The following is a 576716-nucleotide window of genomic DNA, read 5'->3' as shown; positions in this document are numbered from 1 at the left end:
GCTGTGTCTCTGGTCTCCTTGTATTCCTGTGTCTTGCTCAGTGGTGGTCGGGTTCAGCCTCCTCACCGGCAGTGTCTCTGGTCTCCTTGTATTCCTGTGTCTTGCTCAGTGGTGGTTGGGTTCAGCCTCTTCACCGGCTGTGTCTCTGGTCTCCTTCTATTCCTGTGTCTTGCTCAGTGGTGGTCGGGTTCAGCCTCCTCACCGGCTGTGTCTCTGGTCTCCTTGTATTCCTGTGTCTTGCTCAGTGGTGGTTGGGTTCAGCCTCCTCACCGGCAGTGTCTCTGGTCTCCTTGTATTCCTGTGTCTTGCTCAGTGGTTGTTGGGTTCAGCCTCTTCACCGGCTGTGTCTCTGGTCTCCTTGTATTCCTGTGTCTTGCTCAGTGGTGGTCGGGTTCAGCCTCCTCACCGGCTGTGTCTCTGGTCTCCTTGTATTCTTGTGTCTTGCTCAGTGGTGGTTGGGTTCAGCCTCCTCACCGGCTGTGTCTCTGGTCTCCTTGTATTCCTGTGTCTTGCTCAGTGGTGGTCGGGTTCAGCCTCCTCACCGGCTGTGTCTCTGGTCTCCTTGTATTCTTGTGTCTTGCTCAGTGGTGGTCGGGTTCAGCCTCCTCACCGGCTGTGTCTCTGGTCTCCTTGTATTCTTGTGTCTTGCTCAGTGGTGGTCGGGTTCAGCCTCTTCACCAGCTGTGTCTCTGGTCTCCTTGTATTCCTGTGTCTTGCTCAGTGGTGGTCGGGTTCAGCCTCCTCACCGGCTGTGTCTCTGGTCTCCTTGTATTCTTGTGTCTTGCTCAGTGGTGGTCGGGTTCAGCCTCCTCACCGGCTGTGTCTCTGGTCTCCTTGTATTCTTGTGTCTTGCTCAGTGGTGGTCGGGTTCAGCCTCCTCACCGGCTGTGTCTCTGGTCTCCTTGTATTCTTGTGTCTTGCTCAGTGGTGGTCGGGTTCAGCCTCTTCACCGGCTGTGTCTCTGGTCTCCTTGTATTCCTGTGTCTTGCTCAGTGGTGGTCGGGTTCAGCCTCCTCACCGGCTGTGTCTCTGGTCTCCTTGTATTCTTGTGTCTTGCTCAGTGGTGGTCGGGTTCAGCCTCCTCACCGGCTGTGTCTCTGGTCTCCTTGTATTCCTGTGTCTTGCTCAGTGGTGGTTGGGTTCAGCCTCCTCACCGGCTGTGTCTCTGGTCTCCTTGTATTCCTGTGTCTTGCTCAGTGGTGGTCGGGTTCAGCCTCCTCACCGGCTGTGTCTCTGGTCTCTGTGTACTTCTGGCCTCCAGTGAGGCTGCAGCTCTGGAATATGACCACCCTGGAGGATAATGGCTTCCTGGTCGCCTCACGTCTTATTCTTTTCGACTGTTTGGCCATTAATGTCTTATATTTTCCGATATGTTTGTTGCTCAGTGGTGACTATTTGCTGGTTCTGTGATCGCCCCGATATCTGAGCAGTGTCAGGAGCAGCGTCCTCTGTAAGACGGGGAACAATTCTCGACTTTTCAGAGTCAGATAAATCTTTTTGCCTGAAGAAAACAATCTACGAAAACCTCAGCACCCTGAAAAGAGCGGCCCCTCCCTCATTACATACACATCACCTGATCTACTTCATCCAATCAGCAGTCACGTTATTACAATTCTCAGCTAGAAAATGTGCATAAAAATAATGAGCACTGTGATGTGGCTGGTACTGCTGTATGAGCACTGTGATATGGCTGGTACTGCTGTATGAGCACTGTGATATGGCTGGTACTGCTGTATGAGCACTGTGATGTGGCTGGTACTGCTGTATGAGCACTGATACATGGCTGGTGCTGCTGTATGAGCACTGTGATATGGCTGGTACTGCTGTATGAGCACTGTGATATGGCTGCTACTGCTGTATGAGCACTGTGATATGGCTGGTACTGCTGTATGAGCACTGTGATATGGCTGGTACTGCTGTATGAGCACTGTGATATGGCTGGTACTGCTGTATGAGCACTGTGATGTGGCTGGTACTGCTGTATGAGCACTGTGATATGGCTGCTACTGCTGTATGAGCACTGTGATATGGCTGGTACTGCTGTATGAGCACTGTGATCTGGCTGGTACTGCTGTATGCGCACTGTGATATGGCTAGTACAGCTGTATGAGCACTGTGATATGGCTGGTGCTGCTGTATGAGCACTGTGATGTGGCTGGTACTGCTGTATGAGCACTGTGATATGGCTGGTACTGCTGTATAAGCACTGTGATGTGGCTGGTACTGCTGTATGAGCACTGTGATATGGCTGGTACAGCTGTATGAGCACTGTGATGTGGCTGGTACTGCTGTATGAGCACTGTGATATGGCTGGTACTGCTGTATGAGCACTGTGATGTGGCTGGTACTGCTGTATGAGCACTGTGATGTGGCTGGTACTGCTGTATGAGCACTGTGATATGGCTGGTACTGCTGTATGAGCACTGTGATATGGCTGGTACTGCTGTATGAGCACTGTGATGTGGCTGGTACTGCTGTATGAGCACTGTGATGTGACTGGTACTGCTGTATGAGCACTGTGATATGGCTGGTACTGCTGTATGAGCACTGATACGTGGCTGGTACTGCTGTATGAGCACTGTGATATGGCTGGTACTGCTGTATGAGCACTGTGATGTGGCTGGTACTGCTGTATGAGCACTGTGATATGGCTGGTACTGCTGTATAAGCACTGTGATGTGGCTGGTACTGCTGTATGAGCACTGTGATATGGCTGGTACTGCTGTATGAGCACTGTGATGTGGCTGGTACTGCTGTATGAGCACTGTGATGTGGCTGGTGCTGCTGTATGAGCACTGTGATGTGGCTGGTACTGCTGTATGAGCACTGTGATATGGCTGGTACTGCTGTATGAGCACTGTGATATGGCTGGTACTGCTGTATGAGCACTGTGATATGGCTGGTACTGCTGTATGAGCACTGTGATGTGGCTGGTACTGCTGTATGAGCACTGATACATGGCTGGTGCTGCTGTATGAGCACTGTGATATGGCTGGTACTGCTGTATGAGCACTGTGATATGGCTGCTACTGCTGTATGAGCACTGTGATATGGCTGGTACTGCTGTATGAGCACTGTGATATGGCTGGTACTGCTGTATGAGCACTGTGATATGGCTGGTACTGCTGTATGAGCACTGTGATGTGGCTGGTACTGCTGTATGAGCACTGTGATATGGCTGCTACTGCTGTATGAGCACTGTGATATGGCTGGTACTGCTGTATGAGCACTGTGATATGGCTGGTACTGCTGTATGAGCACTGTGATATGGCTGGTACTGCTGTATGAGCACTGTGATATGGCTAGTACAGCTGTATGAGCACTGTGATATGGCTGGTACTGCTGTATGAGCACTGTGATATGGCTGGTACTGCTGTATGCGCACTGTGATATGGCTAGTACAGCTGTATGAGCACTGTGATATGGCTGGTGCTGCTGTATGAGCACTGTGATGTGGCTGGTACTGCTGTATGAGCACTGTGATATGGCTGGTACTGCTGTATAAGCACTGTGATGTGGCTGGTACTGCTGTATGAGCACTGTGATATGGCTGGTACAGCTGTATGAGCACTGTGATGTGGCTGGTACTGCTGTATGAGCACTGTGATATGGCTGGTACTGCTGTATGAGCACTGTGATGTGGCTGGTACTGCTGTATGAGCACTGTGATGTGGCTGGTACTGCTGTATGAGCACTGTGATATGGCTGGTACTGCTGTATGAGCACTGTGATATGGCTGGTACTGCTGTATGAGCACTGTGATGTGGCTGGTACTGCTGTATGAGCACTGTGATGTGACTGGTACTGCTGTATGAGCACTGTGATATGGCTGGTACTGCTGTATGAGCACTGATACGTGGCTGGTACTGCTGTATGAGCACTGTGATATGGCTGGTACTGCTGTATGAGCACTGTGATGTGGCTGGTACTGCTGTATGAGCACTGTGATATGGCTGGTACTGCTGTATAAGCACTGTGATGTGGCTGGTACTGCTGTATGAGCACTGTGATGTGGCTGGTACTGCTGTATGAGCACTGTGATATGGCTGGTACAGCTGTATGAGCACTGTGATGTGGCTGGTACTGCTGTATTAGCACTGTGATATGGCTGGTACTGCTGTATGAGCACTGTGATGTGGCTGGTACTGCTGTATGAGCACTGTGATGTGGCTGGCACTGCTGTATGAGCACTGTGATATGGCTGGTACTGCTGTATGAGCACTGTGATGTGGCTGGTACTGCTGTATGCGCACTGTGATATGGCTGGTACAGCTGTATGAGCACTGTGATATGGCTGGTACTGCTGTATGAGCACTGATACGTGGCTGGTACTGCTGTATGAGCACTGTGATATGGCTGGTATTGCTGTATGAGCACTGTGATATGGCTGGTACTGCTGTATGAGCACTGTGATATGGCTGGTGCTGCTGTATGGGCACTGATACATGGCTGGTACTGCTGTATGAGCACTGTGATATAGCTGGTACTGCTGTATGAGCACTGTGATATGGCTGGTACTGCTGTATGAGCACTGTGATATGGCTGGTGCTGCTGTATGAGCACTGATATGTGGCTGGTACTGCTGTATGAGCACTGTTATATGGCTGGCACTGCTGTATGAGCACTGATACGTGGCTGGTACTGCTGTATGAGCACTGTGATGTGACTGGTACTGCTGTATGAGCACTGTGATATGGCTGGTACTGCTGTATGAGCACTGTGATCTGGCTGGTACTGCTGTATGCGCACTGTGATGTGGCTGGTACTGCTGTATGAGCACTGTGATATGGCTGGTACTGCTGTATGAGCACTGTGATGTGGCTGGTACTGCTGTATGAGCACTGTGATATGGCTGGTACTGCTGTATGAGCACTGATACATGGCTGGTACTGCTGTATGAGCACTGTGATATAGCTGGTACTGCTGTATGAGCACTGTGATATGGCTGGTACTGCTGTATGAGCACTGTGATATGGCTGGTGCTGCTGTATGAGCACTGATACGTGGCTGGTACTGCTGTATAAGCACTGTGATATGGCTGGCACTGCTGTATGAGCACTGATACGTGGCTGGTAATGCTGTATGAGCACTGATACGTGGCTGGTACTGCTGTATGAGCACTGTGATATGGCTGGTACTGCTGTATGAGCACTGATACATGGCTGGTACAGCTGTATGAGCACCGATACGTGGCTGGTACTGCTGTATGAGCACTGATACGTGGCTGGTGCTGCTGTATGAGCACTGATACATGGCTGGTACTGCTGTGTGAGCACTGATACATGGCTGGTACTGCTGTATGAGCACTGTGATGTGGCTGGTGCTGCTGTATGAGCACTGTGGTATGGCTGGTACTGCTGTATGAGCACTGTGATATGGCTGGTACTGCTGTATGAGCACTGTGATGTGGCTGGTACTGCTGTATGAGCACTGTGATATGGCTGGTACTGCTGTATGAGCACTGTGATATGGCTGGTACTGCTGTATGAGCACTGTGATATGGCTGGTACTGCTGTATGAGCACTGTGATATGGCTGGTACTGCTGTATGAGCACTGTGATGTGGCTGGTACTGCTGTATGAGCACTGTGATGTGGCTGGTACTGCTGTATGAGCACTGTGATATGGCTGGTACAGCTGTATGAGCACTGTGATGTGGCTGGTACTGCTGTATTAGCACTGTGATATGGCTGGTACTGCTGTATGAGCACTGTGATGTGGCTGGTACTGCTGTATGAGCACTGTGATGTGGCTGGCACTGCTGTATGAGCACTGTGATATGGCTGGTACTGCTGTATGAGCACTGTGATGTGGCTGGTACTGCTGTATGCGCACTGTGATATGGCTGGTACTGCTGTATGAGCACTGATACGTGGCTGGTACTGCTGTATGAGCACTGTGATATGGCTGGTATTGCTGTATGAGCACTGTGATATGGCTGGTACTGCTGTATGAGCACTGTGATATGGCTGGTGCTGCTGTATGGGCACTGATACATGGCTGGTACTGCTGTATGAGCACTGTGATATAGCTGGTACTGCTGTATGAGCACTGTGATATGGCTGGTACTGCTGTATGAGCACTGTGATATGGCTGGTGCTGCTGTATGAGCACTGATACGTGGCTGGTACTGCTGTATGAGCACTGTTATATGGCTGGCACTGCTGTATGAGCACTGATACGTGGCTGGTACTGCTGTATGAGCACTGTGATGTGACTGGTACTGCTGTATGAGCACTGTGATATGGCTGGTACTGCTGTATGAGCACTGTGATCTGGCTGGTACTGCTGTATGCGCACTGTGATGTGGCTGGTACTGCTGTATGAGCACTGTGATATGGCTGGTACTGCTGTATGAGCACTGTGATGTGGCTGGTACTGCTGTATGAGCACTGTGATATGGCTGGTACTGCTGTATGAGCACTGATACATGGCTGGTACTGCTGTATGAGCACTGTGATATAGCTGGTACTGCTGTATGAGCACTGTGATATGGCTGGTACTGCTGTATGAGCACTGTGATATGGCTGGTGCTGCTGTATGAGCACTGATACGTGGCTGGTACTGCTGTATAAGCACTGTGATATGGCTGGCACTGCTGTATGAGCACTGATACGTGGCTGGTAATGCTGTATGAGCACTGATACGTGGCTGGTACTGCTGTATGAGCACTGTGATATGGCTGGTACTGCTGTATGAGCACTGATACATGGCTGGTACAGCTGTATGAGCACCGATACGTGGCTGGTACTGCTGTATGAGCACTGATACGTGGCTGGTGCTGCTGTATGAGCACTGATACATGGCTGGTACTGCTGTGTGAGCACTGATACATGGCTGGTACTGCTGTATGAGCACTGTGATGTGGCTGGTGCTGCTGTATGAGCACTGTGGTATGGCTGGTACTGCTGTATGAGCACTGTGATATGGCTGGTACTGCTGTATGAGCACTGTGATGTGGCTGGTACTGCTGTATGAGCACTGTGATATGGCTGGTACTGCTGTATGAGCACTGTGATATGGCTGGTACTGCTGTATGAGCACTGTGATATGGCTGGTACTGCTGTATGAGCACTGATACGTGGCTGGTACTGCTGTATAAGCACTGTGATATGGCTGGCACTGCTGTATGAGCACTGATACGTGGCTGGTAATGCTGTATGAGCACTGATACGTGGCTGGTACTGCTGTATGAGCACTGTGATATGGCTGGTACTGCTGTATGAGCACTGTGATATGGCTGGTACTGCTGTATGAGCACTGATACATGGCTGGTACAGCTGTATGAGCACCGATACGTGGCTGGTACTGCTGTATGAGCACTGATACGTGGCTGGTGCTGCTGTATGAGCACTGATACATGGCTGGTACTGCTGTGTGAGCACTGATACATGGCTGGTACTGCTGTATGAGCACTGTGATGTGGCTGGTGCTGCTGTATGAGCACTGTGGTATGGCTGGTACTGCTGTATGAGCACTGTGATATGGCTGGTACTGCTGTATGAGCACTGTGATGTGGCTGGTACTGCTGTATGAGCACTGTGATATGGCTGGTACTGCTGTATGAGCACTGTGATATGGCTGGTACTGCTGTATGAGCACTGTGATATGGCTGGTACTGCTGTATGAGCACTGTGATATGGCTGGTACTGCTGTATGAGCACTGTGATCTGGCTGGTACTGCTGTATGCGCACTGTGATATGGCTGGTACAGCTGTATGAGCACTGTGATATGGCTGGTACTGCTGTATGAGCACTGTGATGTGGCTGGTACTGCTGTATGAGCACTGTGATCTGGCTGGTACTGCTGTATAAGCACTGTGATATGGCTGGTACTGCTGTATGAGCACTGTGATATGGCTGGTACAGCTGTATGAGCACTGTGATGTGGCTGGTACTGCTGTTTGAGCACTGTGATATGGCTGGTACTGCTGTATGAGCACTGTGATGTGGCTGGTACTGCTGTATGAGCACTGTGATGTGGCTGGTACTGCTGTATGAGCACTGTGATATGGCTGGTACTGCTGTATGAGCACTGTGATATGGCTGGTACTGCTGTATGAGCACTGTGATGTGGCTGGTACTGCTGTATGAGCACTGTGATATGGCTGGTACTGCTGTATGAGCACTGTGATGTGGCTGGTACTGCTGTATGAGCACTGTGATATGGCTGGTACTGCTGTGTGAGCACTGATACATGGCTGGTACTGCTGTATGAGCACTGTGATGTGGCTGGTGCTGCTGTATGAGCACTGTGGTATGGCTGGTACTGCTGTATGAGCACTGTGATATGGCTGGTACTGCTGTATGAGCACTGTGATGTGGCTGGTACTGCTGTATGAGCACTGTGATATGGCTGGTACTGCTGTATGAGCACTGTGATATGGCTGGTACTGCTGTATGAGCACTGTGATATGGCTGGTACTGCTGTATGAGCACTGTGATATGGCTGGTACTGCTGTATGAGCACTGTGATGTGGCTGGTACTGCTGTATGAGCACTGTGATGTGGCTGGTACTGCTGTATGAGCACTGTGATATGGCTGGTACAGCTGTATGAGCACTGTGATGTGGCTGGTACTGCTGTATTAGCACTGTGATATGGCTGGTACTGCTGTATGAGCACTGTGATGTGGCTGGTACTGCTGTATGAGCACTGTGATGTGGCTGGCACTGCTGTATGAGCACTGTGATATGGCTGGTACTGCTGTATGAGCACTGTGATGTGGCTGGTACTGCTGTATGCGCACTGTGATATGGCTGGTACAGCTGTATGAGCACTGTGATATGGCTGGTACTGCTGTATGAGCACTGATACGTGGCTGGTACTGCTGTATGAGCACTGTGATATGGCTGGTATTGCTGTATGAGCACTGTGATATGGCTGGTACTGCTGTATGAGCACTGTGATATGGCTGGTGCTGCTGTATGGGCACTGATACATGGCTGGTACTGCTGTATGAGCACTGTGATATAGCTGGTACTGCTGTATGAGCACTGTGATATGGCTGGTACTGCTGTATGAGCACTGTGATATGGCTGGTGCTGCTGTATGAGCACTGATACGTGGCTGGTACTGCTGTATGAGCACTGTTATATGGCTGGCACTGCTGTATGAGCACTGATACGTGGCTGGTACTGCTGTATGAGCACTGTGATGTGACTGGTACTGCTGTATGAGCACTGTGATATGGCTGGTACTGCTGTATGAGCACTGTGATCTGGCTGGTACTGCTGTATGCGCACTGTGATGTGGCTGGTACTGCTGTATGAGCACTGTGATATGGCTGGTACTGCTGTATGAGCACTGTGATGTGGCTGGTACTGCTGTATGAGCACTGTGATATGGCTGGTACTGCTGTATGAGCACTGATACATGGCTGGTACTGCTGTATGAGCACTGTGATATAGCTGGTACTGCTGTATGAGCACTGTGATATGGCTGGTACTGCTGTATGAGCACTGTGATATGGCTGGTGCTGCTGTATGAGCACTGATACGTGGCTGGTACTGCTGTATAAGCACTGTGATATGGCTGGCACTGCTGTATGAGCACTGATACGTGGCTGGTAATGCTGTATGAGCACTGATACGTGGCTGGTACTGCTGTATGAGCACTGTGATATGGCTGGTACTGCTGTATGAGCACTGATACATGGCTGGTACAGCTGTATGAGCACCGATACGTGGCTGGTACTGCTGTATGAGCACTGATACGTGGCTGGTGCTGCTGTATGAGCACTGATACATGGCTGGTACTGCTGTGTGAGCACTGATACATGGCTGGTACTGCTGTATGAGCACTGTGATGTGGCTGGTGCTGCTGTATGAGCACTGTGGTATGGCTGGTACTGCTGTATGAGCACTGTGATATGGCTGGTACTGCTGTATGAGCACTGTGATGTGGCTGGTACTGCTGTATGAGCACTGTGATATGGCTGGTACTGCTGTATGAGCACTGTGATATGGCTGGTACTGCTGTATGAGCACTGTGATATGGCTGGTACTGCTGTATGAGCACTGATACGTGGCTGGTACTGCTGTATAAGCACTGTGATATGGCTGGCACTGCTGTATGAGCACTGATACGTGGCTGGTAATGCTGTATGAGCACTGATACGTGGCTGGTACTGCTGTATGAGCACTGTGATATGGCTGGTACTGCTGTATGAGCACTGTGATATGGCTGGTACTGCTGTATGAGCACTGATACATGGCTGGTACAGCTGTATGAGCACCGATACGTGGCTGGTACTGCTGTATGAGCACTGATACGTGGCTGGTGCTGCTGTATGAGCACTGATACATGGCTGGTACTGCTGTGTGAGCACTGATACATGGCTGGTACTGCTGTATGAGCACTGTGATGTGGCTGGTGCTGCTGTATGAGCACTGTGGTATGGCTGGTACTGCTGTATGAGCACTGTGATATGGCTGGTACTGCTGTATGAGCACTGTGATATAGCTGGTACTGCTGTATGAGCACTGTGATGTGGCTGGTACTGCTGTATGAGCACTGTGATATGGCTGGTACTGCTGTATGAGCACTGTGATATGGCTGGTACTGCTGTATGAGCACTGTGATATGGCTGGTACTGCTGTATGAGCACTGTGATATGGCTGGTACTGCTGTATGAGCACTGTGATCTGGCTGGTACTGCTGTATGCGCACTGTGATATGGCTGGTACAGCTGTATGAGCACTGTGATATGGCTGGTACTGCTGTATGAGCACTGTGATGTGGCTGGTACTGCTGTATGAGCACTGTGATCTGGCTGGTACTGCTGTATAAGCACTGTGATATGGCTGGTACTGCTGTATGAGCACTGTGATATGGCTGGTACAGCTGTATGAGCACTGTGATGTGGCTGGTACTGCTGTTTGAGCACTGTGATATGGCTGGTACTGCTGTATGAGCACTGTGATGTGGCTGGTACTGCTGTATGAGCACTGTGATGTGGCTGGTACTGCTGTATGAGCACTGTGATATGGCTGGTACTGCTGTATGAGCACTGTGATATGGCTGGTACTGCTGTATGAGCACTGTGATGTGGCTGGTACTGCTGTATGAGCACTGTGATATGGCTGGTACTGCTGTATGAGCACTGTGATGTGGCTGGTACTGCTGTATGAGCACTGTGATATGGCTGGTACTGCTGTATGAGCACTGTGATATGGCTGGTACTGCTGTATGAGCACTGTGATATGGCTGGTACTGCTGTATGAGCACTGATACGTGGCTGGAACTGCTGTATGAGCACTGTGATGTGGCTGGTACTGCTGTATGAGCACTGTGATGTGACTGGTACTGCTGTATGAGCACTGATACATGGCTGGTACTGCTGTATGAGCACTGTGATATGGCTGGTACTGCTGTATGAGCACTGTGATGTGGCTGGTACTGCTGTATGAGCACTGTGATATGGCTGGTACTGCTGTATGAGCACTGATACGTGGCTGGTACTGCTGTATGAGCACTGTGATATGGCTGGTACTGCTGTATGAGCACTGTGATATGGCTGGTACTGCTGTATGAGCACTGTGATATGGCTGGTGCTGCTGTATGGGCACTGATACATGGCTGGTACTGCTGTATGAGCACTGTGATATAGCTGGTACTGCTGTATGAGCATTGTGATATGGCTGGTACTGCTGTATGAGCACTGTGATATGGCTGGTGCTGTTGTATGAGCACTGATACGTGGCTGGTACTGCTGTATGAGCACTGTTATATGGCTGGCACTGCTGTATGAGCACTGATACGTGGCTGGTACTGCTGTATGAGCACTGATACGTGGCTGGTACTGCTGTATGAGCACTGTGATATGGCTGGTGCTGCTGTATGGGCACTGATACATGGCTGGTACTGCTGTATGAGCACTGTGATATGGCTGGTACTGCTGTATGAGCACTGTGATATGGCTGGTGCTGCTGTATGAGCACTGAGACGTGGCTGGTACTGCTGTATGAGCACTGTGATATGGCTGGCACTGCTGTATGAGCACTGATACGTGGCTGGTACTGCTGTATGAGCACTGATACGTGGCTGGTACTGCTGTATGAGCACTGTGATATGGCTGGTACTGCTGTATGAGCACTGATACGTGGCTGGTGCTGCTGTATGAGCACTGATACGTGGCTGGTACTGCTGTATGAGCACTGATACGTGGCTGGTACTGCTGTATGAGCACTGATACGTGGCTGGTGCTGCTGTATGAGCACTGATACATGGCTGGTACTGCTGTATGAGCACTGTGATGTGGCTGGTACTGCTGTATGAGCACTGATACGTGGCTGGTACTGCTGTATGAGCACTTATACATGGCTGGTTCTGCTGTATGAGCAGTGATATGTGGCTGGTACTGCTGTATGAGCAGTGATATGTGGCTGGTACTGCTGTATGAGCACTGATACGTGGCTGGTACTGCTGTATGAGCACTGATACGTGGCTGGTACTGCTGTATGAGCACTGATACGTGGCTGGTACTGCTGTATGAGCACTGATACGTGGCTGGTGCTGCTGTATGAGCACTGATACATGGCTGGTACTGCTGTATGAGCACTGTGATGTGGCTGGTACTGCTGTATGAGCACTGATACGTGGCTGGTACTGCTGTATGAGCACTTATACGTGGCTGGTTCTGCTGTATGAGCACCGATACGTGGCTGGTACTGCTGTATGAGCACTGATACATGGCTGGTACTGCTGTATGAGCACTGTAATGTGGCTGGCACTGCTGTATGAGCACTGTGATATGGCTGGTACTGCTGTATGAGCACTGTGATGTGGCTGGTACTGCTGTATGAGCACTGTGATATGGCTGGTACTGCTGTATGAGCACTGTGATATGGCTGGTACTGCTGTATGAGCACTGTGATATGGCTGGTACTGCTGTATAAGCACTGTGATATGGCTGGTACTGCTGTATGAGCACTGTGATATGGCTGGTACAGCTGTATGAGCACTGTGATATGGCTGGTACTGCTGTATGAGCACTGTGATATGGCTGGTACTGCTGTATGAGCACTGTGATATGGCTGGCACTGCTGTATGAGCACTGTGATATGGCTGGTACTGCTGTATGAGCACTGTGATGTGGCTGGTACTGCTGTATGAGCACTGTGATGTGGCTGGTACTGCTGTATGAGCACTGTGATGTGGCTGGTGCTGCTGTATGAGCACTGTGATGTGGCTGGTACTGCTGTATGAGCACTGTGATATGGCTGGTACTGCTGTATGAGCACTGTGATGTGGCTGGTACTGCTGTATGAGCACTGTGATGTGGCTGGTACTGCTGTATGAGCACTGTGATATGGCTGGTACTGCTGTATGAGCACTGTGATATGGCTGGTACTGCTGTATGAGAACTGATACATGGCTGGTACTGCTGTATGAGCACTGTGATATGGCTGGTACTGCTGTATGAGAACTGATACATGGCTGGTACTGCTGTATGCGCACTGTGATATGGCTGGCACTGCTGTATGAGCACTGATACATGGCTGGCACTGCTGTATGAGCACTGTGGTATGGCTGGTACTGCTGTATGAGCACTGTGATATGGCTGGTACTGCTGTATGCGCACTGTGATATGGCTGGTACTGCTGTATGAGCACTGTGATATGGCTGGTACTGCTGTATGAGCACTGATACATGGCTGGCACTGCTGTATGAGCACTGTGGTATGGCTGGTACTGCTGTATGAGCACTGATACATGGCTGGTGCTGCTGTGTGAGCACTGTGATATGGCTGGTACTGCTGTATGAGCACTGTGATGTGGCTGGTACTGCTGTATGAGCACTGTGATATGGCTGGTACTGCTGTATGCGCACTGTGATATGGCTGGCACTGCTGTATGAGCACTGATACATGGCTGGTACTGCTGTATGCGCACTGTGATATGGCTGGTACTGCTGTATGAGCACTGTGGTATGGCTGGTACTGCTGAATGAGCACTGTGATGTGGCTGGTACTGCTGTATGAGCACTGTGATATGGCTGGTACTGCTGTATGAGCACTGTGATATGGCTGGTACTGCTGTATGAGCACTGTGATGTGCCTGGTACTGCTGTATGAGCACTGTGATGTGGCTGGTACTGCTGTGTGAGCACTGATACATGGCTGGTACTGCTGTATGAGCACTGTGGTATGGCTGGTACTGCTGTATGAGCACTGTGGTATGGCTGGTACTGCTGTATGAGCACTGATACATGGCTGGTACTGCTGTATGAGCACTGTGTTATGGCTGGTACTGCTGTATGAGCACTATGATGTGGGTGGTACTGCTGTGTGAGCACTTATACATGGCTGGTACTGCTGTATGAGCACTGTGGTATGGCTGGTACTGCTGTATGAGCACTGTGGTATGGCTGGTACTGCTGTATGAGCACTGATACATGGCTGGTACTGCTGTGTGAGCACTGATACATGACTGGTACTGCTGTATGAGCACTGATACGTGGCTGGTACTGCTGTATGAGCACTGTGGTATGGCTGGTACTGCTGTATGAGCACTGTGGTATGGCTGGTACTGCTGTATGAGCACTGATACATGACTGGTACTGCTGTATGAGCACTGTGGTATGGCTGGTACTGCTGTGTGAGCACTGATACATGACTGGTACTGCTGTGTGAGCACTGTGGTATGGCTGGTACTGCTGTATGAGCACTGTGATGTGGCTGGCACTGCTGTATCAGCACTGATACATGGCTGGCACTGCTGTATGAGCACTGTAATGTGGCTGGTACTGCTGTATGAGCACTGTGGTATGGCTGGTACTGCTGTGTGAGCACTGATACATGGCTGGTACTGCTGTGTGAGCACTGATACATGACTGGTACTGCTGTCTGGCTGACGTTACTGTAATATGGCTGATACTCCTGCAATGTGCCACGGTGGTGTAAACTTCGCTGTCTGTCTGACACTGGCATTGCTCTGTAGACTTTGCTATTTGGCTGGCACTGCTGTAGAGACACTGCTGTCTGGATGGCACTGTTGTACCAATACTGCTGTCTGGCTAAACCTTTTACATGAGCTATTTCTGTCTGATTGGCACTAGTGTATAGGCAATTTCTGGCTGCCACTAATATATAGACACTGCTGGTTGGCTGGCACTACTATATGAACAGTGCTGTCTGTTTGGCACAGACATTTCTATCTTTTAGCACTTTTGTATAGATATTCTGGCTGACACTGCCATTTAGACATTAGCATCTGGCTGGCACTGTGTATAAACGTAGCGATCTGCCTGCCACTCTTCTATAGACATTGCAGTCTGGCTAGCTGGTATTGCTATATATACTGTACATTGCTGGCTGGCACTGTTATGTGGACATTGCTGTTTGGCTGGCTGGTACTGTTATGTGGACATTGATGCATGGATAGCATTGTTATATGGACTTTGCTGTCTGTCAGGTACTGTTATGTGGTCATTGATATCTGGCAGGTACTGTTTTTGGACATTGATGTCTGGATGGCACTGTTACGTGGACATTGATGTCTTACAGGTATTGTTTTTGGACATTGATATCTGGCAGGTACTGTTATATGGACATTGATGTCTGGCAGGTACTGTTATATGGACATTGATATCTGGCAGGTACTGTTATATGGACATTGATGTCTGGCAGGTACTGTTATATGGACATTGATGTCTGGCAGGTACTGTTATATGGACATTGATATCTGGCAGGCACTGTTATATGGACATTGATATCTGGCAGGTACTGTTATATGGACATTGATGTCTGGCAGGTACTGTTTTTGAACACTGATGTCTGGATGGCAATGTTATGTGGACAGAGATATATGGCATGTACTGTTTTTGGGCATTGATGTCTGGCAGGTACTGTTATGTGGACCTTGATGTCTGACAGGTACTGTTTTTGAACACTGATGTCTGGATGGCAATGTTATGTGGACAGTGATATATGGCATGTACTGTTTTTGGGCATTGATGTCTGGCAGGTACTGTTATGTGGACATTTCTATCACTGTGGCACTATTATGTGGACCTTGATGTCTGGCAGGTACTGTTATGTGGACCTTGATGTCTGGCTGGCACTGTTATGTGGACCTTGCTGTCTGGCAGGTACTGTTATGTGGACCTTGATATCTGGCTGGCACTGTTATGTGGACCTTGCTGTCTGGCAGGTACTGTTATGTGGACCTTGATATCTGGCAGGTACTGTTATGTGGACCTTGATGTCTGGCAGGTACTGTTATATGGACATTGATGTCTGGCAGGTACTGTTATGTGGACCTTGATGTCTGGCAGGTACTGTTATGTGGACATTGATGTCTGGCAGGTACTGTTATGTGGACATTGATGGATGTCTGGCAAGTACTGTTATGTGGACCTTGATGTCTGGCAGGTACTGTTATGTGGACATTGATGTCTGGCAGGTACTGTTATGTGGACATTGATGTCTGGCAGGTACTGTTATGTGGACCTTGATGTCTGGCAGGTACTGTTATATGGACATTGATGTCTGGCAGGTACTGTTATATGGACATTGATGTCTGGCAGGTACTGTTATGTGGACCTTGATGTCTGGCAGGTACTGTTATGTGGACCTTGATGTCTGGCAGGTACTGTTATATGGACCTTGATGTCTGGCAGGTACTGTTATGTGGACATTGATGTCTGGCAGGTACTGTTATATGGACATTGATGTCTGGCAGGTATTGTTATGTGGACATTGATGGATGTCTGGCAGGTACTGTTATGTGGACCTTGATGTCTGGCAGGTACTGTTATATGGACCTTGATGTCTGGCAGGTACTGTTATATGGACATTGATGTCTGGCAGGTACTGTTATGTGGACCTTGATGTCTGGCAGGTACTGTTATGTGGACCTTGATGTCTGGCAGGTACTGTTATATGGACATTGATGTCTGGCAGGTACTGTTATGTGGACCTTGATGTCTGGCTGGCACTGTTATGTGGACCTTGCTGTCTGGCAGGTACTGTTATGTGGACCTTGATGTCTGGCTGGCACTGTTATGTGGACCTTGCTGTCTGGCAGGTACTGTTATGTGGACCTTGATGTCTGGCAGGTACTGTTATGTGGACATTGATGTCTGGCAGGTACTGTTATGTGGACATTGATGTCTGGCTGGCACTGTTATGTGGACCTTGATGTCTGGCAGGTACTGTTATGTGGACCTTGCTGTCTGGCAGGTACTGTTATGTGGACCTTGATGTCTGGCAGGTACTGTTATATGGACATTGATGTCTGGCAGGTACTGTTATATGGACATTGATGTCTGGCAGGTACTGTTATATGGACATTGATGTCTGGCAGGTACTGTTATGTGGACCTTGCTGTCTGGCAGGTACTGTTATGTGGACCTTGATGTCTGGCAGGTACTGTTATATGGACATTGATGTCTGGCAGGTACTGTTATATGGACATTGATGTCTGGCAGGTACTGTTATATGGACATTTATGTCTGGCAGGTACTGTTATATGGACATTGATGTCTGGCAGGTACTGTTATGTGGACATTGATGTCTGGCAGGTACTGTTATGTGGACATTGATGTCTGGCAGGTACTGTTATGTGGACCTTGATGTCTGGCAGGTACTGTTATATGGACATTGATGTCTGGCAGGTACTGTTATATGGACATTGATGTCTGGCAGGTACTGTTATATGGACATTGATGTCTGGCAGGTACTGTTATATGGACATTGATGTCTGGCAGGTACTGTTATATGGACATTGATGTCTGGCAGGTACTGTTATATGGACCTTGATGTCTGGCAGGTACTGTTATATGGACATTGATGTCTGGCAGGTACTGTTATATGGACATTGATGTCTGGCAGGTACTGTTATATGGACATTGATGTCTGGCAGGTACTGTTATATGGACATTGATGTCTGGCAGGTACTGTTATGTGGACATTGATGTCTGGCAGGTACTGTTATGTGGACATTGATGTCTGGCAGGTACTGTTATGTGGACCTTGATGTCTGGCAGGTACTGTTATATGGACATTGATGTCTGGCAGGTACTGTTATATGGACATTGATGTCTGGCAGGTACTGTTATATGGACATTGATGTCTGGCAGGTACTGTTATGTGGACCTTGCTGTCTGGCAGGTACTGTTATATGGACATTGATGTCTGGCAGGTACTGTTATATGGACATTGATGTCTGGCAGGTACTGTTATATGGACATTGATGTCTGGCAGGTACTGTTATATGGACATTGATGTCTGGCAGGTACTGTTATATGGACATTGATGTCTGGCAGGTACTGTTATATGGACATTGATGTCTGGCAGGTACTGTTATGTGGACATTGATGTCTGGCAGGTACTGTTATGTGGACATTGATGTCTGGCAGGTACTGTTATGTGGACCTTGCTGTCTGGCAGGTATTATTTTGGTGCCAATATTCAAAAAGGGGACAAAAACTGAGCCGGGAAATTATAGGCCGGTAAGTTTAACCTCTACGGTTGGTAAAATCCTTGAGGGTTTCTTGAGAGATGCTATACTGGAGTATCTCAAGAAAAATAACCTTATGACAGAGATCAACATGGGTTTATGAGGGATCGATCCTGTCAAACTAATTTGATCAGCTTCTATGAAGAGGTAAGTTCAAGCCTGGACCAGGGAAATGCAGTGGATGTTGTGTATATGGACTTTTCAAAAGCTTTTGATACGGTGCCACACAAAAGGTTGGTACATAAAATGAGAATAATGGGGATAGGGGAAAACATGTGTAACTGGGTTAAAAACTGGCTCAGTGATAGGAAACAAAGGGTGGTTATTAATGGTACGTACTCGGACTGGGTCTCAGTTCATAGTGGGGTACCACAGGGGTCAGTATTGGGCCCACTTCTTTTCAACATATTTATAAATGACCTTGTTGGGGGCATGCGGAGTAGAATTTCAATATTTGCAGATGATACTAAACTCTGCAGGGTAATCAATACAGAGGAGGATAATTTTATATTACAGGGAGATTTATGTAAATTGGAGGATTGGGCTGAGAAGTGGCAATTGAAGTTTAATGTAGATAAATGTAAGGTCATGCACTTGGGTAGAGGAAATAACATTTATGATTATGTACTTAATTGTAGAACACTGGGTAAAACAGACACAGAAAAAGACTTGGGTGTATGGGGGGATGGTAAACTTCACTTTAGTGGACAGTGTCAGGCAGCTGCTGCCAGGGCTAATAAAATAATGGGATGTATTAAAAGAGGTATAAGTGTTCATGAAAAAAATATAGCTCTACCTCTGTACAAGTCACTAGTGCGACCGCACTTATATACTGTGTACAATTCTGGTCACCGATATATAAGAAGGACATAGCTGAACTGGAGAGGGTGCAGAGAAGAGCCACCAAGATTATTAGAGAAATGGGTGGGCTGCAATACCAAGACAGGAAAAACGAAGGCTTAGGGGGGATCTAATCACAATGTATAAATATATGAGGGGACAGTACAGAGACCTTTCCAAAGATCTTTTTACACCTAGGCCTGCGACTGGAACAGGGGGCATCCGCTAAGTCTTGAGGAAAGAAGGTTTAATCATAATCACAGACGAGGATTCTTTACTGTACGAGCAGTGAGACTATGGAACTCTCTGCCGCATGATGTTGTAATGAGTGATTCACTACTAACATTTAAGCAGAGCCTGGATGCCTTTCTTGAAAAATGTAATATTACCAGTTATGTATATTAGATTTTATGACAGGGTATTGATCCAGGGAACTAGTCTGATTGCCGGATGTGGACGAAGGAAGGACATTTTTTCCCCATTGGAACTTGTTTGCCACATTGGTTTTTTTTTTGCCTTCCTCTGAATCAACATGTTAGGCTACGGGTTGAACTAGATGGACTTAAGGCCCTGTCACACACGGAGATAAATCTGTGGCAGATCTGTGGTTGCAGTGAAATTGTGGACATTCAGTGCCAGGTTTGTGGCCGTGTACAAATGGAACAATATGTCCATGATTTCACTGCAACCACAGATCTGCCAAAGATTTATCTCTGTGTGTGACGGGGCCTTTAGAGTCTCCCCTCAACCTTAAAAACTATGATACTATGATACTATGATACTATTTTTGGACATTGATGTCTGGCAGGTACTGTTTTTAAACACTGATGTCTGGATGGCAATGTTATGTGGACAGTGATATATGGCAGGTACTGATTTTGGGCATTGATGTCTGGGTAGGTACTATTATGTGGATGTTGATGTCTGGCAGCTACTGTTATGTGGACATTTCTGTCAGTCTGTCACTATTATGTGGACCTTGATGTATGGCAGGTCCTGTTTTTGGATATTGCTGTCTGGCTGGCACTGTTATGTGGACAGTGATATCTGGCTGGCACTGTTATGTGGACATTGCTGTCTGGCTGGCACTGTTATGTGGACATTGCTGTCTGGCTGGCACTGTTATGTGGACATTGCTGTCTGGCTGGCACTGTTATGTGGACATTGCTGTCTGGCTGGCACTGTTATGTGGACATTGCTGTCTGGCTGGCACTGTTATGTGCACATTGCTGTCTGGCTGGCACTGTTATGTGGACATTGCTGTCTGGCTGGCACTGTTATGTGGACATTGCTGTCTGGCTGGCACTGTTATGTGGACATTGCTGTCTGGCTGGCACTGTTATGTGGACATTGCTGTCTGGCTGGCACTGTTATGTGGACATTGCTGTCTGGCTGGCACTGTTATGTGGACATTGCTGTCTGGCTGGCACTGTTATGTGGACATTGCTGTCTGGCTGGCACTGTTATGTGGACATTGCTGTCTGGCTGGCACTGTTATGTGGACATTGCTGTCTGGCTGGCACTGTTATGTGGACATTGCTTTCTGGCTGGCACTGTTATGTGGACATTGCTGTCTGGCTGGCACTGCTGTATCACTGAAGCGGTATTGCAGACTCCCTGCTCCTGCCCGGCTCTGCTCATCTGCTCACTGTCACAGGCTTTCAGTCATGTGGCACCTCGGCAGGGTGGTGGATTTAGCAGGTCATCCCAGTCCAGATCCAGACATTTTAGGTAATTGAATCAGGAGCTTCAGTTGGGTCAGGGATGTCACACGCAAAGCTAAACCTGCCGAGCGAGCAGCTCCTCGACATGTTCCGAGACATTCTGGAGACTTCTCATAGACTCAGCTCGTCTTCTGCAAGTGACACGTGTCCGGTTCTTACACCGACCAAAGCAGGTCTTGTTGCTTTTCCCTTTCCTAATATCTTAGTTTTCCCAATTATTGTCCAACATTCCTCAGCGAATACAGTAAGTACTGCTCCTCCTGCAGAAGACCACCGGACCACAAGGTTCATATGATGCGATGGTGGACCAGCTTAGGATTTACTATACCCGACAACCATCAAAGTAAAGCTCCTCCGATATGCAGGAGAGTCCACTTTTCGACCAAAGTAGAATGGACGTATTAGAACATGAACCATAAATGTTTTTGTCAAATTGAAGCTATCTCAGCTGGTCAAGTTGATTGGTCAATTCTCGAGTATGTGTAGCGCTTTCTTAGCACTTTTGATTGTTGATGGTCTCCTGTTCGGGTCAAATGTCCATTTTTGAAGGCCAACATTCCTCAGCGATTACACTAAGTACTGCTCCTCCTGCAGAAGGCCACCGAACCACAAGACTTCATATGATGCGATGGTGGACCAGCTTAGGATTTACTATATCAATTACGACAACCATCAAAGTAAAGCTCCTCTGGTATACAGGAGAGTCCACTTTTTGACCAAAGTAAAATGGACATCTTAGAACATGAACCATAAATGTTTTTGTCCAATTGGAGCTATCTCAGCTGGCCAAGTTGGATGGTCAATTCTCGAGTATGTGTAGCATTTCCTTAGTATTTATGATTGTTGATGTTCTCCTGTTCGGCTCAAATGTCCATTTTTGAAGGCCCACATTCCTCAGCGATTACACTAAGTACTGCTTCACCTGTGGAAGGCCACTGGACCTAAAGGCTTCATATGATGCAATGGTGGATCAACTTAGGATTTACTATATCAATTGCGACAACCATGAAAGTAAAGCTCCTCCAGTATGCAGGAGAGTCTACTTTTAGACCAAAGTAGGACGGACATAATATAACATGAACCATAAATGTTTGGGATCAATTGGAACCATCTCAGCTGGTCATGGTGATTTGTCAATTCTCGAGTCTATGTAGCTTTTCCATAGTATTTTTGAATGTTGATGGTCTCCTGTTCAGGTCAGATGTCCATTGTTGAAGGCCCACATTGATCAACATTCCTCAGCGATTACACAAACTACTGCCTCTCCTGCAGAAGGCCACCGGACCACAAGGTTTCATATGATGCGATGGTGGACCAGCTTAAGATTTACCAATTTATCAATTCCGACAACCATCAAAGTAAAGCTCCTCCAGTATGCAGGAGAGTCTACTTTTCAACTAAAGTAGGATGGACATATTAGAACATGAACCATAAATGTTTCTGATCAATTGGAACCATCTCAGCTGGTCATGTTGATTTGTCAATTCTCAAGTCTATGTAGCTTTTCATTAGCATTTTTGATTGTTGATGGTCTGATTTCTGGGTCAGATGTCCATTTTTGAAGGCCCATATTGGCCAACATTCCTCAGCGATTACACTAACTACTTCTCCTCCTACAGAAGGCCACTGGACCACAAGGCTTCATATGATGCAATGGTGGACCAGCTTAGGATTTACTATATCAATTCCGACAACCATCAAAGTAAAGCTCCTCCAGTTGGATGTATTAGAACACAGACCATAAATGTTTTTGTCCAATTGAAACTATTTCAGCTAGTCATGTTGATTTGTTAATACTCAAGTCTATGTTCGGGTCATACAGTTAGGTCCAGAAATCTTTGGCCAGTGACACAATTTTGGCGAGTTGGGCTCTGCATGCCACCACATTGGATTTGAAATGAAACCTCTACAACAGAATTCAAGTGCAGATTGTAACGTTTAATTTGAAGGTTTGAACAAAAATATCTGCTAGAAATTGTAGGAATTGTCACATTTCTTTACAAACACTCCACATTTTAGGAGGTCAAAAGTAATTGGACAAATAAACCAAACCCAAACAAAATATTTTTATTTTCAATATTTTGTTGCGAATCCTTTGGAGGCAATCACTGCCTTAAGTCTGGAACCCATGGACATCACCAAACGCTGGGTTTCCTCCTTCTTAATGCTTTGCCAGGCCTTTACAGCCGCAGCCTTCAGGTCTTGCTTGTTTGTGGGTCTTTCCGTCTTAAGTCTGGATTTGAGCAAGTGAAATGCATGCTCAATTGGGTTAAGATCTGGTGATTGACTTGGCCATTGCAGAATGTTCTACTTTTTTGCACTCATGAACTCCTGGGTAGCTTTGGCTGTATGCTTGGGGTCATTGTCCATCTGTACTATGAAGCGCCGTCCGATCAACTTTGCGGCATTTGGCTGAATCTGGGCTGAAAGTATATCCCGGTACACTTCAGAATTCATCCGGCTACTCTTGTCTGCTGTTATGTCATCAATAAACACAAGTGACCCAGTGCCATTGAAAGCCATGCATGCCCATGCCATCACGTTGCCTCCACCATGTTTTACAGAGGATGTGGTGTGCCTTGGATCATGTGCCGTTCCCTTTCTTCTCCACACTTTTTTCTTCCCATCATTCTGGTACAGGTTGATCTTTGTCTCATCTGTCCATAGAATACTTTTCCAGAACTGAGCTGGCTTCATGAGGTGTTTTTCAGCAAATGTAACTCTGGCCTGTCTATTTTTGGAATTGATGAATGGTTTGCATCTAGATGTGAACCCTTTGTATTTACTTTCATGGAGTCTTCTCTTTACTGTTGACTTAGAGACAGATACACCTACTTCACTGAGAGTGTTCTGGACTTCAGTTGATGTTGTGAACGGGTTCTTCTTCACCAAAGAAAGTATGCGGCGATCATCCACCACTGTTGTCATCCGTGGACGCCCAGGCCTTTTTGAGTTCCCAAGCTCACCAGTCAATTCCTTTTTTCTCAGAATGTACCCGACTGTTGATTTTGCTACTCCAAGCATGTCTGCTATCTCTCTGATGGATTTTTTCTTTTTTTTCAGCCTCAGGATGTTCTGCTTCACCTCAATTGAGAGTTCCTTAGACCGCATGTTGTCTGGTCACAGCAACAGCTTCCAAATGCAAAACCACACACCTGTAATCAACCCCAGACCTTTTAACTACTTCATTGATTACAGGTTAACGAGGGAGACGCCTTCAGAGTTAATTGCAGCCCTTAGAGTCCCTTGTCCAATTACTTTTGGTCCCTTGAAAAAGAAGAGGCTGTGCATTACAGAGCTATGATTCCTAAACCCTTTCTCCGATTTGGATGTGAAAACTCTCATATTGCAGCTGGGAGTGTGCACTTTCAGCCCATATTATATATATAATTGCATTTCTGAACATGTTTTTGTAAACAGCTAAAATAACAAAACTTGTGTCACTGTCCAAATATTTCTGGCCCTGACTGTATGTCCATATTTGAAGGCCCACGTTGACCAACATTCCTCAGCGAATACACTAACTACTGCTTCTCCTACAGAAGGCCACCAAGGCTTCATATGATGCGATGATGGACCAGCTTAGGATTTACTATATCAATTCTGACAACCATCGAAGTAAAGCTCCTCCGGTACGCTGGAAAGTCCACTTTTTGATCAAAGGAGGTTGGACGAATTAGAACATAAACCATAAATGTTTTTGTCCAATTGGAATCATCTCAGCTGGTCATGGTGACTGGTCAATTCTCGAGTCTATGTAGCTTTTTCTTAGCATCATTTGATTGTTGATGGTCTCCTGTTCGGGTCATGTGTTCTTTTTTGATGGCCCACATGGCTCTTACGAAAGAAGTGGCTGCTTGGGCTACAGTTGACATGACACAAGCTGCACTGGTTTGTAGAATCTAATGAATTTTCTCTTTCTTCACAGTAGAATTTCCCTAAGAAAGTAAGGACTTTCCAAAGTAGTAACCAATTGATGTTAGGTCTACTTGTCAGAACACCAGGAGCAGAAGCCTAGGCCAAGTCAAGGTTCAGAGTCAGGGTCTTCAGAGGAAGTGAGGATGTGACAAACAAGAAGATGAGACGAGCGTTGTCGGAAGGGTCAAAATTAGGTAGGTCTACAAAAAGTAGCAGGAGTGGAATCCAAAGGAAAGAGACGAGCATAAGAATCTAGAGGCAACATCAGGGTCACAATAAAAGTAATCTAAACTATTGGTTGTAGCTTTTCTCTAACCCTACCAGCCCCTGGACGAACTTGAGGAACCAAACTAGGTGTCAATGTAATGGGACCATGTCATGTATCAGTTAATTTCTTCACAGTAGAATTTCCCTAAGAAAGTAAGGCCTTTTCCAAGTAGTAACCAATTTGTGTCAGGTCTACTTGTTGGAACACCAGGAGCAGAAGCCTAGGCCAAGTCAAGGTTCAGAGACAGGGTCTTCAGAGGGAAACGCTACAAACAAACAAGAAGACTACTAGCTGTAGCTTTTATTTACCCCTACCAGCCCCTGGACGAACTTGAGGAACCAAACTAGGTGTCCATGTAACAAGACCATGCCAGGTATCAGATAAATTCCATCCTGACCTTCTTCGAGGCAGTAGATTGTGCCACAAGCAGTCCTATCTTGAATGACCTTGTTGCCCAGAGTATTGGAGTAGTGTAATGATGTAGGTAATGATGGTCTTCAAGCATCCCAACTCAACAGATTGTGACCTTCATCGTGTCTGAGGTCACCACAATTAAGGAATTAAAATGTGGTCATATTGAAAAAATTGCTGATGGTGGTGTCCTTCAGTATGGACCATTCACAATGTGCAAGGTCTTCAGATGTCTCACCACCGGATGGAGGGATATCCTGGGTGTACTTTGAGCTACATGTCTACAGTTGACTAAGTCCATGACTAGTGATTTCAGGGATGTCCTCCTGTGAACTTGATGGAGAAGGACCAAAGTCTTACCCCGGATCTCTTCCAGAAAAGTCACATTTCATGAAAGCGAGAGCGAGACTTGCTTAGAACCAGCCCTAATGTTTGGAGAGTCTAAACTGGAGAGTGGGAAAGAAGCCACCTGCTCGAGTGGTCCTAATAGTAGTCAAGGTCCAGCTGTCCCAACATGCCAGGTTGTCAGTGGTGCCTGCTGCACGTCGTGCCATAAAGCGAGCCTGGGCGCAGTAATGGCGGTGTCCCCCGGTAATGATGGGGTGTGAGGAGTATGGATGACTCCGCGCTGCATTGTAGAGCGATATCATGAATATGGATGTTATTATATCCGCCGATCCTCTAATCACTCTAATTACCCTCCAGCCTCACACACGTATTATATCCGCCGCGCACAATTCTCGCTAATTAGCGCGGATTAATGAGATGTTCTGCCGCACACAATCCCGCTATTAGCAAATAAGTATTAGCTCATTACACGGAGAACAATGGGTGCAGAGATCATTACCATGTCTGCGAGGAGGAGCGGCGATAGCACCACGCTCCGTATACTGCCCGCACGTATGGACTGCTCCGCTATATATATACTGACCAATGTATGGTGTCCACCCAGAGATAGCACAGCGCCACGCTCCGTATACTGCCCGCACGTATGGACTGCTCCGCTATATATATACTGACCAACGTATGCTGCCCACCCAACGATAGCGCAGCGCCACGCTCCGTATACTGCCCACACGTATGGACTGCTCCGCTATATATATACTGACCAATGTATGCTGCCCACCCAGCGATAGCACAGCGCCACGCTCCGTATACTGCCCACACGTACGGACCGCTCCGCTGTATATATACTGACCAATGTATGGTGTCCACCCAGCGATAGCACAGCGCCACGCTCCGTATACTGCCCACACGTACGGACCGCTCCGCTGTATATATACTGACCAATGTATGGTGTCCACCCAGCGATAGCACAGCGCCACGCTCCGTATACTGCCCACACGTACGGACCGCTCCGCTGTATATATACTGACCAATGTATGCTGCCCACCCAGCGATAGCACAGCGCCACGCTCCGTATACTGCCCGCACGTATGGACTGCTGCGCTGTATATATACTGACCAATGTATGGTGTCCACCCAGCGATAGCACCACGCTCCGTATACTGCCCGCACGTATGGACTGCTCTGCTGTATATACACTGACCAATGTATGCTGCCCACCCAGCGATAGCACAGCGCCACGCTCCGTATACTGCCCGCACGTATGGACTGCTCTGCTGTATATATACTGACCAATGTATGGTGTCCACCCAGCGATAGCACAGCGCCACACTCCGTATACTGCCCACAGGTATGGACTGCTCCGCTGTATATATACTGACCAATGTATGGTGTCCACCCAGCGATAGCACCACGCTCCGTATACTGCCCGCACGTATGGACTGCTCCCCTGTATATACTGACCAATGTATGGTGTCCACCCAGCGATAGCACAGTGCCACGCTCCGTATACTGACCGCACGTATGGACTGCTCCGCTGTATATATACTGACCAATGTATGCTGCCCACCCAGCGATAGCACAGCGCCACGCTCCGTATACTGACCGCACGTATGGACTGCTCCGCTGTATATATACTGACCAATGTATGGTGTCCACCCAGCGATAGCACAGCGCCACGCTCCGTATACTGCCCGCACGTATGGACCGCTCCGCTGTATATACACTGACCAATGAATGGTGTCCACCCAGCGATAGCACAGCGCCACGCTCCGTATACTGACCGCACGTATGGACTGCTCCGCTGTATATACACTGACCAATGAATGGTGTCCACCCAGCGATAGCACAGCGCCACGCTCCGTATACTGCCCGCACGTATGGACTGCTCCGCTGTATATATACTGACCAATGTATGGTGTCCACCCAGCGATAGCACAGCGCCACGCTCCGTATACTGCCCGCATGTATGGACTGCTCCGCTGTATATATACTGACCAATGTATGCTGCCCACCCAGCGATAGCACAGCGCCACGCTCCGTATACTGACCGCACGTATGGACTGCTCCGCTGTATATACACTGACCAATGTATGGTGTCCACCCAGCGATAGCACAGCGCCACGCTCCGTATACTGCCCGCCTGTATGGACCGCTCCGCTGTATATATACTGACCAATGTATGCTGCCCACCCAGCGATAGCACAGCGCTACGCTCCGTATACTGACCGCACGTATGGACTGCTCCGCTGTATATATACTGACCAATGTATGGTGTCCACCCAGCGATAGCACAGCGCCACGCTCCGTATACTGCCCGCACGTATGGACTGCTCCGCTGTATATATACTGACCAATGTATGGTGTCCACCCAGCGATAGCACAGCGCCACGCTCCGTATACTGACCGCACGTATGGACTGCTCCGCTGTATATATACTGACCAATGTATGGTGTCCACCCAGCGATAGCACAGCGCCACGCTCCGTATACTGACCGCACGTATGGACTGCTCCGCTGTATATATACTGACCAATGTATGGTGCCCACCCAGCGATAGCACAGCGCTACGCTCCGTATACTGCCCGCACGTATGGACTGCTCCGCTGTATATATACTGACCAATGTATGCTGCCCACCCAGCGATAGCACCACGCTCCGTATACTGCCCGCACGTATGGACTGCTCTGCTGTATATACACTGACCAATGTATGCTGCCCACCCAGCGATAGCACAGCGCCACGCTCCGTATACTGCCCGCACGTATGGACTGCTCCGCTGTATATATACTGACCAATGTATGGTGCCCACCCAGCGATAGCACCACGCTCCGTATACTGCCCGCACGTATGGACTGCTCCGCTGTATATACACTGACCAATGTATGCTGCCCACCCAGCGATAGCACAGCGCCATGCTCCGTATACTGACCGCACGTATGGACTGCTGCGCTGTATATACACTGACCAATGTATGGTGTCCACCCAGCGATAGCACAGCGACACGCTCCGTATACTGACCGCACGTATGGACTGCTCCGCTGTATATATACTGACCAATGTATGGTGTCCACCCAGCGATAGCAGAGCGCCTCGCTCCGTATACTGACCGCACGTATGGACTGCTCCGCTGTATATATACTGACCAATGTATGCTGCCCACCCAGCGATAGCACAGCGCCACGCTCCGTATACTGACCGCACGTATGGACTGCTGCGCTGTATATACACTGACCAATGTATGCTGCCCACCCAGCGATAGCACAGCGCCACGCTCCGTATACTGACCGCACGTATGGACTGCTCCGCTCTATATACACTGACCAATGTATGGTGTCCACCCAGCGATAGCACAGCGCCACGCTCCGTATACTGACCGCACGTATGGACTGCTCCGCTCTATATACACTGACCAATGTATGCTGCCCACCCAGCGATAGCACAGCGACACGCTCCGTATACTGACCGCACGTATGGACTGCTCCGCTGTATATATACTGACCAATGTATGCTGCCCACCCAGCGATAGCACAGCGCCACGCTCCGTATACTGACCGCACGTATGGACTGCTGCGCTGTATATACACTGACCAATGTATGCTGCCCACCCAGCGATAGCACAGCGACACGCTCCGTATACTGACCGCACGTATGGACTGCTCCGCTGTATATATACTGACCAATGTATGCTGCCCACCCAGCGATAGCGCAGCGACACGCTCCGTATACTGCCCGCACGTATGGACTGCTCCGCTGTATATATACTGACCAATGTATGCTGCCCACCCAGCGATAGCACAGCGCCACGCTCCGTATACTGACCGCACGTATGGACTGCTGCGCTGTATATACACTGACCAATGTATGCTGCCCACCCAGCGATAGCACAGCGACACGCTCCGTATACTGACCGCACGTATGGACTGCTCCGCTGTATATACACTGACCAATGTATGCTGTCCACCCAGCGATAGCACAGCGCCACGCTCCGTATACTGACCGCACGTATGGACTGCTGCGCTGTATATACACTGACCAATGTATGGTGTCCACCCAGCGATAGCACAGCGACACGCTCCGTATACTGACCGCACGTATGGACTGCTCCGCTGTATATACACTGACCAATGTATGCTGCCCACCCAGCAATAGCACAGCGCCACGCTCCGTATACTGACCGCACGTATGGACTGCTGCGCTGTATATACACTGACCAATGTATGCTGCCCACCCAGCGATAGCACAGCGACACGCTCCGTATACTGACCGCACGTATGGACTGCTCCGCTGTATATACACTGACCAATGTATGCTGCCCACCCAGCGATAGCACAGCGACACGCTCCGTATACTGACCGCACGTATGGACTGCTCCGCTGTATATACACTGACCAATGTATGCTGTCCACCCAGCGATAGCACAGCGCCACGCTCCGTATACTGACCGCACGTATGGACTGCTGCGCTGTATATACACTGACCAATGTATGGTGTCCACCCTGCGATAGCACAGCGACACGCTCCGTATACTGACCGCACGTATGGACTGCTCCGCTGTATATACACTGACCAATGTATGGTGTCCACCCAGCGATAGCAAAGCGCCACGCTCCGTATACTGCCCGCACGTATGGACTGCTCCGCTGTATATACACTGACCAATGTATGCTGCCCACCCAGCGATAGCACAGCGACACGCTCCATATACTGACCGCACGTATGGACTGCTCTGCTGTATATACACTGACCAATGTATGCTGCCCACCCAGCGATAGCACAGCGCCACGCTCCGTATACTGCCCGCACGTATGGACTGCTCCGCTGTATATATACTGACCAATGTATGCTGCCCACCCAGCGATAGCACAGCGCCACGCTCCGTATACTGACCGCACGTATGGACTGCTCCGCTCTATATACACTGACCAATGTATGGTGTCCACCCAGCGATAGCACAGCGACACTCTCCGTATACTGACCGCACGTATGGACTGCTCCGCTGTATATACACTGACCAATGTATGCTGCCCACCCAGCGATAGCACAGCGACACGCTCCGTATACTGACCGCACGTATGGACTGCTGCGCTGTATATACACTGACCAATGTATGGTGTCCACCCAGCGATAGCACAGCGCCACGCTCCGTATACTGCCCGCACGTATGGACTGCTCCGCTGTATATATACTGACCAATGTATGCTGCCCACCCAGCGATAGCACAGCGCCACGCTCCATATACTGACCGCACGTATGGACTGCTCCGCTGTATATATACTGACCAATGTATGGTGTCCACCCAGCGATAGCACAGCGCCACGCTCCGTATACTGCCCGCACGTATGGACTGCTTTGCTGTATATATACTGACCAATGTATGGTGTCCACCCAGCGATAGCAAAGCGCCACGCTCCGTATACTGCCCGCACGTATGGACTGCTCCGCTATATATACACTGACCAATGTATGGTGTCCGCCCAGCAATAAAACAGCGCCACGTTCCATATACTGACGGCACATATGGACTGCTCCCCTGTATATATAGTGACTGCTCCGCACTGTATGGACTAACTGCCTACCAAACCCTGAATATACTGACTGCTCCACACTGTATATAGTGACTGCTCCACGCTGTATATACTGACTGCTCCATGCTGTATATAGTGACTGCTCCACGCTGTATATACTGACTGCTCCATGCTGTATATAGTGACTGCTCCACGCTGTATATAGTGACTGCTCCACGCTGTATATACTGACTGCTCCATGCTGTATATAGTGACTGCTCCACACTGTATATAGTGACTGCTCCACGCTGTATATACTGACTGCTCCATGCTGTATATAGTGACTGCTCCACGCTGTATATACTGACTGCTCCATGCTGTATATAGTGACTGCTCCACGCTGTATATAGTGACTGCTCCACGCTGTATATACTGACTGCTCCACGCTGTATATACTGACTGCTCCACGCTGTATATAGTGACTGCTCCACGCTGTATATACTGACTGCTCCACGCTGTATATAGTGACTGCTCCACGCTGTATATAGTGACTGCTCCACGCTGTATATAGTGACTGCTCCACGCTGTACATAGTGACTGCTCCACGCTGTACATAGTGACTGCTCCACGCTGTATATAGTGACTGCTCCACGCTGTATATAGTGACTGCTCCACGCTGTATATAGTGACTGCTCCACGCTGTATATAGTGACTGCTCCACGCTTTATATAGTGACTGCTCCACGCTGTATAAGGTGACTGCTCCACGCTGTATATAGTGACTGCTCCATGCTGTATATAGTGAGTGCTCCACGCTGTATATAGTGACTGCTCCATGCTGTATATAGTGGCTGCTCCACGCTGTATATAGTGACTGCTCCATGCTGTATATAGTGACTGCTCCATGCTGTATATAGTGACTGCTCTATGCTGTATAAGGTGACTGCTCCACGCTGTATATAGTGACTGCTCCACGCTGTATATAGAGACTGCTCCACGCTGTATATAGTGACTGCTCCACGCTGTATATAGTGACTGCTCCATACTGTATATAGTGACTGCTCCACGCTGTATATAGTGACTGCTCCACGCTGTATATAGTGACTGCTCCACGCTGAATATAGTGACTGCTTCACGCTGTATATAGTGACTGCTTCACGCTGTATATACTGACTGCTCCACACTGTATATACTGACTGCTCCACGCTGTATATAGTGACTGCTCCACGCTGTATATACTGACTGCTCCACACTGTATATACTGACTGCTCCACGCTGTATATAGTGACTGCTCCACGCTGTATATAGTGACTGCTCCATGCTGTATATAGTGACTACTCCACACTGTATATAGTGACTGCTCCACGCTGTACATAGTGACTGCTCCATGCTGTATATAGTGACTACTCCACACTGTATATAGTGACTGCTCCATGCTGTATATAGTGACTGCTCCACACTGTATATAGTGACTGCTCCACGCTGTATATACTGACTGCTCCATGCTGTATATAGTGACTGCTCCACGCTGTATATACTGACTGCTCCATGCTGTATATAGTGACTGCTCCACGCTGTATATAGTGACTGCTCCACGCTGTATATACTGACTGCTCCACGCTGTATATACTGACTGCTCCACGCTGTATATAGTGACTGCTCCACGCTGTATATACTGACTGCTCCACGCTGTATATAGTGACTGCTCCACGCTGTATATAGTGACTGCTCCACGCTGTATATAGTGACTGCTCCACGCTGTACATAGTGACTGCTCCACGCTGTACATAGTGACTGCTCCACGCTGTATATAGTGACTGCTCCACGCTGTATATAGTGACTGCTCCACGCTGTATATAGTGACTGCTCCACGCTGTATATAGTGACTGCTCCACGCTTTATATAGTGACTGCTCCACGCTGTATAAGGTGACTGCTCCACGCTGTATATAGTGACTGCTCCATGCTGTATATAGTGACTGCTCCACGCTGTATATAGTGACTGCTCCATGCTGTATATAGTGGCTGCTCCACGCTGTATATAGTGACTGCTCCATGCTGTATATAGTGACTGCTCCATGCTGTATATAGTGACTGCTCTATGCTGTATAAGGTGACTGCTCCACGCTGTATAGAGTGACTGCTCCACGCTGTATATAGAGACTGCTCCACGCTGTATATAGTGACTGCTCCACGCTGTATATAGTGACTGCTCCATACTGTATATAGTGACTGCTCCACGCTGTATATAGTGACTGCTCCACGCTGTATATAGTGACTGCTCCACGCTGAATATAGTGACTGCTTCACGCTGTATATAGTGACTGCTTCACGCTGTAGTGACTGCTCCACGCTGTATATAGTGACTGCTCCATGCTGTATATAGTGACTACTCCACACTGTATATAGTGACTGCTCCATGCTGTATATAGACACTGCTCCACGCTGTATATACTGACTGCTCCACACTGTATATACTGACTGCTCCACGCTGTATATAGTGACTGCTCCACGCTGTATATAGTGACTGGTTCACGCTGTATATAGTGACAGCTCCACACTGTATATAGTGACTGCTCCACGCTGTATATAGTGACTGCTCCACGCTGTATATAGTGACTGCTTCACGCTGTATATAGTGACTGCTCCACGCTGTATATAGTGACTGCTCCACGCTGTATATAGTGACTGGTTCACGCTGTATATAGTGACAGCTCCACGCTGTATATAGTGACTGCTCCACGCTGTATATAGTGACTGCTCCACGCTGTATATAGTGACTGCTTCACGCTGTATATAGTGACTGCTCCACACTGTATATAGTGACTGCTCCACGCTGTATATAGTGACTGCTCCATGCTGTATATAGAGACTGCTCCACGCTGTATATACTGACTGCTCCACACTGTATATACTGACTGCTCCACGCTGTATATAGTGACTGCTCCACGCTGTATATAGTGACTGGTTCACGCTGTATATAGTGACAGCTCCACACTGTATATAGTGACTGCTCCACGCTGTATATAGTGACTGCTCCACGCTGTATATAGTGACTGCTTCACGCTGTATATAGTGACTGCTCCACGCTGTATATAGTGACTGCTCCACGCTGTATATAGTGACTGGTTCACGCTGTATATAGTGACAGCTCCACGCTGTATATAGTGACTGCTCCACGCTGTATATAGTGACTGCTCCACGCTGTATATAGTGACTGCTTCACGCTGTATATAGTGACTGCTCCACACTGTATATAGTGACTGCTCCACGCTGTATATAGTGACTGCTCCATGCTGTATATAGAGACTGCTCCACGCTGTATATACTGACTGCTCCACACTGTATATACTGACTGCTCCACGCTGTATATAGTGACTGCTCCACGCTGTATATAGTGACTGCTTCACGCTGTATATAGTGACTGCTCCACGCTGTATATAGTGACTGCTCCACGCTGTATATACTGACTGCTCCATGCTGTATATAGTGACTGCTCCGCACTGTATGGACTAACCGCCTACCAAACCCTGAATATACTGACTGCTCCATGCTGTATATAGTGACTGCTCCACGCTGTATATACTGACTGCTCCATGCTGTATATAGTGACTGCTCCACGCTGTATATACTGACTGCTCCATACTGTATATAGTGACTGCTCCACGCTGTATATACTGACTGCTCCACGCTGTATATAGTGACTGCTCCACGCTGTATATAGTGACTGCTCCATGCTGTATATAGTGACTGCTCCATACTGTATATAGTGACTGCTCCACGCTGTATATAGTGACTGCTCCACGCTGTATATAGTGACTGCTCCACGCTGTATATAGTGACTGCTCCATGCTGTATATAGTGACTGCTCCATGCTGTATATAGTGACTGCTCCACACTGCATATAGTGACTGCTCCACGCTGTATATAGTGACTGTTCCGCCATTATATGTCCAGTATCAGCGTGGTACAGACCAGTATAAGTATTTTTCATATTCTCGCGATCCTCGGCAGTTTTTCCTTTTTTCCGCTTGTTTCTTCTTGTAGTGATTGGTGTCGGCTCCAGGGAAACACGAAAGAGGAAAAGTGAGGATCAGTGATCACCGGCCACAGATTTTGCACTTTTGTTTTTTCCTCCTCTTCTTCCCGGAGTTGTAGTTTTCGGGGACTGTGCCATCATTATACAATGCTACAAAACCTGCCGTACAAGAAGAGCAGAGTGTAATCCGCTCACTGACCTCTTCTAAAAGAGGTTCTGCAGCAGCTTAGGTGTACGCTATACAGTGCCTTGTGAAAATATTTGGTCCCCTTGAATTTTTCAAATTTTTCCCACATTTCATGTTTTCTTCAAGAATGGTCCTGTATTTGGCTCCATCTTCCCATCAATTTTACCATCTTCCCTGTCCCTGCTGAAGAAAAGCAGGCCCAAGCCATGATGCTGCCACCACCATGTTTGACAGTGGGGATGGTGTGTTCAGGGTGATGAGCTGTGTTGCTTATCGTTTGCATTGTGCCCAGATAGTGTGATTTTGGTTTCCTCTGAGCAGAGCCCCTTCTTCCACATGTTTGGGGTCTCCAGGTGGCTTGTGGCAAGCGTTAAACAACACTTTTTATGGATATCTTTGAGAAATGGCTTCTTCTTGCCGCTCTTCCATAAAGGCCAGATTTGTGCAGTGTAGACTGCTATGGACAGACTCTCCCACCTCAGCTGTAGATCTCTGCAGATCATCCAGAGGGATCCTGGGCCTCTTGGCTGCATCTCTGATCAGTCTTCTTCTTGTCTGAGATGACAGTTTGGATGGAGGCCGGGTCTTGGTAGATTTGCAGTGGTATGATGCTCCTTCCATTTCTATATGATCGCTTGCACAGGGCTCCTTGGGAGGTTTAAAGTTGTGGAAATCTTTTTATAACCAAATCCAGCTTTAAACGTCTCCACAACAGTATCCTGGACCTGCCTGTTGTGTTCCTTGGTCTTCATGATGCTCTCTGCGCTTTACACAGACCCCTGAGACTATCACAGAGCAGGGGCATTTATACGGAGACTTGATCACACACAGGGGCTTATATTTATCATCATCAGTCATTTAGGACAACATTGCATCATTCAGAGACCCTCAATCAACTTCTGGAGGGAGTTTGCTGCACTGAAAGTAAAGGGGATGAATAATATTGCACGCCACAAAATTCAATTTTTTATTGTTTAAAAAGTATAAAATAAGCAATAAATTTCCTTCCTCTTCACAATTGTGTCACTTGTTGTTGATTCTTCACCAGAACATTAACATTTTATCTTTATGTTTGAAGCCTGAAATGTGGGAAAAGGTGGAAAATTTCAAAGGGGCTGAATACTTTCGCAAGGCACTGTATAAAGACGAATAGAGCAGAAACATTAGGCCGGACCAGTGAACTGATTGTGTGTATTGGGTGGGGGGTCCCAGGCCTATCGGGAGGTGTCAGCGGGGAGGGGGGCGACATGTCGGAATTATCATGGCCGATCCTCTGTTCTCACAGGAGATAATCTGCCACCAGAGGGGTCCGAAGAGAGGACAGAGGGGTGCGGAGAGAGGACAGAGGAGTCCGGAGAGAGGACAGAGGGGTCCAAGGAGAGGACAGAGGAGTCCGGGGAGAGGACAGAGGGGTGCGGAGAGAGGACAGAGGGGTGCGGAGAGAGGACAGAGGGGTGCGGGGAGAGGACAGAGGGGTGCGGAGAGAGGACAGAGGAGTCCGGCGAGAGGACAGAGGGGTCCGGAGAGAGGACAGAGGGCTGCGGAGAGAGGACAGAGGGGTCCGGAGAGAGGACAGAGGGCTGCGGAGAGAGGACAGAGGGCTGCGGAGAGAGGACAGAGGGCTGCGGAGAGAGGACAGAGGGCTGCGGAGAGAGGACAGAGGGGTGCGGAGAGAGGACAGAGGGCTGCGGAGAGAGGACAGAGGGGTGCGGAGAGAGGACAGAGGGGTCCGGAGAGAGGACAGAGGGCTGCGGAGAGAGGACAGAGGGGTCCGGAGAGAGGACAGAGGGCTGCGGAGAGAGGACAGAGGGGTCCGGAGAGAGGACAGAGGGCTGCGGAGAGAGGACAGAGGGCTGCGGAGAGAGGACAGAGGGCTGCGGAGAGAGGACAGAGCGGTCCAGAGAGAGGACAGAGGGGTCCGGAGAGAGGACAGAGGGGTCCGGAGAGAGGACAGAGGGATGCGGAGAGAGGACAGAGGGGTCCAGAGAGAGGACAGAGGGGTCCAGAGAGAGGACAGAGGGGTCCGGAGAGAGGACAGAGGGCTGCGGAGAGAGGACAGAGGGGTCCAAAGAGAGGACAGAGGGGTCCGGAGAGAGGACAGAGGGGTCCAGGGAGAGGACAGAGGGGTCCGGAGAGAGGACAGAGGGGTCCGGGTAGAGGACAGAGGGGTCCGGGGAGAGGACAGAGGGGTCCAGAGAGAGGACAGAGGGGTCCGGAGAGAGGACAGTGAGATCTGGGGAGAGGACAGAAGGGTCCGAAGAGAGGACAGAGGGGACCGGGGAGAGGACAGAGGGATCCGGAAAGAAAACAGAGGGGTCCGGGGGGAGGACAGAGGGGTCCGGAGAGAGAACAGAGGGGTCCGGAAAGAAAACAGAGGGGTCCAGAGAGAGGACAGAGGGGTCCGGAGAGGACATAGGGGTCCGGAGAGGACAGAGGGGTCCGGAAAGAAAACAGAGGGGTCCAGAGAGGACAGAGGGGTCCAGAGAGGACAGAGGGGTCCGGAGAGGACAGAGGGGTCCGGAGACAGCACAGAGGGGTCCGGAGAGACAGTATCACACAGGATAGGATTAGATACACAGCTCAGCAGACACTATCACACAGGAGAGGATTAGATACACAGCTCAGCAGACATATCACACAGGATAGGATTAGATACACGGCTCAGCAGACAGTATCACACAGGAGAGGATTAGATACACGGCTCAGCAGACAGTATCACACAGGAGAGGATTAGATACACAGCTCAGCAGACAGTATCACACAGGATAGGATTAGATACACAGCTCAGCAGACAGTATCACACAGGATAGGATTAGATACACGGCTCAGCAGACAGTATCACACAGGAAAGGATTAGATACACGGCTCAGCAGACAGTATCACACAGGAGAGGATTAGATACACGGCTCAGCAGACAGTATCACACAGGATAGGATTAGATACACTGCTCAGCACACAGTATCACACAGGAGAGGATTAGATACACGGCTCAGCAGACAGTATCACACAGGATAGGATTAGATACACAGCTCAGCGGACAGTATCACACAGGATAGGATTAGATACACAGCTCAGCAGACAGTATCACACAGGAGAGGATTAGATACACGGCTCAGCAGACAGTATCACACAGGAGAGGATTAGATACACGGCTCTGCAGACAGTATCACACAGGAGAGGATTAGATACACGGCTCAGCAGACAGTATCACACAGGAGAGGATTAGATACACGGCTCAGCAGACAGTATCACACAGGAGAGAATTAGATACACGGCTCAGCAGACAGTATCACACAGGAGAGGATTAGATACACAGCTCAGCAGACAGTATTACACAGGAGAGGATTAGATACACAGCTCAGCAGACAGTATCACACAGGAGGGGATTAGATACACGGCTCAGCAGACAGTATCACACAGGAGAGGATTAGATACACAGCTCAGCAGACAGTATTACACAGGAGAGGATTAGATACACAGCTCAGCAGACAGTATTACACAGGAGAGGATTAGATACACAGATCTGCAGACAGTATCACACAGGATAGGATTAGATACACAGCTCAGCAGACAGTATCACACAGGAGAGGATTAGATACACAGCTCAGCAGACAGTATTACACAGGAGAGGATTAGATACACAGATCTGCAGACAGTATCACACAGGATAGGATTAGATACACAGCTCAGCAGACAGTATCACACAGGATAGGATTAGATACACAGCTCAGCAGACAGTATTACACAGGAGAGGATTAGATACACAGCTCAGCAGACAGTATCACACAGGAGGGGATTAGATACACAGCTCAGCAGACAGTATCACACAGGAGAGGATTAGATACACGGCTCAGCAGACAGTATCACACAGGATAGGATTAGATACACAGCTCAGCAGCAGTATCACACAGGAAAGGATTAGATACACAGCTCAGCAGACAGTATCACACAGGATAGGATTAGATACACAGCTCAGCAGACAGTATCACACAGGAGAGGATTAGATACACGGCTCAGCAGACAGTATCACACAGGAAAGGATTAGATACACGGCTCAGCAGACAGTATCACACAGGAGAGGATTAGATACACGGCTCAGCAGACAGTATCACACAGGATAGGATTAGATACACTGCTCAGCACACAGTATCACACAGGAGAGGATTAGATACACGGCTCAGCAGACAGTATCACACAGGATAGGATTAGATACACGGCTCAGCAGACAGTATCACACAGGAGAGGATTAGATACACGGCTCAGCAGACAGTATCACACAGGAGAGGATTAGATACACGGCTCAGCAGACAGTATCACACAGGAGAGAATTAGATACACGGCTCAGCAGACAGTATCACACAGGAGGATTAGATACACAGCTCAGCAGACAGTATAACACAGGATAGGATTAGATACACAGCTCAGCAGATAGTATCACACAGGAGGGGATTAGATACACAGCTCAGCAGACAGTATCACACAGGAGAGGATTAGATACACGGCTCAGCAGACAGTATCACACAGGAGAGGATTAGATACACAGCTCAGCAGACAGTATCACACAGGAGAGGATTAGATACACAGCTCAGCAGACAGTATTACACAGGAGAGGATTAGATACACAGCTCAGCGGACAGTATCACACAGGATAGGATTAGATACACAGCTCAGCAGACAGTATCACACAGGAGAGGATTAGATACACGGCTCAGCAGACAGTATCACACAGGAGAGGATTAGATACACGGCTCAGCAGACAGTATCACACAGGAGAGGATTAGATACACGGCTCTGCAGACAGTATCACACAGGAGAGGATTAGATACACGGCTCAGCAGACAGTATCACACAGGAGAGGATTAGATACACGGCTCAGCAGACAGTATCACACAGGAGAGAATTAGATACACGGCTCAGCAGACAGTATCACACAGGAGAGGATTAGATACACAGCTCAGCAGACAGTATTACACAGGAGAGGATTAGATACACAGCTCAGCAGACAGTATCACACAGGAGGGGATTAGATACACGGCTCAGCAGACAGTATCACACAGGAGAGGATTAGATACACAGCTCAGCAGACAGTATTACACAGGAGAGGATTAGATACACAGCTCAGCAGACAGTATTACACAGGAGAGGATTAGATACACAGATCTGCAGACAGTATCACACAGGATAGGATTAGATACACAGCTCAGCAGACAGTATCACACAGGAGAGGATTAGATACACAGCTCAGCAGACAGTATTACACAGGAGAGGATTAGATACACAGATCTGCAGACAGTATCACACAGGATAGGATTAGATACACAGCTCAGCAGACAGTATCACACAGGATAGGATTAGATACACAGCTCAGCAGACAGTATCACACAGGATAGGATTATATACACAGCTCAGCAGACAGTATTACACAGGAGAGGATTAGATACACAGCTCAGCAGACAGTATTACACAGGAGAGGATTAGATACACAGATCTGCAGACAGTATCACACAGGATAGGATTAGATACACAGCTCAGCAGACAGTATCACACAGGAGAGGATTAGATACACAGCTCAGCAGACAGTATTACACAGGAGAGGATTAGATACACAGCTCAGCAGACAGTATTACACAGGAGAGGATTAGATACACAGATCTGCAGACAGTATCACACAGGATAGGATTAGATACACAGCTCAGCAGACAGTATCACACAGGAGAGGATTAGATACACAGCTCAGCAGACAGTATTACACAGGAGAGGATTAGATACACAGATCTGCAGACAGTATCACACAGGATAGGATTAGATACACAGCTCAGCAGACAGTATCACACAGGATAGGATTAGATACACAGCTCAGCAGACAGTATTACACAGGAGAGGATTAGATACACAGCTCAGCAGACAGTATCACGCATGATAGGATTAGATACACGGCTCAGCAGACATATCACACAGGATAGGATTAGATACACAGCTCAGCAGACAGTATTACACAGGAGAGGATTAGATACACGGCTCAGCAGACAGTATCACGCATGATAGGATTAGATACACAGCTCAGCAGCAGTATCACACAGGAGAGGATTAGATACACAGCTCAGCAGACAGTATCACGCATGATAGGATTAGATACACGGCTCAGCAGACAGTATCACACAGGATAGGATTAGATACACAGCTCAGCAGACAGTATCACACAGGAGAGGATTAGATACACAGCTCAGCAGACAGTATTACACAGGAGAGGATTAGATACACAGCTCAGCAGACAGTATCACACAGGATAGGATTAGATACACAGCTCAGCAGACAGTATCACACAGGAGAGGATTAGATACACAGCTCAGCAGACAGTATTACACAGGAGAGGATTAGATACACAGCTCAGCAGACAGTATCACACAGGATAGGATTAGATACACAGCTCAGCACTGCTGTGCTCTCTGGTCCAGGCTCTCCGGGCACTGGTATCAGCCATCTCTCTGGTCGCTATTATACATATTTTTACATACTAACGTATCAGCAGAATCCTCCTCACAGCGGCGTCCCCGGGAACAGATGTCACCACAGCCTCCCCCACGCTTTGTCTTGTCATATTCCTTTCTCCTATCTCTTGACAGGACTAGTCCACTTTACTTCACAATAGCGGGGGTGCTCGGTCCGGGCTGTGAGGATTCTGCGCATTCACTTTGAAACTTTCTCATTTCTGTTTCCCTTCAATTCCTGAGAATTTATAAGATAAAATCTGCGAGGAGCAAAGTCACAGCAAAACCCCTATATCGCTGTTATTATGGGGGCAATGTGGATATCGCTGTTATTATGGGGGCACTGTGGATATCGCTGTTATTATGGGGGCACTGTGGATATCACTGTTATTATGGGGGCACTGTGGATATCGCTGTTATTATGGGGGCACTGTGGATATCGCTGTTATTATTATGGAGGCACTGTGGATATCACTGTTATTATGGGGGCACTGTGGATATCGCTGTTATTATGGGGGCACTGTGGATATCGCTGTTATTATGGGGGCACTGTGGATATCGCTGTTATTATTATGGGGGCACTGAGGATATCGCTGTTATTATGGGGGCACTGTGGATATCACTGTTATTATGGAGGCACTGTGGATATCGCTGTTATTATGGAGGCACTGTGGATATCGCTGTTATTATGGGGGCACTGTGGATATCGCTGTTATTATGGAGGCACTGTGGATATCGCTGTTATTATGGGGGCACTGTGGATATTGCTGTTATTATGGGGGCACTGTGGATATTGCTGTTATTATGGGGGCACTGTGGATATTGCTGTTATTATGGGGGCACTGTGGATATCGCTGTTATTATGGGGGCACTGTGGATATCGCTGTTATTATGGGGGCACTGTGGATATCGCTGTTATTATTATGGGGGCACTGAGGATATCGCTGTTATTATGGGGGCACTGTGGATATTGCTGTTATTATGGGGGCACTGTGGATATCGCTGTTATTATGGGGGCACTGTGGATATCGCTGTTATTATGGGGGCACTGTGGATATCGCTGTTATTATGGGGGCACTGTGGATATCGCTGTTATTATGGGGGCACTGTGGATATCGCTGTTATTATGGGGGCACTGTGGATATCGCTGTTATTATTATGGGGGCACTGAGGATATCGCTGTTATTATGGGGGCACTGTGGATATCGCTGTTATTATGGGGGCACTGTGGATATTGCTGTTATTATGGGGGCACTGTGGATATTGCTGTTATTATGGGGGCACTGTGGATATTGCTGTTATTATGGGGGCACTGTGGATATCGCTGTTATTATGGGGGCACTGTGGATATCGCTGTTATTATGGGGGCACTGTGGATATCGCTGTTATTATTATGGGGGCACTGAGGATATCGCTGTTATTATGGGGGCACTGTGGATATTGCTGTTATTATGGGGGCACTGTGGATATCGCTGTTATTATGGGGGCACTGTGGATATCGCTGTTATTATGGGGGCACTGTGGATATCGCTGTTATTATGGGGGCACTGTGGATATCGCTGTTATTATTATGGGGGCACTGAGGATATCGCTGTTATTATGGGGGCACTGTGGATATTGCTGTTATTATGGGGGCACTGTGGATATCGCTGTTATTATGGGGGCACTGTGGATATCGCTGTTATTATGGGGGCACTGTGGATATCGCTGTTATTATTATGGGGGCACTGAGGATATCGCTGTTATTATGGGGGCACTGTGGATATTGCTGTTATTATGGGGGCACTGTGGATATCGCTGTTATTATGGGGGCACTGTGGATATCGCTGTTATTATGGGGGCACTGTGGATATCGCTGTTATTATGGGGGCACTGTGGATATCGCTGTTATTATTATGGGGGCACTGAGGATATCGCTGTTATTATGGGGGCACTGTGGATATTGCTGTTATTATGGGGGCACTGTGGATATCGCTGTTATTATGGGGGCACTGTGGATATCGCTGTTATTATGGGGGCACTGTGGATATCGCTGTTATTATTATGGGGGCACTGAGGATATCGCTGTTATTATGGGGGCACTGTGGATATTGCTGTTATTATGGGGGCACTGTGGATATCGCTGTTATTATGGGGGCACTGTGGATATCGCTGTTATTATGGGGGCACTGTGGATATCGCTGTTATTATGGGGGCACTGTGGATATCGCTGTTATTATTATGGGGGCACTGAGGATATCGCTGTTATTATGGGGGCACTGTGGATATTGCTGTTATTATGGGGGCACTGTGGATATCGCTGTTATTATGGGGGCACTGTGGATATCGCTGTTATTATGGGGGCACTGTGGATATCGCTGTTATTATGGGGGCACTGTGGATATCGCTGTTATTATTATGGGGGCACTGAGGATATCGCTGTTATTATGGGGGCACTGTGGATATTGCTGTTATTATGGGGGCACTGTGGATATCGCTGTTATTATGGGGGCACTGTGGATATCGCTGTTATTATGGGGGCACTGTGGATATCGCTGTTATTATTATGGGGGCACTGAGGATATCGCTGTTATTATGGGGGCACTGTGGATATTGCTGTTATTATGGGGGCACTGTGGATATCGCTGTTATTATGGGGGCACTGTGGATATCGCTGTTATTATGGGGGCACTGTGGATATCGCTGTTATTATTATGGGGGCACTGAGGATATCGCTGTTATTATGGGGGCACTGTGGATATTGCTGTTATTATGGGGGCACTGTGGATATCGCTGTTATTATGGGGGCACTGTGGATATCGCTGTTATTATGGGGGCACTGTGGATATCGCTGTTATTATGGGGGCACTGTGGATATCGCTGTTATTATTATGGGGGCACTGAGGATATCGCTGTTATTATGGGGGCACTGTGGATATTGCTGTTATTATGGGGGCACTGTGGATATCGCTGTTATTATGGGGGCACTGTGGATATCGCTGTTATTATGGGGGCACTGTGGATATCGCTGTTATTATTATGGGGGCACTGAGGATATCGCTGTTATTATGGGGGCACTGTGGATATTGCTGTTATTATGGGGGCACTGTGGATATCGCTGTTATTATGGGGGCACTGTGGATATCGCTGTTATTATGGGGGCACTGTGGATATCGCTGTTATTATGGGGGCACTGTGGATATCGCTGTTATTATTATGGGGGCACTGAGGATATCGCTGTTATTATGGGGGCACTGTGGATATTGCTGTTATTATGGGGGCACTGTGGATATCGCTGTTATTATGGGGGCACTGTGGATATCGCTGTTATTATGGGGGCACTGTGGATATCGCTGTTATTATTATGGGGGCACTGAGGATATCGCTGTTATTATGGGGGCACTGTGGATATTGCTGTTATTATGGGGGCACTGTGGATATCGCTGTTATTATGGGGGCACTGTGGATATCGCTGTTATTATGGGGGCACTGTGGATATCGCTGTTATTATGGGGGCACTGTGGATATCGCTGTTATTATTATGGGGGCACTGAGGATATCGCTGTTATTATGGGGGCACTGTGGATATTGCTGTTATTATGGGGGCACTGTGGATATCGCTGTTATTATGGGGGCACTGTGGATATCGCTGTTATTATGGGGGCACTGTGGATATCGCTGTTATTATGGGGGCACTGTGGATATCGCTGTTATTATTATGGGGGCACTGAGGATATCGCTGTTATTATGGGGGCACTGTGGATATTGCTGTTATTATGGGGGCACTGTGGATATCGCTGTTATTATGGGGGCACTGTGGATATCGCTGTTATTATGGGGGCACTGTGGATATCGCTGTTATTATTATGGGGGCACTGAGGATATCGCTGTTATTATGGGGGCACTGTGGATATTGCTGTTATTATGGGGGCACTGTGGATATCGCTGTTATTATGGGGGCACTGTGGATATCGCTGTTATTATGGGGGCACAGTGGATATCGCTGTTATTATTATGGGGGCACTGAGGATATCGCTGTTATTATGGGGGCACTGTGGATATCGCTGTTATTATGGGGGCACTGTGGATATCGCTGTTATTATGGGGGCACTGTGGATATCGCTGTTATTATGGGGGCACTGTGGATATTGTTGTTATTATGGGGGCACTGTGGATATTGCTGTTATTATGGGGCACTGTGGATATCGCTGTTATTATGGGGGCACTGTGGATATCGCTGTTATTATGGGGGCACTGTGGATATCGCTGTTATTATGGGGGCACTGTGGATATCGCTGTTATTATTATGGGGGCACTGAGGATATCGCTGTTATTATGGGGGCACTGTGGATATTGCTGTTATTATGGGGGCACTGTGGATATCGCTGTTATTATGGGGGCACTGTGGATATCGCTGTTATTATGGGGGCACTGTGGATATCACTGTTATTATTATGGAGGCACTGAGGATATCGCTGTTATTATGGGGGCACTGTGGATATTGCTGTTATTATGGGGGAACTGTGGATATCGCTGTTATTATGGGGACACTGTGGATATCACTGTTATTATGGGGGCACTGTGGATATCGCTGTTATTATGGGGGCACTGTGGATATCGCTGTTATTATGGAGGCACTGTGGATATTGCTGTTATTATTGAGGCACTGTGGATATCACTGTTATTATGGGGGCACTGTGGATATCGCTGTTATTATGGAGGCACTGTGGATATTGCTGTTATTATGGGGCACTGTGGATATCACTGTTATTATGGGGGCACTGTGGATATCGCTGTTATTATGGGGCACTGTGGATATCGCTGTTATTATGGGGGCACTGTGGATATCGCTGTTATTATGGGGGCACTGTGGATATCGCTGTTATTATGGGTTCACTGTGGATATTGCTGTTATTATGGGTTCACTGTGGATATCGCTGTTATTATGGGGGCACTGTGGATATCTCTGTTATTATGGGGGCACTGTGGATATCTCTGTTATTATGGAGGCACTGTGGATATCGCTGTTATTATGGGGGCACTGTGGATATCACTGTTATTATGGGGGCACTGTGGATATCGCTGTTATTATGGGGGCACTGTGGATATTGCTGTTATTATGGAGGCACTGTGGATATTGCTGTTATTATTGAGGCACTGTGGATATCACTGTTATTATTGAGGCACTGTGGATATCACTGTTATTATGGGGGCACTGTGGATATCTCTGTTATTATGGGGGCACTGTGGATATCACTGTTATTATGGGGGCACTGTGGATATCGCTGTTATTATGGGGGCACTGTGGATATCGCTGTTATTATGGAGGCACTGTGGATATTGCTGTTATTATTGAGGCACTGTGGATATCACTGTTATTATGGGGGCACTGTGGATATCGCTGTTATTATGGGGGCACTGTGGATATCACTGTTATTATGGGGGCACTGTGGATATCGCTGTTATTATGGGGGCACTGTGGATATCGCTGTTATTATGGAGGCACTGTGGATATCGATGTTATTATGGGGGCACTGTGGATATTGCTGTTATTATGGGGGCACTGTGGATATTGCTGTTATTATTGAGGCACTGTGGATATCACTGTTATTATGGGGGCACTGTGGATATCACTGTTATTATGGGGGCACTGTGGATATCGCTGTTATTATGGGGGCACTGTGGATATCGCTGTTATTATGGGGGCACTGTGGATATCGCTGTTATTATGGGGGCACTGTGGATATCGCTGTTATTATGGGGGCACTGTGGATATCGCTGTTATTATGGGGGCACTGTGGATATTGCTGTTATTATGGGGGCACTGTGGATATCGCTGTTATTATGGGGGCACTGTGGATATCACTGTTATTATGGGGGCACTGTGGATATCACTGTTATTATGGGGGCACTGTGGATATCACTGTTATTATGGGGGCACTGTGGATATCACTGTTATTATGGGGGCACTGTGGATATCACTGTTATTATGGGGGCACTGTGGATATTGCTGTTATTATGGGGGCACTGTGAATATCGCTGTTATTATGGGGGCACTGTGGATATCGCTGTTAGTATGGGAGCACTGTGGATATCGCTGTTATTATGGGGGCACTGTGGATATTGCTGTTATTATGGGGGCACTGTGGATATCGCTGTTATTATGGGGGCACTGTGGATATCACTGTTATTATGGGGGCACTGTGGATATCGCTGTTATTATGGAGGCACTGTGGATATCGCTGTTATTATGGGGGCACTGTGGATATTGCTGTTATTATGGGGGCACTGTGGATATTGCTGTTATTATGGAGGCACTGTGGATATCGCTGTTATTATGGGGGCACTGTGGATATCACTGTTATTATGGGGGCACTGTGGATATCGCTGTTATTATGGGGGCACTGTGGATATCGCTGTTATTATGGAGGCACTGTGGATATTGTTGTTATTATGGAGGCACTGTGGATATCACTGTTATTATGGGGGCACTGTGGATATCGCTGTTATTATGGGGCACTGTGGATATCGCTGTTATTATGGGGGCACTGTGGATATCGCTGTTATTATGGGGGCACTGTGGATATCGCTGTTATTATGGGGGCACTGTGGATATCGCTGTTATTATGGGGGCACTGTGGATATTGCTGTTATTATGGGGGCACTGTGGATATCGCTGTTATTATGGGGGTACTGTGGATATCGCTGTTAGTATGGGAGCACTGTGGATATCGCTGTTATTATGGGGGCACTGTGGATATTGCTGTTATTATGGGGGAACTGTGGATGTCGCTGTTATTATGGGGGCACTGTGGATATCACTGTTATGGGGGCACTGTGGATATCGCTGTTATTATGGAGGCACTGTGGATATCGCTGTTATTATGGGGGTACTGTGGATATCGCTGTTAGTATGGGAGCACTGTGGATATCGCTGTTATTATGGGGGCACTGTGGATGTCGCTGTTTTTATGGGGGCACTGTGGATATTACTGTTATTATGGGGGCACTGTGGATATCGCTGTTATTATGGAGGCACTGTGGATATCGCTGTTATTATGGGGGCACTGTGGATATTGCTGTTATTATGGGGGCACTGTGGATATTGCTGTTATTATGGGGGCACTGTGGATATCGCTGTTATTATGGGGGCACTGTGGATATCACTGTTATTATGGGGGCACTGTGGATATTGCTGTTATTATGGGGGCACTGTGGATATCGCTGTTATTATGGGGGCACTGTGGATATCGCTGTTATTATGGGGGCACTGTGGATATCGTTGTTATTATGGAGGCACTGTGGATATTGCTGTTATTATGGAGGCACTGTGGATATCACTGTTATTATGGGGGCACTGTGGATATCGCTGTTATTATGGGGCACTGTGGATATCGCTGTTATTATGGGGGCACTGTGGATATCGCTGTTATTATGGGGGCACTGTGGATATCGCTGTTATTATGGGGGCACTGTGGATATTGCTGTTATTATGGGGGCACTGTGGATATCGCTGTTATTATGGGGTACTGTGGATATTGCTGTTATTATGGAGGCACTGTGGATATTGCTGTTATTATGGGGCACTGTGGATATCGCTGTTATTATGGGGCACTGTGGATATCGCTGTTATTATGGTGGCACTGTGGATATCACTGTTATTATGGGGGCACTGTGGATATTGCTGTTATTATGGGGGCACTGTGGATATCGCTGTTATTATGGGGCACTGTGGATATCGCTGTTATTATGGGGGCACTGTGGATATCGCAGTTATTATGGGGGCACTGTGGATATCGCTGTTATTATGGGGGCACTGTGGATATCGCTGTTATTATGGAGGCACTGTGGATATTGCTGTTATTATGGGGTCACTGTGGATATCACTGTTATTATGGAGGCACTGTGGATATCCTTGTTATTATGGAGGCACTGTGGAAAATGCTGTTATTATGGAGGCACTGTGGATATCGCTGTTATTATGGGGCACTGTGGATATCGCTGTTATTATGGAGGCACTGTGGATATCGCTATTATTATGGGGGCACTGTGGATATAGCTGTTATTATGGAGGCACTGTGGATATTGCTGTTATTATGGGGGCACTGTGGATATTGCTGTTATTATGGGGGCACTGTGGATATCGCTGTTATTATGGGGGCACTGTGGATATCACTGTTATTATGGGGGCACTGTGGATATTGCTGTTATTATGGGGCACTGTGGATATTGCTGTTATTATGGAGGCACTGTGGATATCGTTGTTATTATGGAGGAACTGTGGATATTGCTGTTATTATGGGGGCACTGTGGATATCGTTGTTATTATGGAGGCACTGTGGATATTGTGTTATTATGGAGGCACTGTGGATATCACTGTTATTATGGAGGCACTGTGGATATTGCTGTTATTATGGGGGCACTGTGGATATCGCTGTTATTATGGGGCACTGTGGATATTGCTGTTATTATGGGGGCACTGTGGATATCGCTGTTATTATGGAGGCACTGTGGATATCGCTGTAATTATGGGAGCACTGTGGATATTGCTGTTATTATGGGGCACTGTGGATATTGCTGTTATTATGGAGGCACTGTGGATATCACTGTTATTATGGAGGCACTGTGGATATCGCTGTTATTATGCGGCACTGTGGATATCGCTGTTATTATGGAGGCACTGTGGATATCGCTGTAATTATGGGAGCACTGTGGATATTGCTGTTATTATGGGGCACTGTGGATATTGCTGTTATTATGGAGGCACTGTGGATATCACTGTTATTATGGAGGCACTGTGGATATCGCTGTTATTATGGGGCACTGTGGATATCGTTGTTATTATGGAGGCACTGTGGATATTGTTGTTATTATGGAGGCACTGTGGATATTGCTGTTATTATGGGGCACTGTGGATATTGCTGTTATTATGCAGGCACTGTGGATATCACTGTTATTATGGAGGCACTGTGGATATCGCTGTTATTATGCGGCACTGTGGATATCGCTGTTATTATGGAGGCACTGTGGATATCGCTGTAATTATGGGAGCACTGTGGATATTGCTGTTATTATGGGGCACTGTGGATATTGCTGTTATTATGGAGGCACTGTGGATATCACTGTTATTATGGAGGCACTGTGGATATCACTGTTATTATGGAGGCACTGTGGATATCGCTGTAATTATGGGAGCACTGTGGATATTGCTGTTATTATGGGGCACTGTGGATATCACTGTTATTATGGAGGCACTGTGGATATCGCTGTTATTATGGGGCACTGTGGATATCGTTGTTATTATGGAGGCACTGTGGATATTGTTGTTATTATGGAGGCACTGTGGATATTGCTGTTATTATGGGGCACTGTGGATATTGCTGTTATTATGGAGGCACTGTGGATATCGCTGTTATTATGGGGCACTGTGGATATCGCTGTTATTATGGAGGCACTGTGGATATCACTGTTATTATGGAGGCACTGTGGATATCGCTGTTATTATTATGGGGGCACTGTGGATATCGTTGTTATTATGGAGGCACTGTGGATATCGCTGTTATTATGGAGGCACTGTGGATATTGTTGTTATTATGGAGGCACTGTGGATATCGCTGTTATTATTATGGGGGCACTGTGGATATTGCTGTTATTATGGGGGCACTGTGGATATCGCTGTTATTATGGGGGCACTGTAGATATTGCTGTTATTATGGGGCACTGTGGATATTGCTGTTATTATGGGGGCACTGTGGATATCGCTGTTATTATGGGGGCACTGTGGATATCGCTGTTATTATGGAGGCACTGTGGATATCACAGTTATTATGGAGGCACTGTGGATATCGCTGTTATTATGGGGGCACTGTGGATATCGCTGTTATTATGGAGGCACTGTGGATATCACTGTTATTATGGGGGCACTGTGGATATCACTGTTATTATGGGGGCACTGTGGATATCGCTGTTATTATGGGGGCACTGTGGATATCGCTGTTATTATGGGGACTCTGTGGATTTTGCTGTTATTATGGGGGCACTGTGGATATTACTGTTATTATGGGGGCACTGTGGATATCGCTGTTATTATGGGGACTCTGTGGATTTTGCTGTTATTATGGGAGCACTGTGGATATCGCTGTTATTATGGGGTCACTGTGGATATCGCTGTTATTATGGGGGCACTGTGGATATCACTGTTATTATGGAGGCACTGTGGATATCACTGTTATTATGGAGGCACTGTGGATATCACTGTTATTATGGGGACACTGTGGATATCTCTGTTATTATGGGGGCACTGTGGATATCGCTGTTATTATGGGGAAACTGTGGATATCGCTGTTATTATGGGGGAACTGTGGATATCGCTGTTATTATGGGGGCACTGTGGATATCGCTGTTATTATGGGGGCACTGTGGATGTCACTATTATTATGGGGGCACTGTGGATATTGCTGTTATTATGGGGGCACTGTGGATATCTCTGTTATTATGGGGGCACTGTGGATATTGCTGTTATTATGGGGGCACTGTGGATATTGCTGTTATTATGGAGGCACTGTGGATATCACTGTTATTATGGGGGCACTGTGGATATCGCTGTTATTATGGAGGCACTGTGGATATCGCTGTTATTATAGGGCACTGTGGATATCGCTGTTATTATGGGGGCACTGTGGATATCGCTGTTATTATGGGGGCACTGTGGATATCGCTGTTATTATGGAGGCACTGTGGAGATCGCTGTTATTATGGGGGCACTGTGGATCTCGCTGTTATTATGTGGGCACTGTGGATATCGCTGTTATTATGGAGGCACTGTGGATATCGCTGTTATTATGGGGCACTGTGGATATCGCTGTTATTATGGGGCACTGTGGATATCGCTGTTATTATGGGGGCACTGTGGATATCGCTGTTATTATGGAGGCACTGTGGATATCGCTGTTATTATGGAGGCACTGTGGATATTGCTGTTATTATGGGGGCACTGTGGATATTGCTGTTATTATGGGGGCACTGTGGATATCACTGTTATTATGGGGTACTGTGGATATGACTGTTATTATGGAGGCACTGTGGATATCGCTGTTATTATGGGGGCACTGTGGATATTGCTGTTATTATGGGAGCACTGTGGATATTGCTGTTATTATGGGGGCACTGTGGATATCACTGTTATTATGGGGGCACTGTGGATATGACTGTTATTATGGAGGCACTGTGGATATCGCTATTATTATGGGGGCACTGTGGATATCGCTGTTATTATGGGGGCACTGTGGATATCGCTGTTATTATGGAGGCACTGTGGATATCACTGTTATTATGGGTGCACTGTGGATATCACTGTTATTATGGAGGCACTGTGGATATTGCTGTTATTATGGAGGCACTGTGGATATTGCTGTTATTATGGGGGGCACTGTGGATATTGCTGTTATTATGGGGGCACTGTGGATATCGCTGTTATTATGGAGGCACTGTGGATATCACTGTTATTATGGGGGCACTGTGGATATCGCTGTTATTATGGAGGCACTGTGGATATCACTGTTATTATGGGGGCACTGTGGATATTGCTGTTATTATGGAGGCACTGTGGATATCACTGTTATTATGGGGGCACTGTGGATATGACTGTTATTATGGGGGCACTGTGGATATGACTGTTATTATGGAGGCACTGTGGATATCACTGTTATTATGGGGGCACTGTGGATATCGCTGTTATTATGGAGGCACTGTGGATATCACTGTTATTATGGGGGCACTGTGGATATCACTGTTATTATGGGGGCGCTGTGGATATTACTGTTATTATGGGGGCGCTGTGGATATCACTGTTATTATGGGGGCACTGTGGATATCACTGTTATTATGGGGGCACTGTGGATATTGCTGTTATTATGGAGGCACTGTGGATATTGCTGTTATTATGGAGGCACTGTGGATATCGCTGTTATTATGGGGGCACTGTGGATATCACTGTTATTATGGGGGCGCTGTGGATATTACTGTTATTATGGGGGCGCTGTGGATATCACTGTTATTATGGGGGCACTGTGGATATCACTGTTATTATGGGGGCACTGTGGATATTGCTGTTATTATGGAGGCACTGTGGATATTGCTGTTATTATGCAGGCACTGTGGATATCACTGTTATTATGGAGGCACTGTGGATATCGCTGTTATTATGCGGCACTGTGGATATCGCTGTTATTATGGAGGCACTGTGGATATCGCTGTAATTATGGGAGCACTGTGGATATTGCTGTTATTATGGGGCACTGTGGATATTGCTGTTATTATGGAGGCACTGTGGATATCACTGTTATTATGGAGGCACTGTGGATATCGCTGTTATTATGGAGGCACTGTGGATATCACTGTTATTATGGAGGCACTGTGGATATCGCTGTAATTATGGGAGCACTGTGGATATTGCTGTTATTATGGGGCACTGTGGATATCACTGTTATTATGGAGGCACTGTGGATATCGCTGTTATTATGGGGCACTGTGGATATCGTTGTTATTATGGAGGCACTGTGGATATTGTTGTTATTATGGAGGCACTGTGGATATTGCTGTTATTATGGGGCACTGTGGATATTGCTGTTATTATGGAGGCACTGTGGATATCGCTGTTATTATGGGGCACTGTGGATATCGCTGTTATTATGGAGGCACTGTGGATATCACTGTTATTATGGAGGCACTGTGGATATCGCTGTTATTATTATGGGGGCACTGTGGATATCGTTGTTATTATGGAGGCACTGTGGATATCGCTGTTATTATGGAGGCACTGTGGATATTGTTGTTATTATGGAGGCACTGTGGATATCGCTGTTATTATTATGGGGGCACTGTGGATATTGCTGTTATTATGGGGGCACTGTGGATATCGCTGTTATTATGGGGGCACTGTAGATATTGCTGTTATTATGGGGCACTGTGGATATTGCTGTTATTATGGGGGCACTGTGGATATCGCTGTTATTATGGGGGCACTGTGGATATCGCTGTTATTATGGAGGCACTGTGGATATCACAGTTATTATGGAGGCACTGTGGATATCGCTGTTATTATGGGGGCACTGTGGATATCGCTGTTATTATGGGGGCACTGTGGGTATCGCTGTTATTATGGGGACTCTGTGGATTTTGCTGTTATTATGGGGGCACTGTGGATATTACTGTTATTATGGGGGCACTGTGGATATCGCTGTTATTATGGGGACTCTGTGGATTTTGCTGTTATTATGGGAGCACTGTGGATATCGCTGTTATTATGGGGTCACTGTGGATATCGCTGTTATTATGGGGGCACTGTGGATATCACTGTTATTATGGAGGCACTGTGGATATCACTGTTATTATGGAGGCACTGTGGATATCACTGTTATTATGGGGACACTGTGGATATCTCTGTTATTATGGGGGCACTGTGGATATCGCTGTTATTATGGGGAAACTGTGGATATCGCTGTTATTATGGGGGAACTGTGGATATCGCTGTTATTATGGGGGCACTGTGGATATCGCTGTTATTATGGGGGCACTGTGGATGTCACTATTATTATGGGGGCACTGTGGATATTGCTGTTATTATGGGGGCACTGTGGATATCTCTGTTATTATGGGGGCACTGTGGATATTGCTGTTATTATGGGGGCACTGTGGATATTGCTGTTATTATGGAGGCACTGTGGATATCACTGTTATTATGGGGGCACTGTGGATATCGCTGTTATTATGGAGGCACTGTGGATATCGCTGTTATTATAGGGCACTGTGGATATCGCTGTTATTATGGGGGCACTGTGGATATCGCTGTTATTATGGGGGCACTGTGGATATCGCTGTTATTATGGAGGCACTGTGGAGATCGCTGTTATTATGGGGGCACTGTGGATCTCGCTGTTATTATGTGGGCACTGTGGATATCGCTGTTATTATGGAGGCACTGTGGATATCGCTGTTATTATGGGGCACTGTGGATATCGCTGTTATTATGGGGCACTGTGGATATCGCTGTTATTATGGGGGCACTGTGGATATCGCTGTTATTATGGAGGCACTGTGGATATCGCTGTTATTATGGAGGCACTGTGGATATTGCTGTTATTATGGGGGCACTGTGGATATTGCTGTTATTATGGGGGCACTGTGGATATCACTGTTATTATGGGGTACTGTGGATATGACTGTTATTATGGAGGCACTGTGGATATCGCTGTTATTATGGGGGCACTGTGGATATTGCTGTTATTATGGGAGCACTGTGGATATTGCTGTTATTATGGGGGCACTGTGGATATCACTGTTATTATGGGGGCACTGTGGATATGACTGTTATTATGGAGGCACTGTGGATATCGCTATTATTATGGGGGCACTGTGGATATCGCTGTTATTATGGGGGCACTGTGGATATCGCTGTTATTATGGAGGCACTGTGGATATCACTGTTATTATGGGTGCACTGTGGATATCACTGTTATTATGGAGGCACTGTGGATATTGCTGTTATTATGGAGGCACTGTGGATATTGCTGTTATTATGGGGGGCACTGTGGATATTGCTGTTATTATGGGGGCACTGTGGATATCGCTGTTATTATGGAGGCACTGTGGATATCACTGTTATTATGGGGGCACTGTGGATATCGCTGTTATTATGGAGGCACTGTGGATATCACTGTTATTATGGGGGCACTGTGGATATTGCTGTTATTATGGAGGCACTGTGGATATCACTGTTATTATGGGGGCACTGTGGATATGACTGTTATTATGGGGGCACTGTGGATATGACTGTTATTATGGAGGCACTGTGGATATCACTGTTATTATGGGGGCACTGTGGATATCGCTGTTATTATGGAGGCACTGTGGATATTGCTGTTATTATGGGGGGCACTGTGGATATTGCTGTTATAATGGGGGCACTGTGGATATCGCTGTTATTATGGAGGCACTGTGGATATCACTGTTATTATGGGGGCACTGTGGATATCGCTGTTATTATGGAGGCACTGTGGATATCACTGTTATTATGGGGGCACTGTGGATATTGCTGTTATTATGGAGGCACTGTGGATATCACTGTTATTATGGGGGCACTGTGGATATGACTGTTATTATGGGGGCACTGTGGATATGACTGTTATTATGGAGGCACTGTGGATATCACTGTTATTATGGGGGCACTGTGGATATCACTGTTATTATGGAGGCACTGTGGATATCGCTGTTATTATGGAGGCACTGTGGATATCACTGTTATTATGGGGGCACTGTGGATATCACTGTTATTATGGGGGCGCTGTGGATATTACTGTTATTATGGGGGCGCTGTGGATATCACTGTTATTATGGGGGCACTGTGGATATCACTGTTATTATGGGGGCACTGTGGATATTGCTGTTATTATGGAGGCACTGTGGATATTGCTGTTATTATGGAGGCACTGTGGATATCGCTGTTATTATGGGGGCACTGTGGATATCACTGTTATTATGGGGGCGCTGTGGATATTACTGTTATTATGGGGGCGCTGTGGATATCACTGTTATTATGGGGGCACTGTGGATATCACTGTTATTATGGGGGTACTGTGGATATTGCTGTTATTATGGGGGTACTGTGGATATCGCTGTTATTATGGAGGCACTGTGGATATCACTGTTATTATGGGGGCACTGTGCATATCGCTGTTATTATGGAGGCACTGTGGATATTGCTGTTATTATGGAGGCACTGTGGATATCGCTGTTATTATGGGGGCACTGTGGATATCACTGTTATTATGGGGGCGCTGTGGATATTACTGTTATTATGGGGGCGCTGTGGATATCACTGTTATTATGGGGGCACTGTGGATATCACTGTTATTATGGGGGCACTGTGGATATCACTGTTATTATGGGGGTACTGTGGATATTGCTGTTATTATGGGGGCACTGTGGATATCACTGTTATTATGGGGGCACTGTGGATATTGCTGTTATTATGGAGGCACTGTGGATATCGCTGTTATTATGGGGGCACTGTGGATATCACTGTTATTATGGGGGCGCTGTGGATATTACTGTTATTATGGGGGCGCTGTGGATATCACTGTTATTATGGAGGCACTGTGGATATCGCTGTTATTATGGGGGCACTGTGGATATCACTGTTATTATGGGGGCGCTGTGGATATTACTGTTATTATGGGGGCGCTGTGGATATCACTGTTATTATGGGGGCACTGTGGATATCGCTGTTATTATGGAGGCACTGTGGATGTCGCTGTTATTATGGGGGCACTGTGGATATCGCTGTTATTATGGAGGCACTGTGGATATCGCTGTTATTATGGGGGCACTGTGGATATCACTGTTATTATGGGGGCACTGTGGATATCACTGTTATTATGGGGGTACTGTGGATATTGCTGTTATTATGGGGGTACTGTGGATATGACTGTTATTATGGAGGCACTGTGGATATCACTGTTATTATGGAGGCACTGTGGATATCACTGTTATTATGGGGGCACTGTGGATATCACTGTTATTATGGGGGCACTGTGGATATCACTGTTATTATGGGGCACTGTGGATATCACTGTTATTATGGGGGCACTGTGGATATCGCTGTTATTATGGGGGCACTGTGGATATCGCTGTTATTATGGGGGCACTGTGGATATCACTGTTATTATGGGGCACTGTGGATATCACTGTTATTATGGGGGCACTGTGGATATCACTGTTATTATGGAGGCACTGTGGATATTGCTGTTATTATGGGGGCACTGTGGATGTCGCTGTTATTATGGGGGCACTGTGGATATCGCTGTTATTATGGTGGCACTGTGGATATCGCTGTTATTATGGGGGCACTGTGGATATCACTGTTATTATGGGGGCACTGTGGATATCGCTGTTATTATGGGGGCACTGTGGATATTGCTGTTATTATGGGGGCACTGTGGATATCGCTGTTATTATGGGGGCACTGTGGATATCGCTGTTATTATGGGGGCACTGTGGATATCACTGTTATTATGGGGGCACTGTGGATATTGCTGTTATTATGGAGGCACTGTGGATATTGCTGTTATTATGGGGGCTCTGTGGATATTGCTGTTATTATGGGGGCACTGTGGATATAACTGTTATTATGGAGGCACTGTGGATATCACTGTTATTATTGGGGGCACTGTGGATATTGCTGTTATTATGGGGGCACTGTGGATATCACTGTTAATATGGGGCACTGTGGATATGAGTGTTATTATGGGGGCACTGTGGATATCACTGTTATTATGGGGGCAGTGTGGATATTGCTGTTATTATGGAGGCACTGTGGATATCACTGTTATTATGGGGGCAATGTGGATATTGCTGTTATTATGGAGGCACTGTGGATATCACTGTTATTATGGAGGCACTGTGGATATCACTGTTATTATGGGGGCAATGTGGATATTGCTGTTATTATGGAGGCACTGTGGATATCACTGTTATTATGGGGGCACTGTGGATATTGCTGTTATTATGGGGGCACTGTGGATATCACTGTTATTATGGGGGCACTGTGGATATCGCTGTTATTATGGGGGCACTGTGAATATCGCTGTTATTATGGGGGCACTGTGGATATGACTGTTATTATGGGGGCACTGTGGATATCACTGTTATTATTGGGGGCACTGTGGATATTGCTGTTATTATGGGGGCACTGTGGATGTCACTGTTATTATGGGGGCACTGTGGATATCACTGTTAATATGGGGCACTGTGGATATTGCTGTTATTATGGGGGCACTGTGGATGTCACTGTTATTATGGGGGCACTGTGGATATCGCTGTTATTATGGAGGCACTGTGGATATCACTGTTATTATGGGGCACTGTGGATATTGCTGTTAATATGGGGCACTGTGGATATCACTGTTATTATGGAGGCACTGTGGATATTGCTGTTAATATGGGGCACTGTGGATATCACTGTTATTATGGAGGCACTGTGAATATCACTGTTATTATGGGGCACTGTGGATATTGCTGTTAATATGGGGCACTGTGGATATCACTGTTATTATGGGGGCACTGTGAATATCACTGTTATTATGGGGGCACTGTGGATGTCACTGTTATTATGGGGGCACTGTGGATATCACTGTTATTATGGGGCACTGTGGATATCACTGTTATTATGGGGGCACTGTGGATATGACTGTTATTATGGAGGCACTGTGGATATTGCTGTTATTATGGGGGCACTGTGGATATTGCTGTTATTATGGGGGCACTGTGGATATCGCTGTTATTATGGGGGCACTGTGGATATCGCTGTTATTATGGGGGCACTGTGGATATCGCTGTTATTATGGAGGCACTGTGGATATCACTGTTATTATGGGGGCACTGTGGATATGACTGTTATTATGGAGGCACTGTGGATATTGCTGTTATTATGGGGGCACTGTGGATATTGCTGTTATTATGGGGGCACTGTGGATATGACTGTTATTATGGAGGCACTGTGGATATGACTGTTATTATGGGGGCACTGTGGATATTGCTGTTATTATGGGGGCACTGTGGATATCACTGTTATTATGGGGGCACTGTGGATATTGCTGTTATTATGGAGGCACTGTGGATATTGCTGTTATTATGGAGGCACTGTGGATATTGCTGTTATTATGGGGGCACTGTGGATATGACTGTTATTATGGGGGCACTGTGGATGTCACTGTTATTATGGGGGCACTGTGGATATCACTGTTAATATGGGGCACTGTGGATATTGCTGTTATTATGGGGGCACTTTGGATGTCACTGTTATTATGGGGGCACTGTGGATATCGCTGTTATTATGGAGGCACTGTGAATATCGCTGTTATTATGGGGGCACTGTGGATATCACTGTTATTATGGAGGCACTGTGGATATCGCTGTTATTATGGGGGCACTGTGGATATCGCTGTTATTATGGAGGCACTGTGGATATCGCTGTTATTATGGGGGCACTGTGGATATCGCTGTTATTATGGAGGCACTGTGGATATCGCTGTTAATATGGGGCACTGTGGATATCACTGTTATTATGGGGGCACTGTGGATATGACTGTTATTATGGAGGCACTGTGGATATTGCTGTTATTATGGGGGCACTGTGGATATTGCTGTTATTATGGAGGCACTGTGGATATCACTGTTATTATGGGGGCACTGTGGATATCGCTGTTATTATGGAGGCACTGTGGATATTACTGTTATTATGGGGGCACTGTGGATATGACTATTATTATGGAGGCACTGTGGATATGACTGTTATTATGGGGGCACTGTGGATATTGCTGTTATTATGGGGGCACTGTGGATATCACTGTTATTATGGGGGCACTGTGGATATTGCTGTTATTATGGAGGCACTGTGGATATTGCTGTTATTATGGAGGCACTGTGGATATCGCTGTTATTATGGGGGCACTGTGGATATTGCTGTTATTATGGAGGCACTGTGGATATTGCTGTTATTATGGAGGCACTGTGGATATCGCTGTTATTATGGGGACACTGTGGATATCACTGTTATTATGGGGGCACTGTGGATATTGCTGTTATTATGGGGGCACTGTGGATATGACTGTTATTATGGAGGCACTGTGGATATGACTGTTATTATGGGGGCACTGTGGATATTGCTGTTATTATGGGGGCACTGTGGATATCACTGTTATTATGGGGGCACTGTGGATATTGCTGTTATTATGGAGGCACTGTGGATATCACTGTTATTATGGGGGCACTGTGGATATGACTGTTATTATGGGGGCACTGTGGATATCACTGTTATTATGGAGGCACTGTGGATATTGCTGTTATTATGGAGGCACTGTGGATATCGCTGTTATTATGGGGACACTGTGGATATCACTGTTATTATGGGGGCACTGTGGATATTGCTGTTATTATGGGGGCACTGTGGATATGACTGTTATTATGGAGGCACTGTGGATATGACTGTTATTATGGGGGCACTGTGGATATTGCTGTTATTATGGGGGCACTGTGGATATCACTGTTATTATGGGGGCACTGTGGATATTGCTGTTATTATGGGGGCACTGTGGATATGACTGTTAATATGGAGGCACTGTGGATATGACTGTTATTATGGGGGCACTGTGGATATTGCTGTTATTATGGAGGCACTGTGGATATCGCTGTTATTATGGAGGCACTGTGGATATTGCTGTTATTATGGAGGCACTGTGGATATCGCTGTTATTATGGGGACACTGTGGATATCACTGTTATTATGGGGGCACTGTGGATATTGCTGTTATTATGGGGGCACTGTGGATATGACTGTTATTATGGAGGCACTGTGGATATGACTGTTATTATGGGGGCACTGTGGATATTGCTGTTATTATGGGGGCACTGTGGATATCACTGTTATTATGGGGGCACTGTGGATATTGCTGTTATTATGGAGGCACTGTGGATATCACTGTTATTATGGGGGCACTGTGGATATGACTGTTATTATGGGGGCACTGTGGATATCACTGTTATTATTGGGGGCACTGTGGATATCGCTGTTATTATGGAGGCACTGTGGATATCGCTGTTATTATGGGGGCACTGTGTATATCACTGTTATTATGGGGGCACTGTGGATATCGCTGTTATTATGGGGTCACTGTGGATATCACTGTTATTATGGGGTCACTGTGGATATCACTGTTATTATGGGGGCACTGTGGATATGAATGTTATTATGGGGGCACTGTGGATATCACTGTTATTATTGGGGGCACTGTGGATATCGCTGTTATTATGGGGGCACTGTGGATATCGCTGTTATTATGGGGGCACTGTGGATATCACTGTTATTATGGGGGCACTGTGGATATTGCTGTTATTATGGGGGCACTGTGGATATCGCTGTTATTATGGGGGCACTGTGGATATCACTGTTAATATGGGGCACTGTGGATATTGCTGTTATTATGGGGGCACTGTGGATGTCACTGTTATTATGGGGGCACTGTGGATGTCACTGTTATTATGGGGCACTGTGGATATCGCTGTTATTATGGGGGCACTGTGGATGTCGCTGTTATTATGGGGGCACTGTGGATATCGCTGTTATTATGGAGGCACTGTGGATATCACTGTTATTATGGGGCACTGTGGATATCGCTGTTATTATGGAGGCACTGTGGATATTGCTGTTATTATGGGGGCACTGTGGATATCACTGTTATTATGGGGGCACTGTGGATATTGCTGTTATTATGGGGGCACTGTGGATATCACTGTTATTATGGGGCACTGTGGATATCACTGTTATTATGGGGGCACTGTGGATATCGCTGTTATTATGGAGGCACTGTGGATATCACTGTTATTATGGGGCACTGTGGATATCGCTGTTATTATGGAGGCACTGTGGATATCACTGTTATTATGGGGGCACTGTGGATATCACTTATTATGGAGGCACTGTGGATGTCGCTGTTATTATGGGGGCACTGTAGATATTGCTGTTATTATGGGGGCACTGTGGCTATCGCTGTTATTATGGGGGCACTGTGGATATCACTTATTATGGAGGCACTATGGATATCGCTGTTATTATGGGGCACTGTGAATATCACTGTTAATATGGGGGCACTGTGGATATCGCTGTTATTATGGAGGCACTGTGGATATCACTGTTATTATGGGGGCACTGTGGATATCACTGTTATTATGGAGGCACTGTGGATATCACTGTTATTATGGGGGCACTGTGGATATCACTGTTATTATGGGGGCACTGTGGATATCACTGTTATTATGGAGGCACTGTGGATATCACTGTTATTATGGGGGCACTGTGGATGTCACTGTTATTATGGGGGCACTGTGGATATTGCTGTTATTATGAGGTCACTGTGGATATCACTGTTATTATGGAGGCACTGTGGATATCACTGTTATTATGGGGGCACTGTGGATATCACTGTTATTATGGGGGCACTGTGGATATCACTGTTATTATGGGGGCACTGTGGATATCACTGTTATTATGGAGGCACTGTGGATATCGCTGTTATTATGGAGGCACTGTGGATATCACTGTTATTATGGAGGTACTGTGGATATTGTTGTTATTATGGGGGCACTGTGGATATCACTGTTATTATGGAGGCACTGTGGATATTGTTGTTATTATGGGGGCACTGTGGATATCGCTGTTATTATGGGGGCACTGTGGATATCACTGTTATTATGGAGGCACTGTGGATATCGCTGTTATTATGGAGGCACTGTGGATATCGCTGTTATTATGGAGGCACTGTGGATATTGTTGTTATTATGGGGGCACTGTGGATATCGCTGTTATTATGGGGGCACTGTGGATATCACTGTTATTATGGAGGCACTGTGGATATCGCTGTTATTATGGAGGCACTGTGGATATCACTGTTATTATGGAGGTACTGTGGATATTGTTGTTATTATGGGGGCACTGTGGATATCGCTGTTATTATGGGGGCACTGTGGATATCACTGTTATTATGGAGGTACTGTGGATATTGTTGTTATTATGGGGGCACTGTGGATATCACTGTTATTATGGAGGCACTGTGGATATCGCTGTTATTATGGAGGCACTGTGGATATCGCTATTATTATGGGGGCACTGTGGATATCACTGTTATTATGGGGGCACTGTGGATATTGCTGTTATTATGGAGGCACTGTGGATATCACTGTTATTATGGGGGCACTGTGGATATCACTGTTATTATGGGGGCACTGTGGATATTGCTGTTATTATGGAGGCACTGTGGATGTCACTGTTATTATGGGGGCACTGTGGATGTCACTGTTATTATGGGGGCACTGTGGATATTGCTGTTATTATGGAGGCACTGTGGATATCACTGTTATTATGGGGGCACTGTGGATATCACTGTTATTATGGGGGCACTGTGGATATCACTGTTATTATGGGGGCACTGTGGATATCACTGTTATTATGGGGGCACTGTGGATATCACTGTTATTATGAGGTCACTGTGGATATCACTGTTATTATGGAGGCACTGTGGATATCACTGTTATTATGGGGGCACTGTGGATATCACTGTTATTATGGGGGCACTGTGGATATCACTGTTATTATGGGGGCACTGTGGATATCACTGTTATTATGGAGGCACTGTGGATATCACTGTTATTATGGGGGCACTGTGGATATCACTGTTATTATGGAGGCACTGTGGATATCGCTGTTATTATGGGGGCACTGTGGATATCACTGTTATTATGGAAGCACTGTGGATATCACTGTTATTATGGGGGCACTGTGGATATCACTGTTATTATGGGGGCACTGTGGATATCACTGTTATTATGGAGGCACTGTGGATATCACTGTTATTATGGGGGCACTGTGGATATCACTGTTATTATGGGGGCACTGTGAATATCACTGTTATTATGGGGGCACTGTGGATATCACTGTTATTATGGGGGCACTATGGATATCACTGTTATTATGGAGGCACTGTGGATATCACTGTTATTATGGAGGCACTGTGGATATCACTGTTATTATGGGGGCACTGTGGATATCACTGTTATTATGGAGGCACTGTGGATATCACTGTTATTATGGGGGCACTGTGGATATCACTGTTATTATGGAGGCACTGTGGATATTGTTGTTATTATGGGGGCACTGTGGATATCACTGTTATTATGGAGGCACTGTGGATATCACTGTTATTATGGGGGCACTGTGGATATCACTGTTATTATGGGGGCACTGTGGATATCACTGTTATTATGGAGGCACTGTGGATATCACTGTTATTATGGGGGCACTGTGGATATCACTGTTATTATGGAGGTACTGTGGATATTGTTGTTATTATGGGGGCACTGTGGATATCACTGTTATTATGGAGGCACTGTGGATATCACTGTTATTATGGGGGCACTGTGGATATCGCTGTTATTATGGAGGCACTGTGGATATCACTGTTATTATGGGGGCACTGTGGATATCACTGTTATTATGGAGGTACTGTGGATATTGTTGTTATTATGGGGGCACTGTGGATATCACTGTTATTATGGGGGCACTGTGGATATCGCTGTTATTATGGGGGCACTGTGGATATCACTGTTATTATGGGGGCACTGTGGATATTGCTGTTATTATGGAGGCACTGTGGATATCGCTGTTATTATGGGGGCACTGTGGATATCGATGTTATGGGGGCACTGTGGATATCTCTGTTATTATGGAGGCACTGTGGATATCGCTGTTATTATGGGGGCACTGTGGATATCACTGTTATTATGGGGGCACTGTGGATATCACTGTTATTATGGGGGCACTGTGGATGTCACTGTTATTATGGGGGCACTGTGGATATTGCTGTTATTATGAGGTCACTGTGGATATCACTGTTATTATGGAGGCACTGTGGATATCACTGTTATTATGGGGGCACTGTGGATATCACTGTTATTATGGGGGCACTGTGGATATCACTGTTATTATGGGGGCACTGTGGATATCACTGTTATTATGGAGGCACTGTGGATATCGCTGTTATTATGGAGGCACTGTGGATATCACTGTTATTATGGGGGCACTGTGGATATCACTGTTATTATGGGGGCACTGTGGATATCACTGTTATTATGGAGGCACTGTGGATATTGCTGTTATTATGGAGGCACTGTGGATATCGCTGTTATTATGGGGGCACTGTGGATATTGCTGTTATTATGGAGGCACTGTGGATATCGCTGTTATTATGGGGGCACTGTGGATATTGCTGTTATTATGGGGCACTGTGGATATTGCTGTTATTATGGGAGCACTGTGGATATCACTGTTATTATGGGGACACTGTGGATATTGCTGTTATTATGGAGGCACTGTGGATATCGCTGTTATTATGGAGGCACTGTGGATATCACTGTTATTATGGGGCACTGTGGATATCACTGTTATTATGGGGGCACTGTGGATATCGCTGTTATTATGGGGCACTGTGGATATTGCTGTTATTATGGGGCACTGTGGATATTGCTGTTATTATGGGAGCACTGTGGATATCACTGTTATTATGGAGGCACTGTGGATATCACTGTTATTATGGGTGCACTGTGGATATCACTGTTATTATGGGGGCACTGTGGATATCGCTGTTATTATGGAGGCACTGTGGATATCACTGTTATTATGGGGGCACTGTGGATATCGCTGTTATGATGGGGGCACTGTGGATATCGCTGTTTTTTTGGAGGCACTGTGGATATCGCTGTTATTATGGAGGCACTGTGGATATCGCTGTTATTATGGAGGTACTGTGGATATCACTGTTATTATGGAGGCACTGTGGATATCGCTATTATTATGGAGGCACTGTGGATATCGCTGTTATTATGGAGGCACTGTGGATATCGCTGTTATTATGGAGGCACTGTGGATATCGCTGTTATTATGGGGTCACTGTGGATATCGCTGTTGTTATGGGGCACTGTGGATATCGCTGTTATTATGGAGGCACTGTGGATATTGCTGTTATTATGGGGTCACTGTGGATATCTCTGTTATTATGAGGTCACTGTGGATATCACTGTTATTATGGAGGTACTGTGGATATCACTGTTATTATGGAGGCACTGTGGATATCGCTGTTATTATGGAGGCACTGTGGATATCGCTGTTATTATGGGGCACTGTGGATATCGCTGTTATTATGTGGACACTGTGGATATCGCTGTTATTATGGAGGCACTGTGGATATCGCTGTTATTATGGAGGCACTGTGGATATCGCTGTTATTATGGGGGCACTATGGATATTGCTGTTATTATGGGGGCACTGTGGATATCACTGTTATTATGGGGGCACTGTGGATATCACTGTTATTACGGGGGCACTGTGGATATCACTGTTATTATGGGGGCACTGTGGATATTGCTGTTATTATGGGGGCACTGTGGATATCGCTGTTATTATGGGGGCACTGTGGATATGACTGTTATTATGGAGGCACTGTGGATATCGCTGTTATTATGGAGGCACTGTGGATATCGCTGTTATTATGGGGTCACTGTGGATATCGCTGTTATTATGGGGGCACTGTGGATATCGCTGTTATTATGGGGGCACTGTGGATATCGCTGTTATTATGGGGTCGCTGTGGATATCGCTGTTATTATGGGGGCACTGTGGATATTGCTGTTATTATGGGGGCACTGTGGATATCACTGTTATTATGGGGGCACTGTGGATATCACTGTTATTATGGAGGCACTGTGGATATCGCTGTTATTATGGAGGCACTGTGGATATCGCTGTTATTATGGGGGCACTGTGGATATTGCTGTTATTATGGGGGCACTGTGGATATCACTGTTATTATGGGGACACTGTGGATATCACTGTTATTACGGGGGCACTGTGGATATCACTGTTATTATGGGGGCACTGTGGATATTGCTGTTATTATGGGGGCACTGTGGATATCGCTGTTATTATGGGGGCACTGTGGATATGACTGTTATTATGGAGGCACTGTGGATATCGCTGTTATTATGGAGGCACTGTGGATATCGCTGTTATTATGGGGTCACTGTGGATATCGCTGTTATTATGGGGGCACTGTGGATATCGCTGTTATTATGGGGGCACTGTGGATATCGCTGTTATTATGGGGTCGCTGTGGATATCGCTGTTATTATGGGGGCACTGTGGATATCGCTGTTATTATGGAGGCACTGTGGATATTGCTGTTATTATGGGGGCACTGTGGATATTGCTGTTATTATGGGGGCACTATGGATATCACTGTTATTATGGAGGCACTGTGGATGTCGCTGTTATTATGGGGGCACTGTGGATATTGCTGTTATTATGAGGTCACTGTGGATATCACTGTTATTATGGAGGCACTGTGGATATCACTGTTATTATGGGGGCACTGTGGATATCACTGTTATTATGGGGGCACTGTGGATATCACTGTTATTATGGGGGCACTGTGGATATCACTGTTATTATGGAGGCACTGTGGATATCACTGTTATTATGGGGGCACTGTGGATATCACTGTTATTATGGGGGCACTGTGGATATCGCTGTTATTATGGGGGCACTGTGGATATTGCTGTTATTATGGAGGCACTGTGGATATCGCTGTTATTATGGGGGCACTGTGGATATTGCTGTTATTATGGGGCACTGTGGATATTGCTGTTATTATGGGAGCACTGTGGATGTCACTGTTATTATGGGGGCACTGTGGATATCGCTGTTATTATGGGGGCACTGTGGATATCGCTGTTATTATGGAGGCACTGTGGATATCACTGTTATTATGGGGGCACTGTGGATATCGCTGTTATTATGGGGGCACTGTGGATGTCACTGTTATTATGGGGGCACTGTGGATATCGCTGTTATTATGGGGGCACTGTGGATATCGCTGTTATTATGGAGGCACTGTGGATATCACTGTTATTATGGGGGCACTGTGGATATCGCTGTTATGATGGGGGCACTGTGGATATCGCTGTTTTTTTGGAGGCACTGTGGATATCGCTGTTATTATGGAGGCACTGTGGATATCGCTGTTATTATGGAGGTACTGTGGATATCACTGTTATTATGGAGGCACTGTGGATATCGCTGTTATTATGGAGGCACTGTGGATATCGCTGTTATTATGGAGGCACTGTGGATATCGCTGTTATTATGGAGGCACTGTGGATATCGCTGTTATTATGGAGGTACTGTGGATATCACTGTTATTATGGAGGCACTGTGGATATCACTGTTATTATGGGGGCACTGTGGATATTGCTGTTATTATGAGGTCACTGTGGATATCACTGTTATTATGGAGGCACTGTGGATATCACTGTTATTATGGGGGCACTGTGGATATCACTGTTATTATGGGGGCACTGTGGATATCACTGTTATTATGGGGGCACTGTGGATATCACTGTTATTATGGGGGCACTGTGGATATCACTGTTATTATGGGGGCACTGTGGATATCACTGTTATTATGGAGGCACTGTGGATATCACTGTTATTATGGGGGCACTGTGGATATCACTGTTATTATGGAGGCACTGTGGATATTGTTGTTATTATGGGGGCACTGTGGATATCACTGTTATTATGGGGGCACTGTGGATATCACTGTTATTATGGAGGCACTGTGGATATCACTGTTATTATGGGGGCACTGTGGATATCACTGTTATTATGGAGGCACTGTGGATATTGTTGTTATTATGGGGGCACTGTGGATATCACTGTTATTATGGAGGCACTGTGGATATCACTGTTATTATGGGGGCACTGTGGATATCACTGTTATTATGGGGGCACTGTGGATATCACTGTTATTATGGAGGCACTGTGGATATCACTGTTATTATGGGGGCACTGTGGATATCACTGTTATTATGGAGGTACTGTGGATATTGTTGTTATTATGGGGGCACTGTGGATATCACTGTTATTATGGAGGCACTGTGGATATCACTGTTATTATGGGGGCACTGTGGATATCGCTGTTATTATGGAGGCACTGTGGATATCACTGTTATTATGGGGGCACTGTGGATATCACTGTTATTATGGAGGTACTGTGGATATTGTTGTTATTATGGGGGCACTGTGGATATCACTGTTATTATGGGGGCACTGTGGATATCGCTGTTATTATGGGGGCACTGTGGATATCACTGTTATTATGGGGGCACTGTGGATATTGCTGTTATTATGGAGGCACTGTGGATATCGCTGTTATTATGGGGGCACTGTGGATATCACTGTTATTATGGGGGCACTGTGGATGTCACTGTTATTATGGGGGCACTGTGGATATTGCTGTTATTATGAGGTCACTGTGGATATCACTGTTATTATGGAGGCACTGTGGATATCACTGTTATTATGGGGGCACTGTGGATATCTCTGTTATTATGGGGGCACTGTGGATATCACTGTTATTATGGGGGCACTGTGGATATCGCTGTTATTATGGGGGCACTGTGGATATCACTGTTATTATGGGGGCACTGTGGATATCACTGTTATTATGGGGGCACTGTGGATATCACTGTTATTATGGGGGCACTGTGGATATCACTGTTATTATGGAGGCACTGTGGATATCGCTGTTATTATGGAGGCACTGTGGATATCACTGTTATTATGGGGGCACTGTGGATATCACTGTTATTATGGGGGCACTGTGGATATCACTGTTATTATGGAGGCACTGTGGATATTGCTGTTATTATGGAGGCACTGTGGATATCGCTGTTATTATGGGGGCACTGTGGATATTGCTGTTATTATGGAGGCACTGTGGATATCGCTGTTATTATGGGGGCACTGTGGATATTGCTGTTATTATGGGGCACTGTGGATATTGCTGTTATTATGGGAGCACTGTGGATATCACTGTTATTATGGAGGCACTGTGGATATCACTGTTATTATGGGGCACTGTGGATATCACTGTTATTATGGGGGCACTGTGGATATCACTGTTATTATGGGGGCACTGTGGATATCACTGTTATTATGGGGGCACTGTGGATATCGCTGTTATGATGGGGGCACTGTGGATATCGCTGTTTTTTTGGAGGCACTGTGGATATCGCTGTTATTATGGAGGCACTGTGGATATCGCTGTTATTATGGAGGTACTGTGGATATCACTGTTATTATGGAGGCACTGTGGATATCGCTGTTATTATGGAGGCACTGTGGATATCGCTGTTATTATGGAGGCACTGTGGATATCGCTGTTATTATGGAGGCACTGTGGATATCGCTGTTATTATGGGGTCACTGTGGATATCGCTGTTATTATGGGGCACTGTGGATATCGCTGTTATTATGGAGGCACTGTGGATATTGCTGTTATTATGGGGTCACTGTGGATATCTCTGTTATTATGAGGTCACTGTGGATATCACTGTTATTATGGAGGTACTGTGGATATCACTGTTATTATGGAGGCACTGTGGATATCGCTGTTATTATGGAGGCACTGTGGATATCGCTGTTATTATGGGGCACTGTGGATATCGCTGTTATTATGTGGACACTGTGGATATCGCTGTTATTATGGAGGCACTGTGGATATCGCTGTTATTATGGAGGCACTGTGGATATCGCTGTTATTATGGGGGCACTGTGGATATTGCTGTTATTATGGGGGCACTGTGGATATCACTGTTATTATGGGGGCACTGTGGATATCACTGTTATTACGGGGGCACTGTGGATATCACTGTTATTATGGGGGCACTGTGGATATTGCTGTTATTATGGGGGCACTGTGGATATCGCTGTTATTATGGGGGCACTGTGGATATGACTGTTATTATGGAGGCACTGTGGATATCGCTGTTATTATGGAGGCACTGTGGATATCGCTGTTATTATGGGGTCACTGTGGATATCGCTGTTATTATGGGGGCACTGTGGATATCGCTGTTATTATGGGGGCACTGTGGATATCGCTGTTATTATGGGGTCGCTGTGGATATCGCTGTTATTATGGGGGCACTGTGGATATTGCTGTTATTATGGGGGCACTGTGGATATCACTGTTATTATGGGGGCACTGTGGATATCACTGTTATTATGGAGGCACTGTGGATATCGCTGTTATTATGGAGGCACTGTGGATATCGCTGTTATTATGGGGGCACTGTGGATATTGCTGTTATTATGGGGGCACTGTGGATATCACTGTTATTATGGGGACACTGTGGATATCACTGTTATTACGGGGGCACTGTGGATATCACTGTTATTATGGGGGCACTGTGGATATTGCTGTTATTATGGGGGCACTGTGGATATCGCTGTTATTATGGGGGCACTGTGGATATGACTGTTATTATGGAGGCACTGTGGATATCGCTGTTATTATGGAGGCACTGTGGATATCGCTGTTATTATGGGGTCACTGTGGATATCGCTGTTATTATGGGGGCACTGTGGATATCGCTGTTATTATGGGGGCACTGTGGATATCGCTGTTATTATGGGGTCGCTGTGGATATCGCTGTTATTATGGGGGCACTGTGGATATCGCTGTTATTATGGAGGCACTGTGGATATTGCTGTTATTATGGGGGCACTGTGGATATTGCTGTTATTATGGGGGCACTATGGATATCACTGTTATTATGGAGGCACTGTGGATGTCGCTGTTATTATGGGGGCACTGTGGATATTGCTGTTATTATGAGGTCACTGTGGATATCACTGTTATTATGGAGGCACTGTGGATATCACTGTTATTATGGGGGCACTGTGGATATCACTGTTATTATGGGGGCACTGTGGATATCACTGTTATTATGGGGGCACTGTGGATATCACTGTTATTATGGAGGCACTGTGGATATCACTGTTATTATGGGGGCACTGTGGATATCACTGTTATTATGGGGGCACTGTGGATATCGCTGTTATTATGGGGGCACTGTGGATATTGCTGTTATTATGGAGGCACTGTGGATATCGCTGTTATTATGGGGGCACTGTGGATATTGCTGTTATTATGGGAGCACTGTGGATATCGCTGTTATTATGGGGGCACTGTGGATATTGCTGTTATTATGGAGGCACTGTGGATATCGCTGTTATTATGGGGGCACTGTGGATATCGCTGTTATTATGGGGGCACTGTGGATATTGCTGTTATTATGGGAGCACTGTGGATGTCACTGTTATTATGGGGGCACTGTGGATATCGCTGTTATTATGGGGGCACTGTGGATATCGCTGTTATTATGGAGGCACTGTGGATATCACTGTTATTATGGGGGCACTGTGGATATCGCTGTTATTATGGGGGCACTGTGGATGTCACTGTTATTATGGGGGCACTGTGGATATCGCTGTTATTATGGGGGCACTGTGGATATCGCTGTTATTATGGAGGCACTGTGGATATCACTGTTATTATGGGGGCACTGTGGATATCGCTGTTATGATGGGGGCACTGTGGATATCGCTGTTTTTTTGGAGGCACTGTGGATATCGCTGTTATTATGGAGGCACTGTGGATATCGCTGTTATTATGGAGGTACTGTGGATATCACTGTTATTATGGAGGCACTGTGGATATCGCTGTTATTATGGAGGCACTGTGGATATCGCTGTTATTATGGAGGCACTGTGGATATCGCTGTTATTATGGAGGCACTGTGGATATCGCTGTTATTATGGAGGTACTGTGGATATCACTGTTATTATGGAGGCACTGTGGATATCGCTGTTATTATGGGGTCACTGTGGATATCGCTGTTATTATGGGGCACTGTGGATATCGCTGTTATTATGGAGGCACTGTGGATATTGCTGTTATTATGGGGGCACTGTGGATATCGCTGTTATTATGGAGGTACTGTGGATATCACTGTTATTATGGAGGCACTGTTGATATCGCTGTTATTATGGAGGCACTGTGGATATCGCTGTTATTATGGGGCACTGTGGATATCGCTGTTATTATGTGGACACTGTGGATATCGCTGTTATTATGGAGGCACTGTGGATATCGCTGTTATTATGGAGGCACTGTGGATATCGCTGTTATTATGGGGGCACTGTGGATATTGCTGTTATTATGGGGGCACTGTGGATATCACTGTTATTACGGGGGCACTGTGGATATCACTGTTATTATGGGGGCACTGTGGATATTGCTGTTATTATGGGGGCACTGTGGATATCGCTGTTATTATGGGGGCACTGTGGATATGACTGTTATTATGGAGGCACTGTGGATATCGCTGTTATTATGGAGGCACTGTGGATATCGCTGTTATTATGGGGTCACTGTGGATATCGCTGTTATTATGGGGGCACTGTGGATATCGCTGTTATTATGGGGGCACTGTGGATATCGCTGTTGTTATTATGGGGTCGCTGTGGATATCGCTGTTATTATGGGGGCACTGTGGATATCGCTGTTATTATGGAGGCACTGTGGATATTGCTGTTATTATGGGGGCACTGTGGATATTGCTGTTATTATGGGGGCACTATGGATATCACTGTTATTATGGGGGCACTGTGGATATTGCTGTTATTATGGGGGCACTGTGGATATCGCTGTTATTATGGAGGCACTGTGGATGTCGCTGTTATTATGGGGGCACTGTGGATATCGCTGTTATTATGGAGGCACTGTGGATGTCGCTGTTATTATGGGGTCACTGTGGATATCGCTGTTATTATGGGGGCACTGTGGATATCGCTGTTATTATGAGGTCACTGTGGATATCGCTGTTATTATGGGGGCACTGTGGATATCGCTGTTATTATGGAGGCACTGTGGATGTCGCTGTTATTATGGGGGCACTGTGGATATCACTGTTATTATGGGGGTACTGTGGATGTCACTGGTATTATGGGGGCACTGTGGATATTGCTGTTATTATGGAGGCACTGTGGATATCGCTGTTATTATGGGGGCACTGTGGATATCACTGTTATTATGGGGGCACTGTGGATATCGCTGTTATTATGGGGCCACTGTGGATATCACTGTTATTATGGGGGTACTGTGGATATCACTGTTATTATGGGGCCACTGTGGATATCACTGTTATTATGGGGGTACTGTGGATGTCGCTGTTATTATGGGGGCACTGTGGATATCACTGTTATTATGGGGGTACTGTGGATGTCACTGGTATTATGGGGGCACTGTGGATATTGCTGTTATTATGGGGGCACTGTGGATATCGCTGTTATTATGGGGGCACTGTGGATATCACTGTTATTATGGGGGCACTGTGGATATCGCTGTTATTATGGGGCCACTGTGGATATCACTGTTATTATGGGGGCACTGTGGATATCACTGTTATTATGGGGGTACTGTGGATGTCACTGGTATTATGGGGGCACTGTGGATATTGCTGTTATTATGGGGGCACTGTGGATATTGCTGTTATTATGGGGGCACTGTGGATATCACTGTTATTATGGGGCCACTGTGGATATCACTGTTATTATGGGGGCACTGTGGATGTCACTGGTATTAAGGGGGCACTGTGGATATTGCTGTTATTATGGGGGCACTGTGGATATTGCTGTTATTATGGAGGCACTGTGGATATTGCTGTTATTATGGGGGCACTGTGGATATCGCTGTTATTATGGGGGCACTGTGGATATCGCTGTTATTATGGGGCACTGTGGATATCACTGTTATTATGGGGGCACTGTGGATATCGCTGTTATTATGGGGGCACTGTGGATATCACTGTTATTATGGGGGCACTGTGGATATCGCTGTTATTATGGAGGCACTGTGGAGATCGCTGTTATGATGGGGGCACTGTGGATATTGCTGTTATTATGGGGGCACTGTGGATATCACTGTTATTATGGGGGCACTGTGGATATTGTTGTTATTATGGAGGCACTGTGGATATCACTGTTATTATGGGGGCACTGTGGATATCACTGTTATTATGGGGGCACTGTGGATATTGTTGTTATTATGGAGGCACTGTGGATATTGCTGTTATTATGGGGGCACTGTGGATATCGCTGTTATTATGGGGGCACTGTGGATATTGTTGTTATTATGGAGGCACTGTGGATATCACTGTTATTATGGGGGCACTGTGGATATCACTGTTATTATGGGGGCACTGTGGATATTGTTGTTATTATGGAGGCACTGTGGATATTGCTGTTATTATGGAGGCACTGTGGATATTGCTGTTATTATGGAGGCACTGTGGAGATCGCTGTTATGATGGGGGCACTGTGGATATTGCTGTTATTATGGGGGCACTGTGGATATCACTGTTATTATGGGGGCACTGTGGATATTGTTGTTATTATGGAGGCACTGTGGATATCACTGTTATTATGGGGGCACTGTGGATATCACTGTTATTATGGGGGCACTGTGGATATTGTTGTTATTATGGAGGCACTGTGGATATTGCTGTTATTATGGAGGCACTGTGGATATTGCTGTTATTATGGAGGCACTGTGGAGATCGCTGTTATGATGGGGGCACTGTGGATATTGCTGTTATTATGGGGGCACTGTGGATATCACTGTTATTATGGGGGCACTGTGGATATTGTTGTTATTATGGAGGCACTGTGGATATCACTGTTATTATGGGGGCACTGTGGATATCACTGTTATTATGGGGGCACTGTGGATATTGTTGTTATTATGGAGGCACTGTGGATATTGCTGTTATTATGGGGGCACTGTGGATATCACTGTTATTATGGGGGCACTGTGGATATTGTTGTTATTATGGAGGCACTGTGGATATCACTGTTATTATGGGGGCACTGTGGATATCACTGTTATTATGGAGGCACTGTGGATATTGTTGTTATTATGGAGGCACTGTGGATATTGCTGTTATTATGGGGGCACTGTGGATATCGCTGTTATTATGGGGGCACTGTGGATATCGCTGTTATTATGGGGCACTGTGGATATCACTGTTATTATGGGGGCACTGTGGATATCGCTGTTATTATGGGGGCACTGTGGATATCACTGTTATTATGGGGGCACTGTGGATATTGCTGTTATTATGGAGGCACTGTGGATATCGCTGTTATTATGGGGCACTGTGGATATCACTGTTATTATGGGGGCACTGTGGATATCGCTGTTATTATGGGGGCACTGTGGATATCACTGTTATTATGGGGCACTGTGGATATCACTGTTATTATGGGGGCACTGTGGATATCGCTGTTTTTTTGGAGGCACTGTGGATATCGCTGTTATTATGGGGGCACTGTGGATATTGCTGTTATTATGGGGGCACTGTGGATATCGCTGTTTTTTTGGAGGCACTGTGGATATCGCTGTTATTATGGGGGCACTGTGGATATCGCTGTTATTATGGAGGCACTGTGGATATCACTGTTATTATGGGGGCACTGTGGATATCACTGTTATTATGGGGGCACTGTGGATATCGCTGTTATTATGGAGCCACTGTGGATATCACTGTTATTATGGGGGCACTGTGGATATCACTGTTATTATGGGGACACTGTGGATATCACTGTTATTATGGGGGCACTGTGGATATCACTGTTATTATGGGGGCACTGTGGATATCGCTGTTATTATGGAGCCACTGTGGATATCACTGTTATTATGGGGGCACTGTGGATGTCGCTGTTATTATGGGGGCACTGTGGATGTCGCTGTTATTATGGGGGCACTGTGGATGTCGCTGTTATTATGGGGGCACTGTGGATATCGCTGTTATTATGGGGTCACTGTGGATATCGCTGTTATTATGGGGGCACTGTGGATATCACTGTTATTATGGGGGCATTGTGGATATCGCTGTTATTATGGGGGCACTGTGGATATCGCTGTTATTATGGGGGCACTGTGGATATCTCTGTTATTATGGGGACACTGTGGATATCACTGTTATTATGGGGACACTGTGGATATCACTGTTATTATGGGGGCACTGTGGATATCGCTGTTATTATGGAGCCACTGTGGATATCACTGTTATTATGGGGGCACTGTGGATATTGCTGTTATTATGGGGCACTGTGGATATCGCTGTTATTATGGAGCCACTGTGGATATCACTGTTATTATGGGGGCACTGTGGATATTGCTGTTATTATGGGGGCACTGTGGATATTGCTGTTAGTATGGAGGCACTGTGGATATCGCTGTTATTATGGGGCACTGTTGATATTGCTGTTATTATGGGGGCACTGTTGATATCGTTGTTATTATGGGGGCACTGTGGATATCACTGTTATTATGGGGGCACTGTGGATATCGCTGTTATTATGGGGTCACTGTGGATATCACTGTTATTATCTGGGCACTGTGGATATCACTGTTATTATGGGGGCACTGTGGATATCACTGTTATTATGGGGGCACTGTGGATATCACTGTTATTATGGGGGCACTGTGGATATCGCTGTTATTATGGAGGCACTGTGGATATCACTGTTATTATGGGGGCACTGTGGAGATCGCTGTTATTATGGGGGCACTGTGGATATCACTGTTATTATGGGGGCACTGTGGATATCACTGTTATTATGGGGGCACTGTGGATATCACTGTTATTATGGGGGCACTGTGGATATTGCTGTTATTATGGAGGCACTGTGGATATCGCTATTATTATGGGGGCACTGTGGATATCACTGTTATTATGGGGGCACTGTGGATATCACTGTTATTATGGGGGCATTGTGGATATTGCTTTTATTATGGGGGCACTGTGGATATCACTGTTATTATGGGGGCACTGTGGATATCACTGTTATTATGGGGGCATTGTGGATATTGCTTTTATTATGGGGGCACTGTGGATATCACTGTTATTATGGGGGCACTGTGGATATCACTGTTATTATGGGGGCATTGTGGATATTGCTGTTATTATGGGGGCACTGTGGATATCACTGTTATTATGGGGGCACTGCGGATATCACTGTTAATATGGGGCACTGTGGATATTGCTGTTAATATGGGGCACTGTGAATATCACTGTTATTATGGGGGCACTGTGGATATCGCTGTTATTATGGGGGCACTGTGGATATCGCTGTTATTATGGGGGCACTGTGGATATCGCTGTTATTATGGGGGCACTGTGGATATCGCTGTTATTATGGAGGCAATGTGGATATCACAGTTATTATGGGGGCACTGTTGATATTGCTGTTATTATGGAGGTACTGTGGATATCACTGTTATTATGGGGGCACTGTGGATATCACTGTTATTATGGGGGCACTGTGGATATCACTGTTATTATGGGGGCACTGTGGATATCACTGTTATTATGGGGGCACTATGGATATCACTGTTATTATGGAGGCACTGTGGATATCACTGTTATTATGGGGGCACTGTTGATATCGCTGTTATTATGGAGGTACTGTGGATATCACTGTTATTATGGGGGCACTGTGGATATCACTGTTATTATGGGGGCACTGTGGATATCACTGTTATTATGGGGGCACTATGGATATCACTGTTATTATGGAGGCACTGTGGATATCACTGTTATTATGGGGGCACTGTGGATATCACTGTTATTATGGGGGCACTATGGATATCACTGTTATTATGGAGGCACTGTGGATATCACTGTTATTATGGGGGCACTGTTGATATCGCTGTTATTATGGAGGTACTGTGGATATCACTGTTATTATGGGGGCACTGTGGATATCACTGTTATTATGGGGGCACTGTGGATATCACTGTTATTATGGGGGCACTGTGGATATCACTGTTATTATGGGGGCACTGTGGATATCGCTGTTATTATGGGGGCACTGTGGATATCACTGTTACTATGGGGACACTGTGGATATCTCTGTTATTATGGGGGCACTGTGGATATCACTGTTATTATGGAGGCACTGTGGATATCTCTGTTATTATGGGGGCACTGTGGATATCACTGTTATTATGGGGGCACTATGGATATCACTGTTATTATGGAGGCACTGTGGATATCACTGTTATTATGGAGGCACTGTGGATATCACTGTTATTATGGGGGCACTGTGGATATCACTGTTATTATGGGGGCACTGTGGATATCACTGTTATTATGGGGGCACTATGGATGTCACTGTTATTATGGAGGCACTGTGGATATCACTGTTATTATGGGGGCACTGTTGATATCGCTGTTATTATGGAGGTACTGTGGATATCACTGTTATTATGGGATCACTGTGGATATCACTGTTATTATGGGGGCACTGTGGATATCACTGTTATTATGGGGGCACTGTGGATATCACTGTTATTATGGGGGCACTGTGGATATCGCTGTTATTATGGGGGCACTGTGGATATCACTGTTACTATGGGGACACTGTGGATATCTCTGTTATTATGGGGGCACTGTGGATATCACTGTTATTATGGAGGCACTGTGGATATCTCTGTTATTATGGGGGCACTGTGGATATCACTGTTATTATGGAGGCACTGTGGATATCGCTGTTATTATGGGGGCACTGTGGATATCACTGTTATTATGGGGGCACTGTGGATATCTCTGTTATTATGGGGGCACTGTGGATATCACTGTTATTATGGAGGCACTGTGGATATCGCTGTTATTATGGGGGCACTGTGGATATCACTGTTATTATGGGGCACTGTGGATATCGCTGTTATTATGGGGGCACTGTGGATATCGCTGTTATTATGGAGGTACTGTGGATATCACTGTTATTATGGGGGCACTGTGGATATCACTGTTATTATGGGGGCACTGTGGATATCGCTGTTATTATGGGGTCACTGTGGATATCACTGTTATTATGGGGGCATTGTGGATATTGCTGTTATTATGGGGGCACTGTGGATATCGCTGTTATTATGGGGGCACTGTGGATATCACTGTTATTATGGGGGCATTGTGGATATTGCTGGTTTTATGGGGGCACTGTGGATATCGCTGTTATTATGGGGGCACTGTGGATATCACTGTTATTATGGAGGCACTGTGGATATCGCTGTTATTATGGAGGCACTGTGGATATCACTGTTATTATGGGAGCACTGTGGATATCGCTGTTATTATGGGGGCACTGTGGATATTGCTGTTATTATGGAGGCACTGTGGATATCACTGTTATTATGGGGGCACTGTTGATATCGCTGTTATTATGGAGGTACTGTGGATATCACTGTTATTATGGGGGCACTGTGGATATCACTGTTATTATGGGGGCACTGTGGATATCACTGTTATTATGGGGGCACTGTGGATATCACTGTTATTATGGGGGCACTATGGATATCACTGTTATTATGGAGGCACTGTGGATATCACTGTTATTATGGGGGCACTGTTGATATCGCTGTTATTATGGAGGTACTGTGGATATCACTGTTATTATGGGGGCACTGTGGATATCACTGTTATTATGGGGGCACTGTGGATATCACTGTTATTATGGGGGCACTGTGGATATCACTGTTATTATGGGGGCACTGTGGATATCGCTGTTATTATGGGGGCACTGTGGATATCACTGTTATTATGGGGGCACTGTGGATATCGCTGTTATTATGGAGCCACTGTGGATATCACTGTTATTATGGGGGCACTGTGGATATCACTGTTATTATGGGGACACTGTGGATATCACTGTTATTATGGGGGCACTGTGGATATCACTGTTATTATGGGGGCACTGTGGATATCGCTGTTATTATGGAGCCACTGTGGATATCACTGTTATTATGGGGGCACTGTGGATGTCGCTGTTATTATGGGGGCACTGTGGATGTCGCTGTTATTATGGGGGCACTGTGGATGTCGCTGTTATTATGGGGGCACTGTGGATATCGCTGTTATTATGGGGTCACTGTGGATATCGCTGTTATTATGGGGGCACTGTGGATATCACTGTTATTATGGGGGCATTGTGGATATCGCTGTTATTATGGGGGCACTGTGGATATCGCTGTTATTATGGGGGCACTGTGGATATCTCTGTTATTATGGGGACACTGTGGATATCACTGTTATTATGGGGACACTGTGGATATCACTGTTATTATGGGGGCACTGTGGATATCGCTGTTATTATGGAGCCACTGTGGATATCACTGTTATTATGGGGGCACTGTGGATATTGCTGTTATTATGGGGCACTGTGGATATCGCTGTTATTATGGAGCCACTGTGGATATCACTGTTATTATGGGGGCACTGTGGATATTGCTGTTATTATGGGGGCACTGTGGATATTGCTGTTAGTATGGAGGCACTGTGGATATCGCTGTTATTATGGGGCACTGTTGATATTGCTGTTATTATGGGGGCACTGTTGATATCGTTGTTATTATGGGGGCACTGTGGATATCACTGTTATTATGGGGGCACTGTGGATATCGCTGTTATTATGGGGTCACTGTGGATATCACTGTTATTATCTGGGCACTGTGGATATCACTGTTATTATGGGGGCACTGTGGATATCACTGTTATTATGGGGGCACTGTGGATATCACTGTTATTATGGGGGCACTGTGGATATCGCTGTTATTATGGAGGCACTGTGGATATCACTGTTATTATGGGGGCACTGTGGAGATCGCTGTTATTATGGGGGCACTGTGGATATCACTGTTATTATGGGGGCACTGTGGATATCACTGTTATTATGGGGGCACTGTGGATATCACTGTTATTATGGGGGCACTGTGGATATTGCTGTTATTATGGAGGCACTGTGGATATCGCTATTATTATGGGGGCACTGTGGATATCACTGTTATTATGGGGGCACTGTGGATATCACTGTTATTATGGGAGCACTGTGGATATCACTGTTATTATGGGGGCATTGTGGATATTGCTGTTATTATGGGGGCACTGTGGATATCACTGTTATTATGGGGGCACTGCGGATATCACTGTTAATATGGGGCACTGTGGATATTGCTGTTAATATGGGGCACTGTGAATATCACTGTTATTATGGGGGCACTGTGGATATCGCTGTTATTATGGGGGCACTGTGGATATCGCTGTTATTATGGGGGCACTGTGGATATCGCTGTTATTATGGGGGCACTGTGGATATCGCTGTTATTATGGAGGCAATGTGGATATCACAGTTATTATGGGGGCACTGTTGATATTGCTGTTATTATGGAGGTACTGTGGATATCACTGTTATTATGGGGGCACTGTGGATATCACTGTTATTATGGGGGCACTGTGGATATCACTGTTATTATGGGGGCACTATGGATATCACTGTTATTATGGAGGCACTGTGGATATCACTGTTATTATGGGGGCACTGTTGATATCGCTGTTATTATGGAGGTACTGTGGATATCACTGTTATTATGGGGGCACTGTGGATATCACTGTTATTATGGGGGCACTGTGGATATCACTGTTATTATGGGGGCACTGTGGATATCACTGTTATTATGGGGGCACTGTGGATATCGCTGTTATTATGGGGGCACTGTGGATATCACTGTTACTATGGGGACACTGTGGATATCTCTGTTATTATGGGGGCACTGTGGATATCACTGTTATTATGGAGGCACTGTGGATATCTCTGTTATTATGGGGGCACTGTGGATATCACTGTTATTATGGAGGCACTGTGGATATCGCTGTTATTATGGGGGCACTGTGGATATCACTGTTATTATGGGGGCACTGTGGATATCTCTGTTATTATGGGGGCACTGTGGATATCACTGTTATTATGGAGGCACTGTGGATATCGCTGTTATTATGGGGGCACTGTGGATATCACTGTTATTATGGGGCACTGTGGATATCGCTGTTATTATGGGGGCACTGTGGATATCGCTGTTATTATGGAGGTACTGTGGATATCACTGTTATTATGGGGGCACTGTGGATATCACTGTTATTATGGGGGCACTGTGGATATCGCTGTTATTATGGGGTCACTGTGGATATCACTGTTATTATGGGGGCATTGTGGATATTGCTGTTATTATGGGGGCACTGTGGATATCGCTGTTATTATGGGGGCACTGTGGATATCACTGTTATTATGGGGGCATTGTGGATATTGCTGGTTTTATGGGGGCACTGTGGATATCGCTGTTATTATGGGGGCACTGTGGATATCACTGTTATTATGGAGGCACTGTGGATATCGCTGTTATTATGGAGGCACTGTGGATATCACTGTTATTATGGGAGCACTGTGGATATCGCTGTTATTATGGGGGCACTGTGGATATTGCTGTTATTATGGGGGCACTGTGGATATCACTGTTATTATGGGGGCACTGTGGATATCACTGTTATTATGGGGGCATTGTGGATATTGCTGTTATTATGGGGGCACTGTGGATATCGCTGTTATTATGGGGGCACTGTGGATATCACAGTTGTTATGGAGGCACTGTGGATATTGCTGTTATTATGGGGACACTGTGGATATTGCTGTTATTATGGGGGCACTGTGGATATCGCTGTTATTATGGGGGCACTGTGGATATTGCTGTTATTATGGGGGCACTGTGGATATCGCTGTTATTATCGGGGCACTGTGGAAATTGCTGTTATTATGGGGGCAATGTGGATATCACTGTTATTATGGAGGCACTGTGGATATTGCTGTTATTATGGGGTCACTGTGGATATTGCTGTTATTATGGGGGCACTGTGGATATTGCTGTTATTATGGGGGCACTGTGGATATCGCTGTTATTATGGGGGCACTGTGGATATCACTGTTATTATGGGGGCACTGTGGATATTGCTGATATTATGGGGGCACTGTGGATATTGTTGTTATTATGGAGGCACTGTGGATATCACAGTTATTATGGGGGCACTGTGGATATCACTGTTATTATGGGGGCACTGTGGATATCGCTGTTATTATGGGGGCACTGTGGATATTGCTGTTGTTATGGGAGCACTGTGGATATCACTGTTATTATGAGGTCACTGTGGATATTGCTGTTATTATGGGGGCACTGTGGATCTCGCTGTTATTATGGGGGCACTGTGGATATCGCTGTTATTATGGAGGCACTGTGGATATCACTGTTATTATGGGGGCACTGTGGATATCACTGTTATTATGGGGGCACTGTGGATATTGCTGTTATTATGGGGGCACTGTGGATATCACTGTTATTATGGGGGCACTGTGGATATCACTGTTATTATGAGGTCACTGTGGATATTGCTGTTATTATGGGGGCACTGTGGATATCGCTGTTATTATGGAGGCACTGTGGATATCGCTGTTATTATGGAGGCACTGTGGATATCGCTGTTATTATGAGGTCACTGTGGATATTGCTGTTATTATGGGAGCACTGTGGATATCGCTGTTATTATGGGGCACTGTGGATATTACTGTTATTATGGGGGCACTGTGGATATCGCTGTTATTATGGGGGCACTGTGGATAACACTGTTATTATGGGGGTACTGTGGATATCACTGTTTTTATGGGGGCACTGTGGATAGCACTGTTATTATGGGGGCACTGTGGATATCGCTGTTATTATGGGGCACTGTGGATATCGCTGTTATTATGGAGGCACTGTGGATATCACTGTTATTATGGAGGCACTGTGGATATCGCTGTTATTATGGGGGCACTGTGGATATGACTGTTATTATGGAGGCACTGTGGATATCACTGTTATTATGGGGGCACTGTGGATATCGCTGTTATTATGGGGCACTGTGGATATTGTTGTTATTATGGGGGCACTGTGGATATCACTGTTATTATGGGGGCACTGTGGATATCGCTGTTATTATGGGGGCACTGTGGATATCGCTGTTATTATGTGGACACTGGATATTGCTGTTATTATGGAGGCACTGTGGATATCGCTGTTATTATGGAGGCACTGTGGATATTGCTGTTATTATGGGGGCACTGTGGATATTGCTGTTATTATGGGGCACTGTGGATATCACTGTTATTATGGAGGCACTGTGGATATCGCTGTTATTATGGAGGCACTGTGGATATTGCTGTTATTATGGGGCACTGTGGATATCGCTGTTATTATGGGGCACTGTGGATATCGCTGTTATTATGGAGGTACTGTGGATATCACTGTTATTATGGAGGCACTGTGGATATCGCTGTTATTATGGAGGTACTGTGGATATCACTGTTATTATGGGGGCACTGTGGATATCACTGTTATTATGGAGGCACTGTGGATATCACTGTTATTATGGGGGCACTGTGGATATCGCTGTTATTATGGAGGTACTGTGGATATCACTGTTATTATGGAGGCACTGTGGATATTACTGTTATTATGGGGGCACTGTGGATATCGCTGTTATTATGGAGGCACTGTGGATATGACTGTTATTATGGGGGCACTGTGGATATCGCTGTTATTATGAGGGCAGTGTGGATATCGCTGTTATTATGGGGGCACTGTGGATATCGCTGTTATTATGGAGGCACTGTGGATATCGCTGTTATTATGGAGGCACTGTGGATATGACTGTTATTATGGGGCACTGTGGATATCGCTGTTATTATGGGGGCACTGTGGATATCGCTGTTATTATGGGGGCACTGTGGATATCGCTGTTATTATGAGGGCAGTGTGGATATCGCTGTTATTATGGAGGCACTGTGGATATGACTGTTATTATGGGGGCACTGTGGATATCGCTGTTATTATGAGGGCACTGTGGATATCGCTGTTATTATGAGGGCAGTGTGGATATCGCTGTTATTATGGAGGCACTGTGGATATGACTGTTATTATGGGGGCACTGTGGATATCGCTGTTATTATGGGGGCACTGTGGATATTGCTGTTATTATGGGGGCACTGTGGATATCGCTGTTATTATGGGGGCACTGTGGATATCGCTGTTATTATGGAGGCACTGTGGATATTGCTGTTATTATGGAGGCACTGTGGATATCACTGTTATTATGGGGGCACTGTGGATATCACTGTTATTATGGGGGCACTGTGGATATCACTGTTAATATGGGGCTCTGTGGATATCGCTGTTATTATGGAGGCACTGTGGATATTGCTGTTATCATGGGGGCACTGTGGATAAGACTGTTATTATGGAGGCACTGTGAATATCACTGTTATTATGGGGGCACTGTGGATGTCACTGTTATTATGGGGGCACTGTGGATATCACTGTTATTATGGGGGCACTGTGGATATTGCTGTTATTATGGGGGCACTGTGGATGGCGCTGTTATTATGGGGGCACTGTGGATATCGCTGTTATTATGGAGGCACTGTGGATGTCACTGTTATTATGGGGGCACTGTGGATATCGCTGTTATTATGGGGGCACTGTGGATGTCGCTGGTATTATGGGGGCACTGTGGATATTGCTGTTATTATGGGGGCACTGTGGATATCGCTGTTATTATGGGGCACTGTGGATATTGTTGTTATTATGGGGACACTGTGGATATCGCTGTTATTATGGGGGCACTGTGGATATCGCTGTTATGTGGACACTGTGGATATTGCTGTTATTATGGAGGCACTGTGGATATCGCTGTTATTATGGGGGCACTGTGGATATCACTGTTATTATGGAGGCACTGTGGATATTGCTGTTATTATGGAGGCACTGTGGATATCACTGTTATTATGGGGGCACTGTGGATATCACTGTTATTATGGGGGCACTGTGGATATCGCTGTTATTATGGGGGCACTGTGGATATCGCTGTTATTATGGAGGCACTGTGGATATTGCTGTTATTATGGAGGCACTGTGGATATCACTGTTATTATGGGGGCACTGTGGATATCACTGTTATTATGGGGGCACTGTGGATATCACTGTTAATATGGGGCTCTGTGGATATTGCTGTTATTATGGGTGCACTGTGGATATCGCTGTTATTATGGGGGCACTGTGGATATCGTTGTTATTATGGAGGTACTGTGGATATTGCTGTTATTATGGAGGCACTGTGGATATCACTGTTATTATGGGGGCACTGTGGATATTGCTGTTATTATGGGGCACTGTGGATATCACTGTTATTATGGGGGCACTGTGGATATCACTGTTATTATGGGGGCACTGTGGATATTGCTGTTATTATGGGGGCACTGTGGATATCACTGTTATTATGGAGGCACTGTGGATATCGCTGTTATTATGGGGCCTCTGTGGATTTTGCTGTTATTATGGGGTCACTGTGGATATCGCTGTTATTATGGGGGCACTGTGGATATCACTGTTATTATGGAGGCACTGTGGATATTGCTGTTATTATGGGGGCACTGTGGATATCACTGTTATTATGGAGGCACTGTGGATATCGCTGTTAGTATGGGAGCACTGTGGATATCGCTGTTATTATGGGGTCACCGTGAATATCGCTGTTATTATGGGGTCACTGTCGATATCACTGTTATTATGGGGGCACTGTGGATATCGCTGTTATTATGGGGGCACTGTGGATATCGCTGTTATTATGGAGGCACTGTGGATATCGCTGTTATTATGGGGGCACTGTGGATATCACTGTTATTATGGGGGCACTGTGGATATCGCTGTTATTATGGGGGCACTGTGGATATCGCTGTTATTATGGGGGCACTGTGGATATCGCTGTTATTCTGGGGTCACTGTGAATATCGCTGTTATTATGGGGTCACTGTGGATATTGCTGTTATTATGGGGGCACTGTGGATATCGCTGTTATTATGGGGTCACTGTGAATATCGCTATTATTATGGGGGCACTGTGGATATTGCTGTTATTATGGGGGCACTGTGGATATCGCTGTTATTATGGATGCACTGTGGATATCGCTGTTATTATGGGGGCACTGTGGATATCGCTGTTATTATGGGGGCACTGTGGATATCACTGTTATTATGGGGGCACTGTTGATATCAGTGTTATTATGGGGGCACTGTGGATATCACTGTTATTATGAGGGCACTGTGGATATCACTGTTATTATGGGGGCACTGTGGATATCGCTGTTATTATGGGGTCACTGTGGATATCGCTGTTATTATGGGGGCACTGTGGATATCGCTGTTATTATGGGGTCACTGTGAATATCGCTGTTATTATGGGGTCACTGTGGATATTGCTGTTATTATGGGGGCACTGTGGATATCGCTGTTATTATGGGGTCACTGTGAATATCGCTATTATTATGGGGTCACTGTGGATATTACTGTTATTATGGGGGCACTGTGGATATCGCTGTTATTATGGGGGCACTGTGGATATTGCTGTTATTATGGAGGCAATGTGGATATCGCTGTTATTATGGAGGCACTGTGGATATCACTGTTATTATGGGGGCACTGTGGATATCGCTGTTATTATGGAGGCAGTGTGGATATCGCTGTTATTATGGGGGCACTGTGGATATCGCTGTTATTATGGGGGCACTGTGGATATTGCTGTTATTATGGGGGCACTGTGGATATCACTGTTATTATGGGGGCACTGTGGATATCACTGTTATTATGGGGCACTGTGGATATCGCTGTTATTATGGGGGCACTGTGGATATCGCTGTTATTATGGGGTCACTGTGGATATCGCTGTTATTATGGGGGCACTGTGGATATCGCTGTTATTATGGAGGCACTGTGGATATCGCTGTTATTATGGGGTCACCGTGAATATCGCTGTTATTATGGAGGCACTGTGGATATCGCTGTTATTATGGGGGCACTGTTGATATCAGTGTTATTATGGGGGCACTGTGGATATCACTGTTATTATGGGGGCACTGTGGATATCACTGTTATTATGGAGGCACTGTGGATATCGCTGTTATTATGGGGTCACCGTGAATATCGCTGTTATTATGGAGGCACTGTGGATATCGCTGTTATTATGGGGGCACTGTTGATATCAGTGTTATTATGGGGGCACTGTGGATATCACTGTTATTATGGGGGCACTGTGGATATCACTGTTATTATGGGGGCACTGTGGATATCGCTGTTATTATGGGGTCACTGTGGATATCGCTGTTATTATGGGGGCACTGTGGATATCGCTGTTATTATGGGGTCACTGTGAATATCGCTGTTATTATGGGGTCACTGTGGATATTGCTGTTATTATGGGGGCACTGTGGATATCGCTGTTATTATGGGGTCACTGTGAATATCGCTGTTATTATGGGGTCACTGTGGATATTACTGTTATTATGGGGGCACTGTGGATATCGCTGTTATTATGGGGGCACTGTGGATATCACTGTTATTATGGAGGCACTGTGGATATTACTGTTATTATGGGGGCACTGTGGATATCGCTGTTATTATGGGGGCACTGTGGATATCACTGTTATTATGGGGGCACTGTGGATATCACTGTTATTATGGGGGCACTGTGGATATCGCTGTTGTTATGGGAGCACTGTGGATATCGCTGTTATTATGGGGGCACTGTGAATATCGCTGTTATTATGGGGTCACAGTGGATATTGCTGTTAATATGGAGGCAATGTGGATATTGCTGTTATTATGGGGCACTGTGGATATCGCTGTTATTATGGGGTCACAGTGGATATTGCTGTTATTATGGAGGCACTGTGGATATCGCTGTTATTATGGGGGCACTGTGGATATCGCTGTTATTATGGGGGCACGGTGGATATCGCTGTTATTATGGGGGCACTGTGGATATTGCTGTTATTATGGGGGCACTGTGGATATCGCTGTTATTATGGGGGCACTGTGGATATTGCTGTTATTATGGGGTCACTGTGGATATCACTGTTATTATGGGGGCACTGTGGATATCGCTGTTATTATGGGGGCACTGTGGATATTGCTGTTATTATGGGGTCACTGTGGATATCACTGTTATTATGGGGGCACTGTGGATATCGCTGTTATTATGGGGGCACTGTGGATATCGCTGTTATTATGGAGGCACTGTGGATATCGCTGTTATTATGGGGGCACTGTGGATATCAGTGTTATTATGGGGGGCACTGTGGATATCGCTGTTATTATGGAGGCACTGTGGATATCGCTGTTATTATGGGGGCACTGTTGATATCAGTGTTATTATGGGGGCACTGTGGATATCGCTGTTATTATAGGGCCACTGTGGATATCGCTGTTATTATGGGGGCACTGTGGATATTGCTGTTATTATGGGGGCACTCTGGATATCGCTGTTATTATGGAGGCACTGTGGATATTGCTGTTATTATGGGGCCACTGTGGATATCGCTGTTATTATGGGGGCACTGTGGATATTGCTGTTATTATGGGGCCACTGTGGATATCGCTGTTATTATGGGGGCACTGTGGATATCGCTGTTATTATGGGGACACTGTGGATATTGCTGTTATTATGGGGGCACTCTGGATATCGCTGTTATTATGGAGGCACTGTGGATATCACTGTTATTATGGGGCACTGTGGATATCACTGTTATTATGGGGGCACTGTGGATATCGCTGTTATTATGTGGTCACTGTGGATATCGCTGTTATTATGGGGGCACTGTGGATATCGCTGTTATTATGGGGTCACTGTGAATATCGCTGTTATTATGGGGTCACTGTGGATATTGCTTTTATTATGGGGGCACTGTGGATATCGCTGTTATTATGGGGTCACTGTGAATATCGCTGTTATTATGGGGTCACTGTGGATATTACTGTTATTATGGGGGCACTGTGGATATCGCTGTTATTATGGGGGCACTGTGGATATCACTGTTATTATGGAGGCACTGTGGATATTGCTGTTATTATGGGGGCACTGTGGATATTACTGTTATTATGCGGGCACTGTGGATATTGCTGTTATTATGGGGGCACTGTGGATATTGCTGTTATTATGGGGGCACTGTGGATATTACTGTTATTATGGAGGCACTGTGGATATTGCTGTTATTATGGGGGCACTGTGGATATTGCTGTTATTATGGGGTCACTGTGGATATTACTGTTATTATGGGGGCACTGTGGATATCGCTGTTATTATGGGGGCACTGTGGATATCACTGTTATTATGGAGGCACTGTGGATATCGCTGTTATTATGGAGGCACTGTGGATGTCACTGTTGTTATGGGAGCACTGTGGATATCACTGTTATTATGGGGGCGCTGTGGATATCGTTGTTATTATGGAGGCACTGTGGATATCGCTGTTATTATGGGGTCACAGTGGATATTGCTGTTATTATGGGGTCACAGTGGATATTGCTGTTATTATGGAGGCAATGTGGATATTGCTGTTATTATGGGGCACTGTGGATATCGCTGTTATTATGGGGTCACAGTGGATATTGCTGTTATTATGGAGGCAATGTGGATATTGCTGTTATTATGGGGCACTGTGGATATCGCTGTTATTATGGGGTCACAGTGGATATTGCTGTTATTATGGAGGCACTGTGGATATCGCTGTTATTATGGGGGCACTGTGGATATCGCTGTTATTATGGGGGCACTGTGGATATCACTGTTATTATGGGGGCACTGTGGATATCACTGTTATTATGGGGGCACTGTGGATATCGCTGTTATTATGGGGGCACTGTGGATATCACTGTTATTATGGGGGCACTGTGGATATTGCTGTTATTATGGGGGCACTGTGGATATTGCTGTTATTATGGAGGCACTATGGATTTTGCTGTTATTATGGGGGGCACTGTGGATATCGCTGTTATTATGTAGGCAATGTGGATATTGCTGTTATTATGGAGGCACTGTGGATATCGCTGTTATTATGGGGGCACTGTGGATATTGCTGTTTTTATGGGGGCACTGTGGATATCACTGTTATTATGGGGGCACTGTGGATATCGCTGTTATTATGGGGGCACTGTGGATATTGCTGTTATTATGGGGACACGGTTGATATCACTATTAGGGAGGTACTGTGGATATCGCTGTTATTATGGGGGCACTGTGGATATCACTGTTATTATGGAGGTACTGTGGATATCACTGTTATTATGGGGGCACTGTGGATATTGCTGTTATTATGGGGGCACTGTGGATATTACTGTTATTATGGGGGCACTGTGGATATCGCTGTTATAATGGGGGCAATGTGGATATTGCTGTTATTATGGGGCACTGTGAATATCGCTGTTATTATGGGGGCACTGTGGATATCGCTGTTATTATGGGTGCACTGTGGATATCGCTGTTATTATGGGGGCACTGTGGATATTGCTGATATTATGGGGCACTGTGAATATCGCTGTTATTATGGGGGCACTGTGGATATCGCTGTTATTATGGGGGCACTGTGGATATCACTGTTATTATGGGGGCACTGTGGATATCGCTGTTATTATGGGGGCACTGTGGATATTGCTGTTATTATGCGGGCACTGTGGATATCGCTGTTATTATGGGGCACTGCGGATATTGCTGATATTATGGGGCACTGTGGATATTGCTGATATTATGGGGCACTGTGAATATCGCTGTTATTATGGGGGCACTGTGGATTTTGCTGATATTATGGGGCACTGTGGATATCGCTGTTATTATGTGGGCACTGTGGATATCGCTGTTATTATGGGGTCACTGTGGATATTGCTGTTATTATGGGGTCACTGTGGATATTGCTGTTATGGGGTCACTGGATATCACTGTTATTATGGAGGCACTGTGGATATCGCTGTTATTATGGGGGCACTGTGGATATCGCTGTTATTATGGGGCACTGTGGATATCACTGTTATTATGGGGGCACTGTGGATATCGCTGTTATTATGGGGGCACTGTGGATATCGCTGTTATTATGGGGGCACTGTGGATATCACTGTTATTATGGGGCACTGTGGATATTGCTGTTATTATGGGGGCACTGTGTATATCGCTGTTATTATGGGGGCACTGTGTATATCGCTGTTATTATGGAGTACTGTGGATATTGCTGTTATTATGGGGGCACTGTGGATATCACTGTTATCATGGGGGTACTGTGGATATCACTGTTATTATGGGGGCACTGTTGATATCAGTGTTATTATGGGGGCACTGTGGATATCACTGTTATTATGGGGGCACTGTGGATATCACTTATTATGGGGCACTGTGGATATTGCTGTTATTATGGGGGCACTGTGGATATCACTGTTATTATGGGGGCACTGTGGATATCGCTGTTATTATGGGGGCACTGTGAATGTCACTGTTATTATGGGGGCACTGTGATTATCGCTGTTATTATGGGGGCACTGTGGATGTCACTGTTATTATGGAAGCACTGTGGATATTGCTGTTAATATGGGGGCACTGTGGATATCGCTGTTATTATGGAGGCACTGTGGATATCACTGTTATTATGGGGGCACTGTGGATATCGCTGTTATTATGGGGGCACTGTGGATGTCACTGTTATTATGGGGGCACTGTGGATATCGCTGTTATTATGGGGGCACTGTGTATATCACTGTTATTATGGAGGCACTGTGGATATCGCTGTTATTATGGAGGCACTGTGGATATCGCTGTTATTATGGAGGCACTGTGGATATTGCTGTTATTATGGGGGCACTGTGGATATTGCTGTTATTATGGAGGCACTGTGGATATCACTGTTATTATGGAGGCACTGTGGATATTGCTGTTATTATGGAGACACTGTGAATATCGCTGTTATTATGGGGGCACTGTGGATATCACTGTTATTATGGGGGTACTGTGGATATTGCTGTTATTATGGGGGCACTGTGGATATCACTGTTATTATGGGGGCACTGTGGATATCACTGTTATTATGGAGCACTGTGGATATCACTGTTATTATGGAGGCACTGTGGATATTGCTGTTATTATGGAGACACTGTGAATATCGCTGTTATTATGGGGGCACTGTTGATATCACTGTTATTATGGGGGTACTGTGGATATCACTGTTATTATGGGGGCACTGTGGATATCACTGTTATTATGGGGGCACTGTGGATATCACTGTTATTATGGGGTCACTGTGGATATTGCTGTTATGGGGTCACTGTGGATATCACTGTTATTATGGGGGTACTGTGGATATCACTGTTATTATGGGGGTACTGTGGATATCACTGTTATTATGGGGGCACTGTGGATATCACTGTTATTATGGGGGTACTGTGGATATCACTGTTATTATGGGGGCACTGTGGATATCACTGTTATTATGGGGGCACTGTGGATATCACTGTTATTATGGGGTCACTGTGGATATTGCTGTTATGGGGTCACTGTGGATATCACTGTTATTATGGGGGCACTGTGGATATCACTGTTATTATGGGGGCACTGTGGATATCGCTGTTATTATGGGGGCACTGTGGATGTCACTGTTATTATGGGGGCACTGTGGATATCGCTGTTATTATGGGGGCACTGTGGATGTCACTGTTATTATGTGAGCACTGTGGATATCACTGTTATTATGGGGGCACTGTGGATATCGCTGTTATTATGGGGGCACTGTGGATATCACTGTTATTATGGGGGCACTGTGGATATCGCTGTTATTATGGGGGCACTGTGGATGTCACTGTTATTATGGGGGCACTGTGGATATCGCTGTTATTATGGGGGCACTGAGGATATCGCTGTTATTATGGAGGCACTGTTGATATCGCTGTTATTATGGGGGCACTGTGGATATTGCTGTTATTATGGGGGCACTGTGGATATCACTGTTATTATGGGGGCACTGTGGATATCACTGTTATTATGGGGCACTGTGGATATTGCTGTTATTATGGAGGCACTGTGGATATCACTGTTATTATGGGGGCACTGTGGATATCACTGTTATTATGGAGGCATTGTGGATATCGCTGTTATTATGGAGGCACTGTGGATATCGCTGTTATTATGGAGGCACTGTGGATATCGCTGTTATTATGGAGGCACTGTGGATATCGCTGTTATTATGGGGGCACTGTGGATATCACTGTTATTATGGGGGCACTGTGGATATCGCTGTTATTATGGAGGCACTGTGGATATTGCTGTTATTATGGAGGCACTGTGGATATCACTGTTATTATGGGGGCACTGTGGATATCACTGTTATTATGGGGGCACTGTGGATATCGCTGTTATTATGGAGGCACTGTGGATATTGCTGTTATTATGGGGGCACTGTGGATATCGCTGTTATTATGGGGGCAGTGTGGATATCACTGTTATTATGGGGGCACTGTGGATATTGCTGTTATTATGGGGGCACTGTGGATATCGCTGTTATTATGAAGGCACTGTGGATATTGCTGTTATTATGGGGGCACTGTGGATATCGCTGTTATTATGGGGGCAGTGTGGATATCACTGTTATTATGGGGGTACTGTGGATATCACTGTTATTATGGAGGCACTGTGGATATCACTGTTATTATGGAGGCACTGTGGATATCACTGTTATTATGGGGGCAGTGTGGATATCACTGTTATTATGGGGTCACTGTGGATATTGCTGTTATTATGGAGGCACTGTGGATATCACTGTTATTATGGGGGCACTGTGGATATCGCTGTTATTATGGGGGCACTGTGGATATCACTGTTGTTATGGGGGCACTGTGGATATTGCTGTTATTATGGGGGCACTGTGGATATCACTGTTATTATGGAGGCACTGTGGATATTGCTGTTATTATGGAGACACTGTGAATATCGCTGTTATTATGGGGGCACTGTTGATATCACTGTTATTATGGGGGTACTGTGGATATCACTGTTATTATGGGGTCACTGTGGATATTGCTGTTATGGGGTCACTGTGGATATCACTGTTATTATGGGGGCACTGTGGATATCACTGTTATTATGGGGGCACTGTGGATGTCACTGTTATTATGGGAGCACTGTGGATATTGCTGTTAATATGGGGGCACTGTGGATATCGCTGTTATTATGGAGGCACTGTGGATATCACTGTTATTATGGGGGCACTGTGGATATCGCTGTTATTATGGGGGCACTGTGGATGTCACTGTTATTATGGGGGCACTGTGGATATCACTGTTATTATGGAGGCACTGTGGATATCGCTGTTATTATGAGGGCACTGTGGATATCGCTGTTATTATGGGGGCACTGTGGATATCGCTGTTATTATGGAGGCACTGTGGATATCGCTGTTATTATGAGGGCACTGTGGATATCGCTGTTATTATGGGGGCACTGTGGATATCGCTGTTATTATGAGGGCACTGTGGATATCGCTGTTATTATGGGGGCACTGTGGATATCACTGTTATTATGGAGGCACTGTGGATATCGCTGTTATTATGAGGGCACTGTGGATATCGCTGTTATTATGGGGGCACTGTGGATATCGCTGTTATTATGGAGGCACTGTGGATATCACTGTTATTATGGAGGCACTGTGGATATCGCTGTTATTATGGAGGCACTGTGGGCATTACTGTTATTATGGGGGCACTGTGGATATCGCTGTTATTATGGAGGCACTGTGGATATCGCTGTTATTATGGGGGCACTGTGGATATCGCTGTTATTATGGAGGCACTGTGGATATTGCTGTTATTATGGGGGCACTGTGGATATCGCTGTTATTATGGAGGCACTGTGGATATTGCTGTTATTATGGAGGCACTGTGGATATCACTGTTATTATGGAGGCACTGTGGATATTGCTGTTATTATGGAGGCACTGTGGATATCGCTGTTATTATGGAGGCACTGTGGATATTGCTGTTATTATGGAGACACTGTGAATATCGCTGTTATTATGAGGGCACTGTGGATATCACTGTTATTATGGGGGTACTGTGGATATCACTGTTATTATGGGGGTACTGTGGATATTGCTGTTATTATGGGGGCACTGTGGATGTCACTGTTATTATGGAGGCACTGTGGATATCACTGTTATTATGGGGGCACTGTGAATATCGCTGTTATTATGGGGGCACTGTGGATATTGCTGTTATTATGGAGACACTGTGAATATCGCTGTTATTATGGGGGCACTGTTGATATCACTGTTATTATGGGGGTACTGTGGATATCACTGTTATTATGGAGGCACTGTGGATATTGCTGTTATTATGGGGGCACTGTGTATATCGCTGTTATTATGGGGGCACTGTGGATGTCGCTGTTATTATGGGGCACTGTGGATATCGCTGTTATTATGGGGGCAGTGTGGATGTCGCTGTTATTATGGGGGCACTGTGGATATCGCTGTTATTATGGGGGCAGTGTGGATGTCGCTGTTATTATGGGGGCACTGTGGATATCACTGTTATTTTGGGGGCACTGTTGATATCAGTGTTATTATGGGGGCACTGTGGATATCACTTATTATGGGGCACTGTGGATATTGCTGTTATTATGGGGACACTGTGGATATTGCTGTTATTATGGGGGCACTGTGGATATCACTGTTATTATGGGGGCACTGTGGATATCGCTGTTATTATGGGGGCACTGTGGATGTCACTGTTATTATGGGGGCACTGTGGATATCGCTGTTATTATGGGGGCACTGTGGATATCACTGTTATTATGGGGCACTGTGGATATTGCTGTTATTATGGAGGCACTGTGGATATCACTGTTATTATGGGGGCACTGTGGATATCACTGTTATTATGGAGGCACTGTGGATATCGCTGTTATTATGGAGGCACTGTGGATATCGCTGTTATTATGGAGGCACTGTGGATATCGCTGTTATTATGGAGGCACTGTGGATATCGCTGTTATTATGGGGGCACTGTGGATATCACTGTTATTATGGGGGCACTGTGGATATCGCTGTTATTATGGAGGCACTGTGGATATTGCTGTTATTATGGAGGCACTGTGGATATCACTGTTATTATGGGGGCACTGTGGATATCACTGTTATTATGGAGGCACTGTGGATATTGCTGTTATTATGGGGGCACTGTGGATATCGCTGTTATTATGGAGGCACTGTGGATATTGCTGTTATTATGGGGGCACTGTGGATATCGCTGTTATTATGGGGGCAGTGTGGATATCACTGTTATTATGGGGGTACTGTGGATATCACTGTTATTATGGAGGCACTGTGGATATCACTGTTATTATGGAGGCACTGTGGATATCACTGTTATTATGGAGGCACTGTGGATATTGCTGTTATTATGGAGACACTGTGAATATCGCTGTTATTATGGGGGCACTGTTGATATCACTGTTATTATGGGGGTACTGTGGATATCACTGTTATTATGGGGTCACTGTGGATATTGCTGTTATGGGGTCACTGTGGATATCACTGTTATTATGGGGGCACTGTGGATATCACTGTTATTATGGGGGCACTGTGGATATCGCTGTTATTATGGGGGCACTGTGGATGTCACTGTTATTATGGGAGCACTGTGGATATTGCTGTTAATATGGGGGCACTGTGGATATCACTGTTATTATGGAGGCACTGTGGATATCACTGTTATTATGGGGGCACTGTGGATATCGCTGTTATTATGGGGGCACTGTGGATGTCACTGTTATTATGGGGGCACTGTGGATATCGCTGTTATTATGGGGGCACTGTGGATATCGCTGTTATTATGGAGGCACTGTGGATATCGCTGTTATTATGGAGGCACTGTGGGCATTACTGTTATTATGGGGGCACTGTGGATATCGCTGTTATTATGGAGGCACTGTGGATATCGCTGTTATTATGGGGGCACTGTGGATATCGCTGTTATTATGGAGGCACTGTGGATATTGCTGTTATTATGGGGGCACTGTGGATATCGCTGTTATTATGGAGGCACTGTGGATATTGCTGTTATTATGGAGGCACTGTGGATATCACTGTTATTATGGAGGCACTGTGGATATTGCTGTTATTATGGAGGCACTGTGGATATCGCTGTTATTATGGAGGCACTGTGGATATTGCTGTTATTATGGAGACACTGTGAATATCGCTGTTATTATGAGGGCACTGTGGATATCACTGTTATTATGGGGGTACTGTGGATATCACTGTTATTATGGGGGTACTGTGGATATTGCTGTTATTATGGGGGCACTGTGGATGTCACTGTTATTATGGAGGCACTGTGGATATCACTGTTATTATGGGGGCACTGTGAATATCGCTGTTATTATGGGGGCACTGTGGATATTGCTGTTATTATGGAGACACTGTGAATATCGCTGTTATTATGGGGGCACTGTTGATATCACTGTTATTATGGGGGTACTGTGGATATCACTGTTATTATGGAGGCACTGTGGATATTGCTGTTATTATGGGGGCACTGTGTATATCGCTGTTATTATGGGGGCACTGTGGATGTCGCTGTTATTATGGGGCACTGTGGATATCGCTGTTATTATGGGGGCAGTGTGGATGTCGCTGTTATTATGGGGGCACTGTGGATATCGCTGTTATTATGGGGGCAGTGTGGATGTCGCTGTTATTATGGGGGCACTGTGGATATCACTGTTATTTTGGGGGCACTGTTGATATCAGTGTTATTATGGGGGCACTGTGGATATCACTTATTATGGGGCACTGTGGATATTGCTGTTATTATGGGGACACTGTGGATATTGCTGTTATTATGGGGGCACTGTGGATATCACTGTTATTATGGGGGCACTGTGGATATCGCTGTTATTATGGAGGCACTTTGGATATCGCTGTTATTATGGAGGCACTGTGGATATTGCTGTTATTATGGGGGCACTGTGGATATCACTGTTATTATGGGGGCACTGTGGATATCACTGTTATTATGGGGGCACTGTGGATATCGCTGTTATTATGGGGGCACTGTGGATATCGCTGTTATTATGGGGGCACTGTGGATATCGCTGTTATTATGGAGGCACTGTGGATATTGCTGTTATTATGGGGGCACTGTGGATATCGCTGTTATTATGGAGGCACTGTGGATATTGCTGTTATTATGGAGGCACTGTGGATATCACTGTTATTATGGAGGCACTGTGGATATTGCTGTTATTATGGAGGCACTGTGGATATCGCTGTTATTATGGAGGCACTGTGGATATTGCTGTTATTATGGAGACACTGTGAATATCGCTGTTATTATGAGGGCACTGTGGATATCACTGTTATTATGGGGGTACTGTGGATATCACTGTTATTATGGGGGTACTGTGGATATTGCTGTTATTATGGGGGCACTGTGGATGTCACTGTTATTATGGAGGCACTGTGGATATCACTGTTATTATGGGGGCACTGTGAATATCGCTGTTATTATGGGGGCACTGTGGATATTGCTGTTATTATGGAGACACTGTGAATATCGCTGTTATTATGGGGTTCACTGTTGATATCACTGTTATTATGGGGGTACTGTGGATATCACTGTTATTATGGAGGCACTGTGGATATTGCTGTTATTATGGGGGCACTGTGTATATCGCTGTTATTATGGGGGCACTGTGGATGTCGCTGTTATTATGGGGCACTGTGGATATCGCTGTTATTATGGGGGCAGTGTGGATGTCGCTGTTATTATGGGGGCACTGTGGATATCGCTGTTATTATGGGGGCAGTGTGGATGTCGCTGTTATTATGGGGCACTGTGGATATCACTGTTATTTTGGGGGCACTGTTGATATCAGTGTTATTATGGGGGCACTGTGGATATCACTTATTATGGGGCACTGTGGATATTGCTGTTATTATGGGGACACTGTGGATATTGCTGTTATTATGGGGGCACTGTGGATATCACTGTTATTATGGGGGCACTGTGGATATCGCTGTTATTATGGAGGCACTTTGGATATCGCTGTTATTATGGAGGCACTGTGGATATTGCTGTTATTATGGGGGCACTGTGGATATCACTGTTATTATGGGGGCACTGTGGATATCACTGTTATTATGGGGGCACTGTGGATATCGCTGTTATTATGGGGGCACTGTGGATATTGCTGTTATTATGGGGGCACTGTGGATATTGCTGTTATTATGGGGGCACTGTGGATATTGCTGTTATTATGGAGGCACTGTGGATATCGCTGTTATTATGGAGGCACTGTGGATATCGCTGTTATTATGGAGGCACTGTGGATATCGCTGTTATTATGGGGACACTGTGGATATCGCTGTTATTATGGGGGCACTGTGGATATTGCTGTTATTATGGGGGCACTGTGGATATCACTGTTATTATGGGGGCACTGTGGATATCACTGTTATTATGGGGGCACTGTGGATATCACTGTTATTATGGGGGCACTGTGGATATCGCTGTTATTATGGAGGCACTGTGGATATCGCTGTTATTATGGGGGTACTGTGGATATTGCTGTTATTATGGGGGCACTGTGGATATTGCTGTTATTATGGAGGCACTGTGGATATTGCTGTTATTATGGGGGCACTGTGGATATCACTGTTATTATGGGAGCACTGTGGATATTGCTGTTATTATGGAGGCACTGTGGATATCACTGTTATTATGGAGGCACTGTGGATATCGCTGTTATTATGGAGGCACTGTTGATATTAATGTTATTATGGGGGCACTGGTTGGGTTCAGCTCTTTCCACAGGTTCTCGATTGGGTTCAGGTCTGGGCTGTGACTTGGCCATTCTAACACCTGGATACGGTTATTTGTGAACCATTCCATTGTAGATTTTGCTTTATGTTTGGGATCATTGTCTTGTTGGAAGACAAATCTCCGTCCCAGTCTCAGGTCTTTTGCAGACTCCAACAGGTTTTCTTCAAGAATGGTCCTGTATTTGGCTCCATCTTCCCATCAATTTTAACCATCTTCCCTGTCCCTGCTGAAGAAAAGCAGGCCCAAATCATGATGCTGCCTCCACCATGTTTGACAGTGGGGATGGTGTTTTCAGGATGAGCTGTGTTGCTTATCGTTTGGCATTGTGCCCACATAGTGTGATTTTGGTTTCATCTGAGCAGAGCCCCTTCTATGTTTGGTGTCTCCAGGGGCTTGTGGGAAACTTTAAACAACACTGTTTATGGATATCTTTGAGAAATGGCTTCTTCTTGCCACTCTTCCATAAAGGCCAGATTTCTGCAGTGTAGACTGATTGTTGTGCTATGGACAGACTCTCCCACCTCAGCTGTAGATCTCTGCAGATCATCCAGAGTGATCATGGGCCTCTTGGCTGCATCTCTGATCAGTCTTCTCCTTGTGTGAGGTGATAGTTGAATACTTTGGCGTCCTCCGGACAATTTTGTCTTTTCCATGAATCTCCTCCTTGTATTCATCAGACGAGTGTATAATGAATAGAGAATCTCGTGCAGACAGTGACGAGGTCAGAAATAAGGATTTTTACTGGAAATAATAATTTCCTCTTCGCACTTTGCTTTCGGCACAGATCGCTTCTTTGCACAATTCCAGCTTTGCAGACTCTTGGCATTCTAGCTGGTAATTTGCGGGGGTAATCTGGAGATATTTCACCCCATGCTTCCCCCCTCCACAAGTTGGATTGGCTTGATGGGCACTTTTTGGTACCATACGGTCAAGCTGCTCCCACCACAGCTCTATAGGGTTGAGATCTGGTGACCGGGCCCCTCTATTACAGATAGAATACCAGCTGCCGGCTTTTTCCCTAAATAGCTCATGCATAATTTGGAGGAGGCTTTGGTCATTGTCCTGTTGTATAATGAAATTGGCTCCAATCAAGCGCTGTCCACAGGGTATGGTGTTGCAAAATGGAGTGATAGCCTTCCTTATTCAATATCCCTTTTACATTGTACAAATCTCCCACTTTACCAGCACCAAAGCAACCCCAGACCATTACAATACCTCCACCATGCTTGACAGAAGGCGTCAGGCACTCTTCCAATATCTTTTCAGTAGTTCTGCGTCTCACAAATGTTCTTCTGTGTGATCCAAATGTCGCGGGCGGAGAGGGGTTTTCTTCGGGAACGCCGCTCGCCTGGGGAATCTCTGGTGCTTGGGTCCGGTGCTTCTGCTCCTCGGTGGCTCGAGCACGGGGTCGGACCCGGGGGCTCGAGCAGCGCCTCCTCGCCCACGAGTGAAAGGGAAGGTTTGGTGGTGGGATGTCGGTTGTGACGTCACCCACGGGGTTGTGGTGATAGTGGGCATCACCGCTGCTGGTGACGGGGGTTCCTGTGAGCGATGGCGGGGAGCAGCTGAGGTGTTGGCCCCACTGTGGGTAGGGGCTGTTGGTCCCGGGGGCCCGGTTGGGGGGATGGATGGATGTATGTTGGTGGGTAGGGGCTAGGTGCAGGTGCCGATGCAGGGAGGCAGCGCGGAAGCGGGGCAGCGATACGGTCACTCAGGTCACTGCGATCACTCAGGTAGTCAATAACAGAGTCTCTGGTAAAGTAAACGGCTGGATGGACGGGGCCCGCAGTCGGCTGCGGTGTCTTCAGTCTCCCCGGACGGGTTGATGGTGGCTGTCGTTCCCTGCACCTGTGTGTAAGTGTTTGACCCCTATGGATTCCAACGGGTGGTCCGCTCCCCAGCTTGTACGTGTCGGGAGAGCCGGTTTTGCCCGCAGGCGCTGGCCCTTGTATCTCTGGCCCTTGGCGGTGGCTCTTATCCGGACGGGTTGGGCTGTTGCCTTCTGACGGGACTTGGGTGGGAATGAACCCCTGAGGTCCAGACCGCAATCAGAGAATTTGACAGTTACGGCGGCTTCCGAGCCTAGTCGGGGTCTGAGTACCCTGCCTTGGCGCTTAGCTTCACTCTGCTCCCTGGTTTGGTACCGGCGGGCCACCGCCCGACCCCGGACCTACGGTTCCGCAGACGTCCACCAACTCCTGCAGACCGCCACCACCGTCTGCCAACCTTGCTGATGGTGCCTGGGCTCCGACCCAGAGACACACAGACTCCACTTTCACTGCTCTCCACTCCAACTCTAAACTACTACTCCACTCACTAACTTTTTCCCGCATCCAGGCCTGTGAACTCCTCGGTGGGCGGGGCCAACCGCCTGGCTCCGCCCCACCTGGTGTGGACATCAGACCCTGGAGGAGGCAACAAGGGTTTTGTTTGACGCATGGTCCCTACCAGGGAAGGGGGTGTGTGTATGTGGTGTTATTCTGTGACCCCTGGGGTCCAGGGCGCCACACAAACGCCTCAGACTTCGATTCTTATGTCCATAACACTTTTTTCCAATCTTCCTCTGTCCAATGTCTGTGTTCTTCTGCCCATATTAATCTTTTCCTGTTATTAGCCAGTCTCAGATGTGGCTTTTTCTTTGCCCCTCTGCCCTGAAGGCCGGCATCCCGGAGTCGCCTCTTCACTGTAGACAGTGACACTGGCGTTTTGCGGGTACTATGTAATGAAGCTGCAGTTGAGGACCTGTGAGGCGTGGATTTCTCACACTAGAGCCTCTAATGTCCTTGTCTTGTTGCTCAGTTGTGCAGCGCGGCCTCCCACTTCTCTTTCTACTCTGGTTACAGCCTGTTTGTGCTCTCCTCTGAAGGGAGTAGTGCACACCGTTGTAGGAAATCTTCAGTTTCTTGGCAATTTCTCGCATGGAATATCCTTCATTTCTAAGAACAAGAATAGACTGTCGAGTTTCACATGAAAGTTCTCTTTTTCTGGCCATTTTGAGAGTTTAATGGAACCAACAAATGTAATGCTCCAGATTCTCAATTAGCTCAAAGGAAGGTCAGTTTTATAGCTTCTCTAATCAGCAAAACTGTTTTCAGCTGTGCTAACATACTTGCACAAGGGATTTCTAAACATCCATTAGCCTTCTAACACAGCAAACACAATGTGCCATTAGAACACTGGAGTGGTGGTTGTTGGAAAAGGGCCTCTATACACCTATGTAGATATTGAATTATAAACCAGTCGTTTGTAGCCAGAATAGTCATTTACCACATAACAATGTATAGAGGGGATTTCTGTGTAATTTAATGTTGGTTTCATTGAAAACAAATGTGATTTTCTTTCAAAAATAAGGAAATATCTAAATGACCCTAAACTTTTGACCTGCAGTGTATATATTGCCCCCTCCTGTATATATTGCCCCCTCTCCTGTATATATTGCCCCTCTCCTGTATATATTTTCCCCCTCTCCTGTATATATTGCCCCCTCCTGTATATATTTCCCCCTCTCTTGTGTATATATATTACCCCCCCCTCCTGTATATATTGCCCCCTCCTGTATATATTTCCCCCTCTCTTGTGTATATATATTACCCCCCCTCCTGTATATATTGCCCCCCCTCCTGTAGATATTTTCCCCCTCTCCTGTATATATTGCCCCCCCACCTGTATATATTTTCCCCCTCTCCTGTATATATTGCCCCCCTCCTGTATATATTTTACCCCTCTCCTGTATATATTTTACCCCTCTCCTGTATATATTGCCCCCCCTCCTGTATATATTGCCCCCTCCTGTATATATTACCCCCCTCCTGTATATATTCCCCCTCTCCTGTATATATTTCCTCCCTCTCCTGTATATATATTCCTGCTCTCCTGTATATATTGCCCCCCTCCTGTATATATTTTTCCCCTCTCCTGTATATATATATTCCTGCTCTCCTGTATATATTGCCCCCCCTCCTGTATATATTGCCCCCCTCCTGTATATATTTTCCCCTCTCCTGTATATATTTTCCCCCTCTCCTGTATATATTTTCCCCCTCTCCTGTATATATTGCCCCCTCCTGTATATATTTTTCCCCTCTCCTGTATATATATTCCTGCTCTCCTGTATATATTGCCTCCCTCCTGTATATATTTTCCCCCTCTCCTGTATATATTGCTCCCCTCTCCTGTATATATTTCCCCCCTCTCCTGTATATATTGCCCCCATCCTGTATATATTATCCCCCTCCTGTATATATTGCCCCCCCTCCTGTATATATTTTTCCCCTCTCCTGTATATATATTCCTGCTCTTCTGTATATATTGCCCCCCTCCTGTATATATTTTTCCCCTCTCCTGTATATATATTCCTGCTCTCCTGTATATATTGTCCCCCTCCTGTATATATTGCTCCCCCTTGTGTATATATTTTTCCCCTCTCCTGTATATATATTCCTGCTCCCCTGTATATATTGCCCCCCTCCTGTATATATTTTCCCCCTCTCCTGTATATATTTTCCCCCTCTCCTGTATATATTTCCCCCCTCTCCTGTATATATTTTCCCCCTCTCCTGTATATATTGCCCCCCCTCCTGTATATATTGCCCCCCTCCTGTATATATTGCCCCCCTCCTGTATATATTGCCCCCCTCCTGTATATATTTTCCCCTCTCCTGTATTCCTGTATATATTTCCCCCTCCTGTATATATTTTCCCCTCTCCTGTATATATTGCCCCTCTCCTGTATATATTGCCCCCCTCCTGTACATATTGCCCCCCTCCTGTATATATTTTCCCCTCTCCTGTATATATTTTCCCCTCTCCTGTATATATTGCCCCTCTCCTATATATATTGCCCCCCTCCTGTACATATTGCCCCCCTCCTGTATATATTTTCCCCTCTCCTGTATATATTTTCCCTCTTCTGTATATATTGCCCCTCTCCTGTATATATTGCCCCCTCCTGTATATATTTCCCCCTCTCCTGTATATATTGCCCCCCTCCTGTATATATTTTCCCCCTCTCCTGTATATATTTCCCCCCTCTCCTGTATATATATTCCTGCTCTCCTGTATATATTGCCCCTTGCTGTATATATTTCCACCTCTCCTGTGTATATATATTTCCCCCCCTCCTGTATATATTGCCCCCCCTACTGTAGATATTTTCCCCCTTTCCTGTATATATTGCCCCCCCACCTGTATATATTTTCCCCTTCTCCTGTATATATTGCCCCCCTCCTGTATATATTTTCCCCCTCTCCTGTATATATTTTACCCCTCTCCTGTATATATTTTCCCCCTCTCCTGTATATATTTCCCCCCTCTCCTGTATATATATTCCTGCTCTCCTGTATGTATTGCCCCCTCCTGTATATATTTCCCCCTCTCCTGTGTATATATATTACCCCCCCTCCTGTATATATTGCCCCCCCTCCTGTAGATATTTTCCCCCTCTCCTGTATATATTGCCCCCCCACCTGTATATATTTTCCCCCTCTCCTGTATATATTGCCCCCCTCCTGTATATATTTTACCCCTCTCCTGTATATATTTTCCCCCTCTCCTGTATATATTTTCCCCCTCTCCTGTATATATTGCCCCCCTCTCCTGTATATATTGCCCCTCTCCTGTATATATTTTCCCCCTTACCTGTATATATATTCCTGCTCTCCTGTATATATTTCCCCCCTCCTGTATATATTACCCCCCTCCTGTATATATTCCCCCTCTCCTGTATATATTTCCCCCCTCTCCTGTATATATATTCCTGCTCTCCTGTATATATTGCCCCCCCTCCTGTATATATTACCCCCCTCCTGTATATATTCCCCCTCTCCTGTATATATTTCCCCCCTCTCCTGTATATATATTCCTGCTCTTCTGTATATATTGCCCCCCTCCTGTATATATTGCCCCCTCCTGTATATATTTTCCCCTCTCCTGGATATATTTTCCCCCTCTCCTGTATATATTGCCCCCTCCTGTATATATTTTCCCCCTCTCCTGTATATATTGCCCCCCTCCTGTATATATTTTTCCCCTCTCCTGTGTATATATATATTCCTGCTCTCCTGTATATATTGCCTCCCTCCTGTATATATTTTCCCCCTCTCCTGTATACATTGCTCCCCTCTCCTGTATATATTTCCCCCCTCTCCTGTATATATTGCCCCCATCCTGTATATATTATCCCCTTCCTGTATATATTGCCCCTCCCTCCTGTATATATTTTTCCCCTCTCCTGTATATATATTCCTGCTCTCCTGTATATATTGCCCCCCCCCTGTATATATTGCCCCCCTCCTGTATATATTGCCCCCCTCTTGTATATATTTTCCCCCTCTCCTGTATATATTTTCCCCCTCTCCTGTATATATTTTCCCCCTCTCCTGTATATATTGCCCCCCCCCTCCTGTATATATTGCCCCCTCTTGTAATTATTGCCCCCCTCCTGTATATATTGCCCCCCTCCTGTATATATTTTCCCCTCTCCTGTATATATTTCCCCCTCCTGTATATATTTTCCCCTCTCCTGTATATATTGCCCCTCTCCTGTATATATTGCCCCCCTCCTGTACATTTTGCCCCCCTCCTGTATATATTTTCCCCTCTCCTGTATATATTTTCCCCCTCCTGTATATATTGCCCCTCTCCTGTATATATTTCCCCCTCCTGTATATATTTTCCCCTCTCCTGTATATATTTTCCCTCTTCTGTATATATTGCCCCTCTCCTGTATATATTGCCCCCTCCTGTATATATTTCCCCCCTCCTGTATATATTTTCCCCTCTCCTGTATATATTTTCCCCCTCTCCTGTATATATTTTCCCCCTCTCCTGTATATATTGCCCCCTCCTGTATATATTTTTCCCCTCTCCTGTATATATATTCCTGCTCTCCTGTATATATTGCCTCCCTCCTGTCTATATTTTCCCCCTCTCCTGTATATATTGCTCCCCTCTCCTGTATATATTTCCCCCCTCTCCTGTATATATTGCCCCCATCCTGTATATATTATCCCCCTCCTGTATATATTGCCCCCCCTCCTGTATATATTTTTCCCCTCTCCTGTATATATATTCCTGCTCTTCTGTATATATTGCCCCCCTCCTGTATATATTTTTCCCCTCTCCTGTATATATATTCCTGCTCTCCTGTATATATTGTCCCCCTCCTGTATATATTGCTCCCCCTTGTGTATATATTTTTCCCCTCTCCTGTATATATATTCCTGCTCCCCTGTATATATTGCCCCCCTCCTGTATATATTTTCCCCCTCTCCTGTATATATTTTCCCCCTCTCCTGTATATATTTCCCCCCTCTCCTGTATATATTTTCCCCCTCTCCTGTATATATTGCCCCCCCTCCTGTATATATTGCCCCCCTCCTGTATATATTGCCCCCCTCCTGTATATATTGCCCCCCTCCTGTATATATTTTCCCCTCTCCTGTATTCCTGTATATATTTCCCCCTCCTGTATATATTTTCCCCTCTCCTGTATATATTGCCCCTCTCCTGTATATATTGCCCCCCTCCTGTACATATTGCCCCCCTCCTGTATATATTTTCCCCTCTCCTGTATATATTTTCCCCTCTCCTGTATATATTGCCCCTCTCCTGTATATATTGCCCCCCTCCTGTACATATTGCCCCCCTCCTGTATATATTTTCCCCTCTCCTGTATATATTTTCCCTCTTCTGTATATATTGCCCCTCTCCTGTATATATTGCCCCCTCCTGTATATATTTCCCCCTCTCCTGTATATATTGCCCCCTCCTGTATATATTTCCCCCTCTCCTGTATATATTGCCCCCCTCCTGTATATATTTTCCCCCTCTCCTGTATATATTTCCCCCCTCTCCTGTATATATATTCCTGCTCTCCTGTATATATTGCCCCTTGCTGTATATATTTCCACCTCTCCTGTGTATATATATTTCCCCCCCTCCTGTATATATTGCCCCCCCTACTGTAGATATTTTCCCCCTTTCCTGTATATATTGCCCCCCCACCTGTATATATTTTCCCCTTCTCCTGTATATATTGCCCCCCTCCTGTATATATTTTCCCCCTCTCCTGTATATATTTTACCCCTCTCCTGTATATATTTTCCCCCTCTCCTGTATATATTTCCCCCCTCTCCTGTATATATATTCCTGCTCTCCTGTATGTATTGCCCCCTCCTGTATATATTTCCCCCTCTCCTGTGTATATATATTACCCCCCCTCCTGTATATATTGCCCCCCCTCCTGTAGATATTTTCCCCCTCTCCTGTATATATTGCCCCCCCACCTGTATATATTTTCCCCCTCTCCTGTATATATTGCCCCCCTCCTGTATATATTTTACCCCTCTCCTGTATATATTTTCCCCTTCTCCTGTATATATTTTCCCCCTCTCCTGTATATATTGCCCCCCTCTCCTGTATATATTGCCCCTCTCCTGTATATATTTTCCCCCTTACCTGTATATATATTCCTGCTCTCCTGTATATATTTCCCCCCCTCCTGTATATATTACCCCCCTCCTGTATATATTCCCCCTCTCCTGTATATATTTCCCCCCTCTCCTGTATATATATTCCTGCTCTCCTGTATATATTGCCCCCCCTCCTGTATATATTACCCCCCTCCTGTATATATTCCCCCTCTCCTGTATATATTTCCCCCCTCTCCTGTATATATATTCCTGCTCTTCTGTATATATTGCCCCCCTCCTGTATATATTGCCCCCTCCTGTATATATTTTCCCCTCTCCTGGATATATTTTCCCCCTCTCCTGTATATATTGCCCCCTCCTGTATATATTTTCCCCCTCTCCTGTATATATTGCCCCCCTCCTGTATATATTTTTCCCCTCTCCTGTGTATATATATATTCCTGCTCTCCTGTATATATTGCCTCCCTCCTGTATATATTTTCCCCCTCTCCTGTATACATTGCTCCCCTCTCCTGTATATATTTCCCCCCTCTCCTGTATATATTGCCCCCATCCTGTATATATTATCCCCTTCCTGTATATATTGCCCCTCCCTCCTGTATATATTTTTCCCCTCTCCTGTATATATATTCCTGCTCTCCTGTATATATTGCCCCCCCCCCTGTATATATTGCCCCCCTCCTGTATATATTGCCCCCCTCTTGTATATATTTTCCCCCTCTCCTGTATATATTTTCCCCCTCTCCTGTATATATTTTCCCCCTCTCCTGTATATATTGCCCCCCCTCCTGTATATATTGCCCCCTCTTGTAATTATTGCCCCCCTCCTGTATATATTGCCCCCCTCCTGTATATATTTTCCCCTCTCCTGTATATATTTCCCCCTCCTGTATATATTTTCCCCTCTCCTGTATATATTGCCCCTCTCCTGTATATATTGCCCCCCTCCTGTACATTTTGCCCCCCTCCTGTATATATTTTCCCCTCTCCTGTATATATTTTCCCCCTCCTGTATATATTGCCCCTCTCCTGTATATATTTCCCCCTCCTGTATATATTTTCCCCTCTCCTGTATATATTTTCCCTCTTCTGTATATATTGCCCCTCTCCTGTATATATTGCCCCCTCCTGTATATATTTCCCCCCTCCTGTATATATTTTCCCCCTCTCCTGTATATATTTTCCCCCTCTCCTGTATATATTTCCCCCTCTCCTGTATATATTGCCCCCCTACTGTATATATTTTCCCCCTCTCCTGTATATATTGCCCCCCTCCTGTATATATTTTCCCCTCTCCTGTATATATTGCCCCCTCCTGTATATATTTTCCCCCTCTCCTGTATATATTGCCCCCCTCCTGTATATATTTCCCCCTCTCCTGTATATATTGCCCACCCTCCTGTATATATTTCCCCCTCCTGTATATATTGCCCCTCTCCTGTATATACTTCCCCCTCTCCTGTATATATTGCCCCCCTCCTGTATATATTGCCCCCTCCTGTATATATTTTCCCTCTCCTGTATATATTTTCCCCTCTCCTGTATATATTGCCGCCCTCCTGTATATATTGCCCCCCTCCTGTATATATTTCCTCCTCTCCTGTATATATTTTCCCCTCTCCTGTATATATTGCCCCCCTCCTGTATATATTGCCCCCTCCTGTATATATTGCCCCCCTCTCCTGTATATATGGCCCCCCTCCTGTATATATTGCCCCCCTCCTGTATATATTGCCCCCCTCCTGTATATATTTTCCCCTCTCCTGTATATATTGCCCCCCTCCTGTATATATTGCCCCCCTCCTGTATATATTTTCCCCTCTCCTGTATATATTGCCCCCCTCCTGTATATATTGCCCCCCTCCTGTATATATAGTATGTGACGTGTTACGTTCTGAGCTCGTAGTGATGATGATTTCTAACCTTCCTTCCCTTCTCCATTATCTCGCAGGTTTCAGGACGCTGAGGGCTACATCTTATACCCACAGATCGGGGACCGTTTGGACTTGTTGTGCCCCCGCTCTGAGCCTCGGGGTCCTTTTTCCTCATTCCCCTATGAATATTATAAGCTTTACTTGGTGGGATCAGAAGAAGAGGTGGTGACGTGTTCCGTCCTCCGGGCGCCCAACCTCCTCCTCACCTGCGATCGCCCCGGGCAGGACCTCCGCTTTACCATCAAATTCCAGGAGTACAGCCCAAACCTGTGGGGTCACGAGTTCAAATCCCACCGGGACTACTACATCATCGGTGAGCAGATCTGTGATGTCATGATGGATGACGACCGCCGCCACCAATCTGCTATAGGGAGATCTGTTATCCTGCTGCTGAATGCAAATACATAGATACATCGACGAGCAAAAGGGTAACAATGCAGTGACTGGCAAGAATCTACACAACTGATCATAAGATCATAAGATAAATAAATGGAAGTCAAATTTATGTATGAGATAGCCAAGATGATTGTCTATGAAGCTGTATTGGATGGTGAGATATGGTCAGGGCTGCCACCAGGAATTTCAGGGCCCCATACTTGCCGCCCGCACATACACACTGCCTCTCTATATAATATCCCCCCACACACTGCCCCTTTGTATAATATCTCTCCCACACACAGTGCCCCTCTGCATAATATCACCACACACACTGCCTCTCTGTAAAATATCTCCCCACACACTGCCTCTATGTATAATATCCCCCCACAAACACTGCCCCTCTGTAGAATATCCACACACACTGCTCCCGTGTATAATATCTCTCACACACACACTGCCACTTTGTATAGTATCCCCTCACACACTGCACCTCTGTATAATAGCCCCACCACACACTGCCCCTCCAAATATATCTCCCCACACACTGCCCCTCTGTATAATATCTCTCCATACATTGCCCCTCTATATAGTATCCCCCACACATTGCCCCTCTGTATAATATCCCCTACACAGTGCCCTTCTGTATAATATCCCCCCCACACACTGCGCCTCTGTATAATAGCCCCACCACACACTGCCCCTCATTATATATCTCCCCAAACACTGCTCCTCTGTATAATATCTCTCCATACACTGCCCCTCTGTATAATATCCCCCACACACTGCCTTTCTCTATAATATCCCCCCACACATACTGCCCCTCTGTATAATATCTCCACACACACTGCCCCTCTGTATAATATCTCCACACACACTGCCCCTCTGTATAATATCTCCACACACACTGCCCCTCTATATAATATCCCCACATGCACACTGCTCCTCTTTATAATATCCTCCCATACACTGACCCTCTGTATAATATGCCCCCACACACTACCCCTTTGTATAATATCCTCTCGCATACACTGCTCCTCAGTATGTCTCTCCCAAACACTGCCCCTATGTATATATCCCACACACACACACACTGCCCCGCTATATAATATCCCCTCCACACTCACTGCCCTTCTGTATGATATCCCCTTGCACACTGCCCTTCTGTATAATATCTCTCTCACACCCAGTGACCCTCTGTATTATATCCCTCCCCATACACTGCCCCTCTGTATAATATCTCCCATACACACTGCCCCTCTGTATAATATGTCTCCCATATTGCTTCTCTGTATAATACCCCCACACACTGGCCCTCTGTATAATATCTCTCCCACACCCATTGCCCCTCTGTATTATATCCCTCCCCATACACTGCCCCTCTGTATAATATCTCCCATACACACTGCCCCTCTGTACAATATGTCTCCCATATTGCTTCTCTGTATAATACCCCCACACACTGGCCCTCTGTATAATATCTCTCCCACACCCATTGCCCCTCTGTATTATATCCCTCCCCATACACTGACCCTCTGTATAATATCTCCCATACATACTGCCCCTATGTATAATATGTCTCCCATATTGCTTCTCTGTATAATACCCCCACACACTGCCCCTCTGTATAATATGGTTCCCACACACACTGCCCTTCTGTATAATATCTCTCCCACACACACTGCCCCTCTGTATAATAGCCCCACCACACACTACCCCTTGTTATCATATCTCTCCATACACTACCCCTCTGTATAATATTCCCCACACACACTACCCCTCTATATAGTATCCCCATACACTGCCCCTCTGAATAATATACCTCCACACACTGCCCCTCTGTATATTATCTCCCACACACTGTGTCTCTCTAATATTCCCCACACTGCCCTTCTGTTTAATATCCTCCTACACATACTGCCCCTCTGTATAATATCTTCACATACTGCCCCTCTGTATAATATCCCCACACAGACTTCCTCTTTGTATAATATCCCCTCACGCACACTGCTCCTCAGTATGTCTCTCCAAAACACTGGCCCTCTGTATAATATCCCACACACAGTGCCCCTCTGTATAATATCTTTCCCACACACAGTACCCCTCTGTATTATATTTCTCCTCATACACTGCCCCTCTGTATAATATCTCCACACACACTGCCCCTCTGTATAATATCTCCACACACTACCCCTCTGTATAATATCCCCAAATAGCATACTGCTCCTCTTTATAATAACCTCCCACACATTGCTCCTCTGTATAATATGCCCCCTACACGCTGCCCCTTTGTATAATATCCCCTCACGCACACTGCCCCTCAGTATGTCTCTCCCAAACACTGCCCCTCTGTATAATATCCCACACACAGTGCCCCTCTGTATAATATCTTTCCCACACACAGTACCCCTCTGTATTATATTTCTCCCATATTGCTTCTCTGTATAATACCCCCCACACACTGGTCCTCTGTATAATATCTCTCTCACACCCATTGCCCCTCTGTATTATATCCCTCCCCATACACTGCCCCTCTGTATAATATCTCCCATACACACTGCCCCTCTGTATAATATGTCTCCCATATTGCTTCTCTGTATAATACCCCCACACACTGGCCCTCTGTATAATATCTCTCCCACACCCATTGCCCCTCTGTATTATATCCCTCCCCATACACTGCCCCTCTGTATAATATCTCCCATACACACTGCCCCTCTGTATAATATGTCTCCCATATTGCTTCTCTGTATAATACCCCCACACACTGGCCCTCTGTATAATATCTCTCCCACACCCAGTGCCCCTCTGTATTATATCCCTCCCCATACACTGCCCCTCTGTATAATATCTCCACACACACTACCCCTCTGTATAATATCCCCATATGCACACTGCTCATCTTTATAAGAACCTCCCACACATTGCTCCTCTGTCTAATATGCCCCCTACACGCTGCCCCTTTGTATAATATCCCATCACGCACACTGCCCCTCAGTAGGTCTCTCCCAAACACTGCCCCTCTGTATAATATCCCACACACAGTGCCCCTCTGTATAATATCTTTCCCACACACAGTACCCCTCTCTATTATATTTCTCCTCATACACTGCTCCTCTGTATAATATCTCCACACACACTACCCCTCTGTATAATATCCCCATATGCACACTGCTCCTCTTTATAATAACCTCCCACACATTGCTCCTCTGTATAATATGCCCCACACACACTGCCCCTTTGTATAATATCACCTCAGGCACACTGCCCCTCAGTATGTCTCTCCCAAACACTGCCCCTCTGTATAATATCCCACACACAGTGTCCCTCTATATAATATCTTTCCCACACACAGTACCCCTATAAATTATATTTCTCCCCATACACTGCCCCTCTGTATAATATCCCCCTCACACACTGCCCCTCTGTATAATATCTTTCCTATATTGCTCCTCTGTATAATATCCCCGCACACTGTCCCTCTGTATAATATCACTCCCACACACACTGCCCTCTGTATAATATCTCTCCCACACACTGCTCCTTTGTAGAATAGCCCCACAACACACTGCCCCTCTTTATAATATCTCTCCATACAATGCCCCTCTGTATATTATCGTCCACACACACTACCCCTCTATATAGTATCCCCATACACTACCCCTATATGTAATATACCCCGACACACTGCCCTGTGTATAATATCCCTCACAAACTGCGTCACTGTATAATATTCCCACATGCTGCCCTTCTGTATAATATCCTCCCACATATACTGCCCCTCTGTATAATATCTCCACATACTGCCCATCTGTATAATATTCCCTACACACTTCCCATCTGTATAATATCCCCACACGCACACTGCTTCTCTTTATAATATCCTCCCACACACTGCCCCTCTGTATAATACGCCCCCCACACACTGCCCCTTTGTATAATATCCCCTCATGCACACTGCCCCTCAGTATGTCTCTCCCACACACTGCCCCTCTGTATAATATCCCACACACTGCCCCTCTGTATAATATCCCCACACACACACTGCCCCTCTGTATAATATTTTTTACCACTCACAGTGCCCTGTATATTCCTCTACACACTGCCCTTCTGTATAATATCCACCGATACACTGCCCCTCTGTATAATATCCCCCCACACACTGCCCCTCTGTATAATATCCCATACACAGTGCCCCTCTGTATAAAATCTCTCCCAGAGTGCCCATCTGTATTGTATTTCTCCCCATACACTGCATCTCTGTATGATATCCCCCACACACTGCACCTCTGTACAATATCTCTGCCACATTGCTCCTCTGTATAATATCCCCATACGCACACTGCTCCTTTTTATAATATCCTCCCACACACTGCCCCTCTGTATTATATCCCTCCCCATACACTGCCCCTCTGTATAATATCCCTCACACACTGCACCTCTGTATAATATCTCTCCCACATTGCTTCTCTGTATAATATCCCCACACACTGCCCTTCTGTATAATATCTCCCACACACACACTGCCCCTCTGTATACTATTCCCCCACACACTGCCCCTCTGTATAATATCCCTCACACACTGCACCTCTGTATAATATCTCTCCCACATTGCTCCTCTTTATAATATCCCCACACACTGCCCTTCTATATAATATCTCCCACACACACACTGCCCCTCTGTATACTATTCCCCCACACACTGCCCCTCTGTATAATATCCCTCCACACACACTGCTACTCGCAACACTTTAAGAAAGGTGTAATGGATACCACAGGGTAATAAATATAAATAAAAGGAGGAGTGCCTACAAAAGCTATGCAAAAAAAAATGTAACATGAGAGGGAAAAAGATGCTTAGGTAAAAAATGTGCACACCCAGCTATTTATATAGAAACATGGCTTTTATTGATACAAAACATGTAAGGTTGACAAAACCAAAAGTTAAAAAGAATTCAAAACATGATTGGCAAGAAAAAAAATTGATAAAATAAGGGGATTAATATTATAATCCTGTACTTATCCTCAATGGAGTATCAGGGCACTGATAATAGAATGCAGAATATGTATATAAACAACGCAGTGTCCGCAGAGAAATAATATAACCGCAAAACACACAATACCTGGCTGTAGAGGATATAAAAAATGAATAATAAGACAATAATACTCATAACAATACAACGCAGGCAAAGAGATTAAACAATGCAAAATATATAATACAATAAGAAATGCCTGACATTTTTTGTATACACTCTATTGACTTACTGCCACATTACCTTTAAGATGAGCCTCTACAGCCAGGTATTGTGTGTTTTAGGATTATATTATTTATCTGCTGACGCTGCTACTTATTGGGCATTCTGTTATCAGTGCCCTGATACTTCATTGGGGATAAGTACAGCATTATTTTGTCCATCCCCCTATTTCATCCATTCTTTTTCTTTGTCAGTCCTGTTTTAACCTTTGTTATTGTCAACCTAATATGTTTTATATCAATAACAGCCATGTTTATATATAAATATATGTTCTCCTCCTTGTATATATGTCCCCATCCTGGGCCCCTCCTGGCATATATGTCCCCATCCTGGGTTATTTGTCCCCCTCCTGGTATATATGTCCCCTTCCTGGGCCACTCCTGGTTAATATGTCCCTCTCCTGGGCCCCTACTGGTTTATATCTCCCCATCTTGGTATATATATTCCCCTCCTGGGCCCTTCCTGGTATATATGCCTCTTCCTGGTATATACATGTCCCCCTCCTAGTAGATATGCCCCCCTCCTCAACCCCTCCTAGTTTATTTGTCTCCATTCTGTTTTATTTGTCCCTATCCTGGTATATATGTCCCCATCCTGGACCCCTCCTAGTATATACAGTTGAAACCCTTAGTTTCCCTCCGCACTCTATACAGACACATCTGCAGGTTTTTCCTTCACTCTCTATAAAGACACATCTGCAGGTTTTTCCTTCACTCTCTATACAGACACATCTGCAGGTTTTTCCCTCCATTCTCTATGAAGACTCATCTGCAGGTTTTTCTCCCATTTTAGGTCAATTAGGAACCAAAATTATTTCTATTTGCCAAATGTCAGAATAATGAGAGAGAGAGAGAGAGAGAGAGAGAGAGAGAGAGAGAGAGAGAGAGAGAGAATGTTTTCAGGCATTTTTCTTCCTTTCCACAGTGCAGCTTCCTCCACGTCATTAGTATTTGGTGGCATTTCCCTTACACTGTGTTACTTGGGTGAAACGTTTTGGCTCCTTCCAGAAGCTTCTCACAATATTTGATAGCATTTTGGGCCCATTCCTCCTGACAGATCTGGTGTAGGTGAGCCATATTTGGAGGTCGCCGCTCGCACCGGCCTTGGCCCATACATTTTCCATAGAATTGGGGTCAGGGTTTTGTGATGGCCACTCCAAAACATTGACTTTGTTCTCCTTAAGCCACTTTGTATCTAGTTTGGCAGTAGCTTCGTGTCATTCTCCATTTTGAGGACCCATTTCTGCACAAGCTTTAGGTTCCTGGCTGATGTCTTGAGATGTTCTTCAGTATTGTCACATAATCTTCTTTCCTCATGATGCCATCTATTTTGTGAAGTCACCAGTCCCTCCTGCAGCAAAACACCCCCACACCATGATGCTGCCGCCCCCGTGTGTCACAGTTTGGATGATGTTCTTAGGCTTCAAAGCTTCTCCCTTTTTCCTCCGCACTTAACGATGGTCATTTTGGCCAAATAGTTCAATTTTAGTTTCTTCAGACCACAAGACAAGTCCCCAAAAATTAGGCTCTTTGTTCCTGTGCGCATTACATTAATCTGGCTTTTCTGTGTCTTTTGGAGTAATGGCTTCTTCCTGGCAGAGCAGCTTTCAGCCCATGTTGATACAGTACTCGGTGTCACTGTGGATAATGACACAATCTTACCAGCTTCCGCCAGCATCTTCACAAGGTCTTCTGCTTTTCTTCTTGGGTTGATCTGCACATGTCTGACCAAAGCACGTTCACCCCTGGTACACAGAACCCGTCTCCTTCCTGAGCAGTGTGATGGCTGGACATTCCCATCTTGTATGGACTTGTGTATAATTGTTTGTACAGATGAACGAGGCACCTTCAGGAATCTGGAAATTGCACCCAAGGATGAACCAGACTTGTACGAGTCCACAATCCTCTTCCTGAGATCTTGGCTGATTTCTTTTGACTTTCCTATGATGCTGCACAAAGAAGCCATGTGTTTCAGGTGTGCATTACAATAATCCACAGGTGTGTCTGTAATTCACTCACATGTTACCAATAAACCTATCAGAAGCTTCCAAAGACATGACATCATCATATGGGCTGTCCCATATTGTTTAAAGGCACAGTACTCTTAGGCGGGCTTTGCACACTACGACATCGCAGGCCGATGCTGCGATGTCGAGTGCGATAGTGCCCGCCCCCGTCGCAGCAGCGATATGTGGTGATAGCTGGCGTAGCGAAAGTTATCGCTACGCCAGCTTCACACACACACTCACCTGCCGTGCGACGTCCCTGTGGCCGGCGAGCCGCCTCCTTGTTAAGGGGGCGGGTCGTGCGGCGTCACTGCGACGTCACACGGCAGGCGGCCAATCAGAGCGGAGGGGCGGAGATGAGCAGGATGTAAACATCCCGCCCACCTCCTTCCTTCCGCATATCCTACGGAAGCCGCAGTGAGGCCGGTAGGAGACGTTCCTCGCTCCTGCGACTTCACACACAGCGATGTGTGCTGCCGCAGGAGCGAGGAACAACATCGGACCATGGCGTCAGCGTAATTATGGATTACGCCGACGCTGTACCGATGATACGATTACGACGCTTTTGCGCTCGTTAATCGTATCATCCAGTCTTTACACACTGCGACGTCGCATGCGATGCCGGAAGTGCGTCATTTTCAATTTGACCCCACCGACATCGCACCTGCGATGTCGCAGTGTGCAAAGTGCCCCTGAGTGTATGGAAACTTTTGACTTTCCAGAAAGTAATAAAAATGCCTGAACACATTCTCTCTCTCTTTCTCTCTCCAAATATAAATAATTTTGGTTCCTCATTGACCTAAAATGGGAAAAACCTGCAGATGTGTCTTTTTAGATAGTGGATGGACATCTGGTTTCAACTGTATATATGTCTCCCTGCTGGTATATATGTCCCTCTCCTGGGCCCCTCCTGGTATATGTCTCCCTTCTGGTGTATATGTCTCCCTCCTGGTACTGTATATACTGTATGTCCCCCTCCTGGTGTATATGTATGTCCCCCTCATGGTAACTATGTCTCCCTCTTGGGTTCTTCCTGGTATACAGTGGGGACAAAAGTATTTAGTCAGCCACCAATTGTGCAAGTTCTCCTGAGAGAGGCCTGTAATTGACATCATAGGTGACCACAACTATGAGAGACCAAATGAGAAAACAAATCCAGAAAATCACAGCGTCTCATTTGGGAACATTATTTTGGAAAATTATGGTGGAAAATAAGTATTTGGTCAATAACAAAAGTTCATCTCAATATTTTGTTCTATATCCTTTGTTGGCAATGACAGAGGTGAGACGTTTTCTGTCTTCACAAGGTTGGCACACACTGTTGGTGGTATGTTGGCCCATTCCTCCATGCAGATCTCCTCTAGAGCAGTGATGTTTTGGGCCTGTCGCTGGGCAACACGGACTTTCATCTTCCTCCAAAGGTTTTCTATGGGGTTGAGATCTGGAGACTGGCTAGGCCACTCCAGGACCTTCATATGCTTCTTACAAAGTCACTCCTTCGTTGCCCTGGCGGTGTGCTTGGGATCATTAGCATGCTGAAAGAACCAGCCACGTTTCATCTTCAATGCCCTTGCTGATGGAAGGAGGTTTGCACTCAAAATGTCACGATACATGGCCCCATTCATTCTTTCATGTACACGGATCAGTTTTCCTGGTCCCTTTGCAGAGAAACAGCCCTAAAGTATGATGTTGCCACCCCCATGCTTCACAGTAGGTATGGTGTTCTTTGGATGCAATTCAGCATTCTGTCTCCTCCAAACACGACAAGTTGTATTTCTACCAAACAATTCTATTTTGGTTTCATCAGACCATATGACATTCTCCCAATACTCTTCTGGATAATCCAAATGCTTTCTAGCAAACTTCAGACGGGCCTGGACATGTACTGGCTTAAGCAGAGGAACACGTCTGGCACCGCAGGATATGAGTCCCTGGTTTAGTGTGTTACTGATGGTAGGCTTTGTTACGGTGGTCCCAGCTCTGTGCAGGTCATTCACTAGGTCCCCCCATGTGATTCTGGGATTTTTGCTCACCGTTCTTGCGATCATTTTGACCCAACGGGGTGAGATCTTGCATTGAGCCCCAGATCGAAGGAGATTATCAGTGGTCTTGTATATCTTCCATTTTCTTACTATTGCTCCCACAGTTGATTTCATCACACCAAGCTGCTTGCCTATTGCAGATTCAGTCTTCCCAGCCTGGTGCAGGGCTACAGTTTTGTTTCTGGTGTGCTTTGACAGCTCTTTGGTCTTCACCATAGTGGGGTTTGGAGTGTGACTGTTTGAGGTTGTGGACAGATGTCTTTTATACTGATAACAAGCTCAAACAGGAGCCATTGCTACAGGTAATGAGTGGAGGACAGAGGAGCCTCTTATAGAAGAAGTCACAGGTCTGTGAGAGCCAGAAATCTTGCATGTTTTTAGGTGACTAAATTCTTATTTTCCACAATAGCGTTCAAAAAAAATCATCCGACCAAAACAGACGCGGCGATTTTCTGGATTTGTGTTCTCATTTTGTCTCTCATAGTTGTGGTCACCTATGATGGCCATTACAGGCCGACCTCATCTTTATAAGTGGGAGAACTTGCACAATTGGTGGCTAACTAAATACTTTTTTCCCCCACTGTATATATGTCCCCGTCCTGGTTAATATATCTCCATACTGTCTCGAATGCAAATATATATATAAAAAAAATGTACTCCCCCTCCCAGCTCCCACGTCGCGCGACATCCTCTCTGTGAGGCATTTTAACTGGATGTGCGCCCTCTACGAGCCTCTACAATGGTCCCTTCCCTGTCTGCAGCTCCTCCATGGAGCGCTTACCATTCCCAACCACCTGCTGCGTCCTTGTCACCTCCGCGGCTCTGCGTTGTAATGAGATCGTTGCATGCTGGGCTGCGGGATGACGGCCCCTGCTCTGCCTCACTGCCCCCGGTGCCACCACATGGCTAATTTGCATGCGGTGCACTTCAAGCGCATGTGGTAACGAGCACTCAGTTAAAGTGTCCCCCTCTGCTTCGGCCATACTACAGGCTGCGGCTGTGACTGGGGCCCGGACGGAGCAAAATAAAGAAAAGTAGTTACCACGTCTGGACTCAGGCTGCTCTCTTCACCAGGCCCCATACACCTGTAAGGGCGGTAGTGCCCTGATGGCGGCCTTAGATATCAAGCCTGAAAGTCAAAAGTTCAAAACATTTTTACTCTTTTGCTCATCAGTGTATTTCCCTGAAGCCGCCACTGGGGGAGCTCACGTCCAATACAATAATACTTCAGTATGCAGTTAGCTCCCTCTAGTGGTGGCTGAGGGCACTTTTTTTTTACTTAACTCCATATGTGTGCAGATTTTGAGCTGCACATCCGAAAAATGGACCTCTGGCCTCTGTGAAGAAACATTTAAAAAAGAATCAGCACAGAATTCTGGAAATTTTTAGATTAAATGAGACTTTCAATATGTTACATTATCCCCTTTGCTGCATATGGAGGCACTGGGGCCGCTCCATGCCAGGTAGGTGTCAACTGTGTTGCACTGCTGAGCTCCGATTGCTGCTGGTTAACCCCTTAATCGCTATTGTCAACTTCTAACAGCAGCATATAAGGCGCTCATTTCCAGGAAAAGTTGCTCCGATTTTAGCGCCAATCAGCAACGGGATGCCATGACAGTACTGAGTATGCTTCACAGAAGACCGTCAATTTCCTGATATACTGCAATACTGTGGTCCACTAGCAACTAAAAAAATAAAGTAAATAAAAAAATAAATAGTTTTAATTAGTTTTTTAAAAAAAAATTAAAAAAACTAATTAAAACTATTTTTTTTATTATTATAAATATAAATAATAAAAATAAGTATATATGAATAAAAGTCTTATCTAACAAAATATAAATTAGTTAACCTGTACGGTAAATGCCATAAATTAAAAAAAAATAGAAACGGTAAATTTTCAGGTGATTTTTTTTCCTCTTTTTTTTCTTTTCCAACAAAACTGAAGACACCAATCGCGTTGTGTGGTGTAATGTGAATAATGCCTTGCGTCCTTAATAAATAAATTGTGTCATGTGGATTGTGATATGTAGCGTTGGTTGTGTGATATGTAATGTATGACGTATAGTGTTTTATATGTGGTTGTCAGACTGTAGGGCAAGGAAGTAGTTAAGCGTTGAGACCAGCCCACAATAGGAGGAGTTTGCTGACAGGGACAGAGACGGTTCCTTCCAGAACGTTAGTGAAGGCCCAGAGATGGGCATATAGCTTGCAGGTTGTCGAAGCCGCATGCCGTGGGTGATCTGTGGAAGGAGAAGGAAGGAGACCAGAATGGAGATAGCGTGGCCTTTGAATGTTGTCTGAGACATTGAGCAGAAACAACAGTGAGGCTAGAGACTGACCCTCGAAAGGAGCAGCTTCAGACTGATGGAGCTGGAGGACAGGTCTTTAGGGGTCGTTCATCCCAACCAGCTTATGAAAGTAGTAGGTTTACTCTGGTGCACTCTCTTCCAAGAGTCTAACAGCCTAGTCTCTGCTCCGCCATAGAGGTACAAGCCCCGTACTCCTTTCTCTACCAGAAGAAGAAACGTGGAGCCATAGAAAGGGAAGTGACTGTCAGAAACCCTACTATTGTAGTGGACAAGACCAGTGGGAAAGGAGGCAACCCAAGGGGATCTGAAACGGAGTTGTTAAAGATGAACTTGTGGTCTCCTGAATCATCACCTGGTCCTGACCAGCCGAACAGCCCCCATGACACAAGTCCACACACCCAACCAGGACCGGGTATTTCATGTAGTGTGCCGAGGCGTCCAGGGTCAATCCCTCACCCACTACTAAAGCAACCGCAGCACCCTACATAACTATGAGCACGATCCTCCTAGACGAGGCTAATCTGAGTAGTCCAGGAGATGCTCTCCTTGCTTTCTTTGTCATGCGTTACCGCCTTAGGCCCAGGCCTAGACATAATCCATAAGTAACGACCCAATGAAACTGTCAGTTAATATAGGTGTAAACTTCCATATCTGGGTGAAGCTCAATTGAAAAGTTATTGTATCTACAAGATTTGATTTAGTGGGGGGGGGGGGGGTCACTGTTGCATTGATGTCTTATGGATATAACCTGCCATTATAATAAGTGGAAAGCGAGAAACTGCAATAAAATTTGACATGAAAGGATACCTTAGAAAGAGTAGACCCTCGTATTAATTAGGACTTAACTCTGCGACACAAGGTATTTTAGTGGAATCGAATTTAATAGGAATTGTTCTTAGTTCTTATTCCTTTAAGTAACTGGATGGGAAGAAACCAGATCAGAGTTGATACGCTAAATGGAGGAACGCCGAGGCTTTCAATGCCACACTTTACTGAGTGGGTATAGAGGTTTATAAAGTCACGGCTGATGTTCTCACCAACAATAAGAGTCGTAGGCTTGGACGACCCTCTCCAAGGGCACCGGAACTGCTGCAACGTCTATACCTATGATATATATATATATATATATATATTTATATATATAAATATTCAGTTGCCACACACAAATCCTTTGCAGCTGATGTAAGGCCCTCGGAGAGAGGGGCCCATATTCGTGACTTTCCCCCTTGGCTTCCATTCCCCTTTCCTTGGCCCTTTCTCTGTTCCTAGAATACGTTGGTGCCGTTGCTCCCCTCCCCGCACATCTCGCCTGCCAGCCTCTCCCTCCATACTCTGCTGCACTTCCCCTCGGGGTGCTCTTGTTTGCTGTGCCAGCAAGCGGAAATAACGAGATCTGACATTTAGGTCAGGAATAAAGTGGGGAGGGGGACATGGGCAAAGAGGCCGGGAGGAACCAGTCTACCTCTGACTCTCCTCGTCGCCACCAAACTCATTCACCTGCTGCTACTTACCACATGGCTCTCAGGATTGTGGGAGAACGTGGGGACAATGCTGGACCTTATTCATATCTATGTTACCCTGCAATTTTCCACACAGCCCTTCCTCAGTGAAAACCCCAGCAGGACGCCCAGATGGAATATTTCCAAAAGTTGTCTTTCTGGGTGTCCCCGAATATCATGGTCTTCTCACTCAGGAGATGACCCAACATGGGATCCTTGAGGAACATTAGCACCATTCCTTACATACGGCCCAAGTGGACCTGTACCATGTCATAACATCAACCCATTCCTTTAACTACACATATACACTGTCTCACTGACATCACTTCTTGTGTCATCTTTGTACCTGAGCCCCCTCCCCAGAAAGTCTAATCTACTGTATACAGATATTATCTCCCTATACTTCTCAACAATCATTGGATATGCATCATATCTAAAGCATATATCTGATACAGATTTCATATCTATCTCTAGCACCCTGTGTCCAACATAAAGTGCTCGAAGGTCTGAATCCATGCACTCAAGACTGTGGTATGGGTGGTGGAACCAGGAACTCGAAGGTTAGGAATCAGAAGCCCCCAATTCATAGTTAAAATGAATGTTCCAACTAGTTGTACAACCATTAGCTCTTGAATCATAGTTAAATCAGTGGTTCGAAGTCATGGTGGAACTAGGAGCTCCAGAGTTGTAGTGTATCAGAATCAATACCAGAAGTAGAAACAAGTGAAATTGTGGAACTTTCGTCCAGCGGTTTCAGCCGGACTTTAGATAAAGTTCAGTTTGGGACCCAAACTTCACCTGAATCCCAATGGAAGTGACTAAAGTTCAGGTCTCCTCCCTTTTTTTTTTCTGGTACACACTACATCGATAACTGTTGTTACCCCCAGTGTGAGCCGTTCAAACACTGCAAACGGCTCGCATTGGGCTCAGCACTCAGCGTACCTGAGCACAGCGATGCTTGCGCGAGTGGTTTGCATACATAAAATACCCAAACTGTTTTTTTTGGAAGTCTCTGTTCGGTCCAAACACCAAACCACGGTTTGCTCATCTCTACCTATGAGCTTTCAAGTCATGGTGGAACCTGAAGCTCCCAAGTGATGGTACAATCATGAGGTGCCAAATTATAGTCAAACCAGAAGCTCTCAAGTCATGGTGGAACATGGAGCTCACATGGCATGGTGGAACCAGGAGTTCCTATGTCATGGTGGAACTAGGAGATTCCAAGTCATGCTGGAACAAGGACCTCACTTGTGTCATGGTGGAATTTCCAAGTCATGATGGAGCCAGGATCTTCCAAGTCATGGTAGAACCATAACTTTGCAAGTCATAACCCATGAGCTCCAATGTCATGGTGGAACCAGGAGCTCCCAAGTCATGGTGGAACAAAGAGCTCCCAAGTCATGGTGGAACCAGGAGATTACATGTCATGCTGGAACTAGGAACTTTCAAATCATGGTAGAACCAAGAGCTCCCAAGTCATGGAGGAATCATGAGCTCCAATATCATGATAGAACCAGGAGCTCCTAATTCCTGGTAGAATCAGGAGCTCCCAAGTCATGGTGGAACAAGGAGCGCCCAAGCCTTGGTGGAAGTACGAGCTTCCAAATCAAGGTGGAACCAGAAGCCTACAAGTGATGTACCAGGAGTTCCAAAATCATGGTAAAACCAGTAGATCCCTGGTTATGTTAGGGCTAGTAGCTCGGTATTCATAGTTTATCTAAGAATTCCCAAGTCATAGTTACACTAGAAGCTCCTGAGCCATAGTTAGACTAGCAGTACTTAAATGATGGTTGCACTAGTGCCAACAAAGTCCCAATTGAATCAAGAATTTCCAAGTCACGGTCCAACCAGTAGCTCTTCGGTGTTAGTGTAACCAGGAGTTCCCAAGGTTTGCGGGAACAATAATGAAGTGGTTCTTTGGTACCAATGAGAAAATCATCAGTGAAGAGTCGACCAATGATCCGTCAAGCTTAATATTGCACACAATATTCTGGAATATTTCTGTGTTCCACCGAGATACAAGCCAGTATTCCTCAATATCAGGAGACAATCTCCCATATACGTCTACCCTCTTCTAAGTAGGTTTTTCCTACATGAATCCGTGAGAACCAAGACCTTGCCATATAGCGAGAACATCAAACCCATCTGTGCCATCTGCATTCCTCGTTCTCCTCTCTCTCATAATATCTATGTCCCCTTGCTTTCCCAGCCTCCGCCTTCCTTAACCCTGTCCCCCACAGGCATGTCATTCTACACCCTTCGTCTCGCCGCCCCCCCCATTCCGCAGGCCTCTGATTGGCTCTGGACTCTTCCTTCCGTGACAAGGGACAGTGGGGGACATGATTTAATAAAACAGGACCCAAGATGGCTGTCAGAGCTCGTTAACAAGTGAGCTCGTTTAGCCTACATTGCTTCTTAACAAAGGCTGCAACTCTGTTGAGTCATGTACAGAGACGTTCACTCATGACCTTAAATATATCATGTTCCGGGCTGAGTTTTATAGTATTAAAGAGTCTCTATATGCAATGATGTTGAATGATGATATCAAACACATGACCTATTTTCGTCCACTCTACCTCTTGTAACCACTGTGAACATCTCTTTTCAGCCACCTCGGATGGTACCCTCGAAGGGTTGGAGAATCTCAGCGGTGGTGTATGTCAGACCAAAGGCATGAAGGTCACTTTAAAAGTTGGACAGAGTAAGTATTCCACCACAAGAGAAAATGTGTCAAGCCATAAGGCCAATGAAGTACTGGAGGCAAAAAAAATAATTGTCCCAAGTGCCAGTAGTTCGACTAGGAGGACATTATCTGAAATAGTAGGAAAGATGGAAGGTAAAACCACATGGAACTGCTTCTAAAAACACGTAGGAATCAATGCTGTTTGAAAGAAAAGTCATGAAAGTATGGCTGAAATAAAGGGAGGTGAAGAACAAATGTCCAAGTCCATGATGGTGACTGAACAGTGACTGTGGATGATGGAGCTATTATAGAAATGGGAACAATGGCTGGAGTTTATAAATTGAGTGACTGGAGATGATGGTGGTATGATGAGGATGGGACCAGTGACGGTAGATGATGGAGGTATGATGAGGATGGGACCAGTGACTGGAGATGATTGAGGTATGATGAGGATGGGACCAGTGACTGGAGATGATGGTGGTATGATGAGGATGGGGCCACTGACTGGTGGTGAAGTTGATAAAACAAGGATAGGTACAATTACTGTCGATCATGACGTTATGATATGGATGGGGCCAGTGACTGGAGATGATGGAGGTATGATGATAATGGGACCAGTGACTGGGTGTGAAGTTGGTAAAACAAGTATGGGTCAAATTACTGTTGATGAAGGAGGTATGATGAGGTTTGGGCCAGTGACTGTCAATGATAAAGGTATGATGAGGGTGAGACCAGTGACTGGAGATAATGGAAGTATGATGAGGATGAGACCAGTAACTGGAGATGATGAAGGTATGATGAGGATGGGGCCAGTGACTGGGGATGATGGAGGTATGATGAGGATGGGGCCAGTGACTGGGGATGATGGAGGTATGATGAGGATGAGACCAGTGGCTGGAGATGATGAAGGTATGATGAGGATGTGACCAGTGACTGGAGATGATGAAGGTATGATGAGGATGGGACCAGAGACTGGAAATGATGGAGGTATGATGAGGATGGGGCCAGAACCTGGGGATGGTGAAGGTAAGATGAAGATGGTACCAGTGACTGGAAATGGTGAAGGTATGATGAGGATGAGACCAGTGACTGGAAATGATGGTGGTATGATGAGGATGGGGCCAGTGACTGGGGATGGTGGAGGTATGATGTGGATGGGGCCAGTGACTGGGGATGATGGAGGTATGATGAGGATGGGGCCAGTGACTGGGGATGATGGAGGTATGATGAGGATGAGACCAGTGACTGGAAATGATGGTGGTATGATGAGGATGGGGTCAGTAACTGAAGAGGATGAAGGTAAGATGAGGATGAGACCAGTGACTGGAAATAATGGTGGTATGATGAGGATGGGACCAGTAACTGGAGATGGTGAAGGTATGATGAGGATAAGACCAGTGACTGGAAATGATGGAGGTATGGTGAGGATGAGACCAGCGACTGGAGATGATGGAGGTATGATGAGGATGAGACCAGTGACTGGAGATGATGGAGGTATGGTGAGGATGAGACCAGTGACTGGGGATGATGGAGGTATGATGAGGATGGGGCCAGTGACTGGGGATGGGGGATGATGGAGGTATGATGAGGATGGGGCCAGTGACTGGGTATGATGGAGGTATGATGTGGATGGGGCCAGTGACTGGGGATGATGGAGGTATGATGAGGATGGGGCCAGTTACTGGGGATGATGGAGGTATGATGAGGATGGGGCCAGTGACTGGAGATGATGGAGGTATGGTGAGGATGAGATCAGTGACTGGGGATGATGGAGGTATGGTAAGGATGAGACCAGTGACTGGAGATGATGGAGGTATGGTGAGGATGAGACCAGTGACTGGGGATGATGGAGGTATGGTGAGGATGAGACCAGTGACTGGAAATGATGGAGGTATGATGAGGATGGGACCAGTGACTGGAGATGATGGAGGTATGATGAGGATGAGACCATTGACTGGAAATGATGGAAGTATGATGTGGATGGGACCAGTGACTGGAGATGATGGAGGTATGATGAGGATGGGGCCAGTGACTGGGGATGATGGAGGTATGATGAGATTGGAACCAGTGACTGGAGATGATGGAGGTATGATGAGGATGGGGCCAGTGACTGCAGATGATGGAGGTATGGTGAGGATGAGACTAGTGACTGGGTATGATGGAGGTACGATGAGGATGAGACCAGTGACTGGGGATGATGGAGGTATGATGAGGATGGGGCCAGTGACTGGGGATGATGGAGGTATGATGAGGATGGGGCCAGTGACTGGGGATGATGGAGGTATGATGAGGATGGGGCCAGTGACTGGGGATGATGGAGGTATGGTGAGGATGGGACCAGTGACTGGGGATGATGGAGGTATAATGAGGATGAGACCAGTGACTGGGGATGATAGAGGTATGATGAGGATTAGACCAGTGACTGGGGATGATGGAGGTATGGTGAGGATGGGACCAGTGACTGGGGATGATGGAGGTATGATGAAGATGGGACCAGTGACTGGAAATGATGGAGGTATGGTGAGGATGGGACCAGTGACTGGGGATGATGGAGGTATGATGAGGATGGGGCCAGTGACTGGGTATGATGGAGGTATGATGTGGATGGGGCCAGTGACTGGTGATGATGGAGGTATGGTGAGGATGGGACCAGTGACTGGGGATGATGGAGGTATTATGAGGATGGGGCCAGTGACTGGGGATGATGGAGGTATGATGAGGATGAGACCAGTGACTGGGGATGATGGAGGTATGATGAGGATGGGACCAGTGACTGGGGATGATGGAGGTATGATGAGGATGGGGCCAGTGACTGGTGATGATGGAGGTATGATGAGGATGGGACCAGTGACTGGGGATGATGGAGGTATGATGAGGATGGGGCCAGTGACTGGGGTTGATGGAGGTATGATGAGGATGGGACCAGTGACTGGAGATGATGGAGGTATGATGAGGATGGGGCCAGTGACTGGGGTTGATGGAGGTATGATGAGGATGAGACCAGTGAATGGAGATGATGGAGGTATGATGAGGATGGGGCCAGTGACTGGGGATTATGGAGGTATGATGAGGATGGAGCCAGTGACTGGAAATGATGGAGGTATGATGTGGATGGGTCCAGTGACTGGTGATGATGGAGGTATGATGAGGATGGGACCAGTGACTGGGGATGATGGAGGTATGATGAGGATGGGGCCAGTGACTGGGGATGATGGAGGTATGATGAGGATGGGGCCAGTGACTGGGGATGATGGAGGTATGATGAGGATGGGGCCAGTGACTGGAGATGATGGAGGTATGATGAGGATGGGGCCAGTGACTGGGGATGATGGAGGTATGATGAGGATGGGGCCAGTGACTGGGGATGATGGAGGTATGATAAGGATGGGGCCAGTGACTGGGGATGATGGAGGTATGATGAGGATGGGGCCAATGACTGGAGATGATGGAGGTATGGTGAGGATGGGGCCAGTAACTGGGGATGATGGAGGTATGATGAGGATGGGGCCAGTGACTGGGGATGATGGAGGTATGATGAGGATAGGACCAGTGACTGGGGATGATGGAGGTATGATGAGGATGGGACCAGTGACTGGAAATGATGGAGGTATGATGAGGATGGGGCCAGTGACTGCAGATGATGGAGGTATGATGAGGATGGGGCCAGTGACTGGGGATGATGGAGGTATGATGTGGATGGGGCCAGTGACTGGAGATAATGGAGGTATGATGAGGATGGGACCAGTGACTGGGGATGATGGAGGTATGATGAGGATGGGACCAGTGACTGGGGATGATGGAGGTATGATGAGGATGGGACCAGTGACTGGGTATGATGGAGGTATGATGAGGATGAGACCAGTGACTGGAGATGATGGAGGTATGATGAGGATGGGACCAGTGACTGGGGATGATGGAGGTATGATGAGGATGGGACAACTGACTGGTGATGATGGAGGTATGATGAGGATGGGGCCAGTGACTGGAGATGGTGAAGGTATGATGAGGATGGGACCAGTGACTGGAGATGATGGAGGTATGATGAGGATGGGGCCAGTAACTGGGGATGATGGAGGCATAATGAGGATGGGGCCAGTGACTGGGGATGATGGAGGTATGATGAGGATGGGACCAGTGACTGGAGATGATGGAGGTATGATGAGGATGAGACCAGTGACTGGAGATGGTGAAGGTATGATGAGGATGGGACCAGTGACTGGAGATGATGGAGGTATGATGAGGATGGGGCCAGTAACTGGGGATGATGGAGGCATAATGAGGATGGGGCCAGTGACTGGAGATGATGGAGGTATGATGAGGATGGGGCCAGTGACTGGAGATGATGGAGGTATGATGAGGATGAGACCAGTGACTGGAAATGATGGAGGTATGATGAGGATAGGACCAGTGACTGGAGATGATAGAGGTATGATGAGGATGGGACCAGTGACTGGGGATGATGGAGGTATGATGAGGATGGGACCAGTGACTGGAGATGATGGAGGTATGATGAGGATGAGACCAGTGACTGGAAATGATGGAGGTATGATGAGGATAGGACCAGTGACTGGAGATGATAGAGGTATGATGAGGATGGGACCAGTGACTGGGGATGATGGAGGTATGGTGAGGATGGGACCAGTGACTGGGGATGATGGAGGTACAATGAGGATGGGGCCAGTGACTGGGGATGATGGAGGTATGATGAGGATAGGACCAGTGACTGGAGATGATAGAGGTATGATGAGGATGGGGCCAGTGACTGGGGATGATGGAGGTATGATGTGGATGGGGCCAGTGACTGGGGATGATGGAGGTATGATGAGGATGGGGCCAGTGACTGGGGATGATAGAGGTATGATGAGGATGGGGCCAGTGACTGGGGATGATGGAGGTATGATGAGGATAGGTCCAGTGACTGGAGATGATGGAGGTATGATGAGGATGGGGCCAGTGACTGGGGATGATGGAGGTATGATGAGGATAGGACCAGTGACTGGAGATGATAGAGGTATGATGAGGATGGGGCCAGTGACTGGGGATGATGGAGGTATGATGAGGATGGGGCCAGTGACTGGGGATGATGGAGGTATGATGAGGATAGGACCAGTGACTGGAGATGATAGAGGTATGATGAGGATGAGGCCAGTGACTGGGGATGATGGAGGTATGATGTGGATGGGGCCATTGACTGGGGATGATGGAGGTATGATGAGGATGGGGCCAGTGACTGGGGATGATAGAGGTATGATGAGGATGGGGCCAGTGACTGGGGATGATGGAGGTATGATGAGGATAGGACCAGTGACTGGAGATGATGGAGGTATGATGAGGATGGGGCCAGTGACTGGGGATGATGGAGGTATGATGAGGATGGGGCCAGTGACTGGGGATGATGGAGGTATGATGAGGATAGGACCAGTGACTGGAGATGATGGAGGTATGATGAGGATGGGGCCAGTGACTGGGGATGATGGAGGTATGATGAGGATGGGGCCAGTGACTGGAAATGATGGAGGTATGATGAGGATGGGGCCAGTGACTGGGGATGATGGAGGTATGATGAGGATAGGACCAGTGACTGGGGATGATGGAGGTATGATGAGGATAGGACCAGTGACTGGAGATGATGGAGATATGATGAGGATGAGACCAGTGACTGGGGATGATGGAGGTATGATGAGGATGGGGCCAGTGGCTGGGGATGATGGAGGTATGATGAGGATAGGACCAGTGACTGGGGATGATGGAGGTATGATGAGGATGGGGCCAGTGACTGGGGATGATGGAGGTATGATGAGGATGAGACCAGTGACTGGGGATGATGGAGGTATGATGAGGATAGGACCAGTGACTGGGGATGATGGAGGTATGATGAGGATGGGGCCAGTGACTGGGGATGATGGAGGTATGATGAGGATGGGGCCAGTGACTGGAGATGATGGAGGTATGATGAGGATGGGGCCAGTGACTGGAGATGATGGAGGTATGATGAGTATGAGACCAGTGACTGGGGATGATGGAGGTATGATGAGGATGGGGCCAGTAACTGGGGATGATGGAGGTATGATGAGGATAGGACCAGTGACTGGGGATGATGGAGGTATGATGAGGATGGGGCCAGTGACTGGGGATGATGGAGGTATGATGAGGATGGGGCCAGTGACTGGGGATGATGGAGGTATGATGAGGATGGGGCCAGTGACTGGGGATGATGGAGGTATGATGAGGATGGGGTCAGTGACTGTAGATGATGGAGGTATGATGTGGATGGGGCCAGTGACTGGGGATGATGGAGGTATGATGAGGATGGGGCCAGTGACTGGGGATGATGGAGGTATGATGAGGATGGGGCCAGTGACTGGAGATGATGGAGGTATGATGAGGATGGGGCCAGTGACTGGTGATGATGGAGGTATGATGAGGATGGGACCAGTGACTGGAGATGATGGAGGTATGATGAGGATGGGACCAGTGACTGGAGATGATGGAGGTATGATGAGGATAGGACCAGTGACTGGGGATGATGGAGGTATGATGAGGATGGGACCAGTGACTGGAGATGATGGAGGTATGATGAGGATGGGGCCAGTGACTGGAGATGATGGAGGTATGATGAGGATAGGACCAGTGACTGGGGATGATGGAGGTATGATGAGGATGAGACCAGTGACTGGAGATGATGGAGGTATGATCAGGATGGGGCCAGTGACTGGGGATGATGGAGGTATGATGAGGATGGGGCCAGTGACTGGGGATGATGAAGGTATGATGAGGATGGGGCCAGTGACTGGGGATGATGGAGGTATGATGAGGATGGGGCCAGTGACTGCAGATGATGGAGGTATGATGAGGATGGGGCCAGTGACTGGAGATGATGTAGGTATGATGAGGATGGGGCCAGTGACTGGGGATGATGGAGGTATGATGAGGATGGGGCCAGTGACTGGGGATGATGAAGGTATGATGAGGATGGGGCCAGTGACTGGGGATGATGGAGGTATGATGAGGATGGGGCCAGTGACTGCAGATGATGGAGGTATGATGAGGATGGGGCCAGTGACTGGAGATGATGTAGGTATGATGAGGATGGGGCCAGTGACTGGGGATGATGGAGGTATGATGAGGATGGGGCCAGTGACTGGAGATGATGGAGGTATGATGAGGATGGGGCCAGTGACTGGAGATGATGTAGGTATGATGAGGATGGGGCCAGTCACTGGGGATGATGGAGGTATGATGAGGATAGGACCAGTGACTGGAGATGATGGAGGTATGATGAGGATGGGGCCAGTGACGGGATGATGGAGGTATGATGAGGATGAGACCAGTGACTGGGGATGATGGAGGTATGATGAGGATGGGGCCAGTGACTGGGGATGATGGAGGTACGATGAGGATGAGACCAGTGACTGGGGATGATGGAGGTATGATGAGGATGGGGCCAGTGACTGGGGATGATGGAGGTATGATGAGGATGGGGCCAGTGACTGGGGATGATGGAGGTATGATGAGGATGGGGCCAGTGACTGTGGATGATGGAGGTATGATGAGGATGGGGCCAGTGACTGGGGATGATGGAGGTATGATGAGGATGTGACCAGTGACTGGAGATGATGGAGGTATGATGAGGATAGGACCAGTGACTGGAGATGATGGAGGTATGATGAGGATGGGGCCAGTGACTGGGGATGATGGAGGTATGGTGAGGATGAGACCAGTGGCTGGGGATGATGGAGGTATGATGAGGATGGGGACAGTGACTGGAGATGATGGAGGTATGATGAGGATGGGGCCAGTGACTGGGGATGATGGAGGTATGATGAGGATGGGACCAGTGGCTGGAGATGATGGAGGTATGATGAGGATGGGGCCAGTGACTGGAGATGATGGAGGTATGATGAGGATGGGGCCAGTGACTGGGGATGATGGAGGTATGATGAGGATGGGACCAGTGGCTGGGGATGATGGAGGTATGATGAGGATGGGGACAGTGACTGGAGATGATGGAGGTATGATGAGGATGGGACCAGTGACTGGGGATGATGGAGGTATGATGAGGATGGGGCCAGTGACTGGAGATGATGGAGGTATGATGAGGATGGGGCCAGTGACTGGGGATGATGGAGGTATGATGAGGATGGGGCCAGTGACTGGAGATGATGGAGGTATGATGAGGATGGGGCCAGTGACTGGGGATGATGAAGGTATGATGAGGATGGGGCCAGTGACTGGGGATGATGGAGGTATGATGAGGATGGGGCCAGTCACTGGGGATGATGGAGGTATGATGAGGATGGGGCCAGTGACTGGGGATGATGGAGGTATGATGAGGATGGGGCCAGTGACTGCAGATGATGGAGGTATGATGAGGATGGGGCCAGTGACTGGAGATGATGTAGGTATGATGAGGATGGGGCCAGTGACTGGGGATGATGGAGGTATGATGAGGATGGGGCCAGTGACTGGAGATGATGGAGGTATGATGAGGATGGGGCCAGTGACTGGAGATGATGTAGGTATGATGAGGATGGGGCCAGTGACTGGGGATGATGGAGGTATGATGAGGATAGGACCAGTGACTGGAGATGATGGAGGTATGATGAGGATGGGGCCAGTGACGGGATGATGGAGGTATGATGAGGATGGGGCCAGTGACTGGGGATGATGGAGGTATGATGAGGATGGGGCCAGTGACTGGGGATGATGGAGGTATGATGAGGATGGGGCCAGTGACTGGGGATGATGGAGGTATGATGAGGATGTGACCAGTGACTGGAGATGATGGAGGTATGATGAGGATAGGACCAGTGACTGGAGATGATGGAGGTATGATGAGGATGGGGCCAGTGACTGGGGATGATGGAGGTATGGTGAGGATGAGACCAGTGGCTGGGGATGATGGAGGTATGATGAGGATGGGGACAGTGACTGGAGATGATGGAGGTATGATGAGGATGGGGCCAGTGACTGGGGATGATGGAGGTATGATGAGGATGGGACCAGTGGCTGGGGATGATGGAGGTATGATGAGGATGGGGACAGTGACTGGAGATGATGGAGGTATGATGAGGATGGGACCAGTGACTGGGGATGATGGAGGTATGATGAGGATGGGGCCAGTGACTGGAGATGATGGAGGTATGATGAGGATGGGGCCAGTGACTGGGGATGATGGAGGTATGATGAGGATGGGACCAGTGGCTGGGGATGATGGAGGTATGATGAGGATGGGACCAGTGGCTGGAGATGATGGAGGTATGATGAGGATGGGGACAGTGACTGGAGATGATGGAGGTATGATGAGGATGGGACCAGTGACTGGGGATGATGGAGGTATGATGAGGATGGGGCCAGTGACTGGAGATGATGGAGGTATGATGAGGATGGGGCCAGTGACTGGGGATGATGGAGGTATGATGAGGATGGGGCCAGTGACTGGGGATGATGAAGGTATGATGAGGATGGGGCCAGTGACTGGGGATGATGGAGGTATGATGAGGATGGGGCCAGTCACTGGGGATGATGGAGGTATGATGAGGATGGGGCCAGTGACTGGGGATGATGGAGGTATGATGAGGATGGGGCCAGTGACTGGAGATGATGTAGGTATGATGAGGATGGGGCCAGTGACTGGGGATGATGGAGGTATGATGAGGATAGGACCAGTGACTGGAGATGATGGAGGTATGATGAGGATGGGGCCAGTGACGGGATGATGGAGGTATGATGAGGATGGGGCCAGTGACTGGGGATGATGGAGGTATGATGAGGATGGGGCCAGTGACTGGGGATGATGGAGGTATGATGAGGATGGGGCCAGTGACTGGGGATGATGGAGGTATGATGAGGATGTGACCAGTGACTGGAGATGATGGAGGTATGATGAGGATAGGACCAGTGACTGGAGATGATGGAGGTATGATGAGGATGGGGCCAGTGACTGGGGATGATGGAGGTATGGTGAGGATGAGACCAGTGGCTGGGGATGATGGAGGTATGATGAGGATGGGGACAGTGACTGGAGATGATGGAGGTATGATGAGGATGGGGCCAGTGACTGGGGATGATGGAGGTATGATGAGGATGGGACCAGTGGCTGGGGATGATGGAGGTATGATGAGGATGGGGACAGTGACTGGAGATGATGGAGGTATGATGAGGATGGGACCAGTGACTGGGGATGATGGAGGTATGATGAGGATGGGGCCAGTGACTGGAGATGATGGAGGTATGATGAGGATGGGGCCAGTGACTGGGGATGATGGAGGTATGATGAGGATGGGACCAGTGGCTGGGGATGATGGAGGTATGATGAGGATGGGACCAGTGGCTGGAGATGATGGAGGTATGATGAGGATGGGGACAGTGACTGGAGATGATGGAGGTATGATGAGGATGGGACCAGTGACTGGGGATGATGGAGGTATGATGAGGATGGGGCCAGTGACTGGAGATGATGGAGGTATGATGAGGATGGGGCCAGTGACTGGGGATGATGGAGGTATGATGAGGATGGGGCCAGTGACTGGAGATGATGGAGGTATGATGAGGATGGGGCCAGTGACTGGGGATGATGGAGGTATGATGAGGATGAGACCAGTGACTGGAGATGATGGAGGTATGATGAGGATGGGACCAGTGACTGGGGATGATGGAGGTATGATGAGGATGGGGCCAGTGACTGGAGATGATGGAGGTATGATGAGGATGGGACCAGTGACTGGGGATGATGGAGGTATGATGAGGATGGGGCCAGTGACTGGAGATGATGGAGGTATGATGAGGATGGGACCAGTGACTGGGAATGATGGAGGTATGATGAGGATGGGGCCTGTGACTGGGGATGATGGAGGTATGATGAGGATGGGGCCAGTGACTGGAGATGATGGAGGTATGATGAGGATGGGGCCAGTGACTGGGGATGATGGAGGTATGATGTGGATGGGGCCAGTGACTGGGGATGATGGAAGTATGGTGAGGATAAGACCAGTGACTGGGAATGATGGAGGTATGATGAGGATGGGGCCAGTGACTGGGGATGATGGTGTGAAGCCCCACAGGTGTTGTGTCGGTGCATTACCTTCAGGGACTCCACGCAGCTGGTTCTGGTCACAGGTAGGAGATCTTCTATTTGTCGTGACGCCACTCTCAGAATTGCGGTCAGTGGGGACCGCCAGTGCAGATTAAGGGATGCCTGGGGCTGATGGTGGGTGCAGTCGGTTGGAATAGCCTCCTGAGAGTGAGGCAAGCCCCAGGGCCCTGTGGAGATGTGTAGAACTACAAGGCGCAGAATGACTCCACACAAGCAGGATGTCTTTCAGGGTTTTTACTCACAGTTGATGGCAGGGTGAGTGACCCGGGCGTAGCTAGGATGAACCAAGTGGGAACCAGGTGTCCTTCAGGCTGACTTGTGAGGGTGACTACCAACTCGCCTTCCTTAGCCCTTTTTGGTTTGGGGCAACCCCGACTTTGAGTCCCTATGGGGGTCACCCAGGGAAGTTGCTGAAGCCTCACTCCCCTTCAGTTGCCGTTTGCTTGTCGCCTGGGCCAGATCACTCCAGCTGCTTGCCTCCTGCGAACTATGGGCCCTAACTGTGGCTACGTGGCTGCGGCTTTTGTGGTGTTGTGGCGTGGGCTTTGAGAGCCCCACACCGGCAGGTTTAGCAAGGAAAGTTGGATCTATCCCCGCATCGGGATCTGCCGCCCGTTTGGGCCTGGTACTCTCTAGCAGTCTCCTTACTTCCCACTCCGTTGCTCTCTCTCTAGCTGAAGATGGATTTCGGGTAGCACTCCTAGTTGACCGTTCTCCCCCGTCGGTAGCCACTGCGCGGGCGCTGTCAGACTGCACAGCCCCAGGGGTCTGCTCCTCACTCGAGCTCCCTGAACTCTACACTGAACTGGCTCACTGCCCCTCCTCTCCTGTTCTTGCCTACGCCACCTAGCAACCAGACTCTCTTACCACACCCCTTGAGAGGAGATGGAGGCTTTTGGCCCCCTCCACTATTCCAGTGGAGGTCAAGGCTTTTCCCCCTCCTGGGATCCCCAGGGGTCCTCTCAAAGGTACATGTGTGAGACCTGATCACTATGCGCCTGTGTACCACACCCCGGTCAGCCTTCGGGATTACCTGTATTGTACTGTCCCCAGCATGGGTGCAGTACTCAGTGGTGCCTGACCAGGTCAGGGGCGCCACATTCCCCCTTAGTTATCACCAGCACGTCCTCGGGCTGCAAGACAACATTTTAAAATGCATAAAACATTAAAACATATAAAACATTTTTAAGACCACCAGGTACCATACATCACCACCCTCCACCCACAAGTCCGTTAACCCACCCAAAACCCTCTCAGGAGGCAGGTCACCGGTCCTTTTGGTAACCAGGTCTGGGCCATCCGTTTCCCCAGACCTTTCCTCCAATCTGCCTCTCCCGTTGGCCGCGCCTTCAGCCACTTCTGGCAGGATGTAGAGGCGGCTTTCATGGGCTGGTGGTTTCAGGGTATACCTGGCCTGGTGGAGCCGCGCCTTCAGCCTCTTCTGGCAGGATGTAGAGGCGGCCTCCACAGTTGGTGCTGACCAGGTACCCTCTTTGTGGTGGAGAGCCAGGCCCCATAAACAGGCGTGCTCTCTGGTTGCAGGTGAGCCAAGGCCCTATATACGGACGTGCTCCCTGGTTGCAGACGAGCCAAGCCCCTAAACAGGCTGGCTCTGGTGGTGGTGCCTCTGGTGTAACTATTTACACTGCGAGAGTTTGTGGCTATAGCCAGTTCATAGCCTTAAGGTTCATTTCTCACATCAGTTTATGTGGGCACATGCTTAAACAGTAACGTTGCAAACCAAACTTTTCGAACTTGTCAAACTGGTAACTTGCTTTACTTTACATGAACTTTATGCAGACTCCTCCTCACCAGGGCTTGGGCCTGTAGGGCTGCGGCACCTGTTGCTTCCTTGACCTTTTTCCTCATCTGTGGTAGTCTCGTCAGTAGGTTCTTTGTCTTTTCTTTCTTTATCTCTGTCTTTCCTTTCTTCTTCTGTGTCTGTTGCTTTTTCTTTAGGACATGGTATAACATCAAGCGCATACCAGCCTCTTTCTCCTTGATGCATGGTAAATTGCACTGTGTCTCCCATTCTTAGGTTTCTTCCAGGATGTCCTCTGGGCAAATGGGCTCTAACGTCTCTTCTGTTGACAAAAATGCCCTCTTTCATACCTGGTGCCACTATAAAACCATATCCGCTCTTCAAGTTAAAGTCTTCCACAACTCCTCTACAAAGGGGTCCTCTGACCTGAGCTTTGGCTCTTCTCAGGAACCGCTTTTCTTCTAGGTCTCTGGCCGTGACTTCTCTCTGCTCTGGGGATGGCGGTGCAGGGGAAAACTGGGTTCTGCTACGGCGCCGTGTCTTGCGGGCTGGATTCTGCGAGGTACAGCTTACAAGCTCCCAGGTGAGGCTTTTAGGCAAATCTTCTTCAGCAGACGGTGTCAGGTCTTCTTCATCCCAGCGGGAATATGGCAACATCTCCGGCTCTGGGCATGGATCCACTGCTGGTATCTCCGGGGTCAGCTCCTCAGCCTCTTGGCTTCCTCTCCCCCTTAGTTCTTCTGAGCACTCCTTCGGTGGCAGTGCTGGGGATGGGCTTTCTTCAGCAGACCCAGACGGGGAACTCTTTGGCGTGGTTGCTGCAGGAGTTGTCGGAATCCTCTTGGGGGTGTGTGGAGGGAGCATGTACTGATCCACCATCTCCTGTGGGAACTTGGCCTCCAGGTCAGCCTTCAGCTGCCAGTATGCGGGGTCCTCCCCCAGCGTGGGCTTCCTAGCAGGGACTTCCTTGGACTGGGGAGCGGTGTCTGCTCTGGCCTTGCGGGCCGGGGTAAACAGAGGTACATACTTGTCTTGGCGGGCCGCGCCTGACATGGCGGCGGCCTGGTCTTGGCGGGCCGCGCCCGACATGGCGGCGGCCTGGTCTTGGCGGGCCGCGCCCTGCATGGCGGCGGCCTGGATCGGCGTCGCAGCTGCGATGGGATCTGTGCAGGCTGGGCTGGGCGTCGCTGCAGCGATCGGAGCTTGGCGGGCCGCACCTGGCGTGGCTGCGGCCTGGTTCAGCACCTCACTTGCGGCGCGGACGAGCGTTGCTGCTGCGGTGGGGTCTCGGCGGGCCGGGCCTAGCATGGTGGCGGCCTGGGTCAGCGTCACACCTGCAGCGCGGATGAGGGTCGCGGTGGCAGCCGGTTCTTTGCGGGCCGGGCAGGGCATCGCTGCAGGGACCGGGTCTTGGTGGGCCGAGCAGGGCATCGCTGCGGCGGCCTGGGCTTGGCGGGCCGCACCTGGCGTGGTTGCGGCCTGGCTCAGCGTCGCCGCGCCGGGCGCCTCCTCAGGGACTGCGGGCGTGGCAGCAGGGGTCGGGGCACTCGCGCTGGCAGGGGTAACACTGGACTCACCCATCGGTAGCAGCATCGGGGTCTGAGTCGTCACCGCCCGATCTGGCACTCGGCGCGCGGCTCTCCCCTCATAGGCCTGAACCGCCGCGGTCATCCACAGAAACTCCGCCTGCCCTTCTCTAATCAGCCTTCCGACCCTGGCTTCCAGTTGATCGCAGAACTCGGCAAGCTCCCGACACCACCAGGCAGCGGAGCCTGGCTCTGGGTCTCTGTGTTCAGACGCCATCTTCTCTAACAACAAGCTGCTGGCCCCTTTTCCGTTCCGCCGTCTCTGGACGCTTCCGCTCTCTTCACAAGCGAGGTCAGAACTCTGCAGGGGATCTCTGGGTAGCCACACCTCTTCGTGGGCGGTAACTTCTTCCAGCGCGGGCTGCTGTTGTTTTTCGGCGCGCTTTTCATGGTGGCAATATGGCGGCGCTTCCAATTTTTCAAGCGGACCGCCCAGGCACATGGTCACCTGTCTAAACAGGTCTAGTCCTTATCCTGTTCGTGACGCCAGATGTGAAGCCCCACAGGTGTTGTGTCGGTGCATTACCTTCAGGGACTCCACGCAGCTGGTTCTGGTCACAGGTAGGAGATCTTCTTCTTGTCGTGACGCCACTCTCAGAATTGCGGTCAGTGGGGACCGCCACTGCAGATTAAGGGATGCCTGGGGCTGATGGTGGGTGCAGTCGGTTGGAATAGCCTCCTGAGAGTGAGGCAAGCCCCAGGGCCCTGTGGAGATGTGTAGAACTACAAGGCGCAGAATGACTCCACACAAGCAGGATGTCTTTCAGGGTTTTTACTCACAGTTGATGGCAGGGTGAGTGACCCGGGCGTAGCTAGGATGAACCAAGTGGGAACCAGGTGTCCTTCAGGCTGACTTGTGAGGGTGACTACCAACTCGCCTTCCTTAGCCCTTTTTGGTTTGGGGCAACCCCGACTTTGAGTCCCTATGGGGGTCACCCAGGGAAGTTGCTGAAGCCTCACTCCCCTTCAGTTGCCGTTTGCTTGTCGCCTGGGCCAGATCACTCCAGCTGCTTGCCTCCTGCGAACTATGGGCCCTAACTGTGGCTACGTGGCTGCGGCTTTTGTAGTGTTGTGGCGTGGGCTTTGAGAGCCCCACACCGGCAGGTTTAGCAAGGAAAGTTGGATCTATCCCCGCATCGGGATCTGCCGCCCGTTTGGGCCTGGTACTCTCTAGCAGTCTCCTTACTTCCCACTCCGTTGCTCTCTCTCTAGCTGAAGATGGATTTCGGGTAGCACTCCTAGTTGACCGTTCTCCCCCGTCGGTAGCCACTGCGCGGGCGCTGTCAGACTGCACAGCCCCAGGGGTCTGCTCCTCACTCGAGCTCCCTGAACTCTACACTGAACTGGCTCACTGCCCCTCCTCTCCTGTTCTTGCCTACGCCACCTAGCAACCAGACTCTCTTACCACACCCCTTGAGAGGAGATGGAGGCTTTTGGCCCCCTCCACTATTCCAGTGGAGGTCAAGGCTTTTCCCCCTCCTGGGATCCCCAGGGGTCCTCTCAAAGGTACATGTGTGAGACCTGATCACTATGCGCCTGTGTACCACACCCCGGTCAGCCTTCTGGATTACCTGTATTGTACTGTCCCCAGCATGGGTGCAGTACTCAGTGGTGCCTGACCAGGTCAGGGGCGCCACAATGGAGGTATGATGAGGATGGGGCCAGTGACTGGGGATGATGGAGGTATGATGAGGATGGGGCCAGTAACTGGGGATGATGGAGGTATGATGAGGATGGGGCCAGTGACTGGGGATGATGGAGGTATGATGAGGATGGGGCCAGTGACTGTAGATGATGGAGGTATGATGAGGATGGGGCCAGTGACTGGGGATGATGGAGGTATGATGAGGATGGGACCAGTGGCTGGGGATGATGGAGGTATGATGAGGATGGGGACAGTGACTGGAGATGATGGAGGTATGATGAGGATGGGACCAGTGACTGGGGATGATGGAGGTATGATGAGGATGGGGCCAGTGACTGTAGATGATGGAGGTATGATGAGGATGGGGCCAGTGACTGGGGATGATGGAGGTATGATGAGGATGGGACCAGTGGCTGGGGATGATGGAGGTATGATGAGGATGGGGACAGTGACTGGAGATGATGGAGGTATGATGAGGATGGGACCAGTGACTGGGGATGATGGAGGTATGATGAGGATGGGACCAGTGGCTGGGGATGATGGAGGTATGATGAGGATGGGGCCAGTGACTGGAGATGATGGAGGTATGGTGAGGATGGGGCCAGTGACTGGAGATGATGGAGGTATGATGAGGATGGGGCCAGTGACTGGGGATGATGGAGGTATGATGAGGATGTGACCAGTGACTGGAGATGATGGAGGTATGATGAGGATGGGGCCAGTGACTGGAGATGATGGCTCTGAGTAGAGTCGAGGGTTGGATAAGAAGGACGCGGTTTCATGTAGAGACGTTCTTCTCCCGTCCTCACAGATTGGAGGGTGGAATAATTTGCGGAGACTCTGGAGGGTTTTTGTTATTGTTCGGACTCTTGAGCGGAGGATGAGGGTCCTCTTGTTGCGCTGGAGATGATGAGGGGTATCAGCTGGAGTCTCGGTCTTAATTGGCCGTCCCCTCCCATTCACATGCATAGTCACCGCATTTACATATTTTTGTAAGTCATTATCTGAGATTTCGTCTCTATTGTAGTGATATCCTGCACTCCACATTCTGCCGCTCTTAAAGTGGTACACCCGCATTTCTTCTCATAGTCACACTTGTACTGCCTCATTAACCCCTTGCTTTCCTCAGGTGCTGACGGAGTGAACCATCCGCGCAGACCTTCAGGAAGGGATAAAGATTCTGGATTCCTTCCATCAGTACCAAACCTGGACTCTCCAAACTTTGCAGGTGCGTTTCACCTCCTAAGGTGACCGGATTAATCTTTCTACGTTGGAGGTCTTTCCAGACCCCAACCGGTTGCTCCAAGACAACTTCACGACATCCCCTGACATGCCCATTCCCACCCCACACCAATCCATGGGAAAGTGTTTGAATGGAAAGGGAATTGAAGGGTTAACGGGCTGTGTGGCGATGGAGACCGCGGTGGGGCGAGAGGGCGCGCGGCTGGTTCTGCGGCACAGGACAGGGAACCACTAAGCTGTCAGTTTGAAGGATATTCTTTAATAAAGCCGGCAATTTGGACAGAAGGAAGACGGTGGGGCTGAAAGCGAGGAGATGAGACACTTATTATGTCTGCATCCTCCAGGAGACTGCGGCCCCTCCGCCCGTCCGCACCCACCACCCGTGGCATTCAGCTGATTTAATATGTTCCGCCAGTTAAAGTGCAGATTCCATCTATTTAATTAGACTTAATTAAAGCAGTTTATTTAAATCCAAGTGATAACGCCGGCGGCAATGAGAAGAAACAAGGCGAGGAGACCACCGTAAAAAGAGACTACCGTGGTCATGAGACCACCATAATAATGGGACCACCATAATAGTGAGCCCACCTTCATAATGAGATTAGGACCACCTTGATAATAAGACAACCATAATAATAAGACCACCATAATAAGAGACCACCATAATAATAGGACCACCATAATAAGAGACCACCATAATAATAGGACCACCATAATAATGAGACCATCATAATAATAGGACCACCATAATAATGAGACCACCATAATAATAGGACCACCATAATAATGGGAACACCATAATAATGGGACCACCATGATAGTGAGCTCACCATTATAGTGATATTAGGACCACCTTGATAATAAAAGCACAATAATAATAGGACCACCATAATAATGAAAACACCATAATAATAATCACTATAATAATGGGATCACCATAATCAAGAGACCACCATAATAATGGGACCCCCATGACAGTGAGCCCATCGTCACATTGATAATAAGACAACCATAATCATGAGACCACCATAATAGTGGCACCACCATAATAATGGGAACACCGTGTTAGTGAGCCCACCATAAGAATGAGACCGCCATAACAATGGGACCACCATAATAATGGGACCTCCATGATAGTGAGCCTATCGTCACAATGATGTTAGGATCACCTTTATAATAAGACAACTATAATAATAGGACCACCATAATTATGGGACGCTTCATGATAGTGAGCCCACCATAATAATAGAACCACCATAATAATGAACCCACCATAATAATGGGACCACCATAATAATGATACTACAGTACCATATTAACAGAACGAATGTGGTAATAGAGACCACCGTAATAATGAGCTGACCATAATAATCAGACCACCATAAGAATGAGACCACTGTGATAATAGGACCACCATAATCATGAGAATACGATAATAGTGAGGCCATCATAATAATGCTACCACTGTTTTATAATAGGACCACCATAATAATAATAAAAGCATTATAATAATGAGCCCATCATAATGAACCCACGGTAATAATGAGCCCACGGTAATAATGAGCCCACCATAATGAGCCCACGGTAATAATGAGCCCACGGTAATAATGAGCCCACGATATTGGAGACTATGATATCCATATCGTCATCCAGCAGATGAGATCATATTTGGATCTTCTTGTTTACTTTGCACTAATCCTTTTCCTCCATGTTTCGCTCTTCTCAGGAGACACGTCCGGCAATGCCACCAAGACTGGAGAGAACGGTCCGCTCCCTAACTCCCACGTGCCTCTGGTGGCGGGCGCAGCTGGTGGTGCCGTCCTCCTGCTCCTCGTCTTCGGAGTGGTGGGTTGGGCGTGCCACAAACGTCGCCAAGCCAAGCACAGTGACACTAGGCATCCACCTTTATCGTTAGGGTCTATAACGTCCCCGAAGAGAGGAGGGGGCAACAACAACGGGCACGAGCCCAGTGACATCATTATGCCCCTGCGGCCTTCAGAAGGGGGCGCGTTCTGTCCTCACTATGAAAAGGTCAGCGGAGACTATGGACATCCCGTCTACATTGTACAGGACATGGCGAGCCAGAGTCCGGCCAATATCTATTATAAAGTATGAGCCGCCATCTTTCGGCTTCTTACCCCTATAGTTTCTTCTTTTTCTTTTACGTTCTGTATGGAGGGTGGGGGCTTGTCGTAGGATATTTAAAAGATGGGGTGCAGGACATTATGAAAGGGAAGCCTGTATTGCCCTGAATGTGCCCCTGCTGTTCAAACACCGTGCCCGTACTCCCCCATGATGCCATCTCGAGTCCGGTTGAACACCTGTAGGGGTCCAGTCCGAAAATCCAAAAGCCTTGCAAGCGGTCAATTCGTTCACTGGCTCGGGAAACTAGGGGGGGTTGGTGGCAGGGAACCAAGAGTGCCAGTTCGGCCATTCTGAAGATATATCGAATTGTGCTCAGAGACGAGGACAACAAACAAAATGGCCGCCGTTCTCTGTTATTGGATTTTTTTTGTGTGTTTTTTGTAATTTCCAACCCAAAGCCTTAAAGAATCGCCTTTACCATCCCCCGTGTCCCCTACCTACCGATGTGTGCTCTAAAAATTTAACTTGCTATCTTCGAAATATGATTTTGAAGATTTGCGACCAGTGATGAGCGGGCACTGCCATTCTCGGGTGCTCGGGACTCGAATCAAGCAGGTCAGACACTCCGGGGTATAATGGAAGTCAATGGGGAACGCAAGCGTCTTAACAGAAGATCTTCATTGACTTCCATTATACTCGATACTTGGTAGTTGCGCCCGTCTGAGTCTACTCAATTCGAGCCCATCCAAGAGTCTTACCTGCTCAATTTGAGCATATCCGAGAGTCCGACCTACTCGATACAAGCCCGTTCGGGAGTCCGACCTGCTCGATTCGAGCCCATTCGAGAGTCTGACCTGCTCGATTCAAGCCCATCCGAGAGTCCGACCTACTCGATACAAGCCCGTTCAGGAGTCCGACCTGCTCGATTCGAGCCCATTCGAGAGTCTGACCTGCTCGATACAAGCCCATTCGAGAGTCTGACCTGCTCGATTCAAGCCCATCCGAGAGTCCGACCTGTTCGATTCGAGCCCGTCCGAGAGTCCAACCTGTTCGATTCGAGCCCATCCGAGAGTCCGACCTGCTCAATTTGAGCCCATGCGAGAGTCCAACCTGCTTAATTCGAGCCCATCCGAGAGTCCGACCTACTTTATTCGAGCTCGCCGAAAATCCGACCTGCTCGATCCGAGCCGATCCGGGAGTCTGACCTGCTTAATTCGATTTGAGCCTGTCAGAGTCCGACCTGCACCATTTTAGCCCGTCTGACCTGCAGGATTCGAGCCCCTCTTAGAGTCCGACCTACTCGATTCGAGCCCATCCGATGGTCTGACCTGCTTGATTCGAGCCCATCTGAGAGTCTGACCTGCTCGATTTGAGCCCATCCAAGAGTCCAACCTGCTCAATTCGAGCCCATATGAGAGTCCAACCTGCTCTATTCGAGCCCATCCGATGGTCTGACCTGCTCGATACAAGCCGATCTGATAGTCCGACCAGCTTGATTCGAGCACTGAGCCTCCAAGCATGGTTGTGCTTGTTCATCACTATTTATGACCCTACGACTGATTTTGTCTCCCTGGTGCCTTTCGAATGTAGGCAAAAGGAATGACCCCTGAAATATTTTATTTTTTTGGGTTTTGTACCATCATTGTGTATGTCTTAGGTCACCGAAACGCGCCACGAGTCCTTTCTGTCTATTGTATAGCTGTGAAGTGAAATTTCAGGTCTAAAGGAGTGAGGGGTAAGAAAAAAAAACATAAAAAAACCACACCACATTCATACACGGCTCCAACTGCGCCCGCACGTCGGGACATGTTGAAATATAGCACCTCGACTAGGGGGGCACAGGAGAGAAATATAGGGAGGTGGGGAGGGAGAAAGCTGAGCGTAATTAAGCTAGGCCCGGTATCCATGGTGACGGATTGGGACTACTCGCTCTTCAGTGTCTCTCCTTCCCCCTCCGTGTCTGCATCGCTCTCTCTCCTCGCTATGGCATTAAAGTGTCGGTCGCCAGGGAGACGGGGAACGAAAATGAACGATAAAAAAAAAAAAACAAGATGTAGTTTTTACGGCTCAGCATTTAGAGAGATATTTGAAGATGTCAGCTTCACAAGTAAATACTCTTGATAAAGGACGGGTCCGGGCAGGGCCGGCCGGGGCGGGGGGTCCATTTTTAGACTTGACGACGGTCTCCTACCCAGTCCGAATGAAATCATAGCCTGTGAAAATTAAGCAGACTCCATCTCCCACGCCAACCTGAGAACCGGACGCTATTGTTACAGGAGGTATTAAAAAAAAATGGTGACATGAGGCCAAATAAAGGCCCTTTTGTTCGCGATCGTATATACGGTTTTGATAGGAAGCGACAGGTCGGGTTATTACCGCGCAGTTTGCGTTACCAGGGATAAGACGTCACGGGCCGACCCCAAAATCCCATCAAATAATCCCACTGTATATATGGGAAAAGACATGTAGCCTAAGCCCTTTATACACGGGCGCAACCTCTGCTGCCACTTACCGCAACACATTATTAGTTTTTATATTATTAGACTTCTTTGATTTTTTTTATTGTTTTTTTTTTTTTGTTATTTTTTTATTTTCCTAATGTAGAAAAAAAATAAATAAAAAGGGCGCACCCTCTGATGGCTAGTTACCGCCAACACATTATTTTTTATATTATTATAATTCTTCAATTCTTTTATTATTTTTTCTTTATTTTTTCTTATATTCCTAATGTAGAAAAAAATAAATAAAAATGGGGAACCCTCTGATGCCAGTTACCACATCGCATTTTTTATATTATTCTTTATTTATTTTTTTTGCCCATATTTTTTATATTCTCAATGTAAAAGAAATAAATAAAAAGGGCGCACCCTCTGATGCCAGTTACCGCCAAAGCATTATTTTTTAAATTATTATAATTCTTCAATTCTTTTATTGTTTTTTCTTTATTTTTTTTTATATTCCTAATGTAGAAATATATAGAAATTTAATGTAGAAATAAAAAAATAAAAATGGCGTACCCTCTGATGCCAGTTACCACAACACATTATTTTTTATATTATCCTTTATTTTCTTTTTTTAATTTTTTTGCCGTTTTTTTTTATCTTCCTAATGTAAAAGAAATAAATAAAAAGGGCGCGCCCCCTGATGCCAGTTGCCACCAACACATATTTTTTTTATGTTATTATACTTCGTTGATTTTTTAAATTTTTTCTTTCATTTTTGTTATCTTTGTAATGTACAAAAAATGAATTAAGAAGGGCGCTTTTTTTTATTATCCTTTTTTTGATTTTTTTTTTTCCATTATTTTTTATTATTTTTTTTTCCATTATTTTTTTATATTCCTAATATAAAAGAAATAAATAAAAAGGGCATACCCTCTGATGCCAGTTTGTTATTATTAAACTTCTTGATTTTTTATTGTTTTTTTGTTATTTTTTTATATTCCTAATGTAGGAAAAAAAATTAAAAAAAAAGGGGAACACCCTCTGAAGCCACTTACTGCCAACACATTTTTTTAATATGCTCATTTGATTTTTTTATTGGGTTTTTTTTTGCTATTTTTTTTATATTCCCAACATGGAAGAAATAAATAAATAAAACGGCGTACCCTCTGATGCCAATTACCGCAACGCATAAATTTTTTTTATAATAATATACTTCTTTATTTTTTTTTATTCTGTTTTTTTTCTATATTTCTAAAGTAGAAAAAATAAATAAAAAGTGTGTACCCTCCGATGCCAGTTACCGCTAACGCTTTTTTTTATTATCCTTTATTTGATTTTTTTTTCATTTTTTTATATTCCCAATGTAAAAGAAATAAATAAAAGGGGCGCACCCTTTGATGCCAGATGGCGCCATCATGTTATTTTTTTTATATTATTATACTTCTTTGATTTTTTTTTATTTATTTATTTTTTTATATTCCTTTTAAAAAAATAGTAATAAGGGCGTACCCTCTGATGCCAGTTACCGCCAATGCATTATTTTTTTTATATTATTATACTTTTCATTTTTTTTATTTTGTTGTTTTTTTGGGTTGTCTTTTTTTATATATATATATATATATATATATATATTGCTAATGCAGAAAAAAATAAATTAAAAGAGAATACCCTCTGATGCCAGTTACCGCCAATCCATTTTATTAATTTTTTTTTTTACATTATTATACTTTGGTTTTTTTTTTATTCTGTGTTTTTTATTTTTTAATATTCCTAATGTAGAAAAAATAAATAAAAAGCTGCAGTCTCTGATGCCAGTTACTGAAACACTTTTTTTTTTACATTATTATCCTTTATTTTTTATTGTTTTATATTCCTAACATAGAAGAAATAAAAAGGGCGTACCCTCTGATCCCAGTTACCACAACACATTTTTTTTGTATATTATTATACTTCTTTAATTTTTTTTTTGATTTTTTTTTATTCCTAACATAGAAAAAAATAAATAAAAAGAGCTTACTCTCTGAAGTCAGTTAGCGCCAACACATTTTTTTTTACATTATACTTCTTAAATTTTTTTATTCTGTTTTTTGTTTATATATATACCACAAATATTCAGTATATATTTTTGTTGTTTTTTTTTGTTTTTTTATATTCCTAACGTAGAAAAAATAAATAAAAGGGCATACCCTGTCATGCCAGTTAGCGCCAAGGCATTTTTTTATATTATTATCTTTCATTTGATTTTTTTGCTTTTTCATCAATTATATTCATATCATAACGTAACAAGAATAAATAAAAAGGGCGTACCCACCAACACACACATATATATATATATATATATATATATATATATATATATATATATGCATATATATATATATATATATATATATATATATTCTGCATATACAGTATATCACCTCTATTATTTTTTTGTTTTTTTATATTCACAATGTAGCCTCTGATGCCAGTTAGCGCCAAGGCATTTTTTTTTTATATATCATTATCTGTTATTTGATTTTTTATTTTGTTTTTTTCGTTATTTTTTTATAGTCATAACCTAAAAAAAATAAAGGGCATACCCTCTGATGCCAGTATTTTATATATATATATATATATATATATATATATATATATATATATATATATATTTGATTTTTTTTTCTTACATTGCTTTTTTTGTCCTCTTTTTGATTATTTCTTTTATATTCTTTACGTAAAAAGATAAATCAAAAGGGTAACCCACAATCCGCGCATATTTTTTTTTAATGAATATATATCCTTGTACTTTGTCGTACTTCTTCGCTTTTTACCAGCTTTTTTTTGTCCCGTTTTTTATTATTTTTTTCTATATTCGTAATATATATATAAAAAAAAAAAAAATAATAATAATAATAATAATAATAATAAAAGGGAAAAAGATAAAGAAACCAGCACTTTCAAAGCTTCTCTAAAAAAAAAAAGAAAAAAAATCCGTCTCGGCAGCTATTATCAGCATCAGCGTCCAAAATCTGTAGAAATTGGTTCACATTTTGCCTTTTGAGAAGATGTCATTAGATTCGATCCATCATCTGTATATTGTTCTCCGCTGTCTCGCAATGATAGGGCTCAATCAGACAAAACACTTGAAGCACTTTTTTATTTATTTTTTTGTTTCCAATGATTACAATCTAGGCAAAAAAAAAATCTTTTTTTTGGCAATTTTAAAAGTAAAATATATTTTATATAATACTTTGTATAAAATATATATAATTATTACGCTCAAAACTTTTTCCTTTTTTTAATTTTTATTATTATTATCATTCGACAGGTGAAAGAAGATTTATATTTTTTTTGTCTTTATTTTTGTTTTATTCTTCCATTTTTTTTTTATTTTTCCTCTTTATTTTTTGCCCAAAGGAAATCAACCGTTTCTTTTTTGTTTGTTTTTTATTTTATTTTTACACATACTCTAAACTGGGCCTGCCTTTTTTTTTTTTTTTTTTAAACTTGCTAAGAAATATCATTAATGAAATGTACAGGCCGCCTTTTTTTTTTTTATGTTATTTTTTATAATTAAAAAATGTGAAAACTATCATGAACTGAATACATTGTGCCAAACAATGGATTAGAGAAATTTTGAGGGAAAAAAAGGCACAAAACCAAAAAGGTCCATCCTGGGAATATCACCAACATATGATTGATGCCATTTTGCCACGTACAGGTTGATAAAAAAAATCACGTAAAATATAACTTTTAATACTAGTATTTAATTCATGTCATCACTAAATATTATGATCTCGTTAGCTGGATGCAGCCGTGATTTACAAAAAATGGCCGCCTCACATGTATATAGATGTTTTCCATTGACCCTTCATAGCACAAATAATAAGGCCTTTCCCAGTCCCAGCTTCAAATATGTTTTAAGAATCTCAGGCTTTGACGTGATTATATCGGACTTTTGTCTGGGTATAATGTTCCTTATTGCCTTATCCCAATTAAAGGGGCCTGTCACCAGATTAAAAGTTGTCAGTTTTTGCTTACATCTTGCTCCCGCTTTTCCCCTGAGTTTTCCGGTTTTTGTTTTTTTAAAATCCGCCATACGGTTCCAGAGATATGAGCCTTTTTAGCTAGTGCCAAGGGGTGTGGCTGTCAGGGTTCTCTGTGGGCGTGTCTTTAGGCTGCACTGTTATTACCCTGTGAGCCACGCCCCCTTTAAAAAGTAGTGCTAAATAAAAAGGCCTGTATCTCTGGAACCACATGGCGGATTAAAAAAAAATAAAAACTGGTATACTCAGGAGAGCAGCAGGAATAAAATAAGAGTAAAATCTAGACACTTTTGACCTGGCCACTGAACCACTTTAAGAGCCTCATATTTCAAAATGGCCGACACATTAACGTCTTGTAACAAAAAAAATGCATTAGAAGCTCAGGTCTTTCCACCAGGGGTACACCACCTAGCTTGGCGGAAGTTCCACCAGTGTCCAATAGTTGTCAACACCGTTTCCATAATTTTCAAAATGGCTGCCCTCAATTTTTTATATATATTTTTTTGTTTTCCTCTTCAATATTCTATCTAAAGGGAAGTCGTCGGGAGGTTTTGTGATGTGTTCATTACGTGACATTCGCCAGGAGTCCATAATTCCTGATTAAATATCGTAATCATTTGGATTTTCCGTGTTCTCGTTGCCTTTGATGCCTGTATTAACCCCTTCCCCTTCCAACAAACAAAGAACAAGAAAAAAAATATTATGTAAATAATTTTACACGTTTTTATTTGTAGAAATTTTTTTTTTTTAAAACAAAAAAAATAAATAAAAAATAGTTTTTTGTATGATTTAAAGTCTAGGATGGCGATGTCTTTATTTTTGTTTGTTTTTTTTTTAAAAAAAGAGTTGTCAATAGAGATAATTTATGAACTAATTAGAATATTGTTAGCGCCTTGGAATTGTAATTAGCACATTGCTCCCTTTTTTCAAAAGGGGGGGAAATATTTTTTTTCTTTTTTATTTCTTTTTTTTGGCTTCTTTGTGGAACGTTAATTAAAAGTTTTATAAAAAGAACTTGTTTCGTCTGTCATTAAGAATAATAAATTCATGAAATGTAATAAAATGTTCAAAAAATCAATTGTTTTTGCATGTAAATTCTTACTTTATACTTGGGTATTGAATGTGGGTATGTGTCAGATTTCCGTACCCCTATACGGGGGAAGCTGCCGAAGGTTTTGCCACTAGGAAGACTTCTATAGTTCCATTGGCGTCCAATAATAATGATCATGCAAAGAGCTCCTCCTAGTGGTGATTTCATGCACAGAGTGCTCCCTCTAGTGGTGATTTCATGCACAGAGCTCCCTCTAGTGGTGATATCATGCACAGAGCTCCCTCTAGTGGTGATTTCATGCACAAAGTGCTCCCTCTAGTGGTGATTTCATGCACAGAGCTCCCTCTAGTGGTGATTTCATGCACAGAGCTCCCTCTAGTGGTGATTTCATGCACAGAGCTCCCTCTAGTGGTGATTTCATGCACAGTGCTCCCTCTAGTGGTGATTTCATGCACAAAGTGCTCCCTCTAGTGGTGATTTCATGCACAGAGCTCCCTCTAGTGGTGATTTCATGCACAGTGCTCCCTCTAGTGGTGATTTCATGCACAGAGCTCCCTCTAGTGGTGATTTCATGCACAGAGCTCCCTCTAGGGGTGATTTCATGCACAGAGCTCCCTCTAGTGGTGATTTCATGCACATAGCTCCCTCTAGTGGTGATTTCATGCACAGAGCTCCCTCTAGTGGTGATTTCATGCACACAGCTCCCTCTAGTGGTGATTTCATGCACAGAGCTCCCTCTAGTGGTGATTTCATGCACACAGCTCCCTCTAGTGGTGATTTCATGCACAGAGCTCCCTCTAGTGGTGATTTCATGCACAGAGTGCTCCCTCTAGTGGTGATTTCATGCACAGAGCGCCCTCTAGTGGTGATTTCATGCACAGAGCTCCCTCTAGTGGTGATTTCATGCACAGAGTGCTCCCTCTAGTGGTGATTTCATGCACAGAGCTCCCTCTAGTGGTGATTTCATGCACAGAGCTCTCTCTAGTGGTGATTTCATGCACAGAGCTCCCTCTAGTGGTGATATCATGCACAGAGCTCCCTCTAGTGGTGATTTCATGCACAGAGCTCCCTCTAGTGGTGATTTCATGCACAGAGCTCCCTCTAGTGGTGATATCATGCACAGAGCTCCCTCTAGTGGTGATTTCATGCACAGAGCTCCCTCTAGTGGTGATTTCATGCACAGAGTGCTCCCTCTAGTGGTGATTTCATGCACAGAGTTCCCTCTAGTGGTGATTTCATGCACAGAGCTCCCCCTAGTGGTGATTTCATGCACAGAGTGCTCCCTCTAGTGGTGATTTCATGCACAGAGCTCCCTCTAGTGGTGATATCATGCACAGAGTGCTCCCTCTAGTGGTGATTTCATGCACAGAGCTCCCTCTAGTGGTGATTTCATGCACAGAGCTCCCTCTAGTGGTGATTTCATGCACAGAGCTCCCTCTAGTGGTGATTTCATGCACAGAGCTCCCTCTAGTGGTGATGTCATAATAATAATAAGAAGAACAAAAAGTTTTATTTCTATAGCGCCAACATTTTCCGCAGCGCTTTACAATTCAGAGGGGACATGTACAGACAATATGAGACAATACAAATAACAAAATTAAGATACCAGGAGGAGTGAGGGCCCTGCTCGTAAGCTTACAGTCTATGAGGAAATAGGGGAGACACAAAAGGTGAATGGGGGAGAAAAGCTTGTCATATATGGTCCAGCCATCGATTTAATAGGGTATTCAAAAGCAGAGTGCTCCCTCTAGTGGTGATTGCATGCACAGAGCTCCCCCTAGTGGTGATTTCATGCACAGAGTGCTCCCTCTAGTGGTGATTTCATGCACAGAGTTCCCTCTAGTGGTGATTTCATGCACAGAGCTCCCCCTAGTGGTGATTTCATGCACAGAGCTCCCTCTAGTGGTGATTTCATGCACAGAGCTCCCTCTAGTGGTGATTTCATGCACAGAGTTCCCTCTAGTGGTGATTTCATGCACAGAGTGCTCCCTCTAGTGGTGATATCATGCACAGCGCTCCCTCTAGTGGTGATTTCATGCACAGAGCTCCCTCTAGTGGTGATGTCATGCACAGAGTGCTCCCTCTAGTGGTGATTTCATGCACAGAGCTCCCTCTAGTGGTGATATCATGCAGAGTGCTCCCTCTAGTGGTGATTTCATGCACAGAGTGCTCCCTCTAGTGGTGATATCATGCACAGAGTGCTCCCTCTAGTGGTGATATCATGCACAGCGCTCCCTCTAGTGGTGATTTCATGCACAAAGTTCCCTCTAGTGGTGATTTCATGCACAGAGCTCCCTCTAGTGGTGATTTCATGCACACAGCTCCCTCTAGTGGTGATTTCATGCACAGAGATCCCTCTAGTGGTGATTTCATGCACACAGCTCCCTCTAGTGGTGATATCATGCACAGAGCTCCCTCTAGTGGTGATTTCATGCACAGAGCGCTCCCTCTAGTGGTGATTTCATGCACAGAGCTCCCTCTAGTGGTGATATCATGCACAGAGTGGTCCCTCTAGTGGTGATATCATGCACAGAGTGGTCCCTCTAGTGGTGATATCATGCACAGAGTGCTCCCTCTAGTGGTGATTTCATGCACAGCGCTCCCTCTAGTGGTGATTTAATGCACAGCGCTCCCTCTAGTGGTGATTTCATGCACACAGCTCCCTCTAGTGGTGATTTCATGCACAGAGCTCCCTCTAGTGGTGATTTCATACACACAGCTCCCTCTAGTGGTGATTTCATGCAGAGAGCTCCCTCTAGTGGTGATTTCATGCAGAGAGCTCCCTCTAGTGGTGATTTCATGCACACAGCTCCCTCTAGTGGTGATTTCATGCACACAGCTCCCTCTAGTGGTGATTTCATGCACACAGCTCCCTCTAGTGGTGATTTCATGCACAGAGAGCTCCCTCTAGTGGTGATTTCATGCACAGAGCTCCCTCTAGTGGTGATTTCATGCACAGAGTGCTCCCTCTAGTGGTGATTTCATGCACAGAGTGCTCCCTCTAGTGGTAATTTCATGCACAGAGTGCTCCCTCTAGTGGTGATTTCATGCACAGAGCTCCTCCTAGTGGTGATTTCATGCACAGAGCTCCCTCTAGTGGTGATTTCATGCAGAGAGCTCCCTCTAGTGGTGATTACTTGTGGATGACATTTTAATAATTTACGATGTTTGTGTGTGAAGAAAAGGACTTTTATGCATGAAAACGAACTAAAATAAAAGAAGAAAAAAAGTGGTCCATAAATGTTGGGGTCCCTACAACTTCTGTATTTGCTGAAGAAAAACAAAAAGCCAGCACTAAATGTGCACTTCAGCACTAACAATTCCAAACGGTACTTATTATAAAAATTTTGAGATTTTTGGCAAAAAATTGCAATTTCTTGAGCTACCCCGCCACGTCACGTCACTTCTGTATTTGCCCCTGCTCAGATAAGCCACAATTCCCAGACTGTACAAAAACAATACACTGAAACGGATTGTGTGCTTTGTGTAGTACTACAAGACCCAGCATGGCCTCTGGTGCTGCAGGAATCATGTAGGATTTCTGCATGAGTAGACAGTGTCCATTAATGTCTCATGACACATGTTCGGCATGGCACCGCTGGAGATGACGGCTTAGTGGACCACCTGCATCAAGGGGGAAGGGGAGGACAACTGGGGCCCCTGTGTATACAAAGAATGGGCCCCTTCTCGCCAGAATACCTGAAAATTAATAGTTATACTCAAATATTTTCTCTGCAAAACAAATTGAATAGTGATAATATCCCTGGTGGTCTAGAGCAGTGAGGGGGTTAATAAAAACAACAACAACATTTCTGGTAGCAAAGAGTTTAGGGGTAAGAGTGAAATTTAAGGTGTTCATGGTTACATCCTTGATAGTCTAAGGCAGTGATGGGGTTAATGGTGATATCCCTGGTGGTGTAGGGCAGGGAATGGGATTAATGATAACCTCCCTAATGGTCTAGAGCATTGAAAGAGTTAATGTTGAGGCTTCTGATATTCTAGGAAAAGAAGAGGTTAATAACAAAAATCTGGTCTGGGGAGCTGAAAGCCGTGAAGATGTTAACGGTAAGAACCCGGCGATCTACAGAAGCTGAAGGGGTTAATGGTAAGATCCCAGCGATCTACAGCACTGAAGGGATTAATGGTAAGATCCTGGTGATCTACAGCGCAGCAGGGGTCAATGGTAAGATCCCGGCGATCTACAGCACTGAAGGGATTAATGGTAAGATCCTGGTGATCTACAGCGCAGCAGGGGTCAATGGTAAGATCCCGGTGATCTACAGCGCAGCAGGGTGAAGGGGTTAATGGTAAGATCCCTGGTGGTCTAGAGCATGGGAGGGGATAATGGTAAAATCCATGATCGCCCAGTATAATGAAGCGGCTCATAACCACATCCCTGGTGGTCTAGGGTAGGAAAGGAAGGGTCTTCCATTGGAACCAGCTATAACCCCGGTTGGTACCTGGGGCTTAGGAGCGACACCACCCAGTGCCCCCCTGTAACACCAATCACATCCGAAACAGGCAGTACAAATAAAAAATGAAAGAAAAAAAGGACTTGGGAAGGGAGAGAGGGAAGGGAAGGGAGAGAGGGAAGGGAAGGGAGAGAGGGAAGGGAGAGAGGATAGGGAAGGAAAGGGAAGGGAGAGAGGATAGGGAAGGAAAGGGAAGGGAGAGAGGGAAGGGAGAGAGGGAAGGGAAGGGAAGGGAGAGAGGGAAGGGAAGGGAGAGAGGGAAGGGAAGGGAGAGAGGGAAGGGAAGGGAGAGAGGGAAGGGAGAGAGGGAAGGGAAGGGAGAGAGGGAAGGGAAGGGAGAGAGGGAAGGGAGAGAGGGAAGGGAAGGGAGAGAGGGAAGGGAAGGGAGAGAGGGAAGGGAAGAGAGAGGGAAGGGAGAGAGGGAAGGGAGAGAGGGAAGGGAAGGGAAGGGAGAGAGGGAAGGGAAGGGAGAGAGGGAAGGGAAGGGAAGGGAGAGAGGGAAGGGAGAGAGGGAAGGGAAGGAAAGGGAAGGGAGAGAGGGAAGGGAGAGAGGGAAGGGAAGGGAGAGAGGGAAGGGAAGGGAGAGAGGGAAGGGAAGGGAGAGAGGGAAGGGAAGGGAGAGAGGATAGGGAAGGAAAGGGAAGGGAGAGAGGGAAGGGAAGGAAAGGGAAGGGAGAGAGGGAAGGGAAGGGAGAGAGGGAAGGGAAGGGAGAGAGGGAAGGGAAGGGAGAGAGGGAAGGGAAGGGAGAGAGGGAAGGGAAGGGAGAGAGGGAAGGGAGAGAGGATAGGGAAGGGAAGGGAGAGAGGGAAGGGAAGGGAGAGAGGATAGGGAAGGAAAGGGAAGGGAGAGAGGGAAGGGAAGGAAAGGGAAGGGAGAGAGGGAAGGGAAGGAAAGGGAAGGGAGAGAGGGAAGGGAAGGGAAGGGAGAGAGGGAAGGGAAGGGAGAGAGGGAAGGGAAGGGAGAGAGGGAAGGGAGAGAGGGAAGGGAAGGGGGAGAGGGAAGGGAAGGGAGAGAGGGAAGGGAAGGGAGAGAGGGAAGAGAGAGAGGGAAGGGAAGGGGGAGAGGGAAGGGAAGGGAGAGAGGGAAGGGAGAGAGGGAAGGGAGAGAGGGAAGGGAAGGGAGAGAGGGAAGGGAGAGAGGGAAGGGAGCGAGGGAAGGGAAGGGAGAGAGGGAAGGGAAGGGAGAGTGGGAAGGGAAGGGAGAGAGGGAAGGTAAGGGAGGGAAGGGAAGGGAAGGGAGAGAGGGAAGGGAAGGGAAAGAGGGAAGGGAGAGAGGGAAGGGAGAGAGGGAAGGGAAGGGAGAGAGGGAAGGGAAGGGAGAGAGGGAAGGGAGAGAGGGAAGGGAGAGAGGGAAGGGAAGGGAGAGAGGGAAGGGAAGGGAGAGAGGGAAGGGAAGGGAGAGTGGGAAGGGAAGGGAAGGGAGAGAGGGAAGGTAAGGGAGGGAAGGGAAGGGAAGGGAGAGAGGGAAGGGAAGGGAAAGAGGGAAGGGAAGGGAGAGAGGGAAGGGAAGGGAAGGGAGAGAGGGAAGGGAAGGGAAAGAGGGAAGAGGGAGAGGGAAGGGAAGGGAAGGGAGAGAGGGAAGGGAGAGAGGGAAGGGAGAGAGGGAAGGGAGAGAGGGAAGGGAGAGAGGGAAGGGAAGGGAAGGGAGAGAGGGAAGGGAGAGAGGGAAGGGAGAGAGGGAAGGGAAGGGAAGGGAGAGAGGGAAGGGAGAGAGGGAAGGGAGAGAGGGAAGGGAGAGAGGGAAGGGAAGGGAGAGAGGGAAGGGAAGGGAAGGGAGAGAGGGAAGGGAGAGAGGGAAGGGAGAGAGGGAAGGGAAGGGAGAGAGGGAAGGGAAGGGAAATAATTCTACACATTATTCCATGTGGATTTGTGAATGGGAATTTTTTAAAAAAAAAAATACTAACATGAACGCGGCAGCAAAAAAACAAACAATTCCCCCAGCCCAAGCGGTGGTGGAGCAGAGCTGGCGGCCGCCCTCGGAGGGTCCCCAGAGCCCCCTCATTGAGCACTAATTTCCTGCCTTCATTATCTGACAATATTTGTGTTATTTGTTTTGTGTTTTTCCCGTATAATTAAAGGCACGGTATGCTATTTTACATGTCGCCTGTATTAGGCACCTGCGTGCCCGGCGCCCCCTCCGCACCTGCAGGGCCTTTATTATTATGTACACCGCATATCACACGGGGGGTTCTGTGAAATTTTTTAGAGTTTTTATATATGTATATATAAACCTTTATGGAATATTTCATTTTTTTATCATTTTTTTCGGGGGTTAATGTTTGCGTGTCCGCGTCTCCGGTGCCGTCCGCCAGCGGTGAATGACACAATGTTGTGTGTGCAGCACTAATAACACAATGCCGCAGTGATTAATGGCTGCTGTGTTATCTGAGGGGTAACCATGGTAACTGGTTACCGTGGAAACTCAACAATAGGCTCCGAGCAGCCACGTGGGCCCGAGCCGTGTGTGTCCCCTGTGTTTGTGAAACTGTTATTTTCAGGGATGGGTGGTAAGGGGGGGACACCGAGGGGTCAAGTGCAGCCACTGAGCACACACGCTAGGGCCCCCCCGCGCTGACCCCCGGGGATGGGAACGACAGCTGGGGGACATGGCGGTGCTGATGGTGGAGGTGGGAGGGGGTCCGATAATAAAATCCACACAGAGTCAAGAGAACAACTTGTAGGAAATAATGAGAAAAAAAAAACACCAAGGGGAAAAGATATCATAGCAACGTGAGATGAAAGGCGGAGGGAATGAATGTGCGCAAACGATGGCCGCCGCCGCCATCAGGGGTGGATGTGATACGGGGGCACAAGGTACAGGCCCGAGGGAAAGACGCCAAATAAAAATACAATTCTACAATTCTATTTTTTTTTCTTTGATTATATTGATTTTAATTTTTTATTTTGTTATATATTTTTAATAGTGATTTATTGATCTATATTTTTTATTAATTAGATTTTTTTATTCATTGATTTTTTTAATTGTTTTTATTTTATTTTTTTGTAAATTTTTTATATTTCTTCTTTTTTATTGATTTTTTTATTTGTTTTCTTTTTTAATGTTTTTTTATATTTTTTCATTTTGTGATTTTTTTATATTTTTTATTTTTTGGTGATTTTTTAATACTTTGTTGTTTATTGATTTATTGATCTTTTTTAAAAAAAATTTTATCTTTTTTACTGTTTTTAAAACTTATTTTAGTGATTTCTTTATACTTTTTCATTTTTACTGATTTTTTTATATTTCCCTTTTTTTCTTTTTTAGTGATTTTTTATATTTTTGATTGATTTTTTTAATACTTTGTCTTTTTATTGCTTTTTTATATTTTTAATGTAAAAAAATTGATTTTTTTTATATTTTTCTTGATTTTTTATTCTTTTTTTAGTGATTTTTTATATTTTTTTTTATTCATTTTAATAATTTGCCTTTTCTATTGAATTATTGATTTTTAATTTATCTTTTTACTGTTTTTAATTTCTTCTTTTTTAGTGATTTTTTTTTATATTTTTTCTTTTTTAGTGATTTTTTTTATGGTTTTTTTTATTGATTTTTTCAATACTTTGTCTTTTATTTTTATTTATCTTTTACTGTTTTTAATTTTTTCTTTTTTAGTGATTTTTTTTACTTTTTTCATATTTTTCTTTTATTGATTTTTTTATGTTTTTTATTTTTTTTATTGCTTTATCTTTTTATTGTTCTTAATTTTATTTTTATTGGGTTTTTTTATATAGTTTTTCGTTGTTTTTTTTTCTTTTTTATTGTAATGATTTTCATTTTCTCTTTTCTTCTATTTTTTTTTATTTATTTTTCACATTCCCCAGACACCCACAGCTGCTGTGCCCCATAATACTTAGAGACCCATTGCGCCCGGGGTCCTGGCCCTTTTTGCGCTCGGGGTCCTGGCCCGTAGATTTCATATTTTGCTTTTCTTTTTTATCGCGTTTCTGCTTTTTCCTCTTCTCAGGTGATTGTAGCTGTTTTGTGACGCGGGTGATTGTTCCTGGAGATGTCGAGGCTTCGCTCGCGGGTCAGGACGCTCTTCAGCCGCCCGCTGCTCTACAAAGCAGCTCCGGATTCTGCGGCCAAAATAGATCACAGCGGGAGGCGGCATATATATATCATATCCATCCGCCAACAGGAATTAGATACAGCAGAAGGGACGATGGCATCACACATGACGGGATTAGATACACGGCTCAGCAGACAGTATCACACAGGAGAGGATTAGATACACAGCTCAGCAGACAGTATCACACAGGATAGGATTAGATACACAGCTCAGCAAACAGTATCACACAGGAGAGGATTAGATACACAGCTCAGCAAACAGTATCACACAGGATAGGATTAGATACACAGCTCAGCAGACAGTATCACACAGGAGAGGATTAGATACACAGCTCAGCAGACAGTATCACACAGGATAGGATTAGATACACAGCTCAGCAGACAGTATCACACAGGATAGGATTAGATACACAGCTCAGCAAACAGTATCACACAGGATAGGATTAGATACACAGCTCAGCAAACAGTATCACACAGGATAGGATTATATACACAGCTCAGCAGACAGTATCACACAGGAGAGGATTAGATACACAGCTCAGCAGACAGTATCCCACAGGATAGGATTAGATACACAGCTCAGCAGACATTATCACACAGGAGAGGATTAGGTACAGGGCTCAGCAGACAGTATCACACAGGATAGGATTAGGTACAGGGCTCAGCAGACAGTATCACACAGGAGAGGATTAGATACACGGCTCAGCAGACATTATCACACAGGAGAGGATTAGATACACAGCTCAGCAGACATTATCACACAGGAGAGGATTAGGTACAGGGCTCAGCAGACAGTATCACACAGGATAGGATTAGGTACAGGGCTCAGCAGACAGTATCACACAGGAGAGGATTAGATACACGGCTCAGCAGACATTATCACACAGGAGAGGATTAGATACACAGCTCAGCAGACAGTATCACACAGGATAGGATTAGATACACAGCTCAGCAGACAGTATCACACAGGAGAGGATTAGATACACAGCTCAGCAGACAGTATCACACAGGACAGGAATTGATACACAGCTCAGCAGACAGTATCACACAGGAGAGGATTAGATACACAGCTCAGCAGACCGTATCACACAGGATAGGATTAGATACACGGCTCAGCAGACAGTATCACACAGGATAGGATTAGATACACGGCTCAGCAAACAGCATCACACAGGATAGGATTAGATACACAGCTCAGCAGACAGTATCACACAGGAAAGGATTAGATACTCGGCTGATCGCACAGTATTACGGTCCTATAATCTGTATGCTCAGGCTTTATCTGACTAATGGTGCTTGATCTTCCGGATTTGGACCCCGCAGGGTCAGGGCCCAGTTCCCCCCAGGTGCAGTGCACGCAGCGTCCTGAGTTTCAGCATTCGCCATACAGCGGGCGCAGAGCGGAGAGCGCAGATCAGCAGAGGACGCTGCGCCGATAATGACAACGCAGGACGGAATTACAATAAATGCAGATCCCGGACTAAAATAAGAAATAGGAGACGCAGGAGCGCGGTGGATCTGCGGGAGCGCGGCGGATCTGCATGACGTCCTGCTGGGCCCTGATTGGCGAGAAGCTGCGATACAGGCGGGCGGGCAGGAGGGGCGCGAGGACAGAATATACAAGCAGGACTGCTCCGAAAGACAGAAGAGCCATCCTCAATATCCACCAGTCCAGGAACTGGACGGTGCGAAGGGTGAATAGCGGAAGGGTAGAGCGCCCCCCTGTGTATAGGGAGGACTACTGCGCCCCTAGGTGGCCCACAGCGCCAAATATATATATATATATATATATATATCTATCCTGCATTAATGGGTGAATTCACACCCCTGATACAAGAATAGGGCACAAGATACAAAGTCACAGCCACAGCATGGCAGATAGTGAGAGCAACCGAGACCCAGACACAGCCGGGGAATATACACATCACCCATATACAGTGTCATCCACGTCACCCACATACAGTGTCAGCCCCATGTCACCAATATATGAGGGGCTGTTGATAAGTGTTTGGCTTTACCCGGAAAAAAACTGATTACATCGGCATTCCCAGTTCTGTAAGCCTACGAAAAAGAAGGATTTCAGTTGTGCTTCAGACCAGGCATCCGTGGCAGCCACGGCATCAGAAATGGTGTGAAATTTGGTCCTTAAGGTGTTTTTTCAGGTTTGGAAACAGATGATAGTCGGAGGGAGCTAGATCTAGTGAATAAGGTGGGTGGTCACCAGCTGGAAGCCCAGCTCTGCCAGTGTTGCCGTGGTCGCTTGTGCAGCATGAGCGGAGGCGTTGTCTTGCAGGAACAAGATTCCTTTGGAGCTGCCTTCAATTGGTTCAACAGTTCAGTGTAATACCTTGCATTGTTGGTGGAACCCTTTTGAAGGTAGTCCACTAGCAGCATACCCTCCTTATCCCAGAACACAGATGCCATCACCTTAGTGGCTGATTTTTGCACCCTGAACTTCTTTGGATGAGGATAACCACTGTGCCTCCGCTCTTCTGACTGCTCCTTGTTTTTCCGCGTGCGTAGAACACTGTTGCCATAAGCTACAAACACAAAATTTTGAAAACATATATTAGACACATAAGGCTTTCATGTGATGTAACATTCGTTACCATAGAAACAAAAAAGGTCACAAAGCCAAAGACTTATCAGCAGCCTCATCCACATGTCACCCATATAAAGTGTCATTGCATCATCTACATACAGTGTCATCCAGTCATCCACATGTCACTAATATACAGTGACATCCATTTGTCACCCATATACAGTGCGTCCTATATGCAATGTTCAATATCGTACTGCCATACGCATGTCACCCATATAGTGTCTTCTACACATCACCCATATTCAATGTCACCCTTTTCTTGCTCATATACAGTGTTTTCCGCATATCACCCATATGCGATGTCATCATGTCATCCACATGATCATCACTATATAAATGATGTCCCCAAATACAGTGTTTGCACAGTATCCCCACATACTATTTTAGAACAGGGCCCCATATACCGTGTTAGACAAAAGCTTCCATATATATTGTCAAAAACAAGGCCTACATATACAGCGTGTGGCACAGAGTCCCAAATACAGTGTCAGGCACAGGGCCCCTATATACAATGTAAGGTACAGGTCACCCATATACAGCATCAGACTGGGCCCCATATACATTAATGGCCACAGTACACCTACAGTGCCTACAAGTAGTCTTCAACCCCCTGCAGATTTAGCAGGTTTGATAAGATGCAAATAAGTTAGAGCCTGCAAACTTCAAACAAGAGCAGGATTTATTAACAGATGCATAAATCTTACAAACCAACAAGTTATGTTGCTCAGTTAAATTTTAATATATTTTCAACATAAAAGTGTGGGTCAATTATTATTCAACCCCTAGGTTTAATATTTTGTGGAATAACCCTTGTTTGCAATTACAGCTAATAATCGTCTTTTATAAGACCTGATGCGGCCGGCACAGGTCTCTGGAGTTATCTTGGCCCACTCCTCCATGCAGATCTTCTCCAAGTAGGAGACTAGGTTCTTTGGGTGTCTCATGTGGACATTAATCTTGGGCTCCTTCCACAAGTTTTCAATTGGGTTAAGGTCAGGAGACTGACTAGGCCACTGCAACACCTTGATTTTTTCCCTCTTGAACCAGGCCTTGGTTTTCTTGGCTGTGTGCTTTGGGTCGTTGTCTTGTTGGAAGATGAAATGACGACCCATCTTAAGATCCTTGATGGAGGAGCGGAGGTTCTTGGCCAAAATCTCCAGGTAGGCCGTGCTATCCATCTTCCCATGGATGCGGACCAGATGGCCAGGCCACTTGGCTGAGAAACGGCCCCACAGCATGATGCTGCCACCACCATGCTTGACTGTAGGGATGGTATTCTTGGGGTCTTATGCAGTGCCATCCAGTCTCCAAACGTCACGTGTGTGGTTGGCACCAAAGATCTCGATCTTGGTCTCATCAGACCAGAGAACCTTGAACCAGTCTGTCTCAGAGTCCTCCAAGTGATCATGAGCAAACTGTAGACAAGCCTTGACATGACGCTTTGAAAGGTACCTTACGGGCTCGTCTGGAACGGAGACCATTGCGGTGGAGTACGTTACTTATGGTATTGACTGAAACCAATGTCCCCACTGCCATGAGATCTTCCCGGAGCTCCTTCCTTGTTGTCCTTGGGTTAGCCTTGACTCTTCGGACAAGCCTGGCCTCGGCACGGGTGGAAACTTTCATAGGCTGTCCAGGCCGTGGAAGGCTAACAGTAGTTCCATAAGCCTTCCACTTCCGGATGATGCTCCCAACAGTGGAGACAGGTAGGCCCAACTCCTTGGAAAGGGTTTTGTACCCCTTGCCAGCCTTGTGACCCTCCACGATCTTGTCTCTGATGGCCTTGGAATGCTCCTTTGTCTTTCCCATGTTGACCAAGTATGAGTGCTGTTCACAAGTTTGGGGAGGGTCTTAATTACTCAGAAAAGGCTGGAAAAAGAGATAATTAATCCAAACATGTGAAGCTCATTGTTCTTTGTTCCTGAAATACTTCTTAATACTTTAGGGGAACCAAACAGAATTCTGGTGGTTTGAGGGGTTGAATAATAAATGACCTCTGAATAAACTTTTCACAATTTAAAAAAAAAATAAAAAAAAAAATAACATTCTTTTTTGCTGCATTTCACACTTCCAGGCTGATCTACAGTCCAAATGTCACAATGCCAAGTTATTTCCGAATGTGTAAAGCTGCTAAATCTGCAGGGGGTTGAATACTACTTGTAGGCACTGTATATACAGTGTCAGAACAGGACCCCCACCTAAGGCCACATATCTGTCAGAGGCCCCCATATATAATGGTAAACCACATCCCAGTATACATTATCAGCCACAGTACACCCATATACAGGGTCAGTAACAAGGCCCCTTATACACAGTGTTCAACACAGGACCACACAGTGGCAATCTAATAGTTAAAATAGAGAAGTTATTATTACTGCGGCTTCCCGACTTCTTTTTGGACTTTATTGGACAATTCATAAAATGAAGGAGAAGGGATGAAACGTGTGCCCAGGACCCCAGAGGAGGCTGCATTTACATAGACTGTGCCCAGGACCCCAGAGGAGGCTGCATTTACATAGACTGTGCCCAGGACCCCAGAGGAGGCTGCATTTACATAGACTGTGCCCAGGACCCCAGAGGAGGCTGCATTTACATAGACTGTGCCCAGGACCCCAGAGGAGGCTGCATTTACATAGACTGTGCCCAGGACCCCAGAGGATGCTGCATTTACATAGACTGTGCCCAGGACCCCAGAGGAGGCTGCATTTACATAGACTGTGCCCAGGACCCCAGAGGATGCTGCATTTACATAGACTGTGCCCAGGACCCCAGAGGACGCTGCATTTACATAGACTGTGCCCAGGACCCCAGAGGAGGCTGCATTTACATAGACTGTGCCCAGGACCCCAGAGGATGCTGCATTTACATAGACTGTGCCCAAGACCCCAGAGGACCCTGCATTTACATAGACTGTGCCCAGGACCCCAGAGGAGGCTGCATTTACATAGACTGTGCCCAGGACCCCAGAGGACGCTGCATTTACATAGACTGTGCCCAGGACCCCAGAGGACGCTGCATTTACATAGACTGTGCCCAGGACCCCAGAGGACGCTGCATTTACATAGACTGTGCCCAGGACCCCAGAGGATGCTGCATTTACATAGACTGTGCCCAGGGCCCCAGAGGATGCTGCATTTACATAGACTGTGCCCAGGACCCCAGAGGACGCTGCATTTACATAGACTGTGCCCAGGACCCCAGAGGAGGCTGCATTTACATAGACTATGCCCAGGACCCTAGAGGAGGCTGCATTTACATAGACTGTGCCCAGGACCCCAGAGGACGCTGCATTTACATAGACTGTGCCCAGGACCCCAGAGGAGGCTGCATTTACATAGACTGTGCCCAGGACCCCAGAGGATGCTGCAATTACATAGACTGTGCCCAGGACCCCAGAGGACGCTGCATTTACATAGACTGTGCCTAGGACCCCAGAGGACGCTGCATTTACATAGACTGTGCCCAGGACCCCAGAGGATGCTGCATTTACATAGACTGTGCCCAGGACCCCAGAGGAGGCTGCATTTACATAGACTGTGCCCAGGACCCCCGAGGAGGCTGCATTTACATAGACTATGCCCAGGACCCCAGAGGACGCTGCATTTACATAGACTATGCCCAGGACCCCAGAGGACCCTGCATTTACATAGATTGTGCCCAGGACCCCAGAGGATGCTGCATTTACATAGACTGTGTCCAGGACCCCCGAGGAGGCTGCATTTACATAGACTGTGCCCAAGACCCCAGAGGACCCTGCATTTCCATAGACTGCGCCCAGGACCCCAGAGGATGCTGCATTTACATAGACTGTGCCCAGGACCCCCAAGGAGGCTGCATTTACATAGACTGTGCCCAGGACCCCAGAGGAGGCTGCATTTACATAGACTGTGCCCAGGACCCCAGAGGAGGCTGCATTTACATAGACTGTGCCCAGGACCCCAGAGGAGGCTGCATTTACATAGACTGTGCCCAGGACCCCAGAGGATGCTGCAATTACATAGACTGTGCCCAGGACCCCAGAGGATGCTGCATTTACATAGACTGTGCCCAGGACCCCAGAGGACGCTGCATTTACATAGACTGTGCCCAGGACCCCAGAGGACGCTGCATTTACATAGACTGTGCCCAGGACCCCAGAGGATGCTGCATTTACATAGACTGTGCCCAGGACCCCAGAGGAGGCTGCATTTACATAGACTGTGCCCAGGACCCCAGAGGACACTGCATTTACATAGACTGTGCCCAGGACCCCAGAGGACGCTGCATTTACATAGACTGTGCCCAGGACCCCAGAGGAGGCTGCATTTACATAGACTGTGCCCAGGACCCCAGAGGAGGCTGCATTTACATAGACTGTGCCCAGGACCCCAGAGGACGCTGCATTTACATAGACTGTGCCCAGGACCCCAGAGGAGGCTGCATTTACATAGACTGTGCCCAGGACCCCAGAGGATGCTGCAATTACATAGACTGTGCCCAGGACCCCAGAGGACGCTGCATTTACATAGACTGTGCCCAGGACCCCAGAGGACGCTGCATTTACATAGACTGTGCCCAGGACCCCAGAGGATGCTGCATTTACATAGACTGTGCCCAGGGCCCCAGAGGAGGCTGCATTTACATAGACTGTGCCCAGGACCCCAGAGGACGCTGCATTTACATAGACTGTGCCCAGGACCCCAGAGGACGCTGCATTTACATAGACTATGCCCAGGACCCTAGAGGAGGCTGCATTTACATAGACTGTGCCCAGGACCCCAGAGGACGCTGCATTTACATAGACTGTGCCCAGGACCCCAGAGGAGGCTGCATTTACATAGACTGTGCCCAGGACCCCAGAGGATGCTGCAATTACATAGACTGTGCCCAGGACCCCAGAGGACGCTGCATTTACATAGACTGTGCCCAGGACCCCAGAGGACGCTGCATTTACATAGACTGTGCCCAGGACCCCAGAGGATGCTGCATTTACATAGACTGTGCCCAGGACCCCAGAGGAGGCTGCATTTACATAGACTGTGCCCAGGACCCCCGAGGAGGCTGCAATTACATAGACTATGCCCAGGACCCCAGAGGACGCTGCATTTACATAGACTATGCCCAGGACCCCAGAGGACCCTGCATTTACATAGATTGTGCCCAGGATCCCAGAGGATGCTGCATTTACATAGACTGTGTCCAGGACCCCCGAGGAGGCTGCATTTACATAGACTGTGCCCAAGACCCCAGAGGACCCTGCATTTCCATAGACTGCGCCCAGGACCCCAGAGGATGCTGCATTTACATAGACTGTGCCCAGGACCCCAGAGGAGGCTGCATTTACACAGACTGTGCCCAGGACCCCAGAGGAGGCTGCATTTACATAGACTGTGCCCAGGACCCCAGAGGAGGCTGCATTTACATAGACTGTGCCCAGGACCCCAGAGGATGCTGCAATTACATAGACTGTGCCCAGGACCCCAGAGGACGCTGCATTTACATAGACTGTGCCCAGGACCCCAGAGGACGCTGCATTTACATAGACTGTGCCCAGGACCCCAGAGGAGGCTGCATTTACATAGACTGTGCCCAAGACCTCAGAGGACCCTGCATTTACATAGACTGTGCCCAGGACCCCAGAGGATGCTGCATTTACATAGACTGTGCCGAGGACCCCAGAGGACGCTGCATTTACATAGACTGTGCCCAGGACCCCAGAGGAGGCTGCATTTACATAGACTGTGCCCAGGACCCCAGAGGACGCTGCATTTACATAGACTGTGCCCAGGACCCCAGAGGAGGCTGCATTTACATAGACTGTGCCCAGGACCCCAGAGGACACTGCATTTACATAGACTGTGCCCAGGACCCCAGAGGAGGCTGCATTTACATAGACTGTGCCCAGGAGCCCCGAGGAGGCTGCATTTACATAGACTGTGCCCAGGACCCCAGAGGACGCTGCATTTACATAGACTATGCCCAGGACCCCAGAGGACACTGCATTTACATAGTTTGTGCCCAGGACCCCAGAGGATGCTGCATTTACATAGACTGTGCCCAGGACCCCAGAGGAGGCTGCATTTACATAGACTGTGCCCAGGACCCCAGAGGACCCTGCATTTACATAGACTGTGCCCAGGACCCCAGAGGATGCTGCATTTACATAGACTGTGCCCAGGAGCCCAAAGGAGTCTGCATTTACATAGACTGTGCCCAGGACCCCAGAGGACCCTGCATTTACATAGACTGTGCCCAGGACCCCAGAGGATGCGGCATTTACATAGACTGTGCCCAGGACCCCAGAGGACGCTGCATTTACATAGACTGTGCCCAGGACCCCAGAGGAGGCTGCATTTACATAGACTGTGCCCAAGACCCCAGAGGACCCTGCATTTACATAGACTGTGCCCAGGACCCCAGAGGAGGCTGCATTTACATAGACTGTGCCCAGGACCCCAGAGGACCCTGCATTTACATAGACTGTGCCCAGGACCCCAGAGGAGGCTGCATTTACATAGACTGTGCCCAGGACCCCAGAGGACACTGCATTTACATAGACTGTGCCCAGGACCCCAGAGGAGGCTGCATTTACATAGACTGTGCCCAGGACCCCAGAGGAGGCTGCATTTACATAGACTGTGCCCAGGACCCCAGAGGACGCTGCATTTACATAGACTGTGCCCAGGACCCCAGAGGACCCTGCATTTACATAGACTGTGCCCAGGACCCCAGAGGATGCTGCATTTACATAGACTGTGCCAGGACCCCAGAGGATGCTGCATTTACATAGACTGTGCCCAGGACCCCAGAGGAGGCTGCATTTACATAGACTGTGCCCAGGATCCCAGAGAACGCTGCATTTACATAGACTGTGCCCAGGACCCCAGAGGACACTGCATTTACATAGACTGTGCCCAGGACCCCAGAGGAGGCTGCATTTACATAGACTGTGCCCAGGACCCCAGAGGATGCTGCATTTACATAGACTGTGCCCAGGACCCCAGAGGACACTGCATTTACATAGACTGTGCCAAGGACCCCAGAGGAGGCTGCATTTACATAGACTGTGCCAGGACCCCAGAGGATGCTGCATTTACATAGACTGTGCCCAGGACCCCAGAGGACACTGCATTTACATAGACTGTGCCCAGGACCCCAGAGGAGGCTGCATTTACATAGACTGTGCCCAGGATCCCAGAGAACGCTGCATTTACATAGACTGTGCCCAGGACCCCAGAGGACACTGCATTTACATAGACTGTGCCCAAGACCCCAGAGGAGGCTGCATTTACATAGACTGTGCCCAGGACCCCAGAGGATGCTGCATTTACATAGACTGTGCCCAGGACCCCAGAGGACCCTGCATTTACATAGACTGTGCCCAGGACCCCAGAGGAGGCTGCATTTACATAGACTGTGCCCAGGACCCCAGAGGAGGCTGCATTTACATAGACTGTGCCCAGGACCCCAGAGGACGCTGCATTTACATAGACTGTGCCCAGGACCCCAGAGGAGGCTGCATTTACATAGACTGTGCCCAGGACCCCAGAGGAGGCTGCATTTACATAGACTGTGCCCAGGACCCCAGAGGACGCTGCATTTACATAGACTGTGCCCAGGACCCCAGAGGACCCTGCATTTACATAGACTGTGCCCAGGACCCCAGAGGATGCTGCATTTACATAGACTGTGCCCAGGACCCCAGAGGACCCTGCATTTACATAGACTGTGCCCAGGACCCCAGAGGACGCTGCATTTACATAGACTGTGCCCAGGACCCCAGAGGATGCTGCATTTACATAGACTGTGCCCAGGACCCCAGAGGAGGCTGCATTTACATAGACTGCGCCCAGGACCCCAGAGGACACTCCGTTTACATAGACTGTGCCCAGGACCCCAGAGGAGGCTGCATTTACATAGACTGTGCCCAGGACCCCAGAGGACACTGCATTTACATAGACTGTGCCCAGGACCCCAGAGGACCCTGCATTTACATAGACTGTGCCCAGGACCCCAGAGGATGCTGCATTTACATAGACTGTGCCCAGGACCCCAGAGGACCCTGCATTTACATAGACTGTGCCCAGGACCCCAGAGGACACTGCATTTACATAGACTGTGCCCAGGACCCCAGAGGAGGCTGCATTTACATAGACTGTGCCCAGGACCCCAGAGGATGCTGCATTTACATAGACTGTGCCCAGGACCCCAGAGGACCCTGCATTTACATAGACTGTGCCCAGGACCCCAGAGGATGCTGCATTTACATAGACTGTGCCCAGGACCCCAGAGGAGGCTGCATTTACATAGACTGTGCCCAGGACCCCAGAGGACGCTGCATTTACATAGACTGTGCCCAAGACCCCAGAGGACCCTGCATTTACATAGACTGTGCCCAGGACCCCAGAGGATGCTGCATTTACATAGACTGTGCCCAGGACCCCAGAGGAGGCTGCATTTACATAGACTGCGCCCAGGACCCCAGAGGACACTCCGTTTACATAGACTGTGCCCAGGACCCCAGAGGAGGCTGCATTTACATAGACTGTGCCCAGGACCCCAGAGGACACTGCATTTACATAGACTGTGCCCAGAACCCCAGAGGACCCTGCATTTACATAGACTGTGCCCAGGACCCCAGAGGACGCTGCATTTACATAGACTGTGCCCAGAATCCCAGAGAACGCTGCATTTACATAGACTGTGCCCAGGACCCCAGAGGAGGCTGCATTTACATAGACTGTGCCCAGGACCCCACAGGACGCTGCATTTACATAGACTGTGCCCAGGACCCCAGAGGACGCTGCATTTACATAGACTGTGCCCAGGACCCCAGAGGAGGCTGCATTTACATAGACTGCGCCCAGGACCCCAGAGGACACTCCGTTTACATAGACTGTGCCCAGGACCCCAGAGGAGGCTGCATTTACATAGACTGTGCCCAGGACCCCAGAGGACACTGCATTTACATAGACTGTGCCCAGAACCCCAGAGGACGCTGCATTTACATAGACTGTGCCCAGGACCCCAGAGGACACTGCATTTACATAGACTGTGCCCAGGACCCCAGAGGAGGCTGCATTTACATAGACTGTGCCCAGGACCCCAGAGGACACTGCATTTACATAGACTGTGCCCAGGACCCCAGAGGAGGCTGCATTTACATAGACTGTGCCCAGAATCCCAGAGAACGCTGCATTTACATAGACTGTGCCCAGGACCCCAGAGGACGCTGCATTTACATAGACTGTGCCCAGGACCCCACAGGACGCTGCATTTACATAGACTGTGCCCAGGACCCCAGAGGACGCTGCATTTACATAGACTGTGCCCAGGACCCCAGAGGACCCTGCATTTACATTAAGCTCTATGTTTATTATATATTGTGTGAATGTTAATAATGTGTACACATGAGATAAATCAGAGACATTGCATTGTCACACACACTACAAACCTTATTCTAGGATCACACCTCCTGCTTTGTATAGAAGATGTTTCAGCAGCTTCATTATCGCAGTCAAGAGTACGATGAAAGCAACACATATATAGTAGGTGACACAGGGTCCGCCATTCACGATAGGTGATGTCACAGCTCACCTCCTCCTCCTGTACAATGTCTGATAACATCTCTATATACAGTAGAAAACACAGGATCTACCATTCATAATAGGGAATGTCACAGCTCACTTCCTCCCCCTCCTGTACAATGACTAATAACACCTCTATATACAGTAGATAACACAGGATCCACTATTCACAATACATGATGTCACAACTCACCTCCTCCTCATGTATATTGACTGATATGGATTTAATATAGTGATATGAAAATAACGAATAGTATATATATATATATATATATATTTTATATATATGTATATATATATATATATATATATATATATATATACCATAAAAACAGAAGTGGATGAAGCCTTCCCTTTAAGTGTGAGAACTGTGAGGGGCGCAGTTGATGGCGTGAGGGGTTTATGTAAGAATCCATGTTCATGTTGGTCGGCGTGGCATCTCTTGCCCTGTAGCTATGGTAAAGATCTCCTTGCATGAAGCACGTCAGGTTTTGATGTTCTTAATGACGATTTAATAAAGAATAGGGTTTTAACTTAGAAGAAGTACTGGCCTCATTCTTCTTTGTTCACTCGAGATTTATGGCAAGGCCCAGCTGTGCATTCGGAGGGAAGATCACAACGTTGTATCTGTGCCGCAGTTTTTGTAGAAACGTCTGGACGCCTCAGCTACCCAGACAAGTCTGATCGATTGGGCATTCAAGCAACATGGGAGCGGTGAACAGTTGCCAGGGAGACATTGCTTTCCACTGTCGTCTTAGTGGAAGCAAGTAAAGCAAGTACCAGTAGATACTGGGGAGAGGTGATGATGTGATGTCTGCCCAAAGTTTAATCCATGTAGACCAATATCTATAGTTCTTCATTCTTAATCAAGTCACTTACATACTCAATGGCAAAGGTGTGATGAAAAGGGATGGTAATGGGGTCCAACCACACCCCTTTATAGTTGTCACAAAGTTTTAGCTCCATGCTGCTTTCCCATAATTAACGCTGTGCTGAATAAATGGCCTTTGTGGCACAGTGCTGTCTCTGCACCATCGCTTTATAGCTTTGCCCGACATAAGATGAAAGTCCCAGTGATTATGCTCATTAACAGATGTTAACTGCATTGCAAAAAATATTATGATCCCTATCAGGTGCCAAAAAATCAAGAATGACTTCACTGCCTGAAAACTCAATCTGCCTTCTGGAAAAAAACAAACTAATGTAATGAAGAGGGAGCAGTGGACTACTACCAGGACTATTCCTTCCCACTATTGACTTAGTGGAAATGAGTGCCAGTAGTGGTGAGAGGATGTCTACCTGTTGGTCAGTCATAGCAGACTCATATCTTGTTTTTCACCCTCACTCATTTCATTTCTGTACTCAGCTAATTAATGTGATGTACACGGGAGGGTAATGGGGTCCAACCACACCCCTTCATAGTTGTCCCAAAGTTTTAGCTCCATGCTGCTTTCCCATAATTAACGCTGTGCTGAATAAACAGCCTTTGTGGCACAGTGCTGTCTTTGCACCATCGCTTTATAGCATTGCCCGACGCACGATGAAAGTCCCAGTGATTATGCTCATTAACAGATGTCAACTGCATTGCGTGTAAAAAATATTATGATCCCTTTCAGGTGCCAGAAAATCAAGAATGACTTCATTGCCTGAATACTCAGACTGCCTCCTGGGAAAAAAAAACTAAAGCAATGAAGAGGGAGCCGTGGACTACTACCAGGACTATTTCTTTCCACTATTGACTTAGTGGAAATGAGCGCCAGTAGTGGTGATTCCTGTCAGTCAGTCATAGCAGCCTATCTAGTTTTTCACCCTCACTCATTTTATTTCTGTACTCAGCTGAATTAATGTGATGTACAAGGGATGGTAATGGAGTCCAACCACGCCCCTTCATAGTTGTTCCAAAGTTTTAGCTTCATGCTGCTTTCCCATTATTAGCATTGTGCTGGATAAACAGCTTTGATGGCACAGTGTTTTTTTCTGTACCATCACTTTATAGCTTTGCCCGAAGTAAGATAAAAGTCCCAATGATTATGCTCATTAACAAATGATAACTACATTCCATGGAAAAATAGTACGATCCCTTTCAGGTGCCAGAAAATCAAGAATTACTTCATTTACTGAATACTCAGTATGGTTCCTGGAGAAAAGTAATGTAATGAAGAGGGAGCAGTGGACTACTACCAAAGAACTGACTCTTCCAAATATTGACTTAGTGGACTAGAGCATCAGTATTGGTCAATGGATGTATTCCTGTCAGTCAGTCATGCCATTTGATGTTTCTTGCCAGTCTGTCCTGAAGAAGGGAGCTGTGTCTTTTGAAACGCGTTGACCTGTGTATTGAATAAAAGCAACATTAATCTACAATCTTCATGATCGGCTAGTCATTGGCGCGGCTTGGAAACCCTTATTCTACTACTCCCTGTTATCTGCCAATCGAGGGACCGCTGCCGTGGCTTGGAGTTAGGCTATGTGCGCACTAGAGCAAAATACCCGCGGATTTACCCGCGGATTTGCCGCGGAAATTTCTTGAGAAATGTCTGCAATCTTTGTGCAGACATTTCCCATGAAATTCTATGAGAAAAAAAAAAAGCTGTGCGCACTGGTGCGGATTTTTCTCAAGAAAGTTTCTTGAGAAAAGTTTCTCGAGAAAGTTTCTTGAGAAAATGAACATGTCCATTAAATCCGCAGGTATCCCGCGGATTTCTGCAGTACAGACTGCAAAAATCCGCAGGGAACCACCCGCGGGAAAATCGCGGCAAATCCGCGGTAAATCCGCGGTAAATCCGCGGTAAATCCGCGGCAAATCCGCATGCGGTTTTGCCGCGGATTTTTTCCGGAGGTAAGCAAATCTTTCACTCCCAGAAGTTTCTCGAGAAGATTTTCTCGAGAAACTTCACATCTCTAGTGCGCACATAGCCTGATATACATTCATGCTGTTTATAGGAGTTGTGACTTTCACAACCCCTATAGGTGAGTAGTACCACATCTTTCTCTCCCCCATTGCTACCGGGGTAAGACCCTATTGCGCTTCTTTTTCCACAGTTTATCTTTTGTCAGTCAGTCATAGCAGACTCAGATCTAGTCTTTCACCCTCACTTATTTAATTTCTGTACTCAGCTGAATTAATGTGATGTACAAGGGACTATAATGGGGTCAAACCACACCCCTATTTGTCCCCAAATTATGGCTCAGTGTTGCTCTCCTTGAGGCTCTCCTCTCTGACTGAAAAAGCATCTAAAACGGCACAGTAGTATTGTATAGCAATGCCCAAAGTAAGCTTATCTGAAAAAAAACAAAAACAAAATGGCTATGTATAGCAGTACCAAGGATAGAGTTCTTTCAGATGCAAAACCATAAAAAATTGTTGTTTTTTTTTGTTTGAGTATTCAGTTTGGCCCAGTAGAAAGGCCAATGGTTTCTGAATGGGCATTGTCTATTGCTCACCACTGTGAACCTTGTGAAGAAAGCAGCAGTAGATTTCAGAGCAGTGAAGACGTCATGTCTCCTTGGTGGCCAGTCATAGTAGACTGATAGGTTTGGTTCTTCACCCTTCATCAAGTCACTCAAGTCCTAGGTGGTAATGGTGTGATGTATAAGGGATGGTAATGGGGTTTAACCACACCCCTGAAAGTTCACTTTCTCTGATCATTGCTTTACAAGACTATACTGAATTGAAACAGCTAGGGTGGTAGTTGTCCCTGCTGTGTTTCTGTGTCGGAGTGCCCACTTATGTAAAATGTAGGGGATTTGGGTGGTATTTGGCCTAATTTGCCTTGCTTTCACTTTCCTATATTGCCATTACTGGTCAAACTATGACATTTCTTCCTATTAGGTCTGGCCATCTGACATTTTGCACAAGCAATTTCTTCATGTTATATTGCCCCAGGGGAGCGATACGGGGCATTACGATATTCATCAAGCACAGTAGGCGCCACCCGAGCTGTAGCGCTGTGCCCCTGCCAGTCCTGTGGGTAGAAGTCACTTGTTGTCCTCGCAGATGTTCCTCTGAGAGGTGCTGCGCTTGTGTATGCAGCCTTGATCAGATAATGTCTCTGGGTCGGATGCTCTTGCAATTAGCCCTGATTAGCTGCTTGTCACCTCATTCTTATGCATGAGGCGCTAACGAGGCACTGATCCCGCTGTCTATATATAAATATCTATAGCGGCGTCTATACCGGGGGCGAGGAGTGAGGAGCGAGAGGGGGATGAATCGTGTGCTGATGGCGTGATAAAATAAACTACTCCACACAGGCGCATGTTTATGTGTGAATACCGGTGTAAGCCGTGTGCCGATGCAGCAGAGCCGACTGTGTCACTGACAGATATCTGTTATCCGCCACTGCTCCCCGGATCAAGGGTGAAAGTGTCCTATATACTGACTGCATCAGAGGACACACCGCACTGCGGGTATAATGTGTGATGGACTAATGGCAGCGTAGAGCCTGGCCCAGTCATGGGGGTACTATGGGTATCGCTGTTATTATGGGGGTACTATGGGTATCGCTGTTATTATGGGGGTACTGTAGATATCGCTGTTATTATGGGGGCACTGTGGATATCGCTGTTATTATGGGGGCACTGTGGATATTGCTGTTATTATGGGGGCACTGTGGATATCGCTGTTATTATGGGGGCACTGTGGATATTGCTGTTATTATGGGGGCACTGTGGATATCGCTGTTATTATGGGGGCACTGTGGATATCGCTGTTATTATGGGGGCACTGTGGATATTGCTGTTATTATGGGGGCACTGTGGATATCACTGTTATTATGGGGCACTGTGGATATCGCTGTTATTATGGGGGCACTGTGGATACCACTGTTATTATGGGGGCACTGTGGATATCACTGTTATTATGGGGGCACTGTAGATATCACTGTTATTATGGAGGCACTGTGGATATCGCTGTTATTATGGAGGCACTGTGGATATCACTGTTATTATGGGGGCACTGTGGATATCACTGTTATTATGGAGGCACTGTGGATATCGCTGTTATTATGGAGGCACTGTGGATATCACTGTTATTATGGGGGCACTGTGGATATCACTGTTATTATGGGGGCACTGTGGATATCACTGTTATTATGGAGGCACTGTGGATATCGCTGTTATTATGGAGGCACTGTGGATATCACTGTTATTATGGGGGCACTGTAGATATCACTGTTATTATGGGGGCACTGTGGATATCACTGTTATTATGGAGGCACTGTGGATATCACTGTTATTATGGGGGCACTATGGATATCACTGTTATTATGGGGGCACTGTGGATATCACTGTTATTATGGGGGCACTGTGGATATTACTGTTATTATGGAGGCACTGTGGATATCACTGTTATTATGGAGGCACTGTGGATATTACTGTTATTATGGAGGCACTGTGGATATCACTGTTATTATGGGGGCACTGTGGATATCACTGTTATTATGGGAGCACTGTGGATATTGCTGTTATTATGGAGGCACTGTGGATATTACTGTTATTATGGAGGCACTGTGGATATTACTGTTATTATGGAGGCACTGTGGATATTACTGTTATTATGGAGGCACTGTGGATATCACTGTTATTATGGGGGCACTGTGGATATCACTGTTATTATGGGGGCACTGTGGATATCACTGTTATTATGGGGGCACTGTGGATATCACTGTTATTATGGAGGCACTGTGGATATCACTGTTATTATGGGAGCACTGTGGATATTGCTGTTATTATGGAGGCACTGTGGATATTACTGTTATTATGGAGGCACTGTGGATATTACTGTTATTATGGAGGCACTGTGGATATTACTGTTATTATGGAGGCACTGTGGATATCACTGTTATTATGGAGGCACTGTGGATATAGCTGTTATTATGGAGGCACTGTGGATATCACTGTTATTATGGAGGCACTGTGGATATCTCTGTTATTATGGAGGCACTGTGGATATTACTGTTATTATGGAGGCACTGTGGATATCACTGTTATTATGGAGGCACTGTGGATATAGCTGTTATTATGGAGGCACTGTGGATATCACTGTTATTATGGGGGCACTGTGGATATCTCTGTTATTATGGAGGCACTGTGGATATCACTGTTATTATGGGAGCACTGTGGATATTACTGTTATTATGGGGGCACTATGGATATCACTGTTATTATGGGGGCACTGTGGATATCACTGTTATTATGGGAGCACTGTGGATATCGCTGTTATTATGGGGACACTATGGATATCACTGTTATTATGGGGGCACTGTGGATATCACTGTTATTATGGGGGCACTGTGGATATCACTGTTATTATGGAGGCACTGTGGATATTGCTGTTATTATGGAAGCACTGTGGATATAGCTGTTATTATGGAGGCACTGTGGATATCACTGTTATTATGGGGCACTGTGGATATCACTATTATTATGGGGGCACTGTGGATATCGCTGTTATTATGGGGGCACTGTGGATATTGCTGTTATTATGGGGGCACTGTGGATATTGCTGTTATTATGGGGCCACTGTGGATATCACTGTTATTATGGGGCACTGTGGATATCACTGTTATTATGGGGGCACTGTGGATATCACTGTTATTATGGGGGCACTGTAGATATCACTGTTATTATGGAGGCACTGTGGATATCGCTGTTATTATGGGGGTGTGGCGCCCTGGACAAGCCAGGGGCCACAGAGAACATCACCCACACACCCCACACTCCCAGCAGGCACACCAAAGTCAAACACAAAACCCTTGTTGCCTTCCTCCAGGGACTGATGTCCACACCAGGGGGTGGAGCCAGGCGGTTGGTCCCGCCCACCGAGGAGTTCACAGTCCTGGAGGTGGGAAAAGTAAACAGATTAGTTTTGGAGAGGAGTGAGGACAGTTGGAGAAGTGAAAGTGGAAGGAGGAAAGTGGCAGTTAAGCAGACTGAAGTTGGTCCGGGTGTGTGGCTTGGACGGATCAGCAAGGTTGGCAGACGGTGGTGACCGTCTGCAGGAGTGGCCGATTGGAGTGTACCGTAAGGACCGTGGACGGACACAGTTCTCGGTAAAACACACGGCTGGATGGACGGGTCCCACAGACGGTTGCGGTGTTGTTTTCTCCCGGCAGGTTGATGGTGACTGCCTTTTCCTGCACCTAGATACGGTAGATGGTTCCAATGGGTTCCCACCGGTAACCCGCTCCCCGGCTTGGATATGGGCTGGAGGAGCCCCTTTTGCCTGCAGGCTCTGGCCCTGAGAAACGGTTGCCTTGGCGGTGGTGGTATCTCCCTCACTTGGTTGAACTGTTGTCTTCTGTCGGGACTTGGCTGCTGGGAAACCCAGGAGGTTCCCTTCACTAACGAATTTGGCAAATTCACGGCGACTCCTAGCCTTGCCGGGGTCCGTAAGCCCCTGCCAGATGGTGCTGACTGTTCTTCGTTTACCGCTCCGGTACCGCCGGGCCACCACCCGTCTGCGGTCCTTTCGGCAACCTCCAAACAGCCACCCCTGCAGACAGTCACCGCCGTCTGCTGACCTTGCTGTCTCTCAGTCCGGGGCACACACCCGGACCAACTTCAGGCTTTACAAACTGTCACTTTCCCTTACTTCAGCTCCTCTCCTTTGCTCCTCCACCACTTCACTTCCTTCTACTTTCACTTCCCTAACTGATCTCTCTGGTTTTCCCGCCTCCAGGGCTGTGAACTCCTCGGTGAGCGGAACCAACCGCCTGGCTCCTCCCCACCTGGTGTGGACATCAGTCCCTGGAGGAAGGCAACAAGGATTTTTGGTTAGCCTTGGTGTTCCTAACTGGGGTGTAGGGTGTGGTGGTGTTATGACCTGTGACCCCTGGCTTGCCCAGGGCGTCACAGGGGTACTGTGGATATCGCTGTTATTATGGGGCACTGTGGATATTGCTGTTATTATGGAGGCACTGTGGATATCGCTGTTATTATGGGGGCACTGTGGATGTCGCTGTTATTATGGGGGCACTGTGGATGTCACTGTTATTATGGGGGGCACTGTGGATATCGCTGTTATTATGGGGCACTGTGGATGTCGCTGTTATTATGGGGGCACTGTGGATATCGCTGTTATTATGGGGGCACTGTGGATATCACTGTTATTATGGGGGCACTGTGGATATCACTGTTGTTATGGGGGAACTGTGGATATCGCTGTTATTATGGGGGCACTGTGGATATCACTGATGTTATGGGGGCACTGTGGATATCGCTGTTATTATGGGGGCACTGTGGATATCACTGTTGTTATGGGGGAACTGTGGATATCGCTGTTATTATGGGGGCACTGTGGATATCACTGATGTTATGGGGGCACTGTGGATATCTCTGTTATTATGGGGGCACTGTGGATATCGCTGTTATTATGGGGGCACTGTGGATATCACTGTTATTATGGGGGCACTGTGGATATCACTGTTATTATGGAGGCACTGTGGATATCACTGTTATTATAGGGCACTGTGGATATTGCTGTTATTATGGGGGCACTGTGGATATCACTGTTGTTATGGGGGAACTGTGGATATCACTGTTGTTATGGGGGAACTGTGGATATCGCTGTTATTATGGGGGCACTGTGGATATCGCTGTTATTATGGGGGCACTGTGGATATCACTGTTATTATGGGGCACTGTGGATATCACTGTTATTATGGAGGCACTGTGGATATCGCTGTTATTATGGAGGCACTGTGGATATCGCTGTTATTATGGGGCACTGTGGATATTGCTGTTATTATGGAGGCACTGTGGATATCGCTGTTATTATGGGGGCACTGTGGATGTCGCTGTTATTATGGGGGCACTGTGGATGTCACTGTTATTATGGGGGGCACTGTGGATATCGCTGTTATTATGGGGCACTGTGGATGTCGCTGTTATTATGGGGGCACTGTGGATATCGCTGTTATTATGGGGGCACTGTGGATATCACTGTTATTATGGGGGCACTGTGGATATCACTGTTGTTATGGGGGAACTGTGGATATCGCTGTTATTATGGGGGCACTGTGGATATCACTGATGTTATGGGGGCACTGTGGATATCGCTGTTATTATGGGGGCACTGTGGATATCACTGTTGTTATGGGGGAACTGTGGATATCGCTGTTATTATGGGGGCACTGTGGATATCACTGATGTTATGGGGGCACTGTGGATATCTCTGTTATTATGGGGGCACTGTGGATATCGCTGTTATTATGGGGGCACTGTGGATATCACTGTTATTATGGGGGCACTGTGGATATCACTGTTATTATGGAGGCACTGTGGATATCACTGTTATTATAGGGCACTGTGGATATTGCTGTTATTATGGGGGCACTGTGGATATCACTGTTGTTATGGGGGAACTGTGGATATCACTGTTGTTATGGGGGAACTGTGGATATCGCTGTTATTATGGGGGCACTGTGGATATCGCTGTTATTATGGGGGCACTGTGGATATCACTGTTATTATGGGGCACTGTGGATATCACTGTTATTATGGGGGCACTGTGGATATCGCTGTTATTATGGGGGCACTGTGGATATCGCTGTTATTATGGGGGCACTGTGGATATCACTGTTATTATGGAGGCACTGTGGATATTGCTGTTATTATGGGGGTACTATGGATATCACTGTTATTATGGAGGCACTGTGGATATTGCTGGTATTATGGGGGCACTGTGGATATCGCTGTTATTATGGGGCACTGTGGATATTGCTGTTATTATGGGGGCACTGTGGATATCACTGTTATTATGGGGGCACTGTGGATATCGCTGTTATTATGGGGGGCACTGTGGATATCGCTGTTATTATGGGGGCACTGTGGATATTGCTGTTATTATGGGGGCATTATGGATATCACTGTTATTATGGGGGCACTGTGGATATCGCTGTTATTATGGGGGCACTGTGGATATCGCTGTTATTATGGGGGCAGTGTGGATATCACTGTTATTATGGGGACACTGTGGATATCGCTGTTATTATGGGGACACTGTGGATATCGCTGTTATTATGGGGGCACTGTGGATATTGCTGTTATTATGGGGGCACTGTGGATATCACTGTTATTATGGGGGCACTGTGGATATCACTGTTATTATGGGCGCACTGTGTCTGGCATGTCTGTGGGCGCACTGTGTCTGGCACGTCTATGGGCGCACTGTGTCTGGCACGTCTATGGGCGCACTGTGTCTGGCACGTCTATGGGCGCACTGTGTCTGGCATGTCTGTGGGCGCACTGTGTCTGGCACGTCTATGGGCGCACTGTGTCTGGCACGTCTATGGGCGCACTGTGTCTGGCATTTCTGTGGGCGCACTGTGTCTGGCACGTCTATGGGCGCACTGTGTCTGGCACGTCTATGGGCGCACTGTGTCTGGCACGTCTATGGGCGCACTGTGTCTGGCATGTCTGTGGGCGCACTGTGTCTGGCACGTCTATGGGCGCACTGTGTCTGGCACGTCTATGGGCGCACTGTGTCTGGCACGTCTATGGGCGCACTGTGTCTGGCATGTCTGTGAGTGCACATGTGACGCCCTGGCAAAACCAGGTATTTACAAAAGTGTCCATCCTCCTTGTTACCACCAAAAACCCACACCCAGGTACAACACACAGCCATTAAAGCCTAGCCACCCCCTCATGATAATAAGGACACACCAGTGGGTGGGATCAGGCGGATGAGAACGCCCACCTAGGGGTCCTGAGGTGTCAGGGGCGGAAACACAGTAGATCAGTTTTGGCAGTTGCGTACTGGAGTCAAGTGCACACCGCAGACAGCAGTGGAATCAGGGGTAGAGGCCCTTGGACTACCTGGCTAGGTGGCAGACGATGAACAGGGCCACAGGCGACGGGGATCCGGTTGTGGGAGACCTTAAGTGGACCGGGGCAGGGTTGTAGCCCGCCGGTGCCGACAGCGGGAATCTGGTCCGGAGGCCGTGCACAGACGGGGTGCCTGGACCCTAGGACGAGGAAGGTTGCATGCCTCTTGTTAGTTCACCAGCAGAGGACGAGGTTTCAGGCCTTGTTCTCCCGATGCCCAGATAGAGCGAAACGGAAGCCCAACGCGGGGGATAGGGTGTCCGTTAGAACCCACAGAGATCCCAAGGGTCAGATTTCGCGGGCCACAGCTCCCAAATACATCTAGAACCGGGAATGGACTTCTCCATTCCATGCAAAGTCGTCCAACAGGAGAGACAAACACAACTTTCAGGAGGAAGGGACACCTGTTCACTAACCCAGGTGTGGGACCCAAATACACCCCCCAACGGCAGCCGGTCACTGGCAACTTGGTTTACCACTGGACTTGTGTGAAATTACTGAACTGTTAGTACACCATTGAGCCCCGGTCCAACCCGGCGCACCACCTCCAGCAGCCATCACTCCAGTGTCCAGACCTCGGGCCCCGGGACTACACCTCCCTTACTCGTGGAGAGGATCTCTTGTTGCTGCCCTGCTCCATCAGCCCCGGGCACCCAATCACCAGGCAGCGGCAGTGTCACCATCCCTCACCGCAACCCACGGGTGGCGTCACCGACACAACAAATTCCCTGTAAATATCCCCCTTTACGACAGTTGTGAGGACGGATGGCCGTGCGAGCCCGGGTCCGGTCACCACTCGAGCCGCAGCAGTAACCGGGATCCGAGCAGCCCAGGAGCGGCAGCGGCCCCCGCCCGCAGCACTGTAACAGTGTCTGTTACTGGTATACGCCAGGATGATTGACTTGTGCCAGCTTGGTTTGGGCCTGTTCCCCTTTGTCATGGGCGTTCCCCTCTGGCGGCATCACCAGGCTGGCATGCAGGATGGCGGATCAGACCTGGGGAGGGCTCTAGCAGCACATCCCTGCCGCCGGCGTGCTATATGTATAAGATTGTGTGACGCATGAAAAAAGTGACATTTATCACCAACAGGATCGTACTTGTGTTTATTACCGTCATATACGGTATATACAGTAATATATACTGCGGAGAAAAACATAGGACTCCAGCTCACTGCTGCCCTCTTGTGGTGGAAAGCAGAAATTATGTAGATGTTCCAAAACTGCGTCTTCGCTAGGTGGGAGAACGTAGGTCCAGAGAGTAAAGCTATACAAGAGCCGTCCCTGGGTAGTAGGGCTGTACGAGAGTCGTCCCTGGGTAGTAGGGCTGTACGAGAGTTGTCCCTGGGTAGTAGGGCTGTACGAGAGTCGTCCCTGGGTAGTAGGGCTGTAGGAGAGTTGTCCCTGGGTAGTAGGGCTATACAAGAGCTGTCCCTGGGTAGTAGGGCTATACAAGAGCCGTCCCTGGGTAGTAGGGCTATACAAGAGTCGTCTCTGGGTAGTAGGGCTGTACAAGAGCCGTCCCTGGGTAGTAAGGCTGTACGAGAGTTGTCCCTGGGTAGTAGGGCTGTACGAGAGTCGTCCCTGGGTAGTAGGGCTGTACGAGAGTTGTCCCTGGGTAGTAGGGCTGTACGAGAGTTGTCCCTGGGTAGTAGGGCTATACAAGAGCCATCCCTGGGTAGTAGGGCTATACGAGAGCTGTCCCTGGGTAGTAGGGCTATACAAGAGCCGTACCTGGGTAGTAGGGCTGTACAAGAGCCGTCCCTGGGTAGTAGGGCTATACAAGAGCCGTCCCTGGGTAGTAGGGCTATACAAGAGCCGTCCCTGGGTAGTAGGGCTCTACGAGAGTCGTCCCTGGGTAGTAGGGCTATACAAGAGCCATCCCTGGGTAGTAGGGCTATACAAGAGCCGTCCCTGGGTAGTAGGGCTATACAAGAGCCATCCCTGGGTAGTAGGGCTATACAAGAGCCATCCCTGGGTAGTAGGGCTATACAAGAGCCATCCCTGGGTAGTAGGGCTATACAAGAGCCATCCCTGGGTAGTAGGGCTATACAAGAGCCGTCCCTGGGTAGTAGGGCTATACAAGAGCCATCCCTGGGTAGTAGGGCTATACAAGAGCCGTCCCTGGGTAGTAGGGCTATACAAGAGCCATCCCTGGGTAGTAGGGCTATACAAGAGCCGTCCCTGGGTAGTAGGGCTATACAAGAGCCGTCCCTGGGTAGTAGGGCTATACAAGAGCCGTCCCTGGGTAGTAGGGCTGTACGAGAGTCGTCCCTGGGTAGTAGGGCTGTACGAGAGTTGTCCCTGGGTAGTAGGGCTATACAAGAGCCATCCCTGGGTAGTAGGGCTATACAAGAGCCGTCCCTGGGTAGTAGGGCTATACAAGAGCCGTCCCTGGGTAGTAGGGCTATACAAGAGCCGTCCCTGGGTAGTAGGGCTGTACGAGAGTCGTCCCTGGGTAGTAGGGCTGTACGAGAGTTGTCCCTGGGTAGTAGGGCTATACAAGAGCCATCCCTGGGTAGTAGGGCTATACAAGAGCCGTCCCTCGGTAGTAGGGCTATACAAGAGCCGTCCCTGGGTAGTAGGGCTGTACGAGAGTCGTCCCTGGGTAGTAGGGCTGTACGAGAGTTGTCCCTGGGTAGTAGGGCTATAGTAGAGCCATCCCTGGGTAGTAGGGCTATACAAGAGCCGTCCCTGGGTAGTAGGGCTATACAAGAGCCGTCCCTGGGTAGTAGGGCTATACAAGAGCCGTCCCTGGGTAGTAGGGCTGTACGAGAGTCGTCCCTGGGTAGTAGGGCTGTACGAGAGTTGTCCCTGGGTAGTAGGGCTATACAAGAGCCATCCCTGGGTAGTAGGGCTATACAAGAGCCGTCCCTGGGTAGTAGGGCTATACAAGAGCCGTCCCTGGGTAGTAGGGCTGTACGAGAGTCGTCCCTGGGTAGTAGGGCTATACAAGAGCCATCCCTGGGTAGTAGGGCTATACAAGAGCCGTCCCTGGGTAGTAGGGCTATACAAGAGCCGTCCCTAGGTAGTAGGGCTATACAAGAGCCGTCCCTGGGTAGTAGGGCTATACAAGAACCATCCCTGGGTAGTAGGGCTATACAAGAGCTGTACCTGGGTATTAGGGGTATACGAGAGCCGTCCCTGGGTAGTAGGGCTGTACGAGAGCTGTCCCTGGGTAGTAGGGCTGTACGAGAGTTGTCCCTGGGTAGTAGGGCTATACAAGAGCCGTCCCTGGGTAGTAGGGCTATACAAGAGCCATCCCTGGGTAGTAGGGCTATACAAGAGCTGTACCTGGGTATTAGGGGTATACGAGAGCTGTCCCTGGGTAGTAGGGCTATACGAGAGCTGTCCCTGGGTAGTAGAGCTATACGAGAGCCATCCCTGGGTAACAGGGCTATACGAGAGCTGAACCTGGGTATTTGGGGTATACGAGAGCTGTCCCTGGGTAGTAGGGCTATACGAGAGCCGTCCCTGGGTAGTAGGGCTGTACGAGAGTCGTCCCTGGGTAGTAGGGCTATACAAGAGCCATCCCTGAGTAGTAGGGCTATACAAGAGCTGTACCTGGGTATTAGGGGTATACGAGAGCTGTCCCTGGGTAGTAGGGCTATACGAGAGCCATCCCTGGGTAGTAGGGCTATACAAGAGCCGTCCCTGGGTAGTAGGGCTATACAAGAGCCGTCCCTGGGTAGTAGGGCTGTACGAGAGTCGTCCCTGTGTAGTAGGGCTGTACGAGAGCCATCCCTGGGTAGTAGGGCTATACAAGAGCCGTCCCTGGGTAGTAGGGTTATACAAGAGCCGTCCCTGGGTAGTAGGGCTGTACGAGAGTCATCCCTGGGTAGTAGGGCTATACAAGAGCCATCCCTGGGTAGTAGGGCTATACAAGAGCCGTCCCTGGGTAGTAGGGCTATACAAGAGCTGTACCTGGGTATTAGGGGTATACGAGAGCTGTCCCTGGGTAGTAGGGCTATACAAGAGCCATCCCTGGGTAGTAGGGCTATACGAGAGCTGAACCTGGGTATTTGGGGTATACGAGAGCTGTCCCTGGGTAGTAGGGCTATATGAGAGCTGAACCTGGGTATTTGGGGTATACGAGAGCTGTCCCTGGGTAGTAGGGCTATACAAGGTCCGTCCCTGGGTAGTAGGGCTATACACAAGCTTTCCCTGGGTAGTAGGGCTATATGAGAGCTGTCCCTGGGTAGTAGGGCTATACAAAGTCCGTCCCTGGGTAGTAGGGCTATATGAGAGCCATCCCTGGGTAGTGGAGCTATACGAGAGCCGTCCATGGGTAGTGGGGCTATACGCGAGCCTTCCCTGGGTAGTAGGGCTATACGAGGGCTGTCCCTGGGTAGTAGGGCTATACACAAGCTTTCCCTGGGTAGTAGGGCTATATGAGAGCTGTCCCTGGGTAGTAGGGCTATACAAGAGCCGTCCCTGGGTAGTAGGGCTATATGAGAGCTGTCCCTGGGTAGTAGGGCTATACAAGGTCCGTCCCTGGGTAGTAGGGCTATATGAGAGCTGTCCCTGGGTAGTAGGGCTATACAAGGTCCGTCCCTGGGTAGTAGGGCTATATGAGAGCCATCCCTGCTTAATAGGGCTATTGTAATACCTGATTGGAGCCATAGACTCAGACTGGCTGTAAGGGGAGACTAGAGAAAAGCCGCTCACAAAGTAGGACCCCAAGAACTCTGCAACCCTTTAACCCCTATACAGGGATTTGGAATTACACAGAGCCCCAGAGATCGCTACCTGTGGTAGGCTGTAGTCCATGGTCATCAGAGAGGGTCAAAAACCAGGAGATGCTAAACAGGAACAGAATTGGCAGGCAAGGGCGTAGTGAGGAGACAAAGCAGAGGTCAAATCCGGAAATGGCAGCAAGGTACAAAAACGTCAGGCAGGAGGGTAGTCAAACAACAAGCAAAGGTCAGCGCACAGGAATCAAAATACAAACAGCACATGAGCCAGGAGTACAGAACTATCTCTGGCAGTGGTCAGCAGACAGGAGGGGGAATAAGAAGGGTATGGTGTCTTCCCATTGGCTGCAGGTGAATGTTGGCAACTTCAGCTGGAAGACACACTCCAGCTACAGTCAGCCAGTGGTACTGCAGGTTCCAGGGAAACCCAGCCTAGTGGATGAGCGGAGCCTGTACTCCGCAGAGCCACGGGCACCGACTCCTTTCCCATCACCAGCACTATCCATGGTGGGAACATGGCGTCGTCTGGCAATCGGAGCAGAAGTCGCAGGAGCGGACTCCGGTGGGGACGTGACAGCTATATGAGAGCCGTCCCTGGGTAGTAGGGCTATACAAGGTCCATCCCTGGGTAGTAGGGCTATATGAGAGCCGTCCCTGGGTAGTAGGGCTATACGAGAGCCGTCCCTGGGTAGTAGAGTGTGACGCCCTAGCAGAACCAGGTAGTCACACATTAGGCCCCCGCATAACACCATCCCTCACAGGGTTACATTCAGCCGACCTGAAACCCTAGTCACCCCCCTCAGGGCAAGACAGGCACACTAGTGGGTGTGACCAGGCGGTTAGGAAACGCCCACCTAGGGGTCTAGACAGCCCGGGGTGGGAAACACCACAGTTGGAGTTCAAGTCTGACAGTTAAAGTTAGAGTTCAAGTTGAGAGGAGTGGAGGCTGGGGCTAGGTGTAGCTCCAGCGGAAGTGAAGCTCAATTTGTCCGGTGCCAGGCTTGGAGCCCTGGTGCCTTGGCTAGGTGGCAGACGTTGGTCTCCGTCAGCAGGCGATGGGAAGACAGCAGCCAGAGATCCAAGGTGGACCGGGACAGGGTTGTAGCCCTCCGGTACCGACACCGGAGAACCGACCCGGAAACCATGCACAGAGGGGGTACTTGAACCCTGAAGCCAGGACCGGAACCAACGGCCTAGCTAATTAACCAATTGAGGGCAGGATTATAGGTCCTGTCCCAACCAAAGTCCCAAAAGCAGACAACCACCCACAGAGAGGGATAGGGCAACCGCCAGGGCCCAGGAGATCCCACGGGTCTGCGTCAGCGGGCACGGCTCCTCAGGTACACAACAAGCCGGGAGCGGACTCCCGTGTTCCATACCGGGAAGTCCAACACGAACACAAACAGTGCAGAGGGAAAGACGGCGACCACCAGCCCAGGTGGGGACCAGAGTACAACCGGCCGCGGCGGCCGGCCACCAGCAGCTTGGTTTCCAAAAAGACTCGTGTGATTTGTTTAACTGTGAGTAACCAAACATCCCCTGGTACCTCCGGGCGCGCAAGCCCCTGCCATCGCCATTCCCTGCACAGAGCCACTGGGTCCCGGGGAAACCATCCCTTCCCACGAAGGGGTTAACATCCAGCTGCCATTACATGTCCCCGGGTGAGCCACAACAGCAGCGGTGGTGCCACACTTCACCACACACCGTGGGTGGCGTCACAAACTGAATACTGCCAAGCCCATACAACTACGTCCCCCTTTTCATTTGGCGTGTCCGCGTCACCCCCGGGTCCGGAGGATCCCTCGAGCCACACGGCGGGTCCGGATCCGAGCAGCTTGGCTGCTACAGGCATGGGGGTGGCACAAGAGCTATATGAGAGCTGTCCATGGGTAGTAGAGCTATACGAGAGCTGTCCCTGGGCAATAGGGCTTTTTTTAGAGCTGTCCCTGGGTAGTAGGGCTATACAAGAGCCGTACCTGGGTAGTAGGGCTATACGAAAGCCGTACCTGGGTAGTAGGGCTATACGAGAGTTGTCCCTGAGCAATAGGGCTATATTAGAGCTGTGCCTGGGCAGTAGAGCTATACGAGAGCCGTCCCTGGGCAGTAGGGCTATACGAGAGCCGTCCCTGGGTAGTAGGGCTATACGAGAGCTGTCCCTGGGCAATAGGGCTATATTAGAGCTGTGCCTGGGCAGTAGGGCTATACGAGAGCCGTACCTGGGTAGTACGGCTATACGATAGCCGTCCCTGGGTAGTAGGGCTATACGAGAGCCTTCCCTGTGTAGTAGGGCTTTACGAAAGCCTTCCCTGTGTAGTAGGGCTATACGAGAGCCTTCCCTGGGTAGTAGGGCTATACAAGGCCCGTCCCTGGGTAGTAGGGCTATACGAGAGCTGTCCCTGGGTAGAAGGGCTATACAAGGTCCTTCCCGGGGTAGTAGGGCTATACGAGAGCCATCCCTGGGTAGTAGGGCTATATGAGAGCCGTACCTGGGTTTTAGGGCTATACAAGAGCCGAACCAGGTTAGTAGGGCTATACGAGAGCCGCATCAGGGTAGTAGGGCTATACGAGAACCATCCCTGGGTAGTAGGGCTATACGAGAACCATCCCTGGGTAGTAGGGCTATACAAGAGCCATCCCTGGGCAGTAGGGATATTCGAGAGCCGTCCCTGGGTAGTAGGGCTATACGAGAGCTGTCCCTGGGTAATAGGGCTATACGGGAGCCGCATCAGGGTAGTAGGGCTATACAAGAGCTGTCCATGGGTAGTAGTGCTATACGAGAGCTGTGCCTGGGCAGTAGGGCTATACGAGAGCTGTCCCTGGGTAATAGGGCTGTATGAGAGCTGTCCCTGGTTAGTAGGGCTATATGAGAGCTGTCCCTGGTTAGTAGGGCTATATGAGAGCTGTCCCTGGGTAGTAGGGCTGTATGAGAGCTGTCCCTGGTTAGTAGGGCTATATGAGAGCTGTCCCTGGGTAGTAGGGCTGTATGAGAGCTGTCCCTGGGTAGTAGGGCTATACGAGAGCTGTCCCTGGGTAGTAGGGCTATACGAGAGCTGTCCCTGGGTAGTAGGGCTATACAAGAGCTGTCCCTGGGTAGTAGGGCTATACGACAGCTGTGCCTGGGCAGTAGGGCTATACGAGAGCTGTCCCTGGGTAGTAGGACTATACGAGAGCTGTCCCTGGGTAGTAGGGCTATACGAGAGCTGTCCCTGGGTAGTAGGGCTGTATGAGAGCTGTGTCCCTGGTTAGTAGGGCTATATGAGAGCTGTCCCTGGGTAGTAGGGCTATATGAGAGCTGTCCCTGGGTAGTAGGGCTATGAGAGACACTGGACACCCATACGAGGTCATTCACACACAGGTCCTGACCTGGACGTTTATTTCCATGCACGCGTTTAGAAACTGGCAAACTCACCCAAGAGCCCAGAACAGAAGTATCACCAGCCAACCGCATAGCCAAACACTCAGGAATCACGGCCGCCCCCTCACACCACTTCTCCAGGGGGAACACCGAGGCCTATGACTGAACTAAGGAGTGGGAATAATAACACTGCTTATTTCCAATTCGGGCACAGACCACAGGAGACAAGACAGGAGTAATGGAGGAAATATACACACCCGACCTCATCCTCCACGTGGCCTGAGGAGGGGCGGTTTTTCAGATTCAATAACATCTTGGGGTTTACACAGAAAAACCGACCTATTAACCGTACACTCAGGAGGAGGATCGGGGGGAAACCACCACCTAATAAAATCCCGAGGCGTGGGAGACCCGGAAAATCCTTACTTGGAAAAAGGGGAAAAAGGAGGAAATGAGGCTTTTTTTTATAGATGTTACACATTTGGGGATAGACGGACAAACCCCTATATACAGTGCCTTGCGAAAGTATTCGGCCCCTTGAATGTTTCAATCTTTTCCCACATTTCAGGCTTCAAACATAAAGATAAAATGTTAATGTTCTGGTGAAGAATCAACAACAAGTGACACAATTGTGAAGGAGAAGGAAATTTATTGCTTATTTTAAACTTTTATAAAAAATAACTGAAAATTGGGGCGTGCAATATTATTCATCCCCTGTAAGTGAATACTTTGTAGCGCCCCCTTTTGCTGCGATTACAGCTGCAGTCTCTTGGGGTATGTGTCTATCAGTTTTGCACATGGAGAGGCTGAAATTCTCGCCCATTCTTCCTTTGTAAACAGCTGGACCTGAGTGAGGTTGGATGGAGACCGTTTGTGAACAGCAGTTTTCAGCTCTCTCCACAGGTTCTCGATTGGGTTCAGGTCTGGACTGTGACTTGGCCATTCTAACACCTGGATACGGTTATTTGTGAACCATTCCATTGTAGGTTTTGCTTTATGTTTGGGATCATTGTGTTGTTGGAAGACAAATCTCCGTCCCAGTCTCAGGTCTTTTGCAGACTCCAAACAGGTTTTCTTCAAGAATGGTCCTGTATTTGGCTCCATCTTCCCATCAATTTTAACCATCTTCCCTGTCCCTGCTGAAGAAAAGCAGGTCCAAACCATGATGCTGCCTCCACCATGTTTGACAGTGGGGATGGTGTTTTCAGGGTGATGAGCTGAGTTGCTTTTACACCAAACATATCGTTTGGCATTGTGTCCAAATAGTGTGATTTTGGTTTCCTCTGAGTAGAGCCCCTTCTTCCACATGTTTGGTGTCTCCAGGTGACTTGTGGGAAACGTTAAACAACACTTTTTATGGATATCTTTGAGAAATGGCTTCTTCTTGCCACTCTTCCATGAAGGCCAGATTTGTGCAGTGTAGACTGATTGTTGTGCTATGGACAGACTCTCCCACCTCAGCTGTAGATCTCTGCAGATCATCCAGAGGGATCATGGGCCTCTTGGCTGCATCTCTGATCAGTCTTCTCCTTGTGTGAGATGACAGTTTGGATGGACGGCCGGGTCTTTGTAGATTGGCAGTGGTATGATACTCCTTCCATTTCAATATGATCGCTTGCACAGTGCTCCTTGGGATGTTTAAAGCTTTGAAATTACTAAAGTCAGCCTAAACATCTTCTGCAGTGGTATGTCTCCCACTCTTGAGCCTTTTATTACCAAGTGTTAGTTCAGTTACAGAATAAATAAGATGCTAACACTTGGTAATAAAAGGCTCAAGGGTGAGAGATATTAGGGTTAGTTTAGTAATGTGATAAATTTGATAGAGTACTTGGTAAATATTCCAGGTTAAAGTGCAAAATATATACTGCTGCACATGGTGCTTGAGGTACTTAGTTCAGTGACAGAATAAATAAGATTGGAGCAGTCAGTAATAAATGGCTCAAGGGTGGGAGACATACTACTGCAGAAGATGTGTAGGGTGAGTTTAGTAACCTGACAAAAAAGTTGAGGCACTTTGTAAATTATTCAGGTTAAAGTGCAAAATATATACTGCTGCACAGGGTGCTTAAGGTACTTAGTTCAGTTACAGAATAAATAAGATGCTAAGTACCTTAAGCACCCTGTGCAGCAGTATATATTTTGCACTTTAACCTGAATAATTTACAAAGTGCCTCAACTTTTTTGTCAGGTTACTAAACTCACCCTACACATCTTCTGCAGTAGTATGTCTCCCACCCTTGAGCCATTTATTACTGACTGCTCCAATCTTATTTATTCTGTCACTGAACTAAGTACCTCAAGCACCATGTGCAGCAGTATATATTTTGCACTTTAACCTGGAATATTTACCAAGTACTCTATCAAATTTATCACATTACTAAACTAACCCTAATATCTCTCACCCTTGAGCCTTTTATTACCAAGTGTTAGCATCTTATTTATTCTGTAACTGAAATAAGTACATTAAGCACCCTGTGCAGCAGAATATGCTTTACACTTTAACCTGGATAATTTACCAAGTGCCCCATCTTATTTGTTACATTACTAAACTCACCCTAAACACCTACTGCAGTGGCATGTCTCCCACCCTTTTATTACCAGGTGTTCCCGTCTTATTTATTCTGTAACTTAACTAAGTACCCTAAGCACCCTGTGCAGCAGTATATATTTTACACTTTAACCTGTAATATTTACCAAGTGCCTCATCTTATTTGTCACATTACTAAACTCACCCTAAACACTTTATGCAGTGGTAAGTCTCCCACCCTTGAGCCTTTTATTACCAAGTGCTCGCATCTTATCTATTTTGTAACTGAACTAAGTACCCTAAGCACCCTGTGCAGTTTTATATCCCATTTGATATTGAAACTGCATAAAGTCCACCTGTCATTAGGCTTGTCAATGGCTTCTATCTGTCTCCTGAAATAAGGGGTCACCTTCCAATAAGGGGAATACTGTAACATTTATGGGGGCACTACGGTAGAAGGGACAGTGCTGCGTAGAAGAGCATGGTGTCGTTTTGTACTTTGGCACAGAACTTGTTAAAGGGGCACAAAGGCATTTATGAGGGTGCAGATACTATGATGGGGTGGTCACATGGCTCTGGGCTTCTATGAAGGCCTACAGTTAGCCAAGGGGGCCTAGTGGCCGTCCTTATAGCGGCATAGTATCTGTTATGGGGGCACTGTGGCCATAATGGAGGCATTTTGTTATGGGTTACACCTCGTGACTCAGTGGGGGGGTTTGGAGGCTCCATTTCTCTTTTTTGGCGTGGGGGCCTGTTGTACTCTACGCGCAGCCCCCCCACAGCGGAGTCTTTTCCTGGCTGCCGTCTCGGAGTAGCAGTGCGGAGCAATTACAGTAAATTATACCGTATGGTCCTAAGATAATTATCTTAATTGCACGCAGCGTTTTACTTAGCACTTATGAGAGGTGTCACTGTCACATCCAAAATGTTTTCTTTGTCGTCTCGTAAACTGTAATGTTAATTTATAATTACATGTATATATATATATATATATATATATATATATATATATATATATAGTCAGTCGTTACAATCGAGAGCAGGACAATCGCTTCTCTTAAAGGGGCAGTCTACCGATATTACAGGCATTGGGACACAATTAGTAGTAATGGATACTGCCCCCTGCTGGTTGGGTGTCAGAACTACCATAGTCATCCATCTATGATGGTGTGATACATTGGCCCTGGTTGCAGATATCCGCGACTTCCCCCCATGGTGTGGCGCTGACTTCCTCACATAACAGATACGAGAGGTCTGAGGATTCCGGCGGATGCTCACCTCGTCACTCATCTCTGTAGACCCAACAGAAAAGAAACAATAACTGATTGCTCACACCCAGAGGGAGAGGAGTAATACTGACAATCCTCCTCTCAGGCCTCCGCATGGGCGGGCTGGTGCTGTGCCACGCCCCCGCTCTTCCTGGGCCTGCCCCTGAGGAACATCTGAAAGAGATATTTCTTTATATTGAAAAGGACATAATCTTTCTCCAAGAGATACAGGACTATCCCTGCTCCAGACCCTGCACTAGTATCAGGGCACCCTGCCTGTCATTATGGGGGCTGTAACTGTCTGCACATCATTACGGGGGGCACTCTGGACGACACTGTTATGGGGGCAGTCTGGACGACACTGTTATGGGGGCACTCTGGACGGCACTGTTATGGGGGCACTCTGGACGACACTGTTATGGGGGCACTCTGGACGGCACTGTTATGGGGGCACTCTGGATGACACTGCTATGGGGGCACTCTGGATGGCACTGCTATGGGGGCACTCTGGATGGCACTGCTATGGGGGCACTCTGGATGGCACTGCTATGGGGGCACTCTTTATGGCACTGCTATGGGGGCACTCTTTATGACACTGTCATGGGGGCACTCTGGGTGGCACTGTTATGGGGGCACTCTGGGTGGCACTGCTATGGAGGCACTGATATGGGGGCACTCTGGATGGCACTGATATGGGGGCTCTCTGGATGGCACTGCTATGGAGGCACTGATATGGGGGCTCTCTAGATGGCACTGTTATGGAGGCACTGATATGGGGGCACTCTGGATGGCACTGTTATGGAGGTACTGATATGGGGCACTCTGGATGGCACTGTTATGGAGGCACTGATATGGGGGCACTCTGGATGGCACTGATATGGGGGCACTCTGGATGGCACTGATATGGGGGCTCTCTAGATGGCACTGTTATGGAGGCACTGATATGGGGGCACTCTGGATGGCACTGTTATGGAGGCACTGATATGGGGGCACTGTGGATGGCACTGATATGGGGGCACTCTGGATGGCACTGATATGGGGGCTCTCTGGATGGCACTGCTATGGAGGCACTGATATGGGGGCTCTCTAGATGGCACTGTTATGGAGGCACTGATATGGGGGCACTCTGGATGGCACTGATATGGGGGCACTCTGGATGGCACTGATATGGGGGCTCTCTGGATGGCACTGCTATGGAGGCACTGATATGGGGCACTCTGGATGGCACTGATATGGGGGCACTCTGGATGGCACTGATATGGGGGCTCTCTGGATGGCACTGCTATGGAGGCACTGATATGGGGCACTCTGGATGGCACTGATATGGGGGCACTCTGGATGGCACTGATATGGGGGCTCTCTAGATGGCACTGATATGGGGGCTCTCTGGATGGCACTGTTATGGAGGTACTGATATGGGGCACTCTGGATGGCACTGATATGGGGGCACTCTGGATGGCACTGATATGGGGGCACTGATATGGGGGAACTCTGGATGGCACTGATATGGGGGCACTCTGGATGGCACTGATATGGGGGCACTCTGGATGGCACTGATATGGGGGCACTCTGGATGGCACTGCTATGGAGGCACTGATATGGGGGCACTCTGGATGGCACTGATATGGGGGCACTGATTTGGAGGCACTGTTATGGAGGCACTCTGTATACACTATATGACAATTACTCACATTTCAGTACGATATGGAAGTGTTGTTGCTATGGGATACAGGCTCCGCCTGCTTCTGGAGAGTATCGTCACTTGTGATTGGATGATTGTCCTGTCAGTCATGTATGAGCACACACTGCTGTTGTGTCCCCGCCCAGTAGTTATCCTCCTCTCTGGTTCAGTTGCCGGCCTATGAGCGCGCAGAGGCTGCACCACGTGACATTCTCCTCACCGTTACCTAGGAGACGCGTCCACGGCAACTGCCCGCTCCTGTGTAGTGCGCGGATATCGCCTGACTGCAGGAAACCGAGCGGTGAGTACCGGTGATATCTACACAGCTGTGACGTCACATATCTCCTGTATACACGTATGTGTGATATCTGCACAGCTGTGACGTCACATATCTCCTGTATACACGTATGTGTGATATCTACACAGCTGTGACGTCACATATCTCCTGTATACACGTATGTGTGATATCTACACAGCTGTGACGTCACATATCTCCTGTATACACGTATGTGTGATATATACACAGCTGTGACGTCACATATATCCTGTATACACGTATGTGTGATATATACACAGCTGTGACGTCACATATATCCTGTATACACGTATGTGTGATATATACACAGCTGTGACGTCACATATCTCCTGTATACACGTATGTGTGATATATACACAGCTGTGACGTCACATATATCCTGTATACACGTATGTGTGATATATACACAGCTGTGACGTCACATATCTCCTGTATACACGTATGTGTGATATCTACACAGCTGTGACGTCACATATCTCCTGTATACACGTATGTGTGATATATACACAGCTGTGACGTCACATATCTCCTGTATACACGTATGTGTGATATCTGCACAGCTGTGACGTCACATATCTCCTGTATACACGTATGTGTGATATCTACACAGCTGTGACGTCACATATCTCCTGTATACACGTATGTGTGATATATACACAGCTGTGACGTCACATATATCCTGTATACACGTATGTGTGATATATACACAGCTGTGACGTCACATATCTCCTGTATACACGTATGTGTGATATATACACAGCTGTGACGTCACATATCTCCTGTATACACGTATGTGTGATATATACACAGCTGTGACGTCACATATCTCCTGTATACACGTATGTGTGATATATACACAGCTGTGACGTCACATATCTCCTGTATACACGTATGTGTGATATCTACACAGCTGTGACGTCACATATCTCCTGTATACACGTATGTGTGATATATACACAGCTGTGACGTCACATATCTCCTGTATACACGTATGTGTGATATCTACACAGCTGTGACGTCACATATCTCCTGTATACACGTATGTGTGATATATACACAGCTGTGACGTCACATATCTCCTGTATACACGTATGTGTGATATCTGCACAGCTGTGACGTCACATATCTCCTGTATACACGTATGTGTGATATCTACACAGCTGTGACCTCACATATCTCCTGTATACACGTATGTGTGATATATACACAGCTGTGACGTCACATATCTCCTGTATACACGTATGTGTGATATCTGAACAGCTGTGACGTCACATATCTCCTGTATACACGTATGTGTGATATCTACACAGCTGTGACGTCACATATCTCCTGTATACACGTATGTGTGATATATACACAGCTGTGACGTCACATATCTCCTGTATACACGTATGTGTGATATCTGCACAGCTGTGACGTCACATATCTCCTGTATACACGTATGTGTGATATCTACACAGCTGTGACGTCACATATCTCCTGTATACACGTATGTGTGATATCTGCACAGCTGTGACGTCACATATCTCCTGTATACACGTATGTGTGATATCTACACAGCTGTGACGTCACATATCTCCTGTATACACGTATGTGTGATATATACACAGCTGTGACGTCACATATCTCCTGTATACACGTATGTGTGATATATACACAGCTGTGACGTCACATATCTCCTGTATACACGTATGTGTGATATATACACAGCTGTGACGTCACATATCTCCTGTATACACGTATGTGTGATATATACACAGCTGTGACGTCACATATCTCCTGTATACACGTATGTGTGATATATACACAGCTGTGACGTCACATATATCCTGTATACACGTATGTGTGATATATACACAGCTGTGACGTCACATATTTCCTGTATACACGTATGTGTGATATATACACAGCTGTGACGTCACATATCTCCTGTATACACGTATGTGTGATATATACACAGCTGTGACGTCACATATCTCCTGTATACACGTATGTGTGATATATACACAGCTGTGACGTCACATATCTCCTGTATACACGTATGTGTGATATATACACAGCTGTGACGTCACATATCTCCTGTATACACGTATGTGTGATATCTACACAGCTGTGACGTCACATATCTCCTGTATACACGTATGTGTGATATATACACAGCTGTGACGTCACATAAATCCTGTATACACGTATGTGTGATATATACACAGCTGTGACGTCACATATATCCTGTATACACGTATGTGTGATATATACACAGCTGTGACGTCACATATTTCCTGTATACACGTATGTGTGATATATACACAGCTGTGACGTCACATATCTCCTGTATACACGTATGTGTGATATATACACAGCTGTGACGTCACATATCTCCTGTATACACGTATGTGTGATATATACACAGCTGTGACGTCACATATCTCCTGTATACACGTATGTGTGATATATACACAGCTGTGACGTCACATATCTCCTGTATACACGTATGTGTGATATATACACAGCTGTGACGTCACATATATCCTGTATACACGTATGTGTGATATATACACAGCTGTGACGTCACATATATCCTGTATACACGTATGTGTGATATATACACAGCTGTGACGTCACATATCTCCTGTATACACGTATGTGTGATATATACACAGCTGTGACGTCACATATATCCTGTATACACGTATGTGTGATATATACACAGCTGTGACGTCACATATATCCTGTATACACGTATGTGTGATATATACACAGCTGTGACGTCACATATCTCCTGTATACACGTATGTGTGATATATACACAGCTGTGACGTCACATATATCCTGTATACACGTATGTGTGATCTATACACAGCTGTGACGTCACATATATCCTGTATACACGTATGTGTGATATATACACAGCTGTGACGTCACATATATCCTGTATACACGTATGTGTGATATATACACAGCTGTGACGTCACATATCTCCTGTATACACGTATGTGTGATATCTACACAGCTGTGACGTCACATATCTCCTGTATACACGTATGTGTGATATCTACACAGCTGTGACGTCACATATCTCCTGTATACACGTATGTGTGATATATACACAGCTGTGACGTCACATATATCCTGTATACACGTATGTGTGATATATACACAGCTGTGACGTCACATATATCCTGTATACACGTATGTGTGATATATACACAGCTGTGACGTCACATATCTCCTGTATACACGTATGTGTGATATATACACAGCTGTGACGTCACATATATCCTGTATACACGTATGTGTGATATATACACAGCTGTGACGTCACATATCTCCTGTATACACGTATGTGTGATATATACACAGCTGTGACGTCACATATCTCCTGTATACACGTATGTGTGATATATACACAGCTGTGACGTCACATATATCCTGTATACACGTATGTGTGATATATACACAGCTGTGACGTCACATATCTCCTGTATACACGTATGTGTGATATCTACACAGCTGTGACGTCACATATCTCCTGTATACACGTATGTGTGATATCTACACAGCTGTGACGTCACATATCTCCTGTATACACGTATGTGTGATATCTACACAGCTGTGACGTCACATATCTCCTGTATACACGTATGTGTGATATATACACAGCTGTGACGTCACATATCTCCTGTATACACGTATGTGTGATATATACACAGCTGTGACGTCACATATCTCCTGTATACACGTATGTGTGATATCTACACAGCTGTGACGTCACATATCTCCTGTATACACGTATGTGTGATATCTGCACAGCTGTGACGTCACATATCTCCTGTATACACGTATGTGTGATATCTACACAGCTGTGACGTCACATATCTCCTGTATACACGTATGTGTGATATATAAACAGCTGTGACGTCACATATCTCCTGTATACACGTATGTGTGATATATACACAGCTGTGACGTCACATATCTCCTGTATACACGTATGTGTGATATATACACAGCTGTGACGTCACATATCTCCTGTATACACGTATGTGTGATATCTGCACAGCTGTGACGTCACATATCTCCTGTATACACGTATGCGTGATATATACACAGCTGTGACGTCACATATCTCCTGTATACACGTATGCGTGATATATACACAGCTGTGACGTCACATATCTCCTGTATACACGTATGTGTGATATCTACACAGCTGTGACGTCACATATCTCCTGTATACACGTATGTGTGATATCTACACAGCTGTGACGTCACATATCTCCTGTATACAGGTATGTGTGATATATACACAGCTGTGACGTCACATATCTCCTGTATACACGTATGTGTGATATATACACAGCTGTGACGTCACATATCTCCTGTATACACGTATGTGTGATATCTACACAGCTGTGACGTCACATATCTCCTGTATACACGTATGTGTGATATCTACACAGCTGTGACGTCACATATCTCCTGTATACACGTATGTGTGATATATACACAGCTGTGACGTCACATATCTCCGTATACTACATGTATATTTTATATACAGTGTGTCCACCCGTATCCTGTCCACCGCTATTAACTTGAGAACGGCGGCAGCTATAGGCATAGAAGTGGTGTCTAGGTATAGTAAAGTAGCCATGCGCTACTCAATGAAACCACCTATAGCGCCACCTGGTGGAAACCAACGGAGTTAGCATTTTTATCTCGAAAACAGAACGAGATAGAGAAAAAAAGTGAATTACAAAGTTGTAGGGCATCAACAATTCAATACGAATCCACACCTTGCATACAGAAATGCTGTGATATGAAACCCATGACCCCCCCCCAAAACATTGAATGCTGGTCACGCATATGGCGCTCATTAGTGGCCCCCGTCAGCTGCAATGCACATCTGGCCTCTGCACAGCATACTGTATCTTGCTGCACGTTGTGCAATATGGTAGGTGACACGTGTGCACAAGCATCAGTGATACGTGGTCGTAGGTCCTGCAATGTTGGTGGAGGGGTCGCATACACCTGCTGTTTGATGTGACCTCACAGAAAGAAGTCCAACGGGGTCCCAGTATATGGCAAGTCTTGTCTCATGTTCCCGATATATGTTGGGTCTAGTGGGATGTTTCCAATATTCGTGGGTCTAGTGGGGTGTTCCTGGTATACGTTGGGTCTAGTGAGATGTTCCCGGTATTCGATGGGTCTAGTGAAGTGTTACTAGTATATGTTGGGTCTAGTGGGGTCTTCCTGGTATACGTTGGGTCTAGTGAGATGTTCCCGGTATTCGATGGGTCTAGTGAAGTGTTACTAGTATATGTTGGGTCTAGTGGGGTCTTCCTGGTATACGTTGGGTCTAGTGATGTGTTCCTGGTATATGTTGAGTCTAGTTGGATGTTCCCAGTATATATTGGATCCAGTGGGGTGATCCCAGTATTCGTTGGTTCTAGTGGGGTGTTCCTGGTATACGTTGGGTCTAGTGGTGTGTTCCCGGTATACGTTCGGTCTAGTGGGGAGTTACTGGTATACGATGGGTCTAGTGGTGTGTTCCCAGTATATGTTGGGTCTAGTGGGGTGTTCCTGGTATACGTTGGGTCTAGTGATGTGTTCCCTTTATACGTTCGGTCTAGTGGGGAGTTACTGGTATACGTTGGGTCTAGTAGGGTGTTCCCAGTATACGTTGGGTCTAGTGGGGTGTTCCTGGTATACGTTGGGTCTAGTGATGTGTTCCCTTTATACGTTCGGTCTAGTGGGGAGTTCCTGGTATACTTTGGGTCTAGTGTGGTGTTCCCAGTGTACGTTGGGTCTAGTAGTGTGTTCTCAGTATATGTTGGGTCTAGTGGGGTGTCCCCGGTATACGTTGGGTCTAGTGGGGTCTCCCGGTATACGTTGGGTCTAGTGGTGTGTTCCCGGTATACGTTCGGTCTAGTGAGGTGTTCCCGATATATGTTGGGTCTAGTGGGGTGTTTCTGATATACGTTGGGTCTAGTGAGATGTTCCCGGTATTCGCTTTGTCTAGTGAGGTGTTACTAGTATATGTTGGGTCTAGTGGTGTGTTCCCGGTATACGTTGGGTCTAGTGGTGTGTTCCCAATATACATTGGGTCTAGTGGGGTGTTCCCGATATACATTGGGTCTAGTGGGGTGTTACTGCTGTACGTTGGGTCTTGTGGTGTGTTCCCGGTATACGTTGGGTCTAGTGGTGTGTTCCCGGTATACGTTGGGTCTAGTGGGGTGTTCCCGATATACATTGGGTCTAGTGTTGTGTTCCCGGTATACTTTGGGTCTAATGGGGTGTTACTTGTCTGCGGCCGGTCATGTGGGGTGTTCTTGGCATATGACAGGCGTGTTCCCGATATATGTCAGTACATTACAGCTATGATGGTAAGGTGTCAGGAGATGCAGAGCTTGTGCCACCGCTGACCATACTGACCTCTGTCTACGGCAGAAAGCCTCTACAATGGCCGTATGAGCCCTAGCGCCGTACAATGGAAAGAGCCCGGAGCCCCCAATATATAAACTGCTGGCAGAGATTAGGAGAACGATTACCGGATTTGTAGATGGCGCTGGTCAGATTGCCCGCTCCCTACTGCTCCGCCATCTTGGATACAATATAATTACCTTGAGCGGTAAGACTAGCGAGGGGGCACATACATATCGGTTATTCCTCTGTGCAGTCTCCTCACTGGTTAAGCCTCTGCCACTCTCCATAGAGGATAATGTCAGCTGAACCCGCGTTGTATAATTCGCAGGCCCCTCGCACGGCGCTCTCCCATTACTGTAATTACCGCCATCTCTCTCCTCGCCGCGCACAGTGGGTCGCGGACATTTTCCTGTAATTCTCGGGAACATTTCGCCACTAATGTTCGGGGCTGAAATCTCAGACTTTTATTTTTACCTACATTTATATGTGGATGTTCAAAGAGCGTTAATGAAATAATGGTCATGATAAGAAGCAGAGAGTGAAAGAGCAGCCAGCCTCCTCCGCACACACCTGCAGCAGGGCATTACTCTGGGATGGGAACTACAAGTCTCAGCAACATCTGCTAACTGTGGGGCTTTAGACGGTAGTGAGACGGTTGAAGCTTTAGACGCTTTACCAGGGACGTTCCTACGGATTACTAGACATACACTACCGATAGGAGGCGGTACACCAGGAAGGTCCATGGTTGTTACTGGACATACACTACTGATAGGAGGCGGTACACCAGGAAGGTCCATGGTTGTTACTGGACTTACACTACTGATAGGAGGCGGTACACCAGGAAGGTCCATGGTTATTACTAGACATACACTACCGATAGGAGGCGGTACACCAGTAAGATCCATGGTTATTACTAGACATACACTACCGATAGGAGGCGGTACACCAGTAAGATCCATGGTTATTACTGGACATACACTACTGATAGGAGGCGGTACACCAGGAAAGTCCATGGTTATTACTGGACATACACTACTGATAGGAGGCGGTACACCAGGAAGGTCCATGGTTGTTACTGGACTTACACTACTGATAGGAGGCGGTACACCAGGAAGGTCCATGGTTATTACTAGACATACACTACCGATAGGAGGCGGTACACCAGGAAGGTCTATGGTTGTTACTGGACTTACACTACTGATAGGAGGCGGTACACCAGGAAGGTCCATGGTTATTACTAGACATACACTACCGATAGCAGTGGTACACCAGGAAGGTCCATGGTTATTACTAGACATACACTACCGATAGGAGGCGGTACACCAGTAAGATCCATGGTTATTACTAGACATACACTACCGATAGGAGGCGGTACACCAGTAAGATCCATGGTTATTACTGGACATACACTACTGATAGGAGGCGGTGTGACGACATGGGTTAAAGTTTCTTAAAATCCAGCCAGACAGCATGATAGATTGTCTATAGACGGGGGAGAAGTCCCTCATTGTTTTTACAAGACTCTTGTTGACTCAATGTACTTGTGTTGGCCACTGAAAGATAGACGTATTGTAGTTGTGTATTGATAATGTAATTACCTTAGTAGCCATTGTCTAGACGGTGACTCCCAGTTTACATGTACACCCTCAGGCTTTCTACCCATATCATTTAAATGAACATTGCCCATGCAGCTTGAAATTCCTCCAATGGGAGAAGCAATCTTGTCCAACCAATCGATGAGGACACAGTGTATCCTAAGGGAAAGTTATGGCTATAAAAGGGACTTCTTTAAGCTACCAGGGTTGTTGATGGTTGATGGATCCAGTCTAAGCTCTTTGGAGCTGACTGGAGGATCAGGACATCTTATGGCTTCAATCTAGGGAGTCCGGATCCGGTTGGAGACCATATCCACAGCCTAGGGATTTTGACTCCGGCTGCCAGGATTTTAACATCAAACCAGGACTACCTAAGGAGGACACTCAGGTTGGGACAGTTCAGTCACCTGTTGCAGACTTTGCAGACCTCAGACAGCTTGGAACCTGTGAGGCATGGACATCCTAAATCCCTGGTGAGCCAGCGGAAGGGTGAGACTCTGTTGCCTGTTACATTTGTGTGTTTTGCTGGTTATGCGTTATGTGCCGTTAATTGTTTGGGGATCCAATAAAGTCTAATTATTGTGGTTCCCTAACCCTGTGTTGTCTGAGTAGTGTTACGCCCACGGTTAAGGAGGCCGGCGTTCAGTTGGGATGAGCCCTGAGCCACGCTGTCTTTCTAAAGGCGGCGGGTTTTAGTGGACGAGAGCGCCCACTGAGCCCCGTGTCTCCACAATTGGTGGCAGCAGTGGGATACTACTCAGCCTGGTTTACCCAGGGGAGCTGCAGTGGACTGGTGTTTTCGGACACCGTCCAGGGCTCAACAACCAGGGAGGCACATAAGCATACCCAGCAGGCCATAGGGGAGGCATTCAGGTTTCGGACGCTGCCATGTCCAACCCCACCAGCTCAGCCATGGGACAAGGACCAGAGAGGAGTTACGACCGCAGCAGTAAATGGATGCTACAGGATCTGTGCCAGATGCGAAAGATTGACTACAGGAACACTGACACTCGGTCAGACTTGATCCGGAAATTAGTCTGTTGGGATGCCCAGAATGATGCAGAGGATGATGAGGACACTGCCGTTGTGGTATCAGAGGAGGTAAACCCTGTATCTCATCCTAGATCCAGTGACAGTCTGGAAACAAACCAAACCCAAGCAGACCGAGTCAAGGAATTGTTTACTGCATTGGGGCCTGAAGCTTCAAGGGAAGAGAGGGCTGGTGTTCTGCAATTTGTGTTTGGATTTCCAATTTCCTCACCATCAGCACCTACCTCCAGGATAGACCACCACCAAGGAAGTCATCTTCGCTACAGGGATGTGCCAGTGTTTAATGATTCCAGCACTGAGATAGATGAACACTTGCAAAACTTTGAGATGCTAATGCGTATGCACCATGTGCCTACAGATGAGTGGTCCAAATACCTGTGGACAAGCTTGCCGGTCCGGGCCCAGGAGGCTGTCCGATCACTTGGGCCTCAGGACTGCTTGGACTACGGAATTATTAAGGACACTTTGTTGGCCCTTTTTACCATAACGCCCGAGAGACATCGCACTAAGTTCCGGACTATGTCTCGCCAGGGTGTCTCGTACGTCGAATTTGGCAGTCAACTCCGACGACACTGTAATCGCTGGCTCGATGGACGGGCTGCCCACTCCGCTGCTGCCCTCCGTGATGTGATAGTGCTTGAACAGCTGCTGGTGCAGATGGACCCGGAAATCCGAGAATGGGTAGCTGACAGGAAGCCCGACACCCCAGAGCAAGCAGCGCGATTGGCTGACGAATTTACAGCCAACCGACCCAGCTGGAGGCCCAATAGGTCCCTCAACCATGGATCCAAGCGACCCCCAGACTCACGTGCTGGACTAACTCGTTACCCCACAGAAGCCCCAACAAGACAAAGGTTTACCAACAGGGTGGGTGACTTGTCTAACCCACGGCGCTGTTATACGTGTGGGCGCCTTGGACACATGGCCAAAGAGTGTCTACAAAACCGGGGCCCCATGCCTGGAGCCCGTCTACCAGTCAACATATGCCGAGATGAACCAACGAGACCTGAGGAATGCTACTCCCGAGAAACACCAATAGCTGAGGAAGTGGTTTATCCAGTCCACACCCTACGGCAGGCCGGACACCGTACACCAGCTAACCTCCATCCCCACATCCAGACGGTCAAGGTCGGTGATATACAGGCTCAGGGACTTCGAGACTCGGGATCTTCCATCACCCTGGTCAGCCCAGATATTGTTCCCACAGAACATCATTTACCTGGCCGCCAAGTGACCATCATCCTTGCTGGGGGCCAGCGCTCGAACATCCCTCTGGCACGAGTGCAGTTGGACTGGGGAACTGACCAAGGAGAGGTTGAAGTGGGGCTCATGGACGGCCTCCCCACCCCTGTAATTTTGGGAAATGACCTAGGACAAGGACTATCCAGCCAGTTTGTCACCGCCATCACCCGCAGCCAAGCCAAACACCATCCTGGTGCAGGTCTTTCTTCCAGCCCATCAGAGGAGAACCCAACTCCTCAATCTTCAGCCTCCTCATCAGAGCCAACAAATGTGAGTACATCAGACCCAACTGTGGCCATTGATTGGGGGGAGATAGATCGTAAAGAGTTCAGGGAAGCTCAACTGTCAGACCCCACCTTAGAGCTTATCCGTAGTGCGGCCACCCAACCTGGGGGAGGAAATCAGGGGGAGGTATATAGATGGGAAAAAGGCCTCTTATATCGGGAGAAGCCCGCATCCTGCCCAGAAAAACCCTGGACCCGTGTACATCAGCTTGTGGTACCCCAGCCATACCGACCCCAACTGTTGCGTTTAGCTCATGATGTTCCTGCGGCTGGGCACATGGGGACCAAAAAGACTCGGGCCCGCCTGCTGTGTAGTTTTTTCTGGCCAAGGGTCACTCAAGAAGTGCAAAAATACAGAGCCTCTTGCCCAGTGTGTCAGCGTATGGGGGGAGCCCCATGCCGTGCCCCACTTCAACCCATGCCCTTGATAGGAGAACCGTTCCAGAGAGTTGCCATTGATATAGTAGGCCCCTTAGCCATCCCCAGCCGCAGTGGAAAAAGATTCATCCTCACCCTGGTAGACTTTGCCACCCGTTACCCAGAAGCCGTTGCCTTAACCTCCATAGATGCAGAGCACGTGGCTCAAGCTCTACTGGACATCTTTAGCCGGGTAGGGTTTCCACAGGAAGTATTGACTGACCAGGGGGCACAGTTCCAAAGTGAACTGATTCACACCCTGTGGGAAAAACATGGAGTCCGCCCCATGCGCACAACCCCCTACCATCCTGAAACAAATGGATTGTGTGAGCGCTTCAACAAAACGCTCAAACAGCTCATTAGCCGATATGTGGAGTCCGAGGGGGGGGACTGGGAGAAAAACTTGCAGCAGCTCCTTTTTGCTTACCGGGAGGTGCCGCAGGACTCCACTGGGTTCTCTCCCTTTGAATTGCTGTACGGCCGAAAAGTACGAGGGCCCCTAGAGCTGGTACGAGAGAGTTGGGAGGGCACCTTCCCCACAGAAGAGGTTCCCATACTGGACTATGTTCAAAAGTTTAGGGAAAGGATGAGGCACCTCATGGCGTTAGCCCATGGGAATTTAGAAGTGGCTCAGGAAAGGCAAAAACGATGTTACGACCGCACTGCCCGGCCCCGAGAATTTGCCTGTGGACAGAAGGTCCTAGTACTAGTACCGGTGCGGAAAAACAAGCTGCAAGCCATGTGGGCGGGTCCATTCACCATTACCAAGAAATGTGGCAATACTGACTACACCGTGGCCCTGGATCGAGCAGGTGTTCGTGAGCGTACCTACCACATCAACAGGCTAAAAGCTTATGAGGAACGAGAAGTCACCAATTTAGCAGTTTGCTGTCCAGAGTTAGATGATCCAGAGTTGGACCAGATCCCAGACCTATTAGTGGACTCCAAAAGGGAAATGGGGGTAAAAGATGTATCACTAGGGGAGCAGCTTTGTCCATCACAGAAGCGACAGATATCAGACATACTCGGAACATATGAAACCCTGTTCACAAGTCAGCCTGGTAGAACCCCCCTGGTCCAGCATCATGTCAATACAGGGGCAGCCACCCCACTAAGACAACCCGCCTACCGGGTGACCCCTCCTGTGTTGGCAATGATGAAGGCCGAGGTGGATGACATGTTAAATATGGGAGTCATAGTCCCCTCCCATAGCCCATGGGCTGCCAGTGTGGTATTGGTGCCAAAAAAGGACAAGAGTACTCGTTTCTGTGTGGACTATAGACGGCTCAATGAGGTCACGATTACAGATGCTTACCCCATGCCCCGGGTGGATGAACTACTAGATAGGTTAGGGGGGTCTCGGTTTATATCTACCCTCGATTTGAGCAAGGGATACTGGCAGATCCCACTCACAAAAGACGCTCAAGAGAAATCGGCCTTCATAACCCCTTTTGGCCTCTTTGAGTTTACCAGCATGCCTTTTGGGATGAAAAACGCCCCAGCCACCTTCCAGAGGATGGTAGACCATTTACTAGAGGGATGTCAGGGGTATGCCCAGGCCTATTTGGATGACATCGCTATCTTCAGCGACACTTGGGAAGAGCATCTTCAGCATGTGTCCCAGGTGCTGCAGAGGGTAGCCAAAGCCCAGCTCACCATCCGACCTGACAAATGCCAAATGGGGATGGCCGAAGTTCTATACCTAGGACATCGGGTGGGAAGTGGGTGCATTCGTCCCGAACCTGCAAAAGTAGAAGCCATTATCCAGTGGCCACGCCCGGTCAATCAAAAACAGGTCCGTGCGTTTCTAGGAACCGCAAACTACTATCGAAAGTTTATCCCCAATTACAGTACCATAGCAAAACCGCTCACTGACCTCACAACCAAAAGATATGCCCGTAACCTTATCTGGACCCCAGAATGTGAAACTGCGTTCCTCCAATTGAAAGACCGGCTAGCCCAAAGCCCAGTCCTGACTGCTCCTGACTTCCGTCGCAGATTCATTGTCCAAACAGACGCATCGGACACAGGACTAGGAGCTGTACTTAGCCAAGTGGGGGACAACGGTGAGGAACATCCGATAGCTTACCTCTCCCGGAAACTGTTGGACCGAGAGAGGGCTTATGCAACCATAGAAAAAGAATGCCTGGCCATAGTCTGGGCCCTAAAAAAATTGCAGCCCTACCTCTATGGCAATGAGTTCACAGTCCTCACTGACCACAATCCATTGAGTTGGCTAAATCGCACTGCCGGGGACAACGGACGGTTGCTCAGGTGGAGTCTGGCATTACAATCTTACAATTTTTCCATCTCCCATAAACAAGGCAAGAACCATGGAAATGCGGATGGGCTTTCCCGACAAGAGGAGAAGGATGATCGGAAGCCTATCATGTCTGGCTAATATTAAGAAGGGGGAGGAATGTGACGACATGGGTTAAAGTTTCTTAAAATCCAGCCAGACAGCATGATAGATTGTCTATAGACGGGGGAGAAGTCCCTCATTGTTTTTACAAGACTCTTGTTGACTCAATGTACTTGTGTTGGCCACTGAAAGATAGACGTATTGTAGTTGTGTATTGATAATGTAATTACCTTAGTAGCCATTGTCTAGACGGTGACTCCCAGTTTACATGTACACCCTCAGGCTTTCTACCCATATCATTTAAATGAACATTGCCCATGCAGCTTGAAATTCCTCCAATGGGAGAAGCAATCTTGTCCAACCAATCGATGAGGACACAGTGTATCCTAAGGGAAAGTTATGGCTATAAAAGGGACTTCTTTAAGCTACCAGGGTTGTTGATGGTTGATGGATCCAGTCTAAGCTCTTTGGAGCTGACTGGAGGATCAGGACATCTTATGGCTTCAATCTAGGGAGTCCGGATCCGGTTGGAGACCATATCCACAGCCTAGGGATTTCGACTCCGGCTGCCAGGATTTTAACATCAAACCAGGACTACCTAAGGAGGACACTCAGGTTGGGACAGTTCAGTCACCTGTTGCAGACTTTGCAGACCTCAGACAGCTTGGAACCTGTGAGGCATGGACATCCTAAATCCCTGGTGAGCCAGCGGAAGGGTGAGACTCTGTTGCCTGTTACATTTGTGTGTTTTGCTGGTTATGCGTTATGTGCCGTTAATTGTTTGGGGATCCAATAAAGTCTAATTATTGTGGTTCCCTAACCCTGTGTTGTCTGAGTAGTGTTACGCCCACGGTTAAGGAGGCCGGCGTTCAGTTGGGATGAGCCCTGAGCCACGCTGTCTTTCTAAAGGCGGCGGGTTTTAGTGGACGAGAGCGCCCACTGAGCCCCGTGTCTCCACAGGCGGTACACCAGGAAGGTCCATGGTTGTTACTGGACATACACTACCGATAGGAGGCAGTACACCAGGAAGGTCCATGGTTGTTACTGGACATACACTACTGATAGGAGGCGGTACACCAGGAAAGTCCATGGTTGTTACTAGACATACACTACCGATAGCAGTGGTACACCAGGAAGGTCCATGGTTGTTACTGTACATACACTACTGATAGGAGGTGGTACACCAGGAAGGTCCATGGTTGTTACTGGACATACACTACCGATAGGAGGCAGTACACCAGGAAGGTCCATGGTTGTTACTGGACATACACTACTGATAGGAGGCGGTACACCAGGAAAGTCCATGGTTGTTACTAGATATACACTACCGATAGCAGTGGTACACCAGGAAGGTCCATGGTTGTTACTGTACATACACTACTGATAGGAGGTGGTACACCAGGAAGGTCCATGGTTGTTACTGGACATACACTACTGATAGGAGGTGGTACACCAGGAAGGTCCATGGTTATTACTGGACATACATTACTGATAGGAGGTGGTACACCAGGAAAGTCCATGGTTGTTACTAGACATACACTACCGATAGCAGTGGTACACCAGGAAGGTCCATGGTTGTTACTGGACATACACTACTGATAGGAGTGGTACACCAGGAAGGTCCATGGTTGTTACTAGACATACACTACCGATAGCAGTGGTACACCAGGAAGGTCCATGGTTGTTACTAGACATACACTACCGATAGGAGGCGGTACACCAGGAAGGTCCATGGTTATTACTGGACATACACTACTGATAGGAGGCGGTACACCAGGAAAGTCCATGGTTGTTACTAGACATACACTACCGATAGCAGTGGTACACCAGGAAGGTCCATGGTTGTTACTGGACATACACTACCGATAGGAGGTGGTATACCAGGAAGGTCCATGGTTGTTACTGGACATACACTACCGATAGGAGGTGGTATACCAGGAGGGTCCATGGTTGTTACTAGACATACACTACCGATAGCAGTGGTACACCAGGAAGGTCCATGGTTGTTACTGGACATACACTACCGATAGGAGGCGGTAAACCAGTAAGGTCCACAGTTGTTACTGGACAAACACTACCGGTTAGTGGCGCTGTGACATGGAGGTGCTTCATGTTAGTAGACGTATCCTACCATTATGTGGCATAGTAATTTGGAAATTCTAGGTGTTAATAGATATACTCTTCCAATCAGTGGTGCTGCGTCATGGAGGTCCTTGGTTTTAGCAGACATACCCTATGCCAGTGGTGGCGAACCTATGGCACACATGACAGAGTGGACAATCAGAGCTCTCTCTGGGGGCACGCATACTGTTGACCCGGAACCATGACCTTTTCTCTGGTCCCCGGGCAGATTCCCAGGGACCATACTGCTCGAGACAGCAGTCCTGTTCTTCCGGTCTATAATTTCTTCTTGCACTGCGAGCACACAGTGTTCACTACCATGTGGTGCATGCAGTCAAGCATTACGTCCTGATGCTGGTGAGTGCCAGCGTCTGTACGTACCTTGTGGACGGAGGTAGCGCAATGCACTCTTGTCCCACAGATTAAGACCACAATAGCAGCCCGTGTCTCCTGTGATATATGCACCAGCCACAGTGTCTCCTATGTGAGGTATATGCTCCAGCCCTAGCGTTTCCCATGTGGTGTATATGCTCTAGCCCCTGTGCCTCCTATGTGATGAATATGATCCAGACCCAGTATCTCCTATGTAATGTATATACACCATCCCCAGTATCTATCATGTGATGTATATACTCCAGCCCCAGTGTATCTCATGTAACGTATATGGTCCAGCCCCAGTGTCTCCTATGTAATGTATATACACCAGCCCCAGTATCTATCATGTGATGTATATACTTCAGCCCCAGTGTATCTCATGTAACGTATATGGTCCAGCCCCAGTGTCTCCTATGTGATGTGTATGCTCCAGCCAGTCTCAATGTCTACTATGTGATTTGTATACTCCAGCCTCAGTGTCTTCTTTTTGATGTATGTACTCCAGCTCCAGTGACTTATATGTGAGAAATGTTTTCCAGCCCCAGTGTCTCCTGTGTGATGAATATGATCCAGCCCCAGTATCTCCTATGTAATGTATATACACCAGCCCCAGTGTCTACCATGTCATGTATATGCTCCAGCCCCAGTGTATCTCATGTGACGTATATGCTCCAGCCTCAGAGTCTCTTCTGTGATGTATATGCTCCAGCCCCAGTGTCTCCTATGTGATGTGTATGCTCCAGCCTCCGTGTCTCCTTTTTGATGTATGTACTCCAGCCCCAGTGTCTCCCATGTGAGGTATTTACTCCAGCCCCAGCGTCTCCTATGTCATGTATATTCATGTACATGTATACTCCAGCCCAGTGTTTCTTATGTGATTAATATGCCGCAGTGTCAGTGTCTCCTATGTGATGTATTTACTCCAGCCCCAGTGTCTCCTGTGTGATGAATATGCTCCAGCTCCAGTCTTTCTTATGGGATGTATATGCTCGAGCCCCAGTGCATCCCCTGTGATGTATATGCCCCAGTCCCAGTGTCTCCCATGTGATATATATACTCCAGCCCAGTGTCTCTTATGTGATGAATATGCCGCAGTATCAGTGTCTCCTATGTGATGTATTTACTCCAGCCCCAGTGTCTCCTGTGTGATGAATATGCTCCAGCTCCAGTCTTTCTTTTGGGATGTAAATGCTGCAGCCGCAGTGTCTCTTACATGTTGTATGTACTGCACCCCCAGCATCAACTATGGAATGTATATACTCCAGCCCCAGTTTCTCCTATGTGATGAATATGCCCCACCATCAGTGTCTCCTATGCAATGTACTGTATATACCCCAGTGTCTCCCATGTGATGTATATACTCCAGCCCAAGTGTCTCTTATGTGATAAATTATGCTCCAGGACCAGTGTATCCTATGTTATGTATATGCCCCAGCATCTGTGTCTTCTATGTGATATATATGCTTCAGCCCCAGTGCCTCTTATTTGATGCATATGCCCCAACGTCACCGTGTCCTATGTGATGTATATGCCCCAGTCCCAGTGCATCCCCTGTAATGTATATGCCCCAGTCCCAGTGTCTCCCATGTAATATATATACTCCAGCCCAGTGTCTCCTATGTGATGTATATGTTCCCGCCCCAGTGCATCCCATGTGATGTATATGACCCGGCTCCAGTGTCTCCTATGTGATGTATATGCTCCAGTTTCAATTTCTCAATGTTATGTATATGCTCCAGCCCCAGTGTCTCCCATGTGATGTATATACCTCAGCTCCAATGCCTCCTATGTAATGTGTATACTCTTCTCCCAGTGTCTCCTATGTGATGTGTATACTCCAGTCCCAGTGTCTCCTATGTAATGTATTTACTCTAGTTCCGAGTGTCTCCCATGAGATGTATATACGCCAGCCCCATGTGAGCATTGATGAATTTCCACTGTGAAGAGGCCGGCAGTATAATGTTCAACTGATTATTACAAAGAGTCGCCTGCACGACAGACCGATGCAAATCTGGAAGAGCAGTTGTGAATAGCAACATCATCCATATACCCCCTAATATCACTGCTGCGTCCAAGAGAAGCAGCTCCAGCCGAGACATTAGGAACCAGTTAATTAATTATTTGACCAAATATACCAGATTACGGTAATTTTCAGGTTGATAATTTAGTAATCATGGTATAAATATCCAAATGGCCCTTGTTAGAAAAATGTTCCCTGCCCCGGCCTAGCTCAAGCGATTTTAGTTGTCTGTAGTAGGACAGGAAGCAATGACGCCCCATTCTTTGGTCACATGACCGCTAAGACCTGTTTTTCTAAATTAAAACCTCGTTATACAGGTCAAATTGCCGCATTGGTACTTTACGATAAATATGCGTTTTTGGAAGCAGTTTGAGCACTCTGTCTCTAAAAGGTTGGCTATCACTGCCCTATGCAATAGGTGACATAGTAAGTGGGAAGTCTTTGGGGATTACTAGACATATGCTACCCATAGGTGGCGCCATACCAGGAGGTCCTTTGGGGTTACTAGACATATGCTACCCATGGGTGGTGCCATACCAGGGAGGTCTTTGGGTTTAAAGCTGAAGGGCATCACTACTTAGTGAGTGCAGCTTTACATAGCAGTGTATCCCAGCATTCCCTACTGAAGATACAAAGTCATTTGTATCCTGGCTGCCTTTGAGGAAGGTTCTGCAAGTCAAGTTCCTGTGCTCAGGCTATATCCTTTTGTTAATTTTGCCCCTATTTGTCTTTTCTTCCCTGGTGTTTTGTCAGTGCATCGGTGAGGTCTGGTGAACCCCACCTGCCCCTCACTAGTCAGGGTTACTATATTGTCTTCCAAGAGTCCCAGATTCCTGTTCGGCGGCAGTTGCAGAGACTGTATAAGGACTGGTGAGGAGAGAAGGGACAGTTGTAGGAGAGGTTAGGAGGTGCCCACCTACCCCTCTCACTAGTTTCAGGACCTCCCGTTGTTTTTGTGTCCCCAGTGCCCCCCTTTTCATGTGTTATTTGTTGTGCATTAGACGCACGGAGGTCTGAATGCACCTCGCCATGGTGGCTACACCCGGTGAGTGTGACACAGGGGTTTTACCAAGACAAACAAGGGGTACACCGGGGAGGGACACAATAACAACACCCCCTCCACTGACCTGCCACTGTACCCTGTAGTCCTAGCCAGTGTCTATACAGGTTCCTCACTTGTCGCCGAGCAAGACCCTTTAGCCCTGAGAGACCCTGCAGTAAGCCCTGGCTAGTGAATGGGAAGATAAGAATCACTAGTCCCACCGCTGCACTAAAACTACACACCTAGGGAAAGTAAAACAGACAGGGGGAAAACAGCAACAGGGTAACTCCAACAACTAGGCTGCAGTCAGGCACTAGAACAGATACAGAGAGACGGCCATGACACATGTCAGCGGGAGGTTTCTTACTAGAAATTGAGCATTTGGTAACAGGCTTAAAAGCGATGAATAACCAATTTGATAATCAAAAAAAGCAGCTATAATGACTTAAACTATCTGTAAGAGATTCATAAGGGTACCAGTAATCCATCCACCTACACCCGTGATCCAGTTTGCAGGCTTTAGGCGTGATAACCAATCTGCCCATCCTCTTGAGAATGGACCTTCGTGTATTCCTCCTCCTCCTCTTCCAGCTTTTTTCCTTGTTCAATATAATGTCTGACACCTTTTGGAACTAATATAGTGGCAGCAAGCAGGGCCGAGTATGTGACGTGTCCCCCCTCGAGAGGCTGTCGCATAGTACAACACTATAGCGTGTTGATTTACTACTGTGATAAGCTGATTAATCGATGAGGAGGCGTCAAAAACATTGTGATATTATGAAATAATTCTGCTAGGCTTTCACTAGCTCGTGTGTTTGTTACTGCCGGTCCTACCGGAGTGAGGGTTAGGCCAGACTTCTGTTCCAAATGTACTAGAGGTTTAGCTTTCCCTGTAGGGACCTCTCTTTGTGGAGTGTGTTTGGGAATCTTGTCATATGGAAACTCATGATTTTCCCATGACCCAAGAGAACATGACCCAGTGGGACCTATAGGTAACTATGTATATGCCTCATGCCCACAGACTATAAATGTTCCAGTAGGAGGTAGATAGCCGTTGGCGTCTTCCAGTAGAGCAGTATTCGCAATCCCCAGTCCTTAAGAGCCACCAACATACATGGCTCCATGTCCCATATTTTTGTAATCCCATGCTTCCCGTCTAAATCCTATAGTCATAGCCAGGGATAGTAGCTATACCGGCCGTATAGGACAACACAAAGGGAAGGAGAAAGGAATACCCTATCGCTAGGGGAAGGTGGGAAGTGGTGACCCCTAACAATAACCTGCAGATCACCTTCATTGCCCTCACCAGCCCTATACAGGTTCCGCACCTGTCGCTGAGTAGGAATGCCTCATCCTAGGCAAACCCTGATCTGGGATAAGAAAAGCAAACCTGCCAACTGGCAGGGAGATGTAACTGGCCATTAGCACATACACTTAAAGCGGTGTGTGAACACACTGACTGAAAGCAAGTAGTGTAATGTATTGACCTGCCACTGCAGGCTTTACCTTCTTTTTCTCCCCTGAGGAACTCTCCGGTCACACGGAGAGGGAAACGCGTTGGGAGGGGTTTTGTGTATTTATTGGGGTAGTTATCCTGACTTGGGTGCTGCCCTTGTAAGGGCGGAAGCTATTGCAGGGGCACGACAGGGGTAATGTAACTGTACTGTTTATCCCCTGCTTTACGTCATTGGTCTGGTGTCCGCCCGCCTTGGATTATACAGTGGTGTGGATCCCTCAGGAGAAGAACTGGGTGAGATCCTTCCTTTTATTATACTTCACTTTGCACGTTGATTTATTTTATCATTATATTTATTAAAAGTTATATTTTAAATCCTTGCTATACAACATAACAAACCCTGATCTGGGCCCTAAGTATGGATGAAGGGTATGAGCTCTTCATCAACACCTCTATCACTAAAGGAAGACACAAGGGAACAATACAGAGGAAACAACAGCAATGACTAGAGCCATGGTAGATAGCAAAGACAAACACTTATCTGGGCTGCAACAACCACAGAAGTCTGGAGCAATAGAAGATGACCTTTCCAGAGCTCAGCAAGGAATAAACTATAAACCGCGCCCAAATCCCCCTAGGGTGAGGTTTATAAAGGAAGTCAGAGGTTAGCAATGGAAAGGAAAAGTTGACAGTTTCCCAGGGTTCTAGAGTGCGCTTCTGTAGAAACAGGGAACTGTCAGATAACAACATATGCTGCCACTCTCTGTGATTTTCTAACACTCGCTGCCACTGGATTTTCAGCCGGCTGTGACACCTATCCCTGTGAGCTGTTTTGTACTACAGTTTTATCAAATTAAAGAGCTTATCCAGGACTATTATTTCTCACTATGGACCAGTAGTTGTCTGTTCTACCTGGAGTCGGCTCAGAGCCCTCACCAACCGCTCCTGCCGGCAATTAAGCTGCTCCATGTCAACAGAGCGGAAGTGTCACGTGTGTAGGGACAGGCTCATCTGGGACCATGCACTTTAAACGTATTGTTTTCTTTGGGCACATTAAGGGTTAATTCCTTCTCTGGTGGAGCAGCAGACTTGCTCAGCTGGTAACAGTTAATCATCTTCCGGCTTGGATTTAAGCCCTCTGCTTCCTGGACTTGGTGCTGGTTATTCTATTTAGTTAGGAGCTAGCCTGGGAGCAGAGAGGATATGTGGTGGTTGCTGCTGTTGCTCTCTGCTGCCCTTTGTTGTTAATTGTTTTGTTTTTGAATTCCCTCCTTTCCCTTGTTATCTCTTACCCGTTCATCCTTGGTTGCTCCCTGGTGGAGGTTTTAGGTGTGCATGAGTTTTTATTTATTTACCCCTTTCTGTTATTCTTTGTTGGTGGGTTTTTGGGATCTCCGCCCTGGTGAGTCCCCTGGGTGGTGGGTGTGCTATGGCCAGGACAGGAGTTATGGCCAGGTTGGGGGCACGGACCTCCAAACCTTCAAGGGTACCTCCGGATGTTAGGGAGAGCTCAGGGACCGCAGTATTAGGCTCTGCATTGGTTCCCCTGTGTTCCCTGGTCATCTGTTATACACCCTTGTTACAGGAAGAGAGGACGCTGCTCGGTAGACGTGACGTCAGCAGCTCTGTGACCGCAAAGATTGGCAACGGGGACAACAGGCAGGAAGTTATCAAATACTGCCTGTTTGTTCTTTGGTCCATAGTCAAAAAATGATATAGTTCAGGATAATTCCTTTAAATCGGGAGGCAAATTTCCAACCGTGAGTATGCAAGGTATAAAATTGCTCAGTAAAGTTAACCTTAAGGCCTTCCAATATATGTATGATTTCCACTGGTCCAGCATATATTACATTTGTGGGCTACATTGAGATCTTCTGGACCTGGGATAGAAGAGAAAACCTGAGAATGGATGTTAGTAGTTCTCCTGTGAAGTCTCCATGGTCATGTTGTTAGGCCCAAGGATCCTGTCTTTGGGGACCTCCATCTCATAAGGGAAAAGTTTTATCTTTCATTTTGGAGTGACCCTAACGGAGAACAAAGCTAGTGACAGTCTGTCCATGGCTTTCCTGTTTCTGATGTGGCTTCCTGCGTTTTTTACTTGAGGGTGGCAGTTAGTCTTTCTACCCTTCCACTGCTCTGGGATAGGAAGCTGTATGGAAGGCTCAGTGTACACCTAAGGGTCACGTTACACGTAGAGACGCTCCAGCGATCCCGACAACGATACGACTTGGTCAGGTCGCTGGTACGTCGCTACATGGTCGCTAGTGAGCTGGCAAACAGGCAGATCTAATGAACGATGCAGCAACGATACGGCGATCCGTATAACAGCCTCGGCGGTCGTTGGGACCCTGTCACACAGCAGCTATTCTGACGACTCAGACCTCAATACAGGCGTAGACACGCCCGCGTCGCTGAGTTCTGAGTCGCCAACTAGGTCGCTCATCGTCGTTATGGCGTCAAACACAGCCAGCGGGACACCAACAATCAAAAAATGAACAAAGACATTCAGGTACGATCGGCGATATCGCAGCGGGGGGGGGGGGCGGTCGCTGCTGTGTGTCACATGTAGTGAGATCGCTAGCGAGGTCGCTGTTGCGTCACAAAACCTGAGATGTTTCAGCGATCTCGCTAACAAAATCACTATGTGTAACGGGGGCTTAAGACTTGGAGGATGGTTTGCAAAACTTCACTATCCATTAAGCAGGCTTTACACAGCTACCGATGCTGAGAGCGATAGTACCCACCCCTGTCGTATGTGCGATATTGTGTGATCGCTGCCGTAGCGAACATTATTGCTACGGCAGCATCACACACACATACCTGCTCTGCGACGTCGCTCTGGCCGGCGACCCGCCTCCTTTCTAAGGGGGCGGTTCGTGCGGCGTCACAGCGACGTCACACGGCAGGCGTCCAATAGAAGTGGAGGGGCGGAGATGAGTGGGACGTAACATCCCTCCCACCTCCTTCCTTCCGCATTGCCGGTGGACGCAGGTAAGGAAATGTTCCTCGCTCCTGCGGTGTCACACATAGCGATGTGTGCTGCCACAGGAACGAGGAACAACATCGCTAATAAACAGAAAACGATTTTTGGTTTCAGGACGACCTTTCCGCGGCAAACGATTTTGACCACTTTTGCGATCGTTTAAGGTCGCTCATAAGTGTCACACACTGCGATATCATTAATGACGCCGGATGTGTGTCACAAACACCGTGACCCTGACGATAATTCATTAACGATATCGCAGCGCGTAAAACCCGCTTTACTTCTCTACCTACACACCACTTCACTTTTTTGCTACCATTTTTACGGTGGCTTTAGCCACTGGCCACAATTCTGGCCAACCTGAGAACAAGTCCACACAGACCAGCACATAGTCATGTATCAACCTTGGACAGTTGGATAAAATCAATCTGCAGTCGCTGAAATGAGTACAGTGGCCTGGTTGGACATTTCCTAGGTACTTTGACTGTTATCCCTGGATTGTCTTGTCCATTGACCAGAAATCCATTAATAAAGTTAATAGCTGCTTGGTTGAACACAGGGGCCAACTAGTGATGATTGACAATGTTCATGTGAGGCCTGCATGGAACCGCAGTCTCAGAATGGCTGTCACGGACAGGTTAGAGGAAAGCCACTCATTAAGCAGGATCCCGAGAACCCTGAAACCCTTTAACCCCTATACAGGGATTTGGAATTACTACAGGGACCCAGAGATCGCTACTTGTGGAAGGCTGAGTCCAAGAAGAGTAGTCGACAGGCAGGGTCAAAACAGGACATACAGAAAGGGAACAAAATCGGCAAACAAGGGCATAGTCAGGAAATCAGGTAGAGGTAAAAAACCGAGATGGCAGCGAGGTACAAAAACAGCAGGCAGGAGAATGGGCTGAGAACAGGCAGGGGTCAAAACACAGGGATCAATCGTCAGAACAGAACGGGAACCAGACACAATCAGGAATACAAAACTATATCTGGCAGGGACCAGCAGACAGGAGGGGGAGAAGGGTGTGGTGTCTTCCCATTGGCTGTAGCTGAATGATGGTAACTTTCCCTTGAAGACACATGAAACCTACAGTCAGCCAGTGGTACTGCAGGTCCCAGGGAAACCCAGCTTAGTGGATGAGCGGAGCCTGCACCCACCAAGGCAATGGCACCGACTCTTCTCCTATTACCAGCGGGTGTCCGAAGCAGAAGTCGCAGGCGCGGACTCCGGTGAAGACATGAGCGTTCACCATTGTTTCCTTAGGCCAAAGTGTGGGCGCTAGGTGTGGCAACATACGGTCCATTCATACATGTTGCTCCCATTTTGTCCCACTCCCCTCTCGTGTTCCTTTGGCACTGTTTCTGGAGTTTGTCCACCAGGCTCAGTACCTCTGCCACTACGTAGAACTGTGTGTGTGTGGGGGGGGTGTCCTGCAATGCTGCTTATAGGGCAGGTTGGTCTATCCTTTTGTTCTCCACTGCCTTATGTATTCTCTCTGGTGTGGGCCTGTACCTTCATGATAGCCATGATAGTCTTGGTAATTGCAAAGCCTGGAACATAGCCCTGATCAGTTCAGCATTCTTGATTGGCTTTCCTGTTGATCCCACAAAGTCTCTGTTCCTCCAAATGAGAATAAAAATGTGGGCCACACCGTACGAGTACCTAGCGTCGCTGTAAATATTGGCCGTCTGACCATGAACATCGCCTCTTCTACTAACAAATGTTCGGCAGTGGTTCTTCAATAATTTCCTCCTCAAAGGTGGTAACTTCATATCCTGTCTTGGGACGCCCTCATAATAGTATCTGGATCCATCTACAATTAGCTACGGTAAAATCATAGACGTTGGTCGTAGATATTTAGTTACGGTAATAGTTTTTTGGATCATTTCCAGAGAATATTCATGTGATGCCACTATCCATGTATGGGGGTTTTATGGGATCATCCGTTATGATCCTCTTATTTACTTCCCTTAAATCATGTACCACCCTAAAGGCTTGTACTTGCACTGCTTTTTTTTTGTTGGGAAAAATGGTGTGTTCCTGGGTGATCTGAATTCCTCTAAGACCTTACTTTTTATGTATTCTTTGATATGATTTTCCATTGCTGTTATCCAATCCCTGCTTAGAGGGTACTGTGTGATTAGCACCTGTACTGTCAAGTCGTTGGTTGGCTTGATGTCAGAGTGATGGGTTGCCCTGACAGCCCAGTCCCCGGCACTGTGGTTATCCCATGCTACTTGGTTTGGACTTCCTGTACTCTCAAAACTGTGCAGACTTCTCCAGTGTCTACTATGCAGGCTGATTGTTCCCCATCATGGAGTGTAAAGGGGGCTTTACACGGTAGCGATATCGCTAGCAATTTCTAGCGATAGCGACCGTGTAAGTACCCGCCCCCGTCGCGCATGCGATTGTTTGTGATCGCTGCCGTAGCGAACATTTTCGCTACGCAGCGTCACACATACTTACCTGGTCGGCGGCGTCGCTGTGACTGCCGAACAATCCCTCCTTCAAGGGGGAGGGACGTTCGGCATCACAGCGACGTCACCGCAACGTCACTAAGCAGCCGGCCAATCAAAGCAGAGGGGCGGAGATGAGCAGGACGTAACATCCTGCCCACCTCCTTCCTTCCTCATTGCGGCCGGCGGCAGGTAAGGAGACGTTCCTCGCTCATGCGGTGTCACACATAGCGATGTGTGCTGCCGCAGGAGCGATGAACCACAACGCTAAACAACCCTTACCGATTTTTGACTTTGGGACGACCTCTCTATGGTGAACGATTTTCACCATTTTTGAGGTCACCTAAGGTCGCTGGTAAGTATTACACGCTGCAATATCGTTAATGACGCCGGATGTGCGTCACTAACACTTGACCCCGGCGACCAAACATTAACGATATCGTAGCGTGTAAAGCCCCCTTAACAGTGAGACTCTCTTGTAGACCAAGGGACTTTATCAGGGGCAGGGTGGACACTTGATTGCCAACTTCCTAGTCCTCAGCGTGTACCCCCTTCACTTGGGTGGTACTCTCTTCGGACTTCATGATTTGGAGACATTTGTGCTTCAGGTGACTGGAATTGTGTCTTCCTAATCTTCAACCTTCCTTTGAGACCATCATCATAACACTACAGACACAATTATCACAAGCCAATAATTTACACAAAATATACAGACAATATGTAACAATCCCCCAATTGCTAGAAAGCCCATAAGAACTGTGCAAGCCCCTGACCAGATTCAGTGGGCGAAACTGGTTAATTGTCACTTTATATGCCTAAAGACAATTGATGCACAATAGTATAGCAGCAAAGTTGGAAACCCTAGAGGGCTCTGGACAAAAACCTCACTAACCTCCCAGAACTGACATGGATCCTCTCCAAGAGACAAAGAGAAAAGTAAGTAGGATAAGGGATCCTACTTACCTAACGGTTTTAATTTTTTCCTTCCTCCTGGAGCAGTCGGCAACATCAGGTGAGCAAAGCGGTTATCGTGATCTCGCTGGGGCCTCCAAAAACTGTTGAGCGAGCCTGATTTACTGTACAGCGTCCTCTAACTGTCACTGTAGTTATCGGCCAGTGAGCACAAAGAACTCACACAGACTCAGGTGTAAGTCAAAAAAGGCTCTGAAGTAAGAACCCTCAGGTCTTGGCTAATTAAGTTTTGCACACAACATCTCAGGAGGAAATGGATTCACAGCATCCTTTATTCTGAACACACCTGGTCCATTATTGCCTGTGACTTCTCCATCCACCTCTTGCAGTTTCCTTTTTTGTTAGACTACAGCTATACCATCTTCTCAATTTCAACATCATCTTATGTTTCTCTAAAGCTGTGGTTGTAATATCACTTATTCTTTTATATTCTGTGAAAAATTAACACTTAATATTGAACCTAATCCTTAGGCAGGCTTTACACGCTGCGACATTGCTAGCAATTGCTAGCGATGTCAAGCGCGATAGCACCCGCCCCAGTCACACATGTGATATGTTGTGATTGCTGCCGTAGCGAACATTATCGCTACGGCAGCTTCATATGCACATACCTGGTCGGCGACGTCGCTGTGACCACCGAACAATATCTCCTTCAAGGGGGAGGTGCGGTCGGCATCACAGCGACGTCACCGCGACGTCACTAAGCGGCCGGCCAATAGAAGCGGAGGGGCGGAGATGAGCGGGACATAACATCCCGCCCACCCCCTTCCTTCCGCATTGTCGGTGGACGCAGGTAAGGAGATGTTTGTCGTTCCTGCGGTGTCACACACAGCGATGTGTGCTGGAACGACAAACAACATCGTGCTGGCAGCAGCAATGATATTATGAAAAGGAGCGACCTTTGGTGTTTTCATATGGTCCTTGGGTGTTACTAGACATACACTACCAATAGGGTGCACTGTACTTGGGAGGTCCTTGGGTGTTACTAGACATACACTGCTGATAGGGCGCACTGTACTTGGGAGGTCCTTGGGTGATACTAGACATACACTACTGATAGGTCACGCTATACTCCTGAGGTCCTTGGGTGTCACTAGACATACACTACCGATAGGGCGCACTATACTTGGGAGGTCCTTGGGTGTTACTAGACATACACTGCTGATAGGTCGCGCTGTACTTGGGAGGTCCTTGGGTGATACTAGACATACACTACCAGTAGGGCGCAATGTACTTGGGGAGGTCCTTGGGTGTTACTAGACATACACTACCAATAGGGCGCAATGTACTTGGGGAGGTCCTTGGGTGTTACTAGACATACACTGCTGACAGGACGCACTGTACTTGGGAGGTCCTTGGGTGTTACTAGACATACACTACCGATAGGGCGCACTGTACTTGGGAGGTCCTTGGGCGATACTAGACATACACTACCGATAGCGCACACTGTACTTGGGAGGTCTTGAGTGTTACTATATACGGATAAGGCTGCACATCAAACTTAGATAATAGTATAATGCCTCAAGCATATGGACAAATATTGGAAAATACAATGAAAAAATGCTACTTGCTAACTTGAACATGTGAATAATGAATTGCATACCTGCCATGAATATTAGGAAAAAGGAGATATTTAGCAATCGCATTGATCAATGTAACTGAGCCCCAAACCTCGTCAAGGTATATCTCTATATTGGGGTCCCTAGCTCTGTGACCCTGTGTGTCATCTCATTGCAATTAAAAACTGCCCCTTTCGGCCATGTTTTTTCCATCTCCTATATAAGAAAGTCCTTAGTTACCCCTCTCCACCCACAGCAGTTTTTAATTGCAATGAGATGACACACAGTTAGGGTCACAGAGCTAGGGACCCCAATATAGAGATATACCTTGACGAGGTTTTGGGGCTCAGTTACATTGATCAATGTGATTGCTAAATATCTCCTTTTTCCTAATATTCATGGCAGGTATGCAATTCATTATTCACATGTTCAAGTTAGCAAGTAGCATTTTTTCATTGTATTTTCCAATATTTGTCCATATGCTTGAGGCATTATACTATTATCTAAGTTTGATGTGCAGCCTTATCCGTATATAGTATGTATTTTTTGGCTTGCACTCATAATATATATATTAGTGCTCACTTCAGTTATCCTATTCAGTTACTTGAGTGTTGCTAGACATACACTACCGATAGAGGGCAATGTACTTGGGGAGGTCCTTGGGTGTTACTAGACATACACTGCTGATAGGATGCAATGTACTTGTGAGGTCCTTGGGTGTTACTAGACATACTCAACCGATAGGGCGCACTGTACTTGGGAGGTCCTTGGGTGATACTAGGCATACACTACCGATAGAGCGCAATGTACTTGGGGAGGTCCTTGGGTGATACTAGGCATACACTACCGATAGAGCGCAATGTACTTGGGGAGGTCCTTGGGTGATACTAGGCATACACTACCGATAGAGCGCAATGTACTTGGGGAGGTCCTTGGGTGTTACTAGACATACTCAACTGATAGGGCGCACTGTACTTGGGAGGTCCTTGGGTGTTACTAGACATACACTACCGATAGAGCGCAATGTACTTGGGGAGGTCCTTGGGTGTTACTAGACATACACTACCGATAGAGCGCAATGTACTTGGGGAGGTCCTTGGGTGTTACTAGACATACACTGCTGATAGGATGCAATGTACTTGTGAGGTCCTTGGGTGTTACTAGACATACTCAACCGATAGGGCGCACTGTACTTGGGAGGTCCTTGGGTGATACTAGACATACACTACCGATAGAGCGCAATGTACTTGGGGAGGTCCTTGGGTGTTACTAGACATACACTGCTGATAGGATGCAATGTACTTGTGAGGTCCTTGGGTGTTACTAGACATACTCAACCGATAGGGCGCACTGTACTTGGGAGGTCCTTGGGTGTTACTAGACATACTCAACCGATAGAGCGCAATGAACTTGGGGAGGTCCTTGGGTGTTACTAGACATACACTACCAATAGAGCGCAATGTACTTGGGGAGGTCCTTGGGTGTTACTAGACATACTCAACTGATAGGGCGCACTGTACTTGGGAGGTCCTTGGGTGTTACTAGACATACACTACTGATAGGGCGCACTGTACTTGGGAGGTCCTTGGGTGTTACTAGACATACACTACCAATAGGATGCAATGTACTTGGGGAGGTCCTTGGGTGTTACTAGACATACTCAACTGATAGGGCGCACTGTACTTGGGAGGTCCTTGGGTGTTACTAGACATACACTACCGATAGGGCGCACTGTACTTGGGAGGTCCTTGGGTGTTACTAGACATACACTACCAATAGGATGCAATGTACTTGGGGAGGTCCTTGGGTGTTACTAGACATACACTACTGATAGAGCGCAATGTACTTGGGAGGTCCTTGGGTGTTACTAGACATACACTACCGATAGGGCGCACTGTACTTGGGAGGTCCTTGGGTGTTACTAGACATACACTACCAATAGGATGCAATGTACTTGGGGAGGTCCTTGGGTGTTACTAGACATACACTACTGATGGGGCGCACTGTACTTGGGAGGTCCTCGGGTGTTACTAGACATACAGTATCAATAAAAGGCGCTGTTTCGGAGAGGTCTTTGTAGGTCACTACACATACACTACTGATAGGAGGCGCTCGCTGTACCATGATGTGAGGGAACTATAGCAATACAGTAACTTCTGTGACCCGCGGATGATGACATCATCAGTCATCCTTTTTTCTTGGAGTTGCCCTTTAAGCAAGTACACGTGTGGGAATCAGAGCGCATATTACGTGCTTCAGTGCGCTTACATGTGCGGACACGGCTTACCCTCGGCAGCTCGCTTCTTCTCCGTGTTCACATCTTAAATAACAGGGAATATCTGGGCACGGGCTCCAGAACGTCCTGCGGTACGTGGGCTCACTGGCGAGTCCTGGCAGCTGGCACGCTGTCTGAGTCAGCGCTGGAAAATACACAGTAGCCCGAGCAATGACAGGGGCTTATTTACCTCCTGTCCTGTCTGTGGGGGCGCACAAATTGTGTTCAGTTATTCAAGTTAACCCTTTCACTTCTAACAAGACATGTCACTCTTCTTAGGTAGGAAAGACTGATAAGCTAAAGGACTCACAGTATAGCAAAACACCCCTCCCCCCCCCCCGAAAAGACTCGCAGTATAGTGGGAACACCCCCAAAAGACCCACCCTATACCGGGAACACTCCACAAGATCCGTCACATACTGGGAACACTCAAAAACAAAACACAGCCTATACTGGGAACGCTCCACAAGATCTGCCATATACCAGAAACGCTCCACAAGATCTGCCATATACTGGGAACAGTCCACAAGATCCGCCATATACCGGGAACACTCCACAAGATCTGCCATATACCGGGAACACTCCACAAGATCTGCCATATACCGGGAACACTCCACAAGATCCGCCATATACCGGGAACACTCCACAAGATCTGCCATATACCGGGAACACTCCACAAGATCTGCCATATACCGGGAACACTCCACAAGATCTGCCATATACCGGGAACACTCCACAAGATCTGCCATATACCGGGAACACTCCACAAGATCTGCCATATACCGGGAACACTCCACAAGATCTGCCATATACCGGGAACACTCCACAAGATCTGCCATATACCGGGAACACTCCACAAGATCCGCCATATACTGGGAACACTCCACAAGATCTGCCATATACCGGGAACACTCCACAAGATCCGCCATATACCGGGAACACTCCACAAGATCTGCCATATACTGGGAACACTCCACAAGATCTGCCATATACCAGAAACACTCCACAAGATCCGCCATATACTGGGAACACTCCACAAGATCCGCCATATACTGGGAACACTCCACAAGATCCGCCATATACTGGGAACACTCCACAAGATCTGCCATATACCGGGAACACTCCACAAGACCCACCATATACCGGGAACACTCCACAAGATCCGCCATATACCAGAAACACTCCACAAGATCCGCCATATACCAGGAACACTCCACAAGATCTGCCATATACCGAGAACACTCCACAAGATCTGCCATATACCGAGAACACTCCACAAGATCTGCCATATACCAAAAACGCTCCACAAGATCTGCCATATACTGGGAACGCTCCACAAGATCCGCCATATACCAGAAACGCTCCACAAGATCTGCCATATACCAGAAACGCTCCACAAGATCTGCCATATACTGGGAACACTCCACAAGATCCGCCATACACCAGAAACACTCCACAAGATCCGCCATATACTGGGAACGCTCCACAAGATCCGCCATACACCAGAAACACTCCACAAGATCCGCCATATACCGAGAACACTCCACAAGATCTGCCATATACCGAGAACACTCCACAAGATCCGCCATATACCGAGAACACTCCACAAGATCTGCCATATACCGGGAACACTCCACAAGATCTGCCATATACCGGGAACACTCCACAAGACCCACCATATACCGGGAACACTCCACAAGATCCGCCATATACCAGAAACACTCCACAAGATCCGCCATATACCAGGAACACTCCACAAGATCCGCCATATACCAGAAACACTCCACAAGATCCGCCATATACCAGGAACACTCCACAAGATCTGCCATATACTGGGAACACTCCACAAGATCCGCCATATACCGGGAACACTCCACAAGATCCGCCATATACCGGGAACACTCCACAAGATCTGCCATATACCGGGAACACTCCACAAGACCCACCATATACCGGGAACACTCCACAAGATCCGCCATATACCAGAAACACTCCACAAGATCCGCCATATACCAGGAACACTCCACAAGATCCGACATATACCGGGACCGCTCCACAAGACCTGCCATATACCGGGAACACTGCACAAGATCCGCCATATACCGGGAACACTTCACAAGATCCGCCATATACCGGGAACGCTCCACTAGATCTGCCATATACCGGGAACACTCCACAAGATCCGCCATATACCGGGAACACTCCACAAGATCCGCCATATACCGGAAACACTCCACAAGATCCGCCATATACCAGGAACACTCCACAAGATCCGCCATATACCAGAAACACTCCACAAGATCCGACATATACCGGGAACGCTCCACAAGACCTGCCATATACCGGGAACACTCCACAAGATCCGCCATATACCGGGAACACTTCACAAGATCCGCCATATACCGGAAACACTTCACAAGATCCGCCATATACCGGGAACGCTCCACAAGATCCGTCATATACCGGGAACACTTCACAAGATCCGCCATATACCGGGAACACTCCACAAGATACGCCATATACCGGGAACACTCCACAAGATCCGCCATATACCAGGAACACTCCACAAGATCCGCCATATACCGGGAACACTCCACAAGATCCGCCATATACCGGAAACACTCCACAAGATCCGCCATATACCGGGAACACTCCACAAGATCCGCCATATACCGGGAACACTCCACAAGATCCGCCATATACCGGGAACACTCCACAAGACCCGCCATATACCAGAAACGCTCCACAAGATCCGCCATATACCGGGAACACTCCACAAGATCCGCCATATACCAGGAACACTCCACAAGATCTGCCATATACCGGAAACGCTCCACAAGATCCGCCATATACCGGGAACACTCCACAAAACCTGCCATATACCGGGAACACTCCACAAGATCTGCCATATATCGGGAACACTCCACAAGATCCGCCATATACCAGGAATGCTCCACAAGACCTGCCATATACCAGGAACACTCCACAAGATCCGTCACATACTGGCAACACTCCACAAGATCCGCCATATACCGGGAACACTCCACAAGACCCGCCATATACCGGGAACACTCCACAAGATCTACCATATACCAGAAACGCTCCACAAGATCCGCCATATACCGGGAACACTCCACAAGATCTGCCATATACCGGGAACACTCCACAAGATTCGCCATATACCGGGAACACTCCACAAGATCCGCCATATACCGGGAACACGCCACAAGATCCGCCATATACCGGGAACACTCCACAAGATCCGCCATATACCGTGAACACTTCACAAGATCCGCCGTATATCGGAAATACTCCACAAGATCCGCCATATACCAGGAATGCTCCACAAGACCTGCCATATACCGGGAACACTCCACAAGACCTGCCATATACCGGGAACACTCCACAAGACCTGCCATATACCGGGAACACTCCACAAGATCTGCCTTATATCGGGAATACTCCACAAGATCCGCCATATACCGGGAACACTCCACAAGATCTGCCATATACCAGGAATGCTCCACAAGATCTGCCATATACCGGGAACACTCCACAAGACCTGCCATATACCCGGAACACTCCACAAGATCTGTCGTATATCGGGAATACTCCACAAGAGCCGCCATATACCGGGAACACTCCACAAGATCCGCCATATACCAGGAATGCTCCACAAGATCTGCCATATACCGGGAACACTCCACAAGATCTGCCATATACCGGGAACACTCCACAAGATTCGCCATATACCGGGAACACTCCACAAGATCCGCCATATACCGGGAACACTCCACAAGATCCGCCATATACCGTGAACACTTCACAAGATCCGCCGTATATCGGAAATACTCCACAAGATCCGCCATATACCAGGAATGCTCCACAAGACCTGCCATATACCAGGAATGCTCCATAAGACCTGCCATATACCGGGAACACTCCACAATACCTGCCATATACCGGGAACACTCCACAAGATCTGCCGTATATCGGGAATACTCCACAAGATCCGCCATATACCGGGAACACTCCACAAGATCCGCCATATACCGGGAACACTCCACAAGATCCGCCATATACCGTGAACACTTCACAAGATCCGCCGTATATCGGGAATACTCCACAAGATCCGCCATATACCGGGAACACTCCACAAGATTCGCCATATACCGGGAACACTCCACAAGATCCGCCATATACCGGGAACACGCCACAAGATCCGCCATATACCGGGAACACTCCACAAGATCCGCCATATACCGTGAACACTTCACAAGATCCGCCGTATATCGGAAATACTCCACAAGATCCGCCATATACCAGGAATGCTCCACAAGACCTGCCATATACCGGGAACACTCCACAAGACCTGCCATATACCGGGAACACTCCACAAGACCTGCCATATACCGGGAACACTCCACAAGATCTGCCGTATATCGGGAATACTCCACAAGATCCGCCATATACCGGGAACACTCCACAAGATCTGCCATATACCAGGAATGCTCCACAAGATCTGCCATATACCGGGAACACTCCACAAGACCTGCCATATACCCGGAACACTCCACAAGATCTGTCGTATATCGGGAATACTCCACAAGAGCCGCCATATACCGGGAACACTCCACAAGATCCGCCATATACCAGGAATGCTCCACAAGATCTGCCATATACCGGGAACACTCCACAAGATCTGCCATATACCGGGAACACTCCACAAGATTCGCCATATACCGGGAACACTCCACAAGATCCGCCATATACCGGGAACACTCCACAAGATCCGCCATATACCGTGAACACTTCACAAGATCCGCCGTATATCGGAAATACTCCACAAGATCCGCCATATACCAGGAATGCTCCACAAGACCTGCCATATACCAGGAATGCTCCATAAGACCTGCCATATACCGTGAACATTCCACAATACCTGCCATATACCGGGAACACTCCACAAGATCTGCCGTATATCGGGAATACTCCACAAGATCCGCCATATACCGGGAACACTCCACAAGATCCGCCATATACCAGGAATGCTCCACAAGACCTGCCATATACCGGGAACACTCCACAAGATCCGCCATATACCGGGAACACTCCACGAGATCTGCCATATACCAGGAACACCTCCAAAAAACAGATGTATACCGGGAACACCCCCAAAAGACCCACCTTATACCGAGAACACTCCACAAGATCCGTCACATACTGAGAACACAAAAACCCCGGCGTATACTGGAAACACTCCACAATATCCGCTGTATACCAGGAACACTTCACAAGATCCGTCACATACAGGGAACACCCCACAAAAACTTGCCGTATACCGGGAACACTCTCCAAAATCTGCCGCATACCGGGAACACTCCACAAGATCTGCCATATACCGGGAACACCCCAAAAACCCATCATATACTGGGAACATCTCACAAGATCCGTCATATACCAGGGTCACCCCAAAAACCCGCCGTATACCAGGAACACGTCACAAGATCCGCTATATACAGGGAACACCCCCAAAAACCCTCCGTATACCAGAACACTCCACAAGACGCACCGTATACTGGGAACACTTCAAAAGATCTGCCATATACTGGGAATACCCCCCAAAAACCCACCGTATGCCGGGAACACTTCAAAAGATCTGCCATATACCGGGAACACCCCCACAAACCCACCGTATGCCGGGTAGACTCCACAAGGCCCACCATATACCGGGAAGACTCCACAAGATCCGTCATGTAGCGGGAACACTCCAAAGACTAGCCGTATACCGGGAACACTCCACAAGACCCACCATATACCGGGGACACTCCACAAGACCCACCATATACCGGGAACACTCCACAAGACCCACCATATACCGGGAACACTCCACAAGACCCACCATATACCGGGAACACTTCACAAGATCCACCATATACCGGGAACACTCCACAAGACCCACCATATACCGGGAACACTCCACAAGACCCACCATACACCGGGAACACTCCACATGACCCACCATATACCGGGAACACTTCACAAGATCCGCCATATACCGGGAACACTCCACAAGACCCACCATATACCGGGAACACTCCACAAGACCCACCATATACCGGGAACACTCCACAAGACCTCCCATATACCGGGAACACTCCACAAGACCCGCCATATACCGGGAACACCACCAAAAGACCCACAGTATACTGGGAACACTCCCAGAAGACCCGCTGTATACCAAGAACACCCGCAAAAGACCCATAGTTACTGAAAACACGGCCAAAAGACCCATTGCCCATCGCTGTGTCACATAAGCCCTGTAGCACCTGCAGCAGACGCCCGCTGTAACACTTTCCATATGAATGTGTCCTGTGTATCGTATTGTTTTCTCTAGGAGCGCCGGGTGCATCATGGCGGACACAGACGTCCGTGCCTCGCCTGACCTGCGCCCTGTGGATACTTCAGATCACTGGTCATCGGGAGACGCACAGGCCCGTCCTGAGAGAAGCAAATGTGAGGAGGGCGGTAAGTCGCTGTCACACACAGGTACCGGCCATTCCCGCTCATACTGTGTGACCCGCCAGATTCACTCCTTACACAGGGATCACAGATCTCTCCTGATCACGGCCCCGAGACCTCTGACTACACGGGAATGGGGCAGTGAGATACGTGACGTTTTCGTTTGGCCATTGTATGATGACATTTACATTGGTTTTCACTCTTCTCTGTTCACAGACGATGCAGAACACGACCCGTCCTTATCTACGGCCGTCCAGGAACACTTAGATCTGGTAAGATCACGAGGACATGGATGCGCTGATGGACAGGACGATGTACACAGTGATAGTACACGTATCTCTCTGCGTGGAGTGGACCCTCGGTCGTGGTGTGTGGTGACAGTACACGTGTCTCTCTGTGTGGAGTGGACCCTCGGTCGTGGTGCATGGTGATAGTACACGTATCTCTCTGTGTGGAGTGGACCCTCGGTCGTGGTGCATGGTGACAGTACACGTGTCTCTCTGTGTGGAGAGGACCCTCGGTCGTGGTGCGTGGTGACAGTACACGTGTCTCTGTGTGGAGTGGACCCTCGGTCGTGGTGCATGGTGACAGTACACGTGTCTCTCTGTGTGGAGTGGACCCTTGGTTGGCGTACGTGGTGACAGTACACGTGTCTCTCTGTGTGGAGTGGACCCTTGGTTGGCGTACGTGGTGACAGTACACGTGTCTCTCTGTGTGGAGTGGACCCTCGGTCGTGGTGCATGGTGACAGTACACGTGTCTCTCTGTGTGGAGTGGACCCTTGGTTGGCGTACGTGGTGACAGTACACGTGTCTCTCTGTGTGGAGTGGACCCTTGGTCATGGTGCGTGGTGACAGTACACGTGTCTCTGTGTGGAATAGACCCTCTGTCGTGGTGACAGTACACGTGTCTCTCTGTGTGGAGTGGACCCTTGGTTGGCGTACGTGGTGACAGTACACGTGTCTCTCTGTGTGAAGTGGACCCTCGGTCGTGGTGCGTGGTGACAGTACACGTGTCTCTTTGTGTGGAGGGGACCCTCGGTCGTGGTGCGTGGTGACAGTACACGTGTCTCTCTGTGTGGAGTGGACCCTTGGTCGTGGTGCGTGGTGACAGTACACGTGTCTCTGTGTGGAATAGACCCTCTGTCGTGGTGACAGTACACGTGTCTCTGTGTGGAGTGGACCCTCAGTCGTGGTGCGTGGTGACAGGCCGCGGTGTGGGACGTGTCCCCGGCTCTTTCTGCTGATGCCGGGCATGTTCTCTCCGGTGAGCCGTGTGTTGGGGGTTTAGGACGAGGCATCTGGCTCCTGTTTCTCCTTCGCACAACAGATGTTCACTCCATGAAGTCATTAGTCTGTGAATGTTCTGGCCGGGAGGCAGCAGAGACGATTCTGTGCAGTCCTCCTCTGCCGTCTTCTCGTGTATCCGGTAATGTACATAGCGCCACCACACGCCAACACCCAGTCATTACACATGATCAGCTGCCGGGGGCACCTGTGCACGGGGATGTAAGATACTCCAATGTGACAGCCCACTCCACAGTCTCTGTATAATAACACATCTGAGTAATATGTCCAATACCCCATATAACACCACAATGTAATACTCCTGATACTCCATGTAATACCGCTGTGTAATACTCCATATAAAACCACAATGTAATACTCCTGATACTCCATGTAATACCGCTGTGTAATACTCCATATAAAACCACAATGTAATAGTCCTGATGCGCCATGTCTAAGCAGTGCTCCTTATACTCCAGATAACATCTCTGTATGATACTCCTGATATGCCATATTACCCCTCTCAGTAATACTCCATGTAACTCCTCTTAGTAACACTCCATGTTACCCCTCTTAGTAATACTCCATGTAACCGCTCTCAGTAATACTCCATGTTACCCCTCTTAGTAATACTCCATATTACCCCTCCCATTAATACTCCATGTTACCCCTTTTAGTAATACTCCATGTAACTCCTCTCAGTAACACTCCATGTTACCCCTCTTAATAATATTACATGCAACTAATCACAGTAATACTCCATGTTACCCCTCTTAATAATATTACATGCAACTAATCACAGTAATACTCCATGTTACCCCTCTTAGTAGTACTCCATGTAACCGCTCTCAGTAATACTTCATGTTACCCCTCTTAGTAATACTCCATGTTACCGCTCTCAGTAGTACTCCGTGTTACACCTCTCAGTAACACTCCATGTTACCCCTCTTAGTAATACTCTATGTTACCCCTCTTAGTAATACTCCATGTTACCCCTCTTAGTAGTACTCCATGTTACCCCTCTTAGTAATACTCCATGTTACCCCTGTTAGTAATACTCCATGTTACCCCTCTCAGTAGTACTCCATGTTACCCCTCTCAGTAACACTCCATGTTATCCCACTTAGTAATACTCCATGTTACCCCTCTTAGTAATACTCCATGTTACCCCTCTTAGTAATATTCCATGTTACCCCTCTTAGTAATACTCCATGTTACCCCTCTTAGTAATACTCCATGTAACCAATCTCAGTAATACTCCATGTTACCCCTCTTAGTAATACTCCATGTTACCCCTCTTAGTAATACTCCATGTAACCAATCTCAGTAATACTCCATGTTACCCCTCTTAATAATATTACATGTAACTAATCACAGTAAAGCCTGCTTTACACGTTGCAATTAGTTGTACAATCGCATTTGCGATGTTACACGCCCAGGTTGCATACGGGATCTTATGAGATCGCACGTAGGTCGTTCATTTGCTGTCACACGAGCGTTAGTAGTCTATGTTAAATTGATCAATTTTATGTGTGATCCTTTAGATCATGCGTTCTGTGACGTATGCATTGGGCACCTTTTTTTTTTTTTTTTTTTTTATTTATTGACTTGACAAGCGTGTGTAATGTGTAGGGATGCGTTTTTACTATGTCATCTGCCATTCAGCTCTGCTACATGGCCGCTGACAGCAGACACAGACAGCCATGTAGCAGAGCTGAATGGCAGATGACAGCAGACACAGACAGAGGCGCACTGTCAGAATGAACTTGGGTGAACTTCACCCGACTTCATTGTCATGCTGCGGCTCTGTCTGTGTCGCGTCCTGATTAGCGGTCACCTGTGAAGGGCTCACCGGTGACCGCTAAACTCCTGAGTAACTGAATTGAGCAGCCCTCTCTCATATACTCACCGATCCCCGATCCCCGGCGCTGCACGGCGTTCACACTGCTCCGGCGGCTTTTACTATTTTGAAAAAGCCGGCCGCCCATTAAACAATCTCGTATTCCCTGCTTTCCCCGCCCACCGGCGCCTATGATTGGTTGCAGTGAGACACGCCCCCACGCTGAGTGACAGGTGTCACACTGCACCCAATCACAGCAGTCGGTGGGCGTGTCTATACTGTGTAGTGAAATAAATAATTAAATAATTAAAAAAAACGGCATGCGGTCCCCCCCAATTTTAAAACCAGCCAGATAAAGCCATACGGCTGAAGGCTGGTATTCTCAGGATGGGGAGCTCCACGTTATGGGGAGTCCCCCAGCCTAACAATATCAGCCAACAGCCGCCCAGAATTGCCGCATACATTGGATGCGACAGTTCTGGGACTGTACCCGGCTCTTCCCGATTTGCCCTGGTGCGTTGGCAAATCGGGGTAATAAGGAGTTAATGGCAGCCCATAGCTGACAATAAGTCCTAGATTAATCATGTCAGGCGTCTATGAGACACCCTCCATGATTAATCTGTAAATTACAGTAAATAAACACACACACGCCCGAAAAATCCTTTATTAGAAATAAAAAACACAAACATATACCCTGGTTCACCACTTTAATCAGCCCCAAAAAGCCCTCCTTGTCCGGCGTAATCCAGGATGGTCCAGCGTCGCTTCCAGCGCTGCTGCATGGAGGTGACCGGAGCTGCAGCAGACACCGCCGCTCCTGTCACCTCCACACAGCAACTGAAGACAGCCGCGCGATCAGCTGAGCTGTCACTGAGGTTACCCGCTGTTACTGGATCCAGCGGTGGCCGCGGGTAACCTCAGTGATAGCTCAGCTGATCGCGCGGCTCTCTTCATTTGCTGTGTGGAGGTGACAGGAGCGGCGGTGTATTCTGCAGCTCCGGTCACCTCCATGCAGCAGCGCTGGAAGCGACGCTGGAGCATCCTTGATTATGCCGGACAAGGAGGGCTTTTTGGGGCTGATTAAAGTGGTTAACCAGGGTATATGTTTGTGTTTTTTATTCCTAATAAAGGATTTTTCGGGTGTGTGTGTTTATTTACTGTAATTTACAGATTAATCATGGAGGGTGTCTCATAGACACCTGACATGATTAATCTAGGACTTATTGTCAGCTATGGGCTAACTCCTTATTACCCCGATTTGCCAACGCACCAGGGCAAATCGGGAAGAGCCGGGTACAGCCCCAGAACTGTCGCATCTAATGTATGCGGCAATTCTGGGCGGCTGTTGGCTGATATTGTTAGGCTGGGGGGCTCCCCATAACGTGGAGCTCCCCATCCTGAGAATACCAGCCTTCAGCCGTATGGCTTTATCTGGCTGGCATTAAAATTGGGGGGGACCGCACGCCGTTTTTTTTAATTATTTAATTATTTATTTCACTACACAGTATAGACACGCCCACCGGCTGTGATTGGGTGCAGTGTAACACCTGTCACTCAGCGTGGGGGCGTGTCTCACTGCAACCAATCATAGGCGCCGGTGGGCAGGTAAAGCAGGGAATACGAGATTGTTTAATGGGCGGCCGGCTTTTTCAAAACAGTAAAAGCCGCCGGAGCAGTGTGAACGCCGTGCAGCGCCGGGGATCGGTGAGTATATGAGAGAGGGGGATAGACTGACATGGACAGAGAGTGAGGGACAGAGATAGTGACCGACTGACAGAGATTAGTGAATGACAGACATTGTGAGGCGCTTCAGAACGCGGCTTTTCAGCTGCGCTCTGAAGCGGACCTTTTTTAAGCTGCGGTGCAGAGCGCACACCTGCGCACATAGTCTCAGACACCAAAATCGTATGAGGGATGTCACACGTTACAATTGGCTAGGTTCCTGCAACAAAACGCTCAATTCTAGACAAAGATACGATGTGTTTGCGATCAACGGTTTTGCGTTCAATCCTGATCGCACGTAGATGTCACACGCAGATACCTCACAAACGATGCAGGATGTGCGTCACTTACAACTTGACCCCAACGACGGATTGTGAGATATATTGAAGCGTGTGTAGGGGGCTTTATACTACGTGTTACCCCTCTTAGTAGTACTCCATGTAACCACTCTCAGTAATACTTCATGTTACCCCTCTTAGTAATACTCCATGTTACCACTCTCAGTAATACTCCATGTTACCACTCTCAGTAGTACTCCATGTTACCCCTCTCAGTAACACTCCATGTTATCCCTCTTAGTAATACTCCATGTTACCCCTCTTAGTAATACTCCATTTAACTTCTCTCAGTAATACTCCATGTTACCCCTCTTAGTAATACTCCATGTTACCCCTCTCAGTAGTACTCCATGTTACCCCTCTCAGTAACACTCCATGTTGTCCCTCTTAGTAATACTCCATGTTACCCCTCTTAGTAATACTCCATTTAACTGCTCTCAGTAATACTCCATGTTACCCCTCTTAGTAATACTCCATGTTACCCCTCTTAGTAATACTCCATGTTACCCCTCTTAGTAATACTCTGTTTGTTACTCCATTACTGACTGCTGACGTCTTTTTTTGTGTCTTCACCACCTAAGAAGCCCAACCTGAAGCAGAAGATTGTCCTGAGCCGTCTGACCCCAGAGATGTGGACGGCCGAGCTTGATGCTGCATTGGACCAGTTTGCCGCGGATGTCACACAAGAGACCCTCTCTGTGTATTTTGACCCCCACTCTGGTCTGCACGTTGACCCCAATATGCCGGCACAGGTGGGTGATCCCCTGTCATCACCTTAGAGGTCACATTGTCCAATATAACATGGAGACCTCTATGTAAATTCTCTTTCAGAACGTGGAGCAATTAATCTACTTCATCAGGAAGGACCGGGTCCCTCTGACCCCTGAGAACCTGGATGAGACCCTGCAGTTTGGATCTGTGCGGGGGTCCTACATTGTAACGCTGCTCAGGCTAATGAACGGCATCTACGCCCCGTACATCTTTAACGACAATAGCTGGCCCGAGAGCATCCGCAACGACTTCTTGGCCCACGTCCACCGCTTCCTGGCGGCGCTCACAGGTAGCCCATCTCTATCACGTTCTCTGCACCCTAGAGAAAGCCAAGAGTTATCCAACCTGTATCTTCTCTGACCTCTGCTTCCTCTGCCAGACACCAGGTACAAGCTGCAGGGTCACACCGTCCTCTACATCCCCATAGAAGCCATGAACCTAAAGGCTGAAGAGGCCGTGAACGACAAGGAGCTGGTCCAGAGGCTGGAGAGTGAGTGTGTGGTGCAACATGGCAGTATTCCCTGTCTTGTTGTGATCGTGTCTAGCTGACCGTCCATCTGTCCTCTTCACAGCCGCCATGGTGCACTGGACTCGTCAGATCAAGGAGGTCCTGAGCGCACAGGAGGCAGTGGAGATGCGGGAGAGCTCGGGACCTCTGGAGGAAATCGAGTTTTGGAAAGACCGATGTGCTGACCTGTCCGGGATCAGCACGCAGCTGGACAAGCCGGGGGTGAAACGCATCGAGCTCATCCTCCAGCTGGCCAAGTCATCGTATATTGGACCATTTCAGAAGCTGTCCAAGCAGATCCAGGTGAGACCCCCTAAAGAATAATGCCTAAGCCAGAAGAAAGCTGAAGGCAAGTGATCAGTGCCCCGCAGCACCTCCTCAAAAGATCATCCGTCATGGGTGCATGTGCCGGGTCCTCCAGAGCAGGACACTGGGTGATTAATGAGGGTCCTGACCTGGAGACCCTCCATATCCTGACTATACCTGTGTCTCCCCACTCACAGGAGGGCTCCCTCCAGGCGCAGTCCAACCTCAGCTTCCTGTCTCTTCTGAAACAACCATTTGAAGAGATGATGTCCCTCAAGATCAAGGACATTCCCAATAAACTTCCTCGCCTCCTCAGCCTCGTCCGCATCATTTGGGTCAACTCTCCCTACTACAACACCCGGGAACGCCTGACCTCACTTTTCCGGAAGGTGAGAATGAAAAATCATTGCCTATTCACAAACCCCAGTTGTCCCCATCTATCAGCTCATACTAGCACCGGATGGGGGGGCTGCTCCCCAGACTCCATGTGGGGGTCTGGATTTGGCCTCTACAATACATACGTGAACCGAATGTCCTGCTCCCATTATGTACAGCACACCTTCTCCTCCTCCTCGTTTTCACAGATAAGTAATGAAATAATCCGACTCTGCAGCCGAGAAATCTCATTAGATCGGATATTTGAGGGTTTCATCACGTCAGGTCGCCAAGTGTTACAGGACTGTATACAATGCTGCACAGCGTGGAAGGAGCAGTACATGAGGGCGGCACAGACTCACCACAGGTACCCCCAATTATCCTGCACCCCCAGTGTCAGTATCCTGTACCCCCAGTGTCATTATACTGTACCCCCAGTGTCATTATCCCGTACCCCCAGTGTCAGTGTCATTATCCTGTACCCCCAGTGTCAGTGTCATTATCCTGTACCCCAATGTCATTATACTGTACCCCCAGTGTCATTATCCTGTACCCCAGTGTCATTATACTGTACCCCCAGTGTCATTATCCCGTACCCCCAGTGTCAGTGTCATTATCCTGTACCCCCAGTGTCAGTGTCATTATCCTGTACCCCCAGTGTCATTATCCTGTATCCCCAGTGTCATTATCCTGTACCCCCAGTGTCATTATCCTGTACCCCCAGTGTCAGTGTCATTATCCTGTACCCCCAGTGTTAGTGTCATTATCCTGTACCCCCAGTGTCAGCATCATTATCCTGTACCCCCAGTGTCAGTGTCATTATCCTGTACCCCCAGTGTCATTATCCTGTACCCCCAGTGTCATTATCCTGTACCCCCAGTGTCAGCATCATTATCCTGTACCCCCAGTGTCAGTGTCATTATCCTGTACCCCCAGTGTCAGTGTCATTATCCTGTACCCCCAGTGTCAGTGTTATTATCCTGTACCCCAATGTCATTATACTGTACCCCCAGTGTCATTATCCTGTACCCCCAGTGTCATTATCCTGTACCCCCAGTATCAGTGTCATTATCCTGTACCCCCAGTATCAGTGTCATTATCCTGTACCCCCAGTATCAGTGTCATTATCCTGCACCCCCAGTGTCAGTGTCATTATCCTGTACCCCAATGTCATTATACTGTACCCCCAGTGTCATTATCCTGTACCCCCAGTGTCATTATCCTGTACCCCCAGTATCAGTGTCATTATCCTGTACCCCCAGTGTCATTATCCTGTACCCCCAGTGTCATTATCCTGTACCCCCAGTGTCATTATCCTGTACCCCCAGTATCAGTGTCATTATCCTGTACCCCCAGTGTCAGTGTCATTATCCTGTACCCCCAGTGTCATTATCCTGTACCCCCAGTGTCATTATCCTGTACCCCCAGTGTCATTATCCTGTACCCCCAGTGTCAGTGTTATTATCCTGTACCCCTAGTGTCAGTGTCATTATCCTGTACCCCCAGTGTCATTATCCTGTACCCCCAGTGTCAGTGTCATTATCCTGTACCCCCAGTGTCATTATCCTGTACCCCCAGTGTCATTATCCTGTACCCCTAGTGTCAGTGTCATTATCCTGTACCCCCAGTGTCATTATCCTGTACCCCTAGTGTCAGTGTCATTATCCTGTACCCCCAGTGTTAGTGTCATTATCCTGTACCCCCAGTGTCATTATCCTGTACCCCCAGTGTCATTATCCTGTACCCCTAGTGTCAGTGTCATTATCCTGTACCCCTAGTGTCAGTGTCATTATCCTGTACCCTCAGTGTCATTATCCTGTACCCCTAGTGTCAGTGTCATTATCCTGTACCCCCAGTGTCATTATCCCGTACCCCCAGTGTCAGTGTCATTATCCTGTACCCCCAGTGTTAGTGTCATTATCCTGTACCCCCAGTGTCATTATCCTGTACCCCCAGTGTCATTATCCTGTACCCCTAGTGTCAGTGTCATTATCCTGTACCCCTAGTGTCAGTGTCATTATCCTGTACCCTCAGTGTCATTATCCTGTACCCCTAGTGTCAGTGTCATTATCCTGTACCCCCAGTGTCATTATCCTGTACCCCCAGTGTCAGTGTCATTATCCTGTACCCCCAGTGTTAGTGTCATTATCCTGTACCCCCAGTGTCATTATCCTGTACGCCCAGTGTCATTATCCTGTACCCCCAGTGTCATTATCCTGTACCCCTAGTGTCAGTGTCATTATCCTGTACCCCCAGTGTCATTATCCTGTACCCCTAGTGTCAGTGTCATTATCCTGTACCCCCAGTGTCATTATCCTGTACCCCCAGTGTCAGTGTCATTATCCTGTACCCCCAGTGTCAGTGTCATTATCCTGTACCCCCAGTGTCATTATCCTGTACCCCCAGTGTCAGTGTCATTATCCTGTACCCCCAGTGTCAGTGCCATTATCCTGTACCCCCAGTGTCAGTGTCATTATCCTGTACCCCCAGTGTCAGTGCCATTATCCTGTACCCCCAGTGTCAGTGTCATTATCCTGTACCCCCAGTGTCAATGTCATTATCCTGTACCCCCAGTGTCAGTGTCATTATCCTGTACCCCCAGTGTCAGTGTCATTATCCTGTACCCCCAGTGTCAGTGTCATTATCCTGTACCCCCAGCGTCATTATCCTGTACCCCCAGTGTCATTATCCTGTACCCCCAGTGTCAATGTCATTATCCTGTACCCCCAGCGTCATTATCCTGTACCCCCAATGTCAGTGTCATTATCCTGTACCCCCAGTGTCATTATCCTGTACCCCCAGTGTCATTATCCTGTACCCCCAGTGTCATTATCCTGTACCCCCAATGTCAGTGCCATTATCCTGTAACCCCAGTGTCATTATCCTGTACCCCCAGTGTCAGTGCCATTATCCTGTACCCCCAGCGTCATTATCCTGTACCCCCAGTGTCAGTGTCATTATCCTGTACCCCCAATGTCAGTGCCATTATCCTGTACCCCCAGCGTCATTATCCTGTACCCCCAATGTCAGTGCCATTATCCTGTACCCCCAGTATCATTATCCTGTACCCCCAGTGTCAGTGTCATTATCCTGTACCCCCAGTGTCATTATCCTGTACCCCCAATGTCAGTGTCATTATCCTGTACCCCCAATGTCAGTGTCATTATCCTGTACCCCCAATGTCAGTGTCATTATCCTGTACCCCCAGTGTCATTATCCTGTACCCCCAATGTCAGTGTCATTATCCTGTACCCCCAATGTCAGTGTCATTATCCTGTACCCCCAGCGTCATTATCCTGTACCCCCAATGTCAGTGCCATTATCCTGTACCCCCAGTGTCATTATCCTGTACCCCCACTGTCAGTGTCATTATCCTGTACCCTCAGTGTCATCAGTGTTATTATCCTGTACCCCCATCTCTTCTCACTCTTCTCTATTCTCGTCCTCTTCTCTTCTCACCTCCTTTCTTCTCACTCTCCTTTCTTCTCTCTCTTCTCTTTTTTTCTCTCTCCATTCTTCTCGCTGTCCTCTCTTCTCGCTCTCCCCTCTTCTCGCTCTCCCCTCTTCTCGCTCTCCCCTCTTCTCACTCTCCTCTCTTCTCGCTCTCCCCCTCTTCTCACTCTCCCCTCTTCTCACTCTCCTCTATTCTCGCTCTCCTCTCTCTCCTCTCTTCTCGCTCTCCCCTCTTCTCACTCTCCTCTATTCTCGCTCTCCTCTCTCTCCTCTCTTCTCGCTCTCCCCTCTTCTCACTCTCCTCTATTCTCGCTCTCTCTCTTCTCGCTGTCCTCTCTTCGCTTTCCTCTCTCTTCTCGCTCTCCTCCTCTTCTCACTCTCCTCTATTCTCGCTCTCCTCTTCTCGCTGTCCTCTCTTCGCTTTCCTCTCTCTTCTCGCTCTCCCCTCTTCTTGCTTTCCTCTCTTCTTGATCTCTTATCACTCTCCCCTCTTCTCGCTCTCTTCTCTTCTCGCTCTCCTCTTTTCTCACTCTCTCTCTCCTCTCTTCTCGCTCTCCTCTCTTCTCACTCTCCTCTCTTCTCGCTCTCCCCTCTTCTCACTCTCCTCTCTTCTCGCTCTCCCCTCTTCTCGCTCTCCCCTCTTCTCGCTCTCCTCTCTTCTCGCTCTCCTCTCTTCTCGCTCTCCTCTCTTCTCGCTCTCCTCTTTTCTCGCTCTCTTCTCTCTCTCCTCTCTTCTCGCTCTCCTCTCTTCTCGCTCTCCCCTCTTCTCACTCTCTTCTCTTTTTGCTCTTCTTTCCTTTCCTCTCTTCTCGCTCTCCCCTCTTCTCACTCCCCTCTCTTCTCGCTCTCCTCTCTTCTCATTCTCCTCTCTTGCTCTTTTTTCTTCTTGCTCTCCTCTCTTCTCTCTCTCCTTTCTTCTCGCTCTCCTCTCTTCTCACTCTCCTTTATACTCACTCTCCTTTCTTCTCGCTCTCCTCTCTTCTCACTCTCCTTTATGCTCACTCTCCTTTCTTATCACTCTCCCCTCTTCTCACTCTCCTTTTATGCTCACTCTCCTTTCTTCTTGCTCTCTTCTCTCTCTCCTTTCTTCTCGCTCTCCTCTCTTTTCGCTTTCCTCTCTTTTTGCTCTCCTCTCTTCTCTCTCTCCTCTCTTATCGATCTCCTCTCTTCTTGCTCTCCCCTCTTCTCACTCTTCTCTTTTCTCATTCTTCTTTCTTCTCTCGTCTCTCACCTCTCTTCTCGCTCTCCTCTCTTCTCGTTCTTCTCTTCTCTTCTTGCTCGCCCCTCTTCTCGCTCTCCTCTCTTCTCGCTCTCCTCTCTTCTCGCTCTCCTCTTTTCTCGCTCTCCTCTCTTCTCACTCTCCCCTCTTCTCGCTCTCCCCTCTTCTCGCTCTCCTCTTTTCTCACTTCTCTTCTCGCTCTCCTCTCTTCTTGCTCTCTTCTTTTCTCGCTCTCCCCTCTTCTCTCTCTGTCTTCTCGCTGTCCTCTCTTCTCACTCCCTATTTTTCTCGCTGTCCTCTCTTCTTGCTCTCCTCTCTTCTCGCTCTTCTCTTTTCTCACTTTCCTCTCTTCTCGCTCTCCTCTCTTCTCGCTCTCCTCTGTTCTCGCTCTCCCCTCTTCTCACTCTACTCTCTTCTCGCTCTCCTCTCTTCTCTCTTTCCCCTCTTATCGCTCTCCTCTCTTCTCGCTCTCCCCCTCTTCTCGCTCTCCCCCTCTTCTCGCTCTCCCCTCTTCTCGCTCTCCCCTCTTCTCGCTCTCCTCTCTTCTCGCTCTCCCCTCTTCTCGCTCTCCCCTCTTCTCGCTCTCCCCTCTTCTCGCTCTCCCCTCTTCTCTCTTTCCCCTCTTCTCGCTATCCTCTCTTCTCGCTATCCTCTCTTCTCGCTATCCTCTCTTCTCGCTCTCCTCTCTTCTCTCTTTCCCCTCTTCTCGCTCTCCCCTCTTCTCTCTTTCCCCTCTTCTCTCTTTCCCCTCTTCTCGCTATCCTCTCTTCTCGCTATCCTCTCTTCTCGCTATCCTCTCTTCTCGCTCTCCTCTCTTCTCTCTTTCCCCTCTTCTCGCTCTCCCCTCTTCTCTCTTTCCCCTCTTCTAGCTATCCTCTCTTCTCGCTATCCTCTCTTCTCGCTCTCCTCTCTTCTCGCTCTCTCCCTCTTCTCGCTCTCCTCTCTTCTCGCTCTCCTCTCTTCTCGCTCTCCTCTCTTCTCGCTCTACTCTCTTCTCGCTCTCTTCTTTTCTCTCTTTCCCCTCTTCTCGCTCTCCTCTCTTCTCGCTCTTCCCTCTTCTCGCTCTCCTCTCTTCTCGCTCTCCTCTCGTCTCGCTCTCCTCTCTTCTCGCTCTACTCTCTTCTCGCTCTCTTCTTTTCTCTCTTTCCCCTCTTCTCGCTCTCCTCTCTTCTCGCTCTCCTCTCTTCTCGCTCTCCCCTCTTCTCGCTCTCCTCTCTTCTCGCTCTCCTCTCTTCTCGCTCTCCTCTCTTCTCGCTCTCCTCTCTTCTCGCTCTCCCCTCTTCTCGCTCTCCTCTCTTCTCGCTCTCCTCTCTTCTCGCTCTCCTCTCTTCTCGCTCTACTCTCTTCTCGCTCTCTTCTTTTCTCTCTTTCCCCTCTTCTCGCTCTCCTCTCTTCTTGCTCTCCTCTCTTCTCGCTCTCCTCTCTTCTCGCTCTCTTCTCTTCTCGCTCTCCTCTCTTCTCGCTCTCCTCTCTTCTCGCTCTCTTCTCTTCTCGCTCTCCTCTCTTCTCGCTCTCCTCTCTTCTCGCTCTCCCCTCTTCTCGCTCTCCTCTCTTCTCGCTCTCCTCTCTTCTCGCTCTCCTCTCTTCTCGCTCTACTCTCTTCTCGCTCTCTTCTTTTCTCTCTTTCCCTCTTCTCGCTCTCCTCTCTTCTCGCTCTCCTCTCTTCTCGCTCTCCCCTCTTCTCGCTCTCCTCTCTTCTCGCTCTCCTCTCTTCTCGCTCTCCTCTCTTCTCGCTCTCCCCTCTTCTCGCTCTCCTCTCTTCTCGCTCTCCTCTCTTCTCGCTCTCCTCTCTTCTCGCTCTCCCCTCTTCTCGCTCTCCTCTCTTCTCGCTCTCCTCTCTTCTCGCTCTCCTCTCTTCTCGCTCTCCTCTCTTCTCGCTCTACTCTCTTCTCGCTCTCTTCTTTTCTCTCTTTCCCCTCTTCTCGCTCTCCTCTCTTCTTGCTCTCCTCTCTTCTCGCTCTCCTCTCTTCTCGCTCTCTTCTCTTCTCGCTCTCCTCTCTTCTCGCTCTCCTCTCTTCTCGCTCTCTTCTCTTCTCGCTCTCCTCTCTTCTCGCTCTCCTCTCTTCTCGCTCTCCCCTCTTCTCGCTCTCCTCGCTTCTCGCTCTCCTCTCTTCTCGCTCTCCTCTCTTCTCGCTCTACTCTCTTCTCGCTCTCTTCTTTTCTCTCTTTCCCCTCTTCTCGCTCTCCTCTCTTCTCGCTCTCCTCTCTTCTCGCTCTCCCCTCTTCTCGCTCTCCTCTCTTCTCGCTCTCCTCTCTTCTCGCTCTCCTCTCTTCTCGCTCTCCCCTCTTCTCGCTCTCCTCTCTTCTCGCTCTCCCCTCTTCTCGCTCTCCTCTCTTCTCGCTCTCCTCTCTTCTCGCTCTCCTCTCTTCTCGCTCTACTCTCTTCTCGCTCTCTTCTTTTCTCTCTTTCCCCTCTTCTCGCTCTCCTCTCTTCTCGCTCTCCTCTCTTCTCGCTCTCCCCTCTTCTCGCTCTCCTCTCTTCTCGCTCTCCTCTCTTCTCGCTCTCCTCTCTTCTCGCTCTACTCTCTTCTCGCTCTCTTCTTTTCTCTCTTTCCCCTCTTCTCGCTCTCCTCTCTTCTCGCTCTCCTCTCTTCTCGCTCTCCCCTCTTCTCGCTCTCCTCTCTTCTCGCTCTCCTCTCTTCTCGCTCTCCTCTCTTCTCGCTCTCCTCTCTTCTCGCTCTCCCCTCTTCTCGCTCTCCTCTCTTCTCGCTCTCTCCCCTCTTCTCGCTCTCCTCTCTTCTCGCTCTCCTCTCTTCTCGCTCTCCTCTCTTCTCGCTCTCCTCTCTTCTCGCTCTCCCCTCTTCTCGCTCTCCCCTCTTCTCGCTCTCCTCTCTTCTCGCTCTCCTCTCTTCTCGCTCTCCTCTCTTCTCGCTCTACTCTCTTCTCGCTCTCTTCTTTTCTCTCTTTCCCCTCTTCTCGCTCTCCTCTCTTCTTGCTCTCCTCTCTTCTCGCTCTCCTCTCTTCTCGCTCTCTTCTCTTCTCGCTCTCCTCTCTTCTCGCTCTCCTCTCTTCTCGCTCTCTTCTCTTCTCGCTCTCCTCTCTTCTCGCTCTCCTCTCTTCTCGCTCTCCCCTCTTCTCGCTCTCCCCTCTTCTCGCTCTCCTCTCTTCTCGCTCTCCTCTCTTCTCGCTCTCCCCTCTTCTCGCTCTCCCCTCTTCTCGCTCTCCTCTCTTCTCGCTCTCCTCTCTTCTCGCTCTCCTCTCTTCTCGCTCTACTCTCTTCTCGCTCTCTTCTTTTCTCTCTTTCCCCTCTTCTCGCTCTCCTCTCTTCTTGCTCTCCTCTCTTCTCGCTCTCCTCTCTTCTCGCTCTCTTCTCTTCTCGCTATCCTCTCTTCTCGCTCTCCTCTCTTCTCGCTCTCCCCTCTTCTCGCTATCCTCTCTTCTCGCTCTCCTCTCTTCTTGCTCTCCTCTCTTCTCGCTCTCCTCTCTTCTCGCTCTCCTCTCTTCTCGCTCTCTTCTCTTCTCGCTATCCTCTCTTCTCGCTCTCCTCTCTTCTCGCTCTCCCCTCTTCTCGCTCTCCTCTCTTCTCGCTCTCCTCTCTTCTTGCTCTCCTCTCTTCTCGCTCTCTTCTCTTCTCGCTATCCTCTCTTTTCGCTCTCCTCTCTTCTCGCTCTCCTCTCTTCTCGCTCTCCTCTCTTCTCGCTCTCATTAGTCCCCCCATGTTTTCAGTCTGTTTTCCTTGCATTATTTTCGGCCTGTTATATACGGTGCCCACCTGTTATTGTGTGCAGCCCTGGCGGTGCGCGCTGTATGTATAGCATGTCATGAGCAGCGCATGTAACGACCATTGTTCTGCATTGATCGCACCCACTCACCGCCGGGTTATTCATTCCACAGGTTTTCCAAGGTCGGATGGGTTTTGGACCAAACAAGCATCTTTGCTCAAGTGGACGCCTTCATACAACGCTGCAGAGACCTCCTGGAGGTAGAGAAAATGTACATTACATGGTCAGAAGGGAGCGGAGTCTCCTCCCCCTGCAGGGTGATACAGATAGGAGGAGCTATGAGTCTCCTCCCCCTGCAGGGTGATACAGATAGGAGGAGCTATGAGTCTCCTCCCCCTGCAGGGTGATACAGATAGGAGGAGCTATGAGTCTCCTCCCCCTGCAGGGTGATACAGATAGGAGGAGCTATGAGTCTCCTCCCCCTGCAGGGTGATACAGATAGGAGGAGCTATGAGTCTCCTCCCCCTGCAGGGTGATACAGATAGGAGGAGCTATGAGTCTCCTCCCCCTGCAGGGTGATACAGATAGGAGGAGCTATGAGTCTCCTCCCCCTGCAGGGTGATACAGATAGGATGAACTATGAGTCTCCTCCCCCTGCAGGGTGATACAGATAGGAGGAGCTATGAGTCTCCTCCCCCTGCAGGGTGATACAGATAGGTGGAGCTATGAGTCTCCTCCCCCTGCAGGGTGATACAGATAGGAGGAGGTATGAGTCTCCTCCCCCTGCAGGGTGATACAGATAGGAGGAGCTATGAGTCTCCTCCCCCTGCAGGGTGATACAGATAGGAGGAGCTATGAGTCTCCTCCCCCTGCAGGGTGATACAGATAGGAGGAGCTATGAGTCTCCTCCCCCTGCAGGGTGATACAGATAGGAGGAACTATGAGTCTCCTCCCCCTGCAGGGTGATACAGATAGGAGGAGCTATGAGTCTCCTCCCCCTGCAGGGTGATACAGATAGGTGGAGCTATGAGTCTCCTCCCCCTGCAGGGTGATACAGATAGGAGGAGCTGTGAGTCTCCTCCCCCTGCAGGGTGATACAGATAGGAGGAGCTATGAGTCTCCTCACCCTGCAGGGTGATACAGATAGGAGGAGCTATGAGTCTCCTCCCCCTGCAGGGTGATACAGATAGGTGGAGCTATGAGTCTCCTCCCCCTGCAGGGTGATACAGATAGGAGGAGCTATGAGTCTCCTCCCCCTGCAGGGTGATACAGATAGGAGGAGCTATGAGTCTCCTCCCCCTGCAGGGTGATACAGATAGGAGGAGCTATGAGTCTCCTCCCCCTGCAGGGTGATACAGATAGGAGGAACTATGAGTCTCCTCCCCCTGCAGGGTGATACAGATAGGAGGAGCTATGAGTCTCCTCCCCCTGCAGGGTGATACAGATAGGTGGAGCTATGAGTCTCCTCCCCCTGCAGGGTGATACAGATAGGAGGAGCTGTGAGTCTCCTCCCCCTGCAGGGTGATACAGATAGGAGGAGCTATGAGTCTCCTCACCCTGCAGGGTGATACAGATAGGAGGAGCTATGAGTCTCCTCCCCCTGCAGGGTGATACAGATAGGAGGAGCTATGAGTCTCCTCCCCCTGCAGGGTGATACAGATAGGAGGGGCTGTGAGTCTCCTCCCCCTGCAGGGTGATACAGATAGGAGGAGCTGTGTCTCCTCCCTCTGCAGGGTGATACAGATAGGATTGGCAAAGAGTCCTAACTGTGTGACTCCTTCTACAGGGTGGCACAGACCAATTGATGGGTGTCACAGGTCGGGTGCGGGTTGGCACAGGCCGGGTGTAGGACACACAGACAGGGTGCAAGGAGGCACAGACTGGGTGCAGGGTGGCACAGCAGAGCTTGCTGCAGGGTGGCACAGCAGAGCTCTGTGCAGGGTGGCACAGGCTGGGTGCAGGGTGGCACAGTAGAGCTGAGTGCAGGGTGGCACAGCAGAGCTGGGTGCAGGGTGGCACAGGCTGGGTGCAGGGTGGCACAGCAGAGCTGGGTGCAGGGTGGCACAGCAGAGCTGGGTGCAGGGTGGCACAGGTTGGGTACAGGGTGGCACAGCAGAGCTGGGTGCAGGGTGGCACAGGCTGGGTGCATGGTGGCACAGCAGAGCTGGGTGCAGGGTGGCACAGCAGAGCTGGGTGCAGGGTGGCACAGGTTGGGTACAGGGTGGCACAGCAGAGCTGGGTGCAGGGTGGCACAGGCTGGGTGCATGGTGGCACAGCAGAGCTGAGTGCAAGGTGGCACAGCAGAGCTGAGTGCAGGGTGGCACAGCAGAGCTGGGTACAGGGTGGCACAGGCTGGGTGCAGGGTGGCACAGCAGAGCTGGGTGCAGGGTGGCACAGCAGAGCTGGGTGCAGGGTGGCACAGGCTGGGTGCAGGGTGGCACAGCAGAGCTGAGTGCAGGGTGGCACAGCAGAGCTGGGTGCAGGGTGGCACAGCAGAGCTGGGTGCAGGGTGGCACAGGTTGGGTACAGGGTGGCACAGCAGAGCTGGGTGCAGGGTGGCACAGGCTGGGTGCATGGTGGCACAGCAGAGCTGAGTGCAGGGTGGCACAGCAGAGCTGAGTGCAGGGTGGCACAGCAGAGCTGGGTGCAGGGTGGCACAGGCTGGGTGCAGGGTGGCACAGCAGAGCTGGGTGCAGGGTGGCACAGCAGAGCTGGGTGCAGGGTGGCACAGGCTGGGTGCAGGGTGGCACAGCAGAGCTGGGTGCAGGGTGGCACAGCAGAGCTGGGTGCAGGGTGGCACAGGTTGGGTACAGGGTGGCACAGCAGAGCTGGGTGCAGGGTGGCACAGGCTGGGTGCATGGTGGCACAGCAGAGCTGGGTGCAGGGTGGCACAGCAGAGCTGGGTGCAGGGTGGCACAGGTTGGGTACAGGGTGGCACAGCAGAGCTGGGTGCAGGGTGGCACAGGCTGGGTGCATGGTGGCACAGCAGAGCTGAGTGCAAGGTGGCACAGCAGAGCTGAGTGCAGGGTGGCACAGCAGAGCTGGGTACAGGGTGGCACAGGCTGGGTGCAGGGTGGCACAGCAGAGCTGGGTGCAGGGTGGCACAGCAGAGCTGGGTGCAGGGTGGCACAGGCTGGGTGCAGGGTGGCACAGCAGAGCTGAGTGCAGGGTGGCACAGCAGAGCTGGGTGCAGGGTGGCACAGCAGAGCTGGGTGCAGGGTGGCACAGGTTGGGTACTGGGTGGCACAGCAGAGCTGGGTGCAGGGTGGCACAGGCTGGGTGCATGGTGGCACAGCAGAGCTGAGTGCAGGGTGGCACAGCAGAGCTGAGTGCAGGGTGGCACAGCAGAGCTGGGTGCAGGGTGGCACAGGCTGGGTGCAGGGTGGCAGAGCTGGGTGCAGGGTGGCACAGCAGAGCTGGGTGCAGGGTGGCACAGGCTGGGTGCAGGGTGGCACAGCAGAGCTGGGTGCAGGGTGGCACAGGCTGGGTACAGGGTGGCACAGCAGAGCTGGGTGCAGGGTGGCACAGCAGAGCTGAGTGCAGGGTGGCACAGCAGAGCTGGATGCAGGGTGGCACAGCAGAGCTGGGTGCAGGGTGGCACAGGCTGGGTGCAGGGTGGCACAGCAGAGCTGGGTGCAGGGTGGCACAGGCTGGGTGCAGGGTGGCACAGCAGAGCTGGGTGCAGGGTGGCACAGGCTGGGTACAGGGTGGCACAGCAGAGCTGAGTGCAGGGTGGCACAGCAGAGCTGAGTGCAGGGTGGCACAGCAGAGCTGGATGCAGGGTGGCACAGCAGAGCTGGGTGCAGGGTGGCACAGCAGGGCTGGATGCAGGGTGGCACAGCAGAGCTGGGTGCAGGGTGGCACAGCAGAGCTGGATGCAGGGTGGCACAGGCTGGGTGCAGGGTGGCACAGCAGAGCTGGGTGCAGGGTGGCACAGGCTGGGTGCAGGGTGGCACAGCAGAGCTGGGTGCAGGGTGGCACAGCAGAGCTGGGTGCAGGGTGGCACAGGCTGGGTGCAGGGTGGCACAGCAGAGCTGGGTGCAGGGTGGCACAGCAGAGCTGAGTGCAGGGTGGCACAGCAGAGCTGATTGCAGGGTGGCACAGCAGAGCTGGATGCAGGGTGGCACAGCAGAGCTGGGTGCAGGGTGGCACAGCAGGGCTGGATGCAGGGTGGCACAGCAGAGCTGGGTGCAGGGTGGCACAGCAGAGCTGGATGCAGGATGGCACAGGCTGGGTGCAGGGTGGCACAGCAGAGCTGGGTGCAGGGTGGCACAGCAGAGCTGGATGCAGGGTGGCACAGGCTGGGTGCAGGGTGGCACAGCAGAGCTGGGTGCAGGGTGGCACAGCAGAGCTGGGTGCAGGGTGGCACAGGCTGGGTGCAGGGTGGCACAGCAGAGCTGGGTGCAGGGTGGCACAGGCTGGGTACAGGGTGGCACAGCAGAGCTGAGTGCAGGGTGGCACAGCAGAGCTGGGTACAGGGTGGCACAGCAGAGCTGGATGCAGGGTGGCACAGCAGAGCTGAGTGCAGGGTGGCACAGCAGAGCTGGGTACAGGGTGGCACAGCAGAGCTGGATGCAGGGTGGCACAGCAGAGCTGGGTGCAGGGTGGCACAGCAGAGCTGGATGCAGGGTGGCACAGCAGGGCTGGATGCAGGGTGGCACAGCAGAGCTGGGTGCAGGGTGGCACAGCAGAGCTGGGTGCAGGGTGGCACAGCAGGGCTGGATGCAGGGTGGCACAGCAGAGCTGGGTGCAGGGTGGCACAGCAGAGCTGGGTGCAGGGTGGCACAGCAGGGCTGGATGCAGGGTGGCACAGGCCGGGTGCAGGGTGGCACAGCAGAGCTGGGTGCAGGCTGTAGGCTGCTGTGCCCTGCTCGCTCCTCGGCTGGCAGGGGATCCGTTGCTCGGAGCTTCGGCGCCTCCTGCCTCAGTCCCTTTTATAAACCCTATTCATTTGTGCTGCGGGGCGCTGTGGTGGCTGCATTCGCTTGCCATGTTGCTATGGCAATACAGCGAGTGACAGACATGCACGCGGCTGCCCCTGTCGTGTGGCGGAGGAGGAGTAACTCTTTCTGTTCCTGGTCTATGTGACAGCTGTGAGGGGTTAAATAAAGCAGAACTCCGCTCACACTCTCCTTATTTCTGGAGTAAAATTTACAGGGAACCTTTTATTCCATCACCATCAGTGGCGTCTGCAGCTGCGTACCCCTCTGTGCTGTCTGCAGCTGCGTACCCCCTCTGTGCTGCGTACCCCTCTGTGCTGTCTGCAGCTGCGTACCCCTCTGTGCTGTCTGCAGCTGCGTACCCCCTCTGTGCTGTGTGCAGCGGTGCTGTGTACCCCCTCTGTGCTGTGTGCAGCTGCGTACCCCCTCTGTGCTGCGTACCCCTCTGTGCTGTCTGCAGCGGTGCTGCGTCCCCTTCTGTGCTGCGTACCCCCTCTGTGCTGTGTGCAGCGGTGCTACGTACCCCTCTGTGCTGCCTGCAGCTGCGTACCCCCTCTGTGCTGTTTGCAGATGTGCTGCGTACCCCCTCTGTGCTGTGTGCAGATGTGCTGCGTACCCCCTCTGTGCTGCGTACCCCTCTGTGCTGTCTGCAGCGGTGCTGCGTACCCGTCTGTGCTGCGTACCCCCTCTGTGCTGTGTGCAGCGGTGCTACGTACCCCTCTGTGCTGCCTGCAGCTGCGTATTCCCTCTGTGCTGTTTGCAGATGTGCTGCGTACCCCCTCTGTGCTGTGTGCAGATGTGCTGCGTACCCCCTCTGTGCTGTGTGCAGCGGTGCTACGTACCCCTCTGTGCTGCCTGCAGCTGCGTACCCCCTCTGTGCTGTGTGCAGATGTGCTGCATACCCCCTCTGTGCTGTGTGCAGTGGTGCTGCGTACCCCTCTGTGCTGCCTGCAGCTGCGTACCCCCTCTGTGCTGTGTGCAGATGTGCTGCATACCCCCTCTGTGCTGTGTGCAGCGGTGCTGCGTACCCCTCTGTGCTGCCTGCAGCTGCGTACCCCCTCTGTGCTGTGTGCAGATGTGCTGCATACCCCCTCTGTGCTGTGTGCAGCGGTGCTGCGTACCCCTCTGTGCTGCCTGCAGCTGCGTACCCCCTCTGTGCTGTGTGCAGATGTGCTGCATACCCCCTCTGTGCTGTGTGCAGTGGTGCTGCATACCCCCTCTGTGCTGTGTGCAGCTGTGTACCCCCTCTATGCGGTCAGGGTGCAGTACATTGGCCATACATGGCTCATCTGGCTCCCATCATCATGGGCAGGGGCCGCTGACCGCTGTGGTCTCCGTCCTGTTTCAGGTGTGTTTGTGCCAGCAGCAGTTTGGGCGCTGGGAGGATGGGAAGCAGACCCCCCTTCCGTGCTTTCCAGGGCAGAGCGGCCCCCAAATCACCCGCAGCTTGCTGGAGATTGAGGAGACATTTCATAAGAACTTAGCGATTCTGAAGTTGGTGAAGAAGACGATCCTGGATGTGAAGAACACATCGTGGCATGACGACTACAACCGGTAAAGTGTCCTGCTGCGCCCGCGCCCCTCCACAGGACCACCCTCACTCCACCACTCCACAGCCTCTACACCTGCAATACCAACGTGCCATACTTCACAAAAGTCCTCTGCACCAGTCTGCACCTGTCTTCTCCAGCAGTCCACGCCTGTCTTCTGCACCAGTCCACACCTGTCTTCTCCAGCAGTCCGCACCTGTCTTCCCACCAGTCCACACCTGTCTTCTCCAGCAGTCCGCACCTGTCTTCTCCACCAGTCCACACCTGTCTTCTCCACCAGTCCGCAACTGTCTTCTCCACCAGTCCACACCTGTCTTCTCCAGCAGTCCGCACCTGTCTTCTGCACCAGTCCACACCTGTCTTCTCCAGCAGTCCGCACCTGTCTTCTCCACCAGTCCGCACCTGTCTTCTCCACCAGTCCACACCTGTCTTCTCCAGCAGTCCGCACCTGTCTTCTGCACCAGTCCACACCTGTCTTCTCCAGCAGTCCGCACCTGTCTTCTGCACCAGTCCGCATCTGTCTTCTCCACCAGTCCGCACCTGTCTTCTCCACCAGTCCACACCTGTCTTCTCCAGCAGTCCGCACCTGTCTTCTGCACCAGTCCACACCTGTCTTCTCCAGCACTCCGCGCCTGTCTTCTGCACCAGTCCACACCTGTCTTCTCCAGCAGTCCGCACCTGTCTTCTCCACCAGTCCACACCTGTCTTCTCCACCAGTCCACACCTGTCTTCTCCACCAGTCCACACCTGTCTTCTCCACCAGTCCGCACCTATCGTCTCCACCAGTCTGCACCTGTCTTCTCCACCAGTCTGCACCTGTCTTCTCCACCAGTCCGCACCTATCGTCTCCACCAGTCCACACCTGTCTTCTCCAGCAGTCCGCACCTGTCTTCTCCAGCAGTCCTCACCTGTCTTCCCACCAGTCCACACCTGTCTTCTCCACCAGTCCACACCTGTCTTCTCCAGCAGTCCGCACCTGTCTTCTCCAGCAGTCCGCACCTGTCTTCTCCAGCAGTCCACACCTGTCTTCTCCAGCAGTCCGCACCTGTCTTCTTCACCAGTCCACACCTGTCTTCTCCACCAGTCCGCACCTGTCTTCTCCACCAGTCCACACCTGTCTTCTCCAGCAGTCCGCACCTGTCTTCTGCACCAGTCCACACCTGTCTTCTCCAGCAGTCCGCACCTGTCTTCTCCACCAGTCCGCACCTGTCTTCTCCACCAGTCCACACCTGTCTTCTCCACCAGTCCGCACCTGTCTTCTGCACCAGTCCACACCTGTCTTCTCCAGCAGTCCGCACCTGTCTTCTGCACCAGTCCGCATCTGTCTTCTCCACCAGTCCGCACCTGTCTTCTCCACCAGTCCACACCTGTCTTCTCCAGCAGTCCGCACCTGTCTTCTGCACCAGTCCACACCTGTCTTCTCCAGCACTCCGCGCCTGTCTTCTGCACCAGTCCACACCTGTCTTCTCCAGCAGTCCGCACCTGTCTTCTCCACCAGTCCACACCTGTCTTCTCCACCAGTCCACACCTGTCTTCTCCACCAGTCCACACCTGTCTTCTCCACCAGTCCGCACCTGTCTTCTCCACCAGTCTGCACCTGTCTTCTCCACCAGTCCGCACCTATCGTCTCCACCAGTCCACACCTGTCTTCTCCAGCAGTCCGCACCTGTCTTCTCCAGCAGTCCTCACCTGTCTTCCCACCAGTCCACACCTGTCTTCTCCACCAGTCCACACCTGTCTTCTCCAGCAGTCCGCACCTGTCTTCTCCAGCAGTCCGCACCTGTCTTCTCCAGCAGTCCACACCTGTCTTCTCCAGCAGTCCGCACCTGTCTTCTTCACCAGTCCACACCTGTCTTCTCCACCAGTCCGCACCTGTCTTCTCCACCAGTCCACACCTGTCTTCCCACCAGTCCACACCTGTCTTCTCCACCAGTCCGCACCTGTCTTCTCCACCAGTCCGCACCTGTCTTCTCCACCAGTCCACACCTGTCTTCTCCAGCAGTCCGCACCTGTCTTCTCCACTAGTCCACACCTGTCTTCCCACCAGTCCACACCTGTCTTCTCCACCAGTCCGCACCTGTCTTCTCCACCAGTCCACACCTGTCTTCCCACCAGTCCGCACCTGTCTTCTCCACCAGTCCACACCTGTCTTCTCCAGCAGTCCACACCTGTCTTCTCCACCAGTCTGCACCTGTCTTCTCCACCAGTCCGCACCTGTCGTCTCCACCAGTCTGCACCTGTCTTCTCCACCAGTCCGCACCTGTCGTCTCCACCAGTCCGCACCTGTCGTCTCCACCAGTCCGCACCTGTCTTCTCCACCAGTCCACACCTGTCTTCTCCAGCAGTCCACACCTGTCTTCTCCACCAGTCCGCACCTGTCTTCTCCACCAGTCCCCACCTGTCTTCTCCACCAGTCCACACCTGTCTTCTCCACCAGTCTGCACCTGTCTTCTCCACCAGTCCGCACCTGTCGTCTCCACCAGTCTGCACCTGTCTTCTCCACCAGTCCGCACCTGTCGTCTCCACCAGTCTGCACCTGTCTTCTCCACCAGTCCGTGCCTGTCTTCTCCACCAGTCCGCACCTGTCTTCTCCACCAGTCCGCACCTGTCTTCTCCACCAGTCCGCACCTGTCTTCTCCACCAGTCCGCACCTGTCTTCTCCACCAGTCCGCACCTGTCTTCTCCACCAGTCCGCACCTGTCTTCTCCACCAGTGCTCACCTGTCTTCTCCAGCAGTCCACACCTGTCTTCTCCAGCAGTCCACACCTGTCTTCTCCACCAGTCCACACCTGTCTTCTCCACCAGTCCCCACCTGTCTTCTCCACCAGTCCCCACCTGTCTTCTCCACCAGTCCGCACCTGTCTTCTCCACCAGTCCGCATCTGTCTTCTCCACCAGTCCCCACCTGTCTTCTCCACCAGTCCGCACCTGTATTCTCCACCAGTCCACACCTGTCTTCTCCACCAGTCCACATCTATCTTCTCCACCAGTCCACATCTCTCTTCTCCACCAGTCTGCATCATCTGTCTTCTCCACCAGTCCGCACCTGTCTTCTCCACCAGTCCGCACCTGTCTTCTCCAGCAGTCCACACCTGTCTTCTCCACCAGTCCGCACCTGTCTTCTCCACCAGTCCCCACCTGTCTTCTCCACCAGTCCACACCTGTCTTCTCCACCAGTCTGCCCCTGTCTTCTCCACCAGTCCGCACCTGTCGTCTCCACCAGTCTGCACATGTCTTCTCCACCAGTCCGCACCTGTCGTCTCCACCAGTCTGCACCTGTCTTCTCCACCAGTCCGTGCCTGTCTTCTCCACCAGTCCGCACCTGTCTTCTCCACCAGTCCGCACCTGTCTTCTCCACCAGTCCGCACCTGTCTTCTCCACCAGTCCGCACCTGTCTTCTCCACCAGTGCTCACCTGTCTTCTCCCCCAGTCCGCACCTGTCTTCTCCACCAGTCCACACCTGTCTTCTCCACCAGTCCACACCTGTCTTCTCCCCCAGTCCACACCTGTCTTCTCCACCAGTCCACACCTGTCTTCTCCACCAGTCCACACCTGTCTTCTCCACCAGTCCACACATGTCTTCTCCACCAGTCCCCACCTTTCTTCTCCACCAGTCCACTCCTGTCTTCTCCACCAGTCCCCACCTGTCTTCTCCACCAGTCCGCACCTGTCTTCTCCACCAGTCCACACCTGTCTTCTCCACCAGTCCACTCCTGTCTTCTCCACCAGTCTGCACCTGTCTTCTCCACCAGTCCGCACCTGTCTTCTCCACCAGTCCGCACCTGTCTTCTCCACCAGTCCACACCTGTCTTCTCCACCAGTCCACACCTGTCTTCTCCACCAGTCCACATCTATCTTCTCCACCAGTCCACGCCTGTCTTCTCCACCAGTCTGCATCATCTGTCTTCTCCACCAGTCCACACCTGTCTTCTCCACCAGTCCCCACCTGTCTTCTCCACTAGTCCACACCTGTCTTCTCCACCAGTCCGCACCTGTCTTCTCCACCAGTCCACACCTGTCTTCTCCACCAGTCCACACCTGTCTTCTCCACCAGTCCGCACCTGTCTTCTCCACCAGTCCGCACCTGTCTTCTCCACCAGTGCTCACCTGTCTTCTCCCCCAGTCCGCACCTGTCTTCTCCACCAGTCCACACCTGTCTTCTCCCCCAGTCCACACCTGCCTTCTCCACCAGTCCACACCTGTCTTCTCCACCAGTCCACACCTGTCTTCTCCACCAGTCCACACCTGTCTTCTCCACCAGTCCCCACCTTTCTTCTCCACCAGTCCACTCCTGTCTTCTCCACCAGTCTGCACCTGTCTTCTCCACCAGTCCGCACCTGTCTTCTCCACCAGTCCACACCTGTCTTCTCCAGCAGTCCACGCCTGTCTTCTGCACCAGTCCACACCTGTCTTCTCCAGCAGTCCACACCTGTCTTCTCCAGCAGTCCGCACCTGTCTTCTGCACCAGTCCACACCTGTCTTCTCCAGCACTCCGCGCCTGTCTTCTGCACCAGTCCACACCTGTCTTCTCCAGCAGTCCGCACCTGTCTTCTCCACCAGTCCACACCTGTCTTCTCCACCAGTCCACACCTGTCTTCTCCAGCAGTCCGCACCTGTCTTCTCCAGCAGTCCTCACCTGTCTTCTCCACCAGTCCACACCTGTCTTCTCCACCAGTCCGCACCTGTATTCTCCACCAGTCCACACCTGTCTTCTCCACCAGTCCACATCTATCTTCTCCACCAGTCCACATCTCTCTTCTCCACCAGTCTGCATCATCTGTCTTCTCCACCAGTCCGCACCTGTCTTCTCCACCAGTCCGCACCTGTCTTCTCCAGCAGTCCACACCTGTCTTCTCCACCAGTCCGCACCTGTCTTCTCCACCAGTCCCCACCTGTCTTCTCCACCAGTCCACACCTGTCTTCTCCACCAGTCTGCCCCTGTCTTCTCCACCAGTCCGCACCTGTCGTCTCCACCAGTCTGCACATGTCTTCTCCACCAGTCCGCACCTGTCGTCTCCACCAGTCTGCACCTGTCTTCTCCACCAGTCCGTGCCTGTCTTCTCCACCAGTCCGCACCTGTCTTCTCCACCAGTCCGCACCTGTCTTCTCCACCAGTCCGCACCTGTCTTCTCCACCAGTCCGCACCTGTCTTCTCCACCAGTGCTCACCTGTCTTCTCCCCCAGTCCGCACCTGTCTTCTCCACCAGTCCACACCTGTCTTCTCCACCAGTCCACACCTGTCTTCTCCCCCAGTCCACACCTGTCTTCTCCACCAGTCCACACCTGTCTTCTCCACCAGTCCACACCTGTCTTCTCCACCAGTCCACACATGTCTTCTCCACCAGTCCCCACCTTTCTTCTCCACCAGTCCACTCCTGTCTTCTCCACCAGTCCCCACCTGTCTTCTCCACCAGTCCGCACCTGTCTTCTCCACCAGTCCACACCTGTCTTCTCCACCAGTCCACTCCTGTCTTCTCCACCAGTCTGCACCTGTCTTCTCCACCAGTCCGCACCTGTCTTCTCCACCAGTCCGCACCTGTCTTCTCCACCAGTCCACACCTGTCTTCTCCACCAGTCCACACCTGTCTTCTCCACCAGTCCACATCTATCTTCTCCACCAGTCCACGCCTGTCTTCTCCACCAGTCTGCATCATCTGTCTTCTCCACCAGTCCACACCTGTCTTCTCCACCAGTCCCCACCTGTCTTCTCCACTAGTCCACACCTGTCTTCTCCACCAGTCCGCACCTGTCTTCTCCACCAGTCCACACCTGTCTTCTCCACCAGTCCACACCTGTCTTCTCCACCAGTCCGCACCTGTCTTCTCCACCAGTCCGCACCTGTCTTCTCCACCAGTGCTCACCTGTCTTCTCCCCCAGTCCGCACCTGTCTTCTCCACCAGTCCACACCTGTCTTCTCCCCCAGTCCACACCTGCCTTCTCCACCAGTCCACACCTGTCTTCTCCACCAGTCCACACCTGTCTTCTCCACCAGTCCACACCTGTCTTCTCCACCAGTCCCCACCTTTCTTCTCCACCAGTCCACTCCTGTCTTCTCCACCAGTCTGCACCTGTCTTCTCCACCAGTCCGCACCTGTCTTCTCCACCAGTCCACACCTGTCTTCTCCAGCAGTCCACGCCTGTCTTCTGCACCAGTCCACACCTGTCTTCTCCAGCAGTCCACACCTGTCTTCTCCAGCAGTCCGCACCTGTCTTCTGCACCAGTCCACACCTGTCTTCTCCAGCACTCCGCGCCTGTCTTCTGCACCAGTCCACACCTGTCTTCTCCAGCAGTCCGCACCTGTCTTCTCCACCAGTCCACACCTGTCTTCTCCACCAGTCCACACCTGTCTTCTCCAGCAGTCCGCACCTGTCTTCTCCAGCAGTCCTCACCTGTCTTCTCCACCAGTCCACACCTGTCTTCTCCAGCAGTCCGCACCTGTCTTCTCCAGCAGTCCTCACCTGTCTTCCCACCAGTCCACACCTGTCTTCTCCACCAGTCCACACCTGTCTTCTCCAGCAGTCCGCACCTGTCTTCTACAGCAGTCCACACCTGTCTTCTCCAGCAGTCCGCACCTGTCTTCTCCACCAGTCCACACCTGTCTTCTCCACCAGTCCGCAGCTGTCTTCTCCACCAGTCCACACCTGTCTTCCCACCAGTCCACACCTGTCTTCTCCACCAGTCCGCACCTGTCTTCTCCACCAGTCCGCACCTGTCTTCTCCACCAGTCCGCACCTGTCTTCTCCACCAGTCCGCACCTGTCTTCTCCACCAGTCCACACCTGTCTTCTCCAGCAGACCACGCCTGTCTTCTGCACCAGTCCACACCTGTCTTCTCCAGCAGTCCGCACCTGTCTTCTCCACCAGTCCACACCTGTCTTCTCCACCAGTCCACACCTGTCTTCTGCACCAGTCCACACCTGTCTTCTCCAGCAGTCCGCACCTGTCTTCTGCACCAGTCCACACCTGTCTTCTCCAGCACTCCGCGCCTGTCTTCTGCACCAGTCCACACCTGTCTTCTCCACAGTCCACACCTGTCTTCTCCACCAGTCCACATCTATCTTCTCCACCAGTCCACGCCTGTCTTCTCCACCAGTCTGCATCATCTGTCTTCTCCACCAGTCCACACCTGTCTTCTCCACCAGTCCCCACCTGTCTTCTCCACCAGTCCACACCTGTCTTCTCCACCAGTCCGCACCTGTCTTCTCCACCAGTCCACACCTGTCTTCTCCACCAGTCCACACCTGTCTTCTCCAGCAGTCCACGCCTGTCTTCTGCACCAGTCCACACCTGTCTTCTCCAGCAGTCCACACCTGTCTTCTCCAGCAGTCCGCACCTGTCTTCTGCACCAGTCCACACCTGTCTTCTCCAGCACTCCGCGCCTGTCTTCTGCACCAGTCCACACCTGTCTTCTCCAGCAGTCCGCACCTGTCTTCTCCACCAGTCCACACCTGTCTTCTCCACCAGTCCGCACCTGTCTTCTCCACCAGTCCACACCTGTCTTCTCCACCAGTCCGCGCCTGTCTTCTGCACCAGTCCACACCTGTCTTCTCCAGCAGTCCACACCTGTCTTCTCCACCAGTCCACACCTGTCTTCTCCACCAGTCCACACCTGTCTTCTCCACCAGTCCACACCTGTCTTCTCCAGCAGTCCGCACCTGTCTTCTCCAGCAGTCCTCACCTGTCTTCCCACCAGTCCACACCTGTCTTCTCCACCAGTCCACACCTGTCTTCTCCAGCAGTCCGCACCTGTCTTCTACAGCAGTCCACACCTGTCTTCTCCAGCAGTCCGCACCTGTCTTCTCCACCAGTCCACACCTGTCTTCTCCACCAGTCCACACCTGTCTTCTCCACCAGTCCGCACCTTTCTTCTCCACCAGTCCACACCTGTCTTCCCACCAGTCCACACCTGTCTTCTCCACCAGTCCACACCTGTCTTCTCCACCAGTCCCCACCTGTCTTCTCCACTAGTCCACACCTGTCTTCTCCAGCAGTCCGTACCTGTCTTCTCCACCAGTCCACACCTGTCTTCTCCACCAGTCCACACCTGTCTTCTGCACCAGTCCACACCTGTCTTCTCCAGCAGTCCGCACCTGTCTTCTGCACCAGTCCACACCTGTCTTCTCCAGCACTCCGCGCCTGTCTTCTGCACCAGTCCACACCTGTCTTCTCCACAGTCCACACCTGTCTTCTCCACCAGTCCACATCTATCTTCTCCACCAGTCCACGCCTGTCTTCTCCACCAGTCTGCATCATCTGTCTTCTCCACCAGTCCACACCTGTCTTCTCCACCAGTCCCCACCTGTCTTCTCCACCAGTCCACACCTGTCTTCTCCACCAGTCCGCACCTGTCTTCTCCACCAGTCCACACCTGTCTTCTCCACCAGTCCACACCTGTCTTCTCCAGCAGTCCACGCCTGTCTTCTGCACCAGTCCACACCTGTCTTCTCCAGCAGTCCACACCTGTCTTCTCCAGCAGTCCGCACCTGTCTTCTGCACCAGTCCACACCTGTCTTCTCCAGCACTCCGCGCCTGTCTTCTGCACCAGTCCACACCTGTCTTCTCCAGCAGTCCGCACCTGTCTTCTCCACCAGTCCACACCTGTCTTCTCCACCAGTCCGCACCTGTCTTCTCCACCAGTCCACACCTGTCTTCTCCACCAGTCCGCGCCTGTCTTCTGCACCAGTCCACACCTGTCTTCTCCAGCAGTCCACACCTGTCTTCTCCACCAGTCCACACCTGTCTTCTCCACCAGTCCACACCTGTCTTCTCCACCAGTCCACACCTGTCTTCTCCAGCAGTCCGCACCTGTCTTCTCCAGCAGTCCTCACCTGTCTTCCCACCAGTCCACACCTGTCTTCTCCACCAGTCCACACCTGTCTTCTCCAGCAGTCCGCACCTGTCTTCTACAGCAGTCCACACCTGTCTTCTCCAGCAGTCCGCACCTGTCTTCTCCACCAGTCCACACCTGTCTTCTCCACCAGTCCGCACCTGTCTTCTCCACCAGTCCGCACCTTTCTTCTCCACCAGTCCACACCTGTCTTCCCACCAGTCCACACCTGTCTTCTCCACCAGTCCACACCTGTCTTCTCCACCAGTCCCCACCTGTCTTCTCCACTAGTCCACACCTGTCTTCTCCACCAGTCCGCACCTGTCTTCTCCACCAGTCCACACCTGTCTTCTCCACCAGTCCACACCTGTCTTCTCCACCAGTCCGCACCTGTCTTCTCCACCAGTCCGCACCTGTCTTCTCCACCAGTGCTCACCTGTCTTCTCCCCCAGTCCGCACCTGTCTTCTCCACCAGTCCACACCTGTCTTCTCCCCCAGTCCACACCTGCCTTCTCCACCAGTCCACACCTGTCTTCTCCACCAGTCCACACCTGTCTTCTCCACCAGTCCACACCTGTCTTCTCCACCAGTCCCCACCTTTCTTCTCCACCAGTCCACTCCTGTCTTCTCCACCAGTCTGCACCTGTCTTCTCCACCAGTCCGCACCTGTCTTCTCCACCAGTCCGCACCTGTCTTCTCCACCAGTCCACATCTATCTTCTCCACCAGTCCACGCCTGTCTTCTCCACCAGTCTGCATCATCTGTCTTCTCCACCAGTCCACACCTGTCTTCTCCACCAGTCCCCACCTGTCTTCTCCACCAGTCCACACCTGTCTTCTCCACCAGTCCGCACCTGTCTTCTCCACCAGTCCACACCTGTCTTCTCCAGCAGTCCACGCCTGCCTTCTGCACCAGTCCACACCTGTCTTCTCCAGCAGTCCACACCTGTCTTCTCCAGCAGTCCGCACCTGTCTTCTGCACCAGTCCACACCTGTCTTCTCCAGCACTCCGCGCCTGTCTTCTGCACCAGTCCACACCTGTCTTCTCCAGCAGTCCGCACCTGTCTTCTCCACCAGTCCACACCTGTCTTCTCCACCAGTCCACACCTGTCTTCTCCACCAGTCCACACCTGTCTTCTCCAGCAGTCCGCACCTGTCTTCTCCAGCAGTCCTCACCTGTCTTCCCACCAGTCCACACCTGTCTTCTCCACCAGTCCACACCTGTCTTCTCCAGCAGTCCGCACCTGTCTTCTACAGCAGTCCACACCTGTCTTCTCCAGCAGTCCGCACCTGTCTTCTCCACCAGTCCACACCTGTCTTCTCCACCAGTCCGCACCTGTCTTCTACACCAGTCCACACCTGTCTTCCCACCAGTCCACACCTGTCTTCTCCACCAGTCCGCACCTGTCTTCTCCACCAGTCCGCACCTGTCTTCTCCACCAGTCCGCACCTGTCTTCTCCACCAGTCCGCACCTGTCTTCTCCACCAGTCCACACCTGTCTTCTCCAGCAGTCCACGCCTGTCTTCTGCACCAGTCCACACCTGTCTTCTCCAGCAGTCCACACCTGTCTTCTCCAGCAGTCCGCACCTGTCTTCTGCACCAGTCCACACCTGTCTTCTCCAGCACTCCGCGCCTGTCTTCTGCACCAGTCCACACCTGTCTTCTCCAGCAGTCCGCACCTGTCTTCTCCACAGTCCACACCTGTCTTCTCCACCAGTCCACATCTATCTTCTCCACCAGTCCACGCCTGTCTTCTCCACCAGTCTGCATCATCTGTCTTCTCCACCAGTCCACACCTGTCTTCTCCACCAGTCCCCACCTGTCTTCTCCACCAGTCCACACCTGTCTTCTCCACCAGTCCGCACCTGTCTTCTCCACCAGTCCACACCTGTCTTCTCCACCAGTCCACACCTGTCTTCTCCAGCAGTCCACGCCTGTCTTCTGCACCAGTCCACACCTGTCTTCTCCAGCAGTCCACACCTGTCTTCTCCAGCAGTCCGCACCTGTCTTCTGCACCAGTCCACACCTGTCTTCTCCAGCACTCCGCGCCTGTCTTCTGCACCAGTCCACACCTGTCTTCTCCAGCAGTCCGCACCTGTCTTCTCCACCAGTCCACACCTGTCTTCTCCACCAGTCCACACCTGTCTTCTCCACCAGTCCACACCTGTCTTCTCCAGCAGTCCGCACCTGTCTTCTCCAGCAGTCCTCACCTGTCTTCCCACCAGTCCACACCTGTCTTCTCCACCAGTCCACACCTGTCTTCTCCCGCAGTCCGCACCTGTCTTCTACAGCAGTCCACACCTGTCTTCTCCAGCAGTCCGCACCTGTCTTCTCCACCAGTCCACACCTGTCTTCTCCACCAGTCCGCACCTGTCTTCTCCACCAGTCCACACCTGTCTTCCCACCAGTCCACACCTGTCTTCTCCACCAGTCCGCACCTGTCTTCTCCACCAGTCCGCACCTGTCTTCTCCACCAGTCCACACCTGTCTTCTCCACCAGTCCACACCTGTCTTCTCCAGCAGTCCACGCCTGTCTTCTGCACCAGTCCACACCTGTCTTCTCCAGCAGTCCACACCTGTCTTCTCCAGCAGTCCGCGTCTGTCTTCTCCACCAGTCCGTGCCTGTCTTCTCCACCAGTCCGTGCCTGTCTTCTCCACCAGTTCGCACCTGTCTTCTCCACCAGTCCGCACCTGTCTTCTCCACCAGTCCCCACCTGTCTTCTCCACCAGTCCACACCTGTCTTCTCCACCAGTCCACATCTATCTTCTCCACCAGTCCGCGCCTGTCTTCTCCACCAGTCTGCATCATCTGTCTTCTCCACCAGTCCGCACCTGTCTTCTCCACCAGTCCACACCTGTCTTCTCCACCAGTCCACACCTGTCTTCTCCAGCACTCCGCGCCTGTCTTCTGCACCAGTCCACACCTGTCTTCTCCAGCAGTCCGCACCTGTCTTCTCCACCAGTCCACACCTGTCTTCTCCACCAGTCCACACCTGTCTTCTCCAGCAGTCCACACCTGTCTTCTCCACCAGTCCGCACCTGTCTTCTCCAGCAGTCCACACCTGTCTTCTCCACCAGTCCGCACCTGTCTTCTCCACCAGTCCACACCTGTCTTCTCCACCAGTCCACACCTGTCTTCTCCAGCAGTCCACGCCTGTCTTCTGCACCAGTCCACACCTGTCTTCTCCAGCAGTCCACACCTGTCTTCTCCAGCAGTCCGCACCTGTCTTCTGCACCAGTCCACACCTGTCTTCTCCAGCACTCCGCGCCTGTCTTCTGCACCAGTCCACACCTGTCTTCTCCAGCAGTCCGCACCTGTCTTCTCCACCAGTCCACACCTGTCTTCTCCACCAGTCCACACCTGTCTTCTCCAGCAGTCCACACCTGTCTTCTCCACCAGTCCGCACCTGTCTTCTGCACCAGTCCACACCTGTCTTCTCCAGCACTCCGCGCCTGTCTTTTGCACCAGTCCACACCTGTCTTCTCCACCAGTCCACACCTGTCTTCTCCACCAGTCCACACCTGTCTTCTCCAGCAGTCCGCACCTGTCTTCTCCACCAGTCCACACCTGTCTTCTCCACCAGTCCACACCTGTCTTCTCCACCAGTCCACACCTGTCTTCTCCAGCAGTCCGCACCTGTCTTCTCCAGCAGTCCTCACCTGTCTTCCCACCAGTCCACACCTGTCTTCTCCACCAGTCCACACCTTTCTTCTCCACCAGTCCGCACCTGTCTTCTCCAGCAGTCCACACCTGTCTTCTCCAGCAGTCCGCACCTGTCTTCTCCACCAGTCCACACCTGTCTTCTCCACCAGTCCGCACCTGTCTTCTCCACCAGTCCGCACCTGTCTTCTCCACCAGTCCACACCTGTCTTCTCCACCAGTCTGCACCTGTCTTCTCCACCAGTCCACACCTGTCTTCTCCACCAGTCCACACCTGTCTTCCCACCAGTCCGCACCTGTCTTCTCCACCAGTCCACACCTGTCTTCCCACCAGTCCACACCTGTCTTCTCCACCAGTCCGCACCTGTCTTCTCCACCAGTCCGCACCTGTCTTCTCCACCAGTCCACACCTGTCTTCTCCAGCAGTCCGCACCTGTCTTCTCCACCAGTCCACACCTGTCTTCCCACCAGTCCACACCTGTCTTCTCCACCAGTCCGCACCTTTCTTCTCCACCAGTCCACACCTGTCTTCCCACCAGTCCGCACCTGTCTTCTCCACCAGTCCACACCTGTCTTCTCCAGCAGTCCGCACCTGTCTTCTCCACCAGTCCACATCTATCTTCTCCACCAGTCCACACCTGTCTTCTCCACCAGTCCGCACCTGTCTTCTCCACCAGTCCACACCTGTCTTCTCCACCAGTCTGCACCTGTCTTCTCCACCAGTCCACACCTGTCTTCTCTACCAGTCCGCGCCTTTCTTCTCCACCAGTCCACATCTATCTTCTCCACCAGTCCACACCTGTCTTCTCCACCAGTCCGCACCTGTCTTCTCCACCAGTCCACACCTGTCTTCTCCACCAGTCCACATCTATCTTCTCCACCAGTCCACACCTGTCTTCTCCACCAGTCCGCACCTGTCTTCTCCACCAGTCCACACCTGTCTTCTCCACCAGTCTGCACCTGTCTTCTCCACCAGTCCACACCTGTCTTCTCTACCAGTCCGCGCCTGTCTTCTCCACCAGTCCACATCTATCTTCTCCACCAGTCCACACCTGTCTTCTCCACCAGTCCGCACCTGTCTTCTCCACCAGTCCGCACCTGTCTTCTCCACCAGTCTGCACCTGTCTTCTCCACCAGTCCACACCTGTCTTCTCCAGCAGTCCGCACCTGTCTTCTCCACCAGTCCACACCTGTCTTCCCACCAGTCCACACCTGTCTTCTCCACCAGTCCGCACCTTTCTTCTCCACCAGTCCACACCTGTCTTCCCACCAGTCCGCACCTGTCTTCTCCACCAGTCCACACCTGTCTTCTCCAGCAGTCCGCACCTGTCTTCTCCACCAGTCCACATCTATCTTCTCCACCAGTCCACACCTGTCTTCTCCACCAGTCCGCACCTGTCTTCTCCACCAGTCCACACCTGTCTTCTCCACCAGTCTGCACCTGTCTTCTCCACCAGTCCACACCTGTCTTCTCTACCAGTCCGCGCCTGTCTTCTCCACCAGTCCACATCTATCTTCTCCACCAGTCCACACCTGTCTTCTCCACCAGTCCGCACCTGTCTTCTCCACCAGTCCACACCTGTCTTCTCCACCAGTCTGCACCTGTCTTCTCCACCAGTCCACACCTGTCTTCTCCACCAGTCTGCACCTGTCTTCTCCACCAGTCCGCACCTGTCTTCTCCACCAGTCCGCACCTGTCTTCTCCACCAGTCCACACCTGTCTTCTCCACCAGTCTGCACCTGTCTTCTCCACCAGTCCACACCTGTCTTCTCCACCAGTCCACACCTGTCTTCCCACCAGTCCACACCTGTCTTCTCCACCAGTCCGCACCTGTCTTCTCCACCAGTCCGCACCTGTCTTCTCCACCAGTCCGCACCTGTCTTCTCCACCAGTCCACACCTGTCTTCTCCACCAGTCCGCGCCTGTCTTCTCCACCAGTCCGCGCCTGTCTTCTCCACCAGTCTGCATCATCTGTCTTCTCCACCAGTCCGCACCTGTCTTCTCCACCAGTCCACACCTGTCTTCTCCACCAGTCCACACCTGTCTTCTCCAGCACTCCGCGCCTGTCTTCTGCACCAGTCCACACCTGTCTTCTCCAGCAGTCCGCACCTGTCTTCTCCACCAGTCCGTGCCTGTCTTCTCCACCAGTCCGCGTCTGTCTTCTCCACCAATCCGTGCCTGTCTTCTCCACCAGTCCGTGCCTGTCTTCTCCACCAGTTCGCACCTGTCTTCTCCACCGTCCGCATCTGTCTTCTCCACCAGTCCGCGTCTGTCTTCTCCACCAGTCCGTGCCTGTCTTCTCCACCAGTCCGCGTCTGTCTTCTCCACCAGTCCGTGCCTGTCTTCTCCACCAGTCCGTGCCTGTCTTCTCCACCAGTTCGCACCTGTCTTCTCCACCAGTCCCCACCTGTCTTCTCCACCAGTCCACACCTGTCTTCTCCACCAGTCCGCACCTGTCTTCTCCACCAGTCCGCACCTGTCTTCTCCACCAGTCCCCACCTGTCTTCTCCACCAGTCCACACCTGTCTTCTCCACCAGTCCGCACCTGTCTTCTCCACCAGTCCACACCTGTCTTCTCCACCAGTCTGCACCTGTCTTCTCCACCAGTCCACACCTGTCTTCTCCAGCAGTCCGCACCTGTCTTCTCCACCAGTCCACACCTGTCTTCCCACCAGTCCACACCTGTCTTCTCCACCAGTCCGCACCTTTCTTCTCCACCAGTCCACACCTGTCTTCCCACCAGTCCGCACCTGTCTTCTCCACCAGTCCACACCTGTCTTCTCCAGCAGTCCGCACCTGTCTTCTCCACCAGTCCACATCTATCTTCTCCACCAGTCCACACCTGTCTTCTCCACCAGTCCGCACCTGTCTTCTCCACCAGTCCGCACCTGTCTTCTCCACCAGTCCACACCTGTCTTCTCCACCAGTCCACATCTATCTTCTCCACCAGTCCACACCTGTCTTCTCCACCAGTCCGCACCTGTCTTCTCCACCAGTCCACACCTGTCTTCTCCACCAGTCTGCACCTGTCTTCTCCACCAGTCCACACCTGTCTTCTCCACCAGTCCACACCTGTCTTCCCACCAGTCCACACCTGTCTTCTCCACCACTCCGCACCTGTCTTCTCCACCAGTCCACACCTGTCTTCTCCACCAGTCCGCACCTGTCTTCTCCACCAGTCCACACCTGTCTTCTCCACCAGTCCGCGCCTGTCTTCTCCACCAGTCCGCGCCTGTCTTCTCCACCAGTCTGCATCATCTGTCTTCTCCACCAGTCCGCACCTGTCTTCTCCACCAGTCCACACCTGTCTTCTCCACCAGTCCACACCTGTCTTCTCCACCAGTCCGCACCTGTCTTCTCCACCAGTCCACACCTGTCTTCTCCACCAGTCTGCACCTGTCTTCTCCACCAGTCCACACCTGTCTTCTCCAGCAGTCCGCACCTGTCTTCTCCACCAGTCCACACCTGTCTTCCCACCAGTCCACACCTGTCTTCTCCACCAGTCCGCACCTTTCTTCTCCACCAGTCCACACCTGTCTTCCCACCAGTCCGCACCTGTCTTCTCCACCAGTCCACACCTGTCTTCTCCAGCAGTCCGCACCTGTCTTCTCCACCAGTCCACATCTATCTTCTCCACCAGTCCACACCTGTCTTCTCCACCAGTCCGCACCTGTCTTCTCCACCAGTCCACACCTGTCTTCTCCACCAGTCTGCACCTGTCTTCTCCACCAGTCCACACCTGTCTTCTCTACCAGTCCGCGCCTGTCTTCTCCACCAGTCCACATCTATCTTCTCCACCAGTCCACACCTGTCTTCTCCACCAGTCCGCACCTGTCTTCTCCACCAGTCCACACCTGTCTTCTCCACCAGTCTGCACCTGTCTTCTCCACCAGTCCACACCTGTCTTCTCCACCAGTCTGCACCTGTCTTCTCCACCAGTCCGCACCTGTCTTCTCCACCAGTCCGCACCTGTCTTCTCCACCAGTCCACACCTGTCTTCTCCACCAGTCTGCACCTGTCTTCTCCACCAGTCCACACCTGTCTTCTCCACCAGTCCACACCTGTCTTCCCACCAGTCCACACCTGTCTTCTCCACCAGTCCGCACCTGTCTTCTCCACCAGTCCACACCTGTCTTCTCCACCAGTCCGCACCTGTCTTCTCCACCAGTCCACACCTGTCTTCTCCACCAGTCCGCGCCTGTCTTCTCCACCAGTCCGCGCCTGTCTTCTCCACCAGTCTGCATCATCTGTCTTCTCCACCAGTCCGCACCTGTCTTCTCCACCAGTCCACACCTGTCTTCTCCACCAGTCCACACCTGTCTTCTCCAGCACTCCGCGCCTGTCTTCTGCACCAGTCCACACCTGTCTTCTCCAGCAGTCCGCACCTGTCTTCTCCACCAGTCCGTGCCTGTCTTCTCCACCAGTCCGCGTCTGTCTTCTCCACCAATCCGTGCCTGTCTTCTCCACCAGTCCGTGCCTGTCTTCTCCACCAGTTCGCACCTGTCTTCTCCACCGTCCGCATCTGTCTTCTCCACCAGTCCGCGTCTGTCTTCTCCACCAGTCCGTGCCTGTCTTCTCCACCAGTCCGCGTCTGTCTTCTCCACCAGTCCGTGCCTGTCTTCTCCACCAGTCCGTGCCTGTCTTCTCCACCAGTTCGCACCTGTCTTCTCCACCAGTCCGCACCTGTCTTCTCCACCAGTCCCCACCTGTCTTCTCCACCAGTCCACACCTGTCTTCTCCACCAGTCCACATCTATCTTCTCCACCAGTCCGCGCCTGTCTTCTCCACCAGTCTGCATCATCTGTCTTCTCCACCAGTCCACACCTGTCTTCTCCACCAGTCCTCACCTGTCTTCTCCACCAGTCCGCACCTGTCTTCTCCACCAGTCCGCACCTGTCTTCTCCAACAGTCCCCACTTGTCTTCCCACCAGTCCACACCTGTCTTCTCCACCAGTCCACACCTGTCTTCTCCACCAGTCCACACCTGTCTTCTCCACCAGTCCCCACCTGTCTTCTCCACCAGTCCACACCTGTCTTCTCCACCAGTCTGCACCTGTCTTCTCCACCAGTCTGCACCTGTCTTCTCCACCAGTCCACACCTGTCTTCTTCACCAGTCCGCACCTGTCTTCTCCACCAAACTGCACCTGTCTTCTCCACCAGTGCTCACCTGTCTTCTCCACCAGTCTGCACCTCTTTTCTCCACCAGTCCGCACCTGTCTTCTCCACCAAACTGCACTTGTCTTCTCCACCAGTCTGCACCTATTTTCTCCACCAGTGCTCACCTGTCTTCTCAACCAGTCCGCACCTGTCTTCTCCACCAGTCCACACCTGTCTTCTCCAGCAGTCCACACCTGTCTTCTCCACCAGTCCACACCTGTCTTCTCCACCAGTCCCCACCTGTCTTCTCCACCAGTCCCCACCTGTCTTCTCCACCAGTCCGCACCTGTCTTCTCCACCAGTCCGCATCTGTCTTCTCCACCAGTCCCCACCTGTCTTCTCCACCAGTCCGCACCTGTATTCTCCACCAGTCCACACCTGTCTTCTCCACCAGTCCACATCTATCTTCTCCACCAGTCCACATCTCTCTTCTCCACCAGTCTGCATCATCTGTCTTCTCCACCAGTCCGCACCTGTCTTCTCCACCAGTGCCCACCTGTCTTCTCCACCAGTCCACACCTGTCTTCTCCACCAGTCTGCACCTGTCTTCTCCACCAGTCTGCACCTGTCTTCTCCACCAGTCCGCACCTGTCGTCTCCACCAGTCTGCACCTGTCTTCTCCACCAGTCCGCACCTGTCGTCTCCACCAGTCTGCACCTGTCTTCTCCACCAGTCCGTGCCTGTCTTCTCCACCAGTCCGCACCTGTCTTCTCCACCAGTCCGTGCCTGTCTTCTCCACCAGTCCGCACCTGTCTTCTCCACCAGTCCGCACCTGTCTTCTCCACCAGTCCGCACCTGTCTTCTCCACCAGTCCGCATCTGTCTTCTCCACCAGTCCGCACCTGTCTTCTCCACCAGTGCTCACCTGTCTTCTCCACCAGTCTGCACCTGTCTTCTCCACCAGTCCGCACCTGTCGTCTCCACCAGTCTGCACCTGTCTTCTCCACCAGTCCGCACCTGTCGTCTCCACCAGTCTGCACCTGTCTTCTCCACCAGTCCGTGCCTGTCTTCTCCACCAGTCCGCACCTGTCTTCTCCACCAGTCCGCACCTGTCTTCTCCACCAGTCCGCACCTGTCTTCTCCACCAGTCCGCATCTGTCTTCTCCACCAGTCCGCACCTGTCTTCTCCACCAGTGCTCACCTGTCTTCTCCCCCAGTCCGCACCTGTCTTCTCCACCAGTCCACACCTGTCTTCTCCCCCAGTCCACACCTGTCTTCTCCACCAGTCCACACCTGTCTTCTCCACCAGTCCACACCTGTCTTCTCCACCAGTCCACACCTGTCTTCTCCACCAGTCCACACCTGTCTTCTCCACCAGTCCCCACCTTTCTTCTCCACCAGTCCACTCCTGTCTTCTCCACCAGTCTGCACCTGTCTTCTCCACCAGTCCGCACCTGTCTTCTCCACCAGTCCGCACCTGTCTTCTCCACCAGTCCACACCTGTCTTCTCCACCAGTCCACACCTGTCTTCTCCACCAGTCCACATCTATCTTCTCCACCAGTCCACGGCTGTCTTCTCCACCAGTCTGCATCATCTGTCTTCTCCACCAGTCCACACCTGTCTTCTCCACCAGTCCCCACCTGTCTTCTCCACCAGTCCCCACCTGTCTTCTCCACTAGTCCACACCTGTCTTCTCCACCAGTCCGCACCTGTCTTCTCCACCAGTCCCCACCTGTCTTCTCCACCAGTCCACACCTGTCTTCTCCACCAGTCTGCACCTGTCTTCTCCACCAGTCCGCACCTGTCTTCTCCACCAGTCCACACCTGTCTTCTCCACCAGTCCGCACCTGTCTTCTCCACCAGTCCCCACCTGTCTTCTCCACCAGTCCACACCTGTCTTCTCCACCAGTCTGCACCTGTCTTCTCCACCAGTCTGCACCTGTCTTCTCCACCAGTCCACACCTGTCTTCTCCACCAGTCCACACCTGTCTTCTCCACCAGTCCACACCTGTCTTCTCCACCAGTCCGCACCTGTCTTCTCCACCAGTCCACACCTGTCTTCTCCACCAGTCCACACCTGTCTTCTCCACCAGTGCTCACCTGTCTTTTCCATCAGTGCTCATCTGTCTTCTCCACCAGTGGCCACCTGTTTTCTCCACCATTTGTCACCAGCATTCTCCACCAGTCCTAACCAGTTGTCTCTTCTGTCTGTAGATTCAGAGCCTCGGTGAAGGACCTGGAGGTAATGATTCAGAATCTCATGACGACGGCCTTTGAGACGGTGCGTGGAGTGGAGCAGGGTGTAGAGCTGCTGGACGTCTTCCATCACTTGTCAGCCCGGGAGGTCAGTGTGTGTGTATATATATATATATATACAGTTAGGTCCAGAAATATTTGGACAGTGACACAATTTTGGCGAGTTGGGCTCTGCATGCCACCACATTGGATTTGAAATGAAACCTCTACAACAGAATTCAAGTGCAGATTGTAACGTTTAATTTGAAGGTTTGAACAAAAATATCTGATAGAAATTGTAGGAATTGTCACATTTCTTTACAAACACTCCACATTTTAGGAGGTCAAAAGTAATTGGACAAATAAACCAAACCCAAACAAAATATTTTTATTTTCAATATTTTGTTGCGAATCCTTTGGAGGCAATCACTGCCTTAAGAACCCATGGACATCACCAAACGCTGGGTTTCCTCCTTCTTAATGCTTTGCCAGGCCTTTACAGCCGCAGCCTTCAGGTCTTGCTTGTTTGTGGGTCTTTCCGTTTTAAGTCTGGATTTGAGCAAGTGAAATGCATGCTCAATTGGGTTAAGATCTGGTGATTGACTTGGCCATTGCAGAATGTTCCACTTTTTTGCACTCATGAACTCCTGGGTAGCTTTGGCTGTATGCTTGGGGTCATTGTCCATCTGTACTATGAAGCGCCGTCCGATCAACTTTGCGGCATTTGGCTGAATCTGGGCTGAAAGTATATCCCGGTACACTTCAGAATTCATCCGGCTACTCTTGTCTGCTGTTATGTCATCAATAAACACAAGTGACCCAGTGCCATTGAAAGCCATGCATGCCCATGCCATCACGTTGCCTCCACCATGTTTTACAGAGGATGTGGTGTGCCTTGGATCATGTGCCGTTCCCTTTCTTCTCCAAACTTTTTTCTTCCCATCATTCTGGTACAGGTTGATCTTGGTCTCATCTGTCCATAGAATACTTTTCCAGAACTGAGCTGGCTTCATGAGGTGTTTTTCAGCAAATGTAACTCTGGCCTGTCTATTTTTGGAATTGATGAATGGTTTGCATCTAGATGTGAACCCTTTGTATTTACTTTCATGGAGTCTTCTCTTTACTGGTGACTTAGAGATAGATACACCTACTTCACTGAGAGTGTTCTGGACTTCAGTTGATGTTGTGAACGGGTTCTTCTTCACCAAAGAAAGTATGCGGCGATCACCCACCACTGTTGTCATCCGTGGACGCCCAGGCCTTTTTGAGTTCCCAAGCTCACCAGTCAATTCCTTTTTTCTCAGAATGTACCCGACTGTTGATTTTGCTACTCCAAGCATGTCTGCTATCTCTCTGATGGATTTTTTCTTTTTTTTCAGCCTCAGGATGTTCTGCTTCACCTCAATTGAGAGTTCCTTAGACCGCATGTTGTCTGGTCACAGCAACAGCTTCCAAATGCAAAACCACACACCTGTAATCAACCCCAGACCTTTTAACTACTTCATTGATTACAGGTTAACGATGGAGACGCCTTCAGAGTTAATTGCAGCCCTTAGAGTCCCTTGTCCAATTACTTTTGGTCCCTTGAAAAAGAGGAGGCTATGCATTACAGAGCTATGATTCCTAAACCCTTTCTCCGATTTGGATGTGAAAACTCTCATATTGCAGCTGGGAGTGTGCACTTTCAGCCCATATTATATATATATAATTGTATTTCTGAACATGTTTTTGTAAACAGCTAATATAACAAAACTTGTGTCACTGTCCAAATATTTCTGGACCTAACTGTATATACTAAAACTTTCATGTAGTGGAGATCACCCACCATTGTGGCCATCCGAGACATGGGCTTCTCTCCTTCTAGGCCATAAAACGCACCTTTGATAAGAAGACGGTTCAAGTGTATGAGCTGTTCAAGAGCGAGCTGGATCTAGTGAACAAGGAGCTCGGGCAGAAGGTCCCGACAGTCGCCCCCCACATGTGCCGCTACGCCGGCCAGGCGCACTGGGCCCGGGCCCTGAAGAGACGAATCAACAGGCCTATGGAGGTGAGCGCTGAGCATTATCCATGACTATTATTAGAATTAGTTGGTTCCTGTAGTCCGCCCTCGGTAATAAGGTATGTGTGACACATGCACGCTCTCGGCTCGCTACGTCACATGCACAAAAGTGTAAATCCGCCAGAGACTGGCGTAATAACGGATTCCAGGATCTAGAGGGTTAATTTCTGAAAGCCCAGGCTCTCGGCTGAGGACGATGAGGTGACACAGAGGTGGCATCGATGGGGCGATACAAGATCGTGTGTGTATATAACATGTTGATGGATGCCGGTTACAAGCTCACTGCTGTGTCAGATCCAGCACAGATGACAAGCGTGCAGCGCCGGGAGACGTCTCAATAACACCGCTGGCTTCCCCCGCCCGCTCCGCGGCATGTAGGATTAGCATACGCCGCGTGTAAATGCGAATTGACAGTGACAGCGGCTTTCTCCCGAGCCCGCAGCCTGTGATGTGTTCTCTGTGTAGTCCGCTTGTAGTACACGCTGCGCACGTTCCTGGTGGTCCGCCGCCTCCTCTCTCATTCCATTACTTCCTGACGGTCCTGCGGAGAGGAGACCGGGGACGGCAAATCTATGCGAATAAAAGATTTAAGAAGAAAGAAAGATGGGACAAGGAATCAAACAAAGGAAGGAGAGGGGGGGAAGGCGTGATTACCATACGAGGAGCGAGAGCGGGCAGAAGGACAGAAGATTTGGGCTGTGGAGGATTTGGCAGGGAGTCGTGAAAGGTTTCTTAAAGGAACCTTCCGACTATAGTGTCTGATTCTTGGGGGAACATCTATAGAAGTTGGGGTTCGATTGGCGTGTTTCTGATTAAAAATGGAGGCTAGGCGTTTAACGACATATCTATGTTAGGAAGGTGGAGATGAAGAGGTATGGTAAGAACTTACTCCTGGATCATCTCCTCATAGAGCCTGGCTAATGCCCACTTCATGCCCCACATTGGAGTGGGGGAGGAGAGCATTCAGGAGTACCAGCAGCTGGCACAGAAACTTGACGAGCTGGTGAGGAAGATCTTCACCGAATGGTCCCAGACGGCCGATAAGCAAGCCACGAAGCGACTGGATATCCCTCTGATGGTCCGGAGCCAGGAGAAGGTTGGCATGTTGGATGTCAACTTTGATAAGTAAGTGACCAGATGTTTTGGGGGAGTCGGGTCCTCGGGAGAGTCCACTGATCTGTTATGTCTGACGTTCAGGAACCTGCTGAAGATGTTTGTGGAGATTCACTACTGGGAGAGGCTTTCATTCGAGGTACCACACTACGTGCTGGACATATATCAGAGGAGGGAGGACCTGAGGAACCTGCGTGAGAACGTCCTGCTGGTGGTGCGGGCCTATAACAGGTAGGACACTGCCCAGCTCCGTCTGGTATAAGCACTCAGTCTTCAACTCATCCGTAATGACTGTCCGAATTGTCTCCAGGATTATAGCAGCACTTTCTCCTGAGGAACGAGGGCTGTTCAGAGAGAGGATCCGCTTCTTGGACAAAAAAATCCAACCTGGTCTGACAAAGCTACATTGGTCATCCAAAGGAGCATCGAGCGCCTTCATCAATGACTGCCTGCTGCATGCCAGCAAGGTGAGAGTGGCTGACCAAGATGGAGGAGTATATATATATATATATATATATATATTATTAGAAAGTGTCCCATAGAGTACAACTACAATAAGAGAGCAGTCATAAAAGAGTACATGTAGTATAAGAGAGCAGCCAGAGGAGAGCACACCTAGCAGAAGAGAGCAGACAGAGGAGAGCACACCTAGCAGAAGAGAGCAGACAGAGGAGAGCACACCTAGTATAAGAGAGCAGTCATAAAAGAGTACATGTAGTATAAGAGAGCAGCCAGAGGAGAGCACACCTAGCAGAAGAGAGCAGACAGAGGAGAGCACACCTAGCAGAAGAGAGCAGACAGAGGAGAGCACACCTAGTATAAGAGAGCAGTCATAAAAGAGTACATGTAGTATAAGAGAGCAGCCAGAGGAGAGCACACCTAGCAGAAGAGAGCAGACAGAGGAGAGCACACCTAGTATAAGAGAGCAGTCATAAAGGAGTACATGTAGTATAAGAGAGCAGCCAGAGGAGAGCACACCTAGCAGAAGATAGCAGACAGAGGAGAGCACACCTAGGAGAAGAGAGCAGACAGAGGAGAGCACACCTAGCAGAAGAGAGCAGACAGAGGAAAGCACACCTAGTATAAGAGAGCAGTCATAAGAGAGTACACCAAGCAGAAAAGAACAGTAAGAGAGTACACCTAGCAGAAGAGAGCATCCAAAGGACAGCACACCTAGTATAAGAGAGCACAGCTAGTATAAAAGAGCAGATAGAGGAGAACACACCTAGTATAAGAGAGAAGTCATAAGACAGTATAGCTAGTTATAAGAGATTAGACAGTGGAGAGCTCACCTGGTATAAGAGAGCAGACAGAGGAGAGCACACCTGGTATAAGAGAGCAGACAGAGGAGAGCACACCTGGTATAAGAGAGCAGACAGAGGAGAGCACACCTGGTATAAGAGAGCAGACAGAGGAGAGCACACCATATAAGAGAGCAGACAGAGGAGAGCTCACCTGGTATAGGAGAGCAGACAGAGGAGAGCTCACCTGGTATAAGAGAGCAGACAGAGGAGAGCACACCTGGTATAAGAGAGCAGACAGAGGAGAGCTCATTTGGTATAGGAGAGCAGACAGAGGAGAGCTCACCTGGTATAGGAGAGCAGACAGAGGAGAGCTCACCTGGTATAAGAGAGCAGACAGAGGAGAGCACACCTGGTATAAGAGAGCAGACAGAGGAGAGCACACTGTTTAAGAGAGCAGACAGAGGAGAGCACATTGTATAAGAGAGAAGACAGAGGAGAGCACACCTGGTATAAGAGACCAGAAAGAGGAGAGTACACCGCATAAGAGAGCAGACAGAGGAGAGCACACTGTATAAGAGAGCAGACAGAGGAGAGTACACTGTATATGAGAGCACACAGAGGAAAGCACACTGTATAAAAGAGCAGACAGAAGAGAGTACACTGTATATGAGAGCAGACAGAGGAGAGTACACCTGGTATAAGAGAGCAGACAGAGGAGAGCACACCATATAAGAGAGCAGACAGAGGAGAGCTCACTGTATAAGATATCAGACAGAAGAGAGCACACCTGGTAGAGAGCAGACAGAGGAGAGTACACCGTATAAGAGAGCAAATAGTGGAGAGCACACTGTATAAGAGAGCAGAAAGAGGAGAGTACACCACATAAGAGAGCAGACAGAGGAGAGTACACTGTATAAGAGAGCAGACAGAGGAGAGTACACCGCATAAGAGAGCAGACAGAGGAGAGTACACCGCATAAGAGAGCAGACAGAGAAGAGCACACCTGGTATAAGAGAGCAGACAGAGGAGAGCACACTGTATAAGAGAGCAGACAGAGGAGAGCACACCATATAAGAGAGCAGACAGAGGAGAGCTCACCTTGTATAGGAGAGCAGACAGAGGAGAGCACACCGTATAAGAGAGCAAACAGAGGAGAGTACACCTGGTATAAGAGAGCAGACAGAGGAGAGCTCACCTGGTATAAGAGAGCAGACAGAGGAGAGCTCACCTGGTATAAGAGAGCAGACAGAGGAGAGCACACCTGGTATAAGAGAGCAGACAGAGGAGAGCACACTGTTTAAGAGAGCAGACAGAGGAAAGGACACCGTATAAGAGACCAGAAAGAGGAGAGTACACCGCATAAGAGAGCAGACAGAGGAGAGCACACCTGGTATAAGAGACCAGAAAGAGGAGAGTACACCGCATAAGAGAGCAGACAGAGGAGAGCACACTGTATAAGAGAGCAGACAGAGGAGAGCACACTGTATAAAAGAGCAGACAGAAGAGAGTACACTGTATAAGAGAGCAGACAGAGGAGAGCACACCGTGTAAGAGAGCAGACAGAGGAGAGCACACCGTATAAGATATCAGACAGAGGAGAGCACACCTGGTAGAGAGCAGACAGAGGAGAGTACACCGTATAAGAGAGCAAATAGTGGAGAGCACACTGTATAAGAGAGCAGAAAGAGGAGAGTACACTGTATATGAGAGCAGACAGAGGAGAGTACACCTGGTATAAGAGCAGACAGAGGAGAGCACACCATATAAGAGAGCAGACAGAGGAGAGTACACCGTATAAGAGAGCAAATAGTGGAGAGCACATTGTATAAGAGAGCAGAAAGAGGAGAGTACACCGCATAAGAGAGCAGACAGAGGAGAGCACACCTGGTATAAGAGACCAGAAAGAGGAGAGTACACCGCATAAGAGAGCAGACAGAGGAGAGCACACTGTATAAGAGAGCAGACAGAGGAGAGTATACTGTATAAGAGAGCAGACAGAGGAGAGCACACCGTATAAGAGAGCAGACAGAGGAGAGCACCCTGTATAAGAGAGCAGACAGAGGAGAGTACACTGTATAAGAGAGCAGACAGAGGAGAGCTCACCTTGTATAGGAGAGCAGACAGAGGAGAGTACACCGCATAAGAGAGCAGACAGAGGAGAGCACACCGTATAAGAGAGCAGACAGAGGAGAGCTCACCGTATAAGAGAGCAGACAGAGGAGAGTACACCGTATAAGAGAGCAGACAGAGGAGAGCACACCGTATAAGAGAGCAGACAGAGGAGAGCTCACCTGGTATATGAGAGCAGACAGAGGAGAGCACACCTGGTATAGGAGAGCAGACAGAGGAGAGCTCACCTGGTATAGGAGAGCAGACAGAGGAGGGTACACCTGGTATAAGAGAGCAGACAAAGGAGAGCTCACCTGGTATAAGAGAGCAGACAGAGGAGAGCTCACCTGGTATAGGAGAGCAGACAGAGGAGAGCACACCTGGTATAAGAGAGCAGACCGAGGAGAGCTCACCTGGTATAAGAGAGCAGACCGAGGAGAGCTCACCTGGTATCAGAGAGCAGACCAAGGAGAGCACACCTGGTATAAGAGAGCAGACAGAGGAGAGTACACCTGGTATAGGAGAGCAGACAGAAGAGAGTACACCTGGTATAAGAGAGCAGACAGAGGAGAGCAGACAGAGGAGAGCTCACCTGGTATAAGAGAGCAGACAGAGGAGAGCACACCTGGTATAAGAGAGCAGACAGAGGAGAGCAGACAGAGGAGAGCTCACCTGGTATAAGAGAGCAGACAGAGGAGAGCTCACCGGGTATAAGAGAGCAGACAGAGGAGAGCTCACCGGGTATAAGAGAGCAGACAGAGGAGAGCTCACCTGGTAAAAGAGAGCAGACAGAGGAGAGCTCACCGGGTATAAGAGAGCAGACAGAGGAGAGTACACCTGGTATAGGAGAGCAGACAGAGGAGAGTACACCTGGTATAAGAGAGCAGACAGAGGAGAGCTCACCGGGTATAAGAGAGCAGACAGAGGAGAGCTCACCTGGTATAAGAGAGCAGACAGAGGAGAGCACACCTGGTATAAGAGAGCAGACAGAGGAGAGCACACTGTTTAAGAGAGCAGACAGAGGAGAAGACACCGTATAAGAGAGCAGACAGAGGAGAGCACATTGTATAAGAGAGAAGACAGAGGAGAGCACACCTGGTATAAGAGACCAGAAAGAGGAGAGTACACCGCATAAGAGAGCAGACAGAGGAGAGCACACTGTATAAGAGAGCAGACAGAGGAGAGCACACTGTATAAAAGAGCAGACAGAAGAGAGTAAACTGTATAAGAGAGCAGACAGAGGAGAGCACACCGTATAAGAGAGCAAACAGAGGAGAGTACACCTGGTATAAGAGAGCAGACAGAGGAGAGCTCACCTGGTATAAGAGAGCAGACAGAGGAGAGCTCACCTGGTATAAGAGAGCAGACAGAGGAGAGCACACCTGGTATAAGAGAGCAAACAGGAGAGCACACTGTTTAAGAGAGTAGACAGAGGAGAGGACACCGTATAAGAGACCAGAAAGAGGAGAGTACACCGCATAAGAGAGCAGACAGAGGAGAGCACACCTGGTATAAGAGACCAGAAAGAGGAGAGTACACCGCATAAGAGAGCAGACAGAGGAGAGCACACTGTATAAGAGAGCAGACAGAGGAGAGCACACTGTATAAAAGAGCAGACAGAAGAGAGTACACTGTATAAGAGAGCAGACAGAGGAGAGCTCACCATATAAGAGAGCAGACAGAGGAGAGCACACCGTATAAGATATCAGACAGAGGAGAGCACACCTGGTAGAGAGCAGACAGAGGAGAGTACACCGTATAAGAGAGCAAATAGTGGAGAGCACACTGTATAAGAGAGCAGAAAGAGGAGAGTACACTGTATATGAGAGCAGACAGAGGAGAGTACACCTGGTATAAGAGCAGACAGAGGAGAGCACACCATATAAGAGAGCAGACAGAGGAGAGTACACCGTATAAGAGAGCAAATAGTGGAGAGCACACTGTATAAGAGAGCAGAAAGAGGAGAGTACACCGCATAAGAGAGCAGACAGAGGAGAGCACACCTTGTATAGGAGAGCAGACAGAGGAGAGTACACCGCATAAGAGAGCAGACAGAGGAGAGCACACCGTATAAGAGAGCAGACAGAGGAGAGCTCACCTTGTATAGGAGAGCAGACAGAGGAGAGTACACCGCATAAGAGAGCAGACAGAGGAGAGCACACCGTATAAGAGAGCAGACAGAGGAGAGCTCACCGTATAAGAGAGCAGACAGAGGAGAGTACACCGCATTAGAGAGCAGACAGCGGAGATCACACCGTATAAGAGAGCAGACAGCGGAGATCACACCGTATAAGAGAGCAGACAGAGGAGAGCACACCGTATAAGAGAGCAGACAGAGGGGAGCACAACGTATAAGAGCGCAGACAGAGGAGAGTACACCGTATAAGAGAGCAGACAGAGGAGAGCACACCGTATAAGAGAGCAGACAGAGGAGAGCTCACCTGGTATAGGAGAGCAGACAGAGGAGAGCACACCTGGTATAGGAGAGCAGACAGAGGAGAGCTCACCTGGTATAGGAGAGCAGACAGAGGAGAGTACACCTGGTATAAGAGAGCAGACAGAGGAGAGCTCACCTGGTATAAGAGAGCAGACAGAGGAGAGCTCACCTGGTATAGGAGAGCAGACAGAGGAGAGCACACCTGGTATAAGAGAGCAGACCGAGGAGAGCTCACCTGGTATAAGAGAGCAGACCGAGGAGAGCTCACCTGGTATCAGAGAGCAGACCAAGGAGAGCACACCTGGTATAAGAGAGCAGACAGAGGAGAGTACACCTGGTATAGGAGAGCAGACAGAAGAGAGTACACCTGGTATAAGAGAGCAGACAAAGGAGAGCAGACAGAGGAGAGCTCACCTGGTATAAGAGAGCAGACAGAGGAGAGCACACCTGGTATAAGAGAGCAGACAGAGGAGAGCAGGCAGAGGAGAGCTCACCTGGTATAAGAGAGCAGACAGAGGAGAGCTCACCGGGTATAAGAGAGCAGACAGAGGAGAGCTCACCGGGTATAAGAGAGCAGACAGAGAAGAGCTCACCTGGTATAAGAGAGCAGACAGAGGAGAGCTCACCGGGTATAAGAGAGCAGACAGAGGAGAGTACACCTGGTATAGGAGAGCAGACAGAGGAGAGTACACCTGGTATAAGAGAGCAGACAGAGGAGAGCTCACCGGGTATAAGAGAGCAGACAGAGGAGAGCTCACCTGGTATAAGAGAGCAGACAGAGGAGAGCACACCTGGTATAGGAGAGCAGACAGAGGAGAGTACACCTGGTATAAGAGAGCAGACAGAGGAGAGCTCACCTGGTATAAGAGAGCAGACAGAGGAGAGTACACCTGGTATAAGAGAGCAGACAGAGGAGAGCTCACCTGGTATAAGAGAGCAGACAGAGGAGAGGTCACTTGGTATAAGAGAGCAGACAGAGGAGAGTACACCTGGTGTAAGAGAGCAGACAGAGGAGAGCACACCGTATAAGAGAGCAGACAGAGGAGAGCTCACCTGGTATAGGAGAGCAGACAGAGGAGAGCACACCTGGTATAAGAGAGCAGACAGAGGAGAGGTCACTTGGTATAAGAGAGCAGACAGAGGAGAGTACACCTGGTATAGGAGAGCAGACAGAGGAGAGCTCACCTGGTATAGGAGAGCAGACAGAGGAGAGTACACCTGGTATAAGAGAGCAGACAGAGGAGAGTACACCTGGTATAAGAGAGCAGACAGAGGAGAGGTCACTTGGTATAAGAGAGCAGACAGAGGAGAGTACACCTGGTATAAGAGAGCAGACAGAGGAGAGGTCACTTGGTATAAGAGAGCAGACAGAGGAGAGCTCACCTGGTATAGGAGAGCAGACAGAGGAGAGTACACCTGGTATAAGAGAGCAGACAGAGGAGAGCTCACCTGGTATAAGAGAGCAGACAGAGGAGAGCTCACCTGGTATAGGAGAGCAGACAGAGGAGAGCACACCTGGTAAAGAGAGCAGACCGAGGAGAGCTCACCTGGTATCAGAGAGCAGACCAAGGAGAGCACACCTGGTATAAGAGAGCAGACAGAGGAGAGTACACCTGGTATAGGAGAGCAGACAGAAGAGAGTACACCTGGTATAAGAGAGCAGACAAAGGAGAGCAGACAGAGGAGAGCTCACCTGGTATAAGAGAGCAGACAGAGGAGAGCACACCTGGTATAAGAGAGCAGACAGAGGAGAGCAGACAGAGGAGAGCTCACCTGGTATAAGAGAGCAGACAGAGGAGAGCTCACCGGGTATAAGAGAGCAGACAGAGGAGAGCTCACCGGGTATAAGAGAGCAGACAGAGAAGAGCTCACCTGGTATAAGAGAGCAGACAGAGGAGAGCTCACCTGGTATAGGAGAGCAGACAGAGGAGAGCACACCTGGTATAAGAGAGCAGACCGAGGAGAGCTCACCTGGTATAAGAGAGCAGACCGAGGAGAGCTCACCTGGTATCAGAGAGCAGACCAAGGAGAGCACACCTGGTATAAGAGAGCAGACAGAGGAGAGTACACCTGGTATAGGAGAGCAGACAGAAGAGAGTACACCTGGTATAAGAGAGCAGACAAAGGAGAGCAGACAGAGGAGAGCTCACCTGGTATAAGAGAGCAGACAGAGGAGAGCACACCTGGTATAAGAGAGCAGACAGAGGAGAGCAGACAGAGGAGAGCTCACCTGGTATAAGAGAGCAGACAGAGGAGAGCTCACCGGGTATAAGAGAGCAGACAGAGGAGAGCTCACCGGGTATAAGAGAGCAGACAGAGAAGAGCTCACCTGGTATAAGAGAGCAGACAGAGGAGAGCTCACCGGGTATAGGAGAGCAGACAGAGGAGAGCACACCTGGTATAAGAGAGCAGACCGAGGAGAGCTCACCTGGTATAAGAGAGCAGACCGAGGAGAGCTCACCTGGTATCAGAGAGCAGACCAAGGAGAGCACACCTGGTATAAGAGAGCAGACAGAGGAGAGTACACCTGGTATAGGAGAGCAGACAGAAGAGAGTACACCTGGTATAAGAGAGCAGACAAAGGAGAGCAGACAGAGGAGAGCTCACCTGGTATAAGAGAGCAGACAGAGGAGAGCACACCTGGTATAAGAGAGCAGACAGAGGAGAGCAGACAGAGGAGAGCTCACCTGGTATAAGAGAGCAGACAGAGGAGAGCTCACCGGGTATAAGAGAGCAGACAGAGGAGAGCTCACCGGGTATAAGAGAGCAGACAGAGAAGAGCTCACCTGGTATAAGAGAGCAGACAGAGGAGAGCTCACCGGGTATAAGAGAGCAGACAGAGGAGAGTACACCTGGTATAGGAGAGCAGACAGAGGAGAGTACACCTGGTATAAGAGAGCAGACAGAGGAGAGCTCACCGGGTATAAGAGAGCAGACAGAGGAGAGCTCACCTGGTATAAGAGAGCAGACAGAGGAGAGCACACCTGGTATAGGAGAGCAGACAGAGGAGAGTACACCTGGTATAAGAGAGCAGACAGAGGAGAGCTCACCTGGTATAAGAGAGCAGACAGAGGAGAGTACACCTGGTATAAGAGAGCAGACAGAGGAGAGCTCACCTGGTATAAGAGAGCAGGCAGAGGAGAGGTCACTTGGTATAAGAGAGCAGACAGAGGAGAGTACACCTGGTGTAAGAGAGCAGACAGAGGAGAGCACACCGTATAAGAGAGCAGACAGAGGAGAGCTCACCTGGTATAGGAGAGCAGACAGAGGAGAGCACACCTGGTATAAGAGAGCAGACAGAGGAGAGGTCACTTGGTATAAGAGAGCAGACAGAGGAGAGTACACCTGGTATAGGAGAGCAGACAGAGGAGAGCTCACCTGGTATAGGAGAGCAGACAGAGGAGAGTACACCTGGTATAAGAGAGCAGACAGAGGAGAGTACACCTGGTATAAGAGAGCAGACAGAGGAGAGGTCACTTGGTATAAGAGAGCAGACAGAGGAGAGTACACCTGGTATAAGAGAGCAGACAGAGGAGAGGTCACTTGGTATAAGAGAGCAGACAGAGGAGAGCTCACCTGGTATAGGAGAGCAGACAGAGGAGAGTACACCTGGTATAAGAGAGCAGACAGAGGAGAGCTCACCTGGTATAAGAGAGCAGACAGAGGAGAGCTCACCTGGTATAGGAGAGCAGACAGAGGAGAGCACACCTTGTATAAGAGAGCAGACCGAGGAGAGCTCACCTGGTATAAGAGAGCAGACCGAGGAGAGCTCACCTGGTATCAGAGAGCAGACCAAGGAGAGCACACCTGGTATAAGAGAGCAGACAGAGGAGAGTACACCTGGTATAGGAGAGCAGACAGAAGAGAGTACACCTGGTATAAGAGAGCAGACAAAGGAGAGCAGACAGAGGAGAGCTCACCTGGTATAAGAGAGCAGACAGAGGAGAGCACACCTGGTATAAGAGAGCAGACAGAGGAGAGCAGACAGAGGAGAGCTCACCTGGTATAAGAGAGCAGACAGAGAAGAGCTCACCGGGTATAAGAGAGCAGACAGAGGAGAGCTCACCGGGTATAAGAGAGCAGACAGAGAAGAGCTCACCTGGTATAAGAGAGCAGACAGAGGAGAGCTCACCGGGTATAGGAGAGCAGACAGAGGAGAGTACACCTGGTATAGGAGAGCAGACAGAGGAGAGTACACCTGGTATAAGAGAGCAGACAGAGGAGAGCTCACCGGGTATAAGAGAGCAGACAGAGGAGAGCTCACCTGGTATAAGAGAGCAGACAGAGGAGAGCACACCTGGTATAGGAGAGCAGACAGAGGAGAGTACACCTGGTATAAGAGAGCAGACAGAGGAGAGCTCACCTGGTATAAGAGAGCAGACAGAGGAGAGTACACCTGGTATAAGAGAGCAGACAGAGGAGAGCTCACCTGGTATAAGAGAGCAGACAGAGGAGAGGTCACTTGGTATAAGAGAGCAGACAGAGGAGAGTACACCTGGTGTAAGAGAGCAGACAGAGGAGAGCACACCGTATAAGAGAGCAGACAGAGGAGAGTACACCGTATAAGAGAGCAGACAGAGGAGAGTACACCTGGTATAAGAGAGCAGACAGAGGAGAGTACACCTGGTATAAGAGAGCAGACAGAGGAGAGCACACCGTATAAGAGAGCAGACAGAGGAGAGCTCACCTGGTATAGGAGAGCAGACAGAGGAGAGCACACCTGGTATAAGAGAGCAGACAGAGGAGAGGTCACTTGGTATAAGAGAGCAGACAGAGGAGAGTACACCTGGTATAGGAGAGCAGACAGAGGAGAGCTCACCTGGTATAGGAGAGCAGACAGATGAGAGTACACCTGGTATAAGAGAGCAGACAGAGGAGAGTACACCTGGTATAAGAGAGCAGACAGAGGAGAGGTCACTTGGTATAAGAGAGCAGACAGAGGAGAGTACACCTGGTATAAGAGAGCAGACAGAGGAGAGGTCACTTGGTATAAGAGAGCAGACAGAGGAGAGCTCACCTGGTATAGGAGAGCAGACAGAGGAGAGTACACCTGGTATAAGAGAGCAGACAGAGGAGAGCTCACCTGGTATAAGAGAGCAGACAGAGGAGAGCTCACCTGGTATAGGAGAGCAGACAGAGGAGAGCACACCTGGTATAAGAGAGCAGACCGAGGAGAGCTCACCTGGTATAAGAGAGCAGACCGAGGAGAGCTCACCTGGTATCAGAGAGCAGACCAAGGAGAGCACACCTGGTATAAGAGAGCAGACAGAGGAGAGTACACCTGGTATAGGAGAGCAGACAGAGGAGAGCTCACCTGGTATAAGAGAGCAGACAGAGGAGAGCACACCTGGTATAAGAGAGCAGACAGAGGAGAGCAGACAGAGGAGAGCTCACCTGGTATAAGAGAGCAGACAGAGGAGAGCTCACCGGGTATAAGAGAGCAGACAGAGGAGAGCTCACCGGGTATAAGAGAGCAGACAGAGAAGAGCTCACCTGGTATAAGAGAGCAGACAGAGGAGAGCTCACCGGGTATAAGAGAGCAGACAGAGGAGAGTACACCTGGTATAGGAGAGCAGACAGAGGAGAGTACACCTGGTATAAGAGAGCAGACAGAGGAGAGCTCACCGGGTATAAGAGAGCAGACAGAGGAGAGCTCACCTTGTATAAGAGAGCAGACAGAGGAGAGCACACCTGGTATAGGAGAGCAGACAGAGGAGAGTACACCTGGTATAAGAGAGCAGACAGAGGAGAGCTCACCTGGTATAAGAGAGCAGACAGAGGAGAGTACACCTGGTATAAGAGACCAGACAGAGGAGAGCTCACCTGGTATAAGAGAGCAGACAGAGGAGAGGTCACTTGGTATAAGAGAGCAGACAGAGGAGAGTACACCTGGTGTAAGAGAGCAGACAGAGGAGAGCACACCGTATAAGAGAGCAGACAGAGGAGAGCTCACCTGGTATAGGAGAGCAGACAGAGGAGAGCACACCTGGTATAAGAGAGCAGACAGAGGAGAGGTCACTTGGTATAAGAGAGCAGACAGAGGAGAGTACACCTGGTATAGGAGAGCAGACAGAGGAGAGCTCACCTGGTATAGGAGAGCAGACAGTTGAGAGTACACCTGGTATAAGAGAGCAGACAGAGGAGAGTACACCTGGTATAAGAGAGCAGACAGAGGAGAGGTCACTTGGTATAAGAGAGCAGACAGAGGAGAGTACACCTGGTGTAAGAGAGCAGACAGAGGAGAGCACACCGTATAAGAGAGCAGACAGAGGAGAGCTCACCTGGTATAGGAGAGCAGACAGAAGAGAGTACACCTGGTATAAGAGAGCAGACAAAGGAGAGCAGACAGAGTAGAGCTCACCTGGTATAAGAGAGCAGACAGAGGAGAGCACACCTGGTATAAGAGAGCAGACAGAGGAGAGCAGACAGAGGAGAGCTCACCTGGTATAAGAGAGCAGACAGAGGAGAGCTCACCGGGTATAAGAGAGCAGACAGAGGAGAGCTCACCGGGTATAAGAGAGCAGACAGAGAAGAGCTCACCTGGTATAAGAGAGCAGACAGAGGAGAGCTCACCGGGTATAAGAGAGCAGACAGAGGAGAGTACACCTGGTATAGGAGAGCAGACAGAGGAGAGTACACCTGGTATAAGAGAGCAGACAGAGGAGAGGTCACTTGGTATAAGAGAGCAGACAGAGGAGAGTACACCTGGTATAAGAGAGCAGACAGAGGAGAGGTCACTTGGTATAAGAGAGCAGACAGAGGAGAGCTCACCTGGTATAGGAGAGCAGACAGAGGAGAGTACACCTGGTATAAGAGAGCAGACAGAGGAGAGCTCACCTGGTATAAGAGAGCAGACAGAGGAGAGCTCACCTGGTATAGGAGAGCAGACAGAGGAGAGCACACCTGGTATAAGAGAGCAGACCGAGGAGAGCTCACCTGGTATAAGAGAGCAGACCGAGGAGAGCTCACCTGGTATCAGAGAGCAGACCAAGGAGAGCACACCTGGTATAAGAGAGCAGACAGAGGAGAGTACACCTGGTATAGGAGAGCAGACAGAGGAGAGCTCACCTGGTATAAGAGAGCAGACAGAGGAGAGCACACCTGGTATAAGAGAGCAGACAGAGGAGAGCAGACAGAGGAGAGCTCACCTGGTATAAGAGAGCAGACAGAGGAGAGCTCACCGGGTATAAGAGAGCAGACAGAGGAGAGCTCACCGGGTATAAGAGAGCAGACAGAGAACAGCTCACCTGGTATAAGAGAGCAGACAGAGGAGAGCTCACCGGGTATAAGAGAGCAGACAGAGGAGAGTACACCTGGTATAGGAGAGCAGACAGAGGAGAGTACACCTGGTATAAGAGAGCAGACAGAGGAGAGCTCACCGGGTATAAGAGAGCAGACAGAGGAGAGCTCACCTGGTATAAGAGAGCAGACAGAGGAGAGCACACCTGGTATAGGAGAGCAGACAGAGGAGAGTACACCTGGTATAAGAGAGCAGACAGAGGAGAGCTCACCTGGTATAAGAGAGCAGACAGAGGAGAGTACACCTGGTATAAGAGACCAGACAGAGGAGAGCTCACCTGGTATAAGAGAGCAGACAGAGGAGAGGTCACTTGGTATAAGAGAGCAGACAGAGGAGAGTACACCTGGTGTAAGAGAGCAGACAGAGGAGAGCACACCGTATAAGAGAGCAGACAGAGGAGAGCTCACCTGGTATAGGAGAGCAGACAGAGGAGAGCACACCTGGTATAAGAGAGCAGACAGAGGAGAGGTCACTTGGTATAAGAGAGCAGACAGAGGAGAGTACACCTGGTATAGGAGAGCAGACAGAGGAGAGCTCACCTGGTATAGGAGAGCAGACAGTTGAGAGTACACCTGGTATAAGAGAGCAGACAGAGGAGAGTACACCTGGTATAAGAGAGCAGACAGAGGAGAGGTCACTTGGTATAAGAGAGCAGACAGAGGAGAGTACACCTGGTGTAAGAGAGCAGACAGAGGAGAGCACACCGTATAAGAGAGCAGACAGAGGAGAGCTCACCTGGTATAGGAGAGCAGACAGAAGAGAGTACACCTGGTATAAGAGAGCAGACAAAGGAGAGCAGACAGAGTAGAGCTCACCTGGTATAAGAGAGCAGACAGAGGAGAGCACACCTGGTATAAGAGAGCAGACAGAGGAGAGCAGACAGAGGAGAGCTCACCTGGTATAAGAGAGCAGACAGAGGAGAGCTCACCGGGTATAAGAGAGCAGACAGAGGAGAGCTCACCGGGTATAAGAGAGCAGACAGAGAAGAGCTCACCTGGTATAAGAGAGCAGACAGAGGAGAGCTCACCGGGTATAAGAGAGCAGACAGAGGAGAGTACACCTGGTATAGGAGAGCAGACAGAGGAGAGTACACCTGGTATAAGAGAGCAGACAGAGGAGAGCTCACCGGGTATAAGAGAGCAGACAGAGGAGAGCTCACCTGGTATAAGAGAGCAGACAGAGGAGAGCACACCTGGTATAGGAGAGCAGACAGAGGAGAGTACACCTGGTATAAGAGAGCAGACAGAGGAGAGCTCACCTGGTATAAGAGAGCAGACAGAGGAGAGTACACCTGGTATAAGAGACCAGACAGAGGAGAGCTCACCTGGTATAAGAGAGCAGACAGAGGAGAGGTCACTTGGTATAAGAGAGCAGACAGAGGAGAGTACACCTGGTGTAAGAGAGCAGACAGAGGAGAGCACACCGTATAAGAGAGCAGACAGAGGAGAGCTCACCTGGTATAGGAGAGCAGACAGAGGAGAGCACACCTGGTATAAGAGAGCAGACAGAGGAGAGGTCACTTGGTATAAGAGAGCAGACAGAGGAGAGTACACCTGGTATAGGAGAGCAGACAGAGGAGAGCTCACCTGGTATAGGAGAGCAGACAGTTGAGAGTACACCTGGTATAAGAGAGCAGACAGAGGAGAGTACACCTGGTATAAGAGAGCAGACAGAGGAGAGGTCACTTGGTATAAGAGAGCAGACAGAGGAGAGTACACCTGGTGTAAGAGAGCAGACAGAGGAGAGCACACCGTATAAGAGAGCAGACAGAGGAGAGCTCACCTGATATAGGAGAGCAGACAGAAGAGAGTACACCTGGTATAAGAGAGCAGACAAAGGAGAGCAGACAGAGTAGAGCTCACCTGGTATAAGAGAGCAGACAGAGGAGAGCACACCTGGTATAAGAGAGCAGACAGAGGAGAGCAGACAGAGGAGAGCTCACCTGGTATAAGAGAGCAGACAGAGGAGAGCTCACCGGGTATAAGAGAGCAGACAGAGGAGAGCTCACCGGGTATAAGAGAGCAGACAGAGAAGAGCTCACCTGGTATAAGAGAGCAGACAGAGGAGAGCTCACCGGGTATAAGAGAGCAGACAGAGGAGAGTACACCTGGTATAGGAGAGCAGACAGAGGAGAGTACACCTGGTATAAGAGAGCAGACAGAGGAGAGCTCACCGGGTATAAGAGAGCAGACAGAGGAGAGCTCACCTGGTATAAGAGAGCAGACAGAGGAGAGCACACCTGGTATAGGAGAGCAGACAGAGGAGAGTACACCTGGTATAAGAGAGCAGACAGAGGAGAGCTCACCTGGTATAAGAGAGCAGACAGAGGAGAGTACACCTGGTATAAGAGAGCAGACAGAGGAGAGCTCACCTGGTATAAGAGAGCAGACAGAGGAGAGGTCACTTGGTATAAGAGAGCAGACAGAGGAGAGTACACCTGGTGTAAGAGAGCAGACAGAGGAGAGCACACCGTATAAGAGAGCAGACAGAGGAGAGCTCACCTGGTATAGGAGAGCAGACAGAGGAGAGCACACCTGGTATAAGAGAGCAGACAGAGGAGAGGTCACTTGGTATAAGAGAGCAGACAGAGGAGAGTACACCTGGTATAGGAGAGCAGACAGAGGAGAGCTCACCTGGTATAGGAGAGCAGACAGAGGAGAGTACACCTGGTATAAGAGAGCAGACAGAGGAGAGTACACCTGGTATAAGAGAGCAGACAGAGGAGAGGTCACTTGGTATAAGAGAGCAGACAGAGGAGAGTACACCTGGTATAAGAGAGCAGACAGAGGAGAGGTCACTTGGTATAAGAGAGCAGACAGAGGAGAGCTCACCTGGTATAGGAGAGCAGACAGAGGAGAGTACACCTGGTATAAGAGAGCAGACAGAGGAGAGCTCACCTGGTATAAGAGAGCAGACAGAGGAGAGCTCACCTGGTATAGGAGAGCAGACAGAGGAGAGCACACCTTGTATAAGAGAGCAGACCGAGGAGAGCTCACCTGGTATAAGACAGCAGACCGAGGAGAGCTCACCTGGTATCAGAGAGCAGACCAAGGAGAGCACACCTGGTATAAGAGAGCAGACAGAGGAGAGTACACCTGGTATAGGAGAGCAGACAGAAGAGAGTACACCTGGTATAAGAGCAGACAAAGGAGAGCAGACAGAGGAGAGCTCACCTGGTATAAGAGAGCAGACAGAGGAGAGCACACCTGGTATAAGAGAGCAGACAGAGGAGAGCAGACAGAGGAGAGCTCACCTGGTATAAGAGAGCAGACAGAGAAGAGCTCACCGGGTATAAGAGAGCAGACAGAGGAGAGCTCACCGGGTATAAGAGAGCAGACAGAGAAGAGCTCACCTGGTATAAGAGAGCAGACAAAGGAGAGCAGACAGAGTAGAGCTCACCTGGTATAAGAGAGCAGACAGAGGAGAGCACACCTGGTATAAGAGAGCAGACAGAGGAGAGCAGACAGAGGAGAGCTCACCTGGTATAAGAGAGCAGACAGAGGAGAGCTCACCGGGTATAAGAGAGCAGACAGAGGAGAGCTCACCGGGTATAAGAGAGCAGACAGAGAAGAGCTCACCTGGTATAAGAGAGCAGACAGAGGAGAGCTCACCGGGTATAAGAGAGCAGACAGAGGAGAGTACACCTGGTATAGGAGAGCAGACAGAGGAGAGTACACCTGGTATAAGAGAGCAGACAGAGGAGAGCTCACCGGGTATAAGAGAGCAGACAGAGGAGAGCTCACCTGGTATAAGAGAGCAGACAGAGGAGAGCACACCTGGTATAGGAGAGCAGACAGAGGAGAGTACACCTGGTATAAGAGAGCAGACAGAGGAGAGCTCACCTGGTATAAGAGAGCAGACAGAGGAGAGTACACCTGGTATAAGAGAGCAGACAGAGGAGAGCTCACCTGGTATAAGAGAGCAGACAGAGGAGAGGTCACTTGGTATAAGAGAGCAGACAGAGGAGAGTACACCTGGTGTAAGAGAGCAGACAGAGGAGAGCACACCGTATAAGAGAGCAGACAGAGGAGAGCTCACCTGGTATAGGAGAGCAGACAGAGGAGAGCACACCTGGTATAAGAGAGCAGACAGAGGAGAGGTCACTTGGTATAAGAGAGCAGACAGAGGAGAGTACACCTGGTATAGGAGAGCAGACAGAGGAGAGCTCACCTGGTATAGGAGAGCAGACAGAGGAGAGTACACCTGGTATAAGAGAGCAGACAGAGGAGAGTACACCTGGTATAAGAGAGCAGACAGAGGAGAGGTCACTTGGTATAAGAGAGCAGACAGAGGAGAGTACACCTGGTATAAGAGAGCAGACAGAGGAGAGGTCACTTGGTATAAGAGAGCAGACAGAGGAGAGCTCACCTGGTATAGGAGAGCAGACAGAGGAGAGTACACCTGGTATAAGAGAGCAGACAGAGGAGAGCTCACCTGGTATAAGAGAGCAGACAGAGGAGAGCTCACCTGGTATAGGAGAGCAGACAGAGGAGAGCACACCTTGTATAAGAGAGCAGACCGAGGAGAGCTCACCTGGTATAAGACAGCAGACCGAGGAGAGCTCACCTGGTATCAGAGAGCAGACCAAGGAGAGCACACCTGGTATAAGAGAGCAGACAGAGGAGAGTACACCTGGTATAGGAGAGCAGACAGAAGAGAGTACACCTGGTATAAGAGCAGACAAAGGAGAGCAGACAGAGGAGAGCTCACCTGGTATAAGAGAGCAGACAGAGGAGAGCACACCTGGTATAAGAGAGCAGACAGAGGAGAGCAGACAGAGGAGAGCTCACCTGGTATAAGAGAGCAGACAGAGAAGAGCTCACCGGGTATAAGAGAGCAGACAGAGGAGAGCTCACCGGGTATAAGAGAGCAGACAGAGAAGAGCTCACCTGGTATAAGAGAGCAGACAGAGGAGAGCTCACCGGGTATAGGAGAGCAGACAGAGGAGAGTACACCTGGTATAGGAGAGCAGACAGAGGAGAGTACACCTGGTATAAGAGAGCAGACAGAGGAGAGCTCACCGGGTATAAGAGAGCAGACAGAGGAGAGCTCACCTGGTATAAGAGAGCAGACAGAGGAGAGCACACCTGGTATAGGAGAGCAGACAGAGGAGAGTACACCTGGTATAAGAGAGCAGACAGAGGAGAGCTCACCTGGTATAAGAGAGCAGACAGAGGAGAGTACACCTGGTATAAGAGAGCAGACAGAGGAGAGCTCACCTGGTATAAGAGAGCAGACAGAGGAGAGGTCACTTGGTATAAGAGAGCAGACAGAGGAGAGTACACCTGGTGTAAGAGAGCAGACAGAGGAGAGCACACCGTATAAGAGAGCAGACAGAGGAGAGTACACCGTATAAGAGAGCAGACAGAGGAGAGTACACCTGGTATAAGAGAGCAGACAGAGGAGAGTACACCTGGTATAAGAGAGCAGACAGAGGAGAGCACACCGTATAAGAGAGCAGACAGAGGAGAGCTCACCTGGTATAGGAGAGCAGACAGAGGAGAGCACACCTGGTATAAGAGAGCAGACAGAGGAGAGGTCACTTGGTATAAGAGAGCAGACAGAGGAGAGTACACCTGGTATAGGAGAGCAGACAGAGGAGAGCTCACCTGGTATAGGAGAGCAGACAGATGAGAGTACACCTGGTATAAGAGAGCAGACAGAGGAGAGTACACCTGGTATAAGAGAGCAGACAGAGGAGAGGTCACTTGGTATAAGAGAGCAGACAGAGGAGAGTACACCTGGTATAAGAGAGCAGACAGAGGAGAGGTCACTTGGTATAAGAGAGCAGACAGAGGAGAGCTCACCTGGTATAGGAGAGCAGACAGAGGAGAGTACACCTGGTATAAGAGAGCAGACAGAGGAGAGCTCACCTGGTATAAGAGAGCAGACAGAGGAGAGCTCACCTGGTATAGGAGAGCAGACAGAGGAGAGCACACCTGGTATAAGAGAGCAGACCGAGGAGAGCTCACCTGGTATAAGAGAGCAGACCGAGGAGAGCTCACCTGGTATCAGAGAGCAGACCAAGGAGAGCACACCTGGTATAAGAGAGCAGACAGAGGAGAGTACACCTGGTATAGGAGAGCAGACAGAGGAGAGCTCACCTGGTATAAGAGAGCAGACAGAGGAGAGCACACCTGGTATAAGAGAGCAGACAGAGGAGAGCAGACAGAGGAGAGCTCACCTGGTATAAGAGAGCAGACAGAGGAGAGCTCACCGGGTATAAGAGAGCAGACAGAGGAGAGCTCACCGGGTATAAGAGAGCAGACAGAGAAGAGCTCACCTGGTATAAGAGAGCAGACAGAGGAGAGCTCACCGGGTATAAGAGAGCAGACAGAGGAGAGTACACCTGGTATAGGAGAGCAGACAGAGGAGAGTACACCTGGTATAAGAGAGCAGACAGAGGAGAGCTCACCGGGTATAAGAGAGCAGACAGAGGAGAGCTCACCTGGTATAAGAGAGCAGACAGAGGAGAGCACACCTGGTATAGGAGAGCAGACAGAGGAGAGTACACCTGGTATAAGAGAGCAGACAGAGGAGAGCTCACCTGGTATAAGAGAGCAGACAGAGGAGAGTACACCTGGTATAAGAGACCAGACAGAGGAGAGCTCACCTGGTATAAGAGAGCAGACAGAGGAGAGGTCACTTGGTATAAGAGAGCAGACAGAGGAGAGTACACCTGGTGTAAGAGAGCAGACAGAGGAGAGCACACCGTATAAGAGAGCAGACAGAGGAGAGCTCACCTGGTATAGGAGAGCAGACAGAGGAGAGCACACCTGGTATAAGAGAGCAGACAGAGGAGAGGTCACTTGGTATAAGAGAGCAGACAGAGGAGAGTACACCTGGTATAGGAGAGCAGACAGAGGAGAGCTCACCTGGTATAGGAGAGCAGACAGTTGAGAGTACACCTGGTATAAGAGAGCAGACAGAGGAGAGTACACCTGGTATAAGAGAGCAGACAGAGGAGAGGTCACTTGGTATAAGAGAGCAGACAGAGGAGAGTACACCTGGTGTAAGAGAGCAGACAGAGGAGAGCACACCATATAAGAGAGCAGACAGAGGAGAGCTCACCTGGTATAGGAGAGCAGACAGAGGAGAGCACACCTGGTATAAGAGAGCAGACAGAGGAGAGGTCACTTGGTATAAGAGAGCAGACAGAGGAGAGTACACCTGGTATAGGAGAGCAGACAGAGGAGAGCTCACCTGGTATAGGAGAGCAGACAGATGAGAGTACACCTGGTATAAGAGAGCAGACAGAGGAGAGTACACCTGGTATAAGAGAGCAGACAGAGGAGAGGTCACTTGGTATAAGAGAGCAGACAGAGGAGAGTACACCTGGTATAAGAGAGCAGACAGAGGAGAGTACACCTGGTATAAGAGAGCAGACAGAGGAGAGGTCACTTGGTATAAGAGAGCAGACAGAGGAGAGTACACCTGGTATAAGAGAGCAGACAGAGGAGAGGTCACTTGGTATAAGAGAGCAGACAGAGGAGAGCTCACCTGGTATAAGAGAGCAGACAGAGGAGAGCTCACCGGGTATAAGAGAGCAGACAGAGGAGATCTCACCGGGTATAAGAGAGCAGACAGAGAAGAGCTCACCTGGTATAAGAGAGCAGACAGAGGAGAGCTCACCGGGTATAAGAGAGCAGACAGAGGAGAGTACACCTGGTATAGGAGAGCAGACAGAGGAGAGTACACCTGGTATAAGAGAGCAGACAGAGGAGAGCTCACCGGGTATAAGAGAGCAGACAGAGGAGAGCTCACCTGGTATAAGAGAGCAGACAGAGGAGAGCACACCTGGTATAGGAGAGCAGACAGGAGAGTACACCTGGTATAAGAGAGCAGACAGAGGAGAGCTCACCTGGTATAAGAGAGCAGACAGAGGAGAGTACACCTGGTATAAGAGACCAGACAGAGGAGAGCTCACCTGGTATAAGAGAGCAGACAGAGGAGAGGTCACTTGGTATAAGAGAGCAGACAGAGGAGAGTACACCTGGTGTAAGAGAGCAGACAGAGGAGAGCACACCGTATAAGAGAGCAGACAGAGGAGAGCTCACCTGGTATAGGAGAGCAGACAGAGGAGAGCACACCTGGTATAAGAGAGCAGACAGAGGAGAGGTCACTTGGTATAAGAGAGCAGACAGAGGAGAGTACACCTGGTATAGGAGAGCAGACAGAGGAGAGCTCACCTGGTATAGGAGAGCAGACAGTTGAGAGTACACCTGGTATAAGAGAGCAGACAGAGGAGAGTACACCTGGTATAAGAGAGCAGACAGAGGAGAGGTCACTTGGTATAAGAGAGCAGACAGAGGAGAGTACACCTGGTGTAAGAGAGCAGACAGAGGAGAGCACACCGTATAAGAGAGCAGACAGAGGAGAGCTCACCTGGTATAGGAGAGCAGACAGAGGAGAGCACACCTGGTATAAGAGAGCAGACAGAGGAGAGGTCACTTGGTATAAGAGAGCAGACAGAGGAGAGTACACCTGGTATAGGAGAGCAGACAGAGGAGAGCTCACCTGGTATAGGAGAGCAGACAGATGAGAGTACACCTGGTATAAGAGAGCAGACAGAGGAGAGTACACCTGGTATAAGAGAGCAGACAGAGGAGAGGTCACTTGGTATAAGAGAGCAGACAGAGGAGAGTACACCTGGTATAAAAGAGCAGACAGAGGAGAGTACACCTGGTATAACAGAGCAGACAGAGGAGAGGTCACTTGGTATAAGAGAGCAGACAGAGGAGAGTACACCTGGTATAAGAGAGCAGACAGAGGAGAGGTCACTTGGTATAAGAGAGCAGACAGAGGAGAGCTCACCTGGTATAGGAGAGCAGACAGAGGAGAGGTCACTTGGTATAAGAGAGCAGACAGAGGAGAGCAGACAGAGGTGAGCATCTTATGTAACGAGTTCCTCTCCTTCTCCAGATACAACAAATTGTAGACAACTACAAAGCCTCCAACCTGAACATTTCGCGCTGCGCCCATACGATAAGCGAGACGCTGCTGCTCCACATTGATGGGAAGCGAGTCTTCCGAGACCTGGAGTTTCAGGAGGTCCAGGAGGAACACCGTAGGGTTATTCATGGCCGCCTGCAGAGCCTTCACGAGGACATCTGCAGCCTTATGAGGGCCACCTACGAGGTCTTCAGAGCAGATGGCCCTGAGGTACGGCCCAGTGCCACCCATGCAGCTCTACCGCCTGGTAGATGGGCATTTTCAGGTGAGCCATGATGTTGTGTGTCTCACCTGGCAGGTCCAGCAGCACTGGGTGAACTACACGGAGAAGATGGACCGTCTGATCGAAGAGGCCTTCAGGCTGAACATCAAATGGTCTCTGCAGGAGCTGTCCAAGGCCATCAATGGTGACGCCAAAACTACCCAGAGTCCTCTCTTCCGCGTCATGGTCGTGCTACAGAATGACGTGCCGGGGTCCACAGCTGAGGTAACATCCTCAACATTTTACCTGAAGTCATTGCTCTCCAGGAACCGCTGGTTGGAGAGCCCAGGTTTAGATATAATTTCATCCTAGGGGGCACTGTTCAGCTGTCACCCCCCTCATTGTTGCAGGTGGAGTTCTCTCCCACCCTCCTGCAGCTCGCCAACATCGTCACTAGCGTCGGTTCGGAAATCTTCACCACGGTGTCCAAGTTCAGGAGGCTTCCAGACATGCTGACCAAGAGGATATCGCAGCGGGACCCCATACACTCCATCCTGGGTAATGGTGCCCAATAAGAGCCAATCTGGTAGCCCCAGTTAGGGGATTCTGGATCCATATGGGGGTCCTCTGTTCCTGAGCTGATCCTGCCCCTCTCCGCACCTTTATCTCCTAGAACGGGATGAAGAGATCCGGAAGATCCAGGCCCAGATCAGCGCAGGCATGGCCGCCAATGCTTCCCTCCTCCAGGCCTACTTGAAGACCTGGGACTCCTTCCGAATGATTTGGGAGCCCCAGAAGGACACACTGATACGTCGGTACCAGAGACTAAACCCCATGGTGTCTGCGTTTGATGCTGACATTGCCCGGTGAGAGCCGATGTCCTCCCCTCATTACACAGCATGCCTCCTCTCTCCCCGGGAATCCTCGGTTGACGCGGGATCTTTTTTTCTTCGGCGCTCCATTGGGAGACCCAGACGATTGGGTGTATAGCACTGCCTCCGGAGGCCACACAAAGCAATTACACCAAAAAGTGTAAGGCCCCTCCCCTTCTGGCTATACACCCCCAGTGGGATCACTGGCTCACCAGTTTTCTGCTTTGTGCGAAGGAGGTCAGACATCCACGCATAGCTCCACTGTTTAGTCAGCAGTAGCTGCTGACTATATCGGATGGAAGAAAAGAGGGCCCATATGGGGCCCCCAGCATGCTCCCTTCTTACCCCACTTGTGGTTTGTAAGTTTGAGGTACCCATTGCGGGTACGGAGGCTGGAGCCCACATGCTGTTTTCCTTCCCCATCCCCCTGAGGGGCTCTGAGGAAGTGGGATCTTACCGGCCACCAAGCCCTGAGGCCGGGCTCCATCCACAGACCCATTGAACCTGCTGGATGTGGAGCGGGAGTGCCGTTCAGGGACAAGGCCCTGCAACTTTCAGGTACTCTGTGTCCCCGTATGGCAGGCCACGCACACCCCAGGCTTGCTGGGTGTGCTAGTGCGCCGGGGACTGTAGCGCTGTGCGCTGGGCTTATAGTCCCCGCAGATTACTGGGGGACTTTATGTGTGTGGATCGCCGCGCCGACCGCCCCTGGAGCGGCGGCGCAGCTGCGACTTGTAGTGCGCCGGGGACGCGCCGACCGCGCTTTTACGGCGGCGGCGCTTCTAACTTTAGTCCCCGGTTTTCTGCGGCCTAGCTCCGCTTCGTTAACGCCCCCCACCCTGTCAATCAGGGTAGGGGAGAGACGTTGTTCAATCGGCAGCGCCGAGGGCTGGAGCACGATTTACATGCTCCAGCCCTCTCACTGAGCACAGTAGGACACAGGCTTCGCGCTTTTTCTCTGTGCACGCCCTAGGCCCGCCCCCAGGCTTGCAGCTCCCCAGGACGCCGGCAGCCATTATACACATGCAGTCTGGCTGGAGAACGGACGCAGGCTCTGAGGGACCCAGGCTAGGGGTTTCTGGCGACCACACACCCGCGCTAAGCGGGCGGTAAGCAGCACATACGTGCGGCCCCACTAGTGCCACAGTGTTATATTTGTGTACTGCACTGTAAGGTCGCTTCTTGGCTGTACACCCTATATTGCTTTGAGGAGACAACAGCATGTCATCCGCAAAACGCAAGGGTGCCAAGGCACGGGCTGTATACACTGCTTGTACTGCATGTGGGGCTAATCTACCAGCAGGCTCCAACGACTCTCATTGTGTGCAATGTTCAGTCCTAGTGGCACTTCGTCAGCCAGAGCCTATTGTGGTGGTAGCCCAGGCAGAGACGCCTGTGAACCCTACCCCGGTGACGGGGACAGAATTTGCAGTCTTTGCTGATAAAATGTCTGTGACTATGACAAAAATCCTGGAGACCTTGCAGTCCAGGCCAGTTGCTCAGACCATGGACACCGCTGTGTCTATGTTCCCCGGCCCCCCTCAGCTGGAATTAATCCGTAATTCAAGGGGGTCCCAGGCATCACAGGCTGAGGGCTCTGACTCCGATGACAGTCCCAGTCCGCCTAAGCGAGCTCGCTGGGAGAGACCCTCCACGTCATCACGCGGATCAGGGTCTCAGCGAGAAGGGTCTCTATATGATGGCTCAGAGGTGGGTGATCAGGAGTCTTGTCCTGACGCCGCACTCAATTTGGATACGCCAGATGGTGACGCCATGGTAAATGACCTTATAGCGGCCATCAATAGGCTGTTGGATATTTCTCCCCCAGCCCCTTCTGCAGAGGAGGCAGCTGCACAGCAGGAGAAATTCCATTTCCTGTATCCCAAGCGTAAATTGAGTACTTTTCTGGACCACTCTGACTTCAGAGAATCCATCCAGAAACACAATACTTATCCGGACAAGCGTTTTTCTAAACGCCTTAAGGATACACGTTATCCTTTTCCCCCTGACGTGGTCAAACGCTGGACCCAGTGTCCAAAAGTGGACCCTCCAATATCCAGGCTTGCAGCTAGATCCATAGTTGCAGTGGAGGATGGGGCTTCACTTAAAGATGCCAATGACAGACAGATGGACCTTTGGTTGAAATCTGTCTATGAAGCTATCGGCGCGTCGTTTGCTCCAGCATTCGCGGCCGTGTGGGCGCTCCAAGCTATTTCAGCTGGTCTGGCACAGGTGGACTCTATCATACGTCCAGCAGTGCCGCAAGTGGCGTCCCTAACTACGCAAATGTCTGCGTTTGCGACCTACGCTATCAATGCGGTACTGGACTCTACGAGCCGTACCTCAATGGCATCCGCCAACTCTGTAGTTTTGCGCAGAGCCTTGTGGTTAAAGGAATGGAAAGCAGATTCTGCTTCTAAAAAATGTTTAACCAGCTTGCCATTATCTGGAGACAGACTGTTTGGTGAGCAATTGGCGGAAATCATTAAACAGTCCAAAGGTAAGGACTCCTCCTTACCCCAGCCCAGATCAAGCAAACCTCCACAGAGGAAGTGGCAGTCAAAGTTTCGGTCCTTTCGAGGCTCGGGCAAGCCCCAATTCTCCTCGTCCAAAGGGACTCAGAAAGAGCAAAGGAGCTCTGATTCCTGGCGGGCTCACTCACGCCCCAAGAAAGCAACCGGAGGTACCGCTTCCAAGGCGGCTGCCTCATGACTTTCGGCCGCCTCCCTCCGCATCCTCGGTCGGTGGCAGGCTCTCCCGCTTTTGCGACATTTGGCTGCCACAGGTCAAAGACCGGTGGGTAACAGACATTTTGTCTCACGGGTACAGGATAGAGTTCAGTTCTCGTCCTCCGCCTCGGTTCTTCAGAACTTCCCCACATCCCGACCGAGCAGATGCCCTTCTGCAGGCGGTGAATTCTCTAAGAGCAGAAGGAGTGGTGGTCCCTGTTCCTCTTCAGGAACGAGGTCAAGGTTTTTACTCCAATCTCTTTGTGGTGCCAAAAAAGGACGGCTCATTCCGTCCTGTTCTGGACCTAAAACTGCTCAACAAGCATGTGAACGCCAGGCGGTTCCGGATGGAATCCCTCCGCTCAGTCATTGCCTCAATGTCTCAAGGAGATTTCCTAGCATCAATAGACATCAAGGATGCTTATCTCCACGTGCCGATTGCTACAGAGCACCAACGCTTTCTACGCTTTGTGATAGGAGACGACCATCTTCAGTTCGTAGCTCTGCCATTTGGTCTGGCGACAGCCCCACGGGTGTTCACCAAGATCATGGCGGCAGTGGTAGCAGTCTTGCACTCTCAGGGACACTCTGTGATCCCTTACTTGGACGACCTACTGGTCAAGGCACCCTCTCAAGAGGCATGCCAACTCAGCTTGACTGTTGCACTGGAGATTCTCCAGACGTTCGGGTGGATCATCAACTTCTCAAAGTCAAATCTGTCACCGACCCAGTCACTAACGTATCTTGGCATGGAGTTTCATACTCTCTCAGCGATAGTGAAGCTTCCGCTGGACAAGCAGCGGTCTCTACAGACTGGGGTGCAGGCTCTCCTTCAAAGTCAGTCGCACTCCTTAAGACGCCTCATGCACTTCCTCGGGAAGATGGTGGCGGCAATGGAGGCGGTTCCGTTTGCGCAGTTTCATCTGCGCCCACTTCAATGGGACATTCTCCGCCAATGGGACGGGAAGTCAAAATCCCTGGACAGGAAAGTCTCCCTTTCCCAGACGGCCAAGGACTCTCTGCATTGGTGGCTTCTTCCCACCTCATTATCACAGGGAAGATCCTTCCTACCACCGTCTTGGGCGGTGGTCACGACAGACGCGAGTCTGTCAGGGTGGGGAGCAGTTTTTCTCCACCACAGGGCTCAGGGTACGTGGACTCAGCAGGAGTCCACCCTTCAGATCAATGTTCTGGAAATCAGAGCAGTGTATCTTGCCCTACTAGCCTTCCAGCAGTGGCTGGAAGGAAGGCAGATCCGAATTCAGTCGGACAACTCCACAGCGGTGGCATACATCAACCACCAAGGGGGGACACGCAGTCGGCAAGCCTTCCAGGAAGTCCGGCGGATTCTGATGTGGGTGGAAGCCACGGCCTCCACCATATCCGCAGTTCACATCCCCGGCGTAGAAAACTGGGAAGCAGACTTCCTCAGTCGCCAGGGCATGGACGCAGGGGAATGGTCCCTTCACCCAGACGTGTTTCAGGAAATCTGTCGCCGATGGGGAAGGCCGGACGTCGACCTCATGGCGTCCCGGCACAACAACAAGGTCCCAACCTTCATGGCACGGTCTCGCGATCAAAGAGCGCTGGCGGCAGACGCCCTAGTGCAAGATTGGTCGCAGTTCCGGCTCCCTTATGTGTTTCCACCTCTGGCACTCTTACCCAGAGTGCTACGCAAGATCAGATCCGATTGCAGCCGCGTCATACTCGTCGCCCCAGACTGGCCGAGGAGGGCGTGGTATCCGGATCTGTGGCAGCTCACGGTCGGCCAACCGTGGGCACTACCAGACCGACCAGACTTACTGTCCCAAGGGCCGTTTTTCCATCGGAATTCTGCGGCCCTGAACCTGACTGTGTGGCCATTGAGTCCTGGATCCTAGCGTCTTCAGGATTATCCCAAGGGGTCGTTGCCACCATGAGACAGGCTAGGAAGCCCACGTCCGCTAAGATCTACCACAGAACGTGGAGGATATTCTTATCCTGGTGCTCTGCTCAGGGAGTGTCCCCCTGGCCATTTGCATTGCCTACCTTTCTTTATTTCCTGCAATCTGGGTTAGAAAAAGGTTTGTCGCTCGGCTCCCTTAAAGGTCAGGTCTCGGCGCTATCCGTCTTTTCTTCAGCGCTCTATTGGGAGACCCAGACGATTGGGGTATAGCTACTGCCCTCTGGAGGCCACACAAAGCACTACATTAAAAGTGCAAGGCCCCTCCCCCTCTGGCTATACCCCCCCGTGGTATCACGGGTTCTCCAGTTTTAGCTTTGTGTGCGAAGGAGGTCAGACATTCCATGCATAGCTCCACAGATTTTAGTCAGCAGTAGCTGCTGACTGTTTCGGATGGAAGAAAAGAGGACACATATAGTGTCCCCAGCATGCTCCCTTCTCACCCCTGGATGGTGTTGTAAGGTTGAGGTACCTATTGCTGGTACAGGGCTGGAGCCTGACATGCTGTTTTCCTTCCACATCCCCTGGTAGGGCTCTGTGGAAGTGGGATCCTGCCGGCCTCTCAGCTCTGATGCCGGGCTCCATCCACAGACCCATTAGAACCTGATGGATTCGGAGCAGGAGTACGATCAGGGACAGGGCCCTGCATCTTACAGGTACTCTGTGTCCCCGGCAGGCACAGACACACTCCGGGCTGGCTGGGTGTTATAGTGCGCCGGGGACCGCAACGTGGAGTTGGTGTCCCTACAGATTACTGGGGGATTGTTTGTGTTTGGGAACGCAGCGCCGACCCCCTCTGGACCGGGCGGCGCTGCTGTGACTTGTGGTGCGCCGGGGATCCGCCGTCCGCGCTTTTACGGCGGCGGCGGTTATAACTTTAGTCCCCGGCTTTTTGGGCCTAGGACGCCGGCAGCTCCGTTTCGTTCCCGCCCCCACCCTGTCATTCAGGGTAGGGGAGAGACGCTGTTCGCAAGCAGCGACGAGGGCTGGAGCCTGATTTACATGCTCCAGCCCTCTCACTTGGCACAGAGGGAAGCAGGCTTCCCGCTCTTGGCCAGGAACGCCCAGGGCCCGCCCCCCTTCCTCTCTCGAGACGCCGGCAGCCATTACATGCATGCCTGGCTGGAGGAAGGACGCAAGGCTCTGGGAGACCTGGACTAGGGGCTATCTGGCGACCACACACCCGCTTTTTAAGCGGGCGGTAAGCGATTTGTCTGTGCTGGTCCCTCTAGTGCCTCACGGTGTATCGGTGTACTGTGTACAGATATATAGATATTGTATTTCTTGCACTGTGAGGTGCGCTTCTGGCTGCATATCCCAGATCGCTCTGTGGAAGCAGCAACATGTCATCCTCAAAACGCAAGGCGGCCAAGGCAAAAAGGGCTGTGTATACTGCGTGTGCTGCATGTGGGGCTAATCTACCAGCAGGCTCTGATGACCCCCATTGTGTGCAATGCTCCGACCCGGTGCTGCTTCGCCAGCCGGAGTCAGGAGAGGTAGCGACCCAGGCTGAGACGCTTGTAAGTTCTGCCCCGGTGACAGGGACGGACTTTGCAGTTTTTGCAGATAATATGTCTGTATCTATGGCAAAAATCCTTGAGACCTTGCAATCTATGCATGGGGCTCAGTCTCTGGGCACGGCGAGGCCTCTGTCCTCAGGTCCCCCTTACTTGGAATGTATCCAGCCCACAGGGGGGTCCCCGGCTTCACAGGCCGAGGATTATGACTCAGATGATGGCCCCAGCCACCCTAAGCGAGCTCGCTGGGAAAGACCCTCGACGTCTTCACACTGCTCAGGGTCTCAGCGCAATCAGTCTCCCTGTGATGTGTCTGATGAGAGTGATCAGGAATCCACTCCTGGAACCCCTCTCAACCTGGATACCCCGGATGGGGATGCCATGGTAGACGACCTTATCTCAGCCATCAATAGGCTGTTGGATATTTCTCCCCCAGCCCCTTCAGCAGAAGAGGCGGCTGCGGAGCAGGAAAAGTTTCGTTTCCTTTATCCCAAGCGTAAATTGAGTGCTTTGTTAGATCACTCTGACTTCAGAGAATCAATCCAGAAGCACGACGCTCACCCAGAAAGGCGTTTCTCTAAACGATCTAAAGATACGCGTTTCCCTTTCCCCCCTGAGGTGGTCAAGCGCTGGACACAGTGTCCAAAGGTAGACCCCCCGATTTCCAAACTTGCAGCTAGATCCATAGTTGCAGTGGAGGATGGCGCTTCACTTAAAGATGCCAATGACAGACAGATGGACCTTTGGTTAAAATCTGTCTATGAAGCTATAGGCGCGTCGTTTGCTCCGGCATTCGCAGCCGTATGGGCACTCCAGGCTATTTCAGCTGGCTTAGCAAAAGTGGATGCTATCATGCATCCAGCAGTGCCGCAAGTGGCGCACCTTACCACGCAGATGTCGGCGTTTGCGTCTTACGCTATCAATGCGGTCCTAGAATCTACCAGTCGCACCTCAATGGCGTCCGCCAATTCGGTAGTTTTGCGCAGAGCCTTGTGGTTAAAGGACTGGAAAGCAGATGCTGGTTCCAAAAAATGTTTAACCAGTTTGCCTTTGTCTAGAGAGAGACTGTTTGGCGAGCCATTGGCTGACATCATTAAGCAGTCCAAGGGTAAAGACTCCTCTTTACCACAACCCAGAACACCCAAACCTCAGCAGAAAAAGTGGCAGCAGAGGTTTCAGTCCTTTCGAGGTTCGGGCAAGACACCATTTACCTCGTCCAAAGGGACTCAGAGGACGCAAAGAAACTCAGATTCGTGGCGGACTCACACACGCCCCAAGAAAGCAAATGGAGGTACCGCTTCCAAAGCGGCTACCTCATGACTTCCAGCCCCCCCCTCCGCATCGCCGGTCGGGGGCAGGCTCTCCCGCTTTTCCGGCATTTGGATGTCACAGGTCAAAGACCGGTGGGTGACGGACATTTTGTCTCGCGGGTACAGAATCGAGTTCAATTCTCGTCCTCCAGCTCGGTTCTTCAGAACCTCCCCACGTCCAGACCGAGCAGATACTCTGCTGCAGGCGGTGGATTCCCTAAAAGCGGAAGGAGTGGTTATCCCAGTCCCTCCTCAGGAACAAGGGCAAGGGTTTTACTCCAATCTCTTTGTGGTTCCAAAAAAGGACGGCTCGTTCCGTCCTGTTCTGGACCTAAAACGGCTCAACAAACATGTGCACGCCAGGAGGTTCCGGATGGAAACCCTCCGCTCTGTCATTGCCTCAATGTCCAGAGGAGACTTCCTTGCCTCAATAGACATCAAAGATGCTTATCTCCACGTGCCAATTGCTACAGAACATCAACGTTTTCTACGTTTTGTGATAGGAGACGACCATTTTCAGTTCGTAGCTCTTCCATTTGGTCTGGCGACAGCCCCACGGGTCTTCACCAAGGTCATGGCGGCGGTGGTAGCAGTCTTGCACTCTCAGGGACACTCGGTGATTCCTTACCTAGACGACTTATTGGTCAAAGCTCCCTCTCAGGAGGCATGCCAACTCAGCCTGAATGCTACGCTGGAGACTCTACAGTCTTTCGGATGGATCATCAACTTTCCAAAGTCGATCCTATCACCGACTCAGTCACTAACGTATCTTGGCATGGAGTTTCATACTCTAGCAGCGATAGTGAAGCTTCCGCTGGACAAGCAGCGGTCACTACAGACAGGGGTGCAATCTCTCCTGCAGGGCCAGTTGCATCCCTTGCGGCGCCTCATGCATTTCCTAGGGAAGATGGTGGCAGCCATGGTAGCAGTTCCCTTTGCGCAGTTTCATCTGCGCCCACTTCAATGGGACATTCTCCGCCAATGGGACGGGAAGTCAACGTCCCTGGACAGGAAAGTCTCGCTTTCCCAGACGGCCAAAGACTCTCTACAATGGTGGCTCCTTCCCACATCATTGTCTCAGGGAAGATCCTTCCTGCCTCCATCCTGGGCAGTAGTCACGACAGATGCGAGTCTGTCAGGGTGGGGAGCAGTATTTCTCCACCACAGGGCTCAGGGGACGTGGACTCCGCAGGAGTCCACCCTTCAGATCAATGTTCTGGAGATCAGAGCAGTGTATCTTGCTCTACTGGCCTTCCAACAGTGGCTGGAAGGAAAGCAGATCCGAATCCAATCGGACAACTCCACAGCGGTGGCATACATCAACCACCAAGGCGGGACACGCAGTCGGCAAGCCTTCCAGGAAGTCCGGCGCATTCTAATGTGGGTGGAGGACAGAGCATCCACCATATCCGCGGTTCACATCCCAGGCGTAGAAAACTGGGAAGCAGACTTCCTCAGTCGCCAGGGCATGGACGCAGGGGAATGGTCCCTTCACCCGGACGTGTTTCAGGAAATCTGTCGCCGCTGGGGAGTGCCGGACGTCGACCTAATGGCATCCCGGCACAACAACAAGGTCCCGGCATTCATGGCGAGGTCGCGCGATCAAAGAGCTCTGGCGGCAGACGCCTTGGTTCAAGATTGGTCGCAGTTTCAGCTCCCATACGTGTTTCCGCCTCTGGCGCTCTTGCCCAGAGTGCTACGCAAGATCAGATCCGAGTGCAGCCGCGTCATACTCGTCGCTCCAGACTGGCCGAGGAGGTCGTGGTATCCGGATCTGTGGCATCTCACGATCGGTCGACCGTGGTCACTGCCAGACCGACCAGACTTACTGTCCCAAGGGCCGTTTTTCCATCAGAATTCTGCGGCCCTGAACCTGACTGTGTGGCCATTGAGTCCTGGATCCTAGCATCTGCTGGATTATCTCAGGGAGTCATTGCCACAATGAGACAAGCTAGAAAGTCGAATTCGGCTAAGATCTACCACAGAACGTGGAAGATTTTCTTGTCCTGGTGCTCTGCTCAGGGAGTGTCTCCCTGGCCATTTGCATTGCCCAAGTTTCTTTCCTTCCTGCAATCGGGGTTAGAAAAGGGCTTGTCGCTCAGCTCCCTTAAAGGGCAAGTTTCGGCACTATCCGTGTTTTTTCAGAAGCGTCTAGCACGTCTTCCTAAGGTGCGCACGTTCCTGCAGGGGGTCTGTCATATTGTGCCCCCGTACAAGCGACCGTTAGATCCATGGGATCTGAACAGGGTACTAGTTGCTCTCCAGAAGCCGCCCTTCGAGCCTCTGAAGGAAGTTTCCTTTTCTCGGCTGTCGCAGAAAGTGGCGTTTCTTGTTGCAATCACATCGCTTCGGCGAGTGTCTGAGCTGGCAGCTCTGTCATCTAAGGCTCCCTTCCTGGTGTTCCACCAGGACAAGGTTGTGCTGCGCCCCATTCCGGAGTTTCTCCCTAAGGTCGTATCCTCTTTTCATCTTAATCAGGATATTTCCTTGCCTTCTTTTTGCCCTCATCCGGTTCACCGGTATGAAAAGGCCTTACGTTTGCTAGATCTGGTGAGAGCACTCAGAATCTACATTTCCCGCACGGCGCCCATACGCCGTGCCGATGCACTTTTCGTCCTTGTCGCTGGTCCGCGCAAGGGGTTGCAGGCTTCTAAAGCCACCCTGGCTCGATGGATCAAAGAACCAATTCTAGAGGCCTACCGTTCTGCGGGGCTTCCGGTTCCTTCAGGGCTAAAAGCCCACTCCACCAGAGCCGTGGGTGCGTCCTGGGCATTACGTCACCAGGCTTCGGCTCAACAGGTGTGCCAGGCAGCTACCTGGTCCAGTCTGCACACTTTCACCAAGCATTATCAGGTGCATACCTATGCTTCGGCGGATGCCAGCTTAGGTAGAAGAGTCCTGCAGGCGGCAGTGACACCCCCGTAGGGGAGGGCTGTTTTGCAGCTCTAACATGAGGTATTTATTTACCCACCCAGGGACAGCTTTTGGACGTCCCAATCGTCTGGGTCTCCCAATAGAGCGCTGAAGAAGAAGGGAATTTTGTTACTTACCGTAAATTCCTTTTCTTCTAGCTCTTATTGGGAGACCCAGCACCCGCCCTGTTGTCCTTCGGGATGTTTTTTTGTTGTTTGCGGGTACACATGTTGTTCATGTTGAACGGTTTTTCAGTTCTCCGATGTTATTCGGAGTTAATTTGTTTAAACCAGTTATTGGCTTCCTCCTTCTTGCTTTGGCACTAAAACTGGAGAACCCGTGATACCACGGGGGGGTATAGCCAGAGGGGGAGGGGCCTTGCACTTTTAATGTAGTGCTTTGTGTGGCCTCCAGAGGGCAGTAGCTATACCCCAATCGTCTGGGTCTCCCAATAAGAGCTAGAAGAAAAGGAATTTACGGTAAGTAACAAAATTCCCTTCTTTTCAGAGGCGTTTGGCACGCCTTCCTAAGGTGCGCACGTTCCTACAGGGGGTTTGCCATATCGTACCCCCGTACAAGCGGCCGTTAGATCCATGGGATCTGAACAGGGTACTAGTTGCCCTCCAGAAGCCGCCCTTCGAGCCTCTGAGGGAGGTTTCACTTTCTAGACTATCACAGAAAGTGGCTTTTCTGGTAGCGATCACATCTCTTCGGAGAGTGTCTGAGCTGGCAGCGCTATCATCCAAGGCTCCCTTCCTGGTCTTCCACCAGGACAAGGTAGTGCTGCGCCCCATTCAGGAGTTTCTCCCGAAGGTGGTATCCTCTTTTCATCTTAATCAGGATATCTCTTTGCCTTCCTTTTGTCCTCATGCAGTTCATCGGTATGAGAAGGATTTACATTTGTTGGATCTGGTGAGAGCACTCAGAATCTACATTTCCCGCACGGCGCCCTTGCGCCGTTCGGATGCACTCTTTGTCCTTGTCGCTGGTAAGCGCAAAGGGTCGCAGGCTTCTAAGGCCACCCTGGCTCGATGGATCAAAGAACCAATTCTTGAAGCCTACCGTTCTGCTGGGCTTCCGGTTCCATCAGGGCTGAAGGCCCATTCTACCAGAGCCGTGGGTGCGTCCTGGGCATTGCGACACCAGGCTACGGCTCAACAGGTGTGCCAGGCAGCTACCTGGTCGAGTCTGCACACTTTCACCAAACATTATCAGGTGCATACCTATGCTTCGGCGGACGCCAGCCTAGGTAGAAGAGTCCTGCAGGTGGCAGTTGCCTCCCCGTAGGGGAGGGCTGTCTTTGCAGCTCTAACATGAGGTATTCTTTACCCACCCAGGGACAGCTTTTGGACGTCCCAATCGTCTGGGTCTCCCAATGGAGCGCCGAAGAAGAAGGGAATTTTGTTACTTACCGTAAATTCCTTTTCTTCTAGCTCCTATTGGGAGACCCAGCACCCGCCCTGTTGTCCTTCGGGATTTTTGGTTGTTTTTCGGGTACACATGTTGTTCATGTTGAACGGTTTTCAGTTCTCCGACGTTACTTCGGAGTGAATTTGTTTAAACCAGTTATTGGCTTTCCTCCTTCTTGCTTTTGCACTAAAACTGGTGAGCCAGTGATCCCACTGGGGGTGTATAGCCATAAGGGGAGGGGCCTTACACTTTTTGGTGTAATTGCTTTGTGTGGCCTCCGGAGGCAGTGCTATACACCCAATCGTCTGGGTCTCCCAATAGGAGCTAGAAGAAAAGGAATTTACGGTAAGTAACAAAATTCCCTTCTTTTCCCTTTGGTGTCTGTCCTCTCGTCCACAGATACACGGAGCTGGCCAACAACGTGCAGAAGCAGGAGACGGTGCAGAACATCCAGTTTGTGATGCTGGACTGCAGTCAGCTGAAGTTCGCCCTGGTGCAGCACTGCAACGAGTGGCAGAACAAGTTCACCGGGCTGCTCAGGCACATGGCCACCGAGAAGCTGATGGAGCTGCACGCCTACCTGAGCAACAACGCCGAAAGGTGAGCTCTCCTCCAACAATGTGTAAAAAACGAAGATTTTCAGCTTACCTATAGCGGGTGCCTCAGGGCTTCTAAGTGGTGCACGCATTCTTCCAGACAGGCCCGGTCCTGTATGGCAAACAGGCAGGAGAGAAGAGAAGGGGTAGAGCCAGCACCAAAAATGTATACAGTGTCCACCCATATCCTGTCCACTGCCATTAACTTGAGAATGGTGGCAGTTATAGGCATAGAAGTGGTGTCTAGGTATAGTAAAGTAGTCATGTGCTACGCAATGAAACCACCTCTAGCGCCACCTGGTGGAAAACAACGGAGTTAGCATTTTTATCTCGAAAACGGAACGAGAGAGAGAAAAAAAGTGAATTACAAAGTTGCAGGACATCGTCAATTCAATACGAATCCACACCTTGCATACAGAAATGCTGTGATATGAAACCCATGACCGCCCAAAACATTGTATGCTGGTCACGCATATGGCGCTCATTAGTGGCCCCCGTCAGCTGCAATGCACATCTGGCCTCTGGACAGCATACTGTATCTTGCTGCACGCTGTGCAATATGGTAGGTGACACGTGTGCACAAGCATCTGTGATAAGTGGTCGTAGGTCCTGCAATGTTGGGGGAGGGGTCGCATACACCTGCTGTGTGATGTGACCTCACAGAAAGAAGTCCAATGGGGTCAAGTCAGGTGAGCGGAGGCCACTCCACACAGCCACCATACCCAATGACTTGTAGGAAGGTCTCCATGAGGTATCGCTCCACGTCCGCAGCCTTGTGCGTTTTACACGTTCTAATCATAGCATTTCTGTATGCAAGGTGTCGATTCGTATTGAATTGATGATGCCCTACAACTTAGTAATTCACTTTTTTTTCTCTATCTCGTTCCGTTTTCGAGATAAAAATGCTAACTCAGTTATTTTCCACCAGGTGGCGCTATAGGTGGCTTCATTGCATAGTGCATGGCTACTTTACTATACCTAGACACCACTTCTATGCCTATAGCTGCTCTCAAGTTAATGGCGGTGGACAGGATATGGGTGGACACACTGTATATAGGTGCAGTGTATACATGATATGGGCCTACACACTGTATATAAAATAAACAAAATTTTATTCCATTATTGTTACAAGAAAATCAAAAAAGGGCACTACATCTTAAAAAAGACAAACAATTTAAAAATTGTACTTGCCTCTGAGTAAGTATGTTTGTCCGAATCGCGTCAGGTGTTTCTAGGCCTGCAGTTTTTTAAGATGTAGTGCCCGTTTTTTATTTCTTTGTCGCTCCATTGGGAGACCCAGACCATTGGGTGTATAGGCTATGCCTCCGGAGGCCGCACAAAGTATTACACTAAAAGTGTAAAGCCCCTCCCCTTCTGCCTATACACCCCCCGTGCTCCCACGGGCTCCTCAGTTTTTTGCTTTGTGCGAAGGAGGTCAGACATCCACGCACAGCTCCACAGATTGGTCAGCAGCAGCTGCTGACTATGTCGGATGGAAGAAAAGTGGGCCCATATAGGGCCCCCAGCATGCTCCCTTCTCACCCCACTCTTGTCGGCGGTGTTGTTAAGGTTGAGGTATCCATTGCGGGTACGGAGGCTGGAGCCCACATGCTGCTTTCCTTCCCCATCCCCCTCAGGGCTCTGGGTGAAGTGGGATCCTTTCGGTCTCCAGGCACAGGAGACCGTGCTCCATCCACAGCTCCTGAGGACCCTGCTGGATAGGAGCCGGGTACCGTTCAGGGACATGGCCCTGCTACTTGGAGGTACTCTGTATCCCTGTGGGGACCGCGCGCAGCAACACTACAGCTTTGCTGGGTGTGCTAGTGCACCGGGGACCGCGGCGCTGACCGGGTTAAAATGTGCCATTACACACTCAGCGTTGCTGAGTGTGTTTTATGCATAGGGACTGCCGCGCTGACCGCCGCTGCCGCGGAAGCACTGCGGCACGGCTGGGACTTGTAGTGCGCCGGGGACTTCCGCGCTGGCCGCGCATATACGGCGGCCGCGCTTATTACTCGAGTCCCCGGCTTTTTGCGGCCTAGTTTCCTTTTCCTCCCGCCCTCAGCCCTGACAGGCAGGGGAAGGGCGGGACGCTGCACAGAACGAGCAGCACTGAGGGCTGGAGCATGCTTTGCATACTCCACCCCTCTCACTGTGCACAGTGCGGCTCCAGTTCCCGCACTTTCTCGGCCACGCCCACGACTCCCTCCTCTCCTCAGGACGCCGGCAGCCATTACTGTCAGCTCCTCGGACGCAGCAGAGGGGGACAAAGTCTGGGAGACCCAGGCAGGGACTTGGGTGGCCTCACAACCGCTTGAAGCGGGTGGTAAGCAGCACCTGTGGTGCTAGCCCCATTGTGCAGTAGTGTAACTATACTGTATATGTTTATGGTATATACTTTACACTGTATAGTGCACAGTTGATTTCTGGCTATATACCCTATTGTGTTGCTCAGGGAAGATAATAGCATGGCGCCCACAAAGGCAGGGGTGCCAAAACACAGGCTTATTATGCTGCCTGCGCCGCATGTACGACCCCGCTACCGGCAGGTTCCACTGACCCTCATTGTCTGCACTGTTCGGCCCCTGTGGCACTTGCTCAGCCAGAGCCTCTGCTAAGAGGGGCCCAGGGGTAGCCACCTGCTGACAATGTCCAGGTGACGGGGACAGAGTTTGCAAAACTCTCTGAGACTATGGCTAAGATACTGGAAGCCTTGCAGTCCAGGCCGGTATCTCAGCACAGGGACTCTGTTGATTCTTTGTTCCCTGGCCCACCTCAGCTGGACCAACAATGTCCTCCCGGGGTATCTCATAGATCCCAGGCTGAGGGTTCTGACACAGACCCCAGCCCCAGACCGACTAAGCGAGCTCGCTTAGATTTTCCCTCGACATCATCATATTGTTCAGGGTCTCAGAGGGGGGAATCTCGAGTTGATGAAGCGGAGGTAGCTGATCAGGATTCTGATCCTGAGGGCGCTCTCAATCTTAATACTCCAGACGGGGACGCCATAGTGAACGATCTTATTGCATCCATCAATCGTATGTTGGATATTTCTCCCTCAGTCCCTCCAGCAGAGGAGTCGGCTTCTCAGCAGGAGAAATTCCGGTTCAGGTTCCCCAAGCGTACACCGAGTATGTTTCTGGACCACTCTGATTTCAGAGAGGCAGTCCAGAATCACCATGCTTGTCCAGATAAGCGTTTTTCTAAGCGCCTTAAGGATGCACGTTATCCCTTTCCACCTGACGTGGTCAAAAGTTGGGCTCAGTGTCCCAAAGTGGATCCTCCAATCTCCAGACTGGCAGCTAGATCCATACTTGCAGTGGAAGATGGGGCTTCACTCAAAGATGCCACTGACAGGCAGATGGAGCTCTGGTTGAAATCCATCTATGAAGCGATCGGCGCTTCTTTTGCCCCAGCATTCGCAGCCGTATGGGCGCTACAAGCTATCTCAGCAGGTCAAGCGCAAATTGAAGCAGCCACATGCACGTCCGCGCCACAAGTGGCGTCCATTATCACTCAGACCTCGGCATTTGCGTCTTACGCTATTAATGCTGTCCTGGACTCTGCGAGCCGTACGGCGGTGGAAGCCACCAATTCGGTGGTACTCCGCAGGGCCTTGTGGCTACGGGAATGGAAGGCAGATTCTGCTTCCAAAAAAGCGCTTAACCAGTTTGCCAATTTCTGGCGATAGATTGTTTGGCGAGCGTTTGGATGAAATCATCAAACAATCCAAGGGAAAGGATACATCCTTACCCCAGCCCAAACCGAACATACCCCAACGGAGGAGAGGGCAGTCGAGGTTTCGGTCCTTTCGGGGCGCGGGCAGGTCCCAATTCTCCTCGTCCAAAAGGCCTCAGAAAGAGCAAAGGAACTCTGATGCATGGCGGTCTAAGTCACGTCCTAAAAAGACCACCGGAGGGGCAGCTAACAAAGCGGCTTCCTCATGACTTTCGACCTCCTCATCCCGCATCCTCGGTCGGTGGCAGGCTTTCCCGCTTTTGCGACACCTGGCTGCCACGAATAAAAGACCGCTGGGTGAGAGACATTCTGTCTCACGGTTACAAGATAGAGTTCACCTCTCGTCCCCCGACTCGATTCTTCAGGTCATCCCCGCCTCCCGAGCGAGCAGAGGCTCTTCTGCAGGCGCTGCGCACTCTGAAGGCAGAAGGAGTGGTGATCCCTGTTCCTCTTCAGCAACAGGGCCACGGTTTTTACTCCAACTTGTTTGTGGTCCCAAAGAAGGACGGGTCTTTCCGCCCGGTCCTGGACCTGAAACTGCTCAACAAACACGTAAAAACCAGGCGGTTCCAGATGGAATCCCTCCGCTCCGTCATCGCCTCTATGTCCCAAGGAGATTTCCTTGCATCGATCGATATCAAAGATGCTTATCTCCACGTTCCGATTGCCCCAGAGCACCAGCGCTTCCTGCGCTTCGCCATAGGAAACGAACACCGGCAGTTCGTGGCACTGCCGTTCGGTCTGGCAACAGCCCCACGGGTTTTTACCAAGGTTATGGCTACTGTAGTAGCGGTCCTCCACTCTCAGGGTCACTCGGTGATCCCTTACTTGAACGATCTGCTGATCAAGGCACCCTCTCAAGAGGCATGCCAACGCAGCCTCGAAGCTACCCTGGAGACTCTCCAGAGTTTCGGGTGGATCATCAATTTTCCGAAGTCAAATCTGACACCGGCCCAATCGCTGACATATCTTGGCATGGAGTTTCATACCCTCTCAGCGATAGTGAAGCTTCCGCTGATCAAGCAGCAGTCACTACAGAAAGGGGTACAATCTCTCCTTCAAGGCCAGTCACAACCCTTGAGGCGCCTCATGCACTTCCTGGGGAAGATGGTGGCAGCAATGGAGGCAGTCCCTTTCGCGCAGTTTCACCTACGTCCTCTTCAATGGGACATCCTACGCAAATGGGACAGGAAGCCGACGTCCCTCGACAGGACTGTCTCCCTCTCTCAAGCGACCAAAGCTTCCCTTCGGTGGTGGCTTCTTCCCACTTCATTATCAAAGGGGAAATCCTTCCTACCCCCATCCTGGGAGGTGGTCACGACGGACGCGAGTCTGTCAGGGTGGGGAGCAGTTTTTCTCCACCACAGGGCTCAGGGTACGTGGACTCAGCAAGAGTCATCGCTTCAGATCAATGTTCTGGAAATACGGGCAGTGTATCTTGCCCTGAAAGCGTTCCAGCAGTGGCTGGAAGGCAAGCAGATCCGAATTCAGTCGGACAATTCCACAGCGGTGGCATACATCAACCACCAAGGCGGCACACGCAGTCGGCAAGCCTTCCAGGAAGTCCGGCGGATTTGGCTGTGGGTGGAAGCAACGGCCTCCACCATCTCTGCAGTTCACATCCCAGGCGTGGAAAACTGGGAAGCAGATTATCTCAGTCGCCAGGGCATGGACGCAGGGGAATGGTCCCTTCACCCGGACGTGTTTCAGGAGATCTGTTGCCGCTGGGGCATGCCGGACGTCGACCTCATGGCGTCCCGGCACAACAACAAGGTACCGATGTTCATGGCACGGTCTCAAGATCCCAGAGCTCTGGCGGCAGACGCCTTAGTTCAGGATTGGTCGCAGTTTCAGCTCCCTTATGTGTTTCCTCCGCTGGCACTGTTGCCCAGAGTGTTACGCAAGATCAGGGCCGACTGCCGCCGCGTCATCCTCGTCGCTCCAGACTGGCCGAGGAGGTCGTGGTACCCGGATCTGTGGCATCTCAAGGTCGGCCAACCGTGGGCGCTACCAGACCGACCAGACTTGCTATCTCAAGGGCCGTTTTTCCATCTGAATTCTGCGGCCCTCAACCTGACTGTGTGGCCATTGAGTCCTGGATCCTAGCGTCTTCAGGGTTATCTCAAGACGTCATTGCCACTATGAGACAGGCTAGGAAACCAACGTCCGCCAAGATCTACCACAGGACGTGGAAAATTTTCCTGTCGTGGTGCTCTGCTCAGGGTTTTTCTCCCTGGCCTTTTGCCTTGCCCATTTTTCTGTCCTTCCTTCAATCTGGACTGGAAAAGGGTTTGTCGCTCGGCTCCCTTAAGGGACAAGTCTCAGCGCTCTGTGTTTTTCCAGAAGCGCTTGGCCAGGTTTCCACAGGTACGCACGTTCCTGCAGGGGGTTTGTCACATCGTTCCTCCTTATAAGCGGCCTTTAGAACCCTGGGATCTGAACAGGGTGTTGAGGGTTCTTCAGAAACCACCATTCGAGCCAATGAGGGATATTTCTCTCTCACGCCTTTCGCAGAAAGTGGTTTTCCTAGTAGCAGTCACTTCACTTCGGAGAGTGTCTGAGCTAGCAGCGCTGTCATGCAAAGCCCCTTTCCTGGTGTTTCACCAGCACAAGGTGGTTCTACGTCCGGTTCCGGAATTCCTCCCTAAGGTGGTATCCCCCTTTCATCTCAATCAGGATATCTCCTTACCTTCTTTTTGTCCTCATCCAGTTCACCAATGTGAAAAGGATTTGCATTTGTTGGATCTGGTGAGAGCACTCAGACTCTACATTTCTCGTACGGCGCCCTTGCGCCGCTCGGATGCACTTTTTGTCCTTGTCGCTGGCCAGCGTAAAGGGTCACAGGCTTCCAAATCAACCCTGGCTCGGTGGATCAAGGAGCCAATTCTCGAAGCTTACCGTTCGGCTGGGCTTCCGGTTCCCTCAGGGCTGAAGGCCCATTCTACCAGAGCCGTGGGCGCGTCCTGGGCTTTGAGGCACCAGGCTACGGCTCAGCAGGTGTGTCAGGCGGCTACCTGGTCGAGCCTGCACACTTTCACGAAGCACTATCAGGTGCATACCTATGCTTCGGCGGATGCCAGCCTAGGTAGACGAGTCCTTCAGGCGGCGGTTGCCCACCTGTAAGAGGGGGCCGTTTTACGGCTCTATTACGAGGTATTATTTTACCCACCCAGGGACTGCTTTTGGACGTCCCAATGGTCTGGGTCTCCCAATAGAGCGACAAAGAAGAAGGGAATTTTGTTTACTTACCGTAAATTCCTTTTCTTCTAGCTCCAATTGGGAGACCCAGCACCCGCCCCTGTTTTTTTGTGTACACATGTTGTTCATGTTCAATGGTTTCAGTTCTCCGATATTCCTTCGGATTGAATTTACTTAAAACCAGTTTATAATTTTTTCCTCCTTCTTGCTTTTGCACCAAAACTGAGGAGCCCGTGGGAGCACGGGGGGTGTATAGGCAGAAGGGGAAGGGCTTTACACTTTTAGTGTAATACTTTGTGCGGCCTCCGGAGGCATAGCCTATACACCCAATTGTCTGGGTCTCCCAATTGGAGCTAGAAGAAAAGGAATTTACGGTAAGTAAAAAAAATTCCCTTCTTTCCTTTTAATAATAATGAAATAAAAGATTGTTTATTTTATATATACATTTTTGGTGCTGGGTCTACTTCTTCTCCTCTCTCCTGCCTGTTCTCCTCCAACAATGCAGCAGAGGCAGACACCTACATGACAGCAGAATTCAGATTGCAGCTCCGGATATGAGTGGAGAAGTCATAATTAGTGATGAGTGAGCCTTACCATGCTCGGGTGCTCGTAACTAGTGATGAGCGGGCACTACCATGCTCGGGTGCTCGTAACTAGTGATGAGCGGGCACTACCATGCTCGGGTGCTCGGTACTTGTAACTTGTGATGAGCGGGCACTACCATGCTCGGATGCTCAGTACTTGTAACTAGTGATGAGCGGGCACTACCATGCTCAGGTGCTCAGTACTGGTAACAAGTGATGAGCGAGCACTACCATGCTCGGGTGCTCAATACTCGTAACTAGTGATGAGCGAGCACTACCATGCTCGGGTGCTCAGTACTGGTAAATAGTGATGAGCGGGCACTACCATGCTCGGGTGCTCAGTACTGGTAAATAGTGATGAGCGGGCACTACCATGCTCGGGTGCTCAGTACTGGTAACTAGTGATGAGCGGGCACTACCATGCTCGGGTGCTCGGTACTTGTAACTAGTGATGAGTGGGCACTACCATGCTCGGGTGCTCAGTACTGGTAACTAGTGATGAGCGGGCACTGCCATGCTCGGGTGGTCAGTACTGGTAACTAGTGATGAGCGGGCACTACCATGCTCGGGTGCTCAGTACTTGTAACTAGTGATGAGCGGGCACTACCATGCTCGGGTGCTCAGTACTCGAAACTAGTGATGAGCGGGCACTACCATGCTCAGGTGCTCAGTACTCGTAACTAGTGATGAGCGGGCACTGCCATGCTCGGGTGCTCAGTACTGGTAACTAGTGATGAGCAAGCACTACCATGCTCAGGTGCTCAGTACTGGTAACTAGTGATGAGTGGGCACTACCATGCTCAGGTGCTCAGTACTCGTAACTAGTGATGAGCGGGCACTACCATGCTCAGGTGCTCAGTACTCGTAACTACTGATGAGCGGGCACTGCCATGCTCAGGTGCTCAGTACTGGTAACTAGTGATGAGTGAGCACTACCATGCTCGGGTGCTCAGTACTGGTAACTAGTGATGAGCGGGCACTACCATGCTCGGGTGCTCAGTACTGGTAACTAGTGATGAGCGGCCACTACCATGCTCAGGTGCTCAGTACTGGTAACTAGTGATGAGCGGGCACTACCATGCTCGGGTGCTCAGTACTGGTAACTAGTGATGAGCGGGCACTACCATGCTCGGGTGCTCTGTACTGGTAACTAGTGATGAGCGGGCACTACCATGCTCGGGTGCTCAGTACTGGTAACTAGTGATGAGCGGGCACTACCATGCTCGGGTGCTCAGTACTAATAACTAGTGATGAGCGGGCACTACCATGCTCAGGTGCTCAGTACTGGTAACTAGTGATGAGCGGGCACTACCATGCTCCGGTGCTCAGTACTGGTAACTAGTGATAGCTGGCACTACCATGCTCGGGTGCTCCGTACTGGTAACTAGTGATGAGTGGGCACTACCATGCTCGGGTGCTCAGTACTCGTAACTAGTGATGAGCGGGCACTACCATGCTCAGGTGCTCAGTACTGGTAACTAGTGATGAGCAGGCACTACCATGCTCGGGTGCTCAGTACTGGTAACTAGTGATGAGCGGGCACTACCATGCTCGGGTGCTCAGTACTAATAACTAGTGATGAGCAGGCACTACCATGCTCGGGTGCTCAGTACTGGTAACTAGTGATGAGCGGGCACTACCATGCTCGGGTGCTCAGTACTAATAACTAGTGATGAGCAGGCACTACCATGCTCGGGTGCTCAGTACTGGTAACTAGTGATGAGCGGGCACTACCATGCTCGGGTGCTCTGTACTGGTAACTAGTGATGAGCGGGCACTACCATGCTCGGGTGCTCAGTACTGGTAACTAGTGATGAGCGGGCACTACCATGCTCGGGTGCTCAGTACTGGTAACTAGTGATGAGCGGGCACTACTATGCTCGGGTGCTCAGTACTGGTAACTAGTGATGAGCGGGCACTACCATGCTCGGGTGCTCAGTACTGGTAACTAGTGATGAGGGGGCACTACTATGCTCGGGTGCTCTGTACTGGTAACTAGTGATGAGCGGGCACTACCATGCTCGGGTGCTCAGTACTGGTAACTAGTGATGAGCGGGCACTACCATGCTCGGGTGCTCAGTACTAATAACTAGTGATGAGCTGGCACTACCATGCTCGGGTGCTCTGTACTGGTAACTAGTGATGAGCGGGCACTACCATGCTCGGGTGCTCAGTACTGGTAACTAGTGATGAGCGGGCACTACCATGCTCGGGTGCTCAGTACTGGTAACTAGTGATGAGCAGGCACTACCATGCTCGGGTGCTCAGTACTAATAACTAGTGATGAGCTGGCACTACCATGCTCGGGTGCTCTGTACTGGTAACTAGTGATGAGTGGGCACTACCATGCTCGGGTGCTCAGTACTGGTAACTAGTGATGAGCGGGCACTACCATGCTCGGGTGCTCAGTACTGGTAACTAGTAATGAGCGGGCACTACCATGCTCGGGTGCTCAGTACTGGTAACTAGTGATGAGTGGGCACTACCATGCTCGGGTGCTCTGTACTGGTAACTAGTGATGAGCGGGCACTACCATGCTCGGGTGCTCGGTACTCGTAACTAGTGATGAGCGGGCACTACCATGCTCAGGTGCTCAGTACTAGTAACTAGTGATGAGCGGGCACTACCATGCTCGGGTGCTCAGTACTAATAACTAGTGATGAGTGGGCACTACCATGCTCAGGTGCTCAGTACTCGTAACTAGTGATGAGCGAGCACTACCATGCTCAGCTGCTCAGTACTGGTAACTAGTGATGAGCGGGCACTACCATGCTCGGGTGCTCAGTACTGGTAACTAGTGATGAGCGGGCACTACCATGCTCGGGTGCTCAGTACTGGTAACTAGTGATGAGCGGGCACTACCATGCTCGGGTGCTCAGTACTGGTAACTAGTGATGAGCGAGCACTACCATGCTCGGGTGCTCAGTAGTGGTAACTAGTGATGAGCGGGCACTACCATGCTCGGGTGCTTGGTACTGGTAACTAGTGATGAGCGGGCACTACCATGCTCGGGTGCTTGGTACTGGTAACTAGTGATGAGCGGGCACTACCATGCTCGGGTGCTCAGTACTCGTAACTAGTGATGAGCGGGCACTACCATGCTCGAGTGCTCCGTACTGGTAACTAGTGATGAGCGGGCACTACCATGCTCGGGTGCTCAGTACTGGTAACTAGTGATGAGCGGGCACTACCATGCTCGGGTGCTCCGTACTGGTAACTAGTGATGAGCGGGCACTACCATGCTCGGGTGCTCGGTACTGGTAACTAGTGATGAGCGGGCACTACCATGCTCGGGTGCTCAGTACTGGTAACTAGTGATGAGTGGGCACTACCATGCTCGGGTGCTCAGTACTGGTAACTAGTGATGAGCGGGCACTACCATGCTCGGGTGCTCTGTACTCGTAACTAGTGATGAGCGGGCACTGCCATGCTCGGGTGCTCAGTACTGGTAACTAGTGATGAGCGGGCACTACCATGCTCGGGTGCTCAGTACTGATAACTAGTGATGAGTGGGCACTACCATGCTCGGGTGCTCAGTACTGGTAACTAGTGATGAGCGGGCACTACCATGCTCAGGTGCTCAGTACTGGTAACTAGTGATGAGCGGGCACTACCATGCTCGGGTGCTCAGTACTGGTAACTAGTGATGAGCGGGCACTACCATGCTCAGGTGCTCAGTACTGGTAACTAGTGATGAGCGGGCACTACCATGCTCGGGTGCTCAGTACTGGTAACTAGTGATGAGCGGGCACCACCATGCTCGGGTGCTCAGTACTGGTAACTAGTGATGAGCGGGCACTACCATGCTCGGGTGCTCAGTACTGATAACTAGTGATGAGCGGGCACTACCATGCTTGGGTGCTCAGTACTGGTAACTAGTGATGAGCGGGCACTACCATGCTCGGGTGCTCAGTACTGGTAACTAGTGATGAGCGGGCACTACCATGCTCGGGTGCTCAGTACTGATAACTAGTGATGAGCGGGCACTACCATGCTCGGGTGCTCAGTACTGGTAACTAGTGATGAGCGGGCACTACCATGCTCGGGTGCTCAGTACTGGTAACTAGTGATGAGCGGGCACCACCATGCTCGGTTGCTCAGTACTGGTAACTAGTGATGAGCGGGCACTACCATGCTCGGGTGCTCAGTACTGATAACTAGTGATGAGCGGGCACTACCATGCTCAGGTACTCAGTACTCGTAACTAGTGATGAGCGGGCACTACCATGCTCGTGTGCTCAGTACTGGTAACTAGTGATGAGTGAGCACTACCATGCTCGGGTGCTCAGTACTGGTAACTAGTGATGAGCGGGCACTACCATGCTCGGGTGCTCAGTACTGGTAACTAGTGATGAGCGAGCACTACCATGCTCAGGTGCTCAGTACTGGTAACTAGTGATGAGCGGGCACTACCATGCTCGGGTGCTCAGTACTGGTAACTAGTGATGAGCGGGCACTACCATGCTCAGGTGCTCAGTACTGGTAACTAGTGATGAGCGGGCACTACCATGCTCGGGTGCTCAGTACTGGTAACTAGTGATGAGCGGGCACTACCATGCTCAGGTGCTCAGTACTGGTAACTAGTGATGAGCGGGCACTACCATGCTCGGGTGCTCAGTACTGGTAACTAGTGATGAGCGGGCACTACTATACTCGGGTGCTCAGTACTGGTAACTAGTGATGAGCGGGCACTACCATGCTCAGGTGCTCAGTACTGGTAACTAGTGATGAGCGGGCACTACCATGCTCGGGTGCTCAGTACTGGTAACTAGTGATGAGCGGGCACTACCATGCTCAGGTGCTCAGTACTGGTAACTAGTGATGAGTGGGCACTACCATGCTCAGGTGCTCAGTACTGGTAACTAGTGATGAGCGGGCACTACCATGCTCGGGTGCTTAGTACTGGTAACTAGTGATGAGCGGGCACTACCATGCTCGGGTGGTCAGTACTGGTAACTAGTGATGAGCGGGCACTACCATGCTCGGGTGCTCAGTAGTGGTAACTAGTGATGAGCGGGCACTACCATGCTCGGGTGCTTGGTACTGGTAACTAGTGATGAGCGGGCACTACCATGCTCGGGTGCTCAGTATTCGTAACTAGTGATGAGCGGGCACTACCATGCTCAGGTACTCAGTACTCGTAACTAGTGATGAGCGGGCACTACCATGCTAGTGTGCTCAGTACTGGTAACTAGTGATGAGTGAGCACTACCATGCTCGGGTGCTCAGTACTGGTAACTAGTGATGAGCGAGCACTACCATGCTCGGGTGCTCAGTACTGGTAACTAGTGATGAGCGGGCACTACCATGCTCGGGTGCTTGGTACTGGTAACTAGTGATGAGCGGGCACTACCATGCTCGGGTGCTCAGTACTGGTAACTAGTGATGAGCGAGCACTACCATGCTCAGGTGCTCAGTACTGGTAACTAGTGATGAGCGGGCACTACCATGCTCGGGTGCTCAGTACTGGTAACTAGTGATGAGCGGGCACTACCATGCTCGGGTGCTCAGTACTCGTAACTAGTGATGAGCGGGCACTACCATGCTCAGGTGCTCAGTACTGGTAACTAGTGATGAGCAGGCACTACCATGCTCGGGTGCTCACTACTGGTAACTAGTGATGAGCGGGCACTACCATGCTCGGGTGCTCAGTACTAATAACTAGTGATGAGCAGGCACTACCATGCTCGGTTGCTCAGTACTGGTAACTAGTGATGAGCGGGCACTACCATGCTCGGGTGCTCTGTACTGGTAACTAGTGATGAGCGGGCACTACCATGCTCGGGTGCTCAGTACTGGTAACTAGTGATGAGCGGGCACTACCATGCTCGGGTGCTCAGTACTGGTAACTAGTGATGAGCGGGCACTACCATGCTCGGGTGCTCAGTACTGGTAACTAGTGATGAGCGGGCACTACTATGCTCGGGTGCTCAGTACTGGTAACTAGTGATGAGCGGGCACTACCATGCTCGGGTGCTCAGTACTGGTAACTAGTGATGAGGGGGCACTACTATGCTCGGGTGCTCTGTACTGGTAACTAGTGATGAGCGGGCACTACCATGCTCGGGTGCTCAGTACTGGTAACTAGTGATGAGCGGGCACTACCATGCTCGGGTGCTCAGTACTAATAACTAGTGATGAGCTGGCACTACCATGCTCGGGTGCTCTGTACTGGTAACTAGTGATGAGCGGGCACTACCATGCTCGGGTGCTCAGTACTGGTAACTAGTGATGAGCGGGCACTACCATGCTCGGGTGCTCAGTACTGGTAACTAGTGATGAGCGGGCACTACCATGCTCGGGTGCTCAGTACTGGTAACTAGTGATGAGCAGGCACTACCATGCTCGGGTGCTCAGTACTAATAACTAGTGATGAGCTGGCACTACCATGCTCGGGTGCTCTGTACTGGTAACTAGTGATGAGCGGGCACTACCATGCTCGGGTGCTCAGTACTGGTAACTAGTGATGAGCGGGCACTACCATGCTCGGGTGCTCAGTACTGGTAACTAGTAATGAGCGGGCACTACCATGCTCGGGTGCTCAGTACTGGTAACTAGTGATGAGTGGGCACTACCATGCTCGGGTGCTCTGTACTGGTAACTAGTGATGAGCGGGCACTACCATGCTCGGGTGCTCAGTACTGGTAACTAGTGATGAGCGGGCACTACCATGCTCGGGTGCTCAGTACTGGTAACTAGTAATGAGCGGGCACTACCATGCTCGGGTGCTCAGTACTGGTAACTAGTGATGAGTTGGCACTACCATGCTCAGGTGCTCAGTACTGGTAACTAGTAATGAGCGGGCACTACCATGCTCGGGTGCTCAGTACTGGTAACTAGTGATGAGTGGACACTACCATGCTCGGGTGCTCTGTACTGGTAACTAGTGATGAGCGGGCACTACCATGCTCAGGTGCTCAGTACTGGTAACTAGTGATGAGCGGGCACTACCATGCTCGGGTGCTCAGTACTAATAACTAGTGATGAGTGGGCACTACCATGCTCAGGTGCTCAGTACTGGTAACTAGTGATGAGCGGACCCTACCATGCTCGGGTGCTCAGTACTGGTAACTAGTGATGAGCGGGCACTACCATGCTCGGGTGCTCAGTACTGGTAACTAGTGATGAGCGGGCACTACCATGCTCAGGTGCTCAGTACTGGTAACTAGTGATGAGCGGAGACTACCATGCTCGGGTGCTCAGTACTGGTAACTAGTGATGAGCGGACCCTACCATGCTCGGGTGCTCAGTACTGGTAACTAGTGATGAGCGGGCACTACCATGCTCGGGTGCTCAGTACTGGTAACTAGTGATGAGCGGGCACTACCATGCTCAGGTGCTCAGTACTGGTAACTAGTGATGAGCGGGGACTACCATGCTCGGGTGCTCAGTACTGGTAACTAGTGATGAGCGGGCACTACCATGCTCGGGTGCTCAGTACTGGTAACTAGTGATGAGCGGGCACTACCATGCTCAGGTGCTCAGTACTGGTAACTAGTGATGAGCGGGCACTACCATGCTCGGGTGCTCAGTACTGGTAACTAGTGATGAGCGGGCACTACCATGCTCGGGTGCTCAGTAGTGGTAACTAGTGATGAGCGGGCACTACCATGCTCGGGTGCTTGGTACTGGTAACTAGTGATGAGCGGGCACTACCATGCTCGGGTGCTTGGTACTGGTAACTAGTGATGAGCGGGCACTACCATGCTCGGGTGCTCAGTACTCGTAACTAGTGATGAGCGGGCACTACCATGCTCGAGTGCTCCGTACTGGTAACTAGTGATGAGCGGGCACTACCATGCTCGGGTGCTCAGTACTGGTAACTAGTGATGAGCGGGCACTACCATGCTCGGGTGCTCCGTACTGGTAACTAGTGATGAGCGGGCACTACCATGCTCGGGTGCTCGGTACTGGTAACTAGTGATGAGCGGGCACTACCATGCTCGGGTGCTCAGTACTGGTAACTAGTGATGAGTGGGCACTACCATGCTCGGGTGCTCAGTACTGGTAACTAGTGATGAGCGGGCACTACCATGCTCGGGTGCTCTGTACTCGTAACTAGTGATGAGCGGGCACTACCATGCTCGGGTGCTCAGTACTGGTAACTAGTGATGAGCGGGCACTACCATGCTCAGGTGCTCAGTACTGGTAACTAGTGATGAGTGGGCACTACCATGCTCAGGTGCTCAGTACTGGTAACTAGTGATGAGCGGGCACTACCATGCTCGGGTGCTTAGTACTGGTAACTAGTGATGAGCGGGCACTACCATGCTCGGGTGGTCAGTACTGGTAACTAGTGATGAGCGGGCACTACCATGCTCGGGTGCTCAGTAGTGGTAACTAGTGATGAGCGGGCACTACCATGCTCGGGTGCTCAGTATTCGTAACTAGTGATGAGCGGGCACTACCATGCTCGGGTGCTCAGTACTGGTAACTAGTGATGAGCGGGCACTACCATGCTCGGGTGCTCAGTATTCGTAACTAGTGATGAGCGGGCACTACCATGCTCAGGTGCTCAGTACTGGTAACTAGTGATGAGTGGGCACTACCATGCTCAGGTTCTCAGTACTGGTAACTAGTGATGAGCGGGCACTACCATGCTCGGGTGCTTAGTACTGGTAACTAGTGATGAGCGGGCACTACCATGCTCGGGTGGTCAGTACTGGTAACTAGTGATGAGCGGGCACTACCATGCTCGGGTGCTTGGTACTGGTAACTAGTGATGAGCGGGCACTACCATGCTCAGGTGCTCAGTACTGGTAACTACTAGTGATGAGCGGGCACTACCATGCTCGGGTGCTCAGTACTCGTAACTAGTGATGAGCGGGCACTACCATGCTCGGGTGCTCAGTATTCGTAACTAGTGATGAGCGGACACTACCATGCTCAGGTACTCAGTACTCGTAACTAGTGATGAGCGGGCACTACCATGCTCGTGTGCTCAGTACTGGTAACTAGTGATGAGTGAGCACTACCATGCTCGGGTGCTCAGTACTGGTAACTAGTGATGAGCGAGCACTACCATGCTCAGGTGCTCAGTACTGGTAACTAGTGATGAGCGGGCACTACCATGCTCGGGTGCTCAGTACTGGTAACTAGTGATGAGCGGGCACTACCATGCTCGGGTGCTCAGTACTGGTAACTAGTGATGAGCGGGCACTACCATGCTCAGGTGCTCAGTACTGGTAACTAGTGATGAGTGGGCACTACCATGCTCAGGTGCTCAGTACTGGTAACTAGTGATGAGCGGGCACTACCATGCTCGGGTGCTCCGTACTGGTAACTAGTGATGAGCGGGCACTACCATGCTCGGGTGGTCAGTACTGGTAACTAGTGATGAGCGGGCACTGCCATGCTCAGGTACTCAGTAGTGGTAACTAGTGATGAGCGGGCACTGCCATGCTCAGGTACTCAGTACTGGTAACTAGTGATGAGCGGGCACTGCCATGCTCGGGTACTCAGTACTGGTAACTAGTGATGAGCGGGCACTACCATGCTCGGGTGCTCAGTACTGGTAACTAGTGATGAGCGGGCACTACCATGCTCAGGTGCTCAGTACTGGTAACTAGTGATGAGCGGGCACTACCATGCTCGGGTGCTCCGTACTGATAACTAGTGATGAGCGGGCACTACCATGCTCGGGTGGTCAGTACTGGTAACTAGTGATGAGCGGGCACTGCCATGCTCAGGTACTCAGTACTGGTAACTAGTGATGAGCGGGCACTGCCATGCTCAGGTACTCAGTACTGGTAACTAGTGATGAGCGGGCACTGCCATGCTCGGGTACTCAGTACTGGTAACTAGTGATGAGCGGGCACTACCATGCTCGGGTGCTCAGTACTGGTAACTAGTGATGAGCGGGCACTGCCATGCTCGGGTACTCAGTACTGGTAACTAGTGATGAGCGGGCACTGCCATGCTCGGGTACTCAGTACTGGTAACTAGTGATGAGCGGGCACTACCATGCTCGGGTGGTCAGTACTGGTAACTAGTGATGAGCGGGCACTGCCATGCTCGGGTACTCAGTACTGGTAACTAGTGATGAGCGGGCACTACCATGCTCAGGTGCTCAGTACTGGTAACTAGTGATGAGCGGGCACTACCATGCTCGGGTGCTCAGTACTGGTAACTAGTGATGAGCGGGCACTACCATGCTCGGGTGCTCAGTAGTGGTAACTAGTGATGAGCGGGCACTACCATGCTCGGGTCCTCAGTACTGGTAACTAGTGATGAGCGGGCACTACCATGCTCGGGTGCTCAGTACTGGTAACTAGTGATGAGCGGGCACTACCATGCTCGGGTCCTCAGTACTGGTAACTAGTGATGAGCGGGCACTACCATGCTCGGGTGCTCAGTACTGGTAACTAGTGATGAGCGGGCACTACCATGCTCGGGTGCTCAGTACTGGTAACTAGTGATGAGCGGGCACTACCATGCTCGGGTGCTCAGTACTGGTAACTAGTGATGAGCGGGCACTACCATGCTCGGGTGCTCAGTAGTGGTAACTAGTGATGAGCGGGCACTACCATGCTCGGGTGCTTGGTACTGGTAACTAGTGATGAGCGGGCACTACCATGCTCGGGTGCTCAGTACTCGTAACTAGTTATGAGCGGGCACTACCATGCTCGGGTGCTCAGTAGTGGTAACTAGTGATGAGCGGGCACTACCATGCTCGGGTGCTTGGTACTGGTAACTAGTGATGAGCGGGCACTACCATGCTCGGGTGCTCAGTAGTGGTAACTAGTGATGAGCGGGCACTACAATGCTCGGGTGCTCAGTACTCGTAACTAGTGATGAGCGGGCACTACCATGCTCGGGTGCTTGGTACTGGTAACTAGTGATGAGCGGGCACTACCATGCTCGGGTGCTCAGTACTCGTAACTAGTGATGAGCGGGCACTACCATGCTCGGGTGCTCAGTACTCGTAACTAGTGATGAGTGGACACTACCATGCTCAGGTGCTCAGTACTGGTAACTAGTGATGAGCGGGCACTACCATGCTCGGGTGCTCAGTACTGGTAACTAGTGATGAGCGGGCACTACCATGCTCGGGTGCTCAGTACTGGTAACTAGTCATGAGCGGGCACTACCATGCTCGGGTGCTCAGTACTGGTAACTAGTGATGAGCGGGCACTACCATGCTCAGGTGCTCAGTACTGGTAACTAGTGATGAGCGGGCACTACCATGCTCGGGTGCTTAGTACTGGTAACTAGTGATGAGCGGGCACTACCATGCTCGGGTGCTCAGTACTGGTAACTAGTGATGAGTGGACACTACCATGCTCGGGTGCTCAGTACCCGTAACTAGTGATGAGCAGGCACTACCATGCTCAGGTGCTCAGTACTGGTAACTAGTGATGAGCGGGCACTACCATGCTCGGGTGCTCAGTACTGGTAACTAGTGATGAGTGGACACTACCATGCTCGGGTGCTCAGTACTCGTAACTAATGATGAGCGGGCACTACCATGCTCGGGTGGTCAGTACTGGTAACTAGTGATGAGCGGGCACTACCATGCTCGGGTGCTCAGTACTGGTAACTAGTGATGAGCGGGCACTACCATGCTCGGGTGCTCAGTACTGGTAACTAGTGATGAGCGGGCACTACCATGCTCGGGTGCTCTGTACTCGTAACTAGTGATGAGCGGGCACTACCATGCTCGGGTGCTCAGTACTGGTAACTAGTGATGAGCGGGCACTACCATGCTCGGGTGCTCAGTACTGATAACTAGTGATGAGCGGGCACTACCATGCTCGGGTGCTCAGTACTGGTAACTAGTGATGAGCGGGCACTACCATGCTCAGGTGCTCAGTACTGGTAACTAGTGATGAGCGGGCACTACCATGCTCGGGTGCTCAGTACTGGTAACTAGTGATGAGCGGGCACTACCATGCTCAGGTGCTCAGTACTGGTAACTAGTGATGAGCGGGCACTACCATGCTCGGGTGCTCAGTACTGGTAACTAGTGATGAGCGGGCACTACCATGCTCGGGTGCTCAGTACTGGTAACTAGTGATGAGCGGGCACTACCATGCTCAGGTGCTCAGTACTGGTAACTAGTGATGAGCGGGCACTACCATGCTCGGGTGCTCAGTACTGGTAACTAGTGATGAGCGGGCACTACCATGCTCAGGTGCTCAGTACTGGTAACTAGTGATGAGCGGGCACTACCATGCTCAGGTGCTCTGTACTGGTAACTAGTGATGAGCGGGCACTGCCATGCTTGGGTGCTCAGTACTGGTAACTAGTGATGAGCGGGCACTACCATGCTCGGGTGCTCAGTACTGGTAACTAGTGATGAGCGGGCACTACCATGCTCGGGTGCTCAGTACTGGTAACTAGTGATGAGCGGGCACTACCATGCTCGGGTGCTCAGTACTGGTAACTAGTGATGAGCGGGCACTACCATGCTCGGGTGCTCAGTACTGATAACTAGTGATGAGCGGGCACTACCATGCTCGGGTGCTCAGTACTGGTAACTAGTGATGAGCGGACACTACCATGCTCGGGTGCTCAGTACTCGTAACTACTGATGAGCGGGCACTACCATGCTCGGGTGCTCAGTACTCGTAACTAGTGATGAGCGGGCACTACCATGCTCAGGTGCCCAGTACTCGTAACTAGTGATGAGCGGGCACTACCATGCTCGAGTGCTCCGTACTCGTAACTAGTGATGAGCGGGCACTACCATGCTCGGGTGCTCAGTACTCGTAACTAATGATAAGCGGGCACTACCATGCTCAGGTGCTCACTAGTTACGAGTACTGAGCACCTGAGCATGGTAGTGCCCACTCATCACTATTTACCAGTACTGAGCACCTGAGCATGGTAGTGCCCGCTCATCACTAGTTACGAGTACTGAGCACCTGAGCATGGTAGTGCCCGCTCATCACTAGTTACCAGTACTGAGCACCCGAGCATGGTAGTGCCCACTCATCACTATTTACCAGTACTGAGCACCTGAGCATGGTAGTGCCCACTCATCACCAGTTACCAGTACTGAGCACCCGAGCATGGTAGTGCTCACTCATCACTAGTTACCAGTACTGAGCACCTGAGCATGGTAGTGCTCACTCATCACTAGTTACAAGTACCAAGCACCCCAGCATGGTAGTGCCCGCTCATCACTAGTTACCAGTACTGAGCACCCGAGCATGGTAGTGCCCGCTCATCACTAGTTACGAGTACTGAGCACCTGAGCATGGTAGTGCCTGCTCATCACTAGTTACGAGTACTGAGCACCCGAGCATGGTAGTGCCCGCTCATCCCTAGTTACCAGTTCTGAGCACCTGAGCATGGTAGTGCCCACTCATCACTATTTACCAGTACTGAGCACCTGAGCATGGTAGTGCCCGCTCATCACTAGTTACCAGTACTGAGCACCCGAGCATGGTAGTGCTCACTCATCACTAGTTACCAGTACTGAGCACCTGAGCATGGTAGTGCTCACTCATCACTAGTTACAAGTACCAAGCACCCGAGCATGGTAGTGCCCGCTCATCACTAGTTACCAGTACTGAGCACCCGAGCATGGTAGTGCCCGCTCATCACTAGTTACGAGTACTGAGCACCCGAGCATGGTAGTGCCCGCTCATCACTAGTTACCAGTACTGAGCACCTGAGCATGGTAGTGCCCGCTCATCACTAGTTACCAGTACTGAGCCCCTGAGCATGGTAGTGCCCGCTCATTACTAGTTACCAGTACTGAGCACCTGAGCATGGTAGTGCCCGCTCATCACTAGTTACCAGTACTGAGCCCCTGAGCATGGTAGTGCCCGCTCATTACTAGTTACCAGTACTGAGCACCTGAGCATGGTAGTGCTCACTCATCACTAGTTACAAGTACCAAGCACCCGAGCATAGTAGTGCCCGCTCATCACTAGTTACCAGTACTGAGCACCCGAGCATGGTAATGCCCGCTCATCACTAGTTACCAGTACTGAGCACCTGAGCATGGTAGTGCCCGCTCATCACTAGTTACCAGTACTGAGCACCTGAGCATGGTAGTGCCCGCTCATCACTAGTTACCAGTACTGAGCACCTGAGCATGGTAGTGCCCGCTCATCACTAGTTACCAGTACTGGGCCCCTGAGCATGGTAGTGCCCGCTCATTACTAGTTACCAGTACTGAGCACCTGAGCATGGTAGTGCTCACTCATCACTAGTTACAAGTACCAAGCACCCGAGCATAGTAGTGCCCGCTCATCACTAGTTACCAGTACTGAGCCCCTGAGCATGGTAGTGCCCGCTCATTACTAGTTACCAGTACTGAGCACCTGAGCATGGTAGTGCCCGCTCATCACTAGTTACGAGTACTGAGCACCCGAGCATGGTAGTGCCCGCTCATCACTAGTTACCAGTACTGAGCACCTGAGCATGGTAGTGCCCGCTCATCACTAGTTACGAGTACTGAGCGCCCGAGCATGGTAGTGCCTGCTCATCACTAATTACCAGTACAGAGCACCCGAGCATGGTAGTGCCCACTCATCACTAGGTACGAGCACTCGAGCATGGTAGTGCTCAGTCTTCACTAGTTACAAGTACTGAGCACCTGAGCATGGTAGTGCCCACTCATCACTAGTTACGAGTACTGAGCACCTGAGCATGGTAGTGCCCGCTCATCACTAGTTACGAGTACTGAGCACCTGAGCATGGTAGTGCCCGCTCATCACTAGTTACGAGTACTGAGCACCTGAGCATGGTAGTGCCCGCTCATCACTAGTTACGAGTACTGAGCACCTGAGCATGGTAGTGCCCGCTCATCACTAGTTACGAGTACTGAGCACCCGAGCATGGTAGTGCCCGCTCATCACTAGTTACCAGTACTGAGCACCCGAGTATGGTAGTGCCCGCTCATCACTAGTTACCAGTACTGAGCACCCGAGCATAGTAGTGCCCGCTCATCATTAGTTACCAGTACTGAGCACCCGAGCATGGTAGTGCCCGCTCATCACTAGTTACGAGTACTGAGCACCCGAGCATGGTAGTGCCCGCTCATCACTAGTTACCAGTACTGAGCACCCGAGCATGGTAGTGCCCGCTCATCACTAGTTACCAGTACTGAGCACCCGAGCATGGTAGTGCCCGCTCATCACTAGTTACCAGTACTGAGCACCTGAGCATGGTAGTGCCCACTCATCACTAGTTACCAGTACTGAGCACCTGTGCATGGTAGTGCCCACTCATCACTAGTTACCAGTACTGAGCACCCGAGCATGGTAGTGTCCGCTCATCACTAGTTACGAGTACTGAGCACCTGAGCATGGTAGTGCCCACTCATCACTAGTTAGGAGTACTGAGCTCCCGAGCATGGTAGTGCCCGCTCATCACTAGTTACCAGTACTGAGCACCCGAGCATGGTAGTGCTCACTCATCACTAGTTACGAGTACTGAGCACCTGAGTATGGTAGTGCTCGCTCATCACTAGTTACCAGTACTGAGCACCCGAGCATGGTAGTGCCCGCTCATCACTATTTACAAGTACTGAGCACCCGAGCATGGTAGTGCCCGCTCATCACCAGTTACCAGTACTGAGCACCCGAGCATGGTAGTGCCTGCTCATCACTAGTTACCAGTACTGAGCACCCGAGCATGGTAGTGCCCGCTCATCACTAGTTACCAGTACTGAGCACCCGAGCATGGTAGTGCCCGCTCATCACTAGTTACCAGTACTGAGCACCCGAGCATGGTAGTGCCCGCTCATCACTAGTTACCAGTACTGAGCACCCGAGCATGGTAGTGCCCGCTCATCACTAGTTACCAGTACTGAGCACCCGAGCATGGTAGTGCCCGCTCATCACTAGTTACCAGTACTGAGCACCTGAGCATGGTAGTGCCCACTCATCACTAGTTACCAGTACTGAGCACCTGAGCATGGTAGTGCCCACTCATCACTAGTTACCAGTACTGAGCACCTGAGCATGGTAGTGCCCGCTCATCACTAGTTACCAGTACTGAGTATCCGAGCATGGTAGTGCCCACTCATCACTAGTTACCAGTACTGAGCACCCGAGCATGGTAGTGCCCGCTCATCACTAGTTACCAGTACTGAGCACCCGAGCATGGTAGTGCCCACTCATCACTAGTTACCAGTACTGAGCACCCGAGCATGGTAGTGCCCGCTCATCACTAGTTACCAGTACTGAGCACCCGAGCATGGTAGTGCCCGCTCATCACTAGTTACGAGTACTGAGCACCTGAGCATAGTAGTGCCTGCTCATCACTAGTTATGAGTATTCACTACATAAGCTGTGTACAGCAGAATTCTAAATGCAGCTCTGGATGTGACTAGAGGAGAAGGTATGATGTAGCTTTTTCGTCTCAGCGGCAGTATAAATGATGCCGTGTTGGGAGCAGCCTCTCTTCTGTTACAGTGTGTCGGTGCAGCAGATCTCTGAGATGTTAGTCCGCTCCTTTGTAGCTTTGTGTCTCTGATTTGCCTCTTGTCCTTCCCCCCGTAGTGTGGTGAAGCCCCCGCAGACGCTGGAGGAGCTGTCCCGGAGCCTCGCCCTATACGACACCCTTCAGAGCGATCTCTCCAGGACCGAGGGTCAGATCCTCCCGATCCACGACCAGTTTGAAATCCTCAAGAAATATGAGGTGTTTGTGGAGGAGTCTGTGAGTATCAGTCAGTCACACGCGCAGGCTTAAAGGGGCACTCCAGGCCCTACACGTATCATCTATAGGACCCCACAGGTGGCAAACACTTGTGTCCCCCATTACAAAGCGGCAGTGCTCCATGCGCTGCGCTGTAATGCCTCACTTCGCCTCTGGAGGCGCTGCAGGAAAATCAGACACCGGCTGCCAGATTACACAGGAGGTGACTGCGGCCTCTGGGGGTCCCAGTGAGAGGACAGTTTTTTACCATCGACTTATTGTAAAGGGGTCCCACTTTGGGGAAGGTACACCCCAAACTTTTTACTATAGCAAGCATTAGAAGCGGAGCAGGTGCTCAACCTCCCCAGGGTCCAGTACCGGTTCCCCAGCTGTTGCTCCTTCACCCGTCTACTGGCTGCAGCGCTGACATCGCATCATCCCTGCAGACAATCACTAAGATCAATGTCTGAGCAGTGTGATTTGCTCTGTTGACGTGACATCACCTCTGCAGCCAATCACTAAGATAAACACGGCTGCACAGTGATTCGCTTTGTAGATGTCACATCACCACTGCAGCCAATCACTAAAATCAATATCTGTGTAGTGAATCGCTCTGTTGACGTCACATTACTGCTGCAGCCAATCACGGAGATCAACGGCTGCGCAGTGATTCGCTCTGTTGACGTGACATCAGCGCTGCAGCCAAAGCACTGAGACCCGAGCTGTGATGAAGAGTCGCCCTGGACCTCGGGGAGGGTGAGCACCTGCTCCATCTGTGATTTTAGGTGTGTAATAGCTTTTGGGATCCACTTTTTTGACAATGGAAAACCCCCTATAACAAAATAACTCTGTCTTATACCATCTGCATCACCCACCATGCACCGCCATTGGCTATTCTCTGCGCAGACAAGGGAAACCTAAAGTGGAAGCCAGCAGAACTGTGAATGCAGCTCTGAAGTGTCTATTCTCAATTGACTGCTTGTAGTGAAGTCTTCCGTTTGTCGCAGGTCCTGCAGACGTTGGACTCCCTGAACAAGGCCTGGCTGTCCTTCCAGCAGAGCCTGATAGACGGCGAGGCCATTCTGAAGAAGGCCAAAGAGAAGTTCAAAACCGGCCTCATCCACACGGCCGACGAGTTCAAGAAGAAGTCCCGCTCCCTCCTGGAGGAATTCGCTGACAGAGGTGAGGAGGAGCGCTCCCACCCTGACCCGACTCCACTCGTCTCCTGGAAGGAGAACCTATATCATGTCATCTCCTCCCAGGTCCATTCTCCAGCTCTGTGGGCTGCGATCCGGCGCTGGAGCTGATCGCCACCTTCCGGGATATGATGGATGTCCTGAAGGAGGAGGAGAGCACCCTGCGCTCCGGGCTGAGCATGTTCAAGATCGAGCAGCCCAGCTCCAAGGAAATCCAGGCCCTGGAGAAGGTGGGTGAGGGGGGCATTGAGGCACGGCAGACCTCACAGCGTCCTGTCAGGTCCTACCGGCGTCCTCACTGCCCCTGTCATGTCCTACCGGCGTCCTCACTGCCCCTGTCAGGTCCTACCGGCGTCCTCACTGCCCCTGTCATGTTCTACCGGTGTCCTCACTGCCCCTGTCATGTCCTACCGGCGTCCTCACTGCCCCTGTCATGTCTTACCGGCGTCCTCACTGCCCCTGTCATGTCCTACCGGTGTCCTCACTGCCCCTGTCATGTCCCACCGGTGTCCTCACTGCCCCTGTCATGTCCTACCGGCGTCCTCACTGCCCCTGTCATGTCCTACCGGCGTCCTCACTGCCCCTGTCATGTCCTACCGGTGTCCTCACTTCCCCCTTCTTACAGGACCTGGACTCGCTGCAGCTGGTGTGGGAAGCCACCAAAGAGTGGGAGCAGAACTGGGGTGAGTGGAAGAGCGGCCGCTTCCTCACCCTGCAGACCGAGGTGATGGAGAACACGGCACAAGGTCTGTACAGGAGGCTTGTCAAGCTCAGCCGGGAGCTGAAGGTGAGGGTCCTCTGGAGTGGTCTCTCAGGCCGAGTGTATGACATTATAGGACACTTAGAGCAAATCAGGGGGGTCCCTATGTTATTGTGAAGACCACAGGGATGTCCAGTGTTTGATGGCTGCCCAGTCATAAGTGGCCTCACAGTCCCCAGGTCCCAGAATAGTGACCCCAGATTATACTTGAGATTGTCTGAGTGCCGGGGGCTTCTCACCAGGAGGCCACATCCATGGAGAGCTCCTATGCTGTCAGATGCCGGGAGCCGCAGTAATGGGCCGTGTCTGGTGCAGCCTTACAGGGGATGCAGCATTGTTACTGTAGTGCCAGACACCAAGCATAGGGGGCGCTGTGTAGGATATATGACGAGAATAAGTACTGGAGGACCGGGCGTAAGCCGCACATAATCCCACTGTCTGCACAGGACAAGAACTGGGATGTGGTGGAGACGTCGAGGATCCGCATCGACCAATTCAAGAGAACCCTGCCGCTAATCGTGGACCTGAGGAACCCCGCCTTACGGGAGAGGTATCACCGCTACTATCAGTACTAAAAGGGGGTCCAACCTCGGGGACCCCCACATGTCCTAGTAATAGAGGGGCCACAGCGTTCACTTGGTGCCAAAGCCCCTGTAGTTTTTTTTTAGATATCCATAAATGTGGTGATGAGTAATAATGAGAAATAACACAGGGAAAAAGTATTGAACACGTCACTGAAATGTATTTTGTTGGTGATGAAGCTTCCAGACGCCTCCTGTATGGAGACACTAGTCACCTGCATTGCTCAGGTGGATTTTGGTCCATTCTTCCGCACACACTCCTCACATCCTGTATGGAGACACTAGTCACCTGCATTGCTCAGGTGGATTTTGGTCCATTCTTCCGCACACACTCCTCACATCCTGTATGGAGACACTAGTCGCCTGCATTGCTCAGGTGGATTCTGGCCCATTCTTCCGCACACACTCCTCACATCCTGTATGGAGACACTAGTCACCTGCATTGCTCAGGTGGATTCTGGCCCATTCTTCCGCACACACTCCTCACATCCTGTATGGAGACACTAGTCCCTGCATTGCTCAGGTGGATTCTGGCCCCTTCTTCCGCACACACTCCTCACATCCTGTATGGAGACACTAGTCGCCTGCATTGCTCAGGTGGAGTTTGGCCCATTCTTCCACACACACTCCTCACATCCTGTATGGAGACACTAGTCCCTGCATTGCTCAGGTGGATTCTGGCCCATTCTTCCGCACACACTCCTCACATCCTGTATGGAGACACTAGTCGCCTGCATTGCTCAGGTGGATTCTGGCCCATTCTTCCGCACACACTCCTCACATCCTGTATGGAGACACTGGTCGCCTGCATTGCTCAGGTGGATTTTGTCCCATTCTTCCATACACACTCCTCACATCCTGTATGGAGACACTAGTCGCCTGCATTGCTCAGGTGGATTTTGTCCCATTCTTCCGCACACACTCCTCACATCCTGTATGGAGACACTAGTCGCCTGCATTGCTCAGGTGGATTTTGTCCCATTCTTCCGCACACCCTCCTCACATCCTGTATGGAGACACTAGTCCCTGCATTGCTCAGGTGGATTTTGGCCCATTCTTCCGCACACACTCCTCACATCCTGTATGGAGACACTAGTCGCCTGCATTGCTCAGGTGGATTTTGGCCCATTCTTCCGCACACACTCCTCTCATCCTGTATGGAGACACTAGTCGCCTGCATTGCTCAGGTGGATTTTGGCCCATTCTTCCACACACACTCCTCACATCCTGTATGGAGACACTAGTCACCTGCATTGCTCAGGTGGATTCTGGCCCATTCTTCCGCACACACTCCTCACATCCTGTATGGAGACACTAGTCGCCTGCATTGCTCAGGTGGATTTTGTCCCATTCTTCCGAACACTCTCCTCACATCCTGTATGGAGACACTAGTCGCCTGCATTGCTCAGGTGGATTTTGGCCCATTCTTCCGCACACACCTCTCACATCCTGTATGGAGACACTAGTCGCCTGCATTGCTCGGGTGGATTTTGGCCCATTCTTCCACACACACTCCTCACATCCTGTATGGAGACACTAGTCGCCTGCATTGCTCAGGTGGATTCTGGCCCATTCTTCCGCACACACTCCTCACATCCTGTATGGAGACACTAGTCGCCTGCATTGCTCAGGTGGATTTTGGCCCATTCTTCCACACACACTCCTCACATCCTGTATGGAGACACTAGTCGCCTGCATTGCTCAGGTGGATTCTGGCCCATTCTTCTGCACACACTCCTCACATCCTGTATGGAGACACTAGTCGCCTGCATTGCTCAGGTGGATTTTGGCCCACTCTTCCGCACACACTCCTCACATCCTGTATGGAGACACTAGTCGCCTGCATTGCTCAGGTGGATTTTGGTCCATTCTTCCGCACACACTCCTCACATCCTGTATGGAGACACTGGTCTCCTGCATTGCTCAGGTGGATTTTGGCCCATTCTTCCGCACACACTCCTCACATCCTGTATGGAGACACTAGTCGCCTGCATTGCTCAGGTGGATTTTGGCCCATTCTTCCACACACACTCCTCACATCCTGTATGGAGACACTAGTCACCTGCATTGCTCAGGTGGATTTTGGCCCATTCTTCCTCCGCACACACTCCTCACATCCTGTATGGAGACACTAGTCACCTGCATTGCTCAGGTGGATTCTGGCCCATTCTTCCACACACACTCCTCACATCCTGTATGGAGACACTAGTCACCTGCATTGCTCAGGTGGATTTTGGTACATTCTTCAGCACACACTCCTCACATCCTGTATGGAGACACTAGTCACCTGCATTGCTCAGGTGGATTCTGGTCCATTCTTCTGCACACACTCCTCACATCCTGTATGGAGACACTAGTCACCTGCATTACTCAGGTGGATTCTGGCCCATTCTTCCGCACACACCCCTCACATCCTGTATGGAGACACTAGTCCCTGCATTGCTCAGGTGGATTCTGGCCCATTCTTCCGCACACACTCCTCACATCCTGTATGGAGACACTAGTCGCCTGCATTGCTCAGGTGGATTCTGGCCCATTCTTCCGCACACACTCCTCACATCCTGTATGGAGACACTGGTCGCCTGCATTGCTCAGGTGGATTTTGTCCCATTCTTCCATACACACTCCTCACATCCTGTATGGAGACACTAGTCGCCTGCATTGCTCAGGTGGATTTTGTCCCATTCTTCCGCACACACTCCTCACATCCTGTATGGAGACACTAGTCGCCTGCATTGCTCAGGTGGATTTTGGCCCATTCTTCCGCACACACTCCTCACATCCTGTATGGAGACACTAGTCGCCTGCATTGCTCAGGTGGATTTTGGCCCATTCTTCCACACACACTCCTCACATCCTGTATGGAGACACTAGTCACCTGCATTGCTCAGGTGGATTCTGGCCCATTCTTCCGCACACACTCCTCACATCCTGTATGGAGACACTAGTCGCCTGCATTGCTCAGGTGGATTCTGGCCCATTCTTCCGCACACACTCCTCACATCCTGTATGGAGACACTAGTCGCCTGCATTGCTCAGGTGGATTTTGGCCCATTCTTCCACACACACTCCTCACATCCTGTATGGAGACACTAGTCGCCTGCATTGCTCAGGTGGATTCTGGCCCATTCTTCTGCACACACTCCTCACATCCTGTATGGAGACACTAGTCGCCTGCATTGCTCAGGTGGATTTTGGCCCACTCTTCCGCACACACTCCTCACATCCTGTATGGAGACACTAGTCGCCTGCATTGCTCAGGTGGATTTTGGTCCATTCTTCCGCACACACTCCTCACATCCTGTATGGAGACACTGGTCTCCTGCATTGCTCAGGTGGATTTTGGCCCATTCTTCCGCACACACTCCTCACATCCTGTATGGAGACACTAGTCGCCTGCATTGCTCAGGTGGATTTTGGCCCATTCTTCCACACACACTCCTCACATCCTGTATGGAGACACTAGTCACCTGCATTGCTCAGGTGGATTTTGGCCCATTCTTCCTCCGCACACACTCCTCACATCCTGTATGGAGACACTAGTCACCTGCATTGCTCAGGTGGATTCTGGCCCATTCTTCCACACACACTCCTCACATCCTGTATGGAGACACTAGTCGCCTGCATTGCTCAGGTGGATTTTGGCCCATTCTTCCTCCGCACACACTCCTCACATCCTGTATGGAGACACTAGTCGCCTGCATTGCTCAGGTGGATTCTGGCCCATTCTTCCACACACACTCCTCACATCCTGTATGGAGACACTAGTCGCCTGCATTGCTCAGGTGGATTTTGGCCCATTCTTCCTCCGCACACACTCCTCACATCCTGTATGGAGACACTAGTCACCTGCATTGCTCAGGTGGATTTTGGTCCATTCTTCCGCACACACTCCTCACATCCTGTATGCAGACACTAGTCACCTGCATTGCTCAGGTGGATTCTGGCCCATTCTTCCACACACACTCCTCACATCCTGTATGGAGACACTAGTCGCCTGCATTGCTCAGGTGGATTTTGGCCCATTCTTCCTCCGCACACACTCCTCACATCCTGTATGGAGACACTAGTCACCTGCATTGCTCAGGTGGATTCTGGCCCATTCTTCCGCACACACTCCTCACATCCTGTATGGAGACACTAGTCGCCTGCATTGCTCAGGTGGATTTTGGCCCATTCTTCCACACACACTCCTCACATCCTGTATGGAGACACTAGTCACCTGCATTGCTCAGGTGGATTTTGGTCCATTCTTCCGCACACACTCCTCACATCCTGTATGCAGACACTAGTCACCTGCATTGCTCAGGTGGATTTTGGCCCATTCTTCCACACACACTCCTCACATCCTGTATGGAGACACTAGTCGCCTGCATTGCTCAGGTGGATTCTGGCCCATTCTTCCGCACACACTCCTCACATCCTGTATGGAGACACTAGTCGCCTGCATTGCTCAGGTGGATTTTGTCCCATTCTTCCATACACACTCCTCACATCCTGTATGGAGACACTAGTCGCCTGCATTGCTCAGGTGGATTTTGTCCCATTCTTCCATACACACTCCTCACATCCTGTATGGAGACACTAGTCGCCTGCATTGCTCAGGTGGATTTTGGCCCATTCTTCCACACACACTCCTCACATCCTGTATGGAGACACTAGTCACCTGCATTGCTCAGGTGGATTTTGGCCCATTCTTCCACACACACTCCTCACATCCTGTATGGAGACACTAGTTGCCTGTATTGCTCAGGTGGATTCTGGCCCATTCTTCCGCACACACTCCTCACATCCTGTATGGAGACACTAGTCACCTGCATTGCTCAGGTGGATTCTGGCCCATTCTTCCGCACACACTCCTCACATCCTGTATGGAGACACTAGTCGCCTGCATTGCTCAGGTGGATTTTGGCCCATTCTTCCACACACACTCCTCACATCCTGTATGGAGACACTAGTCGCCTGCATTGCTCAGGTGGATTTTGGTCCATTCTTCCGCACACACTCCTCACATCCTGTATGGAGACACTGGTCTCCTGCATTGCTCAGGTGGATTCTGGCCCATTCTTCCACACACACTCCTCACATCCTGTATGGAGACACTAGTCGCCTGCATTGCTCAGGTGGATTTTGGCCCATTCTTCCGCACACACTCCTCACATCCTGTATGGAGACACTAGTCGCCTGCATTGCTCAGGTGGATTTTGGTCCATTCTACCGCACACACTCCTCACATCCTGTATGGAGACACTGGTCTCCTGCATTGCTCAGGTGGATTTTGGCCCATTCTTCCGCACACACTCCTCACATCCTGTATGGAGACACTAGTCGCCTGCATTGCTCAGGTGGATTTTGGCCCATTCTTCCACACACACTCCTCACATCCTGTATGGAGACACTAGTCGCCTGCATTGCTCAGGTGGATTTTGGCCCATTCTTCCTCCGCACACACTCCTCACATCCTGTATGGAGACACTAGTCACCTGCATTGCTCAGGTGGATTCTGGCCCATTCTTCCACACACACTCCTCACATCCTGTATGGAGACACTAGTCGCCTGCATTGCTCAGGTGGATTTTGGCCCATTCTTCCTCCGCACACACTCCTCACATCCTGTATGGAGACACTAGTCGCCTGCATTGCTCAGGTGGATTTTGGTCCATTCTTCCGCACACACTCCTCACATCCTGTATGCAGACACTAGTCACCTGCATTGCTCAGGTGGATTTTGGCCCATTCTTCCACACACACTCCTCACATCCTGTATGGAGACACTAGTCGCCTGCATTGCTCAGGTGGATTTTGGCCCATTCTTCCTCCGCACACACTCCTCACATCCTGTATGGAGACACTAGTCACCTGCATTGCTCAGGTGGATTCTGGCCCATTCTTCCACACACACTCCTCACATCCTGTATGGAGACACTAGTCGCCTGCATTGCTCAGGTGGATTTTGGCCCATTCTTCCTCCGCACACACTCCTCACATCCTGTATGGAGACACTAGTCGCCTGCATTGCTCAGGTGGATTTTGGCCCATTCTTCCACACACACTCCTCACATCCTGTATGGAGACACTAGTCATCTGCATTGCTCAGGTGGAGTTTGGCCCATTCTTCCGCACACACTCCTCACATCCTGTATGGAGACACTAGTCGCCTGCATTGCTCAGGTGGATTTTGGCCCATTCCTCCGCACACACCCCTCACATCCTGTATGGAGACACTAGTCGCCTGCATTGCTCAGGTGGATTTTGGCCCATTCCTCCGCACACACCCCTCACATTCTGTATGGAGACACTAGTCGCCTGCATTGCTCAGGTGGATTTTGGCCCATTCTTCCGCACATACTCCTCACATCCTGTATGGAGACACTAGTCACCTGCATTGCTCAGGTGGATTTTGGCCCATTCCTCCGCACACACTCCTCACATCCTGTATGGAGACACTAGTCGCCTGCATTGCTCAGGTGGATTTTGGCCCATTCTTCCGCACACACTCCTCACATCCTGTATGGAGACACTAGTCGCCTGCATTGCTCAGGTGGATTTTGGCCCATTCTTCCGCACACACTCCTCACATCCTGTATGGAGACACTAGTCGCCTGCATTGCTCAGGTGGATTCTGGCCCATTCTTCCGCACACACTCCTCACATCCTGTATGGAGACACTAGTCGCCTGCATTGCTCAGGTGGATTTTGGCCCATTCCTCCGCACACACTCCTCACATCCTGTATGGAGACACTAGTCGCCTGCATTGCTCAGGTGGATTCTGGCCCATTCTTCCGCACACACCTCTCACATCCTGTATGGAGACACTGGTCACCTGCATTGCTCAGGTGGATTTTGGCCCATTCTTCCGCACACACTCCTCACATCCTGTATGGAGACACTAGTCGCCTGCATTGCTCAGGTGGATTTTGGCCCATTCTTCCACACACACTCCTCTCATCCTGTATGGAGACACTAGTCACCTGCATTGCTCGGGTGGATTTTGGCCCATTCTTCCACACACACTCCTCACATCCTGTATGGAGACACTAGTCGCCTGCATTGCTCGGGTGGATTTTGGCCCATTCTTCCACACACACTCCTCACATCCTGTATAGAGACATTAGTCTCCTGCATTGCTCAGGTGGATTTTGGCCCATTCTTCCACACACACTCCTCACATCCTGTATGGAGACACTAGTCGCCTGCATTGCTCAGGTGGATTTTGGCCCATTCCTCCGCACACACCCCTCACATCCTGTATGGAGACACTAGTCGCCTGCATTGCTCAGGTGGATTTTGGCCCATTCCTCCGCACACACCCCTCACATTCTGTATGGAGACACTAGTCGCCTGCATTGCTCAGGTGGATTTTGGCCCATTCTTCCGCACATACTCCTCACATCCTGTATGGAGACACTAGTCACCTGCATTGCTCAGGTGGATTTTGGCCCATTCCTCCGCACACACTCCTCACATCCTGTATGGAGACACTAGTCGCCTGCATTGCTCAGGTGGATTTTGGCCCATTCTTCTGCACACACCCCTCACATCCTGTATGGAGACACTAGTCGCCTGCATTGCTCAGGTGGATTTTGGCCCATTCTTCCGCACACACTCCTCACATCCTGTATGGAGACACTAGTCGCCTGCATTGCTCAGGTGGATTTTGGCCCATTCCTCCGCACACACTCCTCACATCCTGTATGGAGACACTAGTCGCCTGCATTGCTCAGGTGGATTCTGGCCCATTCTTCCGCACACACCTCTCACATCCTGTATGGAGACACTAGTCGCCTGCATTGCTCAGGTGGATTTTGGCCCATTCTTCCACACACACTCCTCACATCCTGTATGGAGACTCTAGTCGCCTGCATTGCTCGGGTGGATTTTGGCCCATTCTTCCACACACACTCCTCACATCCTGCATGGAGACACTAGTCGCCTGCATTGCTCAGGTGGATTTTTGCCCATTCTTCCGCACACACTCCTCACATCCTGTATGGAGACACTAGTCGCCTGCATTGCTCGGGTGGATTTTGGCCCATTCTTCCACACACACTCCTCACATCCTGTATGGAGACACTAGTCGCCTGCATTGCTCAGGTGGATTTTGGCCCATTCTTCCGCACACACTCCTCACATCCTGTATGGAGACACTAGTCGCCTGCATTGCTCAGGTGGATTCTGGCCCATTCTTCCGCACACACTCCTCACATCCTGTATGGAGACACTAGTCGCCTGCATTGCTCAGGTGGATTTTGGCCCATTCCTCCGCACACACTCCTCACATCCTGTATGGAGACACTAGTCGCCTGCATTGCTCAGGTGGATTCTGGCCCATTCTTCCGCACACACCTCTCACATCCTGTATGGAGACACTGGTCACCTGCATTGCTCAGGTGGATTTTGGCCCATTCATCCGCACACACTCCTCATATCCTGTATGGAGACACTAGTCACCTGCATTGCTCAGGTGGATTTTGGCCCATTCTTCCGCACACACTCCTCACATCCTGTATGGAGACACCAGTCGCCTGCATTGCTCAGGTGGATTTTGGTCCATTCTTCCGCACACACTCCTCACATCCTGTATGGAGACACTAGTCGCCTGCATTGCTCAGGTGGATTTTGGCCCATTCTTCCACACACACTCCTCTCATCCTGTATGGAGACACTAGTCACCTGCATTGCTCGGGTGGATTTTGGCCCATTCTTCCACACACACTCCTCACATCCTGTATGGAGACACTAGTCGCCTGCATTGCTCGGGTGGATTTTGGCCCATTCTTCCACACACACTCCTCACATTCTGTATAGAGACATTAGTCTCCTGCATTGCTCAGGTGGATTTTGGCCCATTCTTCCACACACACTCCTCACATCCTGTATGGAGACACTAGTCGCCTGCATTGCTCAGGTGGATTTTGGCCCATTCCTCCGCACACACCCCTCACATCCTGTATGGAGACACTAGTCGCCTGCATTGCTCAGGTGGATTTTGGCCCATTCCTCCGCACACACCCCTCACATTCTGTATGGAGACACTAGTCGCCTGCATTGCTCAGGTGGATTTTGGCCCATTCTTCCGCACATACTCCTCACATCCTGTATGGAGACACTAGTCACCTGCATTGCTCAGGTGGATTTTGGCCCATTCCTCCGCACACACTCCTCACATCCTGTATGGAGACACTAGTCGCCTGCATTGCTCAGGTGGATTTTGGCCCATTCCTCTGCACACACCCCTCACATCCTGTATGGAGACACTAGTCGCCTGCATTGCTCAGGTGGATTTTGGCCCATTCTTCCGCACACACTCCTCACATCCTGTATGGAGACACTAGTCGCCTGCATTGCTCAGGTGGATTTTGGCTCATTCCTCCGCACACACTCCTCACATCCTGTATGGAGACACTAGTCGCCTGCATTGCTCAGGTGGATTCTGGCCCATTCTTCTGCACACACCTCTCACATCCTGTATGGAGACACTAGTCGCCTGCATTGCTCAGGTGGATTTTGGCCCATTCTTCCACACACACTCCTCACATCCTGTATGGAGACTCTAGTCGCCTGCATTGCTCGGGTGGATTTTGGCCCATTCTTCCACACACACTCCTCACATCCTGCATGGAGACACTAGTCGCCTGCATTGCTCAGGTGGATTTTTGCCCATTCTTCCGCACACACTCCTCACATCCTGTATGGAGACACTAGTCGCCTGCATTGCTCGGGTGGATTTTGGCCCATTCTTCCACACACACTCCTCACATCCTGTATGGAGACACTAGTCACCTGCATTGCTCAGGTGGATTTTGGCCCATTCTTCCGCACACACTCCTCACATCCTGTATGGAGACACTAGTCGCCTGCATTGCTCAGGTGGATTTTGGCCCATTCCTCCGCACACCCCTCACATCCTGTATGGAGACACTAGTCGCCTGCATTGCTCAGGTGGATTTTGGCCCATTCTTCCGCACACACTCCTCACATCCTGTATGGAGACACTAGTCGCCTGCATTGCTCAGGTGGATTTTGGCCCATTCCTCCGCACACACTCCTCACATCCTGTATGGAGACACTAGTCGCCTGCATTGCTCAGGTGGATTCTGGCCCATTCTTCCGCACACACTCCTCACATCCTGTATGGAGACACTAGTCGCCTGCATTGCTCAGGTGGATTCTGGCCCATTCTTCCGCACACACCTCTCACATCCTGTATGGAGACACTAGTCGCCTGCATTGCTCGGGTGGATTTTGGCCCATTCTTCCACACACACTCCTCACATCCTGTATGGAGACACTAGTCGCCTGCATTGCTCAGGTGGATTTTGGCCCATTCTTCCGCACACACTCCTCACATCCTGTATGGAGACACTAGTCGCCTGCATTGCTCAGGTGGATTTTGGCCCATTCTTCCGCACACACTCCTCACATCCTGTATGGAGACACTAGTCACCTGCATTGCTCAGGTGGATTTTGGTCCATTCTTCCGCACACACTCCTCACATCCTGTATGGTGTCACGGCCGGGCGGTCGGGCAGACCCAGGAGGTGGATCCACTGGACCGAACTCTCTGAGATGGTGGTAGGGAGTCCGGCAGCTGAAGCACTGATGGGCAGTAGAACAGTCCGTGCAAGTGAAGGCAGCGGAGGAGTCCCAGGGACCACGGAGTCACAGAAGGTGGTCTTGGTGACGTAGCTCAGGTTCGGAGGCCGAGGTGATATCAGGCGGGGTCCGGAACCTCTGGAGCAAGATGACGGGTCACCGCAGGGATCCGGGATGGTACGGACTGTCAGATGGCAGACGGACAGCGTGCGGGGATCAGGACACGGCAGACTGGATGGCGAGGCAGGTACGGCTCTACAAAGACAGATAGGTGAGTACAGGCACATAAACACCAAGAGACCTGACTCCTAGCTCAGGGAACACGAAGATCAGGCCCCGCCCCCTTGGACAATGACCCCCTATATACCCTGTACCTGTGCAACCTCATTTCCTGTTAATGGACGCTGGCCCTTTAAGAAAGGGTCAGTGACCGCGCGCGCGCCCTAATGCGCATGCGCGCCGCCCGGGTGCCAGAAGCCAGGGAAGGAGGCTGCGAGGAGGACGCAGGGGAGCCGGCCAGGTTCAGGGAAGCTGTCGGGCGCCGGGATCGGGGGCCCGGAGCCCTGGGACGGACGGAATCCGGTGACTGGGGAGCGGAGAGCGTGGCAGGTGAGCCGGGGAACGGGGGTGAGGACCCGGGGAGCGTGACAGTACCCCCCCCCCCACGCCCCCCTCCCCGCAACCGGGACATGAAGGCACGGATAAGAGGAGTGCCCACATTCTCCCTGGGCTCCCAAGACCTATCCTCAGGACCATACCCTTCCCAGTCCACCAGGAAGAACTGTCGACCTCGTACGGTCTTCATGGCCACGATATCCCTTACCGCATAGATGTCATCATCGGCAATAGGAGGAGGGGCCGGACTGGCAGCAGCGGAGAAGGGACCAAGGACAACCGGCTTGAGCAGAGAGACGTGGAAGGAGTTGGGTATCCTCATCGTGGCCGGGAGCTGTAGCTTGTAGGATACCTCATTGATCTTGCTGAGGACCTTAAACGGCCCGATGTAGCGAGGACCCAGCTTGTAGGAAGGTATCTTCAATCGGATGTACTGGGAAGCAAGCCAGACCAGGTCACCAGGAGAGAAACACGGAGGATCCAGACGTCTCTTGTCAGCGTGTTTCTTCATCCGCTGGGAAGCGCGCCCAAGGGACGCTTTGACAGAGTCCCAAATGGTAGCAAAGTCACGAACTGCAGTATCAGCAGCCGGGACATCCGATGAAGGGGATATAGGCAATGGGACGGCGGGCTGGAGTCCGTAAACAACATGGAAGGGAGATTCGGAGGATGACTCACTGACGTGGTGGTTATGGGAGAATTCAGCCCAAGGCAGAAGCGAGGACCAGTCGTCGTGATGGGCGTTGACATAGTGACGTAGGTATGAGGTCACGATTTGATTGACCCTCTCCACTTGGCCGTTAGACTGAGGATGGTAAGAAGAAGAAAAGTCCAGAGTCACTCCCAGATGTTTGCATAGAGCCCTCCAGAAGCGGGAGGTGAACTGAGTTCCTCTGTCGGACACTATGTGGGATGGAAAGCCATGCAAGCGGAAGATGTGCTGTATATAGGCTTCCGCGAGTTCCTGAGCAGAGGGCAGTCCGGCCATAGGAACGAAGTGGGCCATTTTGGAGAATCGATCAACCACGACCCATATGACTGTGTGCCCGGAGGATAATGGCAAGTCCGTAATAAAGTCCATTGCTATGTGTTGCCACGGGACTGAGGGTATCGGTAAAGGCAGAAGACGGCCATGGGGCAAGTGTTTGGGCGTCTTGTTCCTGGCACAGGAGGAGCAGGCAGAGACAAAAGCAGCGACGTCCGTGCGAAGGGATGGCCACCAGTAATGGCGTACAATCGCACCCCATGTTCTCCTCTGACCAGCATGCCCGGCTGTTTTTGAGGCATGACCCCAGTGTAACACTTTTTGCCTGTCGGTATCGGAGACATAGGTCTTCCCGGGCGGTATCTGGGCTAGGGTAACAGGGGCCACCGGAATGATGTTGCTAGGACAGATGATGGGTTGGGTAGTCTCTTCCTCCTGCTCCATGGGCATGAAAGACCTGGACAAGGCATCAGCGCGTACATTCTTGTCCGCGGGTCGGAAGTGAAGCTGAAAGTCGAACCTGGCAAAGAATAAGGACCACCTGGCTTGCCGTGGGTTCAGTCGCTGAGCGGACCGCAGGTATTCTAGGTTCTTGTGGTCCGTGTAGATGATCACGGGATACACTGCACCTTCCAGGAGGTAGCGCCATTCCTCCAGTGCCAGTTTGACTGCCAAGAGCTCTCGGTCCCCGATGGTATAGTTGCGTTCAGGCGCTGAGAAGCCCTTGGAGAAGAATCCGCAAGTCACCATCTTCCCGGAGGAGGACTTCTGCATGAGCACTGCTCCGGCTCCTGAGGAGGAGGCATCCACCTCCAAGGTGAACTGGCGGTTCAACTCCGGACGGTGAAGTACAGGCGAGGAAGCAAAAGCCCGCTTCAAAGAGCCAAACGCGGCGTCGGCCGCAGGCGACCAGTCCTTTGGATTTGCCTCTTTCTTAGTCAAAGCGGAAAGTGGAGCAGTCAGAGCAGAGAAGTGAGGGACGAATTGGCGGTAGTAGTTGGCGAATCCCAGGAAGCGTTGGATTGCCTTCAGTCCAGAAGGGGGAGGCCAGTTGAGAATGGCGGAGACCTTCTTGGGATCCATCTGCAGTCCAGTCTCAGAGATGATGTACCCCAGAAAGGGGAGAGAAGACTGCTCAAAGACACACTTCTCATACTTTGCGTACAGACGGTTCTCTCTTAGTCGTCGTAGAACCAGCTGTACGTGCTCTCTGTGGGTTGGGAGGTCCGGAGAGAAGACAAGGATGTCATCGAGATATACTACCACACAGGTGTAGAGGAGGTCTCGGAACACGTCGTTCACCAGTTCTTGGAAGACGGCAGGGGCGTTACACAGGCCGAAGGGCATCACGCAGTACTCATAATGTCCATCGCGCGTATTAAACGCGGTCTTCCATTCGTCACCAGAGCGGATGCGCACCAGATTGTAAGCACCCCGAAGATCCAGCTTGGTGAACAGACGAGCTCCTCTAAGCCGGTCAAACAATTCGGGGATGAGCGGCAGAGGGTACTTGTTCTTAACAGTGATCTGATTCAGACCCCGGTAGTCGATGCAGGGACGTAAATCGCCCTCTTTTTTCTTGACAAAGAAGAAACCTGCTCCAGCAGGAGAGGAGGATCTCCGAATGAATCCCCTAGCCAGGCTCTCTGAGATGTAAGTCGACATAGCCCTTGTTTCGGCTGGAGATAAAGGATATATCCGTCCTCGTGGTGGCGTTGTTCCAGGGAGCAGGTCGATGGCACAATCGTAGGGGCGATGTGGCGGCAGTACCTCGGATTCTTTTTTATCAAAGACATCAGCAAAGGACCAATAAGCCGAGGGCAGCCCCGGTAGGTTCTCAGGAACCGGAGGTCGTCGGATGGGTTGTGTGGATTTTAGGCATCTCTCATGACACGAAGCACCCCAGCGGGTGATTTCGCCAGTGCCCCAGCTGACTGATGGTTCGTGAGTCCGTAACCATGGAAGGCCCAGCAGGATCTGATGGGACATGTGCGGAAGGACGTAGAAGGCGATGTTCTCGGTGTGAAGAGCACCGATGCGCAGTTCAACCGGCCTGGTGGTCCAGGAGATGGTGTCAGAAAGGGGTCTCCCATCCACAGAGGCAATCACCAGGGGCTTGTTGAGTGGGATAACAGGCACCTGGTATTTGTCCACGGTGGCTTGCTGGATGAAATTGCCTGCTGCCCCGGAATCAAGATAGGCCTCAGCCGTGAACCGCGTCTCTCCCGTTGTCACTTGCACGGTCCATGTGACCGGATCAGAGAGAGTCCCAGCACCTAGGGTGGCCTCTCCTACCAACCCTAGGCTTTGGAGTTTCCCGGCCTTTCCGGACAGGAACGGAGGAGGTGTGTGCCCTCACCGCAGTAAAAGCAGAGCCCCTGGGCAAGCCGCTCTGCTCTACGTTGTGCAGACTGACGCACTCGGTCAATCTGCATGGGCTCGTGGACGGGACTCCCAGCTGTTGATGACTGAGGTACGGAGGGCTTCTGAGGAGGAGATGAATGCCGTAACGGGCGTCTCTCACGAGATAGCTCTTTGGAGCGCTCCTGAAAACGTATGTCCACACGAGTTGCTAGGGCAATCAGGGCATCTAGGGTGGAGGGCACGTCCCGACCCGCCAACTCATCCTTGATGCGACTCGAGAGTCCCTCCCAGAAGGCGGCTGTTAGGGCCTCATTATTCCACCCGAGTTCTGAAGCCAAAGTGCGAAAACGGATGGCGTATTGGCCCACCGTCAGTGTTCCTTGACGTAGGCGGAGGAGTGATGAAGCAGAGGCAGAAGCGCGTCCCGGCTCGTCAAAGGTGCTGCGGAATGCCTGCAGGAACTGTTGAAGATCCTTGGTCATGGGGTCCTCCTTCTCCCACAAGGGGTTCATCCACGCCAGCGCCTCGCCCTCTAGGTGGGACATTATAAAGGCGACCTTGGCTTGGTCGGAGGCGAACAGATGTGGCAGCTGCGTGAAATGAAGGGAACATTGATTTATGAAGCCCCTGCAGGTCTTGGGATCTCCAGCATAACGAGGAGGTGACGCCAAACGGAGTCGGGAAGCATCTGACGAGGTTGCCACTGGTGCGGGGGCCATGGCTTGCCTGGCGGGGGACCTGGGTGCCGCAGGCGTCATTGATGCTTGTAACGTGTACAGGCGGGTGTCCACGGAGGTCATGAATTGCAGCATGCGGGTCTGGACTTCACGCTGGCGTTGGAGTTCCTCTTGCAGAGCCATGAGTGCTGCAGCGGGATCCATGGCCTGATCTTACTGTCACGGCCGGGCGGTCGGGCAGACCCAGGAGGTGGATCCACTGGACCGAACTCTCTGAGATGGTGGTAGGGAGTCCGGCAGCTGAAGCACTGATGGGCAGTAGAACAGTCCGTGCAAGTGAAGGCAGCGGAGGAGTCCCAGGGACCACGGAGTCACAGAAGGTGGTCTTGGTGACGTAGCTCAGGTTCGGAGGCCGAGGTGATATCAGGCGGGGTCCGGAACCTCTGGAGCAAGATGACGGGTCACCGCAGGGATCCGGGATGGTACGGACTGTCAGATGGCAGACGGACAGCGTGCGGGGATCAGGACACGGCAGACTGGATGGCGAGGCAGGTACGGCTCTACAAAGACAGATAGGTGAGTACAGGCACATAAACACCAAGAGACCTGACTCCTAGCTCAGGGAACACGAAGATCAGGCCCCGCCCCCTTGGACAATGACCCCCTATATACCCTGTACCTGTGCAACCTCATTTCCTGTTAATGGACGCTGGCCCTTTAAGAAAGGGTCAGTGACCGCGCGCGCGCCCTAATGCGCATGCGCGCCGCCCGGGTGCCAGAAGCCAGGGAAGGAGGCTGCGAGGAGGACGCAGGGGAGCCGGCCAGGTTCAGGGAAGCTGTCGGGCGCCGGGATCGGGGGCCCGGAGCCCTGGGACGGACGGAATCCGGTGACTGGGGAGCGGAGAGCGTGGCAGGTGAGCCGGGGAACGGGGGTGAGGACCCGGGGAGCGTGACATATGGAGACACTAGTCACCTGCATTGCTCAGGTGGATTTTGGCCCATTCTTCCGCACACACTCCTCACATCCTGTATGGAGACACTGGTCTCCTGCATTGCTCAGGTGGATTTTGGCCCATTCTTCCGCACACACTCCTCACATCCTGTATGGAGACACTAGTCGCCTGCATTGCTCAGGTGGATTCTGGCCCATTCTTCCACACACACTCCTCACATCCTGTATGGAGACACTGGTCTCCTGCATTGCTCAGTTGGATTTTGGCCCATTCTTCCACACACACTCCTCACATCCTGTATGGAGACACTAGTCGCCTGCATTGCTCAGGTGGATTTTGGTCCATTCTTCCACACACACTCCTCACATCCTGTATGGAGACACTAGTCGCCTGCATTGCTCAGGTGGATTTTGGCCCATTCTTCCGCACACACTCCTCACATCCTGTATGGAGACACTAGTCGCCTGCATTGCTCAGGTGGAGTTTGGCCCATTCCTCCGCACACACCCCTCACATTCTGTATGGAGACACTAGTCGCCTGCATTGCTCAGGTGGATTTTGGCCCATTCTTCTGCACACACTCCTCACATCCTGTATGGAGACACTAGTCGCCTGCATTGCTCAGGTGGATTTTGGCCCATTCTTCCGCACACACTCCTCACATCCTGTATGGAGACACTAGTCACCTGCATTGCTCAGGTGGAGTTTGGCCCATTCTTCCACACACACTCCTCACATCCTGTATGGAGACACTGGTCTCCTGCATTGCTCAGTTGGATTTTGGCCCATTCTTCCACACACACTCCTCACATCCTGTATGGAGACACTAGTCGCCTGCATTGCTCAGGTGGATTTTGGCCCATTCTTCCACACACACTCCTCACATCCTGTATGGAGACACTAGTCGCCTGCATTGCTCAGGTGGATTTTGGCCCATTCTTCCGCACACACTCCTCACATCCTGTATGGAGACACTAGTCGCCTGCATTGCTCAGGTGGAGTTTGGCCCATTCTTCCGCACACACTCCTCACATCCTGTATGGAGACACTAGTCGCCTGCATTGCTCAGGTGGATTCTGGCCCATTCTTCCGCACACACTCCTCACATCCTGTATGGAGACACTAGTCGCCTGCATTGCTCAGGTGGAGTTTGGCCCATTCTTCCGCACACACTCCTCACATCCTGTATGGAGACACTAGTCATCTGCATTGCTCAGGTGGATTTTGGCCCATTCCTCCGCACACACTCCTCACATCCTGTATGGAGACACTAGTCGCCTGCTTTGCTCAGGTGGATTTTGGCCCATTCTTCCGCACACACTCCTCACATCCTGTATGGAGATACCAGTCACCTGCATTGCTCAGGTGGATTCTGGCCCATTCTTCCGCACACACTCCTCACATCCTGTATGGAGACACCAGTCGCCTGCATTGCTCAGGTGGATTTTGGCCCATTCTTCCGCACACACTCCTCACATCCTGTATGGAGACACTAGTCGCCTGCATTGCTCAGGTGGATTCCGGCCCATTCTTCCGCACACACTCCTCACATCCTGTATGGAGACACTAGTCGCCTGCATTGCTCAGGTGGAGTTTGGCCCATTCTTCCGCACACACCCCTCACATCCTGTATGGAGACACTAGTCGCCTGCATTGCTCAGGTGGATTCTGGCCCATTCTTCCACACACACTCCTCACATCCTGTATGGAGACACTAGTCGCCTGCATTGCTCAGGTGGAGTTTGGCCCATTCTTCCGCACACACTCCTCACATCCTGTATGGAGACACTAGTCGCCTGCATTGCTCAGGTGGATTTTCGCCCATTCTTCCGCACACACTCCTCACATCCTGTATGGAGACACTAGTCACCTGCATTGCTCAGGTGGAGTTTGGCCCATTCTTCCACACACACTCCTCACATCCTGTATGGAGACACTAGTCGCCTGCATTGCTCAGGTGGAGTTTGGCCCATTCTTCCACACACACTCCTCACATCCTGTATGGAGACACTAGTCGTCTGCATTGCTCAGGTTGATTTTGGCCCATTCTTCCGCACACACTCCTCACATCCTGTATGGAGACACTAGTCGCCTGCATTGCTCAGGTGGATTTTGGCCCATTCTTCCGCACACACTCCTCACATCCTGCAGATCCCGGCTCCTTCTATGACCTCTGAGCTTTAGTTCCGTCCATACATTGTCTATTGGATTTAGCTCCGGTGATCGGGTCGGCCATTCTAGCAGATGCATTTTCTTTTTCTGAAACCAGTTGAGAGTGTCCTTGGCTGTGTGTTTGGGATCATTGACTTCTGAGATGTCCTCCCTCGTTTCATCTTCATCCTCCTGGTAGATGGCAGCAGATGTCAGGAATGTCTCGGTACATCTGTCCATTCATCCTTCCATCAATTACATGAAGTTTGCCAGCGCCGTCTGCTGAAAATCAGCCGCACACCATGATGTTCCCACCTCCACCATTCACTAGTGTTGATGTTTTTGGGGGAGACTTGTCTTTTGGCCTCCAAATATAATGTGTATTATGGCCTCCAAAGAGTACAATTTGGTCTCATCTGACCAGACTATATTCTCCCAGTATTTCACAGGCTTTCCTAAATGTTGTTGAGAAAACTTTAAACGCTCTTGAACCTGCTTTTTCTTCAGGCAATGGAGTCCTGCGTGGTGAGCGTGCATACAGGAGCGTGCATACAGGCCATGGAGGGGAGGTGCATTTATTGTTTTCTTTTGAAACAATTATTCTTGCTGATTCCAGGTCTTTTTGTAGCTCTCCACAGCTGTACTTTGGTTCATGGACAACTCTTCTGATAATTATTTTCAAGGCTCTATCTGAAATCTTGTGGGGAGCACCTGGTTGTGGCCGGTGTATGGTGAAATGATGTTGTTCCCACTTCCAGATTATGGCTTAACTAGAACCTTCAGTAGTTTACAAATTGTTCTGTAACCAGTGCCTTCAGTATGTTTTGCAACAATAAAGTTGTGAAGCTCACTGGTTTTACCCATCATTAGATGTTTCTTGTGTGGCTCCTTGGTAAGCAAACACCTTTTTATAGTCCATCAGTTCAATCAGCTAATATTATTTTTCACTAAATGGCAGGATTGCCCTCTAATTACTGATAGATTTAAGCTGCTGTCATGACTTTTGCACTTTTCTTCGGCGCTCCATTGGGAGACCCAGACGATTGGGTGTATAGCTACTGCCTCCGGAGGCCACACAAAGTATTACACTAAAAAGTGTAAGGCCCCTCCCCTTCTGCATATACACCCCCCGTGGATCACGGGCTGCTTCAGTTTTCATGCTTTGTGCGAAGGAGGTCAGACATCCACGCATAGCTCCACTGTTTTTAGTCAGCAGCAGCTGCTGACTATGTCGGATGGAAGAAAAGAGGGCCCATACTAGGGCCCCCAGCATGCTCCCTTCTCACCCCACTTTTGTCGGGTGTTTGTTAAGGTTGAGGTACCCATTGCGGGTACGGAGGCTGGAGCCCACATGCTGTTTTCCTTCCCCATCCCCCCTCGGGGCTCTGGGTGAAGTGGGATCTTACCGGTCTCCAGGCACTGAGACCGGGCTCCATCCACAGACCCGGAGATCCTGCTGGAATGGAGCGGAGTATCGTCAGGGACAGGGCCCTGCTACATTAAGGTACTCTGTGTCCCCGGGCAAGCGCGCACACACACACCAGCATTGCTGGGAGTGCTAGTGCGCCGGGGACAACAGCGCGGAGCGCTTGTGCTATTATTCACTGCAGCTTAGCTGAGTGAATTTATGTGTTAGAAACTGCCGCGCCGGCCGCTGCGGGGTGTTTTACACTGTGGCGCGGCTGGGACTTGTGGTGCGCCGGGGACTTCCGCGCTGGCCGTGCACATAGGACGGCCGCGCTTATTACTCGAGTCCCCGGCTTTGCGGCCTAGTTTTCACTTCGTTCCCGCCCCCAGCCCTGCCAGTCAGGGGAGGGGCGGGACGCTGTACAGACAGTCAGCGCCGAGAGCTGGAGTCTGCTTTGCATTCTCCAGCCCCCTTCACTGGACACAGTGGGACGCCAGTTTCCCGCTCTTGTCTGGGGCACGCCCACGGCCCGCCCCTCTTCACAAGACGCCGGCAGCCATTCCTGCACGCGGTCTGGGCTGGAGAAGGGAGACAAGCTCTGGGCAACCAGTCACAGGATTCGGGCGACCACACACCCGCCTTTGGGCGGGCGGTAAGCAGCACCTGAAGTGCTGACCCCACTAATGCCATTTGTACTTTATGCCTAGATGGCTAGACTACAGCAGCAAAAAGCAAGGGTGCTAAGGCACAGGCTTTCTAGGCTGCTTGTATTGCATGTGCTGAAGTGTTCATTTGTACTTTATGCTGGTATGCTATACACTGCACTGTACGGTCGCTATTCTTGGCTATATACTCCTAGATGGCTGGACAACAGCAGCAAAAAAGCAAGGGTGCTAAGGCACAGGCTTTCTATGCTGCTTGTACTGCATGTGCTGAAGTGTTCATTTGTACTTTCTGCTTGTATGCTATACATTGCACTGTACGGTCGCTACTCTGGGCTATATTCTCCTAGATGGCTGGACAACAGCAGCAAAAAAGCAAGGGTGCTGAGGCACAGGCTTTCTATGCTGCTTGTACTGCATGTGCTGAAGTGTTCATTTGTACTTTCTGCTTGTATGCTATACATTGCACTGTACGGTCGCTATTCTTGGCTATATGCTTCTAGATGACTGGACAACAGCAGCAAAATAGAAAGGGTGCCAAGGCACAGGCTTTCTATGCTGCTTGTACTGCACGTGATACTGTTCCAGGCAGGTTCCACTGTCCCCATTGTGTGCAATGCTCCCCTGTAGCACTTGGTCAGCCGGGGTCTCTGCTAGAGGTGGCTAAAGGAACCACCTGTGAACCCTGTCCAGGGACAGGGACGGAGTTGCAGTTTCGGCTGATAGATTGTCTGTGACTGTGACTAACATCTTAGAGACTTTGCAGTCCAGACGGACCATGGGCAATGTTGATACAATGCTCCCTGGCCGCCCTCATTTGGAACAAATCAGTGCTCCGGGGGGGTCCCAGGCATCCCAGGGCGCAGGCTCTGACACGGACGACAGTCCCAGACAGTCTAAGCGAGCTCGCTGGGAGCGGCACTCGGCTTCATCACTGGTTAGGGTCCCAGCGGGACTCTCTGTATGATGAGGCAGACGTAGCTGATCAGGACTCTGATCCTGAGACCGCTCTCAATCCGGATACACCGGATGGTGACGCCATAGTGAATGATCTTCTAGCGTCCATCAAGGGAATGTTGGATATTTCTCCCTCAGCTCCTCCGGTGGAGGAGTCAGCTTCACAGCAGGAGAAATCCCTTTTCAGTATCTCAAGCGTATATTGAGTACTTTTCTGGCCACTCTGACTTCAGAGAAGCAGTCCAGGAACACCACGCTTATCCAGATAAGCGTTCTCCAATCGTATTAAGGATACACGTTATCCTTTTTCTTCGGCGCTCCATTGGGAGACCCAGACGATTGGGTGTATAGCACTGCCTCCGGAGGCCACACAAAGCAATTACACTAAAAAGTGTAAGGCCCCTCCCCTTCTGGCTATACACCCCCAGTGGGATCACTGGCTCACCAGTTTTCTGCTTTGTGCGAAGGAGGTCAGACATCCATGCATAAGCTCCACTGTTCAGTCAGCAGTAGCTGCTGACTATATCGGATGGAAGAAAAGAGGGCCCATACTAGGGCCCCCAGCATGCTCCCTTCTCACCCCACTTGCGGTTTGTAAGGTTGAGGTACCTATTGCTGGTACGGAGGCTGGAGCCCACATGCTGTTTTCCTTCCCCATCCCCCTGAGGGGCTCTGAGAAAGTGGGATCTTTCCGGCCACCAAGCCCTGAGGCCGGGCTCCATCCACAGACCCATAGAACCTGCTGGATGTGGAGCGGGAGTGCCGTTCAGGGACAAGGCCCTGCAACTTTCAGGTACTCTGTGTCCCCGTATGGCAGGCCACGCACACTCCAGGCTTGCTGGGTGTGCTAGTGCGCCGGGGACTGTAGCGCTGTGCGCTGGGCTTATAGTCCCTGCAGATTACTGGGGGACTTTACGTGTGGGGACCGCCGCGCCGACCGCCCCTGGAGCGGCGGCGCAGCTGCGACTTGTAGTGCGCCGGGGACGCGCCGACCGCGCTTTTACGGCGGCGGCGCTTCTAACTTTAGTCCCCGGCTTTTGCGGCCCAGCGCCGCTTCGTTCCCGCCCCCACCCTGTCACTCAGGGAAAGGGAGAGACGCTGTTCTATAGCAGCGCCGAGGGCTGGAGCCTTATTTGCATTCTCCAGCCCCCTTCACTAGACACAGTGGGCGCCGGGTTCCCGCTCTTGTCTCGGGCACGCCCTCGGCCCGCCCCTCTCCTCTGGACGCCGGCAGCCATTCCGGCACGCAGAGCGGGAAAACGGAGACAAGCGGTGAGCTACCAGCACAGGGTTCCGGCGCCACACACCCGCTTTTGTGCGGGCGGTAAGCGGCAACTAAAGTGCTGACCCACTAATGCCGAAGTGTCCTGTTGTACTTTTGTACGGTCGCTATTCAGGATGCCGACCTAGAAACAGCAGCAAAAGATCAGGGGTGCTAAAGCACAGACTCTATATGCTGCTTGTCTTGCATGTGCTGCAGTGTCATGTGTCCTTTATGCTTGTATGCTTTACATTGCACTGTAAGGGCTATTCTTGGCTGTCTACCCGCCTAGATGGCTAGACAGCGGCAGCAAACAGCAATGGTGCTAAGGCACAGGCTTTCAATGCTGCTTGGATTGCATGTACTGCAGAGTTTATTTTCATGCTTGTACATTCACTGCATGTCGCTATTCTTGGCTAATGCTCCTTGATGACTTGGATTGCATGTGCTGCAGTGGTTATTTTCATGCTTGTATGCTATACATTCACTGCATGTCGCTATTCTTGGCTAATGCTCCTTGATGACTAGACAACAGCAGCAGAAAAGCAAGGGTGCTAAGGCACAAGCTTTCAATGCTGCTTGGATTGCATGTGCTGCAGTGGTTATTTTCATGCTTGTATGCTATACATTCACTGTATGTCGCTTTTCTTGGCTAATGCTCCTGAATAACTAGACAACGGCAGCAGAAAAGCAAAGGTGCCAAGGCACAGGCTTTCTATGCTCCTTGTACTGCATGTGCTGAAGTGTTTATTGTACTTCATGCTTGTATGCTATACATTGCACTGTACGGTCGCTATTCTTGGCTAATGCTCCTAGATGGCTAGACAGCAACAGCAAAAAAAAAAAAAAAAAGCATGGGTGCCAAGGCACAGGCTTTCTATGCTGCTTGTACTGCATGCGATACTGTTCCAGGACCCCCAGTGTGTGCAATTACTCAACGGGGTCTCTGCTACAGGTGGCCAAAAGAACCACCTGTGATCCCTGTCCAGGGACAGGGACGGAGTTGCAGTTTCCGCTGATATATTGTCTGTGACTATGACTAACATCTTACAGACTTTGCAGTCCAGACAGACCTTGGGCAATGTTGATTCAATGCCCCTGGCCACCCTGATTTCGAAACAAATCATGGCTCCAGGAGGGTCCCATGCATCCCAGGGTGCAGGCTCTGACACGGACGACAGTCCCAGACGGCCTAAGCGAGCTCCCTAAGAACGGCCCTCGACTTCATCACAGTACTCTCTGTATGATGATGCAGACGTAGCTGTTCAGGACTCTGATCCTGAGACCGCTCTCAATCCGGATACACCGGATGGTGTCGCTATGGTGAATAATCTTATAGCGTCCATCAATGGAAGGTTGGGTATTTCTCCCTCAACTCCTCCAGTGGAGGGGTCAGCTTCACAGCAGAAGAAATCCCTATTTCGGTATCTCAAGCGTATATTGAGTACTTTTCTGGTCACTCTGACTCCAGAGAAGCAGTCCAGGAACACCACGCTTATCCCGATAAGCGTTTCTCCAACCGTATTGAGGATACGCGTTGTCTCTTCCCCCCTGACGTGCTCAAGCGCTCCAAGGGTGGATCCCCCAATCTCCAGGCTTGCGGCTAGATCTATAGTTGCAGTGGAAGATGGGACTTCACTTAAAGATGCCATTGACAGACAGATAGCCCTCTGGTTGCAATCTGTCTATGAAGCTATCGGCGGGTCGGTTGCCCCGGCATTCGCAGCCATAGAGGCACTCCAAGCTATTTCAGCTAGTATTGCGCAGAGGGACGCGGTCACATGTACATCTTGGCCGCAGTAGCGTCCTTCACCTCGCAATGTCGGCATTGCGACTCAAGCTGTTTATGCTGTCCTGGACTCTACGAGCCGTACGTCAGTGGCGTCCGCCAACTCCGTGTTGTTACGCTCCTAGTGTTAAGGGATTGGAGCAGATGCTGCTTCCACAAAAGTGCTTAACCAGATAGCCTTTATCTGGTGACAGACTGTTTCGTGAGCGGTTGGATTAAATCATTCAACTGTCCAAGGGTACGGATTCTTCCTTACCCCAGCTATCAAACAAGACCCATCAGGAGAAGGGACAGTCGAGGTTTCGGTCCTTCCCAGGCTCGGGCACGTCCCAATTGCCCTCGTCCAACAGGACTCAAAAGGCTCAGAGGGGCGCAGGTTCCTGGCGGGCTCAATCGCGCCCGGAGAAGGCAGCCGGAGGAACCGCTACCAAGGCGGTTTCCTCATGACTTTCAGCCCTCTCTCTCCGCGTCCGCGGTCGGTGGCAGACTCCCCCGCTTTAGCGACATTTAACTGCCACAGGTCAATGGCCGGTGGGTGAGAGACAGTTTGTCGCAAAAACTTCCTCACCGGCCGAGCCGAGGCTCTTCTGCAGGCAGTAGGAGTCGTAATCCCGGTTCCTCCTCAGGAACAAGAGACACTTTTTACTCCGATCTGGTCGGGGTGACAAAATAGGACGACTCCTTCCGTTCCGTTCTGGACCTTAAACTGCTCAACAAGCACGTGAAAACCAGGCGGTTCCGGATGGAATCCCTCCGCTCCGTCATTGCCTCAATGTCTCAAGGAGATTTCCTAGCATCAATAGACATCAGGATGCTTATCTCCACGTGCCGATTGCTCCAGAGCACCGGCGTTTGCTACGATTCGTTATTGAAGACGAGCATCTTCGGTTCGTAGCCCTACCCTTCGGTCTGGCGACAGCCCCACGGGTTTTCACCAAGTTCATGGCAGCAGTGGGACCACTCCCGCACTCTCAGGGTCACCCTGTGATCCCTTACTTAGACCATCTACTTGTCAAGGCACTCTTTTAAGAGGCATGCCAACACAGCCTGAACATGGCGCTGGAGACTTCCCAGAGTTTCGGGTGGGTCCTCAACTTTTCAAAGTTAAACCCAATCGCTGGCATATCTTAGCTTGGGGTTTCACACTCTCTCAGCGATGGTGAAGCTTCCACTGGACAAACAGCGGTCACTACAGACGGGGGTGCAGTCCCTCCTTCAAGGAGACACCTCATCCAGAGGCAGTCCCTTTCACGCAGTTTCATCTGCGTCCACTTCAATAGAACATTCTTCGCTAATGGGAGGGGAAGCCGATGTCCCTACACAGGAACGTCCCCCTTTCTCAGACGATCAAGGACTCTCTTCAGAGGAGTCCACTCTTCAGATCAATTGTCTGGAGCTCTGGGCAGTGTATATTGCCCTGCAAGACTTCCTGCAGTGGTTGGAAGGCAAACAGATCCGAATTCAGTCGGACAATCCACAGCGGTGGCATACATCAACCACCAAGGCGGCCTACGCAGTCGGCGAGCCTCCCAGGAAGTCCGCCGGATTCTGCTAGGGGTGGAAGACAGAGCATACACCATATCCGCAGTTCACATCCCGGGCGTAGAAAACTGGGAAGCAGACTTCCTCAGTCACCAGGGCGTGGACGCAGGAGAATGGTCTCTGCACCCGGACGGGTTTCACGAATCGGCACAACAGCAGGGTCCCGGTTTTCATGACGATCAAAGAGCTCTGGCGACAGGCATCTCACGGTCGGTCAACCGTGGGCACTACCAGACCGGACAGACTTACTGTCCCAAGGGCCGTTTTTCCATCTGAATTCTACGGCCCTGAACCTACTGTGTGGCCATTGCGTCCTAGATCCTAGTGTCCTCAGGATTATCCCAAGGGGTCGTTGCCACCATGAGACAGGCTATGAAGCCCACGTCTGCTAAGATCTACCACGGAAGTGGAAGATTTTCTTTTACTGGTGCTCTGTACAAGGAGTGTCCCCCTGGCCATTGGCATTGCCTACTTTTCTTTCCTTCCTGCAATCTGGGTTGGAAAAGGGCTTGTCGCTCGGCTCCCTTAAAGGGCAAGTCTCGGCGCTATTGGTGTTTTTTCAGAAGCGTCTAGCACGACGTCCGCAGGTACGCACGTTCCTGCGGGGGGTTTGTCATATCGTCCCCCCGTACGAGCGGCCGTTAGATCCATGGGATCTGAACAGGGTACTAGTTGCTCTCCAGAAGCCGCCTTTCGAGTCTCTGACGGATGTTTCACTCTCTCGACTATCACGGAAAGTGGCCTTTCTGGTAGCGATCACGTCTCTTCGGAGAGTGTCCGAACTAGCAGCGCTGTCATCCAAGGCTCCTTTCCTGGTGTTCCACCAGGACAAGGTAGTGCTGCGCCCCATTCAGGAGTTTCTCCCTAAGGTGGTATCCTCTTTTCATCTTAATCAGGATATCTCCTTGCCGTCCTTTTATCCGTATGCAGTTCATCGGTATGAAAAGGATTTACATTTGTTGGATCTGGTGAGAGCACTCAGAATCTACTTTTCCCGCACGGCGCCCCTGCGCCGCTCGGATGCACTCTTTGTCCTTGTCGCTGGTAAGCGCAAAGGGTCGCAGGCTTCCAAAGCCACCCTGGCTCGATGGATCAAAGAACCAATTCTTGAAGCCTACCGTTCTGCTGGGCTTCCGGTTCCATCAGGGCTGAAGGCCCATTCTACCAGAGCCGTGGGTGCGTCCTGGGCATTACGACACCAGGCTACGGCTCAACAGGTGTGCCAGGCAGCTACCTGGTCGAGTCTGCACACTTTCACCAAACATTATCAGGTGCATACCTATGCTTCGGCGGACGCCAGCCTAGGTAGAAGAGTCCTGCAGGCGGCAGTTGCCTCCCCGTAGGGGAGGGCTGTCTTTGCAGCTCTAACATGAGGTATTTCTTTACCCACCCAGGGACAGCTTTTGGACGTCCCAATCGTCTGGGTCTCCCAATGGAGCGCCGAAGAAGAAGGGAATTTTGTTACTTACCGTAAATTCCTTTTCTTCTAGCTCCTATTGGGAGACCCAGCACCCGCCCTGTTGTCCTTCGGGATTTGTGGTTGTTTTTCGGGTACACATGTTGTTCATGTTGAATGGTTTTCAGTTCTCCGACGTTACTTCGGAGTGAATTTGTTTAAACCAGTTATTGGCTTTCCTCCTTCTTGCTTTTGCACTAAAACTGGTGAGCCAGTGATCCCACTGGGGGTGTATAGCCAGAAGGGGAGGGGCCTTACACTTTTTAGTGTAATTGCTTTGTGTGGCCTCCGGAGGCAGTGCTATACACCCAATCGTCTGGGTCTCCCAATAGGAGCTAGAAGAAAAGGAATTTACGGTAAGTAACAAAATTCCCTTCTTTCTCCCTGACGTGGTCAAGCGCTGGACCCAGTGTCCAAAGGTGGATTCCCCTATCTCCAGGCTTGCGGCTAGATCCATAGTTGCAGTGGAAGATGGGACTTCACTTAAACAGACAGATGGTCCTCTGGTTGAATTCTGTCTATGAAGCTATCGGCGTGTCGGTTGCTCCGGCATTCGCAGCCGTATGGGCATTCCAAGCTTTTTCAGCTGGTCTTGCGCACGTGGACACTGTCACATGTACATCTGTGCCGCAGATGGCGTCCTTAACCTCGCAATGTCTGCATTGCGACTTACGCTATTAATGCTGTCCTGCACTCTACGAGCCGTACGTCAGGGGCGTCCGCCAACTCCGTGGTTTTACGCAGAGCCTTGTGGTTGAGGGAATTGAAAGCAGATTCTGCTTCCAAAAAAGTGCTTAACCAGTTTGCCGTTATCTGGTGACAGACTGTTTGGTGAGCGATTGGATGAAATCATTAAACAGTCCAAGGGTAAGGACTCTTCCTTACACCAGCCCAGATCAAACAACACCCAACAGAGGAAGGGACAGTCGAGGTTTCGGTCCTTCCCAGGCTCGGGCAGGTCCCAATTGTCCTCGTCCAAAAGGACTCAAAAAGCTCAGAGAGGCGCAGATTCCTGGCAGGCTCAATCACGCCCAAGGAAGGCAGCCGGAGGAACCGCTACCAAGGCGGTTTCCTCATGACGTTCAGCTCTCTCTCTCCGCATCCGCGGTCGGTGGCAGACTCTCCCGCTTTGGCGACATTTAGCTGCCACAGGTCAAAGACCGGTGGGTGAGAGACATTTTGTCTCACGTGTACAGGATAGAGTTCTGTTCTCGTCCTCCGACTAGATTTTCAGAACTTCCTCACCTCCCGACCGAGCCGATGCTCTTCTGCAGGCAGAAGGAGTGGTAATCCCTGTTCCTCCTCAGGAACAAGATACGGTTTTTACTCCAATCTGGTTGTGGTACCAAAAAACGACGGCTCTTCTGTTCCGTTTTGGACCTAAACCTGCTCAACAAGCACGTGAAAACCAGGCGGTTCCGGATGGAATCCCTCCGCTCCGTCATTGCCTCCATATCTCAAGGAGATTTCCTAACGTCAATAGACATCAGGATGCTTATCTCCACGTACCGATTGCTCCAGAGCACCGGTGTTAGCTACGATTCGTTATTGAAGACGAGCATCTTCAGTTCGTAGCCCTGCCCTTCGGTCTGGCGACAGCCCCACGGCTTTTCACCAAGTTCATGGCAGCAGTGGGAGTAGTCCTGCACTCTCAGGGTCACTCTGTGATCCCTTACTTGGACGATCTACTTGTCAAGGCACCCTCTCAAGAGGCATGCCAACACAGCCTGAACGTGGCGCTGGAGACTCTCCAGAGTTTCGGGTGGATCATAAACTTTTCAAAGTTAAATCTGACACCTACCCAATCGCTGACATATCTTGGCATGGAGTTTCATACTCTCTCAGCGACAGTGAAGCTTCCGCTGGACATACAGCGTTCACTACAGACGGGGGTGCAGTCTCTCCTTCAAGGCCAGTCACACCCCTTAAGACGCCTCATGCAGAGGCAGTCCTTTTCGCGCAGTTTCATCTGCGTCCACTTCTATAGGACATTCTTCGCCAATGGGATGGGAAGTCAACGTCCCTAGACAGGAACGTACCCCTTTCTCAGACGGGCAAGGACTCTCTTCAGAGGAGTCCACCCTTCAGATCAATGTTCTGGAAATCTGGGCAGGGTATCTTGCCCTGCAAGCCTTCCACCAGAGGCTGGAAGGCAAACAGATCCGAATTCAGTCGGACAACTTCGCAGCGGGGGCATACATCAACCACCAAGGCGGAACACGCAGTCGGCAAGCCTCCCAGGAAGTCCGGCGGCTTCTGATGTGGGTGGAAGACAGAGCATACACCATATCCGCAGTTCACATCCCGGGCGTAGAAAACTGGGAAGCAGACTTCCTCAGTCGCCAGGGCATGGACGCAGGGGAATGGTCTCTGCACCCGGACGGGTCTCAAGAAATCTGTAGCCGCTGGGGGAGGCCGGACGTCGACCTAATGGCGTCTCGGCACAACAACAAGGGCCCGATTTTCATGGCGCGGTCTCACGATCAAAGAGCTCTGGCGGCAGGCGCCTTAGTTCAGGATTGGTCGCAGTTCCAGCTACCCTATGTGTTTCCCCCTCTGACACTGTTGCCCAGAGGGCTACGCAAGATCAGCTCCGATTGCCGCCGCGCCATCCTCGTCGCCCCAGACTGGCCGAGGAGGTCGTGGTACCTGCATCTGTGGCATCTCACGGTCGGCCAACCGTGGGCACTACCAGACCGGCCAGACTTACTGTCCCAAGGGCCGTTTTTTCCATCTGAATTCTACAGCCCTGAACCTGACTGGTGGCTATTGAGTCCTGGATCCTAGCGTCTTCAGGATTATCTCAAGACGTCATTGTCACCATGAGACGGGCTAGGAAGCCGACGTCTGCCGAGATCCACCACAAGACGTGGAAGATATTCTTATCTTAGTGCTCTGCTCAGGGAGTGTCTCCCTGGACATTTGCATTGCCTACTTTTCCTTCCTTCCTGCAATCTGGTTTGGGAAAAGGTTTGTCGCTCGGCTCCCTTAACGGACGAGTCCCAGCGCTGTCTGTATTCTTTCAGAAGCGCATAGGGCGACTTCCTCAGGTACGCACGTTCCTGCAGGGGGTTTGTCACATTGTCCCTCCGTACAAGAGGCCGTTAGACCCATGGGATCTGAACAGGGTACTAATTGCTCTCCAGGAGCCGCCCTTTGAGCCTCTGAGGGATGTTTCACTTCTCGACTTTCACAGAAAGTGGCCTTTTTTGGTAGCGGTCACGTCTCTTCAGAGAGTGTCCGAGCTCGCAGCGCGGTCATCCAAAGCTCCCTTCTTGGTGTTTCACCAAGACAAGGTAGTGCTGCGCCTGATTCCGGGGTTTCTCCCTAAGGTGGTATCCCCCTTTTCATCTCAGTCAGGATATCTCCTTACCTTCCTTTTGTCCTCATCCAGTTCATCGATATGAATTGGATTTGTATTTGTTGGATCTGATGAGAGCGCTCAGAATCTACATTTCCCGCACGGCGCCCCTGCGCCGCTCGGATGCACCCTTTGTACTTGTCGCTGGTCAGCGCAAAGGGTCGCAGGCTTCCAAATCCACCCTGGCTCAATGGATCAAGGAACCAATTCTTGAAGCCTACCGTTCTGCTGGGCTTCCGGTTCCATCAGGGCTGAAGGCCCATTCTACCAGAGCCGTGGGTGCGTCCTGGACATTACGGCACCAGGCTACGGCTCAGCAGGTGTGCCAGGCGGCTACCTGGGCGAGTCTGCACACCTTCACCAAGCGTTCTCAGGTGCATGCCTACGCTTAGGCGGATGCCAGCCTAAGTAGAAGAGTCCTGCAGGCGGCGGTTGCCTCCATGTAGGGAAGGGCTGTTTTTACAGTCCAAACTTGAGGTATTAATTTACCCACCCAGGGACTGCTTTTGGACGTCCCAATCGTCTGGGTCTCCCAATGGAGCGCCGAAGAAGAAGGGAATTTTGTTACTTACCGTAAATTCCTTTTCTTCTAGCTCCAATTGGGAGACCCAGCACCCGCCCCTGTTCCTTCGGGATTTTTTGGTTGTTCGGGTACACATGTTGTTCATGTTGAATGGTTTCAGTTCTCCGATGTTCCTTCGGATTGAATTGTTTAACCAGTTATTGGCTTTCCTCCTTCTTGCTTTTGCACTAAAACTGAAGCAGCCCGTGATCCACGGGGGGTGTATATGCAGAAGGGGAGGGGCCTTACACTTTTTAGTGTAATACTTTGTGTGGCCTCCGGAGGCAGTAGCTATACACCCAATCGTCTGGGTCTCCCAATTGGAGCTAGAAGAAAAGGAATTTACGGTAAGTAACAAAATTCCCTTCATTCTTCATGTGTTCAATACATTTTCTGTGTATATATACAGTGGATATGGAAAGTATTCAGACGCCTTTAAATTTTTCACTCTTTGTTTCATTGCAGCCATTTGGTAAATTCAAAAAAGTTCATTTTTTCTCCTTAATGTACACTTTGCACAAATCACCCATCTTGTTAGAAAAAAAGCTGAAATGTAGAATTTTTTGTAACTTTATTAAACAAGAAAAACTGAAATATCACACGGTCATAAGTATTCAGCCCCTTTGCTCAGACACTCATATGTAAGTCCCGTGCTGTCCATTTCCTTATGATCCTCCTTGAGATGGTTCTCCTCCTTCATTGGAGTCCAGCTGTGTGTAATTAAACTGATAGGACTTGGTTTGGAAAGGCGCACACCTGTCTATATAAGACCTCACAGCTCACACTGCATGTCACACCAAGTGAGAATCATGAGGTCAAAGGAACTGCCCAAGGAGCTCAGAGACAGAATTGTGATAAGGCTCAGATCTGGCCAAGGTTACAAAAGAATTTCTGCAGTACTCAAGGTTCCTAAGAGCACAGTGGCCTCCATAACCCTTAAATGGAAGACGTTTGGAACCACCAGAACTTTTCCTAGACCCGGTCGTCCAGCCAAACTGAGCAATCGTGGGAGAAAAGCCTTGGTGAGAGAGGTAAAGAAGAACCCCAAGATCACTGCGGGTGAGCTCCAGAGATGCAGTAGGGAAATGGGAGAAAGGTCCACAAAGTCAACTATCACTGCAGCCTCCACCAGTCGGGCCTTTATGGCAGAGTGGCCCGATGGAAGCCTCTCCTCAGTGCAAGACATATGAAAGCCGCATAGAGTTTACAAAAAAACACATGAAGGATCCCAGATTATGAGAAATAAGATCTTCTGGTCTGATGAGATGAAGAGAGAACTTTTTGGTGATAATTCTAAGCGGTATATGTGGAGAAAACCATACACTGCTTAACACCTGCCCAATACAATGCCTACAGTGAGACATAGTGGTGGCAGCATCATACTATGGGGGCAGGGACAGGACAACTGGTTACAATTAAAGGAAAGATGAATGCGACCAAGTACAGAAATATCCTGGAAGAAAACCTCTTCCAGAGTGCTCTTGGCCGAAGGTTCACCTTCCAACAAGACAATGACCCTAAGCACACAGCTAAAATAACAAAGGAGTGGCTTCAGAATAACTCTGTGACTATTCTTGACTGACCCAGCCAGAGCCCTGACCTAAACCCAATGGAGCATCTCTAGAGAGACCTGAAAAGGGCGTCCACCAACGTTCACCATCCAACCTGACGAAACTGGAGAGGATCTGCAAGGAAGAATGGCCGAGGATCCCCAAATCCAGGATCCCAAGAAGACTCATGGCTGTACTAGCTCAAAAGGGAGGGTGCCTCTACTCAATACTGAGCAAAGGGGCTGAATACTTTTCCACATTTCTGTTTTTTTTCTGGCAAGATGGGGGATGGGAAGATGGGGGATGGGAAGATGGGGGATGGGATGCAGAGTGTACATTAATGAGAATTTACCAAATGGCTGCAATGAAACAAAGAGTGAAAAATCTAAAGGGGTGTGAATACTTTCCGTACCGACTGTACGTGTGTGTGTGTGTAATATTCATATGGACCTTGTCCTATGTTCTCATGGTGATAATTCATGCCTCTCGTGGTCCCAGGCTCGGTATATATAGATATATATATGTGTCCTATGTTCTCATGGTGATGATTCATGCCTCTTCATGGCTCTTGTGATCACAGGTTTGGTACATACAGTTAGGTCCAGAAATATTTGGACAGTGACACAAGTTTTGTTATTTTAGCTGTTTGCAAAAACATGTTCAGAAATACAATTATACATATAATATGGGCTGAAAGTGCACACTCCCAGCTGCAATATGAGAGTTTTCACATCCAAATCGGAGAAAGGGTTTAGGAATCATAGCTCTGTAATGCATAGCCTCCTCTTTTTCAAGGGACCAAAAGTAATTGGACAAGGGACTCTAAGGGCTGCAATTAACTCTGAAGGCGTCTCCCTCGTTAACCTGTAATCAATGAAATAGTTAAAAGGTCTGGGGTTGATTACAGGTGTGTGGTTTTGCATTTGGAAGCTGTTGCTGTGACCAGACAACATGCGGTCTAAGGAACTCTCAATTGAGGTGAAGCAGAACATCCTGAGGCTGAAAAAAAAGAAAAAATCCATCAGAGAGATAGCAGACATGCTTGGAGTAGCAAAATCAACAGTCGGGTACATTCTGAGAAAAAAGGAATTGACTGGTGAGCTTGGGAACTCAAAAAGGCCTGGGCGTCCACGGATGACAACAGTGGTGGATGATCGCCGCATACTTTCTTTGGTGAAGAAGAACCCGTTCACAACATCAACTGAAGTCCAGAACACTCTCAGTGAAGTAGGTGTATCTGTCTCTAAGTCAACAGTAAAGAGAAGACTCTATGAAAGTAAATACAAAGGAATCACATCTAGATGCAAACCATTCATCAATTCCAAAAATAGACAGGCCAGAGTTACATTTGCTGAAAAACACCTCATGAAGCCAGCTCAGTTCTGGAAAAGTATTCTATGGACAGATGAGACAAAGATCAACCTGTACCAGAATGATGGGAAGAAAAAAGTTTGGAGAAGAAAGGGAACGGCACATGATCCAAAGCACACCACATCCTCTGTAAAACATGGTGGAGGCAACGTGATGGCATGGGCATGCATGGCTTTCAATGGCACTGGGTCACTTGTGTTTATTGATGACATAACAGCAGACAAGAGTAGCCGGATGAATTCTGAAGTGTACCGGGATATACTTTCAGCCCAGATTCAGCCAAATGCCGCAAAGTTGATCGGACGGCGCTTCATAGTACAGATGGACAATGACCCCAAGCATACAGCCAAAACTACCCAGGAGTTCATGAGTGCAAAAAAGTGGAACATTCTGCAATGGCCAAGTCAATCACCAGATCTTAACCCAATTGAGCATGCATTTCACTTGCTCAAATCCAGACTTAAGACGGAAAGACCCACAAACAAGCAAGACCTGAAGGCTGCGGCTGTAAAGGCCTAGCAAAGCATTAAGAAGAAGGAAACCCAGCGTTTGGTGATGTCCATGGGTTCCAGACTTAAGGCAGTGATTGCCTCCAAAGGATTCGCAACAAAATATTGAAAATAAAAATATTTTGTTTGGGTTTGGTTTATTTGTCCAATTACTTTTGACCTCCTAAAATGTGGAGTGTTTGTAAAGAAATGTGTACAATTCCTACAATTTCTATCACTAAAAAGAGAAATAGCGCTTATGAGTAGTACCTGCGGGTCTAATATTAAGTTTAGAGGTATATGGGTTTGCTCACCTGGTGAGGTTGTGCGCCCTCGCACAACCCCGGTGTTAGTTGTATAGATCCTCCGATCTTAGCTGGATTGGGAGTTTGAAGCCTTGGTATCGATCCTAATGGATCGTGATCTTTGTTGGAGATGTCCGGATACAGGACCGCTGGTTTTCTCCTAGGATCCCCGGCACTCTGGGTTCTGGAGTGTTGCAGCGATCCACTGTTCTCCAGCTATGGGTTTCACTTCTATATGGAGTGCCTATGTCTTGCTGCAGCTCTGACCGAATCCCTCAGAAGGGAGTGTGCATATAGTGGGTAATTAGATTATCGGTCTGGCGAGCGCTGACAATGCACAGGTTCCATAAAGGTTAAAGTTGCTTTATTATTAAAATATTTCAGAATGCTCCTGTTATTCAGATACAACGCGTTTCAGCATTACAACAATGCTTTCCTCAGGTATCAGGATACCTGAGGAAAGCATTGTTGTAATGCTGAAACGCGTTGTATCTGAATAACAGGAGCATTCTGAAATATTTTAATAATAAAGCAACTTTAACCTTTATGGAACCTGTGCATTGTCAGCGCTCGCCAGACCGATAATCTAATTACCCACTATATACAATTTCTATCAGATATTTTTGTTCAAACCTTCAAATTAAACGTTACAATCTGCACTTGAATTCTGTTGTAGAGGTTTCATTTCAAATCCAATGTGGTGGCATGCAGAGCCCAACTCGCCAAAATTGTGTCACTGTCCAAAGATTTCTGGACCTAACTGTATATATATATATATATATATATATACAGTTAGGTCCAGAAATCTTTGGACAGTGACACAATTTTGGCGAGTTGGGCTCTGCATGCCACCACATTGGATTTGAAATGAAACCTCTACAACAGAATTCAAGTGCAGATTGTAACGTTTAATTTGAAGGTTTGAATAAAAATATCTGATAGAAATTGTAGGAATTGTCACATTTCTTTACAAACACTCCACATTTTAGGAGGTCAAAAGTAATTGGACAAATAAACCAAACCCAAACAAAATATTTTTATTTTCAATATTTTGTTGCGAATCCTTTGGAGGCAATCACTGCCTTAAGTCTGGAACCCATGGACATCACCAAACGCTGGGTTTCCTCCTTCTTAATGCTTTGCCAGGCCTTTACAGCCGCAGCCTTCAGGTCTTGCTTGTTTGTGGGTCTTTCCGTCTTAAGTCTGGATTTGAGCAAGTGAAATGCATGCTCAATTGGGTTAAGATCTGGTGATTGACTTGGCCATTGCAGAATGTTCCACTTTTTTGCACTCATGAACTCCTGGGTAGCTTTGGCTGTATGCTTGGGGTCATTGTCCATCTGTACTATGAAGCGCCGTCTGATCAACTTTGTGGCATTTGGCTGAATCTGGGCTGAAAGTATATCCCGGTACACTTCAGAATTCATCCGGCTACTCTTGTCTGCTGTTATGTCATCAATAAACACAAGTGACCCAGTGCCATTGAAAGCCATGCATGCCCATGCCATCACGTTGCCTCCACCATGTTTTACAGAGGATGTGGTGTGCCTTGGATCATGTGCCGTTCCCTTTCTTCTCCAAACTTTTTTCTTCCCATCATTCTGGTACAGGTTGATCTTGGTCTCATCTGTCCATAGAATACTTTTCCAGAACTGAGCTGGCTTCATGAGGTGTTTTTCAGCAAATTTAACTGTGGCCTGTCTATTTTTGGAATTGATGAATGGTTTGCATCTAGATGTGAACCCTTTGTATTTACTTTCATGGAGTCTTCTCTTTACTGTTGACTTAGAGACAGATACACCTACTTCACTGAGAGTGTTCTGGACTTCAGTTGATGTTGTGAACGGGTTCTTCTTCACCAAAGAAAGTATGCGGCGATCATCCACCACTGTTGTCATCCGTGGACGCCCAGGCCTTTTTGAGTTCCCAAGCTCACCAGTCAATTCCTTTTTTCTCAGAATGTACCCGACTGTTGATTTTGCTACTCCAAGCATGTCTGCTATCTCTCTGATGGATTTTTTCTTTTTTTTCAGCCTCAGGATGTTCTACTTCACCTCAATTGAGAGTTCCTTAGACCGCATGTTGTCTGGTCACAGCAACAGCTTCCAAATGCAAAACCACACACCTGTAATCAACCCCAGACCTTTTAACTACTTCATTAATTACAGGTTAACAAGGGAGACGCCTTCAGAGTTAATTGCAGCCCTTAGAGTCCCTTGTCCAATTACTTTTGGTCCCTTGAAAAAGAGGAGGCTATGCATTACAGAGCTATGATTCCTAAACCCTTTCTCCGATTTGGATGTGAAAACTCTCATATTGCAGCTGGGAGTGTGCACTTTCAGCCCATATTATATATAATTGTACTTCTGAACATGTTTTTGTAAACAGCTAAAATAACAAAACTTGTGTCACTGTCCAAATATTTCTGGACCTAACTGTATTTTTATATATATATATATACATATATATATATATATATATATATATATATATATACAGTGCCTACAAGTAGTATTTAACCCCCTGCAGATTTAGCAGATTTGATAGATGCAAATAAGTTAGAGCCTGGAAACTTCAAACAAGAGCAGGATTTATTAACAGATGCATAAATCTTACAAACCAACAAGTTATGTTGCTCAGTTAAATTTTAATAAATTTTCAACATAAAAGTGTGGGTCAATTATTATTCAACCCCTAGGTTTAATATTTTGTGGAATAACCCTTGTTTGCAATTACAGCTAATAATCGTCTTTTATAAGACCTGATCAGGCCGGCACAGGTCTCTGGAGTTATCTTGGCCCACTCCTCCATGCAGATCTTCTCCAAGTTATCTAGGTTCTTTGGGTGTCTCATGTGGACTTTAATCTTGAGCTCCTTCCACAAGTTTTCAATTGGGTTAAGGTCAGGAGACTGACTAGGCCACTGCAACACCTTGATTTTTTCCCTCTTGAACCAGGCCTTGGTTTCCTTGGCTGTGTGCTTTGGGTCGTTGTCTTGTTGGAAGATGAAATGACGACCCATCTTAAGATCCTTGATGGAGGAGCACAGGTTCTTGGCCAAATTCTCCAAGTAGGCCGTGCTATCCATCTTCCCATGGATGCGGACCAGATGGCCAGGCCCCTTGGCTGAGAAACAGCCCCACAGCATGATGCTGCCACCACCATGCTTGACTGTAGGGATGGTATTCTTGGGGTCGTATGCAGTGCCATCCAGTCTCCAAACGTCACCTGTGTGGTTGGCACCAAAGATCTCGATCTTGGTCTCATCAGACCAGAGAACCTTGAACCAGTCTGTCTCAGAGTCCTCCAAGTGATCATGAGCAAACTGTAGACGAGCCTTGACATGACGCTTTGAAAGTAAAGGTACCTTACGGGCTCGTCTGGAACGGAGACCATTGCGGTGGAGTACGTTACTTATGGTATTGACTGAAACCAATGTCCCCACTGCCATGAGATCTTCCCGGAGCTCCTTCCTTGTTGTCCTTGGGTTAGCCTTGACTCTTCAGACAAGCCTGTCCTCGGCACGGGTGGAAACTTTCAAAGGCTGTCCAGGCCGTGGAAGGCTAACAGTAGTTCCATAAGCCTTCCACTTCCGGATGATGCTCCCAACAGTGGAGACAGGTAGGCCCAACTCCTTGGAAAGGGTTTTGTACCCCTTGCCAGCCTTGTGACCCTCCACGATCTTGTCTCTGATGGCCTTGGAATGCTCCTTTGTCTTTCCCATGTTGACCATGTATGAGTGCTGTTCACAAGTTTGGGGAGGGTCTTAATTAGTCAGAAAAGGCTGGAAAAAGAGATAATTAATCCAAACATGTGAAGCTCATTGTTCTTTGTGCCTGAAATACTTCTTAATACTTTAGGGGATCCAAACAGAATTCTGGTGGTTTGAGGGGTTGAATAATAAATGACCTCTGAATAAACTTTTCACAATTTAAAAAAAAAAATAAAAAAATAAATAACATTCTTTTTTGCTGCATTTCACACTTCCAGGCTGATCTACAGTCCAAATGTCACAATGCCAAGTTATTCCGAATGTGTAAACCTGCTAAATGTGCAGGGGGTTGAATACTACTTGTAGGCACTGTATATATATATATATATATATATATATACATACATATATATATACATATGTTTGTGATATACGTGTGTGTCCTATGCCCTATGTTCTGATGGTGGTGACTCTGATAGTTCCGGGCTCGGTGTACATGCATGTATGATATATACGGTATATATATTATATACTGTATATGTGTGTATACTGTATGTGTCCTATGTTCTCATAGTGATCATCTCTGCTTCTCCCGGTCCCAGGCACTGGACACAAGTGAAGCAGGAGATCCAGAGGCCATTTGACCAGGGAGCCGATGACTTCACTCTGGAGAGGATCGTGGAGCTCGGGTTAGACCAATACGTGGAGAAGATCAGTGAGATCTCCATGGCGGCCACCAAGGAGTTATCCATAGAGCAGGTCAGTGTAATACATGGCCCCTCTTTGGCTTGTAAATCAGTGGCCCCCAACCTTTGAAACTAAAATTCCCAGCATGCCCAGCTTGCCCACCGCTTGAGAACCACAAGTTGTAGCGGCTGAGAAAGATAAATCTGTTCTTCTGCCCGGCAGGCTCTGGAGAACATCTCTCGGACCTGGGAGGAGACCCTGCTGGACATCGTACCCCACAAAGATAAGGGTCACCACCGGCTGAGGTGAGCCCCTTCTCCTGATCTCCATGCAGACTCTCTCACCCGTGGACCCCTGATTGACTTATCTGCTTCTATCAGAGGCACAGACGACGTCTTCCAGGCCTTAGAAGACAACCAGGTGGCCTTATCCACCATGAAGGCTTCTCCATTTGTGAAAGCTTTTGAACAAGAGGTGGACAGGTGGGAGCGCTGCCTGTCACATATCCTGGAGGTGATCGAGTCCATCCTCACCGTGCAGAGGCAGTGGTTGTATCTTGAGGTAAGAACCCGCCATGTTCCTATGGGTTTTTTTTCTGTATTTTTGGATTTTTTTTAACTTCTCTTCACTGTAGCATCAAAATGGGTCAGGGAGCCCTCGTTCCCCGAATCTGTGCCTGAACAGAGGAGTTATTAGGCATCTGCTAGTGCCGAGCGCCATCTTGTGGCCAGATACAGTATTACCACGGTACACAATTTACTTTCTCGCCATCTGCAGAACATCTTTTTGGGTGAGGACATCAGGAAGCAGCTTCCTCAGGAGTCAGCGGAGTTCGATGAGGTGAATATCAACTGGAAGACCATAATGGACCGACTGAGCAAAGACAACAATGCCCTGCGAGGCACCCACCACCCAGGTGTGTAGGCTGGCACGGCCTTTCTGAGTGTTATGGAGGGACGGGATCACAGGTGGCCTCTGTCCTTCCTCTTGTCAGGTCTGCTGGAGAAGCTGGGGGCGATGAACCAGGTGCTGGAGGGGATACAGAAGTCGCTGGACATGTACCTGGAGACCAAACGCCACATCTTCCCGCGCTTCTACTTTCTGTCCAATGATGACCTGCTGGAGATCCTCGGCCAGTCCCGAAATCCCGAAGCCGTCCAGCCGCATCTCAAGAAATGCTTCGATAACATTAAGTCCATCAAGATCCAGAAGGTATCACTACGTCTTCTCCATACACACTCTGAGGGAACTAAAGGGGGCCTCTGTTTCCACATATGACCCCCCCTCCTGTTATATCTGTTCCAGGTCGGAGTGGGCAGCAAGTCGGAGGCTGTTGGGATGTTCTCAGCGGAAGGAGAGTATGTGGAGTTCACCAATCCGGTGTTATTAGAGGGTCCCGTGGAGGTAAGCAGTGGATTTACAGACTTGTCTAGGTAGGCGAGGAGTTGTAGACCGTGTGGCCGCTGCTTTGTGACACCTTGTGTCCGGTCTTCCAGGCCTGGCTATGCGACATTGAGAGAACCATGCGCTGGACATTGAAGGAGCTTCTCCGAAACTGCCGGCTGGCACTAAAGAAAATGTCCAGCAAGCGGGACAAGTGGGTGAAGGAGTGGGCAGGACAGGTGCGTGCCCAAAACTCCTCAGGGGGGACGCAGTCTCAACCCTGGTCATCACCCTCATCTTCTCATCCACACTTCTCATAGATGTTGATCACCTCCAGTCAGATCCAGTGGACCACCGATGTGACCAAGTCCCTGGTGACAGCCAAGGAGCGCGCAGACAAGAAGTACCTCAAAGTCATGAAGAAGAAGCAGGTCCGCGCTCCCATCGCCTGCTCTCCTAAGGATGTTTATTGACTTTGTCTCCTCTTAAAGGGACATTCCAGTCTTATGTATCTATAGCTGTAACCTTGTAATTACACAATCTCTGCTTGCAGTCAGTAAATGAGAACATTTCTTGCTTACATCCTGGCGTCACACAAGCTCACACCGATCAGCTGGACACGATCAGTGATCATGTCAGACCCGAGGATGGAGGCAAGAATATTATCATTCTAGGACAGCAAGCAGAGATGTTCTCTATACGGCCATTGTGTCACCAGGTCTGACCCATTACATGTACACAGGTCTCTATGCTCAACAAATACTCCGATGCTATCCGGGGAAACCTGACCAAGACCCTGCGGCTGAAGCTGGTGGCCTTAGTAACGGTGGAGGTCCACGCTAGAGACGTCATCGACAAGATGCTGAAGAGCGGCTGCATGGACGTCTCCTCGTTTGAGTGGTTGAGTCAACTGCGATTCTACTGGGAAAAGGTAAAGTCCAGACACGAGTCTCCTGCGCCTGCAGGGTGATACAGATAGGAGGAGCTATGAGTCTCCTCCCCCTTCAGGGTGATACAAATAGGAGGAGCTGTGAGTCTCCTCCCCCTGCAGGGTGATAGAGATAGGAGGAGCTATGAGTCCCCGCCCCTTGCAGGGTGATAGAGATAGGAGGAGCTATGAGTCCCCGCCCCTTGCAGGGTGAAAAAGATAGGAGGAGCTGTGGAGACACGGGGGTCAGTGGGTGCTCTCGTCCGCTGGCCCGGCCGCCTTTAGAAAGACAGCGTGGCCCAGGGCTCATCCCAACTGAACGCCCGACCTCCTTAACCGTGGGCGTAACACTCCTCAGACAACACAGGATGAGGGAATCACAATATTAAGACTTTATTGGATCCCCAAACAATTAACGGCACATAACATAACCAGCAAAACCACAGGATGTAACCGGCAACAGAGTCTCCCCCTTCCGCTGGCTCACCAGGGATTAGAATGTCCGTGCCTCAGAGCTTCCAGGGCTAATTACTCCAATCCAGCAGCACCCCGCTTTCGGCGGGCACCCGCCGAGACTGGAATATGCCAGATTTTGGAAGCTGGATGAGGACTGCAAAGTCTGTAGTCCGGTGACTGGATTGTCCCAAGCTGGATTCCTTCCTTAGGTAGTCCTTGATATCTCAGCCGAATCCTTGCATTCGATCCTGAAGTCCATGTAGTGTTGTAATCCAGGTTTGGTTATGGCTTGCCAATCGGATCCGCAGATCCTAGAATCGTAGCATGTAGCCAGAGTCTACCCGGGCAATGGACAGTCCTCCTTCTTATACGCCTGAGCTCTCCATTCAGACCATTGGGATCTTCACGATTGGTGGATAAGACTGGGCTCTTATTGGCTAGATTTCAAGCCATATTCAAATATCCAGAGACAAGGGAGAGACAGGTAAGTTACATCACATCTAGCAATTCACTTAGTAATACAATGGGAAGTTCGCATAATTGATTTATCTGGGTGTCTGGCCTTCATTAGCCAAGGCAATTACATGAGTCAACAAGAGTCTTGTAAAACAATGAGGAGCTTATCCCCCATCTATAAACAAACTATCTTCATGTCTGGCTGAATTTTAAGAAATTTAACCCATGCTAGGCACTGACAGAGGTCAGGTCGTCACAGGAGCTATGATTCTCCTCCCCCTGTAGGGTGATACAGATAGGAGGAGCTCTGAGTATCCTCCCCTGCAGGGTGATACAGATAGGAGGAGCTATGAGTCTCCTCCCCCTGCAGGGTGATAGATAGGAGGAACTATGAATCTCCTCCCCTTGCAGGGTGATACAGATAGGAGGAGCTATGAGTCTCCTCCCCCTGCAGGGGGATACAGATAGGAAGAGCTGTGAGTCTCCTCCCCCTGCAGGGTGATACAGATAGGAGGAGCTGTGAGTCTCCTCCCCCTGCAGGGTGATACAGATAGGAGGAGCTGTGAGTCTCCTCCCCCTGCAGGGTGATACAGATAGGAGGAGCTGTGAGTCTCCTCCCCCTGCGGGCTGACAGTCTGGTATCGGGGTGACAATGGTTGCGGTGTGCTCTCTCTCTGCAGGACGCCGATGACTGTCTCATTAGACAGACGAACACTCACTTCCAGTACGGCTATGAATACCTGGGGAACTCTGGCCGGCTGGTGATCACTCCCCTGACTGACAGGTGCAGTATATATGTATATACGTGGTTCACCCTCCTCTATGTTGCGCGGATGATGTGGTATCTGTGATGTGACCCCTCCTGATACCGCAGCTCCATCACACGTTGATCGCCGCCTCTATACACATCGCCCTCAGGTGTTACATGACTCTCACCACCGCTCTGCACCTCCACCGCGGAGGATCTCCCAAGGGCCCAGCCGGTACCGGAAAGACTGAGACGGTGAAGGACCTGGGGAAGGCGCTGGGGATGTACGTGATTGTGGTGAACTGCTCGGAGGGCCTGGACTATAAGTCTATGGGGAGGATGTACTCCGGTCTGGCACAGGTAGATGTCTCCTCCGAGTCTCTGGGAGGTTTTCATTTTTTAGTTTCCATCACATCCAGAGCTACATTTATAATTCTGCAGAAGCTCTGAATGTGACTAGAGTATAACATCAGCCGGGATGCACTGACCGCCTCATCTTTGTTCTCCAGACCGGCGCTTGGGGATGCTTTGACGAGTTTAACCGCATCAATATTGAAGTCCTGTCGGTGGTCGCGCAGCAGATCCTGTCTATCCTGTCCGCCCTGTCCTCCAACCTCACCCGATTTGTATTTGAGGGAAGGGAGATCAACTTGGTTTGGTCTTGTGGCATCTTCATCACCATGAACCCAGGTATCTGCTCATCCTGAGCTCCTCAGTGCAGGAATATAATGCTAGACCCACAGTAAGGAATGACACTTATAGGGAGAGCTGTGATAGCTGCCACTAGTGGTCATCACGTGTCACCACAACCACGTCCACCTTGTCTCATAGGTTACGCCGGCCGCACTGAGCTCCCCGATAACCTCAAGTCCATGTTCAGACCCATTTCCATGGTGGTCCCAGACTCCACGCTGATCGCGGAGATCATCCTATTTGGAGAGGGCTTTGGTAATTGTAAGGTAATGACAGGTGGTACGGTGAAATACGTGCCTATCACCAGGGCAGGGGTGACATTTTGGATTTGTCCGGCAGCTCCTGGCAAAGAAGGTCTACACCCTGTACTCACTGGCCGTGCAGCAGCTTTCCAAGCAGGACCATTACGACTTCGGGCTGAGAGCCCTGACCTCACTGCTGCGGTACGCCGGACGGAAGCGACGGGTCCGGCCCGACCTGTCTGATGAGGAGGTAGGTGGGTGAGAGTGGCAGAGGGTCACACAGCCTCATGCTCACACTTTTCTGATGGGTAAGGGTGTCAGATGGGCTCATGTGGTCCTATGTTCACACACCAGGACTTGTCTAATGATGAGGTGGGTGAGAGTGGCAGAGGGTCATGCGGCCTCACGTTCACACTTTTCTGAGGGGTAAGGGTGTTAGGTGGGCACATGCAGCCTCATGATCACACTTTTCTTATGGGTAAGGGTGTCAGATGGACTCATGTAGCCCTACATTCACACACCAGGACTTGTCTGATGATGAGGTGGGTGAGAGTGGCAGAGGGTCATGCGGCCTCACGTTCACACTTTTCTGAGGGGTAAGGGTGTTAGATGGACTCATGTAGCCCTACGTTCACACACCAGGACTTGTCTAATGATGAGGTGGGTGAGAGTGGCAGAGGGTCATGCGGCCTCACGTCCCACTTTTCTGAGGGGTAAGTATGTCAGATGGACTCATGAAGCCCTACATTCACACACCAGGACTTGTCTGATGATGAGGTAGATGAGAGTGGTAGAGGGTCATGCAGCCTCACGTTCACACTTTTCTGAGGGGTGGTAAGGATCTCAGATGGGCTCATGTGGCCCTACGTTCACACACCAAAACTCGTCTGATGAGGAGGTGGGTGAGAGTGGCAGAGGGTCACGCAGCCTCACGCTCACACTTTTCTGAGGGGTGGTAAGGATCTCAGATGGGCTCATGTGGCCCTACGTTCACACACCAGGACTCGTCTGATGATGAGGTGGGTAAGAGTAGTAGAGGGTCACGCGGCCTCACGTTCACACTTTTCTGATGGGTGGTAAGGGTCTCAGATGGACTTATGTGGCCCTACATTCACACATCAGAACTCGTCTGATGAGGTGGTGGGTGAGAATGGTAGAGGGTCACGCAGCCTCACGCTCACACTTTTCTGATGGGTAAGGGTGTCAGATGGACTCATGTAGCCCTACGTTCACACGCCAGGACTTGTCTAATGAGGAGGTGGGTGAGAGTGGCAGAGGGTCACGCGGCCTCATGCTCACACTTTTCTGAGGGGTAACACACCCGGACTTGTCTAATGAGGAGGTGGGTGAGAGTGGCAGAGGGTCACGCGGCCTAATGCTCACATTTTTCTGAGGGATAACACACCCGGACTTGTCTGATGAGGAGGTGGGTGAAGGTGGCAGAAGGTCAGATGGACCCCTATAGCCTCACATTCACCATATTCCTGTCTACATGCTCATCTTCAGGTCCTTCTGATGTCCATGAAGGATATGAACATCGCCAAGCTGACCTCTGTCGACCTTCCCCTGTTTAATGGGATCATGCAGGACTTATTCCCCGGCATCGACACTCCACCTGTGGATTATGGAAAGGTGGGTTCAGTGGGTAAAGTCTGACATCTGATGGTCTGGGCACATGAGCCCCCTGAACAGAAGTGTGATCAGCAGAGGACCAGCAGATGTATGGTTAACGGTGCCACCATTCTACTCACATCCAGAGCTGTACTCTATTAATGCCCGGCACTTGAAGACAGACATTTCCTATAACTATTAATCTCCCCCCCCAGTGCGGGACATTACTGATTGGCAGAGGGAAACAGCGAGATTGGTAAAGCTTTGGGTGTGACTGGAGTATAACACAGGTGATACATGTATGTAGAAATTTTCAGCTGCAGATAATAATGTGGTTGGTCTGTAATAAGCAGATGATGGGTGGGCACCTTCGTGATCTGCAGCTGGAAGGTGTTGTGCCGCTTCCGTGAATGAACCGTTTGTAGCTCTTCGCTCTTCCTTGTGTGCCTTCAGCTCCGGGAACAGATTGAACAAGAACTCCGACTCTCCGGCCTGCAAGTAACGCCCTTCACGGTCACCAAAGTCATCCAGCTGTACGAGACCAAGACCTCGCGCCACTCCTGCATGATCGTAGGGAGGACATGCAGTGGGAAGACGACCACGTGGCGCTGCCTACAGGCGGCCATATCTGCGCTGCACCGCAACGGGGACACTAACTATAACCTTGTGCGGGTGAGAGGACAGACATTATCTGCAATGGTCTTACTACGGCCGGTGTCATCCTGAGCATAGCCCCCTCGCCCCCTGAGAGGAGCAGCTAATATTCCCAGGTCCTCTACCACGGGGGCTTATTTTGTACAGCATCACTCATTGTGCAGCTCATTTATCTGGATAAATCTGCTGCCATGTATACAATTATCTCATCTCCCATACACAGGATTTCCCCCTAAATCCCAAAGCCGTGTCTCTGGGGGAGCTGTATGGGGAATACGACCTGACAACCAACGAGTGGACAAATGGCATTCTCTCCAGTCTCATGAGGACAGCATGCGCAGGTGCCCACATAACATATACATTACATATCTGTACAAGGTGATTTGGCGACTACCAGTAAGAAGTGGGGGCCGTACAGTACGAGGAGTGTGTGAGCGGAGGCCGTACAGTACGATGAGCGTGTGAGCAGGGGCCGTACAGTACGAGGAGTGGGTGAGCGGGAGCCGTACAGTACGAGGAGTGTGTGATCAGGGGCCGTACAGTACAGGAGTGTGTGAGCGGGGGCCGTACAGTACAGGAGTGGGTGAGCGGGGGCCGTACAGTACGAGGAGTGTGTGATCAGGGGCCATACAGTACAGGAGTGTGTGAGCGGGGGCCGTACAGTACAGGAGTGTGTGAGCGGGGGCCGTACAGTACGAGGATTGTGTGAGCGGACCCCGTACAGTACAGGGAGTGTGTGAGCGGAGGCCGTAGAGTACAGGGAGTGTGTGATCAGGAGCCGTACAGTACAGGAGTGTGTGATCAGGGGCCGTACAGTACAGGAGTGTGTAAGCGGGGGCCGTACAGTACAGGAGTGGGTGAGCGGGGGCCGTACAGTACGAGGAGTGTGTGATCAGGGGCCATACAGTACAGGAGTGTGTGAGCGGGGGCCGTACAGTACAGGAGTGTGTGAGCGGAGGCCGTACAGTACGAGGAGTGTGTGAGCGGACCCCGTACAGTACAGGGAGTGTGTGAGCGGAGGCCGTAGAGTACAGGGAGTGTGTGAGCGGGGGTCGTACAGTACAGGAGTGTGTGAGCAGGAGCCGAAAGTACAGGAGTGTGTGAGCGGGGGCCGTACAGTACAAGGAGTGTGTGAGCAGGGGCCGTACAGTACAGGAGTGTGTGAGCGGGGGTCGTACAGTACAGGAGTGTGTGAGCAGGGGCCGTACAGTACAAGGAGTGTGTGAGCAGGAGCCAAAAGTACAGGAGTGTGTGAGCGGGGGCCGTACAGTACAAGGAGTGTGTGAGCGGGGGCCGTACAGTACAGGAGTGTGTGAGCGGGGGTCGTACAGTACAGGAGTGTGTGAGCAGGGGCCATACAGTACAGGAGTGTGTGAGCGGGGGTCGTACAGTACAGGAGTGTGTGAGCAGGAGCCGAAAGTACAGGAGTGTGTGCGCGGGGGCCGTACAGTACAAGGAGTGTGTGAGCGGACGCCGTACAGTACAGGAGTGTGTGAGCGGAGGCCGTAGAGTACAGGGAGTGTGTGAGCGGACGCCGTACAGTACAGGAGTGTGTGAGCGGAGGCCGTAGAGTACAGGGAGTGTGTGAGTGGACGCCGTACAGTACAGGGAGTGTGTGAGCGGAGGCCGTACAGTATGAGGAGTGTGTGAGCGGGGGCCGTACAGTATGAGGAGTGTGTGAGAGGGGGCCGTACAGTATGAGGAGTGTGTGAGCGGGGGCCGTACAGTATGAGGAGTGTGTGAGCGGGGGCCGTACAGTATGAGGAGTGTGTGAGAGGGGGCCGTACAGTACGAGGAGTGTGTGAGCGGGGGCCGTACAGTATGAGGAGTGTGTGAGCGGGGGCCGTACAGTATGAGGAGTGTGTGAGCGGGGGCCGTACAGTATGAGGAGTGTGTGAGCGGGGGCCGTACAGTACAGGGAGTATGTGAGCGGGGGCCGTACAGAAAGAGGAGTGTGAGAGCGGGGGCCGTACAGTATGAGGAGTGTGTGAGCGGAAGCTGTACAGTACGAGGAGCGTGTGAGCGGGGGCCGTATAATACAGGAGTGTGTGAGCAGGGGCTGTACAGAAAGAGGAGTGTGAGAGCGGGGGCCATACAGAAAGAGGAGTGTGAGACCGGGGGCCGTACAGTATGAGGAGTGTGTGAGCAGAAGCTGTACAGTACGAGGAGCGTGTGAGCGGGGGCCGTACAATACAGGAGTGTGTGATCAGGGGTCGTACAGTACAGGAGTGTGTGAGGTGTGTGAGCGGGGGCCGTACAGTACAGGAGTGGGTGAGCGGGGGCCGTACAGTACAGGAGTGGGTGAGCGGGGGCCGTACAGTACGAGGAGTGTGTGATCGGGGCCGTACAGTACAGGAGTGGGTGAGCGGGGACCGTACAGTACAGGAGCGTGTGAGCGGGGGCCATACAGTACAGGAGCGTGTGAGCGGGGGCCGTACAGTACAGGAGCGTGTGAGCGGGGGCCGTACAGTACAGGAGTGTGTGAGCGGGGGCCGTACAGTACGAGGAGTGTGTGAGCAGAGGCCGTACAGTACGAGGAGTGTGTGAGCAGGGGCCGTACAGTACAGGAGTGTGTGAGCGGGGGCTGTACAGTACGAGGAGTGTGTGAGCGGGGGCCGTACAGTACGAGGAGTGTGTGAGCGGGGGCCGTACAGTACGAGGAGTGTGTGAGCGGGGGGCCGTACAGTACAGGAGTGTGTGAGCGGGGGCCGTACAGTACAGGAGTGTGTGAGCGGGGGCCGTTCAGTACAGGAGTGTGTGAGCGGGGGCCGTACAGTACAGGAGCGTGTGAGCGGGGGCCGTACAGTACGAGGAGTGTGTGAGCGGGGGCCGTACAGTACGAGGAGTGTGTGAGCGGGGGCCGTACAATACAGGAGTGTGTGAGCGGGGGCCGTACAGTATGAGGAGTGTGTGAGCGGGGGCCGTACAGTACGAGGAGTGTGTGAGCGGGGGCCGTACAGTACAGGAGTGTGTGAGCGGGGGCCGTACAGTACAGGAGTGTGTGATCGGGGGCCGTACAGTACAGGAGTGTGTGAGCGGGGGCCGTACAGTACAGGAGTGTGTGAGCGGGGGCCGTACAGTACGAGGAGTGTGTGAGCGGGGGTCGTACAGTACAGGGGCGTGTGAGCGGGGGCCGTACAGTACAGGAGCGTGTGAGCGGGGGCCGTACAGTACAGGAGCGTGTGAGCGGGGGCCGTACAGTACAGGAGCGTGTGAGCAGGGGCCGTACAGTACAGGAGTGTGTGAGCGAGGGCCGTACAGTACAGGAGCGTGTGAGCAGAGGCCGTACAGTACAGGAGTGTGTGAGCAGAGGCCGTACAGTACAGGAGTGTGTGAGCGGGGGCCGTAGAGTACAAGGAGTGGGTGAGCGGGGGCCGTACAGTACAAGGAGTGTGTGAGCGGAGGCCGTACAGTACGAGGAGTGTGTGAGCGGGGGCCGTACAGTACAGGAGCGTGTGAGCAGGGGCCGTACAGTACAGGAGTGTGTGAGCGGGGGCCGTACAGTACAGGAGTGTGTGAGCGGGGGCCGTACAGTACAGGAGCGTGTGAGCGGGGGCCGTACAGTACAGGAGCGTGTGAGCGGGGGCCGTACAGTACAGGGGCGTGTGAGCGGGGGCCGTACAGTACGAGGAGTGTGTGAGCGGGGGCCGTACAGTACGAGGAGTGTGTGAGCGGGGGCCGTACAATACAGGAGTGTGTGAGCGGGGGCCGTACAGTATGAGGAGTGTGTGAGCGGGGGCCGTACAGTACGAGGAGTGTGTGAGCGGGGGCCGTACAGTACGAGGAGTGTGTGAGCGGGGGCCGTACAGTACAGGAGTGTGTGAGCGGGGGCCGTACAGTACAGGAGTGTGTGATCGGGGGCCGTACAGTACAGGAGTGTGTGAGCGGGGGCCGTACAGTACAGGAGTGTGTGAGCGGGGGCCGTACAGTTCGAGGAGTGTGTGAGCAGAGGCCGTACAGTACGAGGAGTGTGTGAGCAGGGGCCGTACAGTACAGGAGTGTGTGAGCGGGGGCTGTACAGTACGAGGAGTGTGTGAGCGGGGGCCGTACAGTACGAGGAGTGTGTGAGCGGGGGCCGTACAGTACGAGGAGTGTGTGAGCGGGGGCCGTACAGTACAGGAGTGTGTGAGCGGGGGCCGTACAGTACAGGAGTGTGTGAGCGGGGGCCGTTCAGTACAGGAGTGTGTGAGCGGGGGCCGTACAGTACAGGAGCGTGTGAGCGGGGGCCGTACAGTACGAGGAGTGTGTGAGCGGGGGCCGTACAGTACGAGGAGTGTGTGAGCGGGGGCCGTACAATACAGGAGTGTGTGAGCGGGGGCCGTACAGTATGAGGAGTGTGTGAGCGGGGGCCGTACAGTACGAGGAGTGTGTGAGCGGGGGCCGTACAGTACGAGGAGTGTGTGAGCGGGGGCCGTACAGTACAGGAGTGTGTGAGCGGGGGCCGTACAGTACAGGAGTGTGTGATCGGGGGCCGTACAGTACAGGAGTGTGTGAGCGGGGGCCGTACAGTACAGGAGTGTGTGAGCGGGGGCCGTACAGTACAGGGGCGTGTGAGCGGGGGCCGTACAGTACAGGAGCGTGTGAGCGGGGGCCGTACAGTACAGGAGCGTGTGAGCGGGGGCCGTACAGTACAGGAGCGTGTGAGCAGGGGCCGTACAGTACAGGAGTGTGTGAGCGGGGGCCGTACAGTACAGGAGTGTGTGAGCGGGGGCCGTACAGTACGAGGAGTGTGTGAGCGGGGGCCGTACAGTACGAGGAGTGTGTGAGCGGGGGCCGTACAGTACGAGGAGTGTGTGAGCGGGGGCCGTACAGTACGAGGAGTGTGTGAGCGGGGGCCGTACAGTACGAGGAGTGTGTGAGCGGGGGCCGTACAGTACGAGGAGTGTGTGAGCGGGGGCCGTACAGTACGAGGAGACAGACATTGGAGGTCTCACATGCGGATTATTCTCTCTTACAGATGAGAAGCCGGATGAGAAGTGGATCGTGTTTGACGGCCCCGTGGACACTCTGTGGATCGAGAGCATGAATTCTGTGATGGACGACAATAAAGTCCTGACTCTCATTAATGGGGAGAGGATCGCCATGCCGGAGCAGGTGAGCTCACCGCCACCTCTGACCCCATGAGCTGACAATTCACATCCTAAGGCATGGTAATCTGTGCGCTCTATCCCCTCCCCAGGTGTCTTTGTTGTTTGAAGTTGCCGATCTGGCAGTGGCCTCTCCAGCTACGGTGTCCCGCTGCGGCATGGTGTACACGGACCACACCAGTCTGGGGTGGAAGCCGTATGTCCAGTCCTGGCTGCAGAAGAGAGGAAAGGTGCATAGCAGTGGTGTCTGGGATGTGGTTACTGTCCATTATAGGGCAGATTACTGGGAAAGCCTCTATAGTGAAGCGTGTAGTACTCTACAGTGAAGCGTGCTCTCTACAGTAAAGCGTTCCCTCTACAGTAAAGCGTGCCTTTTACAGTTAAGTGTGTCCTCTACAGTAAAGCGTGCCTTCTACAGTAAAGCGTGCCTTCTACATTAAAGTGTGCCTTCTACAATAAAGTGGCTCTCTACAGTAAAGTGTACCTTCTACAGTAAAGCATGCTGTCTACAGTAAAACGTGTCCTCTATAGTAAAGCGTGCCCTCTACATTAAAGCCTGCTCGCTATAGTAAAGTGTGCTCTCTACAGTAAAGTGTGCTCTCTACAGTAAAGCGTGCCCTCTACAGTAGAGCATGCTATCTACAGGAAAGCGTGCCTTTTACATTAAAGCGTGTCCTCTACAGTAAAGTGTGCTGTTTACAGTAAAGCATGCTCTCTACATTAAAGCCTACTCGCTACAGTAAAGCGTGCTCTCTACAGTAAAGCATGACTTCTACAGTAAAGCATGCCTACTGCAGTAAAGCGTGCCTTCTACAGTAAAACGTGCTCTCTACAGTAAAGCGTGCTCTCTACAGTAAAGCATGCCTACTGCAGTAAAGCGTGCTCTCTACAGTAAAGCATGCCTTCTACAGTAAAGCGTGCTCTCTACAGTAGAGCGTGCCTTCTGCAGTAAAGCGTGCTCTCTACAGTAAAGCATGCCTACTGCAGTAAAGCGTGCTCTCTACAGTAAAGCGTGCTCTCTACAGTAAAGCGGCTCTCTACAGTAAAATGTACCTTCTAAAGTAAAATGTGCTCTCTACAGTGAAGCGTGCTCTTCACAATAAAGTGTGCTCTCTACAGTGAAGCGTGCCTTCTACAGTAAAGCGTGCCCTCTACAGTAAAGCATACCTTCTACAGTAAAATGTGGTCTTTACAGTAAAGCCTACTTTGTACAGTGAAGCGTGCTCTTCACAATAAAGTGTGCTCTCTACAGTGAAGCATGCCTTCTACAGTAAAGCGCCTCTCTACAGTAAAGCGTACCTTCTACAGTAAAATGTGCTCTTTACAGTAAAGTGTGATCTCTTAAGTAAAGCGTGTTCTTTACAGTAAAATGTGCTCTGTACAGTAAAGCGTGCTCTCTACAGTGAAGTGTGCTCTCTACAGTAAAGCGTGCTCTCTACAGTGAAGTGTGCTCTCTACAGTAAAGCGTGCTCTCTACAGTAAAGCGTGCTCTCTATAGTGAAGCGTGCTCTTTACAGTAAAGCATGCCTTCTACAGTGACGCGTGCTCTCTACAGTGAAGCATGCTCTCTACAGTGAAGCATGCTCTCTACAGTGAAGAATTCGCTCTACAGTAAAGCGTGCTCTCTACAGTAAAGTGTGCTCTCTACAGTGAAGCGTGCTCTCTACAGTAAAGCGCGCTCTCTACAGTGAAGCGCGCTCTCTACAGTGAAGCGTGCTCTCTACAGTGAAGCGTGCTCTCTACAGTAAAGCTCGCTCTCTACAGTGAAGCGTGCTCTCTACAGTAAAGCGCGCTCTCTACAGTGAAGCGCGCTCTCTACAGTGAAGCGTGCTCTCTACAGTGAAGCGTGCTCTCTACAGTGAAGCGTGCTCTCTACAGTGAAGCGTGCTCTCTACAGTAAAGCTCGCTCTCTACAGTGAAGCGCGCTCTCTACAGTGAAGCGCGCTCTCTACAGTGAAGTGTGCTCTCTACAGTGAAGCGTGCTCTCTACAGTGAAGCGTGCTCTCTACAGTGAAGCTCGCTCTCTACAGTGAAGCGCGCTCTCTACAGTGAAGCGCGCTCTCTACAGTGAAGCGTGCTCTCTACAGTAAAGCTCGCTCTCTACAGTGAAGCGCGCTCTCTACAGTGAAGCGCGCTCTCTACAGTGAAGCGTGCTCTCTACAGTGAAGCGTGCTCTCTACAGTGAAGCGTGCTCTCTACAGTGAAGCGTGCTCTCTACAGTGAAGCATGCCTTCTACACTAAAGCTTGCTCTCTACAGAGAAGCGTGCTCTCTACAGTGAAGCGTGCTCTCTACAGTAAAGCGTGCTCTCTACAGTGAAGCGTGCTCTCTACAGTAAAGCGTGCCTTCTACATTCACAACCCTTCTCTAACCTTCCCTTGTTCCCTGCGCAGACCGAGGTGGAGACGCTGCAGCGTATGTTTGATAAGTATGTCGGGCGTATTCTTGAATACAAGAGGCTTAACTGTACAGACCTGGTTCCCCAAGAAGAGACCTGCGGAGTCATCTCTCTTTGCAAACTCTACGACTCTCTTGCCACAGCGGAGAATGGGGTGAGTGCGGTGCGGGGGACCTTTCCTGTCCTCGCTCTGGAGCTCTAGGTGAGCTCTCTCTCTCATGTTCTCCCGCAGGTGAACCCCGCTGACCCCGATAACTATAGCCGCATGGTGGAGCTCTGCTTCATATTCTGCATGATCTGGTCAGTGTGCGCCTCGGTGGATGAAGATGGAAGGAGGAAAATGGACAACTACCTGCGAGAGCTGGAAGGAAGCTTCCCCAATAAGGTGATTCAGCTGCGGCGGAGGCGGCAGACCCTCGGGGAGTCGGTGTTATGGTGGAGGATCATCACCATCACCTGCGCTGATGTGGCCACCAAGTCTTGTGTTGGCCTGGGTGTCCTGCACCTGGTGATCCTCTCCGCAGCCCGTGCGCCGTATCGGGTACCGCAGCTCCTCTTCATTCTCATGATCCTCTTATTTCAGGACACCGTATATGAATATTTTGTGGATCCTAAAAGCAAGAATTGGCTCAACTTTGAGGAACGGCTCCCTAAGGGCTGGAGGATCCCGGCCAAGTGAGTCCATGTCTTCTCTGCTTCTTCACACTCCTTGTCTTCAGCTGCAGCTTTATTACACAGACTTGCCATTATCAAGATCTCTGTTTGCTGAATAATTCAGATGTTAATCGTTTCCATTTAATACCTGTCTACTGAACATAAGATGGGATGAGTCCCATACAACACGGTCACAGTCCATGACACTTTCCTCTCCCCACAGTGCCCCATTCTACAAGATTATGGTGCCCACAGTGGACACCGTCCGCTACCAGTTCATAGTAAATGCCCTGGTGTCAAACCAGAGCCCAGTCCTACTTGTTGGGCCAGTGGGTACCGGGAAGACCTCCATCGCCCAAAGTGTCCTGCAGTCCTTAGACGCTTATAAGTGGGCGCTGCTGACGGTGAACATGTCCGCCCAGGTACGTGACTATCCTTCATCTGTCATACAGGCTCATGGCACCAGTACAATCTTGTCACTGGTGTCACTGGTTCCTCCCCAGACCACGTCCAACAACGTACAAAACATCATTGAAAGTCGGGTGGAGAAGAGAACGAAGGGCGTCTACGTCCCTGCCGGGGGCAAGCATCTCCTGACCTTCATGGATGACCTGAACATGCCAGCCAAGGACACGTTCGGATCTCAGCCGCCTCTGGAGCTCCTGCGGCTCTGGATCGACTATGGTTTCTGGTACGATCGTCAGAATCAGAGCATCAAATATGTGAAGGTCAGAAGCCGGGTGACGTTGAGTCACCACCATGGCGAAGCTCAGATCCGCTGTCCTGCTCCTCATCTAACTTCCCATGTATCTCCGCTCTCTACAGGACATGCTGATCGTAGCAGCCATGGGTCCTCCTGGTGGAGGTCGTACAGCTATATCCGGCCGATTCCAGAGCAGGTTTAACCTGATTAACATGACCTTTCCCTCGGTGAGTAGTAACTACTGCCACCTCTTTTATAGATGGTGCTGAAGCCACAGAGATAGGTGGAGGTTGCTCCAGGCTTTTATAGAGAACGGATGGAAATCTGCAAATTGTACTAAGGAAAGTTATCCTCATTAATCTGGCAACTTTCTGATGGATCATGTAGTTTCTGCTGAGAGGCGAGAGCAAGTTCTGCTTTATAGCAGGTCATTCTCACAGTATGAGACCTCCCGTCCGCCACATCATTCTCACACTATAAGAATTCCCACCAGGTCATGCTAACACTATAAGAACTCCCACCAGGTTATTCTCACACTATGAGACCTCCTTGACAGGTCATTCTCACACTATGAGACCTCCAACCTGGTCATTCTCACATTATGAGACCTCCTGCCAGGTCATTCTCACACTATGAGACCTCCTCAGCAGGTCATTCTCACACTATGAGACCTACAACCTGGTCATTCTCACATTATGAGACCTCCTGCCAGGTCATTCTCACACTATGAGACCTCCCACCAGGTTATTCTCACACTATGAGACTCCCCTGATAATTCTCATACTATGAGATTCCTGCAATCACCATGGTCATTCACATTTTGAGACCACCTCCTCCACTCATTCACTTTCCAGGTCATGCTCACACTACGAAACCCATTTCCCACATTAGGAGACCCCAGGTTATTTTCACATTAGATAGCGCCCACATTATTCTCATATTAGATTACGCCCAGGTTATTCTCACATTAGGAGACCCCAGGGTCATTCTCACATTAGATAACGTCCATGTCATTCTCACATTAGATAACACCCAGGTCATTCTCACATTAGGAGACCCCAGGGTCATTCTCACATTAGATAACACCCAGGTTATTCTCACATTAGGAGACCCCAGGGTCATTCTCACATTAGATAACGCCCAGGTTATTCTCACATTAGGAGACCCCAGGGTCATGCTCACATTAGATAATGCCCAGGTTATTCTCACATTAGATAACGCCCAGGTTATTCTCACATTAGGAGACCCCAGGGTCATTCTCACATTAGATAACGTCCAGGTTATTCTCACATTAGGAGACCCCAGGGTCATTCTCACATTAGATAACGTCCAGGTTATTCTCACATTAGGAGACCCCAGGGTCTTTCTCACATTAGATAACGTCCATGTCATTCTCACATTAGATAACGCCCAGGTTATTCTCACATTTGGAGACCCCAGGGTCATTCTCACATTAGACAACGCCCAGTTCTCACATTAGGAGACCCCAGGGTCATTCTCACATTAGGAGACCCCAGGGTCATTTTCACATTAGATAACGCCCAGGTTATTCTCACATTTGGAGACCCCAGGGTCATTCTCACATTAGACAACGCCCAGGTTATTCTCACATTATGAGACGCCAGGGTCTTTCTCACATTAGATAATGTCCATGTCATTCTCACATTAGATAACGCCCAGGTTATTCTCACATTTGGAGACCCCAGGGTCATTCTCACATTAGACAACGCCCAGGTCATTCTCACATTAGGAGACCCCAGGGTCATTCTCACATTAGATAACGCCCAGGTTATTCTCACATTAGGAGACCCCAGGGTCATTCTCACATTAGATAACGCCCAGGTCATTCTCACATTAGGAGACCCCAGGGTCATTCTCACATTAGATAACGTCCATGTCATTCTCACATTAGGAGACCCCAGGGTCATTCTCACATTAGATAACGTCCATGTCATTCTCACATTAGATAACGCCCAGGTTATTCTCACATTTGGAGACCCCAGGGTCATTCTCACATTAGACAACGCCCAGGTCATTCTCACATTAGGAGACCCCAGGGTCATTCTCACATTAGATAACGCCCAGGTTATTCTCACATTAGGAGACCCCAGGGTCATTCTCACATTAGATAACGCCCAGGTTATTCTCACATTAGGAGACCCCAGGGTCATGCTCACATTAGATAATGCCCAGGTTATTCTCACATTAGATAACGCCCAGGTTATTCTCACATTAGGAGATCCCAAGGTCATTCTGACATTAGATAACGCCCAGGTTATTTTCACATTTGGAGACCCCAGGGTCATTCTCACATTAGATAACGTCCAGGTTATTCTCACATTAGGAGACCCCAGGGTCTTTCTCACATTAGATAACGTCCATGTCATTCTCACATTAGATAACGCCCAGGTTATTCTCACATTTGGAGACCCCAGGGTCATTCTCACATTAGACAACGCCCAGTTCTCACATTAGGAGACCCCAGGGTCATTCTCACATTAGGAGACCCCAGGGTCATTCTCACATTAGATAACGCCCAGGTTATTCTCACATTTGGAGACCCCAGGGTCATTCTCACATTAGACAACGCCCAGGTTATTCTCACATTATGAGACCCCAGGGTCTTTCTCACATTAGATAACGTCCATGTCATTCTCACATTAGATAACGCCCAGGTTATTCTCACATTTGGAGACCCCAGGGTCATTCTCACATTAGACAACGCCCAGGTCATTCTCACATTAGGAGACCCCAGGGTCATTCTCACATTAGATAACGCCCAGGTTATTCTCACATTAGGAGACCCCAGGGTCATTCTCACATTAGATAACGCCCAGGTTATTCTCACATTAGGAGACCCCAGGGTCATTCTCACATTAGATAACGCCCAGGTCATTCTCACATTAGGAGACCCCAGGGTCATTCTCACATTAGATAACGCCCAGGTTATTCTCACATTAGGAGACCCCAGGGTATTCTCACATTAGATAACGCCCAAGTCATTCTCACATTAGGAGACGCCAGGGTGATTCTCACATTAGGAGACGCCAGGGTGATTCTCACATTAGGAGACCCCAGGGTCATTCTCACATTAGATAACACCCAGGTTATTCTCACATTAGGAGACCCCAGGGTCATTCTCACATTAGATAACGCCCAGGTCATTCTCACATTAGGAGACCCCAGGGTCATTCTCACATTAGATAACGCCCAGGTTATTCTCACATTAGGAGACCCCAGGGTATTCTCACATTAGATAACGCCCAAGTCATTCTCACATTAGGAGACGCCAGGGTGATTCTCACATTAGGAGACCCCAGGGTCATTCTCACATTAGGAGACCCCAGGGTTATTCTCACATTAGATAACGCCCAGGTTATTCTCAGATCAAGAAACAACAAGTTATTACACTATGAGAACTTCCAATCATTCTCACATTACACAACTCCCCCAGATTATTTTCACACTATGAAGCCCGTACGGTCATTCTCACATTATGAGAGATCCCAGGGGGAGGTCTCTTCGTATACGCTGGGTTGTGAATGTTTTTGGATGGTTTTCTGCCACCAGACTCAGGATAGTCTTATCCCCCTCAGGAGTCTCAGATAAAGCGAATCTTCGGGACGATGATGAGTCAGAAGCTGCAGGATTTTGAGGAAGAAGTGAAGCCGGTGGGAGACATAATCACGCAGGCAACCATAGAATTATATAACGCCATAACCCAGAGATTCCTTCCCACCCCAGCCAAGATCCACTACCTGTTCAACCTCCGGGACATCTCCAAGGTGAGAAGTGAACGAGGCACCCGAGGGGCAGTGCAGTATCTGCGAAACTGGAGATGGTGATATCCTCCTACACCTCACATTCAGAGCTGCATTCATAATTCTGTAAGGGGATCAGTAGACTCACCACTAACCCAGTAGAGGGCAACAGAGTGAGCCCTGCAAACTAGGAAACAAGCAGAAGTATGATTGCAGCTCTAGATGGGAGTGGAGAATAAAGTGTGATAAAGAAATCAAATATTTGTGAAGTAATTTACGGGGGGGGCACTGAGTGGGGTTGATATTAGGTGTATGGAGAGGATTTAGGTCTGTCGTCCTTTCCACCCTCTGCGCAGGTTTTCCAGGGAATGCTACGAGCCCACCGTGACCTCCATGACACTAAGCAGAGCATCGCCCGACTCTGGGTCCACGAGTGCATCAGGTACTGCCTTGTTTCCATCTATATATCTCCAATGCAGCGCCCCCTAATGGGGGAAATGTGGCATTACAAGGAGCCAACAGGCTTAGCCCACCAGAGTGTGGGCAGCTATATATTAGAAGACGTCACGTCCTTGTCTGTTCTTCTCTCTGCAGAGTCTTCTCAGACCGACTGGTGGATTCTTTAGATACTGAAGCGTTTACCGGGATCCTGAGCGAGAAGTTGGGCTCTCTGTTCGACCTCACCTACCACAACCTGTGCCCCAGTAAACATCCGCCTGTGTTTGGTAGGTGGTGGTCTCCGGTCCACAGCCTTGGGTGGCAATGAAGGCCATTTTGCCCGATAACCTGCCCTCTACGCCGGCCGATAACGTCGCTGCAATCTGGAATCAATCCGGTCTTAAATACAGTGGGTGCGGAAATTATTCAGACCCCTTTACATTTTTCACTCTTTCTTTCATTGCAGCCATTTGGTAAATTCAAAAAAATTCATTTTTTTCTCATTAATATACACTCAGGACCCCATCCCCCATCTTGACAGAAAAAAACAGAAATGCAGAAATTTTTCTAAATTTATTAAACAAAAACTGAAATATCACATGGTCATAAGTATTCAGCCCTTCTGCTCAGTATTGAGTAGAGGCACCCTTCCTTTTGAGCTAGTACAGCCATGAGTCTTCTTAGGATACTGGATTTGGGGATCCTCGGCCATTCTTCCTTGCAGATCCTCTCCAGTTCCGTCAGGTTGGATAGTGAACGTTGGTGGACGCCATTTTCAGGTCTCTCCAGAGATGCTCAATTGGGTTTAGGTCAGGGCTCTGGCTAAGCCGGTCAGGAATGGTCACAGAGTTGTTCTAAAGCCACTCCTTTGTTATTTTAGCTTAGTGCTTTGGGTCATTGTCTTGTTGGGGGTGAACCTTCAGCCAAGTCTGAGGTACAGCGCATCTGGAAGAGGTTTTCTTCCAGGATATCTCTGTACTTGGCCGCATTCATCTTTCCTTCAATTGTAACCAGTCGTACTGTCCCTGCCCCATAGCATGATGCTGCCACCACCATGTCTCACTGTGGGGATTGTACTGGTTAGGTGATGAGCAGTTTGGCTGGACGACCGGGTCTAGGAAGAGTTCTGGTGGTTCCAAACGTCTTCCATTTAAGGGTTATGGAGGCCACTGTGCTCTTAGGAACCTTGAGTACGGCAGAAATTCTTTTGTAATCTTGGCCAGATCTGTGCCTTGCCACAATTCTGTCTCTGAGCTCCTTGGGCAGGTTCTTTGACCTCATGATTCTCACTTGGTGTGACATGCAGTGTGAGTTGTGAGGTCTTATATAGACAGGTGTGCGCCTTTCCAAATCAAGTCCTATCAGTGTATTTACACACAGCTGGAGTCCAATGAAGGAGTAGAACCATCTCAAGGAGGATCACAAGGAAATAGACAGCATGAGACTTACATATGAGCGTCTGAGCAAAGGGGCTGAATACTTATGACCATGTGAGATTTCAGTTTTTCTTTGTCGCTCCATTGGGAGACCCAGACAATTGGGTGTATATCTACTGCCTCCGGAGGCCACACAAAGTATTACACTTAAAAGTGTAAGGCCCCTCCCCTTCTGGCTATACACCCTCCCGTGGGATCACGGGCTCCTCAGTTTTCATGCTTTGTGCGAAGGAGGCACACATACATGCATAGCTCCACTGTTTAGTCAGCAGCAGCTGCTGACTATGTCGGATGGAAGAAAAGAGGGCCCATACTAGGGCCCCCAGCATGCTCCCTTCTCACCCCACTATTTGTCGGCGGTGTTTGTTAAGGTTGAGGTACCCATTGCGGGTACAGAGGCTGGAGCCCACATGCTGCATCCTTCCGCATCCCCCTGCGGGCTCTGGGTGAAGTGGGATTTTACCGGTCTCCAGGCACTGAGACCGTGCTCCATCCACAGCCCCTGGGAATCTGCTGGACATGGAGCTGAGTATCGTCAGGGACAGGCCCTGCTACATCAAGGTACTCTGTGTCCCCGTGCATATCGCGCGCACACCGCAGCATTGCTGGGTGTGTTAGTGCGCCGGGGACAACAGCGCTGCGCGCTGGTGCCATTCCTATCTACAGCTCTGCTGAGAGGGGACATGTGTTTGAAACTGCTGCGTGGCCACGGTGGTCAGTTTTTAGCGCTGCGGCGCGGCTGGGATTTGTGGTGCGCCGGGGACTTCCGCGCTGGCCGTGCATATATGACGGCCGCGCTTATTACTCGAGTCCCCGGCTTTTGCGGCCTAGTTTCGCTTCGTTCCCGCCCCCAGGCCTGCCAGTCAGGGGAAGGGCGGGACGCTGTGCAGAATGTCAGCACAGAGGGCTGGAGTCTGCTTTACATACTCCAGCCCTCACACTGGGCACAGTGGGACGCCAGTTTCCCGCACTTTTGTTTGAGGCACGCCCACGGTCCACCCCTCTTCACAGGACGCCGGCAGCCATTCCTGTGTGCAGTCTGAGCTGGAGAGAGGAGACTGGGAGACCCAGACACGGGATTCTGGTGCCCACACACCCGCTTTTCAGCGGGCGGTAAGCTGCCCTCAAGGGCTGACCCCCACTGGTGCCGAAGTGTATATTTGTATTTTGTGCTTGCAGCTATACATTGCACTGTACGATCACTAGTGATTCTCTGCTATATACCCTCCTAGATTACTCAGAGGACACAACAGCATGTCGACCGCAAAAAGCAAAGGTGCCAAGGCACAGGCTTTTTATGCTGCTTGTACCGCATGTGGGGCTGTTCTACCGGCAGGTTCCACTGACCCCCACTGTGTGCAGTGCTCGGCCCCTGTGGCACTTGCTCGGCCGGGGCCTCTGCTGGAGGTGGGTGACCCAGGCAGAACCTCCTGTGAATACTGTCCAGGTGACAGGGACGGAGTTTGCAGTCTTTGCCGACAGATTGTCTGTGACTATGACTAAAATTCTTGAAACGTTGCAGTCTAGACCAGTAACTCAGACCATGGACACTGTTAACTCATTGCTCCCTGGTCCCCCTCAGTTGGAACAGCTCCGGGATCCGGGGGCGTCTCTTGCATCCCAGGGTGATGGCTCTGACACGGACGACAGTCCCAGACAGCCTAAGCGAGCTCGCTATGAGCGGCCCTCGACTTCATCACACTGGTCAGGGTCCCAGCAGGACGACTCTCTGTATGATGAGGCGGAGGTAGCTGATCAGGATTCTGATCCTGAGACCGCTCTCAATTTGGATACTCCTGATGGTGACGCCATAGTGAATGATCTTATAGCGTCCATCAATAAAATGCTGGACATTTCTCCACCTGCTCTTCCTGTGGAGGAGACAGCTTCACAGCAGGAGAAATTCCATTTCAGGTATCCCAAACGTAAATTAAGTGTTTTTCTGGACCACTCTGACTTTAGAGAGGCAATCCAGAAACACCACGCTTATCCGGATAAGCGTTTTTCCAAACGGCTTAAGGATACACGTTATCCTTTTCCCCCGGACGTGGTCAAGGGCTGGACCCAGTGTCCCAAGGTGGATCCTCCAATCTCCAGGCTTGCAGCTAGATCCTTAGTTGCAGTGGAAGATGGGGCGGCACTTAAAGATGCCACTGACAGGCAGATGGAGCTCTGGTTGAAATCCATCTATGAGGCTATTGGCGCGTCGTTTGCTCCAGCATTCGCAGCCGTATGGGCACTCCAAGCTATTTCAGCTGGTCTTGCACAGATTGACACGGTCACACGTACATCTGCTCCGCAGGTGGCACCATTGACATCTCAAATGTCTGCATTTGCGTCTTACGCGATTAATGCTGTCCTAGACTCTACGAGCCGTACGGCAGTGGCGTCCGCCAACTCCGTAGTTTTACGCAGAGCCTTGTGGTTAAGAGAATGGAAGGCAGATTCTGCTTCCAAGAAGTGTTTAACCAGTTTGCCATTTTCTCGTGACTGACTGTTTGGAGAGCGCTTAGATGAAATCATTAAGCACTCCAAGGGTAAGGATTCATCTTTACCTCAGCCCAGACAAAACAAACCCCAACAGAAGAGAGGACAGTCGGGGTTTCGGTCCTTTCGAGGCTCAGGCAGGTCCCATTTCTCCTCGTCCAAAAGGACTCAAAAGGATCAGAGGAGCGCAGATTCTTGGCGGACTCAGTCACGCCCAAAAAAGACAGCCGGAAGACCCGCTACCAAGGCGGCTTCCTCATGACTTTCGGCCTCCTCTCTCCGCATCCTCGGTCGGTGGCAGGCTCTCCCGCTTTGGCGACATTTGGCTGCCACAGGTCACAGACCGTTGGGTGAGAGACATTCTGTCTCACGGGTACAGGATAGAGTTCAGCTCTCGTCCTCCAACTCGCTTCTTCAGAACTTCTCCATCTCCCGACCGAGCCGATGCTCTGCGGCTAGCGGTGTCCACTCTAAAAGCGGAAAGAGTGGTGACCCCCGTTCCTCTTCAGGAACAAGGTCACGGTTTTTACTCCAACTTGTTTGTGGTGCCAAAAAAGGACGGGTCATTCCGTCCCGTTCTGGATCTAAAACTGCTCAACAAGCACGTAAAAACCAGGCGGTTCCGAATGGAATCCCTTCGCTCCGTCATCGCCTCAATGTCTCAAGGAGATTTTCTAGCATCAATAGACATCAAGGATGCTTATCTCCACGTGCCGATTGCTCCAGAGCACCAGCGTTTCCTACGCTTTGTTATAGGAGACGAACACCTTCAGTTCGTAGCTCTGCCTTTCGGGCTGGCGACAGCACCACGTGTCTTCACCAAGGTCATGGCAGCAGTAGTAGCAGTCCTGCACTCTCAAGGTCACTCTGTGATCCCGTATTTGGACGATCTACTGGTCAAGGCACCCTCTCAAGAGGCATGCCAACACAGCCTGAACGTTGCGCTGGAGACTCTCCAGAGTTTCGGGTGGATCATCAACTTTTCAAAGTCAAATCTAACTCCGACCCAATCGCTAACATATCTTGGCATGGAGTTTCATACTCTCTCAGCGATAGTGAAGCTTCCGCTGGACAAACAGCGTTCACTACAGACAGGGGTGCAATCTCTCCTTCAGGGCCAGTCGCACTCCTTGAGACGCCTCATGCACTTCTTGGGGAAGATGGTAGCTGCAATGGAGGCAGTCCCTTTCGCGCAGTTTCATCTCCGTCCACTACAATGGGACATTCTCCGCCAATGGGACGGGAAGTCGACGTCCCTCGACAGGAACGTCTCCCTTTCTCAGGCGGCCAAGGATTCTCTTCGGTGGTGGCTTCTTCCCACCGCTTTGTCGAAAGGAAAGTCCTTTCTACCCCCATCCTGGGAGGTAGTCACGACAGACGCGAGTCTCTCAGGGTGGGGAGCAGTGTTTCGCCACCACAGAGCTCAAGGGACGTGGACTCAGGAAGAGTCCACCCTTCAGATCAATGTTCTAGAAATCAGAGCAGTGTATCTTGCCCTACAAGCCTTCCAGCAGTGGCTGGAAGGCAAGCAGATCCGAATTCAGTCGGACAACTCCACAGCGGTAGCATACATCAACCACCAAGGTGGAACACGCAGTCGGCAAGCCTTCCAGGAAGTCCGACGGATTCTGACGTGGGTGGAAGACACGGCTTCCACCATATCCGCAGTTCACATCCCAGGCGTGGAAAACTGGGAAGCAGACTTCCTCAGTCGCCAGGGTATGGACGCAGGGGAATGGTCCCTTCACCCGGACGTGTTTCAGGAGATCTGTCGCCGCTGGGGGATGCCGGACGTCGACCTGATGGCGTCACGGCACAACAACAAGGTCCCGGCTTTCATGGCACGGTCTCACGATCACCGAGCTTTGGCGGCAGACGCCTTAGTTCAAGATTGGTCGCAATTCCGGCTACCTTACGTGTTCCCGCCTCTGGCATTGTTGCCCAGAGTGCTGCGCAAGATCAGGGCCGACTGCCGTCGCGCCATCCTCGTCGCTCCAGACTGGCCGAGGAGATCGTGGTACCCAGATCTGTGGCACCTCACGGTAGGCCAACCATGGGCACTACCAGAACGACCAGACTTGCTATCTCAAGGGCCGTTTTTCCACCTGAATTCTGCGGCCCTGAACCTGACTGTGTGGCCATTGAGTCCTGGATCCTAGCATCTTCAGGATTATCTCGAGGGGTTATTACCACCATGAGACAGGCTAGAAAACCATCCTCCGCCAAGATCTACCACAGGACGTGGAAGATATTCTTATCTTGGTGCGCTGCTCAGGGAGTTTCTCCCTGGCCTTTTGCATTGCCTACTTTTCTTTCCTTTCTGCAATCCGGATTGGAAAAAGGTTTGTCGCTCAGCTCCCTTAAAGGACAAGTCTCAGCGCTATCTGTATTTTTTCAGAAACGCCTAGCACGACTTGCTCAGGTACGCACGTTCCTGCAAGGAGTTTGTCATATCGTCCCTCCTTACAAGCGGCCGTTAGAGCCCTGGGATCTGAACAAGGTTCTAATTGCTCTCCAGAAGCCGCCTTTCGAGCCTATGAAGGACGTTTCACTTTCCCGTCTTTCACAGAAAGTGGCCTTTCTAGTAGCGATCACGTCTCTTCGGAGAGTGTCCGAGCTAGCAGCGCTGTCATGCAAATCCCCCTTCCTGGTGTTTCACCAGGACAAGGTGGTTCTACGTCCGATTCCTGAGTTTCTCCCTAAGGTGGTATCCCCCTTTCATCTCAATCAGGATGTCACATTACCTTCCTTGTGTCCTCATCCAGTTCATCAATTTGAGAAAGGTTTGCATTTGTTGGATCTGGTCAGAGCACTCAGGATCTACATTTCCCGCACGGCGCCCTTTCGCCGCTCGGATGCACTCTTTGTCCTTGTCGCTGGTCAGCGTAAAGGGACGCAAGCTTCCAAATCCACTCTAGCTCGGTGGATCAAGGAACCAATTCTTGAAACCTACCGTTCTGCGGGGCTTCCGGTTCCTTCAGGGCTGAAGGCCCATTCTACCAGAGCCGTGGGTGCGTCCTGGGCATTACGGCACCAGGCTACGGCTCAGCAGGTGTGCCAGGCGGCTACCTGGTCGAGTCTGCACACCTTTACCAAGCATTATCAGGTGCATACCTACGCTTCGGCGGACGCCAGCCTAGGTAGACAAGTCCTTCAGGCGGCGATTGCCCACCTGTAGGACAGGGCTGTTTGACGGCCCTATCACGAGGTATTCTTTTACCCACCCAGGGACTGCTTTTGGACGTCCCAATTGTCTGGGTCTCCCAATGGAGCGACAAAGAAGAAGGGAATTTTGTTTACTTACCGTAAATTCCTTTTCTTCTAGCTCCAATTGGGAGACCCAGCACCCGCCCTGTTTTCTTAGGGATTTTTGGTTTTTTCGGGTACACATGTTGTTCATGTTGATCGGTTTCAGTTCTCCGATGTTCTTCGGATTGAATTTGTCTTTAAAACTGTTATTGGCTTTCCTCCTTCTTGCTTTTGCACTAAAACTGAGGAGCCCGTGATCCCACGGGAGGGTGTATAGCCAGAAGGGGAGGGGCCTTACACTTTTAAGTGTAATACTTTGTGTGGCCTCCGGAGGCAGTAGCTATACACCCAATTGTCTGGGTCTCCCAATTGGAGCTAGAAGAAAAGGAATTTACGGTAAGTAACAAAATTCCCTTCTTCTTGTTTAATATATTGGCAAAAAATTCTACATTTCTGTTTTTGCTGTCTAGATGGGGGATGGGGCGCAGAGTGTACAGTAATGAGAATTTACCAAATGGCTGTAATGAAACAAAGAGTGAAAAATTTAAAAGGGTCTGAATACTTTCTGTACCCACTGTAGGTACAACCACCCCATTTGATACGTCCTCTGCCGTTTTTCCAGGTGACTTTATGCGGGAGCCCCCCGTGTACGAGGATATCACAGACTTCAATGGCCTGAAGAAGTTCATGATGAATCAGCTGCAGGAGCAGAGTCAGCAGCCCGGGGCCACCACCAAGAAGCTGGTCCTGTTCACAGACGCCATCCAGCATGGTACGCAACCAAGTCATCACCACTAGTCATTATGTTGTTTCCATTAGCTGATTTTTAGACCAGTAGACCCTCAATATTTCTCATTTCTCTCCCCCCCAAGTGACCCGCATTGTACGTGTAATTGGCCAGCCACGAGGGAATATGTTACTGATCGGCATTGGGGGCAGCGGCCGGCAGAGCCTGGCCCGGCTAGCATGCTACATTTGTGACTACAAGGTTTTCCAGCTAGAGGTGACTCGTGGGTACCGAAAGCAGGAGTTCAGAGAAGGTGGGTGCCGCGCTGCCATCATATAACAGCCCCATGTATCGTCCTCTGCTGCTCCACCTCAATAGTCATTCTCGCCTCTCAGACATTAAGAAGCTGTACCGTCTGGCGGGTGTGGAGGGCCGGCCCACCGTCTTCCTCCTGACGGACACGCAGATCACCGATGAATCGTTTCTGGAAGATGTGAACAATGTGCTGAGCTCTGGGGAGGTCCCCAATCTCTACAAAGCCGACGAGTTTGAGGAGGTAATGGGAACCCCCTGGTGCAGAATATACAAGTGATCCCCAACTATTATTCTCCTCTGCATGGCCATTGTGTCCTTTAGGGTCTTGGCAAGACAAAAAATAGTCTTCTTTCCTTATAATCAATATGGAAGATATGACAATCGCGAGTCCATGTTGTGCGCGGCGGCTACAGGCCGGCGAGGCGCTCATCTGTCTCTCCGTTGTCTTCTAGATTAAGACCATTTTACAAGAAAAAGCCAAAGAAGAAAATGTCGCGGACACTGCGGAGAGTCTCTTCAACTTCTTGATAGAAAGAGTGCGAAACAATCTACATATTGTCCTGTGTATGAGCCCCGTGGGCGACCCCTTCAGGTGAGAGTACCCTCACTGTGTACCTCGCTGGTGGCTATGATCTGTCCGAAGTGGAAAGCCCCGTTGCTGCGGCCCCCTGTCGATAACCCTGTGTAATAATCCCTTTTTGCCTATGTATCTTCTCATAAACCAGTGGCCTACCTGCCAATTCTAAGATGCGCTTGCCCACTGTTATCTTCCAATGTCGGCCCGTTCTATGCCCTCTGCGCCCAGTAGGCAGCGGTAGCCATCTATAGCGATGCAAGGTCTCTGCTTTCCTCTCCTTTGTCTTCTCCTCATGACTCCTCTTATGCGGTGTATCCTCTCCTACAGGAATCGCATCCGTCAGTACCCGGCTCTTGTCAACTGCACAACCATCGACTGGTTTTCTGAGTGGCCGCAGGAGGCGCTGCTGGAGGTGGCAGAGCGATACTTGGAAGGAGTGGAGCTGGGGAGTTTGGAAGGGGTGAGTCTTCTACACATCTCAGCATGACGATGACGAAGTGCCTGTATTAGACCCACAACGATCGGTCATATTGCAGTTTCTAAGCAGTAATGATCAATCAGTAAATTTACATGACTTGATCCTGGGCAGAGTATAGCTGATCCGGTCTGCAGCTGTATCTGGCAATGAAGAGAAGGCAGGAGTGGTTTATTACTGCTTCTGTCTTCTATCTTTCGCTACTTGGCACTCCATGGGTGCTGGGTACTGAATGATCTAGAAACAAATATAGAAAATAAATTAGGCTGGTCATAGTAGGGTTATTCATTGATATCAAGTGTATACCTTTAAGAGCTGTCAGACAATTTTGAATTTCATCCCATTATTCCTTGTCTTGACCTATGAAGATTAACGGGAAGGTGGCCCGAATCTTTGTCACAATGCATCGGTCCGTCGCCCAATATTCCCACAAGATGAAGCTGGAACTGAAAAGACAAAACTACATCACCCCGACCAGCTACCTGGAGGTGGTCTCCCGATACAAGAGGTGAGTCCTGCACCTTCAGGGCATTTCTATGTATCAATCACAGGTCACTCATATGTACGCTATACCCAGGCTCCTGAGTGAAAAGCGCACAGAGTTGGGAGAGAAGGCCTCCAAGTTGAGGAATGGGCTGTTTAAGATCGATGAGACCCGGGAGAAGGTGGAGAAGATGTCGGAGCAGCTCGCGATCGCCAGGAGCAAAGTGGCCGAATTCCAAAAACAGTGTGAGGAGTATCTGGTGATCATCGTCCAGCAGAGGAGAGAAGCCGACGAGCAGCAGAAGGTGCGTCCTTATCAGCCGGGGTGAAAGGAGCTCAGTCCACCTCTGCTCCGTGTTGACTTTCTGTCTTCCTTCACCAGGCGGTCACAGCTCACAGCGAGAAGATTGGAGCTGAGGAGATCAAGTGTAAGGCCCTTGCAGAAAATGCCCAGAAGGACCTAGAGGAAGCGATGCCAGCATTGGAGGAGGCCATGAGGGTAAGAGCTGGTGGTTCTATTATTAATGGATTTAGGAGTTCAGCTAAGTTGTGCCCTGCTGCATGCTGACTGTTTCCATTGATAAGCAGCAGAATTGTTGGCAAATCTGGATTAAATGAGTAAGCCCTCTTGACCATTCACCAGATTTTCTCCTTTGCAGCAGACTACTTCGGGGTGGGGAAACTTGACACGGTCCATCTTCCCGACCTTTCTTTCTATATGGGGCCAGTATTCTAAATCATATCCTCTATTTTTCATTTATCAGGCCCTGGATAGTCTGAACAGGAGGGATTTGACAGAAATCAAAGCTTATGGACGACCACCAGCTCTGGTGGAGACTGTAATGCAAGCCGTCATGATCCTGAGGGGAAATGAGCCTACGTGGGCCGAGGCTAAGAGGCAGCTAGGTGAGGGAAGAGTGCGGACGGTGCCACGGTAGTGAGTAGACGGCCTCAGCCCCTTCATCGTTTCATTCCTCATTTCTTTAGGAGAACCCAACTTCATCAAACAGCTCATTAACTTCGACAAGGACAATATCTCGGAGCGGGTGTTGAAGAAGATCGGGCAATACTGTGTCCTGCCTGATTTCCAGCCGGAAATGGTGGGCCGAGTGTCCTTGGCCGCCAAATCTATGTGCATGTGGGTTCGGGCGATGGAGGTGAGCACATAATATGTGAGGGATAGCTATGTTCATGCAGTTTGTCATATTTACAGCATGGACCTCTTTGCTTTTTTTGGTGGCAGATGTACGGACGGATATTTCGTGTGGTGGAGCCAAAACGTGCCCGAATGAACGCTGCCATGTCACAGCTGGCCGAGAAGCAGGCATCGCTGGCTGAAGCCCAGAATAAACTGAGAGAGGTAATACAGTGTCATCCGTGGTGTGCCGCGTACGATGCTGCAGTCCTCCGGGACTGACAAATTGGGTATTTTTGAGACTTTGCTACGGAACGGTTATTGTTGGGTTGAATACAGAATCCTACAAGGAGTGCTGAGCCTGAATTACAGTGTCTGGATGTGGTACAATGGTGCTGACCGTCATTGCCTCACAGGTAGGAGAACGTCTCGAGCAGCTGAAGATGCAGTATGACGAGAAACTGGCGCAGAAGGAGCAGCTCCGGGCAGAGGCCGAACTCATGGAAGTGAAGCTGCAGCGAGCAGGAACGCTGGTGACCGGGCTGGCCGGAGAGAAGATTCGCTGGGAGGAGACTGTCAAGGTCTGTCCTTCCCTCCCCATCTGTTTATCCTTCTCAGCACTTTTTAGCTTTCTTAATGTATCCTTGTCCTCCTTTGCAGGGTCTGGAGCAGGACCTGGGCTTCCTAGTCGGCGACTGTCTCCTAGCCTCAGCCTTCTTGTCGTACATGGGACCTTTTCTGTCCAGTTACCGGGAGGAGATACTTTCCATTTGGATTAAAGAGGTGATTTATGGTTCCATGAAACATCCGAGTGGTTGTAGTAGTAATAGTGATCCTGCCACTCATGAAGATGGATGTGGCTGACACATGCATGACTAATGGAACTGAGGATGCATAAGGATCGAGAGGAATCTAAACTGTGTGGCCAGCCTGACATACGGGATAACAGAGAGAAATAGATGGTAGAAAAGTGTCTTAGACCCCTTTCACACGTCAGTGAAAAACACTGACGTTCTTCACTGACGTGTAAAACATGCACATGTCCCTCCGTGTTCCGTGATTCATGGCACACGTGGGTTGTCCATGTGCAATCCGTGATCCGTGATTGCAAATGGACATTACTCACCTGCCTTCGATCCTGCTGTCCATGGTGCTGAACTCCTTGGCTCTGCAGCGTTCGCCCACCGCTCTCTGCAGCTATTTCCGGGTCGGCTGTTCCTGCTTTCATGAATATTCATGAGCCGGGCAGGAGCTGCAGAGAGCGGAGGCTGCAGAGCGAATCGCTGGAAAGGTGAGTTGAAAATGTTTATTATTTGATATGTCAGTGTTTTTCTGGTACATGTTTCACGGATCACACACGGATCACACCATAGATGTCTGTGGGTCATCAGTGATGCCAGAAAAAACGGACTTGTCTCCGTGCAGAATCATGGACACGCGTGTACGCTGCACGGAGACACGTTCAATGAAAAATCACTGATGTGTGAGCAGACCATGAGTCTGCGTATGTCAGTGATTCTGGTACGTATAAAAAAAAGGACATACGTACCAGAATCGCTGACGTGTGAAAGGGGCCTTACAGTTAGTGGGCTGATAACAGGGAGCAATGGATTGTGTTCCCACATACAAACACAGCCTTTCTCATCTGTCATCCAGGTGCGGGAGATGTTGGTGCCGTGCTCCCCTCTCTTTTCGCTGACCACCTTCCTGTCAAGTCCCACCATGGTGCGAGAGTGGAGCTTGCAGGGTCTGCCGTCCGACAGCTTCTCCAGTGACAACGGCATTATCGTCACGCGAGGGAACAGGTAACCTCACGTCTCCAGTCTCACATGGTTGTTCTGTGGAGAAAAGTCACGTGACGGGAAGAAGTGGGCAGAAGAAGTGGGAAGACGTCTCATATGCCACGAGTCTATTCCAGTCTGTGCTCCGGGAATCACAATCACGTCAGTCTGTCTACAGTGGGATGAGGATATATCTGTGTGTGTATTACACAGCGACTGACACACCTGCTGTAACGGCAAATATCCGCTGTCGGGGTGCTAAGTATTGATGTTTATAGGGAGCCTGGCGGGACCATCTGCCTTATACATCACTCCCACCACAGCCCAGGACCTGAAAACATCTGTCTAAAGTTGTAGCTGTTATTTGTTGTACTGCATATAAAATGGCGCAAGGTGTTCACCTTAGTTTGGGCAGAGTCCTCAACATCAGCCTCTGCTTGTCCCAACCAACCCCCGTGTCATCAGGACCGGCGCCCTCCCTGATGACTGCACATGCGCCAATGTTGGCTCTACATTCACTTGGAGACCATGGTGGGTTCACTACATCAGGATACTTGGTGCGGATATGCCCAACTGACACTCACGCCTTCATTCGCACATGGTGTGGGCATTGTTATAAGGTCTGCGGCGCTACAAATACCTCATGGGTAGATCTGTAGAAAGATCTTTTCGGGCCACAGTCTGTGGGAGCAGTTTATTGAAGTAATTTTCTTCGGCGCTCCATTGGGAGACCCAGACGATTGGGTGTATAGCACTGCCTCCGGAGGCCACACAAAGCAATTACACTAAAAAGTGTAAGGCCCCTCCCCTTCTGGCTATACACCCCCAGTGGGATCACTGGCTCACCAGTTTTCTGCTTTGTGCGAAGGAGGTCAGACATCCATGCATAAGCTCCACTGTTTAGTCAGCAGTAGCTGCTGACTATATCGGATGGAAGAAAAGAGGGCCCATATGGGGCCCCCAGCATGCTCCCTTCTTACCCCACTTGTGGTTTGTAAGGTTGAGGTACCTATTGCTGGTACGGAGGCTGGAGCCCACATGCTGTTTTCCTTCCCCATCCCCCTGAGGGGCTCTGAGGAAGTGGGATCTTACCGGCCACCAAGCCCTGAGGCCGGGCTCCATCCACAGACCCATAGAACCTGCTGGATGTGGAGCGGGAGTGTCGTTCAGGGACAAGGCCCTGCAACTTTCAGGTACTCTGTGTCCCCGTATGACAGGCCACGCACATCCCAGACTTGCTGGGTGTGCTAGTGCGCCGGGGACTGTAGCGCTGTGCGCTGGGCTTATAGTCCCCGCAGATTACTGAGGGACTTTATGTGTGTGGATCGCCGCGCCGACCGCCCCTGGAGCGGCGGCGCAGCTGCGACTTGTAGTGCGCCGGGGACGCGCCGACCGCGCTTTTACGGCGGCGGCGCTTCTAACTTTAGTTCCCGGTTTGTTCTGCGGCCTAGCTCCGCTTCGTTAACGCCCCCCACCCTGTCAATCAGGGTAGGGGAGAGACGTTGTTCAATCGGCAGCGCCGAGGGCTGGAGCACGATTTACATGCTCCAGCCCTCTCACTGAGCACAGTAGGACACAGGCTTCGCGCTTTTTCTCTGTGCACGCCCTAGGCCCGCCCCCAGGCTTGCAGCTCCCCAGGACGCCGGCAGCCATTATACACATGCAGTCTGGCTGGAGAACGGACGCAGGCTCTGGGGGACCCAGGCTAGGGATTTCTGGCGACCACACACCCGCACTAAGCGGGCGGTAAGCAGCACATACGTGCGGCCCCACTAGTGCCACAGTGTTATATTTGTGTACTGTTTTTCGCTGTACCAGATATATTTATATATATATATACTGCACTGTTTGGTCGCTTCTTGGCTGTATACCCTATATTACTCTGGGGAGACAACAACATGTCATCCACAAAACGCAAGGGTGCCAAGGCAAGGGCTGCTTACACTGCTTGTACAGCATGTGGGGCTAATCTACCAGCAGGCTCCAACGACTCTCATTGTGTGCAATGTTCAGTCCCAGTGGCACTTCGTCAGCCAGAGCCTATGGTGGTGGTAGCCCAGGCAGAGTCGCCTGCGAACCCTGCCCCGGTGACGGGGTCAGAATTTGCAGTTTTTGCTGATAAAATGTCTGTGACTATGGCAAAAATCCTGGAAACCTTGCAGTCCAGGCCAGTTGCTCAGACCATGGACACTGCGGTGTCTATGTTCCCCGGTCCCCCTCAGTTGGATCTAATCCGTAATTCAAGGGGGTCCCAGGCATCACAGGCTGAGGGCTCTGACTCCGATGACAGTCCCAGTCTGCCTAAGCGAGCTCGCTGGGAGAGACCCTCCACGTCATCACGCGGATCAGGGTCTCAGCGAGAAGGGTCTCTATATGATGACTCAGAGGTGGGTGATCAGGAGTCTTGTCCTGACGCCGCACTCAATTTGGATACGCCAGATGGTGACGCCATGGTAAATGACCTTATAGCGGCCATCAATAGGCTGTTGGATATTTCTCCCCCAGCCCCTTCTGCAGAGGAGGCAGCTGCACAGCAGGAGAAATTCCATTTCCTGTATCCCAAGCGTAAATTGAGTACTTTTCTGGACCACTCTGACTTCAAAGAATCCATCCAGAAACACAATACTTATCCGGACAAGCGTTTTTCTAAACGCCTTAAGGATACACGTTATCCTTTTCCCCCTGACGTGGTCAAACGCTGGACCCAGTGTCCAAAAGTGGACCCTCCAATATCCAGGCTTGCAGCTAGATCCATAGTTGCAGTGGAGGATGGGGCTTCACTTAAAGATGCCAATGACAGACAGATGGACCTTTGGTTGAAATCTGTCTATGAAGCTATCGGCGCGTCGTTTGCTCCAGCATTCGCGGCCGTGTGGGCGCTCCAAGCTATTTCAGCTGGTCTGGCACAGGTGGACTCTCTCATACGTCCAGCAGTGCCGCAAGTGGCGTCCCTAACTACACAAATGTCTGCGTTTGCGACCTACGCTATCAATGCGGTACTGGACTCTACGAGCCGTACCTCAATGGCATCCGCCAACTCTGTGGTTTTGCGCAGAGCCTTGTGGTTAAAAGAATGGAAAGCAGATTCTGCTTCTAAAAAATGTTTAACCAGCTTGCCATTATCTGGAGACAGACTGTTTGGTGAGCAATTGGCGGAAATCATTAAACAGTCCAAAGGTAAGGACTCCTCCTTACCCCAGCCCAGATCAAGCAAACCTCCACAGAGGAAGTGGCAGTCAAAGTTTCGGTCCTTTCGAGGCTCGGGCAAGCCCCAATTCTCCTCGTCCAAAGGGACTCAGAAAGAGCAAAGGAGCTCTGATTCCTGGCGGGCTCACTCACGCCCCAAGAAAGCAACCGGAGGTACCGCTTCCAAGGCGGCTGCCTCATGACTTTCGGCCGCCTCCCTCCGCATCCTCGGTCGGTGGCAGGCTCTCCCGCTTTTGCGACATTTGGCTGCCACAGGTCAAAGACCGGTGGGTAACAGACATTTTGTCTCACGGGTACAGGATAGAGTTCAGTTCTCGTCCTCCGCCTCGGTTCTTCAGAACTTCCCCACATCCCGACCGAGCAGATGCCCTTCTGCAGGCGGTGAATTCTCTAAGAGCAGAAGGAGTGGTGGTCCCTGTTCCTCTTCAGGAACGAGGTCAAGGTTTTTACTCCAATCTCTTTGTGGTGCCAAAAAAGGACGGCTCATTCCGTCCTGTTCTGGACCTAAAACTGCTCAACAAGCATGTGAACGCCAGGCGGTTCCGGATGGAATCCCTCCGCTCAGTCATTGCCTCAATGTCTCAAGGAGATTTCCTAGCATCAATAGACATCAAGGATGCTTATCTCCACGTGCCGATTGCTACAGACCACCAACGCTTTCTACGCTTCGTGATAGGAGACGACCATCTTCAGTTCGTAGCTCTGCCATTTGGTCTGGCGACAGCCCCACGGGTGTTCACCAAGATCATGGCGGCAGTGGTAGCAGTCTTGCACTCTCAGGGACACTCTGTGATCCCTTACTTGGACGATCTACTGGTCAAGGCACCCTCTCAAGAGGCATGCCAACTCAGCTTGACTGTTGCACTGGAGACTCTCCAGACGTTCGGGTGGATCATCAACTTCTCAAAGTCAAATCTGTCACCGACCCAATCACTAACGTATCTTGGCATGGAGTTTCATACTCTCTCAGCGATAGTGAAGCTTCCGCTGGACAAGCAGCGGTCTCTACAGACTGGGGTGCAGGCTCTCCTTCAAAGTCAGTCGCACTCCTTAAGACGCCTCATGCACTTCCTCGGGAAGATGGTGGCGGCAATGGAGGCGGTTCCGTTTGCGCAGTTTCATCTGCGCCCACTTCAATGGGACATTCTCCGCCAATGGGACGGGAAGTCAACATCCCTGGACAGGAAAGTCTCCCTTTCCCAGACGGCCAAGGACTCTCTGCAGTGGTGGCTTCTTCCCACCTCATTATCACAGGGAAGATCCTTCCTACCACCGTCTTGGGCGGTGGTCACGACAGACGCGAGTCTGTCAGGGTGGGGAGCAGTTTTTCTCCACCACAGGGCTCAGGGTACGTGGACTCAGCAGGAGTCCACCCTTCAGATCAATGTTCTGGAAATCAGAGCAGTGTATCTTGCTCTACTAGCCTTCCAGCAGTGGCTGGAAGGAAGGCAGATCCGAATTCAGTCGGACAACTCCACAGCGGTGGCATACATCAACCACCAAGGGGGGACACGCAGTCGGCAAGCCTTCCAGGAAGTCCGGCGGATTCTGATGTGGGTGGAAGCCACGGCCTCCACCATATCCGCAGTTCACATCCCCGGCGTAGAAAACTGGGAAGCAGACTTCCTCAGTCGCCAGGGCATGGACGCAGGGGAATGGTCCCTTCACCCAGACGTGTTTCAGGAAATCTGTCGCCGATGGGGAAGGCCGGACGTCGACCTAATGGTGTCCCGGCACAACAACAAGGTCCCAACCTTCATGGCACGGTCTCGCGATCAAAGAGCGCTGGCGGCAGACGCCCTAGTGCAAGATTGGTCGCAGTTCCGGCTCCCTTATGTGTTTCCATCTCTGGCACTCTTGCCCAGAGTGCTACGCAAGATCAGATCCGATTGCAGCCGCGTCATACTCGTCGCCCCAGACTGGCCGAGGAGGGCGTGGTATCCGGATCTGTGGCAGCTCACGGTCGACCAACCGTGGGCACTACCAGACCGACCAGACTTACTGTCCCAAGGGCCGTTTTTCCATCGGAATTCTGCGGCCCTGAACCTGACTGTGTGGCCATTGAGTCCTGGATCCTAGCGTCTTCAGGATTATCCCAAGGGGTCGTTGCCACCATGAGACAGGCTAGGAAGCCCACGTCCGCTAAGATCTACCACAGAACGTGGAGGATATTCTTATCCTGGTGCTCTGCTCAGAGAGTGTCTCCCTGGCCATTTGCATTGCCTACCTTTCTTTCTTTCCTGCAATCTGGGTTAGAAAAAGGTTTGTCGCTCGGCTCCCTTAAAGGTCAGGTCTCGGCGCTATCCGTCTTTTTTCAGAGGCGTTTGGCACGCCTTCCTAAGGTGCGCACGTTCCTACAGGGGGTTTGCCATATCGTACCCCCGTACAAGCAGCCGTTAGATCCATGGGATCTGAACAGGGTACTAGTTGCCCTCCAGAAGCCGCCCTTCGAGCCTCTCAGGGAGGTTTCGCTTTCTAGACTATCACAGAAAGTGGCTTTTCTGGTAGCGATCACATCTCTTCGGAGAGTGTCTGAGCTGGCAGCGCTGTCATCCAAGGCTCCCTTCCTGGTCTTCCACCAGGACAAGGTAGTGCTGCGCCCCATTCAGGAGTTTCTCCCGAAGGTGGTATCCTCTTTTCATCTTAATCAGGATATCTCTTTGCCTTCGTTTTGTCCTCATGCAGTTCATCAGTATGAGAAGAATTTACATTTGTTAGATCTGGTGAGAGGACTCAGAATCTACATTTCCCGCACGGCGCCCTTGCGCCGTTCGGATGCACTCTTCGTCCTTGTCGCTGGTAAGCGCAAAGGGTCGCAGGCTTCTAAGGCCACCCTGGCTCGATGGATCAAAGAACCAATTCTTGAAGCCTACCGTTCTGCTGGGCTTACGGTTCCATCAGGGCTGAAGGCCCATTCTACCAGAGCCGTGGGTGCGTCCTGGGCATTGCGACACCAGGCTACGGCTCAACAGGTGTGCCAGGCAGCTACCTGGTCGAGTCTGCACACTTTCACCAAACATTATCAGGTGCATACCTATGCTTCGGCGGACGCCAGCCTAGGTAGAAGAGTCCTGCAGGCGGCAGTTGCCTCCCTATAGGGGAGGGCTGTCTTGCAGCTCTAACATGAGGTATTCTTTACCCACCCAGGGACAGCTTTTGGACGTCCCAATCGTCTGGGTCTCCCAATGGAGCGCCGAAGAAGAAGGGAATTTTGTTACTTACCGTAAATTCCTTTTCTTCTAGCTCCTATTGGGAGACCCAGCACCCGCCCTGTTGTCCTTCGGGATTTTTGGTTTGTTTGCGGGTACACATGTTGTTCATGTTGAACGGTTTTCAGTTCTCCGATGTTACTTCGGAGTGAATTTGTTTAAACCAGTTATTGGCTTTCCTCCTTCTTGCTTTTGCACTAAAACTGGTGAGCCAGTGATCCCACTGGGGGTGTATAGCCAGAAGGGGAGGGGCCTTACACTTTTTAGTGTAATTGCTTTGTGTGGCCTCCGGAGGCAGTGCTATACACCCAATCGTCTGGGTCTCCCAATAGGAGCTAGAAGAAAAGGAATTTACGGTAAGTAACAAAATTCCCTTCCTTGTCTGGTGGTTTCCTGTAACTTTTTTTATGTACAAAGCTATACAGGACTAAAGCAGAGGCTGATATGCCACTTCCTGACCATGTGCAGACTTCCCAGAGTGCACTGGGAATTCTCCATTTTGATTAGGGTAGCATTACTCCAAATGGTGGGTTCTACATTCTTATAAAAACATGGCCGGCCTTCCTTCCAAAAATAGCCGCATGTCTGCTTTGTGTTGTATTGCGTCACACCTCTTGGCATTGATCAGGTGGCCCCAGATTCCTGACAGGCAACATTTAGGCAGTGTCCATATCCCAAGTATAAATCACATTGTCCACATTTGCAAGTAGAAAGTCCCATAAACAACATCATTATTACTTATTTAATGGCCTTCAACTCGATCTGGAGCCATGGTGACTTGGTGGATGAGCACTCTGTAGGAAGATCAATCTTGTGCAAGTCTAGATAGGGCCACATGGTCTTCTCTGCCTAGATAGGTCCACCAGGGTCTTCTCTGCCCTTATCTTGATAGTCTCAAGCCATCAGCTTCTGGTCTTCCTTTTCAGCTTGTTCATTCTCTTCTTCCAACCATGAAATCCTTCTGTAGATATGGCTCTTTTCATATGATGATGTTTAGGCAAGTCATAGAGTGGTGATCCTTACTTTGAGTGACATGTCTGGCTTGATTTGTTCCATTACCATGTTGCCAACCATGGAAATGACAACATCCTTCTCCAGCACCACATTTCGAAGGCGTTGATTCTTCTTCTGTCTTGTTCTTTTATTGTCCAGATTTCGCATCCATATGTTAACACAGAAAAAAATCACACTATGTATGGGCTGTGTCTTCATCACCAGTGAAATGTTCCTTGATTTGAGAACCTCCTCCAGTGACTTCATTGTTTATTTGCCCATACCTGTTCTCCTGTTGACTCTCAGTGTTGTCGCTCTATCTTCAGTGACCATTGATCCAGAAGTCCTTTACACTTCCAGTTGATCGCCGTCCTGGTCCTGGCCTGGCAGTAGTCAGTATCGTTGTCTTCTCTACTTTGAACCATGCCATGTCATCGTGTTCAGTTCAGAATGTTGCTTCTTGGTGGATGTAAAGGTTTTTGATAAAGCTGGTCAGATGGTTCGGCCCACCCATAGCCTTCATGGGATTCCAAAGTTTTTGGTGATAAAACCAGTCGAAGGCTTTGCTGTAGTCGATGAAGCACAAATCGATTTCCTTCTTATATTTTTTAGCCTTTTCCATTATCCATCTAATGTCAGCAATTACATCTCTTGTTCCTCTGTCTTTTCTGAATACTGCTCGTTTCTCTGGCAGCTCTGTGTCTCAGTAAGGCTGTAGCAATCTTTGTAGGATCTTCAGTAATATTTTCTGGCGTGAGGTATGAGAGCAGTAGTCCGATAGTTTCCACAGTCGGTAGCATCTCCCTTCTTCGGAATAAGAATAAACCCTGATGTCCAGTCCTTGGGCCATTTACCAGTTGTCCATATCTAGTGACACAGGCATCTGAGGGCATCAACTACTGCTTCAGAAGACTTTATTAGCTTTATTGCAATATTGTCACATGCAGAGGCTTTGTTTTTTTACTTTGTCTTTTAAGATGTTCGGTTCGCTAACATTTCCAGTCTCCGTTTCTTCCCGTATCACTGAGTCGTTCTTGTAGAGGTGCTCCATGAACTCTTTCCATCTTTTCTTGATCTATTCTGGCTCAGTTAGATTGTTCTCGTTTGTGTCTTTCAACATTCCCACTCTTGATTGAAACTTTCGTCATATCTTTGATCTCTTGGTGCATTCCTGGCCTTGCTCTTCACCTGTTCCTTTTCTACCTCTATACATAATAAAATTCCTTGGCTGGTGGAATGGCTCTTTAGTCTTTTACTGATGTTGTCTCTGTCCTGCTTGTTACCATTTGTCATTGTCTTTTTTTGATGCTCTTTAGGGTCTCTTCTATTATCCATGGGTGTTGGGTTACTGTTAACCATGACTGGGGGGGTATAAACATTATATTATCTTATTCACTGATAGATTATAAATGTACAATTGCTGGGACCCCCACTAAAAGTGAGAATGAGGGTCTACAAGTTCCATATGGCCAGAATGGTAGTGAGCATGTGCGACCAGAGCTCCAATCAATGCCTACAGTGATGGCTGCACATTCTCAGTACCGCCCCAATCACACAGGCAATTTTGGACAGGCATTCTCAGTACCAAGGTGTAAGCAGCTGTACCCTCAGTAATCATTCATTTATCTTCTAGCCTATGGATAGGTAGGGAATATTGTTTATGGGATGACCCTTATAAGTCCTTCCCGCTCCATGACGTACGATAATATCATGGAGCAGGTGCGGGTGTGTGGAACGGGTTCAGGAGCTGAGATCCCAGGTTCATGTCCCAAATGGGGACTAAAAAAATAAAGTTTTCTTCGGCGCTCCATTGGGAGACCCAGACGATTGGGTGTATAGCTACTGCCTCCGGAGGCCACACAAAGCATTACACTAAAAAGTGTAAGGCCCCTCCCCTTCTGGCTATACACCCCCCGTGGGATCACGGGATGCTCAGTTTTCAAGCTTTGTGCGAAGGAGGTCAGACATCCACGCATAGCTCCACTGTTTAGTCAGCAGTAGCTGCTGACTATATCGGATGGAAGAAAAGAGGGCCCATATAGGGTCCCCAGCATGCTCCCTTCTCACCCCACTTGCGGTTTGTAAAGGTTGAGGTACCCATTGCGGGTACGGAGGCTGGAGCCCACATGCTGCTTTCCTTCCCCATCCCCCTGAGGGGCTCTGTGGAAGTGGGATCTTACCGGCCCCCAAACCCTGAGGCCGGGCTCCATCCACAGACCCAGAGACCCTGCTGGAGGAGCTGAGTACCGTCAGGGACAAGGCCCTGCAACAGTCAGGTACTCTGTGTCCCCGCACAGACAGGCCACGCACACTCCAGACTTGCTGGGTGTGCTAGTGCGCCGGGGACAGTAGCGCTGCGCGCTGGGGTTAGAGTCACTGCAGCTTAGCTGAGTGACTTTATGTGTTGGGAACTACCGCGCCGGCCGCTCCGGGAGCGGCGGCGCGGCTGGGACTTGTAGTGCGCCGGGGACTTAGCGCCGACCGTGCTTTTACGACGGCGGCGCTTATAAATCTAGTCCCCGGCTTTTGCGGCCTAGCTCCACTTCGTTCCCGCCCCCACCCTGTCAGTCAGGGAAGGGGAGAGACGCTGTACAATAGTCAGCGCCGAGGGCTGGAGTCTTATTTACATACTCCAGCCCTCTCACTGGGCACAGTGGGGACGCAAGTTTCCCGCTCTTGGTCTCAACACGCCCAGGGCCCGCCCCTCTACACAGGACGCCGGCAGCCATTCCTGCATGCAGTCTGGCTGGAGAACGGACACAGGCTCTGGGGGACCCAGACAAGGGACCCTGGCGACCACACACCCGCGTTTCTGCGGGCGGTAAGCTGCACATAAGTGCTGGCCCCACTAGTGCCACAGTGTTTTTTGGTGCACTTTTTCCCTGTACCATATATATAGATATATATATTGCACTGTACGGTCGCTTCTTGGCTTATACCCTATATTGCTGAGGAGACAACAACATGTCATCCGCAAAACGCAAGGGTGCCAAGGCACAGGCTGTATGTGCTGCTTGTGCCGCATGTGGGACTGATATACCGGCAGGTTCCAATGACCTACATTGTGTGCAATGTTCAATCCCTGTGCCACTTCGTCAGCCAGAGTCTATGGTAGTAGTGGCCCAGGCAGAGACGCCTGTGAACCCTGCCCCGGTGACGGGGACAGAATTTGCAGTTTTTGCTGATAAGATGTCTGTGACTAGGACAAAAATCCTGGAGACCTTGCAGTCCAGGCCAGTTACTCAGACCATGGACACTGCTGTGTCTATGCTCCCCGGTCCCCCTCAGTTGGAACTAATCCGTACTTCAAGGGGGTCTCAGGCTTCACAGGCTGAAGACTCTGACTCGGATGACAGTCCCAGGCAGCCTAAGCGAGCTCGCTGGGAAAGACCCTCAACGTCATCTCACTGGTCAGGGTCTCAGCGAGAAGACTCTCTGTGTGATGAGACAGAGGTGGGTGATCAGAAGTCTAATTCTGACACCGCTCTCAATCTAGATACCCCTGATGGTGACGCTATGGTAAATGACCTTATAGCGGCCATCAATAGACTGTTGGATATTTCTCCCCCAGCCCCTTCAGCGGAGGAGGCAGCTGCCCAGCAGGAGAAGTTCCATTTCCGGTATCCCAAGCGTAAATTGAGTACTTTTCTGGACCACTCTGACTTCAGAGAATCAGTCCAGAAACACCATGCTTATCCAGACAAGCGTTTCTCCAAACGTCTTAAGAATACACGTTATCCCTTTCCCCCTGACGTGGTCAAACGCTGGACCCAGTGTCCAAAGGTGGATCCCCCAATATCCAGGCTTGCGGCTAGATCCATAGTTGCAGTGGAGGATGGGGCTTCACTTAAAGATGCCAATGACAGACAGATGGACCTTTGGTTGAAATCTGTCTATGAAGCTATCGGCGCGTCGTTTGCTCCAGCATTCGCGGCCGTGTGGGCACTCCAAGCTATTTCCGCTGGTCTGGCACAGGTGGACTCTATCATACGTCCAGCAGTGCCGCAAGTGGCGTCCTTAACTACGCAAATGTCTGCGTTTGCGACCTACGCTATCAATGCGGTACTGGACTCTACGAGCCGTACCTCAATGGCGTCCGCCAACTCTGTGGTTTTGCGCAGAGCCTTGTGGTTAAAGGAATGGAAAGCAGATTCTGCTTCCAAGAAATGTTTAACCAGCTTGCCACTATCTGGAGACAGACTGTTTGGTGAGCAATTGGCTGAAATCATTAAACAGTCCAAGGGTAAGGACTCCTCCTTACCCCAGCCCAGATCAAGCAAACCTCAACAGAGGAAGTGGCAGTCGAGGTTTCGGTCCTTTCGAGGCTCGGCCAAGCCCCAATTCTCCTCGTCCAAAGGGACTCAGAAAGAGCAAAGGAGCGCTGATTCCTGGCGGGCTCACTCACGCCCCAAGAAAGCAACCGGAGGAACCGCTTCCAAGCCGGCTGCCTCATGACTTTCGGCCTCCTCTCTCCGCATCCTCGGTCGGTGGCAGGCTCTCCCGCTTTTGCGACATTTGGCTGCCACAGGTCAAGGACCGGTGGGTCACAGACATTTTGTCTCACGGGTACAGGATAGAGTTCAGTTCTCGTCCTCCGCCTCGGTTCTTCAGAACCTCCCCACATCCCGACCGAGCAGATGCCCTTCTGCAGGCGGTGGGCTCTCTAAGAGCAGAAGGAGTGGTGATCCCTGTTCCTCTTCAGGAACAAGGGCAAGGTTTTTACTCCAATCTCTTTGTGGTGCCAAAAAAGGACGGCTCATTCCGTCTTGTTCTGGACCTAAAACTGCTCAACAAGCATGTGAACGCCAGGCGGTTCCGGATGGAATCCCTCCGCTCCGTCATTGCCTCAATGTCTCAAGGAGATTTCCTGGCATCAATAGACATCAAAGATGCTTATCTCCACGTGCCGATTGCTACCGAGCACCAACGTTTTCTACGTTTCGTGATAGGAGACGACCATCTTCAGTTCGTAGCTCTGCCATTCGGTCTGGCGACAGCCCCACGGGTTTTCACCAAGGTCATGGCGGCAGTGGTAGCAGTCTTGCACTCTCAGGGACACTCGGTGATCCCTTACTTGGACGATCTGCTTGTCAAAGCACCCTCTCAAGAGGCATGCCAACTCAGCCTGAATGTGGCGCTGGAGACTCTCCAGACTTTCGGGTGGATCATCAACTTTTCAAAGTCAAATCTGTCACCGACTCAATCACTAACGTATCTTGGAATGGAGTTTCATACTCTCTCAGCGATAGTGAAGCTTCCGCTGGACAAGCAGCGGTCACTACAGACAGGGGTGCAGTCTCTCCTTCATGGTCAGTCGCACCCCTTAAGGCGCCTCATGCACTTCCTAGGGAAGATGGTGGCGGCAATGGAGGCAGTCCCGTTTGCGCAGTTTCATCTGCGCCCACTTCAATGGGACATTCTCCGCCAATGGGACGGGAAGTCAACTTCCCTGGACAGGAAAGTCTCCCTGTCCCAGACGGCCAAGGACTCTCTGCAATGGTGGCTTCTTCCCAACTCATTATCACAAGGAAGATCCTTCCTACCCCCATCCTGGGCAGTGGTCACGACAGACGCGAGTCTGTCAGGGTGGGGAGCGGTTTTTCTCCACCACAGGGCTCAGGGTACGTGGACTCAGCAGGAGTCCACCCTTCAGATCAATGTCCTGGAAATCAGAGCAGTGTATCTTGCCCTACTAGCCTTCCAGCAGTGGCTGGAAGGAAAGCAGATCCGAATTCAGTCGGACAACTCCACAGCGGTGGCATACATCAACCACCAAGGAGGGACACGCAGTCGGCAAGCCTTCCAGGAAGTCCGGCGGATTCTGATGTGGGTGGAGGACAGAGCATCCACCATATCCGCGGTTCACATCCCGGGCGTAGAAAACTGGGAAGCAGACTTCCTCAGTCGCCAGGGTATGGACGCAGGGGAATGGTCCCTTCACCCGGACGTGTTTCAGGAAATATGTCGCCGCTGGGGGGTGCCGGATGTCGACCTAATGGCGTCCCGGCACAACAACAAGGTCCCGGCCTTCATGGCGCGGTCTCGCGATCAAAGAGCTCTGGCGGCAGACGCCTTAGTGCAAGATTGGTCGCAGTTCCGGCTCCCTTATGTGTTTCCACCTCTGGCACTCTTGCCCAGAGTGCTACGCAAGATCAGATCCGATTGCAGCCGCGTCATACTCGTCGCCCCAGACTGGCCAAGGAGGTTGTGGTACCCGGATCTGTGGCATCTCACGGTCGGCCAACCGTGGACACTACCAGACCGACCAGACTTACTGTCCCAAGGGCCGTTTTTCCATCGGAATTCTGCGGCCCTGAACCTGACTGTGTGGCCATTGAGTCCTGGATCCTAGCGTCTTCAGGATTATCCCAAGGGGTCGTTGCCACCATGAGACAGGCTAGGAAGTCCACTTCTGCTAAGATCTACCACAGAACGTGGAGGATTTTCTTATCCCGGTGCTCTGCACAAGGAGTATCCCCCTGGCCATTCGCGTTACCTACTTTTCTTTCCTTCCTGCAATCTGGGTTGGAAAAGGGCTTGTCGCTCGGCTCCCTTAAAGGGCAAGTCTCGGCACTATCCGTGTTTTTTTTTCAGAAGCGTCTAGCACGACTTTCTCAGGTGCGCACGTTCCTGCAGGGGGTTTGTCATATCGTCCCCCCGTACAGGCGGCCGTTAGATCCATGGGATCTAAACAGGGTACTAGTTGCTCTACAGAAGCCGCCCTTCGAGCCTCTGAAAGATGTTTCACTTTCTCGACTCTCACAGAAAGTAGCTTTTCTGGTAGCGGTCACGTCTCTTCGGAGAGTGTCTGAGCTAGCAGCACTGTCATCCAAGGCTCCCTTCCTGGTGTTTCACCAGGACAAGGTAGTGCTGCGCCCCATTCAGGAGTTTCTCCCTAAGGTTGTATCCTCTTTTCATCTTAATCAGGATATCTCCTTGCCTTCTTTTTGTCCTCATCCAGTTCATCGGTATGAGAAGGATTTACATTTGTTAGATCTGGTGAGAGCACTCAGAATCTACATTTCCCGCACGGCGCCCCTGCGCCGCTCGGATGCACTCTTTGTACTTGTCGCTGGTAAACGCAAAGGGTCGCAGGCTTCCAAAGCCACCCTGGCTCGATGGATCAAAGAACCGATTCTTGAAGCCTACCGTTCTGCTGGGCTTCCGGTTCCATCGGGGCTGAAGGCCCACTCAACCAGAGCCGTGGTTGCGTCCTGGGCATTACGACACCAGGCTACGGCTCAACAGGTGTGCCAGGCAGCTACCTGGTCGAGTCTGCACACTTTCACCAAACATTATCAGGTGCATACCTATGCTTCGGCGGACGCCAGCCTAGGTAGAAGAGTCCTGCAGGCGGCAGTTGCCTCCCCATAGGGGAGGGCTGTCTTGCAGCTCTAACATGAGGTATTTCTTTACCCACCCAGGGACTGCTTTTGGACGTCCCAATCGTCTGGGTCTCCCAATGGAGCGCCGAAGAAGAAGGGAATTTTGTTACTTACCGTAAATTCCTTTTCTTCTAGCTCCTATTGGGAGACCCAGCACCCGCCCTGTTGTCCTTCGGGATTTTTGGGTTTTTTTGGATACACATGTTGTTCATGTTGAACGGTTTTCAGTTCTCCGATGTTACTTCGGAGTGAATTTGTTTAAACCAGTTATTGGCTTTCCTCCTTCTTGCTTTAGCACTAAAACTGAGCATCCCGTGATCCCACGGGGGGTGTATAGCCAGAAGGGGAGGGGCCTTACACTTTTTAGTGTAATGCTTTGTGTGGCCTCCGGAGGCAGTAGCTATACACCCAATCGTCTGGGTCTCCCAATAGGAGCTAGAAGAAAAGGAATTTACGGTAAGTAACAAAATTCCCTTCTTTTAAAAAAAGAAAAAGATGTACGGTCAATCCAGCCCCCTAACCGACTTTACTGCATCCAAAACGAAAGAAATGAAAAAAACAAACATTTGTTATGGCCGCGATCATAAGAATCCGATCAAAATATACAATTACCGTATTTCACTCGTGCAATAAATGACGGAAACAGAATAAAAATCAAAACTCGAGAATTGTCCTTTTTTGTTGCCTCATCCCCACAGAACATGTAATAAAAAGTCGGAAAACGTTGTTTGTACCATAAAACAAAAACAAGAGAAAATCTCAAAAAATAAATAATTATATTTTAAGCCAATAAAATAGTAAAATATAGCTGTATACTAGTTTGGGGTCACTGTGACCATATTGATCTGGAGAGTCATTTTCTCAGGTCAATGAAGCCCCGCATTGAATTCCATAGCCGAAATTTTTTTTTTTACCACCACTTGGAAGTTTTTTCCTATTTTTCTGTATATTGTGTAGTAAAATGAATGGTTTCCTTCACAAGCAGCGCTCATGGTTTATGGTGTGTAATATTTTCAGGTGGCCGCTCATGGTTGATCCCCAAGGACAAGCCACCAAGTGGATAAAGAGCATGGAGTCTGCCAACGTAAGAGCTTGTCCTTATGTCTCACCGTCTCTCGGGAGTCGGGGATTCATCACAGTCTGGCTTCTTGCAGGGGCTTAAAGTGATCGATCTTCAGATGCCAGATTTCATGCGGATTCTGGAACAAGCAGTGCAGTTTGGGTTGCCGGCTCTCCTGCAGAACGTCCAGGAGGACCTAGACCCGTCTCTATCTCCCATCTTAAATAAGTCGGTCACCAAAGTAGGTGAGTACCTGGTGCTTGAGGGGAGACACAAAAGTCATGGTGGTTGTCACTGAATGTTGGGGTCTCCTCTGTACACATGACCACAACATCCACATCATATGTCTTCTGTACAGGGGGCAAACTTCAGATCCGGCTGGGAGATAAGGATGTCGTCTACAACCCAGAATTCCGATTCTACATCACAACCAAATTGTCCAATCCTCACTACACTCCCGAGATCAGCTCCCAGACCACCATCGTCAACTTTGCTGTGAAGGAGCAGGTGAGACGTCTATAGGTAACGGTGCTCATCTATGATTTCTCTGGGGGCAGCTGATCCCAGAAAGCCTGGACAGGTTGAAATCCAGACTCCTGAATGATCTTTCTTTCTTTCGATACCTCTGTATACATCCCCTGCCAAAATTAAACCAATGGGGACTTTAGGTCTGCTGACCCAGAGGAGCTTGAGAAAATTTTCCTTCACCCTGGGAGCTAAAGTCACGACTATTTCAGTCATTTCAGCTGTCTACCAGCGGGGGGCAGTGTCGTACAGTTCCCATATGTTATCTTGCTAGCAGCGTTCATGTGCAGAATAATCCTGTGGTTTATATACATCCATCATTACATTATATGTGTTACCTTGCTGGCAGCGTCCATGTGCCTGGGTAATACTGCGGTTTATATACATCCATCATTACATTATATGTGTTACCTTGCTGGCAGCGTCCATGTGCCTGGGTAATACTGCGGTTTATATACATCCATCATTACATTATATGTGTTACCTTGCTGGCAGTGTCCATGTGTCCGGGTAATACTGTGGCTTATATACATCTATCATTACATTATATGTGTTACCTTGCTGGCAGCGTCCATGTGCCTGGGTAATACTGCGGTTTATATACATCCATCATTACATTATATGTGTTACCTTGCTGGCAGTGTCCATGTGTCCGGGTAATACTGTGGTTTATATACATCCATCATTACATTATATGTTTTACCTTGCTGGCAGTGTCCATGTGTCTGGGTAATACTGTGGTTTATATACATCCATCATTACATTATATGTGTTACCCTGCTGGCAGTGTCCATGTGTCCGGGTAATACTGTGGCTTATATACATCTATCATTACATTATATGTTTTACCTTGCTGGCAGTGTCCATGTGTCTGGGTAATACTGTGGTTTATATACATCCATCATTACATTATATGTTTTACCTTGCTGGCAGCGTCCATGTGCCCAGGTAATACTGTGGCTTATATACATCTATCATTACATTATATGTTTTACCTTGCTGGCAGCGTCCATGTGTCTGGGTAATACTGTGGTTTATATACATCCATCATTACATTATATGTGTTACCTTGCTGGCAGCGTCCATGTGCCCAGGTAATACTGTGGATTATATACATCTTTCATTACATTATTAGTTATGTTAGTTATGATCCTTATGATGATAATTAGCTGATTTTCTTCCTGGCCGTGTGATTATCTCAGGACAGACCTACGCTGGGGGCTATTATAATCATTTTTGTGTCCCACTGTTACATTACCAGTCTCTATTATTCCCCATTTATCTGGAATACATCTTGTATGTTACTCAGGCCACATCCAGAGCTGAGCTGCAGTCATAGTCTCCAGTGTCCTGATTGTCCTCAGTTCCCCTGTAGTGACAGCATTACGAATGCAGCTCCGGATGTGACTGGAGTATCGGACATGCTTTGGACAGCATTTCCTCATCATTTTATCACCATTCTCCGATACCTTAAGCGTCAGGATCATTACACTTCCTCTCTGGCTCGAGGCCACGGCTAAATAATGGGATTTTGTGAATTGCTGGCGGTGCCAGCGCGGCTAAGCTCATTTGCTTCTTTTTGAGTATTTGCCAGTGACTTAGAAAGCGCAGAACTTCCTATAATGAAGGTGCCAATGGGCGGATTACTCATCTAAGTCACATTATACTAATTCCCAGATGTCTGCACCCACAATAGGGGATTAGAGCGTGGAGAATTGGCTGTAGGATGGCGCTGTCACCCCACGGGCGCCGCTAATGATGACTGTTCCGGTTGTGTGCAGGGGCTGGAGGCTCAGCTATTGGGCAGCGTGGTGAGGAAGGAGCGACCCGAGCTGGAGGAGCAGAAACAATCCCTGGTCTTAAACATCGCCGCCGGGAAACGGAAACTTCAGGAGCTGGAAGACGAGATTCTCAGGTCCGGGGGGCACATACTTATTATGCAGTGCACATATACATGTGTGGTCCATGACAAAAATAAGTAAATGAACCCCTTCTGTCAGTCCTGCCATCACGCCCAGTACGTGATCATATGCCCTAACCTGAAGACGACCCCCTTTTCTCTCCATGACGCCCCTGATTCTGCTGGTTCCTCTACGAGCCCTTGATCCTAAGCATTATCTGACGGCCGTATACCCTTTCAGACTCCTGAACGAGGCGACAGGTTCTCTCCTGGATGACGTGCAGTTAGTCAACACCTTACAGACGTCAAAGGTGACAGCGACTGAAGTGAGCGAGCAGCTGGAGAGCAGCGAGGAGACCGAAGAGAAGATTGACCTGGCCAGAGAGGTAAGAGACATCCGGACATCTTCGCGCACCTGGTTCCATCCTGGTGTCATTGCCAATAGAGGACATAGTCCTCCTTGTGTCATCATGCGTGCAGGCACATACCGTCCTGTCTCCCTCCTAGGCATACCGACCTTGTGCCCAGCGAGCTTCACTCCTCTTCTTCGTCTTGAACGACCTGGGACGTATTGACCCCATGTATCAGTTCTCCTTGGATTCCTACATCGACCTCTTCCATTTGAGCATTGACAAGAGCAAGCGCAGCACCAACCTGGAGGAGCGTATCACCAACCTCAATGAATATCACACCTACGCCGTCTACAGGTAACGAGGAGCCGCTACAGAGGGCTGTAGGGGGTTATTCTGTAAAGATGGCGAGTGGAAACCATTACTGTGTCCAGTGTTCTGCCTAATGTTGGAGTTCATCATGGTGGTTGTAGTTCTTCCACCTGAGCACTACAATCCCATATAATGCAGTTAAGGAGGTGAGAGTGGATAAACTTGCAGCAACCCTTGGTAGCTTTGGATGTTACTTGAGACATGTAGTAACACAGATTTTGCTTACTTACCTGCACCACTATCTTTGCACGCCTGTCTCACTGCCATCTCCCATCCTGCCCCCCACAGATACACCTGCCGTGCCCTCTTTGAAAGGCATAAGCTGCTTTTCAGTTTCCAGATGTGCGCCAAGATCCTAGAAGTTGCTGGAAAGCTCAATATGGACGAATATAATTTCTTTCTGCGTGGCGGATTGGTGAGCGACATCTGATTCATACCTCTGTGACCCGCGTATGCTTTATCTGTGGGGCCTATAGACCTGCCTCGGTTCCCCAGGAATGGAGAGGTGGTGGCATATGTGCCGCTCTCTCTGTTCGCTTCTGGAAAATGCTGATATCCATCACAATGGAGTCCTTCTTTACAGGTCCTGGACCGAGAAGAGCAGATGGACAATCCGTGCCCAGGGTGGCTTTCTGATGCCAACTGGGACAACATTACTGAGCTGGACAAGTTGGCAAACTTCCATGGCATTATGAACTCTTTTGAGCAGTACCCACGAGACTGGCACCAGTGGTACACCAGCCCAGAGCCTGAGAGCGCCTGTCTGCCAGGTCCTGAAGTATATATGTATATGCTGAGACTGAACCTGCCCACATATTGTCCATTATAACGCTTACTTGTGTTCTCACAGGGGAATGGGAGAACGCCTGCAGCGAGGTGCAGAGGATGCTGATTGTCCGATCCCTGCGGCAAGACCGAGTAGCATTCTGCGTGACTGCCTTCATAATCAACAATCTAGGGTCAAAATTCACCGAGCCCCCGGTCCTGGATATGCGGGCGGTGAGTGAATTAGAAAAATAGGATACGGGAGTGTGTGACGAGTGTCCTTTCTGTGGTCTAGTATATAATATACAGTACATCTAACGTTCTCCTCTCTCTTAGCCATAACGATAACACGTCTGCTCGATTCTCTCCCGATTCTCTCCCGCAGGTGGTTGAGGACTCTCTTCCTCGATCTCCCTTGGTGTTTGTCCTCTCTCCGGGGGTGGATCCCACCGGTGCCCTCCTTCAGCTGGCAGAGCAGTGTGGCATGTCCCAGCATTTCCAAGCGCTCTCTTTAGGACAAGGCCAGGCTCCGATCGCCACCCGCATGATCAAGGAAGGAGTTAAAGATGGTAAAAGTCACAGTCAGCCATGTCATCCGTCACACTTGTGTTCTGTCCTCTTTAGTGACTTAGATTTGTCACCTTCAAATCGGGGAGCATCTCTTCTGCCCGGGGGGCCCCTTGTCTTGATTAGTAAGTTTTAGTAAAAGTCTGACATGCCATTTCTTATTTCTCAGGGCACTGGGTGTTTTTAGCCAATTGTCACCTGTCGCTGTCATGGATGCCACAACTGGATAAGTTGGTAGAGCAGCTGCAGGTGGAGGACCCTCATCCCAACTTCAGACTTTGGCTGAGCTCAAGCCCACATCCAGACTTTCCTATCTCCATTCTCCAAGCAAGCATTAAGATGACCACCGAGCCCCCCAAGGTGAGATGTGATCGGGGTGGCATTGAGACCATGAAGCGATCCATGTACAGTATCTTTTATAATTCCTATGTACATTGCTACCCTTAGGGTCTGCGTGCCAACATGAAGCGCCTATACCAGCTGATCACCGAGCCTCAGTTCTCCCGTTGCAGCAAGACGTCCAGCTACCGTCGCCTGCTCTTCTCGCTCTGCTTCTTCCATAGCGTCCTCCTAGAGCGCAGGAAATTCCTCCAACTCGGCTGGAATATTGTCTATGGCTTCAATGACTCAGACTTCGAAGTAAGATCATTTTTTTGGAAGTTGGAGATAATTTACGCCACTGGAAAAGATACAGTATCCCATGATCCAGTCCAGAGGCGCTCCAAAATCACGTCAGCTAAGGTGGAGCTGTACTTGAGAGGACGGCAGGCGTTAGTGTGTTGTAGAGCCTATATACATGGACCTTCTGTCTGCCATAGGTATCCGAGAACCTGCTTAGTTTATACCTCGATGAATATGAAGAGACACCATGGGAGGCCCTGAAGTATCTGATTGCCGGGGTTAATTATGGAGGTCACGTGACTGACGACTGGGACCGGCGACTACTAGGAACCTACATTAATGATTACTTCTGTGAATCTGCTCTGGCCACGCCGTTCTACAGGTAACAGAGGAGCTAAACCCTCATACTCTGATGTATTTATATCTGCTGCCTTATATCTGCGCTGTACTTTATCTCCTAAGACTCTCCACATTGGACACTTATTATATCCCTCGAGATGGTCCGCTGCCATCCTACAAGGAATTTATTGGATTGTTACCAACTGTGGACCATCCCGAGGCCTTTGGTCAGCACCCTAATGCCGATATCGCCAGTCAGATCACTGAGGCGCGGACTCTGTTTGATACGCTGCTCTCATTGCAACCCCAGGTCACGCAAAGCGCGGCTGGAGGACAAACCCGTGAAGACAAGGTACGGTTCTTCCCAGAAATCCCTGAAGTGAGTCTTCCTGGATCCCATGCTAACTTAATTGTCGTTCGATCAGGTCTTGGAGTTATTGAATGATGTCCGACAGAAGATCCCTCAAGAAATTGATTATGAGGGAACAAGGAAGATGCTGAGTGACGATCCGAACCCTCTGAATGTCGTCTTGTTACAGGAGATCCAGAGATACAACACACTGCTGGACACGATCAGGTCAGTCTTGTGTAAACAGCTTATACCAGAAAGTGGTCTTCACCCATAACTCTGGGTAAGGAGGTGTGGACCTTGCTGCAGGAGGATGCCCAGGTCACGGTCTGCCCTCTAGTCACGGATTGGTTGCATAGGACTCAAGCAGCAGCATTGCGGGTAGGAAAGAGGTTGGGGCCATCACCTGATGATCAGTCATAATGTGCCATTCCAGAGCATATAATATGAACATTGGAGTGAAAACCAGTAGCGTGATAACATTTACCAGGATGACAGCCCTGACGGGCACGGAAGGAGTGTAGCCATGCCCCGATACATTGTACGATTTCTCCACATTGGTATCACTGCTGTCTCAGAGGGGAGCCTGGTGTTGATCACAAACAAGATCTGTCTTAGTCCTACCCAAAGGGGCTGCTCCACAGATTCTCCACGGCCCCCATCCTGGCCATGAATATTTACCAGATGTGAAAAGCAAGTGAGGACACACAGATAACCACTGATCTCTCCATCCATCCCAGACCTTCTGACCTGCAACTATAGTGCTACACATACACAAAGCCCCTGAAAATAGTCAATGATCACCACTTTCAGCACCTCCCACAGAAATAGTGACTCTTAAAATACTTAAAGGAATACCTATGAACACGATGAACAGTGTAGATTATTCTGCCGGCCTGTTCTGGACCCTGTAGTTGGTGGTTCAGCGCAGGCAGGGACAATGATATCACTGCATCCCATAGGCAAGCAATGGCTTCCTTCCACGGCAGGGGTCAAATCATGGCGCTGGGAGCGGACAGCTTTACCATTGTATCCAGCTATATCTGCATCTCAAAGATTCAGATGCACTTGAAAGTGGTTACCTGCAGCCCAGGACCAACGTCGCACCAAAGCAGCTATTATGGCTACTTCAGCCCTAGTTACATCCCAACGATGACAGACTCCATAACTCTATCAGAAAATCATCCAATTTTTTTCCATATGTTTAGGTCTTCTCTACTCGACCTAGAGCGTGGTATTCAAGGCTTGGTGGTAATGTCTACTGAACTGGAGGAGATCTTCACCTGCATACATGACGCACGTGTACCCCCACTGTGGGAGAAGGTGGGGTGATCAAGATAGACAATGTGATGGGAAGGGGAAATGAGTTGTGAAGATACTGGGGATACTGAGGAGATGATGATGTGAGGACTGGATGAGGAGATGATGATGATGATGATGATGATGTGAGGATAGGATGAGAAGATGATGTGACGAGAGGATGAGGAGATGATATGAGAATGGGATGAGGAGATGATGTGAGGACAGTATTAGGAGATGATGATGATGATGTGAGGACAGGATGAGGAGATGATGTGAGAGCAGAATGAGGCGATGATGATGTGAGGACAGGATGGGGAGATAATGAAGATGTGAGGACTGGACGGGGAGATAATGAAGATGTGAGGACAGGATGGGGAGATAATGTTATGAGGACAAGATGAGGAGATGATGTGAGGACAGGATGGGGAGATGATGATGTGAGGAAAGCATAAGGAGATGATGATGTGAGGACAGGATGAGGAGATGATGTGAGAGCAGAATGAGGAGGAGATGATGATGATGATGTCAGGACAGGTTGGGGACATAATGAATATGTGAGGACATGATGGGGAGAAAATGAATATGTGAGGACAGGATGTTGAGATGATGATGTGAGGACAGGATGGAGATGATCGTTTGAGGACAGGATGGGGAGATGATGTGAGAAGATGATGATTCTGATATGAGGGCAGTATGGGGAGATGATGACGTCAAGGCAGGATGAGGATTTGATGACGATGTGATGACAGGATGAGAAGATGATGATATGAGGACAGGATGAGGAGATGATAATGTGAGGGCAGGATAAGGTGATGATGATGTTAGGAGATGATGTTGATGTGAGGACAGGATGAGGAGAGGATGATTTGATGACAGGATGAGAGGATGATGTGAGGACAGGATGAGGAGATGATGTTGATGTGAGGACAGGATGAAGAGATAATGATGTGAGGACAGGATGAGGAGGTGATGTTGATGTGAGGACAGGATAGGGAGATGATGATGTGAGGACAAGATGGGGATATGATGATGATATGAGGACCGGATGTGGAGATGATGATGTGAGGACTGTGAGGTAGCACGGTCGGCTGCGCAGCAGAAGACACGGGATCCAGGCATTAAGGTTCACAGCACACGGTTTTAATGTCCAAACAAAAGTCCACAACAATATACATGTGCCTCTCCAGCAGAGAGCTCAGGGAGATGTGTTCACTCCCCCACACCCGGCACACCTGCCCTTGTTCCTGATTCTATTTAACCCTTCCTTCAGCCTGTAGGGAAACAGCATTAACCCTAGAGTGGATTTACTTTCTATCATGGAGTGAGCACAACCGGGGCGAGACATACCGGCCGTCATAGATAACCCCGGTCACAGTCTCACATACCCCCCCCCTCAGTTCAAGCGTGCGGGGTTGAACTCCCGCCATCAAACACGGGCCGCGGGACAAGGCATCGGCGTTGCCCTGCAACCCACCGGCCCTATGTTCAACCGTAAACCGGAAGTTCTGCAGAGAAAGGAACCACCGGGTAACCCGGGCATTCCGTTCCTTGGCGGACCTCATCCAGACCAGCGGAGAGTGATCCGTCACCAAGCGAAACTGCCGTCCCAGCAGGTAATAGCGTAGGGACTCCAAGGCCCACTTGATCGCCAGGCACTCCTTCTCCACTACGCTATAATTCCGCTCGGGAGGGGTGAGCTTCCTACTTAAGAAGGTGACGGGGTGTTCCTCCCCCTGAACCACCTGAGACAACACTGCCCCCAGGCCGACCTCTGAGGCGTCAGTCTGTACTATGAACTCCTTCCGGAAATCAGGGTGTACGAGAACGGGCTGTCCGCACAGGACCCCCTTCAGGGCCCGGAAGGAGTCCTCGGCCTGCGGAGTCCAGCGCACCATGACGGACTTCTTGCCTTTGAGAAGGTCCATCAAAGGGGCTGATAGTCCCGCAAAATCCTTTACAAACCTCCTGTAGTACCTCACGATACCCAGGAAGGCCCTAACCTGCTTCGTGGTCAGGGGTCTAGGCCACTTCTGGATCGCCTCAACCTTGTTAATTTGGGGCTTAATCACTCCTTGGCCTATCACGTAGCCCAAGTAGCGGGCTTCCGTGAGTCCCAACGCACATTTCTTGGGATTGGCTGTCAATCCGGCTGTTCGAAGCGCGTCCACCACCGCTTGTACCTGTTCCAAATGGGTCTGCCAATCGGAGCTGTAAATAATGATGTCATCAAGGTACGCTGATGCATACGCCTGGTGGGGTTCCAGCACTAAGTCCATCAACCTCTGGAACGTGGCCGGAGCGCCATGTAACCCAAAAGGCAAGACAACATAGTGGAAGAGACCCTCCGGCGTAACAAAAGCGGTTTTCTCCTTGGCGGACTCCGTCAGTACCCCTTGGTCAGGTCGAGCGTGGAAAAATACCGCGCCTGTCCCAGCCTATCAATCAGCTCATCCACCCTGGGCATGGGGTAGAGATCGAACTTGGATATTTCGTTCAATCCCCTAAAGTCATTGCAGAACCTTAAGGAGCCATCGGGTTTTGGTATTAGGACAATCGGACTAGCCCATTCACTCCGGGATTTTTCGATGACCCCCAGGCGTAACATTGTCTTTACTTCCTCCGATATGGCTTGTCGTCGAGCCTCCGGTACCCGGTATGACTTCAGGCGTACCTTCAGGTGGGGCTCGGTGACAATATCATGTCGTATCAGACTGGTCCTACCGGGCAGCTCGGAGAAGACATCGGGGTTCTGCTGAACCAACCGTCTGGCCTCTCGCCTCTGAGTCTTGGTGAGGGATTCTCCAATCCTTACTTCCGGTTCGTCCTCTCCGGAGGTCGCTGGAGCCGGAGGTGAACGACCCGAAGAGGAGGGAGATGGGGGAAAAAACAGCCATCAGGCTTTCCCGTTCCTGCCAAGGTTTTAATAGGTTGACATGGTATATTTGTTCAGGTTTCCACCTACCGGGCTGCAATACTTTATAGTTAACCACCCCGACTCTTTCCTTTATCTCGTAGGGGCCTTGCCACTGAGCCAGGAATTTACTCTCCGCCGTGGGGATTAATACCAACACCCGATCCCCGGGTTTAAAGGTCCGCACGGTGGCTTGTCTATTGTAGCGGCCGCTTTGCGCGGCCTGAGCCTCCTGTAAATGCTCCTTCACAATTGGCATGACCGCGCTTATGCGGTTCTGCATACCCAAAATGTGTTCAATCACACTTTTATGGGGGGTGGGCTCTTGCTCCCATGTTTCCTTTGCCAGGTCCAACAATCCCCGGGGATGTCGCCCGTATAACAATTCAAAAGGCGAAAACCCCGTGGATGCCTGTGGCACCTCACGGATGGCAAACATCAAATAGGGAAGCATCATATCCCAGTCTTTCCCGTCTTTTGAAATTACCCTTTCTTTGTCGCTCCATTGGGAGACCCAGACAATTGGGTGTATAGCTTCTGCCTCCGGATGCCACACAAAGTATTACACTTTAAAAAGTGTAACCCCTCCCCTCTGCTATACACCCTCCCGTGCATCACGGGCTCCTCAGTTTTTATGCTTTGTGCGAAGGAGGCACACATGCACGCATAGCTCCACAATTTAGTCAGCAGCAGCTGCTGACTATATCGGATGGAAGAAAAGTGGGCCCATATAGGGCCCCCGGCATGCTCCCTTCTCACCCCACTCTGGTCGGCGGTGCTGTTAAGGTTGAGGTACCCATTGCGGGTACATAGGCAGGAGCCAACATGCTGTTTTCCTTCCCCATCCCTGCAGGGCTCTGGGTGAAGTGGGATCCATAATCGGTCTCCAGACACTGGGACCGTGCTCCCTCCGCAGCCCCTGGGGAATCTGCTGGACAGGAGCTGGGTATCGTCAGGGACATGGCCCTGCTACTGTGAGGTACTCTGTGTCCCCTTGGGGACGGCGCATGGAGCGCTTGTGTCATAACACGCTGCAGCACTGCTGGGCGTGTTAGTGCGCCGGGACTACCGCGCTGATCGCGCTTGTTTGCCGGCCGCGCTTATAACTCTAGTCCCCGGCTTCTGCGGCCTAGTACCGCATATTCCCACCCCCGGGCCTGCCAGTCAGGGGAAGGGAAGGACGCTGCACTGGAAGATTCCCGCACTTTCTAGGGCAAGGTGCTCTGTGTCCCCGTTGGGACGGCGCATAAAGCACCTTGGGCCCAGACGCTGCAGCGACTGCGGCGTGCGTATGGGTCCGGGACTACCGCGCCGACCGTGCACTGCCGGCCGGCCGCGATTTTAACTTTAGTCCCCGGCTTTTGCGGCCTAGTATGGGATTCTCCCGCCCCCAGGCCTGCCAGTCAGGGAAAAGGGCGGGACGGTCGGTATGACGCCGACAATGAGGGCTGGAGTACACTGAGCTGTCCTCCGCCCCCCTCACTACCCACGCTGGGGCACCAGATTCCCGCACTTTTTGTGACTACGCCCACGCCTCCCTCCTCCTCAGAGAACGCCGTCAGCCATGTTTTCAGCAACTTCTGGCTGCAGCTGAGGGAGACCCGGGGCAGAGAATCTGGTGGCCACAAGCCACATCCACAGCCCCTGGGGGAATCTGCCGGACAGGAGACGGAGTATCGTCAGGGATATGGCCCTGCATCTACAGGTACTCTGTGTCCCCGTTGGGACGGTGCATGAAGCACCTTGGCCTCAGACGCAGCTGCGACTGCGGTGTGGATTTTTTGTCCGGGACTACCGCGCCGACCGTGCCTGTTTGCCGGCCGCGGTTTTTACTTTAGTCCCCGGCTTTTGCGGCCTAGTGTGTTAAACTCCCGCCCCTGAGCCTGCCAGTCAGGGAGAAGGGCAGGACGGTCGGTATGATGCCGACAGGGAGGGCTGGAGCACACCTCGCTGTCCTCCGCCCCCCCTCACTGATGACTATAGGCCACCAGATTCCCGCACTTTTGTGACTACAGGGACAGAGCCCTGCATCATAACGTACTCTGTGTCCCCTGAGGGACGGTGCATGCAGCATCTGTGTTACAAACGCCGCAGCGGTTGCTGACTGGTTTGTGAGACTGGGACTACCGCGCCGACCGCGCCATGTCTGCCGGCCGCGTTTTTAAATTTAGTCCCTGGCTCTTACGGCCTAGTGCCATATACTCCTGTTCTCGGGCCTGCCAGTCAGGGGTAACGACGGGACGGCCGACTGGACGTCGGCAGGGAGGGCTGGAGCATACGTTGGTATCCTCCTTCCCCCTCACTGAGCACTGGGGGGCACCAGTTTTTCAGGTGCTGTCCCCCCCTTGGTGCCGCAGTGTATATATATATGTTTATTTATTTTACAACCGGTACCTCTTGTGCGGCTATATTACGGGCACTGCACAGATGACAGCGACAGAGTTTGCATGTTGGAATCAGCAAATCTCTGAATAGCTTTCACATCACAGGACAGGGGGTCTGCTAAGATACTGGAAGCCTTGCAGTCCAGACCGATACCACAGGGCCAGGGAGCTGTGAGTTCATCGCTCCCGGGTCCCTCTGAGTCGGTACAACATCCTGGGGTAACACCCAGATCCCACGGTGAGAACTCCGTCACGGACCGCGGCCTCTGATAGGCTAAGCGGGCCGCTGGGAACCTTCCCCGACTTCATCAGGAGTGCGTGTTTCGATCACTCTAACTCCAGAGGGGCCGTCCAGTAGCACAGAACTTGACGGACAAGCGCTTACTAAGCGCCTTATTGACACGCGTTACCCTTTTCCCCCCTGATGTGCTTAACGGTTGGGCTCAGTGTCACAGGGTGGATCCTCCAGTCTCTAGGCTGGCGGCTAGATCCGTAGTATTAGGGGCAGATGTCCATCTCTCACGAATGCCACTGACAGGCAAATAACGCTTATGATGAAATCCATCTATGAAGCCATAGTCGCATCTTTTGCTCCAGCCTTCGCAGCCGTGAGGGCACTCCAAGCTATCTCAGCTTCTCCGGCTGAGATTATTGCGGTTGCACATAACTCTGCCACGCAGGTTGTGTCCTGCACTTCTCAGGCGTAGGTTTTTTCGTTCTACGCCATGAACGCCGTTCCTGGACTCTGCGAGCCGTACAGCGGTAGCATCCACCAATTCAGTGGCAGTCTGCAGGGCCATGTGGCTACGTGAATGGAAGGCAGGCTCTGCTTCCAAGAAGTTCTTAACCGGTTTGCCATTTTATGGCGACCGTTTGTTTGGCGAGCAATTGGATGAAGTTACTAGACAGTCTCGTCCTTGCCGCAGTCCAAGACCGATGGGTGAGAGACATTCTGTCTCACGGTTACAGGATACAGCTCTGCTCTCGTCCTCCGACTCGTTTCTTCAGAACATCTCCGCCCCCCGAGTGAGCCGATGCACTTTTTCAGGCGGTGAACACTCTGAAGCCTCGATGTCACAAGGAGACTTCCTACCATCAATTGACATCAAGGATGCTTATCTCCATGTGCCGATCGCACCCGAGCTTCAACGCTTTCTGCGTTTCGCCATCAGGGATGAACACCTTCAGTTCGTGGCACTGCCATTCGGCCTGGCGACAGCCCCACGGGTCTTCACCAAGGTCATGGCAGCAGTGGTGGCGGTCCTACAGGGCCACTCGGTGATCACTTACCTAGACGATCCTCTAGTCAAGACACCCTCCTGGGTGGCATGTCAACACAACCTGGCCATTGCTCTGGAGACTCTCCAGGGGTTCGGGTAGATCATCAAAATTCCAGGGTCAAAGCTGACACCGACCCAATCACTGACTTATCTCGGGATGGAGTTTTATACTCTCTCAGCGATAGTGAAGCTTCCGCTGCATAGTCAGCGTTCACTACAGACAGGGGTGCAATCTCTCCTTCGGGCCCAGTCACCCCTTAAGGCGCCTCATGCACTGTCCCAGGAAGATGGTGACAGCAAGGGAGGCAGTTCCCTTGCGCAGTTTCGTCTGCGTCCGATTCTTTCGGACACCGCAAATGGGACAGGAGGTCGACGTCCCTAGACAAGAACGTCTCTCTTTCCCTTGCAGCAAAACCTCTCTTCAGTGGTGTTTTCTTTCCACTTCCTGGGCGAAGGAAAATCCTTCCGGCCCCCAGCCGGGGCTGGGGTCACGACGGACGCGAGTCTGTCAGGGTGGGGAGCGGTCTTCCTCCACCACTCGGCTCAGGGAACCTGGACTCCGACAGAGTCCTCCCCTCGGTTAAATGTTCTGGAGATAAGGGCAGTGGATTTAGCCCTAAAGGTGTTCCAGCGGTAGCTGGACGGCAGGCAGATCCGAATTCAGTCGGACAACGCCAAGGCAGTTGCGTACATCAACCACCAGGGCGGCACACGCAGTCGTCAAGCCTTCCGAGCAGTTCGGCAGATGCGGCTGTGGGCGGAAGCCACAGCCTCCAACTTCTCCGCAGTTCACATCCCGGGCGTAGAAAACTGGGAAGCAGAATTTTCTCAGTCGCCAGGGCATGGACACAGGGGAATGGTCTTCACCCGCATGTGTTTCTAGAGATCTGTTGCCGTTGGGGAACGCCGGACGTCGATCTAATGGCGTCTCAGCACTACAACAAAGTCCCGGCATTCAGGGCTCGGTCCAAGGATCACAGAGCTCTGGCGGCAGACGCGCTAGTTCACGACTGGTCGCAGTTTCGACTGCCTTATGTATTTCCTCCTCTGGCACTACTGCCCAGAGTGTTACGCAAGATCAGGTCAGACTGTCGCCGCGCCATCCTCGTTGCTCCAGACTGGCCGAGGTGATCGTGGTACCCGGATCTGTGGCACCTCACGGTGGGTCAACCGTGGGCACTCCCTGACCGACCTGACTTGCTGCCTCAAGGGCCATATTTCCTTCGGAATTCTACGGCTCTAATCCTCACTGTGTGGTGGCTCCTAGCGTCATCAGGGATATCTCCAGATGTCATTGCCACCATGAGACAGGCCAGGAAACCAACGTCCGCCAAGATCTATCACAGGACTTGGAGGATCTTCTTATCCTGGTGCTCTGATCAGGGTTTTACTCCCTGGCCGTTTGCCTTGCCCACTTTCTTTCGCAAAGGGTGGCCTTCCTAGTGGCAGTCACATCACTCAGATGAGTATCTCAGCTGGCAGAGCTGTCATGCAAAGCCACCTTCCTGGTGTTTCACCAGGATAGGGTGGTTCTACGTCCGGTCCCGGCCTTTCTCCCTAAGGTATCCCCGTTTCGTCTTACCCTCTTTGGGTCCGCATCCAGTTCACCAATGTGAAAAGGATTTGCATTTATTAGATCTGGTGAGAGCACTCCGGCTCTACATTTCTCGCACGGCGCCCCTGCGCCGGTCTGATGCGCTCTTGTCCTTATCGCGGACCAGAGTAAGGGATTTCAGGTTTTCAAGTCAACCTTGGCTCGGTGAATCAAGGAACCGATTCTTGAAGCATACCGTTCTTTTGGGCTTCCGATTCCTGCAGAGCTGAAGGCCCATTCTACCAGAGCCGTCGGTGTCCTGAGCATTGCGACACCAGACTACGGCTCGGTAGGTGTGTCAGGCGGCTACCTGGTCGAGTCTGCACACTTTCACGAAACACTATCAGGTGCATGCCGATGATTCGGCAGATGCCAGCCTAGGTAGGCGAGTCCTTCAGGCGGCAATTGCCCACCTGTAAGAGGGGGCCGTTTTTCGGCTCTTTTTATCGAGGTATTCTTTTACCCACCCAGGGATTGCTTTTGGACATCCCAATTGTCTGGGTCTCCCAATGGAGCGACAAAGAAGAAGGGAATTTTGTTTACTTACCGTAAATTCCTTTTCTTCTAGCTCCTATTGGGAGACCCAGCACCCGCCCCTGTTCCCTTCGGGCTGTTGTTCTTTTGTGTACACATGTTGTTCATGTTGAATTGTTCTTTTGGTCCATGGTTTCAGTTCTCCGAACATCCTTCGGATTGAATTTACCTTAGGCCAATTTATAAGTTTCCTCCTTCCTGCTTTTGCACCAAAACTGAGGAGCCCGTGATGCACGGGAGGGTGTATAGCAGAGGGGAGGGGTTACACTTTTTAAAGTGTAATACTTTGTGTGGCCTCCGGAGGCAGAAGCTATACACCCAATTGTCTGGGTCTCCCAATAGGAGCTAGAAGAAAAGGAATTTACGGTAAGTAAACAAAATTCCCTTCTTTGAGCATGGTTTTCAAGGTTTTATTGAAACGCTCGACTAAACCGTCCGTTTGAGGATGATACACAGACGTACGCAACTGCTTGATCTGGAGTAGCCGGCATAGCTCTTTGGTCACTTTAGACATGAATGGGGTCCCCTGATCCGTAAGGATCTCCTTGGGCAACCCCACCCGGCAGAACACAGCAAACAACTCCCGAGCTATAAGCTTTGCTGCAGTATGTCTGAGAGGTATCGCCTCGGGATACCGGGTGGCATAGTCAACGATCACTAGGATGTGTTGGTGCCCTCGAGCGGACTTTACGAGGGGCCCCACCAGATCCATCCCTATCCGTTTAAAAGGGACTTCTATAATGGGTAACGGTACCAACGGACTGCGAAAATGGGTCAGGGGTGCGGTAAGCTGACACTCCGGGCAGGTTTTGCAGAACCGTTTTACCTCCCCAAAGACTCCGGGCCAATAGAACCTTTGCAATATTCGCTCCTGCGTTTTCTTGACCCCTAGGTGGCCACTCATCAGGTGTTTATGAGCCAAGTCGAGGACCCGCCGACGATGCGGCTGGGGCACCACCAACTGCTCTACCCCCACGCCCCGTATTTCATCTACCCGGTAGAGTAAATCCTGCTTAAGAGCGAAATGGGGGTACCTTACCTGGGCACCGGGCAGCTGTGCCACCCCGTCAATTACTGTCACCCGACTCCGGGCATGTATTAATGTAGGGTCCTGGAGTTGGGCAGTCCCAAACGTATCCCGGGACGCCTCCAACTCCGGGATGGGTTCGACCGTCTCAGCCTCTCCTGCCAATACCTCTAGGGGCGACCTATCGGGTTCACATTCTGTCCCTATCATGGGGACCCCTACGGCAGGTGTCCCGGATTCAGGATTGTAGGGCTCAGGTCCCGGACTGACCAATATCTGAGGAGACTTAGGGGGTCCCTTCCATAAAGTCCAAAAATAGGGCAGATCCCTTCCTAGGATCACGTCATAGGGAAGAGTGTTAAGAAGTCCCACCTCATGTTGCACCTGACCGCAAGGTGCTGTGATGGTGACAATCCCTGTGGGATAGTCTCGGCGGTCCCCATGTATGCAAACCACCCCCACGGTACGTCCTGTGGCCTTTACTTTAGCCCTCAAGGTGGATCGCACAAGGGTCACTAAGCTTCCGGAATCCAACAATCTTGTAACCGGACATCCATTCACCTGTATTTGGCACAAGTGGGGCTCCGTCTCTGGGGAGACCAGGTCAGCGGTACACACCACCTGAGCATACATTGAACCCCGCCGGGTAACCCCACAATCCATGGGCTCCGTGGTGAGTGGACACTGGGCTTCCATATGTCCCACCCGCTGGCATTGCCAACATCTAATGGGGACGGAAACCCCCTTGACGGGTTGTCGTTTAGGGTACAGAACCTTCCGGTCCTTAGGAATGGCGGCCGCGGCCTCAGACGGGACGGTAGGGGACTCCTGCACCGTTGTCAGCGGGGGGTCCTTGGCCCTAGGCTTGGAGGGGCCGGACCGACGGGCGGTACGCAAAGTCTCAGTGTCCCGTATCAAGTCCTGCGTAGCCACATGCCGCTCTACCAGGGACACCAATTGGTCGAGGGTACTCGGGTCACCCTGTCCTACCCACCGTTGAACGGTGACAGGTAAAGTGCGCACAAAACGATCCACTACTACCCTTTCCACCATTTGCGCCGGGCTCAGAGTGTCAGGCTGCAACCACTTTTTTACAAGATGCAACAAGTCATAGGCCTGGGAGCGTACGGGTTTGGCTTCCTCATAGAACCACTGATTTACCCGCTGAGCCCGTACATAGGTATTCACCCCCAACCGAGCCAGTATTTCGGCTTTTAGGGTCACATAGTCAATGTCGTCCTCGGTACAGAGGTCCAGGTACGCTTTTTGGGGTTCCCCCGTCAGATAGGGCGACAATACCTCAGCCCACTGGGGGGTCGGCAGCTTTTCCCGCTCGGCCACCCGCTCAAACACCGCCAGGAACGCTTCCACATCATCCCCCGGGGTCATCTTTTGCAACGCTTGTCTCACCGCTTTCCGGACGCTGCCGTCGTCACCCGGTCCCGGGGTTGTTGCTGCTGGTCCGGCACGGATCGACTTGGCCAGGAGAACCATCTGTTCTTCGTGCCTTTTTTCCTGCGCTTGCAAGGATTGCTGCTGACGTTCCAACGCCCGGAGCAGGTGTGCATTGGTCTGTTGCTGCTGTGCATTAGCCTCTTGTAGCTGTGCATTAGTCTGTTGCTGCTGCCTTAGTATGTCCTCCATGGCGTCACCGGGTTTGGGCTGTAGTATAGCCGCTCGAATCCAGGACATGTGCTGCTGGGTCACCAGGGATGGATGCTACACCTCACCGGCTGTCATGCCCGCATTCTCCACCATATGTGAGGTAGCACGGTCGGCTGCGCAGCAGAAGACACGGGATCCAGGCATTAAGGTTCACAGCACACGGTTTTAATGTCCAAACAAAAGTCCACAACAATATACATGTGCCTCTCCAGCAGAGAGCTCAGGGAGTTGTGTTCACTCCCCCACACCCGGCACACCTGCCCTTGTTCCTGATTCTATTTAACCCTTCCTTCAGCCTGTAGGGAAACAGCATAAACCCTAGAGTGGATTTACTTTCTATCATGGAGTGAGCACAACCGGGGCGAGACATACCGGCCGTCATAGATAACCCCGGTCACAGTCTCACAGGACATAATGGGGAGATGATGATGTTGTGAGGACAGGATGAGGAGATCATGATGATGTGAGGACAGGAAGGGGAGATGATGATGATGATGATGAGAGGACAGGATGAGATGACGATGTGACGAAAGGATGAGGAGATGATGATGATGTAAGGACAGTATATGGAGATGATGATGTGAGGACAGGATGAGGAGATGATGATGATGATGCAAGGACAGTATATGGAGATGATGATGATGTGAGGACATAATGGGGAGATGATGATGATGTGAGGACAGGATGAGGAGATGATGATGATGTGAGGACAGGAGGGGGAGATGATGATGAGAGGACAGGATGAGGAGATGATGTGATGAAAGGATGAGGAGATGATGATGTAAGGACAGTATATGGAGATGATGATGAGAGGACAGTATATGGAGATGATGAAGAGAGGACAGGATGAGATGATGATGTGACGAAAGGATGAGGAGATGATGATGTAAGGACAGTATATGGAGATGATGATGAGAGGACAGTATATGGAGATGATGAGAGGACAGGATGAGATGATGATGTGACGAAAGGATGAGGAGATGATGATGTAAGGACAGTATATGGAGATGATGATGAGAGGACAGGATGAGATGATGATGTGACGAAAGGATGAGGAGATGATGATGATTATGTAAGGACAGTATATGGAGATGATGATGTGAGGACAGGATGGGGCGATGATGATATGAGGACATAATGGGGAGATGATGAGGATGATGATGTGAGGACAGGATGAGGAGATGATGATGATTATGTAAGGACAGTATATGGAGATGATGATGTGACGAAAGGATGAGGAGATGATGATGATTATGTAAGGACAGTATATGGAGATGATGATGTGAGGACAGGATGGGGAGATGATGATGTGAGGACATAATGGGGAGATGATGAGGATGATGATGTGAGGACAGGATGAGGAGATGATGGTGATGTGAGGAGAGGATGAGAAGATGATGTGAGGACAGTATGAGATGATGATGTGAGGACAGGATGAGATGATGTGAGGATAGGATGGAAAGCTGATGATGATAATGAGGTTATTTTAGTGATATCATCTACATTTCAATTTCTGCTCTCAGGCTTATCCATCACTGAAACCACTTGCATCCTGGACGCGAGATCTGGCTTTACGTGTGGAGATGTTTGCTCGCTGGGCGGAGACGGCTCGTCCACCTGTCATATATTGGCTTTCAGCATTCACATTCCCAACAGGATTCTTGACTGCTGTACTGCAGAGTGCAGCCCGACAAAATAACGTAAGAGTCTGATCCCTTCTACAATGGCGGATTGGCACTACAAGCTGTACATACCACTGAAATGATGACCATGCATTGTCTCTTTTGTAGGTGTCAGTAGATTCTCTGTCTTGGGAATTCATCGTCTCAACAGTAGATGATAATAACCTGGTGTATCCTCCAAAGGTGAGGGTTAGCCTACGTAGACACGAGACCTCTGTATATTAGCAGGATCCGTACATGATGCTTATGATGCTTATGCTTTTTTCCTCAGGATGGGGTGTGGATCCGCGGCTTGTCCCTGGAAGGTGCCGGCTGGGATAAGAAAAACTCCTGTTTAATGGAAGCAGAACCAATGCAACTTGTGTGTCCTCTCCCGACTGTGCACTTTAGACCCACAGAGAGCAAGAAGAAGAGCAGCAAAGGTACATAAGAGGCATTACAGGAAGCTGTAAAACTTCTGGATACATCCATATATGTATAAAAAAGCTTAACATATCTCCATTCAACCTCTCTATTCTCTCAGGGCTGTATTCCTGCCCCTGCTATTATTACCCGGTCCGGTGTGGGTCCACTGGTCGAGCCTCCTTTGTGATTGGCGTGGATCTTAAAACCGGTTCATCACCTCTGGAGCACTGGATAAAGAGAGGAACCGCTTTACTCATGAGTCTGGACAATTAGCGCTGCGGATCTTCACACCATTGTTCCCTTCTCTCCATCCTGTAGAGGGGATCAGCCATTGTCTTACTCATGTATTTATACTTGTAAATGGTATTTACTGCACATTAAAGGTCTTTAACTTTTGCGAGTATGGAGGGCTTTTTTTATATCTGATTTACCTTCAAATTGCGATGTAAGAAGTTGTCCTCGTGGCCAGAAATGCTTAGTTCTGAAGCATCCCTGTCTTCTGATAGCGACCGCGCCTGGGTACTGTGAAGTTTAGGTAAAGACTGACTGACTCTTATTCTGCACTTCGCCCAGGCAGCTGGGTTTGCTTCTTGGCAAATCCTAACTGTTTACCTCTTCTTGTCTCATAAGGGCTTTGACATTATCACAATTTCTGGGTTTTTTTTGAGGAATGACTACAGGTTCTCAATGGAATTTAGATCTGGGGAGTTTCCTGGCTGTGGAAGTAACTTTACCTCTGTCCTCTGCAGCCCAGTCACTGTATTTTCTGCAGAATGTCAGTCTATCCTTGATGTTTTTCTTGAGGAGAACTGTCTTCTTTGCTACCTTTACTGACACCAGGTTAGCCTCCAAAACTCTTTGCCTCACTGTGCTTGTAGATGCACTGACACCTGCCTGCTGCCATTCCTGAGCAAGCTCTGCACTGGTGTTGAACAATTCCCGTAGCTGAATCCTCTTTAAGAGACGGTCCTGACACTTTCTGGACTTTCATGGGTGCCCTTAAACCTTCATGTGATGGTGGGAAATGGTATAGTGTGTATCATGTTGTGTAGATTCATATTTTAAGCTTGGTTCACTGTCCATTATTTGTATTGCTTGTGTGTACATTGTATTGTCTGTAGGTAATCACCCCCTGTAGTGTTCCTGTCCCTATGTTTGGGTGGAGGTGGGCCTGGAATCCACCTTACTTCTTTGCTTACCTGGGGGAAGGAGGCAGTCTGTTTGAGAACTTCAAGAGTGAAGCAGGAAGATTGAACCTCTGAGGTAAAAGCTGCAGCTCCCCAGAGAAACCTGGACTTTTATCGCTTATTTGATTATATTCATATTTCTGGACTAATTTGACCCTCTGTATGGTGGATTATGTTAAGGACCGTTTGATTTGCTTGGAATAAATGGTTATTGGATTGTCCCGCCATCTCTCACTCTGTTGACTGTGTGATATGGGAGAAGGACCACATCACAACTGGTGGCAGCGGTGGGATCAACAGAGCACAGCCTAATGGAGATCCACCCACAGAGTGAGTACAGAAACTGGACCGCATCCAGTCTAAAGGAAAGAGCCAGAGATATGGGCCTGAACTACCAGGGACTGAGTAAAGAAGCCTTAATTGATCTACTTGTGGGTGAGAGCCAGTCCACCTCCTCCCAGATGTCTGATGGACAAGCACTGGGGATGGAGTATGACACAGCACAGATGTTATCGATGTGTGCAGCCTTGGCACTTGCAAAACACTTGCCCTGCTGGTCGATTGAGGAATGATCTTGCACCAAATCGACCTGTTCATTCTCTACAGCCAAATACAATGGGGGAAGAGTTCTCACCCCTTCAAGTTGACTTGCCTAATGACTCAGACACTCGTGGTCGACCACTAGGGGTTTATGGGGTGTGAGCCACAGCCGCGAGTTCCTCTTACCATCAAAGTAAGCACTTACAGGAGGTTGTGCTGGATGGACAGAGAGTTATTGGATTTTGTGACTCCGGGGCATTTCTCACAATAGCTGATCCCCGAGTGGTTCAGCCAGAGGCCATATATCAGGGACCAGGGATTATTATTGAATTGGCTGAAGGACAAAGGAGGAATATCCCAAAGGCGACTGTAGATCTGGACTTGGGCTTTGGGGTCAAGCAATGTGTGATGTGTGATTGGGGTGATGAGCGGCCTGCCTGCAGATATTCTAGGAAATGATGTGGGAGATCTACAATGTCGATTTGTGGGTGCAGGAAACACAGTTTGAGTGAAGGAGGACACGTAGGGAAGCTTAACAATAGGATAAAGAGTTGCACACCAGTCACAATGTATAGGGGAATAATGAAAAGCATAACTGCTATATGAATACTAGACTGAAAAATACAATGGACTATCTGAAATAAGTGAAAAACATGCAGATACCATTTTCATGTTTTTCACTTATTTCAGATAGTCCATTGTATTTTTCAGTCTAGTATTCATATAGCAGTTATGCTTTTCATTATTCCCCTATACATTGTGACTGGTGTGCAACTCTTTATCCTATTGTTTAGTTGTATATTTTTGAGTCTTGCACCCTGTTCACACCATTGGTGTTCCAGACATACATTCTTTAGTACGTAGGGAAGCTTGTCCTTCTAACCCTACCACTGTACAAGGGACTATCTACAGCTTCTCCATCCAATACAAGCGTGGAAGCCAACTCCAGAATGCTGATGGACTGTCCCGGCAAGAAGAACCATAGACTATCCACAGCTGAGCAACATGGACTTAAGTGAGATGGCCAGAGGTCTGTGTAGACCTCATGGCATACTTATTCAGAACGAGGGAGAGGTTGTGATGGTGGGATATGGTGTACTGTGTATCATATTGTGTAGGGTCGTATTTTAAGCTTGGTTCACTGTCCATTATTTGTATTGCTTGTGTATACATTGTATTATCTGTAGGTAATCACAACCTGTAGTGTTCCTGTCCCTAGGTGTGGGGGGAGGTGGGCCTGGAATCCACCTAACTTCTTTGCTTACCTGGGGGGAGGAGGCAGTCTGTTTGAGAACTTCAAGAGTGAAGCAGGAAGATTGAACCACTAAGGGAAAAGCTGCGGCTCCCCAAAGAGGACTGGACATTTATTGCTTATTGGATTATATTCATATTTCTGGACTAATTTTACCCTCTGTGTGGTGGATTATGCTATGGACCATTTGATTTGCTTGGAATAAATGCTTATTGGATTGTACAGCCATCTCTTTCTCTCTGTTGATTGTGTGATATAGGAGAAGGACACCGTCACGACTTAAGGGGGCTTTACACACTACAACATCGCTAATGCCATCTCGTTGGGGTCACGGAATTCGTGACGCACATCCGGCCGCATTAGCGATGCCGTTGCGTGTGACACCTATGAGCGATTTTGCATCGTTGCAAAAACGTGCAAAATCGCTCATCGGTGACATGGGGGTCCATTCTCGATTATCGTTACTGCAGCAGTAATGAAGTTGTTCCTCGTTCCTGCGGCAGCACACATCGGTACGTGTGACGCCGCAGGAACGAGGAAGCTCCCCTACCTGCCTCCCGGCCACAATGCGCAAGGAAGGAGGTGGGCGGGATGTTACGTCCCGCTCATCTCCGCCCCTCCGCTGCTATTGGGCGGCGGTTCAGTGACGCTGCTGTGACGTCGCTGTGACGCCGCACAAACCTCGCCCTTAGAAAGGAGGCGGTTTGCTGGTCACAGCAACGTCGCTAGGCAGGTAAGTATGTGTGACTGCTCTGGGCGATGTTGTGCACCACGGGTAGCGATTTGCCCGTGTCGCACAACAGATGTGGGCGGGTACCCACACTAGCGATATCGGTACCTATATCGCAGTGTGTAAAGTGGCCTTTAGGGGTGCTTCACACACAGCGAGCTCGCTGCCGAGATCGCTGCTGAGTCACGCTTTTTGTGACGCAGCAGTGACCTCATTAGCGATCTCGCTGTGTGTGACAATGAGCAGCGATCTGGCCCCTGCTGCGAGATCGCTGCTCGTTACACACAGCCCTGGTTCGTTTTCTTCAAAGCCGCTCTCCTGCTGTGACACACAGATCGCTGTGTGTGACAGCAAGAGAGCGACAAATGAAGCGAGCAGGGAGCAGGAGCCGGCGTCTGACAGCTGAGGTAAGCTGTATCCAAGATAAACATCGGGTAACCAAGGTGGTTACCCGATATTTACCTTAGTTACCAGCCTCTGCAGCTCTCACGCTGCCTGTGCCGGCTCCGGCTCTCTGCACATGTAGCTGCTGTACACATCGGGTTAATTAACCCGATGTGTACAGCAGCTAGGAGAGCAAGGAGCCAGTGCTAAGCAGTGTGCGCGGCTCCCTGCTCTCTGCACATGTAGCTGCATTACACATCGGGTTAATTAACCCGATGTGTACTGTAGCTAGGAGAGCAAGGAGCCAGCGCTCAGTGTGCGCGGCTCCCTGCTCCCTGCTCACACTGGTAACTAATGTAAACATCGGGTAACCATACCCGATGTTTACCTTAGTTACCAGTCTCCGCAGCTTCCAGACGGCGGCTCCGTGCAAGCGCAGCGTCGCTTGCACGTCGCTGCTGGCTGGGGGCTGTTCACTGGTCGCTGGTGAGATCTGCCTGTTTGACAGCTCACCAGCGACCATGTAGCGATGCAGCAGCGATCCTGACCAGGTCAGATCGCTGGTCGGATCGCTGCTGCATCGCTAAGTGTGAAGGTACCCTTAGGGACAGGAGCACTACAGGGGGTGATTACCTACAGACAATACAATGTACACAAAAGCAATACAAATAATGGACAGTAAAGCAAGCTTAAAATACGGCCCTACACAACATGATACACAGTACACCATATCCCACCATCACACTTCACTTGAATTGAACCTCTCTCTTTGCAGTTCTTGAAGAGCTGATAAATGGTTGATTTAGGGACAATCTTATAAGCAGCAATGTCTTTGCCTGTAAACCCCTTTTGATGCAAAGAAATGATGACTGCACATGTTTCCACAGAAGTAACCATGGTTTATAGAAGAAGACTATGATTTCAGGCACCATCCCCTTTTTAAAGCAACCAGTCTGCTCTGCAATCACAATAACATTGATATCAGCTGCCTTGTCCTCATTACTATTACTCCTGAGCTAATGAGAAGATCACTGAAATGACATAAGCAGGTCATTTTGTGTCAGGGCTGAAGTTCAGTGGAAATTTAATTTTTGATATTAAGTTAATTTTCATGGCAAGTAACTTATTAGATCACTGTTCAAAACTATGTAGAGTTAATGCAGATCACCAATATAAAAACTGAAGCAGCAATCGTTGTGAAAACCAAAATTTGTGTCAGCCTCAAAACTTCTGGACATGACTTTAGGCCCTTGTATTGCATAGAATGTTGGAGCTGGAAGGGACCTCCAGGGTCATCTGGTCCAACCCCCGTTTCACAGGAGGATTCACTAAACCATCTCATACAGATGTCTGTCCAGCTTCTGTTTGAAGACTCCATTGAAGGAGACCTCCACCTCTCGTGACCACCTGTTCCACTCATTGATCACCATCACTGTGAAAAGATTTTTTCTAATATCTAATCTGTATCTTCACCCTTTCAGTTTCATCCCATTGCTTCATGTTTCTATGTGCAAATGAGAATAGGGCTGCTCCCTCTACGCTGTGACCTATATTCACATATTTGTAGACAGCTATTACTCTCCTCTCACTCTTCTTTTTTGCAAGTTGAACTTTCCCAGATCCTTTAACCAGTCCTTGTAGGACATGGTTTGTAGACTGCTCACCATCCTGGTCACTCTTCTCTGAACTTGCCCCAGTTTGTTGATGTCTTTTTTAATTTGTGGTGCCCAGATCTCAACATGACCAAAGAGGAGTAGAGGGGATAATCACTTAATGTGATCTAGACTCTCTGCTTCTTTTAATACATCCCAGACCTGTGTTTGCCTTTTTTGCTGCTGCATCACACTGTTGACTCATGTGCAGTCTGTGATCTAATAGAATATCCAAGTCTTTTTCACACATGCTGTTTCTTAGCCCTAATCCTCACATTCTGTAGATGCTATTTTGGCATTTCTTGCTCAGATGTAAAATTTTGCATTTCTCCCTGTTAAATACTATTCTTTTAATGGCTGCCCATTTTTCCAGCCTATCTCGCTCCTTCTGAATCCTTTATTTGTCTTCCGTAGTGTCCGTAGTGTTAGCTATCCCTCCAAGCTTTGCATCGTCTGCAAATTTGATTAGTTTACTTTTTAATTTGCTCCCTTCACAGGGTGTTTGTGCTGTGTGGAGGCCCTTGTAGCAGTGATTTTGTTTGTGGCGGTGTGACCTGGAGTCTTGGGGACTAAGTCTTGCAGCATGGGTGCTGTGAGGCACCAGGTCACCTGCCCTGCTGGTGCATTGTTGCTATGGCAATGCTTGGCACACGGTTCCACACCATTAAGGCGTCAGAGTTAGGGACCCACTCAGAGGTTCGCTGTGACGTGGCTGTGGGCTTCATACAGTCTGATCATAATGTTAAACCAAGAACCTATGGCTCTACATTGTGTCCAACAGAGGCATCTTCTGAAGGGCTACATGTATGCTGCTGGATGTCACTCTGGACTTCTCATCGGCCTACCATCCACAGTCCAACAGCCATGTAGAGTTGGTTAACCAGATATTGACAAATTTCTTGCTGCACTTCCACAGTGATTGGGTGAAGCTTTTTCATGGGCGGAGTTCTCGTACAATAATCATGTGACTGAGTCCTCCACTAACTCTCCATTCCACATAGTGTAGGGACAGAAGCCCAAAATCCCATACCTTGGGGTGATCACCTCCAGCAACCCAGCAGCCGATGTTCCCAAGAGTGTCTCCGAAATCTGGTCAAAGACCAAGTCCTCCATCCAAATGAATAGGCATGCGAATAAGAGATGCGTAGATCCTCCTTTGTTCCATCCCAGAGACAAGGTTTGGCTCTCTTCCAGATACGTTTTCCTCAAGTTGCCATCCTACAAGTTGGGTCCTAGTTTTATCGGTCCCTTTGAAGTGTTCCAGTGGATCAATGATGTGTCCTACAAGCTAAAGCTTCCGGCCTCCTTACATATTTCCAACTCATTCCATGTGTCTCTCCTCAAACCTGTCGAACTGAGCCGCTACTTCAGGGATCCAAATACCTTTCCTTTTCGGTCAGTGATGAAGATGTCTGAGGTAAAATCCAACCTTGCTGTAAAAAGAGTTTGTGGTAAAACCCTCTTCTTAGTGGCCTGGAAGAGTTTTAGTCCTGTGAAGAGGTCATGGGAGCCCAAGGAGAGTGCTAATGCCCCTCTTCTCCTTAAGAGATTCCTGGAAAAGGTGGGGTATTGTAATGCCCTTGCTGGCATCCCTTAACTGTCTTGCCCCTCTTCCCCGCGGAGACACTGCCACACTCACACTACAGGATGCTCAGCGGTGGCTGCTCTATTCCAAGTCCCTGCTTCCAACTCCTAGAGCCTGTGCACACCACAAAAGCCTCTGGGAACACTCTTAGGGTGTGCACGTCTTTCCCAGAACTACTTCTCAGTCTAAGAGAAGGAATAAGATATTTAAGATACCATCCCCTCATGGGAGGTGCCTGGGCAATGTGGTCTATTTTCAGAGATGCGTTGCTAGTTGTTCAGGTCCATTACCTATGTGCTGCGGTTGTGTTACTTACACCTGTCTGTTTCATAGTCCCAACTGATTCTGCTGCTGTGCCATACCATATTAGCCAGCCTGTTGTACCAGCCACTGCTGCATTGTACCATATCAGTCAAGCCTGCTGTACCCTGCTGCTGCATCACTCCATACCGGCCGAGCATGCCGCATAAGCCATCCCGGCTGCACCTGCCTCATCAGAGACTGTCCGTGTCTATACCCCTGGGGTCAGCTGTCGCAGCACCAAGTCTCCCTGAGTAGTGTCACGGGGTCCTTTTCCGATATCACACAATCAACAGAGCAAGAGATGATTGAACAATCCAAAGAACATTTATTCCAAGGAAGTCAGAAGGTCCATAAAAATAATCCAGCACAGAGAGGGTAAAGTAGTCCAGTAAATGGATAAATGTCTCGGGGATCAGTCACAATCCTCCAGCAGTCCTTTTCCAAGGAAATCGGGGTTTCTCAATGGCTCTCTGGGGTGCTGTCTGTAGCCGCAGCTTCTCCCCCAGAAGATGAATCTTCCTTGCTTGTCTCTTGTCCTTCCCAGCCTGACTGAATTATCCTCAGGTAAGCAGAGAGTTTGGGTGGATTTCAGGCCCACCTCACCCACACCTGGAGACAGAAGCACTGCAGGGGGTTATTAAACTGCAGGATGGACATATAATACATAGAATGGACAGAGCACCACACCTAAAATGCGAACCTACACAAAATGATTCACAACCCACAATATTCCACCATCACAACCTGTCCCTCCTTCTTAATAAGTGAATGCACCTTGTGGTCTACACAGACCTCTGGCCACCTCACTTAAGTCCATGTTGCTCAGCTGTCGATAGTCCCTTGTACAGCGGTAACATTTTAAGGACAAGCTTTTCTTTGTGTCCTCCTTCACTCAAACTGTGTTTCCTGCAACCACAAATCAGCATTGTAGATCTCACACATAATTTCCTAGGAGAATATCTGCAGGCAGGCCGCTCATCACCCCAATCACGCATTGTGTTATGTCCTGGTGGTGGATACTCTGGGCTGCGCACCAGACTCCTCCAGTGAGGCAACCCGGAGCTAACCCCTGTACAGGGACTGTCCGATCACCCCACCAGAGGGCCTAGATGCACGGTAGCCGAAGCACTAACGGTACAGGAACAGAGTCCTTCAGGAGACTGGGATGAAGATGTCTCTGGAACCACGGAGCTCCTGGAGGTAGTCCAGATGACCAGGTTCAGGTGCCGGGTAGAGACGTCAGGCAGGATCCAGGTCCAGCTGAACAAGAGGGCAGAGGTCAGCGGGTGAAGCCGAGGATCGGAGACGGGTTCAGGCTGAAGAAGATGGTGGGGTCACAGCCGACAGTCACCGAAAGACTTCCTGGGCGAACCGTGGTCGGGACCGGGTTAGAGTGGCAGGACGGGCTCTGCGAAAGACACAGGGTTAATAGGAGGCAAGGCAAGAGGGGACCTGAACACCTAGCTTAGGGAAACACGTTGCACAGGCACCGTCCACATGGAAGGAAGGTTCTAATAAACCCTGTACCTGAATTTGGCAATATCCGGTTTCTGGAACGCTGGCCCTTTAATAGGAGGTCAATGACCGCGCGCGCGCCCTAATGCGCATGCGCGAAGCCCGAGTCCCGGAGACCAGAGCAGGAAGCGGTGCAGAGGATGCAGGATAACCCGACAGTGTGTCCTGGGTCGCAAGGGAACGCCGGGAGCAGGGGACAGGAAGCATGGAGGACGCAGAGTGGGAAGAGTGAGCTGTGTGGCCGTGGGCAGGAGGACCGGGGATCGGAGCAGTGAGTAAGGGACGGCGTCGGGACCCGGATAGCGTGACACATTGCTTGACCCCAAAGTCCAGTTCTACAGTCGCTTTTGGGATATTCCTTCTTTGGCCCCCAGCCAATTCAATAACAATCCCTGGTCCATGATGCATCGCCTCTGGCCGAACCACCCGGGGATCGGCTATTGTGAGAAATGCCCCGGAGTCACAAAATCCAATAACTCTCTGCCCATCCAGCACGACCTCCTGTAAGTGCTTACTTTGAGGGTAAGAGGAACTCGGGGCTGTGGCTTGCACTCCATAAATCCCTAGTGGCCAACCATGAGTGTCTGAGTCATTAGGCAAGTCAACTTGAAGGGGTGAGAACTCTTCCCCCATTGTATTTGGCTGTAGAAAATGAACAGGTCGATTTGGTGCATGGTCATTCCTCAATCAACCAGCAGGGCAAGTGTCTTGCAAATGCCCAGGCTGCCCACATTGATAACATATGCGCTGCGTTGTACTCCTTCCAATGTGCATTCTGCAGAAGGCAGTAGGAGAACCGGTGACAAAGGCCGGAGCCCATACACTCCAACAGGGGAATCTATGGTGCAGGGGTCAGCAATACACTTCGGTGGAGGTGGTTATACCTCTTCCTCAGGTAAGATGGAATGCACAAAATGCACCGGACGAGATGGAGGTGCGTGGGGGTCCTTCTGAGTCCTTGCAGGGCAATTGGATTGCAGCTGCCCAGGTTGCCCGCACCCATAACATCTCTCTGTGATTCCCACAGGGCAAGGTCAGAACTGTTAGGGGTACTTTACACGCTGGGACATCACTACCGATATATCGTCGCGGTCACGTCATTAGTGACGCACATCCGGCACCGGTAGCGACATCGCAACATGTAACACTAATGAGCGACGATCAACAATCGCAAAATCGTTCCAAAATGGTGATCGTTGACACGTCGTTCATTTCCTTAATATTGTTGCAGCCACCGGTACGATGTTGTTCGTCGTTCCTGCGGCAGCACACATCGCTATGTGTGACACCGCAGGAGCGACGAACATCTCCTTACCTGCGTCCACCGGCAATGACAAAGGAAGGAGGTGGGCAGGATGTTACGTCCCGCTCATCTCCGCCCCTCCGCTTCTATTGGCCGGCCGCTTAGTGACGCCGCAGTGACGTCGCTATGACGCCGAACGCACCTCCCTCTTGAGTGAGGGATTGTTCGGCGGTCACAGCGACTTCGCTGACAAGGTATGTGCGTGTGACGCTGCCGTAGCGATAATGTTCGCTACGGCAGCGATCACCAAATGTCGCACGAGCGACGGGGGCGGGTGCTATCGCGCTAGACATCGCTAGCGATGTCGCAGCGTGTAAAGTACCCCTTAGGGTTCAGGATTTTGAGACATGGATGTTATCTGCCTGTGGCTGGAACGGGGCCAGGGCGCAGGAACAGGCTGTGGCTTATTGTCTGGAAGTCGGCTGCATTGCAGTTGAATAGTAAGGGCCTCATCAGCCAGGGCTGCAGTTCCATCCAAGGTGCACGGCGTGTGCTCTTTGACCCATTCCTGTATTTCTGAGGGACACTTGTAAAAAAATTGTTTTATAAGAAATACCTGTATAATGTCTTCTACAGTGAAGGCATTTTCCGCTTCCAGCCATTTCCGACATGCCTGGGACATCTTATGGGCATACATCCTAAACGTTCCCCCCGTGGTGAATGGGAGGTCTCGGAACTGTGCCCTATGTGAGTTTAGTGTGATGGCATCGTAATCCAGGATAGTCCGCTTTACAATGTTGTAATCCCGGTTTCACTGTGAGTCAATGGTGCAATAAGCCTCTGCCAGGCTTCTGTTCAGGAGTCCCACTAACAAACGCACCCAGCCAGAGTGGGGAACCTCCATCATGACACACTGCTGCTCAAAGTCCTTGAAGAAGCCTTCCACATCTCCGTAAGCATCATCAAATGGCTTGAAGTCCACCCGGGTGATCCGCACAGGCTCCCGGATCGCTGGGTTTACAATCCAAGTCACATTACTCCGTCTGCCGGACTCCATTGCTTCTTATCTCCGCTGTTGTTGGCGAGCAGCCTCCTCCTTATACTCCTGAGATACACCTGGACCCAGAAGCGCCATCTCTTCTTTGAACCACACCAACCACTGGCTTTTGGGGGCAGGGATCCCTGTCACCAGTGCTTGTCTGTCAGACATCTGGGAGGAGGTGGTCTGGCTCGCACCCACCAGTAGATCAATTAAGGCCTCTTTACTCAATCCCTGGTAGCTCAGGCCCAGATCTCTGGCTCTCTCCAGTAGACTGGATGTGGTCCAGTTTCTGTACTCACTCTGTGGGGGGGATCTCCATTGGGTCATGCTCTGTTGATCCCACCGCTGCCACCAGTTGTCACGGGGTCCTCCGATATCACACAATCGACAGAGCGAGAGATGATTGAACAATCCAAAGAACATTTATTACAAGCAAATCAGAAGGTCCATAAAAATATAATCTACCATATAGAGGTTAAAGTAGACAAGTAATGGAATAAATGTCCCGGGGATAAGTCACAATCCTCCAGCAGTCTTTTTCCAGTGAAATAGGGGTTTCTCAACGGTTCTCTGGGGTGCTGCCTGTAGCCGAGGCTTTTCTCTCAGAGGATCGATCTTCCTGCTTCTATCTTCTCCTTCTCAGCCAGACTGAATAATCCAGAAAGGTAATAAGAGAGTTTGGGTGGATTCCAGGCCCCCCTCACTCACACCTATGGACAGAAGCACTGCAGGGGGTTATTAAACTGCAGACGGGACATATAATACATAGAATGGACAGAGCATCACGCCTAAAATGTGAACCTACACAAAATGATACACAACCCACAATATCGCACCATCACAAGTAGTACCTGGTTTCTACTTGCAGGCAAATCCACCCTCACCATCAGAGGCTCTGGTGTGTGCCAAATCACACCCCTCAGGTATTTTGTGTGCTGTGGTTACAATACCCATCATGAAACGGGTAGAAGAGGAAGAAGAGCACGAACAGAGAGTTTAGTCTGGGCACCTGGAAGGGAGTAGAAGTTTGGCCAAAGATATGAGACCTTTATCTGTAGATGATTAGTAGATTCAGCTAAAGACACAAAACACAATACAGAAATATTTAATGCTCTGCATTAAAAACATGCAAATTCATCTGAACTGAGCATGCACGTGTATGGGAGAGCCAAGCAGAATAGCGGACTGCTGGGAGCTATTGAATGTGTATGGCACTAGATGCATGTTGTGCATGTGTATGGCACGCGTGAGCATTGTTGTGCTCGGGTTCGCTCGGTCCTCAGTCCAGTTCGTTTCAACAGCTCGCACTGGGGGTAACAACAGCATGATCGGATGTAGTGTGCAACCAAAACCAAACAAAAAAAGGAAAAATCCTGCCCACCCTCCCACAGGAGTGATGTTTATGGCTGGCTGAGTGGAGGAGACCCAAACTGCCCAATTAGTGACTTCCATTGGGGTTCAGTTCAATTTCAAGTCCCAAAGTTAACTTTATCTAAAGTCCAGCTGACCCCGCTGAACCGAACTTCCACGGGTCTGCTCGTCTCTATATGGCACCTTTTATTTTAGTTGCAATTGCTGTTAATCTTGTTTATCACATCTACAGAAATCAAATCTCACCAATTGTAGCCGGATCTGACAACGGTCTGCAGAGCCTAAAGGTCTCCATGCGCATTAGCCTAACAGGTTGGCCAATATCGGTGAACTTGGCTGACAATCTAATGTGTATGGGGGCCTCCTGACTCTTCCCTGAATGATAATTGTTGATGGAGATAAGGTCTTGGCCTGTCTTATGTCGGACTAAAGATCTTTTTCTAAGTGAGATAATTCACCGAAAGAGGAGCCTGGGAGTGAAAATACACTTCCGAAAATACAGAAGTGCTCAGTAGAACCGAGCTCCTGTGTAAGGAGAAGTCGGAGGAGACAGTGGTTGACCAAACATGAACCGTCGTTCGGCCAACAGCTATCAATTGTGTATGTGGGGCTTAAATGAGGAGAATCGGGTGTAGTGGAAAGAAAAGAGCGAGGAAAGACAAAGGAAAGAGCAAGGAGAAAAAAGATGTAAAAGGTAGAAAAGTGGAGGTGCTGGTAGAGGAGAGAAGAAGGAAGGTAAGAAGAGCGAGGTGGTGACTAAGAAGGGAGGCTGGTGAGATCTTCCTCCATAACGCCTCACGACTATCATCTGCAATGCAGGAACTCGACAACAACTACGACACGTTTGTCTTCGCTTCGAAGAGCACGCAGTCTAAATATAAGGTGGAAATGTCATGGTATATATAACACAGAGAAGTGTGAAGAGGAGGAGGGTGCCTGTCCCCTGCCATACACAGTGCAGATGTAGGGCACGACTAATAATAAGGAGCCACACCAGGCTGGTGAGGTGCAGAGGGGAGAAGAACAACAGCTACAATGACAAGGAGGAGGCTCAGGCCAAGAGGAGGTGATAGGCTGCAAGGGAGAAGGAGGAGAATGGAGGAGGAGGAGGCGGAGGACAAGAGGTGGGCGATGACGTCAGCCACACTACGCACTTCAAATAAAGCAGCGAAATTTCCAGAGGAATCCTGCTCTCCACATCCACTCTCCTACTTTTCTGAGCTCCTACCCCAGCGCTGAATGTCTCCAACCTACTCTACCCCACAGCATTGTCACCATCTCCTCATCCATCATCCCACCTTGCCATCTGTTCATCCATTCTCCGCTATCTTGTGGAATTGCTTTATTTTTTTGCATCTGTCCACCCCTCCACAGCTTACCCCACTCTCTTACTGAAGTCCTAACCTACCCCCACCCCAACCTACCCCACCTCTGTCTCATCAACTTATCTATTCCTCAAGCCTCGGCTCATCCCTCCACCATGTCATCTTTGGTACCTACCAACTTCTGCCACCATCTGAATTTGTCATCTTCTACCTATTCCCCCGATGTGCCATCCTTCACCCCTCACACCCCCTATACACCTCATTTTCCACTCATGCTCTTTCCAGCCTCCTCACACCCTCCATTTCCATCCCCAAATCGTTCATCTTTGCACACCCACCTGGAGATGCCACGCGGGACACGAAGGAAGGGCAGATACACAGGTGTGTACGCCCGGGGCGGGGAAGGGGCTTGTACCATCGTCTGATCTAAAGCATCTTATGTTTATGTTATATGTTTCTATATGGGATATGGAGCTTTTGTTGTGCCAGTCTGATATGTTCCCTAAATATGCCATACGGGCAGTTGTATAGGGCACTGCTAGGCGGGGGCCATAGAGAAATGTTTCTGTGATTTCATTTTATGTAATGACTGTACAATACGTCTCATGTTGTCTTTTACGGGTCTAAGGAGTAATATCTCTCCTTGTGAAGGGTGATATACTAGTGTAAGGAGACTTATAGGCCATGTAATGCTCCTCTGGGAAATTAAAGATTCAAATTTCCTCTTCAGAGAAGAAGAGAACTAGAACTCTAGCGCCACCTATTGGAAGTGGCAATCCTAAATATCAATATCAACCATTTGATGAGCCTTGCTATATGATTTAGGATGAAAGCAAAACCAGAATCACTCTTTGCACACACGTGTTTCGGGCTGTTACCCCTCCTCAGTGCAAAGTAAGATATCTGATTGTAGACAGTGACATGCCAGTGAAAGGAGACTTATAAGCCAACAAATGCTCCTCTAGGAGGCTAAATATGTAAATTGTGTCTTCAGAGAGGAAAGGAATGCCAGTGAAAGGAGACTTATAAGCCATGAAATGCTCCTCTAGAAATCTAAATATGTAAATTGCCTCTTCAGAGAGGAAAGGAACTACAAAGGCCGCTTTACACGCTGCGACATTGCTAGCATCGGCTAGCGATGTCACGTGCGATAGCACCCAACCCCTGTCTGCACGATATGTGGTGATCACTGCCGTACCGAACATTATCGCTATGGCAGCGTCACACACACATACCTGCTCTGCGACGTCGCTGTGACCGGCGAACCGCCTCCTTTCTGAGGGGGCGGTTCGTTCAGCGTCACAGCGACGTCACAGAAGCGTCACTGAACCGCCGCCCAATAGAAGCGGAGGGGCAGAGATGAGCGGCCGGAACATGCCGCCCACCTCCTTACTTCCTCCTTTTCCGCAAGACGCAGGTAAGGAGATGTTTGTCGTTCCAGCGGCGTCACACATAGCGATGTGTGCTGCCGCAGGAACGAGGAACAACATCGTGCCTGCAGCAGCAACGATAATTGAGAAGAGGGGGGCATGTCACCGATAAGCGATTTTGAACGTTTTTGCGACAATTCAAAATCGCTCATAGGTGTCACACACGACTTTGCTAAAGCGGCCGGATGTGCGTCACAAATTCCGTGACCCCAACGACATCGCTTTAGCGATCTCGTAGCGTGTAAAGCCACCTGAACTCTAGCAACACCTATTGGAAGTGGCAATCCTAAAAATCAATATCGACCATTTGACGAGCCTTGCTATATGACTTAGGATAAAAACCAAACCAGAATCACTCTTTGCAGACATGTGTTTCGGGCTTTTACCCCACCTCAGTGCAAAGCAAGATATCTGATTGTAGATTGTGACATGCCAGTGTAAGCAGACCTATAAGCCAAGCAAAGCTCCTCTAGCAGGCTAAATATGTAAACTGTCTCTTCAGAGAGGAAAGGAACTAGAACTCTAGCACCGCCTATTGGAAGTGGCAATCCTAAAAATCAATGTGAACCATTTGACGAGCCTTGCTATATGACTCAGGATGAAAACAAAACCAGAATCATTCTTTCCAGACACGTGTTTCGGCTGTTACCCCTCCTCAGTGCAAAGTAAGATATCTGATTCTAGACAGAGAAATGTCAGTGTAAAGAGGCTTATATGCCATGCAGTGCTCCTCTAAGAGGCTAAATATGTAAATTGCTTTTCAGAGAGAAAGAGGACTTGATTTTTAGTGCTACCTAGTGGAAGAAGCAATCGTTACACTGGCAAGTCAGGCATGGCAATCTCCATAAGGAGAGACTTCATCCCTTAGACTCCAGCCAAAAGCCTCTCATGCAGCCAAATCTGATCTCATGCTTTGCACTGAGGAGCGGCAATTCCCTGAAACACGTGTCTGCGAATAGAGATTTCAGTTTGGCTTTTATTCTAAGTCATATGGCACCTTTCCACTAATCATTAAACTTTCCAGTATCTGCTCCTTCTACTGTACACTAGACATGAGCTATTCACAACCACAATCCTCCGGTACCTACCATCTTTCTCCTATCTCCTCTCTTTCACTATTCACCTCTACACTATCGGTGTGCACTAGATCCACAAACATCAGAATATCTGCAGATTTTTGTTTTCTGCAAACTTTCCATGATCTGCTGCACCCTTCCAGTATCCACAACCCTTATGATATCTCCACCCTTGTACCACCAATAAGCTTTGCACTTATTGCACCCAGGCACTGTTTACAGCCTTTCCACGATGCCTAACCACTCTGCTATTTGCTCATTCCACAATCCATAAGTTAGACTACCCACAACCCAACACTACTCATACCCTCCCTTACCACTACCTGTGCTCCTCCGCGTACCATCTGCCCGTGTCCACTAGCTACCACCATATGTACTATTCGAATGTCTGCAACCTTTGTGCTTTCTGTGCTCTTCCAAAATTTGCATTCTACAACTTTTCCACTACCCATCACCCCTCCACTATCCATAACATTAACACTATCCGTGCCTCTCCACAATGTAAAACCTTTACATGGTCCGTGGTTTCACACTATCCAGTACCTTTACAGGTGCAGCACACCCAAACGTCATGGCCCTCATAGTCAACATCCCTTCCTTTATTCTGACTCTCACTGCCACCTACATCCATAAGTCTAATAATTGTGTGGATTTTAGGGACCATAAGCGTAGATGGAATGAAGGACTTATTAAAGACCGTCAAGATGAAAATTTCAAACATGGCGCACCTACTGACTACTGCCAGGTACGACTATTACACGGAAGTTGTAAAGGACTTCAACCGACTGGGATCAATGATCACTCAAGATGGAGCGACAACACCGGGAGTCAACAGAAGAGCCATGGGCATATCAACAATGAAGACACTGGACAAGGTCCTCAAATCGAGGAACATTTTACTGGTAACAAAGACATGGCTCGAACATAGTGTGGTCTCGGGCTCGTACATAGTTTGGTCTTTTCTGTAGTCACATATGGATGCGAAACCTGTATGATAAAGAAACAGAAGAAGAATCAATGCCTTTGAAATGTGGTGCTGGAGAAGGATGTTGTCACTACCATGGATGTCAAGAAGAACAAACAAATCAATTTTGGAAGAAATCAAGCCAGACATGTCACTCGAAGCAAGGATCACGAAGTTACGACTTGCCTACTTTGGACACATCATATGAAGAGAGCAATCACTGGAGAAGGGCATCAGGGTCGGAAGAATAGAAGGAACAAGGAGAAGCGGAAGATCAGCAACTCAATAGCTTGATAATATCAAGATAACAGCAGAGAAGACCCTGGTAGACCTATCTAGGTGGAGAAGACCCTGGTGGACCTATTTAAGTGCAGAAAACCCTGGTAGAACTATCTAGGCGGAGAAGACCCTGGTGAACCTATCTAGTCAGAGAAGACCCTGGTGGAACTGTCTAGGCAGAGAACACCCTGGTGGACCTGTCTAGGCGGAGAAGACCCTGGTGGACCAATCTAGGCGGAGAAGAGCCTGGTAAAACTATGTAGTCAGAGAAGACCCTGGTGGAATTATCTAGGCAGAGAAGACCGTGGTGAACCTATCTAGGCAGAAAAGACTCTGGTTGATCTATCTAAGCAGAGAAGACCCTGGTGGAACTATCTAGGTGAAGAACACCCTGGTAGAACTATCTAGGTGAAGAACACCCTGGTGGACCTATCTAGGCAGAGACGACCCTTGTGGACCTATCCAGGCGGAGACGACCCTGGTGGACCTATTCAGGCGGAGAAGACCCTGGTGGACCTATCTAGGCTGCACAAAATCGATCTTCCTACAGAGCATCCAGGCATTAAATCACAATGGCTTGAGATAGAGCTGAAGGCCATTAAAAGAAAACAAGTACACTAGGCATAGACCATAAGTTCTTGGTTGGATCCAGCTGGGGAAGGCACTGAGATCCATTACAATGTGGTGCAAGATTCCCCAGACATCAGAAGGGGCTTACAGCAGAGATGGAGTAATTGGATGCTTTTCCCAGGGGGATCCTCTATGATTCAAACAAATAGTTTGAAGATTAATGCCTTAACAATCTGCATCACTTTCACTACTGTCACTCGTGACATTTTCTGACGTATCTGTACCCTTTACTATCCACACTTCTTACAGCAGCCACATGACTTGCAATATTTGTGGACATTTCGGGGAGGGACTCCATGTTTGGTTTCTTTAAAAAAAAAAAAAAGTTAATGTCAGGTAAAGCAGATTACGGCTGGGGGCGCTGTTGCACTGTTGTCAAAGGAGGGTGTACAGTGGTCAAAAGTGGTACTGCGGCCATTAGAACAAATTTATTAAAGCTTTAAGTGACTTTTCAGAGTAAGTTCTCGTGGGTGTAGACAACTTCTGGCCTTTGTATGACTTGTGTCCTGCTCTGTCACCCGTTTTCCCCTGGGCAGGGTCTATTTCACCTTTACAATTCTCTCTGAGCTGATGGATTAAGACGAGCTATTAATATGTCTCTTCCACACGCAGCGGGGGCGGACACTGACAGCTTGGGGCCCCTGTGCAAGACATTTGTTTGGGCCCTCATTCTTTTATGATAACCTACAGATTATATATATTGTGTATATGTATACATAGTCTCCTCTCGTCATGTGTATTACCGTCCTTTATTATATATCCCTGTCCTGTGTCCCCTCCACGCCCCTTCATTATAAGTCCCTGATCGTGTCATAATGAATTTGGGAGAGGGAGAAGATGCTATCAGGCACTTAGCAAAATTTGGACTTTCTCCCCCACCTATATATTAGTCTTTATGTGTCCTTTGTAGCATTCTAGATCATATAAAGACACGTGTTTGCCCCCTATATAGTGATGCCCCCATCCTGACCCCTTTCTGGAATAATGTCCACCATCCTATCATAATGTCCCCCATTCTGAGTCCATTCCTGGTATAATGTCTCTCATCCCAAACCCCTTCCTTGTATAATATAACATATCTAATATGTCCCGAAATCTAGCCCCTTTCCCGTAGGAATGTGCCCCATACTGGGCCCCATACTGCTGGCCCATACTGGGTCCCTTCCTGGTATAATGTGCCCCAAACTGGGCCGCTTCCTGGGATAGTGTCTACCAACCTTAGCTCCTTCCTGGTCCCCTTCCTGGTATAATATGCCCATCCTGGTCCCCTTCCTGGTATAATGTGCCCTATAGTGGTTCCTTTCTTGTATATTGTGCCTCATCCTGGTCCCCTTCCTGGTATAATGTGCCCCATCCTGGTCCCCTTCCCAGTATAATGTGGCCCATACTGGTTCCTTTCCTGTATATTGTGCTTCATCCTGGTCCCCTTTCTGGTATAATGTGCCCCATCCTGATCCCCTTCCTGGTATAATTTGCCCCTTCCTGATCCCCTTCCTGGTATAATGTGCCCCGTACTGGTTCCTTACCTGTATATTTTGCCTCATCCTCGTCCCCTTCCTGGTATAATGTGCCCCATCCTGGTCTCCTTCCTGGGATAATGTGCCCCATACTGGTTCCTTTCCTGTATATTGTTCCTCGTCCCCTTCCTGATATAATGTGCCCCATTCTGATCCCCTTCCTGGTATAATGTGCCCCATCCTGGTTCCTCTTCCTGGTATAATGTGCCCTATGCTGATTCCTTTCCTGTATATTTTGCCTCATCCTTGTCCCCTTCCTGGTATAATGTGCCCCATCCTGGTCCTCTTCCTGGCATAATGTGCCCCATGATGATTCCTTTCCTGTATATTGTGCCTCATCCTCGTCCCCTTCCTGGTATAATGTGCCCCATTCTGATCCTCTTCCTGGTATAATGTGCCCCATCCTGGTTCCTTTCCTGGTATAATGTGCTTCATGCACGTCCCCTTCCTGGTATAATCTGCCCCATCCTGCTTCCTTTCCTGGGATAATGTGCCCCATCCTGGTTCTTTTCCTGGGATAATGTGCTCCATCCTGGTTCCTTTCCTGTATATTGTGCCCCATCCTGATCCCCTTCCTGGTACTGTATAATGTGCCCCATCCTGGTCCTCTTCCTTGTATAATGTGTCCCATGCTGATTACTTTCCTGTATCTTGTGCTTCATCCACGTCCCCTTCCTGTTATAATGTGCCCCATCCTGGTTCCATTCCTGGTATAATGTGCCCCATTCTGGTCCCCTTCCTGGTATAATGTACCCCTTCCTGGTATAATGTGCCCTATCCTGAACCCATCTCAGGTATAACTTGGTATAATGTGCCCCGTTTTTGTCCAAAACATAAAAAAAAAACCCAAACACCTATTTTACTCACCTTCTTCCGTTCCCATACCGGTGGGCGTCCTCTTCTACAGCTGGCGCGGGAGACAACAGTTGACGTTGGCGTGCAAGCAACGTCAGCTCATGACATCACTGACGTCTCATGGGGAAGGGAAGAAGTAGAGAAAGATTCAGATTTCCTGATAAGAAATAATACAAAGTTTCTTACATTCTCTTTCAGGTAAACATTCAGGCAGGGAGACCTCATAAATAACTGACCCCCACACTAATTTACACAAGAAGTTTTTCTCAAACAATACAAACAATAAGAAAAAAGGCAAATTGGGCAGAATTTCACACAAAATCCCAAAAATGGGCCTAACAAGATTGTTGCCCCCTCAGCTAAATATTTGGCTGCACGCCCTTTGGGATAAACCTCTCCCTCTCCCTTGAAGACCCCTGAGCTAGGACGCACCCCCAGCTTTCTGACACTCAGTGCTACATTGCGACCCAGAATCCTTTGGTAATCTTCAGATATCATGATGTCTTCCACACAGTTAATGCACCCAGTGCCAGAGGCGGCAAAGCACCCCCAAAACATCTCTGACCTCCACCATGTGTGACTGTAGGTGCTGTGTTCTTTACTTTGTAGCCTCATTCTGTTTTCGGTATGCGCTTTACCAAAAAGCTCTATCTTGGTCTCATCTGTCCACAAGACGCTTTCCCAGAAGGATTTTGGTTACTCTCGTACATTTTGGCTTTTTTCTGTCTCTGTGTCAGCAGTGGGGTCCTCCTGGGTCTCCTCCGTAGTGTTTCATCCCATTCAGATGTGAACGGATAGTTTGCGCTGACACTGAGCTTCAGAACAGCTGGAATTTCTTTGGACCTTGATTGGGGCTTATCTGCCATCCAAACTATCCTGCTTTGCAACCTTTTATAAAATATTTCTCTGCCGTCCATGTCCAGGGACATTAAACACTGCCATGGGATGTAAACTTCTTGATTATGTTACGTACTGTGGACAAAGGAACATCAAGATCTCTGGAGATGGACTTATAACTTATAACCTTGATATTGTGGATATTTTTCAACATTTTTGGTTCTCCAGTCCTCAGACAGTTCTCTTCTCCTCCTTCTGTTCTCCATGCTTAGTGCAGCACACGCAGACACAATTCAAAGATTGATCCAACTTCTCCCCTTTTTATCTGGTTTCAGATGTGATTTTCATATTGCCCACAACTATTACTTCCGCATGTGAGTTTGAACTAGCTTCCGATGCTTGAAACAAAATTGTTTACACACAATTTTGTGCGGTCCATTTTTGGATTTGTTTGTGAAATTACGTCCAATTTGCCTTTTTTTTCCTGTCTTTTTTTGGGTTATTCCAATGTAAACAAAGGAAATAATCATGTGTATAACAAAAGAGGTGTAATTGCAATAATTTTCTTGGAGAAATACTTAACTTTCTGGAACAATTTCAAGGGTGCTAACACTTTTGGCCATGACTGTAGATAATATAGGATGATATTGAATGTGTATATCATTATTATGGATATAATTAATTAAATAAAAGAATATAACCATAAAATTGATACATACTGCACATTAATTACTAAGGAATAACATATTCAAATATGCCAGTGAACTGGTATCATCAGATACAAACAATGATCACAAAAATCTCAGTACATATAAAGGGTATATGTGTGACAATATACACATTGTAATTTTTCGTCTGCGGAATATGCTGGCGCCATAGTGTTTCAATCAATGGAATGACAATTGGGTGGGAGTGGTTGACCTGTTTTATTAAAAAAAGAAAGATCTATCAATCAATGTCTGACATTCACAACATGTGTGTGGAAGTGTGTCATGGCCTCAGAAGAAGAGTCAGTGATGTTCATCAGGCAGGAAAGGGTAACTAAACCACCTTTAAAAAGTTTAGACTCCACCAATCCACAGAAAGATAAGTTATGTATAAATGTTGGAGATTCAAGACCCATTAATACCCTCCCCAGGAGTGATTGACCACCAAAGTTCATTCCTAGAGCTAATCATTTAATAATCTTCAAAGTTACTGGGGTACTCAAGGTATCCTCTAAGTAACTAAAGGCCTCTTTCACAATTGCTAATGTTTTTGCTCATAAGTCCACCATCAGGAGTATTGGTAATATTTAGGGATGAGTGGAACCGTGTAAGTTCAGTTCGGTGTGTTCAGCCTGACTTTAGCTAAACTTCGATTTAGGACCCTGGTTCAATCTGAATCCCAGTGGTAGTCACTAATTGGGCAGTTCATGTCTCCTTCGCACACATGCAACCAGTCATAAACAGATCACTTTCGAGGTGGGTGGCAACCTCCCCAGAAGTGATCGACCAACAAAGTTCACTCATAGAGCACAGCATTTAACAGTCTTCAAGGTTATTGGGATACCCAAGGTAACCTCTAAGCAACTAAAGGCCTCTTTCTCAATAGCTAATGTTTTTGCTCATAAGTCCACCATCAGGAATATTGGTAGTATTTAGGGATGAGTGAACCTGTGTAAGTTCAGTTCGGTGGATTCAACCTGACTTTAGATAAAGTTCGATTTGGGACCCTCACTGGTTCTGAACCCCAATGGAAGTCACTAATTGGGCAGTTCCTGTCTCCTCAGCTCACATACAGCCAGTCATAAACAGATCCCTTTCGAGGTGGGTGGCAACCTTCCCAGGATTCATCGGCCACCAAAGTTCACTCCTAGATCTAACAATTTAATAGTCTTCAAGGTTACTGGGGTACCCAAGGTAACCTCTAAGTAACTAAGGGCCTAAAGGCCCAGTCACACACAACGACTTACCAGCGATCCCGAAAACGATGCGACCTGATAGGGATCGCAGGTAAGTCGCTGGGAGGTCGCAGGTGAGATGTCACACAGACAGATCTTACCAGCGATGCAGGAACAATACAGGTCGCAGTAGCGACCTGTATAGCGTTCTCAGCAGTCACTGTGACCCTGTCACACAGTGTCAAACACAGCGATGGGTCCTGCCCAGCAGGATATTGCCTTTGAAGAAAATGACCTGGACCATTCAGCAACGACTAGCGATTTCACAGCAGGGGCCTGATCGCTGGTAAGTGTCACACATAACGAGATCGCTAACGGGATCGCTACTGCGTCACCAAACGGTGACTCAGCTGCGATCTCGCTAGCGATCTCGTTATGAGTGACAGTACCTTATTTCTCAATAGCTAATGTTCGGTTTGGAACTCGGACTTGACCTGAATCCCAATGGAAGTCACTAATTAGGCAATTCGTGTCTCCTCCACTCACATGCAGCTAAACAGATCACTTCCGGGGCGGGTGGCAACCTCCTCAGGAGTGATCGATCAACAAAGTTTACTCCTAGAGCAAAGCATTAAATAATCTTCAAGGTTACTGGGGTACCCAAGGTAACCTCTAAGCAACTAAAGGCCTCTTTCTCAATAGCTAATGTTTATGTTCAAGAGTCCATCATCAGGTGTATTGCTAGTATTTAGGGATGAGAGGACCCGTGGAGGTTCGGTTCTACGGGTTCAGCAGGACTTTAGATAAAATTTGGTTTGGGAACTAGACTTGACTTGTACCCCAATGGAAGTCATTGATTGGGCAGTTTGGGTCTTCACACACATGCAGCCGGCCATAAACAGATCACTTCCGGGGTGGGCAAGGTTTTTCCATTTTTTGGGGGGATGGGGTGCATACTACATCCGATCACGATGTTGTTAGTGTGAGATGTTGTCAGTGCGAGATGATCAAACACTGCAAGCGGCTCGCACCGAGCGTACCCAAATACAGTAATGCTTGAGCGAGTGGTTTGCATACGTAAAGTCTGTGTTCGGTACGACCACTGTTCCTCGGGTTCGCTCATCTCTAGTCATGGGAGAAAACTACCAACATAACAGAGGTGAAGCCGTTTTGTAGGCAGGAATGGGCCAAATTTTCTCCAAATCTTCCTGAAGGTCTTTTGCAGTCACGCAGGGGTTCTGATTTGCTTCTCTAGCATTCTTACGTGCAGCTCTCACAGAAATTTTGCTTGGTCTTCCAGACCTTATCTTCACCTCCACTGTTCCTGTTAGCTGCCGTTTCTTTATACGATCTGTGCCTGTGAGATGCTGCGTGCTGCTGTGCTGTGCACAGTCTGCGGCCTCTCCTATGCATTATACCTGCAGACTTCTGAAGAGATAGAGTGATGGATATAACTATATGTTCTAACATGATCTGGCCACACCTATGTGATGCCAGCGTAAAGCCTCATGGGACATATATTCCTCAGGAATACTGTTGGCAGACGGTACTATTTACTATAACAATCAGGATCGGGCAGAGAGAAGAATGGTGTCATATGTGGGCTGCGATATACAGTGGTGAGAACGATGTATCGAGTTTATGTTTGTAGATATGATTTCATTATCTGCGTCCAAAATCGTCTATATAATACTTGACATTGTGCCATATAGTATGGCCTTACACACTGACTGACATTATGCCGTAGGTTAGTACCAGCTACACTGCCTAAATAATCCACATGACAGTGCCATATGGTAGTACTGGCCATAATGACTACGTAACGACATCGGTGTGTTACACAGACCTATGTAAAGCCTGGAACTATGCTGCATGGAAGCACCAGCTCACAGAAAAATAGCAGTTATATTCTTGTACATAGGAGCAGTATTATAGTAGTTATATTCTTGTACATTAGGGGCAGTATTATAGTAGTTATATTCCTGTACATAGGGGCAGTATTATAGTAGTTATATTCTTGTACATAGGAGCAGTATTATAGTAGTTATATTCCTGTACATAGAGGCAGTATTATAGTAGTTATATTCTTGTACATAGGGGGCAGTATTATAGTAGTTATATTCTTGTACATAGAGGCAGTATTATAGAAGTTATATTCTTGTACATAGGGAGCAGTATTATAGTAGTTATATTCTTGTACATAGGAGCAGTATTATAGTAGTTATATTCTTGTACATAGGGGGCAGTATTATAGTAGCTATATTCTTGTACATTAGGGGCAGTATTATAGTAGTTATATTCCTGTACATAGGGGCAGTATTATAGTAGTTATATTCTTGTACATAGAAGCAGTATTATAGTAGTTATATTCCTGTACATTAGGGGCAGTATTATAGTAGTTATATTCTTGTACATTAGGGGCAGTATTATAGTAGTTATATTCTTGTACATAGGGGCAGTATTATAGTAGTTATATTCTTGTACATAGAAGCAGTATTATAGTAGTTATATTCCTGTACATTAGGGGCAGTATAATAGTAGTTATATTCTTGTACATTAGGGGCAGTATTATAGTAGTTATATTCTTGTACATTAGGGGCAGTATTATAGTAGTTATATTCTTGTACATTAGGGGCAGTATTATAGTAGTTATATTCTTGTACATAGGGGCAGTATTATAGTAGTTATATTCTTGTACATTAGGGGCAGTATTATAGTAGTTATATTCTTGTACATTAGGGGCAGTATTATAGTAGTTATATTCTTGTATATAGGAGCAGTATTATAGTAGTTATATTCTTGTACATAGGGGCAGTATTATAGTAATTATATTCTTGTACATAGGGGCAGTATTATAGTAGTTATATTATTGTACATAGGGGCAGTATTATAGTAGTTATATTCTTGTACATAGGGGCAGTATTATAGTAGTTATATTCTTGTACATAATAGCAGTATTATAGTAGTTATATTCTTGTACATAGGGGGCAGTATTATAGTAGTTATATTCTTGTACATTAGGGGCAGTATTATAGTAGTTATATTCTTGTACATAGGAGCAGTATTATAGTAGATATATTCTTGTACATTAGGGGCAGTATTATAGTAGTTATATTCCTGTACATAGGGGCAGTATTATAGTAGTTATATTCTTGTACATAGAAGCAGTATTATAGTAGTTATATTCCTGTACATTAGGGGCAGTATTATAGTAGTTATATTCCTGTACATAGGGGCAGTATTATAGTAGTTATATTCTTATACATAGAAGCAGTATTATAGTAGTTATATTCCTGTACATAGGGGCAGTATTATAGTAGTTATATTCTTGTACATAGGGGCAGTATTATAGTAGTTATATTCTTGTACATTAGGGGCAGTATTATAGTAGTTATATTCTTGTACATTAGGGGCAGTATTATAGTAGTTATATTCTTGTACATAGGGGCAGTATTATAGTAGTTATATTCTTGTACATAGAAGCAGTATTATAGTAGTTATATTCCTGTACATTAGGGGCAGTATTATAGTAGTTATATTCTTGTACATTAGGGGCAGTATTATAGTAGTTATATTCTTGTACATAGGGGCAGTATTATAGTAGTTATATTCTTGTACATTAGGGGCAGTATTATAGTAGTTATATTCTTGTACATTAGGGGCAGTATTATAGTAGTTATATTCTTGTACATTAGGGGCAGTATTATAGTAGTTATATTCTTGTACATAGGGGCAGTATTATAGTAGTTATATTCTTGTACATAGGGGCAGTATTATAGTAATTATATTCTTGTACATAGGGGCAGTATTATAGTAGTTATATTATTGTACATAGGGGCAGTATTATAGTAGTTATATTCTTGTACATAGGGGCAGTATTATAGTAGTTATATTCTTGTACATAATAGCAGTATTATAGTAGTTATATTCTTGTACATAGGGGGCAGTATTATAGTAGTTATATTCTTGTACATAATAGCAGTATTATAGTAGTTATATTCTTGTACATAGGGGGCAGTATTATAGTAGTTATATTCTTGTACATAGAGAGCAGTATTATAGTAGTTATATTCTTGTACATAGGGGCAGTATTATAGTAGTTATATTCTTGTACATAGGGGGCAGTATTATAGTAGTTATATTCTTGTACATAGGGGCAGTATTATAGTAGTTATATTCTTGTACATAGGGGGCAGTATTATAGTAGTTATATTCTTGTACATAGGGGCAGTATTATAGTAGTTATATTCCTGTACATAGGGGGCAGTATTATAGTAGTTATATTCTTGTACATAGGGGGCAGTATTATAGTAGTTATATTCTTGTACATAATAGCAGTATTATAGTAGTTATATTCTTGTACATAGGGGGCAGTATTATAGTAGTTATATTCTTGTACATAGGAGTAGTATTATAGTAGTTATATTCTTGTACATAGGAGTAGTATTATAGTAGTTATATTCTTGTACATAGGGGGCAGTATTATAGTAGTTATATTCTTGTACATAGGAGTAGTATTATAGTAGTTATATTCTTGTACATAGGGGCAGTATTATAGTAGTTATATTCTTGTACATAGGAGCAGTATTATAGTAGTTATATTCTTGTACATAGGGGGCAGTATTATAGTAGTTATATTCTTGTACATAGGAGTAGTATTATAGTAGTTATATTCTTGTACATAGGGGCAGTATTATAGTAGTTATATTCTTGTACATAGGGGGCAGTATTATAGTAGTTATATTCTTGTACATAGGAGTAGTATTATAGTAGTTATATTCTTGTACATAGGAGCAGTATTATAGTAGTTATATTCTTGTACATAGGAGTAGTATTATAGTAGTTATATTCTTGTACATAGGGGCAGTATTATAGATATAGTCATGTACATAGAGGGGACACTGTGGTATAGTTTGTTCTGATAATAATTGATGAGATGATATATGTAAACCCAATCTCCATGTAATTATTCCTATTTATACTTCATTAGACTTTTTCCTTGTTTTGGATGAATCAATTCTGAAATATCTCTTGAAATATAAAGTGTCATAAGATATTTTATAAATGGCCCCAGAATCTTAATGCTGATGATCAGTCATATTTGCATGTTTAATGTGTGTGAGGTGTATATACAGTAGATAGGTACAGTAGATATATATTCCATATCTGTAGTACATGTGTAACCCTTCTTGCAGCCACTAGATGGCGCTGAGTGGCCGCGCTCCTCGCAGCCCGGGGACAGCAGACAAAGGAGAGGCGCACAATGGTGTCTGCGGTCTCCTCGGCCCCTGTCATTTCTGGCCCCATGCGCTGTATACACCCTGTAATCACTGAGGCCGCAGTATAATCCTCATACACAGGTATATACAGAGCGGGGGAGAGGGCAAGCTCCTGACAACCCCATCACCTGTGCAGCTCTGACAACCGGCTGTAAGTGAGCTGCTGATCTGTGGGGGAGCCTCTGACCCCCGACATGTCAGCAGACCCCGGGGTCCCATTAGGGGTCGTACCTGCCCCGTCTGTCACCTCAGGGGCCCAAATATGTTTCAAGTTTTGATTGAAAACATCTTTGTAAATAACAAACAGATAAACATCAAATAAAAGAAAATAATCCCAGATTCCAGCAACTACAGAAATACACTGGAGATCACAATGCAGAGGTGATACTGTGTGCTGAGCCATGTATCTAATCCTTTCCTGTGATACTGTCTGCTGAACCGTGTATCTAATCCTCTCCTGTGTGATACTGTCTGCTGAACCGTGTATCTAATCCTCTCCTGTGTGATACTGTGTGCTGAGCTGTGTATCTAATCCTATCCTGTGTGATACTGTGTGCTGAGCCGTGTATCTAATCCTATCCTGTGTGATACTGTCTGCTGAGCTGTGTATCTAATCCTCTCCTGTGTGATACTGTGTGCTGAGCCGTGTATCTAATCCTTTCCTGTGATACTGTCTGCTGAGCTGTGTATCTAATCCTCTCCTGTGTGATACTGTCTGCTGAGCCGTGTATCTAATCCTTTCCTGTGATACTGTCTGCTGAACCGTGTATCTAATCCTTTCCTGTGATACTGTCTGCTGAGCTGTGTATCTAATCCTCTCCTGTGTGATACTGTCTGCTGAGCTGTGTATCTAATCCTCTCCTGTGTGATACTGTCTGCTGAGCCGTGTATCTAATCCTTTCCTGTGATACTGTCTGCTGAACCGTGTATCTAATCCTCTCCTGTGTGATACTGTCTGCTGAGCTGTGTATCTAATCCTCTCCTGTGTGATACTGTCTGCTGAGCTGTGTATCTAATCCTATTCTATGTGATACTGTCTGCAGAGCTGTGTATCTAATCCTCTCCTGTGTGATACTGTTTGCTGAACCGTGTATCTAATCCTCTCCTGTGTGATACTGTCTGCTGAGCTGTGTATCTAATCCTCTCCTGTGTGATACTGTCTGCTGAGCTGTGTATCTAATCCTATCATATGTGATACTGTCTGCTGAGCTGTGTATCTAATCCTCTCCTGTGTGATACTGTCTGCTGAGCCGTGTATCTAATCCTTTCCTGTGATACTGTCTGCTGAACCGTGTATCTAATCCTCTCCTGTGTGATACTGTCTGCTGAGCTGTGTATCTAATCCTCTCCTGTGTGATACTGTCTGCTGAGCCGTGTATCTAATCCTTTCCTGTGATACTGTCTGCTGAGCTGTGTATCTAATCCTCTCCTGTGTGATACTGTCTGCTGAGCTGTGTATCTAATCCTCTCCTGTGTGATACTGTCTGCTGAGCCGTGTATCTAATCCTTTCCTGTGATACTGTCTGCTGAACCGTGTATCTAATCCTCTCCTGTGTGATACTGTCTGCTGAGCTGTGTATCTAATCCTCTCCTGTGTGATACTGTCTGCTGAGCTGTGTATCTAATCCTATCCTATGTGATACTGTCTGCTGAGCTGTGTATCTAATCCTCTCCTGTGTGATACTGTCTGCTGAGCCGTGTATCTAATCCTTTCCTGTGATACTGTCTGCTGAACCGTGTATCTAATCCTCTCCTGTGTGATACTGTCTGCTGAGCTGTGTATCTAATCCTCTCCTGTGTGATACTGTCTGCTGAGCTGTGTATCTAATCCTATTCTATGTGATACTGTCTGCAGAGCTGTGTATCTAATCCTCTCCTGTGTGATACTGTCTGCTGAGCTGTGTATCTAATCCTATCCTATGTGATACTGTCTGCAGAGCTGTGTATCTAATCCTCTCCTGTGTGATACTGTTTGCTGAACCGTGTATCTAATCCTCTCCTGTGTGATACTGTCTGCTGAGCTGTGTATCTAATCCTCTCCTGTGTGATACTGTCTGCTGAGCTGTGTATCTAATCCTCTCCTGTGTGATACTGTCTGCTGAGCCGTGTATCTAATCCTTTCCTGTGATACTGTCTGCTGAACCGTGTATCTAATCCTCTCCTGTGTGATACTGTCTGCTGAGCTGTGTATCTAATCCTCTCCTGTGTGATACTGTCTGCTGAGCTGTGTATCTAATCCTATTCTATGTGATACTGTCTGCAGAGCTGTGTATCTAATCCTCTCCTGTGTGATACTGTCTGCTGAGCTGTGTATCTAATCCTATCCTATGTGATACTGTCTGCAGAGCTGTGTATCTAATCCTCTCCTGTGTGATACTGTTTGCTGAACCGTGTATCTAATCCTCTCCTGTGTGATACTGTCTGCTGAGCTGTGTATCTAATCCTCTCCTGTGTGATACTGTCTGCTGAGCTGTGTATCTAATCCTATCATATGTGATACTGTCTGCTGAGCTGTGTATCTAATCCTCTCCTGTGTGATACTGTCTGCTGAGCCGTGTATCTAATCCTTTCCTGTGATACTGTCTGCTGAACCGTGTATCTAATCCTCTCCTGTGTGATACTGTCTGCTGAGCTGTGTATCTAATCCTCTCCTGTGTGATACTGTCTGCTGAGCTGTGTATCTAATCCTATTCTATGTGATACTGTCTGCAGAGCTGTGTATCTAATCCTCTCCTGTGTGATACTGTCTGCTGAGCTGTGTATCTAATCCTATCCTATGTGATACTGTCTGCAGAGCTGTGTATCTAATCCTCTCCTGTGTGATACTGTTTGCTGAACCGTGTATCTAATCCTCTCCTGTGTGATACTGTCTGCTGAGCTGTGTATCTAATCCTCTCCTGTGTGATACTGTCTGCTGAGCTGTGTATCTAATCCTATCCTATGTGATACTGTCTGCTGAGCTGTGTATCTAATCCTCTCCTGTGTGATACTGTTTGCTGAACCGTGTATCTAATCCTTTCCTGTGTGATACTGTCTGCTGAGATGTGTATCTAATCCTCTCCTGTGTGATACTGTCTGCTGAGCTGTGTATCTAATCCTATCCTATGTGATACTGTCTGCAGAGCTGTGTATCTAATCCTCTCCTGTGTGATACTGTCTGCTGAGCTGTGTATCTAATCCTATCCTATGTGATACTGTCTGCAGAGCTGTGTATCTAATCCTCTCCTGTGTGATACTGTTTGCTGAACCGTGTATCTAATCCTCTCCTGTGTGATACTGTCTGCTGAGCTGTGTATCTAATCCTATCCTATGTGATACTGTCTGCTGACCTGTGTATCTAATCCTCTCCTGTGTGATACTGTCTGCAGGGCTGTGTATCTGATCCTCTCCTGTGTGATACTGTCTGCTGAGCTGTGTATCCAATCCTCTCCTGTGTGATACTGTCTGCTGAGCTGTGTATCTAATCCTCTCCTGTGTGATACTGTCTGCTGAGCTGTGTATCTAATCCTATCCTGTGTGATATTGTCTGCTGAGCCGTGTATCTAATCCTATCCTGTGTGATGCTCTCTGCTGAGCTGTGTATCTAATCCTATCCTGTGTGATGCTGTCTGCTGAGCTGTGTATCTAATCCTCTCCTGTGTGATACTGTCTGCTGACCTGTGTATCTAATCCTCTCCTGTGTGATACTGTCTGCAGGGCTGTGTATCTAATCCTCTCCTGTGTGATACTGTCTGCTGAGCTGTGTATCCAATCCTCTCCTGTGTGATACTGTCTGCTGAGCTGTGTATCTAATCCTCTCCTGTGTGATACTGTCTGCTGAGCTGTGTATCTAATCCTATCCTGTGTGATATTGTCTGCTGAGCCGTGTATCTAATCCTATCCTGTGTGATGCTCTCTGCTGAGCTGTGTATCTAATCCTATCCTGTGTGATACTGTCTGCTGAGCTGTGTATCTAATCCTCGCCTGTGTGCTGAGCTGTGTATCTAATCCTATCCTGTGTATCTAATCCTCTCCTGTGTGGTGCTGTCTGCGGAGCTGTGTATCTAATCCTCTCCTGTGTGATACTGTTTGCTGAACCGTGTATCTAATCCTCTCCTGTGTGATACTGTCTGCTGAGCCGTGTATCTAATCCTATCCTGTGTGCTGAGCTGTGTGTGGAGTGTGGGGGGCAGTGGTGCAGTCTTCTTGTGTGTGAACACTCCTCTACCTCCTCGCCTCTCATGTGCCGGCTCCTTACAATCCTCCCCGCCTGGGATTAATTACAGCAATTTAGGCAGATCCTGCTTTGCCCCTATTCATTTAAGGCCCCGGAGGGTGAGGGGCGCCGGCACCTATATATATATATATATATATACTGTGGCTGTATCTACTTTTTATCAGGTGAAAGTTTGTACCAATAATAGAATTAGGCTATGTTCACACTGCGGGTTTAGCTGCGGTTTTAGCTGCGGATTTGCCCCTTGGTGTTATGTAAATCCATGCTAGTAAAATGCTGCTTTTTACAGTACCAGATCTCTGAAATCTCATGCGCTGACACCTGCAGATTCCTTTCCTGATTGTTTTGTTAAATACCTGAATTTTTGCTGCAGATTTCAAAGAATGAGCGTGTCAGTTCTTTGCAGCGTTTTTGCAACATTTTTTCAGTGATGCATTCCATTTTTTTTTATTTTTTTTTTACAAAAAGAGGTGCGCACACTGCGTTTTTTTTCTCCTACAGGTTTTGCTGCAGTATTTCTGCAGCAAAAAGAATGTGCATGTCACTTCTTTTCCGCAGGTAGCTGCAATTTTTTCCATAGGTAATGGTAAAAAACAACGCAAGGAACAACCTGCGGAAAATTCACGGCAATACAGCTTCAAAACTGCACCCAAACCGCATGCGCATGGTTTGCTGCGGTTTTTTATCGCAGCTGCGGTAATCTTTCAGAGGGTGCAGAATTTTCTTATGAAATTCAATTTTCTAGTTCGCACAGGGCCTTAGATTTCCTGCCACAAGATCAGGTTTTGGTCAGGGAAAAAACGCACCAAAAAAGCCCTGTGTGAACATAGCCTTAATGTGTTGCTGCATAGTGGGTAGGTAACTAATCCTAATAAGTGATACTGCCTGCGTAGCTGCGCACCTAACCCTGGGCTGCGCACCTAACCCTGGGGTGCGCGCGCGATGCTGGGCTGCGTACCTAACCCTGGGGTGCGCGCGCGCGATGCTGGGCTGCGTACCTAACCCTGGGGTGCGCGCGCGCGATGCTGGGCTGCGTACCTAACCCTGGGGTGCGCGCGCGCGATGCTGGGCTGCGCACCTAACCCTGGGGTGGGCGCGCGATGCTGGGCTGCGTACCTAACCCTGGGGTGCGCGCGCGATGCTGGGCTGCGTACCTAACCCTGGGGTGCGCGCGCGATGCTGGGCTGCGTACCTAACCCTGGGGTGCGCGCGCGATGCTGGGCTGCGTACCTAACCCTGGGGTGCGCGCGATGCTGGGCTGCGTACCTAACCATGGGGTGCGCGCGATGCTGGGCTGCTGAGACTTTGGTACTGAGGTGCCACAGCAGACAAGAAGTGTTGTCGTAGGGACACTGAGTGATGCCAGTAGATTATACAGTCCTTGCTGGCTGCAGCGGTCAGTATAATATCTTAATGAGCAGACCTGTGACCTGCACAGTAGAGACCAGAGGGTGAACCTTCCTGCAGCGCTGAGAACACTGAGGTGCAGCTTCGCCCCCGGCTCTATCTGGTCATTACTTACCCTGTTCTCCTCCTGTTGCAGTGTGGAGGCCTGGAGAGCGCCGTGAAGCCTGATCCCCGCTTCTGCCACTGACCGGATACAGCAGGACTGTAAGTATGATGGGGCCGGGGGAAAACGTATAAAAAAATATCCACTTTGCACAGAAAAATCCAATTAATCTGGTGCTAAAGACACTGGTTACATGCGTAACTTCTACCCTGCTTTATGTGAATTATGGTGAAATGTGGGATGGGGGTCCCTTTTTAAGGTTGACATGTGGGCGGGGGGGTCCCTTTTTGAGGTTGACATGTGGGCTGGGGGTCCCTTTTTGAGGTTGACATGTGGGCTGGGGGTCCCTTTTTGAGGTTGACATGTGGGATGGGGCTCCCTTTTTGAGGTTGACATGTGGGATGGGGCTCCCTTTTTGAGGTGGACATGGTGGGATGGGGCTCCCTTTTTGAGGTGGACATGGTGGGATGGGGCTCCCTTTTTGAGGTGGACATGGTTGGATGGGGCTCCCTTTTTGAGGTGGACATGGTGGGATGGGGCTCCCTTTTGAAGTGGACGTGGTGGGATGGGGCTCCCTTTTGAGGTGGACGTGGTGGGATGGGGCTCCCTTTTGAGGTGGACGTGGTGGGATGGGGCTCCCTTTTGAGGTGGACGTGGTGGGATGGGGCTCCCTTTTGAGGTGGACGTGGTGGGATGGGGCTCCCTTTTGAGGTGGACGTGGTGGGATGGGGCTCCCTTTTGAGGTGGACGTGGTGGGATGGGGCTCCCTTTTGAGGTGGGCGTGGTGGGATGGGGCTCCCTTTTGAGGTGGGCGTGGTGGGATGGGGCTCCCTTTTGAGGTGGGCGTGGTGGGATGGGGCTCCCTTTTGAGGTGGACGTGGTGGGATGGGGCTCCCTTTTGAGGTGGACGTGGTGGGATGGGGCTCCCTTTTGAGGTGGACGTGGTGGGATGGGGCTCCCTTTTGGAGGGGTTTTATCCTTTAAGTGGTCTCAGGGCGCAGATGCTAAGTGGAATAATACAGGTTCGTGAGAGAATTTGAAGTAAAAATTTTACCAAAATCCCTGGTGTTTGTAGCTGAGTCGGTGATTGACAGGTATCTCTGTGTGCAGTCATGGGACCGCCCACTGGACTATGTCTACAAACACCAGAGATTTAAATGAATAAAATGTAAGGGTTGTTTTTTTTATTAATAATTATTATTATTATTATTAGCTTGTCGGAGGGAGAAGAAAAAACCTTTGGCTTGGGGGCACATGTGTCTGAGAACCCCCTGGCCTATTCTACTTTCTGGGGAGGCTTTGGTTGCGTCAACTTTTCTTGGTATTTTCCCTGACTTTCAAGAGATTTGGCAGGTGCAGTAAAAGGGGTTGTCCAGTGAAAAGATAACTCAATAACTTGTCATGTGGCCTTGTACATCAATTCCAGCTGCTGGTCACAAGTGGAGTTATGGTCTGTGGAGGTGCCATCCACACTCTTCATGAAGGATGGCCCTCAGGTCATTGAGGTTCTGGAGTACAGCGTTACTGCCCCTACGTGGCAACTCAGCTGATCCCATGGGTTTCTATGGGATTCGGGTCTGGAGGAAGAGCTGGCCGCTCAATTTTGAGGTTCCCCAGTTTTCAGCAGCCATTCCCTAATGATGTGACCTCGATGAGCTGGAGCATTGTCCTCCATGAAGATGACATTGGGCTGCTGTTGTTCATGCAGAGACACAATGACTGGATTAATGCTGTTACTCCAGTAGTAGGGGTCACTGTACCAGTCAAACAGTGCAGGGCCATTCTGTACTGACTAGACACACCGGCCTCCACTGTAACGCCACCACCAAAGGCTCGTCTGGTGAGAGCAGTGGCTGATGTATAGCCCTCTCCTTCACGTCTCCAACATTGTTGGTGACCATCATATCTGCTCAGAGGGAATGGACTTTCACCATTGAACAGAACTGAGGCCCACTGGTTCCTCGTCCAGTGTAGATGACTTCTGTGCCTGGTGGTGCGGTCTGGTACGTAGATGACGTCTGTGCCTGGTGGTGCGGTCTGGTACGTAGATGACGTCTGTGCCTGGTGGTGCGGTCTGGTACCTTGCAGGTCATTTACTCATATAAAACACGATGTACACTGTTTTGAATGGTCTGATGTGGCATTTTGGTGCCCCTCACCTCCCTTAAATGTGCCTGGAGTTGTGTAGCATCCAGTTTCAAAGGTCTTTTTCTCAATGCAGCGGTCATCAGGGTGGGATGTGGCCAGAGGACGTCCACTTCTGTCTTTTTGTGACTCTTCCGGTCTCTGTGTCTCTGTACAACCTGCTGGTGACACTCTGTGATGCTCTAAGCTCAGTGGCCATTTTTGATCCTGCTTGAAGCCTCGCAATGGCGCGGTGCTGCTGATCAATTGTTAGGTGTCATCTTGATCTCATGATGTTAAAGTGTGAACAGTCTGATGAGGATGGTTTAATAGCAATTCTAACTGAATCCCAAAATGTATTGGTCGATTCATGGATCAAACACCTGTTGTAAATGTTGCCATTAAGCTCCTGACTGAGGAGGGAGGTTGCCACCAAGGGGGGGGGGGCATTTGGGGGAGTAGGGAGGCCGCCACTGGTGGGGGCATTTGTGGGAGGAGGGAGGCCGGCACCGGTGGGGGCATTTGGGGGAGATTTGGGGGAAGAGGGTGGCTGCCACGTGGGGGGGGGGGAAGTAATTTGTGGGAAGAGGAAGGCCGCCACTGGAGAAGTGTGGGGTGTCTGGGAGGCCCGGGGGCGGACCGGGATGTTTGGGGGACCCCGGGGGCGGGCCAGGGTGTCTAGGAGGCCTGGGGGGTTTTCCTGGGTGTCTGGGGGACCCCGGGGGCGGGCTGGGGTGTTTAGGAGGCCCGGGGGTGGTCCTGGGGGGCCCCGGGGGCGGGCTGGGGTGTCTGTGAGGCCCCGGGGGCGGGCTGGGGTGTCTGGGGGACCCTGGGGGCGGGTTGGGGGGGTCTGGGGGACCCCGGGGCGGACTGGGGTGTCTGGGAGGCCTGTAGGTGGTCCTAGGGGACCCCGGGGGTGGCCCTGGGTGAGTGGGGGACCCTGGGTGCGGGCTGGGGTGTCTGGGGGAACCCCAGGGGCGGGGTGGGGTGTCTGGGAGGCCGGGGGGGGGGTCCTGGGGTACCCCGGGGGCGGGTTGGGGTGTCTGGCAGCAGCATCCTTCCTTCTCCCCATTGAGCACACAGACATTGTACATATGTATGGGGGAGGGGTAAGGAGCAGCTGTCTGTATATAGCTGTATACTGAGGTGAGGGGTGGGAGGTGTCTGGCACCTATGGGGCCGCCTTGCAGCATTTTGGCAGCACTCTCTGTGTTCAGGCTTGTCACATGATACGACTCCTCTTCCACACATGACACAAGTCCCCAGCCATTGCCTTATGTCTCGTAGTATTTCCCAGCACAGCGCTGGTTAAGCCCCGCATGCTGATTGGCTGCTTCCAATCAGGGCGGATTCCTCTGTAGTCCAGGCAACGCTTCTCCTTGTTACCGTGGCTACTCGGGTTCTGGAATCTGTCCGGATCACCAATCCCTGGCTCGCTGACGTCATGCAGCGGGCGTCCAATGGCATCGGCGCCGGGGAGACTGTTGCTAGGAAGGATAGTCGGCCGGAGCGCTGCTGTACAGATATATTTATCTCCCGCGCCGTGCGGCCTCCTGATAGCGCGGGGAGGGGCGGGGCGGGGGAGGAGCAGCGCGGGCGCAGGAGCGCGGCCATATGTTCTGCACTCGCGTCCCAGGAATTTTCTGCACCAGCAAACTCCTCATTCTCTGCAAGGACAGAGCTGCGCTGTACTGCGAGACGTGGGGGATTAGATACACTGCTCAGCACACAGTATCACACATGAGAGGATTATATGCGCAGCGCACACAATGATGCATGATGGCATTAGATACACAGCTTAGCACAGCATTGCGAGGAAGGGTCGTGGGCAATGCTTGGCATTGCGCCCGGGAGGGTTGGGTGCGCAGCTCGGCGCCCGGCATCGCCCAGGAGGGTTGGGTGCGCAGATCGGGTCATTGGAAGGTTGGGTGGGCAGCTCAGTGCCTGGCATCACCCGGGAGGGTTGGGCGCGCAGCTCGGGGCCCGGGAGGGTTGGGCGCACAGCTCGGCGCCCGGGACGCTTGGGCGCGCAGCTCGGCGCCCGACATTGCCTGGGAGGGTTGGGTGTGCAGATCGGGGCCCTGGAGAGTTGGGTGGGCAGCTTGGTGCCTGGCATCACCTGGGAGGGTTGGGTGTGCAGATCGGGGCCCTGGAGAGTTGGGTGGGCAGCTTGGTGCCTGGCATCACCTGGGAGGGTTGGGTGTGCAGATCGGGGCCCTGGAGAGTTGGGTGGGCAGCTTGGTGCCTGGCATCACCTGGGAGGGTTGGGTGCGCAGATCAGGGCCCTGGAGGGTTGGGTGGGGAGCTCAGTTCCCTGAAGGATTGGCTGTGCAGCTCAGTGCCCGGCATTGCCTGAGAAGGTTGTCCGGCATTGCCTGAGAAGGTTGTCCGGCATTGCCTGAGAAGGTTGGGTGTGTAGCGTGGCAGCACGCGTTGGAGGGGTGGGGGCACAGCTAGGCACCCGGCATGGTGGCCTCAGTACCCCCAGAGGGTTGGGTGCGTAACTTGACACCCAGGAGAGTTGGGTGTACCGCTCTGAGCCCAGCATTGCCTGGGAGAGTTGGGTGTGCAGCTCTGAGCCCGGCATCACACGGGAGGGTTGGATGAACAGCTCTGCATCGTATATGGGAGGGTTGGGTGTGCAGTTTGGCATCGCGCGTGTGGGGGGGTTGGGTGCACAGCTCAGCGTCCAGCATTGTGCATGATACCAATGGCCATTTTGTTGTCAAGTTAAAGGGAACTGTCACCAGGATTTTCCCTTATGAGCTGTGGCCACCACCAGTGAGCTCTTATATACAGCATTCTAGTATACTGTATACAAGAGCCCAGGCTGCTGTGTAGAATCTAAAAAACACATTTATAATACCTAGGGGCCGGTCTGATGGGTGTCGCTGCTCTCAGTCCGGCGCCAATGTAATTCCTTGCATTGATAGTGGAACTCTTTTGAAGGTAGTCCACTAGCAGCACACCCTCCTTATCCCAGAACACAGACGCCATCACCTTAGTGGCTGATTTTTGCACTCTGGACTTCTTTGGATGAGAAGAACCACTGTGCCTCCACTCTTGACTGCTCCTTGTTTTCAGGGTCATACAAATAAATCCAGGTCTCATCCATATGGTAGTGACCAGTCGATCCAGGAAGTTCTTATCAGTCTGGAAACGTTGACAAATGGAGCGGGACGTTTTCACTCGCTGCTTCTCTGATCTGTTGTCAAACATTTGGGGATCCACTTTGCAGATCGCTCCGTTATGTCCAAATGTTCATGGATAATGACACTGACGCGTTCACGGGAAATCCCCATGATGTCTACTATTGCTTTAGCTGAAATTCGACGATTCTTTAGGATGAGGTTGTGCACAGCATCGACGATCTCCGGAACCACCACTCTCTGTCGTCCAGGTCGTTCCTCATCATTGGTGCTGAGGTGGCCCGTTTTAAATTTGGCAAACCAGTTCTTAACTGTGGAATATGAAGGGCATTGATCCCCCGATGTCTGCGACATATCACTATAAATAGCCTTCACGGACTTTCCTTGAGGAACAAGAATGTTATTCCTCCTCTGCTCTCAGTTGCTGTGAATATCGCATCAGACTCCGCCATTTTGTTTTCCCGCGTGCGTAGAACACTGTTGCCATAAGCAACAAACACAATTTTGAAAACCTATATTAGAGACAAGGCTTTCATGCGCTGTAACATTCGGTACCATAGAAACAAAAAAAAAAATCACAAAGCCAAACACTTATCAGCAGCCCCTCGTACAAAGCCTTTATGTTGGAATTGCTTTTATAATGTGACCAATAACATTGCTCTTTTGACCTATAGAAGGTTGAATCCTATACCAGTCAGTGCTGCTCTCCTCCTGTGGTGGTGCCCCCTTCCCCCCGCGCCTGGACTCCGTTTCTATGCTACTTACTCCTTGACAAGGGAAAAATGGAGAAAATGAAGTTTTATGACCTCCCCATTCATAAGTTTTGTAACCTCCTCCTTGCATAACACTACACAGGCTGTTGTTTCCATCTCACCCCTTTCTTATGTATTATCTATGCCACCCATCCCCCACCCGCTTATGAGAATATAGCTGTGTCTAGTCTTCCTGCCCCCGTTTCCCACCTGCGCACCATTGCCATCTTTTTATACGTTGTGGTCACTAACTTCGAGTGAGAGACAAACCACACTGAAGGGGAAATGCACCGTGTCATTGTGCTTACCTACGTTTTACTTGTTTCGGTCTTCATATTGTTTGCTAAACATAAAGGTGGTGGGCTTCTATCTACACTCTGCCCGTGGTGGCCTCATGACAGTTCTTCCCACTGGCCCATTCATGTCAACACTCGGCTCTACCGACTGCGATCTCTCCCGACTTCCCCATACTTGTGAATATTTGACACGACTGACTGCTCTATTTTTCTCAACCAACTTCCTATACACCTGATCTTTCAGTGGAGTAGCCATTTTTATCCCCGTCTCCACCATACATGTGGACACTCGGCTGGGTTGCCATCTTTCCCTCACGACTCTTCCATCAGTGTATTCTCCACTGGGTTGACATCTTACCCTCCCGACTCCTCCATACACGTGAACATTTGTCTGGGTTGCTATCTTCCCCTCCCAACTCCTCTTTTCACGTGAACACTCGGCTGGGTTGCCATCTTTCCCTCCCGATTCCTCCATACACGTGGATACTCGACTCTTCCATACAGTGGATACTCGGCTGGATTGCCATTTTTCCCTCCCGACTTCTCCATACACATGGATACTTATCTGGGTTGCCATCTTTCCCTTCCGACTCCCCTATATACGTAGATACTTGGCTGAGTTGCCATCTTTCTCCCTTACTCCTCCATACATGTGAACACTCGGCTGGGTTGCCATCTTTCCCTCCTGACTCCTCCAGACACGTGGATACTTCTCTGGGTTGCCATCTTTCCCTTCCGACTCCTCTATATACGTAGTGTGAGGTAGCATGGTCGGCTGCGCAGCAGAAGACACGGGATCCAGGCATTAAGGTTCACAGCACACGGTTTAATGTCCAAACAAAAGTCCACAACAATATACATGTGCCTCTCCAGCAGAGAGCTCAACGAGTTCTGTTCACTCCCTCACACCCGGCACACCTGCCCTTGTTCCTGTTTCCATTTAACCCTTCCTTCAGCCTGTAGGGAAACAGCATTAACCCTAGAGTGGATTTACTTTCTATCATGGAGTGAGCACAACCGGGGCGAGACATACCGGCCGTCATAGATAACCCCGGTCACAGTCTCACATACCCCCCCCCTCAGTTCAAGCGTGCGTGGTTGAACTCCCGCCATCAAACACGGGCCGCGGGACAAGGCATCGGCGTTGCCCTGCAACCCACCGGCCCTATGTTCAACCGTAAACCGGAAGTTCTGCAGAGAAAGGAACCACCGGGTAACCCGGGCATTCCGTTCCTTGGCGGACCTCATCCAGACCAGTGGAGAGTGATCCGTCACCAAGCGAAACTGCCGTCCCAGCAGGTAATAGCGCAGGGACTCCAAGGCCCACTTGATCGCCAGGCACTCCTTCTCCACTACGCTATAATTCCGCTCGGGAGGGGTGAGCTTCCTACTTAAGAAGGTGACGGGGTGTTCCTCCCCCTGAACCACCTGAGACAACACTGCCCCCAGGCCGACCTCTGAGGCGTCAGTCTGTACTATGAACTCCTTCCGGAAATCAGGGTGTACGAGAACGGGCTGTCCGCACAGGACCCCCTTCAGGGCCCGGAAGGAGTCCTCGGCCTGCGGAGTCCAGCGCACCATGACGGACTTCTTGCCTTTGAGAAGGTCCGTCAAGGGGGCCGATAGTCCCGCAAAATCCTTTACAAACCTCCTGTAGTACCCCACGATACCCAGGAAGGCCCTAACCTGCTTCGTGGTCAGGGGTCTAGGCCACTTCTGGATTGCCTCAACCTTGTTAATTTGGGGCTTAATCACTCCTTGACCTATCACGTAGCCCAAGTAGCGGGCTTCCGTGAGTCCCAACGCACATTTCTTGGGATTGGCTGTCAATCCGGCTGTCCGAAGCGCCTCCACCACCGCTTGTACCTGTTCCAAGTGGGTCTGCCAATCGGAGCTGTAAATAATGATGTCATCAAGGTACGCTGACGCATACGCCTGGTGGGGTTCCAGCACTAAGTCCATCAACCTCTGGAACGTGGCCGGAGCGCCATGTAACCCAAAAGGCAAGACAACATAGTGGAAGAGACCCTCCGGTGTAACAAAAGCGGTTTTCTCCTTGGCGGACTCCGTCAGTGGCACCTGCCAGTACCCCTTGGTCAGGTCGAGCGTGGTAAAATATCGCGCCTGTCCCAGCCTATCAATCAGGTCATCCACCCGGGGCATGGGGTAGAGATCGAACTTGGATATTTCGTTCAATCTCCTAAAGTCATTGCAGAACCTTAAGGAGCCATCGGGTTTTGGTATTAGGACAATCGGACTAGCCCATTCACTCCGGGATTTTTCGATGACCCCCAGGCGTAACATCGTCTTTACTTCCTCCGATATGGCTTGTCGTCGAGCCTCCGGTACCCGGTATGACTTCAGGCGTACCTTCAGGTGGGGCTCGGTGACAATATCATGTCGTATCAGACTGGTCCTACCGGGCAGCTCGGAGAAGACATCGGGGTTCTGCTGAACCAACCGTCTGGCCTCTCGCCTCTGAGTCTTGGTGAGGGCTTCTCCAATCCTTACTTCCGGTTCGTCCTCTCCGGAGGTCACTGGAGCCGGAGGTGAACGACCCGAAGAGGAGGGAGATGGGGAAAAAACAGCCATCAGGCTTTCCCGTTCCTGCCAAGGTTTTAATAGGTTGACATGGTATATTTGTTCAGGTTTCCGCCTACCGGGCTGCAATACTTTATAGTTAACCACCCCGACTCTTTCCTTTATCTCGTAGGGGCCTTGCCACTGAGCCAGGAATTTACTCTCCGCTGTGGGGATTAATACCAACACCCGATCCCCGGGTTTAAAGGTCCGCACGGTAGCTTGTCTATTGTAGCGGCCGCTTTGCGCGGCCTGAGCCTCCTGTAAATGCTCCTTCACAATTGGCATGACCGCGCTTATGCGGTTCTGCATACCCAAAATGTGTTCAATCACACTTTTATGGGGGGTGGGCTCTTGCTCCCATGTTTCCTTTGCCAGGTCCAACAATCCCCGGGGATGTCGCCCGTATAACAATTCAAAAGGCGAAAACCCCGTGGATGCCTGTGGCACCTCACGGATGGCAAACATCAAATAGGGAAGCATCATATCCCAGTGTGAGGCAAATCCCGGGATATGAAGATGAATTATGACTTCCAGTCATAATCGCTCATCACTCCCTGGCAGTGCCCCCCTCCCTTCTTGTTCTCAATGTCCAGCATCTGTGAAGGTGTTACACCTCCATGGCCATCTCCTGTGATATGGAGATGAGATGATGTGGGAACAATGGACACAGGAGGACTCCCTGCCGTGACCCTGTGGTAGGAGCTGCTATCTAATTAGCAAGCTTGGAAGTATCCAGACAGAACGACTCCAGTAAAAAATGGTTCATATCTCGCAAGCCATATTTCCGATAAATATGGCAACCATAAAAATGGTGTCTCCGCATGCGGACGATGCTGGCACACCCTTTTTATGGGAGCGGGAGCTTGGGAAATACCCCAGGCGTGATATCAGCCAATGGGGAACTAGTAGACAAGTCATGAGTCCTCTCATTCTGTAGCTAAATTCATAACTGTCACAATGAGAGCATTGGCGTCCGCCTACGACGCTCCCAGGCCAAGTTATGGCCATATTCCATGTTGTGGATTTTGTCCATAACTCCAGCCAGGGGTGGAGCAGTGCTCCCTCTGAGGTCACTAAGGTAGGAGGGGACCTGGATTTGCCCAGGTTGATAACCCTACTTCGGCCATTTTCCAGTGTTCTTTCGCTGGGGGTCACGTGCAGGAAACATCTGTGGGAGTTCCTAGAAACCTGGTCTACAGCGCCCCCCTGTGGCCAGACGCACAAGGTAACTGATTGAATTGCATACCTGTTTGTAAACCATGCTTTATCTGTAACTGTACTCTGACCTATGTATATTCTGTAGATTCCCTATTGTATATATTGTAGTTTCTAGTGTGCTTTAGGCTGATTAAATTATATAATTAATCTTGGGCTGTTCTGTTATCTCGATCTTGAATCCCACGTCTGTGTGTTCGGCTAATAGTTACCGTGAAGCGGTTGGTGGCAGCGAGTTTGTGCCAAGGATTATTGTGGGGAGGCCAGTGAGATTCGGGGAGGTTTTATATATTCCGCCCGCGGAGGTCGGGGGAATATATACCCTACTCTCACCGGGGACCCTTCAATAATCGGCATAAGTAGTATAGCGGCCTCCTTGCTTATTGTCGGGCAATTCCATAATTGGCCTGACTATAAGAGGGGCGCTAGAGAGCGCGTCACGTGCTCTGTCTGTCGGTCGGGAGGTATAAAGGAGGGGTGACACCCACTTGTTACCCCCCGATTGTGACGTACTGGTAGCCAGCGCGGGGGATTTCTGAGTGACCCCCCCGGTGGTTCGTGACATATTGGTGGCATAGCGGTGGGATCGAGATAATAGTGTGTGTGAGTGTGAGACCCATACTCCCAGACACTAAAGACTGCCTGCAGCAGCTGTGGCTGCTGGGGTCTTCAGACTAGCTCAACACTAGAGTGTCAGAGTGCAGATACTGTAAGGTGTGTGGAGGCATCAGGTGTCAGTTCTGTGTCAGTGACCAAAAGTCTGCAAGAATGGCTGATGGCACCAGGAGCAGAGCTATGCAACTGGCCAATGCTAAAGCAGGAGCCGAAGAGAGGGAGGACGGTGCTGTGGACAGTAATGAGGAGGTTGCCCACGAGTCCTCCAGGAGCTCGACGCCAGAGAACAGCTCTGCAGAGGACATTGCACAACCTGGCACTGCTGGACAAGATGAGGAGCAGCTCACCCAAGGGTCCTCAACGAGCCAGATGCCAGCCCTCCGCTCTGCAATGGACAGTGAATCACCTGGCTCTGCAGCGTGCCGCAGATCACCACTTGCCAATCCCTCCGGCCTGAGAGGTGCAGAGGCCCTCCTTCAAGCTGCCTTGGCCAGGCTTATGGCTGGAGACCGGGATACCTACGAGATACTCATGGCCGAGCGTGGGCGACAGGCAGCGCGTGACGCTGAGGCTGCGGAGCGGCAAGCAGCGCGTGAGGCTGCGGAGCGGCAGGCAGCGCGTGAAGAGCGAGAGCGACAGGCAGACCGTGACTACCAGCTGCAGCTAGCTCAGCTCCGGCCCTCATCAGCCACATGTGACCTTCAAAACACCAAACTTCCAAAGGTCCGTGTTGAGGACTTCCCAGTGCTGGAGAAGGATGGAGACTTGGACTCTTTCCTGACTGCTTTTGAACGGACTTGCTTGCAGCACCATCTGGACAAGGATCAGTGGGCCAAATACCTGACCCCCCGTCTAAGGGGTAAGGCCCTGGATATCCTTGGGGACTTGCCTGCTGAGGCAGATCAGGGCTACGACACCATCAAGCGGGCCCTGATCCAACAGTACAACCTCACTCCAGAGTCCTACCGCAAGAAGTTCCGGACCCTGCAAAAGGGACCAAAGGACTCCTGGGCTGACCACCGGCGGGCACTTGCCCGAGCTGCCGACCACTGGACCCAAGGCCTGCAGCTTTCCACCGGACCGGAGATCCTGGACTTGTTCATCACGGAGCAACTCTTGTGGAACTGCCCTGAGGATCTCCGCCAGTTCATCCGAGACCAGAAGCCAAAGGGATCCACGGCTACAGCTGCCCTGGCCGATGACTACACCAACAATCGGGCTCCTGAGGCCAGGAGAGCAGCCACCAGCAGCACCTGGAGAGGGGGTAAGATGAACTCTGCGACTGCCCCACCTGCCCCTAGACTGCAGGGGGTGTCCCCCTCAACTCCCCTCTCCAGGCCCGTGGCAGAGCCAAGACGGTGCCACCAGTGCAACCTACCTGGACACTTCAAGGCCATGTGCCCTCAGCGTCCCAAGGCCCCGGCTCCGTCCCCGTCCCACGGGCCGCCCAAGGTGTATTGTGTGGGTGGGGGTGGTGGTAGGTCCCTGGACAGCTTCCAACCTGTCACCGTCGGCCGGTCTGTGACCATAGGACTGCGAGACAGCGCCTCGGAGGTGACTCTGGTGCGGCCTGAGATGGTGTCCCCCCAAGACTTGATCCCTGGAAAAACCCTCGCTGTCTCCGGGATTGGAGGCACTGACCCGGCGCTGCCTGTTGCTGACATTTATGTGGACTGGGGCGCAGGGCGAGGGGTGAGGGAGGTGGGGGTAACTGATCGGATCCCCGCAAACGTGCTACTTGGGACAGATTTGGGGCAGATAACCTCCCAGTTTGGGCCCCCCCCAAGGGCTGAACCTTCAGCCAGTACTGACGTGCCTCCGGACAATGTTAATGTGTTATCTATGAATGATGTAAGGGAGGAGGGAGTGAACTCTGATATTTCTGCTTGCATAGACACCATAGACACACACACAGCTGCAGCTGTGACAGGGGAGGGGGTCAGAGAAAGGTGTGACAATGCCTCTACAAGTAATCAGCCTGTGAGCTGGGATCTGTTGCCCTCTGCAGGGATAAGCAGAGAGCAGGGTGCTGCAGGGGGAGGACCAGTGTGTGGGGTGGGGGCTACCACAGCAAGTGTGGGGTCCCCAGAGATTTCACAGCGGGGTTCTGTTGCTGCAGGAGGGGAACAGGCAGGTGAGATTGGGGCCGGTCCAGGAGCGGAAGTGCTCCCAGGTAAGATCTCGGTGCATGGTTCCCCCACAACCGGGGTGTCAGGAAGCCAGGTAGGTCTGCCTGAACCGGCGACTTGGTCAGGAACGGAGGAGGAGCAGGCCCGACCCACGGTCGCAGCGGCTGGGGCCGCTGTCACCCGCAGTGGGAGTGCTGGAAGCCAAGGGGCCTCCCGGAGGTCCGATAGCTCTTCCCCTTCTGACCAAGTGGCAGCCGAGTCAGGCGGAGGCCAGGACACAGGTCCCGGGGTACTGACCGAAGATGTGACAGTCTCGTCGATTCTGGCCACATCTAGTCAGGGGTTTCAGGCAGCGTTAGAAGCTGACGACAGCCTGAAAGCTCTTAAGGAGCAGGCGGCACAGCCTCCCTCGGACTCGGACCCGGAGCGAGTGGTCTGGGACCAAGGACTGCTGTACCGGGCCACGGTCCAGCAGGGTTCACCGGAGGCGTGGCCCAGGGACCGACAGTTGGTGGTACCCTATCCGTTCCGGACGGAGTTGTTGCGGATCGCACATGAGATTCCGATGGCCGGACACCTAGGGATCGCTAAGACCAAGGCCAGGTTAAACCAGCATTTCTACTGGCCAAAAATGGGGGCCGATGTGGCTGCCTACTGCCGTTCGTGTGAAACCTGTCAGAGAGTGGGGAAGGCGGGGCCACGCCCCAAAGCCCCACTGGTATCTCTGCCCATCATCGATGAGCCTTTCAGGAGGGTGGCTGTGGATCTGGTCGGCCCGCTGGCCATCCCCAGCAGCTCCGGGAAACGCTTCATACTGACGGTAGTGGACTATGCCACCCGGTACCCAGAAGCAGTGGCCTTGTCGTCCATTCGGGCTGACAAGGTGGCCACCGCATTGCTGGAGATTTTCTCCCGAGTGGGTTTTCCCCAGGAAATGCTCACTGACCGGGGGACCCAATTCATGTCCCAGCTGATGGAGGCCCTCTGTAAGCAAGTCCAGGTGCGACATCTGGTGGCCAGCCCGTACCATCCACAGACTAATGGCCTGTGCGAGCGGTTTAATGGCACCTTAAAGCAGATGCTTAAGATGTTGGTCGACTCCCATGGGCGTGACTGGGAGCGGTATCTCCCACACCTGTTATTTGCTTACCGGGAGGTTCCACAGGCCTCAACAGGATTCTCACCGTTTGAGCTCCTGTACGGGCGACGTGTGCGGGGCCCCCTGGCTCTGGTGAAAGAGGCTTGGGAAGGGGATTTGGCCACCCCTGGAGTGTCGGTTATCGAGTATGTCATGCGCTTCCGGGACAAAATGCAGGCCTTGACGCAACTGGTACACGACAATATGGCTCAAGCCCAGGCCGATCAGAAGCGTTGGTACGACCAGAACGCTTGTGAGAGGACCTACCAAGTGGGTCAAAAGGTGTGGGTACTGGTCCCCGTACCACAGGACAAGCTTCAGGCAGCCTGGGAAGGCCCATACCTCGTATACCAGCAGCTCAACCCTGTGACGTACCTGGTCACCCTGGACCCTGCCCGTGGAAGGCGGAAGCCCTTCCATGTGAACATGATGAAGGCACATCATGAGCGGGAGGCATGTGCGCTCCCCGTGTGCAACCTGCCCGAGGAGGGAGAAGCGGAAACCCTCTTGGATATGCTAGCCCAGGTTAGGGCAGGCGGATCCATTGAGGATGTGGAGGTTGGCCACCAGCTCTTGGAGGACCAACGGTCCCAGCTGTGGGCCACCCTCCTCCCCTTCCGGGGGTTGTTTACCAACCAGCCCGGAAGGACTGACTTGGCTGTCCATCACGTGGACACTGGGGATCATCCCCCGATCCGGCGTTCAGCATATCGGGTCTCCCTGGAGGTGCAGCAACACATGCGCCAGGAGATTGACGAGATGCTGAAGCTGGGGGTGATCCAGGCATCCAACAGCGCTTGGGCCTCGCCTGTAGTCCTCGTCCCTAAGAAGGACCGAACCACTCGGTTCTGCGTGGACTACAGGGGGCTCAATGCTGTCACGGTCGCCGATGCGTACCCAATGCCACGCATCGATGACCTGCTCGATCAGTTGGCCGGGGCTCAGTACCTGACCATCATGGACCTGAGCCGGGGATATTGGCAGATCCCCCTGACTCGCAAGGCCAGGGAACGCTCTGCCTTTATTACCCCATTTGGACTATACGAGTCCACGGTGATGCCATTCGGGATGAGGAATGCCCCTGCCACTTTCCAGCGGATGGTCAACACCCTGCTCAAGGGACTTGAAGGGTACGCGGCCGCGTACCTGGATGACATTGCCGTCTTCAGTCCCACCTGGGAGGACCACCTAGAGCATCTAGCACAGGTGCTCAGGCGGATCCACCGGGCAGGTTTGACCATCAAGCCGGGAAAGTGTCAGCTGGCCATGAGCGAGGTCCAGTACCTCGGTCACCGGGTAGGCGGGAGAACACTGAAGCCCGAGCCTGAGAAAGTGGAGGCCATCGCATCCTGGCCCACCCCCAGGACCAAGAAGCAGGTGATGTCCTTCTTGGGGACCGCTGGGTACTATAGGAGGTTTGTTCCACGCTATAGTAGCCTGGCAAAGCCCTTGACGGACCTCACCAAGAAGAAGCTGCCCTCTGCAGTCGATTGGACAATGGACTGCGAGACAGCCTTCCAGGCCCTAAAGGACGCCCTGTCCAGCCCGCCCGTGCTACAGGCAGCCGACTTCACGCGGCCGTTTGTAGTACAGACCGACGCCAGTGACTTCGGCCTCGGTGCGGTGCTCAGCCAGGTGGACTCTGCGAGCCAAGAGCACCCAGTCTTGTACCTGAGCAGGAAGCTGTTACCAAGGGAAGTGGCCTATTCCACGATGGAGAAGGAGTGCCTGGCCATAGTGTGGGCCCTGCAGCGTCTGCAACCCTATCTATACGGGCGCCACTTCATCGTGGAGACGGACCACAATCCCCTCAGCTGGTTGCACACCGTCTCTGGGACGAATGGGCGATTGTTGCGATGGAGCCTTGCGCTCCAGCAATACAACTTCACCATTCGCCACAAAAGGGGCCGTGACCACGGTAACGCAGACGGGCTGTCCCGACAAGGAGAGGTCGCGGACGGGCGCACGGGGGAACACCGGAGTGTGCTGCCCCCTAGCGCCCTCAAAAGGGGGGAGGTGTGAGGCAAATCCCGGGATATGAAGATGAATTATGACTTCCAGTCATAATCGCTCATCACTCCCTGGCAGTGCCCCCCTCCCTTCTTGTTCTCAATGTCCAGCATCTGTGAAGGTGTTACACCTCCATGGCCATCTCCTGTGATATGGAGATGAGATGATGTGGGAACAATGGACACAGGAGGACTCCCTGCCGTGACCCTGTGGTAGGAGCTGCTATCTAATTAGCAAGCTTGGAAGTATCCAGACAGAACGACTCCAGTAAAAAATGGTTCATATCTCGCAAGCCATATTTCCGATAAATATGGCAACCATAAAAATGGTGTCTCCGCATGCGGACGATGCTGGCACACCCTTTTTATGGGAGCGGGAGCTTGGGAAATACCCCAGGCGTGATATCAGCCAATGGGGAACTAGTAGACAAGTCATGAGTCCTCTCATTCTGTAGCTAAATTCATAACTGTCACAATGAGAGCATTGGCGTCCGCCTACGACGCTCCCAGGCCAAGTTATGGCCATATTCCATGTTGTGGATTTTGTCCATAACTCCAGCCAGGGGTGGAGCAGTGCTCCCTTTGAGGTCACTAAGGTAGGAGGGGACCTGGATTTGCCCAGGTTGATAACCCTACTTCGGCCATTTTCCAGTGTTCTTTCGCTGGGGGTCACGTGCAGGAAACATCTGTGGGAGTTCCTAGAAACCTGGTCTACAGCGCCCCCCTGTGGCCAGACGCACAAGGTAACTGATTGAATTGCATACCTGTTTGTAAACCATGCTTTATCTGTAACTGTACTCTGACCTATGTATATTCTGTAGATTCCCTATTGTATATATTGTAGTTTCTAGTGTGCTTTAGGCTGATTAAATTATATAATTAATCTTGGGCTGTTCTGTTATCTCGATCTTGAATCCCACGTCTGTGTGTTCGGCTAATAGTTACCGTGAAGCGGTTGGTGGCAGCGAGTTTGTGCCAAGGATTATTGTGGGGAGGCCAGTGAGATTCGGGGAGGTTTTATATATTCCGCCCGCGGAGGTCGGGGGAATATATACCCTACTCTCACCGGGGACCCTTCAATAATCGGCATAAGTAGTATAGCGGCCTCCTTGCTTATTGTCGGGCAATTCCATAATTGGCCTGACTATAAGAGGGGCGCTAGAGAGCGCGTCACGTGCTCTGTCTGTCGGTCGGGAGGTATAAAGGAGGGGTGACCCCCACTTGTTACCCCCCGATTGTGACGTACTGGTAGCCAGCGCGGGGGATTTCTGAGTGACCCCCCCGGTGGTTCGTGACACCCAGTCTTTCCCGTCTTTTGAAATCACCCTTTTGAGCATGGTTTTCAGGGTTTTATTGAAACGCTCGACTAAACCGTCCGTTTGAGGATGATACACAGACGTACGCAACTGCTTGATCTGGAGTAGCCGGCATAGCTCTTTGGTCACTTTAGACATGAATGGGGTCCCCTGATCCGTAAGGATCTCCTTGGGCAACCCCACCCGGCAGAACACAGCAAACAACTCCCGAGCTATAAGCTTTGCTGCAGTATGTCTGAGAGGTATCGCCTCTGGATACCGGGTGGCATAGTCAACGATCACTAGGATGTGTTGGTGCCCTCGAGCGGACTTTACGAGGGGCCCCACCAGATCCATCCCTATCCGTTCAAAAGGGACTTCTATAATGGGTAACGGTACCAACGGACTGCGAAAATGGGTCAGGGGTGCGGTAAGCTGACACTCCGGGCAGGTTTCGCAGAACCGTTTTACCTCTCCAAAAACCCTGGGCCAATAGAACCTTTGCAATATTCGCTCCTGCGTTTTCTTGACCCCTAGGTGGCCACTCATCAGGTGTTTATGAGCCAAGTCGAGGACCCGCCGGCGATACGGCTGGGGCACCACCAACTGTTCTACCCCCACGCCCCGTATTTCATCTACCCGGTAGAGTAAATCTTGCTTAAGAGCGAAATGGGGGTACCTTACCTGGGCACCGGGCAGCTGTGCCACCCCGTCAACTGCTGTCACCCGACTCCGGGCATGTATTAACGTAGGGTCCTGGAGTTGGGCTGTCCCAAACGTATCCGGGGACGCCTCCAACTCCGGGATGGGCTCGACCATTTCAGCCTCTCCTGCCAATACCTCTAGGGGTGACCTATCGGGTTCACACTCTGTCCCTATCATGGTGACCCCTACGGCAGGCGTCCCGGATTCAGGATTATAGGGCTCAGGTCCTGGACTGACCAATATCTGAGGGGACTTAGGGGATCCCCTCCATAAAGTCCAAAAATAGGGCAGATCCCTTCCTAGGATCACGTCATAAGGAAGAGTGTTAAGAAGTCCCACCTCATGTTGCACCTGACCGCAAGGTGCTGTGATGGTGACAATCCCCGTGGGATAGTCTCGGCGGTCCCCATGTATGCAAACCACCCCCACGGTACGTCCGGTGGCCTTTACTTTAGCCCTCAAGGTGGATCGCACAAGGGTCACTAAGCTCCCGGAATCCAACAATCCTGTAACCGGACATCCATTCACCTGTATTTGGCACAAGTGGGGCTCCGTCTTTGGGGAGACCAGGTCAGCGGTACACACCACCTGAGCATACATTGAACCCCGCCGGGTAACCCCACAATCCATGGGCTCCGTAGTGAGTGGACACTGGGCTTCCATATGTCCCACCCGCTGGCATCGCCAACATCTAATGGGGACGGAAACCCCCTTGACGGGTTGTCGTTTAGGGTACAGAACCTTCCAGACCTCAGGAATGGCGGGCGCGGCCTCTGACGGGACGGTAGGGGATTCCTGCACCGTTGTCAGCGGTGGATCCTTGGCCCTAGGCTTGGAGGGGCCGGACCGACGGGCGGTACGCAAAGTCTCAGTGTCCCGTATCAAGTCCTGCGTAGCAACATGCCGCTCTACCAGGGACACTAATTGGTCCAGGGTACTCGGGTCACCCTGTCCTACCCACCGTTGAACGGTGACGGGTAAAGTGCGCACAAAACGATCCACTACTACCCTTTCCACCATTTGCGCCGGGCTCAGAGTGTCAGGCTGCAACCACTTTTTTACAAGATGCAATAAGTCATAGGCCTGGGAGCGTACAGGTTTGGCTTCCTCATAGAACCACTGATTTACCCGCTGAGCCCGTACATAGGTATTCACCCCCAACCGAGCCAGTATTTCGGCTTTCAGGGTCACATAGTCAATGGCGTCCTCGGTACAGAGGTCCAGGTACGCTTTTTGGGGTTCCCCCGTCAGATAGGGCGACAATACCTCAGCCCACTGGGGGGTCGGCAGCTTTTCCCGCTCGGCCACCCGCTCAAACACCGCCAGGAACGCTTCCACATCATCCCCCGGGGTCATCTTTTGCAACGCTTGTCTCACCGCTTTCCGGACGCTGCCGTCGTCACCCGGTCCCGGGGTTGTTGCTGCCGGTCCGGCACGGATCGACTTGGCCAGGAGAACCATCTGTTCTTGATGTCTTTGTTCCTGCAATTGCAAGGCTTGCTGCTGACGTGCATTGGCCTGAACCAGCTGTTCTTGGTGCCTTTTGTCCTGCACTTGCAAGGATTGCTGCTGACGTTCCAACGCCCGGAGCAGGTGTGCATTGGTCTGTTGCTGCTGTGCATTGGCCTCTTGTAGCTGTGCATTAGCCTGTTGTTGCTGTGCATTAGCCTTTTGTTGCTGTGCATTAGCCTGAGCCAGCTGCTGTAGTATGTCCTCCATGGCGTCGCCGGGTTTGGGCTGTAGTATAGCCGCTCGAATCCAGGACATGTGCTACTGGGTCACCAGGGATGGATGCTACACCTCACCGGCTGGCATGCCTGCATTCTCCACCATATGTGAGGTAGCACGGTCGGCTGCGCAGCAGAAGACACGGGATCCAGGCATTAAGGTTCACAGCACACGGTTTAATGTCCAAACAAAAGTCCACAACAATATACATGTGCCTCTCCAGCAGAGAGCTCAGGGAGTTCTGTTCACTCCCTCACACCCGGCACACCTGCCCTTGTTCCTGTTTCCATTTAACCCTTCCTTCAGCCTGTAGGGAAACAGCATTAACCCTAGAGTGGATTTACTTTCTATCATGGAGTGAGCACAACCGGGGCGAGACATACCGGCCGTCATAGATAACCCCGGTCACAGTCTCACAGTAGTTACTTGGCTGAGTTGCCATCTTTCTCCCTTACTCCTCCATACATGTGAACACTCGGCTGGGTTGCCATCTTTCCCTCCCGATTCCTCCATACACGTGGATACTCGACTCTTCCATACAGTGGATACTCGGCTGGATTGCCATTTTCCCTCCCAACTCCTCCATACAGTGGATACTCGGCTGGGTTGCCATCTTAACCTCCTAACTCCTCCATGCACATGAATACTCGGCTGGGTTGCAATCTTTTTCCCTGACTCCTCCATACATGTGAACACTCGGCTGGGTTGCCATCTTTCCCTCCTGACTCCTCCAGACACGTGGATACTTCTCTGGGTTGCCATCTTTCCCTTCCGACTCCTCTATATACGTAGTGTGAGGTAGCATGGTCGGCTGCGCAGCAGAAGACACGGGATCCAGGCATTAAGGTTCACAGCACACGGTTTAATGTCCAAACAAAAGTCCACAACAATATACATGTGCCTCTCCAGCAGAGAGCTCAGGGAGTTCTGTTCACTCCCTCACACCCGGCACACCTGCCCTTGTTCCTGTTTCCATTTAACCCTTCCTTCAGCCTGTAGGGAAACAGCATTAACCCTAGAGTGGATTTACTTTCTATCATGGAGTGAGCACAACCGGGGCGAGACATACCGGCCGTCATAGATAACCCCGGTCACAGTCTCACAGTAGTTACTTGGCTGAGTTGCCATCTTTCTCCCTTACTCCTCCATACATGTGAACACTCGGCTGGGTTGCCATCTTTCCCTCCCGATTCCTCCATACACGTGGATACTCGACTCTTCCATACAGTGGATACTCGGCTGGATTGCCATTTTCCCTCCCAACTCCTCCATACAGTGGATACTCGGCTGGGTTGCCATCTTAACCTCCTAACTCCTCCATGCACATGAATACTCGGCTGGGTTGCAATCTTTTTCCCTGACTCCTCCATACATGTGAACACTCGGCTGGGTTGCCATCTTTCCCTCCTGACTCCTCCAGACACGTGGATACTTCTCTGGGTTGCCATCTTTCCCTTCCGACTCCTCTATATACGTAGTGTGAGGTAGCATGGTCGGCTGCGCAGCAGAAGACACGGGATCCAGGCATTAAGGTTCACAGCACACGGTTTAATGTCCAAACAAAAGTCCACAACAATATACATGTGCCTCTCCAGCAGAGAGCTCAGGGAGTTCTGTTCACTCCCTCACACCCGGCACACCTGCCCTTTTTCCTGTTTCCATTTAACCCTTCCTTCAGCCTGTAGGGAAACAGCATTAACCCTAGAGTGGATTTACTTTCTATCATGGAGTGAGCACAACCGGGGCGAGACATACCGGCCGTCATAGATAACCCCGGTCACAGTCTCACAGTAGTTACTTGGCTGAGTTGCCATCTTTCTCCCTTACTCCTCCATACATGTGAACACTCGGCTGGGTTGCCATCTTTCCCTCACGACTCTTCCATCAGTGTATTCTCCACTGGGTTGACATCTTACCCTCCCGACTCCTCCATACACGTGAACATTTGTCTGGGTTGCTATCTTCCCCTCCCAACTCCTCTTTTCACGTGAACACTCGGCTGGGTTGCCATCTTTCCCTCCCGATTCCTCCATACACGTGGATACTCGACTCTTCCATACAGTGGATACTCGGCTGGATTGCCATTTTCCCTCCCAACTCCTCCATACAGTGGATACTCGGCTGGGTTGCCATCTTAACCTCCTAACTCCTCCATGCACATGAATACTCGGCTGGGTTGCAATCTTTTTCCCTGACTCCTCCATGTTTGTGAACAACTTGGTTGGGTTGCCATATTTCCCTCCGACTCCCCAATATAAGTGAACACTAGGCTGGGTTGCCATCTTTCTCCTGGAGTCCTCAATGTATGTGAGCAGTGAGCACTCAGCTGGGTTGTCATCTTTCCCTTTGACTCCTCCATACGCCTTAACACTTGGTTAGTCTAACGGATAATTCTGATGGCTTAACAGACGACAAAAGGAGGAATGCAGCCAGACCCTTAGGTCAACTTTAAGGCTATAGAGTTTGGGTAGGGAGATCCCTGGCCAATCTGCACACAGTGTTTCACAAACCTCTGAATTCGAATTCTGACTTAGACCCAATGTTTCTCCCCCATGTTCTGCTTTTAGCTCCTATGAAGCCCAGAAGTCATTAATGCTAAAGATAATACCTATTTGTACAGTATTTAGTAGAAACCCCAGGGCAGATATTTTTTTTTTTTGGCATCCTAGTAACGCAGGCTTCAACTCCTGGTCAAGAAGAGGTTAACCTTGTGCCTTGCTCCCTTTTATATTTGTGTTTTTGGATGTTTCTGTCGGCAGCTTATTTTATTGTTTTGCTTATATTCAAATGTGTATAAGGACAATCGTAGTGTTTTGGTTTTTGCTTGCGTTGGGATAGGGCTAGACAGGTGACATGTGTATATGAAGCTTTGCGAGAGTCTATGGAAAAATTCTGCTCAGTAAGAGGAGGAAGGATTTGTGCATGTCAACATCTGCAGAAGATCTGTGGTCAGTTCTCCAAGATGTTTGGGACATTCTGCCGAGTTCCTTGTAAAATTCAGTGCAAGTGATCGAGAAGAACTGATGAAGGCTATGGGCGGTCACCAAATATTGATGGGATTTTAGATTTCCCCTTTGTATACTCATTCATTCAAGTCAGCTGCAACTTCTGCCCAAATTAGTAACACTTCTTCAGAATGTTTTGTTTGCGTCATTTCATTAGGCTTCTTTGTAGCCAGAGTCAATGGTTCAATAATAAAATTGTCCCCCAAAAATTTGATACTAGTCATCTTTCCTATGAAAGCAAAATTGAGCTGGTTGAAAGGAAAGCTTAATCTGGTCATTTGTGATACAAGTGTTAGTGAAAAATTGGGTGAGTGATCCAGTTCGTTTTATTTTTATACCCGTCCATAGTCTAAGGCGTTAATGGTTTTGTTTTTGTTTGTTTTTTCTTAAACTCCTTTATTATATGCAGTGGCATGTAAAAGTTTGGGCACCTCTGGTCAAAAATACTCTTATTGTGAACAGTTAAGCAAGTAGAAAATTAAATTATCTCTAAAAGGCATAAAGTTAAAGATGATACATTTCCTTTTTGTATTTTAAGCAACAACTAGTGATGGGCAGACCCGGACTATAAAGGTTATCAGGGAACTCCGGGTAATGATCTGGTTCCAGCAACTAGGGTGTCACAAACCACCGGGGGGGTCACTCAGAAATCCCCCGCGCTGGCTACCAGTACGTCACAATCGGGGGGTAACAAGTGGGGGTCACCCCTCCTTTATACCTCCCGACCGACAGACAGAGCACGTGACGCGCTCTCTAGCGCCCCTCTTATAGTCAGGCCAATTATGGAATTGCCCGACAATAAGCAAGGAGGCCGCTATACTACTTATGCCGATTATTGAAGGGTCCCCGGTGAGAGTAAGGTATATATTCCCCCGACCTCCGCGGGCGGAATATATAAAATCTCCCCGAATCTCACTGGCCTCCCCACAATAATCCTTGGCACAATTCGCTGCCACCAACCGATTTACGGTAACTATTAGCCGAACACACAGACGTGGGATTCAAGATCGAGATAACAGAACAGCCCAAGATTAATTATATAATTTAATCAGCCTAAAGCACACTAGAAACTACAATATATACAATAGGGAATCTACAGAATATACATATGTCAGAGTACAGTTACAATCAAAGCATGGGTTACAAACAGGCATACACAGTTCCAGCAGTTACCTTGTTGCGTCTGGCCACAGGGGGGCGCTGTACCCAGGTTTCTAGGATCCTTCCCACAGATGTTTCCTACACGTGCCCCCAGCGAAAAGAACCCTGGAAAATGGCCGAAGTAGGGTTATCAACCTGGGCAAGTCCAGGTCCCCTCCTACCTTCGTGACCTCACAGGGAGCACTGCTCCACCCCTGGCTTGAGTTATGGACAATATCCCAACATGGAATATGGGCCATAACTTTGCCTGGGAGCGTCGTAGGCGGACGCCAATGCTCTCATTGTGACAGTTATGAATTTAGCTACAGAACGAGGGGACTCATGACCTGTCTGCCAGTTCCCCATTGGCTGATATCACGCCTGGGGCATTTCCCAATGTCCTGCTCCCATAAAAAGGGTGTGCCGGCATCGTCCGCATGCGGAGACACCATTTTTATGGTTGCCATATTTATCGGAAATATGGCCTGCGAGATATGAACCATTTTTTACTGGAGTCGTTCTGTCTGCTAGTTCCATAGCCTTGCTAATGAGATACAACTCTTGTTACAGGGTGACGGCAGGGAGTCATCCTGTGTCCTTTGTTCCCACATCACCTAATTTCCATATCACAGGACATGGCCATGGAGGTGTAACACCTTCACAGATGCTGGACATTGAGAACAAGAAGGGAGGGGGCACTGCCAGGGAGTGATGAGAGCGATTATGACTGGAGTCATAATTCATCTTCATATCCCGGGATTTGCCTCACACCTCCCCCCTTTTGAGGGCGCTAGGGGGCAGCACACTCCGGTGTTCCCCCGTGCGCCCGTCCGCGACCTCTCCTTGTCGGGACAGCCCGTCTGCGTTACCGTGGTCACGGCCCCTTTTGTGGCGAATGGTGAAGTTGTATTGCTGGAGCGCAAGGCTCCATCGCAACAATCGCCCATTCGTCCCAGAGACGGTGTGCAACCAGCTGAGGGGATTGTGGTCCGTCTCCACGATGAAGTGGCGCCCGTATAGATAGGGTTGCAGACGCTGCAGGGCCCACACTATGGCCAGGCACTCCTTCTCCATCGTGGAATAGGCAACTTCCCTTGGTAACAGCTTCCTGCTCAGGTACAAGACTGGGTGCTCTTGGCTCGCAGAGTCCACCTGGCTGAGCACCGCACCGAGGCCGAAGTCACTGGCGTCGGTCTGTACTACAAACGGCCGCGTGAAGTCGGCTGCCTGTAGCACGGGCGGGCTGGACAGGGCGTCCTTTAGGGCCCGGAAGGCTGTCTCGCAGTCCATTGTCCAATCGACTGCAGAGGGCAGCTTCTTCTTGGTGAGGTCTGTCAAGGGCTTTGCCAGGCTACTATAGCATGGAACAAACCTCCTATAGTACCCAGCGGTCCCCAAGAAGGACATCACCTGCTTCTTGGTCCTGGGGGTGGGCCAGGATGCGATGGCTTCCACTTTCTCAGGCTCGGGCTTCAGTGTTCTCCCACCTACCCGGTGACCGAGGTACTGGACCTCGCTCATGGCCAGCTGACACTTTCCCGGCTTGATGGTCAAACCTGCCCGGTGGATCCGCCTGAGCACCTGTGCTAGATGCTCTAGGTGGTCCTCCCAGGTGGGACTGAAGACGGCAATGTCATCCAGGTACGCGGCCGCGTACCCTTCAAGTCCCTTGAGCAGGGTGTTGACCATCCGCTGGAAAGTGGCAGGGGCATTCCTCATCCCGAATGGCATCACCGTGGACTCGTACAGTCCAAATGGGGTAATAAAGGCAGAGCGTTCCCTGGCCTTGCGAGTCAGGGGGATCTGCCAATATCCCCGGCTCAGGTCCATGATGGTCAGGTACTGAGCCCCGGCCAACTGATCGAGCAGGTCATCGATGCGTGGCATTGGGTACGCATCGGCGACCGTGACAGCATTGAGCCCCCTGTAGTCCACGCAGAACCGAGTGGTTCGGTCCTTCTTAGGGACGAGGACTACAGGCGAGGCCCAAGCGCTGTTGGATGCCTGGATCACCCCCAGCTTCAGCATCTCGTCAATCTCCTGGCGCATGTGTTGCTGCACCTCCAGGGAGACCCGATATGCTGAACGCCGGATCGGGGGATGATCCCCAGTGTCCACGTGATGGACAGCCAAGTCAGTCCTTCCGGGCTGGTTGGTAAACAACCCCCGGAAGGGGTGTAGGGTGGCCCACAGCTGGGACCGTTGGTCCTCCAAGAGCTGGTGGCCAACCTCCACATCCTCAATGGATCCGCCTGCCCTAACCTGGGCTAGCATATCCAAGAGGGTTTCCGCTTCTCCCTCCTCGGGCAGGTTGCACACGGGGAGCGCACATGCCTCCCGCTCATGATGTGCCTTCATCATGTTCACATGGAAGGGCTTCCGCCTTCCACGGGCAGGGTCCAGGGTGACCAGGTACGTTACAGGGTTGAGCTGCTGGTACACGAGGTATGGGCCTTCCCAGGCTGCCTGAAGCTTGTCCTGTGGTACGGGGACCAGTACCCACACCTTTTGACCCACTTGGTAGGTCCTCTCACAAGCGTTCTGGTCGTACCAACGCTTCTGATCGGCCTGGGCTTGAGCCATATTGTCGTGTACCAGTTGCGTCAAGGCCTGCATTTTGTCCCGGAAGCGCATGACATACTCGATAACCGACACTCCAGGGGTGGCCAAATCCCCTTCCCAAGCCTCTTTCACCAGAGCCAGGGGGCCCCGCACACGTCGCCCGTACAGGAGCTCAAACGGTGAGAATCCTGTTGAGGCCTGTGGAACCTCCCGGTAAGCAAATAACAGGTGTGGGAGATACCGCTCCCAGTCACGCCCATGGGAGTCGACCAACATCTTAAGCATCTGCTTTAAGGTGCCATTGAACCGCTCGCACAGGCCATTAGTCTGTGGATGGTACGGGCTGGCCACCAGATGTCGCACCTGGACCTGCTTACAGAGGGCCTCCATCAGCTGGGACATGAATTGGGTCCCCCGGTCAGTGAGCATTTCCTGGGGAAAACCCACTCGGGAGAAAATCTCCAGCAATGCGGTGGCCACCTTGTCAGCCCGAATGGACGACAAGGCCACTGCTTCTGGGTACCGGGTGGCATAGTCCACTACCGTCAGTATGAAGCGTTTCCCGGAGCTGCTGGGGATGGCCAGCGGGCCGACCAGATCCACAGCCACCCTCCTGAAAGGCTCATCGATGATTGGCAGAGATACCAGTGGGGCTTTGGGGCGTGGCCCCGCCTTCCCCACTCTCTGACAGGTTTCACACGAACGGCAGTAGGCAGCCACATCGGCCCCCATTTTTGGCCAGTAGAAATGCTGGTTTAACCTGGCCTTGGTCTTAGCGATCCCTAGGTGTCCGGCCATCGGAATCTCATGTGCGATCCGCAACAACTCCGTCCGGAACGGATAGGGTACCACCAACTGTCGGTCCCTGGGCCACGCCTCCGGTGAACCCTGCTGGACCGTGGCCCGGTACAGCCGTCCTTGGTCCCAGACCACTCGCTCCGGGTCCGAGTCCGAGGGAGGCTGTGCCGCCTGCTCCTTAAGAGCTTTCAGGCTGTCGTCAGCTTCTAACGCTGCCTGAAACCCCTGACTAGATGTAGCCAGAATCGACGAGACTGTCACATCTTCAGTCAGTACCCCGGGACCTGTGTCCTGGCCTCCACCTGACTCGGCTGCCACTTGGTCAGAAGGGGAAGAGCTATCGGACCTCCGGGAGGCCCCTTGGCTTCCAGCACTCCCACTGCGGGTGACAGCGGCCACAGCCGCTGCGACCGTGGGTCGTGCCTGCTCCTCCTCCGTTCCTGACCAAGTCGCCGGTTCAGGCAGACCTACCTGGCTTCCTGACACCCCGGTTGTGGGGGAACCATGCACCGAGATCTTACCTGGGAGCACTTCCGCTCCTGGACCGGCCCCAATCTCACCTGCCTGTTCCCCTCCTGCAGCAACAGAACCCCGCTGTGAAATCTCTGGGGACCCCACATTTGCTGTGGTAGCCCCCACCCCACACACTGGTCCTCCCCCTGCAGCACCCTGCTCTCTGCTTATCCCTGCAGAGGGCAACAGATCCCAGCTCACAGGCTGGTTACTTGTAGAGGCATTGTCACACCTTTCTCTGACCCCCTCCCCTGTCACAGCTGCAGCTGAGTGTGTGTCTATGGTGTCTATGCAAGCAGAAATATCAGAGTTCACTCCCTCCTCCCTTACATCATTCATAGATAACACATTAACATTGTCCGGAGGCATGTCAGTACTGGCTGAAGGTTCAGCCCTTGGTTGGGGCCCAAACTGGGAGGTTATCTGCCCCAAATCTGTCCCAAGTAGCACGTTTGCAGGGATCCGATCAGTTACCCCCACCTCCCTCACCCCTCGCCCTGCGCCCCAGTCCACATAAATGTCAGCAACAGGCGGCGCCGGGTCAGTGCCTCCAATCCCGGAGACAGCGAGGGTTTTTCCAGGGATCAAGTCTTGGGGGGACACCATCTCAGGCCGCACCAGAGTCACCTCCGAGGCGCTGTCTCGCAGTCCTATGGTCACAGACCGGCCGACGGTGACAGGTTGGAAGCTGTCCAGGGACCTACCACCACCCCCACCCACACAATACACCTTGGGCGGCCCTTGGGACGGGGACAGAGCCGGGGCCTTGGGACGCTGAGGGCACATGGCCTTGAAGTGTCCAGGTAGGTTGCACTGGTGGCACCGTCTTGGTTCCGCCACGGGCCTGGAGAGGGGAGTTGAGGGGGACACCCCCTGCAGTCTAGGGGCAGGTGGGGCAGTCGCAGAATTCATCTTACCCCCTCTCCAGGTGCTGCTGGTGGCCGCTCTCCTGGCCTCAGGGGCCCGGTTGTTGGTGTAGTCATCGGCAAGGGCAGCTGTAGCCGTGGACCCCTTTGGCTTCTGGTCTCGGATGAACTGGCGGAGATCCTCAGGGCAGTTCCACAAGAGTTGCTCCGTGATGAACAAGTCCAGGATCTCCGGTCCGGTGGAAAGCTGCAGGCCTTGGGTCCAGTGGTCGGCAGCTCGGGCAAGTGCCCGCCGGTGGTCAGCCCAGGAGTCCTTTGGTCCCTTCTGTAGGCTCCGGAACTTCTTGCGGTAGGACTCTGGAGTGAGGTTGTACTGTTGGATCAGGGCCCGCTTGATGGTGTCGTAGCCCTGATCTGCCTCAGCAGGCAAGTCCCCAAGGATATCCAGGGCCTTACCCCTTAAACGGGGGGTCAGGTATTTGGCCCACTGGTCCTTGTCCAGATGGTGCTGCAAGCAAGTCCGTTCAAAAGCAGTCAAGAAAGAGTCCAAGTCTCCATCCTTCTCCAGCACTGGGAAGTCCTCAACACGGACCTTTGGAAGTTTGGTGTCTCGAAGGTCACATGTGGCTGATGAGGGCCGGAGCTGAGCTAGCTGCAGCTGGTAGTCACGGTCTGCCTGTCGCTCTCGCTCTTCACGCGCTGCCTGCCGCTCTCGCTCCGCAGCCTCACGCTCTGCGTGCCGCTCTGCCCTGCGCTCTGCCAGGAGTTCCTTGTAGCCCTTCTGGTCTCCAGCCTGGAGAAGGGCCATAGCCATTTGAAGAAGGCTATCCGAGCCTCCCAGGCTCGGTGGAATGGCACGTGGTGATCTGCGGCACGCTGCAGAGCTAGGCGATTCACTGTCCCTTTCAGAGCGGAGGGCTGGCATCTGGCTCGTTGAGGAACCTTGGGTGAGCTCCTCCTCATCTTGTCCAGCAGTGCCAGGTTGCGCAATGTCCTCGGCAGAACGGTTTTCTGGCGTCGAGCTCCTGGAGGACTCGTGGGCAACCTCCTCATTGCTGTCCACAGCACCGTCCTCCCTCTCTTCGGCTCCTGCCTTAGCATTGGCCAGTTGCATAGCTCTGCTCCTGGTGCCATCAGCCATTCTTGCAGACTTTTGGTCACTGACACAGAACTGACACCTGATGCCTCCACACACCTTACAGTATCTGCACTCTGACACTCTAGTGTTGAGCTAGTCTGAAGACCCCAGCAGCCACAGCTGCTGCAGGCAGTCTTTAGTGTCTGGGAGTATGGGTCTCACACTCACACACACTATTATCTCGATCCCACCGCTATGCCACCAATATGTCACAAACCACCGGGGGGGTCACTCAGAAATCCCCCGCGCTGGCTACCAGTACGTCACAATCGGGGGGTGTCACAAACCACCGGGGGGGTCACTCAGAAATCCCCCGCGCTGGCTACCAGTACGTCACAATCGGGGGGTAACAAGTGGGGGTCACCCCTCCTTTATACCTCCCGACCGACAGACAGAGCACGTGACGCGCTCTCTAGCGCCCCTCTTATAGTCAGGCCAATTATGGAATTGCCCGACAATAAGCAAGGAGGCCGCTATACTACTTATGCCGATTATTGAAGGGTCCCCGGTGAGAGTAGGGTATATATTCCCCCGACCTCCGCGGGCGGAATATATAAAATCTCCCCGAATCTCACTGGCCTCCCCACAATAATCCTTGGCACAATTCGCTGCCACCAACCGATTTACGGTAACTATTAGCCGAACACACAGACGTGGGATTCAAGATCGAGATAACAGAACAGCCCAAGATTAATTATATAATTTAATCAGCCTAAAGCCACACTAGAAACTACAATATATACAATAGGGAATCTACAGAATATACATATGTCAGAGTACAGTTACAGATAAAGCATGGTTTACAACAGGTATGCAAATTCAATCAGTTACCTTGTGCGTCTGGCCACAGGGGGGCGCTGTAGGCCAGGTTTCTAGGAACTCCCGCAGATGTTTCCTACACGTGACCCCCAGCGAAAGAACGCTGGAAAATGGCCGAAGTAGGGTTATCAACCTGGGCAGATCCAGGTCCCCTCCTACCTTAGTGACCTCACAGGGAGCACTGCTCCACCCCTGGCTTGAGTTATGGACAAAATCCACAACATGGAATATGGCCATAACTTTGCCTGGGAGCGTCGTAGGCGGACGCCAATGCTCTCATTGTGACAGTTATGAATTTAGCTACAGAACGAGGGGACTCATGACCTGTCTGCCAGTTCCCCATTGGCTGATATCACGCCTGGGGCATTTCCCAATGTCCTGCTCCCATAAAAAGGGTGTGCCGGCATCGTCCGCATGCGGAGACACCATTTTTATGGTTGCCATATTTATCGGAAATATGGCCTGCGAGATATGAACCATTTTTTACTGGAGTCGTTCTGTCTGGCTATTTCCATAGCCTTGCTAACTAGCTAGCAGCCCCCACTACAGGGTCACGGCAGGGAGTCATCCTGTGTCCATTGTCCCTAAGCCACCTAATTTCCATATCACAGGACATGGCCATGGAGGTGTAAGTGGAACACTGAGAACAAGAAGGGAGGGGGCACTGCCAGGGAGTGATGAGGGACTATGACTGGAGTCATAATTCATCTTCATATCCCGGGATTTGCCTCACACCTCCCCCCTTTTGAGGGCGCTAGGGGGCAGCACACTCCGGTGTTCCCCCGTGCGCCCGTCCGCGACCTCTCCTTGTCGGGACAGCCCATCTGCGTTACCGTGGTCACGGCCCCTTTTGTGGCGAATGGTGAAGTTGTATTGCTGGAGCGCAAGGCTCCATCGCAACAATCGCCCATTCGTCCCAGAGACGGTGTGCAACCAGCTGAGGGGATTGTGGTCCGTCTCCACGATGAAGTGGCGCCCGTATAGATAGGGTTGCAGACGCTGCAGGGCCCACACTATGGCCAGGCACTCCTTCTCCATCGTGGAATAGGCAACTTCCCTTGGTAACAGCTTCCTGCTCAGGTACAAGACTGGGTGCTCTTGGCTCGCAGAGTCCACCTGGCTGAGCACCGCACCGAGGCCGAAGTCACTGGCGTCGGTCTGTACTACAAACGGCCGCGTGAAGTCGGCTGCCTGTAGCACGGGCGGGCTGGACAGGGCGTCCTTTAGGGCCCGGAAGGCTGTCTCGCAGTCCATTGTCCAATCGACTGCAGAGGGCAGCTTCTTCTTGGTGAGGTCCGTCAAGGGCTTTGCCAGGCTACTATAGCATGGAACAAACCTCCTATAGTACCCAGCGGTCCCCAAGAAGGACATCACCTGCTTCTTGGTCCTGGGGGTGGGCCAGGATGCGATGGCTTCCACTTTCTCAGGCTCGGGCTTCAGTGTTCTCCCACCTACCCGGTGACCGAGGTACTGGACCTCGCTCATGGCCAGCTGACACTTTCCCGGCTTGATGGTCAAACCTGCCCGGTGGATCCGCCTGAGCACCTGTGCTAGATGCTCTAGGTGGTCCTCCCAGGTGGGACTGAAGACGGCAATGTCATCCAGGTACGCGGCCGCGTACCCTTCAAGTCCCTTGAGCAGGGTGTTGACCATCCGCTGGAAAGTGGCAGGGGCATTCCTCATCCCGAATGGCATCACCGTGGACTCGTACAGTCCAAATGGGGTAATAAAGGCAGAGCGTTCCCTGGCCTTGCGAGTCAGGGGGATCTGCCAATATCCCCGGCTCAGATCCATGATGGTCAGGTACTGAGCCCCGGCCAACTGATCGAGCAGGTCATCGATGCGTGGCATTGGGTACGCATCGGCGACCGTGACCGCATTGAGCCCCCTGTAGTCCACGCAGAACCGAGTGGTTCGGTCCTTCTTAGGGACGAGGACTACAGGCGAGGCCCAAGCGCTGTTGGATGCCTGGATCACCCCCAGCTTCAGCATCTCGTCAATCTCCTGGCGCATGTGTTGCTGCACCTCCAGGGAGACCCGATATGCTGAACGCCGGATCGGGGAATGATCCCCAGTGTCCACGTGATGGACAGCCAAGTCAGTCCTTCCGGGCTGGTTGGTAAACAACCCCCGGAAGGGGAGGAGGGTGGCCCACAGCTGGGACCGTTGGTCTTCCAAGAGCTGGTGGCCAACCTCCACATCCTCAATGGATCCGCCTGCCCTAACCTGGGCTAGCATATCCAAGAGGGTTTCCGCTTCTCCCTCCTCGGGCAGGTTGCACACGGGGAGCGCACATGCCTCCCGCTCATGATGTGCCTTCATCATGTTCACATGGAAGGGCTTCCGCCTTCCACGGGCAGGGTCCAGGGTGACCAGGTACGTTACAGGGTTGAGCTGCTGGTACACGAGGTATGGGCCTTCCCAGGCTGCCTGAAGCTTGTCCTGTGGTACGGGGACCAGTACCCACACCTTTTGACCCACTTGGTAGGTCCTCTCACAAGCGTTCTGGTCGTACCAACGCTTCTGATCGGCCTGGGCTTGAGCCATATTGTCGTGTACCAGTTGCGTCAAGGCCTGCATTTTGTCCCGGAAGCGCATGACACACTCGATAACCGACACTCCAGGGGTGGCCAAATCCCCTTCCCAAGCCTCTTTCACCAGAGCCAGGGGGCCCCGCACACGTCGCCCGTACAGGAGCTCAAACGGTGAGAATCCTGTTGAGGCCTGTGGAACCTCCCGGTAAGCAAATAACAGGTGTGGGAGATACCGCTCCCAGTCACGCCCATGGGAGTCGACCAACATCTTAAGCATCTGCTTTAAGGTGCCATTGAACCGCTCGCACAGGCCATTAGTCTGTGGATGGTACGGGCTGGCCACCAGATGTCGCACCTGGACCTGCTTACAGAGGGCCTCCATCAGCTGGGACATGAATTGGGTCCCCCGGTCAGTGAGCATTTCCTGGGGAAAACCGACTCGGGAGAAAATCTCCAGCAATGCGGTGGCCACCTTGTCAGCCCGAATGGACGACAAGGCCACTGCTTCTGGGTACCGGGTGGCATAGTCCACTACCGTCAGTATGAAGCGTTTCCCGGAGCTGCTGGGGATGGCCAGCGGGCCGACCAGATCCACAGCCACCCTCCTGAAAGGCTCATCGATGATTGGCAGAGATACTAGTGGGGCTTTGGGGCGTGGCCCCGCCTTCCCCACTCTCTGACAGGTTTCACACGAACGGCAGTAGGCAGCCACATCGGCCCCCATTTTTGGCCAGTAGAAATGCTGGTTTAACCTGGCCTTGGTCTTAGCGATCCCTAGGTGTCCGGCCATCGGAATCTCATGTGCGATCCGCAACAACTCCGTCCGGAACGGATAGGGTACCACCAACTGTCGGTCCCTGGGCCACGCCTCCGGTGAACCCTGCTGGACCGTGGCCCGGTACAGCCGTCCTTGGTCCCAGACCACTCGCTCCGGGTCCGAGTCCGAGGGAGGCTGTGCCGCCTGCTCCTTAAGAGCTTTCAGGCTGTCGTCAGCTTCTAACGCTGCCTGAAACCCCTGACTAGATGTGGCCAGAATCGACGAGACTGTCACATCTTCAGTCAGTACCCCGGGACCTGTGTCCTGGCCTCCACCTGACTCGGCTGCCACTTGGTCAGAAGGGGAAGAGCTATCGGACCTCCGGGAGGCCCCTTGGCTTCCAGCACTCCCACTGCGGGTGACAGCGGCCACAGCCGCTGCGACCGTGGGTCGTGCCTGCTCCTCCTCCGTTCCTGACCAAGTCGCCGGTTCAGGCAGACCTACCTGGCTTCCTGACACCCCGGTTGTGGGGGAACCATGCACCGAGATCTTACCTGGGAGCACTTCCGCTCCTGGACCGGCCCCAATCTCACCTGCCTGTTCCCCTCCTGCAGCAACAGAACCCCGCTGTGAAATCTCTGGGGGCCCCACATTTGCTGTGGTAGCCCCCACCCCACACACTGGTCCTCCCCCTGCAGCACCCTGCTCTCTGCTTATCCCTGCAGAGGGCAACAGATCCCAGCTCACAGGCTGGTTACTTGTAGAGGCATTGTCACACCTTTCTCTGACCCCCTCCCCTGTCACAGCTGCAGCTGAGTGTGTGTCTATGGTGTCTATGCAAGCAGAAATATCAGAGTTCACTCCCTCCTCCCTTACATCATTCATAGATAACACATTAACATTGTTAGGAGTCATGTCAGTACGGGCTGAAGGTTCAGCCCTTGGGGGGGGCCCAAACTGGGAGGTTATCTGCCCCAAATCTGTCCCAAGTAGCACGTTTGCAGGGATCCGATCAGTTACCCCCACCTCCCTCACCCCCCGCCCTGCGCCCCAGTCCACATAAATGTCAGCAACAGGCAGCGCCGGGTCAGTGCCTCCAATCCCGGAGACAGCGAGGGTTTTTCCAGGGATCAAGTCTTGGGGGGACACCATCTCAGGCCGCACCAGAGTCACCTCCGAGGCGCTGTCTCGCAGTCCTATGGTCACAGACCGGCCGACGGTGACAGGTTGGAAGGGACACCCCCTGCAGTCTAGGGGCAGGTGGGGCAGTCGCAGAATTCATCTTACCCCCTCTCCAGGTGCTGCTGGTGGCCGCTCTCCTGGCCTCAGGGGCCCGGTTGTTGGTGTAGTCATCGGCAAGGGCAGCTGTAGCCGTGGACCCCTTTGGCTTCTGGTCTCGGATGAACTGGCGGAGATCCTCAGGGCAGTTCCACAAGAGTTGCTCCGTGATGAACAAGTCCAGGATCTCCGGTCCGGTGGAAAGCTGCAGGCCTTGGGTCCAGTGGTCGGCAGCTCGGGCAAGTGCCCGCCGGTGGTCAGCCCAGGAGTCCTTTGGTCCCTTCTGTAGGCTCCGGAACTTCTTGCGGTAGGACTCTGGAGTGAGGTTGTACTGTTGGATCAGGGCCCGCTTGATGGTGTCGTAGCCCTGATCTGCCTCAGCAGGCAAGTCCCCAAGGACATCCAGGGCCTTACCCCTTAAACGGGGGGTCAGGTATTTGGCCCACTGGTCCTTGTCCAGATGGTGCTGCAAGCAAGTCCGTTCAAAAGCAGTCAAGAAAGAGTCCAAGTCTCCATCCTTCTCCAGCACTGGGAAGTCCTCAACACGGACCTTTGGAAGTTTGGTGTCTCGAAGGTCACGTGTGGCTGATGAGGGCCGGAGCTGAGCTAGCTGCAGCTGGTAGTCACGGTCTGCCTGTCGCTCTCGCTCTTCACGCGCTGCCTGCCGCTCTCGCTCCGCAGCCTCACGCTCTGCGTGCCGCTCTGCCCTGCGCTCTGCCAGGAGTTCCTTGTAGCCCTTCTGGTCTCCAGCCTGGAGAAGGGCCATAGCCATTTGAAGAAGGCTATCCGAGCCTCCCAGGCTCGGTGGAATGGCACGTGGTGATCTGCGGCACGCTGCGGAGCCTGGTGATTCACTGTCCCTTTCAGAGCGGAGGGCTGGCATCTGGCTCGTTGAGGAACCTTGGGTGAGCTCCTCCTCATCTTGTCCAGCAGTGCCAGGTTGCGCAATGTCCTCGGCAGAACGGTTTTCTGGCGTCGAGCTCCTGGAGGACTCGTGGGCAACCTCCTCATTGCTGTCCACAGCACCGTCCTCCCTCTCTTCGGCTCCTGCCTTAGCATTGGCCAGTTGCATAGCTCTGCTCCTGGTGCCATCAGCCATTCTTGCAGACTTTTGGTCACTGACACAGAACTGACACCTGATGCCTCCACACACCTTACAGTATCTGCACTCTGACACTCTAGTGTTGAGCTAGTCTGAAGACCCCAGCAGCCACAGCTGCTGCAGGCAGTCTTTAGTGTCTGGGAGTATGGGTCTCACACTCACACACACTATTATCTCGATCCCACCGCTATGCCACCAATATGTCACAAACCACCGGGGGGGTCACTCAGAAATCCCCCGCGCTGGCTACCAGTACGTCACAATCGGGGGGTAACAAGTGGGGGTCACCCCTCCTTTATACCTCCCGACCGACAGACAGAGCACGTGACGCGCTCTCTAGCGCCCCTCTTTTAGTCAGGCCAATTATGGAATTGCCCGACAATAAGCAAGGAGGCCGCTATACTACTTATGCCGATTATTGAAGGGTCCCCGGTGAGAGTAGGGTATATATTCCCCCGACCTCCGCGGGCGGAATATATAAAATCTCCCCGAATCTCACTGGCCTCCCCACAATAATCCTTGGCACAATTCGCTGCCACCAACCGATTTACGGTAACTATTAGCCGAACACACAGACGTGGGATTCAAGATCGAGATAACAGAACAGCCCAAGATTAATTATATAATTTAATCAGCCTAAAGCCACACTAGAAACTACAATATATACAATAGGGAATCTACAGAATATACATATGTCAGAGTACAGTTACAATCAAAGCATGGGTTACAAACAGGCATACACAGTTCCAGCAGTTACCTTGTTGCGTCTGGCCACAGGGGGGCGCTGTACCCAGGTTTCTAGGATCCTTCCCACAGATGTTTCCTACACGTGCCCCCAGCGAAAAGAACCCTGGAAAATGGCCGAAGTAGGGTTATCAACCTGGGCAAGTCCAGGTCCCCTCCTACCTTCGTGACCTCACAGGGAGCACTGCTCCACCCCTGGCTTGAGTTATGGACAATATCCCAACATGGAATATGGGCCATAACTTTGCCTGGGAGCGTCGTAGGCGGACGCCAATGCTCTCATTGTGACAGTTATGAATTTAGCTACAGAACGAGGGGACTCATGACCTGTCTGCCAGTTCCCCATTGGCTGATATCACGCCTGGGGCATTTCCCAATGTCCTGCTCCCATAAAAAGGGTGTGCCGGCATCGTCCGCATGCGGAGACACCATTTTTATGGTTGCCATATTTATCGGAAATATGGCCTGCGAGATATGAACCATTTTTTACTGGAGTCCTTCTGTCTGCTAGTTCCATAGCCTTGCTAATGAGATACAACTCTTGTTACAGGGTGACGGCAGGGAGTCATCCTGTGTCCTTTGTTCCCACATCACCTAATTTCCATATCACAGGACATGGCCATGGAGGTGTAACACCTTCACAGATGCTGGACATTGAGAACAAGAAGGGAGGGGGCACTGCCAGGGAGTGATGAGAGCGATTATGACTGGAGTCATAATTCATCTTCATATCCCGGGATTTGCCTCACATAGGGGAAATAAAAAAAAATAAAGGGAAAATAAGAATGAAGCAAGCGCCCTATAGTTAGTCTCCCATGCGTCTGTAACTGCTTCCGGGTCGCTCATTCTACTTCCGGGGTTGCTCCTTATCGCTCATCCATATGTTTTGCTTTCCCTGCCCACCGGCAGTCTTAGTGACTGTGATTGGTTGCAGTCAGACGCGCCCCCACTCTGTGAGACAGGGTGCCAGACTGCTTGCGATCACAGACCCGGTCTGTGGGTCACTGTAGATTGAAGTAAAACTAAATAAAGAAAAAAAACTGGTGTAGGGTCCTCCAGTATTATGATGCACAGATAAAGAATTTGGCTACAGACGGCAGACCCCAACAGTGAGCTTATCTTAGCTGTGTATCAAAATAAGAGGAACCACATGCAGCTTTTTTTTCCCTATTGATATAATTTTAAACTCTTTACGTCTCACACACACCCCCCCCCCCCCACTCATTTTTGATACCCAGCCATGATAAAACCTGACAGCTGGGGGCTGGTATTCTCAGGCTGGGGAGACCCATGCTTATTTGGCCTCCCAGCCTTAAAAATAGTGTCATGCAGCCGCCTAGGATTGCCACATCCATTTGATGTGGCAATCCTGGCACTTTAACCAGCTCTTCCCGATTGTGGTGGCAAACTGCGTAATAAGGGGTTAATCGCAGCCCACAGTGGCCACTAAGCCCTAGATTAGTAGTGGGAGGTGTCTGAGATTCCCCCATTACCAATCTGTAAGAGAAAAGAAATAAACACAAATGTCACCAATTTATTAATCCCAAAAACACCCAGGTCCAACGTAATCCACACTATGTCCCATGACGATTCCAGCTCTGCTGCATCTGAAGGCACAGCACGCGGACATAGAAGAGTCGTCAGAATTCAGAGTCAGAACTACGCAAGAGAACATCTAAACAAGCTTGATGCATTTTGGAAACTAGTCCTGTGGACTGATGAGGTTAAAATAGAACTCTGGCCACAATGATCAAAGGTATGTGTGAAGAAAAAAAGGGCACAGAATTTCAGGAAAAGAACAGATCGCCAATCATTAAAGCATGGGGGTGGGTCAATCATGCTTTGGGGTTGTTTTGCAGCTAATGGCACAAGGAACAGTTCATGGGTAGATGAAGAATGGATACAATGAAATTTCAACAAATTTTTCATGCAAACATAACACCATCTTTTTTAAAAAAAAAAAAAAAAAAAAAAGCTGAAGTTGAAAAAAGGATGGCTTCTACAAACGGATAATTAGTGATGGGTGACCACTAAAATGCTCATTCCTTGATTCGATCTGGTTAGATGCTCGGATGAGCTCAACGTGACAAGCATTGTTTTTATCTCCGAGAGCCTATCAGAGGCTGCAAATGTGTTGAAGCAAGCTTGTGTATTGTGGTAGTTGTTTCATGAATGAAATATCCGCTCAACGAGGACCTAAACACCCTGATGCATGATCGAGTAATGAGCAGTGCCGAGCACGCTCACCCATCACTGATAAGGATCCTAAACATGCGTCAGAATCCATTAGACAACCTCAAAAGGTGCAAGCTGAAGGTTTTACAATGGCCTTCAGTCTCCTAATCTGAACATCATTGAAAGTCTGTGGCTAGACCTCAAAAGAGCAGTGCATGCAAGACGAGCCAGGAATCTAAGGCTAGGTTCGCACACTGCGTCTTTTTGACGCTGCGTTTTTGTGCGTTTTTGGCCGCTAAAAACGCACCTGCGTCGAAAAAACGCATAAAAAACGCATGCGTTTTTGCCACGATATGGTGCGTTTTTGGCTGCGTTTTGCTGCGTTTTTGATCTCTGCGTTTTTCAAATGTATTGCATGGGCGGAAAACGCAGAAAAACACAGGACAGAACGGACATGTCCATTTTTTTTTTTTTTAACTAAAAAACGCAGGTAAAAAAACCAGATGTGTGCGGACAGCAAAAATGAAAACTCATAGACTTTGCTGGGGAAGCAAAGTCCTGTAGTTTTGAGGCCAAAAACGCACCCGAAAAACGCCGCGAAAAACGCACTGTGCGCACATAGCCTAAAAGAACTGGAAGACTTCTCCAAGGAAGACATGCAAGACAAGCCAGGAATCTAAAAGAACTGGAAGACTTCTCCAAGGAAGACATGCAAGACAAGCCAGGAATCTAAAAGAACTGGAAGACTTCTCCAAGGAAGACATGCAAGACAAGCCAGGAATCTAAAAGAACTGGAAGACTTCTCCAAGGAAGACATGCAAGACAAGCCAGGAATCTAAAAGAACTGGAAGACTTCTCCAAGGAAGACATGCAAGACAAGCCAGGAATCTAAAAGAACTGGAAGACTTCTCCAAGGAAGACATGCAAGACAAGCCAGGAATCTAAAAGAACTGGAAGACTTCTCCAAGGAAGACATGCAAGACAAGCCAGGAATCTAAAAGAACTGGAAGACTTCTCCAAGGAAGACATGCAAGACAAGCCAGGAATCTAAAAGAACTGGAAGACTTCTCCAAGGAAGACATGCAAGACAAGCCAGGAATCCAAAAGAACTGGAAGACTTCTCCAAGGAAGACATGCAAGACAAGCCAGGAATCCAAAAGAACTTTAAGACTTCTCCAATGAAGAATGGATGAAAATCCCTCAAACAAGAATTGAAAGACTCTTGGTTGATACAAAAAGTGTTTATAAGCTTTTTAAGGTAGTGCTTTTGGGTAGTAACCATACAGGGTGCCAAAACTTTTGCCCATTTTCTTTTGTTAATCTTAAAATGTAAAAGATGGAAAATTATATTATTCTTTTGCCTAAAGGCTGTGTCATCTTTTAAGTTTTATGCATTTTAGAGATCATTTCATCTGCACCTTGCTTAACTGTTCACAATAACAGTTTATTTTGACCAAGGGTGCCCAAACTTTTGCATGTCACTGTAGCGGGATCAATTCTGATCTTTTGGTCTTTTAGTTTTACAAAAAGTTTATTTTCAAGCAACACTGTATATGCAGAACTGTAGCCACATTTCTAGGTTTGAAGTGGCTTCTGTTCCCCAATAATTTTGATGTTCGCTTTCATTTAAGGTAACTTTCAAAAGCAAAGCTTTCTTGTCTAATAAGCAAAGATCATATTTTACTATTGGGTTTGAGTTTTCTCAGCTTTTCGTTTTTTATAGAATATGGCTCTGATTTATCAAGACGTTTTTAGCAGAACTCTGGAAATTAAAATTTCTTTAAATGTAGTAATATTTTTGAGCAAGTTTGAAGTTGCATAAAAATATTATGAGCTTCTGGCGTTTATGCAAGGTCTGCAAACTCTGAAGTAGCCAGAGGTTGGATATGATGTGGCCAGGCGGGCCTGACCAACACTATACCTTACGACCCAAGTGAGCTACGCCAGCTCCTGGCTGCTATACATCTCTAGCAAAGGTGTTGCACAATCCAAATAGTCCAAATTCGAGAGGCGAACACCTGCTAGTAAATTTGGTACATCGTGCGTTAAGGCTCCCATCAATAAGACCCCAGTTTGAATTAATTGCTCCATGGAATATTTCTTATACCGGTATCCGTCAAGTTGCAATCTCTTGGCTTTTCAGTGGCCTGTACTTGGATGGTTTCCGTAAAGTTCTTCTTCAAATATTATTTATTATTATAGCACCATTTATTCCATGGCGCTTTACAAGTGAAAGAGGGTATACGTACAACAATCCATTAACCATACAAAACAGACTGGTATAGGAGAAGAGAGAACCCTGCCCGCGAGGGCTCACAGTCTACAGGGGATGGGTGATGGTACAATAGGTGAGGACAGAGGTGGTTGCGCAGTTGTGTACTGGACTGAGGGCTATTGTAGGTTGTAGGCTTGTCGGAAGAGGTGGGTCTTCAGGTTCCTCTTGAGACTTTTCACGGTAGGGGAGAGTCCGATATGCTGAGGTAGAGCCTTCCAGAGTATGGGGGAGGCACGGGAGAAATTACGCGATTGTGGGAAGAGGAGATAAGAGAGGGAGTAGAGAAGGAGATCTTGTCAGGATCTGAGGTTGCGTGCAGGTAGGTACCGGGAAACTAGGTCACAGATGTAAGAAGGAGACATGTTGTGGATGGCTTCGTATGTCATGGTTAATATTTTGAACTGGAGTCGTTGGGCGATGGGAGGCCATCTTGTCACTCCCATTCTTTTCCATCGACTCTTCTTGAGCAGAGCGATCGTCTCTGATGAGCTAGATCTTCAAGTTAAACTTTCTAGAGTAAGATCAAATTTTAGCTTTTTGGTAAAAGTTTGACGTGATTTGGTCACCCACACACTTCATTGATGGTCTTCTCAAGTCTTAACGTCAAATTTTAAAAATGTCAACTTTTTTCTTTTTTTTTCTTTTAGCTGCTTTATTACCCAGTTTATTGATGATGGGTTTTATGGACTCCTCAATCATCAAACTTATTTACTGCAAAATTGTATATGGGGATCAAGGTTTGAAACGACTTTGACTCCTGGTGACTATATCCGTGGCATTCATTAAAGCCTTGTTTTGAATTTTTCGGCTTCTCGGTTGCCGGTTGATATTTTTTAGCTCTTTTTGCTCTTGTCCTTTCTGGTCATGTCTCCAGAGCTCCAATATCTTCTCTTTTATAAATCAGAGTGAAAATTATTTCCAAACTAAGAGCAGAACATGTTCACGTTTTTCTTTCCAGAGTGTCCACCAACATGAAAAAGTTCAAAGGCATCAATACTTTTTTTTTTTTTTTTTTTTTTATAGTTTCTTGATCTTCGGTTTTATAGACTTGTCTCCGAAATATGAAGTCCTTTTTTTTTTTTTTTTTTTTTTTGTTAAAGGCCTTATTAGTTGCAAAGAATGTATGTATTGGAGTGTCGATGTATATATGCAAAACAATATTAACTTACCTTGTTTCTAAGTTCAAACTTTTCAATGCAGCCTTTGTGTGCCCCGGCAAACTAAATATGTTAACAAGCTTCTTTTTGCTGATTTGACGTCAATGCGGCTAAGCCTTAGAAATGTAAAATCAAACTATTGTTTGAGGTTGACTGATGTATAGTGAGAGGGGACTCGCTGGGGTGATAATTTGGTGTGTCCAGCGGTTCAAGAAGCCATTATTTCTGCTATTGCATGAAGCCCCTCGCAACCCGGGAGGGACGTTGCAATGATCGATCTTCTCAATAAAAGGTAACCAAAGGGCTCCTCGAAATGCACGCTATAATTTTCTTAATAGGGTTACCAAAGCTCTTAGGCTCTTGTAATGGAATAGCTCTGAGGCCTTTCTAAATATGTTCTCCCTTTTGAAATGGGACCTCAAGATTTCTATAGCCTCTACTTGGGCGTCAACCGTGCTCTGCAATTTTACTTATTAAAGAGGTGTCATATTAATGCATATAGTGACAGAAGAGCGGAGTGTCACATGCTCTAACCACAAGAACGAGGGGCTGCTGTTATGTTTTTGGCTTTACTCAGAAAGAAACGAGAGAGGATGATGAAACTACATGTTTTCCACATACTGATGTCAACACACTTCTTACATCGATATTCCAAGTTCTGTAAGCCTGGCAAAAAGGATTTCGGTTGTGCCTCAAACCAGGCATCCATGGCAGCCATGACATCACAAATGGTGTGAAATTTGGTACCCTTGAGGAGTTTCTTCATGTTTGGAAACGGATGATAGTCGGAGGGAGCTAGATCTGGTGAATAAGGTGGGTGGTCACCAGCTGAAAGCCCAGCTCTGCCAATTTTGCTGTAGTCACCTGTGCAGCATGACCAGAGGCGTTGTCTTGCAGGAACAAGATTCCTTTGTACAGCTTGCCATGCCTTTTGGCCCTCAGAGCGGTCTTCAATTGTTCCAAAAGTTCAATGTAATACCTTGCATTGATGGTGGAACTCTTTTGAAGGTAGTCCACTAGCAGCACACCCTCCTTATCCCAGAATACAGACACCATCACCTTAGTGGCTGATTTTTGCACGCTGAACTTCTTTGGATGAGAAGAACCGCTGTGCCTCCACTCTTTTGACTGCTCCTTGTTTTCAGGGTCATACAAATAAATCCACGTCTCATCCATAGTGTCCAGTCGCTCCAGGAAGTTCTTATCAGTCCGGAAACGCTGACAAATGGACGGGGACGTTTTCACTCGCTGCTTCTCTGATCTGTTAAACATTTGGGGACCCACTTTGCAGATCGCTTTCTCATGTCCAAATTTTCATGGATAATGACACAAACACGTTCACGGGAAATCCCCATGATGTCTGCTATTGCTTTAGATGAAATTCGTCAATTCTCCAGTATGTGGTTGTGCACAGAATCGACGATCTCCGGAACAACAACCACTCTAGGTCGTCCAGGATGTTCCTCATCATTAGTGCTGAAGTGGCCCGTTTTAAATTTGGCAACTCCGTTCTTAATTCTGGAATATGAAGGGCATTGAACCTCTGATTGTATAGATGCAAAACCTTCTCCAATTGGACAGATGGCCCCGCGGCCTCTCTGCCGATTGGACACATGGCCCCGCGGCCTCTCTGCCGATTGGACACATGGCCCCGCGGCCTCTCTGCCGATTGGACACATGGCCCCGCGGCCTCTCTGCCGATTGGACAGATGGCCCACCCCTGCTAAATTGAGACAAATGTGACCCATAATAAGTATCATATTCAGGGCCTTTGGATGACTATTCACCTCTTGTTTTTATTGGACAATTTCTTTGAGCTTTCCACAGGATAGGCAATAACTTATTGACTGGTGGGAGCCACAACAATGGGCAGAATAGGGGACGTTTTTCCTCATTATATTGGAATGTCAGTGTGCAAACTCAACAGCCAATCCAGTCATTCCCTAATGGGCTGCCGAGTGCTGCACTCAACTTTTTTTGGAAGCTCTATAGAGAATAAATGGAGCGGTGGTTGAGCATTCAAGCCTGCTACTACATTTAATTTATTTATTTTTTTAATTGGGAAAAGTGCTATCAGGGATAAAATCTCCCTGTTCAACAAATTTGTACAGGTCCCAGCAATCGGACACTCACCGATCAGTAAGGCATTGCCTATCTTGAGGATGGCTGATCACTTGTTTTCACTGGACAAACCCTTTTATGTAGGGTGTTAGGACGCACAATATGTGATTTATGTAGTGGGATTCCACAAGTAGAATAGTGAGTGCAGCTCTGGAGGATAATACAGGATGTAACTCAGGATCAGTACCGGATAAGAAATGTAATATATATATATATATATATATATATATATATATATATATATATATATATATATATATATATATATATATATATATATATATATATATATAAAAATATATAAATATACAGTGCCTACAAGTAGTATTCAACCCCCTGCAGATTTAGCAGGTTTGATAAGGTGCAAATAAGTTAGAGCCTGCAAACTTCAATCAAGAGCAGGATTTATTAACAGATGCATAAATCTTACAAACCAACAAGTTATGTTGCTCAGTTAAATTTTAATAAATTTTCAACATAAAAGTGTGGGTCAATTATTATTCAACCCCTAGGTTTAATATTTTGTGGAATAACCCTTGTTTGCAATTACAGCTAATAATCGTCTTTTATAAGACCTGATCAGGCCGGCACAGGTCTCTGGAGTTATCTTGGCCCACTCCTCCATGCAGATCTTCTCCAAGTTATCTAGGTTCTTTGGGTGTCTCATGTGGACTTTAATCTTGAGCTCCTTCCACAAGTTTTCAATTGGGTTAAGGTCAGGAGACTGACTAGGCCACTGCAACACCTTGATTTATTCCCTCTTGAACCAGGCCTTGGTTTTCTTGGCTGTGTGCTTTGGGTCGTTGTCTTGTTTGAAGATGAAATGACGACCCATCTTAAGATCCTTGATGGAGGAGCGGAGGTTCTTGGCCAAAATCTCCAGGTAGGCCGTGCTATCCATCTTCCCATGGATGCGGACCAGATGGCTAGGCCCCTTGGCTGAGAAACAGCCCCACAGCATGATGCTGCCACCACCATGCTTGACTGTAGGGATGGTATTCTTGGGGTCGTATGCAGTGCCATCAAGTCTCCAAACGTCACGTGTGTGGTTGGCACCAAAGATCTCGATCTTGGTCTCATCAGACAAGAGAACCTTGAACCAGTCTGTCTCAGAGTCCTCCAAGTGATCATGAGCAAACTGTAGACGAGCCTTGACATGACGCTTTAAAAGTAAAGGTACCTTACGGGCTCGTCTGGAACGGAGGCCATTGCGGTGGAGTACGTTACTTATGGTATTGACTTAAACCAATGTCCCCACTTCCATGAGATCTTCCCGGAGCTCCTTCCTTGTTGTCCTTGGGTTAGCCTTGACTCTTCGGACAAGCCTGGCCTCGGCACGGGTGGAAACTTTCAAAGGCTGTCCAGGCCGTGGAAGGCTAACAGTAGTTCCATAAGCCTTCCACTTCCGGATGATGCTCCCAACAGTGGAGACAGGTAGGCCCAACTCCTTGGAAAGGGTTTTGTACCCCTTGCCAGCCTTGTGACCCTCCACGATCTTGTCTCTGATGGCCTTGGAATGCTCCTTTGTCTTTCCCATGTTGACCAAGTATGAGTGCTGTTCACAAGTTTGGGGAGGGTCTTAATTAGTCAGAAAAGGCTGGAAAAAGAGATAATTAATCCAAACATGTGAAGCTCATTGTTCTTTGTGCCTGAAATACTTCTTAATACTTTAGGGGAACCAAACAGAATTCTTGTAGTTTGAGGGGTTGAATAATAAGTGACCCTCTGAATAAACTTTTCACAATTTAAAAAAAAAAATAAAAAAAGAAATAACATTCTTTTTTGCTGCATTTCACACTTCCAGGCTGATCTACAGTCCAAATGTCACAATGCCAAGGTAATTCCGAATGTGTAAACCTGCTAAATCTGCAGGGGGTTGAATACTACTTGTAGGCACTGTATATATATATTTCTTATCCGGTACTGATCCTGAGTTACATCCTGTATTATCCTCCAGAGAATAGTGAGTACAGCTCTGGAGGCTAATACAGGCTGTAACTCAGGATCAGTAATGTATGTATGTATATAGTGACTCCAGCAGCAGAATAGGGAGTGCAGCTCTGGAGAATAATACAGGATGTAACTCAGGATCAGTAATGTATGTATGTATATAGTGACTCCAGCAGCAGAATAGGGAGTGCAGCTCTGGAGAATAATACAGGATGTAACTCAGGATCAGTAATCTGTATACACAGTGATTGAACCAGCAGAATAGTGTACATTGTCTGTACATGTCCCCTCTTAATTGTAAAGCGCTGTGGAATATGTTGGCGCTATAGAAATAAAACTTAATAATAATAATAATAAATTATTATTAGTGAGTGCAGCTCTGGAGTATAATTCTGGATGTAACTCTGGAAAGGACAAGTAAAGTAAGCATGGCAGTAAACATTTGTCGGCTGATCGCAACGTTTATATTAGTTTGTAAATCATCTTCGTTGTTGGCTGCTTATCTTCCTGTGTAAACGGGATATGCAAACTGTATGTGGACCAAATGATTGTATTACCGAGCATTCACGCCTCGTGCAGTTTGCTTCATTTCATGCAAAAGGTCCTTTAAATTGTGCACCAATTGACTTGTTGTAGTCTCGATCATCACTCGTTACTGGCAGAAATCTTCCCGTCTGGGAGCTCTAAAACTCTGGATCAGTACGGGATAAATATTATATACAGCCTTACGTCTCCTTTGCTGTAAATTACACCTATATATAGACTCAGCTTGTGTTTACAGTTTACAAGTGAATCTATAAAATGACACCTTGTCGTCTGCTTTAAATGTGTCTTCTCATATTTTCACTTTTTGGTAATGAGAGAAACTCGACCGCACTCTGTGGTGGAGATGATGAAATGCTCGTAAGTAAGAAGCAAAGAGCAAGTATGAATCAGTAGAAATCTGTACTTGGAAGTAAGATGTTGGATTACGCTGTAAGACGGCGCCTTCAAGGAAAAGCTGTCACCTAAGTATGTTCATATCCTGAAGCGCTGGAGGTGAATATGATTCTACTAGCATTCGCTCTCAAAATATTTCCTAGAAGTATGTTTATGACTGGGGAGCCTCTAGTTATAGGGAAACGGTCATCGGAAAATGACCCCTTCACGACCTTGGATGTACTAAGTCGTGTCCCTGCCTTTGATGCGGCTGGGACGCCGACACCACATCTTCCTCTGCATACGTCGGCTGATCTGATCAGCCCACATGTACCTCTGACAACCACGGATGGATAGGAAATACGCCCGTAGCTGTTAACCAGTTAAATGATTAATCTCATTGGCTGATCTCATCGCGAGGTGTCTATGATGGGTTATCATAAAAGCTAGGGGGGGGGGGGGTGTCACCTGATGATCCCCCCCTATGACTGTCTCTGACTATCTTCCTGTGAGGCGCCATTCATAGGAGATCGTGTGTAGTGCCGGCGTCTCAGCAGACAGATTTGCTCACTGCCATGGCCTGGTCGCGTCCTCCCCCGCACTCCTCCAGCCATTCACACATGCTGCTCCCTCTTTCCCCTGCTGGGCCCTGTACATACCACACAGGGTTCCCAGGCGTGCAACGAAGACGCGTGAGTACACATCGGCCCTTCCGTTAAAGGGCCAGTGTGCCATCTTCAGGAAATGCCTCTGACTGAGAGGCACAGTGTATTTAAGTCACCCTCCCATTAGGGGAGGTGCCTGCGCAATGCTTTTAGTCAGTCTCCAGTCTGCTAGCTAGAGGTCAGGTCCTGAGCTTCTGTCTGGCTATCCCTGTGTCAGTCTCTAGTACCTGTGTATCCCTGCCATGCCCACCATTCCTCTCAGTACCCGTATGGCCAGCCTGCTTCAGTCACCCCGCCTGTACCTGTCTATACCATAGTCTGTCACCTGTCCTGGGGGTTAGATAGATAGATAGATGGATGGATAGATATGCGTGTATATATATATAATGTGTGTGTGTGTGTGTGTGTGTGTGTGTGTGTGTGTGTATAAAATATATGCAGGTGTGTAATATATATTATATAGAATGTATGTGTGTGTGTGTATATGTGTATGTATGTATGTATGTATATGTGTGTGTGTGTGTATATATATATATATATATATATATATATATATATATATATAATATATATATTACAAAATTTCAGGGTAACAGATGGAATAAAGAAAAGTTTTTTCAGGCCACTCCAAAAGTACATATTAATCAAGGAACGAAATTGGAGTGTTAAAGGGCCATACATGATATTAAGAATAAATATAAAAACTCCTTGTAAAAAAAGTAACAAATTTATTTCAAATTCAAAGTAGACAAGGAGATAACATTATGGTAAATAGAAAAAGTGCATAGGTGCAGGTGCATAGGTGCCCCCCGAAGAAGCTAACGCAGCGAAATGCGTTGGGGCTTCCTCCCCTGCACTGGACCCCTGCCTTGGCATTTGCCTAGCACTTTTGCACTTTTCTGATGGGTAAGCGGCAATATACTTATGTATTTTCAAATGAATTAATTCTCTGTTATGGGAATACTGCTGACCCAGTGATTTGTATCTATCATGGCAGGGGCCCATGGTCTGGGAACTTTTTCTGGGACCATTTTTCCTGCACCTATGCACTTTTTCTATTTACCATAATGTTGTCTCCTTGTCTACTTTGAATTTGAAATAAATTTGTTACTTTTTTACAAGGAGTCTTTATATTTATTCTTAATATCATGTATGGCCCTTTAACACTCCTATTTCGTTCCTTGATTAATATGTGTATATATGTATACATTTTTTTTTTGAATTTTTTTTTTTACACTTGGGATTTTTTTTTTTCACCATATAAATTAAAAAAAAAACCACTGTTTGGTATCTATGAACTCGTACAGACCTTGAGATTCATATTACTAGGTCAGTTTTACCATATAGTGAGCATGGTAGATAGATATAGATAATATATATATATATATATATATATATAATGATAAAATCAATAGTGTCATTCAAAAGTACAACTTGTCCCGTAAAAAATAAAAAGCTCTCATATGGCTATATTGATAGAAAAATTAAACTGTTTTGGCTCCTGGGAAGAAAACTATTTGTAAATTTTATTATTTATTTTTTAGTTTTTAAGAAGCTTTTGGCAATTGATTTCTAAGTGACCACTGGGGTGCTTTTTAGACTTGCACCTCCTGTTCCGTTCTTCTTGGAAGTGTTTTCAGCAGGCTCAGTATCATCAGAGGCAGGATCACAGTGACTGGTAACACCTCTGTGCACGGCTGATAGCACAAGATCCACCAATCACAGTATGTAGAGTCGTAGCTGACTCTGACCTATTTCCCCCCCCTCCCCATAATGATCCTGCACATGCTCATGAGATGCTTCAGTACAAAAGACCAGGTCAGGGTCCATGTTGACGTTGCAAAGTTTCTGTTTTTTAATTCAGGATTGTGATACGGGGGGGGGGGAGCATTTCGTGGCACTGGAGACATGACTTTTTCATCGACCGAAGTAGAGATTTACATTTGATTGTTTTAGCTTTAGGCCCCCAAAAAAGTTATGTACAGTAGAATGGGGGTCTGCAATAGAAAATGACCGTTCTGTATTCAGTCATGGCCAACATTAACCTTTGTCATCTCCGCCACCCTCTGAGAACATCAAACAGCTTTCATGCTGGAGACTGCAGTCAGAGATTTGCAAGGTGGAAAAACATCTGCCCTGCACATGAGGAATAAAAACACTAGTGTTGCCCGAGCCCAGACAACTGCTGATGTGTTTTGTTCGCAGCCAGCGAGCGGACTTGGGGTTCAGGAAAGGTACAAATGTCAGGAATAAAGTCTGTGTAGTCTTCGGGATACTCATCTGCCGCTCACTGGATGCTTTGTGTCTGATAAACCACAGCTGCCCGTAGATGTAGAATATTTCTGTGACAGCCCCCGGAGGCAGAATCTGCTGACAACAACCTAATGTCTACGGCCAGTTGTTTGCGTTTGATGACGACTCCTAAATGCCCTCGAGGGGTTATGTTTTATACGGGCGGTGTTCAAATTTTTTTTTTTCTAGCGAAAGACGGGGCTGCACCGTAAACTCGCGCAACGTTGCAGCGATAGAAGACTTACAACGTGACGATCATAATGAATCCTCACAAGTAGCGATTGAGTTGTGACTCGCAACGTTACCAAATGAACCAATTCGGCTTTTTTTTTTTTTATATGCAAATTATGACGGTGACGCTCTTCCAACTTTTCTGTACCTCTTCCAGAAGCCTATCTCCTGTAAGACCTAAAATCGGGCATGTTCAAATTCAATATGCCTGATTCACCTCCACCCCCACCCCCTTTGACTTTTGACCAGTCTTGCGACAATCGATGGGTTTAGTTGACGTTAATGTACTGTGGGTATTGCATTGGAAACCGGCTGTAACGCTCACAGCAGAAGTAGTGGGCCCACTGGCCCACAGGGGGAACCCGGGCTTACTCTTTAGCGGAAGGGATTTAACAAAGCACCCACCATGAGGCGGATGCCAGGGACCACCCTCAGGGCAGTGACCGGGACTGTGGCAGCTGACCCCCAGTGCAGGTAGAGACACTGGTATAGGCAAGTACAGTAGGGATGATCGAATACCTAAAATATTCGGCTTCGCGAATATTTTCCAAATAGGTTGCCGCTATTCGACTATTCGCAAATATTCGATGCGCAATGTAAGTCTATGAGAAACCGGAATAATAACTATTCGGAACTTTTCAGGCTTCCCATAGACTTGCATTGCGCATCGAATATTCGCATAGTGGTGACCTATTTGGAAAAAATTTGCGAAGCCAAATATTTGAGGTATTTGGTCATCCCTAAAGTACAGTCTCTAGTGCGAGGCGAGTACAGCCGGGATTGCTGAGGCAGGCAGGACAACAGGTACTGACGGGAATGGTGGATATGGTAGGGACAGACTGGAATGGGAAGGCGGACACAGATATAGGTAATGGATGTGGGGCAGGAGCATGGAACCTGACAACTAGCTACACAGACAAGACACTGACTAACTGAAGGTGTGCACATGCACCTCCCCAAATGGGAGGGTGCCTTAAATACTTAGTGCCTCTCAGCCATAGCCTGAGAGACATTTCCTAGAAAAACAGCGCTGGCCCTTTCAGGTGTGTGTACGTACGTGTGTGCGTGCGTGCGTGTGCGTGTGTGTGTGTACGTGACGTGTGTGCGCGTACGTGTGTGTGCGCGTACGTGTGTGTGCGCGTACGTGTGTGTGCGCGTACGTGTGTGTGCGCGTACGTGTGTGTGCGCGTACGTGTGTGTGCGCGTACGTGTGTGTGCGCGTACGTGTGTGTGCGCGTACGTGTGTGTGCGCGTACGTACGTGTGCGCGTACGTACGTGTGCGTGTACGTGTGTACGTACGTGTGTGTGTGTGTGTACGTACGTGTGTGTGTGTACGTGTGTGTGGGTGTACGTATGTATGTATGTATGTATGTATGTATGTATGTATGTATGTATGTATGTACTAAGCGCACTCCGGGGCGGTGTTCACAGGTCCGGGGAGGAGAGAGGCAGGAGAGCACATGGGCCACTGCGGGGCAACGGGAAAAGACAGACCCAGCCACGACAGTAAGCAAGTCGGCGTCCCTCCAGGGACGCCAGCTTTACGACGACAGTCTTCTACAATATACAATGGAGGCGATACACTGATTACAATGTGCTCCCACCTTTTACATGGCGAACTGTAGGGGTCCCGGAGCAATATCTATCACAAAGTTTCTGGGAGGGAGGGGGGACCTAAAAAGTAAGAGGAGTTTGTCCATAGTTCGGAGTCTCATACAGCCCCTCATTGCTTTGATCTCTGCAGTTGTCCATATCATATTCTTTTCATCACATTGGATTTTCCATGATGTATTGATTCTTGATGTACGGTTAGGCCCAGAAATACTTGGCCAGTGACGGACAGAATATTCATGATTTCAGCTCCGCATGCCACTTTATTTTTTTATTTTATTTAAAATCAAACAGAAGTGAATTTAAGTGTAGACTTTCAGGTTTAATTAAAGGGGTTGTAAAAATATATTCTGTGAAATTTATAGGAATTGCAACCATTTTTTTCTACAAAGTCTTCTCATTTTAGGGGCTTAAGTCATTGGACAAATTAATTTTACCATAAATAAAATGTTCATTATATTTATACTTTGTAGAGAATCCTTTTCAGGCAATGACTGCCCCTGAAGTCTGGAAGCCATGGATGCCACCAAACGCTGGCGTCATGCCTTGGATTTGAACCGGAGTCCTCTTGTGCTGTGGTCCGTTTTCCCTCAACACTGAGCCACACTCGGGTTTGGTCGCTGTCCTGGTTCTGAATGCTTTGTTCTTGTTCGTTGTCTTTCTGCCAACAGGTGTTCCCAATGCTGTAATTCAGCCTGCCCGATCACCCGGAGGGTGTAACTATTTAGAGCTTCCCCGTGCTTGCATTTCCCTCTGGTGATATTTTTGAAGTGGACTCTGCTTGGAATTATAGCCTGTCTGCCAAGTGCTTTCCTGGCAGACTGCTACTTTTGGTGTACTTTTTATTTTTTACTCTGCACCTTCCCCTGGACTTTAGAGGTACACGATGCCCTTGAGGCCCGCTTAGGAAGCAAAGGCCCGAGTGGTCATCTTAGATATTCGGTTAGGGTTGTCTCAGTCTGCACAGGGGCTCTTAGGGACTTCTAGTCTGTACAAGAATGTAACATTATCATCATCCCACCCCATTTTTCGTGTGTGCTGAGACCTCACTATACCTACTGTGAATGCCTTGGCCACTCAGTTGCAATCCCTAACTTTGGAAGTAGAGAGGATTAAACATGCACTTGCCACCGCTGCAGAGGTTTCATCCCATCCAGAGGTTGTCTCTGAACCTAATGTAAAATTGCCAGACTGCTTTAAAGGGGGCAAAAGTTTAAATTTCCATTTTTTTTTTATTTTTTTTTTTCTCTGTGTAAACTGTATTTTCGCCTCTCCCCAGGATCTGCTGAAGGAGAGGTTCAACATCTAGGCATTATGTATTTACTTTTTGAGGTTCCTCAGGATTGGGCATTTTTTTGCCTGCAGATTCTTCAATATTTACCGTATTTTTTAGAGAAGACATACTTTTCCTCTGAAAAATTTGGGAGTAAAATGAGGGGGTACGTCTTATAACCTGAATGTAGTTTACCGGGAGGTGGTTTAGAGGGGTAGCAGGAGGCAGGGCAATGCTTTGGGCTGCTGGGGCTGTACTAGGGACCACTGGTGCTGTACTGGAGGCGGTGAGGTAGGTGCCATCCTTAGGTTGGAGGTGCGGGCTTCAAATAATGGCATCCGGAGTCGGCGTATGCGCAGATGGAGCTCGCAGCTCAAGATCTCATCTGCCTAGGCGCTTCCTCTCGCCCATTGATCTCTCAACAGCAGACTTAAGGAAAATGGCACCCGGAGGTGGCGCATGCACAGATGAGATCTCTGCTTGCCATTGAGCCGATGGCTCAATCTGCGCACACGCCGACTCCAGGCACTATTTCTTTGAAATCCGCACCGCCAACCCAAGGATGGCCCCACCTCACCACCCGCAGCACAGCAGCCACCAGCAGAGCGGCCCACAGCAGTTTCTGGACCTTGCCTGTCTTAAGCCGCCCGCAGTGAGCAGATGGGACACCTGCTGCACCGCCCGCAGCATCACCCTGCTCCACCACCGCCCCTGCCTCCTTTGACCTCCGTTCCACTGCCACTCGCTGCAGCCTCTGCCCTCCGGTAAGATAAACCCGGAATATAGGACCGACTCCCCCCCCCCCCCCTTTTTTTCCCCTCTAAATTTGGGGTGCGTCTTATAATCCTAAAAATACATTACCTGTATAGACTTTTTCTATTGCATTGGGTCTCATTTATGATGACCCAGACAAAATTGCAGTTGCTGAGTTGGTAATCCACAGGGTGGTTCAGGGTATCGATAGTGGTGGATTATTGCTCCACAGTCCCTTTTTGTCAGGGACATTCCAGTAAGATCAGACACATGTTGGCTTGTAGTCCCTCCCCATGTTCACTGGAGGAGTCAATGACTATTTAAGACAGACTTTTTAGGCTAGTTTCACACTTGCGTTGAACGGCATCTGTTGCATTGCGTTGTGTGACGGATACAACGGATGCGTTGCATATAGTGGCACAACGGATGCAAAAGATCGTACAAAAGGACGCAATCAGTTATAGGTTTTTTTTCTTGACTTTACACATCTGGGCATGCACAGTTATGTAAAGACGGATGCGTTAACGGAATCCGTCAAATGTCGGATTCTAACGGAATCCGTCACCATTGGCATCAATTATAAAAACAACGGACGCCGACTGAATCCGCCGCTCTGCGTCATTTTAACGCACGAAAAAACGTTACATGCTGCGTTCGTTCCGCCCGGCGGAAGCATTGCAGCGTCTGCCAGCGGAAGCAACTCAGGTCCATCAGTCGCAATCAGTCTTCCATTCAAGTCTATGGGAAGTAGCTGAATCAGTTAACTGATTCCGCTGTTTTTCAAAACGGCGCATTGCGACTGAAGGACAAAAATGCAAGTGTGAAACTAGCCTAAGGGATAAGGACACATTTAAAGGTGTGTCAGTGATTCTTTCCTCTCATTCTGTGGACACGGATGAACCTAGGTCTACCTAAGGTCTACCCAAAGTCCAAGGAGGGAACTGAACTTGGCAACCTCTGCTCGTTATTGCTTGTACTTTGGTTGTTCTGGTCATGTTAGGATTCAATGTTTTCAAGTACAAGAAAGAAGAAGGGATTTTAAGGTGTAATGACACCGGATCTAAGAGTCTGAACTATTCTTTCATGCATACATCTAGGGTTTTTTGGGTTTTTTTTCTTTCTACAAGTGTCTGAGTACTAATTCTGGGTTTTTCATCCCTGCATTTGTAGATTCAGGCTTAGTGATTTTGCTATTGAATGTGTGTACAGGGTTTCTACTCTTGGGTATCCTATTCAGCGATCAGCTATTGATAATTCTCCTTGTTGCTCAAAGTCCAAGGTTGAGAATGTTTCAGATGGATCCCGTTAAGGTCCAGGCCATCCTAGGTTTGGTACAACCAACTAGCCTTAAACGTTGCAGAGATTCTTAGGCTTTGCGAATTACGATCGAAAGGTCACTAAGAATTTCTCAGTTATGGTAAAGCCTCGTTCCGATATCAACAAGAAGGGTACGGACTTTTCCTCCTGGTCTAAAGAGGCTGTGGAGGCCTTTGCTGCTCTGACGACCTTCTTGAAGGCTCCGGTCCTCAGTCAACCCGAGGTTGATTGCCTTTTTTGCTGTGGGGATGGGTGCAGTTCTCTCATTAAAAGAAAGATACTTACCTTCATCCTTTTGTGCCAGAAGTTTTCACAAGCCATGATTATTATATTGGGGACCAAGCACTTTTAGCAGTTAAAAGGGCATTTGAGGAGTGGAGAAATTGGTTAGAGGGGCCAAATATAAGGTTAAATGTGAAAAAAAATCAGCTCCTAGTGGTTTTAATGTGCAAATATAAAATTAAAATCCAGGATACAAAAATCAAAAAGTGCACAAAGGATCCCAATGAAGAAAGTCACTAAGGACTGGAGAAGGTGTTACTCCCAGGCTATGCCTTTCGGACCAAACGTTAAAGCTTCGTCAAATCAAAGGCGCTCCATCCCTCCGGAGCCCTACGGTGCAGCCAAACCGTACTGTACAGTCACGTGTGGGGTATTGCCACGTTCAGGAGAAATTGAGTAATATATTATGGAGCCTTTTTTTTTTTTTTTACCTATTCTCCTAGTGAAAATTGGAAGTCTGTGGTTTAAAACATTTTAGTGGTAAAAATTGAATTATCATTTTTCCTCACCGCCCAATAGTATAAACTTTTGTGACACACCTGTATTGTCAATACGAATTCATTGAGGGATGCAGATTGTAAAATGCGGTCACTTGTGGGGGTTTCTGCTGCTCTGGTATCTCAGGGGCTCTGCCAATGTGACATTGGACCTGCAAACCATTCCAACTAAATCTGAACTCAAATGTGGCGCACCTTCCCGTTTTCACTTCACACTCTGCTTCAAAAGTAGTTTTCAACCACATATGGGATATTCATGAACTTAGGAGAAATTGCACATTAAATTGTGTAGTCCAGTATCTCCTGTTACCCTAGTAACAGTGAAAAATTTAGGGTTAAAGCAACATTTTTGTGGTAAAAATGTATTTAATTTTCAAAGTTTTTTTTTTTTTATTTTATTTGTTTTAAATTCTATGAAGCACCTGGGGGTTAAAGGTGCTCACCAACCATCTAGAAAAACTCTGAGGGGTCTAGTTTCCAAAATGGGGTCACTTGTGGGGGGTTTCCACAACATGGTATCCGCTAACTATTTCGGACAATTTTGCATTCAAAAAGTCAAATGGCGCTCCTCCCTTTCCAAGCCGTGCCACCAAACAATATTTTTTCCACACACTGGGTATTGGCGTATTCAGGAGAAATTGCACAACAAATTGTACTATGCATTTTCTCTGTTTACCCTTGTGAAATTGAATTGTTTGGGGGTTAAAGCAACAATTTTGTGGGAAAACGTAAACTTTTCATATTTTTTTTTTTTCCCTTCCACATTGCTTTAGTTCCTGTGAAGCATCTAAAAGGTTAAACTTGATGGATGTGGTTTTAAGTAGTCGGAGGGGTGCAGTTTTTATAATGTCACTTTTGGGTATTTTCGGTCACCTAGGCCTCTTAGTCACTTCAAATGTGATGTGGTCCATTAAGATTAAAAAAAAAATAAAATGGTTTGCAAATTGTGTTGGGAAAAAAAAAGAGAAATTGCTGATAAACTTTTAGCCCTTCTAACTTCCTAACAAAACCGTTTAAAAATGTGATATAACTGGTTTAAGGGCATAAAAATTAAGTTTGAAAATTGTGACCGTTTTGGGCAAATTTTTGAAACGTTCACAAATGCAAAAAAATCTTGGCCGAAATTCACCATAATCATGGAATACAGTTAGTCACAAAGAAACCCCAAATCTCTGTATCATTTGGGACACTTTCAAGCATTCCAGAGTTATTGCCACATAAAGTGACATTGGCCACAAGTGAAGAAATTGCCTGGTCGTGAAAGTGAAAACAGGATGGGGAGGGGAGGGGGGGGGGGGGTGATGGTTTTAAGATTCTTAGTGAAAGGGTGGTGGGTGTTCAGGGGGTTAATATCAGACACAGCATTCAGGAGGCTCAGGATAGTGCACCAGAGGGATGGCCTGTTAACAAACTTTTTGTACCATCCTCTTTACGCACAGATCTTCTTAAAGAAGTGCATGATTCCGTGCTGGCCGGTCACCTGGGTTCTTCTTTTAATTGAAGAACTATTTTGATGACCTTTTTGGTGGCAGAACACTAGTAAGGATGTTAATGACTATGTCCGGAAATACGGAGCTAGTGCCAGGGCTCAAACTTATCGCTGTTTTTTCTCTTGCCTAACGAGATCCCATCTCGGCCCTGAATGCACTTGTCCGTGGACTTTGTCACTGATCTACCTAATTCTATTGGTAATTCCATAGTGTGGGTGGTGGACCATTTCAGCAAGATGGTTCATTTGATTCCTCTTCAAAGGAAGAGTCTAGCTACATTTTTCGTCTTGCATATTGTAAAATTACACGGAGTGCCTAAGAACATTATTTCCGATAGAGGGATTGAGTTTTTGGCTAGCTTTTGGCATCGTTTTTTGTTCTAGATTTGGTATTAAAATTTCTACTCAGGTTATCATTCCAAGACTAATGGACAGACAGATTAAACCAAGAGGTAGAACAGTATTTAAGATGTTTTGGTTCATCTAATCAGGACGACTAGGTGTATTTTCTGCCTCTTGCTCAGTTTGCTCTTAATAATTGTACCTCTACAGCTACTGGTATCTCGCCTTTTTTCTGCTGCAGGGGTTTTCATCCAGTTTTTGGAAATTTTTCCTATTTGCAGTCCTCTGTCCCATCTTGATTAATATATGAAGGGAAGTCTAATGGTAACTTGTGACCAGAACAAGAGAACTGCGAACCGCAGATGCAGGCGTGCTCCTGTCTTTAGGGTGGGAGAATTGGTTTGGTTATTTCCTAAAAATCCATGCATCTAAGGTACCATCTAAGAAGTGTCCTCCCAAATTTGTTGGTCAGTAAAAGGTCATTTAAAATCCTTAATCCTTTGTCAAAACTCCATCTCCCGGTGGCATAGAAGACCAATAATTTCTTCCATTCCACTGTTCTTAAAAGGTTTGAGAGGACGCCTGATCCTCTGGAGATTATTGTGGAGGATCGGGAGTATGAGGTGGACATGTCAGATGCTGGTTCCTGTATCTTGTTCAATGGAAGGGTTACGGTTCAGAGTATAACTCCTGATTTAATGCGAAAGATCTGCATGCTGATTGTCTGGTAAATGTTTACTCAGTGACGTCGGAGGATGGGTATTCTGGAGGGTCTAGAGGCCCCTCGTGGAAAGGGGTTTGTCATGCCTTGAATTTGACCCAGAAGTCTCCTGCGCTGTGGTCAGTTCCCCTCCCCACTGAGCCGCCATCAGATTTGGTCGCTGTCCTGGTTCTGAACACTTTGTGCGCAGTGCCTTCCTACCAACAAGTGTTTCCAATGCTGTTATTCAGTCTGCTCGATCAACCGGAGGGTGTAACTATTTAAAGCTTCCCCGGGCTTGTATTTCTCACTGGTGATATTTCTGAAGTAGACCCTGCTTGTAATTACAGCCTGTCTGCCAAGTGCTTTCCTGGCAAATCGTTACTTTTGGTTTACCTTATTGTTTTACTCTGCACCTTCCTCCAGATTCTCAGAGGTATGTGATGATCTCAATGGCCACTTAGAAAAGAAAGGTCTGAGAGGCCATCATAGACATCCAGATACGGTTGTTTGTCTGCACAGGGGTCTCTGGGGACTGCACAGCTGGGACCTCTAATCTGCACGAGAAGGGTCTGTCTGGTCAGGTGCAGCAGTTTTGAGTTGGACCTCAGTTTGCTTTATTTTGCTTGTGTGCACTATGGAGTGCATAACAGCTGGATTTCTGCCTATGCGAGGCTTTGCCGGCCTTAAGGCAGATAGAACTACAAGTGACAACTGAAGTCACTGCAGTTAAGTTTTGTCTTCAGAATGTGAAATGCAGCTTGATGGTGATGACTCTGCCATTGCTGAATACTCCACTTTTTTGTTTTCGCAGTATGTTTTGGGTCATTGGACGCAGCTTCATCAAAGAGATGGACAATCAACTTTGCTGCATTTGGTTGAATCTGAGCAGAAAATATCGCTCTGTACACTTGGGCTACTCCTATCTTCAGTCGCATAATCAACAGCCACTAGCGCCAAATGGCCATTGGGAGCGAAGCATGCCCGGCCATCACACTGCTTCCGCCATGTGGTATGGTGGCCGCTCCAAACCTTCTCCAGACTGTCTTCTCACCATCATTCTGGTACAGGTTGATCTTAGTCTCCTCCGGCCTCTGCTGCTTTTACAGACATGGGTGGCTTCTTTAGTTTTTTTTTTTTTGTTTTTTTTTTGGGCATGGTCTAATCTGGCCTTTTTCATTTTCAGGCTGAGTAATATTTGGCACCTTGTGATGAACCCTCTATATTTGCTCTCATGAAGTCTACTCTTTATGGTGGACTTGGATACTGAAACACCGACTTCCCGGAGAGTGTTCTTCACTTGTGTGCATGTTGTGAAGGGTTATTTTTCACCATGGAAAAGATTCTGCGATCGTCCATCACTGCTGTCTTTCTAGGACATACAGGCCTTTCTGCATTCCCAAGGTCATGACAGTGCGCAGTTTTTGGTTTTTTTTTTTTTTTTTGTTCTTTGCAGAATGTACCATATTGGAAATTTGGACACTCCTAACACTTCTACCAGATTCTTTTTTTTTTTTTTTCTCTTCTGTTGAGAACTCCTTTGACCTCATGATGTGGGTTCACAGCAACAACTTCCAAATGCAAATGCTGCACCTTGAATCAGCTCCAGACCTTTTACCTGCTTTTTTGATGATGAATTAATGAGGGAATAGCCAATGCAGCCCATTTTAAAGAGCTTTTGACATAACTATTATTTGAGCTATAATTCCTAAACCTTTCCTTCAATTAGGATCTGAATCCCCTCAAATTAAAGCTGGCCATATGGATTTTAAAGGGAACCAAACATCAGGATTTTCATGTATAAGGTGCAGCCAGTGCAGTTCTGGCACTATCAGGCACAGGCTGTACATACCATCAGGGGGCAGCTCGGGTGTTTAGGCAGTGAAATCCAACTTTATAAAGTTTGAAAAATCAAGCACTTTTTGATTGACGTGTGCACCTCTCTGCTAATGTCCGGGCGTGTTATGCACGTGTATCCCCGCCCCCCCCCCCCCGCCGCCTTTTCCCTCCCTCTCTCTGGTTGTATTCAAATTTCTCTCTTCAGAAACATGGCGCCGGAGTTGGCACCTGCGCATAGCGCTGATCTCCGGCGCCATGTTTCTGAAGCCCGCAGTTGCTAGTATTACCTGCAGCTACGATATCGTGCCGCCCCAAGACACCGTGACCGGGTCTCGCAGCACTGCCGTCATGGGGTCATGTGAGTCCATTGTAAACTTACCTCACCTGACCCCCGATGTCGCTGGCAGGCTGCTGTCTGCTTTTTCCTGTGGCGTCCCGGTGTCCTAGGCGGCTGCTGTGCTGGCACGGTGTCTTGTGGCGGCACGATATCGTAGCTGCAGGTAATACTAGCTACTGTGGGCTTCAGAAACTTGGCGCCGGAGACGAGCGCTATGCGCAGGTGCCAACTCTAGCGCCATGTTTCTGAAGAGGGAGATTTGAATACAACCAGAGAGAGGGAGGAACAAGCGACGGGGGGGGGGGGGGGATACACGTGCATAACCCGCCCGGACATTAGGAGAGTGGTGCACATGTCAATCAAAAAGTGCTTGATTTTTTCAAACTTTATAAAGTTGGATTTCACTGCCTAAACACCCGAGCTGCCCCCTGATGGTATGTACACACTGTGCCTCATAGTGCCAGTACTGCACTGGCTGCACCTTATACATGAAAATCCTGATGCTTGGTTCCCTTTAAGCCCATATTAACTGTATCTTGAGTATGTTTTGGTAAACTGTTAAAATGCCAATACTTATTACTGTCCAAATATTTCCGGACCTAACTCTGAGGGACATCAGGTAGTATTGCATTAGGACGCTAAGGTTAGAGCAACGAATTGCGTGCAACAAATTTTTTCAGACACATTGTACTAAGAAATATATTTCGGTAACTGGTCTGCGACTCATTGTCATGCGAATATTTTAGATCTTTGGTTTGTATGTATAAAGAAAAGTTGCCAGTTAAAGTTGCACATGACTTTCGGTGAAGTCTGAGTGTAATGTGCGACTAAAAATCCAATAGGTTGGAAATTAAGTGCAAACAAGGCCCAAAGTTTCATCCTTTTAAATCAATTTACTCAATGGCTCCATTACGGAAACATTTGAATCTGGCTTTGAGGATTCAGACTTCAGCAACAGTGTTGGATTTTCTTATATGGTCCGTTTCTGATAAAGTGTAAGGGTACCCTGACATGACGACTGTTTGCAGCGTTTGGGACGCAGGGTGTTTTCACTGCGTCCAAAACGCTGCTTTGTACAGTACAAGCACAGTGGATGGGATTTATACAAATCCTATGCCCACTGTGCTTCTTTTCTCTGCAGCGTAAACTGACCTGCGGCGCAGCCTTCATGTCAACTTATGTTTGCGGAGACGTGAGTGTTCTCTGCGGGGGAACACGGTGAAAATCTGCTATGCCCAGAATCCTGATCGTGGCCACGGACGCTGCGTTATCCTGCGGAGAAGATTCGAGTCTTCCCTCAAGAGGAAGGACACTGTGTCCATAACGTAGCGCCTCCTGATTGTGGGCACGTTCCTTAGTTAATATCTGCAGTTGCAGGGTATCCTCAGGAATAAAAAAAAGCCCCAAAATCTTCCTGATTTTGGTGCAGATTTTCTGTTGCATATTTTCCTGTAGTATCTAAAAAGCAGTCTTGTTTTTAAGACTGCTGTAAAAAGCTTTAAAAAGTTCTTTTTAAATTTTTGATTTGGCATTTTCATGCCATTTTTGCTCAGCTCCAGGAAAGTTTGTTGAGCGGCAGCGTTCAGTACGACACATCTTACTCCAGCAAGGACTTGAGGAGGTGCACGCCATTCACCCGGTGCTGATGATTCACTCCATCCCATGGCCTGATCACCACTGGCATGAGTAATGCCGATCTTGATGAATCGAGGGGGCCAATGTGTTTTAAAACCCACAATTGAATTTTTCTGCAAAATGAGCAATGTTGGGATGTATTCATACAGAATTTTACTTGAATTTGGAGCAGAAGCTCTTCAAAATTCGACATGGTGGAAGAAGGGAGAGAGCTTCAAATAGTCTGAAAAGAATTATAGAATGGTAGAGTGTGAAGGAACCTCAAGGGACATCGGGTCCAACCTCCTGCGAGTGCAGGCTTTCCTAAATCATCCCAGCTATATGTTTATCCAGTTTCCGCTTGAAGATTTCCATTGATGGAGAGCTCACCACCTCCCGTGGTAGCCTGTTCCACTCTCTGACTGCCCTCACCACCTCCCGTGGTAGCCTGTTCCACTCTCTGACTGCCCTCACTGTCTTCCGTTTTTCCTAATGTCTAATCTGAATCTCCTTCCTTTTTAGTTTCATCCCGTTGCTTCTTGTACTTCCTTGTGCTAAAGAGAATACGGTGGTTCCCTCTACAATGTGACCGTTCAGATATTTGTAGACCGCTATTAAGTCTCCTCTCAGCCTTCTCTTTTAGCCGTTCTTCATAGGACATGGTTTGCAGACCTTCTACCATCTTGGTTGCTCTTCTCTGGACTTGCTCCAATATATCGATGTCTTTCTTGACTTGAGGCGTTCAGAACTGTACACAGTATTGCAGGTGGGGTCTGACCACGGCAGAGTACAGGGTAATAATTACCTCTCTTGATCTAGATTCAATGCTTGTCTTGATACATCCCAGAATTTTGTTGGCCTTTTTAGCTGCAGCTCCGCCCTGTTGGCTCATGCTGAATCTGGGATCCACTATTCTGCCCTGGTCCTTTTCCCCGGAGCTATCACCTAGTTCTATTCCTCCCAAACTATATATGCCTTTTACATTTCTTTTACCCTGATGTAGCACTTTACATTTATCCCTGTTAAACCCCATTCTGTTCTCCTCGGCCCATTGTTCGAGAATCCAGATCCTTTTGAATCCGCTCTTTCCTCTCTAGTGTTGGCTACTCTTCCTAGGCTGCCTGTTGAGCTCAATGGGGAAAAGTCTATTGCTCTGTGTAAACCTACCCTTGGGAAATTACACGCTTTCTTTTTTTAATACAGATGTTGAAGCTGATCGGCTTCAGATGCCCCTTTTTGATGTGGATTTTGATTCCTAGTCAAACTATGGATTGACCCTTTTTTAAAATACTGAATTTTCCTACCCCTGAGAACTCAATGGGGGGAAAAACTGTCGCAAAGCTGTTCTCATGTCTTCAAAAAAGAAATTAACGTGTTGTGAAACTCGAAATAAAGCAGGCGTCATTTTTTTGGCCTGGGAAAATTTCAGTGTCTCGTATTCTGTGGCTGATTTGTCCAGTGCAAATATCGGCAGCTTTTCCATCCCGCGTATTTTAACCTGACGCAAATACTGACTGTGCGCCGCACTGCACCCTGTAGCCACTGACACAAATACTGACTGTGCACCGCACTGTACCATGTAGCCACTGACACAGATACTGACTGTGCACCGCACTGTACCATGTAGCCACTGACACAGATACTGACTGGGCACCGCACTGTACCATGTAGCCACTGACACAAATACTGACTGTGCACCGCACTGTACCATGTAGCCACTGACACAAATACTGACTGTGCACCGCACTGTACCCTGTAGCCACTGACACAAATACTGACTGTGCGCCACACTGCACCCTGTAGCCACTGACACAAATACTGACTGTGCACCGCACTGTACCATGTAGCCACTGACACAAATACTGACTGGGCACCGCACTGTACCATGTAGCCACTGACACAAATACTGACTGTGCACCGCACTGTACCATGTAGCCACTGACACAGATACTGACTGTGCACCGCACTGTACCATGTAGCCACTGACACAGATACTGACTGTGCACCGCACTGTACCATGTAGCCACTGACACAAATACTGACTGTGCGCCACACTGCACCCTGTAGCCACTGACACAAATACTGACTGTGCACCGCACTGTACCATGTAGCCACTGACACAAATACTGACTGGGCGCCGCACTGCACCCTGTAGCCACTGACACAAATACTGACTGTGCGCCACACTGCACCCTGTAGCCACTGACACAAATACTGACTGTGCACCGCACTGTACCATGTAGCCACTGACACAAATACTGACTGGGCACCGCACTGTACCATGTAGCCACTGACACAGATACTGACTGTGCACCGCACTGTACCATGTAGCCACTGACACAGATACTGACTGTGCACCGCACTGTACCATGTAGCCACTGACACAAATACTGACTGTGCACCGCACTGTACCCTGTAGCCACTGACACAAATACTGACTGTGCGCCACACTGCACCCTGTAGCCACTGACACAAATACTGACTGTGCACCGCACTGTACCATGTAGCCACTGACACAAATACTGACTGGGCACCGCACTGTACCATGTAGCCACTGACACAAATACTGACTGGGCACCGCACTGTACCATGTAGCCACTGACACAAATACTGACTGTGCACCGCACTGTACCATGTAGCCACTGACACAAATACTGACTGTGCACCGCACTGTACCATGTAGCCACTGACACAAATACTGACTGGGCACCGCACTGTACCCTGTAGCCACTGACACAAATACTGACTGGGCACCGCACTGTACCATGTAGCCACTGACACAAATACTGACTGGGCACCGCACTGTACCATGTAGCCACTGACACAAATACTGACTGGACACCGCACTGTACCATGTAGCCACTGACACAAATACTGACTAGGCACCGCACTGTACCATGTAGCCACTGACACAAATACTGACTAGGCACCGCACTGTACCATGTAGCCACTGACACAAATACTGACTGGACACCGCACTGTACCATGTAGCCACTGACACAAATACTGACTAGGCACCGCACTGTACCATGTAGCCACTGACACAAATACTGACTGTGCACCGCACTGTACCATGTAGCCACTGACACAAATACTGACTGGGCACCGCACTGTACCATGTAGCCACTGACACAAATACTGACTGGGCACCGCACTGTACCATGTAGCCACTGACGCAAATACTGACTGTGCACCGCACTGTACCATGTAGCCACTGACACAAATACTGACTGGGCACCGCACTGTACCATGTAGCCACTGACACAAATACTGACTAGGCACCGCACTGTACCATGTAGCCACTGACACAAATACTGACTGGGCACCGCACTGTACCATGTAGCCACTGACACAAATACTGACTGGGCACCGCACTGTACCATGTAGCCACTGACACAAATACTGACTAGGCACCGCACTGTACCATGTAGCCACTGACACAAATACTGACTGTGCACCGCACTGTACCATGTAGCCACTGACACAAATACTGACTGTGCACCGCACCGTACCATGTAGCCACTGACACAAATACTGACTGGGCACCGCACTGTACCATGTAGCCACTGACACAAATACTGACTGTGCACCGCACTGTACCATGTAGCCACTGACACAAATACTGACTGGACACCGCACTGTACCATGTAGCCACTGACACAAATACTGACTGTGCACCGCACCGTACCATGTAGCCACTGACACAAATACTGACTGTGCACCGCACTGTACCATGTAGCCACTGACACAAATACTGACTGTGCGCCACACTGCACCCTGTAGCCACTGACACAAATACTGACTGGGCACCGCACCGTACCATGTAGCCACTGACACAAATACTGACTGTGCACCGCACTGTACCATGTAGCCACTGACACAAATACTGACTGTGCACCGCACTGTACCATGTAGCCACTGACACAAATACTGACTGGGCACCGCACTGTACCCTGTAGCCACTGACACAGATACTGACTGTGCACCGCACTGCACCCTGTAGCCACTGACACAGATACTGACTGTGCACCGCACTGTACCATGTAGCCACTGACACAAATACTGACTGTGCACCGCACTGTACCATGTAGCCACTGACACAAATACTGACTGGGCACCGCACTGTACCATGTAGCCACTGACACAAATACTGACTGGGCACCGCACTGTACCATGTAGCCACTGACACAGATACTGACTGTGCACCGCACTGTACCATGTAGCCACTGACACAAATACTGACTGTGCACCGCACTGTACCATGTAGCCACTGACACAAATACTGACTGGGCACCGCACTGTACCATGTAGCCACTGACACAAATACTGACTGGGCACCGCACTGTACCATGTAGCCACTGACACAAATACTGACTGTGCACCGCACTGTACCATGTAGCCACTGACACAAATACTGACTGTGCGCCACACTGTACCATGTAGCCACTGACACAAATACTGACTGGGCACCGCACCGTACCATGTAGCCACTGACACAAATACTGACTGGACACCGCACTGTACCATGTAGCCACTGACACAAATACTGACTGTGCACCGCACTGTACCATGTAGCCACTGACACAAATACTGACTGGGCACCGCACTGTACCATGTAGCCACTGACACAAATACTGACTGTGCACCGCACTGTACAATGTAGCCACTGACACAAATACTGACTGTGCGCCACACTGTACCATGTAGCCACTGACACAAATACTGACTGGGCACCGCACTGTACCATGTAGCCACTGACACAAATACTGACTGTGCGCCGCACTGTACCATGTAGCCACTGACACAAATACTGACTGGGCACCGCACTGTACCATGTAGCCACTGACACAAATACTGACTGGGCACCGCACTGTACCATGTAGCCACTGACACAAATACTGACTGTGCACCGCACTGTACCATGTAGCCACTGACACAAATACTGACTGGACACCGCACTGTACCATGTAGCCACTGACACAAATACTGACTGGGCACCGCACTGTACCATGTAGCCACTGACACAAATACTGACTGGGCACCGCACTGTACCATGTAGCCACTGACACAAATACTGACTGGGCACCGCACTGTACCATGTAGCCACTGACACAAATACTGACTGGGCACCGCACTGTACCATGTAGCCACTGACACAAATACTGACTGTGCACCGCACTGTACCATGTAGCCACTGACACAAATACTGACTGGGCACCGCACTGTACCATGTAGCCACTGACACAAATACTGACTGTGCACCGCACTGTACCATGTAGCCACTGACACAAATACTGACTGGGCACCGCACTGTACCATGTAGCCACTGACACAAATACTGACTGTGCACCGCACTGTACCCTGTAGCCACTGACACAAATACTGACTGGGCACCGCACTGTACCCTGTAGCCACTGACACAAATACTGACTGGGCACCGCACTGTACCATGTAGCCACTGACACAAATACTGACTGGGCACCGCACTGTACCCTGTAGCCACTGACACAAATACTGACTGTGCACCGCACCGTACCATGTAGCCACTGACACAAATACTGACTGGGCACCGCACTGTACCATGTAGCCACTGACACAAATACTGACTGGGCACCGCACTGTACCCTGTAGCCACTGACACAGATACTGACTGTGCACCGCACTGACTTGAGTATGTTATTTTTTTACGGTCAGGTAAATTAGGGCAAGGCTCCACAATGAAGGAACTGTCCCCCTATGAACGTGGGTGAAGTGTGTCATCCATTATGTGGCTCCTGGTTGTCGTCCCTTTGTGTATCCGCGTGCAGCATCTGGGTGTATACGCTTAGTGTGTAAGCGCCAGCTGTCCGGATAATGCCAGCAAATCTCCGCTTATTTCTTGTAGAAAAACCTTTACTATGAGCGCGCAGCGGTTGTATCACCCCCCCCATGCTCCTCACATCTGCACCCCCCCCCATGCTCCTCACATCTGCCCCCCCCCATGCTCCTCACATCTGCCCCCCCCATGCTCCTCACATCTGCCCCCCCCATGCTCCTCACATCTGCCCCCCCCATGCTCCTCACATCTGCCCCCCCCCATGCTCCTTACATCTGCACCCCCCCCCATGCTCCTCACATCTGCACCCCCCCCCATGCTCCTCACATCTGCACCCCCCCATGCTCCTCACATCTGACCCCCCCCATGCTCCTCACATCTGCCCCCCCCATGCTCCTCACATCTGCACCCCCATGCTCCTCACATCTGCCCCCCCCATGCTCCTCACATCTGCACCCCCCCATGCTCCTCACATCTGCACCCCCCCATGCTCCTCACATCTGCCCCCCCCCATGCTCCTCACATCTGCCCCCCCCCATGCTCCTCACATCTGCACCCCCCCACGCTCCTCACATCTGCCCCCCCCCCATGCTCCTCACATCTGCACCCCCCCCCATGCTCCTCACATCTGCACCCCCCCATGCTCCTCACATCTGCACCCCCCCATGCTCCTCACATCTGCCCCCCCCCCATGCTCCTCACATCTGCCCCCCCCCATGCTCCTCACATCTGCACCCCCCCATGCTCCTCACATCTGCACCCCCCCCATGCTCCTCACATCTGCCCCCCCCCATGCTCCTCACATCTGCACCCCCCCATGCTCCTCACATCTGCCCCCCCCCCATGCTCCTCACATCTGCACCCCCCCAACGCTCCTCACATCTGCCCCCCCCCATGCTCCTCACATCTGCACCCCCCCATGCTCCTCACATCTGCACCCCCCCATGCTCCTCACATCTGCCCCCCCCCATGCTCCTCACATCTGCCCCCCCCATGCTCCTCACATCTGCACCCCCCCATGCTCCTCACATCTGCACCCCCCCATGCTCCTCACATCTGCACCCCCCCATGCTCCTCACATCTGCACCCCCCATGCTCCTCACATCTGCACCTCCTCCTCCTCGCACACCTCAGCCTCCCCCTTCCCTCACACCTCTGGCTGCTGAGGAGGGGAGGTCAGGGCTGGGGAGGGAGGTGCGGTGCGAGGGGTGAGGTGAGGACACATTCCAGATGTGATGTAATAAGCAGGAGAGAGGGGACTGGGCCGGGAGCCAGAACCTGTACACAGCTGCGCGCCAGTGTATGCCTGCATGTATACTGCGCCCCGTGTACACCGCTATATACCTGCAGCCGCTCAGCTGTCACTGGCAGCTCTGCAGTCAGCTCTGCGTTCATCCTGAAGGCGTCGCCTCCCACGGGTCACACCCCTCCAAACACAGGCGTGTACACATCAGACAGGTTGTGTCACATGGCGATGTCACCGCCGGAAAGTACTGGGTCACTGTGTCACCCTGCAAGACCAGATCCAGGGCGCCATCTGGATCACCCTATAGAGGGAGGAGCTCCTAGCTATAACGCCCTGCAGGGGGAGGAGACTCACAGATTTTCCTGTCTGTATCACCCTATAGAGGGAGGAGCTACTAGCTATATCACCCTGCAGGGGGAGGAGACTCAGCTCTTATCTGCATCACCCTGCAGGGGGAGAGGCTCCTAGATATAGCTCCCTACAGAGGGAGGAGACTCACAGCTCCTATGTATCACCCTGCAGGGGGAGGAGACTCCTAGCTTCTTTGATCTGTATCACTCTGCAGGGGGGAGGAGACTCAGCTATCTGGATCACCCTGTAGGGGGAGGAGACTCATAGCCCCTCCTATATGTATCACCCTGCAGGGGGAGGAGACTCATAGCCCCCTCCTATCTGTATCACCCTGCAGGGGGAGGAGACTCATAGCTCCTCCTATCTGTATCACCCTGCAGGGGGAGGAGACTCATAGCCCCCTCCTATCTGTATCACCCTGCAGGGGGAGGAGACTCATAGCTCCTCCTATCTGTATCACCCTGCAGGGGGAGGAGACTCATAGCTCCTCCTATCTGTATCACCCTGCAGGGGGAGGAGACTCATAGCTCCTCCTATCTGTATCACCCTGTAGGGGGAGGAGACTCATAGCTCCTCCTATCTGTATCACCCTGCAGGGGGAGGAGACTCATAGCTCCTCCTATCTGTATCACCCTGCAGGGGGAGGAGACTCATAGTTCCTCCTATCTGTATCACCCTGCAGGGGGAGGAGACTCAGCTCCTATCTGTATCACCCTGCAGGGGGAGGAGACTCACAGCTCCTCCTATCCGTATCATCCTGCAGGGGGAGGAGACTCACAGCTCCTCCTATCCGTATCATCCTGCAGGGGGAGGAGACTCACAGCTCCTCCTATCTGTATCACCCTGCAGGGGGAGGAGACTCATAGCTCCTCCTATCTGTATCACCCTGCAGGGGGAGGAGACTCATAGTTCCTCCTATCTGTATCACCCTGCAGGGGGAGGAGACTCAGCTCCTATCTGTATCACCCTGCAGGGGGAGGAGACTCACAGCTCCTCCTATCCGTATCATCCTGCAGGGGGAGGAGACTCATAGTTCCTCCTATCTGTATCACCCTGCAGGGGGAGGAGACTCACAGCTCCTCCTATCTGTATCACCTTGCAGGGGGAGGAGACTCACAGCTCCTCCTATCTGTATCACCCTGCAGGGGGAGGAGACTCATAGCTCCTATATGTATCACCCTGCAGAGGGAGGAGACTCACAGCTCCTCCTATCTGTATCACCCTACAGGGGGAGGAGACTCATAGCTCCTCCATCTGTATCACCCTGCAGGGGGAGGAGACTCACAGCTCTTCCTATCTGTATCACCCTGCAGGGGGAGGAGACTCACAGCTCCTCCTATCTGTATCACCCTGCAGGGGGAGGAGACTCACAGCTCCTCCTATCTGTATCACCCTGCAGGGGGAGGAGACTCACAGCTCCTCCTATCCGTATCACCCTGCAGGGGGAGGAGACTCACAGCTCCTCCTATCCGTATCACCCTGCAGGGGGAGGAGACTCACACCTCCTCCTATCTGTATCACCCTTCAGGGGGAGGAGACTCATAGCTCCTCCTATCCGTATCACCCTGCAGGGGGAGGAGACTCACACCTCCTCCTATCTGTATCACCCTGCAGGGGGAGGAGACTCACAGCTCCTCCTATCCGTATCACCCTGCAGGGGGAGGTTAGTCGGCTCCGATCTGTATCGCCCACAAGGAAGGGGGCTACTCTGAGCGCCTTCCATGTGCACGCCCGAGCCTCGCAGCTCCCCTCCTGTGACCCGGCTGGGGGAGGGTCCGGTCCTCTCAGCCTGTGTCACCCCTCAGAGGGCGGGGCTGTGTCCCTGGAGCCGGGCAGGAGAGAGGGCAGGAAGTCCAGGCACAGGATGTCAGGGAGGACAGGCTGGAGGGGGCTGTGATAGGAGAGGAGGGATGGGGCGGTGAAAGCGAGGCTGGTGTTCCGGAGGGGGAGGAGGAGGAGGAGGAGAGGAGAGACACAGGCTGGGGGGAGGGGAGCTTTCTTTGTTTGAATACAGACTGGAAAAAAAGAGAGAGAAAGAGACAGAGTGAAAGAGAAGAGAGAGAGGGGGAGACAGGCAGCCGGGCACGGGTGTAATAATCCGCCGTACGTTGTGGGGTCCGTGCACACTGCACGGTAGAAGTGACGGCAGCCGCCGCTGGAGGGGACGCCACTCTCCGCCGGACTTTGGGGATTATTGTGCGGTGTCTGGATGGAAGGAGAGAAATGAGGGGTGATCACTAGAGGAGGACACATGAAGGTAAGGACGGGGGCCCCCGAGCTGCCGGCATGTGCGGGCAGAGACCGGCGCCGGCCGCCGGCAACTTTACACAGACAGCGGGGATTTAAATGCCGGGGTTTAAAGGGACCAGGCGGCTGCGCTGCGCTGCGCTGTGTCTGCTCCACACAAAGGGTTAATGTGGGGGAGCGGAGCCGCTGTGCACAGGGGGAAAGCCGTGTGTAATGCTGGATGCTGGCAACTGCGGGGGACTGAAGGGGTTAATGTCTTGTAGTACTGATCACACTGCCCGGCGTGCGGTATACATACTGATCGGCTGCACACAGGCAGCAGGGACAAGGGTGCACCAGAGGGGGCGCAAGACGACGCTGCACACAGGGGAGGGGGCAACACTGGGGAAGGGGGGGGGCATGCAGTGAGGGGACAGCACTGGGGGGGAGGCATGCAGTGAGGGGACAGCACTGGGGGGGGAGGCATGCAGTGAGGGGACAACACTGGGGGGAGGCATGCAGTGAGGGGACAGCACGGGGGGGAGGCATGCAGTGAGGGGACAACACTGGGGGGAGGCATGCAGTGAGGGGACAACACTGGCGGGAGGCATGCAGTGGGGGGCAACACTGAGGGGGGAGAGGCATGCAGTGGGGGGGCAACACTGGTGGGAGGCATGCAGTGGGGGGGGCAACACTGGGGGGAGGCATGCAGTGGGGGGACAACACTGGGGGGAGGCATGCAGTGGGGGGACAACACTGGGGGGGAGGCATGCAGTGAGGGGACAGAATGTGGTAGTGGTGGAGGATGCAGTGAGGGGGCAGCACAGGGGGCATGCGGTGCTTGGATGCAGGATGACATGCAGTGACTATTCCTGGAGTGCAGGGGCTCATATATCTACCTCTTGCAGCATGCAGTGACCTGGGGCAGGGAGCTATTCATTGGCTTGGTGCAGTCTGCAGGCATAGGGTGACATGATCATGGAGGACATGCAGGGCTTCACATGCACTGCACAGTGAGATGCTTGCAGTGCCTTGGTGCAGTGTACAGTGACTGGGGGCAGCATATAACCAACCAGTTGCTTTGTCATGGACCGGTTACTAACAAGCCTAGTCTGAGTGGAGTGTAAGGAGGCAAGCTGACTTACATAAGTCTCACTGACCACTGCATCCAGTAGTAATGTGGACACTGGACAGGCTGACATACAGGTACCATGTCCAAAGGTCTGCAGATGTGCAGTGGGGTATGCTGTCACATTGATGGGGTAGAGCAGCTATTACAGGGGTCCAAGGAAGGAGCTGTGCTCTAGAGGTTGCAGGGGCACGGTCTGTGACTACGTGCAGCCAGGGGTGGGATGTCCAGCGATTGCCATAAGGGCAGCCCCTGGGTGTGTTTCCAGCAGAGGTGATTGTACTACAAGGGATCATTGATAACATGAGGTTTTTATTAGTGTCACTGCCCTGTGGATCACTCACTCGCTGTATATGGCACGCCTTTGTGTAAGGGCTAGTGCTGTGCAGGGGTTAATATGCAGTCTGACAGGTCCAGTGACTTTTGCACTGTGCAGCTGCGTCTGATGCCTCATAAAGAGCCGGGTGCCAACTTTTTACCCGTATTGGTCCCGGGCCATTGTGAGCATGTATTTGGCCCGTCCGTCTGTCAACCAGTGTATATATAGTTTGTGTGTCGCTGTCTATAGCATTGGACTCTGCAGTGAAACAACTGGAAAAGTTGTATATATCCCAGATCTGAAGGGTTAATACTCCTTCATTGGCGCATCAATATCCAGTGTATTTGGCAATGGTAATGTACCTTGTGACAGGTGGAGTGGAGATCCTGCTACTATGAAGGGTTAATATGCAGCATACAGGGTGCTGTGTTCTTTAGAGGGTTAATATGTGGGTTGTTGGGTGTATGAAGGGTTAATATACTTGCAATGGGAGTATGGAGAATTTCAGGCTAACTGAAGGGAGTAGAGAGTATTACTGTTATGAAGGGTGACAGGTGAATGGCGTATTTTGGGGTGTTATTAGGGGTGACGGGTAATCTGAAGGGTTAATTTTCATGGTGCGCTATAGGGGAGCGGGTTATTTATAGGAATAGGTTGCAGTGTGTGTTTTAAAGTGGAAGGAGCGCTGCGGTATTAAAGGATTAAAGCGTTAATCAGATTTAGTTTTCTTTTTTTTTTTTTCCAGCTAGCGTCCAATTGTCTCTCGGAGCGACCTGGGATTCCATTCGTAAACTGGTAATTTCCGCCGCCCCCCTTCCCCCTTGGTTTGAGCATTTACAGGGTTAAAGGACCAATTTTGTACCTCCTGTAATTTGAGAATCAAAAGGGTTAAAATTTTATTAGGAGGCACGGCGAAATCCGATTTGTAATAATTAGTAAGACTCCGGCAGCCATTGGTGGAGCGGCGTGTTCGAGACGACAATTTCCGGTTAAAGGGTCACGTAATCGGTGTGTGTGTGTTATTGGTCTCCGTGCCAAACAAAACTACTATCGAAAATAAGTCTTTTAATGGGTTGTGATGATATATGTGGAGGAAAGTCTGCCAAGTCCGCGGCTCGTACTTTGCCAACTGTCCGCGGCGCCGTGATCCACAGATGCTTTAACCTGGACTATAGGAGTACATTTTGGAAATAGGGTTGATAATGGTGGAGCAGACTCTTCCGCCTGGCTCGCCACAAATGCCGCCAGTTGTATAGGCCAAGGATTTCCTTGGCTTATTGGGCGTAAGGCACCTTCTACCTAAAATGCTCTTGTGGAAAATGTTTCACTCCTTATTTTACCTTGTTTGACTTTTCACATATTCCCAAGACTAGCTCTTTACCAATGCTCCTTCAGCCTCTGGTTTCCAAGTTCTTCCTATTTCCTGTTTGTCCTCTTCCTTCTGACCTTCACCTTGCCTTTGTGCCCTTAACTTTCTAGGTTTCTCTTGATTCTTTTCTTATGGTGGCCAAAAATAAAGAACAGGTTCTCGGTTACCCATTCATGCAGCACGCTTCTCTACAGCATATCTTGCCTTTTTAGTTCTTTCTCATTGGGTTTCCCATGACATGCTTTTTCTTCTTCCTCTTCTCCTCCTTGTTTTCTGGCCTCCCGTCAGCTTCATTCTGTTGCTCTTTTTTACTCTTTGTCTTTGATTTCTTCATTTTGTTCCTCTTCTGCAACTTTTCTTTATTCTTTAGTTCTTCTCGCCTTTTCTGCCCTCTTTACTCCATTACTCTTCTATACTTTATGGAAAATTTGGTTCTGTTGAACTTTTGGACTTTCCTGCCCTCCCGCTTCTGTCACTTTTTCTAGGTTCCTCTGCACTTTACCCTAGTTGTGTTTCTCCTCTGGCCTCTTCGTTCTGTCACTTCCCTAGTTTCTTTTGTGCTCTTCGTTTTGCCCTCATCTGACACTTTCTGCACTCTTTTTATACTTTCTTTAGTGGCCTCCTCTGCACATTTTCCTAATTCTGTAACTTTTGTAGCCTCCACTGCACTCTTTAAGATTTCAGTTGCACCTCATTAGGTGATTCTTCTGGCCTCCTCTGCTCTTCATGCTTTATTGCCTTTTTTGCTCTCTTCTCATTCTGTGGCTCCTCTGGCTTCTTCTGTGCTCTTGTTGCATGTATTAAATTTTCTGGCTTTTCGCATCGCTCTCTCTCTCGCATCGCTCTCTCTCTCGCATCGCTCTCTCTCTCGCATCGCTCTCTCTCTCTCTCGCATCGCTCTCTCTCTCTCTCTCTCATCGCTCTCTCTCTCTCTCTCATCGCTCTCTCTCTCTCTCTCTCTCATCGCTCTCTCTCTCTCTCTCTCTCTCATCGCTCTCTCTCTCTCATCGCTCTCTCTCTCTCTCTCTCGCATCGCTCTCTCTCGCATCGCTCTCTCTCTCTCGCATCGCTCTCTCTCTCTCGCATCGCTCTCTCTCTCTCGCATCGCTCTCTCTCGCATCGCTCTCTCTCTCTCGCATCGCTCTCTCTCTCTCGCATCGCTCTCTCTCTCTCGCATCGCTCTCTCTCTCTCGCATCGCTCTCTCTCTCTCGCATCGCTCTCTCTCTCTCGCATCGCTCTCTCTCTCTCGCATCGCTCTCTCTCTCTCGCATCGCTCTCTCTCTCTCGCATCGCTCTCTCTCTCTCTCGCATCGCTCTCTCTCTCTCGCATCGCTCTCTCTCTCTCTCGCATCGCTCTCTCTCTCTCTCGCATCGCTCTCTCTCTCTCTCGCATCGCTCTCTCTCTCTCTCGCATCGCTCTCTCTCTCGCATCGCTCTCTCTCTCTCTCTCGCATCGCTCTCTCTCTCTCTCTCTCGCATCGCTCTCTCTCTCTCTCGCATCGCTCTCTCTCTCTCTCGCATCGCTCTCTCTCTCTCTCTCGCATCGCTCTCTCTCTCTCTCTCGCATCGCTCTCTCTCTCTCTCGCATCGCGCTCTCTCTCTCTCTCGCATCGCGCTCTCTCTCTCGCTCGCATCGCTCGCTCTCTCTCGCTCGCATCGCTCGCTCTCTCTCTCTCGCATCGCTCGCTCTCTCTCTCTCGCATCGCTCGCTCTCTCTCTCTCTCGCATCGCTCGCTCTCTCTCTCTCTCGCATCGCTCGCTCTCTCTCTCTCTCGCATCGCTCGCTCTCTCTCTCTCGCATCGCTCGCTCTCTCTCTCTCGCAGCTCGCTCTCTCTCGCATCTCTCTCTCTCTCTCGCATCTCTCTCTCTCGCATCTCTCTCTCTCTCTCTCGCATCGCGCTCTCTCTCTCTCTCTCGCATCGCGCTCTCTCTCTCGCATCGCGCTCTCTCTCTCGCATCGCGCTCTCTCTCTCGCATCGCCCTCTCTCTCTCGCATCGCGCTCTCTCTCTCTCTCTCTCTCGCATCGCGCTCTCTCTCTCGCATCGCTCGCTCTCTCTCTCTCGCATCGCGCTCTCTCTCTCTCTCGCATCGCGCTCTCTCTCTCGCATCGCTCTCTCTCGCATCGCGCTCTCTCTCTCTCTCTCTCTCTCTCGCATCGCTCTCTCTCTCTCTCTCTCGCATCGCTCTCTCTCTCTCGCATCGCTCTCTCTCTCTCGCATCGCTCGCTCTCTCTCTCTCGCATCGCTCGCTCTCTCTCTCTCGCATCTCTCTCTCTCTCTCTCTCTCATCGCGCTCTCTCTCTCTCTCGCATCGCGCTCTCTCTCTCTCGCATCGCGCTCTCTCTCTCTCTCTCTCTCGCATCGCGCTCTCTCTCTCGCATCGCGCTCTCTCTCTCTCTCTCTCGCATCGCGCTCTCTCTCTCGCATCGCGCTCTCTCTCTCGCATCGCTCTCTCTCTCTCGCATCGCTCTCTCTCTCTCGCATCGCTCTCTCTCTCGCATCGCTCTCTCTCTCGCATCGCTCTCTCTCTCGCATCGCTCTCTCTCTCGCATCGCTCTCTCTCTCGCATCGCTCTCTCTCTCTCGCATCGCTCTCTCTCTCTCGCATCGCTCTCTCTCTCTCGCATCGCTCTCTCTCTCTCGCATCGCTCTCTCTCTCTCGCATCGCTCTCTCTCTCTCGCATCGCTCTCTCTCTCTCGCATCGCTCTCGCTCTCTCGCATCGCTCTCGCACTCTCGCATCGCTCTCGCACTCTCGCATCGCTCTCGCACTCTCGCATCGCTCTCGCACTCTCGCATCGCTCTCGCACTCTCGCATCGCTCTCGCTCTCTCGCATCGCTCTCGCTCTCTCGCATCGCTCTCGCTCTCTCGCATCGCTCTCGCTCTCTCGCATCGCTCTCGCTCTCTCGCATCGCTCTCGCTCTCTCGCATCGCTCTCGCTCTCTCTCGCATCGCTCTCGCTCTCGCTCTCTCTCGCATCGCTCTCTCTCGCATCGCGCTCTCTCTCTCGCTCTCTCGCATCGCTCTCGCTCTCTCGCATCGCTCTCGCTCTCTCGCATCGCTCTCGCTCTCTCGCATCGCTCTCGCTCTCTCGCATCGCTCTCGCTCTCTCTCGCTCTCTCTCTCTCGCATCGCGCTCTCGCTCTCTCTCTCTCGCATCGCGCTCTCTCTCTCTCTCTCTCGCATCGCGCTCTCTCTCTCTCTCTCTCGCATCGCTCTCTCTCTCTCTCTCTCTCGCATCGCTCTCTCTCTCTCTCTCGCATCGCTCTCTCTCTCTCGCATCGCTCTCTCTCTCTCTCTCGCATCGCTCTCTCTCTCTCTCTCGCATCGCTCTCGCTCTCTCGCATCGCTCTCTCGCATCGCTCTCGCTCTCTCGCATCGCTCTCGCTCTCTCGCATCGCTCTCGCTCTCTCGCATCGCTCTCGCTCTCTCGCATCGCTCTCGCTCTCTCGCATCGCTCTCGCTCTCTCGCATCGCTCTCGCTCTCTCGCATCGCTCTCGCTCTCTCGCATCGCTCTCGCTCTCTCGCATCGCTCTCGCTCTCTCGCATCGCTCTCGCTCTCTCGCATCGCTCTCGCTCTCTCTCTTTCTCGCATCGCTCTCTCTCGCATCGCGCTCTCTCTCTCTCTCGCATCGCTCTCTCTCTCTCTCTCGCATCGCTCTCTCTCTCTCGCATCGCTCTCTCTCTCGCATCGCTCTCTCTCTCTCTCTCGCATCGCTCTCTCTCTCTCTCTCGCATCGCTCTCTCTCTCTCTCTCGCATCGCTCTCTCTCTCTCTCTCTCGCATCGCTCTCTCTCTCTCTCTCTCTCGCATCGCTCTCTCTCTCTCTCTCTCTCGCATCGCTCTCTCTCTCTCTCTCTCGCATCGCTCTCTCTCTCTCTCTCTCTCGCATCGCTCTCTCTCTCTCTCTCTCTCGCATCGCTCTCTCTCTCTCTCTCTCTCGCATCGCTCTCTCTCTCTCTCTCGCATCGCTCTTTCCAGTTTGTCCTGTGTTCCTCATTCTTTTTCTTTTCTGGTCTCAACTGAACCCTTCACTTTTTTCTTCTTCCTCATCTCATCCTTTTGGCCTCCTTTGCTCTTTTCCCATTCTCTCTCTGTTCCGGCCTCCTTTTTGTTTTGTTTTTATCTTAATTCCTTCCCTTTCTGGTTTTAAATGCTTGCCTAACTTCTGTCAAACATCCCTCACTCTTTCTACTTTTCCCTTCTGACTTTGCGCACACCTCGTTTCCTTCCGTATACTTTCCGTTCTTTTCTAGTTCTCACTCTCTTCCTCTCTTGGCTTCCTTTGGCCTTTCTTCTTCCTGTGGAGCTTCATGTGCTTCTTTTCCTGTTTTGGCTTCCTGATATTTTTTTTTCTTTTCTCCCAGTCCAGTTTTTTTTTTTTTTTTGTTCTTCTTTGGGGTTGTTCTGCTCATTTATCGCTGTATACTGGGATGATGGAGTATATATGGGGCTCAATGCCTGTATACAGGATTGGAGTATTTCTGGAGCCTAATGCCTGTATACAGGAATGATTTAAGTATATCCAGAGTTTAATGCCTGTATATGGGGATGGTATAATATTTCTGGACCCAATGCCTGTATACTGGGATGATATAGTACCCTGTTTCCCTGAAAATAAGACCTAGTAGAGTTTTTGCTGAATTGCTAAATATAAGGCCTCCCCCGAAAGTAAGACCTAGCAAATTTTTTGTTTGGAAGCATGCCCGCCGAACAAACACCAGGGCATGCTGTACATGGAAATAATGGTAGTAGCAAGAAATTCTTGATGTGATTCACAGTTTGTCTGTTTGTGTTGGTTTGTGACGACAACTACTGTACTAATGTCTGTATACACAGTGATGATATAGTATTTCTGGACCCAATGTCTGTATACTGGGATGATATAGCACTTCTGGACCCAATGGCTGTATACTGGGATGATATAGTATTTCTGGACCCAATGTCTGTGTACACAGTGATGATATAGCATTTCTGGACCCAATGGCTGTATACCGGGATGATAGTCTTTCTGGAGCCTAATGCTTGTCTACGGGGATGGCTTACTGCAGTATATCTCGAGCTTGGTATTGTTGTAACAGATGTCTGGTGTAATCCGTATATCTGGTGTCTGCGTACAGGGACATTGCAGTATATCCGGAGCCAGTGTACAGGTGTAATGTATAATTCTGACCCTTGGACCTTGAGTAATGGATCATATACAGTGTTTTTCTTCGCTCCGGTCTGCACATTGTGTGTTTGACCATTGTATTGCGCTGACCTGCCAGCCTTCCTAATGCATTATACAATAGTGGTGATGTCACCAGTCATTAGTTATAGCCTTGTGAATGAGGCTGGCACGGATGGATTTAAAGAGCCCCAATGCCTTGATTGAATGTGAGGGGTCGGTGCATGGATGGGAATATTAGCTTTGTAGATGAGCATACACCGTGGTAGGGGGCAAGGACGTGGGACTGGGGCGAGGTAGAGGTGGGGGAATGGCCGGCAGATGGGGGATTGTCGGTGTGGTGTGCAGTCTGCTGCTCATGAATTTCTGAGTGAGAGTGTGTAATGTGAACATCTGCAGCCTCTGTCTAGCGATTGTAGCGACTCTTTCTCAACACTCCCTAAGTGGATTTCTTTGTCTCCTCGCCCTTACCCGAGCTGACACGGAGTCCTCGCCTCCCCCCTCAGGCTCCTCCTCCCCCCCCTCCTCTTCTATCAGCTGTTCATAAATCATTCATACATGCTGGCTACCATCCAGGCGCTGCCGCTGGCCCTTTAAATGGCACGCGGCTGTCACTATTGTATCTTGTGAATATTTAACTTGCTGGTTTATTGTCTGGCTACAAAAACGAAGGATTTATGTCCAAGCGGTGGGGATTATTTATTTTTTTTTTCTTACCCTGCTGCAGGGTGATACAGATAGGAGCTATGAGTCTCCTCCCCCTGCAGGGTGATACAGATAGGAGCTATGAGTCTCCTCCCCCTGCAGGGTGATACAGATAGGAGCTATGAGTCTCCTCCCCCTGCAGGGTGATACAGATAGGAGCTATGAGTCTCCTCCCCCTGCAGGGTGATACAGATAGGAGGAGCTATGAGGCTCCTCCCCCTGCAGGGTGATACAGATAGGAGGAGCTGTGAGTCTCCTCCCCCTGCAGAGTGATACAGATAGGAGGAGCTATGAGTCTCCTCCCCCTGCAGGGTGATACAGATAGGACCTGAAAGTCTCCTCCCCCTGCAGGGTGATACGGATAGGAGGAGCTATGAGTCTCCTGCAGGGTGATACAGATAGGAGGAGCTATGAGTCTCCTCCCCCTGCAGGGTGATATAGATAGCAGGAGCTATGAGTCTCCTCCCCCTGCAGGGTGATACAGATAGGAGGAGCTATGAGTCTCTTCCCCCTGCAGGGTGATACAGATAGGAGGAGCTATGAGTCTCTTTCCCCTGCAGGGTGATACAGATAGGAGGAGCTATGAGTCTCCTCCCCCTGCAGGGTGATATAGATAGCAGGAGCTATGAGTCTCCTCCCCCTGCAGGGTGATACAGATAGGAGGAGCTATGAGTCTCCTGCAGGGTGATACAGATAGGAGGAGCTATGAGTCTCCTCCCCCTGCAGGGTGATATAGATAGCAGGAGCTATGAGTCTCCTCCCCCTGCAGGGTGATACAGATAGGTGGAGCTATGAGTCTCCTCCCCCTGCGGGGTGATACGGATAGGAGCTGTAAGTCTCCTCCCCCTGCAGGGTGATACAGATAGGAGCTATGAGTCTCCTCCCCCTGCAGGGTGATACAGATAGGAGGAGCTATGAGTCTCCTCCCCCTGCAGGGTGATACAGATAGGAGGAGCTATGAGTCTCTTCCCCCTGCAGGGTGATACAGATAGGAGGAGCTATGAGTCTCCTCCCCCTGCAGGGTGATACAGATAGGTGGAGCTATGAGTCTCCTCCCCCTGCGGTGTGATACGGATAGGAGCTGTAAGTCTCCTCCCCCTGCAGGGTGATACAGATAGGAGCTATGAGTCTCCTCCCCCTGCAGGGTGATACAGATAGGAGCTATGAGTCTCCTCCCCCTGCAGGGTGATACAGATAGGAGCTATGAGTCTCCTCCCCCTGCAGGGTGATACAGATAGGAGGAGCTATGAGTCTCCTCCCCCTGCAGGGTGATACAGATAGGAGCTATGAGTCTCCTCCCCCTGCAGGGTGATACAGATAGGTGGAGCTATGAGTCTCCTCCCCCTGCGGTGTGATACGGATAGGAGCTGTGAGTCTCCTCCCCCTGCAGGGTGATACAGATAGGAGCTATGAGTCTCCTCCCCCTGCAGGGTGATACAGATAGGAGCTATGAGTCTCCTCCCCCTGCAGGGTGATACAGATAGGAGCTATGAGTCTCCTCCCCCTGCAGGGTGATACAGATAGGAGCTATGAGTCTCCTCCCCCTGCAGGGTGATACAGATAGGAGCTATGAGTCTCCTCCCCCTGCAGGGTGATACAGATAGGAGGAGCTATGAGTCTCCTCCCCCTGCAGGGTGATACAGATAGGAGGAGCTATGAGTCTCCTCCCCCTGCAGGGTGATACAGATAGGAGGAGCTATGAGTCTCCTCCCCCTGCAGGGTGATACAGATAGGAGGAGCTGTGAGTCTCCTCCCCCTGCAGAGTGATACAGATAGGAGGAGCTATGAGTCTCCTCCCCCTGCAGGGTGATACAGATAGGACCTGAAAGTCTCCTCCCCCTGCAGGGTGATACGGATAGGAGGAGCTATGAGTCTCCTGCAGGGTGATACAGATAGGAGGAGCTATGAGTCTCCTCCCCCTGCAGGGTGATATAGATAGCAGGAGCTATGAGTCTCCTCCCCCTGCAGGGTGATACAGATAGGAGGAGCTATGAGTCTCTTCCCCCTGCAGGGTGATACAGATAGGAGGAGCTATGAGTCTCCTCCCCCTGCAGGGTGATACAGATAGGTGGAGCTATGAGTCTCCTCCCCCTGCGGGGTGATACGGATAGGAGCTGTAAGTCTCCTCCCCCTGCAGGGTGATACAGATAGGAGGAGCTATGAGTCTCCTCCCCCTGCAGGGTGATACAGATAGGAGGCGCTATGAGTCTCCTGCCCCTGCAGGGTGATACAGATAGGAGCTGTAAGTCTCCTCCTCCTGCAGGGTGATACAGATAGGAGCTGTAAGTCTCCTCCCCCTGCAGGGTGATACAGATAGGAGCTGTAAGTCTCCTCCCCCTGCAGGGTGATACAGATAGGAGCTGTAAGTCTCCTCCCCCTGCAGGGTGATACGGATAGGAGCTGTAAGTCTCCTCCTCCTGCGGGGTGATACGGATAGGAGCTGTAAGTCTCCTCCCCCTGCGGGGTGATACAGATAGGAGCTGTAAGTCTCCTCCCCCTGCGGGGTGATACGGATAGGAGCTGTAAGTCTCCTCCCCCTGCAGGGTGATACGGATAGGAGCTGTAAGTCTCCTCCCCCTGCAGGGAGATACAGATAGGAGCTGTAAGTCTCCTCCCCCTGCAGGGAGATACGGATAGGAGCTGTAAGTCTCCTCCCCCTGCAGGGAGATACGGATAGGAGCTGTAAGTCTCCTCCCCCTGCAGGGTGATACGGATAGGAGCTGTAAGTCTCCTCCCCCTGCAGGGTGATACAGATAGGAGCTGTAAGTCTCCTCCACCTGCAGGGTGATACAGATAGGAGCTGTAAGTCTCCTCCACCTGCAGGGTGATACAGATAGGAGCTATGAGTCTCCTCCCCCTGCAGGGTGATACGGATAGGAGCTATGAGTCTCCTCCCCCTGCAGGGTGATACAGATAGGAGGAGCTATGAGTCTCCTCCCCCTGCAGGGTGATACAGATAGGAGGAGCTATGAGTCTCCTCCCCCTGCAGGGTGATACAGATAGGAGGAGCTATGAGTCTCCTCCCCCTGCAGGGTGATACAGATAGGAGGAGCTATGAGTCTCCTCCCCCTGCAGGGTGATACAGATAGGAGGGGCTATGAGTCTCCTCCCCCTGCAGGGTGATACAGATAGGAGGCGCTATGAGTCTCCTCCCCCTGCAGGGTGATACAGATAGGAGGCGCTATGAGTCTCCTGCAGGGTGATACAGATAGCAGGAGCTATGAGTCTCCTCCCCCTGCAGGGTGATACAGATAGGAGGAGCTATGAGTCTCCTCCCCCTGCAGGGTGATACAGATAGGAGGAGCTATGAGTCTCCTCCCCCTGCAGGGTGATACAGATAGGAGGGGCTATGATTCTCCTCCCCCTGCAGGGTGATACAGATAGGAGGAGCTATGAGTCTCCTCCCCCTGCAGGGTGATACAGATAGGAGGGGCTGTGAGTCTCCTCCCCCTGCAGGGTGATACAGATAGGAGGGGCTGTGAGTCTCCACCCACGGCAGGGCGATAGGAGGGGCTGTGAGCCTCCTTCCCCTGCAGGGTGACCTATAAGAATATTTCCCCCCTCACCTACTACCATTTTTTTTCATTCTAATGAACGGTTAACAGTTGTAACGCGTCTGATGTCCCTGGAGACGCATCAGTGATAAACATCCCCTCAGCCTGTCTTGTGCCCGCTGGGATGCAGTTACATCATGGCGGTGGGCAGGTTGCGGGTTGTTGCATCACGAGTGGTGTCTCGTATAGTGGCAGGTTTAGGTGGTGGTGAAGTAGTGTTTGTGGCAGCCGCGTTTTTACTCGCCCTTAAGTGTAGTAAATGTTGTTTTGTGGGACTCTGGAGCATACGTGACGGTATTACACACTATCTAGAGGTAGGATTGCACATTGACCCGGGTAGCACAAAGTACACACTAAACGCCCTTGATAGTCAACTTGACAGGCCGATCAGAACATTCGTGCAGGCCCTAAAATCTAGAATTACCAAAACTGGACCTCAAATCCCAGTTTTTCTGATTATGAATAATCTCACGGAAGAGTAAAAATATACAGTGGCCTCTAATTGCTTGTTAGACGCAATATTTTTCTTTTAAAAAGCTATATATATCATTTTTATTTTTTTTTAATTATAGTAAGATTCCGGTTATAACATTTTTCTTGTAGTGTAGGTGCATTAAAATACTCACCAATCGCACTCTCCATTGGTTTTCGGCAGCGCTCCGGTCCTCTTCTGACATTCGTGCCAGGGCTGTGGAGTCGGAGTCGGAGTCGTGGAGTCGGAGTCGGAGCTCATTTTGGTGGAGTCGGAGTCGGTATAAAATGCACCGACTCCGACTCCTAAAATATATAATAAATTGGGGACAGGAGTGCAATGCAGAATGTGCTGAATATTTTACTAAATAATAACATTTAGTATAATGCTTATATTTAAGTGAAAAATTTATTGTAGTACAATGTGAACATCAGACATTTAATTGTTTTTATGATACAATAATCAAGATATTTGGATAGAACATAAAATATTTATTGGAATACAACTTTAGAACACAAAAAACTAATAAATTGTAAATATGTAAAATATATATATATATATATATATATATATATATATATATACAGTGTATATACACACACAAGATATATATGTAATCTACTGTATATTACATAGTGTATTACATATTTACAATTTATTACAGTTTTTTGTGTTCTAAAGTTGTATTCCAATAAATATATTTTATGTTCTATCCAAATATCTTGATTATTGTATCATAAAAATTATTAAATGTCTGATGTTCACATACACATATTCATGTACTACAATAAATTTTTCACCTAACTATAAGCAATATATGTAGGAGTCAGAGTCGGAGCCGGAGTCGGAGTCGGTGCAAGAGAATTTGAGGAGTCGGAGTCGGAGTCGAAGGTTTGGCTTACCGACTCCACAGCCCTGATTCGTGCTCGCCGTATCGCACCACTTTGAGAAAACGACTGTCACTCGCCTATAAACCTCGGTGTGATCCGGCAAGTCCGGATTTCAATGACCCGAGTCAAAAGCGGACCAGTATGGCGCTGGAAACCGGGGAAGACGGGGTGAGTATTTTAATGCACCTACGCTACAGACCTATTCAGAAGTATTTAGGACATGACTCCTGGGTTGAAATCCCACCAAGGACAACATCTGCAAGTAGTTTGTATGTTCTCCCCGTGTTTGCGTGGGTTTCCTCCAGGTGCTCCAGTTCCCCCCCCCCCACCCCCCACACACTCCAAAAACATACAGATAAGGAATTTAGATTGTGAGCCCCAATGGGGACAGCATTGCCAATGTATGTAAAGTGCTGCGGAATTTTTAGCGCTATATAAATGAATAAATATTTTATTTATTATTATTATTATATTATATTATAATATTATATTATTATTAATAATAATAATAATATTATAATATTATTATATTATAATAACATTATTATTATATTATTATTATAATAACATTATTATTATTATTATTATTATATTATTATAATAATATGTCTAATATAATTGGGTGGGGCATGATTCCTCCCAAAAAAAATTTCCCTTGCAGTTCTTTCTTTACAGTTCAAAAATTATTCCCTACAAGATGGGGGATAATTTTCTGATTTCTGCGACCCCCACCTATCCGGAGAACTGGCTCTCAGTCCGTGTTACTGGAGCGATGGCCGATCATGTTCACTTCTGCTCCAT

At 49.7% G+C, this 576716-nt stretch overlaps 3 protein-coding genes across 5 annotated transcripts in view; all 3 read left to right on the top strand.

Annotated features, from left to right (window-relative positions):
• Nucleotides 1-149488, top strand: part of EFNB3 (ephrin B3) — a 190107-nt gene extending 40619 nt beyond the window's left edge. Inside the window, exons 2-5 of the mRNA XM_075343210.1 lie at nucleotides 113721-114016; nucleotides 129797-129889; nucleotides 147089-147187; nucleotides 148928-149488. Of these exons, the coding sequence (XP_075199325.1) occupies nucleotides 113721-114016; nucleotides 129797-129889; nucleotides 147089-147187; nucleotides 148928-149316 (877 nt within the window). The 3' untranslated portion in view covers nucleotides 149317-149488. The remainder of the gene's footprint in view (nucleotides 1-113720; nucleotides 114017-129796; nucleotides 129890-147088; nucleotides 147188-148927) is intronic.
• A 52602-nt stretch (nucleotides 149489-202090) lies between these two features.
• DNAH2 (dynein axonemal heavy chain 2) lies at nucleotides 202091-455736 on the top strand. The gene is made up of 88 exons (XM_075346717.1): nucleotides 202091-202164; nucleotides 239207-239337; nucleotides 239548-239603; nucleotides 245098-245268; nucleotides 245348-245576; nucleotides 245667-245777; nucleotides 245860-246098; nucleotides 246299-246490; nucleotides 246686-246843; nucleotides 254983-255070; nucleotides 261099-261304; nucleotides 281101-281230; nucleotides 282986-283168; nucleotides 284091-284305; nucleotides 284378-284524; nucleotides 284604-284760; nucleotides 306306-306545; nucleotides 306634-306822; nucleotides 306948-307095; nucleotides 307211-307403; nucleotides 319630-319830; nucleotides 343807-343963; nucleotides 344950-345124; nucleotides 345205-345368; nucleotides 345764-345925; nucleotides 346345-346448; nucleotides 385847-386003; nucleotides 386154-386236; nucleotides 386312-386492; nucleotides 386709-386847; nucleotides 386926-387143; nucleotides 387237-387335; nucleotides 387428-387553; nucleotides 387635-387745; nucleotides 388057-388245; nucleotides 389835-389938; nucleotides 390073-390262; nucleotides 390412-390592; nucleotides 390734-390861; nucleotides 390935-391087; nucleotides 392344-392469; nucleotides 392902-393120; nucleotides 393326-393443; nucleotides 398060-398196; nucleotides 398282-398419; nucleotides 400582-400740; nucleotides 400819-400971; nucleotides 401170-401261; nucleotides 401464-401662; nucleotides 401744-401968; nucleotides 402066-402170; nucleotides 405540-405728; nucleotides 406061-406146; nucleotides 406299-406429; nucleotides 413937-414086; nucleotides 414187-414354; nucleotides 414437-414597; nucleotides 414809-414948; nucleotides 415261-415393; nucleotides 415777-415916; nucleotides 415986-416196; nucleotides 416274-416390; nucleotides 416656-416797; nucleotides 416879-417048; nucleotides 417135-417251; nucleotides 417443-417607; nucleotides 417687-417809; nucleotides 418683-418831; nucleotides 434619-434685; nucleotides 434756-434906; nucleotides 435020-435168; nucleotides 436968-437101; nucleotides 437328-437472; nucleotides 437594-437793; nucleotides 438097-438223; nucleotides 438392-438578; nucleotides 438659-438807; nucleotides 438959-439142; nucleotides 439310-439500; nucleotides 439588-439779; nucleotides 439959-440143; nucleotides 440224-440452; nucleotides 440526-440677; nucleotides 441658-441772; nucleotides 454670-454846; nucleotides 454937-455011; nucleotides 455100-455250; nucleotides 455352-455736. Exons 2-88 carry the CDS (start codon nucleotides 239223-239225, stop codon nucleotides 455504-455506), a joined length of 13467 nt encoding a protein of 4488 aa, XP_075202832.1. The 5' UTR covers nucleotides 202091-202164; nucleotides 239207-239222; the 3' UTR covers nucleotides 455507-455736.
• Nucleotides 455737-469243: 13507 nt separating this feature from the next.
• Nucleotides 469244-576716, top strand: part of KDM6B (lysine demethylase 6B) — a 144280-nt gene continuing 36807 nt past the window's right edge. For 2 of the 3 annotated variants that reach the window (XM_075346716.1, XM_075346713.1), the window contains exons 1-2: nucleotides 469244-469743; nucleotides 489871-489938. The gene's annotated coding sequence lies outside the window, so the exon portion shown is untranslated. Of the gene's footprint in view, nucleotides 469744-489870; nucleotides 489939-562116; nucleotides 562340-576716 lie in introns of those variants that run through there. The other variant, XM_075346714.1, reaches the window with a different exon arrangement.

This window comes from Anomaloglossus baeobatrachus, chromosome 4, assembly GCF_048569485.1.
Source record: "Anomaloglossus baeobatrachus isolate aAnoBae1 chromosome 4, aAnoBae1.hap1, whole genome shotgun sequence".
NCBI classification, from domain to species: domain Eukaryota; kingdom Metazoa; phylum Chordata; class Amphibia; order Anura; family Aromobatidae; genus Anomaloglossus; species Anomaloglossus baeobatrachus.
This window is presented reverse-complemented; position numbering and strand designations above follow the sequence as displayed.

What these genes read in the sequence shown, in the direction of transcription:
- DNAH2 (XM_075346717.1), top strand. Translation starts at nt 239,223, where the DNA reads ATGGCGGACACAGACGTCCGTGCCTCGCCTGACCTGCGCCCTGTGGAT. An exon ending in AGCTGTCCAAGCAGATCCAG is followed by an intron (nt 246,099 to 246,298) that starts GTGAGACCCCCT and finishes CCCCACTCACAG; the next exon opens with GAGGGCTCCCTCCAGGCGCA. An exon ending in GCGAGGCACCCACCACCCAG is followed by an intron (nt 386,848 to 386,925) that starts GTGTGTAGGCTG and finishes TCCTCTTGTCAG; the next exon opens with GTCTGCTGGAGAAGCTGGGG.